This window comes from Lethenteron reissneri, chromosome 5 (assembly GCF_015708825.2).
Source record: "Lethenteron reissneri isolate LAM-NWPU_2019-01 chromosome 5, ASM1570882v1, whole genome shotgun sequence".
Classification (NCBI taxonomy): Eukaryota; Metazoa; Chordata; class Hyperoartia; order Petromyzontiformes; family Petromyzontidae; genus Lethenteron; species Lethenteron reissneri.
Genome location: NC_083783.1, coordinates 10,918,576 through 11,409,795, shown reverse-complemented (window position 1 = coordinate 11,409,795; position 491,220 = coordinate 10,918,576). Strand labels below are relative to the sequence as shown.

At 51.5% G+C, this 491,220-nt stretch overlaps 10 protein-coding genes and 3 long non-coding RNA genes across 29 annotated transcripts; 3 read left to right on the top strand and 10 right to left on the bottom strand.

Annotated features, from left to right (window-relative positions):
* Positions 1-9,163: 9,163 nt before the first annotated feature.
* Positions 9,164-38,042, bottom strand: STPG2 (sperm tail PG-rich repeat containing 2). The gene is made up of 16 exons (XM_061568590.1): positions 37,999-38,042; positions 36,950-37,030; positions 34,329-34,431; positions 33,265-33,371; positions 32,498-32,626; positions 31,958-32,122; positions 30,474-30,580; positions 29,061-29,175; positions 27,699-27,794; positions 24,619-24,763; positions 19,086-19,219; positions 16,690-16,773; positions 16,001-16,142; positions 15,553-15,668; positions 15,096-15,169; positions 9,164-13,161 (listed from the first exon to the last, which is right to left on the bottom strand). The coding sequence occupies exons 2-16, from the start codon at positions 36,998-37,000 to the stop codon at positions 13,134-13,136; spliced, it is 1,596 nt and encodes a 531-aa protein (XP_061424574.1). The 5' UTR covers positions 37,001-37,030; positions 37,999-38,042; the 3' UTR covers positions 9,164-13,133.
* Positions 38,043-42,863: 4,821 nt separating this feature from the next.
* LOC133352740 (uncharacterized) lies at positions 42,864-47,085 on the bottom strand. The gene is made up of 4 exons (XR_009756299.1): positions 46,954-47,085; positions 46,195-46,221; positions 44,850-44,992; positions 42,864-43,253 (listed from the first exon to the last, which is right to left on the bottom strand). It is a non-coding gene; the product is annotated as an uncharacterized LOC133352740 (long non-coding RNA).
* A 1,539-nt stretch (positions 47,086-48,624) lies between these two features.
* LOC133353057 (uncharacterized) lies at positions 48,625-52,532 on the top strand. Of its 4 annotated transcripts, none has more exons than XR_009756324.1 (4): positions 48,625-48,694; positions 49,278-49,345; positions 50,673-50,815; positions 52,143-52,532. It is a non-coding gene; the product is annotated as an uncharacterized LOC133353057 (long non-coding RNA). The 4 variants fall into 4 exon arrangements; XR_009756325.1 differs by having other exon boundaries at positions 48,677-48,694; positions 49,319-49,345; XR_009756329.1 differs by having other exon boundaries at positions 48,680-48,694; positions 49,319-49,345; positions 50,676-50,815.
* Positions 52,533-58,790: 6,258 nt separating this feature from the next.
* On the top strand, positions 58,791-121,086 carry LOC133352723 (solute carrier family 2, facilitated glucose transporter member 11-like). Of its 2 annotated transcripts, XM_061568552.1 has the most exons (14): positions 58,791-58,923; positions 68,368-68,467; positions 92,867-92,965; positions 94,090-94,250; positions 94,718-94,842; positions 95,357-95,486; positions 96,825-96,973; positions 104,554-104,756; positions 105,996-106,106; positions 107,193-107,294; positions 109,289-109,364; positions 110,200-110,327; positions 116,679-116,885; positions 118,727-121,086. In XM_061568552.1, the coding sequence occupies exons 2-14, from the start codon at positions 68,444-68,446 to the stop codon at positions 118,748-118,750; spliced, it is 1,539 nt and encodes a 512-aa protein (XP_061424536.1). In that variant the 5' UTR covers positions 58,791-58,923; positions 68,368-68,443; the 3' UTR covers positions 118,751-121,086. The 2 variants fall into 2 exon arrangements, with proteins under 2 accessions (XP_061424536.1, XP_061424544.1); XM_061568560.1 differs by lacking the exon at positions 58,791-58,923 and having other exon boundaries at positions 68,323-68,467.
* On the bottom strand, positions 68,202-94,154 carry LOC133352735 (uncharacterized). 2 transcript variants are annotated; one of them, XR_009756297.1, is made up of 3 exons: positions 94,015-94,154; positions 92,837-92,969; positions 68,202-68,509 (listed from the first exon to the last, which is right to left on the bottom strand). It is a non-coding gene; the product is annotated as an uncharacterized LOC133352735 (long non-coding RNA). The 2 variants fall into 2 exon arrangements; XR_009756298.1 differs by having other exon boundaries at positions 68,202-68,433.
* An 8,153-nt stretch (positions 121,087-129,239) lies between the features above and the next one.
* On the bottom strand, positions 129,240-133,862 carry LOC133352706 (uncharacterized). Its single transcript, XM_061568531.1, has one exon. The coding sequence runs from the start codon at positions 132,936-132,938 to the stop codon at positions 131,904-131,906; it is 1,035 nt and encodes a 344-aa protein (XP_061424515.1). The 5' UTR covers positions 132,939-133,862; the 3' UTR covers positions 129,240-131,903.
* A 2,085-nt stretch (positions 133,863-135,947) lies between these two features.
* Positions 135,948-144,509, bottom strand: LOC133352716 (trypsin-3-like). Its single transcript, XM_061568539.1, has 5 exons — positions 144,409-144,509; positions 142,962-143,121; positions 138,920-139,061; positions 138,296-138,562; positions 135,948-136,337 (listed from the first exon to the last, which is right to left on the bottom strand). Exons 1-5 carry the CDS (start codon positions 144,449-144,451, stop codon positions 136,188-136,190), a joined length of 762 nt encoding a protein of 253 aa, XP_061424523.1. The 5' UTR covers positions 144,452-144,509; the 3' UTR covers positions 135,948-136,187.
* A 3,623-nt stretch (positions 144,510-148,132) lies between these two features.
* GPN2 (GPN-loop GTPase 2) lies at positions 148,133-157,254 on the bottom strand (the record flags this gene model as incomplete). Its single annotated transcript, XM_061568930.1, has 7 exons — positions 148,133-149,282; positions 150,635-150,765; positions 151,255-151,415; positions 152,715-152,871; positions 153,783-153,851; positions 155,207-155,384; positions 156,878-157,254. Coding segments are annotated over 7 exons (1,146 nt in total), but the record flags the coding sequence as incomplete, so codon positions are not given.
* Positions 157,255-160,523: 3,269 nt separating this feature from the next.
* On the bottom strand, positions 160,524-191,627 carry MAP3K7 (mitogen-activated protein kinase kinase kinase 7). Of its 4 annotated transcripts, none has more exons than XM_061568494.1 (18): positions 191,412-191,627; positions 188,479-188,619; positions 187,080-187,190; positions 186,159-186,224; positions 184,514-184,559; positions 183,552-183,690; positions 179,395-179,519; positions 178,105-178,233; positions 177,390-177,520; positions 176,666-176,747; positions 175,487-175,599; positions 173,955-174,117; positions 171,075-171,155; positions 165,721-165,785; positions 164,256-164,355; positions 163,454-163,515; positions 162,506-162,621; positions 160,524-161,988 (listed from the first exon to the last, which is right to left on the bottom strand). In XM_061568494.1, exons 2-18 carry the CDS (start codon positions 188,566-188,568, stop codon positions 161,805-161,807), a joined length of 1,803 nt encoding a protein of 600 aa, XP_061424478.1. In that variant the 5' UTR covers positions 188,569-188,619; positions 191,412-191,627; the 3' UTR covers positions 160,524-161,804. The 4 variants fall into 4 exon arrangements, with proteins under 4 accessions (XP_061424478.1, XP_061424496.1, XP_061424488.1 ...); XM_061568512.1 differs by having other exon boundaries at positions 171,075-171,152; XM_061568504.1 differs by lacking the exon at positions 191,412-191,627 and adding an exon at positions 191,274-191,382.
* Positions 191,628-199,195: 7,568 nt separating this feature from the next.
* LOC133352659 (transcription regulator protein BACH1-like) lies at positions 199,196-245,994 on the bottom strand. 6 transcript variants are annotated; one of them, XM_061568445.1, is made up of 6 exons: positions 245,828-245,994; positions 224,452-224,513; positions 218,063-218,306; positions 214,963-217,248; positions 212,884-213,090; positions 199,196-212,464 (listed from the first exon to the last, which is right to left on the bottom strand). In XM_061568445.1, the coding sequence occupies exons 2-6, from the start codon at positions 224,511-224,513 to the stop codon at positions 212,036-212,038; spliced, it is 3,228 nt and encodes a 1,075-aa protein (XP_061424429.1). In that variant the 5' UTR covers positions 245,828-245,994; the 3' UTR covers positions 199,196-212,035. The 6 variants fall into 6 exon arrangements, with proteins under 6 accessions (XP_061424429.1, XP_061424437.1, XP_061424420.1 ...); XM_061568453.1 differs by lacking the exon at positions 245,828-245,994 and adding an exon at positions 245,275-245,392; XM_061568436.1 differs by lacking the exon at positions 245,828-245,994 and adding an exon at positions 226,755-226,775.
* A 2,536-nt stretch (positions 245,995-248,530) lies between these two features.
* CENPI (centromere protein I) lies at positions 248,531-274,078 on the bottom strand. Of its 2 annotated transcripts, none has more exons than XM_061568425.1 (21): positions 273,634-274,078; positions 272,935-273,039; positions 271,691-271,819; positions 270,154-270,272; positions 268,909-269,016; positions 268,273-268,321; positions 267,800-267,846; positions 267,285-267,386; positions 266,286-266,414; positions 265,695-265,868; positions 264,479-264,599; positions 263,971-264,065; positions 261,612-261,729; positions 259,283-259,347; positions 257,819-257,928; positions 257,162-257,297; positions 255,892-256,016; positions 255,161-255,206; positions 254,645-254,884; positions 253,683-253,736; positions 248,531-252,612 (listed from the first exon to the last, which is right to left on the bottom strand). In XM_061568425.1, the coding sequence occupies exons 2-21, from the start codon at positions 272,969-272,971 to the stop codon at positions 252,493-252,495; spliced, it is 2,124 nt and encodes a 707-aa protein (XP_061424409.1). In that variant the 5' UTR covers positions 272,972-273,039; positions 273,634-274,078; the 3' UTR covers positions 248,531-252,492. The 2 variants fall into 2 exon arrangements, with proteins under 2 accessions (XP_061424409.1, XP_061424402.1); XM_061568418.1 differs by having other exon boundaries at positions 272,935-273,036; positions 273,634-274,077.
* A 2,698-nt stretch (positions 274,079-276,776) lies between these two features.
* Positions 276,777-338,310, bottom strand: LOC133352631 (type 2 lactosamine alpha-2,3-sialyltransferase-like). 3 transcript variants are annotated; one of them, XM_061568393.1, is made up of 13 exons: positions 338,103-338,310; positions 326,580-326,715; positions 322,632-322,779; positions 316,383-316,487; positions 299,140-299,173; positions 296,997-297,071; positions 293,981-294,123; positions 291,746-291,815; positions 290,414-290,509; positions 289,132-289,318; positions 286,961-287,098; positions 281,553-281,702; positions 276,777-279,054 (listed from the first exon to the last, which is right to left on the bottom strand). In XM_061568393.1, exons 3-13 carry the CDS (start codon positions 322,771-322,773, stop codon positions 278,923-278,925), a joined length of 1,272 nt encoding a protein of 423 aa, XP_061424377.1. In that variant the 5' UTR covers positions 322,774-322,779; positions 326,580-326,715; positions 338,103-338,310; the 3' UTR covers positions 276,777-278,922. The 3 variants fall into 3 exon arrangements, with proteins under 3 accessions (XP_061424377.1, XP_061424386.1, XP_061424392.1); XM_061568402.1 differs by lacking the exon at positions 322,632-322,779 and having other exon boundaries at positions 338,103-338,307; XM_061568408.1 differs by lacking the exons at positions 322,632-322,779; positions 326,580-326,715 and having other exon boundaries at positions 338,103-338,308.
* A 54,549-nt stretch (positions 338,311-392,859) lies between these two features.
* Positions 392,860-427,884, top strand: LOC133352621 (syntaxin-binding protein 5-like). The gene is given in 28 exon segments (XM_061568380.1): positions 392,860-393,199; positions 400,432-400,529; positions 402,589-402,670; positions 404,230-404,333; positions 405,568-405,699; positions 405,934-405,991; positions 407,020-407,103; positions 407,905-408,028; positions 409,371-409,425; positions 410,927-411,078; positions 411,741-411,813; positions 413,371-413,521; positions 413,981-414,045; positions 415,007-415,047; positions 415,191-415,405; positions 415,517-415,671; positions 415,890-416,009; positions 416,929-417,050; positions 418,472-418,531; positions 419,070-419,108; positions 419,472-419,525; positions 420,057-420,220; positions 420,222-420,294; positions 421,008-421,386; positions 421,649-421,817; positions 423,626-423,737; positions 425,734-426,005; positions 426,826-427,884. Coding segments are annotated over 28 exon segments (3,306 nt in total). The 5' UTR covers positions 392,860-393,088; the 3' UTR covers positions 426,868-427,884.
* The last annotated feature ends 63,336 nt before the right edge of the window (positions 427,885-491,220 follow it).

Sequence of the window (491,220 nt, the reverse complement as noted above, 5' to 3'; positions counted from 1 at the left end):
TCTGACCCATAGGTGGCAGCCATCTCAAGCCAGAGGACGAGAGGACTCTAGCCGCCAGGCATATAAAGGATTTATAGTAAAAAAACGTTGTTTTTACGGGTTAAACTTGTTAACATGACTTGTTAATTGTGAAATATCCTACTTTAATGCAATATATAGCATACTAATGATAATCAAAAGGGAGGAATTAACTTTTCTTGAAAAAAAGCTGTAAAAATTTGGCCAATATTGGCCAAAAACGGCATAGGTTAGTATGCCGATTTTCTTTTTGTGGGACGTAAACATTTCATCGTGAAATTTTCCCCTTTAAATCTAATATATAGGATATATAAGGCTAAACAACTCCGAGGATTGCACTTTTGTTGAAAAAGAAAGCTGTAAAAATTTGGCCAATATTCTACGTTTAATGCAATATATAGCATACTAATGCTAAACAAAAGAGAGGAATTCACTCTTTCTTGGAAAATGTAGCTATGAAATTTGGATGATTTTGGCATGAAACTGCATAGGTGCCCTAATTCTAACTACCCCAACCCTAACCCTCAGCCATAACCCTAATTCCTAAACCTAAACCCTAGCCCCTAACCATAAACTTAATCCCTAACCCTAAGCTAAACCGTTAACCATAACTCTAACCCGCATCCTAACCTTAACCCATAACCCTAACCACTAATCCTAACCCCTAACCCCTAACCCTAAACCTAATTTCTAACCCTAATCCCAATCACTAATTGATATGCCTTTAAACGCGTCTCAGCGAGATGAGTTCAATTGCATATGGCGCGACTCTGTCGAGTAGAGTCGAAGGGCACACACCACTTGCTTGTGTGACTTGTGGAACCTGGGCGGCATTTTGCATTGAAGTCAATGATGGCTGTGATTGTTGACGATTTTAAGCGCACTGTTTGGGAATGCATTGCGTTTCACTATTTCAGCACCGATGTTCACCAAATATTCAACGGTGTAAACATATAGGACAGCTTGGGATGTCAATGCAATAGTTTGTTACTTGAAAATCCGTGAAGAAATAAAGAATTGCAATGCAAATCGGCCGCAGTTTAGTTTTTTTTATTTTCCGGCGCTTGACGTGTTACGTGTGCCCTCTGGTGTACACGTGCAGTACCACAAGCATTCAATTCGTGGTGAAGTCTGCTATGTGGTGGACATGTGCAGTGTAGGCCAACACAGCACGCCAGCAGTTGCTGCTGTCAGACGTCACCTCGCGCGTTCCCCGCAGTTGTGAGTCGCTGCTGCTGCGGTGTCCTGGCGTTAGTCCCGTGCGGGTTGGCGGCGATGAGGCCGTGAAGACACCACACAGTGCCACTGCTGCTGTCACCGCGCCAGGCACTGCAGTTGTACCACGTAACCACACGGTGGCGATACAGCACCTAGTTGGGAAAGTTGTGCGAGTGTCCATATTGGTTAGGCTATTTAGCGCGTGTCCATGTTGGTTAGGGTAGTTAGCGAGTGTCCATGTTGGTTAGGTTATTTAGCGAGTGTCCATGATGGTTAGGATATTTAGCGAGTGTCCATGATGGTTAGGGTAGTTAGCGAGTGTCCATGATGGTTAGGTTATTTAGCGAGTGTCCATGATGGTTAGGTTATTTCGCGAGTGTCCATGTTGGTTAGTTTATTTAACGAGTGTCCATGTTGGTTAGGTTAATTAACGAGTGTCCATGATGGTTAGGATATTTAGCGAGTGTCCATGATGGTTAGGGTAGTTAGCGAGTGTCCATGTTGGTTAGGTTATTTAGCGAGTGTCCATGATGGTTAGGATATTTAGCGAGTGTCCATGATGGTTAGGGTAGTTAGCGAGTGTCCATGATGGTTAGGTTATTTAGCGAGTGTCCATGATGGTTAGGTTATTTCGCGAGTGTCCATGTTGGTTAGTTTATTTAACGAGTGTCCATGTTGGTTAGGTTATTTAGCGAGTGTCCATGATGGTTAGGATATTTAGCGAGTGTCCATGATGGTTAGGTTATTTAACGAGTGTTCATGATGGTTAGGTTATTTAGCGAGTGTCCATGATGGTTAGGTTATTTAGCGAGTGTCCATGATGGTTAGGCTATTTAGCGAGTGTCCATGATGGTTAGGTTATTTAACGAGTGTCCATGATGGTTAGGTTATTTAGCGAGTGTCCATGATGGTTAGGGTAGTTAGCGAGTGTCCATGATGGTTAGGTTATTTAACGAGTGTCCATGATGGTTAGTTTATTTAGCGAGTGTCCATGATGGTTAGGATATTTAACGAGTGTTCATGATGGTTACGTTATTTAGCGAGTGTCCATGTTGGTTAGGTTATTTAACGAGTGTTCATGATGGTTAGGTTATTTAGCGAGTGTCCATGATGGTTAGGTTATTTAGCGAGTGTCCATGATGGTTAGGTTATTTAGCGAGTGTCCATGATGGTTAGGTTATTTAGCGAGTGTCCATGATGGTTAGGTTATTTAGCGAGTGTTCATGATGGTTAGGTTATTTAGCGAGTGTCCATGATGGTTAGGTTATTTAGCGAGTGTCCATGATGGTTAGGCTATTTAGCGAGTGTCCATGATGGTTAGGCTATTTAGCGAGTGTCCATGTTGGTGTGTATTTTGAACTTCTTTCACACCGTACATAGCCAACCATGCGCATCGGAGGTGCAGGGAAGGACAACAAACTAAGCACAAAAAACAGTTCTAAAGAAAGTTTATTTTCAATCTAGATTTTAAAAATGCGTACCTCCAGTGACTTCCTAATATCGGAGGGAAAAACATTCCAGACAGCTGCAGAAGTGCATCTGAAAGCGTGCAATGCAGTGGCCGTCTTTATTCGATGACTTGCCAAAAGCGAAGATGACCAGAGTTTGCGTGATGGTTTATGCTCTTTGATGATACCAGCAAGCTATTGGGGTTCACTTGTGGCAAGCGCTTTGTATGTAATGAGTGCAACCTTATACTGTATGAGTTCGGCAACAGGAAGCCAATGCAGTTCGGTGAGCACTGGACAGACATGGTCGGGTTTTGCAGGACCCGTCATGACGCCTGCCAGATAATTGTGTATACGCTGCAGCTTGGCAATATTTTTGCCAGATGTGCCGGAGAGTAGCGAGTCGGAATAATCGAGACCTAAACCTATTCCTAACCCCGAACCCTAACCCCTGGCCCTTAACCCTAACCCTTAACCCTAACTCCTAAGGGTCCGTTCATAAATGTCACGCACCTAGGTGGGGGAGGGGGTCAGACATTTGTGACGATGTGTGACGAGGGGGGGGGGGTTGAGAAATGTGACGTCACATCAAAATGTGCAACTTTAAATAAATATAGACAACACGTTCTACCCAATTAAATAGACTTTAATAAATGTTGTCTCCTACAACATCAGGGTGCAGCGCCACATTAACTACGCACTACAATGACAAGTCCCAGTGGTAGGACACGCGAGACTGGAGTGTTGAGAGTACGTAGTCCCAGTGGTAGGTCGCGCGAGACTGAAGTGTTGAGAGTACGTAGCCCCAGTGGTAGGTCACGTGACGTTGAGAGTACGTAGCCCCAGTGGTAGGTCACGCGAGACTGGAGTGTTGAGAGTACGTAGCCCCAGTGGTAGGTCACGTGAAGTTGAGAGTACGTAGTCCCAGTGGTAGGTCACGTGAGACTGGAGTGTTAAGAGTACGTAGCCCCAGTGGTAGGACACGTGAGACTGGAGTGTTGAGAGTACGTAGCCCCAGTGGTAGGACACGCGAGACCGGAGCGTTGAGAGTACGTAGCCCCAATGGTAGGACACGTGAGACTGGAGCGTTGAGAGTACGTAGCCCCAGTGGTAGGTCACGTGAGACTGGAGTGTTGAGAGTACGTAGTCCCAGTGGTAGGTCACGTGAGACTGGAGTGTTGAGAGTACGTAGTCCCAGTGGTAGGTCACGTGACGTTGAGAGTACATAGCCCCAGTGGTAGGACACGTGACACTGGAGTGTTGAGAGTACGTAGCCCAGTGGTAGGTCACGTGAGACTGGAGTGTTGAGAGTACGTAGCCTCAGTGGTAGGTCACGTGAGACTGGAGTGTTGAGAGTACGTAGTCCCAGTGGTAGGTCACGTGAGACTGGAGTGTTGAGAGTACGTAGTCCCAGTGGTAGGTCACGTGACGTTGAGAGTACATAGCCCCAGTGGTAGGACACGTGACACTGGAGTGTTGAGAGTACGTAGCCTCAGTGGTAGGTCACGTGACACTGGAGTGTTGAGAGTACGTAGCCTCAGTGGTAGGTCACGCGAGACTGGAGTGTTGAGAGTACGTAGCCCCAGTGGTAGGTCACGTGACACTGGAGTGTTGAGAGTACGTAGCCCCAGTGGTAGGTCACGCGAGACTGGAGTGTTGAGAGTACATAGTCCCAGTGGTAGGTCACGCGAGACTGGAGTGTTGAGAGTACGTAGCCCCAGTGGTAGGTCACGTGACACTGGAGTGTTGAAAGTACGTAGCCCCAGTGGTAGGTCACGCGAGACTGGAGTGTTGAGAGTACGTAGTCCCAGTGGTAGGTCACGTGACACTGGAGTGTTGAGAGTACATAGCCCCAGTGGTAGGTCATGCTAGACCGGAGCGTTGAGAGTACGTAGTCCCAGTGGTAGGACACGTGAGACTGGAGGCAATACCTCCCTGGGTATCGGGTAGAGGGGCCGCTATCCCTCTGTGCTAGGGACCCGTGTATCTCACGCACAGCCAATACACGTGTCGCCTCAAGCGCTCCGTCTCCGCTCCCACAGTGATCGTTGTGGTGCCACGACCACGGAGCAACTCCACAAGCACCGCGATTATCCACTACCCCCCACCCTGAGCACACGCACACACGCAAGCACACATACACGCACACATGCACACACGCACGCACACATAACGCACACACGCGCGCACACGCATACACGCGCACACACACGCACACGCGCACACACGCACACACGCACACGGAGCTCTTGCACCCACGTAGTGTCCTAGCGGGGGATTGCCTGGCACATCAGGTTTTAATCCAAAGGGCCCTAGAGGTTTGCTGGTGCCAGGAGATTGGCCAACCCCCGCAGGAAAGGTGGTCACATTGCGGTGCCCCTGAAATTGGCTTAGAATCGTCTGGGCGCAAGAAAGGAAGGTTCCCTGGGCCAACCGCAATGAGTCACTCACGACATTGGGGGGGGGGGGACAGAGGGTGGAATATTGAGCAAGAGAAGCGCAAGAGAAGCGCGAGAGAAGTGCGAGAGCCCCTCCAGACCGTGGGCAACGAGGGACGATGGGTGGCCGGTGACCGCCGCCACGGACTAGAGGAAGAACGCGGTAACGAGGGGGGGGGGGGGGTAACCGCAGGTAGGCGCACGATTGGCCGCGCGGTACAATGGTGCTCTGGGCCTTTGAAGTTAAGGGAATAAAAATGAGTGGCCCGGGATGATGATTCTGGGCTCTCGTCTTCAACCTCCGGGCCGTCATGACCCTCCCCCGGCCGTCCTGCCACCGCGAGCCGCTCGCAGCGTTCGTGCGGTGCAGCGAGTGCCGCTACGGGGCAGCGACAGGCGACGTTGCCTCTCGTCCTTCTCCCTCCGACTCTCGCGGCGTCTGTGCGCCGCCGTGAGTGCCGCTTCGAGCTGCGCGGTCGGACGTTTGAGTGGCTGGGTTCGTAGGCAGAGTTAGGCGAAGCTCTTCTCACAATATCCCCCCCTTCCCCCAGGTCGTGTGCATTTGTTAGTAAACTTTAGTGCAGAGAATCGGTGCAGCATGATTTCTGTGTGGGTGGAACCTCGGCGTGGTAATTGGAGTGTGTGAGGCGCGCGAGCATGAAAGCAAGCGTCCCTGCCGCACGAGTATGAGGGTCGGTGCGAGGTAGCGAATCACCACCCGCTGGCGCGCATATTCATGCAGCCGCTTTAGCGACAGCCTCTGTGTGCAAGTGGATTGGCCAATAACCACCCGCAGAAGCGCCAGTCGTGGTGCCGGCGCGTATTAAAGTGCACGCACCAGCAGGGGCAGCAGGGGCAGCAGGGGCAGCATGGGCACGCGCCAGCAGGGACAGGCACCAGCAGGGGCAGCAGGGACAGGCGCGTTACCATCAGTGGTGGTGTCCGCGGGCGTTTGCGGAGTAACCCCGTGCGGCGGTGAGCCGGCGCTGCGGCCACGTGGCCCTCGGAGAGGGCGCCGGCACGGGGGGGGGGGCCGGTCACCCAGTCAAGGGGGGCCCGGCGGGGCCGGTCGACGCGGTGGAGGAGGGGGGAGTGGACGTCACGCCCCCCCCCTGCCCAGCGAGGGCGGTGGCGTGGACGTCGGCCCCCACGATAGTGACCCATAGAGACGCGCTGACTCATAGAGACCCATAAAGACCCATAGAGACCCATAGAGACTCAAAGAGACTCATAGAGACCCATAGAGACTCATAGAGACCCATAGAGACTCATAGAGACCCATAGAGACCCATAGCGCTGTTGTTTTTAACCAGCGAGCGATACAGGAGGGCTTCGTTGGGGTATTGGTCATGAGCCTTAATAATGATACTGGACACATGGAGCATTTGATAAACATTATAACTTTTGATGATGACACCAGGGCATTCGGTCGAGTTTGCATAAGATTAACCCCCGTCTGCTGTAATGATGTGTCTAGCAGAGTGTCTCAGCGTCTAGCGGAGTGTCTCAGTGTCTAGCGGAGTGTCTCAGTGTCTAGCGGAGTGTCTCAGTGTCTAGCGGAGTTTTTTCAGCGTCTAGCGGAGTGTCTCAGCGTCTAGCAGTGTCTCAGTGTCTAGCGGAGTGTCTCAGTGTCTAGCGGAGTGTCTCACCGTCTAGCGGAGTGTCTCAGCGTCTAGCGGAGTGTCTCAGTGTCTAGCGGAGTGTCTCACCGTCTAGCGGAGTGTCTCAGCGTCTAGCGGAGTGTCTCACCGTCTAGCAGAGTGTCTCAGTGTCTAGCGGAGTGTCCCAGTGTCTAGCGGAGTGTCTCAGTGTCTAGCGGAGTGTCTCACCGTCTAGCGGAGTGTCTCAGCGTCTAGCGGAGTGTCTCAGTGTCTAGCGGAGTGCCTCACCATCTAGCGAAGTATCTCAGCGTCTAGCGGAGTGTCTCAGTGTCTAGCAGAGTGTCTCAGTGTCTAGCGGAGTGTCTCAGTGTCTAGCGGAGTGTCTCACCGTCTAGCGGAGTGTCTCAGTGTATAGCGGAGTGTCTCCCTTCTACGTGACTTTATCGAAAGAACCAAGAAGATGAATCCCTGCAGTCACGAAAGCTTTAAATCGGAAGTGGCTATGTTAATGTGAGGGTTTAGCCTGATGTTAAAGTGAGAAATAAGCATGTAACTGTAGAAAAGAAGGAGAAGAAGTGGGCCTCCTCGACAAGGGAGTGCAACTCAACGGGTGTAATACGAAGGGCCTGTGAGTATGAGAGTGCAATCCAAAAGACGTGAGCATGAGAGATCTAAGAGAGAGGCATAGAGAGAGACAGAGAGTCGAAATAACAGCTGACATATACAGGTTAGATGGAAACATCACAGTCAGTTAAGACTTTACCTGGTTAATAACGTCTCATTGGGACATTCTGTCTACAGGAAAGCCACCCACACGGATGCCTATCTAAAGCCTGACTCCCACCACCATCCAGCCCAGAAGAATTCCCTCATCAAAACACTACACCATAGGGCCCGTTGCATCTCCGACCAGCACCACCTAGCTTGTGAGTTGGAGCACGTACACCAAGTCCTCAGGATGAACGGATACTCGGACCGTACAATCTGCAAAGCTGTCTCCCCAGCCATGCAGAGACAACCTTCTGAGGATCCGTCCAAAACCATCACTTTACCGTACATAGCAGGGGTTACCAAAAAGATTTCCAAAATATTAAACAAACACACTATCCAGGTTCAATCTGCATTCAGATAGGCATCAGTGTGCGTTTGCTTTCTGTAAACGCTGTGAACTATTTGTCTTTTGTCAACGTGACACTTTTTTGCTGATCGGCCGTGTCGGGTGGTGGAGGGTTACGACACATTTATAAATAATACGATCTAACCCAAAAACGTTGATTATGAATGATATTGGTCGCGAAAGCCTACGTGTTAAACTGATTATCTGTATCTCTATGGTCACTGCATATATTTGGGTTTCTGTGTCTCTATTGGTCTCTATGTATCCCAAGCCCTCAGGATGAACGGATATTCTGACCGTACAATCTGCAAAGCTGTCTCCCCAGCCATGGGAAGACAACCATCTGAGGATCCAACCAATAACATCACTTTGCCATACATAGCAGGGGTTACCAAAAATATTTCCAAAATCTTAAACAAACACAAGATCCAGGTTTGTTTCAACACAGTACACAAAATCCGTGATTTGATCCCATCTGTAAAGGATGTTATTCCTGATATGCAATATCCGGGTGTCTACAAACTGAGTTGTGGCTGCGGCAGCAGTTACATTGGGGAAACGAAACGACATGTCTCGGACCGTGTTCGTGAACACAAGGCAGATCTGAAACACGGCAGGACCAATATCTCTGCCGTTGCTGATCATTGTTTTAATGCTGTGAGCTCACACGAAATTGACTTTTTCAAGACGAAGGTAGTCTGCAAATCCACCGGCTTTTATCAGATATTTGTACATGAAGCCATCCAGATATATAAACACAGGCACAACTTCAACCGAGCAGATGGGTGCAAACTGAGCAATCATTGGAAGGACGTTATTAACCAGGTAAAGTCTTAACTGACTGTGATGTTTCCATTCTACCTGCCTATGTTAGCTGTTATTTCCGACTCTCTGTCTTTCTCTCTCTCTCTGTGCATCTCTCTCCGATCTCTCCTCCAGTACTCCAATGACCCAGGTGCTGCCGCGGGGTCCACTTTCTGCCCCGATTCATTCGCCCCCCCTCCCTTCTCTCCTCCCCTGCAACCGATCTCTCAGATCTCTCCATGTGCTGCCTCGGGGTCCACTGACTGCCCCGCCCCCTCTCTCCCCCCACCTCCTCTCTCCCCCCCCTACTGCCGAGGCCTATATAAACTCATGCCACGGCAGATCTCTCGCCTACTTAATCAGTTTTTTCTTGCTGTGGTTGTCCCACCTGATGGCGATTGCTTGTGTTACGATCGAAACGTCGTGATCTATTATTTTTTTACCTACGTGACTTTACCGACAGAACCAAAGAGTAATGCTTTAGTAGTTGCATTCCTGAAGAACACCGTGTTATGGAAAAATCGCGCTATGATACATAATTACTAATGTGCCAAGAATGTCTGTTTGTGTGTCTCGCGCGTGACGTTACTTCACATACCGCACCTCCCCCCCCCCGGTCATTAATATTCATGAGCGGGTGGATTTTTACACTCACGCAGAAGGTCGAGCGGAAATAATTATTTTTTGCAAATTCGCTTTAAGTTTGAGATTTCTTTATTGAAAGTGAATCTAATAAATAATTATATGCAGCAACAAAATGGATTTGGTGTCTTTATTGATTTCTTCAGCACTTGAGACAACAGGTAAGTCTAATTTATGCTTCTACGTTATGGTAAAATAGACATTTCTCAGTGATTTTGCAGATATTGTATCGATTTCCAATTTATTTCAATCCCAGCGACCGAAAGCAGAAGAGAATAAAGTATCAGAGCAGTGAATTTGAAGAAAGTGAAGGTCAGTTATATACAGTGCTACAGTGAAATGCAGTAAAGTGTTTGATGACACACTTTTGCGCAAGATTCACTGTCATTAAATTTACACAAGATACAATTATACTCTGCTCAATCTTTTCGTAAATATTACCGCTTCCGTCCTAGGATGGGCAAACAAGCGAGCATATAATATAGGGTAAAGCACAGTCCGCGATACCACGTGAGATGTGTATGCATCTAAAGCATCCAGCAGCATCCAGCAGCAGCATCCTGCCTGGTGTGGTGCTACATCGAGGCAGCCATATCACCGCTTATTCCTACTCGTGCAACATAATTTATGTTCACTTAATTATCGCGTTATATCCAATTCGCGTTCATAAGACACGCGGCATTATAGGAGAATTGACTCCTGTACATCTCTCTACCGTCTCTTTCATGGCATCCTTCTGAATGAGTGCGATCTATTTCTCTTACACGTCTTCTAAAATGTGAATATATATTTTCTCATCGTACTCGAGCTGTCTTATTTTATATTGATCGGGAGCTCGCACTTAAGGTGCTTCACATAGTCGAAGCAACCTTGACAAGATAGACGGATGGCAGGGCGTGCAAGGGTGGAGTTTTGAGTGACCGCGATGTGTCACAAATCTGGCTGTCGCTGATGATGATAGTTGTAATTACTGGCGAAACGTCGTACTTGAATTGTAAATGTGGTAGATTTACTCTCCAACAAACCGATGTGCTGTACGCGTAAGGAACTGGCATGTTTTGGTTACGTGACAAACCTTAATAATAATTGGCTGTGTCGGGCGGTGTCGGGTTTAACGACACATTTATATTGACGCGATCTAACCCAAAAAAAAACCTCTTATGGATGCTGTATACAGTAGTGTGTATGAGCATTTTTGCTAATATAAACCGTTTTGAAAATCTTGACTTAAAGCTTTCGTGACTGCAGGAATTCGTATTCTTTGGGTCTTTCGGTAAAGTCACGTAGATAGGTTCAAAGAAAATATACAAAAAACTATGTTTCGATCGCAACACAAGCGGTCGTCACCAGGAAAAGGGGCGATCGTTTTTGTTGCGATCGAAACGTCGTAGTTTTTTGTTATTTTCTTTGAACCTATCTACTTGACTTTACAGAAAGACCCAAAGAATATGCTTTGAAAATGTTAACAGCAGTGGTGGTCAATATGTGAATCACTATTCATGGATGGATCGAAGGACAAAGAACAAACATTAACTTAAGAATATAATAGTGGCATGTGATGTGTGTTGAACTTCTTTCGCACCGTACGTAGCCTTCACATACTTTTGGGGAGAGTGCTGTTAGCGAGCACTCAACCCGATCGCCAACGCTCACATCGCATTGAGTTGGCTGACCAAACGATTACGTAAGGTGGGTGACATTGTGCCAGAGAGTGACATCATGATTTCGGTGAATAATGAACACGTGTAACTACATATCCATTACGCACGTGTATCACATAAGGAGGTGCGTTCCCTGGTTAGTCTGCTCCTGGTAATGGTTTAGTTTTAATAGTTTTAGATGGGAGGGTTGGACCAACAATCTCGCACACTCCATACAAGTCCTGCACTCCCTGGATGCAATCCACGACATGAAGGAACTTACTACAGTGCCAGGCACGCAACTCTGGACTGTTACAACCTTGACACAAGGGGTCCACAACTCCCTAACATCTCTACATCATTGACCTGGCCAAGGCCTTCAATTCTGGCCCGGGATTTCACTGCTAGCAAGCCCCGCCGAGTGCATCACCAAAGCCGCTCTGGCTGTGGTTGGGACCAGTCTAAAACTATTTTTTTTCATCATCATCAGGTAAGGTCCCACTGAGCGAAACAGCTCTTCGTCAGAAGCGTCCTGGACATTCCAAATGATAGCTCAACCAAGTGGTTTATCGTGTGGAAATGGATAGCAGTAGCCAAATACTCTAACTGCATGTTGATTATAAATGTGGAAGGAATAAACGGAGGACCCGGAGAACAATCCATGAAACCATGGGGAAAGAGACATGCCAACTCCAAACATACGGCGTCAGGGTCGGGATCGGACCCACGACCTCGTGCATACCAGGCAAGGTAGTCAACATCTCGCCAACGCGGTCACTTGATTAACGTCCCAAGGCCCCCAACGTGTTTGCGTGCCTGCTGGGTCAGCGCTGCTCCTGGCACCTACACGCAGACCGTCTGACACCCGGGACCTCTCTCGTGATCAGCCTGCCCAGGGTGGCACCTCCCGTGGTGTCACGACCCCCGCCAACCAACCCCGCAGAGACCACGAATATTGCCGGGGCGTGCGCTGTGCCTATCGTGGCCGGCACGGTGGGACTTCTGTAGAGCTTCTTAGCTCATCGGAATCCTCCGGGATAAATTAAGATTCTGATCTGTTATATCTATCTTCTGATTACAAGCTCACACACCTATACCACCAACAACATATGTTAAATGTGGTATCAGATTTCCCAGAACTTATCCAATTGCAAAACTTTCTTAGGGAGTGCAAGTTTATGTTTTTTGGTTTTGACGTGGTGTTCAGGTGATAACTAATATTTTTAGAGCTGCTTTTTGTTTTTAGTTTGTTGTCCTTCCCCCTCACCTCCGATTAGCACGGTTGGCTACGTACAGAGCGAAATAAGTTCCACATACACACACAGAAAACTCGCACGTGCAGAATTTTTTTTTACTTTCTTTTTTTTTATAAAAAAATAAACAAAACTATGACCGCACCCGTAACCCAATGCATGTGCACACCAGAGGAGATGACGTCACCATATATCAGTGTTCTTCACTAATTTTCAGAGGGGGGCACTTTCGCTGATGAGACATCATCAGCATTGAGGCTGCCACACATTTTAAACCATTGGGGGTTTGACAGCAGCACGATGATGGTGGGAGGTGTTTTAACTTTGGTGTATTGTCGGGGTCAAACGTCAGAGGCCGCGAGTGGCCCGCGGGACGTTGCAATGCAGAAGAAGAAGACTGCCACACATCGTGGTGCTGCACAGACACAGTCACAAAGATCCCCCGTGTAGCCCTGTTCGGAGGAATTATGAAGACCGGCAAGGCACATGGAGGCTGTGGGTGACAGGCCCCACATCCGGCCACCTTTGTCTCCCTAGTGGTGAGGTTTACACTGCCACCAGGTACTCATTTGAGGCTGAGTCGACTTAGGGGAGGCTCAGAACCGGATTAGATTTAGCTTTCCAGTGAAGTTCGACTTAGCCAGGAATCAAACTCAAATTACTGGGCTTATAGCACAATGCGCTAACTACTGTCCCACCCCTCCCCACGATATGCACACATGCATACACACTACACACGATACACACACAGCCAATTATACATATTTTTCCAGTAAAATTACGTTATAATGTAAAATTAGATTGGTTAAACAATGATTAATTATTATTATGATCATCACATGCTCAAAAGAGTTATATTCCAATTGTTTGATTGGTAGGATAACAAAAGCTCATGTTGATTACTGTTGTGGTTTATGTTGCATCGGGACTTAACGACCTTCAAGACGCCTGATTTCAAGGCTCAATCGCGTGCCCTGGAGATCTGAGATGCACAGAAAGATAAAGTGTGAGTGCGTGTATACATCCAGAGTGTTTATGTATCTACAAATGTGGTCGTTTATTGAGAATGTGTGTAAATGTGTGAGTGGTGTATTGGTAGCATATATGTGTTTCAGTTGGTGTTTAAAGGATGTTACTGGGCAGTTGTAACCAGCTGCCTTCCAGCAACAATGGAAGGCAGAGGGGCTACGCTCACTACAACGAGTGGAGCGCCGGGCGGCTAAAACATAGCAAGTTGGCACAGTAGGGGGCACAGGTGGTGCATTTGTCAGTCATTTCAGTTAGTCAACCCATGGCACCTGAGTCTATCCTGTGACCTCCTGCCAGCAGACGTTCAATACTTAACGTGACCTTAAAGTGCACATAGCCTGGCACAAGCACCAATGACGATTATCTAAATCGGTCCTGGGCCTCCCCCAGGGTTGACTCAGCCTCAAATGAAGACCTGGTGAGATGTCTAAACATCACCAATGGGGAGACAAAGGTGGCCGGGTGTGACACTTGCCACCCATCCCCTCGTGTTCCCTGGCGTGAACCGCCAGTGCATGCACCTAACACAGGTGCAAGGCTCAGCCCTCTGATTCCTTTGACCATTTCATTTCTTGAGAGCTCCCCTAACCCTCTGGATGAGAATTGGGCCGAGAATCCCGAAGTGGATTACACATTAACCCATCATGCCATGTACCAGCAGTATTTTTTATATTAACTTTTTTTTACATAAATGAGATCATTTAGGAATACATTTGCGATTATTAAAGGGTTTATTGGTTACTCGGGAGCTATTATTAGGTAACAATTCAGATGCCAAATTACAACTGCTCATCAGGGAGAATATTTACATTGAATTCTCATCATGCCCCATGGTGTGAACAATTGCAGCCTCCAACTCTGATTATACTATGTAACACGTTTTTTGTTCCTGGGTAGTAAGTGTTATTTTATAATTGCTTATTTCTCAAAGTTTAGAAAATGGCTATTATTCCCCACAAACTTTGCTTTTGTGACCAGGACTTTATGTGAAGGAATGACACACATGCACACGTTTTTTTCTCATTGAAAATAGGTAAATTTCTAAATGTCAGTGTCCCAGTCACAAAAGCAAAGTTTGTGGGGAATAATAATAGCCATGTTCTGTACTTTTGAGGCGTAAGTAATTGGGAAATAACACTTACTACCCAGGAACTATTTTTTTTATAAATGTGTTCCACAGTGTTATTAATGGAGTGGATGATTAACTTTGCTTTTGTGTCCTGGTCACAAAAGCAAAGTTTGTGGGGAATAATAGCCATGTTCTGTACTTTTAAGGCATAAGCAATTAGAAAATAACATTTACTACCCAAAGTTCCACAGTATAAATATCCACTTAGCATCTATAGTCTCTCTATGTGCTATGAAGATGAGTCATCGCCTGAAACGTTCCCTATTTCTATTTTTCTAGGCCACAGTGTTATGGACGATTGTGGAGTTTTCATAATTGAGTAACTGTGTGGTCAAGTCAGGTTACTGGGTGATTGTGTGATTGAGTCGGTCAGTAATTTAATGCATGTGGGGTGGATGGGTTTTTGGATGAGTGAGCGATTGATGGAACGGTGTGAGTGACTAAAATTATAAATTAACTGAGTGAGTATGGCGAGTGAGGAAGTGTTTGAATGACTGGGTAGTGAGTGGTGTGCATGAGTTTGTTAATAAAGAGACAAACAAGCAATGCGCTAAATTAATGACTTGATGGAGTAAACACAAGTGATTGTGTTTACTACTGAGTTAGTCGATAAACAGTTGGGTGATAAGATGAGTAGGATGAGTGGCCAATTGAGTGAGTGGATGAGTGAGTGCGTGAGTGATGGAGTGAATCAGTAAACTGGTGAGTGAATGGGCAAGTGAGTGAGTACGGTGAGCAGGTGAATGAGTTTTCCTCACCGAGTGTTCATTTTCAGTGGAATCTTTGCTCCCAGGGTCACATTAAAGGACTGAGAACGAGGAAGGGGGGCACACTGAGACAGGCAGAGGCACAGGGAGGAGAGGGGAGACGGATGACTCGAAGCAGGGAAGGAGGGAGAAAAGGGGGTGAGAATGAGGAGACGTAGTGATGAGAGGACACAGCGAGAAGGGAGGACAAGGGAGGAGAGTGCAGACAAGTGGAGACACGGGGAGGAGGGAGACATGGGGAATAGGAGGGGTACAAGATAAGGAAGGAGTCGGGGAGAAGGCAGACATGTGGGATAGGAAGGCACAGGGCGGTAGATGGATGCAGGGAAGAAGATATGTTATTTATAATCACGTAATAAGCTATGCTATAGGTGAATGCAGTAAGTTCCGTGTGTGTGTGTGTATATATAACACGGTTGAGAGTCAGGTGATGTGCTAATGTTTGTACCTCGTATTCTCCAGGCCCTGGGCCCGGGGTTGATCGCGCAATAAAGCGGTCCTCACGGGACACCAGCAGAGACAGGCGAGGGCAAGCCTGAGGCCTCAGTTCATAATGGCCAGGGCCTGGGCAAATGGTCAGAGGTGGACAATATCACACGATAATAAATATACCATTAGAAGTTCATTATAAAAAAACAGTAAGTCGGTGTATGAGTGGGTAATGAGTGTGTGATTGAGTGGTTGTGTCAATGACTTATCATTCAGTGAGTTTATGAGTAGATAAGTGAGTTGTGGGTGGGTGGGTAAGCAAGCCATTTACTGGTTGAGTGAGGGAATGAGTAGGTCGTTGATACACTTAACTGAATTAGTTATTAAATAGGTGAGTGAGCAAGCAAGTGCGTGAGTGTGCGGGTGTGTGAATGAAACGAGTTGGTGTCTAGTAAGTGAACTCCCACCTGGAGTGCCCTGCTGTCTGGGCACTGGAGACCTGTAGAGCAGTGAGCTGGGCACAGGCATTGAAGTCCGAGTACGATGGGGTGCCCATTTCTTTCTCCTCACCACCTCGCTCACATCATAGTAACCGGGGCCAGGGATGTCCTGCGAGGGGAGGTGGAGAGATGTTTTGGAGATGGCAATACCTCAAACACTCACACTACTACCATTAAAAGTCATAGCCCTACCCTCTATGGGTGTCACGGTGGCGAAATGTTAACTATCTTGGCCGGTATACAGGAGGTCGTGGGTTCAATCCTGACTCTGACATCTGGTCTTTCGAGTTTGCATGTTTTCCCAATAGTCATATGGATTTTTCTCCGGGTCGTCCAGTTTTCCCTCCATATTCAGAAACGTGCATTTAGAGTGTTTGGCTGCTATAAATTTCCACGTGAAAAGCCACTTCGTTGAGCTATCATTTGTGGCCAGGTCACTTCTGAAAAAGAGCTGTATAGCCCAGTGGGCCTTACCTGGCAAATTAAAAAGTTTAGTTTCATTTTTGCTTAACCCCTACCTTTTAAGCCCTGGGAGATACTGTTAATATTTAAGGGCAAAAAAAAAAAAATTCTTAACCGATAATGCTACCACTACCCTTGCCCCTAACACTAGCCCTTCCTCTAGCACCAGCCCCATGACTCTAACCCCAACTCACCTGATTCAATGTCAAAAGTCGTGGAGATTTGGACAGAAAAACGGAGCAGGAGCCATTGTGAGTTCCCGAGTCAAGTAAAGACACCTACACAGACACGAGGGGGAGACAAGGAAATAGACATGAAACATTCAGTTTAGAGTTAGGTATAGGACATCAGTTGAAAGATATTGATCTCAATTTGATCAATGCCACTGGGATTTTTCTCCAGGTCCTCCGGTTTTTCCCTCCACATTTAGAAACATGCATTTAAGAGTATTTTGGTGCAATAAATGTCCACGTGATAATCCACTTCTCGTTGAGCTATCCGTTGTGGCCAGGTCACTTCGGAAAAAGAGCTATGTAGCTCAGTGGGCCTTTTTTGAAAGCATGTCAACCACAAAGAGAGTATGCATCTTATTATGAGGTTCTATGTTTAAGCATTCATATTCATGAGGTCGGTTAATATTCTCGAGAAATTATTATTACAAAAGTTAAACCTCCCTGTGCCTAACTAATTTGGAAAAGCCTTTTTGCTTATGAGGAATGTCTGGATTTCTGCAAATCCTCCAATAAACATTGTTATTTTTATAATTAAAGTACAATCCGTTACTATAAGGTGAATTGTATTTACGCTTAATTAACAGCTCGCACACTCCATGAACATGTCACACGTTACAAAACAATAAACTCAAGAATTACACACCGGTGTGTTCGAGAGTAATATTGGTTGCAAAAGCCTACGTGGTAAACGGAAGGTAAGATAAATGTGAAATAAACAAAAGGGGGCATGGACAGCGATGAGACAGATCACGTGGATGCTTCGAAGCACAGGGCCCATGGGTTCGTAAAACCAGGGCAATCCTTCGGGGGTGTGTGGGTCCCAGGGGAAATTACACACCGTGTGGGCTGCCCCTAATGCCTTTCAACTAAAACAGAACTACACACAGTCTGTCCTCCGATAACACGGTAGTAGTTGCGTTCTTGAAAAACACCGCATTATGGGAAAATCGCGTGAAAATAAATAATATAAATTAAAACAGTCTACAATAACGAGTGAGATGCATACGCAGGCTGAACAAAGACTTGAGGCGTGTGGGTAGCTTCGAGAAGCATCCAGTAGCATCCCGCCTTGTGGGATGCTGCTACGCCGAGGCAGCCACACAACCGCTTGTTCCTTCTCGCGCGAAGTAGTTCCATTCATTCGATCGCGTTATAGCCAATTTGCATCCCCGTTATAAAAAAAATTGTTCCCTGAACACATTCACCACGTTATATCCAATTTGCGTTATGAAAACACGCGTAATAGGAGAACAGACTGTATTACACCTGACACTGTGACGTCGCAGCGCAGCGGGCCCCCCAAAGCATGGGGCCATCGCCTCAATTCGCTGTACACCCTAGGGACGGCTCTGACTGCCACCACACGCAATGCAATTGAAGACAATCCTTCGGCACCCGGTTAGGTTTTCTTAACACAATACACGAACCGCCGCAGGGAGTTGAAGCAGCCCAAGGCCCCAGAGTTGGCCTAGACGTCTTGCGGATCTGCACCCCAACAGCAGCCGCCACTCTTGTTAACACTTCCACAAAACCAAATCTGCTCTACAAACAGCCAATAGGCAACCGCCGTACAGTCAATTAGAGCCTGTCATACCACGTGCTCAGTGACACACCAATGGGATGTCTCCAGCACGGTGGCTAACGGTAAAGCCGTTATGCAGTCACATGTTCGGCTCTCGACCAATAGGAGGCTTCCACCGCTGTGTCTAACGGCAGAACTGTTGTTGCATCACGTGATCGCCGCTAGTTTAATGGAAGGCCTCCCGTGCCGTCGCTCAACTGCAGAGTGGAAATCTTAAATCGAGTTTCATTATAACAAGTATAACAATAACGAGTTTTACACTAACAAAATATGGTTCACATAAAGGACCACTTCTAGCGCCCTTACACTTCCTCGGCCAAATACGCGCGTTTAGAATTGTTACACAAGATTAGCAGAACTCTACACCGCACACGACCTGATGCAGCTTCTTTAGCGTGGACCAAATTGCGGTTGGAGTTTTATTTGTTGTGTACTGTTTATCTAATTACGTCGGGTGCCTTTCCGGCATGTTCTGAATTTCCGGTAAGCTGTAGTCTGCTTCCGAAGTTTCTGTTTGATGCACCTCCAATTAGCGCAGTTCACTACGGACAGTGCGAAAGTAGTTCAATATACATACATTATTCTGAATCAAGATCTTTATTTATATCCGATGAGGATTTATATGCGATGAGATATGAAGCTCTTTTTCATAGATGTCCAGTATTTGTATTAATCACGAGGCAGCAGGTCCCTTGCATCCCAACTGAGACTCTCTACAGGGCAAGCAATGAATGTCCCAAACTGAGGAGCTTCTGTGTGGGGTGGGGTTAGTCACGTGATAGTGTGCTGGACCAGGGTCATGTGACTGTGACTGCTCTCTCATTGGTCGAGGGGCCGAGGAGCCGAAGGCTGTCGCCATGGAAACCACGCTTGACCCCGGCGATGGTGATAACTGGTACGAGCCGGGGCCTGGCAACAACAAAACGAAAAGAGCATGAACAATAACAACAACAAATACAACAATACGTCAACAAATTTCCACACATTTGCTATATTTTGCACTCCTATCGGTGTTTGTATTGTTTGTTGTTATAACTTTCTGACCCGCCCCCTACTGGACATCTGTGAAAAATAGCTTCATAGCTCATCGGATTCCTTCCGTCTTAAGTAAATATTGTGATTTTGAAACAACCCATGAACTCAACGGATCAATGACTGCAACAGCAACAGATGCAGTCACCTGATGCACAAATTTAAAATTAAAAACTATCCAGTAGTGTGCGACTGTGGTCATCTAGAACACACCGTACAACGTATAACGATGCAATGCCTCGATCCGCAAATACAATATACACTCCGCTACTCCTGACGCGGTTATCTGGCTTGACCACCTGAATGTGAAATTGTAGTTGTTCCTCTGCAGTTGTTCCTCTGCAGGAACAACTAGATCGTTTGCACATTCACGGTTATGTTTTCCAAATCTTTCCATATATGTATCGTGATCTTTTAGCTATATTTTTGGATATTTGTAGAATCCTTCATAGATTTTTTAAAATAATTTTTTAGGATTTTTTCAACATTTAAAATTAACTTTTAGTAACTATGGTATCTTGAAAAAAATGTAGATCTTTAATAATAATAATTACATTTATAACGTGAGCAAATTTGCAGACGTAATGGCCGCAACTCAGAGGCGCTGAGCCAAACTCAGAGTCGCTCGAAAGCATGATTGTAGAGGTGAGTTTTTAAGTCTCTCTTGAAAGAGGCGATTGAGGTGATGCTGTGAATGTGCAGCGGGATATCGTTCCAGACTGTTGGGGCTGCCACCGAGAAGCGGTGCATAGACATGACCATCCTGGATCTTGGTATCAAGAGGAGGTCGTGAGTCGCGCTGCGTAGGCATCTGCCGTGTGCTGAGCTGCAAGTTGTCAATAATGAAGAAAGGTACGGTGGACAGGCAGATATGAAGGTATTGTGGCAGAGGCAGGCGATCTTGTATATGACCCAGAGGTCGCAAACGGGTTTTGATTCCTTACCCGTACCCGGCCGCACCAGGGTCGCAAACAGCTACCCGTACCTGGCTGGGTATCGGGTACAGGTACCCGTACCTGATACCCGGCCGGGTACGGGTAGCCGGGTATCGGGTAGGGTACGGGTATCGGGTACCCGATTGCGACCTCTGGGATGAAGCGATGTTGCAGGCGCGGGTGGGTTGATTCTAGGAACTTGAATTGTGAGAAGAGACAAGACGTTGAGAAATGAGTGACAAACGGTTACTCACCAGTGACTCACGGCCTACCCGTACCCATACCCGGCCGCACCAGGGTCGCAAACGGGTACCCGGCTACCCGTACCCAGCCGGGTACGGGTAGCCGGGTATCGGCTAGGGTACGGGTATCGAGTACCCGATTGCGACCTCTGATATGACCCTACTGGCGATGGGTAGCCAGTTGAGAGCACGGAGACAGGCTAGTGAGTCGAGACAGGGATGAGTGTGGCCAATGACGACGCGTGCTAGGTTGTTTTGTAGTCTTTGAAGTTTCTTTAGGTTGCCAGCGGAGGTCCGGACTAGGACGGAGTTGCAATAGTCAAGGCGAGACCCAACTATGCAACATGCCAATGTGTTGGCAATTTCAGTGGAGATGAGAGGACGTAGGTGTCTGAGAGCCTTCAGGTGAAAGTTACATGAACTGATGATATGGTTGGTTTGACGGTCGAAGGATAAAGTTGAATCTAGGATGACACCGAGGTAGCTGAAGTGGTCGGTGAACCTGATGCTGTGACCGAAGATGTGTATGTGTGTTGGGAGTGCTGATGAATTGAGACGTTGCTTGGTACCTAACATGATGGCCACTGACTTTTTTGGATTAAGGGCTAGGTTGTGTGCAGTGAACCATTGTTGCAAGGCGGTGGTACATTCTGAGAGCCTCTCGAATCCAGATGCATTGCTAGAATCGATGGCGGTGAATAGAATAGTGTCATCTGCGTATGAGTGATGCTTAACACCGAAGCTTGCGATGAGCCGGCCAATCGGGGAAGTGTAGGCTGTGAAGAGCAGGGGACCTAGTACAGAGCCCTGGGGAACCCCGCATAATGCTATTGTTTCAGGCGATGTGGACATGCCCACCCTGACTGAAGATTGCCGGTCAAAAAGGTACGAAGCTATCCACTTGACTGCTGAGCCACAAATACCGAAGTCGGATTTCAGGAGAGAAGTAAGGAGCGAGTGGTTGATGGTGTCGAAGGCTGACAAAATGTCCAGACTTACAAGTGCAACAGTTGAGCCGGAATCAATGATCGTTAAAATGTCATCGAGCACTCTAGTGAGTGCTGTTTCTGTGGAGTAGTTTTGACGGTAAGCTGACTGGAAGCAGCAGTAGTTTGCGGAGGAGGTGAGGTGTGGTTGTAGCTGGGCGAGGGCAAGTCGTTCAAGGAGTTTAGAGAGGTTCAAGAGATTAGTGATGGGACGATAACTAGATGGGTCATCCGGGTCGAGACTTGGTTTCTTTAACAAGGGAGAAACCAGGCCAGATTTGAGGTTGGATGGAAGACACCCCATAGATAATGAGGCATTTGTGATGTTCCTGATCATGATGGCGAGTTCCGGAGCACATTGCTTGAACAAGGAACCTGGGAGCACGTCGAGTGGAGATGACTTAAATTGAAGTGATTCAATTAAAGAGAAAACGTCTTTTGTAGACACCGGCTTTAGCGTAATTAGAAGAGTGACTGGGTGAGTGCTTACAATTTCAGGTAACTTGAGCGGGGTACAATGGATGTGTGAATAGACATGCACGAGTTTGCGACGGTGATTAGCTTGTTAGTGAAGTAAGTATTAAAAGAGGTGGCAAGTTTCAGTGAGTGACCATGGTGCTACCAGGATGTAGAAGATCTTTGAGGGTTTTCCATAGAATGCCCGGTTTTCCGGTTGCTTTTTTGATGCGTTCTTCAATGTAGGAGGAACGTGAGACTAGGATCAGTTTGTTAGTTTTCCTGCAGGTGACTCTGTAAGCAAGTCGATCAGCAGGTAGACCACTGCGGGATGCGATACTTTCAAGGCGCCTCCTGGTTCGCTTAGCAATGATGGCGTCTCTTGAGAGCCAGTGAGTGTCGTGAGAAGACTGCCTAGCGGTTCGTGATTTTAATGGAGCTAGTTTGTCCAGCGCCGCCCTCATGTCAGCTTCTAGTTGGAGAGCGCAGATGGTTGGATCCGATGATGGGAATAACATTGAAGACGAGTTTGCAAGGAGGTGGCGTAAAGCAGAAAACTCGATACCTTTGAAATTACGCGAGTTGCGGGTGAATTTGATGGTGATTGGCTTGAGAATTTGGAGGGAAAAAAGTATGAGGCGGTGGTCGGAGTAACCAGTTTGGAAAACTCCCAGTGCAGTGATGCGTCGATGCTGGTCAGGTTCCAGAACCAGCAATTAAAGTCACCTGTAAGCACGAGCCTGTGAGATGGGTTAGGAATCAGATATAGGAATTCCGAAGCTCGTTTAAGAAGGTATTGATGCTGCCATCTGGAGGGCGATAGATGGAAATGATGGAAAAGCACTCGTTGTTAGTAGTGAGGGATACGGACTGGACCTCGAAGGTGGCGGGAGCCATCGGTAGATAGAGTTCTTTAATTTTCAAGTGTGCAACGACCGCTAAGCCACCACCCCGCTGGGGGGGAGTACTCCATATTGAGTGGCGTTACCCACTCATGATTATTAATGAGGGGTGGGGGGGGTGTCCATTTGGAGGACGTCACCTGCTCATGAATATTAATGAGGGGGGCTGGTCGATGTGGAGTGACGTCACGAGCATCGTATGGGCTACATACACGCTTGTCATAACACACACGGTTAGATGTATACACACCTGCCACCAGTCGTACATTACTAACAACCCTAATTCGCCACTACGTGGCAGTGACACGACCACGGCACTTGTGCCAGGCTATGTGCACTTTAAGACCACGTGAAGCATCGAACGCCTGCTGGCAGGTCACGGGACAGACCCAGGTGCCATGGGTTGACTAACTGAGATGACTGACAAATGCACCACCTGTGCCCTCTACTGTGCCAACTTTCTGTGTTTTAGCCGCCCAGCGCTCCACTCGTTGTAGTGAGCGTTGCTCCTCTGCCTTCCATTGTTGCTGGAGGGAGACTGCCTCCAAATGCCCAGGAGCATCCTTCATGAGGCGACTATCCAGAGGCCGATCTTGACACTGCTGGTACTGGTCATCATTGCCAAGTCCACTCAGCTCTGTATCCTCTCGAACCACATCATTCCATGGAACATTACCAAGGTCACTCGCCAACATCCACTGGGGCTATGGCCGACGCTCTTGAAGTGACGAGCCACTGATTTGGACATAATTTACGCCGCAGAGTTGACAGAAAAATGTTAGACAAATCTAGCGCCGAGGCACGCACTGCAATAAACCTGATTTGTGGAGGTTCAAATAGACCTATAGTTGTTTGCGTGTACTCATAATAAAGGTTTTTGGGTTAGATCGCGTTGTTTATCAATGTGTCGCAACCCTCCACGACCCGACACGGCCAATCAGTAAAAAATGTGTCACGTTGACAAAAGACAAATAGTTCACTACTTTAGAAGACTGGATCCACAACATTTACAATTTGAGTACGACGTTTCGCTGGTAATTACATTCAGCATCTACGGGCGATTTGCCAGACTAGTGAAGGCATCCACCAGCTCCCGTGCAGGATGGCGTCATCATTGTTGAACCCCATCAGGATTCGAGATCAGAGGCGGAGGTGGGGGTTGTGTTTAGTTTGTTGTCCTTTCCCCGTACCTCCGATTAGCACTGTTGGCTATGTACGGTGCAAAAGAAGTTCAACATACGTACATATGGTGCGTCACATAAGATGGACGTTTTGATCTGTGTATCGGTTGAAGTGAAGGTATGCATGTTGCATCTTCGCCGATTGCATGGGTTGGTGCCTGCATGGGTTGGTGCCTCTTGTTATTGCAGGTGAATTGCATTGAGCAGGTGTCTGAGGATTTTGTTTCTGCATAATTAACGTCGAGGTGGTTCCTAAATGTGTCATTGAGTGATACCTCTATTCTTTGGGTCTTTCAGTAAAGTCACGTAAATAGGTAAAAAAACTATCTACGTGACTTTACCCAAAGACCCAAAGAATATGAATTCCTGCAATCATGAAAGCTTTAAGTCAAGATTGATACCTCTATTTTAAAGGCCACGACTGAACGAATGTTGCTGTTTGGTCTCTGTTGTGCTTGCAGTGTCACGGTGTTGCGTGTTGCTGCTGTGGCATTATTCATGTTTGAGTGTTACAGTTGTGGCGTTTTAGTGTTTTGATTCGGTAATGTTGTGGCTGTCTGGTCGTTTTTGTTACCTGGTGTTTGTTGCTGTGGTTGTTGGAACCTCGCCCCTGATTGGCTAAACGGGGTCGACTTGGTTGCTGCAGTGACAGCTCTGGTTTCCGTGATGACGGAGTAGGAGGCAGGGCTGGGAGTGGAGCTCATGCGACTTGTGAACCTCTACAACAACCACAACAACCACAACCACTGCAACAACAATAACAATATACACCACTACTACAACTACTACAACTACTGCGACCGTTACAATTACTACAGACATTTCTATAACAATTATAACCACAGCAACTGCAACAACAAGAGACAAAGATCTGCAGTATAGCCCAGTGCTGTTCACGAGCACCAATGAAGGCCTGCATGGCACACGAGGGGATGGATGGCGAGCACCACCCCCGACCGCCTTTGTCTCCCCAGTGGCGATGTTTACACACCACACCAGGTACTTATTTCAGCCTGAGTCGACCTAGGGGAGGCCTAGAACCAGTTCAGATAATAGTCACTGGTGTTGGCCGTGAGCGGGAATCGAACTCGGGTCGCCTGGTTCGTAGCGCAGCGTGATAACCGCTACACCACCGCTCCCCACAACCACTACAAGACAAAAGACAAAAAATCCCCCATATAGCTTTAACAGACTGTTGGGGCAAGTACTGTTAGGGGGCACCGATGAAGGCCAGCACAGCAAACGAGGGGTGAGTGGCCAAAACCACCCCGGCCGCCTTTGTCTCCCGAGTGGTGATGTTTACTCAGCGCACTCATTTGAGACTGAGTCGACCTCGGGGAGGCCCAGGACTAGTTCAGAAATCGTCACTGGTGTTGGCTGTGAGCGGGATTTTAGCCCAACATCCACAACTCATACAAGCACAACTACCAGAACAACTGCCACAACCATTACAATTTACTCTGACCACAATGCAACCTTGACTAAAACTACCACAACCACAACAAACAACCACGATTACAACCATAACAACTACCACAACCGCTGCAATACATATTATGCATCCACAAAAACCACAACATAAACACAACTCCAACAACTACCCACACCACTGCAACAACAGCTGCGACAAGTACAAACACTATTACAACTACCACTGCAATGATAACTACTACTACTACAACAACAACACCTACAGCACCCACACCAGCGATCACAACTACAGCAACTACTACATCCACAACCACAGCACCACAACCACTGTAACAACTGCAACAACCACTGCTACTGCAAATACAAGCGCAACAACTATAATGGCGATAACTACAACAACCACAGCAACTCCAATAAACACGACGACAATTTTGTTCGTTCGTTTCTCAGCTTGTCCTGGTGAGGGTCGCGGCGGCAGCGTGTTGAGTAGGGCGGTACAGACCTCCCTTTCCCTACAACCACAATGACTACAACAAAAGCAATCACTACTTGTAGCAACTACCACAACTTCTACAAGACCTACAATTAAAACAACTGACATGACAACTATCGCAACAACATCAACCACAACCATGCCTACTACCACAGCTACAAACATGACAAGGACCATTTATAAAAACGACAGCAACAACCTCGAACAACTAACATGACATCAACCCCGACGGCATTAACCACAACTACCTCAACAACCATCGTGTGAACTCCCGTCATCCACGCAGAGGTGACTTTTGGCCAACCATCGAACAAAGATGGTCACTTCAGATGAGCATCTACGCTTGTCTGGAATGCTCTTCCTTTCCGATATTAGGGAGCCACTGGAGCTGTGCACTTTGAAATCATCGAGATTGAAAACGCATTTGCTTGGAACTGCATTTTGTGCTTAGTTTGTTGTCCTTCCCCCGCACCTCCGATTAGCACGGTTTTTTACGTACGGTGCGAAAGAAGTTCAACATACTGTACATACATATATAAGGAACGACTTCCTAGACACAACGTGTAGAGGGCTTCTTATTTATTTCTCATACTTGAGCACCAACACTGGGCAATATATAGAAACGTATCTACATAGCTACACACAGCCGACCTTTCTACACAGCCCCATCGTCGGCGTCTAACTACATAGCTGGCTGACGATGTAGCAATGACGACGATGGGAGCCATGCAGAAGATCGGCCATGCGACCGGACTACGAAGAGAGATGACGGCGAGCAGCGACGCAGCCACGACCCGGGACCCCGCAACAGCCCCGAACCTTCGGTTCCGTCCCCTCTATACACTTCCCGGCGTGGCCAGGCCCCCTTCTAGAACCTTCGAGGTTCCCAGAGCTTCCCGACTGACCCTGCCTTTTATCTTTAACCCAGATACGCCCCCTTCTAGTTGGTCATTATATAACACGCCTATACCCTTGATTACCCCTCCTGGCCAATAGGTGGCACCCTGTAATTACACAGACATCAATTACAACAAAAGCCACAACCACAACAATGACAGTAATACCTCGATATATGAAGTAAATGCGTTCCTGGAGCTTCATTCGTATTTTGAAACTTCATATACATATATTGAGTAATGTATAACATTAGTAGGATGATGATGTGTTCCCAGCCTTCATACCTTAATATTTAAAACTACACGAATAAACATTTTAGAACTTACCATTCATATTGAAAAAAAGACAATTTAGATTGAAAATAACATATTATTTATACTGTATGGTATCAAATAAAAAACAGACATTGATAAAATAAACTTAGTAAAAAAACGTACTTTTATTCTCATTTATATTCCACTAGAGACTGACAAATTGAATATTTATTGATGAAAGTTATTTATTATTTTACCTTTTTCCCCATTAAAATAACGGTAATGAATCCAAAGTTCGTTATACTTAAACTTCGCATATCGAGGTATTCCAGCACAACCATTAGAACCACAACCACAACTTCAACAACCACCACCGCCAAGCGCTGCGCGACTACAACTACCGAAAGAAACACCAAAGCACAGCTCAACAACACAACTCAACAGAAACCGTACGTTTTCCGTCGTCTTACTTCACCCGGTGTGGTTGTAGTTTTAACTGCGCAAGTGTTACCCGTTGAAGGTATTTTTACAAAGTCGTTGTTTGGTCACGAATATTAGTTTTTTTTTTTCTGTCCTCACCTTGGTGTGAGAGAGGAAAGATGCCGTCCCACCACTAGATCTGCTCCGATAGAAATCCTCGCATATGTCATAGCTTCCAGGTCCTGGGGAATGCCGCTGCGTAAGCGCACAAAACAACATCCACGATTAACCGAAGCGCAGCGGTCACGATTAAGGCCTGTCCGTCATACGCACAACCTTGGGGCCCGTGTGCTGAACGACTTACTCAAAGCTGGTAGCCAGCCACCTGTGCAAAACTCGCTCAAGATATCCCTACCTCTCTCTCACACGAGATCACATTACCCTCACCAAATCGGCGTTCTTCATTACAAGGCCCCGCGGGCCACTAGCGGCCCCTGGTGGCGTTAAGTGCGGCTCCTGACGTGCGGACCCCCAACAATACACAAATGGTGAGAACACCCCCCACCATCATCGTGCTGTCAAACCCCCAATGGCTTAAAATGTGTGGCGGCCCTCACACTGATGATGTCTTATAGGCGAAAGTGGCCCCCCTCTGAACATTTGTGAAGAACCACTGATGTATGGTAACATCATGTCCTCTGGCGAGCACATGCAGTAATAGCACAGCGTTAGGTTATATTATTGGTGAGGTTATATTTTTGTTAACTTTTTAATTAAAAATAACGTTTTAAAATTAGTTTCTGCGTGTGGGAGGTTTCTGTGTACATATGTCGAAGTTCTTTCGCACCGTACGTAGCCATCCGCGCTAATCAGAGGTGCGGGGGAAGGACAACAAACTAAACACAAAAAGCACTTCTCAAGAAATGAGTTCTCACCCGAACTTCACGTCCAAACCAAAAAATAAATGCTTGGTTATTAGGGTCCAGTGGTTGAGCAGGCAGCCCGCTACATAGGTTTAATTTGCTTTTCCTGTACTCAGGCCCATGCACATTAAGTAAACAAAGAGTCGAACATTATGAATCAGTCATAAAGTACAAATATATATGTTGAACTTCTTTCGCACCATACATAGCCAACCGTGCTAATCGGAGGTGGGAGGGTGCAAATAAAGATAAACTCGTATTCGTTGTGAACACTTAACACGTAGGTTTTTACAGCCAATATGATTCATAGTGGAAGCAAGAGATGGTACATATGATACAGAACCAGTGAGAAACAAGGTAATAAAACCATTAAGACCTAGAAACACAAACAAAACAGAACAATAAAGACAGTACAGCAAGGGACATAACTCATGATATTACACACAAGACCTAAAAACATATAAAAAAAGTATAACTGAGACAGAAACATGAGACAAAATACATTAGAAAACAATATAAGTGAGACAAAAAAGAGACGCAATCACAGTACAGAGGAAAGCGCCACCTGGCCAACATGAACCCAAATAGAGTTGCTTACCTGCATGACTTTCTGCAGACTCTGCTGCTGCTGCTGCTGATTCACAAAGAGAACTCGTCTCCCTTCGCCCACCTGATTTATGACATTCACGTTCAGAGGCCTTGGCGCCTGCACCCTGGGACCAGCGGAGTCACGTAAGGCATAACAGGTTTATTTTTGGGGTTAGATCGCGTAAATATAAATATGTCGTTAAACCCGCCAGCACCCGACACAACCAATTAGTACGATTTGTCACTTAAACAAAGACATGCCAGTTCGTTACTAGTTCAGCACGCCAGGGTGTTGGAGAGTAAACCCACAATATTTACAATCCGAATATGACGTTTCACCAGTAAGTACAACCAGCATCATCAGGTGGCAGCCAGAATCACATCAGGCAGCTTAACCCTTTCCAATTCAGATGACGTACGTGTACGTACGTGTACGTACACTGAAATGAAATAACTTAATTGGTACCCAGGCTCCCACAAGGCCATGCAGGAGGGTGTGTAGCACAGTTTGGTGCCAGCTATCATAAAGTGTGGCGGTCGTGTCGCTACGGTTCTCTGCGGTGACTACAACGTCTTTTAAAACAACGACGTGATGCCTCTCTAAATCAAATTAACCCTAACCGCGTTCGAGTTCCGAGATTCAGCGGTGAATATTTTTGATTAACCAATCCCAGTGCAGCTCAATGCAGATTTCTGGTATGCCACGTCCAACTAGCTGGGGTTTTACTTTACATGCATTTCTAATTTATACGATATATGGTACCCTTTTTACTAGTAGCAAATGCTGAAAAAATTTAATCGGCATACCCCTTCCGGAAATCAAACAGGAGGTGCAAAGAGGTTCAAACACCAAATAGATACCTATTGCAAGTCATAAAGTCATATTTATTTCCCACACTTCCGATTATTACAGTTGGCTACGTACGGTGCGAAAAAAGTTCAACATACATTTATGTTTACGTTATTTAGCTGTGGTGCTAATTGTTGTGGTTGTTTCGTTGTTGTAATTGTTTTTGTAAGTTGTGAATATAGGACTCCTCTACTTACGAACGAGTTCGGTTCCAGAGGTCTGGTCATAAGTCGATATGTTCGTAAGTCCAACTTTACTCTTGTCGATTCCAAATATGTTGTACAGCATGATACTAAACACTGTAGATGTAGATGCCACTGGTTATGTGCATTCTGCAGATGTAGATTCCACCACCGCCATCTATTGCACGGTGGTTCAACTTATGACTCTCAGTCCGAACAGGCAACTGGACATACGGACAGGTTTGTTTGTATCTCTGAAAGTTTGTAAATCGAATGTTCGAGTTTGTAAGTCGAATGCTTATATTTTTTGTGTTTTTTTATGGTGTGTGTTTTGCCATTGTGATTGCTGGTTTGACCGGTTCCTTCTGAATGACTGTAAGTTTGGTGGCACCTGTGGGGCTCATATTGTCCAGGCCCAGGCCCTTCCCTTGCCTTGAAAGAGAATCGTGCCGAACAAGACCGGGCAAATGGGGCACAACCACGAATGGCCTCCACTACCTGCAATAACAAAAACAGCATCAGTGGCAACACGTAGGCTGTCGCGACCAATATTATACATAATATAGGTTTTTGGGTTAGATCGTGTAAATATAAATGTGCCGTTAAGCCCACCAGCACCCGACACAGCCAATTAGTAAGGTTTTTCACTTAAAAGAACATGCCAGTTCGTTACTAATTCACCACACCGGTGTGTTGGAGATTAAACCCACAACATTTACAATTCAAGTATGACGTTTCAGCAGTAATTACAACCAGCATCATCAGGCAGACACTACATACTCTAACCCAAAAACCTATATTATGGAGCAGCAGCAACAACAACAACAGTTTAACATTCGTGGGAAGAAGGAATTCCGGGGCACAAGGGCAGCGGCAGGAATGTACTCCTATTGACAGTAAGTTGGTTGAAAAGTTTTCCAGAAACTGTAAAACTATTTTTTTTTTCACGAGGTAAGGCCCACTGAGCTGCGTAGCTCTTTATCAGAAGCAACCTGGCCACAAATGCTAGCTCAACGAAGTTGCTTATCACGTGGAAATATATTTAAATACATGTTCATTCTAATTGTGGACAGAAAAAAACAGGGCACCCGGAAAAAAATAAACCCGACCACGGGGAAAATTAACACTGTTGGCTACATACGGTGCAAAAGAAGTTTAACATCCATACATACGAAGGAGGTGTGGGGACCTGGAAGGAGTTGGGTTGGTAGGGAGAAACGGAATTATGAGAGATGATGGGTGCTAAAAGTGGCAGGTAAAATGGTGTTGAGAGTGATGAATTGGATATTGTCTGTTACCAAAGGGGTGGTTGATGAAACAATGAATGGAGCAGTGATTGGAGAATCGAGAAGAGGAAATTCAATGGATTCTTACATTTTTGTCACCAAAGGGGTGGGTGATGAAACAATGAATGGAGCAGTGATTGGAGAATCGAGAAGAGGAGATTCAATGGATTCTTACATTTTTCCCATCCCAAGACGTCTGCAAGTTGCTGGGTGGGTGTTCCCTTCATCGCTGAGTCTCAGAACGGGCAAGCGGCTCAGCATTAATTTAATTTAGAGAGGCATAGTGCCGTTGTTTTTAAAGACATTGTACTCGTGGAATAGAACTGCAGTGACACGACCGCACGCGAGTATAGCTCGCACCAAACTGTGCCACAAGCCCTCCTGCATGGCTTTGTGGGAGCCTCGGATTTTATTTTATATTTTGTAACATTTTTCTGAAGAAACAGGAAAAGGTAAATACAGAAGCTAATAATATCATTAGCAATGATGAGTGGGTAAGAGGAAAGGGACCAAAGTAATATCAGAATAGCTGGACGTGAAGTTTGGCTTTTGAGAGATACTTGTCATTGTTTTTGTTGTTGCTGTTTACTTGAGGGCAGTAGAAGGCCGGTCCCAGACTGCTATCGGTCTCTGGTGCCGCAATCGCTTTGAGTCCCCTGCCAGTGTTTGACTCCCGGTAGCCGTGACTCTGAAAGGGGCAGGGAATGGAGGGAGGGGCAGGGGGGCGGGGAGGATGGGGGGATGCACCCACCACCTACAACCATAACGACATCGCCTCTGATTAGCATGGTTGGCTACGTACTGTGCGAAAGAAGTTCACAACACATACGTACATCACCGATCACACAACATGAACAATGCCTCCCTCCTCTTCCAGTCCCCCATGTCTTCGTGCCTCCTCCCTGTGTCTCCTCCCCCCTCACCCCCCTCCACCGCACCATGTCTGTGCTTCTATCCTTCTCCCACTCCTCTTCCTCCTGTGTCATGTCCTCCACTCCATGTCTCCCTTATCCCTGTATTTCTGTCCTCCTCTTTGTTTTCCTCCACCCAATGTTTCTGTCCTGCTTATGTCTCCATCTTTCTCCCCCGTGTGTTTTCCTCCTCCTCCCCACGTCTCCCTCCTCCTCACCGGCTTGGTCACGTGATCAGGATCTTGGGTCGTGACCTCATATTGTCCTGGCCCAGGTCCATCGCTGACTTGATGAATAAAGCGCTCTGAATGGCTCCCGAAGGCTCCGTCTCCCCGACCCTGCCACTTCTGCACACACACATGATCCATTGAACTCATGAATGCCCTGATCGATTCACCTATTAATATTTACCATCTGCGGATTCATGACCTGCCCTGTCCAGACAATGTGTGGCAATGTAATTGTAAAAACTAAAGACACATGACAATGATCATATCACGCTGACATTTTTTGAAACAGCCTTATTAGTGACCTAATGATAGTGTCCTCAATGATTGAATCTATGGTACCTGGGTAGGTACATTGGTACTATGGCAGTCCATGCATCCTCTATGGTGCTGCATTTCCACAACCACATTTGTGCTCGCGAGCATGTTTGTGACCTGAGTCCCGTGCAAGTCATTAATTCGTAACTTTATTTAATCTAAAAAAGAACCCATTGTCATGTGTTAACAGTCTGGAACTCTGCTAACTTTTACTTAATTACCGCGTTATGACAAACACATAGGAAGTCAATGTCGGAGATAACTTAAAAACTACCAAAGTGGCATTGTACTACCCAACACAAACGGCACTGGCTCTCTCTGAGCATCAAACAAACCATACTGCAACATATCACACTTGGCAGTTTAATTCCAAGTACAGTATAACATTCGCCTCTACCCATGAATTGTTGGATTAAACCTTGAAACCTTAACCGCACGACCTGAGCACAGTGGAGGTCGTAGTGTCCAGGCCCAGGTCGGGAGAGCAGATCACGTGGGGTCAAAGGGTCACGTGATGTCAGAGACAGGAATGGAGCAAATCCCGGATCTGATAAGAAAACAACAAAAAACGGCCACACCTTCTTCAACAATAACCACACCTTTACAACAACAAATACACCCTCTACAACAAACAAATACAAACATCCCCCGTATAGCCTTCACAAACTATTGGGACAAGTACTGTTAGCGAGCACCTATGAAGGTCGGAAGGGCACACGAGGGGGTGGGCGGCAAGCACCACGCCCGGCCACCTTTGTCTCCCTAGCGGTGATGTTTGCACACTGCCCAGGATACTCATTTGTGGCTGATTAAACCTAGGAGAGGACCAGGACCGGTTCAGATAATAATCACGGGCATTGGTGGCCGCGGGCGGGAATCGAACTCGGGTTGCAAGGTTCGTAGCACAGTCGCTGTAAAACAGACTCTGCTTTTCACCTTGGGTCCAATTTAAATGATGCGTGTCAGGTCACCTCGTTAACCGTGGCTACGCTTAGAATCCATTTCTATAGATAGGAGCCTTAGCAAGGTTCAGCCATTCTCTGAATTGCCCCAATTTTCCTTTCTCTCTTCCCCTGTGAGACAGAAAACGAGAAACGTGGGCACAACCACATTGCCCCACAGACAAAACAACAATCACTCCAATCACTGACAACTACGGAACTGGGACTCTTGATTCGAGGACAAATCAACAACTATAACGGCCAACTAGATCGGCCACCACACATTCTATTAAACTACAATTAAACATGTTTTTATTTAATTTATAGCTTAACGTTTCAAGTTGTGTATTTCAATCACTTCTACAAAACACACTTCACAACAACCGCCAAAATAGTCACGTCTGGACGACATCAACCAACGGACACAGCTGCCTGCTATGAGGCAACTCAGAGCCACGATTTCGGGGGCTTGAAAAGAAAACACGAAGCAGACACCGCCAATCGATCGTAGGAACAGCAACTTGACGAATGTCGCCACCCCCCCCCCCCCCACACATCCTCACCACGTGAAGGGCACCCCTTTGTGATGTCATAGCTGCCGGGCCCGAGGGTGGGGGCCGTGCCCCCCGCGGGGAGTGACGTCACGCGCGGCGCCCGCCCGTGCATCTGAAACCCACAAAGAGAGGGTTTGTTGTGTGGCTGACTCGACCTAGGAGAGAGCAAGGAGGTTGTTATAGATGTAGTGGAATGTACATCTATGGAGACTTTCATTTACTCGTCATACGCACTATAACGGTGGTTCTCAACCGGGGGTAACGCGGACCCCTGGAGGTACGTAGCAATGTCCCAGGGGGTCGGTGAGGTGATTTGTACATGCGTGAAATTAATATCATGAGTCCTTGGTGAATAATCATGTACGAATCTTCCAATATAAAATAACTACATGATAACCTAGAACGATATAGAATACCTTTCTGAACTCAGTGATCGTAAACAATTCAGTTTCTAAGAGTAACCAGCAAAAATAACCCTCTATTCAAGTAACCAGCAAGCGTGTATTATTTGTTTATTACCTTGCAGTTACTAGCAGCTAGTTAGGATACCTCACAAAATGTACAATTGGTTAAAATATTGATGTTCATTATTCATATATTTATTTCTCAGAACCACGTTGGGTCAGGCAAGGGGGGGTTACTCGGTTCAAACAAAATTTAAGAAGAGGGGTAACACATTAGTAGCCGAAACAGGTTGAGAACCATGATAAATAAGAATTGGTTTTACACTTTCTGGCAATAAAACAGGTGTTAAAATGTTCAAAAAATATAAACCTTTGCAAGGAATCATGTCTGCATTAACCACACGTACTTGCGTTGAACACGCAAACAAACATGCTCTGGTCATAATACATGTGTAGTGGGTCCAATACGAGGAGAGACGGTTCTTTAGAGGCAACCCGTTTATTGTAACTACAGGTACATAACACAAAGGGGTAACGGCCCCTTACACCCTAAGGAGGTAGCCCCTCTGGACTAACGTGCCCTCACTCTGGTTATAGCGCTAACCCTACACTGCTTATGTTCTGAACCCGACCCTAGCCAGGGGTTCGGGTTCTGCCCACTGGGCTCTTCGGGTCTTCAGGTGGACGAGGACTGCCGGACCCGTTCAGGGGTCCGGCTTTTATACTCACTCCAGAATCTCTCTGCCCCTAGCCACACCTTCCTTCTGGAACTCTCTGGGGAGCCCTGGAACATGACGGCATCCCCCCAGCCCTCCTCTTGGGGTCTGGGGTCCCTGGTGGCCCAAGGGCCCGACTCATCCCACCTAGCCTGTCTACCACCCCCTGTTGACACATGTCTGCTACTGCAGGTAAGGGTCAATGGTGAATATACATACAGCCTAACAATGGCACTACATATGCATTGTCTTTGAAACTGATTGGCCTACACTAGAGACAGCCTTCTTTAGGGCCTTGTCACACCAGTGTCAGACCAGACTTTGATACTGGCAAAAAGGTATCAGGTTGAGAACCACTGCTCTATAGTATACATGTATGGTCACGCACTCTGCAGTGCACATGGAGTGGTGCACGCTATTTTCTATATATATAAGTCAAAATTTGCGTGTAGGTTTGTGTCGGGGTTTGTGTGTGGGTTTGTGTGTGGTCATGTGCTTGGCTCTCCAACGGTGGGGTTGACGTAAATAAAAATAGCCAGGTACCACGCCGTAAGCCCCGTCGTAAGCAAGCGCTATTCCTTTTTCACATCCGTCAACTTTAAATTTGTTTAATTAGCGATTTTGTGCGATTTTTGTGCGCTTCCCTTTTATTTATTTATTTGTGACGCGTGCACGGACCATAACAACTCACGCGCCTTTGGTGGGGTGGACGGCCCATGCCAAGTCGCACGCCCTCGGTGGGAGACATTTTCTTTCGCGTAAAAAATGCTATAAAAATACACTAAACACTGACGTTAATTCTTCACTGTGTGATGCCCCCCCCAACCGATGCGTGCAGTTATTACTACTATATAGTCGCTAGATGCTACCACTATAGGCGGGTCAGGGATAGCAGCCCAGCCTGCCAAGGTGCCACCTCGGCCGGCTGGACAATCTAGGCGAGGCCAGAGGCTCTGCACGAGACTAGGCCTCACCACACCACTCTTGTCCGGTGAGTACTTCGTGCTATACAGTCGATAAATACTGCTATAGAGTCAGCATGTACTACTGTAGTGATAGCAGGTACCACCACAGTCGGCATGCACTGCTGTAATCATAGCAGGTACCACCACAGTATGCACTGCTGCAGTGACGCAGGTACCACCACAGTATGCACTGCTGTAATCATAGGAGGTACCACCACAGTATGCACTGCTGTAATCATAGCAGGTACCACCACAGTATGCACTGCTGTAATCATAGCAGGTACCACCACAGAATGCACTGCTGTAATCATAGCAGGTGCCACCACAGTCAGTACGCACTGCTGTTAGATTTTTAAGAGTAGTTTTGAAATGTTTTTAAGACCCGGGCAATGCCGGGTACTTCCCGCTAGTGTATTATACAGACATCAACAATGACGTGATGGCCAGCGAGGTGAAGTATGGTCAAATAACACCCATGAGCTGCACGGCATTGGGAAGGCAATGGCTCAACTAAGGGCTGCAAGTGTGTGCACCTCAACACTCACGCTATATTGTTGTACGCGTACAGTCTGTTCCCCCTTAGCACGTGTTTTCATAAGGGGCCGTCCATAAATGACGTCACGCACCTAGGGGGGGAAGGGGGGTTAGACATTTGTGACGATGTGTGACGAGGGGGGGAGGGGGGGGGTTGAGAAATGTGACGTCACATCAAAATGCGCAACTTGAAAAAAATATGTATTAAATAAAAAATTGCGATGTAAAACTTTCGTGACTGCAGGGATTCATCTTCTTGGTTCTTTCGGTAAAGTCACGTAGAAGGGAAATAATAAAATAATAAAAATAAAACATTAAATACAATTCTCACGACGTTTCGGCCACAACGCAAGCAGCCGTCCGCAGGTGAAGAACAGGTCTGTCGGAAAGACAGCGTCTGAATGAACACCACCAAGCTTGGCAGCGTATATTTAAGCTGGGTTAGAGGAGGAGGGAGCCTTGACAAAGGAATTCGCATATCAACAGGAATTTAGCATATTATGGGAAATGCAACAACGGGATTAGTCACTTTTTGTGAAATGCGTAGGAGGTGGGGGGGTCTCAAAGTCATATTATGCCCGTGCATTATGTAGGATTAGCAGCAACAAAGGAAGGAAGTAGGGTTAGCAGTAATAAAGGGAAGGAATTTTAATAGTAAGGAGATTGCAGCAGCCAAATCACCACGTAAAAAAAAAACTAAAATATAAACTACATCAATATCGTCAATATACTAAGTATACTCTCCAATAAGCTGAGCTACTAACAGTAAGTCATACATTACAATTCTACGTCGCAAAAAATATAATATGCCTCCAGCTAAACTTTTTCCTTACATCACACGGATCTACCCCGTACTATATACTGCCATAGACAAACCCAACATTAAATTATATACTGCATTACTATACACCACCTTAGACTATACATTGTAATATTACACTATGTATTATGCTACCCACCCTACTGTATGCCCATGAGTACACGCGAGTCGCCCAGCCGGGAAGGCGACGTTATTGTTCCACACAGCACCCACGCGGCCACTGTGTTGGTAGCGACTAACCGTTGTCTTCCCTGGAGCCGCTTCGCGTTGTATCCCACCCCCTTCTGTACCCTCTCTCCTCTTCTCTCACCCGATTCACGTCTCCCTCGTTGACGTCGTTTCGCAGATAGACGTCGTCGCTTCGTTTTCCATGCCGCCGTCAGCCTCCACCCCACACTCACGTCGCTGACAGCATCGCCCGTCCTTCCTCGTTATCCGTCGCCTCTCACCACTCGCCTCCACCTACCCCATCGTAAATCGCTTTGATTTACGTCGCGCCCTCTCGTATGGATGTTGAACTTTTTTCGCACCGTACGTAGCCAACCATACTAATCTGAGGTGCGAGGGTGGAGGGAGTGGAAGGACAACAAACTAAACACAAAAAACAGTTCTATACCAATGAGTTTCCAATCTGGATGATTTAAAAGTGCACAGCTTCCAGTGGTTGCTTCATATCAGATGGAAGAGCGTTCCAGACGGCCGCAGAAGCGCATCTGAAACGCCACCTGGGGAATTAATGTTCTGTTTCTGTCTGGGGGTTTCCCCCAATCCCCTATCCCCTCTATTTCTCGCCTTCCTTGACAGCAACCCTCTCTAATAATATCTATGGGCGTGTTCCCTTGCCCCCCTTCGTGTTCCCCCCACATCACTCAACCCTAACCGTGCACCCGCACGAACTCGACACGTGTACAGTTGCACAATGGTGAACAGGAACTTTAAAACGAAAGGATGTTTTTATTTTACCAGGTAAGGCCAACTGAGCTATACAGCTCTCTTTCAGAAGCGACCTGGTAACAAATGATAGCTCAACGAAGTGGCTTATCATGTAAGCCAGCAGCCAAATACTCTAAATGCCTGATTCTAAACGTCAGAGGTGTGGACTCGAGTCATGTGACTTGGACTCGAGTCAGACTCGAGTCATGAATTTGATGACTTCAGACTCGACTTGGACTTGCATAACAATGACTTTGTCCCACCTCTGCTAAACGTGGTGGGAAAACCCGGAGGACCCGGAGAAAAATCCACTCGACCACGGAGAGAGAGACACGCAAACTCTAAATACACAGCAGCAGCAGCAGGCGTCAGGGTCGGGGTCGAACCCACGACCTCCTGTAGTCGACCCGGCGAGGGAGCTGACATCGTCTCCTCGCCGCTGCTTAGGCCTGAATCGGGCCCTGGTCCCGAGTTTGTAACGCGTGCTATGTGTGTGTGTGCAGTGTTGTATGTGTGCGCTGTGTGTGTGTGTATAGCGTGCTGTTTGTGTATGCTGTGTGTGTATAACGCGTGCTATGTGTGTGTGTGCAGTGTTTTATGTGTGCGCTGTGTATGTAGAGAGGAGAATGTCTGTGTGTGTATGTGTGTGTGTGTCTGTGTCAGAGGTCGCAACCGGGTACCCGATACCCGTACCCTACCCGATACCCGGCTACCCGTACCCGGCCGGGTATCGGCTACCCGTTTGCGACCCTGGTGCGGCCGGGTACGGGTAGGCCGTGAGTCACTGGTGAGTCACCGTTTGTCACTCATTTCCCAACGTCTTGTCTCTTCTCACAATTCAAGTTCCTAGAATCAACCCACCCGCGCCTGCAACATGGCTTCATCCCAGAGGTCGCAATCAGGTACCCGATACCCGTACCCTACCCGTACCCGGCTGGGTACGGGTACGGCCTGGCGCGGCCGGGTACGGGTAAGGAATCAAGACCCGTTTGCGACCTCTGGTCTGTGTAGAGAGGAGAGTGTCTGTGTGTGTGTCTGTGTGTGTAGAGATTGTCTGTGTGTGTGTGTCTGTCTGTGTGTCTGTGTAGAGAGGAGAGTGTATGTGTAGAGATTGTCTGTGTGTGTGTCTGTGTGTGTTTGTGTGTGTGTGTCTGTCTGTCTGTGTAGAGAGGAGAGTGTCTGTGTGTGTCTGTGTGTGTGTCTGTGTGTGTGTCTGTGTAGAGAGGAGAGTATCTATGTGTGTCTGTGTCTGTGTAGAGAGGAGAGTGTCTGTGTGTGTGTCTGTGTGAGTGTCTGTGTGTGTGTGTCTGTGTAGAGAGGAGAGTATCTATGTGTGTCTGTGTCTGTGTAGAGAGGAGAGTGTCTGTGTGTGTTTGTGTGTGTGTCTGTGTGTGTCTGTGTGTTGTGTGTGTCTGTGTGTGTGTCTGTGTAGAGAGGAGAGTGTCTATGTGTGTCTGTGTCTGTGTAGAGAGGAGAGTGTCTGTGTGGGTGTCTGTGTGTGTAGAGATTGTCTGTGTGTGTGTGTCTGTCTGTGTGTCTGTGTAGAGAGGAGAGTGTATGTGTATGTGTAGAGATTGTCTGTGTGTGTGTCTGTGTGTGTTTGTGTGTGTGTGTCTGTCTGTCTGTGTAGAGAGGAGAGTGTCTGTGTGTGTGTCTGTGTGTGTGTGTCTGTGTGTGTGTGTCTGTGTGTGTGTCTGTGTAGAGAGGAGAGTGTCTGTGTGGGGCTGCGTGCGTCACCTGCCGCTGCTTCCCTCTCGCTGTGACTCGGGGTCGCCATGCCAACCACCCCCCCTCACCCTGCCTGGCGCCCCTCCCCCTGCGGTCCCTGGGCGGGGCCACTTCACCGTCCACGCCCCCATAACGAGTTGAGCTGCCACGTTACTTAATACGGTGTATTAAATATCTCCCGTATAGCAGTTATATAACTTATATAACATATATAACTTCAATCTTGATTTGAAGCTTTCGTGACTGCAGGAATCAATACTCTTTGGTTATTTCGGTAAAGTCACGTAGGTAGAAAAATAAAATAAAATACAAATAAATCACGACGTTTCGATCGCAACACAAGGCGAAACAAAAATCCAGCAGTATAACTGCTGGACAGCATAGGGGGAGAGCTGCTGCAACAAGGGGTTGCTGTTCAGCAGTTCTATGTAGTTTTGTTTCGCATGAGGACGATCGCTTGTGTTGCGATCGAAACGTCGTGATTTATTTGTATTTAATTTTTCTACCTACGTGACTTTACCGAAAGAACCAAAGAGTAAAATATATAACTTATGTAACTGCTCAACTCCCGTGGGTTTGATATTCCACGAAGCTTATGGTCCACTCTAAAGGGCGCCACGGTGGCTATGAGATGTTGACTACCTCGCCTGGTCTACAGGAGGTCGTGGGTTCGATACCCACCCTGACACCTGCTGCTGTATATTTGGAGTTTGTGTGTCTCTCTTTCTCGGTGGTCGCGTGGATTTTTCTCCAGGTCCTCCGGTTTTCCCCTCCACATTTAGAATGATCATGCATTTGGCTGCTATAAATGTCCACGTGATAAGCCACTTCGTTGTGAAATCATTTTTGGCCAGGTCACTTCTGAAAAAGAGCTGTATATAGCTAAGTGGGCCTTACCAGGAACAATTTAAATAGTTTAATAGTTTGAAATCGCATCCGCACAAACCATGGTAGATTGTGGATACCTGATGCACAAATGGAAAATACTAAAAACCCTCCAGTAGTGTGCGACTGTGGTCATCAAGAACAGGTCAACGTATGACGATACAATGCCACGACCCGTAGATACGAAGGAGACATCTCGACGATGCACTTCGCTCCAGCTCCTGACGAGGTTATCCGGCGTGACCACCTGAATGTGAAATCGTAGTTGTTGCTCTGTATCTACATCAACCATACGAAAGAAGAAGACAGCTCAACAAGAGCTTTTAATTTTATACTTGCATTGTTTTTGTGTTGTTTGTCTTTTGGCGTTCTCTGGTCTAACACAGTTGGTGAGATAAGGCTGTAAAAAAGGCTGTCTCTGGTGCAGGCCAATGTGTTTTAAAGACAATGCATACATTAATAGCAGAGCATGTTGGTTTGCATGTTTTTCCACAAGTACGTGTGGTTAGTGCAGACTTGATTCCTTGCAATGAGTGTGTTTTGTGTTTGCACATCTAAACACCTGCGGATTTATTGCCAGAAAGGGTAAAACCTATTATTCGTTATACATTTATAGTTGTCATCATTATTATTACACCCGCAGTATTAATCAGTGCGGCCGCTGGAATCACGAACTGCGAACGTCAACAAGAAGTGGCAACCGCTCGACCGGTGTGCCGCGGCACGCAGAGGTGAGGACACCGGTGATCCGCCGGTGAGCCCCAGGTGAGCCCCAGGCGAGGGACGCGCCTCAACCCTCCAGCCCACCTGCCGCCCCCGCCCCTCTCCACACCTGCCGCCCTCGCGCAGCGCGGCAGATGACACCGTCAGCCACCAGCCCCGGCCCTCCCAACTCCCTCGGTCGCGCATGCGCATTTGGGCAAAGAGCCTCGGACACACACACGCACAGAGACACAGATATATACATAAACATGGAGACACAGAGATACGGATAGACACACAGATATGTAGGCAGACACGGCTCACAGACATACACAGATACGAATACACTCACAGAGACACAGACGCAAAGACACGTAGACGCACGTAGAGACGCACAGACACACTAAGAGGAAGGGCTGTGGACTAAAGAGGAAGGCAAAGTGGCATGAGCAGGCCATGTTGGTCGAGGGGTTGATGGCCAACAGGTGAAGAACGATGATGGAGTTGCAGCCGACGCATCCACGAGGATGTTCACCGAGCAATGAAGACGTGAAACCATATCCCGTGTAGGCAGTGTGCAGATTTGTATTACATTACAAGATTGTAGGTGATGGTGGATTGATCAGGGCTGACGATGACAATGATTGTCACAGTAGGTGGCAACTGAAAAATCACGACAAACTTCTGCATGACGAGAATCAGAATCTGTATTTATCCGTGATAAATCCGATTAGCTATGAAGCTCTTTTTGTCACAGACATCCAGTCGGGGCGGGTTAGAAGGGGGCCCCGCCATCACATATGCGTGAGTCACGAGCCTCCTGCAGCAGAACATAATAATACTCGTAACAACGAAGATCGTTGATAGATTGTGATTTATTCACGTTTGAAAATATCGTAGTACCACACGATTTCAGTAATGTAGTGCATTCGTCAAAATCCCTGCCGAGATGTTTTCACCTCCTCCGTCTTCACAGGTCACATCACAAATCCGCAGCAGCTGCTTCCCATCCACTTCCCATCCACTTATCCAGGCTCACGCCACGGCGTTCTCAAACATCTGTCTCACCCCCATTTTTTAAACAATAACACATTGATGCGTCCAATAAAACATCGATTTTCATGAGAAGATTAGGCATGCGTATTTGAATGTCAACCACAGAGATCTGCATCCTTTCCATAGGAGCCTGCTGGACCCAACAGGTTGGATGCGACGCTTCCATCTCACTTATTTTTTCCCGGAAGCACCTGGAAGAGAGGGTTGATACGGGAATCAAACTCAAGCAACTGCAGACGGAAGTCCTTACTGTACAGACACATCCAGCACGATAAAGCGGCAGCAAATAGGGCAGACATAATATTGTGGGCCCCAATTGTGATTGGGAAAAAAATAATTAACATCGCTATTTCTCAGAAAAACTATGGAACTATTCACTTTTTTTTATTTGGCCAGGTAAGACCCACTGAGCGAAATAGCTGTTTTTAGATACGACCTGGCAACAAAGAATAGCTCAACGAAGTGGCTTATCACGTGGGAATGTATTGCAGCCAAATAGCTTATTCTAAACGCATGTTAATTCTAAATGTGGAGGGAAACACCAGAGCATTTGCAAAACTTCTAATATACAACAAGTGTCAGGGTCGGGATCGAACCCACGACCTCCTGTATGACAGTTGTTAACATCTTGCCACCGTGGCTGCGACGCGCGTACGATTGTCTATTTATAGTTCTCAGAATGTGCACACAATTTGGTTCAACGGAATTTAATGCAACTGTTGCCCCAAAGTGTTTGGAACCACCCAGTGTCGTCTCTAAGCATCTCCATTCTGCCATCTCTGTCTTCATTTAAACCCACTCTATTAAAGTCACTAAAGTTTAAGTGTAATTATACAACAATTGCTATTATCATTAACTATGCTTGATTTTCAAAATATGTAATTGTGGAATGCTTTTATGTTGTATGCCGACCGAGTCGCCCTTCAAAAATACATTCTTGTCTCTACGGCTTTAATCGGGGAAATACACTCTTGATTCTGACTGCAGTGCGTGAGTGAGTGTGTGGGTGAGTGAGTGGTGGGTGGATGAGTGGTGAAGTGGGTAGATGAGTGAGTGGGTGGGTGAGTGAGTAGTGGGTGGATGAGTGGTGAAGTGGGTAGATGAGTGAGTGGGTGGGTGAGTGACGGGTGGATGAGTGGTGAAGTGGGTAGATGAGTGAGTGGGTGGGTGAGTGAGTGGTGGGTGGATGAGTGGTGAAGTGGGTAGATGAGTGAGTGGGTGGGTGAGTGAGTGGTGGGTGGATGAGTGGTGAAGTGGGTAGATGAGTGAGTGGGTGGGTGAGTTAGTGGGCGAGTAATGTGTGGGGAGGTGAGTGAGTGAATGCGTGAGTGAGTGGGTGAATGGGTGTGTGGGTATGTGGGTGAGTGTGTAAGTGGGCGAGTGAGTGTGTGTGAGGTTGTGTAATTGTGGGGAGCTGTAGAGGTGAGCGTGCTGCACTGTGAACGAGGCGACCCGAGTTCGATTCCCGCTTACAGCAACCAACACCAGTGACGATTATCTGGGTCAACTCAGCCTCAAATGAGTACCTGGTGCGATACGTAAACATCGCAACTGGGGAGACAAAAGCGGCCGTACGTGGTGCTGGCCACCCACCCCCTCGTGAGCCGTGCCGGCCTTCATAAGTGCTCGCTAACAGCACTTGCCCAAAGAGTTTGTGAAGGCTATACGGGGATGTTTGTGTTTGGTGTAATCGTGGAATACTTTGATGTTAGCCGCCCGAGTCCCCCCACCCTGAAGAGGAGCTTCTCAGCTCTCGGGGCTGTACTCTGTTGCTTGGTGATACTCACCCATCTGCTGGATCTTGGAAAAGGTGCTCCCGGAGGAGACTCCTCCACCGCTGCTCTTCGCTTCAGACGAGTGCCACCCGGAAGCGGACGATCCGCTGCGGACACCGCTGGTGGTGAATCCGACGTCGTCCAAGGTTGGACTGCTGCACGCGCACGCGGTTCTGTTTTGTTGACCTGCATTGAAATCCGCGAGGATTGTGTGTAGGTGTGTATGTGCTTAAGTGTGTAAGTGTGTATGTGTGTAGGTGTGTATGTATGTGTGTATGTAGGTGTGTATGTGTGTAGGTGTGTATGTATGTGTGTAGGTGTATAGGTGTGTATGTGTAGGGGTGTATGTGTGTATGTGTGTAGGTGTGTATGTGTGTATGTGTGTAGGTGTGTATATGTGTAGGTGTGTAGGTGTGTACGTGTGTTCGATTCCCGCTCACGGCTAACACCAGTGACGATTATCTGAACCGGTCCTGGGCCTCCCCTAGGTCGACTCAGCCTTAAATGAGTACCTGGTGCGGTGTGTAAACATCGCCACTGGGGAGACAAAGGCGATCAGGCGTGGTGTTGGCCACCCACCCCCTCGTGTGCCGTGCCGGCCTTCATAGGTGCTCGCTAACAGCACTTGCCCCTACAGTCTGTTAAGGCTATACGGGGGATCTTTGTCTTTGTGTAGGTGTGTAGGTGTGTATGTGTGTAGGGGTGTATGTGTGTATGTGTGTAGGTGTGTAGGTGTGTATGTGTGTAGGTGTGTATGTGTGTAGGTGTGTGTGTGTAGGCACGTCGAACTTTCTTTCGCATCGGCTGTCGTTAAACGAGCACGATTCTTTTGGAAGTCCGCAAAGTCTGGCGAGAGTCCATGAGACACGCAACTAAAACGAAACTACCTTTATTTTACCAGGTAAGGCCCAACTGAGCTACACCGTAGAGCGCTTTTTTCAGAAGCGACCTGGTCACAATTGATAGCTCAACGAAGTGGCTTACCATCACGTGGACATTGACAGCAACCAAATACTCAAAACGCGTGATGTTGATTCTAAATGTTGAGGGGAAAACCGGAGGACTCTGAAAAATCCACGCGACCACGGGGAGAGAGGGATACATTCTCCAAATATACAGCAGCAGGCGACAGAGTCGAGATCGAGCCCACGACCTCCTGTATACCAGGCGCGGGACAGCGGGAGGGAACAGTGCGGACGACTCCCGATGGAGCAAGAAGTCAGTTTAGCACCAAAGGCCGACGTTGAGGGGAGCGGAGAGGAGGAGAGGGAGTTGGAAGTGGAGATCGGAGAGGCATCGTGAGGCTACGAAGCAGTGCGTGTGCGCGGGAGATGATGGGGAGGGTATGGGCAGTTACCTCGATCCTGAAGCTCCCATTATGTTTCTGTTGAGCGCGCAGAAGATAACAAGGCGACTGTGAGACAGCTGTAGGGATAATGCGACAATCACTCGGGTCGACGGGCTCGTAGCGCAGCGTAGCGCTAACCACTACCCTACCGCTCCCCACGTTACTACACAAAGACACAGATCTCCCCTCAAAGCGTTAAACAGACTGTGGGGGCAAGTGCTGTTAGCGAGCATCTACGAAGGCTGGAATGGCACACGAGGGGGTGGGTGGCCAGCACCACGTCCAGCCGCCTTGTCTCCCTCGTGGCGATGTTTAGATACCACAAGGTACTCATTTGTGGCTGAGTCGACCTAGGGGAAGCTCAGGACCAGTTCAGATAATCGTCACTGGTGTTGGCCGTGAACGAGAATCGAACTCGTGCCGCCGGGTTCGTAGCGCAGCCTGTTAATCGCTACTAACACGACTCTAACACACACACTAGTACACTGACAATATTACACACACACTATTACATATGCACAGACAATATTGCACATACAAACAATATTACACGCACACAATATCACACGCACAATATTACACACACACAATATTACACACACAATATCACACACACAGTATCACACACACACAATATCACACACACAATATCACACCCAATATTACACACACACACAATATTACACACACACAATATTACACACACACAATATCACACACACAATATCACACGCACAATATTACACACACACACAATATTACACGCACACTGCTGCTGTAGCTGCTGTCGCTGCTGCTGCTGTGGCTGCTGCTGCTTCTGTGGCTGTCACTGCTGCTGTAGCTGCGTCTCCCCTCGCCTCTGATATTTAAGCATCCCCCTTGCCCGGCGTCACTGCCCTCTTTCGTGGAAGTGAACCGCGGCGAGCAGCACGTCACGTGGGATCAATCTCGCCCGTCACTGCTCGGCAGAGCTCAGTGCCACGTCTGCACGCACCCGGCTCTCGCTCGCCCCGGACTCGTTTTACATCTAATAAGGATTAGTTAATTGTTCGTTACACGCATCGAATCGTGGCAGGGGATGGTGCAGAGACAGAGAGGGGGGAGCGTGTAAACTAATTTCTTGAGAACTGCTTCTTGTGTTTAGGTTGTTGTCCTTCCCTCGCACCGTACTGTAACCAGCCGTACTCATTGGGAGGTGCACGGGAAAGGCAACAAACTATGGGTCTCTGTGTGAGTCTATGACTCAGACACAGACCCATAGACTCACACAGAGACCCATAGACTCACACAGAGACCCATAGACTCACACAGAGACCCATAGACTCACACAGAAACCCATAGACTCACACAGAGACCTATAGACTCACACAGAGACCCATAGACTCGCACAGAGACCCATAGACTCAAACACAGATCCATAGACTCACACACAGAGACCCATAGACTCACACACAGACCCATAGACTCACACAGAGACCCATAGACTCACACACAGACCCATAGACTCACACACAGACCCATAGACTCACACAGATACCCATAGACTCACACAGAGACCCATAGACTCACACACAGACCCATAGACTCACACACAGACCCATAGACTCACACAGATACCCATAGACTCACACACAGACCCATAGACTCACACACAGACCCATAGACTCATACACAGACCCATAGACTCACACAGAGACCCATAGACTCACACACAGACCCATAGACTCACACACAGACCCATAGACTCACACAGAGACCCATAGACTCACACAGAGACCCATAGACTCACACACAGACCCATAGACTCACACAGATACCCATAGACTCACACAGAGACCCATAGACTCACACACAGACCCATAGACTCACACACAGACCCATAGACTCACACAGATACCCATAGACTCACACACAGACCCATAGACTCACACACAGACCCATAGACTCACACACAGACCCATAGACTCACACAGAGACCCATAGACTCACACACAGACCCATAGACTCACACACAGACCCATAGACTCACACAGAGACCCATAGACTCACACAGAGACCCATAGTTTGTTGCCTTTCCCGTGCACCTCCCAATGAGTACGGCTGGTTACGTACGGTGCGAGGGAAGGACAACAACCTAAACACAAGAAGCAGTTCTCAAGAAATTAGTTTACACGCTCCCCCCTCTCTGTCTCTGCACCATCCCCTGCCACGATTCGATGCGTGTAACGAACAATTAACTAATCTTCATTAGATGTGAAACGAGTCCGGGGCGAGCGAGAGCCGGGTGCGTGCAGACGTGGCACTGAGCTCTGCCGAGCAGTGACGGGCGAGATTGATCCCACGTGACGTGCGCTCGCCGCGGTTCACTTCCACGAAAGAGGGCAGTGACGCCGGGCAAGGGGGATGCTTAAATATCAGAGGCGAGGGGAGACGCAGCTACAGCAGCAGTGACAGCCACAGAAGCAGCAGCAGCCACAGCAGCAGCAGCGACAGCAGCTACAGCAGCAGTGTGCGTGTAATATTGTGTGTGTGTGTAATATTGTGCGTGTGATATTGTGTGTGTGTGTGTAATATTGGGTGTGATATTGTGTGTGTGTGTGTAATATTGGGTGTGTGTAATATTGTTTGCGTGTGTAATATTGTCTGTGCATATGTAATAGTGTGTGTGTGTAACATTGTCAGTGTACTAGTGTGTGTGTTACAGTCGTGTTACTAGCGATTAACAGGCGGCGCTACGAACCCGGCGGCACGAGTTCGATTCCCGTTCACGGCCAACACCAGTGACGATTATCTGAACTGGTCCTGGGCCTCCCCTAGGTCGACTCTGCCTCAAATGAGTACCTGTTGTGGTGCGTAAACATCGCCACGAGGGAAACAAGGCGGCTGGGCGTGGTGCTGGCCACCCACCCCCTCGTGTGCCATTCCAGCCTTCGTAGATACTCGCTAACAGCACTTGCCCCCACAGTCTGTTTAACGCTTTGAGGGGAGATCTTTGTCTTTGTGTAGTAACGTGGGGAGCGGTAGGGTAGTGGTTAGCGCTACGCTGCGCTACGAGCCCGTCGACCCGAGTGATTGTCGCATTATCCCTACAGCTGTCTCACAGTCGCCTTGTTATCTTCTGCGCGCTCCACAGTAACATAATGGGAGCTTCAGGATCGAGGTAACTGCCCATACCCTCCCCATCATCTCCCGCGCACACGCACTGCTTCGTAGCCTCACGATGCCTCTCCGATCTCCACTTCCAACTCCCTCTCCTCCTCTCCGCTCCCCTCAACGTCGGCCTTTGGTGCTAAACTGACTTCTTGCTCCATCGGGAGTCGTCCGCACTGTTCCCTCCTGCTGTCCCGCGCCTGGTATACAGGAGGTCGTGGGCTCGATCTCGACTCTGTCGCCTGCTGCTGTATATTTGGAGAATGTATCCCTCTCCCCGTGGTCGCGTGGATTTTTCACAGAGTCCTCCGGTTTTCCCCTCAACATTTAGAATCAACATCACGCGTTTTGAGTATTTGGTTGCTGTCAATGTCCACGTGATGGTAAGCCACTTCGTTGAGCTATCAATTGTGGCCAGGTCGCTTCTGAAAAAAGCGTTCTACGGTGTAGCTCAGTTGGGCCTTACCTGGTAAAATAAAGGTAGTTTCGTTTTAGTTGGCGTGTCTCATGAACTCTCGCCAGACTTTGCGGACTTCCAAAAGAATCGTGCTCATTTAACGACAGCCGATGCGAAAGAAAGTTCGACGTGCCTACACACACACACCTACACACATACACACCTATACACACACACACCTACACACATACACACCTACACACCTACACACATACACACCTACACACATACACACCTACACACATACACACCTTGACATATACACACATACACACCTATACACATACACACCTACACACATACATATGTAATAAAGGACTCTTTCACTGTGTCTGTCTCCGTTGTCCTTTATTTGGGTTCTTACAACTTGTCCCACACGGCCCTCGCTCAGAGCCTTCCCGCTTGGCAGCTTGACAGCTGCTGGCGCTCCCGTAGCCTTTCCCCACTCCGATGCAGCTCCGCTGCAGGCTTCCTTGTGCAGTCTTTCAGCTGCTCTCGCTGCAGCTCCACCGCTGCTCTCCGTTCCACCCGTGCCCGGACACCGCTGGCCGACGGTGCCGAGTCTCACCACGTGGCGATCTCGCCACTCTCCACCCTCTGCCCTGCGTGGCCTCCTCCTGTCTTTATTCCCACACTCTCCTCCCGTCTCTTCCGGTTACCGCCCTTAAGAGCTTACCCCTCTCCCCCACGTGACCTAACCCCTCCCCCCGTGACGTCATATCCGCGAGGCCGTTTACGCCCGCATTACACATATACACATACACACCTACACACATACACACCTACACACATACACACCTACACACATACATACACACCTACACACAATCCTCGCGGATTTCAATGCAGGTTAACAAAACAGAACCGCGTGCGCGTGCAGCAGTCCAACCTTGGACGACGTCGGATTCACCACCAGCGGTGTCCGCAGCGGATCGTCCGCTTCCGGGTGGCACTCGTCTGAAGCGAAGAGCAGCGGTGGAGGAGTCTCCTCCGGGAGCACCTTTTCCAAGATCCAGCAGATGGGTGAGTATCACCAAGCAACAGAGTACAGCCCCGAGAGCTGAGAAGCTCCTCTTCAGGGTGGGGGGACTCGGGCGGCTAACATCAAAGTATTCCACGATTACACCAAACACAAACATCCCCGTACAGCCTTCACAGACTCTTTGGGCAAGTGCTGTCAGCGAGCACCTATGAAGGCCGGCACGGCTCACGAGCGGGTGGGTGGCCAGCACCACGTCCGGCCGCTTTTGTCTCCCCAGTGGCGATGTTTACGTATCGCACCAGGTACTCATTTGAGGCTGAGTTGACCCAGATAATCGTCACTGGTGTTGGTTGCCGTACGCGGGAATCGAACTCGGGTCGCCTCGTTCACAGTGCGGCACGCTCACCGCTACAGCTCCCTACAATTACACAACCTCACACACACTCACTCGCCCACTTACACACTCACCCACACACCCATTCACCCACTCACTCACGCATTCACTCACTCATCTACCCACTTCACCACTCATCCACCCACCACTCACTCACCCACACACTCACTCACGCACTGCAGAGTCAGAATCAGGAGTGTATTTCCCCGATTAAAGCCGTAGAGACAAGAATGTATTTTTGAAGGGCGACTCGGTCGGCATACAACATAAAAGCATTCCACAATTACAGATTTTGAAAATCAAGCATAGTTAATGATAATAGCAATTGTTGTATAATTACACTTAAACTTTATTGACTTTAATAGAGTGGGTTTAAATGAAGACAGAGATGGCAGAATGGAGATGCTAAGAGACGACACTGGGTGGTTCCAAACACTTTGGGGCAACAGTTGGATTAAATTCCGTTGAACCAAATTGTGTGCACATTCTGAGAACTATAAATAGACAATCGTACGCGCGTCACAGCCACGGTGGCGAGATGTTAACAACTGTCATACAGGAGGTCGTGGGTTCGATCCCGACCCTGACACTTGTTGTATATTAGAAGTTTTGCAAATCCTCTGGTTTTTCCCTCCACATTTAGAATTAACATGCGTTCAGAATAAGCTATTTGGCTGCAATACATTCCCACGTGATAAGCCACTTCGTTGAGCTATTCTTTGTGGCCAGGTCGTATCTAAAAACAGCTATTTCGCTCAGTGGGTCTTACCTGGCCAAATAAAAAAAAGTGAATAGTTCCATAGTTTTTCTGCAAAATAGCGATGTGAATTATTTTTTTCGCAATCACAATTGGGGCCCACAATATTATGTCCGCCCTATTTGCTGCCGCTTTATCGTGCTGGATGTCTCTGTACAGTAAGGACTTCCGTCTGCAGTTGCTTGAGTTTGATTCCCGTATCAACTCTCTCTTCCAGGTGCTTCCGGGAAAAAATAAGTGAGATGGAAGCGTCGCATCCAACCTGTTGGGTCCAGCAAGCTCCTATGGAAAGGATGCAGATCTCTGTGGTTGACATTCAAATACGCATGCCTAATCTTCTCATGAAAATCGATTTTTATTGGATGCATCAATGTGTTATTGTTTAAAAAATGGGGGTGAGACAGATGTTTGAGAACGCCGTGGCGTGAGCCTGGATAAGTGGATGGGAAGTGGATGGGAAGCGGCTGCTGCGGATTTGTGATGTGACCTGTGAAGACGGAGGAAGTGGAAACATCTCGGCAGGGATTTTGACGAATGCACTACATTACTGAAATCGTGTGGTACTACGATATTTTCAAACGTGAATAAATCACAATCTATGAACGATCTTCGTTGTTACGAGTATTATTATGTTCAGCTGCAGGAGGCTCGTGACTCACGCGTATGTGATGGCGGGGCCCACTTCTAACCCGCCCCGACTGGATGTCTGTGACAAAAAGAGCTTCATAGCTAATCGGATTTATCACGGATAAATACAGATTCTGATTCTCGTCATGCAGAAGTTTGTCGTGATTTTTCAGTTGCTACCTACTGTGACAATCATTGTCATGAGACGCATCGTACACCCGGGTCAGTGGTCGGAGTTGGCTCATAGGGTAGTTGCCGCAGCTGCGGCTTCATCCGCTGTTGTCGCTATGATGCACGGGATAGAAATTAGGATGGTCGTCGATACCGGTGAGTCCGCGACCATCATTTCCAAATTAATTTATAACATCTTCCTGCGAAAGTGTCGTACCCTGTGTCCCGTCGGGGTTCTGTGCTTTGCCGCAAATGGAGGCTCATTGGGCATTATTGGACAGATCATGGCAGAAGTGTGCATTGGAGATATCAAATTGACGGGAACAAGTTCTTGTTTCGACGTCCCTTGCCATTCCCTGCTTGCTTGGGACTGATTTCCTGGGGAAGATGCCCCTGAAAATGTAGACTCGGCTCTAAAGAAAGCTGTCTCTGGTGTGGACCAATCCGTTTCAAAGACAATGCACCATATACTGTCAGAGCATGTTTTTATTTGTTTGCATGTTCACCAGAAGTATATGCGGTTAATGCACTAAGTACATGATTCGTTGCAAAGGTTTCAGTTTGGTGTTTTAACATCTTAACACCTGTTTTATTGCCAGAGAGGGGAAAAACCTATTATCATAATTGAATACTGGCAAAGGAGGTCTTATGATATAATCAAATACTAAATTACGTAAACAATATAATATACTATCTATCTAAATAAAAACATGTGCTTACAAATTGAATAGAATTCGCTAAACGTATTTTTAAAATATAATTTATGGGGATTTTGTGTTGTATCAGAACAATTTCCACGTATAACATACACAACCTTCACTCTTGAAGAGAGAGAGGACGACCCAAGAGGTGCGAGCATCCACAAGCGGGATGAGCCTGTACTAAACAATTTCCCAAGGTCTGCAGTCCTCTATATATGAAGGTTTGTCCCGGCCAATTAATGAGCATTTACAAGTGGGAGCAGTAGTGTCGTGGTTAGCGCGCTGCACTACGAACCCGGCGACCCGAGTTCGATTCCAACCCCCTCACAGCCAATACTAGTTACGAATATCTGAATGGGTCCGAGGCCTACCCTATGTCGACTCAACCTCAAATAAATACTTTGTGTGTTGTGTGTAAACATCGCCACTAGGGAGACAAAGGCGGTTAAGCGTGGTGCTGGCCACCCGCCCCCTCGTGTGTCCAGCACTTGCCCCAACAGTATGTTAAGGCTATGTGGGGGATCTTTGTGTTTGATAAGTGGAGTACCCTGAAAAAATCCCCACACGTGTCAGGGGGACGCTTAGGGCACCACGGTGGTGAGATGTATTTTTGGAGCTTGCATGTTTCTATCTCCGTGGTCGTGTGGATGTTTCTCCGGGTCCTCCTGTTCCCCGCCCCCCCCCCCCCCCCCCCACATATAATCAACATGCGTCATGTTGCTGCTACTAATAATGTTCACGTGATAAGCCACTTCGTTGAGCTATCAATTGTGGCCACATCGCTTCTGAAAAAGACCTGTATAGCTGAGTGGGCCTTACCTAGTAAAATAAAAAAAAATAGCTGCTTAGTTTTAGTTGCTATCCCATAGGATGGGCCAAGTGGAGTCCACTTTTTCTGCTGTACCGCCTTCTCCTGGCGAGCCAGGGGTATAAGCACCTCGACGTCCACGGTGAGGCGATTCACCAACCCTCGCCTCCACTGTGGTGGCTCACAGAGGCGTGCACCACCGCTGCTCGGGACACAGTCGCGTAACGAGCGTGGGGAGCAGGGGGGTGCCTTGCCCCACCCCCTGGTGGCTAAAGCTACGAGTTCACCCCCCCCCCCCCCCTTGACAACCAACGTGAGATTTGTTTTCAACAAGTGTGAAAGAACAACTTCTTCTTCCTAGCGTTGTTCCCGCTGTGGCGCAGGGTCCGCTTTTCGGCATTGTCTTCTCCATTTGGCTCGGTCCAGGGCATCTTCAGGGGATGCGTTGACCGTCTTCATGTCTTCCTTTATTCGATCCATCCATCGCTTCTTCGGACGTCCGCGTGGACGGCGGCCCTCTGGCTCAATACGCACGGCAGTCTTGGCCACCGATGACTCTTCACTTCGCATCACATGGCCGTAACACCGAAGCCTTGCCTCAAGCATCTTGTCCGCAATGGGGGCCACACCAAGTCGCTTCCGAACGTCTTCGTTCCTGACACGATCCCATCGAGTGAGTCCGAGGCTCCATCTGAGCATCCTCATCTCCATGGTGTGGAGAGCTTGTTCGTGTACAGTTGTGGCTGGCCAGCACTCGGATCCATAGAGTGCCACCGGTCGGACGATGGTCTTGTAAATTTTTCCCTTCAGCCTATCCGGCATTTTCCGATCACAGAGGACTCCGGTGACTTGCCTCCACTTCATCCATGCCGCATTGACTCGTGACCTCACATCAGTCGTGATGCTACCATCTGAGCTGATGGTGGAGCCCAGGTACTTAAAGTCCGTCACTTTCTTCAGATCTTCTCCGTCAATGCTGATGGTGCCGTCGGTTTGGGGGCCACACTCCATATACTCCGTCTTATTGATGTTGAACCTCATCCCGTTTTCGTCCAAACGTTCCTTCCACAGGCGCGTTTGTCTTTCCACTTCTCCTATCTCTTCATCTGAGAGGAGGACGTCATCCGCGTAGAGAATTGACCATGGCAGGGGCGTGTGCAGGTCGGCAGTGATCGTGTCCATGCACAGGATAAACAGGAGTGGTGACAGGGCCGATCCTTGGTGCACTCCAACGTTGATGGGAAATGGCGGTGATATGCCCACTGCGCACCTGACTGCACTGGTGACATTCTTGTATAGGAGTTGCACCCAATGCACGTAGGTTTCAGGGACTCCATGGGATCGAAGCGAGTGCCAGATGAGGTCGTGGGGGACCCTGTCAAATGCCTTTTCAAGGTCGAGGAACGACACGTGCACAGCTTTGTTCTTCTCTCTGTGCCTCTCCAGCAGGAGCCTCGCTGCGAATATGGCATCCGTAGTGCCACATCCTTTGACGAAGCCGCATGGGTTGGGTGATAGGGTGATGATGTTTCTAATCCTCGTGTCCAAAACTCGCTCAAAGATCTTCATCGCATGACACAGGAGCCGGATTGGCCTGTAATTCGAGCATTCTGCCACGTCCCCTTTACCCTTCCAAATTGGAACCGTCGTGCTGTTCGACCAGGCTTCTGGGACCTCGCCGGTGCTCGTGATGGTGCTGAAGAGCTGGGTAAGGAGGGCAGCACCCTGCCTGCCAAGGATCTTCCAGGCTTCAGCAGGGATATCGTCCGGGCCAGTCGCTTTCCCATTCTTCATTCTCTTGATAGCTTGTTCCACTTCGGTGATGGTGATAGGCAAAACCGGACCGAGGACGTGTTCAGCGCTAATAATCGGTGGGTGGGGAAATTCCTGGTTGCAAATTCCAGAGAAGTAGTCGCTCCAGCGTTGAAGGATGGCGGGCGGGTCTCTGAGAGTGCTGTGATTCTCATCCTTTATGCATTTGACCTGACCAATAACCTGAGTCGAACGATGGCGCGCCTCTGCCAGTCGATGGATCTTATTGGCACCTTCTGGGGTGTCCAGTTCGACATACAGTTGGTCGTATTGAGCTAATTTCACCGCTGCTACTACTCGCCTCGCTGCCGATTTGCAGTTTCTGTAGTGTTGGTAATCCAGATCTGGGAGCGTTTGGCGCCACTTCTTGAAAGCTAGCTTCTTCTCTTTCACTGCTAGCTGAACTTCTTCGTTCCACCACCATATTTGCTTGTCAATGAAGCGTTTTCCCGGCTTAGTTAGCCCCAGTGCTTCCGTTGCTGCTGTGCACAATTGGCCGGCGAGATCTTCCCAAATCGCATTCGCTGGTCGGTTGGTGTTCACATCAATCTGATTGAGGGCGACTCTCAGCTGATCCTTGCATTCCTTCATCCGCCACCACTTAATTCGCTGCTGTCCCGTTGTTGGTGGGCGATGTCGCTGGCCAATGTCCATTTTCATGTCCATGACAAGGATGCGATGTTGTGGGGCGATGTTGTCCGATGGTATGACTTTAGTGTTTGTCACCATTTTCAGCTTATCCCGCTTGACAAGCCAGTAATCAATTTGAGTTGATCTCCCACCACTGGCGTACGTAATGAGATGGGACGGTCTCTTCTTGAAGAAGGTGTTGGCGAGGACAAGATCATGGGCTTCCGCAAAGTCCAGGGCTCGGTTTCCCTCATCGTTACGGGTACCATATCCTTGGCCACCATGGTTTCGAGGGTATCCATCCCGGGCGTTTCCAACGTGTCCATTTAGGTCTCCACCAATTACTAACTGCTCTTCTCCGTTTATCGATTGCATGTGTCCATCAAATTGTTCCCAAAATTCCTCCTTGGTATCTGCTGGGCAACCAGGCTGCGGCGCATAACAACATACCACCTGGAGGCGTAGGTCGTTTGAGTCGATTTCGATGGACATGAGGCGGTCGGAAACACGGTGGACGGCCACGACGTTGTCTCGTAGATTTTGGCTGACTGCGATTCCAACGCCGTTCTTGGTGTTTCTTTCACCGTTGTAGAACAGTTTGTATCCTTCTCCAATCTCCCTGGCCTTTGCTCCACTCCACTTCGTTTCTTGGATGCATACAATGTCGATACGACGGGCCTTTAGGGCAGCTGACAATTCTCGACTTCTCCCTGTCAATGTTCCGATGTTGAGTGTCCCAGCCGTAGTCGGACTAACTTCTTTAGCCTACCCGGTCCATGAGCAGGTAGCCCTCGTCCACTTCTCGCGTCGTTTGGGCGAGGACGGCGCGCGTTTCCCCCGGGGGGCGCCCTAGCTTGTTCCAAGTTGATTTGACGTTGCCATAGATGCGACACATAAATACTTTGGCCGGTGGGTCGCTCCATCTGACACCAAAGACTCTCACCGTTGGTTGGAATCCAGCCGGCACCGCGTGGAGGTGGTGATGGGATTTTGCCGTGTCAAAGAACAACAACAACACTTATTTAAAACGCAGTTTAAAATAAACATTTTATGGAAATGCTTTTATTTACATTGCATGTTTTGTCTTAATTTAATTCGAGCAGTGACATAACATTTGCAAAGAAGGTTACCACGGAGCTGTAGCGAAATGGATCGCCCCTACAACGTAAAATGTTCGAGACCGTGAGCGTATGTTGAACTTCTTTCGCACCGTACGTAGTCAACCGTGCTAATCAGAGGTGCGGGGAAAGGACAACAAACGGACCACAAAACAGGTCCCTGCGGGGTGGGCTGGTAGGAACGAATAACCAAAGAATATAAACATAATGTATTATTACACTTGTTTAGCCAGGAAAGCCTCATTGAGTCTAAAGGTTTTTGTAGGGTCCTGCCAAGTGTTTGCAGTAGGGGGCGATGTTGCTACACCTAATCGGACGATACGAAGGGAGAGTTTGAGGCCTAGTTCTATGCTTTAGGCCTAGCTGTAGGCTTTAGGCCGCTGTGAGTTAATTTTAAATTTAAATGTTTTAATTATTAATGTAAAAGCTTTAAATTTAAATGTTTCTATTTAAAAACATCAGGGAATGTAACATTGTTAAACATTAACTCCCTTTCACACACGCGGGGGTACGATACGAAGGGAGAGTTTGAGGCCTAGTTCTAGGCTTTAGGACCTAGCTGTAGGCTTTAGGCCGCTGTGAGTTAATTTTTAATTTAAATGTTTTAATGAAAAGCTATCTCAGGGAATTATAATTTTTATCAGAGGTGCGGGGAAAGGACAACAAACAGACCACAAAAAATGTAATAACCTAGGGGTGCGACTGTGGGAGACAAATTAAATATTGGGGATGGGGCCTTCCGTGACCGATTGCCACACCCCCTGAGCTGTTGATGTCGTCGTTACTCCGCCACTGCTGCTGGGCAATTACAAAGGCCGACACGTGATGATGACGGTGTCTGGTCAAGGGGGGTTGGGTGGGAGTTGGGGGGCGGGGTGGGAGTTTGTGGGGGGGTGGGTTGGGTTGGAGTTGGGGTGGGAGTTGGGGGGGGGGGTTGGGGGGGGTTGTGTGGGAGTTGTAGGGGGTTGGTGGGAGTTGGGAGGGAGTTGGGGGTGCGAGAAAAACCAAGCGCCCGAGGACAATGAGATGAGCAGCAGAGGGAGAGAGACTGAGAGACTGAGAGGCATTTACAGCGAAGCACGAAGCCGGAGAGGTCGGGGTACAGAAGTGAGCGTTTGTCACGTCGCAGAGGTAAGAACGCATCTTGATGCACACTCGTAACTTACAAACAATAAAGAGGTAATGTGTATGAAACTGGGATTTGTTCGTGTTTATTTTTTAAGATTAAAGAGTTTTAATCTAAATATAATCCGTGCAATCGCCGATTCCAGTGGAGGTCTCTCTCTCTTTCTCGAGAGAGAGAGAGACAGATGAGAGATAATGGCAGAGTGGCGTCGTAGCAGTGAGCAGTCGGCATTGTGTGAGAACGCGTCAGAAGTTTGAGAATCAAAAGTTTCATATTCTTGGTTCTTTCGGTAAAGTCACGTCGAAGGGAAACAATAAAATAGTAAAAATATAAAACAATATTTTATTGTTTCCCTTCTACGTGACTTTACCGAAAGAACCAAGAATATGAATCCCTACAGTCACGAAAGCTTTAAATCAAAATCAAAAGTTTGTTTCCCACCGAGTAAAGATGCTCCCTCTTTCTCTCTTTTAAGTGGCGACTCGGCCGGCAGACAACATCAAAGTTTTTCACAATTACAATTTATACATAAAACTATTTATTATCGCAGTTATGTTGTAAAAAATATTCACACTTAAACTTGAGTGATTTTAATAGTCGGTTTAAATGAGATGGCAAATTGGAGATGCCAAAGAGACGACACTTTTTTAGGTGTTGTTCTGGAACTTTTGTGCAGCAGCTGCATGAAATTATTTTGATCCAAATTTGGTACGAAATCTGGGAACTCATAATAGACAATCGGACACACGTCTGACCCCGTCATGAGAATATGGAATTAACATAAATTGCTGTGAGCTTTCATCGGAGGTCACTGCCCATGACTCGTTGGAGCAGGAAGCCATTCAACTTTTGTCTAATGAGCAAAAACAACAAACAACAGCAGAAGCAGGACGAGTGAAGAAGACGCGGGGCTGCACTCTCGCAGTCGGCCTGGAGATGTCACCTCCATCGTCTAGTACGCAGGAGGTCGTGGGTTCGATCCCGACCCTGACGCCTGCTGCTGTATATTTTGAGTTTGCGTGTCTCTCCGTGGTCGCGTGGATTTTTCTCCGGGCCCTCCGGTTTTTCCTTCCAACATTTATAGTTAACACCACGCGTTCATAGTATGTTGCTGCTGTAAAGTTTCACACGATACGCCACTTCGTTGAGCTATTATTTGCGATAGTCAGCTCGCTTCTGCAAAAAGAGCTACATAGCTCAGTGGGACTTACCTGGTCAAATAAAAAAATATTAAATAGTGTATAGCTTTCGCACATAGTGAGACAGCTCACTGCATGCGAAAAGGGGAGAGTCGTATTTTCAGAAGAAATGCAAGTGGCTGCTTTAGTGGGAATTGAACCGGCCTGGCCTTGCTCAGCGACTCGGTATCTGGGTCGATCTCACGGACCTGGGCGGGCCGTCCCCTTGGCCTCCAGCGATCGCTGACGGACGCGATGTTGAGTAATAATTGTCACCTTGGAATGCAATGTGGCCTCCGCCTCACGGTTTCGTCGCTGACTCAGGCGCGGAGAAAGAGGACGCCTCAGGCGCAGAGAGCAACCAGAGACGAGCGGGAAGGCAGTAGCAGCAGCAACAGCACAATGGGGTGATCCTGCATCACAACCACCAAGCTCTGCGTTCCCCTATATATGAAGGTGTTTTCATCCAATCAATGAAGGCGTTGGAGCTGTGTTGGAGGCATGCCAGGGTGTGACGCCTCCCCAACTCCAATGGGAAGGGAGTTTCGCAACATCTGTGTGTGATCCACAAACTCTCGCTGCTGTTGGATCACAGTCCACGTGGACGCCACGTTGGCAAGATGTTAATTCCCTCGCCTAGTTTACAGGAGGTCGTGGGTTCGATCTCGATCCTGACGCCTGTATATTTGGAGTTTGCGTGTCTCTCTCTCTCTCCCGGTGGTCGCGTGGATTTTTCTCCGGGTCCTCCGGCTTATCCCTCCACATGTAGAATTAACATCACGCGTCTAGAGTATCCCATTGCTGTAAATTCCCACGTGATGATGATAAGCCACTTCGTTGAGTGAGTATTTGTGGCCAGGTCGCTTCTGAAAAAGAACTAGATAGCTATACAGCTCAGTGGGCCTTACCTGGCAAAATAAATAAATACGTTTAGTGGTGGAAAAATATTGGCAGCAGCAACAGAATAAATAATCACGCAGATAATCGACCTTCTTCACACACCTGTCCCTCCATGAAGTAAAAAAACACTCAAAATAAGAAAATGTATCTACACTGGAGGAATCCGATGAGCTGTAAAGCTCTTTTTCACATGTCCAGTCGGGGCGGCCTTAAGAGCGTTACTAACAACAGGCAGTACAACAACACACGATGGGATTGCAAAGTAAAAGAAAGGTAAACAAATCACACAAACACATCCAAATGGAACTAAACCATCACCATCTTTGCAGGCAAAGCCCACTGAGGTATTAACTTATTATTATTTTTTCAACGACGCATTCGACACACCTTGCATAACATTGTGCGTCACTGCAGCAGCAGCAGCATTCCGGGCAATGTCTCCAAACAAACATCATCGTCTCTTTTACATTCCAGAGGCACGCGCCTCAAGACAACTGCAATTTCACCCGCATTGGGTCAAGCAAACCTCTAATTCTGCGGCTGATGAGACACTGAAACTCGAAACCCGTCCAAAACTTACTTTTGTGTTGAACCGATGATGTTACGGAATTGATTGCCAGAAGACCCGTGTGGTTGATGTCATGAATAACAAATGTGTGGTTTTCTATGTGGAGGGACAGATATGGGAAGCAGGCGATTCGTCTCCTGAATTTTGTTGTTTTTTTAAATCCTTTATATTAAGTTCGCTTGCTTGCGTGCTTGCTTGCTTGCTTACGACCGTGTAAATCTTTCGGTCGTTTTTTAACCCACTTCCCATGATCCAATCGAGTTGACATTTTCCACACAGACTCGTTGTGCGTGACAATTAATGTTCGTGAACATTTTTTCCAAAATTTTACACTTTTTAGGACAAAAATATTATATTTAATTACCAATTGCTTAATGCTGCCATGCAATCATCTGACCCATAGGTGGCAGCCATCTCAAGCCAGAGGACGAGAGGACTCTAGCCGCCACGCATATAAAGGATTTATAGTGAAAAACTTTCTTTTTACGGGTTTACTTGTTTCGCTCATCAGAGCACGCAGACAGGATCCGCATGAACCTGTTTTGTGGCATTTTAAAATACTGAATCGACATACGGACACACACAGCAAGAATCTACATACACACAACACAGCAAGTATCTACATACAGACACACACACAGCACTGCTGCCCTGAGGGAGAGCCGTGCTCTGTCCACTGCTGCCCTGAGGGAGAGCCGTGCTCTGTCCATTACATTAGCACTCGAGGTTTTTTGGTGCTCAAATCCACTGCTGGATGAAGGCCCACCGCACGCTGTGCGAGTGGATCGTGAGGATTTACTTGACCAGACTGTTGGGGGCCGCCGCACGCTGTGGTTGTTGGGGGTGTCGCAGGCTGTGGTTGTTAGGGGTGTCGCAGGCTGTTGTTGTTGGGGGTGTTGTATATGTTGGTTATCAAAATTTGTTATGTTGTATGCGTGCGTGGGTGAAATTATTATGTTGTATATGTGGGTTATGAATATTCAGTGAAAATAATAATAATTAAATGAAATTTGGCCAAATGTGTAATTATCCGGAAATATGTTAATTTATGTAATTATGCACATTTTAATTATGCCAATTCGAGAGGTAATCGTATTAATTATGCGAGTGGGTGTAATTATGATAATGCAAGTCGTTATGATAACCAGACCCCGCCTCGGTGATGAGGGTGGGTTATCGATCGGAATAAGGCAATTAATCGTATGCAGTTATGCAGGTGTGGTGTAAGTATGCAAGATTAACTTAGATTAACTCGGCATCGTTGTCTAGGTTCGTCTCATTCTCGCTTTAACATTCCCAGAGTGTGTATTCGTGGTTATATTTTAGGTCCCCGGTTCACCCCGTTATCGCTTTAACATTTACTGAGTATGTATTAGTGTGTTTATTAAGGTCACCAAGTTCAGATCTCAACGCAGAAGCAGATCTTATGCATAGATTTCAGGAAAGAATCACACAACCACTTCTGTATTGATCAATTTATTACTAATTCAACCTTCACTATGATATAGTATGCGAACTCTCAATCCCGGAACGTCAACACGGCATCAATACAGTATCATCAACGATTGTCTGATTTCACTTTGACAACGGCACATGGATCCCGCATAACGCGATGGTTGTTAGTGAGAGAGAGGGTCGTTAAAATATGCAAATACTATGCTAAGAAAACCTTAACGTTAATGAATGATCATACTCAACATTGTTCACGCAGTACCGCACTCCTTATTGATCATACGCAACCCTTATCACGTTGTTAGCACCTTGGGTCACGGGACAGTTGAATATTCTGTAGAGGATGCGAGTACGTGCGGCGATTATGACTGAAAGATACTTGAAAGATTATACGGCGATAAAAAAACACAATCAAAAACAGTTATTATTCTTAAAGGCACCAATCTCAACAGATACATCGGCAGGTTATCTGTCAACAGAACGGCTCGGAGTAAGGGCCTGCGACGGTGCTCCTTTTCCGAAGATCGTTATCTTATACCAAGTTTACTAATTGGGGACCAGATCACCTGATAAGGATCCGGTGGGCCACCACTCCCCACGTGAGCGTGGCTCGGCGGAAGGAGGTGCCAAGAATCAGTTCGTATTGATGGATCTGTTGGGGATTTATGCGATTTAAGAGTACAGCCCACTAAATATTAAAGATAAAAATTACGAATACACTTATAAACGACGGATGGCCATCACTCGGTCTCGTTGTGATGCCTTCCCAGCCACGGATGGCTTATGGGTTCGAGTGTGTTTGAGTGGTAAGAGTTGTCTTGAATAGTCAGTGTTCGGAGTCGATTCTTTATGTCAAACAGACGCCTGGTGGTCGTGTGGTGAGGGGGCGGTGCGCGTCATACGTATCAGTCGCTCCCCTGTCACCGTGGTGAACTGGTTCGGATGCCCGTTGATACGCTGTCGCAGTTCGGAACCCGGTCGGTAGGTCGCGCCCACAACTCGCTCGCAGCGTGCAGTGTTGGGTCGTCGACCAGGGTGTGCACGGAGCCTCGTCGCCAAACCGCGACCCTCACCACTCCGGCGGCAGCAGAGACCTCCGACTCGGCAGAGGTTGACCCACGCAGGCCGAGTTGAGCTGTCAAGCGGGTCTTGCCCGCCTGCAGAGGAGATGGGGAGCCGCTTGAGTCGAGCCCCGAGAGCCGGCTTTGGTAAGCCGATCGAACTCGGCTGAGTCCCAGACGAGCTGAAGATGAGTCGAGCCGACCCGCTGGTCGCAGCTCGCTCCTGAGCCGACCCTCCCGGTCGAGCTCGCTCCTGAGTCGACCCGCTGGTCGCACTCGCTCCTGAGTCGACCCGCTGGTCGCACTCGCTCCTGAGCCGACCCTCCCGGTCGAGCTCGCTCCTGAGCCGACCCGCTGGTCGCACTCGCTCCTGAGCCGACCCTCCCGGTCGAGCTCGCTCCTGAGCCGACCCGCTGGTCGCACTCGCTCCTGAGCCGACCCTCCCGGTCGAGCTCGCTCCTGAGCCGACCCGCTGGTCGCACTTGCTCCTGAGCCGACCCTCCCGGTCGAGCTCGCTCCTGAGCCGACCCGCTGGTCGCACTCGCTCCTGCTCAGGATCCTTTCCTTTATGCCGAAAAATCCCCCTGGATCCCGCCCACAAGGCGGGGCTTCTTTCGATTTTTGCTGTGTCAGGATCTGTCCGTAGGCAGGTGTGTCCATGTGTGTGTCCGTACGTCCGTATGTCCTTGTGTGCATCACCCACGGTATATTCCGTTGTCACACTCCCTCCATAAAACCCACGAGCAAACAATCAGATGTTACAAATTGCCTCGAGGTCAACTCTCTGTCTGGGTGCAATATTATCTCTTGTCTGGCCTTCTTCATGAACCCAAAACACAGACGTTACAAATCGTCTCATAGGCGTCTTTGTTCGTGTTGCACCACCTGGAGGGAGGGGCAACACTCTCTCCGACCCGGCGCACAAAGAAATGGTTAAGAGGTTTTAAGTTAACATTTGTCCCTTACTATTTCACAGTTATGATTATGTATGTAACCTAAGGTCTGTCGTTTCCCATCGTGGTGCTTGACTCAAGTGGAGGTGTTTCCCCGAGCGTATACACACTCCTATCCCGCGCTGCGGGGATACAAAGACGGCCGGGATCTCCCTTTCTCTCCGACCCTGGGAGTTATTATTTCTACTTTTATGGCCTGTCGAAGCCCGACTCGCTGTTGCTGGCTGGTGTCGTTCCCGGCTTTTTGCTTACGTTTGCAGTTCGCCGTGCTCTTAATTTCCTTCCCTCTTCAACCTTATATCGACTATTCGCTCCTGTCTGGGTGCGATTCAATTCTGACTTAGGAAGGTTCTGATTGTCATATGCTTCGGGTCGAGTTGTATAGAAAGTATTAAAGTATGGAAATAACATTTCATATTGACTTAATGATGGTGATGGTTCAGTAGGCGTAACTTGTGGCCTGGTTTAATTGGAGTGGGTGTGAATATCAATAACTTTAGCCTACCCTGTTGTTAAATTCCGACTTTAACGTTACTTTAATAGCAATACAGAATAATTGAGCTTTTTGTCTTAACTAGGCGAACGCGAACTTCTGGTGACCCCCGCAGCCTTGTTGTTCAGCTGGGTCTGCATAATTTCAGGTCAAGGGCCCCCTCACGTTCAGACGTGCAGGGTTGTTTAAATCAGCTCCCTCCCCTGTGCACACAGCCTTGAGCTGATCCACTTAATTTAATTCCTTGGCCTTTTTGGGTTTATCTTTGCTCCCTCAGCTGCAGGAGGACAAGGCGTACTTCTACCTCCCCCCTGTGTGCACGTGTTCCAACTAGCTCGGAATCCCTAAACACACAATCAGTGATGATTCCTGGCTTTCTGTGGTTGTGATTTAGACAAAGGCGCCTCTGCTTTCTTCCCTTGCCTTTGAGTCGACACTGCCCTATTATTTGCCCATGTGCTGAGGTCATAGAATTCGTTTTGACTTCAGTAATATTAACATTCAGTATTGGATTAGCAAATGGGCAATGGTTCATTGATGTAGCTCGCAGCCTGGTCTCCAATTTGAGCGAGCGCGAGGATCGATAATTTAGCTTACTCTGTTGTTGAATTTCGAATTTTGACGTTACTTTAAAACCATGCAGGATGGTTGGGCTTTTTGCCTTAACTATGTCTGGCTGACACTCCCACTGTCTCTGCCGCCTGCACGGGTGACATGTGCCCATTCATCAGGCCTTATCTTTCCTTGAAGCAAGGTTGCAAATTCTGCCATCCTAGCCCTCCTCCAGTTCATTACTTAACAACACCTGGTGTTTTGCAGTTTGCTGCGCTTTGGTGTGTTTCATTCATTAAAAAAACAAGTAAAAAGATAATATATAAAAATATCATCAAATATTATTAATCTCAATTTTGGAAGAAGGGTTAGTATACAACAGGGGTGCCGCAGGCTGTGGTTGTTGGGGGTGTCGCAGGCTGTGGTTGTTGGGGGTGCCGCAGGCTGTGGTTGTTGGGGGTGTCGCACGCTGTGGTTGTTGGGGGTGTCGCAGGCTGTGGTTTGTGGGGGGTGTCGCAGGCTGTGGTTGTTGGGGGTGTCGCAGGCTGTGGTTGTTGGGGGTGTCGCAGGCTGTGGTTGTTGGGGGGTGCCGCAGGTTGTGGTTGTTGGGGGGTGCCGCAGGCTGTGGTTGTTGGGGGGTGCCGCAGGCTGTGGTTGTTAGGGGGTGCCGCAGGCTGTGGTTGTTGGGGGGTGCCGCAGGCTGTGGTTGTTGGGGGGTGCCGCAGGCTGTGGTTGTTGGGGGGTGCCGCAGGCTGTGGTTGTTGGGGGGTGCCGCAGGCTGTGGTTGTTGGGGGGTGCCGCAGGCTGTGGTTGTTGGGGGGTGCCGCAGGCTGTGGTTGTTGGGGGGTGCCGCAGGCTGTGGTTGTTGGGGGGTGTCGCAGGCTGTGGTTGTTGGGGGTGTCGCAGGCTGTGGTTGTTGGGGGTGTCGCAGGCTGTGGTTGTTGGGGGTGTCGCAGGCTGTGGTTGTTGGGGGGTGCCGCAGGCTGTGGTTGTTGGGGGGTGCCGCAGGCTGTGGTTGTTGGGGGACGCTGCAGGCGCCTGTGGCGGCCCCGCACAGCCACACACAATGTTGTTGGGGGGCGCCATAGGCAACCTCGTCTCACCAGAGCATGGTTTTGTTTGCAAGTTCACCACAAGAACGTGCGGTTAATGCAGACATGATTCCTTGCGAAAGGTTTCTGTTTGGTGTTTGAACAACTTAACACCTCCTGTTTTATTGCCAAAAATGGTAAAACGTATTCTTGTTATTGTTTTTATTCTTGTTTTTCATACTTTGATATTGGCAAAAAAAAGGTCCCATTGAGAAGTTTTAAATGTTTGTGGGAGTTGCCGGTGGTCACGAGTGGACTCGCGCCGTGCAGTGTTTGATTCCGGGGGGGGGGGGGGGGTGAGGCGGCCAGAACTACACCCGGCCCGCCTTTGTCTCCCCGGTGCTGATGTTGTACACAGCGACCCAGCTACCGTACTCATTTAAAGCCGATTCGAGCTCGCGGAGGTCCGTCAAGATTAGGATCTTCGCCGTCGATGTTGGTGGTGGCCGTGAGCGGGAGTCGAACTCGATTCGACGGGTTAGGAGCGCAGCGCGCTCACCAATGCGCGCCATCCTGCCCCCTTCAGACAGAACAAGACACAGATCCCCCGTGTAGCCTTAACACACTGTTGGGGCAAGTGCTGTTAGCGATCACCTATGAAGGCCGGCAAGGCACACGAGTGTTGGGTGGCCAGCACCACGCTCGACCGCCTTTGTCTCCCCAGAGGCGATGTTTACTACACACCGCACCAGATACTCATTTGAGGCCGAGTCGACTTAGGGGAGGCCCAGCACCAGTTCAGATAACCGTCACTGGCGTGGTGGCCGTGAACGGGACTCGAACTCGGGTGGCCAGGGTTCGTAGCGCAGGCGAGCTAACCGCTGCGCCACCGCTCCCCCTACATGCACTCGGGGCACGCACACAGAGACGCAGCGTCGTGCAGAACGCCGGGCAGCTGCAGCAGCTGCGGTGCCGAGGGGGGTTGGTCAGAATGAGAGCTGATTGAGAGCTTGCGGGGGGTGTGGGGGGGGGTCTGTGGGTGGCGGAGTTGGGAGATCGAGAGAGGGGTGAGAGGAGCTGCGTGGGAGGAGAGGGGGAGCAGCCCCCCACCCCCTAACCCCCACCCCCTACCCCCCACACCCCACCCCATGAGTGCGCCACGGAGGCGGCCCTTGCGGTGCTGGAAGTGGCGATCGCGGGGGGAGTGATTTCGACGATCGAGAGGGGAGTGATTTCGGCGACCCGTGTCCTGTGTGTGAAGGGGTGGAGGAGTCGTCGGTTGGCTGCTCAGTCGGGAACGCCGCGGAGACGGGGAGCTGCCCGCAGCCTGTGGAGCGATGCAGCCCGAGGAGCTCAGCAGGGTACACGCAGCATCCGCTTCTACCATGACTCCTCCTGCAGGACTACACGTCATACCACTCCTGCTACTACTACCACCATCATCCACCTCCACTCATTCCACCACAATCACCAACACTCATACCACCACCTCTACCATCACCCACCTCCTATACCACAACCTACCTCCACCCATAGCAGTACTACCACCACCACCTAGCACCATCAACCACCTCCACCACTCACCGTCACATACATGCTTGGCAATCCATACGGCTTACCCATATTCTTATACATGGAAATTGAGTTTTCAGGTCCATATGGCGTACAGCCGCTTCAATACGAGCAAAACAAATTACTTTGTGTTTCTCCCTTGTGATGGGACTTTGTAGGATGAACGCTGAGATTTATAAGGGCAGGGGGTTACCAATAAGGGTCTGAATTGGTCTGTAATAAAGTAGGGCACTGGTAAGGGGTTAACAGGAATGCCCATTCACGTACCACTCGCCCATTCACTCACTCACTCTAAACTCGCCAACTCACTCACTCACGCTACAATCGCCCATTCACTCTACACTCGCCCACTCACTCACTCTACACTCGCCCACTCATTCACTCTAAACTCACTCACTCTACACTCGCCCACTCACTCACTCTACACTCGCCCACTCACTCACTCTACACTCGCCCATTCACTCACTCACTCACTCTACACTCGCCCACTCACTCACTCTACATTCGCCCATTCACTCACTCACTCTACACTCGCCCATTCACTCACTCACTCTACACTCGCCCACTCACTCTACACTCGCCCACTCACTCACTCTACACTCGCCCATTCACTCACTCACTCTACACTCGCCCATTCACTCACTCACTCTACACTCGCCCATTCACTCACTCACTCTACACTCGCCCACTAACTCACTCTACACTCGCCTACTCACTCTACACTCGCCCACTCACTCTACACTCGCCCACTCACTCACTCTACACTCGCCCACTCTACACTCGCCCACTTACTCACTCTACACTCGCCCACTCACTCACTCTACACTCGCCCACTCGCCCACTCACTCACTCTACACTCGCCCATTCACTACCTCTACACTCGCCCACTCACTCACTCTACACTCGCCCACTCACTCACTCTACAATCGCCCACGCGCCCACTCACTCACTCTACACTCGCCCACTCACTCTACACTCGCCCAATCACTCACTCTACACTCGCCCACTCACTCACTCTACACTCGCCCACTCACCCACTCACTCACTCTACACTCGTCCACTCACTCACTCTACACTCGCCCACTCACTCTACAATCGCCCACTCACTCACTCACTCTACACTCGCCCACTCACTCAATCTACACTCGCCCACTCACTCTACACTCGCCCACTCACTCACTCACCTATTCGCTCACTCTACACTCGCCCATTCACTTACTCACTCTACACTCGCCCACTCACTCACTCTACACTCGCCGACTCACTCACTCTTCACTCGCCCACTCGCTCACTCACTCTACACTCGCCCACTAACTCACTCTACACTCGCCCACTCACTCTACACTCGCCCACTCACTCTACACTCGCCCACTCACTCACTCTACACTCGCCCACTCACTCACTCTACACTCGCCCACTCACTCACTCTACACTCGCCCACTCACTCACTCTACACTCGCCCACTCACTCACTCTACACTCGCCCACTCACTCACTCTACACTCGCCCATTCACTCACTCACTCTACACTCGCCCATTCACTCACTCACTCTACACTCGACCACTCACTCTACACTTGCCTACTCACTCTACACTCGCCCACTCACTCACTGTACACTCGCCCACTCACTCACTCACTCTACACTCGCCCATTCACTCACTCTACACTCGCCCACTCACTCACTCACTCTACACTCGCCCATTCACTCACTCTACACTCGCCCACTCACTCTACACTCGCCCATTCACTCACTCTACATTCACCCACTCACTCACTCTACACTCGCCCACTCACTCACTCTACACTCGCCGACTCACTCACTCTACACTCGCCCACTCACTCACTCACTCTACACTCGCCCACTAACTCACTCTACACTCGCCTACTCACTCTACACTCGCCCACTCACTCTACACTCGCCCATTCACTCACTCACTCTACACTCGCCCATTCACTCACTCACTCTACACTCGCCCATTCACTCACTCACTCTATACTCGCCCACTCACTCTACACTCGCCTACTCACTCTACACTCGCCCACTCACTCAATGTACACTCGCCCACTCACTCAGTCACTCTATACTCGCCCATTCACTCACTCTACACTCGCCCACTCACTCACTCTACACTCGCCCATTCACTCACTCTACACTCGCCCACTCACTCACTCACTCACTCTACACTCACCCACTCACTCTTCATTCGCCCACTCACTCACTCTACACTCGCCCACATCACTCACTTTACACTCGCCCACTCACTCACTCACTCTACACTCGCCCACTCACTCACTCTACACTCATCCACTCACTCTACACTCGCCCATTCACTCACTCTACACTCACCCACTCACTCTACATTCGCCCACTCACTCACTCTACACTCGCCGACTCACTCACTTTACACTCGCCCACTCACTCACTCACTCTACACTCGCCCACTAACTCACTCTACACTCGCCCACTCACTCACTCACTCTACACTCGCCCACTCACTCTACACTCGCCCATTCACTCACTCTACACTCACCCACTCACTCACTCTACACTCGCCCACTCACTCTACACTCGCCGACTCACTCACTCTACACTCGCCCACTCACTCACTCACTCTACACTCGCCCACTAACTCACTCACTCTACACTCGCCCACTAACTCACTCACTCTACACTCGCCCACTAACTCTACACTCGCCCACTCACTCACTCTACACTCGCCAACTCACTCACTCTACACTCGCCAACTCACTCACTCTATACTCGCCCACTCACTCTACACTCGCCTACTCACTCTACACTCGCCCACTCACTCAATGTACACTCGCCCACTCACTCAGTCACTCTATACTCGCCCATTCACTCACTCTACACTCGCCCACTCACTCACTCTACACTCGCCCACTAACTCACTCTACACTCGCCCACTCACTCACTCACTCACTCTACACTCACCCACTCACTCTTCATTCGCCCACTCACTCACTCTACACTCGCCCACTCACTCACTTTACACTCGCCCACTCACTCACTCACTCTACACTCGCCCACTCACTCACTCTACACTCATCCACTCACTCTACACTCGCCCATTCACTCACTCTACACTCACCCACTCACTCTACATTCGCCCACTCACTCACTCACTCAACACTCGCCGACTCACTCACTTTACACTCGCCCACTCACTCACTCACTCTACACTCGCCGACTCACTCACTTTACACTCGCCCACTCACTCACTCACTCTACACTCGCCCACTAACTCACTCTACACTCGCCCACTCACTCACTCACTCACTCTACACTCGCCCACTCACTCTACACTCGCCCATTCACTCACTCTACACTCACCCACTCACTCACTCTACACTCGCCCACTCACTCTACACTCGCCGACTCACTCACTCTACACTCGCCCACTCACTCACTCACTCTACACTCGCCCACTAACTCACTCACTCTACACTCGCCCACTAACTCACTCACTCTACACTCGCCCACTAACTCTACACTCGCCCACTCACTCACTCTACACTCGCCAACTCACTCACTCTACACTCGCCAACTCACTCACTCTACACTCGCCTATTCACTCACTCACTCTACACTCGCCCATTCACTCACTCACTCTGCACTCGCCCACTCACTCTACACTCGCCTACTCACTCTACCCTCGCCCATTCACTCACTCTACACTCGCCCACTCACTCACTCTACACTCGCTCATTCACTCACTCTACACTCGCCCGCCCACTCACTCACTCTACACTCGCCCGCCCACTCACTCACTCTACACTCACTCACTCACTCTACACTCGCCCATTCACTAACTCTACACTCGCCCACTCACTCTACACTCGCCCACTCACTCACTCTACACTCGCCCACTCACTCTACACTCGCCCATTCACTAACTCTACACTCGCCCACTCACTCTACACTCGCCCACTCACTCACTCTACACTCGCCCACTCACTCACTCTACACTCGCCCACTCGCCCACTCACTCACTCTACACTCGCCCATTCACTAACTCTACACTCGCCCACTCACTCACTCTACACTCGCCCACTCACTCACTCTACACTCGCCCACTCGCCCACTCACTCACTCTACACTCGCCCACTCACTCTACACTCGCCCACTCACTCACTCTACACTCGCCCACTCACTCACTCTACACTCGCCCACTCACTCACTCTACACTCGCCCACTCACCCACTCACTCACTCACTCTACACTCGTCCACTCACTCACTCTACACTCGCCCACTCACTCTACACTCGCCCACTCACTCACTCACTCTACACTCGCCCACTCACTCAATCTACACTCGCCCACTCACTCTACACTCGCCCATTCGCCCACTCACTCTACACTCGCCCATTCACTTACTCACTCTACACTCGCCCACTCACTCACTCTACACTCGCCCACTCACTCACTCTTCACTCGCCCACTCACTCACTCACTCTACACTCGCCACTAACTCACTCTACACTCGCCCACTCACTCTACGCTCGCCCACTCACTCTACACTCGCCCACTCACTCACTCTACACTCGCCCACTCACTCACTCTACACTCGCCCACTCACTCACTCTACACTCGCCCACTCACTCACTCTACACTCGCCCACTCGCTCACTCTACACTCGCCCACTCACTCTGCACTCACCCACTCACTCTACACTCGCCCACTCACTCACTCTACACTCGCCAACTCACTCACTCTACACTCGCCCATTCACTCACTCACTCTACACTCGCCCATTCACTCACTCTGCACTCGCCCACTCACTCTACACTCGCCTACTCACTCTACCCTTGCCCATTCACTCACTCTACACTCGCCCACTCACTCACTCTACACTCGCTCATTCACTCACTCTACACTCGCCCGCCCACTCACTCACTCTACACTCGCCCGCCCACTCACTCACTCTACACTCACTCACTCACTCTACACTCGCCCATTCACTAACTCTACACTCGCCCACTCACTCTACACTCGCCCACTCACTCACTCTACACTCGCCCACTCACTCTACACTCGCCCATTCACTAACTCTACACTCGCCCACTCACTCTACACTCGCCCACTCACTCACTCTACACTCGCCCACTCACTCACTCTACACTCGCCACTCGCCCCACTCACTCACTCTACACTCGCCCATTCACTAACTCTACACTCGCCCACTCACTCACTCTACACTCGCCCACTCACTCACTCTACACTCGCCCACTCGCCCACTCACTCACTCTACACTCGCCCACTCACTCTACACTCGCCCACTCACTCACTCTACACTCGCCCACTCACTCACTCTACACTCGCCCACTCACCCACTCACTCACTCACTCTACACTCGTCCACTCACTCACTCTACACTCGCCTACTCACTCTACACTCGCGCCCACTCACTCACTCACTCTACACTCGCCCACTCACTCAATCTACACTCGCCCACTCACTCTACACTCGCCCATTCGCCCACTCACTCTACACTCGCCCATTCACTTACTCACTCTACACTCGCCCACTCACTCACTCTACACTCGCCCACTCACTCACTCTTCACTCGCCCACTCACTCACTCACTCTACACTCGCCCACTAACTCACTCTACACTCGCCCACTCACTCTACGCTCGCCCACTCACTCTACACTCGCCCACTCACTCACTCTACACTCGCCCACTCACTCACTCTACACTCGCCCCACTCACTCACTCTACACTCGCCCACTCACTCACTCTACACTCGCCCACTCACTCACTCTACACTCGCCCACTCACTCACTCTACACTCGCCCATTCACTCACTTTACACTCGCCCACTCACTCACTCTACACTCGCCCATTCACTCACTTTACACTCGCCCACTCCACTCACTCACTCTACACTCGCCCACTAACTCTACACTCGCCTACTCACTCTACAATCGCCCACTCACTGTACACTCGCCCACTCACTCACTCACTCTACACTCGCCCATTCACTCACTCTACACTCGCCCACTCACTCACTCTACACTCGCCCATTCACTCACTTTACACTCGCCCACTCACTCACCTCACTCTACACTCGCCCACTAACTCACTCTACACTCGCCCACTCACTCACTCACTTACTCTACACTCACCCACTCACTCTACATTCGCCCACTCACTCACTCTACACTCGCCGACTCACTCACTTTACACTCGCCCCACTCACTCACTCACTCTACACTCGCCCACTCACTCACTCTACACTCATCCACTCACTCTACACTCGCCCATTCACTCACTCTACACTCACCCACTCACTCTACATTCTCCCACTCACTCTACACTCGCCGACTCACTCACTTTACACTCGCCCACTCACTCACTCACTCTACACTCGCCCACTCACTCACTCACTCTACACTCGCCCACTCACTCACTCACTCTACACTCGCCCACTCACTCTACACTCGCCCATTCACTCACTCTACACTCACCCACTCACTCACTCTACACTCGCCCACTCACTCACTCTACACTCGCCCACTCACTCACTCACTCTACACTCGCCCACTAACTCACTCACTCACTCTACACTCGCCCACTAACTCACTCTACACTCGCCCACTCACTCTACACTCGCCCACTCACTCTAAACTCGCCCACTCACTCACTCTACACTCGCCAACTCACTCACTCTACACGCGCCCATTCACTCACTCACTCTACACTCGCCCATTCACTCACTCACTCTACACTCGCCCACTCACTCTACACTCGCCTACTCACTCTACACTCGCCCATTCACTCACTCTACACTCGCCCAATCACTCACTCTACACTCGCTCATTCACTCACTCTACACTCGCCCGCCCACTCACTCACTCTACACTCGCCTGCCCACTCACTCACTCTACACTCACTCGCCCACTCACTCTACACTCGCCCACTCACTCACTCTACACTCGCCCACTCACTCAATCTACACTCGCCCACTCACTCACTCTACACTCGCCTACTCACCCACTCACTCACTCTACACTCGCCCACTAACTCCACTCTACACTCGCCCACTCACTCTACACTCGCCCCCACTCACTCTACACTCGCCCACTCACTCACTCTACACTCGCCCACTCACTCACTCTACACTCGCCCACTCACTCACTCTACACTCGCCCACTCACTCACTCTACACTCGCCCACTCACTCACTCTACACTCGCCCACTCACTCACTCTACACTCGCCCATTCACTCACTTTACACTCGCCCACTCACTCACTCTACACTCGCCCATTCACTCACTTTACACTCGCCCACTCACTCACTCACTCACTCTACACTCGCCCACTAACTCTACACTCGCCTACTCACTCTACACTCGCCCACTCACTGTACACTCGCCCACTCACTCACTCACTCTACACTCGCCCATTCACTCACTCTACACTCGCCCACTCACTCACTCTACACTCGCCCATTCACTCACTTTACACTCGCCCACTCACTCACTCACTCTACACTCGCCCACTAACTCACTCTACACTCGCCCACTCACTCACTCACTCTACACTCACCCACTCACTCTACATTCGCCCACTCACTCACTCTACACTCGCCGACTCACTCACTTTACACTCGCCCACTCACTCACTCTACACTCGCCCACTCACTCACTCTACACTCATCCACTCACTCTACACTCGCCCATTCACTCACTCTACACTCACCCACTCACTCTACATTCGCCCACTCACTCTACACTCGCCGACTCACTCACTTTACACTCGCCCACTCACTCACTCACTCTACACTCGCCCACTCACTCACTCACTCTACACTCGCCCACTCACTCACTCACTCTACACTCGCCCACTCACTCTACACTCGCCCATTCACTCACTCTACACTCACCCACTCACTCACTTTACACTCGCCCACTCACTCACTCACTCTACACTCGCCCACTCACTCACTCACTCTACACTCGCCCACTCACTCACTCACTTTACACTCGCCCACTCACTCTACACTCGCCCATTCACTCACTCTACACTCACCCACTCACTCACTCTACACTCGCCCACTCACTCACTCTACACTCGCCCATTCACTCACTCACTCTACACTCGCCCACTAACTCACTCACTCACTCTACACTCGCCCACTAACTCACTCTACACTCGCCCACTCACTCTACACTCGCCCACTCACTCTAAACTCGCCCACTCACTCACTCTACACTCGCCAACTCACTCACTCTACACGCGCCCATTCACTCACTCACTCTACACTCGCCCATTCACTCACTCACTCTACACTCGCCCACTCACTCTACACTCGCCTACTCACTCTACACTCGCCCATTCACTCACTCTACACTCGCCCAATCACTCACTCTACACTCGCTCATTCACTCACTCTACACTCGCCCGCCCACTCACTCACTCTACACTCGCCCGCCCACTCACTCACTCTACACTCACTCGCCCACTCACTCTACACTCGCCCACTCACTCACTCTACACTCGCCCACTCACTCACTCTACACTCGCCCGCTCACTCACTCTACACTCGCCTACTCACCCACTCACTCACTCTACACTCGTCCACTCACTCACTCTACACTCGCCCACTCACTCTACACTCGCCCACTCACTCACTCTACACTCGCCCACTCACTCACTCTACACTCGCCCACTCACTCACTCTACACTCGCCCACTCACTCACTCTACACTCGCCTACTCACCCACTCACTCACTCTACACTCGTCCACTCACTCACTCTACACTCGCCCACTCACTCTACACTCGCCCACTCACTCACTCTACACTCGCCCACTCACTCAATCTACACTCGCCCACTCACTCTACACTCGCCCACTCACTCACCTATTCACTCACTCTACACTCGCCCACTCACTCTACACTCGCCCACTCACTCTACACTCGCCCACTCACTCACTCTACACTCGCCCACTCACTCACTCTACACTCGCCCACTCACTCACTCTACACTCGCCCACTCACTCACTCTACACTCGCCCACTCACTCACTCTACACTCGCCCACTCACTCACTCTACACTCGCCCATTCACTCACTCACTGTACACTCGCCCACTCGCTCACTGTACACTCGCCCACTCACTCACTCACTCAATCTACACTCGCCCACTAACTCACTCTACACTCGCCCACTCACTCACTCACTCTACACTCACCCACTCACTCTAAATTCGCCCACTCACTCACTCTACACTCGCCGACTCACTCACTTTACACTCGCCCACTCACTCACTCACTCTACACTCGCCCACTCGCTCACTCTACACTCATCCACTCACTCTACACTCGCCCATTCACTCACTCTACACTCACCCACTCACTCTACATTCGCCCACTCACTCACTCACTCAACACTCGCCGACTCACTCACTTTACACTCGCCCACTCACTCACTCACTCTACACTCGCCCATTCACTCACTCTATTCTCACCCACTCACTCACTCTACACTCGCCCACTCACTCACTCTATACTCGCTGACTCACTCACTCCACACTCGCCCACTCACTCACTCACTCTACACTCGCCCACTAACTCACTCACTCTACACTCGCCCACTAACTCACTCACTCTACACTCGCCCACTAACTCACTCTACACTCGCCCACTCACTCTACACTCGCCCACTCACTCACTCTACAGTCGCCAACTCACTCACTCTACACTCGCCCATTCACTCACTCACTCTACACTCGCCCATTCACTCACTCTACACTCGCCCACTCACTCAATCAACACTCACTCACTCACTCTACACTCGCCCACTCTACACTCGCCCACTTACTCACTCTACACTCGCCCACTCACTCACTCTACACTCGCCCATTCACTCACTCACTCTACACTCGCCCACTCACTCACTCTACACTCGCCCATTCACTCACTCACTCTACACTCACCCACTCACTCACTCTACACTCGCCCATTCATTCACTCTACACTCGCCCACTCACTCTACACTCGCCCACTCACTCACTCACTCTACACTCGCCCACTCACTCACTCACTCACCCACTCACTCACTCTAGACTCGCCCATTTACTCACTCACTCTACACTCGCCCACTCACACACTCTACACTCGCCCATTCACTCACTCACTCTACACTCGCCCACTCACTCACTCTACACTTGCCCACTCACTCACTCTACACTCGCCCACTCACTCACTCTACACTCGCCCACTCACTCACTCTACACTCGCCCATTCACTCACTCACTCTACACTCGCCCACTCACTCTACACTCGCCCCTTCACTCACTCTACACTCGCCCACTCACTCACTCTACACTCATCCACTCACTCTCCACTCGCCCATTCACTCACTCTACACTCACCCACTCACTCTACATTCGCCCACTCACTCTACACTCGCCGACTCACTCACTCTACACTCGCCCACTAACTCACTCTACACTCGCATACTCACTCACTCACTCTACACTCGCCCACTCACTCACTCTACACTCGCCGACTCACTCACTCTACACTCGCCCACTCACTCACTCACTCTACACTCGCCCACTCACTCACTCTACACTCATCCACTCACTCTCCACTCGCCCATTCACTCACTCTACACTCACCCACTCACTCTACATTCGCCCACTCACTCACTCTACACTCGCCGACTCACTCACTCTACACTCGCCCACTAACTCACTCTACACTCGCATACTCACTCACTCACTCTACACTCGCCCACTAACTCACTCTACACTCGCCCACTCACTCTACACTCGCCCACTCACTCACTCTACACTCGCCCACTCACTCACTCTACACTCGCCCACTCACTCACTCTACACTCGCCCACTCACTCACTCTACACTCGCCCTCTCACTCACTCTACACTCGCCCACTCACTCACTCTACACTCGCCCACTCACTCACTCTACACTCGCCCACTCATTCACTCGCCCTACACCCACTCACTCACTCTACACTCACCCATTCACTCACTCTACACTCGCCCACTCACTCACTCACTCTACACTCGCCCACTCACTCTACACTCGCCCATTCACTCACTCACTCTACACTCACTCACTCTATACTCGCCCACTCACTCTACACTCGCCCATTCACTCTCTCACGCTACACTCGCCCACTCACTCTACACTCGCCCACTCATTTACTCTACACTCGCGCACTCACTCACTCGCCCTACACCCACTCACTCACTCTACACTCACTCACTCTACACTCGCCCATTCACTCACTCTACACTCGCCCACTCACTCACTCACTCTACACTCGCCCACTCACTCTACACTCGCCCATTCACTCACTCTACACTCGCCCACTCACTCACTCACTCTACACTCGCCCACTCACTCGCCCATTCACTCACTCACTCTACACTCGCCCACTCACTCACTCTACACTCGACCACTCACTCGCCCATTCACTCACTCACTCTACACTTGCCCATTCAATCACTCACTTTACACTCGCCCACTCACTCACTCACTCTACACTCGCCCACTCACTCACTCACTCTACACTCGCCCCACTCACTCACTACACTGCACTCACTCTACACTCGCCCACTCACCTCACTCGCCCATTCACTCACTCTACACTCACCCACTCACTCACTCTACACTCGCCCACTCACTCACTCTACACTCGCCCATTCACTCACTCACTCTACACTCGCCCACTAACTCACTCACTCACTCTACACTCGCCCACTAACTCACTCTACACTCGCCCACTCACTCTACACTCGCCCACTCACTCTAAACTCGCCCACTCACTCACTCTACACTCGCCAACTCACTCACTCTACACGCGCCCATTCACTCACTCACTCTACACTCGCCCATTCACTCACTCACTCTACACTCGCCCACTCACTCTACACTCGCCTACTCACTCTACACTCGCCCATTCACTCACTCTACACTCGCCCAATCACTCACTCTACACTCGCTCATTCACTCACTCTACACTCGCCCGCCCACTCACTCACTCTACACTCGCCCGCCCACTCACTCACTCTACACTCACTCGCCCACTCACTCTACACTCGCCCACTCACTCACTCTACACTCGCCCACTCACTCACTCTACACTCGCCCGCTCACTCACTCTACACTCGCCTACTCACCCACTCACTCACTCTACACTCGTCCACTCACTCACTCTACACTCGCCCACTCACTCTACACTCGCCCACTCACTCACTCTACACTCGCCCACTCACTCACTCTACACTCGCCCACTCACTCACTCTACACTCGCCCACTCACTCACTCTACACTCGCCTACTCACCCACTCACTCACTCTACACTCGTCCACTCACTCACTCTACACTCGCCCACTCACTCTACACTCGCCCACTCACTCACTCTACACTCGCCCACTCACTCAATCTACACTCGCCCACTCACTCTACACTCGCCCACTCACTCACTCTACACTCGCCCACTCACTCACTCTACACTCGCCCACTCGCCCACTCACTCACTCTACACTCGCCCACTCACTCTACACTCGCCCACTCACTCACTCTACACTCGCCCACTCACTCACTCTACACTCGCCCACTCACCCACTCACTCACTCACTCTACACTCGTCCACTCACTCACTCTACACTTGCCTACTCACTCTACACTCGCGCCCACTCACTCACTCACTCTACACTCGCCCACTCACTCAATCTACACTCGCCCACTCACTCTACACTCGCCCATTCGCCCACTCACTCTACACTCGCCCACTCACTAACTCACTCTACACTCGCCCACTCACTCACTCTACACTCGCCCACTCACTCACTCTTCACTCGCCCACTCACTCACTCACTCTACACTCGCCCACTAACTCACTCTACACTCGCCCACTCACTCTACGCTCGCCCACTCACTCTACACTCGCCCACTCACTCACTCTACACTCGCCCACTCACTCACTCTACACTCGCCCACTCACTCACTCTACACTCGCCCACTCACTCACTCTACACTCGCCCACTCACTCACTCTACACTCGCCCACTCACTCACTCTACACTCGCCCATTCACTCACTTTACACTCGCCCACTCACTCACTCTACACTCGCCCATTCACTCACTTTACACTCGCCCACTCACTCACTCACTCTACACTCGCCCACTAACTCTACACTCGCCTACTCACTCTACAATCGCCCACTCACTGTACACTCGCCCACTCACTCACTCACTCTACACTCGCCCATTCACTCACTCTACACTCGCCCACTCACTCACTCTACACTCGCCCATTCACTCACTTTACACTCGCCCACTCACTCACTCACTCTACACTCGCCCACTAACTCACTCTACACTCGCCCACTCACTCACTCACTTACTCTACACTCACCCACTCACTCTACATTCGCCCACTCACTCACTCTACACTCGCCGACTCACTCACTTTACACTCGCCCACTCACTCACTCACTCTACACTCGCCCACTCACTCACTCTACACTCATCCACTCACTCTACACTCGCCCATTCACTCACTCTACACTCACCCACTCACTCTACATTCTCCCACTCACTCTACACTCGCCGACTCACTCACTTTACACTCGCCCACTCACTCACTCACTCTACACTCGCCCACTCACTCACTCACTCTACACTCGCCCACTCACTCACTCACTCTACACTCGCCCACTCACTCTACACTCGCCCATTCACTCACTCTACACTCACCCACTCACTCACTCTACACTCGCCCACTCACTCACTCTACACTCGCCCACTCACTCACTCACTCTACACTCGCCCACTAACTCACTCACTCACTCTACACTCGCCCACTAACTCACTCTACACTCGCCCACTCACTCTACACTCGCCCACTCACTCTAAACTCGCCCACTCACTCACTCTACACTCGCCAACTCACTCACTCTACACGCGCCCATTCACTCACTCACTCTACACTCGCCCATTCACTCACTCACTCTACACTCGCCCACTCACTCTACACTCGCCTACTCACTCTACACTCGCCCATTCACTCACTCTACACTCGCCCAATCACTCACTCTACACTCGCTCATTCACTCACTCTACACTCGCCCGCCCACTCACTCACTCTACACTCGCCTGCCCACTCACTCACTCTACACTCACTCGCCCACTCACTCTACACTCGCCCACTCACTCACTCTACACTCGCCCACTCACTCACTCTACACTCGCCCACTCACTCACTCTACACTCGCCTACTCACCCACTCACTCACTCTACACTCGCCCACTAACTCACTCTACACTCGCCCACTCACTCTACGCTCGCCCACTCACTCTACACTCGCCCACTCACTCACTCTACACTCGCCCACTCACTCACTCTACACTCGCCCACTCACTCACTCTACACTCGCCCACTCACTCACTCTACACTCGCCCACTCACTCACTCTACACTCGCCCACTCACTCACTCTACACTCGCCCATTCACTCACTTTACACTCGCCCACTCACTCACTCTACACTCGCCCATTCACTCACTTTACACTCGCCCACTCACTCACTCACTCACTCTACACTCGCCCACTAACTCTACACTCGCCTACTCACTCTACACTCGCCCACTCACTGTACACTCGCCCACTCACTCACTCACTCTACACTCGCCCATTCACTCACTCTACACTCGCCCACTCACTCACTCTACACTCGCCCATTCACTCACTTTACACTCGCCCACTCACTCACTCACTCTACACTCGCCCACTAACTCACTCTACACTCGCCCACTAACTCACTCACTCTACACTCGCCCACTAACTCACTCACTCTACACTCGCCCACTAACTCACTCTACACTCGCCCACTCACTCTACACTCGCCCACTCACTCACTCTACAGTCGCCAACTCACTCACTCTACACTCGCCCATTCACTCACTCACTCTACACTCGCCCATTCACTCACTCTACACTCGCCCACTCACTCAATCAACACTCACTCACTCACTCTACACTCGCCCACTCTACACTCGCCCACTTACTCACTCTACACTCGCCCACTCACTCACTCTACACTCGCCCATTCACTCACTCACTCTACACTCGCCCACTCACTCACTCTACACTCGCCCATTCACTCACTCACTCTACACTCACCCACTCACTCACTCTACACTCGCCCATTCATTCACTCTACACTCGCCCACTCACTCTACACTCGCCCACTCACTCACTCACTCTACACTCGCCCACTCACTCACTCACTCACCCACTCACTCACTCTAGACTCGCCCATTTACTCACTCACTCTACACTCGCCCACTCACACACTCTACACTCGCCCATTCACTCACTCACTCTACACTCGCCCACTCACTCACTCTACACTTGCCCACTCACTCACTCTACACTCGCCCACTCACTCACTCTACACTCGCCCACTCACTCACTCTACACTCGCCCATTCACTCACTCACTCTACACTCGCCCACTCACTCTACACTCGCCCCTTCACTCACTCTACACTCGCCCACTCACTCACTCTACACTCATCCACTCACTCTCCACTCGCCCATTCACTCACTCTACACTCACCCACTCACTCTACATTCGCCCACTCACTCTACACTCGCCGACTCACTCACTCTACACTCGCCCACTAACTCACTCTACACTCGCATACTCACTCACTCACTCTACACTCGCCCACTCACTCACTCTACACTCGCCGACTCACTCACTCTACACTCGCCCACTCACTCACTCACTCTACACTCGCCCACTCACTCACTCTACACTCATCCACTCACTCTCCACTCGCCCATTCACTCACTCTACACTCACCCACTCACTCTACATTCGCCCACTCACTCACTCTACACTCGCCGACTCACTCACTCTACACTCGCCCACTAACTCACTCTACACTCGCATACTCACTCACTCACTCTACACTCGCCCACTAACTCACTCTACACTCGCCCACTCACTCTACACTCGCCCACTCACTCACTCTACACTCGCCCACTCACTCACTCTACACTCGCCCACTCACTCACTCTACACTCGCCCACTCACTCACTCTACACTCGCCCTCTCACTCACTCTACACTCGCCCACTCACTCACTCTACACTCGCCCACTCACTCACTCTACACTCGCCCACTCATTCACTCGCCCTACACCCACTCACTCACTCTACACTCACCCATTCACTCACTCTACACTCGCCCACTCACTCACTCACTCTACACTCGCCCACTCACTCTACACTCGCCCATTCACTCACTCACTCTACACTCACTCACTCTATACTCGCCCACTCACTCTACACTCGCCCATTCACTCTCTCACGCTACACTCGCCCACTCACTCTACACTCGCCCACTCATTTACTCTACACTCGCGCACTCACTCACTCGCCCTACACCCACTCACTCACTCTACACTCACTCACTCTACACTCGCCCATTCACTCACTCTACACTCGCCCACTCACTCACTCACTCTACACTCGCCCACTCACTCTACACTCGCCCATTCACTCACTCTACACTCGCCCACTCACTCACTCACTCTACACTCGCCCACTCACTCGCCCATTCACTCACTCACTCTACACTCGCCCACTCACTCACTCTACACTCGACCACTCACTCGCCCATTCACTCACTCACTCTACACTTGCCCATTCAATCACTCACTTTACACTCGCCCACTCACTCACTCACTCTACACTCGCCCACTCACTCACTCACTCTACACTCGCCCACTCACTCACTCACTCTACACTCGCCCACTCACTCTACACTCGCCCATTCACTCACTCTACACTCACCCACTCACTCACTCTACACTCGCCCACTCACTCACTCTACACTCGCCCATTCACTCACTCACTCTACACTCGCCCACTAACTCACTCACTCACTCTACACTCGCCCACTAACTCACTCTACACTCGCCCACTCACTCTACACTCGCCCACTCACTCTAAACTCGCCCACTCACTCACTCTACACTCGCCAACTCACTCACTCTACACGCGCCCATTCACTCACTCACTCTACACTCGCCCATTCACTCACTCACTCTACACTCGCCCACTCACTCTACACTCGCCTACTCACTCTACACTCGCCCATTCACTCACTCTACACTCGCCCAATCACTCACTCTACACTCGCTCATTCACTCACTCTACACTCGCCCGCCCACTCACTCACTCTACACTCGCCCGCCCACTCACTCACTCTACACTCACTCGCCCACTCACTCTACACTCGCCCACTCACTCACTCTACACTCGCCCACTCACTCACTCTACACTCGCCCGCTCACTCACTCTACACTCGCCTACTCACCCACTCACTCACTCTACACTCGTCCACTCACTCACTCTACACTCGCCCACTCACTCTACACTCGCCCACTCACTCACTCTACACTCGCCCACTCACTCACTCTACACTCGCCCACTCACTCACTCTACACTCGCCCACTCACTCACTCTACACTCGCCTACTCACCCCACTCACTCACTCTACACTCGTCCACTCACTCACTCTACACTCGCCCCACTCACTCTACACTCGCCCACTCACTCACTCTACACTCGCCCACTCACTCAATCTACACTCGCCCACTCACTCTACACTCGCCCACTCACTCACTCTACACTCGCCCACTCACTCACTCTACACTCGCCCACTCGCCCACTCACTCACTCTACACTCGCCCACTCCCTCTACACTCGCCCACTCACTCACTCTACCCTCGCCCACTCACTCACTCTACCCTCGCCCACTCACCCACTCACTCACTCACTCTACACTCGTCCACTCACTCACTCTACACTCGCCTACTCACTCTACACTCGCGCCCACTCACTCACTCACTCTACACTCGCCCACTCACTCAATCTACACTCGCCCACTCACTCTACACTCGCCCATTCGCCCACTCACTCTACACTCGCCCATTCACTTACTCACTCTACACTCGCCCACTCACTCACTCTACACTCGCCCACTCACTCACTCTTCACTCGCCCACTCACTCACTCACTCTACACTCGCCCACCTAACTCACTCTACACTCGCCCACTCACTCTACGCTCGCCCCCTCACTCTACACTCGCCCACTCACTCACTCTACACTCGCCCACTCACTCACTCTACACTCGCCCACTCACTCACTCTACACTCGCCCACTCACTCACTCTACACTCGCCCACTCACTCACTCTACACTCGCCCACTCACTCACTCTACACTCGCCCATTCACTCACTTTACACTCGCCCACTCACTCACTCTACACTCGCCCATTCACTCACTTTACACTCGCCCACTCACTCACTCACTCTACACTCGCCCACTAACTCTACACTCGCCTACTCACTCTACAATCGCCCACTCACTGTACACTCGCCCACTCACTCACTCACTCTACACTCGCCCATTCACTCACTCTACACTCGCCCACTCACTCACTCTACACTCGCCCATTCACTCACTTTACACTCGCCCACTCACTCACTCACTCTACACTCGCCCACTAACTCACTCTACACTCGCCCACTCACTCACTCACTTACTCTACACTCACCCACTCACTCTACATTCGCCCACTCACTCACTCTACACTCGCCGACTCACTCACTTTACACTCGCCCACTCACTCACTCACTCTACACTCGCCCACTCACTCACTCTACACTCATCCACTCACTCTACACTCGCCCATTCACTCACTCTACACTCACCCACTCACTCTACATTCTCCCACTCACTCTACACTCGCCGACTCACTCACTTTACACTCGCCCACTCACTCACTCACTCTACACTCGCCCACTCACTCACTCACTCTACACTCGCCCACTCACTCACTCACTCTACACTCGCCCACTCACTCTACACTCGCCCATTCACTCACTCTACACTCACCCACTCACTCACTCTACACTCGCCCACTCACTCACTCTACACTCGCCCACTCACTCACTCACTCTACACTCGCCCACTAACTCACTCACTCACTCTACACTCGCCCACTAACTCACTCTACACTCGCCCACTTACTCTACACTCGCCCACTCACTCTAAACTCGCCCACTCACTCACTCTACACTCGCCAACTCACTCACTCTACACGCGCCCATTCACTCACTCACTCTACACTCGCCCATTCACTCACTCACTCTACACTCGCCCACTCACTCTACACTCGCCTACTCACTCTACACTCGCCCATTCACTCACTCTACACTCGCCCAATCACTCACTCTACACTCGCTCATTCACTCACTCTACACTCGCCCGCCCACTCACTCACTCTACACTCGCCTGCCCACTCACTCACTCTACACTCACTCGCCCACTCACTCTACACTCGCCCACTCACTCACTCTACACTCGCCCACTCACTCAATCTACACTCGCCCACTCACTCACTCTACACTCGCCTACTCACCCACTCACTCACTCTACACTCGCCCACTAACTCACTCTACACTCGCCCACTCACTCTACGCTCGCCCACTCACTCTACACTCGCCCACTCACTCACTCTACACTCGCCCACTCACTCACTCTACACTCGCCCACTCACTCACTCTACACTCGCCCACTCACTCACTCGCCCACTCACTCACTCTACACTCGCCCACTCACTCACTCTACACTCGCCCATTCACTCACTTTACACTCGCCCACTCACTCACTCTACACTCGCCCATTCACTCACTTTACACTCGCCCACTCACTCACTCACTCACTCTACACTCGCCCACTAACTCTACACTCGCCTACTCACTCTACACTCGCCCACTCACTGTACACTCGCCCACTCACTCACTCACTCTACACTCGCCCATTCACTCACTCTACACTCGCCCACTCACTCACTCTACACTCGCCCACTCACTCACTTTACACTCGCCCACTCACTCACTCACTCTACACTCGCCCACTAACTCACTCTACACTCGCCCACTCACTCACTCACTCTCCACTCACCCACTCACTCTACATTCGCCCACTCACTCACTCTACACTCGCCCACTCACTCACTTTACACTCGCCCACTCACTCACTCTACACTCGCCCACTCACTCACTCTACACTCATCCACTCACTCTACACTCGCCCATTCACTCACTCTACACTCACCCACTCACTCTACATTCGCCCACTCACTCTACACTCGCCGACTCACTCACTTTACACTCGCCCACTCACTCACTCACTCTACACTCGCCCACTCACTCACTCACTCTACACTCGCCCACTCACTCACTCACTCTACACTCGCCCACTCACTCTACACTCGCCCATTCACTCACTCTACACTCACCCACTCACTCACTTTACACTCGCCCACTCACTCACTCACTCTACACTCGCCCACTCACTCACTCACTCTACACTCGCCCACTCACTCACTCACTCTACACTCGCCCACTCACTCTACACTCGCCCATTCACTCACTCTACACTCACCCACTCACTCACTCTACACTCGCCCACTCACTCACTCTACACTCGCCCATTCACTCACTCACTCTACACTCGCCCACTAACTCACTCACTCACTCTACACTCGCCCACTAACTCACTCTACACTCGCCCACTCACTCTACACTCGCCCACTCACTCTAAACTCGCCCACTCACTCACTCTACACTCGCCAACTCACTCACTCTACACGCGCCCATTCACTCACTCACTCTACACTCGCCCATTCACTCACTCACTCTACACTCGCCCACTCACTCTACACTCGCCTACTCACTCTACACTCGCCCATTCACTCACTCTACACTCGCCCAATCACTCACTCTACACTCGCTCATTCACTCACTCTACACTCGCCCGCCCACTCACTCACTCTACACTCGCCCGCCCACTCACTCACTCTACACTCACTCGCCCACTCACTCTACACTCGCCCACTCACTCACTCTACACTCGCCCACTCACTCACTCTACACTCGCCCGCTCACTCACTCTACACTCGCCTACTCACCCACTCACTCACTCTACACTCGTCCACTCACTCACTCTACACTCGCCCACTCACTCTACACTCGCCCACTCACTCACTCTACACTCGCCCACTCACTCACTCTACACTCGCCCACTCACTCACTCTACACTCGCCCACTCACTCACTCTACACTCGCCTACTCACCCACTCACTCACTCTACACTCGTCCACTCACTCACTCTACACTCGCCCACTCACTCTACACTCGCCCACTCACTCACTCTACACTCGCCCACTCACTCAATCTACACTCGCCCACTCACTCTACACTCGCCCACTCACTCACCTATTCACTCACTCTACACTCGCCCACTCACTCTACACTCGCCCACTCACTCTACACTCGCCCACTCACTCACTCTACACTCGCCCACTCACTCACTCTACACTCGCCCACTCACTCACTCTACACTCGCCCACTCACTCACTCTACACTCGCCCACTCACTCACTCTACACTCGCCCACTCACTCACTCTACACTCGCCCATTCACTCACTCACTGTACACTCGCCCACTCGCTCACTGTACACTCGCCCACTCACTCACTCACTCAATCTACACTCGCCCACTAACTCACTCTACACTCGCCCACTCACTCACTCACTCTACACTCACCCACTCACTCTAAATTCGCCCACTCACTCACTCTACACTCGCCGACTCACTCACTTTACACTCGCCCACTCACTCACTCACTCTACACTCGCCCACTCGCTCACTCTACACTCATCCACTCACTCTACACTCGCCCATTCACTCACTCTACACTCACCCACTCACTCTACATTCGCCCACTCACTCACTCACTCAACACTCGCCGACTCACTCACTTTACACTCGCCCACTCACTCACTCACTCTACACTCGCCCATTCACTCACTCTATTCTCACCCACTCACTCACTCTACACTCGCCCACTCACTCACTCTATACTCGCTGACTCACTCACTCCACACTCGCCCACTCACTCACTCACTCTACACTCGCCCACTAACTCACTCACTCTACACTCGCCCACTAACTCACTCACTCTACACTCGCCCACTAACTCACTCTACACTCGCCCACTCACTCTACACTCGCCCACTCACTCACTCTACAGTCGCCAACTCACTCACTCTACACTCGCCCATTCACTCACTCACTCTACACTCGCCCATTCACTCACTCTACACTCGCCCACTCACTCAATCAACACTCACTCACTCACTCTACACTCGCCCACTCTACACTCGCCCACTTACTCACTCTACACTCGCCCACTCACTCACTCTACACTCGCCCATTCACTCACTCACTCTACACTCGCCCACTCACTCACTCTACACTCGCCCATTCACTCACTCACTCTACACTCACCCACTCACTCACTCTACACTCGCCCATTCATTCACTCTACACTCGCCCACTCACTCTACACTCGCCCACTCACTCACTCACTCTACACTCGCCCACTCACTCACTCACTCACCCACTCACTCACTCTAGACTCGCCCATTTACTCACTCACTCTACACTCGCCCACTCACACACTCTACACTCGCCCATTCACTCACTCACTCTACACTCGCCCTACTCCCACTCACTCACTCTACACTTGCCCACTCACTCACTCTACACTCGCCCACTCACTCACTCTACACTCGCCCACTCACTCACTCTACACTCGCCCATTCACTCACTCACTCTACACTCGCCCACTCACTCTACACTCGCCCCTTCACTCACTCTACACTCGCCCACTCACTCACTCTACACTCATCCACTCACTCTCCACTCGCCCATTCACTCACTCTACACTCACCCACTCACTCTACATTCGCCCACTCACTCTACACTCGCCGACTCACTCACTCTACACTCGCCCACTAACTCACTCTACACTCGCATACTCACTCACTCACTCTACACTCGCCCACTCACTCACTCTACACTCGCCGACTCACTCACTCTACACTCGCCCACTCACTCACTCACTCTACACTCGCCCACTCACTCACTCTACACTCATCCACTCACTCTCCACTCGCCCATTCACTCACTCTACACTCACCCACTCACTCTACATTCGCCCACTCACTCACTCTACACTCGCCGACTCACTCACTCTACACTCGCCCACTAACTCACTCTACACTCGCATACTCACTCACTCACTCTACACTCGCCCACTAACTCACTCTACACTCGCCCACTCACTCTACACTCGCCCACTCACTCACTCTACACTCGCCCACTCACTCACTCTACACTCGCCCACTCACTCACTCTACACTCGCCCACTCACTCACTCTACACTCGCCCTCTCACTCACTCTACACTCGCCCACTCACTCACTCTACACTCGCCCACTCACTCACTCTACACTCGCCCACTCATTCACTCGCCCTACACCCACTCACTCACTCTACACTCACCCATTCACTCACTCTACACTCGCCCACTCACTCACTCACTCTACACTCGCCCACTCACTCTACACTCGCCCATTCACTCACTCACTCTACACTCACTCACTCTATACTCGCCCACTCACTCTACACTCGCCCATTCACTCTCTCACGCTACACTCGCCCACTCACTCTACACTCGCCCACTCATTTACTCTACACTCGCGCACTCACTCACTCGCCCTACACCCACTCACTCACTCTACACTCACTCACTCTACACTCGCCCATTCACTCACTCTACACTCGCCCACTCACTCACTCACTCTACACTCGCCCACTCACTCTACACTCGCCCATTCACTCACTCTACACTCGCCCACTCACTCACTCACTCTACACTCGCCCACTCACTCGCCCATTCACTCACTCACTCTACACTCGCCCACTCACTCACTCTACACTCGACCACTCACTCGCCCATTCACTCACTCACTCTACACTTGCCCATTCAATCACTCACTCTACACTCGCCCATTCACTCACTCTACACTCGCCCACTCACTCACTCTACACTCGCCTACTCACTCACTCACTCTACACTCGCCCATTCACTCACTCTACACTCGCCCACTCACTCACTCTACACTCGCCTACTCACTCACTCACTCTACACTCGCCCATTCACTCACTTCCAGTCCGCGGTTGCCGTTGCTTGGCAGACGCCGTCCGTGCGCCTGCTGCTCATGGCGCTCGCTGCGGGGATAGGCGGCAGTTTCCAGTGCGGGTTCAACTCCTCCTTGATCAACGTCCCCACAAAGGTGTCTCTCCGTTCCCGTTCACAGCACACACACATACAGCACGCATACAGCACACATACACAAAGCACGCATACACACAGCTTGCACACACACAACACGCATACACACAGCACAGATACAGCACACACACAGCACACACAGCACACACACACAGCACACACAGCACACAGCACGCATACACACAGCACGCATACACACAGCACGCATACACAGCACAGACACACAGCACACACAGCACAGACACACAGCACAGATACACACAGCACAGATACACACAGCACAGATACACAGAGCACACATACACAGCACATACACACAGCACACATACACACAGCACAGACACACAGCACACACACACAGCACGCACACACACAGCACGCATACACACAGCACGCATACAAAGCACACACACACAGCACAGTTACACACAGCACGCATACACACAGCACACACACACACACAGCACAGATACACACATCACACATACACACAGCACAGATACACACAGCACACATACACACAGCACAGATACTCAGAGCACACATACTCAGAGCACACATACACACAGAACACATACACAGCACACACAGCACACACACAGCACACACACAGCACACACACACAGCACACACACACAGCGCACACACACACACAGCACACACATACAGCACACACACAACGAGCAAGCACAGAGCACACAGCACACACACAGCACACTACACACATACAGAGCACGCGTCACAAACTCGGGACTAGGGCAGGATTCAGGTATAAACGGCGGTACCAGATACTCATTTGAAACTGAGTCGACCTAGGTGAGGCGCAGGACCGGTTTCATAATAATCGTCACCGGTGTTGGCCGTGAGCAGGAATCGAACTCGGGTCGCCAGGTTCGTAGCGCAGCGCGCTGACTGCTACACACGCACTCGCAGACACTCTCCTCTTAAGGTCAATTCACTTGTCACCGTCAGGAGAAACCACCGCGTCTGGACACGTCGGGGCGTGCGACAATCCCCCAACATGCAAAAATTGCTAAATATGAAAAAAACCTCTCAGCTCAACGTTTCCCTGCAGCTCCGCTCCCACAGCTCCGCATGATCCCCCTCGCCGCGTTGTGTTTCCAGGAGGTGCAGACGTTCATCAACAGCACGTTGCAGGCGCGATACGCACAGCCCGTGAGCGACAGCACGCTCACACTGCTGTGGGCGGTCATCGCCTCGGTGTTTGCCGTGGGCGGGCTCGTGGGGGCTCTCGTGGCCAGGCCCATGGCGCTGCTCATGGGGAGGTGACGGGAACCGCTCGCTCGCTCGAAGCCACGCGGCGCACGCACCGCATGCCGCACGCTCACGCGGCCGTAGAGTGCCCGGACCACACAGCCCGCATGCCACATACCACACGCACACGGTCACGCAACGCACATATCGCATAATACACACACACATATGCACAGCGCACTTACTGCATACCACATATCATACACGGCCATGCAGCGCGCATACCACACACGGCCAACACCAGTGACGTGTATCTGAACTGGTCCTGGGCCTCCCCTAGGTCGACTTGGCCCCAAATGAGTACCTGGTGCGGTGTGTAAACATCGCCACTGGGGAGACAAAGGTGGCCGGGCGTGGTGCTGGCCACCCACCCCTCGTGTGCCGTGCCGGCCTTCACAGGTGCTGCTCGCTAACAGCACTTGCCCCAACAGTCTGTTAAGGCTACACGGGGGATCTTTGTCCGTGTGCATGTGTTTAGGAAGGCAGGCCTCCTCGCTAACAACGCGTTCGCCATTATCGCCGCCCTGCTCATGGGGGTGAGCGAGGTGGCCACCTCGTTCGAGCTCATCATCATCGGCCGATTTCTCATCGGGGTGAACTGTGGTGAGTGACGCGACGGCGGCGGTGGTGGGGATCCAACGGGAGCCCTCGTTCCTCCTCGTGTGTCCAGGCTGTTTGATGATGAGGGTGCTGCTGTGGCGAGAGACTATCTCCCTCGCCTGGTATGAAGGAGGTTGTGGGTTCGAACCTGACCCTGACAATACCTGTAAATTTGAAATTTTGCATGTTTTCTCTGTCTCTCTCCTCGTGGTCGAGTGGATTTTTCTCCAGGTCCTCCGGTTTCTCCCCCCCCCCCCCCCCCCACAATAAACGTGCGTTTAGAGTATCTGTCTGCTATAAATTTCCACGAGATGATAAGCGACTTCGTTGAGCTATCATTTGTGATAGCCAGATCGCTTCTGAAAATGAGCTACATAGCTCAGTGGGGCCTTACCTGGAAAATAAAAGTGTAAATAGCTTTGTACAGCGAAACAGAAGCGGTTTCTGATGGGTGGACACGTGGTGTCGGCCGCCGTGGCCTGCGTGTGGACTGCGTGTTCACGTGGCGTGCGAGCAGGAGCGGGCCTCTGCCTGCACCCCATGTACCTGGCGGAGAGCGCCCCCCAGCAGCAGAGGGGGACCCTGGCCATGACCACGTCGATGTTCCTGACGGTCGGCATTCTGGTCGGACAGATCGTGGGCCTGAGGTACGCACGCCGAGATTCCCTTTGACCCTTATCACGTTTCCAAGACGTCGTCTGCAAGTTGTGGGGTGGGTGTCTCCGTTCACCGCCGAATCTCGGAACGTGCGAGCGGCTTGACGTTCGTTTTATTTAGAGAGGCGTAGCGCCGCTGTTTTTAAAGACGCTGTACTGTACACTGCGCAGAGAACCGTAGCGACACGACCGCACTCTACGATAGCTGGCTCCAAACTCTGCCACGCATCCTCCCGCGTGGCCCTTCTTATTTACATTCCATTCCGATGACGTACACCTACGGAGTTTTTCTTCCGATATGAATCAGAAGAAACACTAATGATGTACACGTACGCCATCGAAATGGGAAAGGTTTAATAATTCACGTCTATGACCTGCAGAGTAGGGTTAGGGGTCAAGACTCCACGGCGAGGGCAGTCACAACTGCTTCCCCACGTATGGTGAGTCGATGGTGTCTGCCTAGTCACCATCAGCCACAAACTTATCGCCTTAATATATTGCGGGGTTTTTTTCTCCAAGTCAAATTTGGCTGAATTGCAGCTCCTGAGAATAAAAGAAGTGACATTTTTTCTGAAACACCACGATGGTGTGGCGGGTTGGGGGACATGCGCCGCAGCGTTGTGCACAGCAAAGGCACTCGCGGCAATCTCGGATGTAGTTTTCTTGAAGGCTCCTCTCTTACGTGGGCCGCGCTCTGCCGCACCCCCCCCTGCCCCCCCCCCTGTCTGCCACCCCACCTGCCCCCCATCGCCCCCCCCCCCGAGTCAAATGCACGCGCCGCCTCTAATCATGGGACGTCGCTGTGGCGAGATGTTATCTCCCTTGCCTGTTCTTCAGGAGGTCGTGGGTTTAAAACTATAAGCTATTTTCATTTTATCAGGTGAGGCCCACTGAGCTGTAGAGCTCGTTTTCAGAAGTGACCTGGCCACAAATGATAGCTCAACGAAGTGGCCTATCATCACGTGGACATTTATAGCAGCCAAATATTGAACATGCAAGTCGATTCTAAATGTTGAGGGAAAAACGAGAGGACCCGGAGAAAAATGTACACAGTCACAGAGAGAGAGGGAGAACACACAAACTTCAAATATACAGGCATCATCAGGGTCGGGATCCAACCCACAGCCTCCCGTATACCAGGCGAGGTAGTTAACATCTTGCCACTGCAGTGCCCCCTAACTGGAGTGTGGGAGGTAAGAGGGCCGCGCTATGGAGGTTCCACAGTGTGGGCGCAGAGGGCAGGGGCCCCTCCCACTGACTCCGGGTGCCAGGGTCGCTGACCCCGGGTGCCAACGAAGAGGGCGTTGGTTGATGCTGGAGGTTTCCCAGGCAGGTGCTTGGTGGGAGCCCCCTCTGGCCCGTGGTGCTGGCGCTGCCTGCTCTCCCTGCCATCGTCCAGCTCCTCGTTCTGCCCTGGTTTCCCGAGAGCCCCAGATACCTCCTCATCACCCGCAAGGAGCCGAAGGAGGCGCTCAAAGGTAGAAACGGCACGTTCGAGACACGTCGTCATGGTCGTCGTCACTGTCACCATCATCTTCATCGACATCGTTGTCATCATCATAAACGTCACTGTCACCGTCATCGTCGTCACCGTCATCGTGGTCACCGTCATCGTCATCACCATTGTTATCATCACCTTCACCGTTGTCATCATCATTATCATTGTCACCGCCCTCTTCTCTGCACCACCTCCGTTGATGCTTTGCGTGTGGCATCTGGACATGGGAACTCACCCCGCCAGTGCATGGTGATCATTCATCATCATGCGGGTCGTGGAACAATCGAAGCGCTGTGAATTCGTAATATCATCTCGTTTATTATCATTCTATCTCTGTTTCATTCACTCTATTTTAGCCTTGTTACAATTTGAATTAAGCACGTGACGATTATCATGATGATGGCGATGGTGCAATCCATCAGTTCGGATCGATGCTCAACGAGGAATCGATGGATTGTGACGACACTGCTAAACGCATCCACGAGTCGAGGCCCAGAAGCTGCCACCCCCCCTTGGTGGGGTGGTGGGGGTGGGGGCTGTGACTCTCCAGCCCAGGGCTCATAGTGAACCCAGTTGGGGGTGGACATGGGGTGGACACTACCTCCACAGCTTAGTTTCCTTCCAACCCCCGAGGGCCAGCTCGTTTCAGATGCTGGCCACCAGATTAAAACTATCAAGTATTTTTTTTTACCAGGTAAGGCCGACTGAGCTTTTAGCTAGTTTACAGAAGCAACCTGGCCACACATGACAGCTTAACTAAGTGGCTTATAGTTGTTGTGGTGCAAATTACGACTCTGAAGCAGATCTTCTGTAAGGGCTTAGGCCAGCTGTTTATTAGGGGCTTACGCCGGGTATTTATTAAGGGATTAGAATTCTTCCCCAGGGGTAGGGGTCCTACACGAGGTCCTTCACCCGGACCCTCACTCTGTCTGTTCTTTAGCTCGGCTAGCTCCCGGGCATTCTCCTCTGCGTCGGCCGGGGGATCATCCAACACTGACCGACCGAGGAGAGCAGCCACTCCTATCGCTACCACCGGCTTCTCTCCAGACTCTGTGAGCCCTACCGCTGGTTCACTCTTCCACTGTTCACCTTCCCGGGCTCCCACAACGACCCCGCTTTTGTCACAGGCTCCACCTTAAGTACCCAGAGGAGACATGACGTCATCGCCCCGCCCAGCGCGCATGACGTCACTTCCCATGACGTCATCGCAACGGAAGGTGCGCACGTCCCCGAACTACTCGTCTACATTACCCCCCCCCCCCCCCCGTGAAAAAAAAATCAGCCGACGTGGCTGTAACCAATACGAAAGCGGAGCCCGGAAACCCGGACAGGAAGACATCAACAGAACACTGATAGTAACCATGTGACGTGTGTGTGAAGGCGGGACCGTCTGCAAAACATGAACACAACATTAGGGCAGCACGGTATAAAAAAATAGAATAAAGTTTGAAGGCCTTCATCACACGGGACAACGTGGAACTGGGAGACAATGAAAACGGCCCCACTGGCCGTCACCGGAGCCGCATGCCCCTCGAGCGCGTATGTGCCGCAGGCCCACTCCCCCATGCGGCATCGGTTGCCGGCACAGGCGGCATGCCAGCAGGCGACAGGCCCATCGCCGGGGCATCCGACGGACGAGGCGTCGCCGCAGGTGTTACTGGCGAGGGCTCTGCAGGCGCACACACAGGCCGGACATCGCTCCTGCCATCACTATCCGTGCGGCCCGGCGTGTCGGGCGCATCGATCACCGGCCGCTCAGGAAGTGGAGGTGAATCCATGAGGCTAGGTGGCACATATCGTTTGAGCCGGGTACGGGTGTACTACCCAGTGCCGGCGACCTAATATGAACACATTGCGGCCGACGGACTTCCACGACCTCAACAGGGCCCTGCCAAAGGCGATGCAATTTAGGCGACGTGCCAACTGGTACTTGGGGGCAGTGTAGCCACGCCTTCTGGCCCGTTTTCCATGGAAGGCCGGCAGCTTGGTGATTGGGCAGGCGCTCGTTAGCCGCCTGCCAGCTGGTCGAATTATCCACAGCCGCCTGCCATGCCTCGCGCAGCCGGTCGTGCGTGACTTTCATTAGAGCGGGCACTGACAACCCCTTTTTGGAAGTCCCTATGTCCATTTGGACGTGCATCTGGGGCTCCGGTTCCCTTCCATACATTAAATAAAAAGGCGAGAACCCCGTTGAGGCATGAGGAGCCAACCTTTACGCGGCCAAAACCCCCGGAACGAACAGATCCCAGTCCAATTGGGACGTATTCACGTGGTGGCACAGTATGGACGTGAGGGTGCGATTCAACCACTCTCCCATCCCGTAGGAATGAGGGTGGTAGGGCGAGGTGCGGTTTTTCTTGGTGCCAAGGAGATCGCACACTTCCTTGAGCAACCGGGAAGAAAAATTCAGCCCTTGGTCAGTTAACAGTTGTTCAGGCACACCCTTGTCCAGAACGTACCCTTGTACGAACGCCTCGGTGATGGAAGAGGCCGATTGGCCCACCAGAGGCCACACCATAGGCCAACGTGTGAGGTACTCGACTCCCACCAAGAGGTACCTATGGCCCCATTGGGATGCTGGGAATGGGCCTAAAATGTCGAGTGCCACGAGCTCATTGACACGAGAAACCCGGATGGACTGGCCAACTGGGGCCTTCCTCCACGCAGAGTCGTGGCAACCTTTCAAAACCAGTGCCACATTACCCTCCACACCCGGCCAGTAGTAGTCCCGTTTAAGGGTTAACAAGGTCTTATTGTAGCCAAGGTGCATAAGTTTCTCGTGAATGGCTCGATCTATTTACCTCGCAGGGCAGTGGGTACAACCACACAGTGACGTTCCAATTGGGCATCCCAACGCATGAGGAAGCCGTCATGCACAGCGACCACCGGGGCAGCCGACGGAGCTGAGCTCCGGGCATTTGGCCCAACACGGCGTTGTAGCCTCAGCAGAGAGGAATCCTCCATCTGCAACTTGGACCATACCTCTCGGGGGAGTCCTAGGCCAAAATCAACAGGCAACACCACACCCGGAGGGGGGCCGCTTCGGCCGATGCAACCAACTGGGCCGCGGTGTCCACTGGGGTCCTGCAGCGACTTGAACCAAGGGCACAAGCGCATCCACCCTCAGTAGGCAACCTGGGCAGCCCATCAGCATTACCATGCTGTGCCCCCTTTCTGTGGATGACGTCTAAGGGGTATTCCTGCAGCACCTCGAGCCAGTGGGACAGCTGACCCGAGGGCTGGTCAATCCGCAGTGAATATTGCAGGGCCGCATGGTCCGTCCGGACGGTAAACCGCCTGCCATACAAATAAGGCCAATACAGCTGCACAAATAATACTATGGCAAGCAGCTCCCTCCGGGTCACACAATACCGCTGTTTAGCAGGGGACAAAACTCGGCTGCCATAGGCCACAACTCTCTCAACCACATCGACCACCTGAGCCAGGACTGCCCCGATGCACGTGCCGCTGGAATCGGTGTCGAGAAGGAAAGGTTTGGAGAAAGGCAGGGATCCTCCTCTATGCCCCAGCAAAACTTTTGACCTTTGGCGGAGAGTGCGTGCAGTGGCTTCGCTATCGTCGCAAAATCGCGCACAAACCGACGATAATACGATCCGAAGCCGACAAAGCTACGCACCTCAGCGACAGATGTGGGAGTCGGCCATGTCCGGACACAAGCTGTCTTTTCCGAATCCGTGGCGACACCTGATGCACTAACAATATGTCCCAAATACTTCACCGATGGTTGTAACAAATTACATTTCTGGGGTTTAAACTTCAAGCCCGCAGCACGCACTTTGACGAACACTGACTCAAGACATTGCAAGTGCTCGTCAAACGTATGGCCGAAAACGATAACGTCGTCCAAGTAAACAAAACAAGACTCCCGCTGTAGCCCCGCCAAGAACATCTCCATGAGATGCTGGAAGGTGGCCGGGGCCGAATGGAGACCCATAGGAAGCCGTTTATATTGGAACAGCCCCTGGGGTGTGCGGAACGGGGATTTGGGTCTACGAGCCTCGTCCAGTGGCAATTGCCAGAAGCCTGAGAGCAAGTCTAGGGTCGAAAAGAACCGCGCACCCGAGAGGGCGTCCAGGGAATCATCCATGCGAGGCAATGGATATGCATTAGCCACCGAGATCTTGTTTAATTTACAGAAATCGACGCAAAACCGGAGACTCCCAGCCCGTTTCTTGACTAGCACAATGGGGGCACCCCAAGGGCTAGTGGATGGGGAGATAATGTCCGCTGCCAACATCTCGTCGACGGCCAAGCGGACATGCTCTTTTTCCGCCGGGCTGAAGCGGTGCGAATTTAGCCGAATAGGGGCCGAATCGCCCGTGTCTGTGTGATGTTCCAAAAGAGTGGTGTGACCAAGATTAAATTTACTCTGACTAAACACATCGGTGAACCTCTCGATGAGTTTGCGGAGCCGCTGGTGCTCCTCGGAGGATAACGAGACATTCTCGTTACACAGCGCATCGACCCACGATGCGTCGGTCCTCCCCTCGTGCATCACGCCCGCCACAACCTCTCCAGCCGTCCTAGCGTCATCGGGTGGAGGGCCTGGGGTTGCGTGTGCCAAAACGGCGCCGGCCGGAACCACGATCGGCGAGGGCCCCGTATTGAGGACCTGCAAAAAGGAGTCCTGGCCCTCCGACACGGCCGTCAAGGCGCCTACCAACCCGTTCATACTCATAAAGTAATTGGAGGGAGACAAAAGGATGCCCATCTCCGGGGACCCCAATTTCAGGGGTCTGCACAGCCTGAGGGGTAGCAGGATTTGTGACCCCGGCAGAACGGTCACGGACACCTTATTCAGGGCCCGCACACTGGCGGCAAGGGGGGACAGAACTGTGGGAGACTGCAGGAAGTGCAACCGACCCCCCGATGGCATTTCCACACAACCCTGGTCCACGAGAATCCGAATGGGCATCTTGGCCAGAAAGTCAGTCCCCAAGAGACATGGCACTGCCCAATCTGCCGCCATTTGCGGCAACACAAGCTCCCTGAACCAGCCGTAATGGACCAACGTTGTGTGGCAACAACTGAAAAATGCACTCGGATATAATAGTGGCGGACGCCCCCGTGTCCACCAAAACCTGCACTTCGACCCCCTGCACGTACCCAGCCACCGCTGAGGACCCGGCAGCGGCCGCCACAACCCGATGCACAAGCGCATCCCATTGGCGAATCCGCCTAGGCCACCCGGCAGATGGCAACAAGTGCGCAGGGGGTGAACCCAATCCCCCAGGGATGACCCTGCGATGATGGACCCCAACCCCGCTAGATGCGTGAGGTGAGCGGCCGTGTGATCGATGCGTCGCGACTCGCCTGGGGCCCAGTAGCCGATGCTGACGTGGTGCCGAGGGAAGGCGGAGAGGCCCTGTTTAAGGCCCCAGGAGCGTTGCGGCAGCCCCGCTCGATGTGGCCCTACTGACCACAGTGGAAGCAGGCCACGGTTGCGGAGCCTTGCGGGTGAGGAGGTCCCGCCCGCCATCGCTGCTCCGGCCGGCGACCTCCAGCGCCCCTCCCGCGGCGGTCGGCCACCGCCAGGGCCGCGAGGGCGTCCTCCCCGTGAGGTGCGGCCACCCCCGCAGGCGCTGGGACTCCCGCGCACGCCGCCACCCCGGGCGACTGTCGCAGGGCGAGGTGGGCCTGTATATTTTGCGCCACCTTTAATGATGTAATCTGGCCTTCCTCGGCGATGGATAAGGCGATCCCGAGCTCACGCGCAAGGGAGAACAATCGTTCCAGGTCTAGTGAGTCCAGTGCCTTGCCTTCAAGGTCGGGGTAGGCAGCCTGTGCCAGCGCCAGCAGGGAGCAGCGGAAAATGAGTGGTGGCTCCCCCTCCTCCCACCGCCGCAGTGAAAATTTCAGGCGCGTGCTGGACGGTGGCTCGAACACCGCAGCCATCCGTTGGTAATCCACAGGAAGCGACGCCCTTTCCGCTGGGGGAATTGATTTAAATGCCTGCAGCGCCCTGCCATCCAGGCATGTAGGGAGCGCCTGAAGAGCCTCCTCCATAGGCCAGCCCACCGATGCGTACGCTGCATCGAAGCGTTCCTGAAATGCCAGCCAGTCGTCCCCTGTCGCAATGAACGGGCGGACAGGTGGCAACCGACGTAGATGCTGGCCGCCCGACATGAGCCCCAGTGAGGACGCGCACACGGGCACACCCGACGGTGTCGCTAAGGGCGCAGCAGCGACGCCGGGTTGCCGAGCCGCGTCAGCACCGGCGCCCAGCTGCGGAGTCGCGGCAGCAACAGCGGCGGAATGCGGAGTCGCGGCGGCACCGGCGGCGGTGTGCGGAGTCGTGCCGGCACCGGTGGCGGTGTGCGGAGTCGCGGCGGCAATGGCGGCAATTTGCGGAGTCGCAGCAGTAATGGCGCCCGGTTGCGGCGTCGCGGAAAAAATGGCGTCCGATGGCGGCGGCGCAGTCAAAATGGCGGCCAACTCCCGCGGCGCGCCCGTTTGAAAAATGGCGCCAATTTCCAATGATGCGAGAGCCAAAATGGCGGGAAACTGCCGCTCCCGCTCCAAAACCGTGTCGGGTGCGCGCGTTCTCACCCCCACCTCGGCCACTGTGACGGCGAGCTGCGCGACCGTCCGCAGGAGCAGCTCTAGCTGGCCCAAGAGGACACTTCATGTGTCCGGCGGCGGCGCGCAGGCACCCACGGCCGTCCCCTCCTCCTGCTCCGGGCGGCTCGGCTCCCCGGGGCGCATTACCAGGGCCACAGTCTCCAAGGGGTCGCTGTGGGATCCTCCTCCGCGCTGTCGTCGTCCTCGGAATGCACCGCAAGTGGGTTTTGCGTCTCGAACCTGACTTTGACATGGCAGAGAGCACTGTAGACACTTCTGGCACCAGTTGTTGTGGTGCAAATGACGACTCTGAGGCAGATCTTCTGTAAGGTTACGCCAGCTGTTTATTAGGGGCTTACGCCAGGTATTTATAAAGGGATTAAAATTCTTCCCCAGGGTTAGGGGGCCTACACTAGGTCCTTCACCCAGACCCTCACTCTGTCTGTTCCTTAGCTCAGCTAGCTCCTGGGCTCTCTCCTCTGTGTCGGCCGGGGGATCAGCCAACACCAACCGACCGAGGAGAGCAGCCACTCCTATCGCTAATGCCGGCTTTTCTCCAGACTCCGTGAGCCCTACCCCTGGTTTACTCTTCCACCGTTTACCTTCCAGGGCTCCCACAACGACCCCGCTTTCGTCACGGGCTCCACCTTAAGTACCCAGAAAAGACATGACGTCATCGCCCCGCCCAGAACGCATGACGTCATTTCCCATGACGTCATCGCACCGGAAGGTGCGCGTGATGTAACTTCCCCAAACTACACCTCTACGTCATCATGTGGAAATTTAAAGTAGCAGCCGAATAATCTAAACATGCATTGATTTTAAATGTGGAGGGAATAACCGGAGGACCTGGAGAAAAACAGCAAGCGTCCGGGTCGGGATCGATCCCACGACCTCCTCTATACCAGGCGAGGTAGTAAACATCTTGCCACCGTGGCATCAGTGTCGGTCGTGAGTGACGTCGACTGTGCCCCTCAGCCCTCCGCTGGCTCCGACGGCGCTCTGTGAGCCTGCAGAGCCTGAAGCTGGAGCTGGATGCGATGGACGCTGAGCAGAGCCACGCGGGGTCAGGCGTCGCGCGCACCGGGATGCTGGAGGTGCTGCGCGAGCGCTCCTCCCGCCGGCAGCTCGTCGTGGTAGTGACGCTCAACATCACCCAGCAGCTGAGCGGCATCAACGCGGTGAGCGGGAGGGGGAGCGGGAGGGGGAAGGGGAGAGAGAATGGGAAGGTGAGGGGGAATGGGAGGGTAAGCGGGAGGGGCGAGGGGGGAGTGGGAGAGGCGAGGGGGGGAGCGGGAGGGGAGGGTGGGGGCGTTGTGATGCCACGCTTGGCGTAATCGATGGACGCAGCATCAGTGGCTAAGCATCGAATCGCGTTGCGTGAGACTCGGTCTTCATGACATCCACACTCTTCATCAGGGGCGGTTTCTTCATTAGGGCAATTGGGCGACGCACCACCAATGTCATTCAACCACAGAGTCACGCTAGCCGTCACTGTGCAGCCTCTGGATATAGTCCAATCAGCGTCATGTCACGTTCTGTGGAGTACCGCCTCTTTTGGGGCGATTTCACTCCGGCTGAGAATCGCCCCGAGTGGCCCCATAGACTTACATTGAAAGATGTTTTTTTCTAACGGGGGCGCTCCAATGCATTATCTATGGCTTCCGGGAGGGCGAGCCCTAACGTGCTTACGTCATCATACGTGCTAACGTCATCATACGTAAGCACGTTTCATCCAACAATATAATTTATCGCTACCTAGTGGAATCTTTAATAAAATAAACTTGAGTGGTTTGTTTTAATAGTGAGTATATAAACAAACAAGATGTATTGTAAGAGTCACTTTATTTTGCATTAATATTAAAGAAGTGAAGTTGCCTTTACACGCTTAAGCTGTTAATTTATTCATTGCATGGGTGGACCTTATCCTTATCAATCATCCAGACATTTGCCCCCCCTGAGAGATTTTGCAGGAGCCGCCACTGCTCTTCATCCACCACGAGGTTTAACACAAATCTCTATTGTATCTGGTGTTTCACGGTGACACACTGCCTGGGACCGTGACGAGGCGAGCCACATCATCAGGGGTGCCTCGGTGGCGATATGTTTACTCCCTCGACTGGCATGCAGAAGGTTGTGTACTATGCGTACGATTTGCATATGTAATTATTAATTGATGCCTACACTCATGATTTAATGCATGTATGTAACTTCTTTCACACCCATACGTAGCCAACCGTGCCAATCGGAGGTGCGGGGGAAAGGACAACAAACGGATGGACGTGTGATCAGCAAGCAACATTTCTGTTTTAATGGACATTCGCCAAATGTTGGGACGTCGCGGGCCGGACTTGGCTACCACATTGACTCCCCCGCCCGCTCCTTGCCCTCCCTGTGTGTGTCCGGTCTGTTCTATTCAGATCTACTTCTACTCCATCTACATCTTCAAAGAGGCAGAGATCGCAGAGGAGTACATTCCCTACGTGACACTGGGAACCGGAGCGGCGGAAATCCTGACCGCCGTGACCTGCGTGAGTGGACACCTAGCCTGGCGCGGAGCGGGCCTCACACTCCTCCTCCTTCTCTCTCCCACCTCCTCACCCCCGCCTCCCGGCCACCACCTCCCCGACATCCTCAGCCACGCACTCAATGCGCTTCCTTGGGACTATCTGCACCCCTCCACTGAAATAAACTCCCCCTGTACATTAAGCAGCACTCCCCCTAAACCCAACACTGCACGTAGACTCAACACTGCCTGTAGACTCAACACTGCCTGTAAATTCAACGCTTCACATAGACTCAACGCTACCCCTAAACCCAACGCTGCCCAAAGACTCAACACTGCCCGTAAACTCAACACTGCCCACAGACTCAACACTGCCCCCTGTACATTAAGCAGTACTCCCCTCCCCCTCTTTAACCTCGTTCCTCTCATAAAACTTTCCTATCTTAAAACGTCACCTCTTCTCTATCGGGCCATTCCCTTCCTCTTTCCTTCCCTCGCCCCTCCAGCCCTTGCCTCCCCTACCCTGTTGTATGTATGTTGAAAATCTTTTGCACCATACGTAGCCAACCACATGAATCGGAGGTGTGGGGGAAGGACAACAAATTAACAAAAAAAGCAGTTCTAAAAAAATGAGTTTCCAATTTAGATTTAAAAGTGCATAGCTCTAGTGGCTTCCTAATATCAGAGGAAGAGCGTTCCAGGCGGCCGCAGAAGCGCATCTGAAAGTGGGCAATGCAGTGATCGTCTTTGTTCGATATCTAACCAATACTGCTGCGAGGATGACCAGAGTTCGTGTGATGGTTAATGCTCCTTTTCGAGATCAGCGAGGTATTGTGGTTCATTTGTGGCAAGCACTTTGTGGGTAATCAGTGCAACCTCATAATAATGTATTCGTTTGGCAGCCGGAAGCCAATGCAGCTCGGCAAGCACTGGACGGACATAGTCGGATCTTGCAGTACCCATCAAGGCACCTGCCAAATAATTTTCTACACGCTGCAGCTTAGTAATGTTTTTTGGCAGCCGTTCTGCTTTCCAAAATGCAGTGCAGAAATTGTCATTCACCTGCCTCTCTCTTCGCCGCTCCCCATCCCCACGTGTCTGCCTCTGCCAGGGAATGATCATTGATTGGCTGGGACGTCGCCCCCTGCTGATCGCTGGCTACTCCCTCATGGGCCTGTGCTGCATTTTGATCACCATTGGACTGGCGTTACAGGTCCGACCCGTTGATCTTTCTTTCTTCCCCCACCGGCCGCACTGTAGTGCGAGGGAGTGGTCGGTGTGTCCCGTGCATTCCGACTGATGTATGTTTAAGTTCTTTCACACCGTCCGTAGCCATCCGTCCTAATCGGAGGTGCGGTAATGGCCTTCATGGGAGATCGCAAACAGCACTGCGTCGTTTTTTACAGATCGTTGTGATGTGCTCTTTGGGCGAGCTGGAAGGCCATGGCGTAACGTTTATCTGAAGCGCTACCGGATGTGCCGAGGGGCGGCGGCGGTGGCAGCAGCAGCGGCGGTGGTGGTGGTGGCGATGGCGGTGGTGGCGGCTATGGCAGTGGTGGTGGCGCAGTGGCGGCGATGGTGGTGGTGGTGGCGTGGTTGTGGTGATGGCGGTGATGGTGGTGGTGGCGACAGTGGTGGTGGCGGTGTGGTTATGCCAGTGGTTTTACATGAAACGCGGCTCTGCTGAAGGCTGGGACACCCCGGCGTGCGTCTCAACGCGTTTAGTTCGTCTCCTGGTTTAATACAGGAGACGACAATGACAACAACAATAACAACGAGCATGCACTTGCAGATGTAATTATCTGCTCGTTCCTTCAACGTCAAAAATGTAAACTCGACGTCAACAATGGACCGCGGATCTCAACTCGTCGCGAGGAATGAGTTGACCGTGTGGGTCGAGTTGTGGATGATCGCCGATCACGCGAACGACTCTTTGGCGGCGACAGCGATACCTGTGATCAAGCGTGGTAGCCGGCAGCCGATCGCTCGAGAGGCGACCCAGGCGGCGTTGAGGGTGGGCCTGGTCGGCAGGCAGTCGCGGTGGTCACCTCTGGAGAATCGCAAAGCCCTCCATCGCAGCCAAGAGCTTTGCGGTCCCCAACCGTTTGCTATAGATCTAGGAGTCACTTGCGTGTGATGGCAGCAGCAATGATGATGATAATGTTCAGGAGTTCGATGCCAATGTGGAGGTCCTCTGCTGCCGCCGCTGCCGCCGCCGCCGCTGCTGCTGCTGGCCGCGCCGAGAGGGCTTCAGCAGAGAGAGAGCTCGTGTCGTGTCGCTGTTTCTCCTCCTCCGGTGATGCAACACAGACCACAGTGGGTTCACTGTGTGGTCCGTAGTCTGGGTTGCACGGCCATAATCGCACTCCTGTGGCCTTGTGCCTTTAATATATCTCTACGAGTTCCTATGTATCTCTATGGTTCTCTTTGTGTTTCTTTGTATCGATATGCTTCTCTTTGTGTCTCTATGGGTCTCTATGGGTGTATTCTGTCTCTATGGGTCTCTATGGGTGTATTGTGTCTCTATGGGTCTCTATGGGTGTGTTGTGTTGTCCAAAATTTGGGTTGCATGGCCACAATGGCACAACTGCAGCTGTGTCTTTAATTTTCCATTCATGAAGGAGAATGCGATGCAGCATCGGCCTGCTACCGATGTTCTTATGCGTTTGACGGTTCCACCACCGGTGCCTTCGAGAAATGTCAAAACTAGGAGGTGCAATGTTTGGGTGCGGAATGAGATGTCTTTTAATGAGGTGTTTGTTATCCCGGACGTGCCACTGCGTTCGCCAGCAGCGTTCTTCCTGATCTGCGTGGTGAGATCCTAGGATGGTGGCAACAGCGGCAGCGCGATCCCAGAGGGTATGGGATCGGCACTTGAGTTGACTGCGGCCAGGAACACTGGTTGAGGTCTTTCTTGATGACGGAGCAGGTGGTTTGTCGTTTGGCACAAAAGCGCGAAGACGACTCCCTTGCAGCGTGGGCGCGATGTCTCCTGCGGGTGTTTGGTGGCAGAATGTTCGTCAGAACGGGGAAGCCCCCCAGGGGGGCGCGGTGTGACGACTGGCGAAGGCGGGTTTAATGGTTATTTAAATGATGACGATGACTGGAACTCTCTCCGGAGTTTTTAACTCAGGAAATATGACGCAACTGCAATCGCGCGTCACCGTGCGGAACCTCCCGTTGTTTCCCCCCCCCTCCCTCCCTTAGAAGCGTGTCCCGGCTCTGTCGTACTTCAGCATCGCCATCGTGTTTGCCTACATCCTGAGCTTCGGAATCGGCCCCGGTGAGTTCGACACGTTGTGCCGCAGTGGGGGGGATGGGGGCAGTGGGGGCGGTGGGGTGGGGAGGGCAGTGGTGGGGGGGTGGCAGATCGGCCTCCCCCCGAGCCGGCAGCAGAGTGAACCAGGGGAGTGAACTTGGGCTGAAACCACAGCTCCCTTTAAAACCTCGAATATCGTTTAAAGAACCAGACTGCTGATGAGACCTAGCCGGTTGAAAGTAGAGCAACGTTTGCTTCCATCATGCGTTGTCGTGAAATGTTGATTCAAAAACGCCAGGAGGCTGACGATGCTGGACTAGTAACGCGACGTTGTATGGAGGCACGAACTCTTGTCTGCTGCTTTAAACTAACCTAAAAACTAAACTAAAGAATGTTTCATTTTAGCAGGTAAGACCCACGGAGCTATGTAGTCATTTTTCAGAAGTGACCCGGCCACAAATGATAGCTCAACGAAGTGGCTTATCGTGTGGACATTTATTGAAAACAAATGCTCTAAACGCACGTTAATTCTTAACGTGGAGGGAAAAACCGGAGGACCCGGAGAAAAATCCACGCAACCATGGGGAGAACATGCAAACTCCAAATATACAGCAGGCGTCAGGGTCAGGATCGAACCCACAACCTCCTGTATACCAGGCGAGGTAGTTAACATCTCGCCACTGCGACACGACGGATGTCTGCTGCTTGACACATCGCCCACAACGCCGCTCCGCAGTTGGATGGGATGAATCGCAGCTTCGTGTGAGACGCTGTGAGCGATGCACGACGGTTGATGCGCTGGGTAACCGTCGTGAAACCTCAATGCCCTGGGCCCACCCCCCCCCACCCCACGGGGAAGGTGGCATCCTGAACGTCCTGCCGGCTGAGCTCTTCTCCCATCACGCGCGCCCCACCGCCTACTCCATCGCCGGATGCGTCAACTGGTTGAGCTTCTTCGTCATCGGCATCATCTTCCCCTTCCTTGTGGTCAGTGCTGCTCCCTGCTCCCCCTCCCTCCCTTCCTCTCTCCCTGCTCCCCCTCCCTCCCTCCCCACCCCTCCCTCCTGCCGGTGTTGCTCCCCCTCCTCGCGTGCGGCATTGAGACAGCGACCGGCAGAGCAGCGCGGCCGTGGTGTCGCGAAGCGACGGACAAGCCTCGCGTCTCTCACGGTCGTCGTCTCCTTGAGTCTCGGGTCGCCACTCGGCCGTCATGCTCGGTTCAGTTTCACACCACCCCCGCCCCGCTGACTTGAAGCTCTCCGCAGTGACCGTCGTCTTTGCCTTCGCCATCATCGGCTGTGACCGTGTGGGTTTGAGGATTTGAGACAGCTGCCACGTGATGAAGTGAGGGCACCCTGCAAGTGGAAAGATGAATGAAGCTGGATGTACACCCCCCCCCCCCCACTTCACTGCTGATCTCCGTGTCCCCTTGTCTCCACGTGAGAGTGAGATGGTTAAGAGATGTTAACTAGCTCGCTGGGTATGCAGGAGATCGTGGGTTCGTTCCCGACTCTGACGCCTGCTGTATATTTGTAGTTTGCATGTCCCTATCCCTGTGGTCACGTGGATTTTTCTCCGAGTCCTCTGGTTTCTCCGGTTTTTCCCTCCACATTTAGAATCAACGTGCGTTGAGAGCAGTGGTTCTTAACCTTTACTGCAGCCTGCACCCCTTTGGTTCTCAGGGCATCTCGCACTCCCAGGGGGTGCATGCACCCCAGGTTAAGAACCAATGGTTTCGAGTATTTGGCTGCTATCAACTTCAACGTGATAAGTCGCTTCCGTTGAGCTATCATTCGCGATAGCCGGGTCCGCTTCTGAAAAAAGAGCTGAACAGAGCAGTGAGGCCTTATCTGGTAAAATAAACAAATAGTAAAAAAAAGTTTAGTTTAGTTCAGAGGGTGAGTGAAGCCGGATACACAAATCAATCCGCTGGCTGTGCTGCCACCGTACCCTGGGCAAGCCAGGAGATGGCAACCTTCATGCTTTGTTGGTGGAACGAGCATCGACGTTGTGTATATGTACGGACGGGGACTCCTTCACTTACGAACTTCGACTTATGAAACTTTCAGAGATACGAACAAACCTGTCCGTATGTCCAGTTGCCTGTTTGGAGCGAGAGTCGTAAGTTCAACGATTGCGCAATAGATGGTGGTGGTGGCGTCTACATCTGCAGGACGCGAAGAACCAGTGGCATCCACATCTACAGGAGATTATACAACTTTTAAAGCCTTTCCCCGTGTTTAGTGAACATGCCATACAACTTGTTTGGAATCGACAGGAGTAAAGTTGGACTTACGAACAAATCGACTTACGAACAGACCTGGAACCTCACTCGTTCTTAAATAGAGGAGTCCCTTTACAGTTGCTCATCGATTATCCGGCTTCCAACATCCGGCGGTCCAGGGCCGATCCGACAAAACCGCTCCAGTCCGGCAATCGGCACCATGTGCATGTGACAGAAAAGCATCTATGCTTGATTTCAGTTTTAAATATTATATACGGTACATTATACACTACATACAACGATGAAAATACTGCACGTATATAAATCACCCCATGCAGAGTCTTTGAGATTGAAGTATTAGGTACAAACCTGTGAACCCCTTATCAGTGCCCTACCTTAATACACCCTGTGCCCTTATACATTTCAACGTTCATCCTACAAAGTCCCATCACAAGGGAGAAACACAAAAAAATAGAAAAATAAATTTGGCCGTATGGACCTGAGAACTCAATTTCCCTGTACAAGAATACGGGTTAACCGTATGGGTTAATAGGTATGTAATTACTCTTTGGTTCTTTCGGTAAAGTCACGTAGGTATAAAATAAAAAATAAATTAAATCACAACGTTTCGGAAGCAACACAAGCGTCCCTCATCAGGTGGGAAAGCCACAGCAAGAAACATTGCTGTAGTGGGCAAAAGAGCTGCTTGTGACAAGAGATTATATAAGGTAAGAGGGGGGGAAGAGCCAGGGAGGAAAGATGGAGAGGGTGGGGGGGGGAGTGGCGATCTGCCGACTGAGCAATTGACTCTGCTAGTGCGACACAATGCCGGAGCTGGGCAATGAGAGGGCCTGGGGGTAGAAGGCTGAAGAAAATGGAGATGCGGATATAAAAGCAAAATATAAAGCCATTAGGATTTTACCTGGTTAATAACATCCTTCCAATGATTTCTCAATTTGAATCCATCTTCTCTGTTGAAGTTATGTCTGTGTTTATATATCTGGATGGCTTCATGAACAAACCTTTGATAGTAGCCTGACGGTTTGCAGAGTACCTTGGTCTCGGAAAAGACAATATCATGAGAGCCCACAGCGTTGTAGCAATGATCAGCCACGGCGGAAGAGTTAGTTCTGCCGTGTTTCAGATCTACCTTGTGCTTGTGAATACGGTCCGATCAATGTCGTTTCGATTCCCCAATGTAACAATCACCACAAGTGCAACTCAGTTTGTAGACTCCAGGGTATTGCATGTCAGGAATGATATCCTTTACGGATGGGATAAGATCACGGATTTTGTGTACTGTACTGAATCGGACCTGGATCTTGTGTTTGTTTAAGATTTTGGAAATCTTTTTGGTAATGCCTGCTATGTATGGTAACGTCATGGTTTTGATCGGAGTCTCAGGGGGTTGTTTCTCCATGGTTGGAGGAACAGCTTTGTGGATAATACGGTCCGAATATCCATTCATCTTCAGGGCCTGGTGTACGTGTTCCAATTCACTGGCTAGGTGGTGTTGGTCAGAAATGCAGTGGGCCCTATGGTGTAGTGTTTTGATGAGGGAATTCTTCTGTGCCGGATGGTGGTGGGAATCAGGTTTCAGATAGGAATCTGTGTGGGTGGCTTACCTGTAGACAGAGTGTCCCAAAGAGCCATCAGATTTCTTCTCAAACAGAACATCCAGAAATGGTAGCTTACCATCCTTCTCCACTTCCATGGTGAATTTGATGGATGGGTGTATGGAGTTAATGTGGTTGAGAAATTGGTTCAATGCTGGCAGGCCATGTGGCCAAATGACGAAAGTGTCATCCACATATCTCTTCCACAGGGAAGGACGTAGGGTGGATGTCTGGATGGCATCTGTTTCAAATTTCTCCAACCCCCTGAGACTCCGATCAAAACCATCACGCTACCATACATAGCAGGCATTACCAAAAAGATTTCCAAAATCTTAAACAAACACAAGATCCAGGTCCAATTCAGTACAGTACACAAAATCTGTAATCTAATTCCATCCGTAAAGGATGCCATTCCTGACAAGCAATACCCTGGAGTCTACAAACTGAGTTGCACTTGTGGTGTTTGTTACATTAGGGAAACGAAACGACATATATCGGACCGTATTCGCGAGCCCAAGGCAGATCTGAAACACGGCAGAACTAACTCTTCCAACGTGGCAGATCATTGCTACAACGCTGTGGGCTCTCATGATATTGTCTTTTCCGAGACCAAGGTACTCTGCAAACCGTCAGGCTACTATCAAAGGTTTGTTCATGAAGCCATCCAGATATATAAACACAGACATAACTTCAACAGAGAAGATGGATTCAAATTGAGAAATCATTGGAAGGATGTTATTAACCAGGTAAAATCCTAATGGCTTTATATTTTGCTTTTATATCCGCATCTCCATTTTCTTCAGCCTTCTACCCCCAGGCCCTCTCATTGCCCAGCTCCGGCATTGTGTCGCACTAGCAGAGTCAATTGCTCAGTCGGCAGATCGCCACTCCCCCCCCCACCCTCTCCATCTTTCCTCCCTGGCTCTTCCCCCCCTCTTACCTTATATAATCTCTTGTCACAAGCAGCTCTTTTGCCCACTACTGCAAGTTTGTTTCTTGATGTGGCTTTCCCACCTGATGACAGACGCTTGTGTTGCTTCCGAAACGTCGTGATTTATTTTATTTTTTATTTTATTTTAAACCTACGTGACTTTACCGAAAGAACCAAAGAGTATGGATCATTGCAGTCACGAAAACTTCAAATCTAGAGAGGTATGTAATTACGGTACAGTAAATACAGTTTTTTTTAAAGTAGGATATTTATTTTTGTCTTTGTCTTATTCATGTCAATTTCATATCGTAAACATTTAAAACATAAAAAAAACATTTAACACCTAAAAATCAAATGTCATACAATAATGTGAAAAAATAATCTATTTTAAATATAGATGAGTCGCAATTATCCGGCGTTTTTGAAAAGCCATCGCCACCTTCCCCCCCCGAAGCCACCGGATAATCGATTATCTACCGTACCTTGAACGTCTCGCGTGAGCGCGTGAGACTGGCAGGCGAGGGGTGTCTCTCAAAAACTAAAATCTTTTTTTATTTCACCAGGTAAGCGATGTAGTCGCTCTTCTTCAGCAGCGACCCAGCTATCACAAATGACAGCACCTAAATGAGGTGGCTTATCATCATCACGTGGAAATTTATAGCAGCAGCCAAATGCTCTGAATGCGTGATGTTGATTATAAATGGAGGGAAAAAACCAGAGGACCCGGATAAAAAATGCCACAAGTGAACCACAATACCTTGCTGATCTCGTCAAAGACCAGAAACCATCATCACGCGAAGCCCGATCATCGTCGCAAGCAGCGGTGGCTTCTGGCTGGCCGTCAAACAAAGACGGTGGTCGCCGCAGCGCGTGGCGCTTTCGAATGCGCTTCTGCGGCCGTCTGGAACGCTCTTCCTTCCGATATTAGGAAACCATTGGAGCTGTGCATTTTTAGATCATCTAGATTGACAAACTCATTTCTTTAGAACTGCTTTTTGCATTTAGTTTGTTGTCCTTACCCCCACACCTCCAATTAGTGCGTTTGGCTACGTACGGTGCGAAAGAGGTTCAACATACAGTTCATACAACCCAAGATACACATTAATATTCCTCCTACACTTATTTAACCCAGGAAGGCCTCACTGGATCTCAAGATTATCTTTTTTTATCAGGTTCCTGCCACGTTTTTGCAGTAAGGGGCGATGTTGTTGCAGCTGCTACTTCTGTGTAATTTGCGGGCAATTTTTCACCATTGGGATATTTGTCCAATGCATTGCGCGTGTGGTTGCTTGAGCTGTGGGAGAACATCCGGATTCCACACACGCGCACACTCACACAATAGACGAAGATAAAGATCCACCGTGTAGCCTTGAACAGACTTGTGGGGCAAGTGCTGTTAATCCCCCCCCACATCGCTCAAAAAGTGCTCACAAGCGACGCCATCACATCTACGCCTCTATTTAAGGAACGAAACAGGAGGATTTCTCCACAAATCTGGCTATCGCCTGATTAAGCTAGTTGTAATTACTGGCGAAACGTCGTACTCAGATTGTAAATGTTGTGGCTTTCCTCCCCAACACACCGGTGTGCTGCTGTACTAGTCACAAATTGGCACTTTCTGTTTACGTGACAAACCTTGCGAATTGGCTGTGTCGGGTGGTGGCAGGTTTAACGACACATTTATATATTTACGCGATCTAACCCAACAAAACGATATTATGGAGGTGCTGTTTGTTCGTGCGCAACTATGAAGACCAGTATGGCACATAAACGGGTGGATGGCCAACACCATGCCCGGCCGCCTTTGTCTCCTCAGTGGCGGTTCAGATAATCGTCACCGGTGTTGGTGGCCGTGGGCGGGAATCGAACTCGGGTCGCACACTTACTCTCTCTCACACTCTGTTAAACGGGGAGAACGTACGAATCGCACACGGCCAGTCGTCGTTGATTAGACGTGTGTGCGTGTGTTCTGGGAACGGTGACGCAGTGGTTAGCACACTGTGCTCTGAAACCGGTGACCCAAGTTCGATTCCCATGTCACGGCCAACATGAGTGACGATTTTCTTAATCTATCCTGGGCCTCTCGTAGGTCAAATCAGCCTGAAATGAGTACCTGGTGCAGTGTGTAAACACCGCCACTGGGAAGACAAAGGTGGCCGGGCATGGTACTGACTACCCATCCCCTCGTACGCAGTGCTGGCCTTCGTAGGCGGTGCTCACTAACAGCACTTGCCCCAACAGTCTGTTAAGACTATACGGGTGATCTTTGTCTTTGTTTGGGGAGCCGTAGTGTAACGGTTAGCCGTCCTGCTCACGGCCAATACCGGTGACGATTATCGGAACCGCTCTTGGGCCTCCCCAAGGTGGACTTAGCCTCAAATGAGTACCTGGTGTGGTGTGTAAACATCGCCACTAGGGAGACAAATGCTGTCGGGCACCTAATGCTGTCAGACAACTATGAAGGCTGCCGTGCCAGCCTTCATTGGTGCTCGGTAACGGCACTTGCCCCCAACATTCAGTTCATGCTACGCGGGTGGGTGGACCTTTGTGTCTTTGTTCTCCCCCAGAGGGCTACAGGGCCCTACTGCTTCATCCTGTTCCTGGCGAACAGCGTGGCCGGCGGGCTGCTCGTCTGCTGCCTCCTCCCCGAGACCAAGAACCGCTCCTTCCTGGAAGTGACGGAACTCTTTGACGCGAGGAGGAGCAACTGCTACGGGATGCTGGGCACCGCGGCGACGAGCGGCAATGAGCAGAGCTTGGTCACATTACCCGAGGCAGGTCTTCGTCGCACGTCGGTACCGACTGCCGAGGAGTGGGGGGGGGGGAGACCCCCGTCTCCCGGTGTGGGGGGGGGGGGGGGTTCGTCCACCGGGGGTTTTGAGGCTAGCGACGGCCGCCCCTTCGAAGGAAACCTTCGCCGCCCGAGTCTCCATTGGCGACGCTCGCGCCTCCACAAGCTAGACGGCGCCTGGGTTTGGTTTCTGATGCCCGGGGGGGGTGGTCGCGCCTTTCTTGCTTGGAGATTCTTTGTTCTCCCCCCCACCTCGTTCCACGTGGGGTTTCTCTGGTTTCCTCCCGTAGCTGAGTACCCACTGGGTGCAACTGGCATTGACCAAACCGCATCCCAATGCTGGGAAAGAGTCAACTGCAAGTTGCTCAGTTGGGATCACAGCAGCATCAGCATCAAGGACCAACGTTGTCCCCACTACTGTGAAAAACTCAGAATCAGAATCTTTATTTGTACTGGAGGAATACGATGAGCTATAAAGCTCTTTGTCACAGATGTCCCCCGTAGGTGCGGGTCAGAAGGTCACTTGGCAGAACCCTCCTGAAAAAGAGTCTCGAGATTCGGAGGATTCATTTTCATTCTTGGATAACCCATTGGCAACATCGTTGGGATCATTAGAGACCATTTATTTCTCCCCACTGCTGTATGAAGAAGGCATCCTCACCGTTTGGTTCACGTGGAGTTTCATCCTTGAGACTCTGCTGAGTAAGCGAGGAGGGGCATCGCTGCGATCGTCTCTTTATGGTGGCCTGGCCTTCCATACTGCTGATGCTGTTGTGAGCACAATCCCGGCGCTGGCCAAAGGTTAACGCCACTCGGCCTGTTTGTTCAGGGATTCACTTGGCAAGGACAGAGACGGGGTGGGGGTGCTGATGGGGGGGGGGGGGGGGTGGTGGGGGTGATGTTTAGTGGTTCGGGGGAGCGGTGGGGTAGCGGTTATCGTGCTGCGCCACGACCCCGGCGAGCACGGTTCGATTTCCCGCTCACAGCCAACACTTGTAGCGATTATCTAAACCGGCCCTGGGCCTCCCCTAGGTTGACTCTGCCTCAAATGAGTACCTGATCTGGTGTTTAAACATCGCCACATGGGAGACAAAGGCGGCCGGGCGTGGTGCTGGCCACCCACCCCCTCGTGTGCCGTGCCGGCCTTCATTGGTGGTCGCTAACAGCACTTGCCCCAAGGCGACATGGGGGGGACCTTTGTCTTTCATGTTGATCGTGGTACTGTTGTTGTTGACAGGACTTAACTTCTCACTGAATATGTTGCAGGTTCCTTGGGAGCCTGCTGTGTAAGCACTCGGCCATAGCGACAGGTCTACTGGATGCGTTGAAATTTTTTCAGGGTCTCAGGCGCAGACATGCCTGGCTCAGACCATGCCATCGGGGTGGAGTGGTGGCACTGTGGTTCACGCGCCACGCCACAAACCCAGCGACCCCAAGTTCGGGCTCCTGACCACGACGGCTCATCAGTAGCGAGTGATATTCGTACCGGTCCAGTCAATGTCTCCTCCTCATCATCATCACCATCAGCGCTCCATTCCTTCGATACCATTCCTGGGCTGTTCTCGCCCACCGCCCCCGTCATCCTCCGTAGTGGCGGCCTCCTCACCAAGCCCCCACTCGCATCCCCCAAACAGCTGGAATGAAGCCCTTCACGTTGCTGCGTGCGCACTCCAAGCGGAGAGTTCCTCTATCGCCATTCCGCTTAATTTCTGTTAAAGCGCCCTCCGTCAATTCCGCCACTCGCGATTGTTAGGTTTTTGTTTTTGTTGCTGCTGTTGTTCATATTTGGTGTGACGACGTTGTTTTGTTGTGTGCCTCCCCTAGGTCGCCTCGGCCTTACATAGATGAGGGCGTGCTCGGGACACGATGCTGTGGCCGCACCCCCCGCCCCCTCCCCCCATTCCTGCCCTGCGGCCGGTCTTAAGTAGTCACTCACGGACAGCTCGCGGACAGCTCGCGTGTCCGTCTCGACAGCGGCCCGCTGGCTCGGGGAGGTCGGAGCGCTGAGCCGGCGCTGTTGAGAAGCCTGAGTTCATACCCGGGTGGGTGGCATCCGCCTGCCCTAAAAGCGCATCGTGAAGTCACTCCGCGATAGCAACACAAAATAAAATAAATGTAAACAAACGTCGCAAGGCATTGGCTGCTGCGCTCAATCTGCACGGAACGTCGGTGACACCGCACGTGGGTGTCACCACTCGACGTCGGTGGCACCGCATGTGACACCACACGTGACACCGCTGGACGTGGGTGACACCGCTGGACGAGAGTGCGAGGACTCCCAATCGGTTGTCTGTCATCACGTGACGCTGGTGCCACGTTCGGGATGGAGCTGCACGCACCCCGCCTGCACGGGGGGGGGGAGGCGGCGTCTCCGAGTGGCCGAGCCGAGTGCAGCATTCCCCTCCGTTTACCTCACCTGTGCGCAGGTGTGGCCTGGTGGGAGGGGGTGGAGGGGAGGGGTAAGGTGGGTGGGAGGGAGGGGGTGAGGGAAGTGTAATGCCACGTGAGTTGACTGTGACACTTGCTAACACTCCGCGTGGAGGGGGGTGAGTGGGGGTGGTTGACTCGGGGTGGGGGCGACTCGGGGTGGGCGCCGTGCGTCGCACTCGATGCAAGATGCGTCAGGGATTGTTGTTCGGTGTTCACAGCTGCACGTGTTGTTTCACGTTTCGCAACTGCACTTCCCCCTCCCCACCTCTCCTCCCCAACTCCCCTCCCCACCTCCCCTCCCCCTCCCCCACCATCCCACGAGGGGAGGGGGGCGCGGGGGTCGGCGACCTGCGGCTTCAGAGCCGCACGCGGCCCTTTCAGGACTGCGCTTCGTGACGTAGTTTTTTATTTTGATGAAGAAACCACCGCGTCTCGTATTCACATTGCGTTTGCGCCTCCGATGAGCGAGCAGGGTTGGCTACGTACGGCGCGGAAAAAGTTCAACGTACGGTGTGTACACACATGGCGGCTCTTTAAATATTGAGAGGGGGGGGGGATTTTTTACCGAATAAAAATCAAATAGATTCCTTTTGTTTTGGTTGCCGACCCCTGACCTCGGGGGTTACCTCTGGTGGGGGTGTAATTGGATCGTGCCCGGCGTGGGCACGACAACGAGGCTACGTGCGAGACGTGGGATCCGTGGGTGACACGGCGGCTGACGTGGCACCGTGCTGTGCCCGGCCCTGATTCGCCCCACCCCCCCGGGGAAGTGGGATTCGGGGCCGGGTGCGTTCCGCAGTGGGCGCTCCCAACCCCCCCCCCCCCCCCACTCTGGGCTGTGCCCCCCCCCCTACTCTGGGCTGTGCCCCCCCCTTCTCCCCTCGCGATCAGCTGAGCAGAGTTTGGCTGGCACAGCCTGGCAGCCCTCGCCATACGTCACCTGAAAAAGAAGCTCCCACCCTCGTGAATAATCTCACGACGTCACTCGCTCCGAGTAGTCGATCCTCTCTCTGCCTGCCACGAGTTACCGCCTCTGGGCACTTTCATCGAACCGCTCCTTCCAGTTTGTTCACTTTGCGATACGAGCGCAGCACAACCCCTCCCCCCGCCGCCACCAATGTGTAGGTGCGTGTATGCATGCTGAACTTCGTTCGCACCGTTCGTATTAGAATGCAGTGTTCATACTGGAGGAATCCGATGAGCTATCAAGCTCTTTTTTCACAGATGTCCGGTAGCGAACCGCGCTCGTTCGGAGTTGTATGGTTGGTTGCTTGGGATCGAGGCAGTCGGCGAGCACCTGTTGGTGTCGAAACATCGCCGGAGCTTGGGAAGTGGCCAGCAAATCGTACCTACCACGCCTGTTTGATGGCCAGCTGTTGGCTGGCCATCAAACAAAGGCGGTCACGGCATCGCGCGCGAGCTCAGATGCGCTTCTGCGGCCGTCTGGAACGCTCTTCCTTCCGATATTAGGAAGCCACTGGGCACCACCGATTTGCACGGTTGGCTACGTACGGTGCGAACGAAGTTCAACATAATGTACACATAATCGGGAGAGTAATCAATTGCTTAAATGCTCGTTACGTGCCAGCTGTAAACAGGAACACGTGGGCGGCAAACTAGCATTGGGTCTCACGATTTCGAGTGTTCGGGGGTTAGAAACTGGAATTTCGTGTTTTTACTGGCGGCGCCCGCCGATCGTGGGTCCCTGTTCTGGGTCCTTTAGCAAACGAGTCTCTCGAGAAGTGGTTCTTCACCCGGGGGAGTGCGCGCACTCCCCCGGGGGTGCGCGCACTCCCCCGGCGGTGCGCGCACTCCCCCGGGGGTGCGCGCACTCCAACCGTGTTCTTGAACATCGGGCAGATCTGAAACACGATAGGACCATTACCTCGGCCGTGGCTGATCACTGTTTTAATGCGGTGGACTCACACGAATTTGATTTCTCTAAGACGAAGGTACTCTGCAAACCCACTGGCTATCAACAAAGATTCGTTCATGAAGCCATCCATATATACAGACACAGACACAATTTCAACCGAGAAGATGGGTACAAACTGAGCAATCATTGGAAGGACGTTATTAACCAGTTTAAGTCATTACTGGCTGTGATGTTCCCATCCTGCCACCTTCCAAAGTCAGTTATTTTTGGCTCTGATTTTACATTAACAGGTCAAATTTCTCACACTAACACAGCCACCTCGCGCGCCGACCTCGTGGTTGCTGCTCTGCGATCTCCCATTAACACGCTAATCTCTCACATTAACACGCTAATCTCTCACATTAACATGCTAATCTCTCACATTAACATGCTAATCTCTCACAATAGCATGCTAACCTCTCCCATTAACACGCTAATCTCTCCCATTAACATGCTAATCTCTCACATTAACACGCTAATCTCTCACATTAACATGCTAATCTCTCACATGAACATAGCCACCTCAGCGCGCTCGCCGTGGAGGCCGCTCAACGATCTTACATTAACATGCTAATGTTTTACCTGGCAGCCCTTTGATTGGTGGAAAACCCTCTATCGTCGCGGTCGCTGCCCACACTTACATTAACATCAGCTGCCCCGCCCACCACTCACATTAACATCAGCTGCCCCGCCCACCACTCACATGAACATCAGCTGCCCCGCCCACCACTCACATGAACATCAGCTGCCCCGCCCACCACTCACATGAACATCAGCTGCCCCGCCCACCACTCACATTAACATCAGCTGCCCCGCCCACCACTGACATTTACATCAGCTGCCCCGCCCACCACTCACATTAACATCAGCTGCCCCGCCCACCACTCACATGAACATCAGCTGCCCCGCCCACCACTCACATTAACATTAGCTGCCCCGCCCACCACTCACATGAACATCAGCTGCCCCGCCCACCACTCACATTAACATCAGCTGCCCCGCCCACCACTCACATTAACATCAGCTGCCCCGCCCACCACTCACATGAACATCAGCTGCCCCGCCCATGCTGCTGACATCTGGCCCACGCCCATTTCAAACCTTTATAATCAGTTTGCCTTAAGAAGCTGACCCCCTTTTCCTGATGACGACCGCTTGTGTTGCGATCGAAACGTAGCTTTTCGTTATTTTCTTTGAACCTATCTACGTGACTTTACCGAAAGACCCAAATAATACAAACACTTTGTTTCATAAAATCCCTGTGAATTTATTAACATTATACATAGTTGTTTTACGATTGAGAACCAAATGGGTGCAATGCTGCAGTAAAGGTTAAGAACCACTGCTCTGGAGGGGACTCCCAGACCTCAGGGCTCTGAGATAATTAAACGTGAAGCGGTTGGAGCGATTGATGATTCTCCACTCAATGATTCACTCTCCAGTCACTTGCTGACTGCCGGGTCTCCGCTGTTCCTCTCTTCTCATCGCTGCTACCATGGTGGCTGCAGCCTGTGCACTTAACTCGTTGATTCCTCCTCCCACGTTGAAGTAATTGATCGTAACTAAGGCAAAGATCTCCCGTATAGCCTTAACAGACCGTTAGGGGCAAGTGATGTTAGTGAGCACCTATGAAAGCCGGCACGGCACACGAGGGCCAGCATCACGCCCGACTGCCTTTGTATCCCGAGTGACGATGTTTACACACCACACCGGGTACTCATTTGAGGCCGGTTCAGATAATGGGCACGGATGTTGGTGGCCGTGAGCGGGAATCGAAATCGGGTCGCCGGGGTTCATAGCGCAGCGCGCTAACCGCTGCCCTGCCTCTCATAACACACTCATCCACTCATTCATCCATCCACTCACTCATCCATCCACTCACCCATCCATCCACTCACCCACCCACCCACTCACCCACCCACCCACCCACTCACCCACCCACCCACCCACTCACCCACCCACCCACGCACTCACCCACTCACCCGCCACACTGCAGGTCACGTCTGCTTCTTCCCTCGCACTGCTCCACTTTGTGAATTCTCTCCTCCCATCACGGCCTCTTTTCCCCATCTCTGATAATAATAATAATAATAACCTCGTAAACAACTCGTATTATCTATTACAACTGTGATAGTGCTGCGTGTTGCTGGCCGCTTGACACTCCGGACCTTTGTTCCAAACCCCTTTTAATAAATAAAATAATCATAAGCTATTGTTGGGTTCCCCTTCTTTCGATCGGACATTCCAGTAAGATGAGAGAAGAGATGGAATCGAGCTGTCGAGAGATTATAAAAATGTGAACACAAATAGCGACGGTATTGAGATTAGAGATTCAGATTAGACAAATATGTCGGGAGATGACAGAAGAGATAATAGACAAGGGTAGAGATGTAGAGGGACAAAGAGAGACAAACTAGACAAAAATGTAACTCAACTAATGTATGTCACCAAGTAAAGTGCACTGATCTATTATTGGCTGTTGTTCAGAGGCGACCTCGCCAGCAAACATGACAAGCGCGTCATCGCAGCGGCTGATTTCCTCATCCACACACGTGGGGAATTTATAGCAGCAGCCAAATCATCCGAACGCGAGTTGATTCCCAATGTGTAGGCAGTGCAAAAGCGGACCACGGGGAGCGAGAGACACGCAAACTCCAAATATACAGTAGGTGTAAGGGTTGGGATTGAACCCACGACCTCCTGTATACCGGGCGAGGTGGTTAACATCTCCGAGCCACCGTGGGATCGAGGGAGGTAGCTGTGTGACATCCACTCCCGCGTGCCCCGTTCTCTGAACACACGGAGCGGGGTCCCACTGCTCTGAGATTCCTCGGCTCGTGGCGGGGACGCCGGCAGCGGCGCCATCGCCACTGCGAGAGGAAGAGGCGTCGGGACGACTCCTCGGACAGCTCCGAGCAGCCACCCCAAGACGCGTCCTGCCCAAGTCGCACAACGTGAATGGCTGTTGCGTCTCATCCACGTGTACACAACGACCACATGTGCAGTGGACACCGACGGGGCTATCTGCCCATGGATCCACCCGCTCCTCTTTCTGTTTCTCAGTGGAGTGACCAAGCGCTGTCGCTGCCCCCCCCCCCCCCCCACCATTCCTTGCGCACTTTTCAGTTGTTGCATCGTTTCCATTCCTTGCAAACTTTAGACTTCCTTAACGTGCTCACCACCGAGATGTCACAACAGATCGGACACACCATAACAATAACGAGGGTGAAGATTCAATCTCCTTGCTCCGCCAATTGGGGTTTGGCCAGGAGACGTCATAAACGCTACGATCCCGGTGACCCGAGTTCGATTCCTGGCTCACGGCCACCTACACCAGGTGACGATCACCTGAACCGGTCCTGGGCCTCCCTTAGGTCGAATCGGCCTCAAATGAGAACCTGTTGCGGTGTATAAACATCACCACTGGGGAAATAAAGGAGGCCGGGCGTGGTGCTGCCCATCTACCCCCTCGTGCACCGTGTCAGCCTTCATAGCTGCTCGCTACCAGCACTTGCCTGTCAAAACTCGATATAGGGGGATCTTTGTATGCGGAGTGGCGCGCGGTCGCGTAGCGGTGAGCACACTGCGCTACAAACCCAGCGACCCGCGTTTGATTCCCGGTTCACGGCGAATATCTGAATCGGTACTGGACACCTCGTGGCACTGGCCAATCAGCTACCCCTTCCATAGTGGTGCTCGCTATCAGCACTTGCCCCAAGTCGTTTATGGCTATAAGGGTGGTTAATGTCCGTGCTGCCTGTACACATGTTTACTGTGTACAAAATATCGCGAACCGGGCAGGTAGAGGTCACAGCCGAGAGAATGCCGATGTCCTTTCAGAGTCCGCGCTGCTCCAATCCACTCAGAGCCAGATCCATTGGAAGCCACGCACACTCGAGCATGCCACCACGAGCTCGCACCACCCACACCCCGGGTCTGGTTCTAACCGACTGCTGCTGCTTCTGTTGACGGGGTGGTGGGCAGACAGTATCATCATCAGCATCATCACCATGATCAATCCACTGCTGGATGAAAGCATCCCCAAGCCGCGATTGATGATATGTTGTCTCCATCGCCTGGTGTGGAGGAACCGTGGGTTCGATCCCGACCCGGATGCCTTTCATGTCTCTCTCCGTGGTAGTGTGGCTTTATCTCCGTGGTGGCCTCCAGTTTTTCCCCTCCACCTTTAACATCAACATCACGCGTTTCGAGCATTTCCGCACGTGATAAGCCACTTCGTTGAGCTGTTATTTCTGGGCAGCTCGCTTCTGCAAAGAAAAAGAGCTATTCAGTAGAGCTCAGTTGGCCTACTTACCTGGTAAATCGAAGTTTCGTTTAGTTTTCAAGTCGTTGCCACACGAGGCCGATTCCAACGACTGGGCCAGTCCTCTGGGACGTGTTCCATCTCCTGGCTGCCATTTCGTCATCACCCTCGACCAACCTGCCCAAGCCACGCTCACTCCTTGTTCACGGTTGTGTTGCGGTGGAGCGGTGCCCCGTTGGTCTGCACGCGTCTCTCCAATCCGCCCCTCAACTCTCTCCTCTTTCCAGCGGCTCTCAAGTGCAGCTGTTGATCCACGCGCGCTTCTTTTGCGCACTTTTCAGACAGTGTCCAGTGCTCCGATTTCCCCCCGCCACCCTCGCACCTCCGATTAGCACGGTTGTCTACGTACGGTGCGAATGAAGTTCAACATACATACGTAGATGCACACAGAAACCTATTGACTCAGAGAGACCCATAAACTCACGAAGAGACCCACAGACTCACAAAGAGACCCATAGACTCACACAGAGACCCATAGACTCACAGGGGCCCATAGACTCACACAGACCCATAGACTCACACAGAGACCCATAGACTCACACAGAGACCCATAGACTCACAGGGGCCCATGGACTCACACGGAGACCCATAGACTCACACGGAGACCCATAGACTCACACGGAGACCCATAGACTCACACGGAGACCCATAGACTCACACGGAGACCCATAGACTCACACGGAGACCCATAGACTCACACAGACCCATAGACTCACACAGAGACCCATAGACTCACAGGGGCCCATGGACTCACACAAAGACCCATAGACTCACACAGACCCATAGACTCACACAGAGACCCATAGACTCACACAGAGACCCATAGACTCACACAGACCCATGGACTCACACAAAGACCCATAGACTCACACAGACCCATGGACTCACACAGAGACCCATAGACTCACACAGAGACCCATAGACTCACACAGGGGCCCATGGACTCACACAGAGACCCATAGACTCACACATAGACCCATAAACTCACACGAAGACCCATAGACTCACACAAGACCCATAGACTCACACAGAGACCCATAGACTCACACAGAGACCCATAGACTCACACAGACCCATAAACTCACACAGAGACCCATGGACTCACACAGAGACCCACAGACTCACAGAGACCCACACACTCACACAGATACCCATAGACTCACACAGAGACCCATAGTTTGTTGTATTTCCCCCGCTCCTCCGATTTGCAGGGTTGGCTACGTACGTTGGTAAAGGCGTTCAACATACACGACCCGGCAGTCAATAACTACACGTTACATCTGCAAGCTCGCAGCAGCAGCAGCAGCTTTGTGCGACGCTCGCGCGCGCCCACACACAGGAATATCCACATTGCAGGCGATGGCGTTGAGCAAGTGTTTGAGGTGTTTAGAAAAGTGTGGTTAGTGAGCACTTGTCGTGGTCGCCATGAACATGAGCAGGTTGGTTAGAGAGGTCAGAATCACACGCCCCTGTCGTCTTTGTCTCCCCCCCCTACCTCCCACAGCGATGTGCATGGTGCTGACGCCGACTAAGCCAACACGCGCATGTATACACAAAGACAAAGACCCCCCGTGTAGCCTTCAACAGACACACGAGGGGTTCAAGTGGCCAGCACAACGCCCGGTCGTTTGTCTCCCTTGTGGGGATGTTTCCCATTTGAGGCTGAGTCGACCTAGGGGAGGGCCCAGGACCGGTTCAGATAATCGTCACTGGTGTGTTGGCCGTGAGCGGAAATCCAACTCGTACGGCCGGGTTCGTAGACAAACGCGACACGACCCCCCGACCTGTTCGCCTTGTGGCGTTCTCTGCCCTGACGCATGCGAGACTCGGCTCTGAAGAGGCCGTCTCTGGTGTCGACCAACCAGCTTCAGACACAAAGCACTCATCACACCAGAGCGGGTTTAGTTTGCAAGTTCACCACAAGTATGTGCGGTTAATGCAGACATGATTCCTTGCGATAGGTTTCTATTTGGTGTTTGAACATCTTAACACCTCCTGTTTTATTGCTGTTCTTATTTTATAATACTTTGGAACTGGCAAAAAAAAGGTCCCATGTCGCTACACTACCACTCCCCCAAATACCCGGACCTTACACATTCACAGACACGCGTGCACACGTATTTAAATCCGTACACACCCAACACATACCGAAATACACTCTCGCAAATATCAAAGGCGCTCACCAAACACACCCTACACACCCTAAATATGTAAACACGCACACACACAGAAATAGACATCACCCAAAAAACACTTACACACAAATATGCAAACACACCCAAACACAAGGAGCCACCGCATAGCCTTTGCAGAATGTCGGGCAAGTGATGTTACGAAGCAACTATGAAAGTCAACGTGGCACACGAAGGTGCCGGTGGCTGGCGCTACGCGCGGCCACCCGTCTCCCGAGTGGTGGTGGTGTTCGCACTGCGCACCAGACACTCGTTCAAGGCGGCCGAGTCGGCCGAAAGGAGGCCAAGAACTGGTTCAGGTAATTCTAGATTTGAAGCTTTCGTGACTGCAAGGATTCATACTCTTAGGTTTTTTCGGTAAAGTCACGTAGGTAAAAAATAAAATAAATAATAAATAATAGAAAAACCTAAGAGTCTGGTTCAAGTAATCGCCACCAATGTTGGCCGTGAGCGGGAATCGAACTTGGGTGGCGGGGTTCGTAGCACAGCGCGCTAACCACTGCGCCACCGCTCCTCCCCAATACTGTATACACACTCTTCCCTCCACACAAAGACACCCCATATTGCCTTCACAGACTGTTGGGACAAGTGCTGTTGGCGAGCACCGGTGGAGGCAGGCAGGCCCACGATGGGGGCAGGACCACGCCCGGCTGCCTTCATCTCTGCAGTGGCGAATATATTTGTGTTTTACCAGGTAAAGCCGACTGAGCTATAAGAGGTCTTTTTTTAAGAAGCGACCTGGCCACAAATGACAGCTGAGCGAAGTGGCTTATCACGTGGAAATGTATTGCAGCCAAAAACTATAAACGCATGTTTCTAAATGTGGAGGGGAAAACCGGAGGACCCGGAGGCAAAAATCCACGTGAATACGGAGAGAGAGAGAGACACGCAAACTCCAAATATACAGCAGCAGGCGTCAGGGTCGGGATCGAACCCATGACCACCTGTACACCAGGCGAGGTAGTCAACATCTCCTAGCCACCGTGGCGCCCAGTGCCTGATGCGATGTTTACACATCGCACTAGGCACTGATTTTTGGGCGATTAGATTTATAACCATAATATACGCACAAAAAGACAAAGCTCCCCCGTATAGACTTAACAGACTGTAGGGGCAAGTGCTGTTAGCGAGCAGCTATGAAGGCCGGAACGGTATACAAAGGGGGTGGGTGGCCAGCACCACGCACGACCGCCTTTGTCTCCCCAGTGGCGATGTTTACACATCGCACCAGGTACTCATTTGAGGCTGAGTCGACCTAGGGGAGGCCCAGGACCGGTTAAAATAATCGTCACCGGTGTTGGCCGTGAGCGGGAATCGAACCCGCGTCGCCAGGTTCATTAGCGCAGCACGCTAACGGCTACACTACCGCTCCCCACTCGCACACACAAAAGCCTCTCACCCCCCCACCCACCAACACAGCCACGCGTCTTCACAAGCGACCCAGTGACCCACATCCAGTGATGAAGGCATCCCCCTTCTACACACACACACAACCTCTTAGAACACAAAACAACATCGACTCGGGGAGCTTAAGGCAGCGGTTCTTAACCTTTACTGCAGCCTGCACACATTTTGTTCTCAATCGTTAAAACATGTGCGATGTTAATAAATACATAGGGTTTGATGAAACAAAGTACGTGTCCCGTGCTGAATTTGTGTTTTCGATTATTGACCTTCTTTAAAAAAAAACCTGCCCACGTCTCGCGATCCCCAGAAAGGGCATCTCACACCACCAGGTTAAGAAGAACCACTGGGCGGCTTAGGGTGCTGCCGTGGCGCCTATCCCCACGCCAGTTCGCGCAGCTGTTGAGCTTTCGGGTACTGCCGAGGGGCCGGCACCGCCGCCTCCAAAATGTTTTTTTTTTATACGAGAACCACCACCCTGCCACGGCTCGCTTTGTTTGGTCCACCGAGTTCGCGAACGGCGAGGGGCGATGAAATCGTACAACACAAGATCACCGATCGGAGGTTTGCCCACGCGGATTCGTTGATCGAGATTAATTGAATCGAGTCCCACTTCAGTCGATTCAGGGTTAATCTTAATTTACGGGTTAATCAATTTACGGGTTAATCACTGTTGTCAATTCATTGGCAATCGATCCATCGACCGAGTAATGATGCGACACGACCTTTATTTGATTGGCTAATATCAGCAAAGATCGATGATTCCGTCGGTCCGATTTCATCGTTACCGCAGCGTCCCCAGGGGCAGGCGGGCGGCCGCTCTTCCCTTCCCACCCTGCCCCTCGCTACGGCACCTGCATGCAGTAAGTGACAGCAGCAATGTTGTTTTGCCAACTCGAGTTTTGTAGAGTTTGAAGTTGGTCCCTTGGGCTTCGGAATGACGTGATTTCCCTCTCGAAGGTGTGGCAAGTCCTCCCCCCACACTCAAACTAAAAACCACACGTCCCCCCCCCCGTTTTTGCTTGAGATGCGGCATCGTCCCAGACATGTGTGGAGTAGCCAATGTCACTCCATGTCAGGGTCTTTAGGCTAGGCGAGTCTGGATAAATAAACGACATCACGATGGCGGTGGTTATTGCAGGAACCCGCTTCTGCTGTGGAGTTAGGGATCAGCTTCACCGTTCTTCGCAATCCAGGAGCCGCCGGTTCGATTCCATCCGATCTCCCGGCGCGGCACTGGAGACAATGTGGATTTCGCCTCTTGAATCCCTCTCAGCAATTGTCCGTCCGTTGGCAGGTTTCGTTTGTGGGGGCGGGGGGGGGGGGTAAAGTGGAGGCAACTCACACCTCTGCGAAGACGTAACTGGCCAATGTGGAAGAGTAGACCAAATACCAGCTGGAGGAGCTTCTGCGAGTAAGAAGTCCTTCTGCCAGCAGTCGTGAGAGCAAGTAAATCAGGGCTGCGCCCTTATCTATCCCATTATATTAAATGCTATGCTAGCTAGACCATGGCAACGATTGTCACAACACCCGCTTCGGGTCGTGGTGGTGATGCGCGTAAATGCCCAGCGGATGAGCGTGTGAATTACACCGCGTGTATAATCACAACTTAGCCACAAACACACACACCCTCCGATTTAAATAGTCAATTATATTTCGTTTCAAAAAGAGCTGAACATAGCAGCCCGCTAATGGGTTTACAGAAGTTCACGCGTAAACCTTAACATCCTGTACTACCACGTGTGGTACACATCCTCTACTACCACGTCTGGTACACATCGCGAAAAGAGGAGAGATACACATCTGTGGTTACAGTTCATCTACGAATCGATGAATAACCCGCGAGTGGACCGCTTGAGCCGAGCCTGTGTATGTCGTCAAAGACGGACCTCCCCGTGTAACCTTCGACTGTCGGGGCAAATGCTGTTAACGAGCAGCACCTATGAAGGCCGGCACGGCACACGAGGGTGTGGGTGGGAAGCAGAACCACGCCCGGCCACCTTTGTCTCCCCAGTGGCGATGTTTACACACCGCAGCACCAGGTACCAATTTCTAGCCCAGTCGACCTAGGGGAGGCCCGGGACATGGCTCAAGGCAGTCGGACGCACGCACTCTATTAAACTATTAAAATCTATTTGTATGTTACCAGGTAAGGCCCACCGAGCTATACAGCTGTTTTCAGCAGCAACCTGCTCTCACACATTGATAGTTCAACCACGTGGCCTATTGCATGGAAATATGTAGCAGACACTCGAAACGCGTTATGTCGATTCCGAATGTGGCGAGGAAAACCCGGGAGACCCGGAGAAAAATCCACGCGACCACGGGGAGAGAGAGAGACACGCAAACTCCAAATATACAGCAGGCATCGTCAGGGTGGGGATCGAACCCACGACCTCCTGTTCCAGCCAGTAGCGGAACGAGCGTGGGGGGTGCCTTGGCCCCCTTGACGACCGCCATGAGATGGTTTCAACAACAGTGTAAAAGAACAACAACCTGTGTGTGATGATAATGTGATTAGGCAAGATAAGCCGCGACATATAATCGCCTAAGGTGCGACCGTGCGAGACAAATTAAATATTGGAGCTCCACCTGACCGATTTCCGCGACCACGTGGATCGAGAGCGAGGAGCGAGGGAGCGAGGCAGAACACGCAAACTCGAAACGCACAACAACAACAACAAGAGGCATCGCGCGTCAGGGTCGCGACCGAAGCCACGACCACCTGCACACCCATCAGCAGTAGCGCACGAATCTGAGCGTGGTGCTGTTGAGGAGGTCCGCGGGCTCCGGGAAGGCGGCGTCCAGGCAGAAGCCGGCCCGCAGCGCCAGCTGCATCACCTCCTCGGTGAGGGCGCGGACGCTGTCCACGGGGCGCGGGGGGCCGCCGCCCGCCGTGCTGCGCAGCCTGGCGAGGCCCAGGCGCGAGAACTCCCGCGCGGGCAGCCCCCTCGTGTCCCCCGGGGACACCCACTGGAGGCGCATGTGGTAGCGCCGCGGGGGCGCGGAGCCGCGCTCCGACTTGACGGAGGAGGACGACGAGGACGTGGCGGTGGTGGAGGACGTGGCGGCGGTGGACGAGGGGGCGGCGGTGGCGTCGTCACTCCGCGACGCGGCCCCGTCGATCGTCACGCGTCGGCCACCGCCCTCGTCACCGTCGTCCTCCTCCTCCTCGTCGTCGTCGTCGGCACCGTCCTCCTCCTCGTCGTCGTCGTCGTCGCCGCCGGTGCCGACGCGAGCGCACACGCGCAGGTGGGCGCGCAGCACCTTGAAGAAGGTGGGCGCCGTGCAGAAGATGTTGGTGGTGAAGACCTCGAGGCTGCGCGCCACCAGCGTGTAGACCTGCGGCGCCTCGCGCACCGTGTAGTGCACGCTGAGCGCGCGGCGCGCCGTGTCCACGTGCAGCAGCGCGTTGCCGCGGCCGGGGCCCCCCCCGAGGAGGCCGCCCCCCTCGGAGGCCCACGGCGACCCGGAGCGTCCGCGCAGCGCGTCCGCGAGAGGCCCGATCTGGTAGAAGTCCGCCTCGCGCCTCAGCAGCTCCGTCTCGCCGAAGCCGGCGGGCAGGTCGAGGCGTGAGGTGCGCAGGAAGTTGAGGACGTGACGGAAGATCTTCCCGTCGCGGTCGATGAAGAAGCGGCCGTGCGCGTCCTGCGCCGTGGGCATCTTGCCGCTGAACATGGCGGCGAGCATGCTGTCGGGGAAGCGCGTCAGCGTGTCCAGGCTCGTGGTGTACACCGTGCCGCCCACGTTCAGCGTGACCGGCTCGGCCATGGCGGGGGCACGAGGGTCGCCCCAAGCGCCCTCCTCGTCTCCCGTGTCCGCCTCTTCCTCAGACGCCGCGAGGTACAGCGAAGGAGGCTTCCTCCTCCTCCTCCTCCACCAGCTGCCGCCGCCGCTCTCCTCCGCTCGACCTCCTCCTCCGAGCGTCCTCCGCTCTTCTCTCGCCGCCGCCGCCACTCGGCGATGTGGCGGCTCCGCATCGTCCCCGAGGCGGCCGGTTGGGTCGAAGGCGCGGCCGGGCTGGTTCCCGACCGGCCCAGCGGCGACGGGCCCCAGCACGAGCGGTCTCAGCGCGGCCGGACGGGGCCGGCTCCGCTCCGGACTCGCGCGGGGCGACCTCGCGGCGGCGGCGGCGCGGGGTCACCCGAGGCCACGGGGTCACCCGAGGCCACGGGCGGACCTACTCGTGACGGCGCCCGACCCCCACGGCCCGCCCCGTGTCCCGCCTTGGCGTGAGGCTCTCAGGCGCACCGAGCCTGGCACGAGACCCCCGGCGGTGAAGTCGCCGCCGCTTGGCAAGCGAATGGCGGCGTCTGTTGTTGTTGTTTGGTGACCGGCTGCGACCACCCGTGGTCTCTGTGTGTGTCTCGGTGTCTGTGTGTGTCTCAGTGTGTGTCTCAGTGTGTGTCTCAGTGTGTGTCTCAGTGTGTGTCTCAGTGTGTGTCTCAGTGTGTGTCTCAGTGTGTGTCTGTGTGTCGCTGTCTCTTTGTTGGTGTCTCTGAATAGGGAGCGGGCCCCTTTATAGGCGGCCGGAGCGGCCGGGGCCTTCGGAGTCCCCCAGCCGCGCGATGACGTCACCAGCAATCGCAGCCCGGCCTGGGCGGCGCTTGCGGCACGAGAGACATGACGTCACGGCTCAGGGCGCAGACTGACGTCACCAGCAATCGCAGCCCGGCCTGGGCGGCGCTTGCGGCACGAGAGACATGACGTCACGGCTCAGGGCGCAGACTGACGTCACCAGCAATCGCAGCCCGGCCTGGGCGGCGCTTGCGGCACGAGACATGACGTCACGGCTCAGGGCGCAGACTGACGTCACCAGCAATCGCAGCCCGGCCTGGGCGGCGCTTGCGGCACGAGAGACATGACGTCACGGCTCAGGGCGCAGATTGACGTCACAATCACCACTCGGAATTATTGTGACGGAGCATTGCCTGAAATGTCGCTTAAACCATCATCACCATCATCGTCAGTCCTTGCGAGGCTTCGCGGTGGTGACGTGGTAACTCGCTCACCTGGCATGCATGGAAGTCGTGGGTTCGGTTCCCACCCTGGCGCCTGCTGTATTTTATATTTGTAATTTGCGTGTTCTCTCTCTCTCCATGCCCGCTGTATTTTATATTTGTAATTTGCGTGTTCTCTCTCTCTCCATGCCCGCTGTATTTTATATTTGTAATTTGCGTGTTCTCTCGCTCTCCATGCCCGCTGTATTTTATATTTGTAATTTGCGTGTTCTCTCTCTCTCCATGCCCGCTGTATTTTATATTTGTAATTTGCGTGTTCTCTCTCTCTCCATGCCCGCTGTATTTTATATTTGTAATTTGCGTGTTCTCTCTCCATGGGAGCGTGGATTTTTTACCGGTTTATCCCTCCACATTTGTGATCGATGCTGATATCACTTTCCACACGATAAGCCACTTTGTTGAGCTATCATTTGTGGCCAGGTCACTTCTGAGAAAGAGCTGTGTAGCTCAGTGGGTCTTACCTGGTAAAATTATAAAAATATTTCAAAAGTTGATCGTTAGGTTGTACGGTACTTCTATGGTCCCACATCTTTTTCTCCACATTCACCAAGCCGCACTGACAGGCGTGGTGAAGTGCAGTCGAACAACCCCATCGCGACTGACGTGGCGAGGCCCTCATCCAGCAATAGATCGACAGAAGGGCTGTGGTAGTGCGGGGCTCCTTCTAAGACGATTGGCCCAAACATCGCGAGACCCTCCTGACAAGAGGCCTCGAGACTCGGTGAGGCCGCTCGCTCTCTCTCCCGTGACGCCATTCGACCAGAGCAGTTGGCCATTCTGAGCTGGGAGCCAGGGTCCACATTTTGCCAGATTTGGTAAACTTGACTCACAGATTATTAAATTTAGAGAACTCCAATTGCACCATCGACCTCCCGTACTCGAATGCTTATGGCCCCCTTGTAGGTCGGCGCCTCGTTCAAAATCTAAATATGTAGACTGGATGAATCCGATGAGCTCTGCAGCTCTTTTTCGCAGATGTCGAGTTGGGGCACGGGCTCAGTCCGTTACAACAATTAAATAATGCAGAAACACGATAGGGGTGCGAAGTATAGGACATGTAAACAAATCACAAATATATACAAATAAACACAACCTCTTTTTTTACCACACGAAGCCCACGGAGATATATTTTTTTGTCAGAAGCGACCTGGCCACAAATGATAGCTCAGCAAAGTGGCTTATCATCACGTGGACATTTATAGCGAAGGGGGGGAGGGTCCCTAGGCTCCAACCACACCAGAGCGTCAGGAATGATTGCACTGCGGCGCTGTGGTGATGATGAGTAAGACTCATTGACATGCTAGTGGCTGCAAGTGCTATTCCGCGTGACAATACTCACGTACACAGCTGATGCAACCTTAAATAACAACCGTGAGAATCGCGTATCACGGGTTCTGTTCACTAAAAGCCTTGGGCCGTTGAGGCGTGCAGAGTGACCGTGTCATGGGGCTCTCCCCCCGGGGTGGCTAGGAGATGTTGACTACCTCGCCTGATGCCTGTAGATTTGGAGTGTTCATGTTCTTCCCGTGGTCGCGTGGATTTTTCTCGGGGTCCGGTTTGTGGCGACGTCACTTCTAAAAAAGAACTATAGAGCTCAGTGGTCCTTACCCGGTGAAATAAAAACACGTTTTTAGTTCTACTGGAGGAATACGAGGAGCTACAAAGCGATTTTTCACAGATATACAATCTTCACCTGCGCGACCAATGGCTCCCTTGCTGCTGCTGCTCCCGCAGAAGAAACCAAACGGGCAACGAGGACGCCTCTCGATTTGCCTTTATTGTTGAGACCCGCGCATTCTCACGGCGGCCACGCGTTCACAGTCACCGACGCACCTTCGTGTACACACGCGCGCGCGCTCTGCCTTGAGTCCACGCGTTAGACACGTGTCCAAGTGTCATTCGCGCGTGTGCCCCACGTGTTCAATCTGCTGTATACGCGTGCGTCCAGGTGGCTCCTCACGGAGGGTAGGAGGGGGCAGCGGAGGGCAGGAGATGGCCCTCAGTTGGCCGCCATGGTCTGGTCGATCCACGAGCGGAAGTTGGCGACGCGCGCGTACACGCCGGGCTTGTTGGGCTGCGCGCAGCCGTAGCCCCACGACACCACCCCGTGCAGCAGACCCCCGCACACCATGGGTCCCCCGGAGTCTCCCTGCACCGCGGGGGGGGGGGGGGGGCACAGGCGAGACGCACAGGCGAGAACGGGGTGAGCTGTTTGGAACACGCGCGTGCGAATAGGTGAGGCACGGGCGAGAATAGGAGAGACAGAAAGAACATGCAGGTGAGAGTGATGGAGCGTGCGGCTGCGCATCAGCGAGACAGGTAAGAACGGGTGAGACGCACAGATGAGAGGTGAGTTGTAAGGAGCACACAGGTGAGAATAGGTGTGATGTCACAGTGAGAGCAGGTGAGGTGTATGGAGCACACAGGTGAGAGGAACAGGTGAGAATAGGTGAGAGCCAGATGACTGAATAATTGCCGTTGCGTTTCGTCAGCCGTGGCTATGTCATCACCATCATCGCCATCATCATCATCACGATGAGTCTGCACGGAGGGAATGGGTGCGGCAAACTGCGCGAGGCGCTGCATTATCACGGCCATCAGCCAGGCAGCTGAAGGCTTCAATGACCACTCGGGATGGACGCAACGACACATTCAGCTGTCGAGAAACCACTCCGGTGACGGTCATTCAGTCACGTAGCGATTCACTCGTTCACTTAATTATTCACGGAGCAATTCACTCTTTCGCTGAACCTGTCACGTAGCGACTCACTCATTCGTTTAATGAGTCACGTAGCGACTCCTTTGTTTAATCAGTCACGCAGCTACTTTCTGCTGCTGACGAGATTGTCGAAAGCGGCCCATGTGGTTTGCTTGTCTTAAATCAATGCTACTGAACTTACGCACGCCCAGAACACCGTGGCAAGCTGATGGGATGAGTGAAACATACTCATGGAGAGAAACGGTGACGTGAAGGAGACATGGTCTTGCTTATCGAGTGCGTCGTGTGTCGTCTCAGGCTTGTGGCCCACGTCACGAGAGGTAGCGGGGAGCGGTGGTGTAGTGGTTAGCGCTACGCTGCGCTACGAACCCGGCGACCCGAGTTCGATTCGCGCTCACGGCCAACACCGGTGGCGATTATATAAAACCGGTTCTGGGCCTCCCCTAGGTCTCTTCAGCCCCAATCGAGTACCTGGTGTGGTGGGTAAACATCGCCACTGGGGGGGGGGGGAACAAAGGCATGCGGGCGTGCTGCTGGCCACATCACCTCCTCGTGCGCCGTGGCGCCCTTCATCCGTGCTACTCGCTCACAGCACTCGCCCGAACAGTCTGTCCAGGCTACACGGGGGAGGGCGAATTCGTGTTCGTGTGTTGTGACGCAGGTGGAGAGGAGCGCGATGTGCGCCCCCTGGCGGACAGAGCGCGGCGATTCAATCAGAACCCGCGTGGACGTCGAGACCTCGGGTCTCGGCGGGGCTCGGCGGGTCTCGGCAAGCCTGTGCTCTGCGGCGGCGGAGGCGGCGCACGCGGCTCTTGGCGTCTCGAGTTTCGAAAGAATGTCTCTTGTTATTGTTATTTAGAGCCCAGGACTAGAATAACAGACACCTCATTCCAGACGTCAGGATCGCACCTCCTCCTGGGCTTCGACATGTCTCCTCCTCGAAGACGCTGGGTGGTGGAACCACAAACCGCGTCAGAACGTCACGCCTAAGCCCATGATGCTCCACATCTTCGTCACGAATGGAACATTTAAAACACAAGGCCACACGAGTGCGATTGTGGCCATGCAACTCAGACTATGGGCCGCGCAGTTGGGGTGCCATCGTGGCGAGATGTTAACGACCTCTCTTGGCGTACAGAAGGGTTCGTGGGTTCGAAGCCGACCCTGACGCGTGTATATTTGGAGTCTGCATGTTCTCGCTCTCTATGGTCGCGTGGATTTTTCTCCGGGTCCTCCGGTTTTTCCCTCCACATTTAGAATTGACGTCACGCGTTTAGAGTCTTCGGCTGCTATCAATGTCCCACGCGATGATTATAAGCCACCTCGCTGAGCTGGTGTCTGTGTGAGTGTGCGGTGATGACGGCGTCGCTCCGACTGCGACTCCTCACCTGGCAAGAGTCCTTGCCGCCCGCCATGAATCCGGCGCACACCATGTTGGCGGTGATCTCACCGCCGTACGCCGAGCCGGCGTTGCACGTCGTGGTGGAGATGACGGGCACGTCCACGGCCATGAGCTTGTCCGGGTAGGAGCTCCCGGAGGCGCGAGTGTTGCCCCAGCCGGAGACGCGGCACGTGGTGCCGCTGCTCAGCGATGCCCCCTGCGAGGGCAGCCCCACGGTGCCCACGTAGCTGTTGAGGCTGGCGGCGGTCTGGAGCTGCGGGTTCCAGAATGAGGAATGTTTATTTAGACTCGTGGAGGTGGAGGAGGAGGAAGGAATGCGATGAGCTGTGAAGCTCGTTATTTCTCACAGACGTCCAGTTATGGGGCACGGGCGTCATTAAGTTACAATCAGCAAACAACACACAATGGAGAACATGGTAAGCAAGTCACTAAATATAAAAATTAACAATAAATAAATTATACATGTCCGGTTTATCAAGCTTGGGCAAGGCGGAAACACAACAACAACAACACTGTCCCAAATAAGAGCGAGTTAACCCCACACAGCGGTAGATCCCTGGACATCTGCATTGCCGGAGCCCTCACGTGACCCCCACGCGGGGCAGGTTACCTTGATGAGCAGGACGTCGTTGTTCATGGTGTCGGCGTTGTAGCTGGGGTGCGAGATGACCTTGCTGACCTTCAGCACCTGCTCGGTGCCCTGGTTGAGGGACAGGGAGTGCTCACCCAGCACCACGGTCATGGCAGAGGCCCTAGGGGGGAGTGAGCGAGTGAGAGAGGGAGGGGGGGGAGTGAGGGGGAGGGGGAGTGAGAGGGGGAGAGAGAGAGGGGGGGGGGTGAGCGAGTGAGGAGAGGGGGGAGGGGGGGTGAGAGTGTGGAGCGAGGGGGGGGGGGACGTGAGGGAGAGGGGGGTGAGTGAGGGGGAGGGGGGTTGAGAGGGGGAGAAAGAGAGGGGGGGGAGTGAGGGGGAGGGGGGGTGAGAGGGGGGAGAAGAGAGGGGGGGGAGTGAGGGGGAGGGGGGTGTGAGAGGGGGGAGAAAGAGAGGGGGGGGCGTGAGGGGGAGGGGGGGTGAGAGGGGGCGAAAGAGAGGGGGGGGGAGGTGAGGGGGAGGGGGGTGAGAGGGGGAGAAAGAGAGGGGGGGGATGTGAGGGGAGAGGGGGGGTGAGAGGGGGAGAGAGGGGGGGAGGTGAGGGGGAGGGGGGTGAGGGGGGAGAAAGAGAGGGGGGGGGGAGAGTGAGGGGGAGGGGGGGGGTGAGAGGGGGAAAGAGAGGGGGGGGAGTGAGGGGGGAGAGGTGAGGTTGAGAGGGGGTGAGAAGGCGAAAGATGAGGGGGGGGCAGTGAGGGGGAGGGGGGGCGTGAGAGGGGGACGAAAGAGAGGGGGGGTGAGGAGGCGGAGGGGGGTGAGAGGGGGAAGAAAGAGAGAGGGGGCGCGAGTGAGGGAGAGGGGGGGTGATGAGGGAGGAGGAGCAAGAGAGAGGGGGAGCGTGAGGAGGAGGGGGGGGGTGAGAGGGGGGGAGAAGAGGGTGGGGAGTTGAGGGAGAGGGGGGGGTTGAGAGGGGGATGAAGAGAGGGGGGGGGGAGTGAGGGGGGAGGGTGGGGGGGTGAGCGGGGGAGAAGAGAGGGGGGGGGTTGTGAGGGAGGAGGGGGGGTGTGAGAGGGGAGAGAGGGGGGGTGATGAGGGGAGAGAGGAGGGGGTAGTGAGGGGGAGGGGGGTTGAGAGGGGGAAGAAGAACGAGAGGGGGGGAGTGAGTGGGGGATGGGGTGTGAGAGGGGAGAAAGAGAGGGGGGGGGGAGTGAGGGGAGGGAGGTGGGGTTGGAGGGGGGAGGAAAGAGAGGGGGGGGAGTGAGGGGGAGGGGGGGTGAATGAGGGGGAGAAAGAGAGGGGGGGAGTGAGGGGAGGGGGGGTGGGTGAGAGGGGGAGAAGAGAGGGGGGGGAGAGTGAGGGAGGGGGGGTGAGTGGGAGAGAGGGGAACGATGGGGGGGAGTGAGGGATGAGGGGGGGGTGAGAGGGGGAGAGAGGGGGGGGGGGAGTGAGGGGGAGGGGGGGTGAGAGGGGGAGAAAGAGAGGGGGGGGGAGTGAGGGAGAGGGGGGGGTGAGAGGGGGAGAGAGGGGGGGTGTGAGGGAGAGGGGGGGAGTGAGGGGAGGGGGGGTGAGAGGGGGAGAAAGAGAGGGGGGGGGAGTGAGGGGAGGGGGGGTGAGAGGGGGAGAAAGAGAGGGGGGGGAGTGAGGGGAAGGGGGGTGAGATGGGGAGAAAGAGAGGGGGGGGAGTGAGGGAGAGGGGGGGGTGAGAGGGGCGAGAGGGGGGGGGGCGTGGAGGGAAGGGGGGTGAGAGGGGGAGAAAGAGAGGGGGGGGAGTGAGGGAGAGGGGGGGGGGTGAGAGGGGGAGAGAGGGGGGGAGTGAGGGAGAGGGGGGGAGTGAGGGGAGGGGGGTGAGAGGGGGAGAAAGAGAGGGGGGGGAGTGAGGGGGAGGGGGGGTGAGAGGGGGAGAAAGAGAGGGGGGGAGTGAGGGGGAGGGGGGGTGAGAGGGGGAGAAAGAGAGGGGGGGGAGTGAAGGAGAGGGGGGGGTGAGAGGGGGAGAGAGGGGGGGGGAGTGAGGGGGAGGGGGGGTGAGAGGGGGAGAAAGAGAGGGGGGGAGTGAGGGGGAGGGGGGGTGAGAGGGGGAGAAAGAGAGGGGGGGGGAGTGAGGGAGAGGGGGGGTGAGAGGGGGAGAGAGGGGGGGAGTGAGGGAGAGGGGGGGAGTGAGGGGGAGGGGGGGTGAGAGGGGGAGAAAGAGAGGGGGGGGAGTGAGGGGGAGGGGGGGTGAGAGGGGGAGAAAGAGAGGGGGGGGGGAGTGAGGGAGAGGGGGGGGTGAGAGGGGGAGAGAGGGGGGGGGAGTGAGGGAGAGGGGGGTGAGAGGGGGAGAGAGAGAGGGGGGGAGTGAGGGGGAGGGGGGGTGAGAGGGGGAGAGAGGGGGGGGAGTGAGGGAGAGGGGGGGGTGAGAGGGGGAGAGAGAGAGGGGGGGAGTGAGGGGGGTGAGAGGGGGAGAAAGAGAGGGGGGGGAGTGAGGGAGAGGGGGGGGTGAGAGGGGGAGAGAGGGGGGGAGTGAGGGAGAGGGGGGGAGTGAGGGGGAGGGGGGGGTGAGAGGGGGAGAAAGAGAGGGGGGGGGGAGTGAGGGGGAGGGGGAGAGAGAGGGGGGGGAGGCAGAGAGAGAAAGAGGGGGGAGAGAGTTGGAGAGGGGGGGGGGGTAAGGGAGAGAGGGGGGGAGTGAGCGGGGGGGGGGGGGGGGAAGAGGGAGGGGGAGAGATAAAGGGGGGGGGGGTGAGAGGTAAGGAGAGCAAAGCATGAAATATTTCATTAAAAAAGGGGGGGGCGGTTTACATAAAGCAAGGCATAAAAAACCCGAAATGATGAACGAAGCAAAGTGCCGACTGATCGTAAAAAAAAGAGAGAGTGAGAGGGGGGGTGGGTGGGGGAGTTTCTGGGTGAACCTCTCACGCTGTAGGTGGGGGAGGGGCTTTGCAAATGAATCAAATATGTCATAAATAATCATATTTGCTAATTATATTATTGCCTCGTTCGGTAAAGTCACGTAGATAGGTTCAAAGAAAAGAACAAAAAAAACTACGACGTTTCGATCGCAACACAAGCGGCCGTCTTCAGGGTCACCGGGTTCATAGTGCAGCGCGCTAACCACTACGCTACCGCTCCCCACTAACAAAAAAGTAGTCAACAAATTAATAAAATGGCACCAAAATCAGAACAAAAAATTATCACAACAAAGAAATGATTCCATAAGGTCCACGACACATCCTAGACCACAATCACAACTTCCCACAAGCCAGGAAAACTTCACAGGAGGGGTGGTGCGTATGAGTGCGGGCCACTCAGCCTGTCTGTGTGTGTATGTCTGTGTATGTCTGTGTATGCCTGTGTGTGTATGTCTCTTGTGTGTATGTCTGTGTGTATGTCTGTGCGTGTCTGTGCGTGTCTGTGTGTGTGTATGTCTGTGTGTGTGTGTATGTCTGTGTGTATGTCTGTGCGTGTATGTCTGTGTGTGTTGTGTGTGTGTGTCTGTGTGTATATGTCTGTGTGTGTGTGTCTGTGTGTATGTCTGTGTGTGTGTGTGTCTGCGTGCGTGTCTGTGTGTGTCTGTGTGTGTATGTCTGTGTATGTGTGTGTCTGTGTGTGTGTGTCTGTGTGTGTGTCTGTGTATGCCTGTGTGTGTGTCTGTGTGTCTGTCTGTGTGTGTGTGTTTGTGTGTGTCTGTGTGTGTCTTTGTGTGTGTATATCTGTGTGTGTGGTGTAGCGGTTCGCGCGCTGCGCTACAAACCCGGCAACCCGAGTTCGAGTCCCGCTCACGATCAACATGACCAGTGACGATTATTTGAAGCGGTCCTGAGCCTCTCCTGGGTCGACTCAGCCTCAAATTAGTACATGGTGCTGTGTGTAAACATCGCCACTGGGGAGACAAAGGCGGCCGGACGTGGTGCTGGCCACCCACCCCCTCGTGTGCCGTGCCGGCCTTCATAGGTGCTCGCTAATAGCACTTGCCCCTACAGTCTGTTAAGTCTACACGGGGAGACATTTGTGGAGTGGAGTGGGGGGCACTCAACGTGTGTGGAGTGGAGTGGGGGGGGGCATTCAGAGTGTGTGTGGAGTGGGGGGCACTCACGCGATCTTGCAGTGCGCGGCAGACAGCACCCAGAGGCTGCTGAGGAGGGAGCCTCCACAGAAGTGGGAGCCGTACTGCTGAAGCGACACCTGGTACTTGATGGAGTTGGGACTCACCTCGAAGCCCCCCACGATGTGATCATCGCTCCTCGGCGCGGCGACTACAAGGAGGGTGGGGGGGAGGGGGCATGGTGGTTAATTAATCCACTGCTGGATGAGTCCCCACTCCCCTTTGCCGGAGACATTGCGGCTCTTTGGGAATGTGCCGCTACTGGCTGGAATAGGAGGTCGTGGGTTCGATCCCCACCCTGACGATGCCTGCTGCTGCTGTATATTTGGAGTTTGCGTGTCTCTCTCTCTCTCCCCGTCGTCGCATGGATTTTCTCCGAGTCCTCCAGTTTTCCCCTCCACATTTAGAATCAACATCACGCGTTTTAGAGAATGTGGCTCCTGCTATGCATGTCCACGTGACCATAAGGTCACTTCGTCGAGCTATCGCTTGTGGCGGGCAGGTCGCTTCTGAAAAAAGAGCCACATAGCTCAGTGGGGCCTTACCTGGTTGAATATTAAAGAGAATGAACGGGTTCATCTAGTGGGTTACCAGATGTGGTGTGATTTGACCCCGCGCGTCACGTCGGCCAGTGTGCGACCACACGTGGGAGCATAGTGCGGTACAGTACTACACGATTGATTCTGCTGCACTGCCGTCTGCTGCCCACGGTTTCACAACGTAGCACCCCCCCCCCCCAGCTGCCTATAGCACCTGTGTGATTTACAATCAGAATATTGACTGCAGGAGGAATCCCATGGGCTATAAAGGTATTTTTTCACAGCTGTCCAGTAGGGGCACGGGGTCAGAACGTGACAACAACAACAATAATACACAAACACGATAGGAGCACAAATTATAGGCAAGGTAAAAAAGAATCGCTTGAAAATATATGCATAGAAACCAAGTTTGTATCTTACTAAGTCAGGCCCACTGAGACATTAGCTACTTTCTCAGAAGCGACCTGGCCACAATTCGTGGTGGCCACCCATCCCAAGCACATTGTCCAGGCTCGCGGCTGCTTAGCTTGCAAGATGTGGCGCGATCTGGCGCATTGTGAGAGGTGAATGGACTTCTCGAGCCTTGCTGTAAATTAATGAGTTAAAAACAAGTGGGCGAGTTTGAGTACCATTTGAATGAGTCCAAGAATGAATGAGCGAATGAGTTAGCTACATGATACGGCCCCTAAACGGATACATTAATGAGTCGATAACTAAATGAATGAGTACCTGAATGGATGAGCGAATGAGTCGATAACTAAACGAATGAAGAAGACGCTTGAGCGAATTCATGACCACATGAGTGTGGACAAAGTCGAATAAATAAACGAACGAGTGCACGAATGAGCGAGTGAACGAATGGGCGAGTCGCCCAGTCGCGGGTGGAACTCGGTACTCACGGGCGAGGGCGAGCAGGGAGGAGAGGACCAAGACCAGCTGCATGGCTGCGATGAGGGTGGCGCTCAGAGAGTGGAGACCACCTCGGACTAGCGGCGCTTATAACCATCCCGGAGACACCACGTGACCCACCAGAGTGACAGGCGAAGTGGGGTGATTTTGGGGGGGGGCGGGTGGGTGGTGGAGGGTTGGTGGTGGTGGGAGGGGGGTTGGTGGTGTCCACAGGTGATGGTGTTTCCACGCGGGGGGAGGGGGGGGGTATATGCGGGCGCGAGGTCGATGGTGACGTGATGGACGAGGTGAGTTGCCACGTGGCCGTGAAGACATCGGTAAAAAAAGAGCTTTATCGCTCATCGGATTCCTCTGATTCGGACATCACCGCCATCATCATCATCATTGCCGCCACCATCATCATTACCGTGGGGCGCCACGGTGGTGAGATGTTATCTACCTCGCCTGGCATACAGGAGGTTCGTGGGTTCAATCCCAACCCTGACGCCTGCTGTATATTTGGAGTTTGCGTGTCTCTATCGCCGTGGTCGCGCGGATTTTTTTTTCCGGGTCCTCCGGTTTATTCCACACGACAAGTCACTTGGTTGAGCTCTCCTTCGTAGCCAGGTCGCTTCTGGAAAAGAGCTGCATAGCCCAGTGGGCCTTGCCTGGTCAAATGAAAAAAATATATAGTTTTCAAGCGACCGAGTGATACCTGAATAGGTCTCGTGCTGGTTTCCACCCTTCACCATTGACCAGCCGTGGTGAAGTTCGGTCAAATACTTCACGATTCGCACGGCGTGGCGAGGCCCTCATCCAGCAGTGGATTGCCACAATGGGGGTTACGTGGAGGTGTTTGCAGTACTGGGCCTCCCCGATGTCGACTCAGCCTCAAGTGAATACCGAATGTGGTGTGTAAAACATTGCTACTGGGGAGACAAAGGCGGCCGGGCGTGGTGCTGGCCACCCACCCCCCTCGTGAGCCGTTCGGGCCTTCACAGGTGCTTGCTAACAGCACTTGCCCCAACAGTCTGTTGAAGGCTGTACGAGAGACCTTTGTCTTTTTTTGCGAGTAGCACACGTTCACAACCACGTGGAAGAGGAGGCCAAGTACCACGCTGAAGAGAGGTCTATCCGGAGCTCCCTCTCGTGGAAGCCTCATTCCGCCAGCAGTGGCGTGAGCGAGCAGTTACAACTATAAATTTTTTTAAAAAATTTCCCCACGTAAGATCCCACTGAGCTCGAGTACATTGCTCTTTTCCCCAGAAGTGGCCTGGCCACGAATGATAGCTGAGCGAAGTGGCTTCTCGTGTGGAAGTTGATAGCGGTCAGATACTCGGGAGGACCCGGAGAAAAAAACCGGAGAACCCGGAGAAAAAGAATCCACGTGACCACGGGGAGAGAAAGAGACACGCAAACTCCAAATATACAACAGGCGTCAGGGTCGGGATCGAACCCAGGTCCTCGTTCGTACCAGACGAGGTAATTAATATATCGCGATCGTGGCAGTTGCAGGGCCGCGCCTGGACAAGGGCGTGGGTGTAGACGTGCGTGACCTCGTATTGATTGTCATCAGGGGCCCCGAATTGTGAACTGTCATGGGTCGCCCCCCCTCCACCTCTCCCCTCGCCCCCCCCCCCTCCACCTCTCCCCTCGCCCCCCCTCGCCACCTTCCCCCAACCGTGAGCGCGGACAGGTGCGGGCAGGTGCGCGGGGTATCGCGCACCTGCATCTCGCCACAAACAACCCCGGGGGGCGCGCGGGGAACTCTCTCACGGCCTCACGGAGCTCGCGCGCGGGCCACGCATCGATCTCCGGCCACCGTGGCCCAGCCGAGGGTGCCCTGCTGTACACCAGGCGAGGTGGTTAACATCTCGCAGCCACTGCGGTGTACGTGCGCGTTCGCGACCAATATCATGATTCATCATCGTGAGTTGATGTTGGCCGACACTGTGCGGTGTTTTTAACTAGGAACCCTCCACCACCCCACGGAGCCAAACGCTCAGCCCTCACATGAGAGCCGAGCTCTTGTTAACAGCTGATGATGCTGGGTGTAATCTCAAGCGAAACGTCGAAGCAAATCGGCACCGTCGTCCACGTTGTCTTCACACGTAAAAAAATAGCTTTATAGCTCATCAGAATCATCAGATTCCTCCAGTATAAATATTCAGGTTGTAGTTGAAACTTTACGTGGTACCTACGCAGCTATCGAACCCATATGATCTTCTTATCGACTTCTGCCGCAGTGCACGGCACTTCGATCAATCGGTCGCTGGATGAAGAACTCCCCACGCCGTGTAGATCGTGGGGGTTGTTTGACCATACTTCACCACCCTGGTCAATGCTGCTTGGTGAATGTGGAGAAAATAGATGTGGGACCATATAAGTATCGTACAACCTAACCATCAACTTTAAAAAACTTTTTTTTTATTTTACCAGGTAAGACCCACTGAGCGAAATAGCTCTTTTTTTCATAAGCGACCTGGCCACAAATGATAGCTCAACAAAGTGGCTAATCACGTGGAGAGTGATAGGGGTGATCGGGATGATCGGAGTGGTGTGGGTGGTGGCCCGGCCCGCCCTAAACCGCTTCGGACGTCGCTCGCCGTGGCTGGGAATCGAACTCGGCCAGCCCCACAGCTTGTGGTGGCACTCAGAGCCGCTGCGTCACAGCTACCCCCCACCCACACCACCGCTATTATAAACGGGACAATTTATCTCTGCTTCTGACGTCAACGTTCCTATATATCTTGTAACTTGATTTGTTTTTGCCAGGTCAGGCCCAGTGAGCGATGTAGCTGTTTTACGACCTGGCCCACAGAACGAAGTGCCGAATCGCGTCGATATTTGTAGTCGCAGCCAAACACTCGAGACGCGTGGCGACGTCGATTCTAAATGTGGAGGGAACCACCGGAGGACCCGGAGAAAAATCCACACGACCACGGGGAGAGAGACACACAAACTCCAAATATACAGGCATCAGGGTCGGGATCGAACCCCCTGTATACCACTATAATCATGACGACCACCATCATCTCTATCGTTACAACCACCATCATCATCACTCACACACACCTGGTTCTGAAAGACCCAACGCAGAAGATCCCCTCGGGCTTGATCTTCCACGAAGCTCACGGTCCACCTTAAAACGCATCCACTGCACAAACCGTGGCAGCAGATGCGCATAGCTGATGCACAAATGGAAAATTAAAAACTCTCGAGTAGCGGTGTGCGACTGTGGTCATCCAGAACAGAAGGCACAACGTGGAACGACGCGAGTCCTAACTAGAACAGAATAGACAACACAGCGATACACTCCGCTGCTCCTGATGCGGTTGTCTGGCTTGACCAGCTGAATGTGGAATTGCAGTCGTTGCTCTGCATCTACATCAGCAGCCATACGACAGACGACGACCATCGCTACCATCATTATCATTGTTGCCACCGCTATTATCACTATCATAGTTACCATCATCATGATCACCATTAGCAGTGTTCATTATCATCACGTGACGGCTAATAACGAGGCCACCACAGTCGGTAGTGAGCGCACTCCCCACGTGTTTAAATGGGGGCATCCCCCCCCCACCCCCTATCCCCCCCACATCCCCCCTATCCCCCCCGCCACCCCACCTCCGACGCTACGGGGCTGATTTTCAAAACGCGAGAATCAGCATCTGCACAGAGCATCGAGTTCCACAGCCATCCCACACAAATACGGACAGGAGTTGCACAGTCCGTCAAGGCACAGATTTATTATCTCGAATGGCTGTGTGTGTGGCTGATGATTGGATGATAGGGCAAGTGGATGACTGGGTGAGTGAATCAATGGGTGGGTGAGTGGGCGAGGAGGGTTTATCTACCTGCCCTGAGGTTCCCAGGATTGTCGTCTTGTTGAGGAAGCAGCTGCTGTGCTGAGAATTCTCGCAGTCTTCCCAGGACTGACTGCGTGGGTGAGTCAGTGGATATGTGTGTGGGTGACTGGGTAATTGGCCAAGTGGTTGAGTGGGAGAGTGAGCGGGAGGGTTTCTCCACCTGTCCTGGGGTTTCATAGGATCATCCCCTAGTTAAGTAGGCCGCTGTTCTCCCGGGGAATATCAACGTCTTCCAAAACTTAGTGGGTGAGTGAAAGAGTGGGCTCGTGGGTGAGTGCGGTTGGCTACGTGTGGTGCGAAAGAAGTTCAACATACATACAAAGAGTGGGCTAGTGGGTGAGTGGGTAGGTAGGTCATACGGTTGCCACCCGTCCTGAATTTCCCACGATCATTTTGTTGATGAGGAGGAGGAGACTTGCATCACAACAGCGGCAGCGGTGGCGACGCATCGCTCGGGACAACGCGTTCACCCGTCTCCCTCCCCTCATCCCCCCATCCCGGGATCCACTCCATCTTCCTCTTCATCACCTTCCTTTTGCTGTGACACGCCGCGTACCCATCTGCAGCGCATGAGGTGGCGACCCTGGGTAAACATCGGGCAGCGTCGACCCGTCCTTGTGTCCGACGCCGGTCGGCGTGACCCCCACGAACCCCGGGCAGCGGCGGCGGCCACGGCAGGCCGGTCAACAACCTGCCGGCGAGGCGGGCGGGCGGGCCCCGGTTCGATTGCCACACGCCGTTCGCCGGCAGGTGCCGCCGCCTGGTGGGGTCAAGTGTGGGTGACCCCGACCTTTTCCTAAATGTCCGGCCTGATGCCGCGCCGTGGCCTTTCCGGCGGTCCGGGTCAGGGCCCCCCCCCCTCCCGCAAGCACCTCCACGGTGCAGCACGGGGCAGCAGGTGTGCCGTTGGGGCGGGGGGGGGGCAGCACACGGCCCCTCACAGCTCCTCCAGCTCCTCCTGCAGGGAGAGCCCCACTGGATTCACATACCGCTCCTGCACCCCCAGGGTCGTGACGTCGTCGGTAAAGGAGAAACACTCAAAAATGGTGGCGTTTTCAACAACAAAAAAATCCCAACACAGGACCACAGAGCACGGGCGACCGTGGGTGGCGTTGGCCCCGCCTGACCTCTCCGCGTTATGTCGGCCCGTCCCGGGCCTCCGTGCGACTACGGCGAGCGCGTCACAACGACGGTGCGCGCGTCACGACTACGGCGAGCGCGTCACGACCACGGTGCGTGTGTCGCGACCGCCACTACGAACTCTCTGGCAGGGCTAGGACCGGCAGTGTGCATCGCAGACTCTCGAACCAAATGAAGCATCACCTCTCTCCCTGCTGGCAGTAACGCTGATGCGGCGTGCTGTGTCTCTGCGTCTATGTGCTGTCTCTTGTGTGTGTCCTGCGTCTCCATGTCCCGCATCTCTGCCTCCCGCAACTCCGTGTCCAGTGTCTCCATGTCTCTGCATCTCCGCGTCCCTGTGTACCACGTCTTTGTGTCCTGTGTCTCTGCATGTGTCCCGTGTCTCCGTGTCCCGTGTCTCTGTGTCTCTGTGTCCCGCATCTGTGTCCCGCATCTCCGTGTCCCGTGTCTCTGTGTTCCATGCCTCCGTGCCCTACGTCTCCGTGCTCCGTCGCGCGAGGTGTAGTCGAGCGAGCTGTGATGCCGATGACGTCGCACCGCCGCTGTGCATCGCCCCGCACAGCGCCGTGCATATCTCGCGCAACGGGGGAAATCGCGACGCATTTATCACTTAAATTTGTGCATCTCTCCGCGTTTTTGTCGTCATATAAACTACTTGACTAAATAAAACGGACAGCAATAATCCTGCTTTTACCGTAGTTTTGCACAACGGATAACGCAGCACGGTCACAGCGAGGCTAGCACCCCCACCCCCCCGTCCACTCCCCTCCCCGTGCTCCCCCCATCAACAAAAACGGTTCACCAAGGCGCTTGTGCCGTGCTAAGTACCCTTTGAGCCCGAAGGCCCGCTGGCAGACCCAGGTGCCGTGGGTTGGCTGACTGAGATGACTGGCAGATGCACCACCAGTGCTCCCCACTGTACCAACTCTCTGCGCTCCGCTCGTTGTTGTGAGCGTCGCTCCTCCGCCCTCCATTGTTGTTGGAGGGCGACTGCCTCAAACTGCCCAGTAGCGTCCTTCACGAACCTCCTCCACAGAGGCCGATCTTCACACTGCTGGTACCAGTTATCGGTAAGTCCAATCAGCTACACATCCTTCTGTACATCAGTCCATCTCTTCTCTAGCCCGTATCACGCTCGTTTAACCCCCTTCCCTAGCGTGTTGGCCCCCCACCATACCATGTTCCCCGTGCCCGCCCCCACCCCCCTGCAGGGTCAGGATATTGAGGGAAGTGGAAGTCGGAGCCCAGGGCTGTGGACATCATGGCCCCAATGCTCCTCCGCTCCCCCTCTCCGAAGCAGCAGCCGTTGGCTTTGTCCACGGCGCGCACCACGGCCCGCAGGCTCTCTGCGTCCTGCACGCAAACACACAAAGGTCCCCCCCCACCGGTCTGTAGGCCACGCAGACCGTTGAGGGAAGTGCTGTCGGGACTCAATAGAGGCCGAGTTGACCAAGGGGAGGCCCAAGACTGGTTCAAATAATCTTCACCGGTGTTGGTGGGCGTGAGCGGAAATCGGGTCGTCGCCGCGTTCGTAGCGCGGCGCGCTAACCACCTCAAAATACATGTGTATAGCTTTAACAGACACTTGGGGAAAGTGCTGTTGGCGAGCACCTACGAAGGCGGGCACGGGTACAGCTGCCGTTGGGGGGTGCCCTTACAAACCTGTTGACATGCGATGTACATCCATCGCGCTCTGAGTCGCCCCGGTGTGACGGACGGCGACCTCTATCAAAAACCTGCATTATGGATGATATTGGTCGCGAAAGCCTACGTGTTAAACTGACAACCCATCCCCATCGTAGTTATCACGACGATGATGATGATCAGGGTGAGAGCTCTAACCTGAACGTTGAGAGGAATGAAGGACACGAGGCTGTAGGACTCCACCATCTCTATCAGCCCCTCGTTGAGTTTCTTGTACTTCCTGAAGAACGGATCGTCAGCGAGATACTGCAGCAGGTAGCTCATGTCCATCACCTCCGTGTAGAAGTCCAGGTTAAAGGCTACATCACCCGCTCGCCACACACACAATGCACACACGTACCACACATACCACACGCACGCCACACATACACCAAACACACCACACCACTCGCACACACCACACACAGACCACACGCCATCGTCACCAGCAGCAGCATGGTAGTATGGCGGTGACACAGCGATAAGCGCCCGGGATAAACACGTGCACACACAGTGCAACTGGTATTGGTCAAAAACATCTCAACACCGAAAAATCCCGTGCATATCACTCAATTGGGATCACACGGCAAACAGCAGCAACATTGCCCCCCTACTGTGAAAACTCAATCAGAATCAGAATCTTTATTTAAACTGGAGGGATCCGATGAGCTATAAAGATCTTTTTCACAGATGTCCAGTAGGGGCAGGTCAGAAAGTTACTTGGCAGAACCCTCCTGAAAAAGAGTAAGGCTTTCCTGCAGGGTCAACACACGGAATCATAATGAAAATGAAATAGCCACTGCTAGACGAATCTGTGAGAATTCAATGCATCGGTGTGGCCGTTAAATGACGAGCATTGCTCTCATATGGCAGAGTGGGTGGAAAAGTGCTGCCCTCCGCTGTGAGGACCAGGTCAACTAAGAAAGGAGGGATCTCAAAGGTAGCTCAGCGGTATCTGCTTCTGTGGGCCGTACTCTAATAACTTGGACGGGGGTGGCGCCATTGTGTGAGATTCCCGAATCGATACCTCATCTCGCGACACCGTGATGCCGATACCGCGATCGAGGTAACGTCGGCGCAAAGATTAAAAAAATGATTTTAACTTCACTTGGCCACCCACCCCTCGTGTGTCATGTTCGCTACCCAGTGCCCTCAAAGAGAGAGACAGAGAAAGACGGAGCGACTCCGAGGAGTGGGGAAACGGCAAGGCAGCAGCCAGGTGGTAAGCCAGTGCCCAAGCTCTGTGGTCCTCTATAGTAAGAATGTGTTTGGCCAATGACTGTGTATACAGGTGAGGGGAAACTGGAACACCTGGAGAAAACCCACACATGGGAAGGGGGTAACAACTCCCGTTCAGTTGGAATAGATGGATTAGTCCACACTCGCTGTACCCGGCTTCTCCTGGTGAGGCCAGAATACGTGGCACCTCCTCGACACCCACGGGTAGAAGAGAGATTCGTCGCAACATTCGTGCGGTGATCCACCAACCCTTGCTGCTGCCTCCACAGCGCCAGACTGCAGGTCGTGGGCGTAGCCACCACTATCACCGCCAGGCTGCACCGGGGACATCTGTGTGGTGGATGTGCGGTGGGCGATGGGCGCAGGGCTCTGAATCTTACCCAGAGGGCCCTGCGTCTCGATGAGATCCACCTTGGAGAGGACGTTCACATGCGGCAGCTCCACGTGCAGCATGGCGGCTAGCGCCGTGCACAGCACCGACACGAACTTGCCCGGGTCACTGCAGTAGTGCGAGTCCACCAGGTGCACGGCACACAGCTACAGAGGGACACGCGTGGAGAGGTAGACTCAAAAACAGAGACACACACACACAGAGAGACTTAGAGAGAGACACGCAGCTCCATAGACATGTACACTCTCGTGCCTATATGTGTTATTGTGTATATATGATTGTTTTTTTTATGCGAGCAAACAGCACTTGCCCCAAGAGTCTATTAAGGCTATACTGGGGATCTTTGTCTTTTTATCTATGTATATTTATGGGGAGCGGTAGTACAATGGGTAGCGCCCTGCGCTATGAACCCAGTGACCCGAGTTCGATTCCTGCCCACGGCGAACACCAGTGATGGTGATCTGAACCGTTCCTGGGCCTCCCCTAGGTCGACTCAGCTTCTAATGAGTGCCCAGTGCGGTGTGTAAACATCAGCACTAGGGAGACCAAGGTGGTCAGGCGTGGTGCTGGCCACCCACCCCCTCACTCTACCGTGCCGGCCTTCATAGGTGCTTGCTAACAGCACTTGCCCGAAAAGTATGTTAAGGTTATATGCGGCACCTTTGTCTTACATGTGTGTGTGTATATATGCGTGCATGTATTTGTCAGTCAACCCATGGTACCTGGGTCTGTCCCGTGACCTCCTGCCGGCGGGCGTTCGATACTTCACGTGGCCTTAACGTGCACATAGCCTGGCACAAGCGCCATGGTGACGTCACCGCCACTTAGTGGCGAATGGCGGTTGTTTTTGCATGTATTTTATATATATGAGTGTATACATGTATGTGTGTGTACTTGTATGATGATGCGTTGGCTATGTGTTGGATACTCGCCCCAACTGGACATCTGTGAAAAAGAGCTACATAGCTCATCGGATTTCTGATTCTGAGGTGTGTGCCAAGTGACACCCTGGGTGTCGGTGCACAGGCGGTCCCCACCCCCCTTGGGTGAAACTCACGCGCAGATCCCACTTGCCGAGTGTAGCGAGGACGTTGCGCACGGCGCCGTGGTGAGAGTAGAGCTCCACCTGCAAACAGCCACGCGTGTGTGTGTGTGTGTGCGTGTGTGTACGTGTAGTGGAACAAGCGGTGATGTACCGGTTGGCGCGCTGCGCAACCAACCCGACGACCCGAGTTCGATTCACGCTCACGGCCAATACCAGTGACGGTTATCTGAACCAGTCTTGAGCCTCCCTAGATCGACTCAGCCTCAAATGAGTACCTGGGGCATTGTGTAAACATTGCCACTCGGGAGACAAAGACGGTTGGGCATGGTGCTGGCCACCCACCCCCTCATGTGCCGTGTTGGCCCTCCTCCAAAACTTGGCAAGACCCTCTAGAAAAATATCATTCCACTCAGTGAGGCTCTCCTTGGTAAACAAGAGTAATATACAGTAAAACCTTGGATTGCGAGTAACTTGGTCTGCGAGTGTTTTTCAAGACGAGCAACATTTTTGCATACATTTTAACTTGATAAACGAGCGAGGTCTTGCAATACGAGTAGTACGTATACGTTTTGTCTGCCGAGCGTCACATGATCACAACTGAGCCGATGGTTCTTCTCTCTCTCGCTGCGGGATTGTGGGTAATCGTCTCCCATGCTCGGTCTCAGTCGGCGTGCCTCACCCGTATAGTCAACATCCGTGCGAGCGTACAGTATACTGTTTACGATAGTGTTGTGACCACGTGTGTGTGCGTAAAGCTTTTTTTAATTGTGTGTCCAAGTGTAGTGACTGTTCTTTAGTAACTGTACTGCAACAATGGCCCCCTCCTCCTCTCCTCTCTCTCGTCTCCCTCACACCAGCCACGATTAAATGTAATTAATAAATTTGATTAATTTATATTTAATTTAAATAATAAAAGTATAAAAAGGTACTTTGTATTAATCATTTTTACATGAATATTTTGGGTTGTGGAACGAATCATCTGAGTTTCCATTATTTCTTATGGGGAAATCCGTTTTGTATATACGAGTGCTTTGGATTACAAACACGTTTCCGGAACAAATTATGCTCGCAATCCAAGCTTTTACTGTAATTACATTTCACCCAATTTAAAAAAAATTATAATTTGGCAAATTGTAACTATGACACCAGAAAACATGTCCTACAACTCTTTTTAGAATAAAGGCACGGGATATTTAACATCGACTGCGAAGTGGACAGCGCCGTAGTATTCATGGTGGATAAACCCCGCAGTATTAATCAGGGTGGCCGTTTGTCTCTACCGTAAAACCACCACAACAATCGGCAAACGCTTGGCCACATCACCAACCCGGCCAAGACCGGAATCACTGCCTCCAACGTCCGTGTCATGTCGCGTTGCATGGATCACCCCTCCACTCGACCCCTTAACGTGCGCCTCCAAGACCCGTCTGTTGTACCTGACCCGGGCAGTCGAAGAGCAGGTAGTGACCAGACAGAGCCTGTAGCTTGGCGTGGAGCCAGTCCACGTTCGCCTCCAGGTACTCCATGCAGTAGATGAGGCTTCCGTTGGGCCCCAGCTTCAGGGTGTCCATGACATCACTCAGCGTGACCAGCTCCGAGATGTCCACCGCGCAGCTGTGGGATGACACATTCCGCACCTCCGATTAGCACGGTTGGCTACGTACAGTGCGAAAGAAGTTTAACATACAGTATGTACATCCATAGAGCTCAAATTAAAAATCGCATTGCTTCCAGGTCACCCAAGATGTTGCCCTCTCGTACCCGATTAGTGCGGTTAAGATGCTCGCAGTGGCAGCATTGCCAGCGGTTACGTGTAAACGTGTGGTTGCCCGCCAAAGCTATAATGCGGGTTTACAGAAAGTAAAACGTTGTAGCGGCTCTTTGCCCGACTGTGCATGCGCAACCGTGGGAGGTGAGGAGGCGGGTGGGGGCTGACGGCTGTGGAGAGGCGATGGTGGGAGGATCCACCACTGAACGGCACGGAAGAGCACGAGTCTGTCCGTGTTTGGAAGGTTATTTGCTTTCTTTCAGATACAGCAATACCACAACATTGCGCGGCACGCCTGGGACTTTGTGCCGTGGCAACGGCTGCTGCACACTGCCTGCTACACACTGTCTGCTGCACACTGCCTGCTGCACCCTGCCTGCTGCACACTGCCTGCCAGAGCACTCCGCTGGGGCAGTGCTTCTCAATCGGGGGTAACGCGCAACCCTGGGGGGTACTCGTGGCAATGTGACAGAGGGGTAACGTGAGGTGATTTATAAATGTGTGAAATTATATAATAAGTGAGAGTATTGGTGAATATTCATGTATGACTACGCCAATGTAAAATAACTAGGATGAAATGCAAATCCACATGGTAACCTAGAACGATATAAAATACCTCTCTAAAATGATTGATCGTAAACAATGCGGGTTTCCAAGAGTAATCAGCGAGCAACGACAAATGATGTCACGCGTGCAGAGCGTCCGTTGAATTTTTATCTATTCGCTTGCAATTACCACAAGCAAGTCAGAATAACCTCACAAAATGGACAATTCGTTAAAATGTTGTTGTTCACTATTCGTACATTTATATTTCTCAGAAACACGTTGAGTCGGGCAAGGGCGGTTACGGGGTTGAAACACAATTCTGGTACAGGTCATCGGCAGGTCCGCTCATCATCCTCACAGCCAGTGTCCAAGTCGACAAGTCGCCAAGAAAACGTTGAGAGAACCACTGCCCGACTGGACCCTGCCGCTGCTGCCGCTGCTGCTGCAGCCGCTGCTGGTGCCGCTGCTGCTGTCACTGCTGCTGTGACTGCTGCTGTGACTGCTACTGTCACTGCTGCTGTTGTTACTGCTACTGCTGCTGTCACTGCTGCTGTTACTGCTGCTGTGACTGCTACTGCTGCTGTCACTGCTGCTGTTACTGCTGCTGTTACTGCTGCTGTGACTGCTGCTGTCACTGCTACTGTCACTGCTGCTGTTGCTGCTGCTGTTACTGCTGCTGTTACTGCTACTGTCACTGCTGCTGTTACTGCTGCTGTCACTGCTAATGTCACTGCTGCTGTCGCTGCTGTTGCTGCTGGTGCCGCTGCTGCTGTCACTGCTGCTGCTGTCTTGCCTGTAGGGGAGGCTGTCGTTGGCCGGGTCCAGGTTGATGACGGCCACGGGGCGGCCTAGCTCCGTGGCCAGGAGCCTCTGCACTGCGCCGCAGTACGTGGTCTTCCCCGAGCCCGGGGGCCCGATCACCGCCTGCCCGAACCCGCCCAGCCTCCCCAGCCCGCCCAGCCCGCCCAGCCCGCGCAGCCTCCCCGCCGCGGGGTGAGGCCCAAGGGGCCCGAGGCGGCCGGGGGCCCCGTGGGGTTCATCGTCCCCGCGACCCGCCAGCGCGACAACAGGCGCGACAGGAGGCGGCAAGTTCGGCGCTATCGCGACAGCGGCGGCGGCGGCGAAGAGACGCGACAATTGCACGACAGCAGCAGCCTCGGGAACGCGACAGCATCAGGAGGAGGGAAGGAGGAAGGGGGGAAGGGGGGAAGGGGGAAGGGGGAAGGGGGGAAGGGGGAAGGGGGGAAGGGGGAAGGGGGGGGACAAAAACCGCGCGCTTAGCGGTGGCGCTGCGACAGAGTTGTTAATCCCCCTCCACTGGGGGACCGGAGCTCGGCGGACTCGGTCCGTGCGCCGTCGCATAATTTTGGTTCCGGGCATTTTGGGTCCGGGCATCGACAACCACCGTGATGATGTCTCGTTGCCTGTGGAGTTTCACGGCGAACCAACAACAACAGCCGCCGCCGTTCGCCACTAAGTGGGGGCCACGTCACCACTTCGCCTGTGCCAGGCTAGGTGCACTTTGCATATCAGTGCCCTCCCTTATTTCAGACCAATTCAGACATTATTGGTCACCTCGTGTCCCTTATAAATCTCAACGTTCATCCTACAAAGCCCCATCACGAGGGAGAGACACAAACAGACAAAACATTTATTTTTCATAATCAACGTTTTTTGGGTTTAGATCGCGTTATTTATAAATGTGTCGTAACCCTCCACCACCCGACACGGCCAATCAGTAAAAAAGTGTCACGTTGACAAAAGACAAATAGCTCACTGCTTTAGCCCACCGGTGTGTTGTGGCCAGGTAGCTTCTGAAAAAGAGCTATATAACTCAGTGGGGCCTTACCCGGTAAAATATAAATAGTTGATAGTTTTATCGTAAAATAAAAAATGCTTGTTTTGTATCAACCATCTCCGAACTAGAGTGCCTCACCCTTGCCACAATCAAAGATCAAATCATCCCATCTCCCACACTTGTGCCCCCTATGGCCTGCCTCCCCCCCAGCGCATTCTACTATACTGCAGGAGTCAACACGATCAGACATCCTAGCCTTCATCGACTGGCTCCATTCTTGCATGAGTTCGCCTCGACATCTGTCCCTCTTTTTTACATATTAAACCACAAGCTTTTATGATGTTGCCCATCAGTGGCACAGCTCTACAACAGTTCGCATCATACCACTGCGACAGAAGGTCCTCCCGTCAAGGTTGGCAAGTCCTCGATTCTAGTTGCTACATCACCTGTCCACGCTCTCTCACCTGGTCAGGCTGGCACACGAGGAACTTTGTTCTCTGCCTGTGATCGAACAATGCGGCCAATTTGCGAAATGTGCCCGTTAGAAATTGTTTATCACTATTATTATGCTATGGGCCATTTTTTTAAGGCATAAAGATTATGAAAAGAAGGATGCCCCAACTCGAGATATTCATGCCATGATATTTGTATAGCCTTTATGCTGTCCGGCGTTGTTCTCCGGTCTAACACCGGTAGCGAGGCAAGGCAACAAACGAGTCTGTCTCTGGTGTAGGTGAATACATTTAAAATAAAATGCAGACATTATCGAAACATGTTTGTTTGCCTGTTTTACCACGGGAGGTGACCATGAACACCCCCTGTATTATTGCCGGAAAGGGGTAAAGCCTATTGTTTTTTTTAATCCTTTATATTAAGTTCGCGTGCTTGCTTGCTTGCTTGCGTGCTTGCTTGCGTGCTTGCTTGCTTGCTGAGGACCGTGCAAATCTTTCGGTCGTTTTTTAACCCACTACCCGTGATCCAATCGAGCTGACATTTTCCACACAGACTCGTTGTGCCAGACAATTATTGTTCGTGAAAAAAATCCCAAAATTTTACACTTTTTAGGCAAATTTTTTTTATTTTACATATATTCAAATAGAACGCATTCATGGCTTTGGCTGAACGTCAGAGTGTAAGAGCCCAGAGCGTAACCCCTCCACAGGCCGTGGCGGAGTAGCGCAGTTGGTAGCGCCCTCGCTTCCCATGCCAAAGGTCGCGGGATCGATCCCCGCGTCCTCCACAGGCGAATATATTTTTAAATCCTTTATATTAAGTTCGCTTGCTTGCTTAGGACCGTGCAAATCTTTCGCTCGTTTTTTAACCCACTTCCCGTGATCCAATCGAGCTGACATTTTCCACACAGACTCATTGTGTGTGACAATTAATTTTCGTGAAAAAAAATCCAAAATTTTACACTGTTTAGGGAAAACAAATTAAATATTTAATTACCAATTGCTTAAAGGTGGCAGACAATCATCTGACCCATAGGTGGCAGCCATCTCAAGCCAGAGGACGAGAGGACTCTAGCCGCCACGCATATAAAGGATTTATAGTGAAAAACTTTGTTTTTACGGGTTTACTTGTTCATCATTCCTATGCTGTAGTGAGTTGGTGTTGATGAGGATGCTGTACGCGAGTCGCCTGGGTGATGTTGTTGAAGCAAAATGAGGTGAAGAGGCCCAGGCCCACCACTGGAGGTGCGGGGGCCAGTGGGGGAGGCGTGAAGTGAGCGACAGTAACCAGCAAGGTGAAAAAAAAGCGTAACACAAATAAAATGACAAATTAGAGAAAGGATAAAAGGATGCAATGGGGAACTGAGAGGAAAGACGATGGATAGAGATGTTAACGACCTCGCCTGGTACACAGGAGGTCGTGGGTTTTATCCCGACCCTGATGATGCCCGCTATATATTTAGAGTCTGCGTGTCTCTCTCCCCGTGGTCGCGTGGATTTTTCTCCGGGTCCTCCGGGTTTTCCCTCCACATTTAGAATCAACATCGCGCGTTTACGAGTATTTGGCTGCTGTACATTTCCACACGATAAGCCACTTTATTGGGCGCTCATTGCGATAGCCAGGTCGTTTCTGCAAGAGCTTTCCAGCTCAATGGGGGTCTTACCTGGTAAAATAAAAAAAATAGTTTCGTCTTAGAATAAACCAATAATAGGCAAGGATCGAGTGACGTCACAGCAGCCAAAAGCGTGCGTACCTGTCAACCCATACGGTCAACCTGGATTCTTGTACAGGGTAATTGAGTTTTCAGGTCCATACAGTGTACAGCCGATTCATTAAGGGCAACACTGTCTCTATTTGTGTTTGTGTTTCTCCCTCGTGATGGGACTTTGAAGCATTAACGACGAGATGTATAAGGGGCATGGGGTGACCAATCAGGGTGTGTAATAAGGTCGGGGTTGACAGGTATGAGAGTGTGTGGCGCCGTCTCGGCCAGACGCGCGAGCCCCGGTGGTCTTCAGCCGCGAAGGCAAACCTCCCACTCGCGCAGAATTCACACAAAATGTGTTCAGATTTCCGTTTTGACACCACCAAACCGCCCAAAGGGGCTAACCCGACCTTTCCATTTTGAGTTGGGGCACTCGGCAGGGGAGGGGGGTGCACGGAACCACCCGGCCAATACACAACTATACAAAGCGTGAACCATCTTATTGTTTATTAATCGTGTGACAGCCACGTGACTTTGACCGAATGCGGAGGCTTTCCTAAAATTGCACACATCCGCTAAAATTCTACAAACGTACTGGCCGTTTAAACCGGACAAATCCATCACTAATTGTTTCGGTCACGAACACTCGACTGCATCTCCAGTGAATACATCAGGTGAGCTGACTGGACAACCCACTTTATAGTACCATCTTATAGCCTCGCATTACTGTATGTACATTGCCAATGATTGCCCGAGGCAGCGGAAGCTTTTGTGCCAAGCTGTACAGTATAGTGACACTCTCAACTATTGCCCATTAATAAATGTCAACTACTTCCCTAAGCTGAAACACTGTAAAAGCATGGCTAAAGTGGACCAATTCGCCATAAGAAGAATGGAACCAAGATAACTTGTGATTTTTTTGTTCCTTTAATGCCACCTGGCACGTTCAGCCTTAATTGTCAACGTCGAGGACGGCCACTGTGTTTATACGTGGACTTTATGGGTCTTCCCAACATGCAGTCGAACCTATTTAATCTCGACACGTGTGTGTAATTTGAAAAGGCCCCACGACAAACTGTGTTTGACTTGCTACCGGGGTGCACGCTTTGCAATGTTTTCTAAAGCACGTGAACTACTATTCGAGCTATTAGGTGATTGACATTTATGTAAGCACTGCATTCCAACACTGCAATTTGCTAAGTGACTGCATCTCCAGTTTGTCGTCCTTCCCTTGCGCCTACGATGTTGCAGTTGGCTCCGTACGGAATGCGAAAGAAGTCTAACGTAGGTACAAACAAGTTACAATGTTCTTACAAACTGTGCACTTAAATGCACGTGCTTGTTTCGGCTATAAGTTTGCATCAACGCGTATCTCATTAAAATCATCGTCCTATCCTGAACAAAGTAAAAGTCCATTGGAAATTTTACGTTTTTTGTCCCCCGAGGCATGGGGAACCATAACTAGGGCAAGGACAGTTTGCTATCTACATCTCTTGGGCGTGTTCCACCGTGTGTGTGTGATTGGCGACTTTAAAAAGTCACCCCTTGTGAGCCAGAGATCGTCCCCATCCCCCACCCCCCTCTCAGCTCTTTGTGCTCAACACCAGGTCAACATCCACATGAGCGGCGCCCAGTCATTTGACGAGAGAGCCGAATACGCAGAGGGGGCGGGGGGGAAAGGTGGGGTATCCGCGTCAAATGAATGAGCTTCAGCGGGGAAACGTGGCACGCAGTCGTCGAAAAGCGCTGGGGCTGTGCTCGCTTTCAGGAGGAGCCCTGCCTCTTCTGCTGCTGCTGCACGCGGATGCGCTCCAGCTGCGCCTTGCACTTGTGATGGTAGCTGGAGAGGCTCTTGGTCTCCTCCATCAGCTTCTTGTACTCCTGCACGAGCCGTGACGCGTTCTGCTGCTCCTTCTCGTCCTGTTCCAGCTCGGCCACCAGCTCCTGCCTGTAAATGCCGAGCCGCACCACGGCACCACGGCACCACGGACGCCACGACGCGTGAGAAACGCCGACGGCCTGGCCTTCACGGGCACAACAGCGGGCTGAGTACCTTTACGTCAATTACATTCCCATTTGTTTGATTTTATTTGGAATTAAATGAAGACGTGACCCAAATAGCCATCGTAAACATGACGCCAGGCTGTCCGTCTCTGGATTTCCAAAGGGAATTTGAAGCTTCAGAAATTATAAACAAAACATGAAAAAAAGGAAAGTGCATTACTCTGGCACTCAGTAATGACACTGCATTGTCATAATGAATGAGTGATGTCACTGTATGGTCAAAACTTCCACGTTTTTTTAAAGAATGCCATGAATTAGTTCATAATTCATTATGCACAATCCACTGGGGAAGTGCATGACGAGTTTTGCCCAAATGCGCTCTGGTGGGCCGTGGTAGTGGCAGGTAGAGCGCGCGTGGGGAATCCCGTGTGGACCACGGTGGCATCGGTCACGGCACTCACTTGCGCTGCATCAGCAGGGCGATCTCCGTCTGCACCTTGAGGTACTCCTGGGCCATCTTGCAGTGCTGCTGGAAGACTGCCATCGACTCCTTGGAGGTTGGGCACGGAGCCAGAGGCTGGACACAGACACACGTTGCTATTCTATTGGCCTGGAGTCCCACGAGCCAGAACGCGGGTGGCAGCACGTCGACCACAGTGTGTAATGCGTCGCTTAGCTAAGCGAGGAGGACGATGGGTGACGGAGAACAGGGAAGCGCCAATGTGCTTGGCTATTCATTGATGCTGCATTTAGCTCTGGAGCTTGGTACCCATCTGGGTAGTGTGACGTGCATAGTTGTGGGTAACATAGTAACGTATGCTTATGCTCAGCCAAACACAAACGATGGTAATAGTCCTGGCCGCATAGAATACATCATTGCTCAGGTTTTAGACCAGGCCCTTTGGGCCAATGTTTTTTTTCTGGAAATTGGCTTTATTTAGGCAAGTAGTACGCGTGATAAGCCTGCTGTATCTTTTCATAAGAGGCTTTTGGGTTAGATGGCATAAATCTAAATGTGTCGTTAAACCCTCCACCACCCAACACAGCCAATTAGTAAGGTTTCTCATGTAAACAAAACATGCCAATTCGTTACTAGAACAGCACACCGGTGTGTTGGAGAGTAAACACACAACATTTGCAATTCGAGTACTTACGTGACAAACCTTACTAATTGTTTGTGTCGGGTGGTGGGCGGGTTTAACGACACATTCATATTTACGCGACCTAACCCCAAAAACCTCTATTATGGATAATATTGGTCTGAAAAGCCCTACTACGTGTTAAACTGCTGTATCTTATCACGCTAAAAGCACAACATCCGTCATAATGCCAAAATAACCGTGTTAAATCCGTGCGAGCGCCGGCACCGCCTGCCCTGCCCCGCGGGGCCGGGAACACACCGCCCTCACCTGCAGCTGATGGTCCAGGGTGAGGTAGGCCATGGGGATGGAGTTATCGGAGCCCATGGTGTCTGCAATGGAAATCGCGATGCGTTTAGCCACCCGTCGCATCGGGGAATACAGCCCCACGCGGCGCCCTTGCCACAGCACGCCGCTTCAGAGCCTGACTTATGGTCAACTCGGCCCATTGCGCCTTCAAGGTTAATATAAAAAAAAATAAGCGCCACTTTTGCACGCTGTTATCAATAATAGGACCGAAACGGGAGGAAGGTTTCTCCACAACTCTGGCCGCCGCCAGATGATGCTAGTTGTTGTAATTACCAGCGAAACGTCACGTTACTCGAATGGCAAATGCTGTGGTTTTACTCTCCAACACACTGGTGTGCTGAACTAGTAACGAATTGGCATGTCTTGTTTATATTCACGTCATCTAACCCAAAAACCTCTTATGGATATTGGTCGCCGCGAAAGCCTGCTACTACGTGTTAAACTGGTTATTAATCCGTAGAAGGGAAGTAATAAAATAATAAAAATAAAACATAAAATAATTCTCACGACGTTTCGGCCACAACGCAAGCAGCCGTCCTCACCGTGAGAATTATTTTATTAGGTTTTATTTTTATTATTTTATTACTTCCCTTCTACGTGACTTTACCGAAAGAACCAAGAAGATGAATCCCTGCAGTCACGAAAGCTTTAAATCGAAATTTGGTTATTAATAATTGTAAGAGACAAAAACGAAATGAACGACCCCAGTGTCTAGCGGAACCGTCGTTCCGTGGAGCGCGTCTCCCCGCGAGTGGGCCCTGACCTGTATAGTCGTCGGGCGTGTTGGGGATGCTGCGTGCCCCCACGCCGCCTGTGATCATGCGCACGCCCGGGCTCGACGATCGGCTGCTGCTGCGGCTCCCCTAGAGTAGACGAGGAGAGCCATGCGGACCAGAATGGGCACGGGGGATGGTCACGTGATGACGGTATCACACACCCATCAACCCATACGGTGTACCAATATTCTTGCACAGAGAAAATGAGTTTTCAGGTCAATGCGGCGTACAGCCGTTTCAATACTGGCAAACAAAACAAATATTTGTCTATTTGTTTGTGTTTCTCCCTTGTGATGGGACTTTGTAGGATAAACGTTGAGATTTATAAGGGCATAAGGTCTGAACTGGTCTGTAATGAGGTAGGCACTGATAAGGGGTTGACAGGTTTGGTATCACAGGCAGATGCAGACGCCCAGATGAAGACAGCCTCACTGGGTCACACAGTCAGACAGGTGGATAGAGCCTCGTGCAGTCGGACACGTGAAGTACAGCATCACACACAGCCAGGGACATCTGGGAAGATGCAGACAGCGACACTCACAGGCACGGTAGGGTGGAGACATACTAACACACAGCCAGATATTTGAGTGTGGTGACACATTTGACAAAATGTCTCTGAATGTGCCAATTGACCTGAACTCACAAGATATTAATTTGAAGTAATGTAACAGAGGAACATCTGTTTGCTCAGCCTGTTGCCTAAATAAGCATCAGCAATTAATTGCAGATGCTCGGAAAAGCAGTGACCATTTGTCGTTACCACCCGACGTGATAAAACGCAGCTGCTAAAATCGTAGACGACCGCGGAAGAGAAAACGGGTGACAACGTGATTACTATCGTTTTCAATATAATGACGATATAAATAATATGTATCACTAAATTATCGCTGCCCAATGACCCAATCACCCTGATTGCACCTCATGTCGTCACTACATGGAAGCTAAATGCAACCGAGCTTGGATAGTGAATGGATGTGTGTGACCACCGTGCGCAGGCCTTCATTTGGGACTTCAGAACCATGTCGTGGGCAGCAGAGGACAGTGCAGAAATATTAATTGTACTTCCGTACAGTATGACATTGCCCCACTCATGGGCAATATCACCAACATCCACCAAACCTCCACACTGGATATTAAGTAGTTCGATAACCTCGATATACACACATATGACGTTCCAAAATTTCATATTTCCTCCTGAAAGAATGAGACCTCCGTACTCACGTGCCTAAGCCCCCGCCCCCTAAGCCACACTGAGCGGTGTGGTGAAGGTAAACTCAAATAACCCTCCCACGACCTGCACGGTGCAGCTCGAGGTTTATTTATTTTTTAATCGCCTTCCGTCGGCTCCGCGTTCCGTTCCGGGCCCACGGACTACCAAGAGGAAAGAAGCCGTCTGGCCAATGCGGCGGCAGCTGCCCTCCTACTACGCGTGACGGCGAGCGAGAGCGGCACCTGGTTGGAATCGGGCCCCAGCGTAGGGAGGTCTTGCACCGAGCGCCGCCACTGATCCGCCGATGCTGAAAGCGGGAAAAGAGAGAGCGGACACGGACACGGCACGCACGCGGGGGGGGGGGGGGGGGGGGGGGAGACACGCGCACGCAGGACGGCAAGCGGTGCAGGACACGAGAGAGAATTGCGCGTGAAGCACGCAATGCACAGCGGGGCGGTGCAAGCGTGCTCGCGGGGGCACGCGTGGCGCGTTACGCATGCGAGAGGGATGCACGGACGAGCATCGTTGAGCGGCAGACGCAGCACAAAAGGCGCACAGAGGGGGCGCACAGAGGGGGCCCACACGTACAGCACACGAAGCAAGGCGAGCGGCAAGCAGCACAGGCAGGACACATGGCCCACAAGGGGCACGTACGCAGGACACACCACGAGCACGCAACGCGCGACACGCAAGGTGGCGGACGGGATGCGGCACACGGAGGACAACAACACGCAGCGCAAGGCACACGCGGAACGCAAAAACGTACGGCGCACAACAGTCGGGATACGTGTGGCCATGCGTGCGTCAGACACAGAGCGCGCACCGTGCATGCAGCATGCAGAGGAGACACGGGGGGAGGAGGCGTCACACACAGCACACAGCATCACGGTTAAATACAACGTGATAACAGGGCGCAGCATGACAACACCTCATTGCGCGTTAGTTAACCCACACAGCAGGCCACGCAAAAACAGGCAAAAAATAAATGTTGGTTCTTCATACATTTTTCACAAATGACTGTAATGCCATTAGACGATATAGCCAAGTGCAATGTTGTCAAACAACAGTCAAATCATGGCAGTACTTCAAACAAAGCATTCCGTCAAAGATCGATCCTACTCAACCACTCATCCGTACCCTTAGCCTTGCGAACAAGTGGTTTACTCTTTTCCTGTATTACAAAAATTATGCCAAGAACACTGAGCACGGCCAACTGAAATCGAACTGATATCCTTAACAAGGGGGAGGGGACTGCGTTGGCAGTGGTGCAAAAGGACAAATCAAACACTGCCTTTGAGGCCGACGTTTTTGGCGATATGAATACGTGTTATACGGCAGTAGTAATAATGATTTGCGATATAAAAAAATATCTAACAATTTTGTTGCTTGTGGTAAGACAGATGCACTGCACCTTTGTTTGTCTGGTGGCTGCCAAATTCTCAGCGGTACTGACCGAGTAATCTGGCGTGGGCATTCGCCCCTTGAGCCACACCGCCGTTTCAAGCTTTAAATATTAATGTTGAAAGTTCGAACAATTTAAATTCTTTGCAACGTGCAGAATGCACTTGCCGAAGAAGGACGTGGCTAATGTTTCCTGGGATTTCCACCAAAAAGCTCCGCCGATCGCTGGTCGCCAACATGCCAGCAGCACACAGCCGAAAGGCTGGCAATGCCGTTCTTGACCGCATCGATACATTAATTGCTGGCAACGAGCAACATGGACTAGCAGAGTTGTGGGCAACTTGCCGCCCCTGGAGCCTCTCGTGGTGGCCTGGTCTCAGTGTGTCTGGGGTGATGCGTGGGGTCGTGATCACCTCCCAATTAGCACGGTTGGCTACGTACGGTGCGAAAGAAGTTCATACATTATATCGATAATTAATAACGCAATTAACTATGCACTCCTCTACCTGTGCCTCATCAGTCTGTCAGGTTATGGCGAATTCAAGGACTCATTTTGAGCTTAACACTTCATGCATTAGTAACTTTACATATTATTTAAAAAATATATAAAATGTCAAGAATAAGCATGTAACAATTCACTCGTCAGCGATCCAATATGTTACCATGTTTTGGGAGTCAAGGTTCCATTCGTAGATGGATTTCTATGTATTTATTGTTTTTATCGTCTGCAGTGTGTATTGTAACAACGGCGCATAATTTGCAGAAATAGCACGCGACCGATGCTCACAAAAGTGATCCGGCCGCGTGTTTTGTGAGCCTTCGAATTTATTTGGATCGATGAATCGATGCATCATTACATGACTATTTAACCCATTTATTTAACATCCAAATAATATAATGTGCACACACACACACACAGACAAATGCTCCTTATGGCGCTACCCCGGGGTACCAAATAATACAAAATGGCCGAGGCAATTAAATATTTTATTTCTGGGACACTATTTTTTTCCAGGGGTGTAACTTCACTCCGCGACTGGGTACCAATCAATCCGACATCAGTGCTACTTCACGATGTCGATTCGCAGCGAAAACGATTGCGATGAAACCCTGAACGCTCGCGTACACACCGTGGTGGTGCATCGTAGTGTACAGCTCGTCGAGATGAGTCGATTGGCGCGTCGCCGACCATCAGCAAACTAAAAATGACTGCATCACGGACATGATGCGAGAGCCGGGGTACGATGGTACCCCGGGGTACCGCCATAAGATTCACATATATATTTTTGCTCTAAAGTTTAAATGGACACAATTGTCTTGCTTTAGGAGTAAAGCATTAAATTATATAATACGTATGAATGTGGACATTTGACACAGCACCACTTCCCCAAAGCAGCACTCAATGCACTGAAAGATGCTTGATTGAAGGCAGAATCAAGAATCAACCTTCCCAGGTGTGAGGCATTGAGGGATTTTGTGAACGTTACAGATCAAACCTTAGGTGATTCCTGCAATCGGAAATAATTAGTAAAAAAAACATCAAACATATTTCATGCACACACACGCACGCATGCGTAGACAAATGTGACACAAATGTTAAACTTCTCAAAGAGTGACTGGAAGTTCTATTATAAACTATCTATAGAACGGCATCTAACTCTACAAAAGCAAGAGCCCCTTTACGATAAATCAAGTATTTATGAAATCCCACTAAATGTCATAACGCCTGGGCTTGTTATGCCTTGCATCTTTCTTTCGTGTCGGTTACAAAGCCCACGACTTTTCACTTTAAACTGGGGAGGCGGCGTGGGCGGGGGGGGGAATGGGCGGGGCGGAGTGGGGGGGGGGTTCAGATTTCACTTGCCACTGATGTGAGTCGTGGTCAGGAAGGGAAGCCCAGGTATTTGGGTTCACAGCGCAGTGTGGCTCCACTTACGAGTGAATCAATATTCAAGAGGCCACACTGCGAGACATTTCAGGCTGCTTGGACAGATTGGGCTGCGAGGTTACTGCAGTTTGGTGGGCGTAGTAATTATTCAGATGATTTTATAATTAGGCAGGTGATCGTTTTCAAGTTCGACGTTTGGTATGGCGTCTGATGATTTATTGTAATCTCTTAACATCGAGTTTAGAGCAGAGGAAAGTAATTCCTCAAAATTCCATTTACAGGGCAACTGTCGCAGGTATCAAGCTGTGCTCTCGGTGAAAATACTCGCGCGTACGAGTTGATCGGTGGCCCTGCACCCCCAGATAACAGGAATGAATTTCAATCCTCCCCTAACATAAGAAGATGTGTTTATGAAATCAGACAGTAAACATGTAAGGACAGCACACAACGCATTGAGGAGAACCATAATTAGCACACAGGACCAGATCAATCGTCCGCAAAAGCACCACCGCACGTCACCTTTCTGGGGGTTTTGTTTTTAACTTAAAGCGGTCAAAAACATTTGTTCGCTTAAGTTACGCGTGCCCATTGAAGATTCTCCCACAAAGCGGTGATTCTGACTGCACTTATGATTGTTCACCGAAATTCCTCACCACAACCACTGTGCGCTCAGCTCCAGTAACACCCGCACCTCGCCACAGAGCCGCCCATTCCCAACGCACACGCTCGCACACCGCTTCATGCAAATGTGCCGCATTTTTCTGTGCACTGGCAGTGTTGGGGAGTAACACCTGGCCTCGTGACTCACAGTTGGGTTTATTTTACATTCAATTCAGTTACTTAAATAGATGACGTTGGTGGAACTGATTTTTTAAAGGTAGGGTTAGCGATTCATCCAGTCCCGCTATCAACTATCACATTTAAACGTGCAATATATTTGTGAAATTACATAACCGTCAAGCCTACATAATGTGCATTTGTTGAAACATGTTCTAACAAATCATATCTTCGAGCTGAATTAAATGTTGCTTAACAAGTAGGGAGCTTATGTTTGTTATTTATGTTTGTGCAAACAAAATTTGGGTAGTAACATTTGTTATGGTAAAGTTTATTATTTAATAAATGTTGAAGATAATTTCAATATTATAGTGGACTGTGACAGCACCAGACAATAGGCTATTCTTAAGAATGACATTGTAACAGGGTTTTAAATGTTCACTTTACAGCAGGAACCACACTTCAGGTAATAAGTCTGTGCTGCTGTAAGGTAAACATTTGAAGGGTGAAGGCCATATTATCATTATCATCATCATCGGCTATCCCTCGCAATCGAGAATGATTGTCTTCCAAAGAAAAGTAAGATTATCTGCGGGTCCGAAGATGGCTAAAGAGGCCGATGTGGGATTGACAAATGCTGCCGCAGCTCGGGCACGCACACGCACACGCACGCGTGTCCACAGAGGGTGGGTGGTGGAACTGGATCAGATTGTCACCCTTGTTCCGACACACATAATAAGGGTAGTGACGCCAAGACTGCGAGTCACTGAGGAATGGGAGGCTAGAAGAACGTGGCTTCTTATTTAAAAACAAAACAAAGGAGGCAGCAGAGGTTGCAGTGAACTGGGAGAACAAACTGAGCGGACAGACCAACCTCGGGCATAAAGACGCAACAATGCCATGTGTGCCTTGTGGGTGGGGGGCGTTCCAACAACATCAAGAACAAATCTGGACTCCACACTTCTCTGTGAAGCCAACATTTAACAAAATGCCCCAAGAGCAGAAATGTGCACTGGCATGACATGACATTGCTGTTGAATCAAAGGACGCAGCTCAATGTTTTGGCTGCTTCATGCCAATTTGACACCAATGCTGCTGCTGGCTTGTGGCTCCAGAAAGCGACAACGACAAAAAACACCCTCAAAGTGTCACAGCCTGACGTGACACACGCGCAGGCAGTCCGGACACTTTACAAGACGGCGGCAGAGGCTTCATCAGTGCTACCTCCTTTGGACAGTTGCAATGGACTTTCCTAAGTCGAACTCGTCTTAGCCGAGAGCCCAGCACCAGAGAATGATTACATGCCGACTTCAAATTACAATTCCCAAATCGCATACACGTGTCACCTGCTGCTGGGAGAGGTGACGCATTGTACATTGCCTCCTCAAACTGGAGCCACAAGAAACTACTGCCCAACACATACCACCGATGAGTAAGCGTGAGGCAAGGAGACCAAGGAGATTAGACGCGGTGCGGGCGAACCACCACCTCACCCCCACCACCGCACGGCAGGCCAGGCAGAGGCAGTACCTGGGAGTGCCATGCTAGAGGCCTCCAGGATGGTACCAAATGAGGCAGTCTTTCGGTGGCCCCGTTTGTGCCTCGATGCTGCTGTGGAGACGTCACACATAACCGTGGCATGCAGCGGCAGCAGAACACAGCGGTGTGCAACCCACCAGCCTTCCCGCCAGCGCTCTACCCACCCACGAATGGACCCGCCCAATATATTCTCCGTCATATTCATCGGAGAAGGATGTGCTTCACATTGCCCGTGTACGCACGTACGCATGGCGCCCCTTCAGTTGGAGGGATCGTTTGACGATGCAATGACTGGACGTGGTTTTGGTGTCACCAACGCGCTTCTTGTGGCATGGCTCCTCCGTCACCTTCATGCACAATGCTCCTAGGCGCCGAGCTCAGCTACCGCAGCCGCCACCAGGTTAAGTCTCTAATCGAGGTTTTGTTGGATTAGGTCGCGTAAATATAAATGCGTCGTTAAACCCGCAACAGCCAAATAGTAAGGTTAGTCACGTAAGCAAAACACGCAAATTCGTTGTTTATGTGACAAACCTTACTAATTGGCTGTGTCGGGTGTTGGCGGGTTTAACGACACGTTTATATTCACGCGATCTAAACCCAAAAAAACTGTCTATTATGGACACGGCTCACTCAAGCCTACGTGTTAAAAACTGAGGTCGGTCTCTATGGCCTACACCTGGTGACTAACCACCGTTAATTGGGGTTGTAGGTTTTTTTGACCGACACGTCCTTTCAAGTGACTGGTGCCAGTGGTTTGGGAGGAATCGAGAGGAATTGTTGTGTTCTACACAGACACCCAAAGTGAACTCAAAGTGGAAGAGCTGAGGCACGGGAAGGAAGATCCCACCGAGGTGTAAAGCAACGATGGTTGCTTTCCCATGCAGGGGCCTCTCGTGCTGTGCTCCTCGTGACCGCTATGGCACGCAGCGATCAACAGTGTGCAGCCAGTGGATCTTTAGGTTGGAACCTGTAAGCTCGAGGGTTGTGTGCGAGTGCTATCCAGACAAAACCACGGCGTTAAATACTTGTTGTGCCCTTTAAATTCAGAACATGAAAAAAATAAGCATTTTAATTGGCTCAAGTTTTTGGCAGTTACCTTCACTTTGCATTAAATAACAGATAATCGACTCCTATATTTGGTGTAAAAAAATGCAACGGTAATGCCGTTTGTATCCGCCAACGTAGTACGAATGGAATGTCACCAAACACATAATGCGGTTATTAAAACGATAAGATGTTGACAAGTGTAGATGGTGGCGATGCACACTGCTGTAGTCTTTATGGTTATTAGCAAGCAAACCACACAGACCTGCAGAGTTTAGTATGTTAGTGGGACAAGGGATATTAGTAATTTCCTACATGTGTTTTGACTCTAACATTTTTATTATTTTAGCTGCCAAAGTCAAAAACAGAAAATTATTTTCATCTACCTAGCCTATTGTTGACACCTTAGAGGCAGATTAGCAAATATGCTTCAGGGTGTCGCAATTCCGTTTGGTGGCTCAAACTTCAAATGTTAAGCATCGTCACGTTGCTCTGACGCGGTTAAGGAAGTTCCACGTTTCTATGTGCGAGACCTGTCTTTGTATAGGACGAGCATGGTGGTTGTCAGTTGCATTGCGCAAAAATGGATGTAATAGTGGGCGCCACGGTGGCTAGGAGATCTTAACTCCCTCGCCTGGTATACAGGAGGTCGTGGGTTCGATCCCGACCCTGTATATTTCGAGTTTGCATGTCTCTCTCCCCATGGGCGCATGGATTATTCTCCAGGTGTTTCTGTTTTCTGGTCCACATTTAGAATTGTGCGTTTAGAGTATTTGGCTGCTATACATTTCCACGTGATGATGATGAGCCACTTCATTCAGAGAAAATCCGCGATAGCCAGGTCGCTTCTGACAAAGAGCTACCTAGCTCAGTGGGCATTACGTGGTAAAATACAAAATAGTTTTTGGTTTAGTTTAGAGGTAGTTGTTGGGGTAGAACCCCTTGACGCTTCTTCGCCTCACACTTCCTCCGTATTCTCCGGTGCTGGGCTGCAGGCGTCGATCAACGTTTAAACACAAACTGAAGGGCTTTACCAGCCCAAGGTTAAGTCAAATCATAAAAAAATAAAAAAATTAGAGAAACTGATTGTTTGTCCACACAACAATGCCATTTAGCAAGAGACCTTATTTTGGAGGAGTAATAGGTTGCAAATGTACGGGACTTCGTGTCTTCGGTATGCGTGGCCTACGGGGTCATGAAGACCACTGCATCCTGAAGACACATGACCCAGATTAGTAGTAATCTTCCTGCAGGAAATGCTATTTTCAAACAGGGTAAAAACGACGACACTGCCAGCTGTTGAGCTTGAGTGTTGAGATCAGCCTGCTGCACACATATACACTCACTCCCTCTGTTGGCCTTGCAGGGTATTAGGGATTTGCCAAGAGTGTGGATGATGAATGTTATTTTCACCATGATTTGTAACTCATGTTTTGATGCATTAATAACGGCAAGCCTAATGCAGCCGACTATTCAATCATTTTTTTTTAATGCCATTTGGGCAAACTATTATCGGGGGGGGGGGGGGGGGAAGCAAGCTAATCTGCACAAAGCCAGAAAAATAAACGTAATCTCATTCACCGGCCATTGGGCCTTTCGATTGCATTCATTTGAATTAAGACTCCAAACTCTCTTCGGTGACGACATAAACCCCATGCCCCGCAGCAACGGGTATCCGCGTGGTGCCACGCAAATCCCCTCTCTGCCCGCGAGTGAACGACGTAAAAAACTCGGCCTCGTAAGCAGGGCCCCCCCTCCCCCCGTCCCGTCGAGGCTGTGTCCCACGCAGACATGGGCACGCCCCCGCCACCCCCCCGAGGTACGTACATGTGGCGCCCGTCAGGATCTTGCCCTCGAGCTCGGTGAGGGTGCTAAAGTCGGCGCTCAGGCGGTGTCCCTCGAAGGCCGGCGTTCCGGCGCGGGAGTGCGCCAGGGACTCGACGCTGGAGCCACGCGACAGAGACAGCCCCGGCTTCGCTCCGCCCTCGCCCTGCGGCAACACAGACGCACGGCGGCACTCGTCAGCCAACCGGAAACGAACCGTACGTCGAATACAAACTACACTCGTTAACCTGACGCTAGCTCCACCTGAAACTCTAACCACATTTACAAATTGTTTCGCAACCCTACAGATGACACTTTATACTATACGAGATCTTTGGATCATCTTCTTCCAAGTACTCCGAGGTCAAGGCTCGTGGTGGATTGACAACACATTTCTTTCAAACTGATTTTTGTGTTTGCTTTGTTGTCCTTTCCCCGCATCTCCGATTAACATGGTTGGCTACGTACGGTGCAACAGAAGTTGAACATACGTACATACAAGGCTCTGTCCTCCTGGGGTGATCGGGATTTTGCCAGTGCAGCTCCGAGAATATGGAACGCTTTTGTAATAAGACAATTCGTCGTCCGAGCTGTTGTCTTGAAAACTCGCCTCTTTAAATTGACCTTTACCCACCCCCTGGCTCTGGCCATTTACTCTGGTTCTCTGTTTATTTCCTGCTTTCCATACACGGCACATTTGTATCTGTGGATGAAATTCGCCTTACAAAATGGAATTTATTATTAGCGAATCAGAACCTAGCCCTATCTATTGCCCTAACCACACCAGCTACCCAGAGCCCAGCTCTGCCTCAAAATAATTACTATGATGACCAACGAGACCATAATATAGCCCTCCCCGTACTCACACCAACCAATCAAATCCTAGCAATAGCCCTAACCACTAACCCCACTGACCACCAACCAGACCACAACCCTTTCTACCCTGGATGCTACGTCTAGTCCTGCCTCTAGTCCTATCTCCATTACTGGAGCCTCTGGATTGTCGTCGTTGTCACCCTTTGCGCTTCCCAGCTCTGTCTTTCCACGCAGCAGTGTCTGATATGGGGGAGGCCATCGTCCAGCAGTGTACAGATCAATGCTGATTATGATGGTACAGCGTGTTTATATAGAACTGCATTTAGATGCAATATAAATTGACATTGTATTGTATGATGATGATGCTGAAAAACCATCCAAAAATGGATATTGGACCACACTTGCCAACCATAAACCCCTTTTTCCAGCAGTGGATAGATCAAGGCTGATGATGATATTCCTTCCCCAAAACAGTTTACCACAGTGAGCTTACCAATTACCAACCTTCATCCAGCAGTGGATCAATCATGGCTGAGATGACGATGACTAAGCTTGAACATGACATTTGAGGCTTCCACAGACCCATGTGAGCGTAAATCAATCTGCTGTCGCCCCCACCACCCCCACCCCCCCTGGCCGCCGTTTGCCGCCAGCCCCGGTGAGAGCCAGGGGAGTCACTGCCCCCCCCCCCCCCCCAACGGCACACTCGACGAGCTCACCTTGATCTGCTTGAGCTTCGACTCGAGGCGCCGCACGGTGTCGCTCAGAGTGAACGGGAGGCTCTCCTGGTCCTGGACATCGCTCTTGTTGCTGGTGTTCGTCGACATCACCTCTGGAGAGGGGAGAGGGGAGAGGGAGGGGCGGGAGGGAGGGGTGGGGGGAGCAGTCGGCAACGACGCCGGCGGCAGCACTGGTCGCCTCGCCCGACACGACGGCGACCACCAACCACGTAAAGCTGACGGGCTAAAGCCTCAACCACAACAATAATAATAATGATGACATTCATGTATTTATCCAGGAGAGCCGCAACGTGTCTCAATACACTTTCAGGAGGGAGTATTTGGCCAATTCTTTAAGAAGTATTTTGCGTGTGGTAGCAGAGCAGTAGTGGTAAAACACAGTACCAGGAAAAAATAGACAAAACTAAAGCACCATGAAAAGAAACCCAGGGGCAGACTTAGTCTGCCATCGCACAGAAGAGATAACATCGGTATCTCTATAAGAATGCAACACTGGGTATCCATTTTTTTTGGGTATCCAATGCAGAGACCGAGTCCTGCCATGAGAATGTGACTTTGCCATCGCTGGCTCGGGGCCACCAACGGAGGTGAGTGTCACCACATTCCTCGATTTAAATAAAAACTACCCAAATAATCAGATGGAAATTGAGGCTTATCGTCTGAATGGTGCCTCACCACGGTGGCGAGATGTTAACTACCTCGCCTGGTATACAGTTCGTAGATCCCGACCCTGACGCCTATATACGTGGAGTTTGTATTTCTCTCTCCCCGTGGATTTTTCACCGAGTCCTCCGGTTTTTCCCTCCATATTTAGAAACATGCGTTTAAGAGTATTTGGCTGCTATAAATTCCCACATGATAAGCCATTTCGTTGAGCATTCATTTCTGATAGCGAGGTCACTTATGAAAAAGAGCTATACAGCTCAGTGGGCCCTACCTGGTAAAACTAAAATAGTTTATTTTATTTTTATTTAAAACATATAACATCAAAGCATCCATAAACCGCCTCCACAGCTTTGTCGAGTTTATGTGAACTCGCGACTGAGAATCATGAATCCCAAATGCCCACGAGGCAAAGCAAAGAATTCAAAGTGACCTTTCACGAAGACGTTTAAATCGACCGCAAAAGGAACACGTGTTGATGTTCTGTGCGAGCACCTGTGCTCGTGGCCGAGTTGCTCTGGCTGAGGTCGGAGCTGTAGCTCGGATACTGCAGGGGCTCCTCCGCTCCCGGGAAGTACTGAGCACACGGCACAAGAGTGGGCGGCATTCGCCACATGAGGCCCTGTCTGAGCGCAGCAAGTGTTCAGTGGATATCCACGGAGCGCCCCGGGGTGAGTGGTGTGGTACATGCGAGTGGTCGCGGTTCGCGCGCTGCGCTTCAACCCCAGCGACCCCGAGTTTGAGACCTGCTCACGGCCAACACCAGTTACGATTGTCTGCAGCGAGCCCTGGGCCTCCCCTAGGTCGATTCAGCCTCAAATGAGTAACTAGTGTGATGTGTAAAGCATCGCCACTTGGGGGACAAAGGCGGCTGGGTGTGGTCCTGGCCACTCCACCCCCTTGTTCACTTGTCCCAATAATCTGTTAAGGCTATATGGAGGTCCTTTATCTGTGTTTGAGTGTCCGGGTGAGTGATTAACTTAATACCAAAATGAATAATAAATTATAGGCGAGTGGTGAATATATAGATGAACGATGTGCATGTATGAGCGCATGAGTGTTTTGCTTAGAGTGTGTGGGTGTGAATACGGTTGTATATGAATATCTAGTCGGTTGATGTGCGTGCGTGTGTATGAATATTAGTGCCCCGGGTGAGTTACGTTCACAGGTGGACTGATGCCCGGATGAGCGGTGTGCATGGGGGCAGGCAAAATCGCACCTTCATGAGGTGTATCATAATGCGCACGATCTCCTCCATGGACGGCCGGAGTGCCGGCTCCTTGTCCCAGCATCGCGTCATGAGGCCCTCGATCGGCTTGGGCAGGTTTTTAATGAGCGGGGGCCGGGTTCCTGAAGTGATGCACACAGCCCTCACTGTTAAAAGTCTAACCGTAGTGCGGTGAACGCATCCTCGTTGTCGGTGCGCAGTTGCAAACCTTCACGAGACCGACTGTTTTACACGCATCCGTTTATTATCTCCCATTGGCAGACGCGAGCGCTCAGGGTCATGTTGATATGCAGTAAATCTGTGCCAAAGACCCACACGTTGAGCATCTCCACCGCTAATGGCACGGCAGTTATTAATACCCAGTTATGCTTCATGGAAAATCGAATTGCTTCTGAGAATTATTTTTTTAAATGGCATTTAAAAGGATTTATATTACGCATTCGGGGTGGACTGGAAAATCGTGTAAAGTATAAAACGCAAAGGGCAGTTCCCCCACCCCGTGTACCCTCCACAAACTCTGCCAACAACGAAGACCCAACACATTCAGACACAATTTTTTTAAATTAAACCTCATCCAAATAAAAATGCGTCTAAAGATGCCGTACAAAGATCGTGTGACACGCTAATTGTGTGGACAGTAACATACACAGTGCGTGCGAATTCAGTAGGAGCAGAGAGGGAACAGCAGCCTCGACAAAACACGTACCGTTGTGCACAGCCCACATGATGCGGAACGCGGGGCCTCCAATCTCGTCAAACGGCTTGCGGCGAGTGATGACTTCCCACAGGATGATGCCCCAGCTGAACACGTCGCACTTCTCGCTGTAGTTGCTGCCTGTACAGACCAAGATCCCCACGGAGCCGTTTACAGACTGCCGGGCCTCAGTGCTGTTAAACGAGCACCAATGAATCATCATCATCATTTCGTGCCGATCAATCAACAAATTCAGACCAATGATGAACCATTTGAGGGCACTGGTACTCCTCCTGCAGCAAGACAGCTTAACACAGCACAAAGACACACACACACACACACAAAGACCCCCTGTATAGCCTTCATAGATTGTTGGGGAAAGTGCTATTAGTGAGCACCTATGAAGGTCGGCACGGTACATGGGGGGTATGTGGCCAGCACCACGCCCGGCCGCCTTTGTCTCCCTAGTGGCGATGTTTGACACACTGCACCAGGTACTCATTTGAGGCTGAGTCAACCTAGGGGAAGCCCAGGACCGGTTCAGATAATCGTTAATGGTGTTGATCATGAGAAAAAATCGAACACGGTTCCCTGGGTTTGCAGCATGCGCACACACACGCATACACCCACGTGGGACGCATGGCTCATCGTCATCTCGCTGTTTGCAGGGCAACAACGAATCTGGTGAGATTCATAATCGATGCAATATCGATACAATGATGATGTCAATTTGTTCGGGAATAAAAAAAGCCTCGCTGAATTCGCAAGACTTTCATTTGGGATCAAAGGCCAAATCCAACTGTCAGATGAAACCACAATATCCGGCGATAACACAAATGGTCCACTTTGCAGCTCAGCCGGTTAAGGAGTTTCATAAATCTATACGATCTACCGATGGTTATTTACAAAGTGCTGGTTACAGGTGAACCTAACAATCAATGGGGTCAACATTTCCTCTAATTAACACTGGGCTTCTGAATTCACATTCATGAGACCCCATACAGTCAACATTATCATCCACATTTGAAATGCAAATTGAGACACTGTTAAACGCTGTTCAGATGTGACGATCCATAAAAAATTTACATTTGCAACAGGCGTGATCAATGCTGGTTTAAGAAGAATTCCGCCGCTTAATATGCATCTTCAAAAGACAACGAACGTGGTGCTACCCTTGACAGGTGTTCACCGACAGCACTTGCCACCTACAGACTGTTTCTTGTGTGCGTATCTCTACGTGTTTCTGCGAGCCTGTGCGCGTGTGTGTGCGCGTGCGTGTGCGCGTGCGTGTGCGAGCATAACCTTCAAACACCTCTGGGGCCATCCACGCAGCGCTGCCCTTGTTGTTTGTCATGTGGGTCTGGATGTCGCAGGCCGTGCCGAAGTCGCAGATTTTTAAGATCGTCCCTCCAGATATGAGCAGCAAACTGCAAAGGCAAATCCAGTTGAGCAAATGAGAGCGCCTTACACATTTTGCCCCCCCAGTGACTCCTTAGTTCACTCCCAGAGGTCCTGTGAGGCTCCTCACTTTAATCTGTAAGAAGCAATCGCATCAGAAATATGTTGCAAACCTCTTCACTGGGCATTGGACAGCACGCCCAGCTCCGAAAGCTTATTTGGTGCACAGATACAGAAGGATCCGTTTATCCCTCTACACCAGGGGTCCTCAAACTATGGCCCGCGGGCCACATGCGGCCCGCCAAGGACATTTATCCGGCCCCCCCACCTCCCAGGACTCAGAGGAAACCAGGGCATGTGGGAGGGGCCAGCTGCGCGGTGACTTGTGGGCAGTGAAAGCCGGAAGCTGGTTCGTGGGAGAGAGAGCGCGGGAGACGTGACAGACTGAGCATCACAGCGCAGCCACAGTCTTTTAGAGCAAAGGCAGCTTGGAGGAAGTTGGCAGCATCATTACCCCCCGAACCGAAGAGGTGAGACAGATGACACCCACATCCCATGGTCACTAATTGGGCTGCGCTGGTGAGCACTAATTGGGCTGCGCTGATGAGCACTCATTGGGCTGCGGCGGTGGGCACTAATTGGGCTGCGCTGGTGAGTACTGATTGAGCTGCGGCGGTGGGCACTCATTGGGCTGCGCTGGTGAATGGTTCAATGGGCCAATTGACTGGACTTGCCCCCCAGGCCTAAGGCTGCCAGCCCTCCCCTGGCTGCGCTTGACTGGCTCTGCCTCGCTCAGCTCCCTCACTTGCCCCTCGGCTCCACTCCCAGTGATATTCCTGTGTGCTGGGGATGTACTGCGATCTGTGAACAAAACTGCAGGTGTAATTAACTTTTTAATGGCACCCGCACCAGTGTGAGCCTGGGGTAAAAGCGGAGTTCCCCCAATCAGACTGCATTGATGGGCAGTGCAGTCTGTATGTCTCTGTGTGGGCAAAGTTATTGCTGGTATATTGTTTTTTGTAGCGCTGTATATATATTGGTATTTTACTAATAGCAATTTTGACTCCCTAGGAAACAATGATGTCAAGAAAGAGAAAAATTGACTCGGAGTGTAGGATATTCAAAGAACAGTGGACTTATGATTACATTTTCATGCAGTACAAGGAAAGAGCTGTGTGTCTGATATGCCAGAATATAGTGTCTGTGTTCAAAGAATACAATTTACGTCAACACTATGAAACTCAACATAAAGATAAATATGATTGTTTGGTCGGAGAAAAGATAAAATATTAAACTAAAAAATACATTAACAACTCAGCAAAATACTTTTGTGAAGCAGAAGCAGCTAAATATTTCATCACTGCGAGCAAGTTTTCAAGTTGCCAAGCTAATAGCGTGCACTGGCAGACCATTCATGGAGGGAGAATTTGTTAAAGAATGCCTTCTTTCTGTTGCCAAAGAGATGTGTCCAGAGAAGGCCGATTTATTTAGTACAGTGAGTCTTACAGGACCTACAATTACACGGAGGATTGAAGAAATGGGAGACAATTTGCATCAGCATTTGCAAAACTCCACAAAAAAACTTTCCTATTTTTCCTTGGCACTCGACGCAAGCAATGATGTTCGTGATTCTGCACAACTTCTAATTTTTATTCGTGGGACGAATGACTATTTCGAAGTCACAGAAGAGCTTGCTGCACTGCAAAGCATCAAAGGAACAACTACAGGAGAGGATATCTATGAAAAGGTTTGCCAAACTGTGAATGGTTTGGAGCTGAATTGGGCTAAACTAGCCAGTGTGACAACTGATGGTGCTCCTAGCATGGTGGGGTCTAAGAAAGGAGTAATTGCTCGCATTAACCAAGAGATGGACAAACATAACCATTCTCATCCAATAGCCATACACTGCCTCATCCACCAACAAGCGCTGTGTAGTAAATCACTGAAGTGGGACTCTGTTATGAAAATTGTGGTATCTTGTGTTAACTTCATTAGAGCTCATGCACTAAACCACAAACAATTTCAGGAATTTCTGTCTGAACTAAATGTTGACTATGAAGATGTTCTGTACCACACAGAAGTCCGTTGGCTGAGTCGAGGGAGAGTTTTGAAACGTTTCTATGACTTACTTCCACAGATTACAGCTTTTCTGCTTTCAAAAAACAAAGAAGTACCAGAGCTCAATGATGCAGAATGGAAATGGCACCTTGCCTTTCTGACAGATGTAGCAGAGCTACTCAACAGTTTCAATGTGCAACTTCAAGGAAAGAGGAAGCTCCTCTGTGATATGCAATCACATGTCAAAGCATTTGAAGTAGAATTAGGCCTCCTCATCAAACAAGTTAAGGAGGAAAACTTCTGCCATCTCCCCACAACTCAAAATCTGTTAGCGGAAAAACCATTGGTTGCAATTCCCAAACAAAACATGTGTGGATTCACTGGAAAAATTGCAAAAGGAGTTCCAATTTAGATTTAAAGAGCTTCATCGCCATGAACAGGACATACAGCTTTTCCGTAACCCATTTTCTATTGACATTGAAAATGTGGATACAATTTACCAAATGGAACTGGCTGAACTGCAGAATTGTGACTCTCTGAAAGACGCATTCAAGTCAAGCAGCCTTCATAATTTCTATGCATCTCTCCCCTCTGAGACATATCCTCATCTCAGGAACCATGCACTCAAAATGGCAACCATCTTTGGCAGCACTTATGTCTGTGAACAGACTTTTTCCAGAATGAAACATTTGAAATCTCCAACCAGATCTAGGCTAATGGATGCACACTTGCATCACTTGTTACGACTAGCAGTGACAAATATGGAACCGGACATTGACCATCTCATTAGGCAAAAGCAGGCCCATAGTTCCCATTGAAATACTGGCAAGTGTGTTGATTTAACTTTACTTGTTCTTCATTTTAAATATTGTATTTGTTCCCATTTTGTTTCTTCACTTCAAAATAAGATATATGCAGTGTGCATAGGAATTTGTTCATAGTTTTTTTTTTACTATAGTCCGGCCCTCCAACGGTCTGAAGGACAGTGAACTGGCCCCCTGTTTAAAAAGTTTGAGGACCCCTGCTCTACACGGTTAAGGAGTGCGATTTAAAGTTGATGGGAGGATAGGCTCTTTGAAGAATGTCAGGTGAAGGCATTTTAATTAACTTCTGGGTGAGTGCCCAAAGTGGCGTGCGTCTCTCTCCCATCTTTAGAAAATAAACCTGAGCTCGACGTTTTCGATGCCGTCACACTATTTGACGACAATCGTGCTACAGCCACGATATTCACATGGGTAAACCCCAATGGCGGAGCCATGATTTTCAGGTATGAGGAGCAACCTCTCCAACAATGAAAAATTATAGGAGTTGTTAGTAAGTAAGGTTGTGTACTGTATACGCAACTGCGCACAATTCTGAGTCACGTATAACTGCTTGGCCATTACTTATTGACAATTATGGACTCATTGTCCGATCATCTCATAGAGTCCCTGGCACGTAATAATATGCTACACAGTGGGGATCGCAAAATGCCGATTTATTACGAATAAACCCCAATGATCCGTGCCACCCCCCCCCCCCCCCCCCCGCTGGCTCCGCCAGTAAGTAAACCTGTTCTCCAGCCAACCTCATGAAAAAACTTTATAGCCCTTTTGACACGGTACCACAGTTCACGAAATCGCTGAAGACTGCACCCACAGAATTAGCGTACTCACCAGATGAATACAATGATCTAGAACAGTGTTTCTTAACCTGGGGTACACGCACCCCTGAGAGTGCGAGATGCCCTTTCTGGGGGTGTGATAGATGCCAGATTTATTTAGAAGGTAAATCATCCAAACACAAACTACGCACGCACAACTACTTTGTTTCATCAAACCCGATGTATTTATTAACATAATACACTTTTTTACCATTTTTAATGAAGGCTTTTTTCTTTTTAAACCCGTTTAACGACAAAAAAAACCTAGATTATGGATGATTATTGGCCGCAAAAGCCTATGTGTTAAACTGGAGTTTATTATTTTCACAAAGAGGAGAGATGGGCAAGGCCCCCGACTCACTTGGGTGGTTTGAGGTCACGGTGGATGAGGGCCTTGGGCTTCATGCAGTGCAGGTAGGCCACGCCCTGCGCGCACTGCAGGCACCAGCGCATGGCGTGCGCCGCCGTGTAGTAAGGCAGCGGCTCCGCTCCGTGCAGCACTGGGCAAACGGGGAGCACGCCGATGGAACCCCAGAGACCGCTCCGTCTCTTGCCTATTGTCTAGCAACCCTCTCCGAGGCTTGTCAGTACACCGATTGGCTACAGGCCCCCACACAAGACTCCAGAACTGTCAGCCTGTTGTTTAAACGGCTTATCAACATCTCAGTGGCAGGATGTTAACTATCTCACCTGGTATACAGTAGGTTGTGGGTTCGATCCTGACCCTGATGCCTGTGTGTCCTCGTGGTCACGTGGATTTTTCTCCGGGTCCTTTGGTTTATCCCTCCACATTTAGAAACATGTGTATAAGAGTATTTGGCTGCTATAAATTTCCACGTGATAAGCAACTTCATTGGGCTATCATTTGTGGTCAGGTCGCTTCTGAAAAAGAGCTACATAGCTCAGTGGGGCTTACCTGGTAAAATAAAACATCGTTGAATTTCATGGTGTTAGTTGAATCTACCGTCTAGAGACACCATAAGAATATTAACCTCAATGCACCTGAATGGACCTCTAGACTCCATTCAGACTAAAGGCCTCTAGGGAATCGCCCCATCGCAATTCAATGAGCGAATCAAACGTTTGTTTGGTCATGAATGTCGTGGCATCCAGTGGCGTCAGAGGGTCGTGGTTACAAGGATTGTGAATCAAAACATAACCGACTCTTACGTGCATGCTTGAATGCATCCATGTATATTGAGCATAATGATACATTCTAACAAATGCTAGATCTGAGCTAACTCCAGTGGCACAGTGACTGTGATCAGTGTTGGTATGTATGTATGTAGAACTTCTTTCACACCATCACAAAGCTTCCCTCACCATTATAGAGGGAGCCTCCTTCAGCATACTCCATCACCAGACAGACCTGCTCGCCAAGAAAGCAAACATCCCGTCAGTATCCGCACGTGCACATAAACATGTGGGAAATCACACATTCGTCACCACAAGGCGCAGAAACTTGCACAACATCGACTTCACTCATGCAAAGTAGTGGTTCTACAAACCGCACTAAATCCGATTGTGTGCGGAGTTAGCTGGTGATAAATGTTTGATAAGGTTTTTAAAAGCTACCAGCTAGAGACTAAATCTGGAGGGCCTCCCAACCTCCCGTCCAGACTACAATCACAGAAAAAACACAAACTACATAGTCGAATTCAGATTAATATAATGTAAATGTGTCATGGGAATTTATTTTTGTAACTCTTGCACAAAGCAGTGCACCATGCCGTGTTCGAGCACGGCATCAGGAAGGGGGCATCACAGAACTGTGCAGGTCCTTCAACTGTTCCGTATGTGTGCTCGCTTGCCCTGCTCTCGAGGAGTTTATCGCTTGGCGATCACATCGAATTATTTCATAGCCCACATTGCAACAAAGATATACAAATTAAGAACTAAAAGTCAATAGGATAGAAGGTTTCTGTGCAGTTATTGATTTCACCATCAGAACACTAAATTAAACTAAAGCAACAGAGTTTAATCCTGGGCAGTTGACTGAATTTAAACCCCCAGGGTCTCAGTGGCGAGGGCTCAGCGCCCCGACATGGCATCGCATCCCGAGTCACTCGGCGACCCATATGGATATGATTATAACTTCACTTTAAGGGGCACCACGGTGGCGAGATGTTAACTACCTCGCCTGGTATGCAGGAAGTCAGGGATTTGATCCCGTCCCTGACACCTGTATATTTGGAGTCGGCATGTTCTCCCTGTCGTCACGTGGACCTTTTCTCTGGGTCCTCCGGTTATTACCTCCGTATTTAGAAACATTCCTTTAGGTTATTTAAATTATTTTGTCTGCCATAAAATTCCACGAAATAAACACAAATTATATCACTAAGTAGATAGCAGAGCCACGCCAATGAAATTCAATCAAACTGCACCCACTTTTGTAAAGATATGCAACTACTATTTTATTTCTATTATTTTTATTATTTATTTTTACCTACGTGATTTTATCTAAAAAACCTAAGAGTATGAATCCTTGCAGTCATGAAAGCTTCAAATCTAGAATATATGCAACTACTGTACTGTAGAGGCGATCACGTGGATTTTAGATTAACCGGAGCCCATATTTGTCCGCCTTAAGCACATGACTTGTAATAAACACTTCCAAGAATCACAATGTATAACTAGATTATTTATTTGGGCTTAAGGGAAAATCCATGACTTATTAATTTCTGTCAAAATCTCAGGTGCGCGGTTAATCCAGAAATTGTACACACTGCACGTGGATAATCGAGAGTCTACAGTATGTGATTTGGGCCCACCCACGTGAATACTGCCACACAATCGTTAACACCCACACACCACATGCCACACGATGTGTAAACTTAACCTTCTGATGGTATACACACTTCAGAAATATAAAACTAAGTGCAAGGAAGACACACGCGCATATACGGTGGCGGCATAAGCGTCATTTTCTCTCGAATGCATTCACAGAGATTGTGGGAACGGCACTCACGGGATTCAGGCAGGCTCCGTACAGCCTCACTATGTTGGGATGGTTGACCCTCGACAGCTGCCGCAGCTGCAGATAACGAGGATATCAAAACACACGCACACGGATACAACAATTGAGCACGTACAATTGAAGTCCAACGTGAAGCAAACATTGCTTTTAAACAATGCAGGAGAATGCGAGCAATGTCTAGGCAGACATTGGGCAGAGCACAGTCTGAAAGGAATTCACAAAAGCCATCGGAGCATTACGCTGGCTCTGCTGTGATCGAGAGTTTGAATTAGGGCAGACAAAACTGTGATTAACACCGGGTCCTACATTTGTAGTAAGTTGATGCCTTAGCCCAGTCACAAATTACTGTATATGGAACCATAAGTTTAAAAAAACGTGGTGTTGAATTTATTTGATCCAGTGGAGCTACGAGGCCGACATTGTATTCACGAGGGGGGAATGAAAATGCAGCAAAAACCAGTCACACGGAGAAGTGCCACGTGGCATTAGGTACCCGACCAACGAAATAAGTAGTATTTGAGTAGTTCTGTGCCATATGATTCCTTGTTGCGAGACTGCTGTTCATTGTTGTACCAGATAAGTCATGATTCTCATGCCTCGACTGGAGAAGTTAATTGTGGGATATCAAATGTGATTAAGACGAAACACCTAAAAAGCTTAAAATGTGGGCTTTGTTTTCTGCCAGCTCAGTGTACTGAACCTTGAGTCATACGGTTCGCAAGTTATAGTGATCTGAGATTCGAGATAATTATATGTTATTTCTTAAATATACAGCTGCAATAACCATACTGCAGCATTTAGTTTTGTTTAGAACTTGTATTTTTTTAACACGAGAGGTTTGGCGAACTATTGTAATGATCCGGTTGGAAGAAAACTTCCGCTCGGGGTGCGTGGACAATGTTGCGATCTCACCTCCACGATGAAGGCCTTCCTTTCTGACTCGCTTTCTATCTGCTTGATGGCCACGTCCATGCCCCGCCACTTGGCTTTGCACACCACTCCAAACGCTCCTCTTCCCACCACCTGGGCGACAATCCACATCATCAACTACAACTTCCACATCCACCAAAATGAGTCCCCCGAGTTCAAACCATGGTACACAAGTACGCTATCATTTGCACTCATGGACCTTGATAGTATGGGGTGAAGGTGAATATGGACTTTTTCCATTCAGTCCAGCTCACATTCTCTCTGGTAAATTAACTGGAAAGAAATCATTAGTACATTGCAGCCTTTCCTCATATACACGGGGAGATGAAAGCGAGAGCAGAATGCATGATAGGCAAAAGCAGATCACATCTTTACTCATTCCGTTTAGTTATTTATGCCCCCCTTTTAAACAAGGTTATGCTGCAGCGCTGCTCGGGGTGGAACGATTAAAAATCACCACCAGTGCCCACTGCCCCTTCGTGTCTTCCCCCACCCCTCCTAATAAATGTCGCAGTCACGTCGCGACTGGACCATTCCAACGATGTCGTCGGATCGAGCGAGTTTCGCGGCGCACTGTAACGGGCTCGTGCTTTGTTCAATAAAATAAAAATCACCACCAGCGATCCAAAGAATTTCGAGGGTTCTATTCAAGAACTGCCACAGGGCTAGTATGAACCCATTACTTTTAGCATATGTGAATTAAAAAAAAAGTTGAGTTGTTACAAACGAGAAATGTCAGTATGTCTGACGAATGAAGCAATTATGTTGACAAATCAAAACAGTAGGTTATTCAACTTGTTCTAAATAAAAACAGGGCAGCTTGGGATTGAATAAGTCGAGTTATGTTTCTGCGTCTTAACAGAAATCCAGTGAAAAGGCAGTTTATTTTGTAACTGGCATAACCACCGTCTGTGCTAGGCAGTGTGATCACCATCGTCTGTGCTAGGCAGTGTGATCACCATTGTCTGTGCTAGGCAGTGTGATCACCATTGTCTGTGCTAGGCAGTGTGATCACCATTGTCTGTGCTAGGCAGTGTGATCACCATTGTCTGTGCTAGGCAGCGTGATCATCATTGTCTGTGCTAGGCAGTGTGATCATCATCGTCTGTGCTTGGCAGTGTGATCATCATCGTCTGTGCTAGGCAGTGTGATCACCATTGTCTGTGCTCGGCAGTGTGATCATCATTGTCTGTGCTAGGCAGTGTGATCACCATTGTCTGTGCTTGGCAGTGTGATCACCATTGTCTGTGCTTGGCAGTGTGATCACCATTGGGGTGCTATCCACACTCAGCCCCCGCTTCGATTGTGGGATCTGATGAGTTACATGGCGTGCGTTCTGGGTGAGGGTGGAGGCGCGATGGTTCAGGGTGGGCGCCCTCACCTCCTCCACGATGATCTCTTCGGAGTCGATCTCCTCCACGAACCCAGGCGGCGTCGCCTCCATGTCGCCACTCATCGGCCCTGTCGCCATCCCTCAGCCGGCGCCAGCCAGATTGAGGGCAGCAGAGCCACGGCGCTCCTCCTGCAGCAGCAGCAGCAGCAGCAGCGGCAGCAGCATCATCAGTGTCGTCGTTTCGTGTCAATCAACCAAAACATTCAGATCAGTGACGACCATTTGAGGGCACTGACGCTCCTCGTGCGGCAGGAAAGCTTTACTCAGCACAAACACACACACACAAACAAACACACAAAGACCCCCGTATAGCCTGAACAGGCTGTTGGGGCAAGTGCTATTAGTGAGCACCTATGGAGGTCGGCAGTGTCTAGAGACCTCATCAGAGACCAGTCAGTCTATTGTCTAGAGACCCCAACACAGACCGGTCTGATGGGGGTCTCAACAGTGCAACATTCATACATAACGGGTACCCCATCGGAGAACGGTCTGTAAGTTTTTTGTTCGCCATAACGATTAACAATCCAGTAGCTTAGACCAGGCTTCTGTGTACAAACGTGTAAGACAGTAGTTTGTCTCATGATGCCTGGAATGTCAGTGTGTGGGTGTGCGTGCAAGCTCGGTAAACTTGCAGTTGCAATGTAAGTTTCGTCAACATGCACACACGTACAATAACTCTTTTTCCTTCGTTTGTATGATAAATGTCACAAGGCATCCTCATTATTGAGTGGAGCGTTGGCGCAGTGCTTCGCCCACACCTCAGATTTTGTTTCAAGTTACCCGCCACGGCTAACACCAGTGGCTATCCCCAGCACCCTGTTCACCAATCCGAACTGGACCAGAGTAGTGAAGTATGGTCAATTATCATTATCAGAGTTTCTTCTTTTTGTTTGCTTTTTTGACTACTTGTGTTGTGTTTATTGCAAACATGATGCCTTGAATAAAGGTGTCAGTTTTGTACCAGTTTAAAAGGGTAAAAACCTACTACTATGGTCAATCTTTCAAACCGACACGGCGTTTGGGGAGGGCCCTCTTTCTCGTATCCAGGAAAAGCAGTGGATTGGCCAAAGGGCAGGAGTGGAAGGGCAGGAGGAGTGGAAGGGCAGGAAGAGTGGAAGGGCAGGGTGAGTGCAAGGGCAGGAGGGGTGAAAGGGCAGGAGGGGTGGAAGGGCAGGAGGAGTGGAAGGGCAGGAGGGGTGGAAGGGCAGGAGGAGTGGAAGGGCAGGGTGAGTGGAAGGGCAGGAGGGGTGGAAGGGCAGGGTGAGTGGAAGGGCAGGAGGGGTGGAAGGGCAGGAGGGGTGGAAGGGCAGGAGGGGTGGAAGGGCAGGAGGGGTGGAAGGGCAGGAGGAGTGCAAGGGCAGGGGGGGTGGAAGGGCAGGAGGGGTGGAAGGGCAGGGTGAGTGCAAGGGCAGGAGGGGTGGAAGGGCAGGAGGGGTGGAAGGGCAGGAGGGGTGGAAGGGCAGGAGGAGTGGAAGGGCAGGAGGGGTGTTAGGGCAGGAGGGGTGTTAGGGCAGGAGGGGTGGAAGGGCAGGGTGAGTGCAAGGGCAGGGGGGGTGGAAGGGCAGGAGGGGTTGAAGGGCAGGAGGGGTGGAAGGGCAGGGTGAGTGCAAGGGCAGGAGGGGTGGAAGGGCAGGAGGGGGGGAAGGGCAGGGGGAGTGCAAGGGCAGGGGGGGGTGGAAGGGCAGGAGGGGTGGAAGGGCAGGGTGAGTGGAAGGGCAGGAGGGGTGGAAGGGCAGGAGGGGTGGAAGGGCAGGGTGAGTGCAAGGGCAGGGGGGGGGTGGAAGGGCAGGAGGGGTTGAAGGGCAGGAGGGGTGGAAGGGCAGGGTGAGTGCAAGGGCAGGAGGGGTGGAAGGGCAGGGTGAGTGCAAGGGCAGGGGGGGTGGAAGGGCAGGAGGGGTGGAAGGGCAGGGTGAGTGGAAGGGCAGGAGGGGTGGAAGGGCAGGGTGAGTGCAAGGGCAGGGGGGGGTGGAAGGGCAGGAGGGGTGGAAGGGCAGGGTGAGTGGAAGGGCAGGAGGGGTGGAAGGGCAGGAGGGGTGGAAGGGCAGGAGGGGTGGAAGGGCAGGGTGGGTGGAAGGGCAGGGTGAGTACAAGGGCAGGAGGGGTGGAAGGGCAGGAGGAGTGGAAGGGCAGGAGGGGTGGAAGGGCAGGAGGGGTGGAAGGGCAGGAGGGGTGGAAGGGCAGGGTGAGTGGAAGGGCAGGGTGAGTACAAGGGCAGGAGGGGTGGAAGGGCAGGAGGAGTGGAAGGGCAGGAGTGGAAGGGCAGGAGGAGTGGAAGGGCAGGAGGGGTGCAAGGGCAGGAGGGGTGGAAGGGCAGGAGGGGTGGAAGGGCAGGAGGGGTGTTAGGGCAGGAGGGGTGGAAGGGCAGGGTAAGTGGAAGGGCAGGAGGGGTGGAAGGGCAGGGTGAGTACAGGAGTGGAAGGGCAGGATTACAAGGGCAGGGAGGGTGGAAGGGCAGGAGGGGTGGAAGGGCAGGGTGAGTACAAGGGCAGGAGGGGTGGAAGGGCAGGAGGGGTGGAAGAGGCATAGCAGCTTAGAGTTCTGGTGACTGGAGGAATTCATATTCTTGGGTCGATGGGGTCGAAGAAAATAACAAGACACTGCGACGTTTCGACCGCAACACATGCGATCGAAACGTCGCAGTTTTTTGTTATTTTCTTCGACCCCATCGACGTGGCTTTACCTAAACACCCAAGAATGTGAAGAGGTATCGCAGCTGTCACATGGACCAGTGACCAGTGAGTGACCCGCGGGGCTCGGGGTCTGGCAGGGCAATGCCGCTCCACCTCGGGTGTCGCTTTCACGTCGGCAAGGAGCTCGGGGCTCGGGACGCGCCCCCCACCCGCCTCCTCCGCTCCCTCCCACGCGAGCCCCCCACGGCCCCCCAGAGCCCCCCTTTCCCCGCGCACGCGAGAGACACTGACGGGTGGCGACGGGCTGATTGCTGTGATCGTTGTCGTCCCGAGCCGCCGCAACCACCGCCACTGCCGCCGTCACCACCGCCACCAACCACCACTGCCGTCACCACCACCACCACTGCCGTCACCGCCACCACCAACCACTGCCGTCACCACCACCACCACTGCCGTCACCGCCACCACCACCGCCGCTGTTCTGCGCCGCTCCCATGCACACGGTGGTGATGCTGGTGGTGGAGGAAGGGGGCGGGGCTGGGTGGGGGGCCGCTTCCGCTTCCGGTTTGCGTGACGTCATCTACCCCCCGTGCTCCCCTGTCGGCCATCTTGCTAGGGGCCTCGTGCACGCGAAGGCGCCGCGCGGCACCGAAGGGAGCGTGACAGGTGCTGCTGCTGGTCGTGGTGCTGGTGGTGCTGGTGGTGCTGGTGGTGGTCGTGTGTCAGGTGCTGCTGCTGGTCGTGGTGCTGGTGGTGCTGGTGGTGCTGGTGGTGGTCGTGGTGGTCGTGGTGCTGGTGGTGGTCGTGGTGCTGGTGCTGGTCGTGGTGCTGGTGGTGGTGGTGCTGGTGGTGGTCGTGGTGCTGGTGGTGGTCGTGGTGCTGGTGCTGGTGGTGGTGCTGGTGCTGGTGGTGGTGCTGGTCGTGGTGCTGGTGCTGGTCGTGGTGCTGGTGGTGGCGCTGGTGGTGGTCGTGGTGCTGGTGGTGGTGCTGGTGGTGGTCGTGGCGCTGGGGGGGGTCTGCGATCCCGCTAGGGTGGTTGCGGGATTGTTGTTGTGGGTGGGTGATTGTTCGGCCACGTAAAACAGGATAGAGAAGCCCTCTTCATTCTCACCGGTAAGCTGAAGTGCTCCAAATACAGTTTTGTGAAGAGTATGGGAATCATAATGTACACGTTTCACCCAGAGGTCGCAAGGCGCTGATGACAGCTATCAATCTCCCCCCCCCCACCCCGTTGTAAAGCAACGGGTTATCGATTAGAAACAGGGGTTGCTGGCTGGCTGGACGGACGACGGTCACGTCCCTGCAGGCTGCGAGGACACCATGTACTACTGTACTATCATTATCGGTGTTCCAGACCAAGGACATCACGGGGGTTAATTTAGACGAGCAAACTCCGCAACTGGGTTTGCCTTCCTGGACTTAATCAGCACTCAGGGCACCTTAAACATCCTGCTGCTGCGGGGTTAGGGGTCACTCCGGGGAAGAGCGGCACCTGCTGAATCGCGCGCGTGGCAGCGCACGCACCGGTGGGCAGATTCAGCACCCACGGTGGGTGGTGAGGCTGGCTCACCCACCGGTGGGTACGCACACGGTGGGTGAGGTTGTCTCACCCACCGGGTGGATACACACACGGTGGGTGAGGTTGTCTCACCCACCGGTGGATACGCACACGGGTGGGTGAGGTTGTCTCACCCACCGGTGGGTACGCACACGGTGGGTGAGGTTGGCTCACCCACCGGTGGGTACGCACACGGTGGGTGAGGTTGTGCGTATCCACCGGTGGTGGGTGAGCCAACTTCATGACATGGAAAAGCACATGGGAAATACAGCAGCATCAGCAGAATCAACAACTGCAGCGACAGAACTGACAGCTACAGCAGCAGTAAGCTGGACACTGGAGCGAGCTGTAAGTACAGAAAACCTACAGTTCATGTTTACTTCACAATGTTCAGCTATTTCACTACAGTGATTAAAATGTGTTCAAGTAACAAGTGCAGTTTCCTCCCTCTTGCCTTTTTTCTGATGGTGCGCACCATCACACGGTGCACACCATCGCACCATCCATCACCATCGCACCATCACCATCACACCATCACACCATCACACGGTGCACACCATCACACCATCACACGGTGCACACCATCGCACCATCACACCATCACACGGTGCACACCATCGCACCATCACATGGTGCACACCATCGCACCATCACACGGTGCACACCATCGCACCATCACACCATCACACGGTGCACACCATCGCACCATCACACCATCGCACCATCACACCATCACCATCACACGGTGCGCACCATCACACCATCGCACCATCACACCATCACACGGTGCACACCATCGCACCATCACACGGTGCACACCATCGCACCATCACACCATCGCACCATCACACCATCACCATCACACGGTGCGCACCATCGCACCATCACACCATCACACCATCACACCATCACCATCACACGGTGCGCACCATTGCACCATCGCACCATCGCACCATCGCACCATCACACCATCGCACCATCACACCATCGCACCATCACACCATCACACCATCACACCATCACCATCACACCATCACACCATCACCATCACACCATCACACGGTGCACACCATCGCACCATCGCACCATCACACCATCGCACCATCACACGGTGCGCACCATCGCACCATCACACCATCGCACCATCACACCATCGCACCATCGCACCATCACACCATCGCACCATCGCACCATCACACCATCACACCATCACACGGTGCACACCATCGCACCATCACACCATCACACCACCCCATCACCATCACACGGTGCACACCATCGCACCATCACACCATCACACGGTTCACACCATCACACCATCACACGGTGCACACCATCGCACCATCACACCATCACACCATCACACCATCACACGGTGCACACCATCGCACCATCACACCATCGCACCATCACACGGTGCGCACCATCGCACCATCACACCATCGCACCATCACACCATCACACCATCGCACCATCACACCATCGCACCATCACACCATCACACCATCACACCATCACCATCACACGGTGCACACCATCGCACCATCACACCATCACACGGTGCACACCATCGCACCATCACACCATCACACCATCACACGGTGCACACCATCGCACCATCACACCATCGCACCATCGCACCATCACACGGTGCGCACCATCGCACCATCACACCATCACACCATCACCATCACACCATCACACGGTGCACACCATCGCACCATCACACCATCACACCATCACACCATCACATGGTGCACACCATCGCACCATCACACCATCACACGGTGCACACCATCGCACCATCACACCATCACACGGTGCACACCATCGCACCATCACACCATCGCACCATCGCACCATCACACGGTGCTCACCATCGCACCATCACACCATCGCACCATCACACCATCGCACCATCACACCATCGCACCATCGCACCATCACACCATCACACCATCACACGGTGCACACCATCGCACCATCACACCATCACCCCATCACACCATCACACCATCACACGGTGCACACCATCGCACCATCACACCATCACACGGTGCACACCATCGCACCATCACACCATCACACGGTGCACACCATCGCACCATCGCACCATCACACGGTGCGCACCATCGCACCATCGCACCATCACACCATCGCACCATCACACCATCACACCATCACACGGTGCACACCATCGCACCATCACACCATCACACCATCACCCCATCACCATCACACGGTGCACACCATCGCACCATCACACCATCACACCATCACACGGTGCACACCATCGCACCATCACACCATCACACGGTGCACACCATCGCACCATCACACCATCACACCATCACACGGTGCACACCATCACATGGCGCGCACCATCACACCATCACACGGTGCACACCATCACACCATCGCACCATCGCACCATCACACCATCACACCATCACACGGTGCGCACCATCGCACCATCACACCATCACACGGTGTGCACCGTGTGATGGTGTGATGGTGCGCGCCGTGTGATGGTGTGATGGTGCGATGGTGTGCACCGTGTGATGGTGTGATGGTGCGCGCCGTGTGATGGTGTGATGGTGTGATGGTGCGCGCCGTGTGATGGTGTGATGGTGTGCGCCGTGTGATGGTGTGATGGTGCGCGCCGTGTGATGGTGCGCACCATCACACCATCACACCATCGCACCATCACACCATCACACGGTGCGCACCATCAGAAAAGAAGCAGCAGAACTCCTGGACGGGGACAGCCGCAGAAGCCCGGATGCAGCCCAGCCATCTCCACCCGCAGCAGGACATCCAAGTGAAGCTGAGTGATGACCTCACACTGAAGGTCGTCGTCGAAGATGCGTTTCGCGAACAAGAACTCTGGACCGTGTGCGTGTGTCAGGATTAAATGGGGCCATAGGCGTGAATGATGTTTTGGTTGTATGCCTCTGTGGTTGTGCGTCTCAGGTGTGCAACTGTTTGAGGCGCTGCTCACATCTTCCTTTTAGTTGTCCGACTGTTTGCATTTACAGTGGCACGTAATATTGTGTCGATGAAATGAAAAAAATGCGAGTTTTGCATCCCTCTTTTTATATTTGCTTAAGCAAATTAGGTAAACCATAATGTATACATGGGTCACCATGCGGACTTCTAAAATTAATTACAAAATGGAAAGTTTTCATACAGTTTGGGAAATACAAACCCCTACACTTTATATAGGACTCGTGTGGTTTTATCAAACATACAAATGGTGCACTTAAAGAATAAAGTTTAATCTAAAATAAGACATCAGAATGCAATGTTTTGTATATACTCAAATAATCAAGTTTACTATGAATAAGTAATATTTTAAAAAACGTTTTAAAAAACACGCTTTAATGAAATGTACCGTACTAGTAATGGAAGAACTCTACGACTCCAGGAAGTGGCCCCGAAGCTTGCCATGACGTAAGGAACCCTGGTGATTTACAGCCAACGTTAGTTGAGCGTGACCCAAGCCGAAACATAACATAAAGAATGTTTTAAAATATGTTTTAATGATATCATATAGTAGTGGCATCAGTATGACAGGTATACCAAGTTTGCAGTCGATACCACATTGGGAAGTGGGTAAACATTGAGTTACAATATTTGAGGATACGACAACAAAAACAACAGAGTGAGTAATAAAAGCGTGGACAAATTGACAATAAAAAGTTCACATCTGAATACAATGGTATGGCATGCACTGACTGCATTTTTATTTTAATGTGCAAACACTCGAAGTATCAAGCTGAAGAAGGAAAAGGACATCACAACACAATGGGCTTGTGTGCACTGAATCAAGGTGTGTACAAGAAAGGACATTGAAAGAAAGATGTTTAAAGTTAAATAGGACATGAACACACTCATCCGCAGCTATGATAACATCGGCCTTGCTTCAGCCACTGGATAAAGTATTACACAAAAACAATCGAGTCAAAACGAAATAAGACATCGGGACACAACAGTCGTGAGTGCTCTCACTATTTAGAGTTTAATATAAGATCTGACACTTCACAATCAAAAAAAGAAATACAGCATCATAATACACAAATGTAGCTATAATAACATCCGACATTTTTTAAACTTTTTTAAAGGCATAAAACTTTTGCACAGCGAATCAACACATTTGTCTCGTCTAGTGTTAGAACAGACTGACATTAAACCTCATGGGGAAAAAAAACCCCTTTTGCTCCATTAACTGCGAGTTTTAAAGTTGAAATAAAAGCGGGCATCAGCATACACCTTACACTTAGCTATGATAAACACATGTAGAGGCATCAAAGACATTTGTTTGCATAGCGAATCAACACAGCCGTCTCGTCTGGTGTCAAAACTGACATTAAATAAAAAAAATTGCTTCGTTAACCGCGCGTTTTTTTTTTTATTAAAGTTGAAACAGAAGTGGACATTGACACATCTCGAGGAGTTGTAAGGCAGCGCTTGCTTGCCGGCCATCCGAGGAGGAGATCCACGTGGCTGGCTTCCCCTGGCGGGCGGGCACGCGTGGCTGGGTTGTGTTCAAGCCCCCCCCACCCACCACTTCATGGGCGGAGTCGTCGCTCCTGCCGCGACCAGGGCCGGATGAGCGCACGGGGCCTCAGGGGCAGCAATCACAGGGGGCCCTCCGCCAGCTGGAGGGCCTCCAGGGATGAAGTGAAAAGTTGTTTTATTTTGTGAATGCTGAATTTTATTTGTTGTTAGCCGTGTAAAAATTAATTTGATTTTTCTTTAACTTTGTTTTCCTTTTGAAAGTATTACTGGGGGGTTCACGGTACCTTGCAGCCCAGGGACCCACCACTCGCTCTCAAGAGTCTGTCTCGGCTCCCGCATGCGAGACGTTTGTAATCTGAGTAAGATGCGAGCTCCTTTCCTCACTTGGGGGAGGGGTGGTGGGGAGGTGATTCCTCGCTGGGCTCCACACGGATTGCTTCCCACATTTTGTTTAGTATGCAAACACAACAAATGGGACGAAATCTGCCTCGACACAACTTCAAGTTGGGGACCTTTTCTCCCGACTATAGCAGGACGAAGAGCGCCCCCCACCCCCCAGGAGACATCGCCGGGCCAGGGTGAATGGCATTCGGAACGACACCAGTCTGGCTTTATTCGCTAAACGGCCCCCCCCCCCCCCCACTAAAAGTACTAACTCCGAGCGACATAGCCTGGCAGGGGGCACTAGGGTGCCACCCGACACCTGCTTTATACTCCGCCCATCATTCATTCCTCCTGCGGTCGATAAAATTGGTAACACGAAGGTGAGAAGTCAACAGCGGTCCCATTCTTTGGCCCGTTATGCTAAAGAAAGGGACTTCCCATCACAGGCTTAGAGAGAACAGAGCTGACGCATGACAAGCTCGCTAACGCTTAGAAGACGGCTAACATCTGCAATGAACATCTGTTTCTGACAGCCACCGTTCTAGTGCTGGAGCTTCTCTTCAGGCACGCCGGCCACTTTCCTCAACAACTTAAAGGGCATTTTTTGAAACAAAAAAAAACGATTTAAGATCTTACCAGGTAAGGCCCTCTGAGATATTATACAGCTCTTTTTCAGAAGCGACCTGGCCACAAATGATAGCTCAACGAAGTGGTTTATCACGTGGAAATTGATATCAGCCAAATACTCTAAACGCGTGTTGAGCCTAAATATGGAGTGAAAAACCACACGGCCACGGAGAGAGAAACATGCAAACTCCAAATAAACAGGCGTCCGGGACGGGTTGGAACCCACGACCTCCTGTATAGCCAGGCGGGGTAGTCAACATCTCGCCAACGTGGTGCAGCACGAGGTTCCAGCGTAGATTTCCGGATGAAAACTCTCAATTGGCAAATTGTTATAATTACAGCCTCGGGATGAGTTTCCCATGTATCTTTTTCCCCGAATACTTTTCGGCTCATTTTCGGTCTTTTGACATATTTTGGATTTTTAAAAACGCAACTGTAATAACTTTCATTGTTCACGAATTGTGATTTATTTTTATATTGTTTACCTTTACTGTAGTTCCCTTGGTGAATGCCCCCACCCCCCGTATTTTAACATTTCAAGGACTAATCCTCCTCCACCCCCTACCAAACCTCTCCTCACTCTCTTGACCACTCTCTTGTTCGGTGCATCTGGAGTTCTCTTCCATCTTATTCCTGGCAGGGAATAGTCATGAAGTCAGCGTGACTACTAAGTTAGTATTCTCTGCAGAAGACGATAGCATGCGCATCATGAAGACCTCATAAGCAGTCGACTAGAACTGGCACGTGCACTGCCGGGAATGAATGGTTTCAGGGTTGGCTATGGACATTTCCAGAGATGACATTTCTACAGTTGGAAATGCATTCTCTTGGTGAGATATTCCCTTGTAATTATTGTTCAGATATTAAATCTAAAACCCAACACCAAAACGAACATTTAACTCACCTGTCAATCCCGAATACTGTCGGCCAAAGTACACTGACAGCATCATCCACTGGTTCATACAATTATTTTCTTGCAACCAAATTCAGGGGGGAATGAGTTTATTGTGTATTATTCATTGTCATGATTAACAGGATCATGTAATATAAAAAGAACACGTCAAATATTTCACTCCAATTGATTCCATAATCAAATCGGTACCCCTTATCGACGCTTTGCTTTGGCCCGATGCATAAACACGTGCATCAGGGTGGATGTTTGCACAAAAAAAGCAGTGAATATCTACATTGTTAACTGCTGATATAAAAAATAGCCTCCTTATTCTACAGCGATAAATTGGAACTCCGAGCCAAAAGCCTCTCCGCATCATGGCTGGATTAATGTGTCTGCACACGTAATTGTATCCCAACTGTACAACGTTCCAGGAAGGTTCTTCAGTCAACGCCAACTGAACTGGAAACCTCGGTGTTAAACGTGTCCAAGGTTTATCCATGTGACCAAGCATCAACCCATTATCCATCCCGTAAGTTTTGCAAGGGTGTTGATAAATATTCTTGAAAAAAAGAACATGGCACACACAATTTAAACATACGGCATACATTTAAATTGTGTTTTACATTCCACAGATAGTGAAAATGCTTTCACATAATTTCACGTTCGTATATAAAAATGTAAATTTAAATAAAAGATTACTCCATGAAAAATGAAATTCATATTTAATACAATTTAACATCTGAAATGTAGGTACTCCTTAGAACAAATGTAGCACAATCTTTGTTAAAAATATTATGAAAATGACCGGAGCACATCCAAGGCAATGATGTGCCTTTCCGCGAGTTCATGGTCAGCCGAGTTGGCAGCATTTATTTTACAATCAGCTCCAGTCCCACATGGCAATGCGAGCTGCAACAACCCGACCGGTCGCGGAAGGAGTCACACGTCGTGTTCCTGTTAACCCAGCGGTGTTCAGCAGACTCATGACGAACAGGGACATACCACAAGGGCTTCCCTTTACAAAGTACAAGCGGCAGATTAAGGGGTTAATGCGTTATGTTTGAGTCGGTTATGCAGAGTACTAGGCTATCTGTAAGAAAATGGAAATTCATTTTTTTTACAATGAAACTCATTTTTTAAAGGTTACATTTCAAACAGCTTGTAGAAGGATAAACGTTTAACATGGCTTTGTTTACGGAAAAGGAAATGGCATGCATGCTTAATCTTCACCAGCCTGTCATTTGAAGTGCGACAAAGAGAGAACGACATTTATGCAAAAATCGAGAATTCTCGTAACAAGTAACCGAGTGTTGTAAAAATGTAAATGTTAAATCATTTTCCAAGTGCTTTTTTCACCCCCTTCTCGTTCAGGAATTGCTTTTGTTCATTCTTGACATTGTCGAATGTTATGGATGTAAATAAACAAAATTAACTTTCAAAATGCCAATGCTTGCACAAATGTTCTCGGCAAATAAAACCGTCTATGTTTAACGACCCGATTAAAGGTTCCTGAGATGTGAAATGCTCCAGATGAGCCCAGGCACAAGCCTGGATACATAAACAATAGCGTATTTCCATAGTTTGTCAGATAAGTAGATGTGTCGTGTTGATAAAGGCATAAAACATACATTTACACAAAATGCTTTTGATGCAATACTTTTTTTTATAAAGAGATGTTTTACAGTTCGGTTTGGCAAAAACAAAGCGAAGTGAAAAAGACGGAAGTTACCATTGCAACTTTGTACACAACCCACGGCTATACCTGGAGAAAGTGAGGCATTGTTTCCCATGCCCAGTCGTAAGCAAAGCCAGGCTGGAGACATTGGCAGGACCTTGAATCCCCCCCCCCCATGACTTTATAAGCCGTGCTGCCCATGGCATAAAACGTGAGGAATTGGACCAATTCCGAGAGTCAGGAATGGGTCCAATTCCAGTGGAATCGTTCAAACCACACGGTGCGCGCACGACTGATTGGTCTTTTTTGTTAATTCAAACACGATTTAAACAACTACAGTTTCAAGCATGGGGTCGTTGAGCAGTGCATGGAAATCGAGCACGAGGCTCCTGGTGTACAGATCACACACGCACACACAGCACCCCGTTCTTGGCACAATGTGACAGTTCTTCTTGGTTCTTTCGGTAAAGTCACGTAGAAGGGAAGTGATAAAATAATAAAAATAAAACATAATAATTATTTGATTTTATTATGTTTTATTTTTATTATTTTATCACTTTCCTTCTACGTGACTTTACCGAAAGAACAAAGAAGATGAATCCCTGCAGTCACGAAAGCTTTAAATCGAAATTTAATGTGACAGTTGTTCCTCTCAGCTGCGCATCCACTTTATTCTTTGACTATGATTGTTTTTAGTGGATGCGATATGCATGAAGGCCGCTCAATGCCTTGTTGAGGACATACGAAAGAATTTTCCACTAACAGAGTTTGGCTTCTTTTAAAGCATCACATGTCAGTACACCGAGTAGTTGAACAAATGAGTACAGTTTTAGCCTGTGAATACTTTTAATAGCCCGTTCTCATGGCTTTTCGATTGCCCCTGAGAATGTGTATACTGCATATAGTGTAAGTTAAACGTTATGAATAAGATGCATTTAGACTGCGTTTCCACCGATCGAGTAATAACGTGGGACCGACTCAACTCATCACCTCTCCAGAGTAAATTGGCATTTCCTTACGACAATTCAATCGACTGGCCTCACGATGTTGACTTGGCAATTTCCATCACTGCTCGGGCAGGGCTGCCTCTCTCTCACGGACAACGTCCGTTGACTTCCAATCACCCAGCTCATTTTACTGATTCCCAGGGGATGATTGAGGGCGATGTGGAGGACATGGCTGAGATAATTTTGTCCAGGATTGCACGAGTGAAAACCTTGCTGCTTTAGCAGCCGAGCTGTATCACGACCATGCATCCATCACGATATGTCTAAAAAGTGACCAATGAAAAATGTTGAGGATGAAATGTTTAAAGTATGTAGACAGTCACACGACAAACTATGTTTCGTTGACTTTATGTAATTCAATGTCACACGGCATTGTGGACAAATATACACGAGGCAGTCAAAATGTTTAGTAAATAGGACCCAACATCTTTTTGTAAAACTCGCCCACTTTTTCAGTGACACATACGGTTCCAGGCATACAAGGATGCCATCCATTGAACTGGTAAAACCAATTCTTACACTAACGATCAAATCGTGCATTTCACAAGCGACCGCCCATTATTTCTGCACATTTTATGCCAATTATGAAGTGAGTGGAGTGGGAAAAACGACAAATCATACAGAATTAACTATACAAACAAGACAGTAACATTTGAGGAGGGGGGGGGGGGGGAGTTGGGAATCCATGTGTGCCCAAATTGTGACAATTCATTTGCTCAGTACGGGGGTGAATTTGTATCCTCAGACTACTCCCCACAGTGATGATACATTCCGACACTAAACGGGGCTTCAAATTGTGCCCGATAGGTTGGCACAAATTTCTAGCATCTCACTACCGGATGACAATGGACTGCCTCCTGTGTATACGTATACACAGGCACTGTGTATACGTATACACAGTATACACAGTGCCTGTATACGTATACACAGTATACACAGTGCCTGTGTATACGTATACACAGTATACACAGTGCCTGTGTATACGTATACACAGGCACTGTGGCGATTCTATTCTGATGGCCTTTGTTGGGAAGAGGCAAAACCCCAAGCCCCAAGTGTTACAGTCGAAGAAACGGCGGCCAATGATGAACAGCCAAACCAACGCAGCATCACAAACGGATCAACCGGAAGAGCAGCAGCTTGGTGTGCCACGTGACAACTGCGTTCGCCTGCGTATCTCATTCCACAACCTTAATGCACAAACGCGTGTTGTTACAACGCGAAAATACCGTAACACATTGTTGTTCGATTAAGTACCACACCCCTGCGAAGGAAGTTATTAAAAGGCAGGATATTCACGATGGTCTGTGTTGCAATTAAAAAGCGGCAGAGGGTCCTGCATTGACATCATCTCTTGGGAACGCACGTGCGCGCTTCGTGTGTTGTGGGGTCTGCAGTCAAGCGGCAACACGGGGGGACGCGGTGTGTGTTGGCTCTTTAACGCTGTCGGGGTAACGCGGACGCTTGGGACTTGATGATGCAATTTGAACTTGTATACTTCATGTATTTAAGGGCCGCCGCCACGGTGGCTAGGAGATGTTAACTACCTCGCCTGGTATACAGGAGGTCGTGGGTTCGATCTCGACCCTGACGTGGTTTTTTTTCTCTCTCTGGGTCCTCCGGGTTTTACCTCCACATTTAGAAACATGCGTTTCAGATAATTTTGCTGCGACAAATGTCCACATGACAAGACACGTTCCTGCGCTATCATTTGTGGCCAGGTCGCATTTTAGAAATAAGTTCATACCTCAGTGGACTTTGTTTGGGAAGATGGGGATGGTTGAGTTGTATCTGTAAGTGTTTGGGTGACTTGTTTACCTTGCCTGTACTTGGCACTGCTATCGTGTTTGTCCTGTTTGTTGTTGTAACGCTCTTACTCGCCCAGACTGGACATCTGTGGACAAGAGCTATATAGCTCATCGGATTCCTCCATTCAGATTCTGATGTCGTGGTAACGCGGACGTATTAACGAGCGCGGGCCGCGGGCTCCGAGACGCATCACGAATGACCGGAGCCGTGTTTTGTACGATAATTTCCGAAAATTTGCCACAATCATCGAAAAATCGCACAGATTTAAAGCAGTTATAATTACCTTCGAGATGTCACAGACTTTACAAACACTTGCTTTCTCTCGTGGGACTCCACAGTTTATATTCTGTCCTAACAAGCACCGCAAGTGTTCAGTGACAGGGAATATTTGCAATGGAAGACGGAGTGGGGGGGCTGCTCTGTTGACGACTTATAAGGGCTGCCACTCTTCGCCCCACGGAAGGACGGAAGGAACGCATTTCATGTTCTGAGAATCAGAACGAGGCGACAGGACGAACCTACCAAAGGTCTGGGATCGGTCGATCGTCGTCATCGCTTGTCGTGGCTTGCGCACAGCAAAGCCTTCGTCCTCCACCAGGCACAGCAGCCATTAGCGGGCGTTCAAACACTCAAGAGGCTACGTTGAAAGGCCGCTTGCTGTGTTGATATTACAGCGGGCCTGATCCGACAACGGTGTCGGTTCTGAACGCGCTCGCCGAGTGGTTTGTCAGGAATCTCTCCGCGTGGCAAAGCGAGCACGAGGCAGCCCCAAGTCCCAGGGCGTCTGTGGCCACGGCCCACTCGACTCCACTGGCTGTGAACAGCGAGTCGGGTACTAGAACGACGTCGCCACACCGCCAGGTTTCCCCGATGGTAACAGTGTGGGCCAGACTTAGTTTCTAAGACAAATAAGTGGAGGAGGGGGGAGGTTCCTTTTCCGCAATCAGGCGACACCTCTGATTGGACGAGTTTTCACAGAAAGGCTTCTGGCCACAGCTAAACTAAAACTATTTTTTCTTTGACCAGCTTAAGACGCACTCAGCTACATTTAGCTCTTTTTCAGAAGCGAACTGCTTATAAACGACAGCTCCTCAACGAAGTGGCTTATCATCATCGTGTGGAAATGGATCGCAGTCAAATACTCGAGACGCATATTTCTAAATGTGGAGGGAAAAACCGGAGGACTCGAAAAAAATCCACGCACTCACGGGGAGAGAGAAGCCAACTCCCAATATACAGCAGCAGGCGTCAGGGTCGGGATCGAACCCACGACCTCCTGCATACCAGGGGAAGTGGTTAACATCTCACAGCCACCGTGATGCTTTTGGGGCCACGGTACAAACGCGGTCGCTACCGCGGCACAAGAACGGAAACGTCGGTTCCAGGAGAGAAAGGCGCCTCAAAGCAGCCAGAGCACGTGCTATCGTCCAAGGTGAGAAATGCCTTGTAAAGGCTTGAAGCATATACACTTCAAAAGGATAACATAACAAATTATTTGTGTTTAGAAACACATAAAAAACTATTACATATATTAGTAAATGTAATGTTACATTTGCTCAGTGCCATAATTACATTTCCTTGTTTCACAGGATGATAAGTTACCAATTATGATGTGACCTTTATAATTGCAATCAAGCATAGCGGCTCTTCCATTTAAGGTGCTAACTTGTAAACATTAGGGGGGGGGGGGCAGAAATTAGTTCGGAATTTGAATACAATGACGATAATGAAGCTGTTATACTTTGCTTCGGTGGGACAGTGGAATCACCACAGGGGCATCGAGACGACACGTTGAGCCACCGCAGAGTCAGGGACGAGGATGCTTAAATGCACTTCTTCAATGCATTCAATCGCAAGTGATATTTACATGTGCAATATATAGTTTTTGCTTTTCAATACCTTAGTGTTACTTTGTAGTTAGTGCCTTTGGTTTTTTTTGTTTAATTTTTTACAAATTTGTGGAAAAGCTGCATGCCATCATAACACTGAAACAAAAAACTGTGCGTACAACGCCACCGACAGACACAGTTAGAAACTCATATGAGCTAAACGTTCTGCTCTCCAATACGAGTCGATGCTCAACTCTCGGGGGGGGGGGGCGTCTGTTTAGAGACTGTGAAGGTAGAAGTTGTCGTTTTACTCAACCCAGGCGAGAGCCAGCACACATCTCTTGCGAGGAACACTGGGGTATGAATACCACGTGCAGACCACGCAGCCCTGCTGCAGCCACTCGTGGAAGCCTCCACACCTCCTGGCGAGTGAAATGAGCGGGTTTCAAACTGGAATACCGTGGGCTGCCGGAAACAAACCCAGTCGTAAGCACGGACTACAACATTGTTGTTAAACAACAACGACAACATTGTTGTTGTTGTTAAACAAAAGAACGAGGTACACGACGAAGGGTCCGCATCCGGGAAAGAGATGATCCCCACACGTCGCATGCCGCACGGCCATTCATGACGGTGCCGAGGTACGAGTGGAGTTTGGGAAGGGAGTGCCGTCCCCCCCCCGCTTCAGGCTCGACTCAAATGAAAAAGGACTCAAATGAAAAAGGACTCAAATGAAAAAGGACCCACCAATGTGGTTGGCGAACAGAACCTGGGGGGGCGGGGGGCACTGAGCGAGTCCTGCGCTTCTCCAAACACGTTCCGGCACCAAATCTAAACCCGCTTCGCTGCTCGCCGACTTACTCGCAGAATGTTGCAACGTGGCGGGGAGGGTCCACAAAAGACACCTCAAGAATAAACGTGGAGAAAGTTCGTGGGTTGGCGGAGAAACAAAGTCGGTGTTGTGGAAACGCCGTGGGATTTCGGTCGACCCAACCACGGAGAGGAGTTCACGAGTGACTTCACCCATCGCAATTCGTCGCGAGTGCCGAATGTGTGCAGGCCCCGTGCGGCCGTGCAGCCTGCAATGCCCAAGTGCAAGGGGCAGAGCTCACAAATGGCACGTAAGAGTGGGTAAAGTGTTTTGTCGTGTTGACTGGCAGACCTGTTCACACTGCTTGATAAGACAATGCCCCATTGAAGATAGTTTACCAGTGAACAGATGCACTTCAACCGTACTTGGATATTTAATATTTAGAGAGACCTTTGATCGTCCTTATTTGTTGGTCTCAACTTGCAAACGCGAAGGCATTTGACAATTAGAATGTGGTTTGTATCAAAGCAAATGTTGCCTTTGCTCATTTAAAATGTGCAGCTGTCAAACAGCGATGCACGTTTTGACTGAGAATCTGTCCACGAGATGGCAGTGCCAGGTTTGCTGCAACTGCTGCAACTGCTGCAACTGCTGCTGCTGCCCAGCGTGCTCATCACTCCCGCAGTGCTGCAGCGACGATGGGAGGAAGAAAGCCACGGGGGGGGGGGGGGGGTCCACACAACTCGCATGGACCATCAAGCAGTGCTCGGATGGGGGCCCCATCAAGGACCAGGAAATGTGGCTATCCGTATCACGCAATACAGCAACGTAGAGGGCCTGCTACAAAAAGACAAAGATCCCCCGTATAGCCTTAACAGACTGTAGGGGCAAGTGCTGTTAGCGAGCACCTATGAAGGCCGGAACGGTACACGAGGGGGTGGGTGGCCAGCACCACGCACGACCGCCTTTGTCTCCCCAGTGGCGATGTTTACACATCGCACCAGGTACTCATTTGAGGCTGAGTCGACCTAGGGGAGGCCCAGGACCGGTTCAAATAATCGCCACCGGTGTTGGCCATGAGCGGGAATCGAACCCGGGCCACCGTGCGGTGGAAGAGGGCTTTCTAGCCAGCCCAGCTGCCATGTTGTGACAATGTAGGAAATAAAACACGCACTTCTCACACTGCGGCTACAAGCGAACTTGAAAAGTGAAAGTAAAGAACTCTTAAAAAGGGGTATTGTGGATAACCCGAGCTGCCTGTGGTGCACCCTGATATTGGTGCTGTTGGTGAGTGTACGGATTTTTGCCAATGCGAGGGGGGCGAGTGCAGGTAACACTCACACGCCCCCAACGAGCACTTGAGCAAATCCTCGACAATGTTTACGAACGATTAACATCTTCACCCGGCAAGACCCGAGTCTTAGGACCTTTCAATCGAAAGACTAATAAGGAAACCGAAGGGCCTGGACAAATCTCTTGAGTTCTGGAGAATTACTGCAAAGTGAACCTGCTTGCTGTACTACCTCCTTCATCATGTTCCCAGGTGGGCATCTCGCAACGTCAAACTCTCACGAGGACCGGCGATTCAGGATTCCATTCCCTGTGTGAACCCTCCCCTTGACCTCCAAGTTACCACGTGGGAAGCAACGTCACCGCTACCACAACGTCTCGTCCTCTTCTCTATCCTTATTTTGCACTCAACGTGCCAATAATCCCTGTATGTCATTTAGCCAGCACTCCGGAACACATTCCTTCCAGAAGTGTGCATCCACCAAAACATATATATTCGGCCAACGATCCCTCCTGCACACACCAACAACGCCCGTCAAACCCCCAATGGGAATGACCGCGACGCGCAGGTCGGAAAGTGGCGAGAGGAGAGGGTGGGGGGGCAGCACGAGCGAAGCGGCAGAGCAGTTTTACTGCGGCGCCTCGGGGGCACGCGGCTCCCAACGAATTTTATTCGAGCCCCTTTTTGTTGTTTTTGTTGTTGTTATCCTTTCCTTTTTTCTTAGGCAGGTGGCCGGCGGGCAGATAAGACGGGAAAAACACGCGGAGTCACAAATTGTTGAGAAGCAGAAAACGAAAGTTTGTCTGCTTCGATTGTAATTGTTTGCAGTGACAAGGGCGACGCTGGTTTTGCCCGTGTGATAAAAGCCTGCGCGGGTGGAGTAATAGCGAATGTTTTAGACTTAGGAGTCTGTTACACTGTAAAGAAAAGAGAATCCGCACCAATGGAAACCACAAACAAACCGTGTGACCATTAACATTTGGTAACGAATTGATAACCTGAGAGCATTACTGCCCGAGAACCGAAGGCTCACTGTTGATGACATCCCAAGGAACATTTACATAACCAGACAAAGGGTGCACTTTAAACGTGACAAGCCTCTCTGACAGAATTTGTAGCATTTTTAATCGACCATTCAACACCTGGCCCCGCAGACGCGGCGGGTTGGGGGGCGATTATTGTTGCTGAAGAGGAAATTGACTGCTAATTTCCAGCAGAACAACAGCCAACGGGCGCAACTATTTCCCCCGCCGCGTTAATGGCGCTGAGGGTCTGCTCCACGGGCCCTTTATCAAACGGTTCTTAAGAGCCACAAGTAAAACAAGAAATGAGTACAAAAGACTTCGGGGACGACGTAGTCATAGACGGGGGGGGGGGGGGGGCCCACAGACATTGTCAAGGGGAGTCTGCAAAAAGGGCACTTCTCCTCACCCAGCTTTGCCGGCGTGGTTTATCAAGTAGCAGTGAAGCCACAAATGAGTTACGTTACTTTTGCGTTCACGACCTGGGCGCGCAAAACACATGCCCCACACCAGTCTGTGTCGGGTCTGCAGTCCGACGGACGCCCAACGCCGTGCCGCTCGGCGTTGGGCCAGCGCTGCGAGAACTCCTCTTGGGCGCCTCGCCGTGCGCCAAGCTCGGAGAGCAAACGTAATCGCGGAGAGCAAACCGATTGAGGGACCCGTGGTGATCAAGTGAACAAACTCCTTAACACGTCTTGTTGCGACAAAATCGCGAGGGTATTTGAATTTAATTTAAACCTTCCCAAAACGTTTTAATGAAGGTGTATTGACGCCTTCAAAATGAGAGACAATCTTTACATACGAGGCAGTTGTGGCAAGACTTCCAGTTGCTTGGATTTAAAAAGTTGTATTTTTGTGAAATGTAAATATTTTTTTTTTTTGTGAAAAAACTATAAAGTTAGTAAGGCTTAGTATTTTATTTATATACAGCAACACAGCCATTTATCAATTACTCCTTTATAAATTGCTCCGGAAATGACAGGAATATTAAGTATTATGTCTGGAGGAGCTAATTGTTGAGGTGAGGTGAGTTTGGCAGAGCCAAGTGCTTTCTGAGCCTTTTGCAATGTTTTACAAACACAGCTGTTGACAAGCCCATTAAGAAAAAAAACCCTATCGACAGTTGAGGACATTCGGCCAACTATGTTTAATTTATTTTCGCATTTTTATGAAAAGCCGGAGTGCCAGGAGAATATAGGACAGAGGATTAAAACCTCCAAAGACGGCTTCACCGCTGCCTACGAGCAGACGGGGGCGTCACACACACAATAACTCCATCTCCGCGTGAGCCGCCAACCCTGGGCTCCCAAGACGCTGGGATTGCAGGGGTGTGCGACAGACACAAAATCCCATTTTCGTCGTGCTTAAATATCCCGTCGGCAACCCGAGTCCGGCACTGTGGGAAGGGGGGCGATGTCTGGAAAGACGCGCACCAACATCCGCAGCCAGCACTGGCGGCGCACGCCACCCGGCTCCGAGTCGACGCGCGCACGTCGACTCGGAGCCCGGGTCACGTGCGCACGCGCTGCGAGACTGCGGACGCCCCGACGATACCCTCCCCACCAGACGCAAGCACAGGCCCTACCGCCCCCCGCCCCACCGCTCCACCCGCGTTGTGAATAAAAACGCAAGAACCCTGAAATGCTAAATCGCCTCGATAATGACTGTGCGTGTGCGTGCTTTGCGCACAGGGCTTGCAAAAAGTTACATTCTTAAAAAAAAAAGCGACATGATAACAATGTAAAAAAAAAACCTGAACTCGTAAAATGTTTTACATGCACGTACACACTTTTTCTTTTCCATCCCCTTTTTTATTTCAAAATGTTTGATCTTTTTAGTTTTTCGAGGGAATTTGCTTTCGGGAAAGAAAATTTTAAATGGCATTTGTGTGTTGTACACAACTCGCTTCATAAGCAAACAAATATATAAAAAAATATTTTCTTTCAATGGGAATCGGCAAGAAATTGTCGAGGTTGTTGCGCCGCCGTTGACAAGAACCTTAATATCCCTCCAAGCCCGACAAACAATACCACCGGGCGATCGTCGCGATCGTTATTTCGCAGTAAAAAAAGGGGGGGGGGGGGGTTCAGGCGGCCCAACAGACGCTGCAAACATCGTGTCTCCCACTCCAGCCCTGTCACAGTGGCCATTCCCACCCAAAGAGTCACGCCAAGTCTCCCTGGCGCGGGCGACCTGCTAAGACCGTCGCCTACTCCGTCGTCCACACATCCTCCCCCCTCCACGCCCGCTTTTCAAACCGCTTAGTGGCCAACTGGCGATGGCTTTTAAAGAATACGGATTTGCATTTTGTAGTGCACGTCGATGCCTCGGAAAACCCAAAAGCACCTTGCATCACGTCGCATCTCATTTCAATGCCCTGCTGCCAGGGGCTTGCCACGGAGACCCCCCCCCTCCCCCGGTGGCAGCTCTACCCGACTCGGCGGCAAAATGGTGCACTGCAGTGCCGGCCTGCAAAAGGGCATAAGTCTGGGTTGATGTTGGTGGCTGGTTGCTCCCAGTTAAGTAACGTGCCAGTAATGTTTCTACCTGCACAGTGACGACGTTGCCTCGTATTTTAAATGAACGTCACGGGGGGAGGGGGGGGGATCTTTAACGTCCACTGTGAAGCAGACGGCGCGCATTCGTGGTTAATCCACCCGCAGTATTAATAGGGGCGGCCGCTGGGCTAGAACCACGAACGCCTGCGACGGATCTCTTTCAGAAGGTGACGTCACAGGAATTTAGTGACGTACCGTTAGGTTTTTCATACCGTTGGATCTGCAGACTCGCCATAGACACTTGAGGGTTGCAAGCACAACCCAAAGGTGCCTGAATCTCGTCGCTATTGTCGCGAGTCGCCCGTAAAAATCACCAGGTTAGGTCTGGATTTACAGCAGTCCGCTAAGGCCTGGCCCATGGAAAAGAAAAAAATGGCTCATTACTGAAACAGATGTTGATACATGACAGGAAAATGTGTCCCATTATGTGAGTACAACTGGCAAGAAGCGCTCTGTGGACCCGGTAACTGTTAATAATCTTAACAGCAACATCATCGCTCGTGACTTTCGATGGAACTGCGGGCAGTTTTCACGTAGGAAGAAAAAGGCCGGGTGATCGACGCATCCTTTCTCCTGGACGAAACATCACTTGGTGAAGGCTCCCGGATTGACAAGGCCTTCCCCAACGGCAGAGCCCTTTGAAAGTGTGCGAGGCTGCTGGGATGGCCCCCCTTGAGATATGCTGGTGAGAAGAGTAGCACCGACCGCGTGACCACACGTAGTGCTCATTCAGCATCGATTTTTCTTTCCCCCACCTGTAAAATGCACCACCGCCACCGCTTCACACGGAAAAAAAAGAAGCAAACCGCCGGGGGTTTTGCTTTTACGCGTTGCTTTCGTTTCGAGGGAGGGGGAATTCGCCACCTCACGGCTGACGTGGCTCCCCCCCCCCCACCGGCAACGATTCACAAACGTGCCCTGCCCGGGGCTACCCGGCACCGTCGTTCCTCCCCAGAGCTCCTCCTCCTCCTCCGCTGCCGTCCTCGCGGTTATCGGCGTCGCGGGCCGGTGCTTCCGACACCGCCCCTCCCACCTCGGCCTCGCGAGGGCCGCCATCCCCGCCCTCCCCGCCCTCCTCCATAGCGGCGGCGCCCGTGGGACGACGCGGCCTCGCGCCGCTGAGACCGCGACGCGCGACCGGAGGCGCGGACGGCTGCTGTAGGTGGCGGGCGGCGGGGGGGGGCTCGGGGGGCCGCCCCCCGGGAGACATGTACTGGCCCAAGAGCTGCATGTGCGCCGGGTTGTTCTGCACGCCCTGGCAGAGCTCCCGGCATAGCCCCGTGAAGCTGTGGTAGAGCTCGTCCATGCACACGCGGAGGTGCTCGCGCTCCACCAGCAGGCGGTCCTTCTCCTTGCACTGCAATTGCCACCGTGGCCACGAGCACAGCGCGGGCGAGAGCGCACGGTTAGCGAGCCTGCGCCACCGAGGCCGACGGTGCACGTGAACCGCAGGCGAGCGCGCGACAACGACGAGCGAACGCGGCGAACGCCGTGACGAGTCGCGCGAAAATTTGTTCCGAAAGTGCCAGCGTGTAACTGACCGCCGACCTCCGAACCCGACGCGGATGGACGGACGGATGTTAACCGTGCATGCCGCGATAATAACGCTTTAATGAGAGGCGGCGGATTGGGAAGGCCTTCAAAAGCAGTGGACCGACGACGGCCAATGATGACGACGACGAACACGCTTGCGCCACGTTTGCGAGCCGGCTCCCAGGTGATAAAACCGGCGGGTGAGACGCGGCGTGCGGAGCGCCGTGGCGCCGTGCGGGGTACCAGCTTGTGGATCTCCGTCTCCAGGTTGTGGATGCAGTCCAGCTTGCGCTTGCGGCAGCGCTGCGCCGCCAGGCGGTTCTTGCTGCGGCGGCGCATGTCGTGGATGAAGTCGAGCTGCTCGGGGGTGAGCGCGTGCATCTTGAGCAGCTCCTGGAATTCGCTCCGCGGGAGCCGCGAGATCTTCTCCATGGGGAAGGGCAGCTTCATCTGCCGCACAACGTTCGCAGGCGCAAGCGGCCGAGGGTGAGGCGGCGCCCGCACGGCTGCGCCCGACCGTAAACCGGTGGTTTAATGCAACGTACGTCGTTGACGTACCCAGGAAAAGCTTACCGAGCGTCAGGCTTCTTTTTTAAGATCATGCTGCTGATGATGATGAGAGAGAGGGCCTTGCTGCTGCTGACGATGATATGATGGTGAGCGGAGTGAGCGTGGCATCGTGCGTGCTGAAGTACCCCGGACCCCCCTCTGGTGGCCGCACGAGCACAGGAACGTGAGGCCACGCGGGGAAACGATGGCAAGGTGGTCGGTGCAATGGGCAAGGTGCAGAGGGGCCTCTCTGAAACGAGCCAGAGAGCACAATCAGCTCTCATCTATTGCACCTCCAACAGTGCATCAATTATCAGAGTGTGTTTTGTGTTTGCATTTTGACCGCAAGTATTGTGGTTAATGCAGACATGAATCGTTGTAAAAAAAAAAGGTCTCAGTTTTGTTGCCAGAAAAAAGGGGAAAACCCCTATTATTAGTGCCGTTTTGTTGATGGCCCGCTGTGTTTCTCGGCTTTGGGTCCCCGTGCTCAGCAGCTGTGAAAACACCCGTGGGGCTAATCGACGAGAGCCCGAGTGTCTGGATACTCTGTTGAGCAGGGTTCTCTACATCTCGATGTCTGGCCAAGACATTTGTTGACGAGTGTTTTTCGTGGCTCACGCGTGGGGCAGAGCAACGCAGTGGTCTGTGCAAACGGCTTCACCAACTCGTGTGTTCTGCTCGCCTCGTGACCCCCAATAGACCTACAATACAATCCACTACACCGTCCTCTCTTCTACAAAGCTCTGGGTTACAGCTGTACGCCCCAACGGCCGACTACAAGAGACGTCCTCTCTCTCGCTCTCTCTCACCACCAACCGAAAGTGAGGGCACAATAGGAACAAATGTTATTTAAGAATATTATCTCGTCTTAACGGAATGTATGTAAGCATAGGTTTAACCCTTTCTGGCAATAACACAGGTGTTAAGATGGTCAAACACCAAACAGAAACCTTTTGCAAGGTCCCATGTTGTAGCTGCTCACCCCTGAGACACGGCCATAAAGAAGGCTGTCTCTGGCGTAGACCAATCAGTATCAAAGACAAGGCACATATCACCAGAGCGTGTTTTTGTTTGCATGTTCACCACAAGTCCTGTGTGTGGTTAATGCGGGCTTGGTTCCTTGCGAAAGGTTTCTGTTTGGTGTTTGAACATCTTTAACACCTCCTGCTTCATTGCCAGAAAGAGTAAAACCTGTTCGTATACTTTTATGCCGGCAAGAAATGTCCCAGGAATTGAAATAGCGCCTTAACGGTAACAACGTGTGAATGTAACGGTGGAGATGAGGTGAGGAAGCAATGGGGGGCAAATCTGCGATGCCTGAAATCGGTGAAAGCGAAATTGATGACAGTAAATTATTATGCATGGATTCAATGAATGGGGGTTAAATGAGTGATAGCCATAAAATACGATGAAGAAAATAGGGGCGGTCATGAGGGGGAGAGATTAAGGGGTCGTGGAGTGAGCAAGGGAACAATGAGCGAGTTCTGAGTGAGGAGCGGAAGCGAGTGAGCGAAGGTGAGTGTTTGATGTGGAGGGGGAAGTTTGTTCCAGTGAAGGAGGACAAGAAGAGAAAGCGAGCGAAAGCGTAGATTGAGCGCAAGGAGGTGGAACAGAGAGAGACGGCAAAGATAGAGAACGTAGAGGGGGAGAAGGCGACGTAGAAAGATACAAGCGGGGCAAGATTCAGTGGGGCAAGACCAAGAAGGGATTTGTACACCAGGGCAGTTGTTGTACCGTTCCCCGACTGCTTACAGTCAAATGACACGGGCTCACCTCCTTCTTGCACATGTCCTGCTCCTGCGACGTGTAAAGTTCACTCTCGTCGTCCGAGAACGAGTCCGACTCGTCCCCGGAGTGGCTGGTGGACAGCGCTGGGTATCTGGTGCATGACACGCAGGAAGCGGCGGCGGCGGCGGAGGCTGGGCACTGCTGAGCCGGCGGGGGGGAGCAGAGGCGAGGCCCCGGGGCGTCGTCCCCGTGCCACACGGGGCCCGGCTCCCAGCGCCGCAGCACCGGGCACAGCTCGAACTGCACGGCAGAGGACAGCGGGGGCAGCCGGCACGTCGGCGGCGGCGCCTCGTGGCTCGGCAGGGAGAGGTTGATGGGCGAGGGCCCCGCGCCGGACCCTCTGCTTTCCCCGCCGCACAGGCCCCGCTCCGCAGGCACCGCCGCCGCATCTTCCTCCTCCTCCTCGTCCTCCTCGTCCTCCTCTTCCTCCTCGTCGTCGTCGTCGTCGTCCTCCCCGGCGAGCCCGCCGTGCCTCCTCGCGCGCGCGTAGCAAGCCGCTTCCTCGCCCGCGCTCCCCCGCCTGGATTCCGTCTCCGTGGCCGGAGTGTCCGAGGAGCGGCGGCGTGCCGGAGGGAGAGAGAAATCCCCGACGGCCTCCCAAGTGATATCAACGGTGCGGCCCCTGAGCGGACACACGACAGCCGAGGGGCTGTAGCCTGAGGTAAGTGGGTACTGAGGGCTCCGGGCACCTGGCTGGCAAGACGATTGCAAACTGTAGGTTGCTTGGCCGCACAGGAAGCTTTTCCTGGGGTCCATCTGAGGTGGTAATCGAGAGGTAGTAGGTATCGAAGGTTCTTGCGACACGGTGTGTTCCAGGTCCATCCCCTCCGGCGAAACCTGTTCCTTGACGCCAAAGTTCGTCACGTGCCGAGCCTCGTTGGTCGCCGCCTGAGATGCGTTGGACTCGTGCTTGGAAGGTGATGAAGCGGGGTCGCCGTAGCGTTCCTTCGAGGAGCCCGTCCACCACTCCGGGGACGCCGCCTCGAGGCGAAGCGAGCCTCCGAAGCCGTGCTCCTGCCGGCAGGCCTCTTGGAACCTGCGGTACTTGGGGCACAGGTTGGAGAGGGAGAGCGCGTCGCCCGCGTCGTTCCTCGAGCAGCGTATCCGCGTCACGTCCCTGCCGGGGGCGTCACGGGCGGCGGCGCCCACGTGGCGGTCGACGAGCCTCGGGTACGTCGAGTCCTCCTCCCGCGCGACCTCGCGGCCGCCCCCCGGCGCGCCGTGCTCGCCCCGCTGCTGCGGCTCCGTCTTCACGGATCTCGACGCGGGGCACAAGTCCACGGGGCGCCGTTCCGACCGGGGGCACACAGGGGGAGGAAATTCCGTGCCCGGGGCGTCTCCGGTGGACTCGCGCACGCCGGCCTGAAACTTGATGCCGGTTCTGGGGGAGCTGACGATGACCGTGACGGAGGCGTCGGGGTCCCGCAGCGGGCACATCACGGGCGGCGGCCCGCAGGGTTTTTCGGGCGCCGTCGAACCCACTCCCCCCTCGTGCGCATTCTCCCCTCCGTACTCGGGAGTCCCCGTACTCCGCTGCGGGGAGAACCGGGGCTCCCGGGAACCGCAGAACCTTCGTGCGGAGGCCTGCGGGCAGGTGATGATGCTGGCCTTGGCTGCGTCCGTTTGCGAGCACGGCGATGAATTAGCGAAGCCGCTGGCCAGATCCTCCTGACCGACGTCGCCCGGACATTGATGCCGGCGCTGGCATTGCGCGGCCCGCGGGGTCAGGCCGCACCTCTGGGAGTTCTGGAAACATGGCGTCGCCAACGCCAGCCTGGCATTCGGGCGCTCGTCCTCGGCGAGCGTCTCCTCGCGCTCGCAGCTCGACTCGGGGCTATTGGGGCTGCGGGGCCTCCGCTCGCACCGCTGCGTCGGCCCGCCCGGGGCGGCCTCCCCGCGGCCGCTGGCCGCGCCGCACAGGACCGGGCCGCAGGCCGACGCGGGTCGGTAGGGCGCCACCGGCGAGCGCGCGGCGCCGCCATCCCCCCGCTCGTCGCCTCGGCCGTCCCACGCCCGCGCCGCGGCCTGCTGGTAGCGCACGCGGTCCGAGAGGGGGAGGGGGCAGGTGGACGGGGCGCCGCCGGTGGGAGTGGCGGGGCCATGGCGAGGTCCCGCGAGCTTGGAGGCGAGGAACTCGAAGCAGGCCTCCTCGAGGTCGTGGACGCGCAGGAGCGACGCGCAGCGGGACACATCCGCAAAGTTGTCGCGGCTCAGAAACAGCTTCCCTGTGTAGGCGAACTGCAGGAGGGGGTCGAACCCAGCCGCCGTGACCTGTGGGGGAGCACGGCCAATCCTTCAGACCCGCAATTCGCCGTGAAAGTCATCCCAGTTCTGGACCTCTTTGTGTGTACGCACGTGTCCCTGCAATGCCGTGCCCCATTGAACATTATCAACCCGGACGGGGCGGAATGGGATAACGATGATAGAGCAGCAGGGTTTCCAATTGCCAAAGTTATCTCGGCCCTATCCTCCACATCGCCCTCCATCAGTAAAATGAGCCCCGCTTGGTGATGCAAAGCAACCGGAGGTTGCCCTGTAGAGGGAGGCGTAAAACGGCGATAAGTGCTGTCGGCAGCCCTGCCGAAGCAGCCATGGAAATTCCACGTTACCATGGCGGGCCGAGTCCAATTAATTGTCAATGAAGTACTCATTGACTGTGGAGTGGGTGATGGATTGAGTCGGTCCCACTTCATTACACTTCCCAGTATTCAACACGTAAGTTATGCGTAATTGTTAGCTCGTAAATACTTGATTAGCACACATGGGGACAGCTGTTATATTGCAAATTTTAAGTGGGATGTTGTGTTTTAAGCTTGGGTAAAAAGCCTTTACTGGACGTGAAACGATTCACCGATTAAAATTGAGGTTTACATTCTTGCTTTGTGCACGTGTAACAATCAATTATTTTCTATTTAAGTTGCTTGGAAGACTTATTTTGGAGGCAGTGGACGTGGTTTTGTCTTCATAAATGAGGGTTAACTAAGAGGACGGCCGTTTGTCACCGGGCCGGTCAGGCCACGCGGGGAAGGGGAGGGGGGGTGACGACGTTAGGCCCGGTGCGTCGGCGGAGGTGGAGGTGACCGACCTCGGCGGGCAGGGACAGCGTGGGCCGCGGCTCGGGCTGGCAGCCGAGCGCCGACAGGAAGTAGTCGCTGCACGCGGCCAGCACGGCGCGGTGCGCCGGGAACCGCCGCTCGCCCGCGCGCACCGTGACGTCGCACAGCAGCTCGCGCTCCCGCTGCGCGTCGAGCCGCCGCAGCACGCCGGCGCCGTGCTCCGCGGACTCGAACACGAAGCCGCCCGGATCGCTCATCTCTCCCGTGGCGAGACTGCGGGGCGGGACGGACACACGCGCGCGCACGTCGATGAGAACGCGTGCCCGTCGATGAGAACGCGCGCCCGTGCACGTGCGCGCGATGATGTCATAACGCGGAGGGCGGCGCGCCCGACTCGGTGCGATCGTTCTACCGCCGAAATACGTCAGCGGAACCTGCGGGACTGCGCCGTGCGGGCACAATCCAAGGGAGCCCGGGTGGTGCGTGGAAGAAAGGTGGAGCGCGTGCCGACCGTGGCACGCCCTTGTTTGCTCAAGCACACCACGTGCCCCCCCCCCCTCGCTCGCCAGGGCGCTTTAACGCCACAGGCTCGCCAAACGTGATGCGATGTCGATCGCAGGGTGGCATTCGCCCCCGGACGATGACGTGGCCACGGTGGCTTAAGGGCTCCGCGAGTTGCGCAAGTCTTACCGATAGAACTTGTAAGGCATACAAATTGAACTTAGATCGTCTGGTTTGAAGGAATGGGATTTGACAAGGGAGGCCGTCACTTGAAGCGGAACCGAGGTTGCTAGATGGAACAAGCGGAAGCTGACCAGGATGGGTGGACCCAGCACGTGTGCTTTGTAACAGACGACGCCGACTTTGTACAGGGTGCGCTGTGGAATTGGGAGCCAGTGAAGTCGACTGCAAAGCCCTGAGGAACGGGAGAAGGGGTCGCGTCGAGCGCCGAGCGCCTCGCGGTAGCCGAGGCGGTTTCTGAACGAGTGCTGAAGACGCTCGACATTGTAGACATGCTGGAGGGTGTTGCAGTGAAGCATGTCTGTTCATGGCTTGCGCAGAATTCAAGCCTGCAGGAGGCAGTGCAGCAGGAAGGTTTCTGCCCTACTGGTGCGGCATTTGCTATAAACTGTTTTTTTTATTTTACGAGGTAAGGCCCACTGAGCTGCTATGTAGCTCTTTAACAGAAGCGACCTGGTTATCACAAATGATAGCTCAACGAAGCGATTCCGTCATGTGGAAATTGATGGCAGCCAAATACTCTAAACGCGTGGTGGTGTTGATTCTAAATGTGGAGGGCGAAAACCGGAGGACCCGGAGAAAAATCCACGCGACCACGGGGAGAGAGACACGCAGACTCGAAATATACAGCAGGCATCAGGGTCGGGGTTGGACCCACGACCTCCTGTGTACCTGCCGAGGTTGTTAACATCTCCTAGCCAACGTGGCGTCCACTCTTAGATCCATTTGTGCGCAATACAACTGACAACCACCGTGCAAGTCCCATACAGGAGAACCCCTCTAAACAACGGTCATTGGTTCCACGGAACTGGTCATGAAGCGAGTATAAGAACCACATTAAAGGATTCGTTCTTTCCAATGGCATGAAAAGTTACCCTTTTTCACCCAAAAAACGTACTTTATAATATAAAAAAATGGATATTAATACATAAAGATACTAACAACATAATAAACACGTAATATTAAAATAAACATGGTTAATAAATGCATTAATTCATATTTAGTCTACCTACTGCAGACCATCGTTAACAGAGGAATGGTCGGTAAATGAACAAATTGGGCTCTATGGAGGCCCGTCGTTAAGAGATTCGTCGTTTACAGGGGTGGTCGTTAAGGGTTCTACTGCAGAGGCAGGTCTCAGACATTGAAACGTGGAGAGCATTTGAGTGTCATCTCCCCCCCTATCTGTTTTCCCTCAAAGCAGGGTGCTTCCCGCTGGGTGGCGAACGCGGCAAACACCCCAGAGTGGACGCGTCGTCATCATCACGAGTCTCGGGACCGACGCCTTCCTCACTACAAACGCCCACAACGGTGTTGTCAAATTGAGCCACCGGTGGCACTGGGACCCTGGTGCAATGCCTCACACGGCCTGTTTAATTACTTGGATAAATCACGACGATGTAGAAATTCCCAAACGTAAAAAGTGAATTCTTAACATGCCGTCTGCTCACAGGGGTTTGCATTGGAGTTCAACGTGGACTAATAAGGAATTAAAATGAAATGCGGGTGGCTTAACACTTTGTAGAAACCAGTCCCTTGAAGAACTGTAAACACAAGAATCTTCGTGCTTACACATTTGTGGGTTAATATACGCCACTGGTTACATATGCAATTTAAAAGCACTTCATGTGCTTGCCTTACACAGAACCCAGCGCATACACCTAAATCGTCTAAAATTATTGAGGGCCCTTGGCATATTATAAAGGCTTTGTGTCGCTATATCAAGCGGGAGGGCAACCTCTTCTGCCAGCAGCTCAATTTAGTGCATTGAGTAATGATTTTATTTTAATACGTAGTAGTAGTAGGCTTTCTCTAACAATATTATCCAAAATAGAGGTTTTTGGGTTAGATCGCGTAAATATATATGTCACCACCCGACACAGCCAATGAGTAAGGTTTGTCCAGGTAAATGCAACATGACAATTTGTTACTAGTACAGCACACCGGTGTGTTGGGAGAGTAAACCCACTTATAAATGTATATTTACACAGATTCTAAGCCAAAAACTCGATTATGGATAATGATTTCATGCTTGCGGCGATATTTCCAATAACCACCTGCAAAACAATACGAAATCCAGCAATTGGCAGTTGATGATCACAAAAGGACGTGTGCCCTTAATTGGCCATTGCAACAAGAAGCGCCTCACACCAGAGGCTCCCGCCTGTTGCCAGCGAGGGTGCCCGCACGAGTGCATCGCAGCACGTGGCTTTCTGACGAGACATGTGCGGTGGCGTTTTGGACGGGGTTTTTCCCGCCGACACTCCAGATTTCTTCCCAGGTGCGAAAACGCTCAGAACCGACGGAGCATCCCACCGAACACCCCCGTGGGACAGCATCGAGACCATACCTTCACTGTTATTACAAACCTGTCAACCCCTTATCAGTGCCGACCTTATTACAGACCGACTCAGACCTTATTGGTCACCCCGCGCCCTTGTAAATATCAACGTTCATCCTACAAAGTCCCATCACAAGGGAGAAACACAAACAAATATGAGTTGTTTTTATTCAATTTCCCTGTACAAGAATACGGGTGAACCGTATGGGTTGACAGGTATACGAGACCGGGCGCGGTTTTGCCCATGCACAGGACGACAACGTCGCTATTGTGTCAGACATGGTTGTGAGAAGCCTCTTCACAACACACTTTTCCCCCAGTGGCAAAACATTAGCGGTGTACGCCGGACCCGTGCGTCGTCATCAGTCCGCTAAAACGATTCGGAAAACGGCAAGGCGCAAAATAAGATGGCGCGTCAATCACGACGCGCCCCGAAGGCCGTTTGCTAAACAGTCGTAACGACCGTGAGCGTCGTCCGAGTTGTACAGCAGGGCCCAAGCTATGTAAAAAATGCAGGCGTCATGCAAAGCTGCCCGGTCACCATTCTCTAATGCACCCCCATCACTCATCGCAGTTGTACACAGCCGACACACACACACACACACACAGGCTACCTTTGTTTCATGATATCACAACAACACTTTGACCCAGAGAGGAAATATGGTACGTGGTGTTATCTACACGCCCGTTCAAGGCTACTTTACACATGTTGGGAAAATGACGCATCCGATTGGCCTGCTGTGGCCGTAACCCCCACAGGCAACACAGCATCTGAGCAAACTCAATTTGTACCGCGTGCACTCGAGAATCAGTGGCCGAATGTAACAACAAACCGTGCTCATGTGGCGGTTACAACACAGCGTAGCTCTACGTAGCATCTAAACGTAGCCGCGTGCCAAGAGGCTGCGTATAGTGGGACGCGCGCACTCCCTTACACCCGGACCGCCCTTTACGTGGATCTCGGAAGCTAAGCAGCGTTTCAGCCTGGTCAGCTGTACTTAAATCGGTGACCTCAAGAGCTTGCCAAGTGTTTTAGGTTGCAGGTGTGGGGGATAGAATATGGTCAGGCTATACCGAGGTGTGGGAGCCCTAGTGGGCGTTTGAAATCCTAATAGTGGCATTCTGTCCTGCAGCTGGGATTTGAAAGGAGAACTTAAAGTTTCCATCATCATCATCGGCCATGACCAAACCGCTGCTGGATATAGGCCTCGATAAGTTTGCGACATCCATCGCTATCCTGCACCGTGACGATCTTCCCTACTGCACGCACTGGAGCTCGTTTCATCGCTCCATCTCACCCACTGTAATAAAATAGCACCCAACCGTTATCTTCCATTAACTCAGCGTGCCAGGCAGGTTAACACGCAGCGGCAACGCGATGTCTTCTTCCACGATCCTCTTGTACGGATGTGGATTATGACAAACGTCGTCCACGCCGGCTCCCACCCGACGCCACCGGTTGCCGTAGACCGAGAACGTCCTTCGGCCTCTTTCCCATCCCTTGCCGGAAAAAACCACCACGACGACCCAGACGGGTGGAAGGTGACTTCAATGGCTCGCGCTCCACTCCAACTCGCCGGGCACAGTCAGGAGGGCGGCGAGAACGATTCTGTGCAGGCGGATCGACATTCTTGGCATCCCAGGGTCCGCTGCCATTTGGAACCGTGCGCTCATCAGGAATGGCGTCTCCTCAAAGGGTTTCGAGGAAAGGCCAAATAATTCCTAAACTGTGAGGCCCTTGGTCCAATTAATCTGCGCGCCCGTGCTCTCTCCGCCCCAGAGTCCTCCTAGGGGCTCTAGGGGAGCAAATCGTGACGATGCACACCAAACGGCTCGACACACGATCCTGTGTTTTGCAGAGAAAATGTTGGCAAGCCGGCTGCCTCGGCAGGCCCGGGCATGCAGGCAAACGTACGGCTGGGTACGCGTGCGGAGCCTGCGCAAGGCTCTCTCGTAACGGCCGTGCTGAAGTGACGCCTGTGTTCCGATGTACCCCTCTGCCCTGCCGGTACCTTCATTCTCAACAGCTCGGTTCTCAATGAGCAAGCTACGTGGAACTAACAGTAGTACCGCCCGTTCTTGACAGACAAAGAACCGCCTGCTTGTCTTACGCACTACTTGGTAAGGCTATACCCACTGGAAGCCTTCCCATGCTGACACCAACCATGACTGTCGTCTTGTAACTCTTCTTCTGCCACATGTGCTCTCTCTCTCTTGCCTGCATGTCCTTTTCAGAGTATGTAGCTATCTCCAGGTGGCTCTTCCTGCCATAATTTTATAAAAGACTGTAGGTTTTGTTCCTCGCAAGGCCATCACTAATGGGCACTTCATTCTTTACTTTGAGGTTGACAATTCTCTTACTCGTGAGATGTAGGTCACAGGTGTGCGTCCATCTGAGCCTAGTATCAGTCACTATGGATATCTACCCAGAGTCGGAAGAGCAGAGTTTTTTTAGATTCTGCATGGATTGTACGAACGAGCTAGAGGCCGGGTTTGAAAAGGAGTTCCGAACAAATTCTGAGGAAACGAAAGCAGATCAAGGTCCGAGCAGAACCGGTCCCTATTGACATCATCTCCCTGGCCACCCGGGATCAAATGGGTGGGGCTTCGCCAAGTCAACCGAGTCTACATCAAGACAAACATTTGGTCAACACTGTTTATTAACGAAGAATCAAAATGGTGGACGCTGCTTTTATATTTAATTCTGCACAGGTCAACACAGACGATAAGAGGTCAGGCCCAGAGCTAATGGCCGAGTGGAAATGCAGCTTCTGCACAATTAATCGTTTGCAGTTTCAATATCCCAGGGTGTCCAGCCACTTTGTGGATACAAGCGGACTTACAGCACTGTCCCAGTCAGCAACTTTGATACCAGTGTCTCTAATCAGCTAATTAGTCACTGAAGACCTCACCACAGAGTGTATAGCACCCACTGTGCAGCAGCAGCAGCAACAACAGCTTTGGTGACTCCTGGCAGAAAAATAAACCAGCGACTCGGTGGTCAGCACGCCGCCGACCGCTAGACTATATCCTGCTGCCAGTTTGTGATTAACCGAGGGGACCTCAATCCACAGCCATAACAGAGTGGTAAAAGAAAAGTGCTCCAAGGCAGAATTTGTTTTTCGGCCGAGCGTGTGTGGGTGGTGACTTCCAAGGCAGCAAGGGCTTCTCTCGTGAGTGCTTGCGTGTTTTTTTTTTATCTCACTACGAGCACCCGATACAAATTGCAATCGCAGGTTGGCCCTATCGGATAAATCACTGCAGCTGTAACTGGACCCAGCCACAACAACTCCATGAAAGACGCGTTCTACCTCCTGTTCACGACGTCTCACGCACCTGCACACATGTTGAAGGCATCCCAATTTGTCGAGTAGTTTTTCAGAAACGCCATACATCATCTGCAAAATAAATAACACGTAGGCTTTCGCGACCAATATATGTATAAGAGGTTTTCTGGGTTAGATCGTGTGAATATAAACGTGTTGTTAAAACCGCCAACACCCGACACAGACCAATAAGTAAGGTTTGTCACGTAAAAAAACGTGAAAATTAGTTACTAGTTCAGCACACCAGTGTGTTGGAGAGTAAACCCACAACATTTACAATTCGAGTACTAGTAATTAGAATTGGACAATTCAAATTGTAAATGTTGTGGGTTTACTCTCCAATAAAGATGAGTCACGTGGCACCTCCGATTAGCACGATTGGCTACGTACGGTGCGGATGAAGTTCAACATGACATACGCACGTGCCGCATCGTCATTCGAGCAGAGATATCCATTTGCTTTTACATTTTATCTCTTAGATTGTTACCTCCTCCACCGCCACACCACACTCTGCAGCCCTGAATGGCATAACGGACTCTCGCATTTTCACTTCGCAGCTTTGGCAATTTCTGGCAAAGATTACCAAAAAGCTCTGGGAACTGAACTGTTCACACGACACCAAAGTCGCTCTGCTGCGAGTGCGACGACCAACTCCCGGTGGCGGGGGGGCTGTAAACGGCAGAGCACACACGGCTGTGCGCCCCCCGCCCCATCATGCCCCCCCACCCCGAGCTGTTTTGCACATCACTGGCTGGGTCGGTCAGGTGACGAAGGGGACTGACTGCAGAGCACTGCAAAGGTAACTTCAGGCACAGGCATGTTGGCACACTGCGACTGTTGGTGGCACTGCAAGTTAAGCAGCTGGGAGCGTGACCATTCACCCAGACAGGCGCTTCAGGAAGTCGCATCCCACACCCCCCCGCCCCCCCCCCCCCCCCACTGGGAGACATTAAAACCCCTTTTCTGTATTCTCTTCACGTTCTGCTGCTGTACTGCAGACGTGCGACGTGCCTCGACAATTCTAAGGGGGCAGTTTTCTTCGTCGAGGGAGAGCTGTAGAAGTTCGTGCTGCCTGCCGTTGCCCATCCTCCACTTCCCAAAGCTGTGGAATTCAGTTCCAAAACCGATGATTTCATTTTTTCCACCCGGTTATCAAGGAACATCAATGGCAGCAACAACTTATCATGTAATACGGAGCCCTCAAGCCTGCGCGCACTGTCCCAAGAGCGCGGGGAACTGGCGACCGCAACAGAGCCGCTCTTTGTGTCCAGCACAACACCACAGCACTGTTAGGCGCAACCCTCCCAGCGCATCACCACCACCACCAGCACCACTGACAATGCGCCGTCCCCTACGTTACAAACATTCACTGCACTTCGGCAGCCACACAACGGTAACGGATGCAGGCCACACGTGCGTTCCACCAGACGTCCCTCGACCAACGGTGCCAACGAAAAAAGGGCGGGCGCTAATCATGAACAGAACGCAGGCTGAGCATTGTTTCTTTGTCCAAGGAGAAATGCGATGAGAAAACGGGAACACGGTTTGTGGGGTTCGGCCAGAAGCACTGGACAAGTGCGGGGGGGGGGGAGGGGGGATTCCGAGTTTGGATTTCAGCTGGAGCAGAACCTTGTGGTGTCCTGTTAGCGAACGGTTACGTGGAACTGAACCAACCGTAATCGCTTCAGTCGGTTTTCGTGTTAAACCAAAAAGGACCCGAAAACACATCCGCTTGATGTCTGTATGTTGAACTTCTTTTGCACCGTACATAGCCAACCTTGCTAATGGTAGGTGATGGCCTGAACAAAACAACCCACACTTCATAATCACGTACACAGATATTCATTTTTATTCGTTTAAAATAGTTTCACTTATAGCTAAACTAAAACGTGTACTTCTTTCAAGCAACAACCCCTGAGTGGTGTGGGAGATTATCCAACAATTTTGCGAGGACTGGGCCTGTTTTTTTAGTGGGCGCATTTGGGAATGCACGAGCTAATAGATTCTGGAGTGGAGAGGGAGGGTGAGGATAAGTATATTGGGTGAGGTCAGAGAGGTATGAGACCTTGGGGGAGACTTTGAAAACAAAGCGGGACACGAGAAACATCAACCAGATAAAATGCTTCGTCTCCACGGAACACGTCCCGTGTTTGTGGCAACACTTCAACTCGTGAGAGTGAATTAATTCAACACGACCAACATCAACCCCCTGTTTAAGACTCCAAACCAATATTGTTTTTTTAACACGTAAACCTCTGTTATGGATAATATTGTTTTTTTCCCCTTTTAAACGCACGCACCGCACTCTCTAACCTATGAACCCAGAGCAGTCGGTCCCCGCCAGTGGAGTTTTTTCTGAGCAGCGCCCCATGGATCGGAAGCGGCGGAGAGCGCGGCGCCGTACAGTGGGGTCAGGCGCGAGCCACGGCGACACCCCACCAGACACCTGGCACGGAGCGGCAGGAAGTGAGTCATGGGGGAAGGAGGCAGCGTGCCCGCCGGGCCGCTCGGAGCCTCCCCCTTCCCCCGCGCGGCTCTCAGCCAGAGCGGGGCCCCCCACCACCCCTCCACCGTCTGAGGGGGGGGGGGATGGAGAAACGCCGCGCGCGCGCCCCCCGCGCGTCTCTCCGCTCCGCGCAGCCCAGAGACGCGCGGTGCTGCTGTGTGTTTGGCGAGCACGAGCTGGGGGTGACATTCCACTTTGACTGGGAGGGCAGCCGCTGCACGCACGCACGCACACACGCACGCACGCACGCACTCACGCACGCACGCACACACGCACGCACGCGCGCACGCGCTCAGCAACTGCTGGCGACTTGACACAAAAGTGTTCCTCGCTCAATTAATCCTGCAGAGATGATCGGCCGATCCGACTGAGTTAGCCAGCTTTTGAATCTGTGACCCCATTGTGAAGCAGCCTGCCACAGCACCACCTCGCCAGATGTGCACATCTACAGAATTATTATGACTATTTTGTTGTGCTGTTGCATGGATAGCCCACAGGTTTGTATGTTGGATAAAATAAAATAAGCCCAAAGTGGAGGGTAGGCAATACAAGCATAAACCATAAAGTAGAATACTGTACCCAAGTATTGATAGCAACTTCTTGGTTTATCAAGGCGAGCTTTACAGATAATTCTAGACCGTGTTCTTTTGAGTAGGGCGTCACGTCGGGACGTCCGACCGACCCCTGTCCGAGCGAGCGTGCGGTACGGAGACCTGCGCGTGTCTGGAGGAACCCCACACGCACGGGGGGGAGAGCGAGAACGCTCCAAGGCGGTTTGGCAAAAGAAGACGGGGCGGCCCGACTTTGTCGCGCCGCCTCAACGCCGGCCTGCACTTGTTAACGTAGCGAATGCGACGTCCACGGACATAACGCTGCAGTCAACAAGTCGAATAATGTTCCTGTGAAAATATTATCTTGACGTAGTTCATATCGCACCTTGACCGCAAATGACAAACCGAACAACAACACGATCCAAATCGCGCAACACGGGCACACCTGCGTGGCCCGCGCGCGGGAGCGTGGCTCAAAGCGAGTTCGTGGTTGCGGACTGGCTCGCCGCACCAGCTCCCACAGCTCCTCTCTGGCGAGTGACGGACACAAAGCGGCGTTGTGACCACGCCCAGGGCACGGCAGCTGGAGGGGATCCCTCGTGGGGAGCGGCTGAACCGTTTCCACTCCTTCTTGGTCCCCTCCTCACCTTCATTCCCTCAACATGAGCCAGCACTTGTTCACGTAGCGTCTACGACATCCACAGACTTAACACTGCAGCTTTAGATTTTAAACAACGTCCCTGTGAAAAGTGAAAATCCCTTCTCATCGTAACGTCATTCATATCGAGCCTTAACCGAGAATGACAAAGTGACAACAATAACATCGAAATCGCACAACAGAAGAACACATTAAGAATAAATTGTTCCGAAGATATAAAAAAAATAACGTTCATTTCCATCAGCCACGATCTATTCACATATGTACTGGACAGCTTTATTGCATTCCTCAAGTACGAATCAAGATTCCGATTCGTGCTCTCGGGCGCACCCACGTACTCTCACTTGGCTGCTGCTCTATCACCAGACTCTTCTACTATCCATCATTCCCTCTGCAACACTGTCCTGCCCAAGACCACTTACTGTCTTTAATGGTAAACAGATGCTAGGGAGTGACATTTGGAAATAAAGTTAGAAATGCCTTGCTGTTCTTAAGCACCAATTAGCAAAGGGTACCGTTTAGATGTATGTTAAGGTCGCATTGGAGACACAGGCCTCTGTGTGTGTGGGATACATCATGTTGAGATGCATCGTAGAGGACCGTCTCAGGGCCAAGGTGAACAAGCCACGAGTGAGTAAGCGCCGCGTGCCCTCTCGGAATCATTTGTGAGGGAGCCACATGTTCAGCCCGACTCGCACAGGCGCTTCGGCTGCCAGGACAGGTGCGAGTGTGCGAACGTTGAAGGTGAATGACGCACGAGCGGCAAACTGCATCGCTGAAGCAGCAAGACATGACAGCAAGATGACCGGGGCGGCGGCCCAGGGAGCCAGCGCCGAGCCAGCACTGAGCCAGCACTGAGCCCGTGCCGAGCCAGCGCTGAGCCAGCATTGAGCCAGTGCCGAGCCAGCACTGAGCCAGTGCCGAGTCATCATTGAGCCGGTACCGAGCCAGTGCCGAGCCGGTACCGAGTCATCATTGAGCCGGTACCGAGTCATCATTGAGCCGGTACCGAGTCATCATTGAGCCAGTACCGAGTCATCATTGAGCCAGTACCGAGTCATCATTGAGTCGGTACCGAGTCACCACAGAGCCCACACCAAGCCAGTGGGGTTGTAGCACCGTGGGGTCTTGCGAGGGACACGTGTGAACGGAGCACCCGGTACTTACCGGGTCTAAAGATCAAATCCTTCAATGCAACCCATAGGCTGCCACTTCGGCGAGAGAGGCAGGGAGTGTTTAGAGGCAAGTGAGAAGGAATCTGAAAGGCTATATTTATACGACGGCTCAAATCGTATACCTTCTGTCAATCTGAAGGGTGCGAGGGGCAAGTGGCGGCCACCGTTTGCAATGGGCATGCTCCAGGCCACGGGACGAAATTCATCATCTGCTGATCTGGAAAATCTCCCCGCGACAGCTGCGCCCTTTGCGAGCAATGCAAGAGGTAACGAGACCTTCGCATGTGAAATTTCACCGTTTAGTCCCCTCTCAAGGGATCCCCTGCCCCCCTGGCTCTCCCACACCAGCCACCACCAAACCAACTGCCATGGCTGCAACGTCACCACCACCGGTGACCCGCTCAAGTGTTCCGGGTGAGCGGGTGACAACGGCTGACAATGCACAGTGTTGTGTATGTACCCCCTTTTTATTTTTTTTTATATTATTTTTTTTTAAGGCTTATTCTGCCATCATATATAATATTGTTTTTTTTAATAGACACGGGGCCACGTGGGAACGAACACGCCCCCACACTTCCACAGAGGCCCCCACACTTCCACAGATGCGCGCATACCTCATTTCAAAGGAAAGACGGCATGAAAGAGGGTAATCAAGGTCATAAACTCCCCGAATTTCACACAAGAGGAACAAGGGAGGGGGGAATTGCAGGCGGGGGGTTGCAGAACCAGGAGACACGGAGGAAGAGATAATTATATTCTGAACAAAGATAAGCCGGGATATCAGATTAAATAATCACAAGAAGTCAAATAATAAGTACGGAATTAAAGTAGAAGAGGAATCAAGGGCGGAGAAGGCTCTCAAAATTAACCAAACACAACACCCATGGGAAGCGAGCAACACGGCCGCCTTTGTCTTTCCGAGAGGATCTCCACACACAGGCACCAAGCTAGGAAATGACACCCATAAAAGGGGCAATGGCTCAAAGGAAATAAACACGTCTTCGAATAAATAAGCGCATGCGCCGGGTGCTCCCACCGTGGAAACAACCGCCTTTGTCTCCCCACAACACGGACAAACACGCACGCGAAACACACGGACGGACACACACACGGACGCAGATGGTTCAGCCCACAGGAAGGTTTTATGACACAGCCTTTGAACAACTCGGGAAGCCGAGTGGAAGTTTCCGATATAAACCGAAGGAAAATCCATACAAAGCATATCATCCGGGCTTTGGCTCCAACGCAGATCGACAGGGGCTCTGGCCCCCATCACAGATCGACAGGGGCTCTGGCCTCCATCACAGATATCGTCCGGGCTTCGGCTCCAACACACATATCATCCGGGCTACGAGCCCATCTTCGGCTCCACCACAGATCGACAGGGGCTCTGGCCCCCATCACAGATCTCCAGGGCTGTGGCTCCATCTCTCCTCGTCGCCGCCAACGAAGAAGCTCCTGTCATTCAGAATGACGAGGTTTGCGGAGTAGCGACGCGTAGCTACAAGCCGAGGTCTGCACCACCTGAGAAGAATCGCTACCCTGAGTCGCAGAGCTGCGAGTGAAGCCAACAAAGACGCCAACGTCCACCCTGCCACGAACGAAGCATCGCTCCTCGTCAGAGTGACGACCAGCGAACAACCCGCAGGAAAGGCGGAGATCGCTGAACGAGCGACAACGAGCGACACCTTGCGCCACCGAGCGACACCGAGCGACACGAGCGACCGAGCATCTTCAAGGACAGCATCGTGCCAACTCGTCATCTAGCAGTAGAAAGAGAGAGCGCACGAGCAGCACCAAGCCCCGGAACCATCAAGCGCCAAGCAAGCAAGTTTCTTCAAGGAACATCGTGCCAACGCCGCTCAATCCAGCAGTGGAGAGAGAGAGAGAGAGCAAAAGCCGAGCGACACGCCGAGCGAGGGAGCAGCAGGAGCTGTTCGTATCCTACCACACCACACAAGCTAACGACACAATTAATATTACGAGGGGACAACGCACACACAGCACGCACACGAATAAGACTTTAAAAGAAAAACTGTCTTTTCGTTTCAAAAAGGGTGGCCATTTCGAGGTGGTGCGTTCAATATCAACTGATCGTGCAAAGCAGTTGCTGCCGTCGAGTTACATAAATGCATAAGAGTTTTCGTTATTCATATTGCATAATTGCATAATGTCACAACTGCATAAGTTTTTGTCGTTCATATTAGTTAATTGCATAATCTTGCCCATGAATTATTGACGCATGTTTGACCTGCATGATAGAATGTCACGTGCTTGTTAGAATAAAATTGTAATCCAGAAGCATATCGAGTGTTCCTTCCAAGTCCATGCAAAACTGTCTTATTCTTGACAACTGTATCCTGTGATGAGATATGAAAATGGAGACCTAAAATATTATAACACACACTAGGATAATCGGTAAATGAATCTATGATAATCGTGTTATCCTGATTGATAACTCTGGATAAACGAAACTAAGCAAATTATCATAACTGCACACATTAACATAATCGCAAGCCTCCGCATAAATTACTACGATTATCATAATTTATGCATATAATCACACGTATTATCATAATTTATGCATATTAATACACACACTATCATAATTAATGCGATTTGCGCATTTTTCGGAAAATTATTAATTTTTATTATTTTCATCAAAATTTCATAATCACAACACATACAACATAATGGGTGGCGTCGTCCGGGATCTCTCACAGACAGTGTTTTGCATGGATGATGGAATGAACCACTTCGTGTTAACCAGAATATCGGGATCGAACATTGCATGGTAATTGTGAACGGGCGGAAAACAAAAAAAAACGCCCTCTAAGGTTAAAACCCAGAATAGCAGGTTAAAACAGAGACAGTGGAATTAAGATAATATCGTATCAAACCAATTGCATCCTGTGATAAATGGTGTTAGAGGTACGCACTCTGAATCGGAAAATAACAGATAGCTCGAGTCGAATTGACTACACTCTGTGAGATAATTGTTTTATATGCACTCTGAAAGGGAATGTCAAAGTAACTCCCGCCACACCTTGAGATGCTGGGATTAAGAATAATTTTTGAATGGGTTACGGGATACGGGGAGCTCGTATTTAAACGTACCGACCAATCTGTTACAAAGCAGTACAGTCAGAGAGACATATGGGAAGGGAGCTGTATCGATAACACGAACACACCTCGGGGGAAACTAATTGACTGGATAAAAGGTAACGAAGGCGAACACGATGCAAAAACTGCAGAGAAGGCAGGACAGGACTCATTCCTTCTCACACAGGCATACAGACAGGGATTGTGGAATGAGGGAAAATTTGGAAAGGAAACGGGAGAGAAATCAGTGCTCGCGACATCAGCGAAACTCACAGACGTGGATCCACAGAATAAATATGGAAGTGACATTAAATCACACTCTTGGGTACGTGGACAGAGTCCAGGGATTGATCGCACAAAAATTATGGATATCGAACAAAAAATCATCGACAAAGGGAAACCCTCACAATTCGAGAGAAGGGATGGAGAGATACATATGCAAACAAAAACATGTGAGACTGACAACTTCACAGATAGAGGGAGGAAAAATGTTAAAGTAAAATCGCCAGGACATGGTACACTAAGGGCAGAGGCAAAAACTGAAGGGAAATGGCAACACGAGCGACACGGCACTGGGCGCGCACACAGAAAATGCACACCACTTAAACACAAGCGACACAGCACAGACCAAAGTGACAGATTGCCTGATGATAACTTGTTTGATGATGACGCTGTCGGCAATCAACTTTCGGAATACCTATTCACCAGTAAAACCCTTAAATTGATGGACAAGGCTCTAGTCAGAATTCCCGATTTTGACCCCCACAATAAGACTATGGATATCCACACACATATCGCAACCGTAGAAGAGGAGGCAATGATTAGAGGGCTGAGGAGACGGGATGAAAAAGCGAGTTTGTTGAAACGGACCTTACATAAAGAATCTATTCCATGGGTAAAGTCACTACCACACAAGGTTAGAAATGATTTTAAACAATTGAGCCTGGCAGTGATTCGGAAGTTTGGAGAATATTCGACACTCACTGAGGGGTTTTATGCTGTAAAATCGATGACCCAGGGCATGGACCAAGATCCACGTGACTACCTCGTCCAATTTAAAAGAGCGTATTATGCAGGCGATGTGAATCAATACCACGAAGGAGATAAAATGTTCAAAATTATGTTTTTTGAATCCTTGAGCCCAGAGATTACAGAAAGGGTGAGGATGGTTTTGAATCCAGAAACCGCATCCTTACGCCGCATAGAGAGCAAGGCGTACATGGCATGGTTGTACAGAGCTAAGAATCATAATTCGGATCCAGAACACAGGGAGAGGGATGAGGAACCCAGCCTCTCAGAGAGGAATAAAAATCACCGAGCAGTCCCACAATGCAGGACAGAGCAGAAACGCACGCACCCATGGCAAAATAACCCAGAGAGAGGTTGGCACGAGAATGAGAGCGGCACAAAGCCGAACATTCAGGAGAATCGCAGGAGGGGGAGGTTCAGAATAGAACCATACCAACACCCCATGCCACGACACACACACGATCAAAATTACCCACAAAGATGGCGAGGTAACAATCCAGGAAAAATTTGGCACCCAAATGGGAGAAATACTGGGCTAAAAATGTACGAGAATCGCAGGAGGGAGAGGTTCAGAGCAGAACCATATCAACACCCCATCCCACGACACACGCAAGGTTCAAATTACGCACAGAGATGGGAAGATAACCACCTAGCGGGAAGGTGTTACACAGACCGCGGAGGTATGGATGCGAACATTCAGGAGAATCGCAGGATGGGAGGTCAAACACAATCGATCCAATTCCGACCAATTCCTCCACCGGCTATACCAAGAGGGAATAGAGGAATAACACAGAATGCGGTCCAAATACGTGATGAACCATCCACAGTGAGTGCGAGCGAGCGGCCAACACGCGCCCCACCCGCCGAGGTGTTAAACCCTGAGCAGGCTGCAAGTGACAGGGCTGAATTGAAGTGTGATCGGACGGTGGATAGCAGACAGCAGAGACAAAGAGAGAACACAGAGACACGCCCTGAGGAGCGCAGGCGTGAGCCTTTGAATGGAAAATATCCAAGGGAAACCAAAATGTATGTGGATCGGAGTGCTAAAATGGAGACGAATGTTCATGACATATCAGGAATGGTGTTGGAATCTAACACACTCGTAAAAACAAAGAGGGCAACATTACGAGGCACAGAATTAAGTCGACACACTGACTCGGCAAATGTGCATGTAATCGCAGAGAGAGCGAATGCCACGAACCAAGTGTCAAAATGGGTCGTGTGCGCGAATTCTGGTTACGTGCAGCACAATTTTTCACCACACACTCCCACGACGCGAGAGAGTGAGAGAGGAAACTACAAAAACGAACCCGAAAACCGTGATCAAATTATCAAAGTGATAAGTGGTAAACCAGGCAACATGAGGAAGGTAACGCATAAATGCGTTCGAAACCGCTACCTAGCGTTTCCCAGGATTTAACAAAACAAAAATGAATGTTCGTCAGAGTTATGATGTATGAGAACCGATGTAACGCAATATCGATGTTAACGGGTTGTTATTTTCTTTGCTTAATTCAAATGTAACCAGGATTTAACAAAAACAAAAATGAATATTCGCCGGAGTTATGATGTATGAGAACCGATGTAACGCAATATCGATGTTAACGTGTTGTTTATTTTCTTTGCTTATTTCGGATGTAACCAGGTTAAGATGGTAATACGTGCACGCGCGTCGTAAGAAATAACCGCCGAGAGTAAGGGCGGCTGATGGGATTCATGACATAAAAAGGGGGCATTACTTTGTTTGAAAATTCGCCAGTGGCCAAATCGACCCCTGATAATTTTCAAACGGGCGGACTGTTGTGTATGTACCCCCTTTTTATTTTTTTTTATATTATTTTTTTTTAAGGCTTATTCTGCCATCATATATAATATTGTTTTTTTAATAGACACGGGGCCACGTGGGAACGAACACGCCCCCACACTTCCACAGAGGCCCCCACACTTCCACAGATGCGCGCATACCTCATTTCAAAGGAAAGACGGCATGAAAGAGGGTAATCAAGGTCATAAACTCCCCGAATTTCACACAAGAGGAACAAGGGAGGGGGGAATTGCAGGCGGGGGGTTGCAGAACCAGGAGACACGGAGGAAGAGATAATTATATTCTGAACAAAGATAAGCCGGGATATCAGATTAAATAATCACAAGAAGTCAAATAATAAGTACGGAATTAAAGTAGAAGAGGAATCAAGGGCGGAGAAGGCTCTCAAAATTAACCAAACACAACACCCATGGGAAGCGAGCAACACGGCCGCCTTTGTCTTTCCGAGAGGATCTCCACACACAGGCACCAAGCTAGGAAATGACACCCATAAAAGGGGCAATGGCTCAAAGGAAATAAACACGTCTTCGAATAAATAAGCGCATGCGCCGGGTGCTCCCACCGTGGAAACAACCGCCTTTGTCTCCCCACAACACGGACAAACACGCACGCGAAACACACGGACGGACACACACACGGACGCAGATGGTTCAGCCCACAGGAAGGTTTTATGACACAGCCTTTGAACAACTCGGGAAGCCGAGTGGAAGTTTCCGATATAAACCGAAGGAAAATCCATACAAAGCATATCATCCGGGCTTTGGCTCCAACGCAGATCGACAGGGGCTCTGGCCCCCATCACAGATCGACAGGGGCTCTGGCCTCCATCACAGATATCGTCCGGGCTTCGGCTCCAACACACATATCATCCGGGCTACGAGCCCATCTTCGGCTCCACCACAGATCGACAGGGGCTCTGGCCCCCATCACAGATCTCCAGGGCTGTGGCTCCATCTCTCCTCGTCGCCGCCAACGAAGAAGCTCCTGTCATTCAGAATGACGAGGTTTGCGGAGTAGCGACGCGTAGCTACAAGCCGAGGTCTGCACCACCTGAGAAGAATCGCTACCCTGAGTCGCAGAGCTGCGAGTGAAGCCAACAAAGACGCCAACGTCCACCCTGCCACGAACGAAGCATCGCTCCTCGTCAGAGTGACGACCAGCGAACAACCCGCAGGAAAGGCGGAGATCGCTGAACGAGCGACAACGAGCGACACCTTGCGCCACCGAGCGACACCGAGCGACACGAGCGACCGAGCATCTTCAAGGACAGCATCGTGCCAACTCGTCATCTAGCAGTAGAAAGAGAGAGCGCACGAGCAGCACCAAGCCCCGGAACCATCAAGCGCCAAGCAAGCAAGTTTCTTCAAGGAACATCGTGCCAACGCCGCTCAATCCAGCAGTGGAGAGAGAGAGAGAGAGCAAAAGCCGAGCGACACGCCGAGCGAGGGAGCAGCAGGAGCTGTTCGTATCCTACCACACCACACAAGCTAACGACACAATTAATATTACGAGGGGACAACGCACACACAGCACGCACACGAATAAGACTTTAAAAGAAAAACTGTCTTTTCGTTTCAAAAAGGGTGGCCATTTCGAGGTGGTGCGTTCAATATCAACTGATCGTGCAAAGCAGTTGCTGCCGTCGAGTTACATAAATGCATAAGAGTTTTCGTTATTCATATTGCATAATTGCATAATGTCACAACTGCATAAGTTTTTGTCGTTCATATTAGTTAATTGCATAATCTTGCCCATGAATTATTGACGCATGTTTGACCTGCATGATAGAATGTCACGTGCTTGTTAGAATAAAATTGTAATCCAGAAGCATATCGAGTGTTCCTTCCAAGTCCATGCAAAACTGTCTTATTCTTGACAACTGTATCCTGTGATGAGATATGAAAATGGAGACCTAAAATATTATAACACACACTAGGATAATCGGTAAATGAATCTATGATAATCGTGTTATCCTGATTGATAACTCTGGATAAACGAAACTAAGCAAATTATCATAACTGCACACATTAACATAATCGCAAGCCTCCGCATAAATTACTACGATTATCATAATTTATGCATATAATCACACGTATTATCATAATTTATGCATATTAATACACACACTATCATAATTAATGCGATTTGCGCATTTTTCGGAAAATTATTAATTTTTATTATTTTCATCAAAATTTCATAATCACAACACATACAACAACAGGCAAAGGTCAAACTCTCGACGACCTCTGTCTCGGCCAATCGCAAAGAAGGCCGAGATGGATATATTCTGGTGAAGGAACTCGACGGAAATTAAGCGTTCTGCAATGTTACACTTGCGCTGCCAAACCTAGCGTGGTGGGAATTAGAATACTTGGGACTTGACCGCTCAGATGAAAAGCCGAGCCAACCGCAGAGAGAGCTGCCCCCCCCCCCCCCCCTCTCATCGGACGGTCCAGGGGGAGCGCGAGTTCGCAAAGACTCCCGCAAGCCTCTCTCTCTCACTCTCCCCTCTCTCTTTCTCCTGCCAGGGCGAGTATCGGGTGAGCTTTAATTGCACGACTTGGCCGCCTCAACAACCCTGGGACGAGGCAGGGCCACATCACGAGCCAGGGCCCCGCTACGTTCACGCCGCTCCGGGGGCGGGGGGCGGTTAGTGGGGCACGGGAGTGGGCGGGAGGGGACCGGGGGGGCATGCACGAGGCAGAGGATTTTGGGGAGGTTTTCCGCAGCAGATGTCCGTGCGCTATGCGGTACGCACGCGCTGTAGGTTTGGCAAATGCGGATCTCCCTCGAATTAGAGGGCGTGCGAGTTTTGTAAAAGAAAAAAAAAGGAAACGGGGCTCTTGTTGAGAACGGGGAAGTGGTGGTCGCCTTCACGCGCCCCGGGGAGCCGAGCGGTGCCGCGGGGGGAGGGGGGGGGCGCCGGTTCAACTCCCGCAGCGGCCCCCTGACCCCGCCGCGGGAAAACTCCCATCAAGCCGCAGGCCGAGAGGCTGCTCGCCTCCGACCTCTCGCCGTAACATTCACAAGAACCCGCAGGCCTCGTGAGAGTTTCAGGCGCAAGAATTTCTGCACGCAGGAGAACCCCGGAATTACGAGCAGGTTCAACCAGGGCACAATTAAGAGTCACGAGCTGCACACGCCGCACATGCACACGCTGCACATGCTGCACTTGCTGCATATGCACATGCTGCACACGCCGCACATGCACACGCTGCACATGCACACGCTGCACACGCTGCACACGCTGCACACACTGCACATGCACACGCCGCTCACGCTGCACATGCACATGCTGCACATGCTGCACTTGCTGCATTTGCACACGCTGCACACGCTGCACACGCTGCACACGCTGCACTTGCTGCACATGCACACGCTGCACACGCCGCACATGCACACGCTGCACATGCTGCACATGCTGCACACACTGCACATGCACACGCCGCTCACGCTGCACATGCACATGCTGCACATACGCACTGCACACACGCACATGCAGTCGCGCACGCACACGCTGCACTGGTGAATGCACATTAACGACGAGGTGAGCTGGCGTGTCATTTAAATCCGGTGATGTTCACGCCAGGTTTCTGGATGATCATGGGAAAGAGAGAAGAAGGCGCGCAAGACACCGACCCACTCCTGCATTAAATCAAGGCACAATGCACATGTGAGCAACACGTGTGTACAACACACGTGTGCAACACGCACATGTGGACGTACGCGGCTATGTGCGATGCGTGGACACAAGCACCGCAAGAGAGCACATCAAATGATGCCTCGCACTCGCAGGCCTTAGCTCTAAAGGAGCTCTCATATTGATTGCGCATTAATAACCCAGAGAGTGGGGGGGGGGGGGGTAATGGTGGTAGCGCATGCGAAACTTCGATCCAACAAACGTGATGGCTGAGGTTGGGCGGATTATGCTGGGATGGGAGAAAGACGTTGGGCGAGACACCGACCCACGCGTTGCAGCACAAGGTGCCTGCAGGGGAGATATCGCACATCACCACCTACGTCAACAAGCAGGCTAGCAGGCTTTCGGCAATCACGTGTGTAAAAAAACACGCACATTACGCAAAGTGGGAACCCTCGTTGAAGAAGGCCTTGAGATTCAGTGAGAATTTCACGGGAAAATATTAAAATCATAACAACGAATCTCACACCCATGAAATTCCCAATAGTTCAGTGCAAGTTGAATTAATTGGACGGTTATTGCCACGCAGACGGGCGTCAGCTCGCACCTTACACAAATCCATTGCAAGCCTTTGAGCGCAATGCCGTCAAGGCGCAAATGGGTTGGGATAATAGGTAGATAGATTCAAGTCTGCTTTGAAAACCCATCTCGTTTAAAGTGGCCTTCCCTCTTGAGTTTGGTCGGTTGCCCTGGTTCTGTTTTTATTTCCTGCTTCTCATGCACTGCGCATTTGGATCCTAGGATGGAAAGTGCAGACTGGTGATGGCAAATAAAATATGACCAGTGGCGGGAACTATCCGTTAGGGAACAGCCTCGAATTCACTGAATTCAGAAATCTATTATGCTTGTAACGGTGGTAAACGTAGCAGCCACGAATGGCTGGAGAGGCCTTAAGAACCAATGATATTGGGGTATATCAAATAAACTAGATTGAGTGCGAAACCTTCATTTCGATGCATGCATCACGAGCTCAAGAATCAATACCAACTGATGAACCGATGCATCGCGACACCTCTACCAAAGTCGTGTCAATCTCACTGCAACCGCTCTTAGCAAGTGACAACACGGCCGATTGGTTGTCAGAGGGTTAGAATCAAGCGCATTGAATAAGAATAACATAAACATTACACACAGATGAATTTGAGCTCTTGAGCTGTCGAAGAAATTCATGGAATGAGACAGGATACTGCTTGGAAGGGTGGGGAGAATGGTTAAGAGAGCTTAGAAAAAGATTCAAGAACAGAACGTGATTTATTTCCCCCTAAAAACTTTGAGATGGAAACCGCTTGGATAATATATCACCGGTGGGAAAATGACGAAGATAATAAGTAACGGATGCCTCACAGTTGGGATGGTGTTCCAATATAAAAAAAGATGAACACAAGGCAATTCAGCCAAGTCAATAGAAGAGCAAAACATTTGATTACTTGACCGTGACTGAGTGTCCGTGGGCAGTTGGATGATAACCATCCAAAGGTGAAAATACAAATCTAAAAACCTGAAGAATGAGCCAAATCATGGACATGCCGAGACACATCTCCGCAAGCCCTGGGGCGCGAGGGAGGCGGCCTTGGGTTTTATTTTCCAGCGCAGCCACTCAACAACTGCTGCTGCTGCTGCTGCTGCAACGGCTCTGCACGATTGCGCAGATGCTGCGCACACAGCACCGTAGTCTGGCTCCGTGCATTCCACCTCAGTCTACGGTTATCGGCCGCACATTCCTCAGGTAGCCAGTGTGCTCGGCTCTACATGTCACACAGCCCAGAGAATGGGGAACTCAGAGGCCACATGCAGTCCCATTGTATTCACCATCGCCACGACCCGTGTGGCACTAATGGTCCCAAGAGCAGCCCAATAAACTGATGAAGCGAGTGATCAACTGCGTCAGAATCACCTAAGCGAGGACCAATTACCTGTCACTAACCAATTTACACCGTTCATAAAATTGTAACTTAAACCACATTAAAGCTCTCAGCCTGTCACCTTAAACAGCTGATCGTGTATTCATACACACTCAGATCCTCAACGTAAGCCTCAATACTATTGGGAGAAACAATGTCAAGCGATCACCTATCAGATGTGAATGTCACTAAAAATGATCATCATCATGTCAATTACTTACTCAGGACAGCCTCACTTAGTGTGAAGACTTGTTTCAGGAGGGTTTCTACATTGGGGATGTTGGCCAATGCCATTGTTGAGCTCTTTACAAGCGGCAGGAAATGGGAGTACCCAGAGAAAGTCCACGCATGAGACAGGATGACAACACTGCCATCTGGCCACCTCGCAGCGAGCGCATTCACCTTTGTCTCCCCAGTTCTGATGCCGTCTGCGTGTACGTTGAACTTCCTTCGCACTGTACGAAGCCAACTGTGCTAATCGGAAGGTGCTGTGATGCAGAAGCATGCATTCAATGAAAAGTAACGAACTTAAGGCAAGGTTCAGACACTAATATACACTTAATGAGAATCATGGCTGCAAACCGCTAGGAAAAAAAACAAGCAAATAGGATATATTCGGCATCGTTTATCCGCATCTCAATAAATGCTTCCTGCCCATATACAGCACATGAACACAGAGAAAATGTAGTGACCCCCCCCCCCCCTCCTTGTCGTTATGCAAAAGGAAGACTCAACTCAAAACACAAGTTCCTATTGAGCGCAGTTTCAGGCGTGACGCGGGATTCACGTGAAAAAATCTGCTGCTACGGAGCCCAAACCAAAGCAGAAAGAGCCACCCATATCTCGGAAGATGTGCACCAACACACTTTCACTGCTAGGCTGTGGTACACTCAGGGCTATGGGCTACGGTGATCCACAGCCTGGCGATTCCTAAATTGTTTTGCAACCACACACAATGAGCGTCTCTGGCTGTGGAACACGGTAGTTTGAATCTTCGTGAAGAAGGAAAAAGTGTTTGGGTGCGCCGACACGATGCGCACATAGGAAGACAACGCGGCAGGTCACTGTTGCAATGAGACTATCGCCCGGCCTCTTGACTTCTCATCACACTGCCAAAGAGAACAAAAAACACTCCACTTGTGGGAGATGACGGGCAATTTCCAGAGCAAAACAGCTGTTGCAGTGTGGGAGCCGGCAGGACAGCCACGTCACAACGCGTTGGTGCCTGCTGGGAGGCCGCAGTGAGTACTGGCTGGGGGGGGGGGGGGGGGGGGCAGTCAATTGCAGCGCCGCTCGGACGCTGTCTGACAGGTGAATGGGCAGATTCCTTCCCCCAGCAGCAGCAGCAGCAGGAGGAGATCCACGCTGCTGCACCGCCATGGCTCGGTGCGTTTCTGGAAACAAATAAAACCCCAATTCTCACTGGGTTTGCGTCTTCCTTCAAGGAGAAATTGCTTCTCACCGCAGGAATGTGGAATCTTCACCACTAAGGACCGCAGGCAAGGGATGGGCACCACCCCCCATGGCTTGAAACAAGCGAACATGACACTGTGGTGTTCAGTACAGTACGGCACTCGCATACTTTGAGAAATATCCGCTTGTTCCCCGCCCCCCCCCCCCCCCCCCCCCCGTGATCTATTGCCCTGCCATGACTGTGCAGTGTCGCTGGATATCTGTCCGCCACTCCGTGACGCGGCTGCATAAAACCACGCGGAATTGCGGCTCGTAAACTCTCTCTCTCAGCCGAAGGTAGAGCACAGCAGACGCATCTGCAGAGGAGGGCACAACGCCTTGACAAACGTCTCCCGACGGCACGGGAACGTCAACAAGACTGCTACGTTGTAGAGAAAAGGGCCGTGTCAAAGCGTTGACGCCATTCACCAGCAATGCGCTCTTGGCAAAAAGGCCTTGGAGAGAAGACCACTGGATTCTATCCAAAGCAAGATAGCCCTGAGGTTTTACGGACGAGAATGTCATTGTGTTCAGGCAGTCCTCTGCCTGTTTATCTCACAAACTTCCTGTTTATCTCACAAACTTCCCGTTTATCTCACAAACTCCCCGTTTATCTCACAAACTTCCCGTTTATCTCACAAACTTCCTGTTTATCTAACTCCGTGTTTATCTCACAAACTTCCCGTTTATCTCACAAACTCCCCGTTTATCTCACAAACTCCCCGTTTATCTAACTCCGTGTTTATCTCACAAACTCCCCGTTTATCGAACTTCCTGTTTATCTCACAAACTCCTGTTTATCTCACAAACTTCCCGTTTATCTCACAAACTTCCTGTTTATCTAACTCCGTGTTTATCTCACAAACTTCCCGTTTATCTCACAAACTCCCCGTTTATCTCACAAACTCCCCGTTTATCTAACTCCGTGTTTATCTCACAAACTCCCCGTTTATCTAACTTCCTGTTTATCTCACAAACTCCTGTTTATCTCACAAACTTCCCGTTTATCTCACAAACTTCCTGTTTATCTAACTCCGTGTTTATCTCACAAACTTCCCGTTTATCTCACAAACTCCCCGTTTATCTCACAAACTCCCCGTTTATCTAACTCCGTGTTTATCTCACAAACTCCCCGTTTATCTAACTTCCTGTTTATCTCACAAACTCCTGTTTATCTCACAAACTTCCCGTTTATCTCACAAACTTCCTGTTTATCTAACTCCGTGTTTATCTCACAAACTTCCCGTTTATCTCACAAACTCCCCGTTTATCTCACAAACTCCCCGTTTATCTAACTCCGTGTTTATCTCACAAACTCCCCGTTTATCTAACTTCCTGTTTATCTCACAAACTTCCTGTTTATCTCACAAACTTCCTGTTTATCTAACTTCCTGTTTATCTCACAAACTTCCTGTTTATCTCACAAACTTCCTGTTTATCTCACAAACTTCCTGTTTATCTCACAAACTTCCTGTTTATCTCACAAACGTCCAAGTAGTGGGGAAACGCGGTCATAGGCGAATCCCAGCAAAGGCAACGCACAGCGTCCGCTGGTAAAGACATCGCCGTGAGAGCCAAGTGCCAACTCCTGCTGATGTTTTCAGACCCAACCGACCGCCCTCACTCTCTCCCCATCGTGCCTGAAATCATGCTGTCAACCAAACACGAATTACACAAATAAGAAATAGGTGAATGCGGTACGCATCTGTCACGTGCGCCTTGGAACTGCAGTCGATCATCGATTATCTGGCTTCCAACATTATCCGGCAGTCCCGGGCCGATCCGGCAAAACCGCCCCAAAGGCTGTGACCGGCACCGCATAGCTATGTTTTATTTCAGTGTTAAATATTATATACAGTACATTATACACTACATACAACTTAAAACACTGCACCATTCTCCAATACTCTGCACCCCGTGCAGAGTATTGGAGAATGGAGTGGTCCAGTAAATACAGTACCTTTTTACAGCCGGTTATATTTTGTTGCATATTCGTATGTTTATTTACACCAATTTCACACAGTAAACTATTAAAAAAAACACAGAAACAACACCTAAAACACGTGATGCAAGAACGTACAAAAAAAACAAATTTTAAGTAATGATTAGGAGCGATTATTCGGCGTTTTTGAAAACCCGGCGTCCCCTTCCCCGCCCGATCATCGATAATTCGATGATCGATAATCGATGATCGACTGTGCCGAGTTCTCCCCCCCTGCCTCCTCCCCGAGCATGTCGGGCTCCCCCCCCCCCCCTCCACGACTGCAGCCGAGAGGATTTCTCTCTCCCTGCCTTGAAGCACCACGTGCTGTGTCCCCCGTGCACGTTGAGGATGTGCAGCAGCCAAAGAGACATGGACCCACCCCGATGGAACCCTGGAAAAAGAACGCGAGGCATTGGACTGGGCAAACGGGTGCCCAGCACTGTTAAGAACCCACATGGTGAGTCAGCACCATACCCACATCACACATCCATCCATCCAGTAGCAACCACCTGGCCAAAGCAACCACCAACCTCACCTCTGGACCACTCTGCCTCTACCCCCCACACAACATCCGCTACCATTCGCCACTAAGTGGCGGTGACGTTACCACGGCGTTTGTACGAGGCCAGGTGCACTCCGAAGCCACGTGAAGTGTCTAAGGCTCGCTGACAGGTCAGGGGTGAGACCCAGGTGCCATGGGTTGACTGCCTGAGATGAATGGCAGATGCACCGGCTATGCCCTCCCCACACACCTAGCCAGGACCACCATCTCTCCTACACACACACTCGCCTGATATCACAGCTGCTCAGCCCTGCAACAGTCGTCTCGTTCAGCGCAACCCCCCTTCACCTTGTGCACATCCGCACCTGGCCAGGGTAACAATCACAGCACCCCCACCACCCACCACCCCTCTGGCCAGCAGAACCTCGCAGCACCCATCACAACTCACCTGGCCAGGCCACCCACCACCCCACCACAGCTGGGTGACTTGCTGGTGACCTCTACTCGGGGTCCCGGCGCATGTCCCGAGGCCCTGCTCCGCCTGCAGTGTCAGCAGCACCACGTGGTGTCGCCAGGTCGGCCTCACCGTGAATCACGTGACCCCCCCTCACCCCCGACCGCTCCCTCCACCCCCCCCATACACCACGTGGTCAGGGCAGATGTGTCTGTCACGTGACCGGCAATCGCGTCGACGGGCGCGTTTTTCGGAGCGGCCGATGCGCGACTGGCGCCAGGTGGCGACGTCGCCGAGCGCAGCGATTGGCGGAGCGCGGCGCCCAATCAGCGCAGACCCCGAGCAGCGGCCAAGGCCGCGTGCGCCGCCGAGCCGAACTCGCGCCCCTCGTCCCCCCCCCCTCAACATCGCCGCTTGGTTTGTCCCACCACGGCGCCACGTGACGTGCCTCGGCCAATCAGAGGCACGGCGCGGTGGGGCCGCCGCGGCGATGGTTAAGCCGCGACCTCGGACAGCGCGGGCCCCCCACTCGCCCCGCGCCCCTCACCTCAGCCGCGCTCCCCGCCCATGCGCCGCGCCACAACGCCAAGGCGAGCGCAGCCGCGGCGGCGTCAGAGCGAGACGGTGGCTCCCGTGCACTCGGGCTGGGTCTCCTCCTCCTGCCTGCAGCAGCAGCGGCGGAGCGCGGAGCCACCGCGTCCCGCCATCACGGCCCCTCCCCCAGCGTGACGTCACGCGCGCATAGCCGGCCCCGTCCCCCCTCGCCGTGACGTTCCGGCCAGCTTCAATGTTGCTCGAGATCGCGCTCGGATGACGTCACTTCACCAATGTCACGGCCAAGTGGGAGCGAGAGTGACGTCACTTCACCAATGTCACGGCCAAGTGGGAGCGGGAGTGACGTCACGGCCGGGCACTTGTGGCCCGCGTCGGGACGCAACGTGACGTCACGCCTCGCGCGTGTTCGACATCACTAATATCTGATAATGCCGCCGTGGAATCGCTCTACCGTGATCAATGTTGCTGCTCGTTGTCACACAAATCTTTTTTTCCCACTGGACTGAACATATAAGATATGCAAAGTTTTGCTGGCTGGCGTGCGGGTGATGTCACCGCACACGCCCCACAGACAAAGCCGCCAACCCTTCGTCGGCGTCCTCGCTTGTTACTGACCAGTTCAGACCTCATTGGTGACCCCCGCGACCTTGTACACCTCAACGTTCATCCTACACAGCCCCATCACAAGGGAGAAGCACAGCAATAGACACAAAACATTCCCGCATTGCAACGTCTCCGCTGTATGGACCTGCAAACTCAACGTCCCTGTATAGAACACGGGTGAAGCGTGTGGGTTGACAGCTATGGGCATAAGAACGTGGCATTTCCACGACTGGCTCAAGGAAGACGGCAAGCAGCCGCTGAACACAACAACAACAGCACCCGACATTCGGCTGGTAGCGGCTTGCAATCGGATTACAGCAGCAGCAGCATCGCCTCCATACCGTGACAGCTTGGCAGGACCCTCCTGATGAACAGTTGAGACTTTTCTAGCTAAACAAGCGTGCTAACAATAGCACACCCGCCACCCATACGGTGTGCCCGTGTTCTTGTCCAGGAAAAGTGAATTTTCAGGTTCATTCGGTGTACGGACGTCTCAATATGGGGAAAACATGTTTTGTCTATTTGTGTTTCTCCCTTGTGATGGGAATTTGTAGGATGAAGGTTTATATTTATAAGGGCACGGGGTTACCAATAGTGTCTGAATTGGTCTGTAATAAGGTAGGGCACTGATAAGGGGATGGCAGGTTTGTAAGAATAGTGAAGTCCTGTGACATTCTTTTAAACCGAGATTCTCCCTCGCACGTCCGCAGCTTGCATGCATGCGGCAATGATGAAGACGATGTTAGTGTGGGACAAGTGCTTGAACTGATCAATGAAGATTGAGTCGATTGATGGTAACGATAGATGAATAGCATGGTCACAATGACGACGCTGGTGCTACCGATGATCCAAATTGAGAAGCATGCATTGAGATTTAGAGTTTTGGTGCTAGAAATGTCCAAATGATGGGACATTTTGCTGAGCTATCATTTGTGACCAGGTCGCTTTGAAAAATAAATTAATATCTCAGTTGGCTATGCCTGGTATTTGCATGTGTTCGGGTAATGTTTACCTTTCTTGTACTTTGTACTGGTATCATGTTTATGTACCGTTTGTTGTAATGTTCTTACCCACCCCCTACTGGACATGTGAAAAAGAGCTATGGAGCTTATCGGATTCCCCAGTGTGAATAAGTATTCTGATTCACCAACCCCGACCCCGTGGTGGTCCACCAACCCTGGACAATCGTGGCAGCCGAAGGTGGGAATACTGTCCTGTACATCCAAGAGGCATTGGCGGAGTTTTGACTTCGATATTTTCAGCAGGGGGTGGAGGGTTCACTTTGTCCCACATTCGGAATGGCGGGTGCATGTAATTAATTTAGCTTAATTGTAAATTACTGAAAATAAATTAATAAAGCTGTCCAGTTTGGGGGGCGCTGTCCCCCCGTACCCCCCACAGCCAAAAGGATAACCACTGCGAGATGCAATCACTGCGGACCCCCTGCCCGTTTCCAGAACTCTTCGCCACTGCATTACTCTCGCTCGGTGACACTCAAGCAGTGCCGGACTATCCCAGTAGCACAAGTAGCTACTACACATGTAATACACGTGTAGCAGCTGCTACACGTGTAGCTACGGGACCCGCACTTTCAAGGGCCCCCGCGCTAAATGCTTTCAAGCTATTAATTCCGGTTCAGTGATTCTGCGCCTGCTCTATTACAATAGTACTATACCGCCTTCATATTTTAAAAACGACTGTGTTTAAGGTTAAGCGATGTCGTATTATCTGGCTGTATAGCAAATGAAAAAATACAATTACTTCATTATACAAATACATTTTTAATGTTCTGTTTTTGTATTTAGGGCCCCTTTATAACACATTCTACAGGCACCACACACGAGCTTAATCCGGCACTGCACTCAAGTCGTGTTTTTTTCGGATGGCAACGCGACTCGCCACACGCGACCCTGGTGTCCGGCTCAGCTCGCTGGTGGCTGACCAGACGTCCTGGTGACAAAACGACTCGGTTCTCCCCCCCCCCCGACACGTCTGTGCCCTGCCCTGGCGTGGGAGGCCACAGCCGTCGTACACCAAAGGGCCTTTTTCTGCACGAGTCGTGTGCCCTTGCACCCTAGCAACTCGTGTTCTTCCACAGGAGTGAGGAACCACAAAGGACCTGGAACTGTGGACTCGCACGGCAAGATGCGTGTACTGTGTTGAACTTCTTTCGCACCGTACGTAGCTCACCGTGCCAATCGGAGGTGCGGGGGAAGGACAACACACTAACATACAAAGAGCAGCTCTAAATAAATTACGTGGCGGAATAGAAGCGGGAGCCCTACACCACCTCCGTGTGTGGGAGCGACATGGAGGATTGTGGTGTCTAAATCCGACATGCCTACTGCACGGGCCACATTCACCTGCCATTGCCCATTATCATTGCTTGCATTGTTTAACATTCGTGTAAGCACCTATTTTAAACACGCAATATACTCTACATTTTCTATTGGAATACAATGCTTACACCATTGGCCGTGAATTGCCTTATAAAGCAGTGATCGTATATGTTCTGATAATTGCTTCAAATTGCGCTGAGAGTTCTGGTAAAAAAATATAACAGCACAAACTCAATAACCAGATGCGTTACACAAGACTGCAAGTTAACTGCCTATGATGTTGAGCCTGGTTAACTGTGGCTCTGCAAACTTGCATAACGAGGCATGCAGAACGCTTTCTAATAACTGCCGTGATTGATGCAAAGCTAAACACGTCCGTGCTTTCCAGACTCATGTTTCTCTCCATTATTAAAAATAGACGCCATATGATATTCTCTAGTCACTTGGCACACTACCAGCTAAGGAACCCCGAAATAAATCTGTCTCGCACCTCCTAGTTTCCACCTTGCATGTCAAATTGGAGCGTATTTTATCCGATAACATGTGTTCAGCCACTGGGGTTTAAGGCAGTTTTAGTTCCATTACAGACCTGCAAGTGTGGTGGTCTCAACTTAAATAAGACCATAATTTGTTTAAATAATACGACCTGATTACCCATAAATATAACGCTCTTAAATCGGAAAAGTCTGGTGTCCGTTATTTTGTATTGGTAAAATTAGTCCCACGTCAGTTAACATCTTTGGCTAAAGCAGTAAACGTTGTATAAATTTTGGGCCATCTTCTGCAATGCAAACTGCGACGACTCATTCAAATTAATTCAATAACTTTTGTAATAAGCAGTACGAGCAGTCATCTACTTACGAACAAAATTAGTTCGTGGGGCCCGTTCGTAAGTAAAACGGTTCGTAAGCCAGAACACAGTAATCTACTGTATTTAAATGCACAAACACTCGCTCCCAGCACGAGCGACTCAATTACATCTCGAGGAGGATCGCTCAGCTGAACAAAATAGTGCAGCGGTTCAATTTGCAAGTCAGAGTTCGCGTTTTAATTCAACGTTTAAAAAAATATATTCATGGAAGCTGGTTCGTACGTGCGGGTGTTCGTAAGTCGGATGTTCGTAAATCGATGACTGCCTGTATGTACATGTTTAATTAGATTAAGCAAGTGATCACCACGTATATACATATGTACTTGGAGTGGGTTGACAAAGCCCTGTAGATGTACACGACTGTGTTATTTATTAAGACACAAAAAACGAAACGTTAACACTTGAGAATATGCAGCTCTAAGGGATATAAAAACTTTGTACATCAAAAACTAAATGTTAAGGTGCCGTTGATAAAATATGAACTAAAAGTAATAAAAAATAGGTATTCAGCTAACAATTTCCCATTACGTACAGTATATCCACAACAATAAAACATGTCCATTGGCCTATTAGCGTTCTAGAATTGCATTACCCAGTTCGTCAGCAGTCAGCCGTGCTATCAAACAATTATGACCAGTTTATCAGATGTTATTTCCAAAATCTACATTCCTATTGGCAAACATGTGAACCCTGGACCAGTTTCTCTCTTGTGGGGATCATCACCTGACCAAGCGCTGAGGTCTAATGGAATATTTTTTAAAACAAACTGTTTAGAAATAGTGCATCTACCAATACCATCTGGTAAACCATCAACACCCTATTAACACGGAACTGCTGCTGTCGATGGCTAACGGGTCCACAATTAACGTATTTAAACATGCTGCCGGTTAACGTAAATATGGAAGTCCAATAGGCTACCATTTTATTCTGTGGAAATACATAACGGAACACGATTCAATTCATTACAAACGCTTGGTGAGGTTCTGTACAATATGGTTTTCCACTACGGGTTCTCATGATACACGTTTTTACAAAAAAACATGCATAAATGCCTAGACGGTACATATAAATGCAAGTATTAATAAGTAGTCCCAATAAAAATAAACTTGCAGAATATATCGAAATTTGAGTTGTCATTGAGTGTTTTGGGGTCCAGGTATCTCTTTGCTCAAGTGACAATTCAGTGACGCTCAACACCATCGGCAGTCCTGAGCCAGTCGTGCAAATTTCACATTCCTTTGGCAGGAATCCGTCTGCAAAGAGGGAAACTGTGTTGATTGAACACAGCTACTGAATCGCAGAGCTTAGATGGCTAGCGTTAATCCCTTGCCAATGTGAATCAGGCACTCTGCCAGTGCCACCTGCACGGATGTTGTTTGGCATTTAAGTGTTTAATGTGCCAGACAACTGGCTGCTAGTAGGTATGTCTGGATTGGGCTTGTAACTCCATTACCAAGACATTTCCTACATTTGTACATCTTTTTCAACAAAATGTAATATCCATTTTGAAATTAAATTGTTACCCAGGACCTCAGCAGGGTTGTCTTAATACCACCCACTTACGGCCAGCTAGGTTGCTCTGGAATATTTATTTGTATTCTAATTAAAACCAAACGTGAACTCAGAAAACGTGGTCCCATTCACTTTGCTCATCAGTGCGGCAAGAGTACTCTTTTCAAGGTCGTAAAATCAGACTTTAATACAGCGAGTGACATTTGCTGCTTTAACGGAGCACGTGATTAAATGAAGGTGAATTATAATCCCCAGTCGCAAGTAGCCTAGTTCATTATCTCTCCACGGTCGATCAAATTGGTTCTTACAGGCACTGGTTCATACCATGTTTTTTCTGACTCCGGGCTGCCAACTGACATGAGCAACAACCCACATTAATGAGCAATCGGACCCACTGCCTGATGAATGTTAAGTGGCACTGTGAAAAACATGAATGACCAAATATTAACATCAATTAAATAATATTATTCACATGTGGAAAATAAAAGGAATCTAATAGCAGATCATACTTTTTTATATTTATAGAAAAATACAGGTCCTGTACATATTTACAGATATTTTCCCATTTTCTCACATTAAGTACTAGCTATATTCCACATCATCATTACACCACCATGCAATCATCATTTAGGCAACAGGCATGTTACTTAATACAATTTTAAACAAAGACATTAGGTGCCGCAACAGCCCACGAGGCTAAATGGCAGTGCTGCTTGTGAACAGCTCAAGCTGGCATGGCGTACAATGGGAGTGTGCAGCATTCAGGCTCACCTCGTCTGTTAGAACAATTCGTTTGGGTTTTAATACACGAAGACACCAAGAGACCGAGGCCCCCTCAGGCATGGAACCTACTTTTTATCTCTGTAGACTCCTTGCATCTTTGTGCACCTTTTGACGATCCTATCAAATGGAACAGTGTACAGAAGTTGTTGTTACTCTAGAGATTGGAAGATCGAAGTGTAGAGAAGTAGAGGTTTGCTTCAGAGAATGTGAGTGATGCTACGGAGACCGTGTGGGACCCTTGCTCTTTATCAGATGTTACTAATGATGCCTCTGTCCCTTAAGAGTCAAGATGGAACATGGACGTTGATCCGTCACTTCAGGTTCGGTGAAAACGCCTTGATGGGAGCAACTCTGGGACCATGAACTCAAAGCATTCAGATTTTACTCTGCATTGGCACGAGGATAACAACGGGAACAAGTGATTTTGGCACAGCTAGAAAATTAGCAAGTGTTGCAAATTTGGAGTTCCAGTGTAATATCCAGATATTGCATGAATCATTGTTTCTTCGAGCTCTTCCTTGTAAAGCTGTACACGAGTTACTTATTTGTTTACTGTGCTTCCGATGGCCAAATATGACCCTCCCGTTTGACACTGCACTGAATGAGATTCTTCAGGCCCTTCATGTACAGGGTGCAGAGAAAATCCACGTAGTTCTCCCAGGCAGCTCCCTGCAACATGACACAGCAGAGAAAACCAGTGTTGTGAGCTCTGGTGTCGGCCAATCAGTTTCGGGAACAATGCATACATTATTATCAAAGCATGTTTGTTTGCATTTTTCACCACAAGTATGTGCGGTTAATGCAGACTTCACGCCATCTAATAGGTATATGTTTGGTGTTTTAACATCTTAACACCTCCTGTATTTATGCCAGAAAGGAAAACCCGTTTTTATCAACCAATATCTTCATACTGGAAAAAGGGCCCCATAGATAAAACATGTCTTTGATTTATGACATAACAAGAGCACAAATGGAAATGCAGGAAAAAGAAAGAAAACCAGAACTCTATATCTCACCATGAATTCTAGTGGAAGATTGAATTTTAGCAAAATCCCAAGGAAGACTCTTCCCACGAAGAGTATGAGAATTAACTCAGGCTTTACCAAGTAAAGATTATGAAACATTTCAATTTGTTTCACCAAATGTGATCCAATTTGTGGGCCACGTCATAAGGTGAGTAAGGATGCCCTCTTGTACGACGTCAGTGAACAGCTGCAGAAGATGCCTTGGGCCATTATTTGGAGAAGTGGAGCAGCTGGACGACACTGTGCTGAAGATCTCTCAAGAGTGACACGGAGACCCAGCTGCCGCCACATTGGTCTGCCACCACAACACCTTGGGAGACCACGCTTTGCTTATTTATGCATCCAGCTCAAACAGGCTGTTTTAAGCATACACATGCTCTTTATTATATTTCTATGAAAACACAAATTGGTCCTGCCCGAAAGAGTTATTTGACATTACAAGGCCGATGGTTGAAACTGTATAAAATGTCTTGGCCCACTGTGGGCTGTATTTCTTTTGCATCCTGTCACATTGAGACATTTTATATTTATTGTTGGTTTTTGACACATTTAATGGCAGCATGGATTTCATCAAAATACAGCGTGGCTTAATATACTTTTCACATTTCAACATGCGTCATTTGACGCGAGTGGAAAGACCAAAGCGATAATGAGTATAAAGTACTGAGGTTTATTGAGAGAGGGATCAAGAGTGCATGCCGTGGAACTGCTCACTTTAATCTTGTGGAGTCTCTGAATAAGAGCAGATGGGTCCACAAGCATCTCATTCTGTGAAGAAAACATTAAATTAATTCACAGTATCACACAGTACTCTGGCATCTGTGTGGCTCGCAGCCCCCAGTGTATTTCACCCGGTTGACGAGTATAAATCTCACAATAAGCGGGAGGGAGGCGAAGTCTAGTGTATGTTTCTCAATGCAATGAAATGTTGATTAAAGTTTTTTTATCCGAGGTTAAACTTTTCAATGAGCTCTGTCCAAGGAGAGAGAGAGAGGATGGTAAAGCGTGCACCCTATGGTGTGCTCTTTATAATATTTTAATCACAATGTTGTATGACCCCTCAACCGTTCTAACACTGCCATGGCATCTGCATGGAATCACCAAAGCGTCCTACTTATCGCTATAACGTGGATATTAATGTCCCTGGCTCATCATTCACAATATATGATTGATGTCCAAACCCCAAAAAGGAAAAGCTGAATAGAGAACAAAACATCTCCTGTGTAGCCACAACCACGCAGATCTCCTGCAAATAGTTAAATAAATGACATACACATCAATTATACTAAGCAACGCAATGCTGTAATAGAAAGACTGTCCAGTAGTACACAAAATATCGCATTGTGCAAGTAATATACAGACGTTTGTCATTATTGTCAAGTACTAAGAGTAGAAGTGCACAAAAAGTTTATTTGTGTAGATACCCAACTGGGTCCTTGGGCCCTTCCTTCACCAACCCCCACTTAGCAGGCGTAGTAAAGAATGGTCAAACAACCCCAGCGGGCAGCACAGAGTGGCGAGGCCTTCATACAGCGGGGAATGGATGATGGGCTGTCATTACTTTCATGAATTATTAAAGAATGAATGATTTGTGTAACATTCCAACAGTCAAGGTAGTGTGCAGTCACAGCATCGTTAATTTCTAACTCGGCTGCAGTCTCTCAAGTCACACCCACCTGTGTGATAAAGCGTAGAGCCATGCCCAGCAGCGCGGGGTGGTAGATCAGGCTGTAGCCGCTGTTGTGACCGGGCTCGCCGATGTAACTGGGCTCGTCCTCGAAATGGCTCTTGTTCACAAACCTACCAAACGTGCTGTCGCCCGAAAAGGCACAGCTCTTCCACAGGCAGCTGATGATGCACGTCACGTATTCGTTGTACGCCTTGATGCTCTCCTTTTTCCAGATGAAGTCCTGCCTCTGTGTAGGAGAGGGGGGGGCGTAAGAGGGGGCAAACAACAATGGCACCCGTGCAGCACCAAACACCCCCTCGCCCCTTTAGTCCGTGGCAACAGATGCAAGAGTCAGGATGTCGGCGTAAGTGTACGTGGTGGACGAGGTATAAGGCAATGAGTATTTTGCCCGTGTTTAATTTCAAGCACGTGGCTATATAACTGTATTCGTGGGGAAAGTGGTACCATCAATTGGTTCATAATTATTCCCAGGATGAAACAAAAATAACACGGACATAATTACCGTCAATGACTTTACTGTCTTGAGCTCTGTGATGACTTCCCGATAACTGTCAAAAACAACCAAGCCAAGTTTATTATGGTACTGTATTAAACCTTCGTTTTAGTTTTCACTTTCAGTTCATATCAGGACATTTTCTTCTTGTTTTGCGGTTTATTGTATTTATTCTCTGTACTCCTGGTTTCCCTTGCATTAAAAGTATTCTCTTGACCCCAAAGATGTATGCTTTTAAATATCAGCAATTAATGTAAATTTACCAACAAGTTTTGCATGGACAAGTTCTTTACATTATTCATAGACATGTTAGAAGTCTGCAATAAAATTCAGAGCAATGTTTCTTTTCTAGAATTCTCTACACACAAATGTATGTAATTCAAATTGTAAAATTACTTAGAAACAATATCAGGGGCATTTGCCTTCAGATACCTATCTTACCACAATCTCTATCTGATATACAAGCATTTGAACAAGACATACCAAATTAAGTCATTGGCAACTGAGCTGAAATCCTAAACCCACTTCACCAATGACAACTGGATTAATCTCTTCTTGGTTCTGCAGTCACGAAAGCTTTAAATCGAAATGGATTATTCTCATTCAGATGCCTGATTATGAACCCAGCACCTTAGAGTTGCTGGCTCAGAGCTCCGAATGGCACAGCATTAAGGCTCCCGAGCACATGTTGATGTGAACTGTAATGTAATTCCCAGAGGGGACTCCGAGTTGTTACATACCTGCAGAGGAGATGGCAAAGGCGATCCAGAGTGGAATGGTCCGCGCTCAGGAAGGCAGAGTAAACCACGGCCCGAGGCGCTACCAGCACCATGGGCAGATTGCCGATGCTGTAAACCTTCACCACCTTCAAGGGTCACAAACCAAGATATCACAACGCAAAACATCCACGCCGCGACGCTGCGACACGGCGTGCAACAACACGCCGTGACTCGCAAGGCCACGGACACACCGCGACACCCAACATAAACACTGCCTGATATTGGTCGCATTATGGGTGGAGGGATAACTTCTACCATAAGGTTATAAAGTCGCTGTTTCTACGACAATGAGAAAATATTTCAGCCAACAGTTGACTGCAACGTCGAGATATTCTCTTCAGTGACAATAAAAACGTAAATTATTTGCAATTAACCTGTAATTTACTGTACCTTTGACCACTAGTGACAACACAAGCCCAGTACGCAGGGTATAAGTGCTATGCTGTACTACACTCCGACACTAAAATGGGCTCGTGGTCCAATTACCGCCAATAACAACATTACCATCGTTATGCACGTCAAGTAAAGCGCCAAATGAGGACACGGCAATATTCATGTCCATTCATGACCCCATTCCCAGCAGTGAAAATTCCACATTGCTCAGAGGCCAGTACTTTCATCCACAAAGTGACATTTCTTGGAGCAACTTCTGAATGTGAGTATTCTGCCAGTGTGCTACGCAAAGGTTGGAACACTATGACTTAAAAGAATATATATTGTGGGAAATAGAAATAATGGCATTTAAAATAACATTTCATCCATTTAACAGCACACCTTAAGGGATCAATGGCATCCTAGAAGTGCTGGTTCGTTTACAGTACAGCCAGCACATAATTTTTGGCCCAGCATTGTTTGTGGATGTCTCTTGCCCATTATATTGGCTTACCCAGTGAGCACTGGGTTTAACACCCTTGTCCTTAGCAATGGCTTAAGAATAGGGTTGCTCAGAAGAATGGGCAAGTTTAATTCACAAAACTTGTCAAGTGGACATTCAAATACTGTATGCTACAGACGGCTTTCCATTCTTTATCAGCAAAAATACTCTCCCAGTGGTCAGTTACATAATACACCAAAGGTGAATTTACCCTCAATTTACACTGCTTTAAATTACAAACTAAGTGTTACGCCCAAGGTACATCAGCAACTCGCCACGTATTTTCATGGAACGAGACTTGTTGTCTCAGTGGGACCCCACTTGGCTCAAAATTAAGCTCTTGACACATTGACATACCGTCTGGTAGAAGTCGAGAATGCAGTGCATGAGCAGGCAGTTGTACATCTCCTGCTGGAGGGCAGCTGTGGCCAGTTCATTGATGAAATTCACCAGCTGGTGGATGGCATGCCTGGTGTTAAATTCACCATTGGCCCTGGAGAGTGATGCAAGAATGCATGATTTATTGCCACACATCCCTCTAAATGCCCTCTACAAAAGTGCACAAACATGTGCCATCAAGGGTCTATGATCTGAAATTATGAGAACTAGGGCATAATCTTATTGGCCGAATAGAGATGTCTATTCATTCCACATATGACTCAAAAACAAAAGTAGTCATGTAAAGATAAGCAATACGTGAAAATCTAAACTGAAAAAAACCCTTGTAAAATGGCAAGTTTGTTTTTTACAAGGTGTGACCTGACCTGGGAGAGCTGGCTATATAAACCACAATTCTTTGAGACTGCATAGCAGTACTTTTCTCTCAATTAAGCACAGCATTTATCTCATCCCTTACATATGTACCACACTGGTATGCAGTATACATGAAAAGCAGATACGCTGAAGTTCTCATCTGTGTTTGAGATAATTACTGTTGTCACCCATTTTGCTACAAAAAAGTTCTCAACAAAAATTAAGTTTCTGTAAGTGTGGTAAACTGCAAATAAGGCTCACAAGGTAGGCTGCTCTGTCGGGCCAACAGCGTTGACCTCCGTCTCCGCTTGCGTCTGCTTGACCATCAGCAGGTTGATGAGCAGCCGGTGAAGGCTCTCTATGATGGCGCACTGCAGGGAAACGGTGGCAACTCATCACTCGCCCAGTGCCTCACTCACTGGTCAGCAGTGAACCGCACACCCAGCAAGAGCCAACTCGAGCTATTTACAAACTCTGTGTGTAAAGAAATCGCGTTTGTTTGCCACCACTTATAAGTTGGTCTTAGCCACAGCAAAACACAAGTATCCTCTACCCGATTATGCGTTTAAATTAATAAACTTCTTACGAATATATTGTTATTTTTATGGTAATTAACGGCTAAATTAGTTTTGCGTCAAAGGCTTTCTAAAAATGTTACAGATCAAGTGGTATCCTCCGAAACTTCTCCACAACTCTGGCTGTCGCATGACGATGCTGGTTGTAATTACTGACTAAGCGTCACAGTACTCGAATTGTAAATGTTGTGCATTTACTCTCCAACACACCAGTGTGCTTACTAATTGGCTGTGTCGGGTGGTGACGGCTTTAACGATACATTTATATTTACGCGATCTAACCCAAAACCCTCGATTATGGATAATATTGGTCACGAAAGCCTGCGTGTTTAATGACATCCTCTGGCTTGCCCCACTCCCAAGAAATCTACACTCCAATCTGAAAACCTGTCTCTGGCAGCAATTTGAATGCAAACATTTACCCACTGAGGAAAATAAGTAACCATGGTCAATGAAAACAAAAACCGAGAAACTCTGACAACCCTTACTGGAGTTCTAATTTCCATAACCTCAACTCAGAAATGTAAGAATGAATAGGTTGTAAATTATGGCAGAGAATTGTATTATTAAATAACACTCGCCACAGAGTTTTGTGAATAAATATTGTAATGGGTATTTGCTTTGAACATTCATGCTTTTTTCCCCAAGACATCAGGAGCTTAAATAAAACATGTTTCCCAGAACTTGGCTGATGTTGTGATTTATAGCCAACCGTGTGTTGATGGAACTTATTAAAGTAGCTGCCAGGCAGCACTCTCCACTCATTCTTGCAGCAGAATAACATCAATGGAAAGATTAGTAGATTATTAACATTGTACTTGGCAGCCAATTTGATTTTCCAAATAAATGGGACTTCGGTGCCGAGCACATTTTATGTGAAATTTCTGTTCATAAATAGTCTACGAAGCCATATTATACAGGATTTGAGTAGAAATAACTCTAATGTATTTTATTTATCTGGGAATGTTTTAGATACATGTTAATAATTTCCGTGAGGGTCCTGCTTGCTGAATAACGTGTCAAGATTCCTAATGTCGTTTTCTTAATTTTTTTTTTACTGTGGTGAGACTAATAATATGCTGGACTAAGCTATACACACACGTGTACATGTGTGGCCGACAGTGTAATACAGCAATGGCTATAAACCTACCTTGAAATAGACACATGAAGAGATGAACGTCAGGGACAGAGGCTTCAGGAAACACTCTAACAGCTCTAAGTGCACAATAAAAACAAACATGTGGTCATGTGCAAAAAAAAATCACTCAGATGCAGAAACAATTGTACATGAAACACAACAATGCTGCCTCACACAGACAGGCAAGAAAACATGTCATACTCCCCGTTGTATGCCTCTTCATTCGCAGCAGAGGCATTCGCACACACATACATTGGCTCCATCTATTGCACCTCCGATTAGTACAGTTGGCTACGTACGGTGCGAAAAAAGTTGAACAAACATACACACATCTATGTATGGTTCACCAACCCCAAGCCACCAAACTTCAGTGTACTGCGACACACCTGGGATACTTTCAAGGGGCAGAGGGCCCCAGAACACTTCTATTAAACGACCCGTTAGCCCAGGCGCATCATGACAGAGCTAACGATCTGAGGAGCTGGCAATCGGAGGCGCCATACCTTCCTGTGAACTCTCAAGTTTAGGGGTGCAAGGCACTGGCACCCGTACTCATTAACTGAGTGGGTGCGTCACATGCCCCACTACTGGCAAGGCTTGCAGCATCCTAACACCCCACTGATGGCAGAGTGCTCCGCCCCATTGAACGCTTTCCTGACAAATTACTGCGATGAGTTAGGGTTACATACACCGGTAAAACTTTCAATGTCCTTATATGATCAACAGACATTTTCATTCATATTTCTAATGGGAGAAGCATCTCCAGATTTTTCCTTGGGATTCAGTTTGAACCAGTCTATTATAAAAACAAAAGTCCACCCAGCTCTGCCAACTCCATTAGCTTTGAAGTTGTGTATAAAAAGTGTCAATGCCAAGCATATAATTTAATTTTCTACATGAAACAGTTACCCATCTTGTTAATGAATCAATAGATTATTAGTTTAATAATTCCATTGGTTGTAGTATCTAACAAAATCCAATTTAACCTGAGTCACCCTGTCCATTTGGGTGGCGCTGTGGTCAAAGTGCTCGACTTAAAACTACAAAGTTGCAAATTTGTATTATGTCTAGGGGTCAAATGGATCTATCAATTCTATGCACAATAACATTAGTACGACTTTGTAAAGACTTAACCATTTTTTCATTCCATGGAGAAAATGGCCTCTAGCTTGTAAATGTACAAATTGCGCCACTGGCTCAGGGCAAACCAAAGAGCTGGCAGCACCAGAATGCTTGTTTGGAAGACACTTTGACCGACTAAACCTGAACATTCCAAGAATTTCAGCAAAATTAAAAACTTGCGGATTACTTACTAATTGAAGAAGTGTTTTTTTACAATTCATCATAGCACTAGTACTCTCCCCTAAGCCTGATAATTATTACTCAGGATGCAGTTTAAGGGATAATACCGCGTAGGTTTTCGCAGCTGTGCTGTACAGCTCTACGATGTGTTTTCGGGTTGTACAGCATGTTGTTCAGCATTTGTGACATTTTGCTTCACGCTCTGGGGAGCTTTTTCAATTCCTGAACACGTGGTTAGTTGAAGGCTTAGTTACATAGCTAAAGTACGAGCACAGGTGACTTATAGGAAGGACAAGGACTCTGTCACTGCCGGATCTCATTTCTCCGTGGCAGCCTCTGCAATCTGGAATGCCATCCTGCTACACATTTGCAGCAACATTCAATCAACACCTACAGTAGACTCTCGATTATTCGCGTGTGGTTTACAAGATGTGCGGACTAGGTTGATATAAATTAATAACTAATAGATTTCCCCCTAGGCCCAAATTAATCATCTAAAAACAATTATACATTGTTATTCTTGTAAATGTGTATTACATGTCACGTGCTTAAACCAAACAAATATGTGCTCCGGTTAATCCAAAATCCACGTGATCGTCTCTACAGTACAGTTGTTGCATATCTTTACAACAGTGGGCAGAGTTTGATTGATGTTGATTGGCGTGGCTGCTATCCACTTAGTGAGCCGAGCCTTCTGCATGGGAGCAGGAAAGTGCCATCACTGAGCACAATACATTCTTGACTACAAATTTTTTTTTGTTCATGAACAAACTCTATTTTCTTAACTTAAACATAATTAAACCGATTAGTGGTTTTTGGCAGAGATCCGTGGAAAACAGATATTTCTTGGATATCCGGGATTTTGAATTATCCGCAGCCATCCTCATTACTTTTAAGAGACTCTTACAGGCCCACCTATCTAAATGGCCCAACTCTTCCGCTTAGCTTTCGAGTGACACCGAGTTTGGCTCCGCACCTCAGTTAGTAATTTGCCTGTGAACAATTGTGTGCTTTACAAATTGTATTGTTGTTACCGTACCACTGCTGTCCTGCAGGTTCAGACGGGTGAGAAGCTTTAACGTCTGTGGCTGTAAAGTCTCACCGTCCCAGACCGACAGCCACGATGTCAGGAAGTAGGAGACACTCGAGAAACCCTCCTGCGCAGGAAGACAGCACTTGTGAGAGCAGATATGGCCCTGTACATACGAAGTCTAAATAAAGATTCTGACACACACAGCAGTGGATGTTTCAGATTAATCCAGAAGTAGGCAAATACATAATCTAATCATCTTGAGGCACAAGAAACTGCATTTGCAGAAGTCACAAAACATATCACAATTACAATAATAACTCACTTGGTACGAACTTACTTGACAAATAAGGTAAGCCAAGCAGACTTACCTTAAATACAATGCACAAAAAAGAAATGCTTAACATGCAAGGGCATCTTAGCGCATCAGAGCTGCAAGTTTTTTGAATCCCAGTATGTAAAAAAAAGAGCTTCATATTATAAGTCCGTGTTTTGTTAACTCTATTACTCATATCCAAAGTTTATCAATCTCTTCCATTCAAAAGCAAAGTGGCCAGATGTTACTGGCATCTGATAGATGGTAAACATGGAGGCTGGACCGTAAGGAGTAAAATTTAATTAATTGTATTACTTTATATTAAATAATAAAAATATAAACAGGTATTTTGTATTAATAATTTTTACATTAATATTTTTGGGTTGTGGAACAAATCATCTGAGTTTCCATTATTTCTTATGGGGAAATTCGCTTTGATATACGAGTGCTTTGGATTACAAACACGTTTCCGGAACGAATTATGCTCGAAATTCAAGGTTTTACTGTATCAATATTTTCCAAATCTATAATAAAAATACGATATAATAAATACATAATATTGCAGAATGATACCCAATATATCCCTTATTTTAGTAGTATATGTGATACACATTGGGGCAGCCCTGTATAGCCTTAATATGTTTTATGCATTGGCTACTCCACCTGACGGGCAGGATTTCGTAAAGACTCTGGAATCCAGCAACATGTAAGAGGAGTTAATGGGTCACAACAAGATGGAGCCTTCCACTGGTGGGGGGGGGGTGGCACGTGCCCCTCCAATGATCCGATCGAAATCCCTAATTTTGATCGGATCATTGGGGTTTATCTATATATATATAAAATGGAAATTTGTGAAACTTTAGCATACTTCCCAATATGCAACAAACTTGAAATTTGCCATGTGGGTAGCTTCCGGACTGTACACAATGCAAAAAGTATAAAAAGAGACTTTTGTATTTTGGGGGGGGGGGGCAATAATTGATATATTATGCACGGCAAGTGAGCGGTGACGTTACATCTGTGATGTCACCCGCATGCGGCAGCGTCACGCAGTGTGCCTGCTGACGTCACGCATCCCCCCCCCCAACCCTCCGTGTAGGCCGTGTATTAATCCAAGACAAGAATCCAAGTCTCGGGCGAAGCCGGGTAGTAAAGCTAGTTAGTAATAAATTGGAATTTTGCGACCCCCACTGCCACTGTGTAGCATATTATTACGTGCCAGGGACTCTGAGATGATAGGACGATAGTCTGAGTCCACAATTGGCAAAAAGTAACGGCAAAGCAGTTATAAGTGACTCACAGAATTGTGCGCAGTTGCGTATACAGTACACGAGTTCCCTGAAGGCATACCTTCAGCGAGCGCGATGCCAATCACACACGGTTCGAATTCGACCCTCGATCGATGGCGGTGCTATCGCCGCACACGCGTCGAATAATAAAAAGCAAGGGACAAGTCCTTACTTACTAACAACTCCTATCATTTTTCATTGCTGGAGGGGTTGCTCCCCCTACCTAAGAATCCTGGCTCCGCCATTGGAGCCTTCATTTGCATCAGGCTGCTGGGAAAACTAATGTCTGCAGGAAGCTGAGAGCAAGTGGGTTTTTCACAGACTGAAATTTCCCTATAGACAGCAAGTGGGTTTCTCAGACTGTGCAAGATATTTCGAGAGATAAAAGTGACATCCTGCATACGTTTTCGCGGCTGTGCTGTTGTATATTTCTCAGGTGTGTGTTTCGGGCTGTACCGCGCGTTGTTCAGCTTGATGTCGGATGTTTCACTCCACGTGCCGACAGCTTCTTCAGGAACTCAAATGGTCTCCCCAAAGAAAGGGGGGGGGGAGATCCTTCGAATTTTGATATTTATACCCCAACCTTTTACGTTTCCAAGGCCGTTCCACTCATCTCTGTGCTTTCTACATGGGGATGTTTACCTCGGTGTAAGTCTTTGCCACCATTACTGTGTATGGAGTGCGATTCTCCTTTAGCCCAAGAACAGTTAGGCGCTGTAGCAGGGACATGGTGAGGGACTGGAGAGGCCTGCGAGACGTGTACCTTAAGCATCTCCTGCGTGTGAACTATGCAGTTCAGGAATGCTGCCTTGCGCTGCAGGGTGTCCTCTGTGTCCTCCTCCTCGCAGTAAAGAAACTCTGCCATGAGTACACAATAATTTAATCGTGAATCCTTTGAAACGTGTAAAAAAATTAATTTCAGGGGCATCAATATGACTGGGATTGAATCTCACAATGCCCAACAATCACTTCCATTCGGTTATTTCAGCAAAACATCAAAGAAAAAATAAACTATCTCGAATTACTCCGAGACATGATTTGGCAAACAAAGATTACATGTAGATTTGAGGCTTTCGTGACTGCAAGAATTCACTCTTTTTTTTCGGTAAAGTCACGTAGGTAAAAAAATAAAATAAATGAAAACAACTAAATTAAATCACGTTTCAGGCGCAACACAAGCGTCCTTCTTCGCTTAAGCGGTTGTGCTTTCGTGGTGGAGATGAGTTGAAGGCACACGCCCAGTCGCGCAGTGCTACTCGCAGGAGCCATACCTTCCTCCAGGGTGTTTGAGAGCCAGAAGTCGATGCGGTTCTGGGATACGGGGTCCATGGCACAGCTCAGGAAGGAGATGAGAATGGGGGACGACAGCACAGAGGCCATTTGTGCTGGAAACTGTGGAACGAGAGACGAGCCGTCACACGATCATCAACAGAAGATAAAATTCCTCCACAAGTCACTAGCAAGAGTTCGTAATTATAACATACATCTCCTCCGTTGCAAGGATACACATACGTTTTACCAACGAGAAGCGGTGGCACAGTGGTTATCACACTGTTTTATGAACCTGTCGACCTGAGTTTGTTTCACGGTCAAAGTTAGCACCGGTGGCGAGAGAAGGCTGAATCAGACATGCCCCTCCCTATTCACTAAGCCACACGGACCTGCGTGGTGAGGTAAGGCCAAACAAAGCAGATGAGCAAGACAGCTTTAAGATCCTTAAATCGGCAGTGCATTGACAAAGGGGGAAAAGACATGTTTATGTATATTATGGAAATTTCAAGTCAGTCAAAAGTGACTTGATTAGGATTTTCCTGAGGTCGTGCTTTCTGCAATTGAGACCCTTCGTCAGTGGTGGAAATTCCAGATTCTTTTGGGCAGGAGCAAGTCTCTTCATATAGACAACCACCAGTGAATGGGCAAAGTAATAAAGTTTGGCAAATGCTCCTCAACCGATCACCTAAGATTTCACAAAAAATAATATATATATTTTTTTAATTGTAACTTAGCCTATATTGTGCAGAATAAATAACTCAAAAATGAAAACATCCTAATCGAGTCAAAAATGTGGTAAATATAACCTGTGAGGATATCAGGTTAAGCCCTGACATACTTTAATTAATGCTGAAGTGAAAATGTCGGGATTTTAACTTCTGCATAATTTCAAACATGTGACTTTGCAGTTTAAGGGAGTTCCAATACCAGATTTGTATTAGAGGATCATAATAAACCTTGATCAACCCACAGCATCATCTCGCTGCCACCATCTCTCATGATCCTGTAATGTAAGAATCTACCTAGCACCATCACACAAAGCAATTTCATTGCGTCATCTCTTTGGTGGATGTTAGCTCAGAAGCGTTCCACCCCTTGGCTGCCAATTCGTCATTATTTTTGACCATCAGCCCAACCCAAGCCCACTTTATTTTCTCAACGTTGTAATACAATGGGAGAAAAAAATATATATAGTCGTTTTCTATAGGTGCTGACCTCCAGATTGTGAATGTTGTTGAGAAGGTCCGGCAGGGTCCTGATGAGCAGACATGATGTTGGGGCGTTATCTGTACTTGTGCCGTCATCCATCTGGTATCTGTTGGTGCTGGTGAGCTCTGAGCTGGCCAAATTAGGGATGACTCCGGTGCGAGTACGCTTCCTCCCCACAGCCTGCAAAGCATAGGGTCAACAAATCAAGGTATATGCCGCTCATGCCACTTTCCCTCCTCAGAAATGACAAAGGAGAGCAGGCACGATTACACACCTCCGACTAGCAGTTGGCTACATACTAAAGAAGTTGAACATACATACATATAGGAGAGTAAACACGAGCAGGGCATTGGTATCTACAACACGGCAATGGGATAATGGGTTCATCAACCAGGATTAGCTCCTTGATCAAATGAGGCCAGGTAATCATCTCAACCTATTCACCAAATATTGCAAACAAAAACAGAGCATTGCTAATCAAACGTGTTAAACCACAGAAGTCAGCAGAAGCCTGGACTCTTAAAACAGTTCCAAGAAAAAGCAAGAAGCTTGGGCAGTCGCAGAGTGCAATGTGGCATCAAAGCAACCAAAGGTCACCTTCTGAGCGGGCGGACTGCAGTACAGCCCAGCCGTCGAGAAGTCACTGTGTGCGGCTGTCGTTTTGTTTTTGTTCTGCACCAGCTTAAGGCTTGAGATCCAGTTTTTGTCTTCACTACGGAAATATTGCTGGCAATAAATAGAACAGAGAGAACAAAGTCAAATAACAGCGTCAAAGCATTGTATGGTGCTTATGTCTATTGGAATTCCTGAGCCAGCAGTAAATATATCACAATGCTAAGTAAGAGGTGCGTGTTTCTTTACGAGGCGATTGCAGGTGATTTTATGAAAACGTGTTGCTTCAGAATCAGAATATGTATTTATACTGGAAGAATCCGTTGAGATAGAAAGCTTGTTATTTTCACATATGTCCAGTAGGGGTGGGTTAAAACAACGTACACAACAATATTCCTCGGCCCGGACTTCGGTTTTTGAGGCACAAACTTCATCTTCTCTCCAAGCGTCCCCTCCCGCTGCGCTATCCCCTTTTATATTCCCCGAGCCCCCTTTTTGGAAGCTTCCGTCACCCCATTTCCCTCAGCCAATCCCCATCCTCCTTCTCCAATGGTTGCCAACCGTCTCACCTACAGGCAACCCTCGTTCCCACCTTTCACGTTTGAATTTCTCCTCAAATCCCTTTAAATATCTTATCCTAACCAATCGTCTTTGAGGCCTCCTTGCACCAATCAGAGGCCTTGATTGACTTAATGGACTTCCTGACTGTTCGTTTGCATGTACACCCTGTCAGGTAAGTGGTCTGTTGCCTCGGTCATTACAAATTGTAACATTCCCGCAAGTAGACATTACACATGCGGTGTAAGAATCACACTGGCAATGCCATGTGACTTGGATCAGACTGCTAAACCCACTCATCTGTCTGGCATAGATAAATGTAGTTCTGATGCACAGCACATTTGCCTCTGACACATACTATAGTCGAACAGCATAAGGTATGGCTGGGGGTTGATGCCATCTGGTCTCGTGTGTGCGTTGACATACCCTGCTGCGAGTTGGCAGTGAGAGGGACATGAGCGTGGGACAGTAGGCCTTGAATAAAGACAAGAGGCCCAGGAAGTGAGGGGCTGGAGAGTCCTTCAAGCCCTGGAAGACAACAAGAGCACAAATGTTCGAGAAAAATTGGATGAAGCTTTTTTTTTAAACCGCTAAATTGTCTTCCTGCTCAAAACAAGCATTGGGGCCATGTCCATCTCCACTGGTTGAGGGTGTCTTTCAATGACTGCTGTTGATTTGCTGCAAATTACTAATTTCATGAACCTCAGAGATTATATCACAGTTTAACATTCATTTCACAGCAGATGGCTCTTTAGTTATTTTTTAAAATAGAAGCCATTATGCAACTTTAATGGGAATTAAACCTGTGGCCCTGTGCTAAAAGGCTGACCCATGGGTATACACTCTTTAATGACCATAATTAAATGACATGTAATGTTAATGTGACCTCTACTAGGTTGAATTGTTGTAACTCTTAGGTTTGGGTGCTCAGCAGTGCTTACCATTTTTGTGTGGATGGACAGAAGCAACTGAACACGAAAGAGTTTCACTAAAAAGCACATGGGAACAAATGGAACATCAAATTAATGGCACAGCTTTCAGCAGCGACTGGTGTAGTGTTTATCAGAATGACCACTTAGTAATTAGTTGGCAGTTTAAAGGAACACACAATAAAAAATCGAATTCCTCTTATCATGCAGATACATGAGTTCTCAGCTGTCTGATAGAAACTTGAAACTTAGTGAGAAAAAGACAAATGGTATCTGGGGGTCGCTAGAGTTCTCGGGATGTCCCACAGTGCGATTTTAACATTTGACAGGTAGTTACATCAGTTGAGTGGTGCTCCTGAAGGTGACAGCCACTTAATTTTCTTTATTAATGACACTTAAAATGTGTCGGACAGGACTGGCTCCTACGAATTTGTGAAATAAGAGCTGTTTGTTTTGGGTCAAAACCTCCCTTTAAGCTCACTCACCATCTTCTCTGCGTGTCAGCAGGTACAGTAGGTGACATGCATAGGAGCTCTGAAAGCACAAAAAGCAGAGCAATTAATGATTAAAAATCACTTTAACAGAAGCAGGCTTTCACGACCAACATTATTCATAATAGAGGTTTTTGTGTTAGATCGTGTAAATATAAATGTATCATTAAACACGCCACCTCCCAACACTGCCAATTAGTAAGGGTTGTCACGTAAACAAAACATGCCAAATCGTTACGGGTACAGCACAGCGGTGTGTTGGAGAGTAAACCCGCAACATTTACAATTCGAGTACGACGTTTCAACGGTAATTACAACCAGCATCATCAGGTGACAGCCAGAGTTCTGGAGAAATCCTATTTCGGAAAATAGCACATGATCTGTAACATTTTTAGAAAACGAAACATATATATTTCAGCATTCTAACCAAAAACCCTCTATTATGGATACAGAATTATTAAATTCACACTTGATGTGAAGAGAGATCAAAATATTGACCTTAAAGGACAGATTAAATGTCTTACTACAATGGAAATGCTCGCTAACCCAAAATAAACCAATGATGAATGTTAATACTGGTCATGAAAGCCTACAGATGAAAAAAAGATGCTCTGCGCTTGGCTTCCTCACCAGCTTCTCGTATCGCACGAAGTTGAATATCATCCCATAAAGGAGGTGCAGTGTCTCCTTCTCCTCAATCAGGTCAAACACCATGACCAGCCACCGCAGTAGCCATGCCTAGAAAAGGGCACAAATACAAAGATCCCCCGTATAGCCTTAACAGACTGTTGGAGAAAGTGCTGTTAGCGAGCACCTATGAAGGCCGGCACGACTCATCTTGCCCGGCTGCCTTTAACTAGTGGCGATGTTTACACAACGCACCAGGTACTCATTTGAGGCCGAGTAGACCTAAGGGAGGCCCAGTGCCGGTTCAGATAATCGTCACAGGTGTTGGCTGTGAGCGAAAATCGAACTTGGTCGCCGGGGTTCGTAGCGAAGCGTGCTCACCACTCCACTACCGCTCCCCACACACACGCAGTTACACGCACCCTCCAGCACACTCTCTACACCAAAGTTGAACGTGAACACCACCCTAATACACAGTTTAACTTACTAGACGATTTTTTTTAAACAGTAGTTTACTCAAATACAAGTTATGTGGAAAAAATAAAAACCACATGAAAAAATACGTAAATCGTCAATATAAAAACCTATGCTAGCAATGACTAAGATAATAAATAAAAAACTACCTCATTTGCAATGTATGATATCATTAAATTTATGGAGTGAAAACAATTCAAATCTGAGATACAAAGCTGTTTCCACCTTTTTTGAGTGACACGCTTTCTTCGCTCAAAAAAGTGTCCCTACTGCCCGGCCCTTGCGCCCAAAAGTGCTTTTCCACGTCTTTGGAATGTGCGGAACACAAAGCAGTGACCCCGTGACTTCTCAACCTAACTAGCATATGAGGCACGAACTAAGCCACGCAATTTCTACTTACATTTTTAATGTGCATACGCCTTCCAGGTGTTGGCACTTCACAAATTTGGTGCAAATTCTCGCGGTGATAAATTCAGTATTTTAATTGTACCTAATTGTGTGAATTTAAAGCAATTGAATTCTCAACATTAGACATCCACTCTTCTTTTGAAATGTAGAGAAAAGATGCAAAGTTCTATAAAAATAATATATGCAACTTTCTATATTAATAACACGCGTCGTTGCTCAAGTAGAAATAAACAGTCAATTAGGATATTGCTGCGTTAACTGTGCTGTTAGGAAAATTATACCAATAATATTCAGCTTTATTTTATGGTTGTCACTCTCTGAAAAGTAGTTGAGAACTCAGAGAGAGTACTTTATTAGAGAACACACCTGCACGTGGTTTGTGGAGCTTAATGTGCACATCCATGAGATGATAATGGCTGGAGTGCTGCCCAAAACCACGGATGACGGGATAAGACATTTCACCATCTTAGATTTCACTAGAAGACCTAAAAAACACAAACGGTACATATAAATGAATCACATTCAACGCACTTTAACGGCCATCCAATTGTTTGCTGAGACACATTACTGTAACAATCGAAGGCGGCAATGCTGAGCAGTACAATCAAGAATTGAGAAGAGATGTCGTTGCCTTTGCTGGATAACGTTTTAAATGACAATTCGCTCTCTCCCTCTGTGTAATCACAATAAAACAGGTTTCAGAACACAGTAAAAAGAAAAGAGGATGCATATATTACAGGCAGAGTTAAAGGTCTAAGACAGGGGGTACCCGCTCTTATGACAACACGTTCCTGAAAACCCCGACGTAAATTGGATTTATTAATAGGGTTTTCCCCCTTTTTTCTGGCAACAAAACTGATACCTTTTGCAAGGAATCATGCTTACATTAACCACAATACTTGGTTAAATGCAAACAAAAAACAAAACTCTGATAATTTATGCATTGTCCTTGAAACTGATTGGTCCACACCAGAGACACATTTCTTTAGAGCCTAGTCTCATATGGTGTTCGACCAGATGACGCCAAAAGGCGCACAGTTCAAAGACAACCCACTATCAGAATAATGAGAGCTCGGGGTGAGCAGCTACATCATGGGACCTCCTTTGCCAATACAAAAAAAAGGGGAAAAACCCTATTAGTATATTTTGGTACTGGTAAAGGAGGTCCCATGATGTAAATTGGATTGTCGTAAATCGGACGCGATTTTTCCAGACAGTAGAAAGAGTAGAAACATCACTTTCCGATATTTTTTTTTATTTTATCAGCCATATTTAGCAGGGTTTAAAAGGTAAAAATCCACAAATAACAGTCAAGTCACACAAGTCATGTTGGAAGATGCAACGCAAATCAAGTTGCTGCAGTTGTAAATTGATCAGTGGTGGCATATATACATGTCGAAAATGTGGATCGTCATAAATCGGACCGTCGTAAACCATTGGGCCATTGTAAACGGGACCAAGCGTTATACAGCAAAAACATCCATTTTTAGAGCATCAAGTGCACAGCCGATTTAGGAAACATCAGTTATGTGAATCTTTTCGTGACTTTGGACTAGAAATGCTATTAATATTGAAATGGATTGGGAAAAACTCTTGGGGATCAGCTCGAATCCACTTTTAAACATAAGCACCATTTACCTCCCGACATTGAGCACCACACTTTCGCCAGCTCATGGCTTTAATTCAGCGTGAGGCACCAAAATATGGGTGCTCAGTGGCTAAACACTCATAAGCAGGTAGAATTAAGCAAGAAAAGACAAGGCCAAAAATTCCAGTGTTTCCATGCACAAACGAGAAATGGTGGGACACGTGAAAACATGTCACATGGTGCATATGCAGACTGAGAAGCCCTGTGCGACGAATAAAATGTAGTAGACGGCCTTCTGTGGGTGCCACCACTCACTGTATTTTGAAGAAAGGGCTGTGATGAGCAGCTCCTGCAGATCGTGAGGCTCCAGGCCATGCCGTCTTGCTGCAGCTTCCACAATGGCGAGATGGAAATTTAGCAGCATCCGGTTCTTATCTTCAGGTTCTGGACAAGGGCAGCGCATTGTCAAGCTGTGGCAGTCACAACCCTCCCTTCCCTTCTCAGTTTATTCTCCGCGGCTTTCCGTTAGTAATACCGAGTGGCTATTCGGGCTGTATCAATGCATTAATGTATGGATTAACATAAATGATTAAGCTTACGATACAACGGTCGACTTGCACATCAATGTTTGATTACTATATGTTAAATATAAATCGATTCACGTGAACCCATCCAGTACATGCAGGTACATAAATCGAATCATCGCCCAACAATGTGACTCAGAATAGGGTGAATAGATAGACCCCTATCGACTAAACCAAGTCAGAAGTCTGGCCACTAAGGAAGTCTGCATAATATTGAGTATTTCCACAGCTCCTCAGCACAGTGAAAATAATACATATAGTGGCATATACTCCACTGTCAAAAGAGCAACACCCACAACACAAATATCCAACCAGGCTGCTTAAATGTTGTATTAAACTTAGACAAACTCCACAAATGAGTAAATCTACTGAAAAAATTATTATTGCTACTTAAAGATGAACCATCGCTAAGATTCCACCAATGAACCCCCACATCCGCGATTTAAAGAGCATTATACAGTAGACTCTCGATTATTCACGTGCGGTTTATCCGATTTGTGGATTAACCGCGCATCGGAGAATTTGCCATTATTAATAACTAGTGGATTTTCCCTTCAGCCCAAAAAAATATAAAAACCGTGATACATTGCTATTCTTGGAAATGTTTATTACAAGTAATGTGCTTAATCCGAACAAATGTGTTGCTCCGGTTAATCCAAAACGCACGTGATCGCCTCTACAGTACAGTAGTTGCACATATTTACAACAGTGGGTGGAGTTTAATGTTGGTTGGCATGGCTCTGCTGCTGTCACCGAGCATGCGCATCAATCGGTCGATTATTTACTGCAAACTTTACCTGAAACGTAATTTATACCTATTCTAGTGGGTTTTGGCATTGAGATAGGCGGCAAATGGATATTTTTGGATTATCAGCAGCCATCTTCCCCGTAATTAAAGCCGATAATCGAAAGTCAAATGTAGACATGAAAAGTGGCACAAAGGGGAGGGAATGATTTGATTAGGCGAGGGCTCACCTTTTAAATAAGCCAACGCTTTCTCGAGCTCCGCCATCTGATATTTCGTTCGTTGTTCCCGAAGCACCTTCCGACTTGTTGGTACAGTCCTTGCAAAACACCCTGCTTGTACAAAAACAAACACATTACTCTTCCCAACGTGAGGTGCGGTTGTATTTGGATGCCATATACTGTAACCTGAAATGTTATTGTATAGTACACAACCCCAAGGTCTCCCATAAGTACGCAATGTGTGTGCATGATGTTCTGGCAGGGATTTTAGAGATGCCTCCGCATGAGTTTGTTGTGATCAAAGCGCGCCATATTCGGACCACGGCTGAGACAAGTGAAATCAACTCCGGCTACAGTGACGATAACATCGCATGCAAAATAAGAAGTTTGACCCTTTCTGGCAATAAAACAGGGGTTAAGTTGTTAAAACGCCAAAAAGATACCCTTTTAGCAAGGAATCAAGTCTGCATTAAGCGCATACAGTGCTTGTGGTGAACATGCAAATAAACATGCTCTAGCATTGTCTTAGATATTGATAGGCCTTCACTAGAGACAGTCGTAGTAATGATGATGGTGTATTGATGAGGTGTATTGCAAGTATTGTATTGATGAGGTGTATTGATAAGGTGTATTGTAAGTATTGTAGTGATGAGTGGCAGTGATGCGATGTGTACAGTCGCAGTCGGTGACGAGCGCTGCACGACGAACCTGGCGACCCGAGTTCGATTCCCGCTCACGGCCAACACCGGTGACGATTATCCGAACCGCTCCAGGGGCTTCCCTTCGGTCGACTCGGCCTCAAATGAGTACCTGGTGCGATGTGTAAACATCGCCACTGGTGAAGACAAAGGCGGCTGGGCGTTGGTGCTCACCACCCACCCACCCACGCCCTCGTGTGCCGTGACGGCCTTCGTGGGTGTTCGCCAACAGCACTTGCCCCGAGAAAGTCTCTTCAGGCTAGACGGGGGGGGGAGGTGTGTCTGTCTCTTGCACAGCAGTAGTAGTAGTTAGTGGAAGTAGTAATGATTGTGTGGTGATGTGTGGTGGTGTGTGGTGGTGGTGGTCGCAGTGAAGTCGCTGGTGGCAACTCGCGGGAGTAGTCGAGCACCAACCGCCGTTTTCGCGCTCAAACTCACGAACCCCTCCTCGCAGCCCATTGGTCGAGCCGAGGTGGTTCCTCTACACGTCACTTCCGGGGGGGTTGACGAGGTCTTACCCCCCGCCCCTTCCATCCCCGCGACTCCACTAAGGTGGCGAGCGATTGGCCGGCGAGCCGCACCAATCAGCTTGCGGCTTCCGCAGTGCTTGGCACATTCAGGGGGTACAGCTGGTGGTGGTGCATCTGCCAGTCATCTCAATCAGCCAGCCCGGTGGCATCTGCTGGGTCTGCCCCGAGACCTCCTGCACCTAGCCTGGCACAGTAGGGGGTACAGCTGGTGGTGGTGCATCTGCCAGTCATCTCAGTCAGCCAGCCCGGTGGCATCTGCTGGGTCTGCCCCGAGACCTCCTGCACCTAGCTTGGCACATTCAGGGGGTACAGCTGGTGGTGGTGCATCTGCCAGTCATCTCAGTCAGCCAGCCCGGTGGCACCTGCTGTGTCTGCCCCAAGACCTCCTGCACCTAGCCTGGCACAGTAGGGGGTACAGCTGGTGGTGGTGCATCTGCCAGTCATCTCAGTCAGCCAGCCCGGTGGCATCTGCTGGGTCTGCCCCGAGACCTCCTGCACCTAGCTTGGCACATTCAGGGGGTACAGCTGGTGGTGGTGCATCTGCCAGTCATCTCAGTCAGCCAGCCCGGTGGCACCTGCTGTGTCTGCCCCGAGACCTCCTGCACCTAGCCTGGCACAGTAGGGGGTACAGCTGGTGGTGGTGCATCTGCCAGTCATCTCAGTCAGCCAGCCCGGTGGCATCTGCTGGGTCTGCCCCGAGACCTCCTGCACCTAGCTTGGCACATTCAGGGGGTACAGCTGGTGGTGGTGCATCTGCCAGTCATCTCAGTCAGCCAGCCCCGTGGCACCTGCTGGGTCTGCCCCGAGACCTCCTGCACCTAGCCTGGCACAGTAGGGGGTACAGCTAGTGGTGGGGCATCTGCCGGTCATATCAGTCAGCCATCCCCGTGGCGCCTGCTGTGTCTGTCCCGAGACCTGCACCTAGCCTGGCACAGTAGAGGGTACAGCTGGTGGTACATCTACCGGTCATCTCAGTCAGCCAACCCGTTCCACCTGCTGGGTCTGCCCCGAGACCTGTCAGCAGCGAGCCTTCGACATTCCACGCGGCCTCAAAGTGCACCTAGCCTGGCACAGGCGCCGTGGGACGTCAGCGCCACTTGGTGACGAATAGCGCGGGGTTATTGGCAGCAAGCTGCGGGGAGGCATGGGGTTGGGGTTGTATTTTGGTGCCAACAGCGCGACTTGTCCTGGCAACGCGCACTAAAAAGCCCGCCGCTGCAAACCGGCGGCCGAGTCGGAATAACCACAAGCGACGAACGAAGAAACATAAACTGAAGAGGATGAAAAAAAATATGTCACTTGGAACGAAACGTAGTCCGCGCGAAAATAAAAAAAGCACAATCATCAGTGGGCAATGTGCAGCAGCGATTGTCGATCTCGGGGCACGTGTTTCGCCACGTGTTGACGATATGTTTTCAAATTGTTGTACTGTATTTCACATTATTTTGGTAATGTGTTTATTTTAGTTTCAGTAGGGATAAGATTACATCTGTCAACCCATACGGGTTACCCGTATTCTTGTACAGGGTAATTGAGTTTTCAGGTCCATACCGCGTACAGCCGTTTCAATACGGGCAAAAATATTTGTCTATTTGTGATTCTCCCTTGTGATGGGACTTTGTAGGATAAACGTTGGGATTTGTAAAGGGCACGGGTTGACCAATAATGTCTGAATTGGTCTGTAATAAGGTAGGGCACTAATACGGGGTTGACAGGTATGTGATCACTTCAGAAATGGAATTGGCCGCCCAATTCCAAGCATGTATTTATCGTTTTACCTTTTAATGTTATTCGTTACGCACGGTTGCAACTTACTCAGCTCAGTCGATGTTAGCCGCTGAGGGCGTGATGGATTACCCCTTTCATTCCTTATTCATTCCTTGTTTCTTCATGTCCCCCCCCCCCCCGTCACCGCTACATTGTAATGTGCACCGGTGCTTACTTTATCGAGGACGATATTGGCACGTTCAATAAAGATTGATTGATTGTGTAATTGATACACAGCCAGATAATACGACAAATCGCTAACCTTAAACACCCAGTCGTTCGTAAAAGTTGAAGGCGGTATAGTACTATGGTAATAGAGCAAGTGCAGAATTACTGAACCGGAATTGATAGCTTGAAAGCATTTAGCGCGGGGCCCTTGAAAATTCGGGGCCCGTAGCTACTACATGTGTAGTAGCTACTACATGTGTAGTAGCTACTTGTGTAGCTACTATATGTGTAGCTACTACATGTGGAGCTACACTTGTGCTACTACGATAATCCGGCACTGCACCTGGACCAGCATGTGTGTGCGTGTGTGACTTTAAAATCAGTCTTTAATCTCCCCCATTAACACAACTGACATGCTTGCGTCCGGGGATGGAATTTCTTTCCAGCTCAGACCCCGCCTGTTTGCCCTTCGCCACATATATAACCTCTTTGTTGTAACAGCTCTCTCGCCGGCTCAGCAGTTCCACTGCCCGATTGTTTTTTCCGCCTGAGGACGACCGCTTGTGTTGCGATCGAAACGTCGTGATATTTTATTTTATTTTTCTACCTACGTGACTTTACCGAAAGAACCAAAGAGTATGCATTCCTGCAGTCACGAAAGCTTCAAATCAAGATTGAGGACAAACAATTAAGCCGGTGTTGTTTAATCATCTGTTAAAATTGTAAAAACAACACAATTTTCTTAGCAGCAGAAAATGACTAAACAGAGAGACAACGAAGGGTTATGAAACTATGCTCAATAACCCTTCAGCCTTCCAACAGATTTACAGTAGCATTGTCAGTGGTTTTCACATTATATAATATTAAGGCACTAGACATTTAAACAAACGAGACGATAATTCTAATAATAAAAAAATACATTAATGTAAAAATGTGCAATACACCCGACAATATATACGCACATGTTAGTTGTCCTTAGTTAATGACAAGGGACACTCCTAATCATTCTCTTGATACAATCAGGCTCAGCCCAATTCACTCTCTTGCCATAATGTCGGATTCCTACAAGTAGAAATGTTGACAATGTTTTCAAATTGTTGTACTGTATTTCACATTATTTTGGTAATGTGTTTATTTTAGTTTCAGTAGGGATAAGATTACATTTGTCAACCCATACGGGTTACCCGTATTCTTGTACAGGGTAATGGAGTTTTCAGGTCCATACCGCGTACAGCCGTTTCAATACGGGCAAAACACATTTGTCTATTTATTTGTGATTCTCCCTTGTGATGGGACTTTGTAGGATAAACGTTGGGATTTGTAAAGGGCACGGGTTGACCAATAATGTCTGAATTGGTCTTTTATAAAGGTAGGGCACCGATACGGGGTTGACAGGTATGTGATCACTTCAGAAATGTGTCTGAACTCTTAAATGGAATTGGCCGCCCAATTCCAAGCAGTAGCCCCCTGTAAAATGAGTCTTGGATACGCCCACGAGGGCTCTTCGTGATTGTGCCGCATAGCTCCCCCACGTGTTGCTCGGTTGTTGAAGATGCTCTCTGGAACGAAGCGTCGGACATCACGCAGAACAGCTCACACAGCACGCAGTATGACCCAAGAACACAGCGGAGAGAGCTACTTTTGTCTTGATGTAAAAATAAAATCTATAGTTGTTTAAATTATATGACAGGACATGACTCTCTGCTGCGTTCTCCGTGGGGTTGTTCCGGCAAGTTTTGCACGGTGCTCAACGTTTCGCTACAAGCGCTGCTGGGGAGCTTCTTCAGAAACTGCTGGGAGCAAAAACGTCAAACATCGTTTTTTTCCGAACAACACAACCCGAAAAAAAAACACATCGGAGGAGCCGCACGGCGGCACAACCGTGGAAAACCCACGCGGTGACGTGATATGTCTAAGGTTTACATTATTTACAATCAATAAAACTTAATTGCTACGACGATTTAACAAACAAAAAAACCCCGCAACTTTCTGTTGCAGGTAGTGTCGTTCGTATGACACTGTAGTCACTCTTCATGACATTCACCGCTGACATTTCTTGAGCATCTACAGATAAGGCAGCGGCGGTATTATGCCGTCTTGCACACGCCACATTCATTTCCATACATTGAAACGGATTTTCCAATTTTCTTTTCCGTTCTAAAAAAAAATGAAATGGACAACAGCTTACTAAAATTAAATAAAATGGGGGGGGGGGGGGGGGGCGGCGGGAAACGTGGATAGCTTTTATTTTCGTGTGAAAACCATCATTTAGAAAATTGGCTTGAAAGTGCGATCGACCAATCACAAGCCAATAAGCTCAATCACATTAGCTTCCCGAAGCCAGTGCAAAGCAGTATGACGTAGGGATGTAGTGAGATGACAAGAGAGATACAGGTGAAATAGGTACAGTGAGATGAGAGATGTAGACAAGATGGAGATGGGTTTAATCTGGGTCGTGATTCCGGGTCCCTTCGAGCTACGTGGGGCCCCCGAGGCCTCTTGCTTGGTTTGCTTTACGCCGAGCACCGCTACCGACTGCCGCACGGCACGTGGAACGCTCCACCGTCCAGCGTCGATTAGACACCAATTGAAGCGACCTCAGAGTTAGTTCCATGACATCGTCTTCTACGGCCACTTTCTCATTTGCCGTGCCGTTCGCGTCGAGCGGTTTCTTACGTAAACAACGCGTTCATCAGCTCGTGATATAGTCAGACTTGTCATCGTCGCCATCGTCGTCGTCATCGGAGTATCGTTGGAATGTGAATTGGTAATACATTTAAAAACTTCAATATTATGCTAAAAAAAATTGCGTAATTTTTTGTTGTTAAATAACGTCACGTGGTTTTGCACAGTTCATTCTTCCGAGTATCGTGGTTGTTGCTCCGCCTCGTCAGGTCCAGGATAACTCGGTCCTCCACGAGCTTGTGAATGAAAGCTGCTTCCGCCGTGATGTTGTGGGTCGTTGACTGCAAGACAAGGAAGGGCACGGCGATCAACAGCTGCTCACGTGCTTTTCTCGTTCATTCGCTGCAAAGCGGAAACGCTGAACAATCGCTGGGGCAGAGACACGGCCCAGCCGTGGCAGTGGATGTCCTCGTCGCTTGTCGCAGAGGTTCGTGGTTCGATCCACAGCGGCCGCCCTGGTTAATGCTGCGGGTATGTTAAGCATGAAATAAGATGTTCCGCTTGCTTCACAGGGGACGTCAAAGACCCTGTGATGTCATTCGCAAGAGTAGGCCATCATGTGCCAGCGTCACCGGACAAATTTGCTCAATTTTATATATTACACCGCAGTTGAGTAATTTGGTATTACACATATCAGCGAGCGTCGCCCTCCTGCTGTGAAAACCTTTGCAGGATCCTCCTGAAAAACAGTCCTGAAGACTCAGTGAAGCTTTCCTGGGTAAACAAACAGAATAATAGTAATGGTAAATGTGACAAAAAAATCACTCTGAAATTAAACAATTGATATAACGAATGGAAAGATCGCCCCCTACCGGTATATTATTGCCAACTCACAGGCAAGATGCTTAGTTCCCTTTATGCCACACGTCCGGACGAGCTGCTCATACGGAGTTCCGCAGGTAAAAAAAAAATACGTGCTCTGAGACGTTTGGTTACGTTATGGGCACAATATATATATGCGAGTATCACTATTTTTACGTATCACTATGTAATTCTATAATCACAGTGCAGATAGAGCCCATCATGGGAGCTCCCTTGCCAGTATCAACATAAAATAATAGATTTTACCCTTCCTGGCAATAAAACAGGTGTTAAGATGTTAAAACACCAAACTGAAACATTTTGCAAGGAATCATGTGTGCATTAACCACAATGCTTGTGGTGAACATGCAAACCAAACACAATGCATATACTACCAGAGTACTACCAGAGCATGTTTAATTTGTTTGAATTTTCAGTTTGGTGTTTTAACATCTTAACACAATTGTTTAATTGACAGAAATGGTAAAACCTATTGTTGCATTTTGATACTGGCAAGGGAGGTCCCATGATGTAGCTGCTCACCCCGAGCTCTCAATGTCCTGATGGTGGCATTGTCTTTGTGCTGTTCGCCTTTAGGCATCCTCTGGTCTAACAATGTTTGAGACTAGGCTCTAAAGAAAGCTGTCTCTGGTGTGGACCAATCAATTTAAAACACAATGCATATACTATCAGAGCATGTTTTTGTTTGTATGTTCACCACAAGTATATGTGATTAATGCAGGCATGGTTCCTTAAAAAAGGTTTCAATTAGATGTTTTAACCTTAACGCCTGTTTCATTGCCAGAAAGGATAAAACCTATTCTTTCAGATAGAGCCCCGTTTTATCAATCCAAAGCTGGATGGGGGGGGGGGTCTCCCCTTGTTGTGCGATCATGGGGATTATTTGGGCCATGGTTTGCCGGGGACATTCCTCCACGTCTAGAAGCCAGGGTCTCAGTGGTGCTGGATCAGTGACTGATGTAGACACTGAACCAGCCCCACTGAGACCCTGTGTCTGAGTGTCTCTCTCTGTCTGTCTGTCAGAGGGTTCATAATGTCTATATCAGTAACTGTGCCAGCCCCACTGAGACCCTGGGTCTGAGTGTCTCTCTCTGTCTGTCAGAGGGTTCATAATGTCTATATCAGTAACTGTGCCAGCCCCACTGAGACCTTGGGTCTGAGTGTCTCTCTCTGTCTGTCAGAGGGTTCATAATGTCTATATCAGTAACTGTGCCAGCCCCACTGAGACGCTGGGTCTGAGTGTCTCTCTCTGTCTTTCAGAGGGTTCGTAATGTCTACATCAGTAACTGTGCCAGCCCCACTGAGACCCTGGGTCTGAGTGTTTCTCTCTGTCTGTCAGAGGGTGAATGCAGTGGTTCTGGCTCAGAGATTATGAACCCTCTGACAGACAGAGAGAGGCACTCAGACCCAGGATCTCAGTGAGGATGGCTCAGTGACTAGATACAGACATTCTTTAGCCGGGCGGTGGTGGCGCATGCCTGCAATCCAGCACTGTGGATGTGAAGGCTGGTGGGTCACACGCATTTTTACAAAACTCGCTTCCCGTGGGGGTCGGTGAGCCATAGCCTGGCTTCCCAGGAGGAGGTGGTGCAGTAAAAATGTGGACTCCACCAGTTCCCTCCGTATAGGACTTGCGTGTAAACACTCGTCAATTGTCAAATAACAACTCTACAGAGGACCGCAGAGCTTGGGCAGTTGTTGGTAGCGCCGGCTCAACCCCCCCGGCCGCCACTGCCGCCTTCCCCACTCGTGATGCGGTTCCTCCTCGCGCCTCTGAGCCGCCCTCTCTCTTTCTCTCTACGAGAGCGATGGGCGAGAGCTGTGCGGCGACGGTGGCGTGTTATAGCTTGGCATCATTATGATTGCGACGACGACGACGACGATGACGACGATGAACCCTCCGGTGGGCGGAGGGACACGGGAGCCCCGTCGTGCGGACGCTGGGGCCTGCGCACACCTTGTTCATGAAGGACATGGTGTCGTTGCCGTAGTAATGCACCGGGTTGTCCGGTGAACTGGCGTTGTAGCCAAAGCCGGCGATGTGCAGCTCGTCGCACAGACGCAGCCCGATCGTGATGGCGATGATGCCCGTTGTGGGAGTCAGGGGCTGTGAAATAAAAACAAAAAGACCCCCCCCCCCGTGTAGCCTTTAACAGACTGTTGGGGCAAGCGCTGTACGCGGGCACCGATCAAGGCCGGCACTGCCCACGAGGGGGTGGGTGGCCCACACAACACCCGACCGCCTTTGTCTCCCGATTGGCGATATTTACACAAACGCGCGAGGTATTCATTTGAGGCTGAGTCGACCTAGGGGAGGCTCAGGACCGGTTCAGATAATCGTCACTGGTGTTGGCCGTGAGCCGGAATCGAACTCGGGTCGCCGGGGCCGTAGCGCAGCACGCTAACCGCTCCACGACCGCTCCACACACACATCAACGCACGATTAACAGATCCCGCGGTTTGGCCTTTCACAGACTATTGGGGCAAGTGCTGCTTGCGATCGTTCCACGTTGGGCAGTAGTAGGGCCTTCTCGAGTGTGGCACCTAAGATGTGAAGTCTCTTTCGCCGGCCCTCAGATTGGCTCCGAGCACCAAACAGTTTAGGAAATATATCATAATAGGTTTTACCCTTTCTAGCAATAAAACAGGAGATGTTAAGATGTTAAAACACCAAATATAAACCTTTCACAAGGAATCATGTCTGCATTAACCACATAAACTTGTGGTGAACATGCAAACAAAGAGTTTAGGAAACTCTGCGAGACTAATTTTTACTTTTCCTTGAGTATGTCCTCTCATTGTGATATTTTTTATAGGTTTCTTGATTGTATAGGTATAGTAACTACCTTCGTTCAACTTATACTGTAAAGAATTGCGATGCCCTCTTTAGCGGGGGACGAGTTTTTACTAAAAAAACATTTTTAATGGAAACGCCTCTGAAGGCTGTCAGAGTGCAAGAAGGTGGTGGTGGTGTGGCCAGTACCATGCCCAGCCACCTTTGTCTCTCATAGTTGCTGATATTTACACACCGCCCATGTTAACAGATACTTTAATTTTAACACGTAGGCTTTAACGACCAATATGATCTATAATAGAGGTTTTTTTGGGTTAGATCGTGGAAATATAAATACGTTGTTAAATCCGCCACCACCAGACACAGCCAATTAGTAAGATGTGTCACGTAAACAGAACGTGCCGATTCGTTACGAGTACAGCACAGCGGTGTGATGCCGGTTGTAATTACTGGCAAAACGTCGTACTCGAAGTGTAAATATTGTGGGTTTACTCTCCAACGCACCGGTGTGCAGGAATTGTAACGAATTGGCACGTTCTGTTTAGGTGACAAACCTTGATAACTGGCTGCGTCGGATGGTGGCGGGTTTGACGACGCATTTTTAGTTACGCGATCTAACCCAGAAAAACACGACTTTGAGCTACTTTCATGTCGTCCGATTGGTCGAGGAATCGAACCGACAGTCCGGCAGAAGAAAGGATTCACAAGCTCCGCTCGACGGAGGACGCACGGCGCCGGCACCAGGGTTCGTCCACAAGAGGGAGCCACACGCACACGTTGTACAGGGATCATCAGAATTATAACATTGACGAGACCGGAGGAATCCGTTGAGCTGTAAAGTTCGTTATTTTCACAGATGCCCAGTAGGGGCGGGTTACAACAACAAAGAGCACAACAACACGATAGCAGTGCAAAGTACAAGAAAAGTAAACAAATCACCCAAACACAGATACAAACACAAATAAACCATCCCCATGCGACCAGGCCACACCCACTGAGGTACGAACTTATCTTTCAGAAGCGACCTGGACACAAATGATAGTTCAACAAAGTGGCCCATCATTTGGACATTTATAGCACCAACATGATCTAATACTTAGTATGTCCCACCATGAAGGTATAATGTGTTTAGTCGATTCCTGACCGGCGTTTGAACTTTCAACCTACAGAATGTGCCCCAGTATGCGATAACTGCCACAGCGGGCGGAGGTATGAATTTGTGATGAATTTGTGATGAATTTGTGATGAATTTGTGATGAATTTGTGATGAATTTGTGATGAGGCCTGACACACGTGGTGGGTAAGAACGTCACACCAACCAGCAGTGCGAAAAGACGACCCTGGTGCGAATAACTGGCAACATTCCTCCTCGACGTATCCGTCTCTTCGCATAAACGTTTTTGTGTTTATTTTGTTACACATCCCATCGGCCAACACGGCCTTCTGGAAGTGCATCATGCCAGCAGCACATGGGATCAACACAAGTTAACTCTGGAACTGGTTGACGAGCCACTGAGACCGAGGCTGGCCTGAACCAATCCCAGTGAATTTGACAGATGTCGAAAGGCTCTCCCATCAGATATGGGCCGTATGGAAATCTGCATGGCTGATGGATGTGGACAGGGAATGCTTTGCCTCCCCAGTGGCGATGTTTACACATCGCACCAGGAACTCGGTGGAGGCAGAGGGGATGCCCAGAACTGGTGCAGATTGTTGTCGCCGGCATTGGCCAAGAGTGAGACGCAGCACACTCAGAGCACCACTTCTGCTTCCCTCTCACTCCCCCGTCGAGCCTTAGCAGACTGCTGGGGCAAGTGCTGTTAGCGAGTAGCACCTATGAAGGCCGGCACGGTACACGAGGGGGTGGGTGGCCAGCAGCATGGCCGACCGCCTTTGTCTCCCCAGTGGCGATGCTTTTACACACCGCACCAGGTACTCATTTAATGCTGAGTCGACCTAGGGGAGGCTCACGACCGGTTCAGATAATCGTCACCACTGGTGTTGGCCGTGAGCGGGAATCGAGCGCTGGATTCGTCGTGCGGCGCTCGTACGTACACACGTACGTACACACTCATCGCTCACACGTACGTACACACTTATAGCTCACACGCACGTACACACTCATAGCTCACACGCACGTACACACGCATGCACACACGCACTTGGGAATTCATCACAGTGTCGGGCGGCTGTCCAAACAACTCGGCACGAGGACCAAAACCAGAAGTTCCACATTTGGCAGGCGGCCAGCGCATCCCTCAGCGTTTGTCAGAAGCGCTGAGCGCTGAGCGCGAGGTGCTGGGGTGGGGCACTCGGTCGAGCGACATGCCCCGGGGGGGGGGGGGGGGGGTCAAGGCGCGGCACCACATCTCAGGTGCGAGCTCAGCGATTCCGTCGCGCGACATTTCTCACCAAGTCTGCGGTCTGCTGGCTGAGAGGGTGTAAATTAATTTCGCTGGCAATCGTTAAAAACAACACAACCCCTTAACAAATGCTGAACCACAACCGCCAGCCCGAGGTTCAACTTGCGCGATTGATTGTCTGAGGCGGGCGGGGGGGTGTCACGTTAAGTTTCGCTCAAAAGTGGAGGCCGCGCGGCAGCTGTTTAATCGTCGCGACTTTGCAATCCACGGCGCGTTCAGAGCGCCGCGTGCGTGCCGCTACTCAACTTCGAAGGGGGCGGCCATCGTTATTCGGGGCACCGCCGCTGCTCGTCGTCTCGATCCACTGAAGGCCCCCCCCCCCCCCCCCCCCCGACGGAGCGGATTACCACCTCACGCAGGAACGGCGCCCCCATCCCACCCCCCCTCCCCCCGGGGTCGTGCCCTCAATTTAGTGGGCGGTGCGGACTTGTCGCCCGCGAGATGCCGCGAGGAGCAGCGAGAGAAAACCTCTGCTGCCGGTGCCGTCGTAAGAGGTCGCACGACCTGGTGCAACGGTCCCCCTTTTGTTGGATACGCGTGACGATGACGGTGACGATGACGGTGATGATAATAACTCAGAACGCGCCACCGCCGGGAGGAGGAACCACAGACAAGCGGGCAGCAGCCACCCAGAGAGGAGCCGGTGGCCTAAAAGATACATTAATGTCATTCACAAGAAACTACAAAAAGAAAATCGTACAAATATCACCTCCGATTAGCACGGTTGGCTCCGGGCAAAAGACGTTCAACATCATGTCACCAATCACCGTGGAAATTTTTTTTAAAAGCACATAATTTCAAGGGCAATTAGCTCTTTCATTAGAACTTTATTGTGATTCATAATTGATTTGTGGGGTTAGGCCACGAAAAACCCTCCACCACCAGATACGTCATTGTCACGTGGTGCACAACGAACGTTTCACGGTGCGCCGATTGTTAATTACTCAGCTCACTCATCCATAGCTGTCAACCCACACGGTTTACCCGTGTTCTTGTACAGGGGAATTGAGTTTTCAGGTCCATACGGCGTACAGCCGTTTCAATACAGGCAACAACAAAACAAATATATTTGTGTTTCTCCATTGTGATGGGACTTTGTAGGATGAACGTTGAGATCTATAAATGACACGGGGTGACCGAGAAAGTCTGAATTGGTCTGTAATAAGGAAGGGCACTGTTCAACAGGCAACGTGACACCTGTTGAATTACTACTCATCAGCTACAGTTAGCGTCACTATTCACATGCCAATTTAAAAACCGGGTCATCGAAAAACAATTTCTCACCCTAATTCTCATCAGGTACCCACGGAGTTAAAAGGAACCGCTGTCTCCAACTCCCACCATCCACTCCCCCTCTCTCTACGGGCCTCGCTATGTACTACGAAGAAGGGACATTGCCCGCAACGTCGCCAAGGATATTTTGTTTCTTTAAGAACAAGTCCAAGTACAAAGATCCCCCGTGTAGCGTGTAACAGAATGTTTGGGAAAGTGCTGTTAGCGAGCAGCACCTAGGCAGGCCGGCATGCCACACGTGGGGGTGGGTGGCCAGCATCACGCCCAATCACACGCACGCATGCATGCATGCACATGCACGCACATGCGGTTATGTCATTGACACACGTGTTGAGTTTGTTCCTATTTTATTATTGAGATTTTTTTTATTTCGTGAATATTTGGTCGGGAGAAATTATACGCAAATAAATGAAATAAATAAAACAAACCAACAACAACGATAATCCCGATTTAGGAAAGTGGACGAGAGGATTCATCGTGGATTTCGTACCGTACGATATCATCCCAGTCAACGGTGACCACGCAAAAAATCGCCCCCCCTGCCCCCTCCATCCACCATCGTTACCAATGCAGCCTCAACGTCGGCTGTGGGAACTGAGCGTTGCAGTGTGATCGCCGCTCGTGTGACTCTAAACACTGTGTTGCGGGGGAAATGCAAGGGGAGACGCTCCCTCGGACTCGGGAAATCAAAGAGCAGCTCTGCACGGGGTCGCTCTCCAACGCGATGCCTCGCGGGAGTTCGGAGCGGAGGTTTCTCCATCACGCCGCGCGTGCGTGCTTGCATGCATGTGTCCGTGCATGTGTGCGTGTGTGCTTGCGTGCGTGTGTCTGTGTGTGCTAGACGCTCGGCGTTACCGCTGAGATGAGATTCTCCGGAGAGATTCCGACGAAGTGCTGCCCGGCCACTTTGATGAGATCGGGGTTGATGATGTTCATGTGGTCGCTCGCGAACGACGTTGCCTTCGGCGGAGTCTTCCAGAACCCGTGCGTACTCTACAGACGAGGGCGGACGGAGTTCAGTAGCGATCAGTCGGAGCGTGTCGGTGACCTTCGCACAAACAACTCGTGTTTCGCTGATGGTGGTAGTGGTGGTGGTGACGGTGGTGATAGTAGCAATGATGGTGGTGTAAGTGACTCAGCGGTGGTGGTGATGATGTAGTGACTAAGCAGTGGTGGTGGTGATGGTGGTGTTGGTGACAGCGGCGATGTTGGTGGTGGTAGCGTGTAACTATTTAGTGGTGGTGGTGGTGGTATTGTTGGTGGTGGAGTAGTGACTAGGTGGTGGTGGTTGTGGGGCGCAGTGATGAGCGTCCTGTGCGCTCTGCCCGGCGACCCAACTTCGATTTCTGCTCATTGCCAACACCAGTGTCGATTATAATTATCTCAACCGGTCCTGGACCTCCTCAAGTTCAACTCAGCTTCAAATGAGTACGTGGCTCTTTGTGTAAATATCGCCACTGGAAACCAACCCCCTCATGTGCTGTGCCGACTTTCATCTGCGTTCGCTCACAGCATTTGCCCCACCAGCCTGTTAAAGGCTGTACGGGGGGATCTTTGTGCATGCGTGTGATTAGCGGGGAGTGGTGGCGCTCCGGCTGGTTCAATAAGCCGTATTCCCAGTGGCCAAAGTCACTCCCTCCCAGCCGGGACAAACATGGGTGACGCGTGCTGCGAACTCGGCCTGGAGGAACTGCCTTGAGTCAACGCAACCTTTTGGTGGGTAAACAGCATGGGCGGTGCAATGTCAGCACTGGGGGAGACAAAGGTGACTGGGTGTTGCGCTCATCACGACACATTGCCATGCTGGTTTCAGCGTTCACAGCTATTGCGTCCATCTTTCTGCGCGTATTTTGTTCGGCCGTAATTTCTTCGCGTTGTACATTTATTCATTTCCGATATTCATTCAATCCTCTCCCGTGCTGTGAGTTACTGAACGCCTCCGGGATTAGACGACACATAATGATCTGGGAAAATTCGTGTCTCTAAAGTACCCCTTCACTGCACTGCGCGAGGACTTAAACTCATTGAATTGTCACGTGTGACAGCGTTCAGCGTGATCACTTTTTATCATAACAGCTCACTCCCCGGCTCAGTTGAAGAATTCTCACAAATGAATGTATCTAATCAGATACTTGTCTAATTAGGTACTTTGTAGATGTGTATATAATCAGATACAATTGTACATTTTGTGGGTTCATTCTCCAATTCACCGGTGTGCTGAACTAGTAACGAATTTGCCCGTTCTGTTTACGTGACAAACCTTGCTAATTGGCTGTCGGGTGGTGGCGGGTTTAACGACACATTCATATTTTCGCGATCCAACCCAAAAACAACCTCTATTACAGATACTTATATGCTTGCTACATTTGCTCATATCGTCATGTGGCCAAGCCCAAAAATCTGTGATGGATTATAGTACTGCGCGTCCGCAATAAAATACACCCCAAGTTATCCCGTCGTGCTATAAGCATCGCGTCGAGAAGCGAAGAATCCATTCGGAAACTCTCACAGAGCAGTGGAGAATGGCCCAGGGAAGCGGACACCACGGAGCTAACTCCGAGATCTCCACAAGTTGACCTGCGGGTCAGCGCAGTAAGGGGCAGCGCATTCCAAACATTCCCGACCAAATGTCATGCTGTGAGCGTAGGTCCAGTGGGCGATCCATTACGGCGCAGGCCGGCATCCCCCACCAGAGCAGGCTAGACCACATGCCATTCATCGCCCACTACTGGCAGACTTATGGCAGCTTTAAATGCAGATGCCGAGTCACCTCGTGCCACACAGGGACAGCTGCCACTGGGGGTCCCCTAGGCTAGACCACATGGCAACCATCGCCCACTACTGGCAGACTTATGGGTGGCTTGGAGCGTAGATGCTGGCGTTGCGACGAGACGCGATGCCAGTCGCATATCCCGTGAGTAAATCGCTCCGAGATGCCCTGGCGTGAACAAGGGGGTGGATCCTACCAACAACTACCCCCCCCCCGCCCTCTGCCGCTACCATCGTCCCCATCACGCGGCACTCACCACGGGCTGCTTGCGCAGGACGGCCAACAGCCACTGGAGGTCGCGCGACTTGAAGGGCAGGAAGACGAGGAAGGAGGAGCGGTCGTGCTCGGCGCTCGTGTCCGGCAACGACTCCGGGTAGCAGAGCCGCAGCGACGTGCGGTTCCCCACGTCGCGGGAGAACCCGCGCAGCGGCGCGTCGTTCATGCTGCACGCACAAAGAAGATCGTTGGCGCTTGTGCGCGTGGTGCGCGTGGTGCGCGTGGTGCGCGTGGTGCGCGGGCGCGGTAGTGTAGCGGCTCGTGCACTGTGCTACAAATGCGGCGGCCCGAGTTCGAGTCTTCGCTCGTGAACAATAACAGTGGCGAATATTTTACACTGGTTCTGAGTCTGTTCTAGGTTGACTCAGCCTTAAACGAGTGCCCGATGGGGTGTGTAAACATCAGCACTGGGAGATAAAGGCAACTGAGCGTCGTGTTGGCCACCCAGCCCCTCGTGTGCCTTGCCGGCCTGATTAGGTGCTTGCAAAAAGAACTTGCCCCAACAGTCTGTTAATGGCTACGGTGGGGGGGGGGGGGTCTTCGTGTGCGTGTGGCCACATAGAGGGGGCTAAACGGGCACAGCACAGGCTGAAGAAGCTCTGAGCGGGCTGGTGTGGTAGAGCATGATGTGGAGCCGAGTGGACTTCTCGATGGTTTGGTATCAGCGGCATCAAGATCGGCCTCGAGTGGAGGAGGCTCGTGAGGATGCTAACTGGGCCGTGCACTTTGAGGCTGAGGAGCGACGCTCACAACGACTGGCGGACGTGGCGGGCGGCTAAACCGTAGCGAGTTGGTCTCACTGCCCCACGACCCCCGTCTGCTTCACAGTCGATGTTAAAGATCTCTTGACGTGAGCCAAACAAACGGAGGTCGGTCAATGCGTGCCGGCGGCACCCTGTAAAAATTAGCCAAATAACAAAGTTATATAATTACAGAATTGGGTAAAAAAAAATTGCAGCAGCAAACAATACACATATCCTCCTTCCCAAATCTGCCCCTCCACGTAATAAATAACGATGTGAAACCTATCCCATCAGCCGCACATGCTTCTGCATACTTCCAGCAGCGTTTAATGCAACAGAGCGCACGCTGGCAGGAGCAAAGCCGGTCTCGACGTTGAGAGTCTCATCGATCGGGTACCACACAGCGGCGTCGCCTCCCCCCGCCCACCGGTGATCACCTTGCACAAATTCCATTCGTTCTGACCGTCGTGATTCTAACAATCAGTATTGCTATTATTATATTCATCGTCGCCGTCTCACCGTATGACGATGTCGTAGGAGTCGATGCAGCTGCCCAGGCCGCTGTCCTTGAGCACGTTCCCATTGCCCACCACGACGCAGCGCCGGCACTGCGCACTGCGGAGCGCACGGCACGCACGTCACAAACAGTGCACCCACACCACCCACACCACGCACACCACCCACACCACGCATGCCAGCCACACCACACACACCACCCACACCACCCACACCACCCACACCACGCATGCCACCCACTCCACTCACACCACTCACACCACCCACACCACGCACACCACCCACACCACGCATGCCAGCCACACCACACACACCACCCACACCACCCACCCCACCCACACCACCCACACCACGCATGCCAGCCACACCACACACACCACCCACACCACCCACACCACCCACCCCACCCACACCACCCACACCACCCACACCACCCACTCCACTCACACCACCCACACCACCCACCCCACCCACACCACCCACACCACCCACACCACGCATGCCAGCCACACCACACACACCACCCACACCACCCACACCACCCACTCCACTCACTCCACTCACACCACCCACCCCACCCACACCGCCCACACCACCCACACCACGCATGCCAGCCACACCACACACACCACCCACACCACCCACACCACCCACACCACCCATGCCACCCACTCCACTCACACCACCCACACCACCCACCCCACCCACACCACCCACTCCACCCACACCACGCACGCACGCCACCCACGCCACCCACACCACCCACGCCACCCACACCACCCACACCACGCATGCCAGCCACACCACGCACACCACACACACCACCCACGCCACCCACACCACTCACACCACGCACGCCACAAACAGTGCACCCACACCACATTCTAAAATAAAAACCCAACGTGCCAGAACCCTCCCGAAAAGAGTCCCGCAACTCAGTGCGGCTCTCCCGATGAAGGCGGCAAATTGTTACGATCATTACAACCGCAGCAGAGCACGCAACACGCACACGGCGGAAGCCGCACGTAGCGCCAACCTCGTTCGCTTTCGCAGTCGTGCTGCTGTCGCGGCTCACCGGCGCGCTGCCGTTCCGTGCCACGCGTCGCTCGGCACGACGTCCAACATGGCCACGAGCGGCCATTCAACTTTAACGTGAACATCGATTCGGGTTTCCCTGAAGAAGCTTCCCGGCACGCGGCACGACCCGGAGACGAGTGTCGGCACGGTGCTCGCTGCCAGCGCGTGGTCACGGGCCAGGTGGATATTCCACATTCCCGTGGCAGGGGTCAGTCGTTGTCCGTAACTAGACTTCTCACGTACGGTGTTTTTGCTCACCTTGCTAATTTGTCCACGGAAAGTGGATGTTTCAGGAGTTGCAAAAGGGATCTCATGTTCATGCTGTCAGCTGAAATCACAAGGCATTGATGAAGTGATTATACAGCTGTGAGATATTAAAGTGATACAACTCAAAACACATCTGGATTCATATTAAATAAGTTGGGCCCCCACATAGCCATTATCAACCACCTGGGGCAGACAGAGAGAGACACGCCCAGACCCAGGGCTTGAGGCCCAGCGTTTCAGTCGTGCTGACTCGCGTCTTGAACCCAGAAAAAAATACAATTCTTGTAAGCATGAGCTCAGTGGGGCCCCGATATGGTCATCGTGAACCCTCTGTGAAACCCCCCAGAATATTCAAAATATATTCAGGTTTCAGGAACGGAGCCGGCTGGGCTCTGTGACTTTATTTAAAATTGGAGGAACGGGGTGAAATTTTGTTTACGTTGAGGCATTTAATTAGGCGCACTTTTACTTTCCACTCCAACAAAACCACGGCCTTGGGGGGAAATAATAACAACCTCGTTTGTTATGGGCAGGGGAGTGGAGGGAGCGGGGGGTGGTGACGCTTAAACCACAGTTGCCTACACCCCCCCCCCCCCCCGGAAGCCACTCAAATACTCCGTATGCTTTGGCATTCGTGCCTCGCTCACAGGGCAGGGCGGCCATCATACGGGAAGGTGCGGTCGTGTTTCTCGCAGGCGCAGTCCGCAGCTGCGTCGCGGTGAAGGGGTGATGCTGCTGTGTTGTGCAAACCGCCCACCCAAGATTTAAAACAAATTTGGACCATAAACGCCGGCGCACAATAAGCCGACTTTTTTGTTTGAACGACGTCACGGCACACTTTAACGTCAACCGTGAAGCAGGCGGAGCGCGGCATTGCGATGGTGAATGCACCCCACACATTACTCGCGCTTCGCACTGACATTCGTGGTTCGTGCGAAATTAGCAAAAGATTGGGCTGCAAGAATTGCGCTCGGACTTTGCGGCGAGCTGACTTTTGTTTTTTGTTGTCACGTTGTTAAACGCCTGCGCAGCCGTGCGATGATTCTGTTTTAGTTTGGCTGCGACACAACCGCTGGTGAAGTCGTGATTGCGACCTAACCGCAAAATGCACGTTGAATCATCGCGTTGCAAAAAGCTGTGCGGTTCACTTTCAGCGATAAGTTTCACTTCCTCAAAAATCGCAGTTGCTAGTTTAACGACCTGATTGGACTGTGTGAATGGGTGAGTGTGGGTGAGTGATTGTGTGAATGGGTGAGTGTGGGTGAGTGATTGTGAGAATGGGTGAGTGAGTGGGTGAGTGATTGTGTGAATGGGTGAGTGAGTGGGTGAGTGATTGTGTGAATGGGTGAAGTGAGTGAGTTGTTGGGACCTGCAGTTCGGTGGAGGTTGAACAGTGTGGATGGAAGGTCATGGGAATGGAGACCATTGTGGTAGTGATAGAAGAGAGATTTGGTGAGTGGGTGAGTTGGGTGGGTGAGTTGGGTGGGTGAGTGAGTGTGTCGGTGGGTGGGTGAGTAAAGTTAACCAGGGCAGTTACGACAAGCGAGCGATAATTGGACAAGGAGCATGGAAAACGTCCATATCCCCACGTGCCCACCTCACTTCGCGCTGCATGAGCGTCACGCCGTCAAGAACGATAAATCACTCGGGACGTTAAGACTCCGCTGTGTGCGGCGCAGAGGGAGGTATGCCTGGAATGCCGATTGGCGATAATTCAGCACCAGAGGGGAAGGCTGCAGCTACTCGGTGATGACCTAACTCAATTCTGTCTCCACGTAGAAAGAAAAACATTGTTGAACCACATTGTCCGAGTTGATTAGCCTTCCGAACCGATATTGTTGTGGAGCCGAATTCGCTTGCAGCTAGCATACTTCGCAAGAACCGTTACAACATCGTGGGTCTGGGCCAGGCAGATAAATTACCAGATGTTATTGTCAAGAGCACTCCACTAGAGACTACAGGTGCCCTGTTCAACGCAAAAAACGATACCGTACACAAACTCGTTACAAATGACGAGATGACGGACGGATCATGATGCATATGATGATGACACTGATGCCGATGACGATTTGGCCAATTCAGCCCATGACCAAAATTTGAACTGGCGATCTTCCGATCGTTACCGCCAAGCACTCTGACAACTTGCGCCACCCGTGGCGCTTCCCGGCGATAATGAACAAACTGCCCTGGGACTGCGGCGGTTTCCCTGAATAAATACAAACTCACAGACGGTTCTTATCTTGTAGGGCAGCTGCTCCATTGTGTAGATCCAGGCCTTTCTGTGGCGCCGAATGTCCTGATTTTGGTATCGAAACCTCTCCATGTCCTTTTCTCCCAGGAACGGGTTGCCGGCCTGGCTCAAGTCCACCCTGCAAAAGTCGCACCGGCCATGCGGACGCCGCCGCTTGAGAAGGCTGAAGCGACGGCGCCGGCTCTGCGCCCGGGCCTCCGATGTCGCGATAAACGTCTCTGTTGTGAACATTTACATCGGAGTGCGTAGCGAGCGAGCGAGCGAGAGAAAGCAAACAACATCTTGGCAAATATTCCGGTCGTAAAGCCCTGGGGGAGGAGGATGAAACACGGTCTCCCTTGAACGAGCTGGTTTGGTCAGCCCGCCTCTCCTGTCAGTCAGCTGCACGGAGTCGGTACGGATTGAGAAAGGGAATTGTCTGCCTGCCGCGCTGCAAGATGCGCGGCAGAGCGGTGGGTGAGATGCTGGGCTTCAGGCAGAGCTGAGCCGCGGCCTGGAGCCCTCCAGCGATCGGTGGCACACGCATAAAGGGGCCACGCTTATATCGGAGGCCCTCATTAACTGGAACCGCATTTGGCAAAGGCTGCGCCGTGCTCTTGCCAGCGACGCTGGCGACGCAACGGGGTGAGTGCGCGTGACACCTGCAGGCGTTTGTGTGTTGCAGATAAGGGAAAACCGGTGGTCAAATGGTGCACACATTGATTTGGCGGCAATGCAAACGTGTTACGTAACTGCGTTGTAAACTTTGCCGCTGATGAAGGTCTCCGTCAGCAGTTGCCATCTCTCACTATCCGGTGGTGTAAAAATCCACCTGCACGTGAGCCGATTTCATCACTCCATCTCCTTGTCCTCTCTGACGCGTCCCATCCCTGAACTGTGCCACTCTCGTCAATATAAATATTCCTTCTTGAGCCTTCAAACACGCTCACCACAAGTACGTGTGGTTAATGCAGACTTTCTGCCTCGCAAAAGGTATCTACTTGGTGTTTGAACATCTTAACACATCTTTTATTGCCAGAAAGGGTAAAACCTGTTCTTATTTTTCATATTGAGGGAAGTGCTGTTAGCGAGCACCTACTTAAGGCTGGAATCCAACGTGTGTGATGGGGTGGTGTGATGAACTTGAACAAACGCACGCGCATTCATGTGGTTGAACACACCCGTACATGCGAACACGTACAGAAGAACACACGCAGGGTGAACACACATAGGGACGAACACATATAGGGATGAACAAGCATGCACGAACACACACACGAGCACACACACACACACGCGAGCACACACACACGCGAGCACACACACACGCGAGCACACACACACACACGCGAGCAGACACACACACACGCGAGCACACACACACACACACGCGAGCACACACACACACACACGCGAGCACACACACACACACGCGAGCACACACACACACGCGAGCACACACACAAACACGCGAGCACGAACACACACGCGAGCACACACACACGCGAGCACGAACACACACGTGAGCACACACACACACGTGAGCACACACACGTGAGCACACACACACACGCGAGCACACACACACACACGTGAGCACACACACACACGTGAGCACACACGCGTGAGCACACACACACAGCACGAACACACACGCGAGCACACACACACACGCGAGCACACACACACACGTGAGCACGAACACACACGCGAGCACACACACACACGCGAGCACACACACACACGCGAGCACACACACACGCGAGCACACACACACACGTGAGCACACACACACACGCGAGCACACACACACACACGCGAGCACACACACACACACGCGAGCACACACACACGTGAGTACACACACACGCGAGCACACACACACGCGCGAGCACGAACACACACGCGAGCACACACACACACGCGAGCACACACACACACGCGAGCACGAACACACGCGAGCACACACACGTGAGCACACACACACACGTGAGCACACACAACAACAAATCGTCACCCGCCACTGAGTGGCGGGTGACGTCACCACGGCGTTTGTGCCACTTTGAAGCCGTGCGAAGTGTCGGAAGGCACGCTAACAGAAGCCCACGGGACGGACCCAAGTGCGATGGGTTGACTGACTGAGACGAATGGCAGATGCACCGGTTGTGCTCCCCGCTGTTCAAACCGTTGACGTTTGTGGGTTTAAGGCAGCGAGCAACGATGTGGTGGGTGCCACTGAGTACGGGGTCATTGAGTGCAGCGTAGCAGCGAGCGCAGGTGAACACGCACACACAGAGGGATGAACGCACGCAGGTGAACGCACACAAGCGCGCGTTTCACTCGAGCGCGACGCCATCTGAGCGACGCAGCTTAAGTAAATCCGCAAAGGCGACAAGAACACATCCAGTGAAAAGCGTATCTGTCAATCTCGTCCATTCTGTCTGTGGGGAGTGTGTGTATGTCTGTGTGGCCACCTATCAGGGCTTAAACGTCCATCAACAGGATGACTTGGCCATCTTAGACGATGGAATTTGTAACGGTTGACTTTGGTCATCACCGCCGGCCGGGGAAGAATGCCCACTGACGTTTTGACTCGCCACCCTCTTAAAGGTTCCTGTGACGTCGTTCGGGTAAACGTGGAGTAGGCCGTCGTGTGCCGGCTGTCACGGTCCAAATTTTCTAATTTAAAAAAACACAAAACACTTCCAAGAAGTTAACTCGATTAGGGCTGCGGATAGCACCATCGCTCCCCCATACGACTGCGTGAAGCTCCTGCCGGTGGTAACGCAGCGGCGCCTTCCTTCGCGACAGCGCATCTTGCGCTCTAACAAATGACACAAATACCGGTGTTGAAATTGTACAAATGTGGCACAAATACAGGTGAAGATTGGCACAAATACCGGTGTTGAAATGACATAAATATGAAATGGCAAAGCGTTTTTGCCCTCTAACAAACGGCGCAAATACCGAACTGCGCGAAAACTTTATGTAAATGACGATGATGATCATTACCCAGGATATGAGGCCTTGAACTTCTCCTGCACGTGACTGGGCACGCACATGGGCACGACGATCCTCTTGTCAAACCTGGGCGACAAAAGGGGCGTGGGGGTTTACACAGCGAACACACCACGCAGCTCACACAACTCAGGTGGCCACTCGCACGCAACGCGTGTGTACGTGTGTGTACGTGTGTGTGTGTACGTGTGTGTGTGTACGTGTGTGTGTGTGTGTACGTGTGTGTGTGTGTACGTGTGTGTGTGTTAATTTTTTACCTGGCAGCCCTTCGATTGGTGGAAAACCCACCACCGCCGCGTTCGCTGGCCACCACTCACATTAACATTAGCTGCCCCGAACCGGTCCTGAACCTCCCCTAGGTCGACTCAGCCTCAAATGAGTACCTGGTGCGGTGTGTGGTAAACGCCGCCACTGGGGAGACAAAGGCGGTCGGGCGTGGTGCTGTGAACCCACCCCCTCGTGTGCCATCAGGGCCTTCATAGGTGCTACTCGCTATCAGCACTTGCTGCTATCTTTGTCTTTCGTGGCGAAATAACTCGAGATTCTCCTGCCCGCGGCCAACCTATAGCGACCGTTATGGATGGACATCCCCGCCCCCTCCCCCTGCCTAGGTCGACTCAGCCTTAAATAGGTAGCCGGTGGTGCGGGGTGTAACATACATCGGCAAGCGAAGTGGGCCGTGGCCGCGGCTCTGGCCGCACCGCGTGCGAGTGCTCCGCACGCTCCTTCACGGGCTGCTCGCTCACAGCACTTGCCCACTCCCCACCCGCACACCCCAACAGTCTACGGAGGCTGCACAGACGACCTGAGGCTTTTATACATTTGTGTTTGGAGAGTTGCACAACTATCCCGGCGACCTAGGTTTGATTCCCGGTCACGAGTCCCAACACCATATGACGGGCATGCGGTGTCTGAAGCTGTCCCAGGCCTCCCTCTAGGTCGACTCGGACTTAAACGAGTATCTGGTGCAGTGTGTAAATATTGGCATGGCGGGGGAGGACCCAAAGGCGGCCAGGCACGATGAAGGCCACTCCTAGTCCTAGTGCGCCACGCAGCCTTTAACAGGCGCTCGCTAACAGCACTTGCACCAACAGTCTGCGTAGGCTACACAGGGGGATATTTGTCTATGGTTCTCTGTGTGTGTGTTTATAAGTCACATGCCATGGGTTTTACTTTCTGCCGAAGCCTCTTAATCCCTGCTGGAAACTGCTGGGTATGAATGAGGTTGACTTAAGGATCAATCCCTGTTGGCACTGGTGTTGAACTTAGGATAATGAGGCTGGGGGGGCAGCCGAGTTCACTGCCACACAGCGGAGCAGAACGTACACAGAATATGAAGGTGACCTTCCCGATGCTTCTCTGCGTGTGTGCGGTCTAGGTCGTGTGTAGCGGTCAGCGCACTTGGGTCGCCGGTTATCGATTCTATCTCCCGGCGTGGCGGTCGAAACGACGGTGGTGGGATTCTCGAACTGACCCTCTTCCCCCCCACCACAAAAATGGGTCTCGCCACAGTCGACTTTAGCAGATCGCACGCGGTGCGGCTGTAAAGTGCTCGGTGTTCCCGCCTCTTTCCAAGACGTCTTTGTCGGCGTGGAAGAGTTTGGCCCAAAATGTAGCCGCTGGAGAGGCTCTCGGGAGCTTGCTTCAGGTGCGGGCCCTTTCCTCACACAGTGCGGTTGATAAGAGCAAATGCACGACCACACCTTTTGCGTTCTTTTTGTTTTGTTAGCGTCAAACCGAAGTCCAGTATCTCAGCGATCGAAAGTTGCCGGAGACCACGACGACCCCCATCGTCCCTTGGCGGTCCTCAGCTGGATGTTTAAAAACTCCACATTCCCGTGATAGGTGGGCCAGTCTCTCCACAGGACAACCACTCTCGACTTTCCCGCAATGCCGTGCTCAATGTATGAAGCCTGGATCGATGTTGATGGTGATTGAGGCCGGGTTGATCCCCCCCCCACTATCCCAACGAGGAATTAGGAGTCATGTGACCTTTCCGATCGCGAGTTGTGCGACTCTAAACCGCTGCAACCGCCCCAGAGGGTGCGCGGGGGGGGGGGGGCGGCTACCGCACCGGCCCTCTCGCGGCGTTGCAAGTGGTGTGCGGCGCGTGTTAGGCGCCACGTGCTCTACTCACTCTTGTGTGCGGTCCTGCAGACTGAACCCTCGCCCTGCCAGCAAACACCATAAAAAAGAAAAAAAACACACGAACCGCAGAGCGTCATCGTTAATGAGGGTAGGTGGGTGGGGAGATCCACCAACGGGGGTCACGTCACCTGTCCCCCAACCCTCCCAGCTTTCCAGCATCTCGCCACCGTGGCTGCCCACGGTGGCGACGGGCCAATTGGCAGAACAAGGGCAGCGGCAGTGGGAGGATATCCGCCAATACAAACAGATCAACAGGGCAGGTCACATGCCACGTGGAGTAAGAAAAAAAGCAATACGCCGTGAGAATAATGAAAGTTAAAAACCTCCCCACACCACCAGTGAAACCGCAGAGAATTGTGACGAGCCAATTCCAAAATGCACGGTCCAATGCTACTTGATCTTGTCTGCAACCCTCTTTTCTTATCGCACCGTATCTCTCCATCTTATCACGCATCTCTCGCTACGGTGGCGAGATGTTAACTACCTCGCCTGGTATACAGGAGGTCGTGGATTCCATCCCGACCCTGACGCCTGTTTATTTGGAATCTGCGTGTTCTCCCCGTGGTCGCGTGGATTTTTCTCCGGGTCCTCCTCCAGTTTTTCCCTCCACATTTACAATCAACGAGCATTTAGAGTTTTTGGCTGCGATAAATGGCTACATGATAAGCCACTTAATTGGCACTATTAAATGTAGTTCCAAACAAAAAATGCACGCAATAAAACGTCGCCTAACCGAGCGTCATGTACCTGAGCATTCGCGTACCCGATCGTCACATATCCGAGCGTCACATTCCCGCCCCGACCGATCAACCACCCACACTTAGCGCAGTGTTTGTGCCTGGTGGTGGTGCAGCTGTAATTTTTACTACGGGATATTCACAAATTCCATTTTATGCTTCTCATCACCGGCGAGTCACGCTCTATGCGACGTTCGACCGCATCGACAGCCCCCGTGCAACGGGGGAAACGCCCAAATACACGCAGACCTCCTGTGACGGTTTCGACATTCAACGTCTCCTTGTTTGAACCTGACCTTTTTTCGTGTGTTTTTGTGAAATAGCTTCCATTCGGTTGCGGCGATGACAAAATTAATCGTCTCAGACACAACATCCCACATCGTGGATGCTTAACTCCCAACAGGTGACCGCACATGCCCCACAAACAGATCGGATGACTCAAAGTTTCATTTCATGTGTCCCGTGTCAACTTTGCAGACAGACTTAGCTTTGTGGATATACTTAAGCTAACATTAGTTCAGCAGCGCTGGGTTCATACGAGAAAACTCTGGACTGGTTTCGAACATTCAGCCTCATTAGCAGAGTCAGGTGTGGAAACAACAACAAGGCACACGTGCGCTGCTTACAAACAGAGGGAAGACACAAACTCCCATCATGCCTTGCGTGTGTGCATGTCTTATGACCACCACATTGCCTCGGCTTAACCACCACCTCGAGAGAGCTGAACACGTGGCTGTATTATTGATGATACCACCAGCCGGGCGGCGGTGACCCACGCCTGCAAGCCAGCACTTTGGGGGGTTGGGGGTCGGTGGACCTCACACAGATGGGCTGTGAAACTGCCTTCCCATTGGCGTCGAGGAGCCGCCATTGCCCCGGGTCACCAGGAAAACGCGGCCCGACAGAATTTGGTTGCCACCCGTTTCACCGGCGTGGAGCGGAGTGCTGCCCCCCCCCACGCATGGCTCTCTTCATGGCTCTCATCATGGCTCTCTTCATGGCTCTCTTCATGGCTCTCTTCATGGCTCTCATCATGGCTCTCTTCATGGCTCTCTTCATGGCTCTCTTCATGGCTCTCTTCATGGCTCTCTTCATGGCTTTCTTCCGCGCACGGAAACTCTCATCGAGTGGCCGATGACACCTTTCTATGTAGAGGACCGCAAAGCTTTGGCAAATTGTCGGCGGCGCCGACTCGTCGCCTGGCTGCTGCTGCTGCCACCTTCCCTGCTCTTTCGTGGTTCCTCGTGCCAATGCGGCGGTGGCGGTTGTTGTTGTTATTGTGGTCACGCCTTCACTACCGCCTGAAGGGATGGCCGTACTCTCAACGCGTTTCACCTCGGCTTGTTCTTGTTTGTATTTGCTCACCAGCACGCACGAGTCTCCGCGATGAATTCTCTCTCCATGTCCATGTTCATTGCTGCAGGGGCAACCGCTGGCGAGCCGCCCCAGGCACCTCTCTTGCAGCCTGAATAGTATGTATTAATATTATTTACCAACATATTATTTATCAATATTATTTATTAATATTATTTACCAACATATATTTTATTTTTTCACCTGACGATTGCTTGTGTTGCGATCGAAACATCGTGATTTTGAGTGTAGTTTTTTTCTATCTACGTGGCTTTACCGAAAGACCCAAAGAATATAATGAATATTTTTTAAATATTATTTACTAATATTACGTATGAATAGTATTCATTAATATTATTTACTAATATTATTTATCAATAGTGTTTATTAATATTAATTACTGACATTATTTATCTTCGCCATGCTAATCGTTACGGCGAGGCTGGGGCGTTCGGGGAGAGCATTAGCGTCTAAACAAGGGCTTCTTTACTCTTCTGCTTCCTCCACTTGGCGTTGAGATAAAGCGACAGGCGACATTTTGTACGTTCCGTGTTTTGCTCGAGCCCTTGCACTCGCTCCACGCTCCACGCGCGCTGTAGCCGGGCAGTGATCGGTGACATCCACCTGATGGTCTGCGCCTCACCGCATTGGTGGCGGTGCAGTTCCCTGGTCATCCCATTTCATGGAGGAGCTACCGCACTACCCCGACCCCACAACTTCTTGTGCCTCCTCCACCTTCTCGTCGTCGTCGTCCCCCCACTGTCGTCGGGACAGTGGAGAGAAGGGGGGGGGGCGCGGGGGGGCCCCCGTTCTTCCGTCGGTTCTCTTCGGTAACACATAAACCACGTGTCAGCCTCTAAGCTTCACCACGTGGCGTGGGCCTGCAAGGGGCAAGCAAGAGGGAAAAACCCAAAACGCCTCTCCTCCTCCTCCTCCTCTTGTGTCAACACGTCGGTGGCCCCAGCACGGCGCTACCGAGGCAGCTGGAAACGATCAGGAGACGCAGAACGCCTTCTGTGTTTGGCTCGCAACGTGAAGCTCCGACAAGCGAAACGTCGTAGTTTTTTGTTATTCTTTGTTATTTTCTTTTAACCTATATATGTGACTTTCCCGAAACACCCAAGAATATGAATTCCTGCAGTCACGAAATCTTTAAGTCATGAGTGAGTGGAGTTTGTATGTTCTCTCCCCCTATTCTGTATTGGTTTCCTCAAGGGTCGTCCAGTTTTCTCCCATAGTTTAAAAACAAATAACGTAACTGGTGTTGGACAAAATCTCCCAATGCCGACAAATTCACCTGCGAATCCCACACAGCGGTAACATCGCCTCCACTGCAAAAACTTGGCAGGATCCTCCTGTATTTTGGGTAAGCAAGCGTATTAAATAATAATCATTATTATAATCATCACCCCTTCCAGATCAATAAGACACAAATAGAAATTGCTGACTGCCTGTCTGAACATTGGTTCATTGCTGCCATTGGCTGAGAGCACTTAGCTGCAGATGTCTGGCAGCTTCCAGCACACTCTGGCAATGCGATCTCTCAAGTCTGCCGACTGTTCAACCGCTCATTAAAACGCAAGTGCTCCTCGGCCCTGCATTCGGGACAGCGGTGGCAGCAGAATGCCAATCGGTGTCACGATGCCGCACGGCGAGATATACGTCGAGATGACAAATCTGGATAAAAACTCGACATTCGAAAACGGTGTAAGCTGCACGGCTTCTAAACCCACATCGAGCGGTGTCGTGAAAGCATTCGGGACGCCGCCACGCCGGCGTGACAGGCAGCGCGCACAGAAGTCACCAGTTCGGTTCAATCTCCCGGCCAGGCAGATAAAACAAAACGGCGCAGGTTTCTGACCCTCCTCCACAACCCGCCTCGCCCGTCTACCCCGCGTCGGTGTCACCGATCGCCCCCGCAGTTGACAACTGACACCATCTCCAAGGATGTCTTTGGCCCGACAAAGGGAAGAGCAGGCCAAGCACCCTCCGCTGGAGCTCTCCAGAGATCTCTCTCGAGCGGAGGCCCATCCTTCCAGCAGTGGCTTGAACGGACGAGGAACTGCAGGGGCTGCGCCTCTATCTCTTCATCACGCCGACAAAACGCCGCACAGTCCTGACATCAGAGCGCTCAACGTTCCATTTGCGTTTGCATCAAAGCCTCAACAAAAATTAAACTCAACTAGAAGGAGGCGGTGCTGCTTCAGCATGTTTGGCGAATGATACCGATGGAGAGAGTTTTGGCGTGTGGGCGGGAAGAGGCCAGAGAGGATGCAGAGAGCCCACGTGTAGGACAGGAGATACTTGAGGGTCCACGCTGATGGGTTCACGACAAAGTTTCTCTGGTTCTTCCCGAGGTTGACTCGGCAAAACTATTAAAACGAAAAACTTGTGTTTTATTTGACCAAGGAAGGTGCCCACTGAGCTGCTATGCAGCTTTTTATGCGACCTGGCCACAAATGATAGTTCAACGAAGTGGCGGCTCTTCATCACGTGGACATGCATAGCAGCAGCCAAAGACTCTCAAAGCGGGAGCGGCCGCCGAAGAACGGAACGCTCCCTGGGGGGAGATGAGAGATAAATATAAAAGGACACGTGTTCCGTCTCCACATTATCATCATCATCATCATCCGTCCACTGCTGGATGAAGGCCTCCTCAAGCCATGGCCACCTCTCACACGGTCTGACAACTTCATCAGCCCCCGTGTTGACGGTTTGGAGTGAATTGTTGCTTTGTAAGGAGCGGTGAGAGATGGCTGTCGGCTTGCAGAGGCCCTCATCCAGCGGTGGGTTTGCATGGCTGACGATGACGGTGGATAGAGTTCTCGCTATCATCATCATCATCGCCATCAGCCACGGACAATCCGCTTCTGGATGAATGCCTCCAGTTTACAATACGGGCATGTTAATTTCTTATTGTCGTCCAATCACTCACGCGCCGTTTGACCACCGGTCTCCCCTTATCTGCAACACACAAACGCCTGCTGGTGCCACGCGCACTCACCCCGTCGCGTCGCCAGCGTCGCTGGCAAGAGCACGGCGCAGCGTTTGCCAAATGCGGTTCCAGTTAATGAGGGCCTCCGATATAAGCGTGGTCCCTTTATGCGTGTGCCACCGATCGCTGGAGGGCTCCAGGCCGGGGCTCAGCGCTGCCTGAAGCCCAGCGTCTCACCTCGAAGGCGCCATCGACCACTCGGTCCGTCCACTGCTGGACGAGGGCTACCTCTCACACGGGCTCACAAGGTCACAGTGACCCGCCTCACACCTGCACACGAGCCCATTTCATGGCTCCACCTCCTCGCTGCGCGTTACGATTCCATCATTTCTCCACACACATCGTAAGTAAAACAACAATGGGCTTTAGCTCATCCGACCGTTGGCTTTCCAGACTAATATTACCCAGCGGGCATTTGTTTACACCAACACAACTCTGCACTGGTTTTGACCTTCTGAGTCTCATCAGCAGGGCCATGCTCGTTGAACGGTTGTTGCAGCTGCTGCTACTGGGTCAGCGGAAGTCGTTGGCGAGTTACGCCTGTGAAGCCCTGACCACAGCCAGATGTCCTGCGACACAACAAGCCGTGACGTCCGCGGGCTCGTTTTCACGATCCCTATCTCCTCCCATGCAGCTGACTCACAGTTATGCCGAGAGCCAGACAAGCCAGCTCGTTAAACGAGCCTGCGTATCTCTCCAGCTGCCCCAGCCTAGGAGAGGCTGTTTTAATGAGATAAGGAAGGACAAAAACATTTCACATAATTACCCCGTGGTTTCATGGTTTGTTTGGGGTGCCGCGATGGCTTGACGTTCACTCCCTCGCCTGGTACGCAGGGGATCGTGGGTTAGATCCCGAGCCTCACGCCTGGATAGTTGGAGTTTCCATGTTCTTTCAGCGGGTCCTCCACTTTTTCCAACCACGTTTAGAAACGTGCGTTTAAGAGTATTTGCCATCTGTACATTTCCACGTGATAAGCCCACTTCGTTTAAGCAATAATTTGTGGCCATTTGTGGTCGCTTCTGAAAAAGAGGACCCTGAGCTGGTCAAATAAAAAACTATAGTTTGCAGTTTTTGCTTAGAGTAGGGATGTGCGCCTCAGAGACACCCTTTACGAGAGCCATGGTGAGTTGGTACACTCCAGACCCCAAAGGGGCAGCGACGTAGCCAGGAAATACCGGAGCAGCAACAGCAAAGTGGGTGTCGCCACGGTTTCGCAAACATTCTGAGCTTTGGTGGTCTAAATGACGAAATTGACCACACGTTCAGTTATTTTGTTTTAAGAGCTGGTGGTCTGGATGAAGCTGAGACCGCTTTGGACATGCGGCGCAGCACACCTCTGTGTGTCGTTAGATCTGCTCATGTGCGTTATAATTTAAGTTGCTATTTTCTCACTCGGGGAATAGAAAAGTTACGAATACCCTTGGGAAGGCCAGGGAGGCGAGACTTCGGGTGAGAAGAGAAGGTGCAATGAGAAGGGCCGGCACGGCACACGAGCAGGGTGGGTTGGCCAGCACCACGCCCGGCCGCCTTTGTCTCCCCAGTGGCGGTGTTTACCACACACCGCACCAGGTACTCATTTGAGGCCGAGTTGACCTAGGGGAGGTTCAGGACTGGGTCATATAATCGACACCGGTGGTGGCCGTGAGCGGGAATCAAACTCGGGACGTCGGGTTCGTAGGGCAGCGCGCAAACTGCTACACTACCGCTCCCCACGCACAGCGACACACAGGTAGATAGAAAGACAAAGATTCCCCTATAGCCTTAGCCGATTGTTGGGGCAAGTGCTGCTAGCGAGCACTTATGAAGAAGGCCGGCACGGCACACGAGGGGGTCCGTGGCCAGCACCACGCCCGTCCGCCTTTATCTCCCCAGTGGCAATGTTCACACACCACGCCAGGCACTCATTTGAGGCTGAGTCGACCCAGGGTAGGCCCAAGAACGGTTCAGACAATCGTCACTGGTGTTGGTGACCGCGAGCGGGAAATCGAACTCGGCTCGCCGGGTTCACAGCGCAGCGCTAAACGGCGTAAACGTTGCCCCACCGCTCCCACAGATAGACGACGCACACACACACACACGGGGCTTCTGAAGCCTGTCCGCCTGCCTGCTGTAGCCAGGGTCGCCCCCCCCCGCCCGCGATATTTCACTAGCGAGCCTCTGTGCTCACCGCTTTCGAAGCGACGCGCGGCGTCTGCTGGGAGTTCTCTCGCCTTGAGCCTGGCACGCGTGACCCCCCCCCCCGCCGCCTGCTCATTAACTCTGCTGAGCCGCTGCAGTTCCACTTCGTTTCTGGGTCACTGCCAAAGCCAAAGCCCAGTGTCGGATGAAGCGAGCGCGGGGCTTGTAGCATATGTTGTTATAAAGGGGCCCTAAATAAATAAACACGTAAATATTAAAACACAAACGTTTAACTTGCACAGTAAAGTAATTGTATTTTTTCATTTGCTATGCAGCCGGATAATACGACAAATCGATAACCTTAAACACCCAGTCGTTTGTAAAAGTTTAAGGTGGTATAGTACTATAGTAATAGAGCAAGTGCAGAATCACTGAACCGGAATTGATAGCTTGAAAGCATTTAGCGCGGGGCCCTTGAAAGTGCGGGGCCCCCGTAGCTATTACATGTGCAGCTACTACATGTGTAGCTACTACACGTGTAGTAGCTACTACATGTGTTGTAGCTACTACATGTGTAGCTACTGCATGTGTTGTAGCTACTACATGTGTAGCTACTACATGTGTTGTAGCTACTACATGTGTAGCTACTGCATGTGTTGTAGCTACTACATGTGCAGCTACTACATGTGCAGCTACTACATGTGTTGTAGCTACTACATGTGTAGCTACTGCATGTGTTGTAGCTACTACATGTGCAGCTACTACATGTGTAGTAGCTACTACATGTGCAACTACTACACGTGTAGTAGCTACTTGTGTAGTAGCTACTACATGTGTAGTAGCTACTACACGTGTGCAGCTACTACACGTGTAGTAGCTACTACGCGTGTAGTAGCTACTACATGTGTAGCTACTACATGTGCAACTACTACACATGTAGTAGCTACTATTACATGTTTAGCTACTTGTGTAGCTACTACATGTGTAGCTACTACATGTGTAGCTACTTGAGCTACGACGGTAATCCGGCACTGCCAAAGCGGTGGCAACGGGCGGAGAGGGGAGCGAGGGGACAGCGTGCGGCGGTGGAGGTGTTGACGGTTGCGATGGAGGCCGACAAGGAGCGGGGCGAGAGAGAAGCAGCAAAGGGCAGACACAGGGAGAGGGCAGCGAGGGGACAGATGGCAAACTCGGTCCAGCAATGAGACGCAGAGGAGAGAGACAGGCAGACAGATGGGGAGACAGATTTAGAGGTATACACAGAGACGGCCATTTAAACCGACATACACGTGGAGACACGACGAGAGTACGCACGCACAGACACTCTGTAAAAAATCTTCACATTCTTCCTCGAAAAGCGAAAGTTTGTGAACTGAGAACCGGTTTGGGGAAACACACGATCTGACAAGAAGACAAAACACAACCGACGCTCCAGTACACCCACTCAGCCACCCATTCATCCCCTCACATACTCATTCACTCACCCACTCACTCACCCACCCATCCACTCACCCACACTCCCAAACACTCATCCACTCAACCATTCACTCACCCACTCACCCACTCACCCACTCACTCACCCACTCACTCAAACACTCACCCACTCACTCAAACACTCACCCACTCACTCACCCACTCACTCACACACTCACCCACTCAACCATTGACTCATCCACTCACACACCCGCTTAACCATTCACTCATCCACTCCCACACTCACTCATTTACTCACCCACCAACTCACTCACCCAACCACTCATTCAATCAAACACAGACAGTGGGAACAGTTTCTTAAATCTCCTACCCTCCCGCCTCTGTCCACCCAGGAGGTTGAATGGGTACCCCAAGTTCAGTCGATGGGCAGGTCAACAATGGTGGGGGCAGAGTTGTGGGCACTGCCACCTCCTTGCAAGCCGTCGAGCCATTGTGGAAGAAGAGGCCGCTATGATCTGAACTCTTTGTTGTTGTTGTTGTTGTCGTCTTATTTACCAGCCCAGGCCCCACTCAGCTATGTGGCTCTGTTTCAGAAGCGACCTGGCCACAAATGATAGCTCAACGAAGTGGCTTATGGTGTGGAAGGTTATAGCAGCCAAATACTCTAAACGCATTTTGATAATGAATGTGGAGGGAAAATCCGGAGGACCCGGAGAAAAATCCACGCGACTGCGGGGAGAACATCGAAACTCCAAATAAAACGGCGTCAGGGTCGGGATCGAACGCACGACTTGCTGTATATCAGCCGAGGTAGTTAACATCTTGCCACTGCTATAGAGGCTCGCTCAAGTTCCACGTAGCAGAGGACCCTTCTGCCAGCAGTGGCACGAGCAAAGAGACATTTCAGGGCTGCACCTTTAACCGTGGGGTGAAACAACTTATCTTTGTTTGGTAGCCCTAAGCGAACTATAAAAAATTCCACATTCCAATGGCCGAGGCCAATCTATTCATAAGACAACCGCTCTCACCTTTCCACAATGCGGCACTCAAAAAAAGCTGTGAACCCAAAAACTCACAAAAGTCGCTTTGCCCAGTCTCGCCGTGGAATTCCCAGCATCCTCTGCACGCGCGACGTCCCCCGCCCGCGCCGGGCGGCCTCTCTGTGTGCGCTGTTGTTATTGCTGCTGCAGAGTGGAGGATCTCTCACTTGGCTCCTTGTTGCTTTTGCTCGATGTGCTTGCATGGGCAACACTTTCCAATCGTGCGTCAAGGCCTGCTTAGACTTGCATTTGAATGAAGTATTGCCTTGCCGTGTGTGCGTGAGCGAGTGTGATGGTTTGTGGCTGTGTGTGTGCGGGCGAGTGCATGTATGTGTGTGTCTTTGTCTTTTGTGCGTGTAAGAAGACAAAATCCCCCATATAGCCTTCGACAGAATGCTTGGGTAAGTGCTGGCACAGCGCACGAGAGGGAGGGGTGGCTAGCACCACACACTCCGCTATGAATTCGGTGACTTAAGTTCGATTCCTGCCCACAGCCAACATCGGTGATGAATATCTGAACTGGTCGTGGACCTCCCCTGCGTCTACTAAGCCTTAAATTAGTACATTCTACGGTGTATATACATCAGCACTTTGGAGAGAAAGGTGGCCGGGCGTGGTACTGGCAACCCACCCTCTATTGTGCCGTGCCAGCTTTAATCGGTGCTCGCTAATAGCACTTGCTCAAAAAGTCCGTATATGCTACATGGGGTACTTTTGTCTTTGTGTGAACTCCTCTGGCGGGCAGGACTGTTTTGGCTTGATCATGTAACCCGCATGCCCAGCCATCGCATGCCCGAGCAGCTTCTGCTTGGCCAGATAGATGGGGCTAAATGGGTTTGGCACGTTGAGGCTATTGGGTAGTTGGAGACAGTCGCCCTCCAGCAACAACAGAGGGCAGAGGAGCAACGCTCACAACAACGAGCGGAACGCCGGGCGGATAAAACGTAGCGAGTTAGCACGGTGGGGAGTACAGGTGGTGCATCTGCCAGTGATCTCTGTCAGTCAACCCACGGCACCTGGGTCTGTCCATGACATACCAGCAGCGAGTCTTCCACACTTCACTTGGCCTCAAAGTGCACCTAGTCTGTCACAGGGCTATGTGCAATTCTAGCACAGAACCTGCTGACTTGCTTCTTTTGATCCCTGGCCACATCAACGTAGCATCTGAACTGATGCCAGGCCTCCCCTTGGGGAACTCAGTATTAAAATGAGGACATGATGAGTGTAGATAATAATAATAATTGGCGATGGGGATGCAAATGAGGTCGGGTGTAGTGCTGGCCACACCACCGTCCATGTGCCGTGTCAATTTCAACAGGCGCTCGTGAACAGCACTTGCCCCAAGTCCACGTAGGCCGCGGAGCGGCGTATCTTTGTCTTTGTGCATCTGTGCTGCGATCCCGGCTACAAGGATTAAATTCCCGGCCACGGAAAACATCGGTGGTGAGTGACTTCTGAACCAGTCCCGGGCCTCCCCTAGGTGACCTCAGGCGTACATGAATACCTGGTGTGGTAATGAACATCAGCAACGGGGGGGACAGAGGCAAGGCGGGCGCGGTGCTGGCAACGCCACTGCGCGTGCGCCCTTGCCAACAGCTGCTCGCTAAAAGCACTTACCTCGACAGTCTGTAAGGCTCAACGCGGGATCTATTCGGCGTGTGAGCGTGCGTGCACGAGTTGTGTGTGTGTGTGTGTGCCCTTGCATTACTGGGGAGTATTGCTCAATGCAATGCCTCACTGCACTGCAAAACATGTCACAGCCCACGTCACTCTGTAACCCTGGGCCACGACAATTATACTCATGAAACTTAATGCTTAGTCGGGCCTGACAAGTAAAAAACAGAGACAAGATCCATCTCGCCGAGAGGTAATTCATCCCAGCGGATGGTTCCCACTTGGCTAACGGGTTCGAGTCGCATCGCGTTCCATCGTTCAGCGAAAATTTTAATTTGTATTGTAACAAAATCGGCCCACCCCCCCGACCCCACCCCCGGCCGTCACACTGTGGTCAATTCGCAAACTGAGCGGACTTTTGTGGGGTCGGGAAGTAACTCAGCTCATCATCGCCTCCGATCGGCGCGGATGGCTACGTACAGTGCAAAAGAAGTTCAACGTACGCACACCGATAAAGCGAGCGCGGTGAAGGGGCAGCGAGCCCCCCCCCCCCCCCATCTCTCTCTATCCCCTGTTCGTCTTGCGCTGGCGGTGTGCGTACGTGCGTCACAGCGTGATGCATCGAGGCCGCACATTGCCTCAATAAGAAGTAAATAAATAAATAAGCACGGCGTTTGTGGCGACCGCGGCAGTTGTCCCGAAGCGCCTGGTCACACCGTCATCAGAGGCAACAACAACAAAGGTGAAGACGCAGCCCTGCAACCGCTTGCTCATGCCACTGCCGCCAAAAAGGGCCTCTGCTAAAGCGAGTCAAGGAGAGCCACTTTCGTGGGCATGTCCGCTTCTTCATCTCCTTCTACGCTGGCCCCATCACGACCTCCGATGGGACTCACCGATCGATGTTGGGACGACAGAGACGGCGCTCGGGGGGGAGGGCGGGAGCGGTGGAACTAAACGAACTTGCACCGAAGTTCCAACTGCCGCATCAGGCACATGGAGCGGAACCAGCGAGCACTGGGTCGCGGGCCCACCGACCCCCCTCCCTGCACCAACCATTAAACCACTGTCGCGGCAGCATCCATGCGGTAGTTGTGTGTATGTTGCATTCTTTCGCATCGTGCGTAGCCAGCCGTGCTAATCGGTGCAATTTGTTTTAATTTAGGGAACCTGTTGATTACTCGCAGGCAAGGTCCCATGAGGATATTATTGCTGTATTACATAACTGCTGCATCTGTGAATCTCAGCCAAACACTTTTCCCAGGCACTGTAAGTTGAAAATTACTGGGATTAAAATGTGACGATAAAATTAGCCGATGGTAATTAAACGTTCGATGTTGGGGAGACGGAAAATAATACATCTAAATTCCGTTTAACAGCACAATACACAGTGGGCGTCTCCACGTCACCTGGAGTTTCGCGGACGCCGAGGGGAGGAATTTTGACGCCAGACCACGTGTTGCGATTGTCCTGCCCCACGCCGCCTCCACACGTGGAATGGCAGGACAGGGATCCAGCAACAATGATAATCATTTACATTCATATGTAAGGCGCTTCCACTGCGTCTCAATAAGATCCATTAGTACTCTTGGTGTTCACGCCGTTGTTATTGTCGTTGTCGTTGTTGTTGTCACAGTGCAAGGCTATCACCACGACGGTGAGGGCGCTGCGAGGCTCCACGGTCGGCAGAGATCCTGCAAGCGCCTGCAGTGGCTGCCGCAGTGATCCCCACCGAGTCGTTGGCAGGTGCAAGTCAGTGAATTGGCGCGCAATAGCCGACGATGCTTTCCCAGCGACGTCACGGGGTCTTAGTCGCCCACTGTAAGCCAGGCGACGCTTGGACTTGCCCGACCCTGCCTCGTGTCTCTCGTCTCTCACCACCCTCCCCGTCCTCCACGCTGCCGGTCTCCACCTGTCCCATCCCTGAGCCCCCCCCCCATCGCCCTGCTGCGCACAGTCTCGCTCTCGCGCTGCCCCCCTCCACACGGGTGACCATCTTCACGACGACGATGACAACAACCTGCAGCTTGCGTTCCTCCCTCAGAACAACCGCCATCTCCTGCCCGACGTTGGCCCTGTGGACGTTCGAGGGAGCTTCGGAGGGTGGAGTGGGTTAGATTTATTGTATTGATTTGCCAGCGGTGCCAGTCTCCATGACGACCTGCTGTCATGTTTGAGCACATCTCTTAAGCCCCGTCCTCTTCAGTGACTTTGCCGGCGGTTGAGGTGGTCGGTTTAACAGACGAAATAAAATCTCAAGTTTGCTGAGCGCAGACTGGAAGGATCAAAACGCCGAGCGGCCAGAAACAAACGGCACTATTGAAGTTGCAGTAGACTCGAGAGTTTACGCGTTTCTTGAAGTGAACGAGGTTATTGCAATGAGACGATGATGATGACGACGATGATGATGGGAGTTGACTCCAGAGTGGAGCAGTGCGAGGGAAGAAGCAGACAGAGGAGTGAGGTGACCTGCAGTGTGATGAGTGGGTGGGCAGGTGGGTGGGTGAGTGGGTGAGCGAGGGAGTTGGTGGGTGGGTGAGTGAGTGGGCGAGGGAGTTGGTGAGTGGGTGGGTGAGTGGGTGGGCGAGGGAGCTGGTGAGTGGGTGAGTGGGTGGGCGAGGGAGTTGGTGAGTGGGTGAGTGGGTGGGCGAGGGAGTTGGTGAGTGAGTGGGTGAGTGGGTGGGCGAAGGAGTTGGTGAGTGAGTGGGTGAGCGAGGGAGTTGGTGAGTGGGTGAGTGAGTGGGTGAGTGGGTGGGCGAGGGAGTTGGTGAGTGAGTGGGTGAGCGAGGGAGTTGGTGAGTGGGTGAGTGAGTGGGTGAGTGGGTTGTTGGTGAGTGTTCTGTGGCCCGCAGAGTGACGTGGTTTAACACAGTGTATGGATGAGACGAAGTAGTCTGGCGGAGTAATTGAAGTGCACGGGGAGAGTCACTGTCGTAGTAGCGACAGGAGAGTGACAAGGAGGCGTCTGACCATGCCCCCAGGTGAGCGAGCGACTGCAGCGAATTCCGCAAGTTGCTAGATCATCCATCAACCTCTGACCTTTGTAAAGTCAACGATTTGGAGATACTGCGCCGGAAGAAGTGCACAAAAAAAACAACAACAGGCCTCCAACTCGAACGGTCCACTCCACCTCCCTGGCATCTCTCTCCGTATGCGCCGGGAAGAAGGCCCATTCCCCGAAACGTCACATTTTATATATTTCTCCTTTTAGGGTCACGCAGTGTCACTGATGAATGCACGGCACGGCACTCGAGGGGGTGCGTGGCCAGCACCACTCCCGACCGCCTTTGTCTCCCCAGTGGCGATGTTTACACCCCACACCAGGTGCTCATTTCAGGCTCAGTCGACCTAGGCTTAGGACCGGCTCAGGTAATCGTCGCCGGCATTGAGCGTGAATCGAATTCGGCTCGCCGGAGTTCGTATCGCAGAGGCTCTAACCGCCGCGCCACCGCTCCGCGCCAACACGCAAGCGCATCAACACAGACAGACAAACGCCTACGGTGATAAACGAGTTAACGACGAACGCGCCACCGACATCGCCGCCGCCTCGGTGACTTTAGAGGCGAAGCGTTAACCCATCATTTGCCTCGTCTGCACAAACAGTGAAACGCGACCGAGCGCTTTGTTGACCCCCCCCGCCCCGCCCCGCGCAGCGCGTGCGGAGCGCGAGACGCGGCACTGCGGACTGTCCTCTGACGGCCGCGCTCTGTTGTGTCAGATCAGCACGCGTCTCTCAGTTTGTAACATCTGCTTACACCTTCTCGGGGGTCGTGTTTCTTCTAGTTAATTAAAAACAACAACGCAACATTCACCGTGGCATGCGTTGCGAGACACGAAAGTTGTTATGCAAGGATAAAGATCCCCCGTATAACCTGTAACAGGCTTTTGCGGCAAGTGCTGTTAGCGAGCACCTATGAAGGCCGGAACGACACACGAGGGGGTGGGTGGCCAGCACCACGTCCGGCCGCCTTTGTCTCCCCGGTGGCGATGTTTGCACACCGCACCAAGTACTCATTTGAGGCTAAGTCCACCTAGGAGAGGCTCAGGACCGGTTCAGATAATCGTCACCGGTGTTGGCCGTGAGCGGAAATCGAACTTGCGTCGCCAAGTTCGTAGCGCAGCATAGCACTAACCGTGACACTACCGCTCCCCTGGCGTTCCTACACACACATTCAACTCAGCTACACACTGTCAGCGTGCGTACACCAAGAGGCAGAGGCGCAGCGCTGCAATTGCTCCGCTCACGCCACTGCTGTCCGAGCCACCGTTGGAGCGAGAGCTTCAGAGAACCACCCTCGCGGATATTGTGGCCTCCTCACGTACCCCATCACCCACCCCGTACCCCACCACCCACCCCGTGCCCCACCACTCACCCCGTGCCCCACCACCCACCCCGCGCCTCACCACCCACCCCGCGCCCCACCACCCACCCCGTGCCCCACCACCCACCACCCACCACCCACCCCGCGCCTCACCACCCACCCCGTGCCCCACCACCCACCCCGTGCCCCACCACCCACCCCGTGCCCCACCACCCACCCCGTGCCCCACCACCCACCACCCACCACCCACCCCGCGCCCCACCACCCACCCCGCGCCCCACCACCCACCCCGCGCCCCACCACCCACCCCGTGCCCCACCACCCACCCCGTGCCCCACCACCCACCCCGCGCCCCACCACCCACCCCGTGCCCCACCACCCACCCCGCGCCCCACCACCCACCCCGCGCCCCACCACCCACCCCGCGCCCCACCACCCACCCCGTGCCCCACCACCCACCCCGTGCCCCACCACCCACCCCGTGCCCCACCACCCACCCCGTGCCCCACCACCCACCACCCACCACCCACCCCGCGCCTCACCACCCACCCCGCGCCCCACCACCCACCCCGCGCCCCACCACCCACCCCGCGCCCCACCACCCACCCCGCGCCCCACCACCCACCCCGCGCCTACCACCCACCCCGCGCCCCACCACCCACCACCCACCCCGTGCCCCACCACCCACCCCGTGCCTACCACCCACCACCCACCCCGTGCCCCACCACCCACCCCGTGCCTACCACCCACCCCGTGCCCCACCACCCACCACCCCACCCGCGCCCCACCACCCACCCCGTGCCCCACCACCCACCCCGTGCCCCACCACCCACCCGTGCCCCACCACCCACCCCGTGCCCCACCACCCACCACCCACCACCCACCCCGCGCCTCACCACCCACCCCGCGCCCCACCACCCACCCCGCGCCCCACCACCCACCCCGCGCCCCACCACCCACCCCGCGCCCCACCACCCACCCCGCGCCTACCACCCACCCCGCGCCCCACCACCCACCACCCACCCCGCGCCCCACCACCCACCCCGCGCCCCACCACCCACCCCGCGCCCCACCACCCACCCCGCGCCTACCACCCACCCCGCGCCCCACCACCCACCACCCACCCCGTGCCCCACCACCCACCCCGTGCCTACCACCCACCACCCACCCCGTGCCCCACCACCCACCCCGTGCCTACCACCCACCCCGTGCCCCACCACCCACCACCCACCCCGTGCCCCACCACCCACCCCGCGCCTACCACCCACCCCGCGCCCCACCACCCACCACCCACCCCGTGCCCCACCACCCACCCCGCGCCTACCACCCACCCCGTGCCCCACCACCCACCACCCACCCCGTGCCCCACCACCCACCCCGTGCCCCAACGAAGTGGCTCATCATTACGTGGAAGTTTATAGCGGCCAAACACTCTGAAATTGGGAGGGCAAAACCAGAGGACCCTGAGAAAAATCCACGCGACCACGGGGAGAGAGACACGCAATCTCAAAATGTACAGCAGCGGGTGTCAGGTCGGGATCGAACCCACGACCTCCCGCACACCAGGCGAGGTCGTTAACGACGATGGACAACCGCGACGAATTCCGCCGCGGCCACGCACCTTCGGCCCAGGCTCCCAGCCACGTGGTGACTTGGAAGACGTTGTAAAGGCACACGAGCACCAGCGCCACAACCCCGACCCGCACCGCCTTGTTCATCTTCATCCCTGCGGGGGGGGGGGGGGGGGGGGGGTGGAGATGGCACCGCAACGTCAGCCGGGACCCAGGGGGCTTCCAGTCGATCGCCGCGTCCCTTTTGAAACCATCGCTCAGCCTCCACCCCACTAGCCTCCACTACACCCACTCCACCCACTAGCCTCCACTCCACCCACTCCACCCCACTAGCCTCCACTACACCCACTCCACCCACTAGCCTCCACTACACCCACTCCACCCACTAGCCTCCACTACACCCACTCCACCCACTAGCCTCCACTCCACCCACTCCACCCACTAGCCTCCACTCCACCCACTCCACCCCACTAGCCTCCACTACACCCACTCCACCCCACTAGCCTCCACTACACCCACTCCACCCACTAGCCTCCACTACACCCACTCCACCCACTAGCCTCCACTACACCCACTCCACCCACTAGCCTCCACTACACCCACTCCACCCACTAGCCTCCACTACACCCACTCCACCCACTAGCCTCCACTCCACCCACTCCACCCCACTAGCCTCCACTACACCCACTCCACCCCACTAGCCTCCACTACACCCACTCCACCCCACTAGCCTCCACTACACCCACTCCACCCCACTAGCCTCCACTACACCCACTCCACCCACTAGCCTCCACTACACCCACTCCACCCACTAGCCTCCACTACACCCACTCCACCCACTAGCCTCCACTACACCCACTCCACCCACTAGCCTCCACTCCACCCACTCCACCCACTAGCCTCCACTACACCCACTCCACCCACTAGCCTCCACTACACCCACTCCACCCACTAGCCTCCACTACACCCACTCCACCCACTAGCCTCCACTACCCTCTATCCCACTACCCTCCACCCCACGATCCTCCACTACACCCCCCGCTTCTCGCTCGCTGCCACTGCGCCGACGAGAGAAAGCCACAACGCTGTGTTGTTGTTGTTCGTGAGGGGGCAGGAAAATGTTGCCTCGGGGGGGGGGGGGGGAGGAGGAAGCGTAGAGGCAGCCGAGCGGCTGATTGCGGGAGATGGGGCAAAGTGCAGTCGGGCGCGCTCGCCGGGATTCCCGAGTTCGCTATCGTCTGTGCGCGCGCACACACACACGCACGCACACACGCACACACGCATACACGCACACACGCACACACACACACACGCATAAACGCACACACGCACACACACACACACGCACACACACGCACACACACACGCATACACGCACACACGCACACACACACACGCACACACACACACACACGCATACACGCACACACGCACACACACACACGCACACACGCACACAACACACGCACACACACACACGCACACACACACACACGCATACACGCACACACGCACACGCACACACGCACGTACACAGGCATGCATTCACGCACACACGCACGAGCATGCACGCACACATGCACGAACATGCACGTGCACTCACGCACACACACACGCACACACGCACGCACACGCTGTCACGCACATACACACGCACACACACACACTCACGCACACACACACTCACGCACACACACCCCCACACACGCACACACACACGTACACACGCACTCACGCTCACACACACGCACGCACACACGCACATACACACGCACACACACACACGCGCGCGCGTCTCAATTATTCATTCGTCCGTCCGTCGGCTCTCCACCCCACCCCCGCCTCCGCCGGCTCGCTTAAAATCGCGAGTGGTGATCTCGTCCCATGAGCGACTCTCCTCCTCCTCCTTCTTCTTCTTCAAACCGAACGGCTCAATCGACACGTCCCACGTGGGCCACTCACTGCCGTCCCCCTCACTCCCACGACCCCGGCTCGTTCGTGCGTCAATCTGCGATGTATTCCTGTTCGTGCGTCAATCTGCGATGTATTCCTCACGGAGTTCCCGCAGAGCAGCTCCCACTGAAGCGAAGCTCCTGCGCCTACATTCCTAATACATCCACAATGTTTTACATACTTGTCATCGGTCACTCACTCACTCGCACTCTCCCACTCGCTCTCCGCCCCACGCGCTGACTCGAACTCGCTCGCCCATCTCACTCATCGACATAGTCACTCACTCCGCTCTCCAACTCACCCTTTCACCCACTGTTAGTCTTTCGCTCTCACTCACTCACTTGTATGGCTCTGGACACGCACTTACCCTCTTTCGTTCACCCATTCACTCGCTCGCTCATTCATTTATTGACTCGTTCACCCATTCGCTCATGAATTCACTCACTTGCTCACTCACTCACTCAGTCTACAAAGACAGAGATCCCCTGTGTAGCCTTAACAGACTGTAGGGGCAAGTGCTGTTAGCGAGCACCTATAAAGACCGGCACGGCACACGAGGGGGTGAGTGGCCAACACCACTTCCGGCCGCCTTTGTCTCCCCAGTGGCGAGGTACTTATTTGAGGCTAAGTCGACCTAGGGAGGCCCAGGGCCGTTTCAGATAATCGTCACTGCTGTTGGCTGTGAGCAGGGAATCAAACCCGGGTCGCCGGGTTCCTAGCGCAGCGCTAACCGCTGCACCACCGCTCCCTAATCTACACACACAACTTTCGGTCACCCTGTGAACGAATGGATTAAAACGCATGAGTACAACAATATTTTCCATCGAGTGTCAAATCACCAAAGACCCATGCAGGCCTCTTTAAATTAATAAAGCGCGTTGTGTGTTGTCCCCCCCACCCCACAGCATCGCCGCCACGCAAACATTCGCAGGCCTCGCGAGAAGATCACGACCCCGACGCGGTGTGAGACAGCGACAGCTCACCCAGCACAGCTCACCCACGACAACTCACCCACGACAGCTCACCCACGACAGCTCACCCACGACAACTCACCCACGACAACTCACCCACGACAGCTCACCCACGACAACTCACCCACGACAGCTCACCCACGACAGCTCACCCACGACAGCTCACCCACGACACCAGAGTGGGAAAGGTGCACAGGCACAGGAGGAGTTGGGACCCCAAGCCACCGGCACCGTGGCAGCACGGCGGGGACACGCGGCGCTCCGAGCGGCGCGGTGCCGCAGCGGGGTTCACGGGGTGGCCCCACGCCCGATTCGCAATCCCCAAGGTCGCCGGTCCGATCCGATCCGGTCCGTTTTGGTTCGACCTCGCGGGCGCGGCGGTCGAATCACCGGTGCGAGTTTCTTAATCCTCCCTCCCCCCTGCGTCCACCCCTCCTCATCCATCCCGACAGCAGCACGGTCCACCCGCCGTCGGTAGGCGAACCGCTGCCGTCAACTCGACGGCTTGGAAGTCTGTGGGGGGGAATTGCCACGAATCCGGCCGGCGTAGGACAGCGGGCCGGATCTCTTCTGCGGAGAATCGCGTCTTAGCGGGGGGGGGGGGGGGGGGGGGAACTCGAAGGCGGCGGTGGCGCTACTGATGCTGCTGTTGCTGCAGTTCTCCCGTAGATTGTGTCCGTGCACCACGCGATATCATCTCGGGCGCTCGCCGTGAGCTGCGTAAGCGCGATATAGCCACGCGAGCAGCTACACTTATTAAAAATATCAAACAACAAGAACAATAGGAATGCAGCAGCCAGTCATCGCAGGACTGCACGTCGTTCTTTCTCACAGCCTGACGCTATCTTGGCACAGATCGATGCGTTTTTTCTTTTTAAAGCAGTTCGCTGCCAACCTTGCCGTAAAAGTAGAGAGATGCGTGAGCAGCGCACTTGGTAAGCGGAGGGGAGCATTTCTTTGGCGAATGGTTCAGGCTTTGTAATGTTTGTGTGTAACAATCCTCAGAGAGACGGAGGGACGCACTGCGGGGTACACTGATGGACACACCTCCCACACACATCTGCATTTGCAAGAGGAACGTCGTCAACAATTCGTTTCTGATGGAACCACCTTCCCAATACGCCCGGGCGTCTCAGAGCACCCCACCCCCAGTGGCAGCTGTCTCTGTGCGGCGCAAGGTCACTCAGCACCGGGACTGCAAGCGGGCATCAGCCTGCCAGTCGGGGACGATGATTGCCGCTAAGTATACTCCTAATTGAGTCGTTTGCAGCCGGAAGGATGTTGCCCTGGCTCGCGCAGCATTGCCGGCGCGCGGCACAGTGGTGCATTTGCAACCTCTCTATTTAGACGCCTCATTGTTAATGCGACCGCGGCGTCACTTTTTGACACCCTCCGCCAACAAGATTTCCCACCGCACGCGATTTGGTCGGTGAAACATTGAAGCAAGTGAGCCTCCATCGCCAGTCTCCATAAATACTTTCCGTGACTATTTATTAACAAACTACATACGAGCAGATGTGACTACATGCGGCGATTGTGCGGCGTTGCGTGTACACAGTCTCTCAGCCTCATCCAGACCACCAGCTACGAAGGACTAAAATATGAACGTTATTGCTGCCGCCAGATTTCTCGTCACTTTCAATGATTAAATCGCGTGGGCAGCATCAAGTGTCCGTGATATCAACATCTGTTCTTGCCAAGACAAGAAGGTGCGATTACCGCGCACCTTACACAAGTGACACCGCACAAGATTCATGTCGCTTCGAGCTGGAGGTGTTGCTTTCGCTTCACCGCCATTCGCTTAGCCACCACCCTCGCAACATCTGCAAAATTTTCGCAAGAATGCAACTTACAGAGGTCAAGGCGACGTTCAAAATAAGGCTGCGTTGCCTCTTTGCAAAGGACAAACTGGCCCACAGGCACCACGGCAGAATTATCTGAATTTTTACTTGAAAATACATTTATTTTTTTCGCGCGTGCGTGCGCGCCGTGACAAAATGTGACCGGACGTGTCACGGCTGGAAGAGCCGATGGCCGACGGGTCGAGAGCAATGACGACGAGCGTGGCAAGGGGTGACAGGGGAGCGAGGGGGACGCCGCCCAGCCACAGGGGAGACGGAGCGGTGGATTCGGCTGCTCGTCCGAGGGGACGTCCAACCCGAGGAGGGCGGAGCTATGAGATCGGTTCCTGTGAATCGCCACGTCGCGCTATCGCGAGAGGCGTCATCCAGCAGTGGATCGATCATGGCTGATGATGATGTATTGTGATGTGTATAATGGTGGGGGGGGGGGGGGGCGGGGGGGGGGTGTATTTAAGAAACTCGCAGCGTCGTCCCAACCGCTCGCCGGGAGACGGAATCGACCCGGCGCCCTCAAGCCCGCCGCGCCGCCGCTCACCACCCTCTCGTGGAACACCACCGCCGCCGGCACCCACGAGGACAGGGGGGCCCCGCGGCTGTCTTCATTTCATTGGTCGGCGGGGAGGGGCCCTGTTTGTACGTTCGTTCAATTCCCACCTTGTACCAATTAATCCCCACCCACGCCTCGGTGCCAATCTCATCACCGTCATTCACTTTTGCCTATTTCAGCTCGGGGTTTTTCTTCCTTTTCAAATGAAGCCGCGATGCACGAATGGAAAAAGCCAATTCACCGTTGGGTACAAAACACTTGCCGTCTAACCGTGGCACTTAGCCAGTCGTAACACAAGTACAACGTCTTCCGATTGCCAAATCGCCAGGGGGATTTATCCTAGTGCCACATTATTGCGTTTAACCGTTGATGAAATGCGGTGTGCATACTTCTGGGAGGGACCCACAAACTCTGAGGTCTCCTGGTTGCGGCCCCTCAATCCGCTGCGTTACTCCGGCCCTGCGCACCGCAGCCTCGGTGACTGCCTGGCTCCTGAAGAAGCTCCCACGAGCGAAACGTCGAGCATCGTGCAGTGCCACGTGAAGCTGCGCGATTAACCCGAATTTGATTCGCCGGAGCAATTCGCGTAGGAGGAAGGGGGCATGCGAACAAGCCAAACTCAATCCAGGTCACCGTCATTTAAAATTCATAAGGAGATTTTTTGGGCAGTTAGGCTGCTGCGTAATGATCTGGTCAGATTTGTGTCGTGAAACCCCTCCACCACCCGACCGACACAGCCAACACAAATTCAATTGCCACGTGCGTAAACGTATAATGCCACGTCGGCTATAATACTTTCAACCTCCAGATCGTTACGTGCCAAGAAATGTGTTTATGAATCTCAATATCGGCGACCAGAAACCCACGGCGGAGAGTTTTGTCGCCGCCCGTGTGCGTACGCATGCTGAACTTCTCTCGCACCGTACCAAGCCAAGCGTGGCGATCGGAGGTGCGGTTGAAACTTACTCATACAATGGGCCAGTTTTGATTGAAGAATCCTCCTTCCCGGTCTGAGCATGTTGCAGCCCAGCGACACCATGGCTTTACTGGGGCATCGCGCCGCCATAGAGTGCAGAACATGGGACCAAGGGCGCTCTTGACGGCTCATGAACCCCTGTGGGCACAGGAGTTTCTGCCCGTCAGTGTGAAATGGCAAAGGTGGGAAGGCTGGCGGACAACACGAGTGCTGCCCGTTGGGCTTTTCAGGATCGTTCCGCTTGACTGACGTTTCGCTCCCCGTGCCTGCAAACTCCCTCGTGAAGCTGCTCCCGCTTTCGAAGAAGCTCCCAACGCGGCACATGGAGCGAAACGTCGGACGTCGCGCCGAAACAGCACCCGGCAACGACCCGGAATCAGACGCCAGCGGCGCTGTATGGCACAGCCGCGAAACCCGATGCGGAGCTGATCAGTGGCGGCCACTCCACTGTCACCCTGCACACGAGCTCAGAGGCATTCGCAGGTACTGGAGTTGAGTTTCACGGCTGTAGATTACACGTCCCTATGGCAAAGACAAGGATTTAATTGATAACTGCAGTGGCAGCTCCTGTTGACTTTACTAGGCCAATTGGTTAAGCGTCGATTTCATAGTCATTCAATTTCCATGCCTTTGTCAATCCACTGCTTGTAGTGGTCCCTATTGAAGTGGTTCCTATTGAAGTGGTTCCTATTGAAGTGGCCCCTATTGAAGAGGCCCCTAATGGAGTGGTTCCTATTGAAGTGGTTCCTATTGGAGTGGTCCCTATTGGAGAGGCCCCTATTGGAGTGGTTCTTATTGAAGTGGTTCCTATTGGAGTGGTCCCTATTGGAGTGGTCCCTATTGGAGTGGTCCCTATTGAAGTCGTCCCTATTGAAGAGGCCCCTATTGGAGTGGTCCCTATTGAAGTGGTTTCTATTGGAGTGGTCCCTATTTAAGTGGTTCCTATTGGAGTTGTCCCTATTGAAGTGATTCCTATTGGAGTGGTCCCTATTGGAGAGGCCCCTATTGGAGAGGCCCCTATTGGAGTGCTTCCCTATTGAAGTGGTTCCTATTGAAGTGGTCCTATTGAAGTGGTCCATGTTGAAGTGGTTCCTATTGGAGTGGTTCTTATTGATGTGGTCCCTGTTGAAGTGGTTCCTATTGAATTGGGTCTGCGGCTGTTCACTGATGTTAGTCACGGTTGGAAAGTAAACTCAGGTGACCGACGTTTGTGGTGAAGTGCACTTACCACTTTGCCCCCACTCCTCACTCATATACATGTGTGTTGTACAGAGACACACTTCACGTGCACCTGGGTGTATGTGTGCAGAACGGTGGTGTAGCGGTTAGTGCAATGTGCTAAAAACCCGGCAATCCCAGCTCAGTTCTTACTTATAGCTAACATCAGTGACAAATATCTGTGGCACGTTAGGAATGGACCACTCTTCTAATTATTTCCTCTTGCAGCAAGCGAGTAAAGTGTGGTTTTGTGAAAGTCATTATATGCTAATTGGTGTTTTACCCTTTAATCTGGCAACAAAACTGACACCTTTTTTTACAAGGAGTCATGTTTGCATTGACCACAATACCTGTGTCGGAATGCAAAAAAAAACACAACTCTGATAATGTATGCATTGTCCTGGTCCAACACCATGTGAGATTGGGCTCTAAGAAAGCTGTCTCGGGAGTGGACCAATCAATTTCAAGGGCAATGCATACATTATCAGAGTTATGCTTTTGTTTGCATTTCGACCAAAGGTATTGTGGTCAATGCAAACATGACTCCTTGTAAAAAAAAGGTGTCAGTTTTGTTGCCACATAAAAGGATAAAAAAACAATTAGCATATTTTTGCTACTGGCAAAGGAGGTTCCAATGGTCATCATATGCTGTGCGGTACATCAGTGCACACCAGCATGCGATGACTGAGTTGGGCCTGTGGAGGGCTGGCAGGGTTATTGATTAACCAGTCACGTGGTTAATGGCGACTCGGTTGAGGATTGCTGTGTGTGACACACGTGATGTTGCATCTTACAGATTGACCACAATAAATGTGTTTGCCCTCGATTTGGAGCACCTGCCCACGTCCTTCATTTGGAGTGTGCAACATATCTGCTTCCGATTGATCAGAAATTCTTGAATGTTCCAATGCACGCGACCACACGTGCTCACAAACTAATAACAAAAATATTCCCCCCACAGGCAGCCGGTTCTGGGCCTCCTCGAGGTCATAAACGAGCACGTGGTGCGGTGGGTGTGTTAACATCGGCACTCGGGAGAGGCAGCTTGGCTTGGTGGTGGCCACCCAGCGCTTTGTGTGCTGCACCGGCCTTTTTCACGATAACAATCATCATCATTTCATTAGGTTGCACACTGCACCCGCCCAGCACTCGCGACAACCTCGTCATCTACAAAACAGCAGCGGCGCACACGGCGCTGGTGGCTCACTCTTGACAAGAGAGGCAGGACGACTCGAGGGATGGGACGCAGCGCACGCGAGCGGGAGACAACAGCCAGGCGGAGGGCCGGTGCCAACAATTGTCCGAGGGTCTGCCATTTCCCCTACACATTGAGATGTTTTTGTTCATCCGTTCATTGAGTGTTCGTACACGTGGGAGGAAACCGGAGCTTGAAAAGTCGCACATGCAAGGGGGAAACGCTCTATCCCACACAGGATGGACAGATTATTTTGAGTGCACAAATGGCCACTGCCTTATGGTATGGCATTTCTGGAAACTCCACGGGAAGGGAGTTTTGAAACACTTGAACTATGCAGACCACGTGTAGCTACCACACCTTCCAGATGACAGCCACAGTCGTATTTACAAACATTCCAAAAAAACAAGATGTGTCGTGTAGCCTTAACAGACTGTTGGTGGCAGTGCTGTTAGCGAGTGAGCACCTATGGAGATCTTTGTCTTACAAACACAAAGATAACAAAGATCCCCCGTATAGCCTTAACAGACTGTAGGGGCAAGTGCTGTTAGCGAGCACCTATGAAGGCCGGAACGGCACACTAGGCAGTGGGTGCCCAACACCACGCCCGACCGCCTTTGTCTCCCTAGTGGCAATGTTTACACACCGCACCAGGTACTCATTTGAGGCTGAGTCGACCTAGGGGAGGCCCGGGACCGGTTCAGATAATCGTCACTGGTGTTGGCCATGAGCGGGAATCTAACTCGTGTCGCTGGGTTCATAGCGCAGCGCGCTAACTGCTACACTACCGCTCCCCACTTACAAACACACACACATGTACACACAGCACACGCAAAAAAAAGTGGATCTAGGCATGTTGAAAATGAAGTCTGCCTTCGTGCCACGGTGACATTGTGTCTCTGCTGCAGGCTAATTTTTGTCGCCGACGTGGATTTTTTTTGGGTGAATGAATGCGATGCCGTACTGAACCCGGCATCGGTGGAAGCGTCGCGGGTTAACCATCAGAGAGTTGTCCCACTCCCCTCCCCCCCGTCATTTCTAGCACCGGTTTGGATTCAGGCAACGTGTTCTTTATATGTATTATAATATATAATAATACTACGACGTAACTCAGGGTTAAAGTGGGGACAATGGCAATGGCCGATGCAAGCAGATCAACAGGCGAGTCACATTTCACTGAACTACAAAATAAATAAAAGCCACACCATCAAAGAGAGGTCGATAAGCCCCTGCTCACCATCCACGAAACAGCAGAAAATAAACGACGATGCGATGGCACGATGCTCGCAAATCAGCCGTGGCCATGCGTAACTACTCGGGACGAGGCCGGCTCGGGTCACCTTGCGGGACACACCGTGGGATGGACGTTCACCTGGTGGGTGACGCCGTGGGATGAACGTTCCCAAAGCAACGTCGTAGCGGACGAGGGGTCAGGTCACGTCTTTACTTCGAGCGCCTCCAGTCGACGGCGATCGGGGGGAACGGTTACGTTGGTGTGTCGCGCTGGAAAGCGGTTTACACTCACCTGGAATAATGCAGTGGTGGGGGGGTGGGGCGGCTCCAAGCTCCGTTATCTTCTGGCCGCGTGCCTCTCCTCCCCGCCGTATCTCTACCAACCCCCCTAGCAGCTGGCGGTGTACCCAACAGCGCGGAGCACGCCACTGCAAGCGACAGGGGGCGGGGGGGGGGCGAGGCAGTGACGGCGTTAGTCCGCTCGCTGCGTTGCACGAAATTTACGGCGGCGCACGGCATTGGCGCAGTCGTCGTCGCCATCAATTTGTGTTGCATTTGTCGGCAATTAGTTTCATCAGTGACTCAGCCGGTGGTGAGTTGTTGTTATTTTCTTCATCACGGTTATCCAGCCACCAAGAGTCGACAGTGCCGGACAATTAAGAGACCATTATACGGGGTCATCATCGCCATCGTCTGCAGCAATCGATCCCACCTCACGCGTGCGCACTTATGCCACCACTCCACCCCTAAGTGATTTAGTAAATATTTTATTCGCTTCGAAGTGCCGAACATCTTCCATCACAAGGCGACGGCAGTCCACCCGCTTGGCCTTGTCTTCGAGGGGGTTCTTGTTGTAAATTACGAAAACCCCCCCCCAAACTTTCAATCGACCGTCGCCGGTGTTTTACCCCCCCCCCCCCCATCGCTCCGAGTCACCGCCGGCCGTGCCTGTCACGCGACAAAAATCCCCATCACGAATGCGCGAGCACCCGCGGTCTCGTCAACGAGCGTCCACTTTGTGCGCAGCCATTCGCAGGAGGGAACTTCGCGAGCGCGGCGTGACAACGGCGATAGATAATCCGCAAATTAAAAAAACCCGCCATTGGTAATTATATTGCCAAATAATGGATCAAGATGTTCAATCGAGAAGTGGATTAAAATCCGAAGCGATGCAGGGTAAAGACGTCACAATCTCCACGAGAGGCTACACAAGTCTGTCTTCGAACGAGTTCTATAAAAACGCAACAGTTGGGTGCCTTTCTTTACGACGGCGCCTCCCTCAATGCGTCCGAAGGGACGTGCACCGAGGAGGCGGAGCGATGACATCGGTTCCTGTGGATCGCCGCGTCGCCGTCACCGTGAGAGGCGGTGACCGCGGCAGCTTGGGGAGGCGTTCATCCAGCAGTGGAATGACCATGGCTGCTCCTGCTACCGATGATGATGATGATGAACACGTATTCCTCCCGTGTCCAGTGTCCCAGGGCCCACAGCCCGAGTGCGTTCTCTACACGAGCCCTCTCTGCACTGTTGCTTTGACTCTTCCTTTGAACACTTGTGTAGTGGTGTTACCTACTCGCTGTTTGCAAACTCAGAGAGCGGATCGTAAACAAGGTTTTCCCGCTCAATCAAACGGTCAGGGTCAAATGGGGTGAGGTAGGATCCAAACGCCAGATTGGGAAGGACCAATCGGAGGGTTCCACAAGGTGGCCGGGGATTGGTCAACCTGGCCACGAACAGGTATAAAAGCCAGAGCGCTGAGAGCTCTTGGCCAGTTCTGCTACACGAAGACCCAAGTCGGCCGAAGATATCTAGGACCCTGGACCAAGCCCTCCAGCCCTTGTCAGGGCTAGGGCTCAGTGTAACCAGTGGTCGGGGAGAGATCCCCTAGGTCCAGCCAGAATACGCTGGGATAGCAGGGAGATTAGACAGGCTGCAAGGTCCGGAGGCTGTACCTCCTCAGGGTAAAGGGTGTATTAAGATAATAAACAGTGTGTGCCATAAAGAAAATTAGAAGTCCGCCCTTTACAACACTACACTTGCAAAGTCGGCAGGGAGCAATTGACCGCAGGGCTGCCTGTGAAAGTGACCCTCATTGCCGCGGGCATGTAAACACACCGTGTGGCCGAGCCAATGCAATCCCAACCCGGGCCTGGTGCGCGCACTCGATCACCACGACGGCACTCGGATACGGGCGGGCAAGGGTTTGTTTGCTTTCCAGACGGGGATCACGACGGCGGACCGGCCAAGAACACAAGACGTGGCAGCGGCGGCCCGAGGAGTGGAGCGCGTGGTGGTGGACCGGGGCGTCCCACCAGTCGGTCGTGACGACGTCGCTCCCCTTGCGGGCGCCGAATTGCGCCGTCGCATCGTCAGGGTTGTGAGAGGAGGTGGCGCTCATCCAGCAGTGGATTGACCATGGCTGATGATGATTCACAGTGGAGGTGCTGGCACATTGGGGGCCCGAAGCAGATATCATTTGGGGTGGGGGGAGGGAGGGAGTCTACCCACACTGTCAATCGAATCCCGAGAGGGAGGACAGAGATGAACTGTGGAGGTCAATTAAAACTAAACTAACATTTTAATTTTATTTTATCAAGTAAGAAGACTCACTGAGCCATACAGTTCTTTGTCAGAAGCGACCTGGCCACAAATGATCGCTTCACGAAGTGGCTTACCATCACGTAGAAATGTATAGCAGTCAAATACTCTAATATGGCTCTCAATGCAATATATTTAGAAATATTTGGCTTTTATGGCTCTCCCAGTCAAAAAGGTTCCCGACCCCTGCTCTAAACGGATGTCGATTATAAATGTGAGGGGGAGTGGGGGGACCGGAAGACCCGGAGAGAGAGACTCCAAATATACAGCAGCAGCAGGCGTCAGGGTCGGAATCGAATCCACGACCTCCTGCACACCAGGCGAAGTAGTTAACATCTCCTAGCCACCGTGATGGTGATGAGAGAGAGACACGCAAACTCCACATACACAGCAGCAGGCGTCAGGGTCGGAATCGAATCCACGACCTCCTGCACACCAGGCGAGGTAGTTAACATCTCCTAGGCACCGTAGCGAGACAAGAAACGGGAGTTTCAGACGCGATCGGAGGGCGTCGGACCGTGCATTGTTGAATTGGCTCGTCGCTATCCCCTGGGGGTGTGGGGAGGTTTTTAACTTTAATTTTTCTCACGGCGTATTGATCTTTTTCTTGCTCCACGTGGCATGTGACCTGCCCCGTTGATCTGTTTGTATTGGCGGATATCCTCCCATTGCCGCTGCCCTTGTTCTGCCAATTGGCCCGTCGGGTTTGTCAAGGTTTGAACCTCGAGCTGATAATCGAGGGACCCTTTAATTTTCTATGAGCCCAGAAACGCCCCTTGAGCTGCTTGGCGGCGGGGGGGGGCCTAACCTCGTGCTCGGGTTGCTCAGGCTGGGCCGGCACGCGGTGTGGGCCAGAGCAAGGGCAATGCCCCCGGGCCGCCTTCGTCTGCACCCAACGAGCGCACATGTAACGTCCCGTTGCGAAGCGGGGGCGGCGTGTGCGACCCCGCTGGTGTTGGACCGGGGCGGCCGCCGGGGTGGAAACCAACGAGCCGCGAGCCTCGTCAACAAGCGAGAGGCGAGGGCTCCCAGCTCTCTCTCTCTCTCTGTGTGTGCCGTGTCAGCGCTCAGCCAACGCGGCCTGCGGCGGTGCATTGGCAAACGGCCACGTGCTCCTACTAATGCAAGTCTGGCTGCATACATATTTGTTTGCGAGAATGTAAACAGATGGTAGTTTATGGACGGTTCGATTCGGGATACGGAAGTAGTTGTCCAGTGTGCAGCGGCGTAAATGCACGCCAAAGCTGGACCGCTCTGCGCTGGTGAAAGCGCCATTCAGGTGAAACGGGTCACAGGTCGCCCTTGTTTCGAAAAGACGAGGTAACACACCCCCCCCCCCCCCGAGATCACACATTCTATGACGGGAGCCCTGCACACTCTTCAGGCCGGCCACAGGCCTTTTGGCGTCATCTGGTCGAACACCATATGAGACTAGGCTCTAAAGAAAGCTGTCTCTGGTGTGGACCAATCAGTTTCAAGGACAATGCATACATTATCAGAGTATTGTTTTTTGTTTGCATTTGACTGCAAGTATTGTGGTTAATGTAAGCATGATTCCTTGCAAAAAGGTGTCAGTTTTGTTGCCAGTACATGTTACATTATCAAACATTTATAATTATTTAAAACGTCGTCTTTCACGACCAATGTTATTGATAAAAGAAGTTATTTTGGATTAGATCGCGTAAATATAATCACGTTGCATTTAAATTTGTGGATTTCTCCACTGCTGCTGCCTGCTGAATCGACAACATAGCATGCACTGCTCTTGTGTAAATCTTGTGTAAATCTTGTGTAAATCTTGTGTAAATCTTGTCTAATTCTGTTTGCGTCGTTAGTGCGATGCTGCTCCGCACCCCGCGCTCGTGGCGTGAGTCCCCGTACAGCTGTCATCATTCTCGCCCCTTCTCGTCTTCATCTGATCCACAGTTGTTGAGTTTTTTTCTTTCTCTCTCACGGATAAGTGCAGTACATGCGTGCACTACCTCGCAATAGGATCAACGATATCCCCACCCCCCTCCCACACATCATCACGGATAACAGGAGTTCTAACTGTACATCCTCCCCCCCCCCCCCGTATTCCATTCACTGACGGTAAAGCAACGAGTTCTCCTCTTTTAACAAGCCTCATCCACAGACTGTGACACCGCTGGTAGTTTTTCATCGGCAAGTCCAATCGGCTCCACATTCTCTCTTACCACATCAAACCCACCTTTGCTCCAGCCCGTGCCACGCCCGTTTAGCTCCGTCAATCTGGCTGAACAAAAGCTGTTTGGGCATGTGGACTACACGACCCAAACAATGCAGCCCTTGCCTGCCGGGGGAAGTCACCAATGGGACCCTGTCCAGATCTTTCAAGTATCTGCGAGCTCCTCACAAAATCCAGTCTGGTTAAAACCCAGGATGGATCGTACGCAGGTCAGCCTGAATGTTTCAAACCGGCGCAGATGTTCTGTAGGAGGGGTTCACGTTTCACAAGCAGAGAGGAGGCTACAACAGTGGCTGAGAACACCGGGAGAGCATGGTGTGGAGTGATTGGCCAGATAGCTTCCACACAGCATTACGCAACCGATGAAAAGATAATGCTGCTCAACTGATTCTCAGCGAGGCCTCTGCCGCGAAACTGAAGCCAGTCATGAGCACGCCGGCCAGGCATGGGAACTCTTTCACTCTCTCCAAGGGTGCCCCGTTACTCATGGAGAGTTGACAGAGTGGAAAGTTTCTGATATAAAGTTCCCAGCCAAGTGCTGGGTATTGTACAGGTTTGTAGGTACAACAACAACCGCCATTCACCACTAAGTGGCGGTGACATCATCACGATGTTTTTGGCAGGCTATGAGCACATTAAGGCCACGTGAAGCTTCGAACGCTCGCTGGCAGAAGGTCACGGGACAGACCCAGCAGGTGCCACGGGTCGACTGACTGAGATGAGTGGCCGATGCACCCCCTGTACCAACTTTCTGTGTTTTAGCCGCCCGGCGCTCCGCTCGTTGTTGTGAGCGTCGTTCTTCTGCCCTCCATTATTGCTGGAGGGCGACTGCCTATAACTGCCCAGTAGCAGCCTCCTTCACGAGCCTCCTCCACAGAGGCCAATCTTGACACCGCTGGTACGTTATTGGCAAGTCCATTCAGCACCATATCCTCTTGTACCACATCATTCCATCTCTTCTCTAGCCTGTGCAGTGCCCGTTTAGTCCCCTCTATCTGGCCGAACAAAAGCTGTTTGGGCATGCGGTGGCTGGGCATGCGGGCTACATGGCACAGCCAACGCAGACTTGCCTGCCGGAGGAGCTCACCGATGGGACTGTGTCTCGATCCTTCAAGGATTTGTGAGCTCCTCACACAATCCAGCCTGGTTAAACCTTGGATGGACAGTAGGCATGACAGTCTAAATGTTTATAACCGGCGCAGATGTTCCATTGGGGGGGGGGGGGGGGTCCACGTTTCGCAAGCAAAGAGAAGGGAGGGAATGATCGTGGCCGAGACGACCCGATGAAAAGATGATGCTGCTCAACCGATTCTAAGCGCGGCCTCTCCGCCAAACAGGAGCCAGTCATGAGCACGTCGGCCAGGTGCGGGAGCTTTCACACTCCCTGCAACGGTGCCCCACTGCTCATGGCGAGTTCGGTGCACACACAGGGACTTTGTCTTTGTTTGTGAGACTGTGCGACCTTCAGTCAACGCGAGCCTTCGACGCTTCACGTGGTCTCAACGTACACCTCGACTGGCACGGGCGCCGCGGTGACGTCACCGCCAATTTCACACTCAGAATCTTCAGCAGTTATCCTGGCGGAGGAATCCGATGAGCCATGAAGCTCTTTCTCATGGATGTCCAGTACGGGGCACACGGGGGGGGGGGGGGGGGGTCAGCGAGTTACATCAACAAACAACGCGCACGACGATACAAGTGCAGGGTAGAGAAAAGTTAAGCAAGTTGCTAAACATTAATAAATATATATTCATTTGGTGGCTGTTGCTGTTGTTGTGTATGTTGGGCTTCTTTCGCACTGTACGTAGCCCATCGTGCTAATCGTAGGTGCGGAGGAAGGAAAATAAGCATAAAAAGCAGTTCTAAAGAAACGGGTTTTCAACCGAGATGATGTAAAAGTGCACGGCTGTGTGCGTGTGTGGCGAGCGTTGGCGTAGCCTCTGACGAACCGAGCTATGAAACCGCGTTCAAAGCCCGCTCACGAACAAACAGCACTTCAACCAGTGCGTGGGATTCCCCAAGGTCGCCTCAGCCTTACAATTGGGAGCATGGTGCAGTGTGTAAACATCAGCACTAAGAAGATAAAGGCGGCCGGGCATGGTGCTGGCGACCCACCCCTTCGTGTGCCGGTCTTCAAGATGCTGCTCGCTAACAGCACTTGCCCCAACAGTCTCTTGAGGGTATACGGGGGATCTGTGTTGTGTGTCTCAGGGAGTGCTGGTTAGCGCGTGTTCCGATGACAAGCTGCACATGTGGAGTCTGCGACAACACAATCCGGTCCTGGTCCACTCCCTCACGCCGGAGCCCAAGGCAAGGTGAGGCTCAGCACCGACGGGTAACACGGACAACGATACCCCAGGTAGCCTCTAAACAGACTATCGGGACAAGTCCTGTTGGGGGGTACCTATGAAGGCCGGGGCATGGCACGTGCTGTGGTGTCCTCAGAGCAACTTACATCGCATCTCAGACGGTGGTGAGACGTTGACTACCTCGCCTGGTGTACAGGGGATCGTGGGTTTGATCCCGACCCTGACGCCTGCTGTATATTTGCCCGTGGTCGCGAGGACTTTTTCTCCGGGTCCTCCGGGTTTCCCCTCCACAATTCGAATCAACGTGACGCGTTTAGATCATTTGGCTGCTATAAATGTCCACGCGATGGTGAGCCACCTCATTGAACTGCTCAGCTACCGAGTACCTAAGCAGCTTCTGATTGCTTGGCTAGATGGAGTGGCGCCGTAACGGAGGATGTGGAGCTGATTGGACTTGCCGATGACCGGTACAAGCGATGTCGAGATCGTCCTCTGTGGAGGAGGAGGCTCGCGAAGGACGTTACTGGGGCAGCGGTTTGCGGTTCAAACAGACGGCCGCCCTGGTTAATACTGAGGAGTGTACTAAACATTAAATATTACACACTCTCTGCTTCACGGGCAGATGTTAAAGATCCCTGGAAATAATTCTAAAAAAGCATAGGCCATTTGTCAAAATTACCTGCCGATCACACCGATCGGGAAAGTGCACAGCAACGTCAACCGCAACGTGAAACTGCGCAGGACTTTCCTGGAAACTTTTCTTGAGACTTCAGCAAGCCCTTCCTGGGCAAATCAATATTGAACAAAAACACATAGCTGCCACTTCAGCACAAGTAATGAACGGTATTATCAGCAACATTGAGAGCCACACACGAAATGCCCCAGGGGGATGAAAACAATATTCGCATTCACAAAGAATGCTGGCATGGGCAATGGTTTGCCAATGGTTTGTCAATTGTTTGGCATGCAGTGAACCATTGCACCCACACATGTAGGCCACGGGCCACAGCAGAAAGTAGTCATGTATCTCCTAAAGTAGCAAAACTGTAGCAATATTCTGATCACGACTTTATTTTGCATGCGCAGTTTGGGGCGAGTGATGTGTGTGTGTGTGAGTCTGCTCCCATGAGCGCGCGTGTGTGAGAACCCATTAGATTTCCGACCTCGGTCACGAGTTAGGAATATCTGAGCCATTCATGGACCCCCCCTAGGTCGACTCAGCCTTAAGTGAGAAGCTGGTGTGTAAACATAAGCACGGGGGAGACAAAGGCGTGTATCGAGCCGCCCTTCATAGGCGCTCGCATACCACGCATGTGCCCCAAGAGTTTGTCTGCAGAGTTCAAACATCCCAATGCTGAAAATGTACCTGCAAATTATTACATTGGGAATTACACAAACGTAGCTACATCACAGCCCACTGCAAAAACCTGAGCAGGACCTTCCTGAAAATGAGCCTTGAGACTCGGTGAGGATTTCCTGGTTGAACACGAGGATAATCACGAGTACAGGAAATTTGTTTTATTTTTGCAATGACCACAAATGGCTCTAATGAAAAATAAATTACCGGTGTACAGTGCACAATACCAGCACCGCGGAAGCAGATTGTTGAATATGTCGTCGCGAACATGACAGCGCTTGCTACGTCAACTCGAATAGTGCACGAACACGGCTATAACACAGCGGGGGGGGGGGGTGTGACAAGATGAGACTCATCAGCTCCGTCGCACGAGGAGTGCGGCAGGGAAACTTTCATCCAGCAGTGGACAGAAGATAGCTCCTGATAATGTAATTAACTAGCCTACACGGTGTAACCAAAGGAACAAAAAAAATCACGCATCTTCCAAGTGTGTCTCTATGTAGCACAGCAGTTGCTGATGCGTCTGGCAGTCGTGCACAAAGCACGAACAGCAGCAACGACGACAACGAACTCGAACAACATTTCGTCCATAACGCGGCATGTCGCCTTAAAAGGGACGTACATGGAGGGATAGGTAGTTCCGAGTAGTCTCTGTGTGCCCATGTAGGAGCTGCTCGTTGGGAAACATCTGAAATATCTCTCTCTCGTTGTGGCCCGCGGTGCAAAGTGTAGTATCAAAGTCGTGCCCAATTCATAAACCCCGACTTACGAACGCTCACGGTATCCCGACTTACGAACGAGCTTCCATAAGATATTTATTGTTTTAGCCCTCTGCCTTGCGTGCGTAAACTCGCACTCGCGAACTGAACCGCAGAATTTTTTACAGTGTTATATGTAGATGATTAATATTTGTTCTTAATTTGTGAGTTAACAATGCTTGATTTTTGTTGTTGTTGAACAGTAACACATGTTATAACAATGACCGTATGGACATTTAAAATAGCTACGTTATTGTTTTCCGACTTACGAAATGGGTCTCACGAATGGAACACGTTTGTAGGTCGGGGACGGTCTGTAAAATACCTCACTCTGCTGGCCATCACTCCAAGGTCGCCGATTATAAACTTTTCCTTTTAGTTCTTTGCGAATGTGTTACGCTTCATGTCCACGTAACTTCACTCTCGCCGTGTACCACACCGTCGGAGCCGATCGGAACGCACGGGAATGATCCATTCACAGTAGCCCCACTCGTGTCTAAACGCCCCTCTCTGTCTCCCTCTCTCTTGCCAACACTTTGTCCCAACACACAGTGCTAATGTTGGACAAACGCGTGAAATCAGCAGAGGTGTATCAAAATGTAGCGAGTGGATTTGAGATGGGTGGGAGACAGGGCAGAAGGCGACGCTCTACCTCTATAATCATAATCTTAATTACATTCATGAAGCGCTTTAACCAAAGTGCCGTTACAGTGAACTAACGAAGGTACAAAAACATACTGTGGGCATGGGACAAGCTGGAATGCAAACCTGTCAACCCCTTATCAGTGCCCACCTTATTACAGACGAATACCCTATCGGTCACCCCGTGCCCCTTACGAATCTCAACGCTCATCCTACAAAGTCCCATCACAAGGGAGAAACACAACACAAATAGACAGAAACATTCCCAGTGAAGCCGCTGTCCGCCGTATGGAGCTGAACACTGAAATGTCCCTAAACAAGAACACGGGGGGTTGACACGCCACGGGAATGAGCGCGACGGTGAATGTTCCACACACACGATGCGCACGGCGACGATGAAGATGCGTGAGAGGCGACGGAGGATGATGCCTGTGGGAGGCAGGAGAGGGAGCGATGGAAGCAGCCCGCGTGTGTTTGTGTCCGTGTGTGTGCGTGTGTGTCTGTGTGTCTGTGTTTGCGTGTGTGTGTGCGTGTGTGTCTGTGTGTGTGTCTGTGCGTGTGTGTTTGTTTGTGTGTGCGTGTGTGTGTGTGTCTGTGTTTGCGTGTGTGTGTGTGTCTGTGTGTGTGTCTGTGCGTGTGTGTTTGTTTGTGTGTGTCTGTGTGTGTGTGTGTGTGTGTGTCTGTGTGTGTGTGCGTGTGCCCACGGGCACTCGCGAGGACGCACCAAAACCACCGCCGCCGCCGCAGGGATCAGCGAGGGCCGGGGAAGCTTCGTGGGAACCCTTCGTCCGGCGCTGGATCGATCACGCCTGTGATTGGTGATGATGATGGTGGTGGTGCCGTGGTGGTGGTGGTGCCGTGGTGGTGAGTATTGTTGTATCGCGGGAGTGTAGCGGGGAGGGCGCTGCGCTACGAACCTGGCGTACTCGAGTTCGATTCCCGCTCACGGCCAACACCGGTGACGATTCTCTGAACCAGTCCTGGGCCTCCCCTAGGTCGACTCAGCCTCAAATGAGTACCCGGTGCGGTGTGTAAACATCGCCACTGGGGAGACGAAGGCGGCCGGGCGTGGTGCTGGCCACCCACCCCCTCGTGTGCCGTGCCGGCCTTCATAGGTACTGCTCGCTAACAGCACTTGCCCCAACAGTCTGTTAAGTCTACACGGGGAAATCTTTCTATTGGGGTGTCTCGAACTGGATCGCCCTATTCAATGGACGATGACACAGCAGCCCAGTGTCTTTGTTTCTTACACAGCACCGCGCACGCAGTGTGCGAGCGCGGTGCTGCCGTGTGCGCGAGACAATGACCACACAGACACAGCACGCACTCTGAACATTTGCGTGTGGAGTCTACAGAGGAGACACGAGGCTGTGTGTCGAATCTACAGAGGAGACACGAGGCTGTGTGTGAGACCACGTTGGGCTCGCATGGGGAGAGACGAGACGGCGTCGAAGGGGCGAGACGGGGAGCCGCGTGCGGGGGTCAGGCACGAGACGACCGCGCTGCACTCGCGAGGAGCAGCCCCGAGGCGTCTCGCAGACGGGCGCGGCGAGGATGGGGACCCCCCCCCGCCCGTCCAGCACCAACCTCCCGTCCCTTTGCACAGCTCTCTGGCGAGTGCCAACCCCCCCCCCCCCCCCGCGTGTCGAGCTCTCTGCAACTATCTCGTCTCTGCGCGCCTCTTTGTAACCGCGCGCTTCGTCCCCTCGTCTCTCGACTCCCCCCCCCCGTCTCTCCTCCCTCTTGTCTATCCGCAGCTGTCTATCAAACTCCTCTTTGTCTCTCGCTCCCTGTCTTCCCCACTCGTCTCCTTTCTCTGAAACCCTCCGTCCGACCGCCAGCCCGGCTCTGGGCTCGACCCGACAGCCCAACGGGACCCGCGCGCGGGGAGCCGCACAGACCCCACTCGGAGTGGAGGGAGCGCGCGGCCAGCGGCTTCACTCACCGGCACGGCGAGGGGGGCACCACGACGACGGGATTCTTCTTCTTCTTCGCTCTCCCACGGCGCCAGCACAAAGCCACGCAAAGCCCTCAACTCGATCCGTGTTGAGCGAAAACGCAGCGCACTCGCTTGCTCTTCGTGTATATATATGCCTCCAAGCTTGCAAAAAGAACAGCCTACTTTTGTTTCAAAAGAACGGCACGACTCCCCACCCCCTCCCCTACCACCACCACTCACCCGGCCCTCCTCCCTCGCCGCTCTCCGGTCCTCCGTGACGTCGCCGCTGGCTCCTCGCTGGGGCCGCTACGTGGAGCCCCCTAGCGGAGCGAGAGTTTGCAGCCCCCCCCCGCTCGCCGATGCCTTCTGATGAGAAGCTGACTCGGAGTCACAGTGAGGCGACGTTGCGAGTGAAGCGCGTGGATTTGTGATGGCCCCAATGGAACGAGAGCCACCCCTAGTGTACACGCCGAATCTGGGCGACTGCCCCGGGCCCCGTGCTTTAGGGGAGGGTGGGGGGCACGCGCTTCGACGTAACAGTATCGTCAGATGTAATACTTCCAATGGGATTCGCCCCGGGCCCCACTAATGAAGGTCCTGCAGGGGTCGTTGCCCGAAACGTCAGCGTCATTGACGAATGCGTTGAGTTAATGACGCTGAGTGGGATGGGTTACGAGCACGCTGGCTGGACTTGCCGTCCAGAGGTCGCGAAGCTTCAGATTCGATCTCCCGGAGCGGCGGTTGACCACAATTGGGCAAGTTGATTACCCCCCCCCCCCCACAGCTCCCCGCCAGCCTCACCACCACCACCTCGATCCGCCAGCAATCTCAGTGAGTGACGCGCCATATTGTAGTGGGGTAACGCGTGGTGGGGTCACGCGTGGTGGGGTCACGCGTGGAGGGGTCACGTGTGGTGGGGTCACGCGCGGTGGGGTCACGTGCGGTGGGGTCATGTGCGGTGGGGTCACGCGTGGTGGGGTCACGTGGGGGTACGCGTGGTGGGTCACGCGTGGTGGGGTCACGCGTGGTGGGGTCACGCGTGGTGGGGTCACGTGCGGTGGGGTCATGTGCGGTGGGGTCACGCGTGGTGGGGTCACGCGTGGTGGGGTAACGCGCAGTGGGGTCACGCGTGGTGGGGTCACGCGTGGTGGGGTCACGCGTGGTGGGGTCACGCGCGGTGGGGTCACGAGTGGTGGGGTCACGTGTGGTGGGGTCACGCGTGGTGGGGTCACGCGTGGTGGGGTCACGCGTGGTGGGGTCACGAGTGTGTGACGCGCGCCTCCTGCAGCACGACTCAGCCAGCGTGCCAGCGTCAAGCCGAGCGCCCTCCAGAGCCACGGGGAGTTCTGCACTTGCCGCAACAGCGGTGGCTTCGTAACGACGACATCGTTCGCTCAGGGGGTGCGGCAATCAGTCAAGTGCCCCCCCCCCCCCAATATTAACTTTGTGTCGCACCTTAGGCTACCATATCTCGCGGCTCCTCTTACCGAATCGCACCATTACATAAGCGGTGTTGTGCTTGTGGTTGTTGTCCTTTTGACACTGGTCCAAAACAAATCTCACGGTGGCTTTGAAGGAGGGGGCACCAACTCGTAGCTTGGCTACCAGGGAGGGGAGGAGGCGGCGGGGGGGGGGGGGGTCAGGGCCCCCTCTGCCCCCCCCCCCGCGCCTTACGCGACTGTCATGAAGAGTGTAGGTGCGAGCGGAAACCGCGGTTTCCAGCTGTAGTCTCACGCAAGTTGTTGTGATAAGTGCTGATATTGATCACCGATTCAATCCGAGAAACACACCAGAAGCATTGCACGTGGCCAGCACCGGCTACAAATGTGAGGTCAGACCTGGTCCCCATGTTGGCCGTGAGCGGGGCACAAATGACGTCCTGCGCAGATTCGCCGGGTTCACAAGGCACAGTGCGCTAACCGCCGCGCCACCGCTCCCCCCAATGATGTGTTTGTGTTGTATGCAGATAGACACACGTATAAACACACACACACGTCCACCTTAAATGTACGCATGTTGACCTTCTTTTGCACCGTACGTAGCCAACCGTGCTAATCGGAGGTGCGGGGGAAGGACAAACTGAACACAAATACACGAATACAAGCACAACATTACACACAGAATCGTACAAGTACGCTAACCACTGCACCACCGCTCCACCATCACACACACGAACCCATCAGATACGTATGGACACAGACCTAAAGTACACAAAGATCCTATTACATCGCTCAAAATTGCGCACACATATCAACCACTGCGCCACCGCTCCCCCATCAAAGACAAATAACCCCGTTATGGTCTTAACAGACGTTTGGGGCGATAGCTGTCAGCGAGCACCGAGACAGGGCGGCAGGGTAAACGAGGGGGTAGGTGGCCAGCACCACATACACACATACCCATACTCGCCATTCGCCACTCAGTGACGGTGACGTCACCACAGCGCCTGTGCCAGGCCAGGTGCACTTTGAGACCACGGCTGACAAGAGGTCACGGGACAGACCCAGGTGGTGCTATGGGTTGACTGCCTGAGATGACTGGCAGATGCACCAGCTCTGCCCCTCCTACTGTGCCACCATACACGCCGAGACGCACAGACACAGCGAATGTGTCCCGACACGCAACGCGAGTCGGCAGGATGTTTGGGGTGGAGGGAGGAGGCTCATCTCTGGGAGGGGGTGGGGGGGGTGTGAATCCCTGGGTCTCTGAGCCGCCATGCTGCGTCCACAGCAGCCTGCCCCGCATCCTGCCCATCCCCGTGCCCTGCTGCTCGTGGGACGGCCCGCGGATGAGTGGCGAGTGGCAGAGACTTTGAGAAAAAGGCCACGCGCCGCGGGGGGGAGTGGCAGATCCAGGGGGAGGGTGGAGGTGAGGACAATGACCCCCCCTCCACCCCCTATGAAGGTCTCCATAAGTGAAATTTTGTTAATTATTGACCAGAGAAATGTTTTTTTTAATGTTTTGTTCATGAATGTAGACAGCCTTCTTTAAAAAGTTAAACATTTCCAGACACCCCCCTACTCCTCTCCCACAGCACCCGTCTCGTGGACCCGCCACTGCGTGTGGAGCGCGTGGAGGTGCCGCACCAGCAGAGAGCGTGAGGGCTGCCCAGCGTGATGTCGCCACGTGCTTTAACAAGATGGAAGACTCATTTCTTTAGAACGCCTTTTTGTGTTTAGTTTTTTTGTCCTTCCCATGCACCTCCAATTGGCACGGTTGGCTACATACGGTGCAACAACAAAAAAATCAACATAATCCGACAATACCGATAAAGGTGCAGCCCTGCAAGTACCAAAATTTCTCCTTGTTTAAACTGAGCATTATAGCGCGCGGGGGTGGGGGTGTGTGGGGGCCGGCAATGCCAATCTACATCGGTGGCTCTTAGCGAGCGGTGGGAATTCCACGTCGCAAGCGGCAGCTGCTGCTGCCCGTTGTCATGTTTGCTGCTCCGTGCGCTGGCGTGTCGTGACCTACGGGCGAGTCCACTCCAGTGGGCGTAGTAACTGCACGTTTATTTATTTCCAAAAGTATTCAATGAAAAAACGATTCAGGTACAGAACACACGAGGATATGAAAGGTAGGTTGACACCAGCACAAACACATTACGGATTAGAGTGCAATGGATACCTTGTCTAAACCGCACGTTTAAATAAACTCTACAACCTCCTGGTGTTTTCCTAAGCTCTGATACCCCTGCAGGAGAATAAAAATTGAGATGGGGGGGAGGGGGGGAGTGCCAAAATTACCCCATGAATGCTCTTAAGAATCAAGTAACTACAAGTTTATTAAATCCATCTTCAGATTTACGATCATACCGTTGCCCTGGTGGGATGGGTTACGAGCATGCTGGCTGGACTTGCCGTCCAATGTCGCGAAGGTTCAGATTCGATTCGATCACCCGGAGCGGCGGTTGACAACAATGGGGGGAAGTTTAGTAAATCCCCCCCCCACAGCTTCCCGCCGGCCCCACCACCACCACCACCACTCGATCCGCCCAGCAATGTCAGTGAGTGACGCGCCACATTGCAGTGGGGTCACGCGTGGTGGGCGAACGTGTAGGTGACGCCCGCCTCTTGCAGCACGACTCAGCCAGCGTGGAAGCGTCAATGTCATGGGGAGTTCTGCACTTGCCAAATGACCTTCTCGTGAAACAGCGGTGGCGTAGTAACGACGACATCGTCAGCTCAGGGGGTGCGGCAATCGGCCAAGTGTCCCACCCCCCCAATCGACTTGTCTCGCACGAGATCACCAAACGTTGCTGCTAGAAATAAACTACAACGTGGGACGTAATTGAAAGCATTTTCATACAAAAGGTTGAATCTAAATACGGGTTTTGTTCTTTTTGCATTGTGGTTAACAATACAAATTCACGGTGGTTATCAATGGAGGGCCCAACTCGTAGCTTTGGCCACCAGAAGGGGGGAGCCAAGGCACCCCCCCCCCCTGGCTGCCCCCCACGTCCTCGTCGATTGTTTTTCAGCGGCTGATGATGTCGCAAAGTTGCGCCTGTTACTTCCAGTCCAGCGGCACACGGAGCTGATGTTTTTTTTACACTGAATATTTTCGCGTTGTCCGCCTGGTTGAGCAGTCGATCAGATAATTATTGGCAGGACGATGCGTGACTTAAGTAATCGGATTGCAGCGCAGATCAATAGGGTACAATTGTGATGGTCCTTATAATGCACAGTGGAGTGAACACAGAATATCACGCCGTCATTTATTCATGCATTATTGAATTTAACCAGCTCAGGCACTATGCCACGCAATATAACATGCAATGTCATCGAGCACATTAATCCATGCGCTGTGAAATATATACGGCATGCACCTCCGATTACCTCGGTTGGCTACGTGTGGTGCGAAATAAGTTCAACATAAATACGTATATATATAAAATTAAATATATATTTACGCCGTGTAAGATTGCACACGACACAATATGCCTGTGACTCTGCACGTGGCTGTAATCCGGCACTGTGGATGCAGCAGCAGCAGCGGGCTTGGTGGATCACACAAATGGTCGCGAAAACTCCCTTAACGCAGGCCTTGATGTTGCCATGGCCCTGGCAGTGCAGCAAGTGTGGACTCGTCTGTTCCAGCCATGCGCGTGCGAGTGTTGCCTCCTCGCGCGCACGGCGTTTCCCATGGCACTCCGGTGTCCTTCCACGTCTATAATCGCTCATGTAATGGAGTTGATCGAGACATCCCAACATAGCGCCACAGGGAGCTTTGGCGATTGTTAGTAGGCACCGGTTCTGCGCGAGTCACACATGTGTCACTTTATTCTTCAAATGTGAAACACCGACATACTTGTTTGTGTCTATGTCAGCCATTGTCTATTCACTGCTAGATGAAGGCCTCCTCCATGCCATCACCATCATCATCCTGAGCCATGATGAATCCACCATCACTCTGGGGCGTGCGATCCCACAATCCATCTGACCCAGGTACATTAACTGATTTCATCGTTCCATCCTCACGGTGGTCTATTCAATTGAGTAGACTAATTGTAAATGTTGTGGGTCTGCTCTCTAATACACCGGTGTAGTAAAGTAGGAACCATTGGCACGTTCTGTTCTCGTGACAAACCTTACTATTTGGCTGTGTCGGGTGGAAGGTGGTTGTGCAGAACATTTCCGCGATCTAACCAAACAAAAAGCTTTATCATGGACAAATATTGGTCGCGAAAGCGTGCGTGTTAAATTTCTGTGATTAAAAAAAACATTTCCGATCTCAAATATTGTCTCGTATGGACGTATGGAGGCGTGGTTGCCTCGCGAGGTAAGCTGTCTTCGTTGACAGGTGACTCAGCCGCAGGGCGAACGGCTAGCAATAGAAATGTTGGGAGTTCAGTTCCAGCTTGGGGGTTAGACTCAGCCAATCGTCCCTCCAGGGTGGATGAAATGAGCACAACTCTGCCAGAAAGTCAACAACGGCTATAACAATAGTGATGATCACTGCGCCTCGTCGCGCGCCTTCGTAGAGAGAGGACGACTCGGAGGCGCCAGGAGGCACCGCAAACGAGCAGCGGGGAGGCAGCAGCAGCAGCAGCAGCCACCGCGCGGTGAGGAGCCTGGCGCTGCCAACAACTGTCCAAGCTCCGCCGTGCTCTATCTATTGCACTGTTATCGGCCAACATGTGGGAGAAAACCCACGCTACACTCAGTCCTATAGAGATGGAGCAGGTGGAGTTTACATGTTGCCGTGCTGGCTTCTCCTGGAAAGTGCCTCCCATTGCCACGGTTGGCTCCGTGTGATGCCATGCCCTGGAAAGCCAGGGCATGGCACCGCGAGGCCCAGTTAAGGGAGCTTCAACAACGCCCGTTGCTGTGATCCACCGAGCCTCGTTGCCTTCACAGTGCTGGACCACACGGCCACCTCCGGCTGGAAGTCCTGTTGCTGCTCGCCCTCGTGACATAGGAACAAGGAATTCCCACCACTGGCGCTGCGCTGTAAATGGGAGGTGGACACCGCCGCGTTGCTCATTCGAGCACCAAGGAAGGGTCTGCAAAGAGAGGAGTTGCGTGCCCTTCGCATCAGTCACTAGCTCGGCAAACTCAACAAACTCAGTCAAACGAGTTTACAGACACAACGTGCCCATTGCTGGTCCTCCTCAGCGCACTGCAGTCTCAAATCCTTTCATTAAAATGTTTTTACAATTATCTCGGGTCTGCATCTCCGTTCGTCTGCTCGTCATATTCGGTCACGCTGAGGCCACCAGGTGCCTCAGTAGAGTCGCTTGCTCTGCCACTCCTGAGCCACCTGGGGCACATTTATTATTCATATCAGTCATACGTGAGTGCGTGTGCAATTCGCATGTAAATATGTTATACAATGCGTAGTGTACACAGGATATACTGCTGCCAGGGCGATGGTGCCATGGTGAGTGCACAGGACTTCCATTCCAAAGGTCGCCGGTTGGATTGGATCTCCTGGCGCGCCAGTTTAAACAGAGGGTATTTTTATTAAAGGCCTCTATCCATCCAGCAGGTTCAATGGTTACAGCACAATGGACGGCCTAGTCCCTGATGAGATCTCAAGGTAGACAGACCGCTGTCTGATGGGGTCTCTAGGTAAAAGACTGACAGACCAGTCTCTGATGGATCTCGAGCCAATTCACTTGACAGACTGGTCTCTGATGGACACGTCTTCCATTCATGCAATGCGTCTTGCTGCTGCCATGGTTTGTGAGCAGATGCGGTTTTTATGGTTGTGGGCCCATAACCTATTGGAAGGTCACTTCTTGTGAACTCCATTCAGCTTCCCAAGCCTCATCATCACCATCATCAGGGTTGAGATTGCATTGTTGAAGGTTGAGCGCATGGGTCCAAACGGCCTTGCTGCGTCACTTCCAAGCGGTGGTGGCGGCGAGGGGCGCTGTTGAGATCCTCCTGGGGGATGGGGAGACGTCCCACACCATCGCTGGACTCCCCGGAGGGTTGCATTACTATAGAGGCGAATGCATAGATTGGGGGGGGCTATGCGCGATGACACAAAAATCCGGGGCGTTGGGGGTCGACCCGAGAGTTGGAGTAATGCACCACCGCGCTGTAGCGTTCGACTGGATGGGCATCAACAAGTCGCGCGTGGCTATTCCTGGTCCACAGCCCGATGCTGCACGGTGCTTGGCTCCAGTGTGCACAAGGGGGGTCCATCGTAGCAAGGGAGTGCTGATGCTCGCCAGCTTGTGCTCGCCAGATTCTGGATCAGGGTGACCCTCGTGACATTCTCAGGTGCTTGCAGAAGGTTACCCGCAATGAGGTCCCTTTTTTATTTATAACACAAAATGCTGCTCGAACAGCGTATTTATCATTCAAAACACAATTCAGAATAGCACGCGGTCAATCGTATCGCCGAACCTGGAAATTAGCAAAGTTACAGAATTGTATTTCCCACGTAGCGCAACGCGTCACAAGAACGCATTGCGTACACCTTTGCACAACATTGTAAAATATCACATGTACGAATGATAACATATTTACTCTTTAATTACACCGACAGTATAAATCATAACACGATACGCAAGCACGTCACCATGTAAACATAAAGGCAGTTTATGCAACCCAAACTGCCCAGTACATAGTGTCCAAGGCATTAACATGAAGTCAGCTGCATTAATAATTGAAGGAGACCAGCCTCCAAGTGCCCTTATGAACACAGGTAATACCAGGGTACACATGATACCCAGTGTCTTATTGAGCTGTGTGTAATGGGCGGCATTTATGCGATCCACCAAAGCTCGCCTCCACGTGGCGCGTGCCACCACCGCCCGGCTACTATTTAGGAGTTGCTCCGTTATGCACAGAGCTACCGAGCAGAAGAGACGCGCAATTCGAAATTTGACCTCGAGTAAGAAAAAGCAATCTTCAAACTCGCTGTGCGTTTGAAGAAGCGCTGACACACAGTCCACTCTTACAATAAGTGTCATCTGACAGTGGCAGAGGCTCCATGAATTATTCGCTCAAAATAATACCCGCGGCTCAATTTTCTTGCGAGCAGGTGGCATACAATATCTGTTTTGAAAGCTAGCCTCAACTCGCTGTGCAAGCACGGTCCCATTATCATTATGATTGTATTATTAAGACAATTGTCCAGTCGTGTGGTGGCGCTGAAGAGTTCAGGTCGATGATGACCCAGCGTTAACCGATGCATTCCAGCCACTCGCTCACTGGTAGGCCAGTCGCCTCGTTCTAACTCTTCCATCGCTACCATCACGGTTAATATTCCCACGCGCTTCGCTCATCGATTCCTCCTCCGATGTGGAGGACCCGGCCGGCCACACTGGCCGTCTGATCCTCGGGAGAAACTTGTCCCATTGTTTCACCTGCCGCGTCGGGAGACTGAGCCCAACCGGACACCTCCAGCGAGCTGTCACACCACGGCAGCATCTCTAACAGTTATAATATTGATCAGCGCAAACTTGTTTCCAAACAAATGTTTTTCTTCTTACGAATCACATTCCAAATCGTGCGACCAGCATCACTTCATGCCACAAGCGAGCAGTGCACAATCACGTGGCATCACCCAAAACAGCCCCGGAAGAAGACGTCACAGAACTACTTCTGAGGACAATGGCCTGTCTCTTCACACCCGCAGCAACGGCCCGTGCATTTATATTTCTTGCGAAACGTGTTTATCGAACGGCAAACCAAGATTCATCATATGTCTATGTTGATGTTGTAATTTGGCAACCACGTCACAAGACTACCGCCGCGAGCCCTTGAAGAGGGCCGCACGTTCGCACCCACTCTGCACACAACTGCCTGCACGTGACAGTAACACCAACAGAGATGTCGTTCATCGTTGTCAACCACATTGAACATGACGAGGTGTTTTATGTGTGTGTGCGGTCATCGGTGACCGGGCAGAGACCATCATCTCACTACCCTTAAGATCCACACTTAATCAGGAGGGGGGGGTGTGGGGGAGGGTGAGACCTGGATTAACACTCAGGACCTCTCACAGTAGCGGATCGGCGTCTGTCCGAGGGACGCTGCTAAGAGCCTCTTCAGCCACCAAGCCCAACCTAAAATTACCCATGAGCCCTGATGTTTTGGCCACGAGGATGTCGTCAATTTCTCAAATATTTTTGGAGTACAGTACCTATTTTTAGAGTCTCAAAATATCAGTTGCGCATGTACTAAAAAAAATGTGCTCATTGTGAATTGCACTGTTTTGAAATACCCCAGGCGACATACCTTCCGAGGGATGTTGCTGACCTAACGATTGCGCAAGGTGTGTCCAGATACGACACGTGCGAGTTTACATATGGCGCAGTGGGTGAGCGAGCAGGTGGTCATTGACGTCACGAGACGTAAAACAAGTTGAGCACCTCAAATGGCCCAGAAGACATCTCTGGTGTCTAAAATATAATCTGAAAACTCGAACGAAAATGTAACAACCGTCAGCAGCTCTCTTCTCTCGTGTCACTGCGTACAGCATTTGCCTCGTGTGTATATATAGCTCTCTTCAGTAACTTCGCTTTTATATATTTAAAGGACATAGCACATGGCGATAGACTGACATTGCGCATAGACTAACATTGCCCATAGACTAACATTGCCCATAGACTAACATTGCCCATAGACTAACATTGCCTATATACTTACATTACCTATAGACTGACATTGCCCATAGACTAACATTGCCCATAGACTAACATTGCCTATATACTTACATTACCTATAGACTAACATTGCCCATAGACTAACATTGCCCATAGACTAACATTGCCCATAGACTAACATTGCCCATAGACTAACATTGCCTATATACTTACATTACCTATAGACTAACATTGCCCATAGACTAACATTGCCCATAGACTAACATTGCCCATAGACTAACATTGCCCATAGACTAACATTGCCTATATACTTACATTACCTATAGACTAACATTGCCCATAGACTAACATTGCCCATAGACTAACATTGCCCATAGACTAACATTGCCCATAGACTAACATTGCCTATAGACTAACATTACCCATAGACTAACATTGCCCATAGACTAACATTGCCCATAGACTAACATTGCCCATAGACTAACATTGCCCATAGACTAACATTGCCCATAGACTAACATTGCCCATAGACTAACATTGCCCATAGACTAACATTGCCCATAGACTAACATTGCCCATAGACTAACATTGCCCATAGACTAACATTGCCCATAGACTAACATTGCCCATAGACTAACATTGCCTATATACTTACATTACCTATAGACTAACATTGCCCATAGACTAACATTGCCTATATACTTACATTACCTATAGACTAACATTGCCCATAGACTAACATTGCCCATAGACTAACATTGCCCATAGACTAACATTGCCTATATACTTACATTACCTATAGACTAACATTGCCCATAGACTAACATTGCCCATAGACTAACATTGCCCATAGACTAACATTGCCCATAGACTAACATTGCCTATAGACTAACATTACCTATAGACTAACATTGCCCATAGACTAACATTGCCCATAGACTAACATTGCCCATAGACTAACATTGCCCATAGACTAACATTGCCCATAGACTAACATTGCCCATAGACTAACATTGCCCATAGACTAACATTGCCCATAGACTAACATTGCCCATAGACTAACATTGCCCATAGACTAACATTGCCCATAGACTAACATTGCCCATAGACTAACATTGCCCATAGACTAACATTGCCCATAGACTAACATTGCCCATAGACTAACATTGCCCATAGACTAACATTGCCCCATAGACTAACATTGCCCATAGACTAACATTGCCCATAGACTAACATTGCCCATAGACTAACATTGCCCATAGACTAACATTGCCCATAGACTAACATTGCCCATAGACTAACATTGCCCATAGACTAACATTGCCCATAGACTACATTGCCCATAGACTAACATTGCCCATAGACTAACATTGCCCATAGACTAACATTGCCCATAGACTAACATTGCCCATAGACTAACATTGCCCATAGACTAACATTGCCCATAGACTAACATTGCCCATAGACTAACATTGCCCATAGACTAACATTGCCCATAGACTAACATTGCCCATAGACTAACATTGCCCATAGACTAACATTGCCCATAGACTAACATTGCCCATAGACTAACATTGCCCATAGACTAACATTGCCCATAGACTAACATTGCCCATAGACTAACATTGCCCATAGACTAACATTGCCCATAGACTAACATTGCCCATCGGTTAACATTGCCCATAGACTAACAGTGCCCATAGACTAACATTGCCCATAGACTAACATTGCCCATAGACTAACATTGCCCATAGACTAACATTGCCCATAGACTAACATTGCCCATAGACTAACATTGCCCATAGACTAACATTGCCATAGACTAACATTGCCCATAGACTAACATTGCCCATAGACTAACATTGCCCATAGACTAACATTGCCCATAGACTAACATTGCCCATAGACTAACATTGCCCATAGACTAACATTGCCCATAGACTAACATTGCCCATAGACTAACATTGCCCATAGACTACATTGCCCATAGACTAACATTGCCCATAGACTAACATTGCCCATAGACTAACATTGCCCATAGACTAACATTGCCCATAGACTAACATTGCCCATAGACTAACATTGCCCATAGACTAACATTGCCCATAGACTAACATTGCCCATAGACTAACATTGCCCATAGACCTAACATTGCCCATAGACTAACATTGCCCATAGACTAACATTGCCCATAGACTAACATTGCCCATAGACTAACATTGCCCATAGACTAACATTGCCCATAGACTAACATTGCCCATAGACTAACATTGCCATAGACTAACATTGCCCATAGACTAACATTGCCCATAGACTAACATTGCCATAGACTACATTCCCATAGACTAACATTGCCCATAGACTAACATTGCCCATAGACTAACATTGCCCATAGACTAACATTGCCCATAGACTAACATTGCCCATAGACTAACATTGCCCATAGACTAACATTGCCCATAGACTAACATTGCCCATAGACTAACATTGCCCATAGACTAACATTGCCCATAGACTAACATTGCCCATAGACTAACATTGCCCATAGACTAACATTGCCCATAGACTAACATTGCCCATAGACTAACATTGCCCATAGACTAACATTGCCCATAGACTAACATTGCCCATAGACTAACATTGCCCATAGACTAACATTGCCCATAGACTAACATTGCCCATAGACTAACATTGCCCATAGACTAACATTGCCCATAGACTAACATTGCCCATCCTGACTAACATTACCCATAGACTAACATTGCCCATAGACTAACATTGCCCATAGACTAACATTGCCCATAGACTAACATTGCCCATAGACTAACATTGCCCATAGACTAACATTGCCCATAGACTAACATTGCCATAACTACATTGCCCATAGACTAACATTGCCCATAGACTAACATTGCCCATAGACTAACATTGCCCATAGACTAACATTGCCCATAGACTAACATTGCCCATAGACTAACATTGCCCATAGACTAACATTGCCCATAGACTAACATTGCCCATAGACTAACATTGCCCATAGACTAACATTGCCCATAGACTAACATTGCCCATAGACTAACATTGCCCATAGACTAACATTGCCCATAGACTAACATTGCCCATAGACTAACATTGCCCATAGACTAACATTGCCCATAGACTAACATTGCCCATAGACTAACATTGCCCATAGACTAACATTGCCCATAGACTAACATTGCCCATAGACATTGCCATAGACTAACATTGCCCATAGACTACATTGCCCATAGACTAACTTGCCCATAGACTAACATTGCCCATAGACTAACATTGCCCATAGACTAACATTGCCCATAGACTAACATTGCCCATAGACTAACATTGCCCATAGACTAACATTGCCCATAGACTAACATTGCCCATAGACTAACATTGCCCATAGACTACATTGCCCATAACTAACATTGCCCATAGACTAACATTGCCCATAGACTAACATTGCCCATAGACTAACATTGCCCATAGACTAACATTGCCATACTACATTGCCAATAGACTAACATTGCCCATAGACTAACATTGCCATAGACTAACATTGCCCATAGACTAACATTGCCCATAGACTAACATTGCCCATAGACTAACATTGCCCATAGACTAACATTGCCCATAGACTAACATTGCCCATAGACTAACATTGCCCATAGACTAACATTGCCCATAGACTAACATTGCCCATAGACTAACATTGCCCATAGACTAACATTGCCCATAAACTAACATTGCCCATAGACTAACATTGCCCACAGACTACATTGCCCATAGACTAACATTGCCCATAGACTAACATTGCCCATAGACTAACATTGCCCATAGACTAACATTGCCCATAAACTAACATTGCCCATAGACTAACATTGCCCATAGACTAACATTGCCCATAGACTAACATTGCCCATAGACTAACATTGCCCATAGACTAACATTGCCCATAGACTAACATTGCCCATAGACTAACATTGCCCATAGACTAACATTGCCCATAGACTAACATTGCCCATAGACTAACATTGCCCATAGACTAACATTGCCCATAGACTAACATTGCCCATAGACTAACATTGCCCATAGACTAACGCGCTGTCGTCTCGTTCTCGCGTGACGGCAGCAACGCCGCCACTCGCCGTGGACCCCACGCGAGTTCACGCGGGGAGGGCGAAGGCAAACCGTGGCAACATTGCCACCGATATGAATGTGCAGGTGAGCTATAGATATGGTATAGATATGGTATAGGTGAGGTATTGATATTGTATTGGTGATGTATTGATATTGGTATTGGTGAGATACGGCCCGGTCACGCTACAAGTGGCCGAGGGGCCTCCACTTGAATGTGCTCAATCTAGAGCGCTTCTCTCGAGTGTATTTGGCCTACTCTTCCAGGCTCCGCGAACCAACTTTGCTGCTGTTGTTGCTGTGCAATCTAGAGACGGGTATGGGCGAGTGTGACGGTAAGGACTGGACACAAAACACGACGTTACTATTACTACGTCTAGCAAGAACGACAAAGAACCAGGCACAGGCGTCTAATCATTATAATAAGCACCCACAACAGGAGAGCGGCGTTCTTCCGTGACGGCAGTGGCACAGAAGCTGACGGGAGGCCGAGCGCCAATGGGCATCGTGGCGTTTGGCCGAGATGAGAATGCACATAAACATTGCACGATAAACACAACAGCAAATCAAATAGTTACCAACTCGCGTAGTGTACACCTCCCAGCAGCAAAAGTAGCTACATATGCTACGGGTCCTGCGCTTTCAAGCTATCAATTTCGGTTCAGTGATTCTGCACTTGCTCTATTACTATAGTAATGTACCGCCTTCAACTTTAACGAACGACCGGGTGTTTAAGGTTAGCGATTTGTCGTATTATCTGGCTGTAGAGCAAATAAAAAATACAATTACTTTACTGTGAAAGTTACACATTTATGTGTTTTAATAATAACTGTATTTATTTAGGGCCCCTTTAGAACAACATATGCTCCAGGCCCCGCACGAGCTTCATCCGGCACTGCGTCCACGTTGAAGTTTGCAGGCAACTTTCGCAACACGACGACAGTTGCCCCGTAGACGCACTCCCCTCGTTGTCTTCCTGTGCCCCGCGGCCGTTACGCAAACCAACACCCGCTCGACGTGATAACGGGCAAGATGAGATTCTTAAGGCGGGGAGAGCGGTGGGTGCTTCGGTTGAGCAACGACACCCAGCTTCGTGTGGAACATGCCTGAGTTGCTCCACACTGGCCCAGTCATTTCAGAGCACACACACAACAGCGTGTGTGTGTGTGAGCCACAGATACTTTGTGTGTGAGCCACAGACACTTTGTGTGCGTGTGACTCCACCTGAAACAGGCTGCGGTTGTTGGAAGCAGAGGATCCGTGCAGCAACAAGTCCACTGTTGTACTGCGTTTCTATGCTGCCACACATATGCCCACCACCACCACCACCTTCACCAATCCGCACTGACCGGCGTGGTGCAGTATGATCACATACCTGTCAACCCCTTATCAGTGCCTACCCTATTGCAGACTTACTGGTCACCCCGTGCCCCTTATAAATACCTACGTTCATCCTACAAAGTCCCATCACAAGGGAGAAACACAACACAAATATGCATTTTTGTTGCCCATACTGAAACGGCTGTAAGCCGTATGGACCTGAAAACTCAATTTCCCTCTACAAGAATACGGTTAAACCGTGCGGGTAGCCAGGTATGTGATCATATAATACCCATCGCCTGCTTTGGCAAGGCACTCATCAACCCGCAGGGGAATGAGACAAATTTCACGCAGGAGCGTGCATTTGTGCGTTTCATTTATTAACTTCGCTGTGCTGTGCGCTTGATCCAGAGCATTTCTATATCCCAATGTTGGCACAAGTGCCACCAAACGTCTCGTCAAGGGCGCGATGCAGAAGTCCCCCGGATTCGATCATCCGCGAGGCTCATGGGCAGCAACCCTAAAACCGCATCCGCACAAACCATGGCAGCAGCAGCAGCAGCAGATGCAAATATTTGATGGAACATTAAAATGCAACTCTCCGGTCAGTGTGCGGAGGACCGGGGGTCAGCACACGGCGACACGAACCACGGAGCGCGTAAACGACCCGATGCCCTCATTCACGAACACGAAGGAGGGGCGAGATCGTCATTAGCGACGACACACCGCCGCTCCGCAACTCCCGACACAATCATCTCCGGCTCAGCCACCTCGATGTAAAACGACAGCCGATGCTCGACTGAAACCCACGGGGCGTGCGGTGAAGGTGAGAGAAGGCACGAGCGTCGATCTCGATGGAAACAGTCACAGAGCTGGCTGATGCATCGGGCGATGTCGCTCACCACCTTCACCGCGTGTGTCACTGGCACACGGTTCGACCCTGCAAATCTGGCTGTCGCCTGATGAAGCTGGTTGTAATTACTGGCGAAACGTCGTTCTCAGATTGTAAATGTTGTGGCTTGGCTCTCCAACTCACCGGCGTGCTGTACTAGTATACTACACTATACACTACACTATACACTACACTATACAATACACTATACACTAGTGCTGTACTAGTGACGAATTGGCACGTTCTGTTTACGTGACAACCCTTACTAGTTGGCTGTGTCGGGTGGTGGCGGGTTTTAACGACACATTTATATATTTACGCGCTCTAACCTAAAAAAACCCCTATCATGGATGATGAAAGCCTACGTGTTAAACACACTGTGAAACCAAGTTAGCATTTTCATTTTTTATTTATTTTAGTCGTAGCCTCAGGCTGACCTCTAACGCTGAGGCTCAGGCGAGGCTTTGCGTCACTCCACATTTGCCTCCAAGGGCGCGGGAGTGAGCGGCTTGAGGCTCAGCCTCATGGGTATCCTGAACACGGCTGGGACCACGCTCGGAGCCGGCTCAAGCTCAGCGTGGTTTTGAGCCGGCTCACTTGAGCCACAGCCGCGCCTGAGCCGAGAGGCATGTCGACTGTGAATTGACGACTTGGACCGGTCGACGACAAAAAGCTATGACACTTCAAAAAAACCTCAGCACATTCTTCAATAACATTGCTCCAAAATGAAAACATTATAGCCGACGTTCTGGGCAATTGCCCTCCATAGCACATAGATGGTGCTTACACATTCTATATATGTTCAATGTGGTTGTCATTCATGGCCAATGCAGCATCACCAAATAATCGGGTTAATATTGAATTTCATTCAAACGTGGGTCTGTAGATTTCAAATGATTAATTATCCTAGACTACACCATTGGAACCTCATTTGCCAGTAACAAAATATGATAATTGTTTTTTTACCCTTTTTTCTGGCAACAAAACTGACACCTTTTTTACAAGGAGTCATGTTTGCATTGACCACAATACCTGCAGACCAGTCAAACATTAAATAATTTAAGCAGTAAAACATTTGGTCGCTCTTAGCTGTATAAAGTTTGCGCCACAATGCGGCTTCATCCATCAAATGTTACTTTAAAAAATGGCTGTGAGAAAGTTCCTTGGCCGCCGCAGTGGCATTGTATTGCGTAACCCAGTGACCCCACAGTGACTCCACTGTGACGTCACAGTGACGTCACAGTGACCCCACAGTGACCCCACTGTGACCCCACAATGACGTCACAGTGACCCCACAGTGACCCCACTGTGACCTCACTGTGACCCTACAGTGACGTCACAGTGACCCCACAGTGACCCCGCAGTGACCCCCACAGTGACGTCACAGTGACATCGAAGTGACCCCACAGTGACCCCCACAGTGACGTCACAGTGACACCACAGTGACGTCACAGTGACATCACAGTGACCTCACTGCAGTTCTCGCTACCTTTAACCAGCGCCTTAGTGTGGCACTGCAGAAACAAACCGCTCATCACCACCAGCCAAGCTCTATCCACTGCTGGACGGAACTCATTCACGACCCCACACTAACTAGCGAGCCTATCAGCATGATCGCATACCCCCCCCACCACCACCCCACAATGGCAAATGGAAAATACTGCGCTTAAAAAGCACGCAACACGGCTGCCAATGATCATTAAGTTTACGGTTCATAGGCTCTTAAATGGGTGCCTTAATGGCCTCTCAAAACACCTTCACACGCCCGTCTAACCCACATCGTTCCTAATCGGCCGCACGTCCTTCTGGAAGTACATCGTAGCATTGAATCAGCGCAAGCAAACTCTCGTTCGGTTTTCACGCAGTGTTCTCATCAGCAGTGCTGGGCTCGCTGAAGAAATGCTGGCGAAGAGCCAGATGTTAATAGGCAAGGGCACCTCTGCTTAATATACGAGTCCTAGGTCGATAAAAACCATATAACATAATCACGAGCCATATCAATGTGCAGTGAGTCACTTCTGAGACACTAATAGTAGGAGGCAACACACGTTTATTCTACACCTTTGGACACTGTTCACACACGGGACAACTATGAACGCGTCAGAGCAGCCGGCACGCTGTCTGGCCCACGACACCGGAGACGAAGACGTAGCACCTTGGGTTCCATTCCACCGACAGACAGCCTTGGGACTCACTTTTATGCCCCCCGGCGTGGCCTGGCTCCACTCTCGGCCACGCCCCCTTCCGGAACTCACCAGAAGGTTCTGGGCCACCTTTCACGTGTCCCCTGCCTGACTCCGCCCACTTCTGGAACCTACCAGAAGGTTCTGGGCGATACCTTACGTGTCCCCTCGGTCACCTTTGCCCAATAGCTGTTACCCAGGCCTATCAGGTGCTCCACCAGCCGGCCGGGGTGCCACGTCCTCATATGCCCCCTTCTGCCAGCAGCCAGCGCCACGCACCCGACTGAGTCCAGAGTCGGGCCGACAGGGCCAGCAAGGCCTTCTCTGCTGGCCTAGAGATTGTCAGAATCAGAAAATTATATTTGTATAATTTAAAACATATTTCCATTAATGCTATATGAATTTTACAAAGTTCGTTCCCATCAGTCTATTAACGTCATTTCATTGCTACTCTCTCCTTCAGTTGCGATGCTTCCAGTGCAGCTCATAAAATAGAGCTTTTATCCAATAAGAGTTCCACCTGTGCTGTCTCCGCCTCTACCCTGAGGCCTTCAGAATGTCGAGTGAATCCCCTCTGCTGTTGAAGCAAATGGGGACGATGTTGTTGATCGTCATATTATTTCACCAATCAGATGTCGAGTTTGCCACGTTGGGCCTATTCTTTGACACGCAGGAGCCTTCTAGCTGCCCCCTAGCCGACCCGTCAGCCTTGTTCGTGTCGCGTGATCGGAGGGCCACTTAGCTAACTGGAGTAAAACTAGCTAGCACGTAACGTAGCATCATCTAAGATTTATTTAAACGTTCATTCGTGACGGTTAGATTTTTAGATGTAGTGCTTTAGATTGTTTTTCTGTGGGGAAGCCTGTTGAATCCTGATTGTGATTTGTGTTTTACGGCATTTTTGCTTGTTTGGAGGTCGTATGAGTAAATGTGACTGCTTGTTGTGAGTTTGTGCTTGTTTCTTGGTAATGACATTGATTTGGGCTATGCGATGTTTATTGGTGATGAGGCATCCTGTCATACTGCGTAATAGTGGTACATCCTTGATGGTTTCAGTCACTATGTATTCACGTCTTTGCAATTAGTGTATTGTAACTGTCATAGGTGTTGCGCCTCGAGTTAAATCACTTTATTCCGCTCGATAAAGGTGACTGTCACTGTGAATATGGGGCGGTTACGTCGAGTGACAACAGCCTGTAGCCCTCGTGTCATGGTGAGGCTATTCGAAGGCGAGAGGGCAGCACTGAAGGTCTCGCTGTGAAACACGCGCCCCCCCACTGCGAGCGAGCGCCCACTCCGTGACATCGCACGCTCTGCCGGCAGGTGAAGCCCCCATCCCCCATCCCCTCTCTGTCAGTCACCAGCGCCACGCGCCGTAGTGACCCATTGTACGGCACTACACATGTACTGTACCCTTCTATGGTGGGTTATGCAACAGTACATTGCAATGTGAGAATGTTTGATAAATAACATTCTGCGGGCAATGAGTAATTTAATCCGTAGAGTTGAATGTTGCCTACGGATGAAGTGTTTATGAATCAGCGTGGGTCTCACTTCGGGTTCAAGTGTTTAACTGACAAAGTGAAGAGTTATTATCAATCGAATGCAATGTGTAGCCATGGGCGTCCAAAGCTTGAAGGAAGCGAGGTCCTCACGCGGAGGGAGCGAGACGGAGCTGAGCCGCAGGACGACCTTAGCAGATCGGGGGGACGCGACTCTCACCTCTGCCAGGGCTTACTCGGTGCAAGGCGCTGTTGAGACATTACGCAATGCGCTGCATTACAAGAGACATTGTGCTACATTACAAGAGACATTGTGCTACATTACAATAGCGGCAAAGCGATGTTGCTTTGACGCTTCGCATTAAACATTAATTGAGGGGGGGGGGGGGATTCTTGGCAAAAGGGCTCGCGTCTTGTTAAATGCGAAGCGTCAAAGTAACATCGCCTCGACTGGCAGCACGAACGCACCACTGGCTGGGTGGCTACGCATCGACTCACTACTCGGCTGTGCTTTAGTGCGGAGTTTTGTGTGAGAGAGTGTGAGTGAGTGTGTGTGTGAGAAAGTGTGAGTGAGTGTGTGTGTGAGATGGTGAGTGAGTGTGTGTGAGAGTGTGAGTGAGTGTGTGTGTGAGAGAGTGTGAGTGAGTGTGTGTGTGAGAGAGTGTGCGTGTGTGTGTGAGGGAATGTGAGTGTGTGTGAGAGAGTGTGAGTGTGTGTGTGAGAGAGTGTGAGTGTGGAGTTTGTGTGTTCTCCCACCTGTTCTGCAGTGTGTGTGTGAGAGATGGTGAGTGTGGAGTTTGTGTGTTCTCCCACCTGTTGTGCAGTGTGTGTGTGAGAGAGTGTGAGTGAGTGTGTGGGGAGCGGTGGTGTAGCGGTTAGCGCGCTGCGCTATGAACCCGGCGACACGGGTTCGATTCCCGCTCACGGCCAACACCAGTAAAGATTATCTGAACCGGTTCCGGGCCTCCCCTAGGTCGATTCAGCCTCAAATGAGTACCTGGTGCGGTGTGTAAACATTGCCACTAGGGAGACAAAGGCGGTCGGGTGTGGTGCTGGCCACCCACCCCCTCGTGTACCGTTCCGGCTTTCATAGGTGCTCGCTAACAGCACTTGCCCCTACAGTCTATTAAGGCTATATGGGGGATCTTTGTGAGTGTGTGTGGAGTTAGTGTGTTCTCCCACCTGTTGTGCAGTGTGTGTGTGAGAGAGTGTGAGAGAGTGTGAGAGAGTATGAGAGAGTGTGAGTGGGTGTGTGTGGAGTTTGTGTCTTCTCCTACCTGTTGTGCAGTGTGTGTGTGAGAGTGTGTGTGTGAGTGTGTGTGTGTGAGTGTTTTTTTCCGGCAAAAACAACCCCCTACCTCCTCGTTGGTTCCGGACAGCGTTGCTGTCGTGGGCAGTGCCGTAGTGGGGGGGGGGGGGCTATTTAGATTTGCCATTCCCCTCATGGCTTTTGTAACCACCACAGCGGCCAAATGGGGGCTCTGGACGGGTGCGAGGGGCTGGTAACCCCTCCACCTTCAATTATTTACCACTAAACCACGACTAAAAATTTTAATTAATAAGCTTGTGCCGGAGGCCCTGGGGGGACATCTCCTGGCTAAACCCCATTTGGCGGAGCCAGGAGACTGAATCCTTACCCACACTGCAGGAGACTGCCAAACAACAGGGAGTGGCTCTTCTTCTGAAAAAAATAATGAAGGGGGTGGTGGAGCGTGGCGGTGAGGTGTGGGAAGCTGTAAGTCCCAGGCTACTTTGGGCTTGCCTTCCCGTCATCCAGAGGCGAGGAGTGGTGGTCGTGGTTACTTATGCCCCCACTGAAGATGAACATCCGTGGAGGGATGCAGGTAAGGCCGATGAGTCAGATGCCTTCTATGATCTCCTGTCACAGGTGCTAGCTAAAGTGGCCCTTCGGGATAGAGTCATCTTGTTGGGTGACTGCAATGCTCGAGTTGGTCATGATGCTGGCACCTGGTCTGGAGTGATTGGAAGGCATAGGCCACATCAGCTCAATAACAACGGCAGGAGGCTGCTAGATTTTTGGCTTGTAATTACCAACACGCTGTTCCGGCATCGCAACATCCACACAACATCATGGATGCATGCCGGGTCTAAGCAAGAACATCTTCTGGACTAGATAGTGACAGAACAGCGGATTCGGGCCCATTTCCTTGACACCAGGACCTACCGTGGAGCTGATCTGCCCACTTACCATAGATTTGTCATCTGTAAGATGCGTCTACCATTCTTCCACTCCGGTGGTGAGTGTACACCCAGGACCCAATTCAAACCCATAGTAGCATGGTCTCAGCAAGCTGATGAAAGTTGCAAGTAAGTATTTCATTATCGCTTGCGGCTGGGGTTGGCATCGTCCCCCACTCCTCCTGATGCTGAAGGGAAATGGGCGAGATTTTGGACTGTGGCTCATGCAGCTGCAATTGCTGCTTTGGGTACACAATCCATACCTCCCCAGAGACCCTGGCTGACAGAGGAGGTGTTCAGGCTGGTTGAGAAAAAGCGACAGGCCTTCTCTCATCGGCTACAGCATTCCACGTCAGAGAATACCGCAGCCTTTGCTCGGAGGTTTGGAGAGCCGTGAGGCTCTGCAAGGATGGGTGGTGGTCACAGGTTGCTGAAGAGATGGAGTCTGTCTCAAGCGCCCACGATCACAAATCGCTCTTTCACTCCATCAAAAAAGCAACCTGCAGCACCATACCTATTACGATCATTAGGGGAAAGAACGGTGATCCAATCTCTGACCGCCAGGAAGAGGTTTGCAGATTTTCTGAGCATTTCTGTGAGGTCCAGGAGGAGGGGAAATCCGTCAACCTGGAAAACAACGTTGGACAAAGTGGGGATGACCCTGCTGAGGCTGCGATGCCTCAAATATTGGAAGAAGTCACCCCCTGTGAGTGGATGGCTGAGGTGCCATATGTTCAAGAAGTAGTAAAGGCGATCCGGAGTCTGAGACGAGGAAAGGCACCGGGCAGAGATGATCTCCCAAGCGAAATGCTGAGGGAGGGTGGCGTTTGTGCACAGACTGCCCTACATGACATCATAACAACAGTCTGGACCACTGGACGGGTTCCGCAGGATTGGAAAGATGCCCCGGTGGACCTCCTCTTTAAGAAGGGGGACCGCACAAACTGTAACGACTACAGGGGCATCTCACTCCTCAGTGTGCCAGGAAAGGTCCTGGCAAGGATTATTCAACATCGCCTTGCCAGGAACGCTGAGGAGAGGCTTGCGGAGCCCCAATGCGGTTTCAGGAAAGGGCGGGCCTGCACAGATGCCATATTTTCTGTCCGTCTGCTACAGCAGAGGTGTAGGGAATTCCAACAAGACCTACATCTCTGCTTTATTGACCTGGTCAAGGCCTATGATACCATCAGTAGGCCTGGGCTCTGGGTTGTTCTTCGTGCTTTCGGAGTCCCTGACCATCTGCTCACGATCATTAAGGACCTTCATGATAGTGAGTGGGCCCGGGTAATACTACGTGGCCGGGAGTCGGAGCCATTCCCTGTACACCTTGGGGTGCGACAGGGATGTCCTTTGGCTCCCACATTATTTAACATCTATTTCGACCATGTAGTTCGTGAAGCCTTCAATAGCTGTGCTGGAGGAATTTCCATCTGGTACAGATACAATAGGAGGCTGATCGATGCCCGGGTGCGGTCAAGGGTTGGCTCCCTATTGCTCCACCATGTTATGTATGCCCACCTGTTCTGCAGTGTGCTCAGAGGTCTCACTCCGAATCAGTCGAGCAGCATTATCTTTTCATCGGTTGCGTAACGCTGTGTGGAACCTACCTGGTCTGTCGCTCCGCACGAAGCTTCGGGTCTTTTCGGCCAGTCATTCCCTCCCTTCCCTATGCTTGCGAAATGTGGACCCCCCTAATGGAACATTTCCGCCGGTTAGAAACATTTAGGCTGGCCTGCCTACGACCAATCCTTTAACCAGGCTGGATTGTGTGAGGAGCTCACAAATCCTCGAAATATCTGGAAAAAGTCCCATCGGTGAGCTTCTCCGGCAGGTAAGGCTGCGTTGCCTGGGCCATGTAGCCCGCATGCCCAATCACCGCATGCCCAAACAGCTTTTGTTCGGCCGGATCGAGGGGGCTAAACGGGCGCGGCACGGGCTAGAGAAGAGATGGAGTGATGTGGTACAGGAGGATATGGGGCTGAGTGGACTTGCCGATGACTGGTACCAGCGGTGTCAAGATCGGCCTCTGTGGAGGAGGCTCGTGAAGGACGCTACTGGCCAGTTGGAGGCAGTCGTCCTCCAACAACAACAGAGGGCGGAGGAGCGACGCTCACAACAACGAGCGGAGCGCCGGGTGGCTAAAGCACAGCAAGTTGGCACAGTAGGGGGCACAGGTGGTGCATCAGCCAGTCATCTCGGTCATCTCAGTCAGTTGACCCGTGGCACCTGGGTCTGCCCCGCCAGCGGGCGTTCGACACTTCACGTGACCTCAAGGTGCACATAGCCTGGCACAAGCGTCGTGGTGACGTCACCGCCACTTAGTGGCGAATGGTGGTTGTTGTTGTGGAGTTTGCATGTTCTACCCCCTGTTCTTCACAGTGTGAGCGGTAGTGTAGCGGTTAGCGCGTTGCGCTACAAACCCGGCGATCGATTCCTGCACAAAGCCAATTCCAGTGACTATTATCTAAATCGGTCTAGGGCCTCCCCTAGGTCGACTCAGACTCAAATGAATACCTGGTGGGGTGTAAAAACATCGGTACTAGGGAGACAAAAGCGGTCGGGCGTGGTGTTGGCCACCCACCCCCTCGTGCGCCGTGTGGTCCCTCATCGGTCCTCGCCAACAGCACTTGGTCCAACAGTATGTGAGAGGTCTTTGTCGATGTAACTGATATTAGACAAGAAAACTATTTTTAAAAAATCCTTCAAATTACTCATTTTGGAATCATATTTAGCAGCAGCATCGCTCTCGACTGCAACTCACGTGACTGGGGTCCTCCTGGCAAAGGAGTCTTGAGACTCAGCGCGGCATGGCTGGCGAAACAAGCGGGGGCTTTGGAAGAATTGCGACAATTGACGCTGCAGCTTTGTCGGCGTCGGCATGGAAGGCGCTGTTTAGAAGGCAACAGGGAGTGGAGCTGCTGCTGCTGCTGCTCGATGCGGTTGTGCGCGTGGCTGCGTTCAGTCGACACGAGGCGCCGGTAATTGGTTCACGTCGCGTTCGTTTGCCTGGTTATGGCCGAGAAAATGTCGCCGTTCTCCGAAACTCGAGCGAGATGCAAACAACAAAAACTGCGTACAACGCAACGCGGCCCTTACTGAGCACAATGATGTCGCGAGCGGCAACAACGCGCTTGTGGCTTTGTTACCGCTCGTGGGGTTTTGAGGCTGAGTCGACCTAGAGGAGCCTGTTGCTTTGTTACCGTTGCAAATATTGACGGGTACCCTAAACGAATGGTAAACTCTTTCATTAGTCTTTCGTTTGCCAATTTAGAAATCTCACGGTGTGTTTCATGGTGCGAAGTGTTTTTGGTGTGGTTGCCATCATCATCATCGCCGATGTAAAGTCAAATCTGTCGCGGTTAGCGCCGGCCAGCGGGACGGAAAGCAACTTCTGGCAGTTGCTACAACTTGGACCACTTCCCCCACCACCATCTGCGCGGCTAAGCGGGCGACTGTTAACACGACGCAGAGAAGTGTGGCACGATAATTGTCATTGAATTTCAGCTTCAAACGTGGCCCCCATCTCAGCGGAGAAGCCGAGCGCAGGGACCTCGTGGTCTGAGATTGTCGATTTGTGGGCCAGGCACCCGTCGAATGAACGTCCCGGGTGCTTGTCACAACAAGACGCACTTTTGTCCGTGCCTCAACAAGACAAGCCATCGAGGGTCGCGCGCAATGTGAATTGGCCGTGCGTTAAGTCCCCGTCGAACGCGGTAGAATGAGGCTCATGAAGAGTGCCGCGTCGAGCGAAGACAATTTTGCCGTGAACGAGTTAACAATGAAGTGTGGCGAGATAGGACAGCAAGGCAGCGGGGCAAATCGCGGAGGGTACTCCGCCCTGTTTACTGCCTCTTCCCATGTGCTCTATCACTCCGCTCAGCTGCGCAGCTCAAGAAAGTAGTCCGTACTGTATCACTCCACTCAGCTGCGCAGCTCAGGAAAGTAGTTCGTCCTCGACCGCTCGAAATCCGCGTTGTAAGGGGCGCGTTGCACGAAAAGTGTTATCGCGAAAACGCGTTGCGTGAACACGCGTTAAGCGAAGCGAGGACTTGGGGCGTTACTGTACGACATGGAAGCAGTCGATGTGTCGAGTGTCCGTGCGGGCACGCGGCCAGGATTGAGTGTGGGGTGGGGGTGGTCACCCAGGGGTCGAGGCACCGCGCCCAGAGGAACACGCAAAGAGGCACGCTGGGCCAGGAAGGCGCGAACGTGGCGATGGGGGATTGGGAAGGGGGCCACCTAAAGAGACACCGACTGGCGCGACAGGGGAGAGGAGGAGAGAGGTTAAGACGAGGTGGAGAGGAGAGTTTATGTGACGAGAGAGGGGATATTTAGAGGGGAGAGGGGATATAATGAAAGAGGGTTTATGAAGAGGTGGGGAGGAGAGAGGGGAGGAGAGAGGGGACATCACGAGGAGAGAGGTGATGTAGAGAGGAGAGAGGGGATGTAGAGAGGAGAGAGGGGACATCACGAGGAGAGAGGTGATGTAGAGAGGAGAGAGGGGATGTAGAGAGGAGAGAGGGGATGTAGAGAGGAGAGAGGGGATGTAGAGAGGAGAGAGGGGACATCACGAGGAGAGAGGTGATGTAGAGAGGAGAGAGGGGATGTAGAGAGGAGAGAGGGGATATCACGAGGAGAGGAGAGATGTAGAGAGGAGAGAGGGGATGTAGAGAGGAGAGAGGGGATGTAGAGAGGAGAGAGGTGATGTAGAGAGGAGAGAGGGGATGTAGAGAGGAGAGAGGGGATATCACGAGGAGAGGAGAGATGTAGAGAGGAGAGAGGGGATGTAGAGAGGAGAGAGGGGATGTAGAGAGGAGAGGGGTTTATGAAGTGCTGGGGGAATGAATGACCTCGCTGAACGTCGAGAGGCGTGTGAACTCTCGCCTGCAACGGTGCTGCTTGTTGCTGGCCACTTGGCGCTGCAGGGGGGGCCTCGAGGGCATCGATTGCACGCCGCTGGGCAGAAATCAGCGGACGCGGCTCTCACACACAGTGCCGGCAAACCATTCACTGTAATCCCCTTAAACCCAGGAGCTAAATGCATTTAGTGTTTGTTTTGTGTGTGTGTGTGTATATATAATTCACTTTATTACTTACGGTCATAAATGTTATTGCGCGTGTTTTTTTGCTGTTTTATTATCCCAATGACTTCTGTTAATCGTGTCCACGGAAACCTGTTAGCAATCTAATATGTTATTGCTGGTGCTAGACGTTATAATGTACTGTGTATCGTCAACCAATCGAGTAGGAAATTGATGCTGATGATGATGTTGCTGTTCACGATTCATAATTGTTTTTTTTTTTGTGAAAGCTTACGTCTAACATTGGTGTTCGTGTTGAACCCTCACCCAGCAATTGCTGATATTGTGATGGCATTGTAATGGGTGTTCATGTACGTATGTTGAATTTATTTCACACCGTACGTAACCAACCATGCTAATCGAAGGCGATGATGTGATTCTGATGAAAATGATCATCTTATCTAGAATTAATTATGTGCTATGAAGAAGAGACATTGCCTGAAACGTCGCCGAGTATATCGGTGTTGAATTTCATGTTTCTTTTTATGAAATCGATGCAGACGATGATGAGGTAAACGCTGTTATTGATGGTTATTCACGGGCAGGTTAATTCCAACGATTTGAATGTTGATCTTCTTGTCAATGACGATGATGATAACGATGATTTCATTGATATTGTAAACAGCATATTGATGTTCATAATGTTGACGCAGTTGTGCATGCTGCTGCTGATGGTGATGATGATGATGATATTGATGACGGTACACAATGCCACATTGCATTTGAATGCCCACAACAGAAGTGAGGGTGCGACTGGACCAAACTGGAGCAGAGTACTGAGCCTCCAAATAATCTCAACAAAACATTCATGCACAGGGGGAGTCTCGCTATGCTGGGGATTTATTATTTTATTTTAAGATTCACAACCCTGGTCAGAAAGCCGTGCGTGGTGCACGTCAACATCAGTTCTCGTGATGTCGAAGCAGTTGGGAGACGATCGTCATGAGCGGCTGACCACGAAGCTTCCGTCTGTTGCCTGCAGCAGCACCCAGCCTGGAGACGATCGGCTCCGTGGTGCAAAAGGCAAAGATTTGACTGCTGGTGCCGTAGACTTGGTCGGACGGTTCACTCGATTCATTTCCGGAATCATCTCTTGTGCGGACGGTGGCATCAAAAGAGGATGGCTCGTGGTGTCGCACGTTGGGACGGGGACAGCGGCTGCCGAATCTGAGTGCAGTTTCTGAGTCCCAGAGCTCGCTCAGGGGCAACAGCGACATCGCCAAGACTGTTCCATGACGACCCCGGTGTGTTGTTGTGCTGCACCGGTGTGTTGTGCTGCACCCGTGTACCGCCAACACGCCCAAATGCTCATCGTCGATGGAGACTTGGTGAACAGACACCTGGTTACGACAGTAAAAAAATCAAATGTATCACTTTCATTATTTGAAGCGGAGCGTTCAATTTGTACGAACACGTGAAGGATACTTGGAGAAAAATCATCGTCAACTGAAACGGATTGCGAAAAATCGTTGTGTGTCTCCGTATCCCAACAGGCAACCCACAAACCACGCGAATCGCCAACACCGGGGAGCTTCGGAACCATAAAAAACATGTTTATCATAGCGAATCTCTTATCGGCAGGAGCAGCTTGTTTCCTGCAAATGTGTAACTGTGTCCTCCGCTCCGGCTGTACGAGCACGGCACGCGCTCTCGTTGGTCTTCTCAAGTCCGTGTCATTCAACAGGCCACATAGCAGGCACCGTGCCTGGGGCCTACGAAAACCAAAAGGGCCAACGAAAAATTAAATCATCTTGACCATGAATTTATTGTTTGTAGGATATAAAAAATGTAGCAAAGGTATATTTTTGAATAAATATATTTACATAGCAAGGATAGGCACAGTGTATATACAAAGCGGCAGTCATGTCAATAAAGATGGTTTTATTTTTTTATTCACAAGGTGAGAGATATTAACACCGGGGATAAACTTTTCGAGATTTATTTGTCTGCAAAATTAGAAAATAACATCTTCGAATGGTGCCCCCCTCCCGCTCAATCAAACGAGTGACAGCAGCGGCGGCGGCGGCGGCGGCGGCGGCAGGATACAGTTCTCACTGAAGGCCGACGAGACAGACGTGCCTGGGGCCGACAAGAACCTGAATCCGGCCTCTGGGTCTTCTCCGGCGTGATGGTGAAACACCTCCGATCTGCGCTGCCTGGTGTCCACGCCTAACCGCAACATAAGCGGAGCCGCCTCGAAGCGGCAGGAAACGCTCGAGATGGGGCGGTGACAGGGCCAGGCGGTGCTGCGTCTCGCATTGTCCGCCTACTTGCAGCGGTTCGTGGCTCGCAGACACCGGCGGCAGCCCTGGTTAATACCGCGCGGTGTGTTAACCGTGAATGCCCCGCTCCTGAGATGAATCCAGTTCCCGAGGGAGGCTTCTCCCAGTAGCAGCAGCAGCAGCAGCAGCAGCCCGTGGAGTGAAACGACGGACGTCGTGCCGGAACGACCGTCGGCACAACCATAACACACACGGCAGTCATCAATGCAGAATTCTCCGGCTTTAATATTGGTAGTGAATGCACCACTTTATAGGTTTTATTTTTCTTATTTTATTATTTCCCTTCTACGTGACTTTACCGAAAGGACCAAGAAAATGCACCACTTGTGATAATGAAAGAAAGATTTTTCTCAAGTGACAAATTGCAAATCTTTCCAAGGGGGTGGGGGGCGGGGGGAGCGAGCGTGGGGGAGCTTAGTTTGAAAAAAAGTCACCGATTTGTTGTCCTTCTGGGAAATAAGCATTGTCTGGGTGTCAAGCGTGTAACGGATGCGGGGGGGGGGGGGGCGCCGGGGGGGGGGGGGTCCCGGCCGCGCCACCGCCTGCCCGCTCACCCTTCGGTTCTGCCACCGACGTGGAACAAAAACAACCTCGTGGTCAGTTGTGCCAAAGAACACGCCGAGGAGGATGCGCGTCGCCAGGTCGCCAGTGTCGCCATAGCGGGGGGGATGGGGGGGTGCGCGGCTTCGTGGGGGGGCGCACACGACGGGGTGTGTTGCGCCACTCCGCTGTGGACAACACGCGCTGGGTGAAGCGGCCCGGACTTGTCTCGCTGACGGCTCCCCCCACTCCCCACGCGGCCACGCTCGTGTCTCACGGGGAGGTTACCAGTCCGCCGCCGCCACTACTGTTCGTTAGCCAATATACACAAAAAGTTATCAGAAATAGATTTGTTTATATCATGCGCGTCAGGCCCCATGGTGTCAAAGTGCAATCTCCAACTCGTATTATTGTTATTATTCGCTCCGTCTCTCTGCCCTCTCTGTGCTCCGAACAAGAGCCGTTGTCCGAAATGTCACCAAATAGATATCACTTTATTTTAGGCCAGATACGCACACAGTTATTATTGACGAACGTGCTGAGGTTTATATATATATCACTGCACTTTGCCTTATTATTTATCTCCTGGTTGTCTTCCCATCACACAGAGGGCATCTCTTGCCGAGCGGGCAGTGACCTCATCCCGTGTCGGTGTCACACACATCCGGTGGATGTTTAGCGTCACGTAACTACTTCTGAATTCTTTTCAAGGGCTTATCGCGTCTCATGAACGCCCCGCAGAAAGAAATGTTCATTTGGTCACAATACCCAAAGCGATTTTACCAACTTAATTGTTGCCGATTGCGCAATTTGTGAGTTTGGAAATCATGTGACGGGTGTCTTTTTTTGTCTGTCAGGTGATGTGGCCGCTCCGATAATGAAGCCGGTGCCTTCTGGGTGGTGCTTGCAGCACCTGTTTACCAGTCACGCAATTTGACTCCCAAGACAAGATCCAGGCATTAAATCCATGAAATCTGGCCCTTTTGCCAAGTAAAAAAACCTCGCATCTATAATAGGTGGAAATTAGTCACGAGATGTGTTCTTCAACTTACCCACCGTGACCCTAAACGACAACAATCGGCGCGTTGCTAAATGCGCACGTGACAATTGCACTAAATTGACCACGTCGGCAGGTGGTGGGCCTTGAACGCCAAAAATTCGGCCAGATCATTATGGGGCCTGCCCCACCCCCCCAAAAAAAATCTAACGATGAATTATTGCCTCGTAAACATGCAATGTTGGACCAACGTTCCACGTTTACTTAGAACATTTGCTGTGGAAACCTTCCCACGTGTTAAAATACACGACACGTGTTTTCCACTGCCGGAATTGTGTTCGTATTTTGAATGACCTGGGGTCAATCTCGCAACCGGTGCTCACTTTAGTCCACACGCTATTTGGGGAAATTATTTTGGCAATTCCATCCCACCGTATTCGTGTCCTCATGGGCACCGCGGCAAAAATGTAACGTTGGGTCAACGTTCGTTCCAACCACATGGCAACGTTGGCCCGATGTTGGCACGTTGAGTGGGACTGCGGCGGTGTGTGCTCGTGCTGTGAAGACTGCACGTGCGATCAGTGCCGTAAGGGCCTTACTCGGATTCACGTTTCTTGTCCTTGAGATTGCGAAAAAGCGATTTCCTGATGAAAGGAGCATTGCTGCGGTGCTCATCTCCTGTTTCTAAGCTCCGCTGAGCCAGCGCTGGAAACTCCACATTACTATGGCGATACTGCCAATTGCATCAACTGCGAAGTGGACGAGTGACTGAGTGAACTCTCCCAACTCGCATTTGAATTCACAAACTTCCGAATGGGTCGCTCGATTCAAGAGCAATCTGATTACAAACTAAACACACGGGATTCCAGGGATTCCACACGGGATTACAGATACGCTCCCTGGTTTAGGTATCCAATCAGAGGAACACAGAAAGTGTGCTACGTGTGTGTGCTGTCGAGTATTTGGGGGCCTGTATGTGGGTTTCGGTACTAGTGTTGTGTGTGCATGTTTGGGAGCGGTAGTCCATTGGTTAGTGCACTGTGCTACGAAACTAACGACCCGAGTTCGATTTCCACTCACAATCATATTACAGTGCTGAATATTTGACCCGGTCATGGGCCTCCCCTAGGTCGACTCAGCCTCAAACGAGCACCTGGTGGCATGTGTAAACATCAGCACTCGAGAGACAAAGGCGGCCGGGCGTGGTGTTGGCCACATCAGGGCCTCGTGTGCTTGCTAACAGCACTTGCCCGAACAGTCTGCTCAAGGCTATATGGGGGATCTTTATATTTGTGTGTGCACGTGTAATTGCAGCGGCCTTATCGCTGAGCACACATGAACAGTGCTTAGATTCCATTTAGGAAATTGCTTAACTTGAAAACTCTCTTGCCATTCAGACAAACGTCGAGAAGACAATTTATTTGGTGAAACTGCTGCTGCAGTGTCGTAGAAGCACAATAAACTAACTCGAAACATTTAGCCAAGCACGCCGTGGCCTTAAACGGAACGGCATACAAAGGGTTCTGTCTGTTACTCCCTAGCTACTAATGGTGTAACTATTCATGCCGATTTAAAGAGTGCCCCACGGTGTCAGGTGCAGTCTCAAACTCTTACTAGCAGTGGTAGTAGGATCCACTCTGTGTTCTGAAGAAGCAAGGACATTTCCGCAGCCACGTTTGAAACTAAACACCTTTGTCAACAAACACCGGTACCTTGAACTTCGTTCGCACCCTACGTAGCCAACCGCGCTAAACGGAGGCGGACAACAGACAATTAAACACAAAAAGCGGTTTAAAAAGAAATGAGTTTTCAATCGAGATTTAAATGTGCACAGCTCCAGTGACTTCCTGTATATCTGAAGGAAGAGCGTTCCAGACGGCCGCAGAAGCGTATCAATATATAACTGGTGTGAGGTTTTGAATTGGCCCTTCTTTATATGTCGCCAACCCCACTAATCGGAGGTGCGTGGGAAGGACAACAAACTGCACGCAACCTACTTCACAAGTTGCACGTCTCCGGTGGCTTCCTATATCGGAAGGAAGACGGCCGCCGAAGCGTGTAAATGACTACACCAACATGTAGGCGTGGCGTGGCGGGAATGGGCCCTTCTTTATAGAGCGCGTGTCATCTGCAATGAAAAACAACGGCACGAAATGTCGGCGAGGATCAAATCGTGATACCTTCACCCGCGTCCGACATTGACACCCCCGTGGCCCACAGCTTGGGGGGGGGGGGGTTGCTGTCCCCCGCGGTTGGCTGTCTGCAGGGATTTGGTGACGATCGCGGTCACAAGCCGACACGTCACAAGCAAACACGTGACAAGCACGCACGTCGCACACCGCCACCTGATTGCAAAACGCGAGTTCGCAAAGTGTACAAAGACAACGATCCCCCGTGTAGCCTTAACAGACTGTCGGGGCAAGTGCTGTTAGCGAGCACCTATGAAAGCCGGCACGGCACACGAGGGGTGGGTGACCAGCACCAAGCCCAGCCGCCTTTGTCTCCCCAGTGGCGATGTTTACACACCGCACCGGGTACTCATTTGAGGCTGAGTCGACGTAGGGGAGGACTAGGACCGGTTCAGATAATCGTCACCGGTGTTGGCCGTGAGCGGGAATCGAACCCGGGTCGCCAGGTTCGTAGCGCAGCGTAGCGCTAACCGCTACACCACCGCTCGTGTACGCGCGCACACACAGACAGCTCTGACTGTCCGCCTGATGATGATGGTTGTTGTTTGTAATTAACGGCGAAACGTCGCGGTGTCCGAATTGTAAGTGGGGTGGTGGGTTTACTCTGCAGCACACAAACCGGTGTGCTGCACTGGTAACGAATTGCCACGTTTTGTTTACCTGACAAACATTTGCCAATTGGCTGTGTTGGGTGGGTGCGTGTTTAACGACACATTTATATTGACGCGATCTAACCGCAAAAACCTCGATTATTAAATATTGGTCGTGAAGCCTACGTGTTAAACCGACACACACACCTTTCCACCGGTTGCCTTTGCCTTAGTGACGCAACTCACGGTTATAAACGTCTCCGACATCTGCAAGAGCATTCTATTTTGAACGCGAGCACGTACACACAGAGAGAGAGAGAGAGAAACTAAATATTTACCGTTCACATCCACGACGATTGCATAATACGCCCGTCACTGAGAATGCGTGATGGTGCAAGTGGCTAGAGCCGTACCTCGGGTACGGCCAATGGGGCGGGGGGGGCGATGCCCCCCCGCCCCGCCCCTGTGGACAGCCCTGCATGTGGCCAACGACAATCCTACTCGCAGGGGGCTAATATAACAACAATTAAAACGTGTCATGCGGCATCACATCCGAGGATTCCAAATGCGCAGTGCCCTGAGAAGCAGGAAAGAGAACCAGGGGCAACCGACCACGCGGAAGAGGGAAGGCCACTTTAACGAGACGGCGTCTCCAGAGCCGACTTGGCTAATGCTGCACGTGGCCTGTGCTCCAGCAATGCGGAGGGAGCAGCAGCAGCAACAGCAGCAGCAGCAACAGCAGCAGCAGCAACAGCAGCAACAGCAGCAGCAGCAACAGCAGCAGCAACAGCAGCAGCAACAGCAGCAGCAACAACGAGGGATCGCGCACAGAAGTTGCCAAGACTCCCTTCTTCCCTTGCACGTCGTCGACGAGGAGGAGGAGCAGCGCTCGCACCCGCCTCGCGCGCCCGAGGAGGTTGATCTTCTCCTCGTCAGTCGATCTCGAGGGTCGTACAGCGCGGCCCAGTGGCTTGGCGCACGGTCGACCGCGTGCGCCCGCGGCTGCCTCGAGCTGCCCCCCCCCCCCCCCCGGGGCCCGTGGCTCCGCTCCTCCTCTCAGAGGCGTCGTCCTCGCTCCCCCAGAGCCGCACGGTGAAGTCAGCGCGTGTCAAGTTGAACACGTGGCAGGCTTTCGCGACCAATACTATTTATAATAAAGGTTGTGGGGTTAGATCGGGTAAGTATAAATGCGTCGTGACCCTCCACCACTCGACACAGCCAGGAAGGTTTGTCATGTAAACAACAACGCGCCAATTAGTTTACTGCTTCAGCCCAGCGGTGTGTTGGAGAGTAAATCCACAACATTTACAATTTGAGTAGTTCGACGTTTCGCTGGTAATCACAACCAGCATCATCGGGCGATTTGCCAGAATAGTGAAGCGACACGCGATCGGACGCAAAACCCTTTATTACGATTGACGTGTATAGTGATCACGGGAAGTGGAGTTGCGGGCGGTCAGTAGCCTGCTTGCTGTACTGCTCTCTGCTGGTCAACTCATGACCAATTGATCTGGGGTCATGGGGTCAATGGCCGCCCACCCCGGCCCCATTCCCTACTCTCAACTTGAGAACCCACAAACAGCATTTTGTTGCTATTTATATATTTATATATTGATGAACGCCGGGCCCTATTCGCGAAGTTTGAAATTTCCTGACCGCCCTTCATAGAACAAAAAATATCAACAAAACACAAACCAAAAGACACCCCGCACACATTTATCAATTTGATTCGGTTTACGCATTTTAGCGATTCGTCAATGTATTTGTCACCTCAATCACACAATATGTTACTATATTATTAAAACAATCGATATTATAAAAAAAAACAGCTACTGGCTTACGTAAGCCGACGGGTCCAATAAAGTTCACAAAAAGCGCAACGACTTTGGGCGCGTCCACTCAGCCCGCCTGGACACCACCGACTCACAGCACCAGCACCAAGCAAGGCGCGTGGTGACAGTAACTCACAAGCACCAGCACCACCCAACAAGGCGCATGGGGACAGCGACTCACACAGCACCAGCACCACCCAACAAGGCGTGTGGTGACAGCGACTCACACAGCACCACCCAACAAGGCGTGTGGTGACAGCGACTCACACAGCACCACCCAACAAGGCGTGTGGTGACAGCGACTCACACAGCACCACCCAAAAAGGCGCGTGGTGACAGCGACTCACAAGCACCGAGAGGCGTCGCTCGCTCCCCCAGGGTGTACACGTGTCCGCTGGGGGTGCGAGACGTGGCCAGATTTGTATTTTAAGGTAAATCATCGAAAGCACAAATTAAGCAGGGGCACGTACGTACAACTTACTTCGTCATCCAGCCTTGTTATTTATTAACATTGCACATGTTGTAACGCTTGAAAAGCGAAGAGGTGCGAGGCTGCAGCCAAGGTGAAGCACGGCTCGTCTCGAGCCATTTCTGGCCAAAAAATCCTGGACTGCGGCGTCGTGAGTCGGAGCAGCTGCGATGGCGCACTCGGACCACGAGTGCCACCCATCGCTGACGCAGAGTACGCTCGTGCAAACAAGTTTAACACGCCGGCTTTCGCGACCAGTATTATTCATCATAAAGGGTCTTTGGGGTAGCTTGCGTTATTTATGTGTGGCAACCCTCCTCCACCCGACACGGACAATCAGTAAAAAATGTGTCACGTTGACAAAAGATAAATAGTTCACGACTTCAGCCCACCGGTGTGTTGAAGAGTGGATCCACAACATTCACAATTTGAATAGTACGACGTTTCGCTGGCAATTACATCCAGCATCTTCGGGCGATTTGCCAGACTAATGAATCTCCTCGTCTTAAATCATGCAGGATGGCGTCATCGTCATTGAACCATATCAGGATTCGAGATCAGAGGCGGTTGTGGGGGTGGGCGTGTATGCAATTATGTAATAGATCAGTAAACAGTCACTTAGCATGTGACTCACCTGTAAGGAATTGGAATATGTGTTGTGTATTACTTAATAATACGCTTTCAGGCTGCGCTAACTAATCAATTGAAATTGAGAAGAATTCAAATAATTTCAATCTCTGTGATAGCGAGAGACTCAGCGCAGCGTGCAAGCGCATCATTAAGTAACAATTTGCGGCCTTCGGCCAGGAAAGTCACAAAATGAATTGCACACGAACGACGCATTCACGCAAGCACTCGATGCTCCGTTTTGAAGTTTTAAAATGAAACATCTTTGAATTGTATTATGTTTTGAATTATATTATTGTATTTCTTCATTAAAAGCTTATATCATTTTACATCTGGAAGACTTAAATGAAAACGACATTTCGTGTGAATTTTCTCTCGTCCTTGCTGGGGGTTCGGTTCGATGCGGACGTTCACCTGTTTGGGATTGCGGGATCGAGATAAGGCGACACAGAGCTGCTGGCCGTGCCAGAAGACCGCCGTCTGCAGATCGATTCCAACGTAATCGAACGTCTGTCCCTGCGCCTCGGGCGTTCATGCAGGGGGCGCGTGGGTTTGCAGCGCCCCCTGCATGAAAACGACGGAAAATGCAGCGTTAATCACAGATAAAGATGTGCGCTTATATAAGAGTATACACAACACATATTGCAATTCATTACAGGTGAGTCACATGCTAAGTGGCTGATTAGTGATCTATTACATAATTGATGGGGTTCAACAATGATGACGCCATCCTGCGCGATTTAAGACCGGGAGCTGGTGGATGGCTTCACTATTCTGCTAAAGTGCTTTAAGATGCTGGATGTAATTTCCAGCGAAACGTCGTACTACTCAAATTGTAAATGTTGTGGATCCACTCTTCAACACACCGGTGGGCTAAAGTAGTGAACTATTTGTCTTTTGTCAACGTGACACTTCTTTGCTGATTGGCCGTGTTGGGTGGAGGAGGGTTGCGACACATTGATAAACAACGCGATCTACCCCAAAAACCTTTATCGTGGAAACATCGCTGCTGTTGTAAAGCTCCTTGCAAAAACAACATTCGTCTCGGACTCGAGGGGAGATCCCGAATGCCCGCCACCCATCAACTGGAAGGGAATCCCACAGAGAGCGCGCTGACCCCGTATAGGGTCAGCTTCAGCAGCAGCAGATCGCCAAGATGCCGGGAATCGTCGATGGATGCCGTCGAGGCTGGTGCCGCACGCCAGCAACACGCCAGCAACACCGCTCGGCGAGATGGGACGTGGAAGGGATTCCGTGCAGCCTCCTGTGTGCGTGCGCAGGCCGTGAGCCACCCTCCTGTGGCTCCTCGGCAGCCAGTGTGACCTGCCTCGTGTTGAGGTCGCGCTCGGACCAAATTTCCGCTGCAATTCAACGCCGAATGGGGTCGGACGAAGGTGTGTTGAAGAGTGGATCCACAACATTCACAATTTGAATAGTACGACGTTTCGCTGGCAATTACATCCAGCATCTTCGGGCGATTTGCCAGACTAATGAAGCTCCTCGTCTTAAATCGTGCAGGATGGCGTCATCGTCATTGAACCATATCAGGATTCGAGATCAGAGGCGGTTGTGGGGGTGGGCGTGTATGCAATTATGTAATAGATCAGTAAACAGCCACTTAGCATGTGACTCGCCTGTAAGGAATTGGAATATGTGTTGTGTATTACTTAATAATACGCTTTCAGGCTGCGCTAACTAATCAATTGAAATTGAGAAGAATTCAAATAATTTCAATCTCTGTGATAGCGAGAGACTCAGCGCAGCGTGCAAGCGCATCATTAAGTAACAATTTGCGGCCTTCGGCCAGGAAAGTCACAAAATGAATTGCACACGAACGACGCATTCACGCAAGCACCCGATGCTCCGTTTTGAAGTTTTAAAATGAAACATCTTTGAATTGTATTATGTTTTGAATTAGATTATTGTATTTTTTCATTAAAAGCTTATATCATTTTACATCTGGAAGACTTAAATGAAAACGACATTTCGTGTGAATTTTCTCTCGTCCTTGCTGGGGGTTCGGTTCGATGCGGACGTTCACCTGTTTGGGATTGCGGGATCGAGATAAGGCGACACAGAGCTGCTGGCCGTGCCAGAAGACCGCCGTCTGCAGATCGATTCCAACGTAATCGAACGTCTGTCCCTGCGCCTCGGGCGTTCATGCAGGGGGCGCGTGGGTTTGCAGCGCCCCCTGCATGAAAACGACGGAAAATGCAGCGTTCATCACAGATAAAGATGTGCGCTTATATAAGAGTATACACAACACATATTGCAATTCATTACAGGTGAGTCACATGCTAAGTGGCTGATTAGTGATCTATTACATAATTGATGGGGTTCAACAATGATGACGCCATCCTGCGCGATTTAAGACCGGGAGCTGGTGGATGGCTTCACTATTCTGCTAAAGTGCTTTAAGATGCTGGATGTAATTTCCAGCGAAACGTCGTACTACTCAAATTGTAAATGTTGTGGATCCACTCTTCAACACAACGGTGGGCTAAAGTAGTGAACTATTTGTCTTTTGTCAACGTGACACTTCTTTGCTGATTGGCCGTGTTGGGTGGAGGAGGGTTGCGACACATTGATAAACAACGCGATCTACCCCAAAAACCTTTATCGTGGAAACATCGCTGCTGTTGTAAAGCTCCTTGCAAAAACAACATTCGTCTCGGACTCGAGGGGAGATCCCGAATGCCCGCCACCCATCAACTGGAAGGGAATCCCACAGAGAGCGCGCTGACCCCGTATAGGGTCAGCTTCAGCAGCAGCAGATCGCCAAGATGCCGGGAATCGTCGATGGATGCCGTCGAGGCTGGTGCCGCACGCCAGCAACACGCCAGCAACACCGCTCGGCGAGATGGGACGTGGAAGGGATTCCGTGCAGCCTCCTGTGTGCGTGCGCAGGCCGTGAGCCACCCCTCCTGTGGCTCCTCGGCAGCCAGTGTGACCTGCCTCGTGTTGAGGTCGCGCTCGGACCAAATTTCCGCTGCAATTCAACGCCGAATGGGGTCGGACGAAGGTGCCAGGGCGCTACCAGGGCGCTACCAGGGCGCTACCAGGGCGCTACCAGGGCGCTACCAGGGCGCTACCAGGGCGCTACCAGGGCGCTACCAGGGCGCTACCAGGGCGCTACCAGGGCGCTACCAGGGCGCTACCAGGGCGCTACCAGGGCGCTACCAGGGCGCTACCAGGGCGCTACCAGGGCGCTACCAGGGCGCTACCAGGGCGCTACCAGGGCGCAGATGCCGATGATGTCGTTGCTCAGCCTCGAGCCGCTCGCTCGCTTCCAAAGGAGGCGCGCGGGGGTGGTGAGCGGCTCGACCGCGGCTCGGCTCGCGCTCATCTCGTCGGGAGTCTTGAGCGATGGCTGGCACCGCGCTCAAGAGGCACCGCGCTCAACAGGCACCGCGCTCAAGAGGCACCGCGCTCAACAGGCAGCGCGCTCAAGTTTGAGCGCGGAGCTTTGAGCCGTCCCCTGCACTGGAGCCAGAAGCCTCGCCGCCACGAAGCACAATGGGCCGTGGTCTCCTTGACGACATCCAGTGGAGATCCGTTTGGGTGCTATTAAAAAGGGCCATTGCCCCGAAACGTAGCCCATTTTATGTATTTTATTTTCAACATGGCATTATTCATTTATATGTTGAGCTTTTCCGTGTGTGTGTGTGAAGTTTGAGTCGAGTCCTACCTCTCGAGATGACGTTAGCTCATTCCCATAGTGCGGTCGGTCAAAGCGGCCAAGCATTCCCGATAAACACCCTCTCTTGAACATACTGAATCTGAACGTGGATTTTATCTGGTGTAGGTTCAGTAGGCACACGCTGTTAGTAATTGACACCATATATCAAATCGGCATGTTTATATGTTTAATAATTTAACGTGTTTAATATCTGTTGATTTAATGTATCATCAGTTATCTCCATATATATAAAAGGCAAAGTTGTGAATGTGTGTCTGTTCAAAATGTTTAGCGTACTTCCCGGCATGCAACAAACTGCAAATTTGCCATGTGGGTACTTTCCAGACTGTACACCATGCAAAAATTATAATAAGTATAACCCGTAAAAAAAAGTTTTTCACTATAAATCCTTTATATGCGTGGCGGCTAGAGTCCTCTCGTCCTCTGGCTTGAGATGGCTGCCACCTATGGGTCAGATGATTGCATTGCACCATTAAGCAATTGGTAATTAAATATAATATTTTTGTCCTAAAAAGTGTAAAATTTTGGAAAAAAATTTCACGAACATTAATTGTCACGCACAACGAGTCTGTGTGGAAAATGTCAGCTCGATTGGATCACGGGAAGTGGGTTAAAAAAACGACCGAAAGATTTGCACGGTCCCAAGCAAGCAAGCAAGTGAATATAATATAAAGGATTTAAAAATACACTTTTTTTTGGGGGAGAGCTCAATAATGCATCGATTTTTTGCACGGCAAGTGAGCCGTGACGTCAAATCTGTCACGTGACCCGCGCATGTGGAAGCGTAACGCATTTTAGTGTAGCGGGTAGCGCTACGCTGCGCTACGAACCCGGCGACCCGAGTTCGATTTCCGCTCACAGCTACCACCGGTGACGATTATTTCAACCGCTCCTGGGCCTCCCCTAGGTCGACTCAGCCTCAAACGAGTAACTGATGTGGTGTGTGAACATCGCCACTGGGGAGGCAAAGGCGGCCGGGCATGGTGGATCCAAGTCCCGGGCGAAGCCGGGTAGTACAGCTAGTCAAACATACATTATCTTATATTGTCAGTAATCAAAACGTCATGTATTGATTATATTAATATGCGCAACAAACGTGGTATATTTAATTATTGAAAGTGATTTACGGTCGATCATTAGGGACACATCAGTTATTAAAATAAGTTGTTTCGTATGTTGTCGATATTTGACGATATTAAATACGTTTAAACGTGATCGATTTTTGAACGTATATATTTGAAAACAACATTTCAGCAACGAATATCATGCCGTAGTATGTACATTTTCATATCTGCTTCCTGTAGGAGCTGACGGGTTCACGCGGGGACAGCCAGCGATGTCAGAGCACATACTGTGTGTGCTCTTGCTCTGAGATCACGACGACTAAACTCTGCTTTATTTCACCAGGTGAGGCCCCACTGAACTGTAGAGTTGTTTTTTCCAGAAGCGACCTGGCTATCACAAATGAGAGCTCACGCAAGTGGCTTATCTTCACGCGGGGATTTACAGCAGCCACATACTCTGGATGCGTGACGTTGACTCTAAATGTGGAGGGAAAACCCAGAGAATCCGGAGAAAAATCCACGCGACCACGGGGAGAGCACGCAAACTCCAAATATACAGCAGGCGTCAAGGTCGCTCTCGGGATCGAACCCGCAACCTCCTCCATACCAGTCGAGGCAGTTGACATCTCGCCTCCATGGACGCTATCAAATCACACAGCTCCACAATCAACTAGAGTCACTATTCAATCTCAATTATTCAAAATGAATTAACTTGTCGATTTTGGACACATCTATTGCAACAACAACAAAATCAAACGTAACAAATATGACGCCTTAAATACATTCCTGCGGAGGGAGCTGGTAGGAACGTTGGGTTGCTCGGTCAATGGCCAGGGTAAACGGCGACGTGGTGTATTCCGCAAATATGCCGGACTGTGAGGGCGGGCACAAGCCGGCGTGAGTAGGTCAAACGTTGAGTTTTATAAGGGCACCACGGGGTGACCAGCCCCTCCTCACCCAGCCCCTCCCCACCCAGCCCCTCCCCACCCAGCCCCACCTTCCCCTCCAAACCCCACCCAGCCCCTCCCCACCCTCTCCACCCAGCCCCTCCCCACTCTCCCCTCTCCACTCAGCCCCACCCCTCCCATTTTTTGAAGCACGACGGACGGACACAATAATCCCCTGTGGGCTGGTGTAACCAGGAGGTTCCTACCAGTCTAAAGTCTCGACTCTCCTCTCTCGCTGCACACGTCGTCATTTCCTTTCGGACCTCACGCTTCCCGTCGATTGATGTGCAGACGGCCTGCGCCCGCCACCTCGTGGCGAGCCTGGGGCAAGAGCTGCGTTCTCGTGAGGATATCGCGAAGCAGAAGGGTCCCTGGAGGTTTGATCTTCCACGACAGCTCAATGCACGGGCCACCCGAAGCCGCACCCACTGCGCGAGCCACGGCGGTAGATGCGGATTCCCGGTGCGCAAATGTAAAAATGTAAAACTCCCAAGTCACTGTGTGACTTCGGTCATCCAGGACAGACCGTACAACGGAGTAACGAGGCAATGCCCCGATTCACAAATACGGAGACTAAACGATTTAAAGTAACTATTTTGTATTTTACCAGGTAAGGCCCACTGATCTATGTAGCTCAGAAGCGACCTGGCCACTAATGAAAGCTCAACGAAGTGGCTTATCATCATCACGTGGAACTGTACAGCTGCCAACTACCCTAAACGCATCATGTTCATTCTAAATGTGGAGGGAAAAAAACGGGAGGACCCGGAGAAAAATATACGCGACTACGGGGGGAGAGAGAGAGAGACACGCAAACTCCAAATATACAGCAGCAGGCGTCAGAGTCAGGATCGAACCCACGATCCTCCTGTAGACCAGGCGAGGTAGTCAACATCTTGCCACTGCGATATATAATTCGACCGCCTCCTGACGCGGTTGTCTGGCTTGACCACCTTTCTAACGTGGGCTTGTGAAGACTTCTTGTGCCCTGCACCTACACCGCGTCGAGCCCGTTCTAACGTGGGCTTGTGAAGACTTCTTGTGTCCTGCACCTACACCGCGTCGAGCCCGTTCTAACGTGGGCTTGTGAAGACTTCCTGTGCCCTGCACCTACACCGCGTCGAGCCCGTTCTAACGTGGGCTTGTGAAGACTTCCTGTGCCCTGCACCTACACCGCGTCGAGCCCGTTCTAACGTGGGCTTGTGAAGACTTCCTGTGCCCTGCACCTACACCGCGTCGAGCCCGTTCTAACGTGGGCTTGTGAAGACTTCCTGTGCCCTGCACCTACACCGCGTCGAGCCCGTTCTAACGTGGGCTTGTGAAGACTTCCTGTGCCCTGCACCTACACCGCGTCGAGCCCGTTCTAACGTGGGCTTGTGAAGACTTCCTGTGCCCTGCACCTACACCGCGTCGAGCCCGTTCTAACGTGGGCTTGTGAAGACTTCCTGTGCCCTGCACCTACACCGCGTCGAGCCCGTTCTAACGTGGGCTTGTGAAGACTTCCTGTGCCCTGCACCTACACCGCGTCGAGCCCGTTCTAACGTGGGCTTGTGAAGACTTCCTGTGCCCTGCACCTACACCGCGTCGAGCCCGTTCACCCGCCTGCCGCGTGCGGGGCGAGGGGAGGCTTCGGTTTCTCGAATGTCTGTCACGGCGCAATTAGCGGTCGCCTATTGACGCTAAACGTCTACGTGGGACAATAAGGGGTTGTTAGCCTCCCGTGTCCGACTGGACGTAATGGGAGAACATAAAACATGTTTGCTAACACGAACCCTGCATTCACGCATAAACAGCATGCGTGTACTTAATTCAATCGTACAGCGATACGAATATTGGTAACACAATACGACGAAACTGAACTAAATATCAATACATTATCTTGCGAATTCAGACGTTGTATTTACGTCAACGACAAAACACGCCGTGGCGCGCTTTGAACGTTCAACGGATCCGGAGTCGTCTGCATGGCGCGTCTAGAGGACGAGGGTGGGGGAGCGGTGGGGCAGCGGTTAGCGCGCCGTGCACACTAACCCGGCGACCCGGCCAACATCAGTGACGATTATCTGAAACCGGTCCTGGGCACTGTCCTATGTGGACTTGGCCTTAAATGAGTGCCTGGTATGGTGTGTAAACATCACCACTGTAGGGGGGGGGGAGACAAAGGCGGTCGGGATTTACTGCACTCTATTCAAGATCCGCTTGTGAGTGATCTGTCAGGAAATCGATATTCGAGAGCGAGGGAGGAGGATGTATCCAACAACTCTGGACGTTGCCTGATGATGCTGGTTGTTGTTGTTGTCCTAATTACCGGCGAATTGTAGATGTTGTAGTGGGTCAACTCTCCAACACACGACCGGCGAGTGCTGAACTAAGTAACGAATTGGGCACGTTCTGTTTCATGTGACAAGTCTTACTAATTGGCTGTGTCGGGTGGTGCCGGGTTTAACGACACATTTATATTTACGTGATCTAACCGCAAAAAAAAACTCTTATGGATTATATTGGTCGCGAAATCCTACTACGCATAGCTGCCAACCCATACGGTTCACCCCGTGTTCCTGCACAGGGAAATTGAGTTTTTAGGTCCAAACGGCGTACAGCCGTTTCAATACAGGCAACAACAAAACAAATATATTTGTGTTTCTCCCTTGTGATGGGACTTTGTAGGATGAACGCTGAGATTTATAAGTGGCACGGGGTGACCAATGAGGTCTGAATTGGTCTGTAATAAGGTAGGGCACTGCTAAGGGGTTGACAGGTATGACTACAATATGGGCATTTCTTGGCAGTATTAAAATAGAACAATGGGGTTTACCCTTTCTGGCAATAAAACAGTTGTGTCAAGGTGTTAAAACACCAAACAGAATCCGTATTCAAGGAATCCTGTCTGCATTAACCAACCACACGTACTTGTGGTGAACATGCAAACAAAAACATGCTCTGATAAAAATATAATATATGTATCGTCTTTGAAACTGATTGGTCCACACCAGAGACAGCCTTCTTTAGGGCCGAGTCTCAACCAGTGTTAGAGAATAAAGGGTAAAAGCTTTTGTGTAGGTATGACGACGTTGGCCATAAAATGTTTAAGCGATTAAAAGAGCGTTAGAGTAGCAAAATAAAAACGCGACGACAACCTCCAAACGTCAACAACTTCCAGGATTCTTCGAAGTCCATTGCAGACCACGAAGTACCGATGGCATCGATTCTCATTCCGATGCCAAGAATGCATAGTTCCCCGAGAAAACAACAAAGTGTCCTTAACGACCCCTTTAGTTTTGTAACCTCATCGCTGGATCAGTACAGCACAAACTCGTCAAGGACTTGTTGATAAAAACAACTTTGTACGGACACAGAATAAACATTCACCGAAAGTTATGAATATTTAGACGTATCTAAATGTTCATAAAATACATTGAAAAAAAATAAAGTGTTCAAATGGTAGCCACAATTCACGCGATAACTATTTCCGTACTAACCGCCTCACACAAACAATGTATCCCTTCCACTACAATACTACTTGCTGCAGTCCAGGGAGAGAGAGAGAGAGACAGCCGCGTTGTACTCATGACTGTTCGTTCATAGGGTGTAGTTGTAGTCAACAGGCGCACACAGGCAGAGGGAGGTGGTTGTTGTTGTGTGGTCTCTCGGGTGGAGTTCACAGTCGCACCCAGACAGGCGGAGAGAGAGGGCCTCTGAGTGTGCCCACTCAACGAGGCGACCAACGTGTCGCTTTAAACGTCCACTCGTGTCTTGCTGATTGCTCACAGAGTGCCAAATCATGTCATGTATGTTCACCTGTGTTGGTTGAACTTCTTTCGCACCGTAATAACATTTATTCAGGACAGCATTCTCTGAGTCTCAAGATCCCCCTTTTGATGGCCTTGCCTGGGATGCATTAGTCAATTCCTGATATTGGGTATGTGATGTTTGTGTGTGTGTCTAAGGCTGTGACCGCTCGCTATGCGCCCGATTGTCAGATCTCGGAAGCTGCCCAGCGTGAGCCTGGATCGCTACGCGTGGCCATGCGTGCCGCAGCCAAATGCCAATCGGTGTCGAGGTCTGGTAGCCACGGGAGGGCTTTAGCACAGAGAGGGAGAGTTCGTGTCGTTTGCCGCTCCTCCGCCTCCGTTGAACTAACACAGCCTGCCGCAGCCTACCGCAGCCTGCCGCAGTGGGTTTCACTTTGTGATTTATGGGTTGCATGGCCACAGTCGCACCGTGGCCACAGTCGGCCCGTTGATTTGTGGCTTGTTTATGATGCGGCTGTTCGTGGTTTCCACCGGAGTCCCTGAGTAGGAGATGTCGGGGGGGGGGGGGGGTCAGAGTCAAGCGGTGGCGATGTTTTTTGGGGCCTCGAATGGGTGGCGTCAATTCTGGCCGCCGTCTTCTCTCCGGGGGGTGTGAGAGTCCCAGGATTGTGACAAACAACAGGAGCAGAGGGGGGTAGGGGGGTGGGGGGGTGGGGGGGTAGGGGGGGTGGGGGGCGAGGTGGCATCGCTGACGTCTCGAGATTCGCGGTATTAACCAGGATGGGCGCATGAATCGAACCGCGAACCAACGCAACACAGCGGCAAGGGCGCTACCCGCTGGGGCGGTGTCACCGAACATAAAGAAGAGTGCGGCCCGCCATAGGAATGTGGAATTTCAAACAGCCTAGGGAGCCGCGATCTGAATTGAGCGCTGGCCAACCATCTTTTCAGGTGGTGGATAAACTTTGCAGCACTGTGTAGAATGTCAACATGGCTCCTCACGTTGCCTGTGCTGGCCCCTATCAGATGAATGTGGAATTTACGGCGCCGGCTCAGGACCACCAGGAGAAATTACTTCCTTTGTCAATCCACTGCTGGATGAAGGCTTCCCCTACATCGTGTCGGTCATTAGAGTTGTTTGACCATACTTCACCACGCTGGTCATTACGGGTTGGTGCTAAGATTGTCGCCCATCCAAGCACTGTCCAGGCTCAAACCTGCTTAGCTTCTGAGATCTGACGGGCCCCGGTGCAGTCTGGGCGATTCGGTAGGCCAGAACCACTCACGAAACTTCCACATTCCCATGCCGGGGACCAACGGCATCCGCAGGACGACCATTGCTCACCTGCCACGTCCTCTACTTGTTGTTATCACACGCCACTGATGTTAGCCGTGGTCGAGTTTGGAAGCGTAGCACGCTAACCACTGCGCCACCGCTCCAAACCCCTGACAGTCGTATTACACTTTGGCCCCTCGGCTACTTCTCTCGTTTCAATGCAGCATGGACAGCAACGTTTGCTCAGTGGGGTGGAGATATTTAAGTTGCAGTGGTGCAGTCAACTCGGACAAAAGCGAGAGAGAGAGAGAGACCCTGGGTTGATTCGACAGTCGAGACCCACCTTTGGAGCAAATCAACAAGGCGATGATCGGTAGCAGTTGAAAAATAAAAACTGTCAGTCCACTTGCTTCAGCCAACAGTGAGATGGGAGCGAATCGTTAAACGCAAATAGTTGTACAGAGAAAGTTGTGCAAACATTTCCTGGAGCAGATTCAATAACGATGCGTGTGTGTGTGTGTCTCTGTGTGCATTGGGAGCGGTGGCCCAGTGGTTAGAGATAAGCATCGAATGATATCTGAAACTCGTCCTGGCCCTCTCCCTAGGTTGACTTAACCCTAAATGAGCAAATGTTATGGTGTATAAACATCAGCACCAGGGGTATAAAGGCGGTCGGGTGTGGTCCTGGCCACATCACTCCCTGTTACGCCGTGCAGTCCTTAATTACTGCTTCCCAACATCACTTTCCACAAAAGCCTGTACGGCTAAACGGAGCATCTTTGTAAAGTATTTGTTTTATGAACCCATAACACCTGAATCATGTTACCTACTCCACAGGGAGCGCTGACCACTTAACTTGGCTTTGAAGTGCACTTAGCCTGGTACAAGTGCCCTTATGCTTTGGCAGTTTGAAATTGATGATTCTGGTGATGATTGACAGACGATGATGATAATGGGAATACCACTACCCCCATTGAGCATCAATCATCATCAGCCAAGACCAATGCACTGCTGGATGAAGGCCTCCTCCGAGACGCCGTTGCCACCTCGCACGATCCCACGATGCAGCAATCCACCCGGCACCGACGTGCACACGAGAAGAACCGATTTGAATCGCTCCATCTCCTCGGTGGCCGTCCTCCTCCGAGACGAGGTTCCGCTCGTGCGGACCGGGAGAGGTTCACCCGACAGAATGAGTCCGTCTCTTGACGGGGTGTTCACGTCGACGTCCCCCCACTGCCCCCCGTGCTCACGAGACGACACGGGCGAGGCACCAATGACCTCGGCTTAGGATACGTGGCAGTCGGCGCTGGGAGGAGGAGGATCACCGCGGCTCTGCTGGACACAGAATTCCCTGGAGCGTGCCACGCGCGAGGTAATGGGCCGCACGGGACTGCCTCTGGTGTAGACAAACAGTTTCAAAGACAATGAATATATTATCAGAGCAGGTTTTTGTTTGCGTGTTCACCACAAGTCCTGTGTGGTTAATGCAGACTTCATTCCTTGCAAAAAAGGTTTCTATTTAGTTTTTGCACATCTTAACACCTCCTGTTTTATTGCCAGAAAGGGTCACACATATTCTTCTTTGTTCACGCTTTCACGTTAAAATGTCGATTCGTTTAAAGTACATTTATATTGCTTCAGTGGGGATGGAGGTGATTGAAATGGATGACTCTGTAACTAGGCTGTTCAGACTCCCAATGACGACATTAAATCGACTCACCTTTGCCTAATATAAAATGTCATGAACCCAGAAACCGAGCGATGACATTATGTACAAATTCAGCGGGGAGCGCGTCTCATTGACACGCCTGTCCCGCTGCACGCGGCACAGAAGCCACGTGGATGTTCACGCGCCTCGTCAGCCACGTGACACAGAAGCCACGTGGGTGTTCACGCGCCTCGTCAGCCACGCGGAACCTCTGGGAGTTGCCTCGTTCCAGCAGCATGGACACGGGGTCGGTTCCGACACGCCGCGTCTCGCCGGCGGTCGGGTGTTGCTTGAATCGGCGCCGATGAACGACGCACCCTCCCAGGTCGACGCAAATTAACACAATAAATAACTCGAGGTAATAATTGACTAGGACCCACGGTATCGAATCGTCGGCCACGTTCCCTCTTTGCGATTGCCACTGACATTTCTGCATTTTAATAATTTTGCCCCAAGATACGAAAAACGTGTTTAATGTGTCGTTAATTGCACCAGTGGGTGTAGCGGTCGAGTCTGAACAGGAGTGTTCTTGTCTTGAGTGATTTACTGCTTTACTCGGGATCTCGAGGTGGCCGCCTGCCAGGGACACCGCCTGAGACCTCCTCGTCATGAGAGACACACTCGCACGGCACGCGACAACAATAAGCCAGCCCGCCACGGTGGCATCAGCCTGCGGCTGCCACCTAAGCCAGCCCGCCACGGTGGCATCAGCCTGCGGCTGCCACCTAAGCCAGCCCGCCACGGTGGCATCAGCCTGCGGCTGCCACCTAAGCCAGCCCGCCACGGTGGCATCAGCCTGCGGCTGCCTGGCCGAGCCGTGAAGTCGGCTGCGTCTCGTGGGCGTCCTGCTACGGAACAGGACCCTCACCGCACGGCAGGGCGCCGCGGTGGCTTTGAGATGTTGATTACATCGCCTGGTACGCAGGAGGTCGTCGCTTCGATCGCGACCCTGGCGCCTGCTGCTGTATATTTGGTGTTGGCATGTTTCTCTCCCCGTGGCAGCGTGGATTTGTTTCTGTGTCATTTCCCCCCCTCCTCCACATTGAACAACGCGCGTTTAGAGTGCTTGGCTGCTGCCATCCATTGCCACGTGATAGACCACGAAATTAGCGATCATTTGTGGCGAGGTCGCCTCTGAAAAAGAGCTGTAGAGCTCAGTGAGTCTTACGTGGTAACATCAAAAACACAACAACAGCAACAACAACAACAAAAAAGGAGATCGAAGTCACAATCGGCTTGCACGGTTCACGGCACACACAGTTGGGCGTCGGCACGGGCTGTGCATGTGGCAGGAACAGCGAACATAAACACCCAACAACAACATGGCTACATTTAAACCATGTTGTACGGCGCGATGTCTGACGTTTCGCTCCACGTGCCTGGGAGCTTTATCGGAAACTGAAATAATTTGCCAAAAACATCAGTCTTCAATCTCAGCGAGGCTCCTGTGGAGAGTCGAATGACATCATACGTAATTACATTCTTCACCGAATGCCTCGAATTGCTTCTTGAGGAGGAGGTATTCTGCTGTAAAATTTGATTGATATTTTGAGCACAGCCTGAAGATATTTTTGACTATGAGGTGGCCGAGTGTCTGAGGTGATTAATACCGTGTCTGAGGTGATTAATACCGTGTCTGAGGTGATTAAATACCGTGTCTGAGACAAACCTGGCACCACTGACCTTCTGAGTTCGAAACCAGGTCTCAGCTTTCCGCCACCCGAGACATCAACTTGGCTCGCGATTGCAGTGATCCGATGGTGTCAGCTCAGACGCCACCAAAACAAAGACAAACACCCCCCGTGTAGCCTTAACATGCTGTTGGGGCAAGTGCTGTTCGCGACCACCACCACCACCACCCAGACACGCCTCTAATCCCACGCTGTGGAGGCAGCGGCGAGGGCTGGTGGATCACACGCGCAGGGTGTCGAGGTGGAGCCGTGCCCTGACTCGCCACGAGAAGACGGGGCAGCACACGTGCACGCCATCCGCTCCGCCTGTATGGGATCGAGTGCCCCCCCCCCCCTCACACGCGTGGGTCTTCACCGGGCGCTCCGGTTTTTCTCGCACACGTAAACCACTCAAACCACTCATTCATTGGCCGACTACATCTCAACACGTATGGAGGATCGCAGAGCTTGGGGAGTACATGGCACCGGCTCACCCGCGTGGCTTCTTCTGCTTCCCCGTTTTTCCGGGGACCATACTCGCGTCTCCGAGTCGTCCTCTCTCTGTTCGAGAGCGAGGAGCAAATGCAGCGCAGCGGCGGCGCATTGCACGTGACATTAGAGATATCTATGACGACTGGAGCAACATATCAACATCATCAGCCGTGGTCGACACACTGCTGGATGAAGGCCTCCCCAAGCCGCCACCACCTCCCGCGATCCAGCGATCTACCAATCCGCCCAGCACTTGCGCACGCCGATACCATTGGGTCCACCACCACCACCATCTCTTTCGTTCGTGGACGCCTCGAGGAAACATTCCATTCCTTGGCAGCCACCCCCCGTCATCATTCTTGACCATCGGTCATCGCTCTGTCCAAGCCAACTCGCTTTTCTCCACAGTTTGGGCGGCGTCTTCACAAAAGTGATTTCTTGCTCAAATGAGCACCGAAGCAGCGCTCGTCTTCTGGCTACAGCCCTGAGCCAGCGGTGGAAGTTCCACATCTCCCCGGGGCGGGCGTGAGTCTCTCTGGCCACTGAAGACTTCCCCACGGCGCGACTGCAGAGAGAGAGAGAGTCCGCGCAGTGTTGCCGCTCCTACTCCTCGTTGAAGGAGAGCAGCCGAATGTGGCTTCCCGAAGTGCTCCAAAGGTTTGGTTCGCAGGGCCCCGGGAGCACGACTGTGGCTCGTCAGCTTCAAACAAGTTGACGGCGACTCCGCGCAGAGCACCCACGCGATTCCACACGCGAGATGCGAAGAGGCACACACAGTGAGCCAACAAAGAGTTCTGACTTTGGCACCGCTGGAGGCGACGCAATTAAAAGTGTCCACTAACCCCTTCCCCTCCCGAAAAAGCGAGACGCAGCAGCCGTGGACCTTCTTTCTAATTACAACGCCCACAAACAGTCCGCTGTTTAAGCCGAATTAATGCATTCCGATTTGCCGAGTGAGTATTTCCAGGGCACACGGTTGCACGACCTGCAAAGTCAACATTCGGAGGTAAAGATACACATATACATATAGATAAAAGCAGAACTTCCTTCTGTGTCTCCGCATATAAATATTGTCTTTAGCCTACTGGCCTAATTGGCTTTCCAGACTGATATTACCCATCGGCATTTGTCTAATCAAACAAACTCTGTATCAGTGCCGACCTTCATGGGTCTCATCAGCAGAGTCAGAGCTTGTGCAACAGACATTACTGCGTTCCCAGACGTTATCGGCAGGAGCACTCCGTCTAGACTAAAAGCGACATTGTAGCTAACCTCGTGCATTATTGTGGATCATCGTGGGTAGAAATACATCTAGCACATAACGTATTTGATGAGACCGGAAGGTCGAAATTAGTCCAGAATAGTGGCGAATATTGGCATCAAAAGCCAACAGTTTGATGGACGAATTTTATGTATTCATGGAGACGTCACTTTTGCTCGTATTTTCTTTTACGCATAATGCTCCACGGCAGCTCGTACAATGTAGACGGGGCCTCTATGGCTCGGGGGGGGGGGGGGGGTCATGTCGTAGCCACTGAGCCAGCATCACTGAGACACTGGGTTTGAATGTAGATTTGCCACCTGTGATCAAACCGGGTTCTCAGGTTTGGCGCATTGGTGGTCTCTGCCAGGTCACCAATGACTGCACTAAAATACCTGTGAATTGTTTAAAATGTAAAATGTTTAATTAACTTCTGCTTAATCCAGTCATGCATCAATGTCCGTGTTTATGATTCACTGAAACTGACAACAACAACAAACGTGCACGACAAAAGCGTGCAGTGACGGACGATTCGTTATGACCGGTAACCCTGTAACACCGAGTGAGACGAAGGCGACACGCGGGTATCAGGGGAACGACACCTCGTCACCAGCGACCTCCTGTTGACAATCCGTAAGAGTGAATGGGCTCGAAGGAGAAGCATCGACAGAAGAAAGAGGGACAATGGCCCATGGGCACGGGGGCGGCGATGGAGTGCCGGCCACTCCGAAGGCACGACCGCCGTGGAGATGGAGCGATGGGATCTGGTCGCGTGCAGGAGTGAGACGGACGGCGGCAGCGCCGGAGCGTGTTGGTTCCGCGTGGGGGAGAGACCTGCATCCAGCAGTGGATAGATACATGGCCGCCGATGGTGAATCCAGGTCGAAGGGATTTTTCGCTTTTCCATCGGGACGGGTGACGGGCGGCGAGGCGCTCCCCACGAGCGTCAAGCAGCGCCCTCTCGCGGTGGGGGCGGGTGGCCCATTGGAGCGGCCCCTATTGGAGGGGTCCCATGTTGGAGCGCCCCTATTGGGGGCCCCTATAGGAGTGGCCCCTATTGGGGGCGGCTCCTATTGGAGGGCCCCTATTGGAGCGACCCCTACTGGGTCGGGAACCTTGGAGTGGCCCCTATGAAGGCGACCACTATTGAGGGCGGCCCCGATTGGAATGACCCTTATTGGAGCGGCCCCCTATTGAATTGGTTCTGTGGCGTCATATTTACAGAGCTGTTCCCTGCCTGGAAAGGAGCTCTGCCTACTGTAGTAGTTCATAGAGAGACGAGTCTTGTAGGCTCACGACATTGAGATGACTTCCATAACAACACAACTGGCACATCGATAAAAACCCACACAACGCACGAAATCAAATCTCTCGACCATGTAACCCTCCACGCCGTGTGCCTACCAAGGTGCCGTCTGTGAGATTTATGGGCATGTTTTGAGAGCATAGCAACGGCAAGATAGGTCACTGACTACACCCAGGAATTGGATAAATGGACCCTGGGCTTCAATGAATCACACACAAGCCTTAGAGCCAATAATAAAGCAAAACCTTTCCCATGAAATCTTATTGATATTGCGCCACGTGATAGCACATTTTACAATTCTGGCAATCAAGCATGCAGCAGCAGCAGGAAGTTGTTTTTTTAGCTCTTGCATTTTCTTTTTTATCTCACTCTGGACCATATTGTAAAGCCACTGTCGGTCTCCGCTGCTTCAATAGAGGAGGAACAGGAACAGAAAGACACGAACTCTCTCTATGTGTGTGTCGAAGCAGCAGAGACCAGTCAGTAGCACAGAGACGCGACATTCTTGGTGGATCGCAAACGAGCGTACGCACCTCCCAGCTTAAATTAAACAAAAAGTGTTTTTAGATCCACACACACAACAAAACGCCCAGTTATTTATATATTTACGTTAAAGGGTGTGGTGTTGGTGCCGGTTTTTTGACAAACCGGATTTTTGTTGCTCCTGAGACCCCCCCCTCCCCCGTGGAAGAGGGTGGGTTGGCGCTACCCGGGGATATATTTGCAGCTGACAGCCCGTGGCTGCCTCGCTGTCGGCCCCTGCCTCGCTGTGGTGACTGAACCAGCAACCGCCCGGCGCCGCGCCACTTGCGAAGCGCATGAGTTCGATCGCGAGCTGAGGTCGCGGTTATCCGCAGCGCTGCACGCCCCCCCCCTCCCCCTCGCCGCGATGGCTGCTCGTCGCACTTCTTATTTCGAGTTCGTGACGAAGACCCGGGGACCGAAGGAGCAGGGAGCGAAGGAGCAGGGAGCGAAGGCCGAGGAGCTCCGCGCGTTCAAGGTGAGGGGGGGGAGGGGGCTAAGTCGTGTTTGTTCCAAGTGCCGCTGCCTGTACATCTCCCCCTGCCCGCTGCCACCCTCTCGCTGTGCGTCTGCGTGCGAGTGGGGGAACGGTGGTGTCGCGGTTCGCGTGCCGCGCTACGGACCCCGGCTACCCGAGTTCGATTCCGGCTCACGGCGAACACCCAGTGACGATTATCTGAACCGGTCCTGGGCCCTCCCCTAGGTCGACTCCGCCTCAAATGAGTACCTGGTGAGGTGTGTAAACATCGCCACTGGGGAGACAAAGGCGGGCGGGCGTGGTGCTGACCACCCACCCCCTCGTGTGCCATGCCGGCTTCATAGGTGTGCTACTCGCTAACAGCGTTTGCCCCAACAGTCTGTACAGGCTATACGGGGCATCTTTGTGTGCACAGCAAGGCCACTGCTGGTGGAAGAGCTGCACCATCGAAGCGGCTCTTAAGAGAGCCAGCCCCTCTCTAGCTTTTGCCCTCCTCAAATCAAGGTTGCCCGACTCTTCTTGGGGAGGTCTGCGTACCCACATTTCACCCCACCCACTCGAGCCTCCCGATCGCTGTCACCTGCGGTGATTTGCTGTGGCAATGTTGTTGTCACGACAATGTTGTTGTCACGCTGCCGTGGCCAGGCGGACAACGTGGGCGGGGGGATTTAATGACGTCTAATTGTTTCAGCTGCCGCGCCCGGAGATCGACTCGTTAATGACGTCCACGGGACCGGTGCCGGATTATCCTGTAGCAAAAGTAGCTACACATGTAGCTACGGGCCCCGCACTTTCAAGTGCCCCGCGCTAAATGTTTTCCGATTCAGTGATTCTGCATTTGCTCTATTACTATAGTACTATACCGCCTTCAACTTTTATGAACGACTGGGTGTTTAAGGTTAGCGATTTGTCGTATTATCTGGCTGCATAGCAAATAAAAAATAAAATTACTTTACTATGCAAGTTAAACATGTATGTGTTTTAATATTTACGTTTTTAAAAATATATTTAGGGCCCCTTTATAACAACGTGAGCTACAGGCCCCGCACGAGCTTAGTCCGGCACTGCTACAGACGATCGCCAGGGTACGAGACGGGGGGGGGGGCTCTGGGGTCCTTGTGTAGGCGCCACGTTTAGTGGAGCAATGTAGACAAGTTGGGCAAGAGCTGTGTTGCCGTGCGGACACACCAGTAGGGGGTGGGGGGGACATGTGTGGAGGCGTGTTCGCTGTGGACGGTTAGCAACATTCCAGCAGACGAAACCGACCTCCCAATTGTTGCAAAGCAATGCGACCGTCACATATCCGCCCTGACCAATTCTCCGCCCGGCGTGGAAGAGGAGGCCAAATACCCTCCAGAGGGGATCTCTAAAGGGCTCCCTTCAGTGCAGACCCTTCTGCCAGCAGTGGCGTGAGCAAGACATTGCAGGGCGGCACCTTAACCCCTTTTTTATGCAGGAAAGCCTCACTAACTCACTAAAGTCTAAAGATGTATTTTCAGGAGCGTCCTGCATTAAGATGATTGTCCAAATCCTTATTGAGAGCTTAACAATGCTTGTATATTCGTCAAAATGCATGATGTGTATGCACACAGGCATGCAGCGCGTGCGATTATTTCAACCCCACCATGGCTACCGAAGGGCGATTGGCAACTTTATCACTGCGCTGTGGCAAGTCGACAGCAGTTGTTCTTCATAATGAAGGGTGTGGGGTTAGATCGTGTAAGAGTTAATGTGTCGTAACCCTCCACCACCCGACACAGCCATTAGGGTTTGTCACGTGAGAACAACGCGCCAATTAGTTTACTACTTCAGCCCAGCGGCGTGTTGGAGAGTGAATCCACAACAATTACAATTTGAGTAGTACGACGTTTCGCTGGTAATTAATTACATCAACCAGTATTTTCGGGCGAAGTTCCAGTTGTTCTACGTGAAGAGTGGCGACCGCCATAGGAATGAGGAATTTCCACCACTGTCTGTCAGTGGGGATGAGCACCGCGCCACCCTTGTTTGAAGAGGGATATGTTTGTGTAATTAATGTAAATGTTACCCATTTATGACTACTCACGTAGGCGCATGCATTTGCCTTAATGATATGATATGGTGAATTTAAACAAGTAAAATATTTAAAAATACTTTTAAAAATACGCTTTAATGAAATTTACTGTCCGAGCTGCCCCTCCCCCTGCCTCCTTCCCCCATCGCCCCTCCCCTTCTTCCACATCCCCCGCCCCTCGGCGTGGCTCCCCGAGGCTGGTCGTGACGTAAGGGACCGTGGTGATTGACAGGCAACGTGAGTTGAGCGTCAACAATTAGAGCCGTAAAAAAGATTGTTTAAAAATATTTATTTTTTATTTTCAATTTTAGAATATAGTATTGTCATCAGTATGACATACCTATACCAAGTTTGCAGTCGATACGACATTGAGAATACGGTTGAAATTGAGTTACAAGATTTTAGGATAAATAAAAGCGTGCAAAATGTTTACAAATATATTTTTGGATTTTTTATGATAGAATATAGTATTGTCATCAGTATGACATAGGTATTTCAAGTTAGCACATTGGAAAGTGGGTAAAAATTTAGTTACAAGATTTTTTTTTTTGAGGATACAACAGACGGAGTGAGTTAAATAAAAGCGTGTAATAATAATAGTAATTGGTTTGTACTGCGTGGGCAGTGGGGCGTTTTCGCAGGGCCATTGCCACAACACGTGACACATGAATGTCTAATATTGATGGGCGCCATGCTAGCGAGATGTTACCTACCTCGTCTGGTACACAGGAGGTCGCGGGTTCAATCCCGACCCTGACGCCTGCTGCTGCTGTATATTTATGGAGTTTGCGTGTCTCTCTTCCCGCGGTCGCGTGGATTTCTCTGCGTTAGAGTATTTGGCGGCTGTAAATGTCTACGCGATGGTGACCCACCTCGTTGAGCTATCATTTGTGATTGCCAGGTCGCTTCTGAAAAGGAGCTAGATATGTCCGTGAGCCTTACCTGGTAAAATAAAACATAATTTAGTTTAGGAAAATATATATATTCCGTTTCAAGGCTACAGTGTTTTTGTGGAATGTGCTGAGTTTGATGATTTAAAGTGTAATTAAAAGTGTTTGGACTGGAAGTGATGAATAATAATTGACGGGGAGACAGCCAAGGGAGTGGAACGCATTTTAGAGGAGATGGAGCGGTGAAATCGGTTCGATTGCCAGTGTCAGTTAGTTTTATTAAATCCCACAAATTATTCTGGTGATGCTGCTGCGTTGAGATTGGTGCACAAATGTTGTGGCGCAATTCACGACTCCGGGGCAGGTTGCGGTTAGGGGCTCACGCCCCTAACCTGCGTAGGGGAGAAAATTACACATTACCACGGCAGGGGCCAGTTACATGCAGAAGAAAAGCAATGTTGATTTTCCACAAAATACTACTACTCTTCGTTCCATTAGCTCTGGAGTGGTGATGATGGTGGTGTTGATGGTGTTGGCGACGGGGTTGGCAATGGCGATGATGGTGTTGATGGTGGCAGTGGTTGTGGTGGTGGCGGCGGTCTTGGTGGTGGCGGTGGTGGTGACGATGGTGGTGATTGTGGTTGTGGTGTTGGTGGAGGTGACGATGGTGGTGGTGATTATGGTTGTGGTGTTGATGGTGGTGAAGATGGTTTTGATGGTAGCAGTGGTTGTGGTGGTGGTGACGATGGTTGGGGTGGTGGTTGTTGATGGTGGTGATGGTCCATAATAGAGGTTGATGGTGTTGATGGTGGTTGTAGTGGTGGTCTTGATGGTGGTGGTGGCGAAGATGGTGTTGATGGTGTTTGTGGTGGTGGTGTTGATGGTGGCGGTGGTTGTGGTGTTGATGGTGGACTGGCAAGATGAATCCGATGACTCCTCACTGAAATTCCATTGAAGTGATCTGGGAGAGGGTGGGGGAGGTGTCACAATGGCCGCGTCGGAGCCACCAATCAAGTAACGCCGAGAGTCACCTTTGGTCGGTCCCAGGAAGTTGGACACCAGCTTCGTTTCCCCCGTGGAGTCGGCGAATGTGGATGCTCTTAGCCCAGTCGACGGTGACATGGCCCATTATGAACAAACCTGACGCCGAAACCCGAGGCATATAATTAAATGTTAATGTTGTTAAATGTCACCGGACCTATATTTAAGTGGGCTGCCACGGTAACCTGTTAAAACAGACCTTCGTAAGGAAAACCGACGCCGACCTGTTGGGCCGCCGATGCTCGTGACGAGCTGCGTGGTTATTACTGCAAGCGACGTGCGAGCGATTCGCTCCGCTCACGGGGCCCGCGTCACTTTCTATAAACATTCAGCTGCCTCATCCGGGGGGCAGCTATTACAAGCCGAGCGATTTCGGTGCTGTGAAATGTGCACCTTACAGGAGTTCATAATGGTCATGTCAGGACCACTAAGACAACACTGCTGAGAACCTGGGTTCGAGCCCTGGGTCTGGGTGTGTCTTGCTCTCTCTCAGATGGCTCAATGGTCATGTCAGGACCACTGAGACAGCGCTGCTGGGAAGCTGGGTTCGAGTCCTGGGTCTGGGTCTCCAATATAAATATAAATACAGTAGCTCGTGTATGGCTACGTACAGTGCGAAAGAAGTCCAACCATACAACATTAACAACTGCACTCGCACCATACATAGAATGCAGACAAAGCGCGATAAAAGCCAACGGTGATGACAATGATGATGACGATGAAGATGGCGCCTGCAGCAATGGCTTCTGTGCGACTAATCGCGCGGGATGAGCTCAGCGGAGATGCGAGACGCTCCATCGATCGACTGCGGTACTTTGTGGGCTTCAAATATATTTTTTCTTCTTGTTTCTTTCGGTAAAGTCACGTAGAAGGGAAGTAATAAAATAATAAAAATAAAACATAATAAAACAATTCTCACGACGTTTCGGCTACAACGCAAGCAGCCGTCTTCAGGTGAAGAATGAGACACTACCAAACTAGGAGCTTATATATAAGCTGCATTGGGGGTTGAAGAGCGCCTTAACAAAAAGAATGTGCATGTGAAGAGGGATTTAGCATATTCATGGAAAATGCGTAGGCGTTGGGCGGGGGGGTGTCAAAGTCATATTATGCCCATGCATTATGCAGGATCAGCAGCAACCAAGGGGGGTGATTAAACACAAGATCCAGGTCCGATTCAACACAGTACATAAAATCCGTGATCTGGTACCGTCTGTAAAAGATGTGGTTCCAGACATACAGTACCCTGGCGTCTACAAACTAAGTTGCCTCTGTGGTAGCAGTTACATTGGGGAAACCAAACGACATGTCTCGGACCGCATCCGTGAACATAAAGCTGACCTGAAACACGGTAGGACTAACACCTCAGCCGTGGCAGATCACTGTTACAACTCAGTGGGCTCACATGATATTGACTTCTCCAAGACAGAGGTTCTCTGCAAGCCATCTGGCTATCATGAGAGATTCGTTCATGAGGCGATCCACATATACAAACACAGAGACAACTTTAACCGAGAAGATGGATTCTGGCTCAGCAATCATTGGAAGGACGTAATAAACCATTTCGATACACATTAGGGTGTGTAGAATAATACATAGTGTGATATTAAATGTATAAGATATAGGTTGGTTTACAGCAATACAGTATATAATTTAATGTTGGGTTTATCTATGGCAGTATATAGTACGGTATATGCTCGTGTGATGTAAGAGAATAAGGTTTAGATGGAAGCATATTATATAATTTTTACGAGGTAAAATTGTAATGTATTACTTGCTGTTAGTAACTCAGCTTATTATAGAGTATAGTAAGTATACTGATGGTGCGATGCAGTTTATACTTTAGTTTTTTATGTAGTTTATACTTTAGTTTTCTACGTGGTTGTTGAGTAACTGCAGCTACATATCATTAACATTCCTTTCCTTTGTTACTGCTAATCCCTGCACCCCCCTTGGTTGCTGCTGATCCTGCATAATGCATGGGCATAATATGACTTTGACACCCCCCCGCCCAACGCCTACGCATTTTCCATGAATATGCTAAATCCCTCTTCACATGCACATTCTTTTTGTTAAGGCGCTCTTCAACCCCCAATGCAGCTTATATATAAGCTCCTAGTTTGGTAGTGTCTCATTCTTCACCTGAAGACGGCTGCTTGCGTTGTAGCCGAAACGTCGTGAGAATTGTTTTATTATGTTTTATTTTTATTATTTTATTACTTCCCTTCTACGTGACTTTACCGAAAGAAACAAGAAGATGAATCCCTGCAGTCACGAAAGCTTTAAATCGAAATTCAAATATATTGCTAGGCCCCCTTTTAAAATAGGCGGCAGGCACAAACGTGATCGTGCCAAAGGGAAGGCGTCGGGTCCTCGACGATCTCTGTGCGTTATCCGTGTGCGTGTGCGAGTGAGTGGTAGGTGCGCGAAATCAGCTCTATCGACGATCGTGTTTTGGTTTATGGCATGCGCCATGATTTAAGGGGTCCGTTGTTCCATGTTTGCCGAGTAAACAGCAGCAGCAGAGGGACAGAGACACGAACAGCCCTAGAGTGAGAAATGGCCGTGTGTGATTTATGGTCTCCAAACACTTGAACCCGGCCACACATGAGCAATACAACTGTAAATCGTGATAACCGTGGGCATTTAAAAATAAGATCAGCTCTTCCTGCACTCAGAAATGCACGAGTGCTCATGCTTTTGCATATAAATGACATAATCTCTGGTTTGTTTGCTTTTTTCTCGTGAGCCAAAGATAAAGGTCCCGGTCCGCAATCGCTGACTCACGCGCCCAACTGCAGAGCGGCACCATCCTCACCGTCGTTATGAACTAAGATCCCCCGTGTAGCCTCAACAGACCTTCGGCGAGAGTGCTGTTGGCGGTTAGCACTTGTAAAGGGGGGCACGGCATGCACGAGGGGGTGGGTGGCCTGCACCACGCCCGGCCGCGATGTTTACACACCGCACCAGGTACTCATTTGAGGCTCGGTCGACACAGGGGACTGTCAATGTGTGGGAGAGAGTGTCGTCCCCTCGCACGTGCGGGAATTCTCTCGGTGCTCTGCTTTCCTCCCACATGTGAACACTCATTAAGTGGCTGAAAACCATCTTAATATATTGAGGACCGCAGAGCTCGGGAAATTGCTTGCACTAACAGTCGCCATGACACAGTGAGCACCACCACCACCACGATCGTCAGCGATCGCCGGCGCCGCCGCGCTCACGGTTTTTGCCACGGCTCCCCACAGACGCTGCGCAGCGGCTTCCCATGCCACCTGTCGTGCGTGGCGTACGACCCGGTGCAGCGGCTGCTCGCGGTGGGCACTCGCTCCGGCTCGCTCTGCGTGTATCCTCGCACGCGCCAACACCAGGGCCTGCACACACACCGCGGGTCGCGTGACCCCACCCCTGCCCACGGCACCCACACCGCGGGTCGCGTGACCCCACCCTGTCCACCGCACTACCGATTCGTCGGCAATTTCACGGACGTCCACCCAGCCTCCACAGAGGCTACCAAATGCCTCGGTATCCTCGATATCCACACAGATAACGTTGCAAATGTCACCGTGCATTACGAAAGAAGAATGACCAACATTTAACACAGGCAGGGTGGCTACCTGACTCCGCGGTTGAGGTGAGGGGGGAGAGAGAGGGGGGGGGGGTGTGAGACGGGGTCATGGCGCAAAGCAGAGGCGTCCATGAGATTTCTTGCTCAATTGAGCAAATTCCAAATTCTTGTGGTTGGGTGGCCAACTTATAGCCTGACTACCGCTGTTGACTTTCCCACAAAGTGGTACTACGTTTATTGACCCCGGGATGTATGATGGGCTTAGTTAACTCCCGCAACTGGGACTTTATCTCGTGACCTTCCGATTGCGAGCTGCTCTCTCGCTCTACCAAAGAGCCGCGTGGCTGGCGGGGGGGGGGGGGGGGCGCTGGAGGCGGCAGCCCGAGTCGCTCCGCACTTGAGAGCCCGGTGCCTCGAGTCCCATTCCGGCCGCGGCCGACGTCGGTCGCGAGCAGTCTCAGAACGGGCCCTGGGTGCCCCGCGTTGACCCGCGTGGCGGAGCGTGGAGGAGCGACCCTCGTGAGCGACGTGGCATTTGGAAGATCCTTGTCCCGGCGGTGGATTGGCAGGAGGCCTCGTGGTGCGCACGGAGCGGCACGGGCACCAGGTGGCCGCGCCGCCCTGGCCTGCGAGCGGGCGTTCGCCGTCTGCCGGTCGGGGCCGGTGTTGCTGTTGGTTCTCGCGATGCGTAGACCCAAAGATTGGATTCGGTTTATTTCGGCGGGAAGGTGCCCGAAGAGCTGCCCGTCTCTGCTATTCCAAGGGCGTCCATGACGACTCTTCGCTACGATCGCAGTCGCGCCGTGCGCGAGGCATTCCACGAGTGTCGGTACCGTGTGCATCGCCCACTACCGGAATCGGGGAGCCGGTCGGCAACGCGCGAAACAACCATGGCCGCATCACTTGACGAACAGACTGAAAATAGATGAAGGGATGAACAAAACCGATGACGCCCAACAAAGCGAACGCAACCAGAAAACTGGGAACCCTGGGAGCGACCCACACGGACTCGGGAGAGGAGAAGGAAGGCTGCAGACGTGAGATGTGTATAAGTCGTCAACTCTGCCCTTCGACAGAGGGATACAATGGGGGAAGAAGCCTCCCGGACCAGACGGGATGATTCTGGACACCATCAAAGGAAGCGGGGACCAGCAGTTGCGACAACATTCACTCAACTTTTATTAGTTCGATGGTGAATCCTATTCATCCTCTATGGAATGTAAAGCCACAATGAGTTCCCCTCCACTTCTTCCTGTCCTTGGCAACTTGTTGAGCATCGTCCCGAGAGAGGTCGATCACCGCCACCAGCTCGTCCTTCACGTCTCGCGCCAGGTGCAGGAACGAAATCCCTCGAGCGTGGAATCAAGAGCGGTCCATGGTTCTTCTGTTCACAAAGGGAGATCGGCGCTGTTCTGAACAAAAACGACAAACCCCTCCGCCTCTTGGTCGCTCATTTCATACGGAGGCTTTCACCAGCGAAACGCTTCACAACGGGTCTCTGTGAGGGTGAGAGGCTTATTGCGAGGGGCAGGGTCGGGGTGGGAGGCAGGCCGCATGGGTGTAATGTTAGCCAGAGCTGGAAGCCATCCACCACCGAGTGGTGGAGAAAAAGAAAATCAGTTGACCATGACGGCATTATACGACAGCCGACTCTCGCCATTCATCCTTCACACCCACTGGGACGCTCTGCAACCGCTAGGCTGCATCACCGCCATACCGATTATGATGATGCTGCTACTGATGGTGCTGATGATGGTGATGCTGCTTCTTATGATGCTGCTGCTGATCATGATGCTGCTGCTGATCATGATGCTTGCCGCCTTAACCGCTTACTCAGCTTCGGCCAACCAGGCGTGGAGAGGTTCTGCGAGCACGAGTCGCAGGCCGGGGTCCTTCAGCTGCACTTCCTCGTCAACGAGGTGAGCCCCTCTGCCGCATCCGAGCCGTGCCGAGCCGTGCCCGCGCGGCACCCTCGCCCTACTCCCAGTGGCGGATGAAGCTAGTGCGGGGCCTGTTGCATATGTAGCTACTTTTGCTACTAGGATAAGCCGGTACTGCCTACTACGGGTCGGGTGTTTATTTTTTTTCCACCGACCTGTTCTTTTTGCCGTGCCGAGCCAGAAAACCAAACCGTCGAGAGCCGGCCTCGCTCGGCCGCATCAGGATCCGGCTCGGACCGGCGGTTCATGAACGGTGCGACCATTCGCAGGGCGCAAGGTTAAACTCCTGGTCCCGCGGGTACACCATGTGTCTGTGTTTGTATCTGTGTGTGTACACCATGTGGCTGTGTTTGTATCTGTGTGTGTACACCATGTGGCTGTGTTTGTATCTGTGTGTGTACACCATGTGGCTGTGTTTGTATCTGTGTGTACATCATGTGACTGTATTTGTATCTGTGTGTTGGGGCAGCGCTAGAGTAGTGGTTAGCGCTACGCTGCACTTACCTGGCGACCCGAGTTCGATTCCCGCTCACGGCCAAAATCAGTGACGATTATCTGAACCGGTCTTGGGCCTCCCCTAGGTCGACTCGGCCTCAAATGAGTACCTGGTGCGGTGTGTAAACATCGCCAATGGGGAGACAAAGGCGGCCGGGCGTGGTGCTGGCCACTTACCCCCTCGTGTACCGTTCTAGCCTTCAAGAGGTGCTCGTTAACAGCACTTGCCCCAACAGTTTGGGTAAGGCTATACGGGAGATCTTTGTCTTTGTATCTGTGTGTGCATCTGTGGGAGTGTGTATCTCTGCTATTGTAGTATGGTTCCAGGGAGACTTGACACGTAGTTGGAGGCACACGCTTATTTATTAACACCAGCACGTAACTCGGAAGCTTGCAGTAACTGAAGGGGTATCGGCCCCTTCACCCGTCTAGCTACGGAACACAACAGCTCACAGCTAGCTTACACCTAGGTTACGGCACCCCGAATACCCAGACCCCGCTCTTAGAAGAGCGTCGGTTCTGGGCACTGGGGGCCACGCCGCTGGCTTGCCTGGTCGGTCCTTAAAAGGACAGCGATCCCAGAGAGTTCCAGGGCCGGTCTAGCTGGTCTTCTTTCTTCACTGGTTAACACACTAGACCCCGAGCCCTTCGGCTCACCGCCTTAAATAGCCCTCTCCCCCCTGAGGGGAGGGGCTGTGGGGGATCCCAGCATACGGCGAGGACGTCGCTGCGAGCACCTGCCCCGCGTACCGACGGAGCCACGCCCATTGTGTTTGTTTGCCATCCGCGGCAAGTCTAAATCCGGCCATCCACAACGGCTGTACACTATTATACGAGTCTATACGTGTATCTGTGCATCTGTATCTACTATGTGTGTGTAATATATATAGTATGTGTAATGTATCTCTGTGTGCAGTGGCTGTGTTTGTGTGGCCACCCACCCCCTCGTGTGCCGTGCCGGCCTTCATAGGTGCTGCTCGCTAACAGCACTTGCCCCAACAGTCTGTGAAGGCTATACGGGGGATCTGTGTTGTGTGTCTCAGGGAGTGCTGGTTAGCGTGTGTTCCGATGACAAGCTGCACATGTGGAGTCTGCGACAACACAATCCGGTCCTGGTCCACTCGATCACGCTGGAGCCCAAGGCAAGGTGAGGCTCAACACCGACGGGTAACACGGACAACGATACCCCAGGTAGCCTCTAAACAGACTATCGGGACAAGTCCTGTTGGCGGGCACCTATGAAGGCCGGGGCATGGCACGTGCTGTGGTGTCCTCAGAGCAACTTACATCGCATCTCAAACGGTGGTGAGATGTTGACTACCTCGCCTGGTGTACAGGGGATCGTGGGTTCGATCCCGACCCTGATGCCTGCTGTATATTTGAAGTTTGCGTGTTCTGCCCTTTTTCTCCGGATCCTCCGGTTTTCCCCCTCCACAATTAGAATCAACGTGACGCGTTTAGAACATTTGGCTGCTATAAATGTCCACGCGATGGTGAGCCACCTCATTGAGCTGTCATTTGTGAGAGCCCAGTCGCTTCTGAAACAGAGCTACATAGACCAGTAGGGCCTTACCGGGTAAAATAAAGAACAGTTTATAGTTTTTTATAGTTTAAACATTTCTAAGGGTACCCCCAGTGGCAGCACATGATGACTTGGCACCAGGCCCTACAATCGGGAATTATTCTGCCAGTTCTGAGGCAATGATTGCTGCTGCTAATGCGTGTCGTGGAGCGGTTAGCGCGCTGTGCAACGAACCTGGTGACCCGAGTTTGATTCCCGCTCATGGTCAACACCGGTGACGATTATCTGAACCAGTCCTGGGCCTCCCCCAGGTCGACTCGGCCCTAAAATGAGTACCTGGTGCGATGTGTAAACATCGCCACTGGGGAATGGTGTTGGCCACCCACACCCCCTCGTGTGCCATGCTGGCCTTCATAGGTGGTTACTAACAGCACTCGCCCCAACAGTCTGTTAAGGTTATACGGGGGAATCTTTATCTAAATCACAACTGAGTAATTTGTGGTGTCATTTTCTAATTCGGAAAAATACGTGGACCCTGACGCCCCGACAAGCAATGGCCTACTCAGAACGACGGTCACGGGATCTTTGTAACGTCCACTGCGTAGCAAAGATGGCCGTTGGGCACTTTAAGGGGCAATTGACCGGGGCAGCCTGCCAGAGTCGCACCTCATACCCTCTGCAACGAGCGGCGAACGCGCTCCCGCTGGACCCATCGCGTCATACGCGGCTCGTCCCCTCGTTTCCGGGAGAGAGCCTACCCGAGGCCACTCGAGAGATTTATTTTCAACGACCATGGATTCACTTGGAAGCTCGCCCGCACGACCCTGACAGCGGCCGCGTCCGCGTCGTTGCGTTTCAGCATCACGAGCAGCCACCTGCCGTTCCGGAGCAAGTGGCTGTACGTGGGCACAGCCAAGGGCAACGTGCACGTGGTCGCCGTGGAGAGCTTCGCGCAGTCCCAGTACAGCATCATGTGGAACGACGCCGCGGGGTGAGTACGACGTCCGCTCGCGGGCTCGTCGTCGTTCGCCCGAAGTGGCTGTGGCGGAGTGATACGCGCGTCGCTCGGCATACACGCCACAGGGTGGTGGTGGTGGTGGCGGCATCGTGGGACTGTGAGAGATGGTGATGGCGTGGGGTGGGGGGGGGAAATCTTCATCCAGCAGTGGGTAGATGATGGCTGTTGTTGACAATAACATATTAATAAGATCGTCTTTGATTTTAGGCCTTCTCATCCTGGAGACGTGATTCACATCAGCGAGAATCCTCTCGATGAAGACAAGGTAATCGTCGTTACGCATGGATGACATCGACTAATCGAGTGTTGGGTTAGGGCCAGGTAATGATCCGACCAGATTTGTGTTGTAAGGCCCTCCGCCATCCTATGCAACCAGAGAAACGAAATTGTCACGTGGTGCACAAGCATTTAACAACATTGCAATCATAATTTTACTTCATGGATTTTATTCCGACTTTCCTGGATCCCCCTTCTAAAGTGGCTCAGCGTAGCTTCCAGCGAAACGCCGTGCCGTGTGATTCGTGAGATTGGTTTGCGACAACTCAACGGCTCTGGCCGTGTCGGGTGGTGGAGGGTCTCCCAGATCATCACCCCACATGCGATGAACGACGAGTCGCGATCTTTAGCGTTGAGTTCACGTCGGACGTTGAACGGGTTTGCATTTGAATCGGAGTGACGTTGCTCCCTCCGGCTCCTCGCTTGCTTCACTCTGCTTGGTTACCCAGAAAGGTCTCGACGAGTCCCACGGCTCTTTTTCAGGAGGTGCGTGCACAGCAGGGGGCCGATGATCGCTGTGGTTATTGCCACTGAATATCTTTTCGCGGGTGACATTTTCAACACTTGGCGAATTTAGGCCGTGACGCCGGCGACTGAATGGCCTACGCGCGTAACTCTACACTGAGAGATGTTAGTTACGTTACACACGTAAGGTGTCGTTGTCATTGTTGTTGGACATACACCTACTTGTCGACCCGAATGTGGAGTCGCCACCCTCAATAGCGCTCCGTTGCATTTTCCTGTCGTACCGCGCTGGCTCTTCGGCACGGTGTCCCGACGTTTTGCCGGCACGTGCCGGGGGCTCCTTCCAGGAATCGAACGGGGCAGAGCGCCCACTTTCGCTTCCCGAAGAAACTGCCACAAAAGCGGTGCGGGGAGCGAAACGTCGGGCATTGCCGTGCCGAGCGACGTGCGCGTGGGAGGCAAACACCAGAGCGGCGGTGGCGGCGGCTGTGAGAAGTCGCAGTAGCAGCGGCGGCGGCGGCGGCCGCGTTGCTAACCTCGGTGCGTGTTCAGCTTCTCGTAGGTTATGAGACCGGGATCATTGTGCTGTGGGATATCAAGTCACGGAAGCCTCACTACAGATACGACTGTGACCAGGTACCCTCTACGGCGCCGGTTATACACAAGGTAGTGGGGGCTCGCCTCGAGAGGAGCGCTCTTCACGCTCCGTCCAACGCAGGCGGAGAGCGCCGATGGGTCCCCTCCCTCAGTACATCCGTAACGAGCGGGGATCATGATGACTCTCGCCAAGACAACGATCCGGTGTAAAGCGGCGTTGGCTGTTCGGGACTTTCCCAGATTTCAAAAATTGTCCACGTCGATTTAAATGAGTGGTTCTTAACCTTTACTGCAATCGTAAAAAAAGTACAATGTTAATAAATACTGAGGTTTGATGAAACAAAGTAGTTGTACTGACGTGCCCGTGCTTAATTTGTGTTTTTGATGATTTACCTTCTAAAAAACTCTGGCCACGTCTCGCACCCCCAGAGAGAGCATCTCGCAACCCCAGTGGGTGCACACATTCCAGGTTCAGAAGCACTGAGCTAGAGGATCTATCTGGCGAGTCGCCTGGCCCTGGAGGGGACCGTTGTGGTGGCTTCTTAAGTTGTTGTTCTGGAGACCATCTTCTACTTGGTTAAACACTCAGACTGCCAATTTAGTTTTATTGATTACCACAATCAGAATGTTGATGTATTTGCTACCCTTTCTGTATGTCTCGTACCCCCAGAAAGGGCATCTCACGTTATCCAGGGGGTGCGTGCACCCCAGGTTAACAACCATTGATTTGAAAGGTTGGCTCCAAAACGTGGAGACGGAAACCAGCGTGGAGTGGACTCGAGATGCCTTCTACGAGCGCGTGCGGTTCGTTTCACCTGCGTGTGTTCACCTGTGCCACAGGACCTGCACTCGATGGCTTGGCAGAGCAATGGGGAGCAGGTGGTGTGCGGGTTGGAGGATGGCACCGTTGGCACCTGGAGCTTGCGGAATCCCAGAAAACTCGGCTGCCTAACCATGCCACATGGTACATACCCCCGGTGTCTTTGCGTGCATGTGCATGTGGGTACATGTGCATGTGTGTGTGTTCATAATAAGTAGTGGGGAGCGGTAGTGTAGCGGTTAGCGCACTGCGCTACGCTGCGCTATGAACCCGGCGACCTGGGTTCGATTCCTGCTCATGGCCAACACCAGTGACGATTATCTGAACTGCTCATGGGCCTCCTCGAGGTCGATTCCGCCTCAAATGAGTATCTGGTGCGGTGTGTAGTAAACATTGCTACTGGGGAGACAAAGGCGGTCGGACGTGGTGCTAGCCACCCACCCCCTCGTGTGCCGTGCTGGCCTTCATAGGTGCTCGCTAACAGCACTTGCCCCTACAGTCTGTTAAGGCTACACGGAGGATCTCTGTGCATAATAAAGGTTGTGGGGTTAGATCGCGTAAGTATAAATGTGTCGTAACCCTCCACCACCCAACACAGCCAGTAAGGTGTGTCATGTAAACAACGCGCCAATTAGTTTACTGCTTCAGCCCACCGGTGTGTCGCGAAAAACCACATGTTAGACTGTGCATGTGTGTGTTAAATCACGGTGTGTTAAATCACGGTGTGTTAAATCACGGTTTGTTAAATCACGGTGTGTTAAATCACGGTGTGTTAAATCACGGTTTGTTAAATCACGGTGTGTTAAATCACGGTGTGTTAAATCACGGTGTGTTAAATCACGGTGTGTTAAATCACGGTGTGTTAAATCACTGTGTTAAATCACGGTGTGTTGAATCACGGTGTGTTGAATCACTGTGCTAAATCACGGTGTGGTTAAACACGGTGTGTTAAATCACTGTGTTAAATCACGGTGTGTTGAATCACGGTGTGTTGAATCACTGTGCTAAATCACGGTGTGGTAAAACACGGTGTGTTAAATCACTGTGTTAAATCACGGTGTGTTGAATCACGGTGTGTTGAATCACGGTGTGGTAAAACACGGTGTGGTAAAACATGGTGTGTTAAATCACTGTGTTAAATCACGGTGTGGTAAAACACGGTGTGTTAAATCACTGTGTTAAATCATGGTGTGTTAAATCACGGTGTGTTAAATCACGGTGTGGTAAAACAGTGTGTTAAATCACTGTGTTAAATCATGGTGTGTTAAATCACGGTGTGTTAAATCACGGTGTGTTAAATCACGGTGTGGTAAAACACGGTGTGTTAAATCACTGTGTTAAATCACGGTGTGGTAAAACACTGTGTGTTAAATCACGGTGTGTTATATCACGGTGTGTTAAATCACTGCGTGTTGTGCGTCTGTCTAAGTCGCTACAGGGGAGTGAGTGAACTGGCCGTTGCTTCGTGTGTCTCCCTTCCATCAAGATGCCGAGTGGAGCGGCCCTATCATGAAGGTTGACCACAGGAGCTGTGCGTCTGGGTGAGTGTGGGCCACCACACCCGGAGTCTCTCATTGTAGCCGCGGCTCGGCTCGGGCTTGGCTCCAGCTCAGGTGCGCCGGCTCAATACCGCGCGTGTAACTGCCTGCGTGGACGTGGCTGCTTCATCAACAAATCATCGCCAGAGGAGCGCTTCGAGGCCGAGTCTCCGTGTGTGGATCGCACTCGCGGTTCCATGGCAGCCGATCGCGGCCGCTTTGCCTAACGAGCGTTCGGGAGGCGAACGTTCGTGTTCGCGGGGAGTCGGTGATTGTGTTCACCAGGGAGTTGGTGATTGTGTTCACGGGGAGTTGATGATTGTGTTCACGGGGAGTTGATGGTCATGTTCACGAGGAAGTCTGTGATTGTGTTCACGGGGAGTCGGTGATTGTGTTCACCAGGGAGTTGATGATTGTGTTCACGGGGAGTTGATGGTCATGTTCACGAGGAAGTCTGTGATTGTGTTCACCAGGGAGTCGGTGATTGTGTTCACCAGGGAGTTGATGATTGTGTTCACGGGGAGTTGATGGTCATGTTCACGAGGAAGTCTGTGATTGTGTTCACGGGGAGTCGGTGATTGTGTTCACCAGGGAGTTGATGGTCGTGTTCACCAGGGAGTCGGTGATTGTGTTCACCAGGGAGTTGATGATTGTGTTCACCAGGGAGTTGATGATTGTGTTCACCAGGGAGTTGATGGTCGTGTTCACGGGGAGTCGATGGTCGTGTTCACCAGGGAGTCTGTGATTGTGTTCACGGGGAGTTGATGGTCGGTCGTGTTCACGGGGAGTTGATGGTCGTGTTCACCAGGGAGTCGGTGGTCGTGTTCACCAGGGAGTTGATGGTCGTGTTCACCAGGGAGTTGATGGTCGTGTTCACCAGGGAGTTGATGGTCGTGTTCACCAGGGAGTCTGTGATTGTGTTCACCAGGGAGTTGATGGTCGTGTTCACCGGGGAGTTGATGGTCGTGTTCACCGGGGAGTTGATGGTCGTGTTCACCAGGGAGTTGATGGTCGTGTTCACCGGGGAGTTGATGGTCGTGTTCACCGGGGAGTTGATGGTCGTGTTCACCAGGGAGTTGATGGTCGTGTTCACCAGGGAGTTGATGGTCGTGTTCACCAGGGAGTTGATGGTCGTGTTCACCAGGGAGTCTGTGATTGTGTTCACCAGGGAGTTGATGGTCATGTTCACCGGGGAGTTGATGGTCGTGTTCACCGGGGAGTTGATGGTCGTGTTCACCAGGGAGTCTGTGATTGTGTTCACCAGGGAGTTGATGGTCGTGTTCACCGGGGAGTTGATGGTCGTGTTCACCGGGGAGTTGATGGTCGTGTTCACCAGGGAGTCTGTGATTGTGTTCACCGGGGAGTCTGTGATTGTGTTCACCGGGGAGTCGATGGTCGTGTTCACCGGGGAGTTGATGGTCGTGTTCACCGGGGAGTTGATGGTCGTGTTCACCTGGGAGTCGGTGGTCGTGTTCACCAGGGAGTCGGTGATTGTGTTCACCAGGGAGTCAGTGGTCGTGTTCACGGGGAGCTCGGCAGAGACCAGCGGTGCCCAGAGGAGCATCTTCATCGTCTGCGGCAGCAACGTCCACACCACCGACATGGATTCGGACATCGTGGACTTTGTGATGCTCAGCAACTCCCCGTACGCTGGCGGTGAGGTCGCCACGTGTGTGTGCACGTGTGTGTGTGCACGTGTGTGTTTGCGCGTGTGTGTGTGTGCGCGTGTGTGTGCGCGCGTGTTTGTGCGTGCGTGTGTGTAACGGGGCGGCTAAAACGCAGCGAGTTGGCACAGTGGGGAGCACAGGTGGTGCATATGCCAGTCATCTCGGTCAGTCGACCCATGGCACCTGGGTCTGTTCTGTGACCTCCTTCAACACTTCACGTGTCCTCAGAGTGCACCTTGCACGGAGCAAGCGCTGTGGTGACGTCACCGCCGCTCCGTGGTGAACGGTGGTTGTTGTTGTTGTTTGTTGTGTGTGGGTGGGTGCACTTGTGTGAGCACGCCGCGCTGCGAACCCGGCGACCCGGGTTTCTATTACCGCTCGTGGTCAACACCGGTGACGATTATCTGAACCAGTCTTGGGCCTCACCGCTGGGTCGACTCAGCCTAAAAATGAGTACCCGGTGCGGCGTGTAGTGAACGTCGCCACTCGGGGGAGACAAAACGCGGCCGAGCGTGGTGCTGGCCAAGGCCCACCCCCTGTGCGTGCCGTGCCGCGTCTTCACGGGGTGCCGCTCTCACGAACCCCACTTGCCCACTTGCTCCGACAGTCCGCTGGAGGCTGCGCTGGGGGTTGTTCGTCTTTGCGTTGCAGATTTGCAGAAACCCTTTGCGGTGGCGGTTCTCCTGGAGGAGGAGCTGCTGATGATCGATCTCGAGAAGGAAAGGTGAACCCCCCCCCCCCCTCCTTGCGCTACGCTGATCAGCTCTCGCTGATGGCGAATGCGCAGCTCGGGACGGAGACACAATCCGTTTTCAAAACAATTGGCAGAAACGTGTGCTGTGCCGACATAAAAAAAGTCCATCAACAGTAGTCGTGGTCCGTCTTCTCTTAGGTCACCGTCAGACACATTTGGGAAATTGTGACCTGCTGACAAGGCAGCAGCAACACAGAGAGATGACCACCGCAGACCGGTTTCGTCCTCATTAGGACTCATCAGCACAATATCAGCACCAATGCTCACTGCTGCAAAGTCTGCCGCTGGGAACCATATACAATGTGCAGTCCCAACATCTACTTGGCTCACGCTGATATATATTAACAAAGACAAACATCCCGTATAGTCCTGAACAGACTTTTGGGGCAAGTGCTGTTAGCGAGCAGCACCTATGTCGGCCGGTATGGCACACGAGGGGGCGAGTGGCCGGCACCACGCATGGTCGCCTTTGCCTCCCGAGTAGCGATGTTTACACACCGCACCAGGTACTCAATTGAGGATGAGTCGACCCAGGGGAGGCCCAGGACCTGTTCCGATAATCGTCACTGGTGTTGGCCGTGAGCGGGAATCCAATTCAGTTCGCCGGGTTGGTAGCGCAGTGGGCCACCACTCCCCTCACCATGCACGCGAACGCACTTCCAGATATGTACAGTTGTGCACAGAGAACTATTAACACGCGTACGTACGCACGCACATTCATACACATGCCCGCGCACGCACAGATATAGCACTAAGCCAAACACACATTTGTATAACCGACACACAATGTTACGTAATCGTACACACTGGGCCTGCAATGATGAATGGACTAAAAACCAATGCTACATGCGCCGATGTGGCTGTGGAGACTCGGGTCATAGGGCTGAAAGCCTGGCTTCGATTCCCAAGTGCAGCGTTTTACACTTTTGATTTGGCTAAAATTTCAGCTCTGAGAAAAGAACGAAAAATCGATGTATAATTGTCGTGCGTCACATGATGAACGCTCCTGCTGTTGGTGGCGGGGGCCGGGGTGGTGAAGTGCAGCCCCTCCACGATGTCGACCAAAGGTCACTGGGAAGGGATTCCCGAGGCAGCTCTGTGATATCCACTTGTGTGGAGCGTTCCCTGAACGCGAGGGATCGCGACCGTCGCGCGAGAGAGCTTTTCCAATGGCCTCCTCTTGGGCCGGTGATGACGCCGTGGCGACGTTGACGAGGTTCAGGGAAGAGACGAAAATGAGAAATAACTCCGGCTGTAAATGTCAACTGTGGTCAGCACCCCAGCGGGTCGGTTCAACCTCCCGGCGTGGCAGTTAACTCCCCCCCCCTCCCCCGCCCCCCCGGTGCGGCTGCCTCCATCCACTCCGCACACACACACACGCGCACACACACGCACACATGCACACACACACACGCGCACACATGCGCACACACACACGCGCACACATGCACACGCAGTGTTGTTGACGGACGTGTTGAGTACGTCGCTAATCGCAAGCGCTGCCTCCTCCCACCCCGCTGCCCACAGCTGCCCTGTGTTGGAGAGCCCGGCTTCCCTGAGGCTGCAGCGGCCGGATGTCACCGCCTGCCTGTACTGCTGCCCCTGCTCCCCGGACTTCCTCGCCGCCCTTAGCAGTGCCAGTGGGTCCAAGGCTCGGCAGAGGAGCGTCGGCAGGCAGGTGAGCCGCCGCGGCGATGGGGCTGGCCAGACGCCCCAACCCGGCGAGCGTGCCAACGGCGTGCCCAGCGTTGGCCCCAGGGCTCCACGATTACTGGGGTGGGGGGGGGGGGGGGACATAGGACCCCAGAGCTTGGGGCAATCGTCGGTTGCGACGCTTCTGGCTGCCTCCCTCCCCTCCCGCTCGTCCGTGGTTTTGGCCGCTTCCGTGCGGCGGCTGCGAACGTCACAGACCCAAACGCGATGTGCGTGAGAGTTTAAATGTCAAGTGGAAAGTTTTTATTTAAATTTTTTGCCCCCATTGAGAACTCAAGGGATCGGGGTGCAGTCTCGTTTGCAAGAGTGGTGGTGGTGGAACGCTGTCGTTAAAAAACAAAAACCAAACTGGACGTGACGCAAGATGCGACCGATCTCGTGAAAGGCCTCCGAATGAAACGGGCGCCGTTCTTTTCGCTTGCAGTGGCCGCTACGTGGGGGCAAGCCCAGCCTGGAGAAGCCGGAATCTGCGGAGGCCATCCTCACCGGGTGAGACGAGACATCGGGTCTCCTTCACCCCGTTTGTTCGAGATAGAGACAAAGATCACCTCCCCCCCCACCGCCCAACATAGCCTTAACCGACTGTTGGGGCAAGTGGCGTTATCGAGCGCACGAGGGGGGTGGGGTGGCCAGCAATCCCCCAACCAGGTACTCGTTTGAGGCTGAGTCGACCTAGGGGAGGCGCGGGGCCGATTCAGATAATCTTCAGTGGGTGGTGGGCGTGAGCGGGAATCAAACTCGGGTCGCCGGGCTCATAGCGCAGCGTGCTTACCGCTACACTACCGCTCGCCTAGTACAACACGCTCGCACACACACGCACGTCGGTACGTACGTACGGACCGTTGCCACTCCACTGCTGGACGAGGGGCCTGCCCCCCCCCGGACTGTGCAGGTCGTAGGGGTCAGCTTGACCCCACGTGACAAGCGTTTGTCTGGTGTGGGTCGGTTGAGGGCGGAGGGTGTGGCACAGACGGCTAGACCGTAGAAGTGCAGCACAACGTTGGATTTATTTTGCTGCACTCTCACCTGTTGTAGAGACGCCCGTTAACCGCACCTCGATTGGGAGCATGACGGCACTCGCTGCGTGGGTCGTTGGCGCTCGTGACGAGGGTAGCCGGCAGTGGGACCGGTGGTTGGCGTAGCTGTGGGGACAGCATCGCGCCTGTCTGGATATTCTTTTTGCTTCACCTTGGGGGCTTCATTTCGACCCGTGAAAATGTTTCCGTGCCCGGCACGCCACACGTGGTATGCTGCCAGTGTGGCTCCGGAAGAAGCTCCCAGCGGCGCGTGGAGCAAAACGTCAGACTTCGCTCCGAGCAACGCGGGTCAACATCGCGAGAAACGCACCGGAGTAGCCTCCCGTGTAATTGTGCATCGGTGCATGGTGATAACAACACTCGCAAGAACAATAACACCGCACGTCTGTCTCTGTCTCACATGTCTCACGAAGCCACTCCGATGGAACTCTGAAGATTTGGGACGGATCGGGAGGTAAGTGGGGGGATGATCTCTGACCGTGCGCTCTCATCCGCGTGGATCGCGTTCAACCGCCGTTCCCCTTGATTTGTAAAACGGCGTTCCCGATGGTGCCGCTGTAGCCTTCCTTCCGCGGGTGTCGTCCGCGCCGGGAGCAGGCACGCTGGCGCTGCTGGCGGAGGTGGACGCGGGGGCCGTGTTTGAGCGAGAGGACTCGACGCGCTCCGATACCGGCGGGGGCGGCGGCGACTGTGGCCTCGCGATCCAGCACCTGTGTCTGTGCCGCCGGAGCCACGTGGTGTGCGTGGCGCTCGCCTGCGCCCACGTGCTCCTCTACGCGCTCCGCGACCGCGAGGCGCACGGCGCCATCGGCGTGAGTGCTGCTCCGCTAAACATCTACGTGCTCCCCTCCCTCCCATCGTGCTGGCGGCCCGCCCCCGCTTGCGCGTGTTGACCGCCGATCGGTCTGTGGCCACCCACGCAGGTTGTAGACGTCGGAAGGCCCGGCCGCAATGACTCCCCGGACGTGCCGGCCTCCGATCCCGCGCCGCCGCCGCAGCCGAACGGCACGCCATGCGGCCAGGCGACGTCGCGCGGCGACTCCAACGAGGGGCCGAGCTCCGAAGTCGACGGTCTCAGGTCGGCAACAAACGCCGCCGGTGGCACCAACACGGAGAGTGGGGAGCGCGTCGCTCGCGGAGACGTCACCAGTCACGGGCTTCACGCTAGGGGGAGTCCGGAGCGGTGCCGTGTGCGTGACTCTGTTGGTGTCTCTCTGTGGGTGTCTCTGTGGGTGTGTCTGTGGGTGACTCTCTGTGAGTGACTCTGTGGGTGACTCTCTGTGAGTGACTCTGCAGGCTCTGCAGGGGTGCACTGCGCCAGGCCGCTGGGTACCAGCTGGAGGCCGTGGTTCGAGTCGTTGGGGCCGGCAGCGCCGCTTCTGTGTCCAGCGTGGGACTGTGCTCCGAGCACAACCTGTGGGTGGACCACCATCACCACCACAACCACCATCACCACAACCACCATCACTACCACAACCACCATCACTACCACAACGACCATCACTACCACTACCATCACTACCACTACCATCACTACCACTACCATCACCACAACCATCACCACAACCGCCATCACCACCACCATCACCACAACCACCACCACTGCCATTACCACCATCACTATCACTACTATTACCACCACCATCACTACCATTACCACCATCACCATCACCACAACCGCCATCACCACCACCATCACCACAACCACCATCACCACTACCACCATCACCACCATCACTACCATTACCACCATCACCATCACCACAACCGCCATCACCACCACCATCACCACAACCACCATCACCACTACCACCATCACCACCATCACTACCATTACCACTATCACCACCACCATCACTACCATTACCACCATCACCACCACCATCACCACCATCACCACCACCACTGCCATTACCACCACCATCACCACCATCACTACCATTACCACCACCATCACTACCATTACCACTATCACCACCACCACCACCATCAGTATCAACAGCTTCGGCATGAATGGATCATCGTCCTCATGCATTGAGATGTATCATCTTCACAACCGCCTTGAAGATCATCAGCCTCTACGGATAGCTGACATCAGTGTGATCATCAATCTCTTATTATCACTAAATCTTCAACATCATCCTCATACATTTGAGATTCCTCATCATCATCTTTGAACCGTATCATCATTCATGAGTTGCATCATTATTAGAAGCATCATCATCATCATCGTAAATGTCACGTGTGCACTCAGGTTAGACTTGTGTGTATTCACTCACTCAATTATTGGCAGTGCAATTTTACATTAATAACCTGGGGTTGTGTGTTTTCACAGTGTGGCAATAGGCCACAACTTCGGAGTGACGGTGGTGGACTTCAAACAGAAGAGTGTGCTGGCCAGCTTCAGCATGTCTGTTGTGCTGGGAGGCACAGATGCCCCGATCAATACCAACAGAGGTAATTAGCCATCGCACGCACAGCCGCGAGTTCCAATCACAAGCAGTGCCAACTCAATACCTCATCACCATCCATCTGGAGTCGATAAATACAAAGTCAGAGTAATTTTCCGCTCATGAGCGTCGAGCTGTAGGTGCTCATCTCTCGTCTGGAGCCCTGCAGAGCCAGTGGTGGAAATTTCACCTTCCTATTGTGAGGGCGAGTCTCCGCATAGGAAAAAACTGTTGGCTTCCCCACAAAATGGTACTTATTTTATCAACCACCGGAGGGATGGTGGGCTGAGTCAACGTCCAAACCAGGAATTGAACTTTGCAACCTTCCGATTGCGAGCTGATCGCATCTGTTCCCGAACCACCTGGCCGATTTAAAATAAATTATCAGCTTATTATGCACAATCCACTGCTGGATGAAGGCCTCCCCACGCCGCGTGGGCCACGGGGATTGTTGTGCCATACTTCACCACGCTGGTCCACGTGGGGCGGAGGGGTCCCAGGCCCGGTTCAATCGCTCGCCACCGGTGAAATGAAAGCGGCAAAGTTAAAAACCTTAAAATACATTTGGAGATAACAGCACGAGAAAATGCAAATGTTCCTGTGTACTTAAATGCGGAAATACTATTACACATGCACTATGATGACCACTGAAGCATGCAAGAAGAAGCAGTGGCGACTTGCCAACCACATTTTCAACGTCAGCAGAAATATGAGCGACATGAAAATTGGTGACTTCATGTGGTGCCACTCGTGATGGTGTGCCGTGATCGTCATGTTTTAGAGCAGTGGTTCTTAACCGTTACTGCAGCCTTGCATCACTTTGATTCTAAATCGTTAAACATATATATGTTAATAAATACGTAGGGTTTGATGAAACAAAGTAGTTGTATTTACTTTACCGTTGCTTAATTTTCGTTTCGATGATTTACCTTAAAAAAAACCCGGCCATGTCTCGCACCCCTAGGAAGGGCATCTCGCACCCCCAGGGGGTGCGCACCCCCCAGGTTAAGAAGAATAAGAAGCAGACTAACCACCGTCTGAAAGGGAACATTTTTAATACCGAGAATACCGGCAATGGAATAAAACGTGTCATGCAATATTGTTAAGAAAACAAACAATCACCGATGTTAGCCGGGAATCAAACTCAGAATTCAGGGTTCATAGCACGGCACGCAACCACTGGTAGGTATAATCAGTTCTGTCCAATAGTCAGCAACTGTCCAGGTAGCAGACTGGCTACCCGCTACTGCCATGGCAATGTGGAATGTCCACCAATGGCCATTTGAGGAGGGAGACACTTTAGCATTGAATGATGATGACGATGCATGTTATGGTTGTGACAATGCTAGCCAGGGTGATGTTATTGATTCTCCTGCTGCTGCTGATGATGATGCCGATACATTAACAATGAATGACATTTCCCTACAGAGAGCTCTGTAGAGAGCACCGATGGTTCACTGGAAGAAGACCATCCAAAATCTTCTCCAGGTCTGTATCCAGAGACTCTATCGTCGTCAACATCGATGCATCGTAATCATTATCATCATCAATCATTCCATCATCACCGTGACAATGAATCATCATCATTGCATCATCGTGATTATAATCAATTAATCATCATTAATCAATCATGGCATCATCACCATGGTAATAAATGCACCATCATCATCATCATCATCGCCATCCCACCACGTGGCTGCACCATGCCAGCCAGAGCAGACCACGAGCCTTTTGCCGACCCCCCTCCGCCTTGCCGGAGTCGCGACCCGCCGCGTGACCCTCGCGACCCGCCGCGTGACCCTCCGCGTAACCCTCGCGACCCGCCGCGTGACCCTCGCGACCCGCCACGTGACCCTCGCGACCCGCCGCGTGACCCTCGCGACCCGCCGCGTGACCCTCGCGACCCGCCACGTGACCCTCGCGACCCGCCGCGTGACCCTCGCGACCCGCCGCGTGACCCTCGCGACACGCCGCGTGACCCTCGCGACCCGCCGCGTGACCCTCGCGACCCTGCGTGTCTTTCCAGTGTACTCCCCGCGGCGTCTGAGCGTGATGATGGAGAAAGGTACAACCCATTACACGCAGGGTGGGCCAAAACAATCGGGATGCGTGGGGTCATTTAATTTGTATTAACACGCATTTGAAGTGGCTCCCATTAATTCACTTTTGAAATGATTCGGACTTTTTTGGTTTCAAAGTTTACAGCTCCCCTTCTCTTGTCTGCTTAACAACTTTAGCGAGCATAACAACTATAGTGTACATAACAACTTTAGTGTACATCACAACTTTAGCGTTATCTTACATAACTTCAAATTATATACAAACGTCAGCTTACATACAAACGTTAGCGTACGTAACAACTTTAGCGTACATGAAGTGCCGCGGATCCTCTCTCCCCCCCGCCGCCCACTGTGCTGATGGTTTGCAGTCATGAAGGGGAGGAGAAAAAGTACTTCTGCAGACCAGGGTCCCCTAAAGGTACGCCCACTTCACTCCTATCGGATAACATATAACATTGCCGGTCTCCGTGACTCTGAAGCAAGCGAAGCCTCGGATTCGATTGCACAAATGCGCGAGACATGCCGCTGCTCGCGCCTTGCTCCCCTTCCGTGACATCCTCGTCTCCCCCCCCCCCCCCCCCCCCCCCCCCCGCAAGCTGTCGCAGTGATCGCCTCTCGCTCGACGTCTCTCGCACGCTTTCTCGAATCACGACTTCGGGAGCGTCGATTGTAGCTGGCGTCTGGGCCAGCGCTTGCCCAACCGCTTTCGGCTCTACACGTCGGGGGTGGGAAGGGCGACTGCCTCGTCTTATCCCGCAAAATAATAGTTTCTCTTTCCGCACACCTCACTGGAAAATTCTGCAAGACGAATAAAAAACCACCCGTGCTAAAATCGTCGCACAACAACGTTGCCACGCTTTTTATTTAGTACTTCTGAAAATCAGAATCGCGTAACGTGCGCACAGCTTCTTCACGCCCCCCCCCCCGATCCCACTTGGCGCTCGCCACAGCAGAGGGCCCCACCGCCGCCGCCGCCGCCGTGGAGGAGCGCCCGCCGCCGCCGCCGTCGGAGGCCACGGCCGACCGCGAGCCGCTGGCCGTGAGCCGCCTCTGCTTCGGCGAGTCCAACGGCGCCACCCGCCCCGGCCACGTGTGGGCGGCGACCAGCAGGGGGACAGGTCGCCAGCCTCGCGCTGAAGTCGCCGCGGGGGGATCGGCGCTCCAGCCAGCCGGCCGTCCTCGGCCTAAACCGTGAGTTCGCTGTCGTTGTTTTTGTCGTCTCGTCGGACGGCGGTTTTTTAGTTTCAAGCCCACGGTCCACCACGGCCACGCACGACGGAACGTCAACCGTCATTCGCCACTGCTCGGTGCTGCACTCGTAAGCGGCAGACCGAGTATTTGCAATAAAACATTTTTATTTATTCCATTGCCAAGCGAGTGACCGATGGCAGTCTGAAGTTCAGTATCCATTCGGTATCCACAGCCGCGTCACCCAGGCTTACCAAACCAACTGCTACGTGAAGCCCGCTCGCTGGTGAATTCTTTCACAACCTTAATTTTTTCCTCTGAATCCTAAACGTATAAAGTATATATATACAAATTACGTGAATGAATATAAAATGCTACGTACACCGTGTATCAAGCCGATGGGAACCGGCGTGGGTATATAGGATTTCCTTCCGTTTTCACACTTTTTATTTGTTATAAAAGTCACAGAAAAGTGTGACGGTTGTGAAGGGCTTTGACAACTGGTCAGCTTCACATCGCAGCAGCAGCAGCAGAAGCCGGCTTGGGCCGTCGAGGCCGATGCGCTTCCGAACGTCGTTTGAACATCGATGCTCCGCAGAGTGACTCTGCCGCAGTGAGACAGTGTGACGCAGGAGCTCCTCATCCTCGTCCTCCTCCCCCTCCTCCCCCTCCTCCCCCCCCCCCTCCTCATCCTTACCTTCCCACCGCCGCTGCAGGGAAGGTGAAGACCCTGGGTGGCCCCGTGCTGTGCCTCGCTCTCCTGGACCGTGACGCCCGGCTACTGGAGCCCGGCGGCTCGTCGTGGCAGGGTGCCGCCAAGGCCTTCACCGCGCAGCGCCGCTCCGGCTCCACCGGATCCTTCGCCGAGTTTGCCAGCGCGGCGGCGGCGGCAGAGGCTGTGGGCGCGCCGGGCGGCGCCGGGCTGGTGCTGGCATGCGCCGAGCGGCAGGCGCGCGTGTGGGGCGCCAAGGCGTCGTACAAACACTCGCTGTGTGACGGGGGCGCGCCGGTGGCGATAAGGGCCAGCGCGGTGGACGTGGATGGGGAGACGCGCCTCGCCTGCCTGCGCGTGGACGGCAACGTCGCCGTGTTCCAGTGAGTCGTGGTGGCGGCGGCGACGGTGGCGGTAGTGGAGCCTAACGGCGGCGGCGGTGACGGTAGTGATGATGTCCGTAGCGATGGCATGGATTATGATGACGTTGGTAAATCCCCCCCCTGCCCCCGGTCTCCTTGCTCTTAGTGTTTTTGCTGCCCACGATGATGGACGTGGCGGTGACGACGTGGACGGTACCGGCGATCGTCGCCACGTTGTTGGTGACGGCATGGGCCATGACCACCCCCCCCCCCCCCCCGGCAGGCTGCCGGCGCTGGCGCAGCTGCTCTGCGTGTCCCTGCTGCCCGTGCTGGGCCTGAGGGCCGCTCGCACCGCCTGCTTCGCCGACGGCGGCCACGTGCTCTACATGGACGGCCCCGGGGAGATGCGCAGGGCGGCGCTGGTGGGCGTGGAGCAAGGCGCCATTGACACGGTGCAGCGGCAGCATCACGCGGAGACACAGAGACACGCGTAGAGACACACAGACACGCGTAGAGACACACAGACACGCGTAGAGACACACAGACACGCATAGAGACAGACACAGACACGTGTGGATACAGATGGAGACGCGCATATCACGTGGAAACACATCGAGAAAGACTTCAGAGTCTTTATTTAGACTGGAGAAATATGATGAGCTATGAAGCTCTTTTTCACAGATGTCCAGTAGGGCTGGGTCTGATTTACAATACACGTTGTGCAGATGTAGATGCCACTGATTATTCACGTTCTGCAGATGTAGATGCCACTGGTTCTTCACGTTTTGCAGATGTAGATGCCACTGGTTCTTCACGTTCTGCAAATGTAGATGCCACTGGTTCTTTACGTTCTGCAGATGTAGATGCCACTGATTCTTCACGTTGTGCAGATGTAGATGCCACTGATTCTTCACGTTATGCAGATGTAGATGCCACTGGTTCTTTACGTTCTGCAGATGTAGATGCCACTGGTTCTTCACGTTCTGCAGATGTAGATGCCACTGATTATTCACGTTGTGCAAATGTAGATGCCACTGGTTCTTCACGTTTTGCAGATGTAGATGCCACTGGTTCTTCACGTTCTGCAAATGTAGATGCCACTGGTTCTTTACGTTCTGCAGATGTAGATGCCACTGGTTCTTCACGTTCTGCAGATGTAGATGCCACTGGTTCTTCACGTTCTGCAGATGTAGATGCCACCGCCGCCATCTATTGCACGGCAGTTAAACTTACGAGTCAGTCCGAACGGGCAACTGGACATACGGATAGGTTTGTTCGTATCTCTGAAAGTTTGTAAGTCGAATGTTCGTAAGTAGAGGAGTCACTGTACTCATTTTATACTGAGTTGACATAGCTGAGGCCCCAGGACCGGTTCACGAATTGGCCACTGCTCTTCACGTGAGTGTGAATCTAACTCAGGTTGCCGCATGACGCCTTACAGATGCACACACACCCACACAAAGACAGATACACACAGACGGATATATATAAATATAAATACACGCACACATATACATGTGTAATGTTCTTGTAGGGAGACGGAGTCGTCGTAGAGGCAACACGGTTTATTATACCAAACAGTTTACACTTAAACCCTAACACAAACGGGCAATGGCCCCTTTCACCCACAGCCTCCGGGCTATCGTACCCAGTCACTCTGACTCCTCTAGCCCTCCGGCTGGCTAGACCTAGGGGAGGCTGACCCACCGCTAATCCGGTGGGTCCCTGACCACTTGCCCGTCCGGACCTGGCCCTCACATGGGCATCAGACCGAGGGAACCTCAGGGTCTTAACCTTTCGACCACTGGCACCGCACTGAGCCCCGGCCCTTAGAAGGACGTCGGCGGCTTGGGGTCCAGGGTCTTCTTCTCCAGGTGGCTTTTGACTTCGGATTGAGGCGGACTGCCTCGCGCTCTCAAGGACCCGCTTTATATACTCTTTCTCCCTGAGGGGCGAGGTTCTGGGGGATCGTAGCTTCCCCCAGCCCCCTCCCCTCAGGGGGGGTTCTAACCGCCGTTGGCCCGACCGGTCCGGACCGGTTTCTACCGCTCCACACCGAGGGGCGGGGGATTCTGTGGGAGCGTAGACACTGCCCACAGCCCCCTCCCCCCGGCGGGTCCCGGCCAGGAGTACACAACTATCCCATACCGGTAAGCACCCCGGTTCTGGTGGGCATGTGTGTGTCAACATGACCACCACACATGCACAGGTACACGTGCGCCTTTTGTTGAATGGTCCTTTCATTTTTTTATCGTCTCAGGAGTACAGAGGAGACCTTTTCATTTCCGTGCCGCATCCCGAGCCCACGAATAACCAGTTCTTCAAGAAGCTCTTCAAATCCTGGGGCTTCTCACTGGACAAGAGGGAGCTCTGTAAGTGCTTTAAACATATTCGTAAATAATCATCATCATCGCTCCGGTTTAAAGTTTTCAGCGTTCACGCCATCCTCGTAGCGCGAGGCTCTGTCGTCGTGAAGGAGGGCGCCGTGGTGTTTCACAGACGCAGCCCACGGCAGTCTGCGGTGGCCTCCTCTCACGAATTGCGTCACGGGATCAACGCTCTGATAGTGGCATTGTCTTTGTACTGTTCGCATTTTGGCGTTCTCTGGTCTGACACTGGTGAGACGAGGCCATGAAGAAGGCTGTCTTCAGTGTAGACCAATCAGTTCCAAAGACAATGCACATATATAATCAAAGCATGTTTTTTGCATGTTCACTACAGGTACGTGTGGTTAATGCAGACAGGATTCCTTGAATAAGGATTCTGTTTGGTGTTTTAACATCTTGACACAACTGTTTTATTGCGAGAAAGGATCAAACATATTGTTATTTTGTAATATTCCTTGATACTGGCAATTTTTTTTTCCTATTTTGCGTCACGGGATCTTTGACGTCTTTCGCGAAGTGGACGTCGTGTCGCAGGGCCACGGTTTAGTGTGCGCCGCAGTATTGACCGGGGCGGCCGCTGAATTCGAAAGGCAGACCTCTGCAGCAAGCGGCGAGCCTTCGCGACTTGCTGGGCCGCGTCACCGCCCTGTGCTGGCTTTTCCAGTTTCCCTCCCATGGCTAAAAAGACAACACACCCACCGAGTGTCACCGGTATTGGCCGAATCTTCCCACTGCTGGAAAGTGACCTGCAAATGAACACAAATTGGGATTCCGCAGCGGCAGCAAGCAGCGGCAGCAGCAGCATGGTAGCCCCACCCTTACTCCTTCTCTCTTGGCCTTTCTTTACCCTTTTTCTTACAAGGCACCTTGAGACTGTTAGTGGAAGGCACCTTACAAGCAAATGTCTATTATTCTTACGGCGGAAACTTAGCAGGACCCTCCTGAAAATAACTCGCGAGACTCGGTTGAAGCTTTCATGGGAAAGCAAGCAATCCAATAATGATATAGGATTATAAGGATGCCCTGGTGGTCCCTAATATACATGTCGTTTTGGTGATCTGTGCCTAATGCCTGACACTCGACGCTGTGTGTAATGCTGCTCGGCAGGCTACATGGATTTTTCATGCAATTTTAAATGTTTTTTTTCATGACGGGCTTATTAAATTTGTAACTAATTATTAATTTGTTGCTTTGTCAAGATGCAAAAATCCAACCAACATCAAAGTGCCGATTCAACAAAATTCATCTCAAGGAAATATTTTGGGAGATGATCATCAATTTTACACCAAATGTGATCGAGACATTTTTAGATTAAATAAATTCAAAACAATGTTAAAATTTTAGTCGTTATCATTAAATGTTATTTTTATGAACCCATCATATGACGGACAATTACACGAGTCATAATAATAATAGTACGGTGGTCCCTCGGTTTGCGATGCCATCGATTTAACAATATTTCAAAGCAACGATCCGCCTCCCATAGGGTCCCCATTGTTTATATTCACGATACATTTGCGATTAACGATGTTTAACGATACCACGTGGCTGCCAATTTCGGCTCCTGAACCTGCCAGAGGTTCGAATTGAAGAGGAGACTCCTTCCAAAAATCTATTTTCTCCAAATCCCAACTTCTCCCCGAGCCCCTTAAGCCATCCTTATTCTTATCCTAAAGTAAGAATTACAATTGTATGCTCTATTTATTCATTATTTATCCATGTTTCTATTAACATGTTCGTATAACGTTTACTTACTAAAATTGCGTGTTTAAGTGTTATAAACTATGTTTTTAGGGATGAAAAAGGTCAACTCCCGATCGCCTTGTAACGAATGAAGCCCCTTTAAACGTGCATGTCCTCTATCCGATTGACGATCATTTCAATGAACGGCGTTGTTTTTCGCGGAACCAACAAATAGCGCTCGCCGAGGGGCCAACCGTAACGTCCGCCGCGTGTCGCTGTCTCTGGCGCGCCTCCCCAGTCGGCGACACGATACCCAGCCACCCCGCCTCGTCGCGCCCGAGCCCTGGCAGCCAGCCTCGGCGCCCTCTCTGCTCCGACGGAGGATCCCGGAATACCGCCCGGGATCTCGGGCCGGGGCCTGGGTCGCCGCCGCTCATCAGGGGCGAGACGTCGCCCTTTGAACGTCTGTGCAAGAGCATCGCGGAACGCGGGGATGTGCTGCAAGACACGGTGATCAAAACCGCGGAGATGGAGAGCAGTGCTGGAAAACTGCTGCAGCTAAGCGAGCAGGTGAGGAGGCTGTTGCTGACCAGATACACAGGTGTGCGGGGGCCTGTTTCACGGCACGAGAGTGAACTAATGATTTAGTTTCATCAAGGAGTGGGACTCCTCTCCACCTACCTGTCCAACGAGCCTTCTGCCTTGTGTCTGCTTTACCTGTGAGCTTTCCTACCTGTTCACCTGTTCATCTGCCTGCCCACCTATCCACCTGCCCGCCCACCCAGACGTCCACCCACATATCCACCCACATATCCACCCACCCACCTGTCTTTGGATCTGTCGCTCTTTGTGCGTTTGTCTGTCTGTCTACCTGCCTGTGTTTCTACCTGCCCGTTCGTGTCTCCATGTCTGCCCATCTTGTTTGTTTTCCTCTATTGCCTGTACGTCTGCCTACCACCTCCTCACCTGTACACCTGTCTTTAACAATCCCAAAAGCTCTGTCGGCTGATGGAATAAATTGCGATATTTTTCCGTGGTGAAAGAAACCCTTGTGTATTATTTTATTATTTCGTGACCCACAATGCATCACACCAACACAATGCGTTGCGTGTGGAAGGTATGTCGAATGAAAAATAAAAATAGGTTTTACCCTTCTGGAAATAAAACAGGGGTTAAGATACTTTTTGGTTTTTTCGGTAAAGTCACTTAGGTAAAAAAAAAAGAAAACCAATAAATTAAATCACGATGTTTCGGAGCAAAAAACCCCCAAAAAATAGTAAGTAATTTTTGGTTTTAATGTTCTTGCTGTATTTAGCAACAACAATAACAGTAATTGTACTGCTGTGGTAAAACACAAAACGGTTGCCTTCCTGTTGTTTTTCTCCGCCAGCTTATGAGGGAGCGCCAGGGCAGGCGATTCTCCCACAAGTGAAGAGAGCTCGGCCACGACACAACCCGCGACGTGGGGCGCTCCGCCGCCGCCGCCGCCGCTGCGGTGGCCGCGGCGGCCACGGGGAGGGAGCCGGCCCAGCAGCGGTGGCGGCGGCGGCGGGGAGGGAGCCGGCCCAGCAGCGGTGGCGGCGTGTCCAGCAGACGGGCCGCCTGTGTGTGGCCTGCAGGGCCCTCCCCCATCACCCCCTGCGTGTCGTTCCATGGACTGGCAGCGCAAGTGGTAAATCGGCTTTCGCGGCCAGGAGAGGCCACGCTGGGTTTGATTCCTCCGATTCGTGGGGCTTGTCCACGTGTCCAAGTCGAGTTCTATCCCCGCTTGTTCCGCACGGGGTTTCCGCTGGGTCAGCTCGGTCTCCTCTCGTAGCAAACACAATAGCAGCAGCAGCAACAAATGTAAGTGGTGTTTGCCAACAAACCGTGCTTCAAATGCTGAACAATGTTCCTGGAAATGACTCAACTGGGTTCAACACAGCAGCGGCAGCAGTAACCACATCATACCCCTTTTCCCTTCCTGAAAAAAAGGTCTTTCCTGGGTGAACAGGTGTCAACATAATCACAACAAAGACGGAAAACGGTGGCGAGTGTAATTCGATTGGCTTTTCCCGACTAGTAAGCGCGCGCAGATCGCTGACAACGTTCGTTGCGAATGCACTGCCCAGCCTGAATATACTGCACTGCACAGCACGCCACACAACACAGAACACGGCGATTTGTCGCTTGAGTGGCGTTGACGCCACCGCGGCGCTTGTGCCAGGCTAGGTGCACCTCGACGCAAGTGTTTTTCATTGCGTGCACGTCAACTGCACGTGTCGTGAGGCGGGCGGCCGTACAAGACGACTGTGGAGGCGGGCGCTGTCGAGCGAGCGTCCTCCGAGGGACTCGGGGCAGTCGTGGCGCTGTGGCCTCGAGTTCGTCAAACAAAAATTGTTGTTAATAAAGTGCCGAGTATTCGTGATTGCGTGCAATGTGAATGCAGGGTGTGTGGCTGCCTAATAAATCGATTGTAAAAGCTCGGCGTTACGTGTGTCTGCTTGTGCGTCAACTCAATGAGAGCCTTTCAGAAGGCTTGAATCTAAAACGTTTTATAGAAAGTGGACCCCCCTCTCCCCAGAGGTGTCGCCTTGCTGCTGCGGGTCGCACACGTTGTTGGGTTTGCGTGGGCACACTCGCACTGACGCGCTAGGTGTCACTACAGGACAATCCTCGCGCCGCTCGGGAGCTGCAATGGGCAGGGCCTGGCGACCACGGCTGGGCACCGAGCCCAGCCTTGTTCGAATCCTGGCGTCTAAGCCTCGGCTGGAAGGTGTTGTGATTACGGCGGGCACAATTGCGTTGATGACATTCCTCCACACTTAATCTCTTCGCGTGTCGACCAGCGTGCGACTCGATAGGGGCGAATGGGGGCGTGGGAAGGGGTGAGGGTTTGGGATATCCCTTGGCTCGGCTTCTTTTATCCCTGGCTCTGGAGTGGAAGACAGCAAGCAACTCCCACACGACCCCCCCCCCCCTCTCTGTGAAAGTGAGAAATCAAGCGACTAAGGCCACCATCAACGCAACGAACTTCGCGGCCCTCCAGAGGAGGAACAACGCCGGGCTCGCCAGGAGGCGGCGGTGCAGCAGGCGTGTGGAGCCCCACCTTGTGCCAACGGCATATGGGATAGAGACCGATAGAGTGTTGCTTCCTCGCATGAAAGGGGGTTCTCTCCAGCTTCTCCGGGTTTTTTTCATCCCACGTGTAAGAACTCATTAATTGGCCGGTAACACCTTAACACGTAGAGGAGCGCAAAGCTCGGGCAATTGGTGGTAACGCCGGCTCCTCGCCGCGTGGCTGCTCCTCCTCCTCTGAGTCATTGTTGCATCTCGCGTTGTGCCGGACAGGGGGACAGCGGTCACCAGGGGGGGAGGGGGGGTGCCGCCCTCGGCTGAGAACAAAACAAACATCTACAGTTGGGCATTGTAATGGTTGACACGAGGTGGAGATGTGAAGGTGTTTAGAGATGTCAAGGTGTTTAGAGATGCCGCACTATGCGTGCAGAACCTCACTGCGGGTCCCGCCCATGGAGGTTGGTGAGTGTTGGGTGTTTTAAGCGATCTCGAGTCGACTCGTTGAGTGGGAACCCATCTGCCTGTATGTCGCACCATGGATTGCACGCTCTGTCGGTTTCTTAGGGAATTAGAGGATAGCTCTGGGTGGTTGGGTGGCTGGGTCGTTGCGTGGCTGAGTGGCTGGGTGGCTGGGTGGTTGGGTGGTTGGGTGGCTGAGTGGCTGGGTGGCTGAGTGGCTGGGTGGTTGGGTGGCTGAGTGGCTGGGTGATTGGGTGGCTGAGTGGCTGGGTGGTTGGGTGGTTGGGTGATTGAGTGGATGGGTGGTTGGGTGGCTGAGTGGCTGGGTGGTTAGGTGGTTGGGTGGTTGAGTGGCTGGGTGGTTGGGTGGCTGAGTGGCTGGGTGGTTGGGTGGCTGAGTGGCTGGGTGGTTGGGTGGCTGGGTGGTTGGGTGGTTGGGTGGCTGGGTGGCTGGGTGGCTGAGTGGCTGGGTGGTTGGGTGGTTGGGTGGCTGAGTGGTTGGGTGGCTGGGTGGTTGGGTGGCTGAGTGGCTGGGTGGTTGGGTGGCTGGGTGGCTGAGTGGCTGGGTGGTTGGGTGGTTGGGTGGCTGAGTGGCTGGGTGGCTGGGTGGTTGGGTGGCTGAGTGGCTGGGTGGTTGGGTGGCTGGGTGGCTGGGTGGCTGAGTGGTTGGGTGGCTGGGTGGCTGGGTGGTTGGGTGGCTGGGTGGTTGGGTGGCTGGGTGGCTGGGTGGCTGGGTGGCTGGGTGGTTGGGTGGCTGGGTGGTTGGGTGGCTGGGTGGCTGAGTGGCTGGGTGGCTGAGTGGCTGGGTGGCTGAGTGGTTGGGTGGCTGGGTGGCTGAGTGGCTGGGTGGCTGGGTGGCTGAGTGGCTGGGTGGCTGGGTGGTTGAGTGGCTGGGTGGTTGAGTGGCTGGGTGGCTGGGTGGTTGAGTGGCTGGGTGGTTGAGTGACTGGGTGGCTGGGTGATTGGGTGGCTGAGTGGCTGGGTGGCTGAGTGGTTGGGTGGCTGAGTGGCTGAGTAGTAGCTGGGTGGCTGAGTGGTTGAGTGGCTGGGTGGTTGGGTGGCTGAGTGGTTGGGTGGCTGAGTGGTTGAGTGGCTGGGTGGTTGGGTGGCTGAGTGGCTGGGTGGTTGGGTGGCTGGGTGGCTGAATGGCTGGGTGGTTGGGTGGTTGGGTGGCTGAGTGGCTGGGTGGCTGGGTGGTTGGGTGGCTGAGTGGCTGGGTGGTTGGGTGGCTGGGTGGCTGGGTGGCTGAGTGGTTGGGTGGCTGGGTGGCTGGGTGGTTGGGTGGCTGGGTGGTTGGGTGGCTGGGTGGCTGGGTGGCTGGGTGGTTGGGTGGCTGGGTGGTTGGGTGGCTGGGTGGCTGAGTGGCTGGGTGGCTGAGTGGCTGGGTGGCTGAGTGGTTGGGTGGCTGAGTGGCTGCGTGGCTGAGTGGCTGGGTGGCTGAGTGGTTGGGTGGCTGAGTGGTTGAGTAGCTGGGTGGCTGAGTGGCTGAGTGGCTGGAGGAGGGTGAGGACTTCCCTGTCTCGGTGTGCAAGGGGGTCGTGTCACGCGAGTGCTTGTGCACATGCATGCCTCTGCGTGTACGTGTGTGTGTTCGTGAGTTCGATTCCCGCTCACGTTCTACACCAATGAAGATTATTTGAACCGATCCTGGGCCTCCCCTAAGTCGACTTGGGCTCAAATGAGTACCTGTTGCGGTTTGTAAAACCGTCGCCACTAGCGAGACAAAGGCGGCCTGGCGTAGTGGTGCTCACTTACAGCACATACCCCAAATGTCTGTTCAGGCTATACGGGGGATCTTTGTCTTTGCATAGAAACATCTATACAGTAGTTGCATCATATCTATTATATTCATGTTAAAGTGAACCTGCCCCAGCTCAAATGTGCAATGTTCGTCTACACTAGTACTTCTGAACCAGTGGTGGAAATTCCATATTCCCATGACAGGGATCATCCTCTTCATAGAAACCAACCCTCTTGATGCAGCGGCGGCTCTCCTCGGGAAACCCTGAGATCACGGGGTGCAGTTTTGTCGAGGAGAACTCCACCCCGAGTCGCACAACTTCACACCCAAGTTTCGCTCGTGCCGGATGGTGCCGTCGCTTCGCTTTACACCGACGGAGGCAATGCATCGACGCGTTCAGCCTCAATTGGAGAGCGTAAGAAACGCATCGTGAATTAGCCGATTTTTTTAAATGCAGGACCCTCCTGAAAATGATGCTTGAGAAGCATAGCCCCATGAGCACAGAGCAGACGTCTCAACATGTCGGTACCAACCAGAAGTGGAGTAACTTTACTGGTACCAATGATTTTCCGTGGCCAGTAACCTCACCCATGACCACGTGACATGCGTGGGGTTATCGGGTAACTCGCACTTATTGACAATGTTCAAGTCTTGGTACTTTAAGAGGTGCCAGTTGATGCCCAGGGAGTTTCGTGTATACATTCCTTTTTCACCAAATATGCCCAATTACCAGCGTGCAGCCGAAATAAAACATGTTATTCACTCGCCACTCTTGAAAACATTAGACTCGTTATTCTATTCTGTTCCTGCGTGTGGCAGCGAGATGTGCAGGAGCTCATTGCCAACGTGTGAGGTCGGCTGGTCACGACGAGAGGGCTGCAGGAGACACTTCGAGTGGTTTTGCGTTTTCTCCGTGGAAGGAGCCCAAACTGCAGTGGCCTTATTGGGTCGCATGGTCACAGTCGCATCACTGTGGCTTTTCTTTCTCGAATCTCTCTGGATCTCTCTGGATCTCCCTGGATCTCTCTGAGTTCACGATGTGGTCCGTAGTTTTCGGTTGCGTGGCCACGATAGCACGAACGGCGGCGTGTCTTTAATTTTCCATTCACGAATGAGATGTGCGCATGGGCCGATGACTCGTTATGTGGCACCAGGTGAATGCTCTAACGCTCAGGGGGAGCGGTGGCCGCAGCGGTTAGCGCGCTGGGCTACGGACATAGCCAACAGTCCACGGCTTCCTCCTTTCGACTATTCACAAGCGCCAAAATTCAAATTCGCCGAACAGTCCTCCAGCCTGCACGCTGACATTTCTCTCATAGTGCATGGATAACGAGTGCTGTAGGCGAAGAAGCGAAGAAGCGACATCGTTCTAGATGCACTTCGTGTGGATACGTCTCTCTCTCTCTGTCACTCGTCCATTCCTCCCTTCGCAAACATCGCTTAGTTTCAAAAAGTTTACTTTTCCAATCGCGGGTTTGCAATCGTTACGAGTTCAGCGAAGCAAATCATTGTAATCCTCTCTCTGTGTGTCTCTGCCGCGCTCTCTCTCTCTCTATCGTCCGTTCCCTTTCTCGGGTAGAAAGAGATCAGAGTGGAACTGCTCTCGATTTGTCATGTTAATGCTAATCCCTCTGAGCCATGAGGCGCCCTATGCCTAGGATCCGCCGCCGGTCCCGTTTGCATCCCAATGAGGGCTGTGTACCATAGGGCTTAGCCTGGATTGGCGCTGTGTGCGCGTGTCCACGGCCCACACGGCGGAGGCCACACGCAGCTCACCCCCCCCCCCCCCACACACTCTAATCCCTCATTCGAAGGTCCTGCTCAAGAGAAATCGGCTGATAAATCCCTAAATCGGTATGCGCACTCATAGCGCCATTGACTGTCGCCCATTCAGGACTAAAATGTCGCAACTTGTCCTGAATGGTGTGCGGGGTGGGGTGGGGGAGGTTTCCTCGCACAGATGGGGAGCACGGTGGAGAGCGAACACAATGTTGCCGGGTTCCGGAGTGAAATTTGTCCGCAGGAGTTAAGAAAAAAAAGGAATGCTAATGCCATCACGAGGTAATGGGAATGCAGTGGGAATTATTGGAGGTGCCTGGTTGGATCGGGGAAGTTCACGATGGCCGTGTCGGAGACACTGAGCCAGCATTGCTGACATTCTGGGTTCGGGCTCTGGGTCTCCCCGTGTTTGTCATTTTCTCATGATGTTCATAATGTCCGTGTCGGAGACACTGAGGGAGCACCTTTAAGATTCTGTAATGAAGCCCGGGGGGGTGGGTGCGTGTGTGTTACTATCTCAAGGGCTGTGTCACTAATACTGAGTCAGTGCCCCTAACAACATATGTTCAAGCCCATTGCCTGGGTCTCCCTCAGGCTCATATTGGCCGCGGCGTCAGACACACTGAGCTGGCATTGCTGAACTGTTGCGCTGAAATCTGAGCGTCAGCCGCCCGCTGATGCACCTGTCCGGTGCAGCGCGTTGGGCGTCTCAGCCTGGTCGCCCAATCATTGCAGGACAAACCCACCCCCCCCCCCCCCCATGATTAAATCTCGTCTTCGATTTAACATGGTCTGGCCCAGCACTGAGGCTAATCTGTTTATAAATACATTTAGAATGCCGGGTACACGGCGAGCCACCGCGCAGAGAGTATGAAGGACCGCCCGCTAGTCTTGGGTTAGAGAGGCCTATTGATGCGGCCTCTAATGGGGCGGCCCCTACTATTGACGCGGCCCCTGTTGGAGTGGTTCCTCTTGGAGCGGCGGTCCCTCTTTGTGGAAGACCATACTTCCCTGTCCTGCCGCAAGCCTGGAAAACAGCAGGACGGGTGGCAACTGACTGTGGGCAGAGCACGGGGCCTCGGGTGCGTCGCGGGGCACGCTTGGCGCGGGAGACGCGCGCGGCGACAGCGACGCCGCCGCTGCCGCCGCCGCCGCTTTGTCCGCGAGCGCGTTGAGCCGCACCGCCCCCCCCCCCCCTTGGGCGTGCGACGCAGAGCGCTCGTCACAATAGCCGCATGCCCGCCTTGAGAATCCCCTCCGTCAATGCACATCGAGCACAATCGCATGCAGCTCCCCCTCGCCCGCCCCTAATCCTTAAAAAAAAGAATAGTAATCAGATTATGCATATAAATAAACTTAAACGTCCCTGAAAGCGGCGAATCTTTGAAACGTGCTTAAGATTGCCAGCGTAAGAGCCAATGACTTGTGGTGAATGATAGACCTCCGCATTGTATAGGTGCCTTGGGAGGTGCATAATGGCCGTGTCGGACCTACAGCAATGATGAGTGGAGGGCCGGGCAGCTTCAACGCGCCCGCGGTGGCAGTGGGGATCAGAGGCGATGGATCTGGGAGTCGTCTCAGTCTGTGAACCCAGAGCACCTGGGTCCAGCGAGGCTTCGACACTTCACGTGATACCCTCCAAGTGCACCGAGCCTCGAAGAGATTCTCAGAATTCTGGCCACTGCCCGATGATGCCGGCGGTCGCTCCCAGCGAGACGTCCACGTCCAACCTGCCAAGCGGTGTGCGGATCGCTCCCCCGACTCCACACGACGCCGGTGATGCTGCCGCAGTGCTCATGCATTGCTGTTCACGTGACAACGAGTCATTGGCTGCGTCGGGTGGAGGAGGGTACACGGCACACATGTTACTCATGCGATCTGACCCAAAAAAAGTTGAATTATGAATCTCATTCTGCTGTGTTTTCAAGTTGTGGCTCTTCAACTATTATGTTATTTTGTTCTGCAAACTAAACGTATTTGTAGAATATTGAATTAAATTACTTTATATTTTCACGTGCTCCGAATAATTGCCATTGCCCGCAACGTTGCCTATTATATTTGCGTTATTGTAAAGGCCCTAAAAGCATAATTGGCGAACGTGTGTTGGGCTGTTGTTGTTGTTGATTGTGTTTGTGCACCGCTGCCAGCGCAACAGGAGCAGCAGCGTCACCGGATAATGGTTATTAGTGTGGTGTGGGGGATAGTTGTTACTGCTTACACACAGTCACGTAACGCACGTGGTACAGCGTCGTTTATCGGAACACATCTTGAGACACGGTCGCATGTCGTAGACCTTTCACACGCAGATCGACGGAAGATTTTCAGTGACACAACAGTACCGGTCGCATATAGGCGTATGACAATATAAGCCGTAAGAACGATGACTGATTTTTAACCGTATCAGTAGAGTATAATGATGTTGATATAGAATATTCCGCAGGCTCATTGACACAACCCTCTGTGCTGCGTCCGCACACGACGCAAGGCAGCCGCGGCAGCGTGCGGAGACCGTGGCCACCAACCCAGGCGATTGAACAACTGGAGCAGCTCGGTTTAAACATCACAGCAGGTGCCCTACAGCAGCGGGGTTGTCTCGCCTTTTACTGCAACAATGTCTTGTGTTCATAACTCCACACGTTCGATGGGACACGGTGGTTGTTGTACTTACGTGACCGTGCTTAATTTGTGTTTTCAGTGATTTACCTTCTCGAAACATCTGGCCTTGTCTCGCACCCCCAGGTGAAGAACCCGCTGCTCTACAGCAACACACACGAAGAAGAAAAGAAGAGAGAGAGATACATCCACAATCATAGCCCTCAGTAAACATCTCACGGCTCAGAGCAAGCACTGGGCAGCGACGCCTTCCTGCAGCGTCTCCGAGCGAGCGGTGGCAACACACTCCACGTTCCCATGGCAGGAGGCGGTGTGAGCGAGCGAGTGAGTCTCCACAGTCGGGGCAATGACAGGACTCGGGGAGGGGGGGGGGGCGTCTGCCTGCAGTGACCCCTTTCAAAGGGTCACTGTTTACTTTGTAGTTGAGCAGGGACCCCACCTCTTCAAAGTCCTTCGCCGGGTTAATAATTGTCTCCTTTTGTGTCGCCGATTGTTCTTGTGCGAAACCGCGCGGCTCATTGCTACCCACGGGTTTTAAAAAAATGCAGGGAGCGCGCGGCGCGCACCGATCATCGTCGAGGGAGGGAGGAGGGCGGCAGCAGCATCAGCAGCAGCATCAGCAGCAGCACGCGCAAAGGCGCCGCCCCTCTGGGAGAAGCAGCCAGAACCCCATCGGCCGGGCGCGTTAACGCGGGGGCGGTGTTTATGGCCAGGAGACAATGCCGCCCCCCGTGAAGACGAGTGCTGTGTGAATGCATTGAGCTGTCAGGCACGCCGACCCAACTCTGCCTTTGTCTCGCTACTTCGCCACCACCACCCACCCATGTCTGACCACCACCCCCACCACCTCCTCACCACCTCCACGCCCCCCCCACTCCTGCCCTCACCCCGGCTCCCTCCACTCCGGACTGATGCTGATGCGAGGAGTCCAGCCGAGTTGTGACGCTGTTCTGGTCTCGGTGTCGTGTTGAGAGTGGCCACCAGGTGGGTGGTTGGGTGGGTGGTTGGGTGGGTGGGTAGTTGCGTGGGTGGGTAGGTGGTTGGTTGAGTGAGTGAGTAGGTGGGTGACTCGGTAGAAGGGTGGGTGGGTAGGTAGGTGGGTGGAAGGTGGTTGGGTGAGTGAGTAGGTGGGTGAGTATGTGGGTAGGTAGGTGGGTGGGTAGGTGGTTGGGTGAGTGAGTAGGTGGGTGAGTATATGGGTGAGTAGGTGGGTGGGTAGGTAGGTGGATGGGTAGGTGGAGAGGTGGTTGGGTAGGTGGGTGTGTAGGTGAATAGGTAGGTGGGTGGGTAGGTGATTGGTTGTAGGAATATGCAAAAACCCTGTGATGCTAGTTTGGGATGGATCACCAAGAGGTGGAGCTAAAGCAGTGTCCTTCTCACCTCGGTGTTATCTCGAGAGTGGGTGCGCGCGTCTGTGGGTGAAGGGGTTTATAGGTGGGTAGGCGATTGGTTGAAGGTGGGGGCGGGTGAGTGGGTGGGTTCGTTGGTAGGTCAGTGAAGTTGTGGTTAGTTGGTTGTAGGAAGTGACGTCACAGTCTCCGCGTGGTCAAGTATGGTCAGAATATTCCTCAAGGTCCAGAAAACGGCAGGAGGCCCTCATCCAGCAGTGGATTTACTCAAACGGCCTCTCTATATAAATGCTCATGTACCAAGAATCTCTGTCTTCATGATAAAATCACATTTAGACTGCATCTGTTAATGATGACAATATCTGTCTATAAGATCGTGTATTGTATTCATGATGACAATAACTTTCCTTACGAGGTCGTATGCAGCCTTAGTCTGCCTCTACGAGCCCGGAGTAGTCAACGCTGAAGCCCAAGGGGAACCTCGGAGTGGCCGAGTGAGCGGCGTGAACGATGATTGGTGGATCGGGTGGCACGGTGGTTAGCGCACTGCACTCTGAACCACCGGCCACCTGAGTTCGATTCCCGGCCACGGCTAACATCAGTGGCGAGTGATACCCGAACCTTCTCTGGCCTCTCACCTGTCGGTCACTAACCTGCGTTGACCAGCGCGGTGAAGTATGGTACAACAAACATGACCAACATCCCAGTAGACATGCCAACGTTGCGCGCCAACGTTGGCATGCAGTTGGAACCGGTGGACCAATGTTGGCCCGACGTTCCACGTGGACCACGATAGCGCGGGGAAGCAGTCATCCGTTGGTAAATTGAGAATGGCTAGAATGAATTTAGATTTTTTTTACATTAATATTACAATAACTTCCCTTTCACAAGACGACTGTGTGTTAACAATAAAATTTATGTTCGTGCATCTCCGCATTCATAACGACAGCGGCTTTCTTTCTTGTTTATAGCACTCGGAATGAATGACGATGACCCTAAAGTATATTTCCCCCCCTCTTGTTGCCACCGAATCGCTCCTTTCCTGCCCATTAATTACCATTTGTATCGCCCCTGTTACCCGCTTTCACCCGCCGACAATGACACCAATCGACTCCTAAATTATTGCTGTGGTTAATGAACAGATGTCTCTACTTTCTCTCTCCGTTGAACCGGCCATTATGAACATTGTGCCCGGGGAAAGTTGAACCCCGGTTAATGAATGCCGACATTCGGCTGCTAACAAGACCTGCCCTGGCCAACCGCTGGGCAGGACAATTCAAGACCGCCACAATGAGGCTGGGAGCAATAAAGTCATAAAATCGGGAATAGAGTGAATGCGTTCTGGATTCACCGGTGGTGTTTGACTGGCCGGTCGGGACAAGGGACACACGCCAACGCCGTCGTCTGAATGCCACCATCTGCCCCATCGTTGCCCCATGCATCTTGTCTATTTATTCAGAGATGCACGCGCTCGCCTCCGCTCGCGTCTGCACGCTAACGAGCGGCGGCGGCGCAATGCGGCTGGGAACCCGGAGGAACGAGCCTTGACGAGTTCGATCCCCGCGCGCGGCCCAACGTTAGTGGGGAATATCTGAAACCCGTTCTGGGCCTCCCCTAGGTCGACTCACAATGAAGCCCAGGGGCTGCCTGTACCAAGCAGCTAATCGGATCGCTCGCTAGGCTCCAGCCTGCTTAACTTCCGAGATATGACAAGATCAGTTGCATTCTGGGTGATCTGGTTACAGGCTGTGGTAATAGCGGTAATTGTATGGTTGTTCTTGACACCGCCAAAGGAATGTGGAATTTCCACCACTGGCTTGGGGCCACCGGTAATGAGCGGCACCCCAATGATTCGGTGAGTCGGGAAGCATTTTTATTCAATGTGTTTTTTCATTCGTATTATTTTTTCCCCAGCCCATCATTACCATTGCCTCTCGAGGTTCAATAAAAGAAAACGAGCACCACATTGTGGGGAAATCAGCATCGATTGACTGGGCCCTGCCACGGGAACGTGGAATTGGCGGCCATTCGCTCAGGGGCGCCACCAATGGATACGTGAGCACCGTCCCGCGCTCGTTGAAGCAAAGACACGCGGTCTGTTGTACCTGTTCACAAATCAATATTGATAGCATCCACGACCGAATGAAGTCATTCCAAACGTGTCTCTTTCCAAGCTCTAACGAGAACAACCTTGCTCGATTCACGAAACGCGTAGCACCCTCCTCGTCGTTTACAACTTTGATAATAGAGCTGCTTGTTGCTGTCCGCTTAACTTTTGGAGCTTTTGGGCTCTGTGCTCAGCGGCTGTGTTTGAAAGTACACACGCATCTATATGTATAGGCACATATTTTCATATATCCCCCCACTTCCCCCCAGGCAATGAAATAAATAAATTACTTCAATTAATATTTTGGAGAGAGAATTGGTCGAGAGAGACGGGGGGGGGGGGGGGCATCTGCTGGGTCGGTTTGTTTGGCGGGTGCAGTCGCCAGCAGAGGGCATCGTTCGTGTTCGGCGTCAACGCCCCCGTCTCGCCCCGCCGCTCGCTGACGCAGAGGGCAGCGCGGCCCAGGGCGCACGGGACGCTGAGTCCAGACCGCCGCAGTCCTTCGGCTGTCGTTCCCTAAGCCACCTCGATCCCAGCGAGCGCCAACAGCGTCGTCAGTGTTCACACACACGGGGGAGACACTCGCTAATCCGCGCCGATGGCGGGGAGGACAATAGCAGCAACAACAAAGATCCCCCGTGGGTGTTTCACTTTGTGGTCGTAGTGGTGGTGCTGCTGCTGTTGCTGCGTTGGCAGTGGTGCACAAGCACAATGAACAACAACAACAACAAGCACAATGAACAACAACAACAAGCACAATATACAACAACAAGCACAATGAACAACAACAATAAGCACAATGAACAACAACAACAAGCACAATGAACAACAACAACAAGCACAATGAACAACAACAACAAGCACAATGAACAACAACAACAAGCACAATGAACAACAACAACAAGCACAATGAACAACAACAAGCACAATGAACAACAACAACAAGCACAATGAACAACAACAAGCACAATGAACAACAACAACAAGCACAATGAACAACAACAACAAGCACAATGAACAACAACAACAAGCACAATGAACAACAACAACAAGCACAATGAACAACAACAAGCACAATGAACAACAACAACAAGCACAATGAACAACAACAAGCACAATGAACAACAACAACCAGCACAATGAACAACAACAACAAGCACAATTAACAACAACAACTACGGGACTCACTGTGGTGGTACCGATTGCTTTAATGTGACCACGACGACAGCGGAATGTGCGCTGGCCACTGCACCTGAGTGGCGGTGGCCAGGCGAGTGGCTCCCACACGCGCCGTCTCAATGCGCCGCTCGGGTTATTGCTCTCGCTGCCTTGCCGCGGTGCCAGCACCAGTTGCTGCTGCGGCGCACGCGCCTAGAGACGGTCACGTGGCTCTCCCTCTCTCTTGCCCGATTGCCTGCTCAACGTCCCCAACACCCGAGCTTGCCATCTCTACAATAGGTGCCCTTTGTGTCCATCCACTGCTGGATGATGGGGGGGCAGGGGGCCTTCCTCCCATGCCGTTGCGGGTCACGGTTGCAACTCGCCACTCTATGGGACGCCTGCCAAACACAAACATGACCAAGCTGCAGGGTGCACACAATGATTGGGCCACGTGTCGTGACGGGGAATTGCAAGATCCGACCGCGTGCGTCCGCTGCTCGCTGAGCTGCATTGACTTCGGGTTGCTGAACGAATACAGCCAAGGTCGCAACTCGTTGCACACAAAGCGCTTGTCGCAATGAACCACAACACCTCTGCTGATCTGGTCAAGGAGAGTAAAATCATCACGCCAACTCGGATCATCCTCGCAGCAGCCGTCAAACAAAGACGCTCACCGCATCGCGCGCTTCCAGATGCGCTTCTACGATTGCCCGGAACGCCCTTCCTTCTGATATTAGGAAGCCACTGGAGCGATGCACTTTAAAATCATCTCGATTGACAAACTAAATTTCTTTAGAACCGCTCTTTGTGTGTTAGTTTGTTATCCTTCCCCCGCACCTCCGATTAGCGCGGTTGGCTTCGTACGGCGCGAAAGAAGTTCAAGGCACACACGGCACCGGAGCCTTGCAATGCTCCGATGCCGATTCAAAAACTGTTCATCAGGAAAAAAAAACATGGACGTTGTTCTTATGTCGAGTTTGCTGTTAGCGACTTCAATCCATCGAGAGCCCAACGTTTCTCACGAATTCAATTGTGCCCTGTAATAAACAACATCTACAAGACACGAAATAAAGAATTGATTGATTAATTTCCCCACCGGTTGTAATCATCATATGTGCAAGGCAATTGCAAGCGCTCACAACACCGATACCCGAAACAATGCTAACTACTGCATTATATAAAATAGTAACAGGCACAAAAGGGTTTCACAAGTATGTAATAATAAGGGCTACGTTAAGATTGCAAGGTGCCATGGAATTGCCAGCAGAAGGCGAGGAAGACGGAGGAGGCATTGCTCCGCAGGCATTAGTGTCTTGCGAATTAAAACTGTAAACGTGAAATGGATACAATTTGTATCCATCCATGTAGACACTCGCTCAACACAGACAAAGATCCCCCGTACAGCCTGCAATGGCCTGTAATAGACTGTGGGGGCAAGTGCTGTTTAGCGAGCGTCTATGAAGGCCGGCACGGCACACGAAGGAGTGGGTGGCCAGCATTACGCCCGACCGCCTTTGTCTCCCCAGTGCTGATATTTGTTAACCGCACCAGGTAGTAATTTGAGGCTGAGTAAATCTAGGGGACGCCCATGATCGGTTCAGATTATCGTCACTGATGTTGTTCGTGAGCGGAAATCGAACTCGACACTACTGATCCCCATATGCACACACACATTCAGTGGCAAGCACGTCGGGGTGTAGTGGGAGCGGTGGTGCAGTGGTTAGCGCACTACGCTAAGAGCCCAGCGGACCTTGGTTCCATTCCCAGCGAACGACCATCACACGTGGAACACAACTCTGAGCTGGTTCTGGGCCTCCCCTAGGTCGACTCAGTCTCAAAACGGGCGCCGAGTGCAGCGCGGAAGACGTCAGCAATGGGGAGACAAAGGCGGCCGGGCTTGTTGCCAAGCACATCAACCCCTTGCCGCGCAGTCACTAGCCCTTAATAGGCGCTCGCCTATTAAGGTGTGTGAGTGTCTGTGTGAGTGTCTGTGTGAGTGTCTGTGTGAGTGTCTGTGTGAGTGTCTGTGTGAGTGTCTGTGTGAGTGTCTGTGTGAGTGTCTGTGTGAGTGTCTGTGTGAGTGTCTGTGTGAGTGTCTGTCTGTGTGTGTATGTGTCTGTGTGTCTGTGTGTATGTGTCTGTGTGTCTGTGTGTGTGTGTCTGTGTGAGTGTCTGTGTGAGTGTCTGTGTGAGTGTCTGTGTGAGTGTCTGTGTGAGTGTCTGTGTGAGTGTCTGTGTGTGTGTCTGTCTGTGTGTGTATGTGTCTGTGTCTGTGTGTCTGTGTGTATGTGTCTGTGTGTCTGTGTGAGTGTCTGTGTGAGTGTCTGTGTGAGTGTCTGTGTGAGTGTCTGTGTGAGTGTCTGTGTGTGTGTCTGTGTGTGTGTCTGTCTGTGTGTGTATGGGGAGCGGTGGTGTAGCGGTTAGCGCGCTGCGCTATGAACCTGGCAACCCGGGTTCGTTTCCCGCTCACGGCCAACACCAGTGACGATTATCTGAACCGGTCCTGGGCCTCCCCTAGGTCGACTCAGCCTGAAATGAGTACCCGGTGCGGTGTGTAAACATCGCCACTGGGGAGACAAAGGCGGTCGGGCGTGGTGCTGGCCACCCACCCCCCTCGTGTACCGTTCCGGCCTTCATAGGTGCTCGCTAACAGCACTTGCCCCTACAGTCTGTTAAGGCTATACGGGGGATCTTTATCTTTGTCTTTGTGTGTATGTGTCTGTGTGTCTGTGTGTGTGTGTCTGTGTGTGTGTCTGTGTAGAGAGAAGAATGTCTGTGTGTGTGTAGAGAGTGTCTGTGTGTGTGTGTCTGTGTGTGTGTGAGTGTCTGTGTGTGTGTCTGTGTCTGTCTGTGTGTGTCTGTGTCTGTGTGTGTGTGTATGTGTCTGTGTTCGTAACGCGGTAGTGTAGCGGTTAGCGCTACGCTGCGCTTCGAACCTGGCGACCCGGATTCAATTCCCGCTCACGGCCAACACCGGTGACGATTATCTGAACCGGTCCTGGGCCTCCCCTAGGTCGACTCAGCCTCAAATGAGTACCCGGTGCGGTGTGTAAACATCGCCACCGGGAAGACAAAGGCGGCAGGGCGTGGTGCTGGCCACCCACCCCCTCGTGTGCCGTGCCGGCCTTCACAGGTGCTCGCTAACAGCACTTTCCCCAACAGTCTGTTCAGGCTATACGGGGCGTCTTTGTCCTTGCCTTGTATGCATGTGCAGTGTTGAACCCCTGACTCTTTGCGCGAGTGCTCTGCAGATTAAAAGTGCTCATTTGATTTACAGCCGCTAACACAAGCAGCTGATTGAATGCGCGGGCTTTTTGCATATTGCATAGACATTGTGCCTTGCACCTATGCGCATTGCGCGTGCAGTATTAACCTTAATGCTGGATTGCCTCTGTGCCTCGTGACGGTCACCCGACAGCCGTCGTCACGATCATTTACAAGTTCAATCACGAGGTGGCTGAAGCATCCTCGCATTGGGTGGGGGGCTGGGGGGGACTGGGGGGCTTGGGGGGCGACTCACCCCGCCCCCCACCCACTCCCGCCTGCTGGACACCCCGACACTGTGTCCACTGTTTATGTTAATTCTCTGGGGGGGGGGGGGGGGTGTCAATCCAATCAATTCGTGGGCGGAGTTTCACTTCTCTGTTTGGGGGGAGGGGCAAGGGGGGGGGGGGGTCGCTTTGTCCCCCACATTTGGAATCGCGGGTGCGTGTAAAATGAGGCCATTTATTTTGTATTCCTAATTGTGAACGACTGAGAATGAATTAATGAAGCTGGCCAGTTTGGGCGGCCCGTTGACCATTTAGGGCATCGCTGTTCCCACTTCCAGCCCAGACATCGCCCCGGGCCGCGTGGGCCGCCGTGGCCCCGAGGGAGCCACGTGACCCTTCACCGACACGCGCGGTTTTGGTGCGAATCTCGTAACAGTCCACGGTGACGTTTAGGTTTCGTTGATTGTGTTGACCTTCATAATGAATATATTCATAATATGGATCGCGTAAGTAGAAATGTGTCGTAACCCTCCACCACCCGACACAGCCAATTAGTGAGGGGTTTGTCACGTGAGTGAAACGCGCCAATTAGTTTACTACTCCAGCCCAGCGGCGTGTTGGAGAGTGAATCCACAACATTTACAGTTTGAGTAGTACGACGTTTCGCTGGTAATCACAACCAGCATCATCGGGCGATTTGCCAGAATCGTGAAGCCATCCGCGAGCAGCAGCAGGACGACGGCATCACTGAACCCAGTCGTGTCAGTCACTAGTACTTCTTACAACTACAATCCCGTATAGAGCACACGCGTACTCATTAACTGATTAGCAATCTATTATATAATTACAATACCCCCACCCTCCTCCGCTTCTGATCTCTGCACTTAATTGGGTTCAGGGGTCGTGATAGGGGTAGGGGTAGTGGTAGTGATAGGGGTAGCTATAGTGCTAGTGGTAGAGGTAGTGGTAGAGATAGTGGTAGTGATAGTGGTAGTGGTAGCTATAGTGATAGTGATAGGTGTAGCTATAGTGGTAGTGCTAGTGGTAGTGGTAGCTATAGTGATAGTGCTAGTGGTAGTGCTAGTGATAGTGCTAGTGGTAGCTATAGTGATAGTGCTAGTGGTAGCTATAGTGCTAGTGATAATGTTAGAGGTAGCTATAGTGATAGTGCTAGTGATAGTGCTAGTGTGTGCACATGAGCACTGTAAATATGAAGGCGGCCTTGCGTGGCGTTGGCCACATCTCGCCTCTTGTGCCGAGATTTGCACAGTCGGTGCTGCTGACAGCCCTTGCTTTCTGCAGTCTCATGACCAGGAAGTGGGAGTTCAAATCCTGGTCAGGGCTTGACTCATCCCAACCATCATCATCATCCTTGTCAACAGCTGTCATCGTATCCAGAGACTCCGGCCCCTGTCAAGGAGAGTGTCCAGCACTTGCTGAAACGCCTTGAGCTGATGAGACAAGGCAGGGTGGGAAGGACGTTTCCATTCCCGCGGTGGGTTATTATTCATCTGGCAAATGAAGTTGGTTGACTTCATGCGTTCAGACAGACAGACACACAAATATACACATCGGAGGCCGTCGGGGTCAGATGTCCAATGCCATTGTCCTGTGACACCCGACGATCACCAAGCTCCATTGAGACCACGTGTGTCAATGCTCACTCACGTGTGTATGAGTTAACGCTCGCGCGCACAAAGACAACACGCAAGATCCCCCCGTGTCGCCTTCACTAGACTGTTGGGGCAAGTGCTGTCCAGCGAGCACCTATGGAAGGTGAGTGCAGCGCACGAGGGGGTGGCGTTGGCCGGCTCCACGTCCGGCCGGCTTTGTCTCCCCAGTGGCGACACAGCACCAGGAACCCGTTTGAGCCTGAATCGACCTAGGGGAGGCCCAGGCCCGGTTCAGATAATCGTCAGTGGTGTTGGCCGTGAGAGGGAATCGGGACCCAGGTTCGTAGCGCAGCGCGCTAACCGCTACACCACCGCTCTCCACGTACACCGACACGAGCACAGACACTCAAAATAAGACAGATCAAGTGCTGTTTGCGAGCACCTATGAAGCCAAAGACACACACACGCAGTGTAACACGTAGACGTTCACACACACACCACGCAGTGTAACACGTAGACGTTCACACACACCACGCAGTGTAACACGTAGACGTTCACACACACACACAGCACGCAGTGTAACACGTAGACGTTCACACACACACACACCACGCAGTGTAACACGTAGACGTTCACACACACACAACCACGCAGTGTAACACGTAGACGTACACACACACACACCACCAGTGTAACACGTAGACGTTCACACACACACCACGCAGTGTAACACGTAGACGTCACACACACACACACAGTGTAACACGTAGACGTTCACACACACACACACAGCCGAACACCACGCAGTGTAACACGTAGACATGTACACACACACACACAGCGCAGTGTAACACGTAGAGTCACCACACACACCACGCATGTAACACGTAGACGTTCACACACACACACACCACGCAGTGTAACACGTAGACGTTCACACACACACACACGCAGTGTAACCGTAGACGTTCACACACACACACCACACGTGTAACGACGTAGACGTTCACACACACACACACCACACAGTGTAACACGTAGACGTAACACACACACACACACCACGCAGTGTACACGTAGACGTTCACAACACCACACCACAGCTAGTTGTAACACGTAGACGTTCGACACCCACACACCCAGCAGTGTAACACGTAGACGTACACACACACACACACACCAGTGTAACACGTAGACGTTCACACACCACACACCACGCAGTGTGTAACACGTAGACGTCATCCCAACACACCACACAGTGTACACGTAGACTTTCCACACACACACACCACACAGTGTAACACTAGACGTTCACAACAACAACACACCACACAGTGTAACACGTAGACCGTTCACACACCACACACCACACAGTGTAAACACGTAGACTGTTCACCACACACACACCACGCAGTGTAACACGTAGACGTTCACACATCACACACACCACAGCAGTGTAACACGTAGACGTTCACACACACCACCACAGCAGTGTAACACGTAGGACGTTCACACACACACACCACCCAGTGTAACACGTAGACGTTCACACACACACACACCACACAGTGTAACACGTAGACGTTCACACACACACACACACCACACAGTGTAACACGTAGACGTTCACAACACACACACCCACACAGTGTAACACGTAGACGTTCACACACACAACCACACCACGCAGTGTAACACGTAGACGTTCACACACACACACCACGCAGTGTAACACGTAGACGTTCACACACACACACACCACGCAGTGTAACACGTAGACGTTCACACACACACACCACGCAGTGTAACACGTAGACGTTCACACACACACACACCACACAGTGTAACACGTAGACGTTCACACACACACACACCACACAGTGTAACACGTAGACGTTCACACACACACACCACGCAGTGTAACACGTAGACGTTCACACACACACACACCACGCAGTGTAACACGTAGACGTTCACACACACACACACCACGCAGTGTAACACGTAGACGTTCACACACACACCACGCAGTGTAACACGTAGACGTTCACACACACACACACCACGCAGTGTAACACGTAGACGTTCACACACACACACACCACGCAGTGTAACACGTAGACGTTCACACACACACACCACGCAGTGTAACACGTAGACGTTCACACACACACACACCACACAGTGTAACACGTAGACGTTCACACACACACACCACACAGTATAACACGTAGACGTTCACACACACACACAGTAGTTGTGTATCGCACGTCTATTTCCATACCACGACCACCGTCAGGCCACCGCTGTGCCTGTTCCAGGCCAGGTGCACCGTGAGGCCACCGCCGTGCCTGTGCCAGGCCAGGTGCACCTTGAGGCCACCGCCGTGCCTGTGCCAGGCCAGGTGCACCTTGAGGCCACCGGCACTGCGGGCCGCTGGACGGGGCCAGGTGAGATGGGGCTTGACAGATTGACTCGCTGGCAGATGCCGAAGCGCGTGGGCAGACGCACGCATAAATCCTGCATCCTTTAGCACCTCCGAGCCATCCTCCTCCTCCTCCGTCCGCCTCCCTTGCTCCTGTCCGCTGTTTTGTTAGTTTACTTGTTAGCCATCGAATCGTTCCGGCATCAATCTCTCGCCCGCACAATCGACCCTCCTGATGCAAGGGAGGGACCCAAAGGGCCGCAACAATCGGCGCGGTAATCACGACACGACAGCCATTCACACTCGCCCGGGGCCACACACAGAGCCACCACCAGCCCCCACCCCCCCTCGGGTTAAATAAAGAACCATGGGAGGAAGAAACTCCCACCCCCCACCCCCCAAAGAAAAACAAAAAAAACATTAAAAGGTCCTCATGTAATTTATCGGCTGTAATTGTTGAAGTGTTGAATTTGTTTTCTTACTCAACCTTTTGGCACCAACTCGAGTCTCTAGCACCGCGCTTGACCTCTCGCTCTCTCGTTGCTGTTGCTGGAGTTCACGAGGGCATTGCCGAGGGGGGCGGGGGTCACGGCTGGGACAGTCACGGGGAGCCGCTCGCCGTGATGCCACCAGCGGCGGTGGGGCCGCATCCTGGGAAGCATCGACGGATCCTGATGCTGTTGTTTTAAGAATGTTGTGTACCTCTTAAAATCCGTCTGTGGTGCGGTTTGATTTTTTTGCGATCGGCCGCCGGGGTCGCCGTCACGGACAAATCTCGCCGGGCGATAAGCACGGTCGGCTACGTACGGTGCGAAAGAAGTTCAACGTACATACATATACACGGCGCGTAATGGGTGGAGATGGCACCACTTAAACAACAGCAGATTGCTTCTTCTTCTTCTCCTTCTGTCAGGCCGCAAAGGCGTGAATTCACGGCGCGACTGTTGGCGAAGACGCGTCGTGTCGCGTGGCGTTCGCCTGCACAGATGCAGTGCGGATTGTCCTGCAATCACCATTCATCATCATCACCATCATCACCATCATAATCACCATCATCATCATCACCATCATTATCACCATCATTACCATCATCACCATCATAATCACCATCATCATCACCATCATAATCACCATCATCATTATCACCATCATCACCATCATAATCACCATCATCATCGTCATCACCACCATCATCATCATCACCACCATCATCACCATCATAATCACCATCATCATCATCATCATCACCACCATCATCACCATCATCATCACCATCATCACCATCATAATCACCATCATCATCATCACCACCATCATCACCATCGTAATCACCATTATAATCACCATTATCATCATCATCATCGCCACTCGGGCATCATCACCATCATCACCATCATCACCATCGCCAGACGCTCAATGCCCCCTCCTCCCTACTCTCTCTCTCGCCACGCTGAGATATCAAATATCTCCGTGAAATATCGTGCGCGTTATGACTCGCATCGTTTATGATGATGATTATAGTTGTCATCATCTATGAGCAGTGGCGCGAGAAGGCAATTGCGATCTGTTCACGCCATCGTCAGAAGGCAACTGCTGGGGCCGCACCTTGACCTCAACTCGACGTGTCCGGCTGACCCCAGAGCGAGCCCTCTCCTCGCCGGGCCTACGGACAAGGAGCCAAACGTCTCGGTGTGTCTGCGCTACTTGACAGGAAGTCTACTGTATTCTTTGAAGAGCGCTGTCACTTTCAAACGATGTTTTCTTAAATCAACGTGTGCCCTAATTTTTATGGATATATTGCAGTCAAATTGGTGATAAATTCGATTGATGTTGACGATTATGATAATGACTTTGCTACTGTAGCAGCAGCTGCTGCTGATGGTGATGACGATGATTCTGATTCCGCTTCAGCTGCATCTGTTGCTGACGATGATGATGTTGCTGACGATGGTGGGAACAGATCGCAAGAGCACACCAATTACAAGTCCCAGACTCCAGCAACCGCCTACACTAAAGCGACTGCTATTCACGTTACCAATTGACGATCGCCCACCATGGAGTAATAAAAGCGGTGATTATTCCACATTTATGTCCAATTACGCTCGCGCAAAAACAAGCACAGGACCTCGAATATATATCGCCGGGCACGGGTTCCGTGGCATCGCGTTTGGCTCGGGGTTTTGGGCCAAAAGACGTTTCTGGCCAGAATGCCTCTCCATCTGCCTCGTGCTAAACTCGGATCAACGCTGCCCACCGCCTCGCCTGTCTTACGCGCCGACAGCAGCTAACGACAACAACAACAGCAACAACAAAACAGGCGATTGCCTCTGTCTGACCGCTACCACGGCGATCAGCTGTTCTTCCAACCGCACAGACTGTTGGGTGCAGAGCGGCGTTAGCAGCGCACGTTGGGTGGCCAGCACCACGCCCGTACGCCGTGGTGGTGGGTTTTTTTATTTCTCCAAAGTAACGGATGCGTACACACCGCACTCAGTGCCGGATTATCGTGGGAGCACAAGTAGCTACATATCCTACGGGCCCCGCACTTTCAAGCGCCCCGCGCTAAATGCTTTCAAGCTATCAATTCCGTAGATAAAAAATGTAAATAAATTAAATCACCTACCTACGTGACCTTACCGAAAAAACCAAAGAGTATGAATCCTTGCAGTCACTGAAAACTTAAAATCTACTATCAATTCCGGTTCAGTGATTCTGCACTTACTCTATTACTATAGTACTATACCACCTTCAACTTTTACGAACAACCGGATGTTTAAGGTTAGCGATTTGTCGTATTATCTGGCTGTATAGCAAATGAAAAAATACAATTACTTTACTGTGCAAGTAAAAAATGTGCGTTTTAATATTTGTGTTTATTTATTTATTCAGGACCCCTTTATAACAGCACGTGCTACAGGCCCCGCGCTCGCTCCATCGGGCACCGACTGCACTGGGTGCTTATGGCAGGCTGCCTCGACCGAGGGCAGGCGCGAGATCAGCTGAGACGTCACTCGGCACTGATGGAAGCTGTGGCTGGGGATCGAACTCGGGAGGTCCCAGCTCAAAGCGCGATGCGCCAACCGTGCCGCCTCTTTGTCTGCACCTGTGGTGGTTCTCTTTGACTGCACCAGTGGTGGTTCTTAACCTGGGGGTGCGAGATGCCCTTTCTGGGAACCAAAGGGACGCGGGTTGCAGTGAAGGTTAAGGACCACAGGCCTCCACAATGCTGCATCTACGTCATCATCATCCTCGGCCACGGTCGACCCACTGATGGATGAAGGCCTCCGCGAGCCATTGCCAGGCTACTCGTGGTCTTCCAATACCATCCACCCAGCACCTGCTCCACATCCGTTGTGGTTACTCTGCCACCCTCCGCTGACTCTCACTGCGTGGTTCGTCTCGACTCCCCGGCCGGCGTTCCTCCTCGCGAGCTGGCGTCCTGCCCAGCTCCCCTCGCCACCACCACGGCGCAGTCATTGCGACGCCTCCGACACCCACGCGCTCCCCTCTCGTCTCTCTCGTCTCTCTCGCGGGGTCTCAACTTCATCTTCTCTCTCGTCTCTTGCTTCTGATCCGTCTGCCATAGCGGGAAATGCCCACTGCATGCCAATGTGTGGACGCGCATTCCCCGCACCTCAAATGTCCCCGCACCTGCGATTCGCGCGGTTGGCTACGTACGGTGCGAACAAAGTTCAAACATGCGTACATACATTGCGACAGTGCTACGTTACCTTTGTAAACACCCCTCCCCGACAAAACTTGTGCCAACATACGCAAGTTAAAATTAATCCGGCGTATTGTTTGTTTGCCTTTGCCCTGGGCTAATATCCTGATGCACGCCTCAAAGCCAACATGAGTAGAACTAATGTGAGTATAAGTTGGCAATTTAAAAGTATTTTTCCCCCCAAATTTTATTCTTTCATATTTAAGGAACAATTTCCGATGAAATACAAATCATTCACCTTCTGATCGTTTCCGTCACGTGCGAATTTTTTGTTTACTTGACGACGACGAATTTGACGTCGCCCGACGTCACGTGACCTCCCACCGCTTTGTGACGGCAGAAGCGTCGGCGCTGTGACGTCACGTTTCCACGGCAACCTCGAAGAAAAATTCGCGGGGATTTTTTTTTATTTTGTGATTTCATGATTTTCCGATTAAATTTCGTTTTTTTTCTTCAGATTAATTTCGACGATCTGGAGGACGTGGCCCACTCGCAGACGCAGCTTCCCGTTTCCAAAAGGCAACCAACGGCACCGTTCTACGCGCGTCCCCGTAGAATCCGTGGACGCAACGAGAGGATGTACTTAGCGAATCGAGTCCCACTAATTACGCGAGTGATTAATTAGGGCGGAATGGGCGTGAGCACTCACATTAGCGCCGTTCAGTACTTTTTTTTGTTTGTCACGTGCTAACGACTCACTGTCACAATCTGGCCCTTCGAGACCAAATCAATGCGTGTCCCCCCCTTCCCCTCTGGATTCTCATGCTAATCAGCCGCGCCCATTCATGTGCAGATGAACCCAAGCGGTGTGCATCTGTTGATTGAAAAAAAAACATTCTGAAAAGCTCTCCCCGCCCTTGACATTTTCCCCCAAATAAAACATATACGTTAACAACTCACAGGCTCAGAGGTCAGAGGCGATGAGTCTGCAAACCACCGAGCGCCTGGGTTCGAATCCAGGCCTCATTCGCCTACGATTACGCCGGGTGCTCGCATCTATCGAAATTGATGGTCTCAACCTCGATCACAATTGACTTCAGTTTCGCAATTTTGCACGGCGCTTAATACGGTTAAGTTCTAACTTAATAGACAGGATTAAGAGGGAACTTGACAGAGTGTAGGGGAAAACTCCAAATATCTACTGCAGCCGTACTCCCTGAACAACATCTAAGGGAATTCCACATTCTCATGGCAGGATCCAGTAAATCCCCATAACAACCACTGACGGTGAAGACATCTACATGTAGATGTAATGTCCTCTGCCCTGCGACGAACACCACCACAGTCGTGCGGGTGGGAAGTCCCGCCCTGGATGGAGTGGATGAGAGGATCACTTGAAGCGGACTTGGAAGTAGTTCTGTGATGCCACCTTGTGCGGGCCAGTCCGTAACGCAGAGGGGGTAGGTGCTGCTTTGATGATATGTGGCAGAAGGAAGGAAGCGATGGCGACGAGTCTGTCCCATGTTTGGTATCTTCAATGCCATGTACGGCACGATCGTGTTTGATGACTCCGTTGTTATTTGTTTTTATCGTGATTGCAGAGCGCAGGCCCAAAGCGCCAGCAACAAACAGAACCATTCACGGCGTGATAGAGAAGAGTTGACACGTGCCTATAATTGAGCCGAGGTTATGATAACATCTTGGCAAACGATGATTGGTAGGGAATTCCAGAGTGGAGCAGTGCGAAGGAAGAAGCAAAGAGAGAGAAGGGAGGTGACCTGCAGTGTGGTGAGTGGGTGAGTGGGTGAGTGAGTGGGTGAGTGGGTGAGTGGGTGAGTGAGTGGGTGAGTGGGTGAGTGGGGGGTATCATTACCTGCAGTGCGGTGTTTGAGTGAGTGGGTGAGTGAGTGAGTGGGTGAGTGAGTGAGTGGGTGGGTGGGTGGGTAGGTGGGTGAGTGGGTGAGTGAGTGAGTGAGTGGGTGGGTGAGTGAGTAGGTGGGTGAGTGGGTGGGTGGGTGAGTGAGTGAGTGGGTGTATCGTCACCTGCAGTGTGGAGTTTGAGTGAATGAGTGAGTGGGTGAGTGAGTGAGTGGGTGGGTGGGGGAGTGAGTGGGTGGGTGGGTGAGTGAGTGAGTGGGTGAGTAAGTGAGTGGGTGAGTGAGTGGGTGAGAGTGCTGGTCGACACAATGCCCCCAACACGGAGGGCAGGATCAGTGAGTGAAGTTCATGGTAAGAGGAACCATGGTAGTAGTTGTAGCAGCAGCGACAGATGAGTGACAAGGAGGTGACTGACCGATCACCAGGTGAGCGAGTGAGTGGAATGAATTAGTGAGTGCTGGATCATCCCCCGCACCTCCGATTAGCACGGCTGGCTACGTATGGTGTGAAAGAAGTTCAACATACATCCATGAACATACATACAACACACATACAACATACATACACACATCATCAGACTGCTGCTTCACTCTGAACTCTATCCGTTGTAGCAGTGAGGCTGGAGCTGGCTGCTCCACCCAAGACATGACAACACAATTGCAACTTTGTCTCGAAACACGTCTCAAAATGACAGCGGTACATTACAAATTAATTCTGTACGCAAAATAAAAAAGAATAGAAACACACAACGCCTCGAACGAGTGCGGAGCGATTTGTCACTCAAATAAATCCCCCAGATCCCTAAATCAAACATTAATTGTAAAAAATACCAACATGACTATAATCGTAGCCAAGAGCAGTGGTCCATTGCCACCTTTTCTCCCCCCTATGTCCACGCGCATTATGGCTTTGGGGACCCCCCCGATGTAGCCTTTGGCTCATCAGAGTCTGCCCTGCATCAGATGGTGCCAATTACGGATGGTTAACATGCAGATAGGCGCACAGGAGGGCAGATGGAAAGATGAATGCGTGAGCAGTAATATTTGTAATGGCCCATGTGCGTGCGTATGCGTGTGAGTTTGTGTGTGTGTGTGAGTCTGTGTGTGTGAGTCTGTGTGTGTGGAGCGGTAGTGTAGTGGTTAGCGCGCTGCACTACGAACCTGGCGACCCGGGTTCGATTCCCGCTCACGGCAAACACCAGTGACGATTATCTGAACCGGTCCTGGGCCTCCCCTAGGTCGACTCAGCCTCAAATGAGTACCTGGTGCGGTGTGTAAACATCGCCGCTAGGGAGACAAAGGCGGTCGGGCGTGGTGCTGGCCACCCACCCCCTCGTGTACCGTTCTGGCCTTCATAGGTGCTCGCTAACAGCACTTGCCCCTACAGTCTGTGAAGGCTATACGGGGGATCTTTGTTTGTGCGTGTGTGAGTCAGTGTGTGAGTCTGTGCGTCTGTGCGTGTGTGAGTCAGTCTGTGCGTGTGTGAGTCAGTCTGTGCGTGTGTGAGTCAGTCTGTGCGTGTGTGTGTGTGTGAGTCTGTGTGTGTGTGAGTCTGTGTGTGTGTGAGTCTGTGTGTGTGTGAGTCTGTGTGTGTGTGAGTCTGTGTGTGTGTTAGTCTGTGTATGTATGTGCGTGGGGAGTGGTAGCGTAGTGGTTAGCGCTCTGCGCTATGAACCCGGCGACTCGAGTTAGGTTCCCGATCACGGCCAACACCAGTGACGATTATCAGAACCGGTCCTGGGCCTCCCTTAGGTCGATTCAGCCTAAAAGGAGTACCTGGTGCGGTGTGTAGACACCGCCACTGGGGAAACAAACGCGATCGGGTGTGGTGCTGGCCATCCACCCCTTCGTGTGCCGTGCCGGCCTTCATAGGCGCTCGCTAACAGCACTTGCCCCCACAGTATGTCAAGGCTATACGGGGAATGTTTGTCTTTGTCACAGCCAACAATGAACAGACGGGGAATTGTATCGGACTGGCAACCGCAACCATAGCCATGGCAGAGGGTGCTGATTCATGGATGCGTGCTCTATGTTCAACCTCTTTCGCACCGCACGTAGTCGACTGTGCTGATCGGAGGTGACCGTGCTGATGGGAGGTGCGATGCTAGAAGGCTGCGCGTCTCTCTGTCTGTGTGTGCGTGCGTGCGGGAAAGCCGACCGGGCGTGGTGCTGGCCACCCACCCCTCGTGTGGTGCTCGCTAACAACCCTTGCCCCAACACAGTCTCGTGAGCCCTGTACAGGGCGGGGGGGGCGGGCAGGGGGGGGGGGGGGGTTCGTTGTCTTTGTCTGTGTATTGTCACCTCGAGCGGCAGTGTCTTTTCATCAGAGGCGTGACGCTGCGTGGAAGCTCTCCGGTTTATGGCTCCGCGCGAAGCTCCGGGTCTGCTCGGTCACAGTCGTCGTCCCTTCCCGTCGTCTCTATGCTTGGGAAACGCGAATCCCTTTCAAAGAAACATCTGCGACGGGTTTAAACAATCAGCCTGGCCCCTCGACGACGCAGCCTGGGCTTAACCAAGTTGGATTGCGTGAGGAGTTCACAGATCCTGCAACGACGTGGACACAAACTTGATTTGAAGCTTTCGTGACTGCAGGAATAACTCTTTGGTTCTTTCGGTAAAGTCACGTAGAAAGAAAATAAATTAAATAACAGAGTACGACGTTTCGATTGCAACACAAGCAACCGTCATCAGGTGGAACTAAATTTGAGAGAGAGACAAAACACAGACACGGAGACACACAGACAGACACACAAGCAGAGAGAGACACACTTGGACACACACTTCGACACAGTCCCATCGGCGAGCTCCTCCGGCAGGGAGAAGCTGCGCTGGTAATGTCATTAAATGAAGGATAAAGGATAGCCCCGCATGCCCAGCCACCGCATGGCCAAGCAGCTTTAGTTTGGCTGGGGGGCTAAACGGGCGCGGCACGGGGTGCAGAAGAGATGGGCTGATGTGGTACAGGAGGACGTGGAGCTGAGTGGACTTGCCAAAGGCTGGTGGTGCCAGCGGTGTCAAGACTGGCTTCTGTGGAGGAGGCTCGTGACGGACGCTACTGGGCTTTGCCAGGCTAGGTGCGTTCGAGGCTACCGGGCAGATAGGAAGGCTGTTGGAGGCAGAGAAGCGACGCTCACAACAACGAGCGGAGCACCAGACGGCTCTAAAGCTGCACGCGGGCAAAGTAAGGAGCACAGGTGGTCACAGCTGCCCTATGAGCTCCTGCCAGTGAGTCCTCGACACTTCACGTGGCCTCAAAGTGCATCTAGCCTGGCACAAGTGCTGTGGTGACGTCACCGCCACTGAGTGGATACATGACGCCTGTCGTTTTTGTTCTGTGGGCAGTGTTGGATTAAGCTAGTGCGTGGCCTGTAGCATTTGTTATAAAGGGGCCCTAAACATAAAAAACACGTAAATATTAAAACACAAATGTTTAACTTGCACAGTAAAGTAATTTTATTTTTTCATTTGCTATACAGCATAGATAATACGACAAATTGCTAACCTTAAACACCCAGTGGTTCGCGAAAGTTGAAGGCATTAAAGTACTATAGTAATAGAGCAAGTACAGAATCACTGAACCGGAATTGATAGCTTGAAAGCATTTAGCGCGAGGCCCTTGAAAGTGCGGGGCCCGTAGCATGTGTAGCTCCTTGTGCTACGAGGATAATCCGGCACTGTCTGTAGGTGTGTCCACGTGTCTGTCTCTGCGTTATTCTAGGTCTCTCAGTGTGAGTCTAGGGCCCTTAGTTTGAGTCTGAGTCCCTGTGAGAGTCTATGGGTGTTTGCATAAATCGTCTATGGTTTTTAGTTATTTTAGCATGTGGATTTGAGTGTGAGTTTGTGGGTCTTGGTTACTTAAGTCTGTGGGTCTCCGTGTGAGTCTGTGGGTCTCCGTGTGAGTCTGCGGGTCTCTGTGTGAGTCTGCGGGTCTCTGTGTGAGTCTGTGGGTCTCTGTGTGAGTCTGTGGGTCTCCGTGTGAGTCTGCGGGTCTCTGTGTGAGTCTGTGGGTCTCCGTGTGAGTCTGTGGGTCCCCGTGTGAGTCTATGGGTCTCTGTGTGAGTCTATGGGTCTCCGTGTGAGTCTGTCGGTCTCCGTGTGAGTCTGTCGGTTTCTGTGTGAGTCTGTCGGTCTCCGTGTGAGTCTGTGGGTCTCTGTGTGAGTCTGTGGGTCTCCGTGGAAGTATGTGGGTCTCTGTGTGTGTCTGTAGGTCTCCGTGTGAGTCTGTGGGTCTCTGTGTGAGTCTGTGGGTCTCTGTGTGAGTCTGTGGGTCTCCGTGTGAGTCTGTGGGTCTCCGTGTGAGTCCGTGGGTCTTCGTGTCAGTCTGTGAGTCTCTTGCCACAACATTCCTGGGCCCTCCCCTCTGTCTCTCTCCCTCTCGGTGTCGGGACGTGGCTCGCCGCACCTCGAGCGTGGGGGTCAGAGCTTTGTCGACCGCGACAAAACGCCATTGTGCGCACAACAAAGCGAGACTTGAGGCTGGCCCCTCGCTCAGAGGGCTAAAGAGCGAACCCTGTTTACAGGATCGTAAACGTCCCTCCCGCCCTCCCCGCCACCCCCTGGACAAGTGAAAGCCACCGCCACAACACAGCGCTTAGATCACCCCCACCACTACTACCCCCATTATCACCACCACTACTACCCCCACCATCACCACCACTACTGCCCCCCAAACTACACCCCCCCCCACCATCACCCCCCCCTCCACCACCACTACCCCCCAAACAGCCCCCCCCCCACCATCACCACCCCCCCCACCACCACTACCCCCCAAACAGCCCCCCCCCCCAACCTGCCGCTTTCCCAAGCAACTGCACGAGTTCTCCCGGCACATCGGCTCGGTGCGAAACGTCGGCACGTGGTGCCGAACGAGCGGGGGGGGAGGGGCGGGGTTGCTGTGACACGAGCGCTTGCCAAGTTCGGCGCTGAAGGCGGCGTGGGGCTCCACCGATCGTCGCCTGCGGCGGCGCTGTGACATTTCCCGCGTGGCTTTTGCGCTCGCAGTCATCGGCTGAGCGCCCTCACGCCGGAACGCGTCCCCTCGTCGGGCGGATTTGCTGCGCGTGCCTCTTCAGTTCCCATTGCCAGCCACGGGGCCCACAGCGTCGGCGGCGCAGTGATGTCTCTGAACCGGTTCAGGGGGTGGGAGGGGGGGGGGGTCCTTGGGACACCGCGCACCGGCTGCTGTGGGGCCGCTGTGCGTTCTCGTCTCTGCCGGGCGAGGTTCATTTCGCTGCTCGGATCGCCTTGACCCGGGGCGGCGAGACGTGGCTTAGAGAGCGAGACGACACCGACCGCCGTGATGAGAGGACGCGGCCCTCGTTCGAGACTCGTGTCAATGCAGAACGCCTCGCTCGCCGGGGGGGAGGGGGATAATTAGGCAATTGCCGCAAAGTAGTGAAACACAACAACGGGCGAGTGAGAGCGGTGTATGCACTGCAGCAAACGAGGGGTCCCGCATTCACGACAGGGTCGCGGCGAGCATCAGCTCCAATTGAGATCCTCAATTAAAGAGGACAAAGGCTCGCTCATCATGCCCAGAACGCGAGTGTTTGTTAATGACGATTCGTCTTTTTTGCGGTAATTTAATTACGGAGCAGTGCCGCTGCAAGAATCGTCCCCTGTTCTATGTGTGTAAGGCCACGCGGTGCTCTTGATGAGCGTGTTGAGTTGTTGTTTTTGTTGTTAGTGCTCTTGATGAGCGTGTTGAGTTGTTGTTGTTAGTGCTCTTGATGAGCGTGTTGAGTTGTTGTTGTTAGTGTGTGTGCGCCACTGTCAGAGCAGCAACAGCGTGACCATGAAATGTGCGCGATGTAATTAAGTTATGTAAACAAAACGAAACTGAACAAGGCACGACTGCAACGAGCATGGATAAATGAACGCTTGGAATCGCGTCGAGAGGAAGAGAGATTGGGGAAGGCGCGGATTGCAGAACGACAGAGGCGGGTTCACGACGCCGTCCAAACTGCTGCGCCAAGCGAGTGGCCTTGGACAGGACTCGTCAATGGGCGATGATCAAGATGTTAACTCCCTCTCCTGGTATACAGGAGGTCGTGGGTTAGATCCCGACCCTGACGCCTGCTGCTGCTGTATATTTGGAGTTTGCGTGTTCTCCACGTGGTCGCGTAGATTTTTCACCGGGTCCTCCGGGTTTCTCTCCACATTTAGAAACACGCGTTTAGAGTGTTTGGCTGCTATAAAATGTCCACGTGATGATGATGATGATGAGCCACTTCGTTGAGCTGTCATTTGCGATAGGCAGGTCGCTTCTGAGCTACATAGCTCATTGAGGCCTTACCTAGTAAAATACAAAATAGTGTAAATAGTTTAATAACGGAGCGGCAGTCAAAGAATGGGACGCGTCCCAGAGGACACCGACCAGGGGAGACGGAGCGATGAAATCACTTCGTGCGCAGCCACGAGCCCAGTGGTTCTACTTCTTAACCTGGGGGGTGCACGCTGCCACCCCCTGGAGGTGCGAGATGCCCTCTCTGGGGTGCGAGACGTGGCCAGAGGTTTTTAGTAAATCATCGAAACACAAATTAAGCACAGGCACGTACGTACAACTACTTCGTTTCATCAAACCCTCTCTGTATGTATTAACATTGTACATTTTCTTTACGATTGAGAACCAAATCGCTGCAGTCGAGGTTAAGAACCGCTGCACTAGACGGATCATTGCACACACGTGGTCGTGAGGGCGGCTGGCGATGACGACACTGATGTGGCTGGTCCAGCACGGCTGGGCCCTCGTGCACGTGGCTTCAGATCGTTGCTGTGGGGAGCGGGAAACCGTCGATCGCTGTTCGCGCACCGGGTCGATGTTGGCGTCTCACTTGGCGACAGGGTTGGGCCGCGTGGACATTTTGAAGTCGTGTGCCAGGCCCCTTTTGAACCACGCGCCTAAACCTTTGAACGATGTGGAGTCAACCCTGATGGTGATGATGATTCTGCTGCTGCTGCTGATGATGATGATGCAGCTTGGAGAGCCGAATGAAGTGTCCAAGAAGCCACGAATAAACAACCTTCCTTGTGAGATCACCGACGCAGAGGATCTGTCCATGGTTTTGATCTCACGGAGAAGCTCATGGCCACAACTCGAATTAAACCGAATCCGCACAAACCATGGCAGCAGCAGCATTATGCTAATATTTGATGATTAGCAAATGTTAAATTAATAAATAAAACTCTTCCGGGCCGTGTTCGGAAACCGTGGTGACCACCCAGAACAGAACCACGGAGGTCATCACGATCCGATGCGCGATTCACGTAACAGGAATGAGGAGGCATCATCATCACCACAGCATCATCATCATCATCATCGCAGCATCATCATCACCACAGCATCATCATCACCACAGCATCATCATCATCACAGCATCATCATCACCACAGCATCATCATCACAGCATCATCATCATCATCGCAGCATCATCATCACCACAGCATCATCATCACCACAGCATCATCACCACAGCATCATCATCACCACAGCATCATCATCACCACAGCATCATCACCACAGCATCATCATCGCAGCATCATCATCATCAGGCGTACGATGGGGGGGGGGGGGTAAAAAGATCGTCGCGTGGCAATAATTTCTGACTCGCCCCCCTCCCCCCCGGCGCGGCTGGCGTCCCCTCCCCGCTCCTCCCCGCGAGCCCCACGAGGAGGTCACGGCCAAGTTTCGGGTCGCCACAGCGGCGGCGGCGGCGGAGCGAGCGGGCCAGGGGATGGAGCTGGTGCGCGTTGTGTCCCATTGAGGCGGCGCCGTAGGGGGAGGGCAGGGGGAGCCGGACGACGACGAGGAGGAGGAGGTGGTGGTGGAGGAGGTGGTGGTGGAGGAGGAGGAGGGAGTAGGAGGGAGGAGGAGGTCATCGGCGGACAATGCCTCCACGTCTCCTCACAGAGCAGAGCTCAGAGGCCGCAGCCGCCGCCGCCGTGCTGATGAATGTGGGTGAAGGATGGGTCAGCAGGCAGGCAAAAGTCGCGGGCAGCAGCAGCAATAGCAGCAGCATTAGCAGCACCAGCAATAGCAGCAGCAATAGCAGCAGCAATAGCAGCACCAGCAATAGCAGCAGCAATAGCAGCAGCAGCAATAGCAGCAGCAGAAATAGCAGCAGTAGCAGCAGCAATAGCAGCAGCAATAGCAGCAGCAATAGCAGCAGCAGCAATAGCAGCAGCAGCAATAGCAGCCAGCGCCGCTGAGATCCTCACGCCTCAACGCCGCCACCGCTGTCGCTGTTAAAGTTGCGATAGATACGAAGTTTGAGAGGTTTCTTGAACTGAGATGGTTTGGTGGGACACTTGGAAAAAAAGGGGGGCCGATGGGAGGGGACTGGGCGCTGGCCTTGTCCCTAGTGCACGCACGTTTAACATGTGTGTGACATGTGTGTAACACGTCTCACATGTGTGTGACATGTGTATAACACGTCTCACGTGTGTGCAACATGTGTGTAACACGTCTAACATGTGTGTAACATGTTAGACGTGTTACACGTCTCACATGTGTGTGACATGTGTGTAACACGTCTCACATGTGTGTGACATGTGTGTAACACGTCTTACATGTGTGTAACATGTTAGACGTGTTACACGTCTAACATGTGTGTAACATGTACGGCCCGTTTTGCTGGACGAGAGCCTCTCCAGGTCACGCCGTCTGGGCAGTGAGGGTCACATGACCCATAGCGTGCCAACCCATACGGTTTACCCCACGTTCTTATACAGATAAATTTAGTTTTCAGGCCCATACAGCGTACAGCCGTTTCAATACAGGCAACAAAGAATGTTTGTGTCTATTTGTTTGTGTTTCTCTCTTGTGATGGGAATTTGTAGGATCAACGTTGAGATTCATAAGGGGCACGGCGTAACCAGTAATGTCTGAATTGGTCTGTAATAAGGTCGGGCACTGATGCGACGTTGACAGGTTGGTGCTATCCGCCCGCCTGTAAGACTCAACTTTGATCTCCTCTCACTTTGGGCCAAAGCACTTGGAGAGGTGTCCTTGTGATCCGATAGGTGCAGTGGGAAACTCGAGGTGGGGGGAGGGGGGGAAGATCACCCCCCGCCCTCCCGCCCCCCTTCCCCAGCTTGGGACACCGACAATTGGTACCTTGTTGATATTTGGCAGAGAAAATACGTCGATTCGTTATTGTTATCGCTGTGGATGTAGGACCCTCTTTCAGATGCTGGGCATTTCTGGACTCCCCCCCTCTCTCCCCTGGGAAGTTCCCCGATCCGCCTGTGGAGAAAAGTTTGTTGCTGTTCGGTGTGTGGGGAGCGGCAGTGCAGGAGGCGAGCTTCTTGCGCTACGAACCCGGCGACCCGAGTTCGATTCCCGCTCACGGCTACCAACACCACCAGTGACCTTTATCGAAATCGCTGCTGGGGCCTCTCCGAGGTCGACCTGGCTTACAAGGAGTACCTGGCGTGGTGCGCAGACATCAGCTCTGGGGAGACAAAGGCGGCCGGGCGGAGTTGTGCCCACTCCTCGCGTGCCACGCTGGCCTTCATAGGTGCTCACAGACAAGATGACTCGCCCCCAACATGTTTGTGTGTTTGTCGCGCTCAGGCTCGACAGGAGATCCCCCCCCGCCCCCTTTGTAATGAATGCGTCACTCTGGCGGAGCAGGCGAACTCCTCTCGGCTACCAACGCACGCGCACGCACGCACGCGCGCGGCACACCGGGGGGCGGGGGTGGGGGGGATGCGAGGGGGGGGGCACGGAGCAGCAGCAGCACCGCTCGCTCGCCACGGCGGGGGGCAGAGGGGACAGGGGGGGGGGTGAGATGCGCGCAGAGGTCGAACCTCGTTGACGCATCCATTTATTTATTTATCTAGCACGTCCCGTGGCCAGCCGCGGGAAGGAAGTCTGCGGTGGAAGGGGAAGCGCGCGCAGTGGGACGGATTCGGAAACCCACCGCGTGCCCCAGCACCCCCCCATCTGTCACTTACGGCGCCCCCCGCCGCTACCCCCCCCCCCACCCCTGTGCTGGGATGCAAACCCAAGCGGGGTTCGTGCCGTGGCTTCTTGGCGAACACGGCCGTGCCCAGCAGCAGCAGCAGAGGCCGCGCATTCCCGATTCGTTCACAGTGGCGGGAGGTAGATTCCACTTATTGATGATGAGGATGTTGTCGTTGTTGTCCATCTGTAACTCCCCAACATTCCTGCACGCCTCCCTTGCCTCACAACCACTGAGAACCACAACTACACACAGAGACCCATAAGGTCACACAGAGACCCACAGACTCACACAGAGGCCCATAGACTTGGTAGAGAGACCACCACTACCAACACCGTATCACACAAAAAACCGTGTGAGTCTGTGCGTCTGTGTGTGAGTCAACAGGTTTATGTGAGTCTATGAGTCTCTGTGTGAGTCTATGAGTCTCTGAATGAGTATGTGTGTCTTGTGTCTGTGGCTCTCCGTATGATTCAACAGGTCTCCATGCGAGTACATAAGTCTCAGTGTGAGTCTACGAGTTTATGTGAGTCTATGAGTCTGAATGTGATTTTATGTGGCTATGCGTGAGTCTATGTGTCTCTGTGTGAGTCTATAAGTCTCTGTGTGAGTCTATGGGTCTCTGTGAGTCTATGTGTCTCTATGTGAGTCTATGACTCTCTATGTGAGTCTATGAGGCTCAATGTGAGTCTATGTGTCTCTGTGTGAGTCTATGTGTCTCTGTGTGAGTCTATGAGGCTCTGTGTGAGTCTATGAGGCTCAATGCGGGTCTATGAGGCTCAATGTGTCTCTGTGTGAGTCTATGAGGCTCAATGTGAGTTTATTACTCTCTGTGTGAGTCTATAAGGCTCAATGTGAGTATATTACTCTCTGTGTGAGTCTATGACTCTCTGTGTGAGTCTATGTGTCTCTGTGTGTGTCTATGAGGCTCAATTTGAGTCTATGGGTCTCTGTGTGAGTCCATGTGTCTCTGTGTGAGTCTATGGGTCTCTGTGTGTGCCTGTGGGTCTCTGTGTGAGTCTATGAGTCTCTGTGTTAGTCTAGGGGTCTCTGTGTGAGTCTATGAGTCTCAATGTGAGTCTACGAGTCTCTGTGTGAGTAACGGATTATTGTCATCATGTCACCGAGCGCGGCTCTCGGTAATCCACGGGGACCCTGTGGAATCGCGATGTCTCGAGACGGTGACGCGACACAGCGCCAGCACGTTTGCAACTCGTTGCAGAGGGTTCACGGTGCTAAAGAAGGTCAACATACATTTAGGCCAGAACAAGGGGATAGGTGGCCAGCATCACGCCCGGCCGTCTTTGTCTCCCTAGAGGCGATGTTTACACACCGCACCAGGTACTCATTTGAGACTAAGTCGACCTAGGGGATGTCCAGGACCGGTTCGGATAACCGCTACTGATATTGGTCGTGAGCGGGAATCGAACCCGATTCGCCGGGTTCGTATAGCCTGTAACAGACTTGGGGCAAGTGCTGTTAGCGAGCACCGATGAAAACCCTCCATGCACACACACCACCACACACAGAGATAAGCGCATACCCATGCACACCGACACACACAGAGATGCACCCACGCAGACAAAAACAACAGACACATGCATACACACAGACACACACATGTGCCTTGGGAGATCCAGAACCCAGATTCCCTCAGCTCCCGTGCGTTTTTCCCTTGGATCGTTTCCTTACATTGCCAAATCAATCATCAATCAATCCATCCATCAGCCATCTCTCAATTCCCGCAGCATCCAACCCCCACCGCAACGCCTCCCATCTGTTACACGCGCAGCCCCTGTGCAGAGCGCCGCGATGCTGCTCATGCCCTGCGGTCACTCAGACCTGTGCACGTGTTCCTTCACTGGATGATCACGTGGCTTTTTTTAATCTTCTTCTTTTAAAGATGGACCTTTCATTTTCACTTTACGTTTAGGAAATCGTGCTGAAATCAGATTTACAGATGCACGTGGAACTTCTTTCGCACCGTACGTAGCCGACCGTGATAATCTGGAGGTGAACATATAACAGAGTGTGGTCCTGTGCATTGCGTGTTATGTAGAAGGTACCGTTGGTCCAACATGGCACCGATTACATGTAGAATTATTGTAAAGACCACCGGGTTATTGATAAACGTGTGGAGTTGGGTGGTTTTTTTTGATCTCTTCACAAGAAGCCGATGTGACACAAGAGGGAGACGCGCCGTCTGAATGTGCACCTGGAACAGGGCGGTTCGTGGAAATTCCACGTTCGCATGACGGGAGCCAGGTCATGCATTGGACTACCTACCCAGAGTACTGTATGTCAAGGGTAATCGTTGAATGTGGACTGGGTTCAATACAGACACAGAATGATGATAATGATGATGGTAGTTTAGGTGAGAAACAAGACGCTGATTATGATTCACATTAAAATTATGATGATGCAGATGAAAATTATGATGATGCAGATTAAAATTATGATTCAGATGATTCTAATAATGATTCAGCTGATGATGAACACCATAATCATGGTCAGGATTCAGATATTGCCTAAATGTTTCATTCTAATGATGGTTTTCTGGTCTCCAGCGCAACAGAAAATTGACCTCGATATGTATTCTCATTATGCACCAGAGCCTTCTGGAATCCACAACTCGGCGCATCCCAGTAAACAAGCCAACGTCGGGACAACGTTGGCACGTGGTAAGAACCGTTGGCCCAACGTTCCAGATTTACTAGGTCCTGTCCGAAATCAAAATAAATATATTTTAAAATCATTTGCAGCGCGCTGCAAGCAAACACGAAACGCGCTGCAGAATGTTGCTTTGGGGGGGAGGGGAAAGGGGGGTCAGCGTGTATCCCGGTGTTCGCTGGAGTTCACATCTTCGCGATGGATGGCACGGAGTGCGGGCTATGTGCACAGTGAGGGAGGCATTGCTGAAGGCCCCTCGCTGTGCCCGTGACAGCTTGGTAAACATTGCCGGGAAGGCCCATCTGCCCATCATTTAGCGCCGAGACGCCGGCCAACTGCCCCACTCTGCGGCCTTAATGCGACTTACGCGGCCGTTGTGAGTGCTGATTTACTCAATTTGGCAACACAATCGACGAGGAATAAAGAAAAAAAAAACCTGACTTAAAATGAATTTATTACAAAGGGACTGAGTGTCTATCCCTTTATCGCTGTGTCTCTCTCTCTCGGAGGGATTATTAACGGCCCTGTCGGAGGCACCCGGAGCCAGCGTCACTGCGATGCCGCAGAGATCCAGACACCGACGATGATGAAACCGCGCTCTCAAGAATGCAGCCAGTTCCGCTCACAGTTAACTTTTGCCCATGATTCTCAACAACAATGCATTCTAATGGTTATATATTATTGTACATTTGTATATATCGTTCCGCTTGTTTACCAAGTAAAGACACACCTTCTTCAACAGGTTCCTGCCAAGTTTTTATTATTTTTGTTGCAGTTGGGTCGGGAGGGAGTGGGGGGCGATGATTGCTGCTCTGTAAATTCCTAACCGAGTAATTTGCGGCGTTATGTTTTGTGGCATTTGTAATGTCACGTCGCCTTTCACAGGGGGCATGCATGTGTGCATGTTCTCCACCAGCACTGTGTGTGTTTGATGCAGGACTTGAGTCGTTGCAAATGAAATCTATTTGGTGTTTGAACATCTTAACACCTCCTGTTTGATTGCCAGGAAGGTTAAAACCTGCTCTTACTTTTCCTACTTTGATACTGGCAAAACAGGTCGCATGATGTAGCTGCTCACCCCGAGCTACACATGCTCTGGTACGAGTGGCATTGTCTTTGTGCTGTTCGCCTGCTGGTGTGCTCCGGTCTGACACTGGTGGTGAGACTGGACCATAAAGAAGGCTGTTTCCGATGTAGGTCAATCAGTTTCAAAGACAATGCATAAATTAAAAGATAATTATCAGAGCATGTTTGTTTGCAAGTTCACAACAAGTGCTGTGTGTGCGGTCAATGCAGGACTTGATTCCTTGCAAGAGGTTTCTATTTGGTGTTTGAACATCTTAACGCAACTCCTGCCGCTTTATTGCCAGAAGGGGTAGAACACTTTCCTTCTTGTTCATACTTTCACAAGACGGTTGGGGGCAGTGCAATCTGTGAGCACTTTCTGACGACTGCCTGGCACACGAGGCTTGGGTCGCCCTGCCCGGTGTTTGTCTCACTCCCAGTGCCACCTGTAAACACGCCGCCCCCACGGTAGTATGAGAAAAGGGCCATTGCCCGAAACGTCGCCTACTATATATTTTTTCCTTTCAAGGCATTGTTGTTGTTATTCGTGTTCGTGGGCCATTGCAGCATCAGCATCACCGGATCATTTGTTCAACAGCGGATCTTAACTTATATAGATGTATTTAGCGCCTTATTCCAGCGAGATTTGCAACAATTATACAATCGTGCATGCCATGATAGTGGTTGAGTGGGATTGTTATTAAAAGTGGTGGTGCAGTTATGGTGACAGGAGCACAGGTGGGAGTGGTTAAGGAGGGGTTGGGGAGGTGATAGGAATGGTGATTGGGGTTGGGGTAGGGGAAGCGATAGGGGTAGGGGTGCTGGTAGTGGTAGTGATAGGGGATGGGGTAGTGATAGGGGTTGGGGTAGTGATAGGGGTAGTGATAAGGGTAGTGGTAGGAGTTGGGTGATGATGATGCTGCTGCTGCTGGGCTCTGGACAAGGGACACGGCGTCGTGACGAGGCAGCAGGAAGGCAGCAGGCTGGTGACGGGGTCGTGACGAGCCAGCAGGCTGGAGACGGCGTTTCACGGAGGTCGACGAGCTGACGACGACTCCACGAGCGGGCAAAGTGCGGCTCGATGTGAATGAGTCCGATCTCCGCGATGACGCGGACTCTCACAGGGGGCACGGGGCCGCGTAGCAGCACATTGCCCCGCTCCTCCTCTGGGTCGACTCAGCCTCAAGTTACCAGCTGGGGCCGGCGTGAGAACGGAGGCTCACTGGCGGGGCTGTCCACATTGAATCCTCCTTGCGTGCGACAGGTCGCTCATGCGGACCCACTAACAGTTGTGTGACGAGGGGGGGGGGGGGGTGAGAAATGTGACGTCACATCAAAATGCGCAACTTTCAATGAATATAGACAACACGTTCTACTTAATTAAATATACTTTTTAATAAATGTTTTCTCCTACAACATCAGAGTGCAGCGCCACATTAAATACGCACTACAATGAAAATAGTTTAAAGCAATTTGAAGCATGTTTTATATATTTTTTTGGGGGGGGGGGCAGAGCTTTGTGACGTCATAGTTGAAGGGGGGTCTTACTTTTTGTGACGCCGTGTGACGAGGGAGGGGGGTAAAAAATCGTCCAAAATCGCATGATGTCATTTATGGACGGCCCCTAATTGTGCGTACGTTTAACGTGTAGATACCGTGTGTGTGTGTGCGGGGAGCGGTGGTGTAGCGGTTAGCGCTACGCTGCGCTACGAACCCGGCGACCCGAGTTAGATTCCCGCTCACGGCCAACACCGGTGACGATTATCTGAATCGGTCCCGGGCCTCCACTAGGTCGACTCAGCCTAAAATAAGTACCTGGTGCGGGAGAAAAAGGCGGCCGGGGCTGGTGTTGGCCACCCACCCGCTCGTGTGCCACAGTGCCCGGCTCTTAGAATCAGAATCTTTATTTATTCTGGAGGAATATTTTCACAGATGTCCTCGCTAACAGCACTTGCCTCCAAAGTGTGTGAAGGCTATACGGGGGGTGGTTGTCTTGTTTACGTTATTACATCTGATGGTGACCTTGATAGTCAGGTAAATAGCTCAGTGAGACGTACGGCTCTTTCGAGGAATAACTATGCTGAACTAAACCAATGTAGAAACTACATTTGAATTGTTTTGTTTACAAAGCTCCGAGTAAAGATGAAACACAATGTGACATTACTCAATGTTAGTTCAACACTTTGTACATTTACTTAGCCAATCAGCGTGGTGAGGCGTGCTGACCCCCCCCACCCACTCACCCCCACCCACTCACCCCCACCTCTACCCACTCATCCCCACCCACTCACCCCCACCCACCCACTCACCCCCACCGCCACCCACTCACCCCACCACCCACTCACCCCACCCACCCACTCACCCCCACGCACTCACCCCCACCCACCCACCCCCACCCACCCACTCACCCCCACTCACCCCCACCCACCCACTTCCACCCACCCACTCACCCCCACCCACCCACTCCCACGCACCCACCCCCACCCACTCACCCCCACCCATTCACCCACTCACCTCCACCCACTCTCACCCACCCACTCACCCCCACCCACTCCCACCCACCCATTCACTCCCACCCCCACCCACTCACCCCCACCCACTCACCCCGACCCACTCACTCCCACCCCCACCCACTCACTCCCACCCACTCACCCCCACCCACTCACCCTCACCCACCCACTCACCCCCACCCACCCCCACCCACTCACCTCCACCTCTACTCACTCACCCCCATCCACTCACCCCACCCCCACCTACTCACCCCACCCCCACCCACTCACCCCCACTCACCCCCACCCACTCACCCCCACCCACTCACCCCCACCCACCCCCACCCACTCACCCCCACCTCTACCCACTCACCCCCACTCACCCCCACCCCCACCCACTCACCCCCACCCACCCCCACCCACTCACCCCCACCTCTACCCACTCACCTCCACCCCCACTCACCCCCACCCCCCCACCCCCTCCCACCCCCACCCACCTCTACTCACTCACCCCCACTCACCCCCACCCCCACCCACCCCCACCCACCTCTACCCACTCACCCCCACCTCTACCCACTCACCCCCCCCACCCCTACCCACTCACCCCCACCTCTACCCACTCACCCCCACCCAACCAACTGGAGACGCCTGGCCACCCTGGACCCACGCAGCCGCCACCAAATCACGGGACCGTGAGAGGTGGTGGCGGCCTGGCGAGGCCTCCATCCAGCAGCGGATTGACCATGTCTGACGATGAAGATGACGACGACGACGATGATGAATAGAATATGATGATATTGTAAAACCCACCCCAGTGTGTGCGCGTGCGCCTACCCATCCAGCGACGTGCTTGCCAGCGCACTCGGTGCGGTTTGGCGAGGCCCTCCATCCAGCCGTGGATTGATCATGTCTGACGACGCCGACGATTAACAACAATAACAGCAGCAACAACAACAACAAAAACAGCAAAATGACACCCTCTCGAATTCGCATCGGCGTGTCTCGCTCGCTGACTGACAGCTCCTGTCCTCGGCATGGAAGCGGGAACAGCGCCAGGGCACAATGGCTGTCAGGCGCACATCAGCTGAAGACAAATTGAGCGGGGTTACACTCGGGGACCCCCGCTCCTGTCTCCAGCAAGGAGGGACAGAGGGCGCGAGACACGGGGAGAAAGGCGCAGAGAATGGAGGGGGGCCCGCGGGGTGAACTGTCGGCCCCTTCCTAGCGATTCTCGCCCAAAAGCAAACACACGCATTGTTGGGGCGGGCACTCCGTTGCCCTGGAGAGCGAGAGGAGGAGGAGTGGTGGTGGTGGGGGGGTGGAGTGGGACATAAATGAATGCGATAGACAGACACAGAGAGGGTAGTGAGCTCCATTGGGTGGGCAGTGGCTTCTGGGTTCGTGGAGCCATTCCGTTAAGGTTTGTTGATGTTTTCTGGAAGAATAAAAATGTAAAAAAAAACGAGGCAGTAGCAATGGAAATATTGGTATATGATACGGCTAAAATACCCACGAAGATAATGTCTTTAAAGTTGAGTTGTGTGCTTGTCCTTTGGAGCGGTGGTGCAGCTGTTATGGGGCACACTGCGTTACGAAGCCCAGCCGATCTGGTTTGATTCCCAGGCACGGCTGTGAGCATCAGTGGCAATTATGTGGGCCTTCACCTGGTAGCCTTCACCTTGACTATGTACCCGCTGTGGAGTGTAAACATTAGCGCTGGGGAATCAAAGCGGCTGGCGTGGTGCTCTGGCCACGTGACCCTGTCGTGGGCTGATCGCCAGCACCACTTTCCACAGGCAGTCTGTGTCGCCTACACGGGGTCATGTGTCTTTGTTGGCCGAACAGCGCTTAACCCCGACAGTAAATACGATTAAACAGCATACTTTTACTTCATTGATATTCATATATTTAGCATGCATATTTAGCAACAACAACAACAAAAGACTACAACATACCTTCCAAAAATTAACCCGTAAAACAAAATTTGTCACTATAAATCCTTTATATGCGTGGCATCAGTTTTATTTTATTATTCATTTCTGTTTTTCTTGAGTAAGAGTTTCATTTTTATCACATTGGTATTTTAAATTAAATATGATTTTTTTTCCCTAAAAAGTGGAAAATTTATGAAAAAAAATTCACTAAAATAAATTGTCACGCACAATGAGTCTGTGTGCAAAATGTCAGCTCGATTGGATCATGGGAAGTGGGTTAAAAAAACGACCGAAAGATTTGCACGGTCGTAAGCGCGCAAGCAAGCAAGCAAGTGAACTTAATATAAAGGATTTAAAAAGTAGCAATTTTTTGTAAGTCATAGAAATCTCGAATTACAGAATTTTATCAGCGTAGGTTTTTAAACATGCGTAAAATACTGGACATCTGTGAAAAAAAGCTTCATGGCTCATCGGATTTCTCCAGTTTAAATAAAGATTCAGATTCTAAAATAAATAAACAATTGTATCTAAAAAGTTTAGAGGACATGCGTTTGGATGGCCCAGTTGTAATTGTTGATTTTCAGATGTAGAGGTTATAATCGTAGATTTTACAATGTTTGTATCAAATGTCCAGAATATCTTTAGACAAGACTTCAACCTCTCAGTTATGATCATCTACATGCTATGTACATCTATATATGTACGTGTATACGTACATATACAAAGTGTGTATTTTTGTTATACTCTATACAATGTTATGTATATACATTATTTATGTCAAATAATTATTATTGCACCATTACGGTTAAGGCGTTAAACATCACAAAATAATAATAATAAACATCTTTATTTAGCGAGAACCTTTCATGCTACGAAGTTCAAGCCACGTCACACAAAATTCAGATAAAAAAAACATTAAAATAAACATTTTACAAACAGAAATGTTGGAAAAGAAACAGGTCGTGAAATAATAATAATTTTTAAAAACAACATCGAGACGACGGGAAAGTGGCTAAGAAGAGTAAAGTGGCGTCATCGTCAGGAGCCAGAAGAGAAGCAGAAGGCTGAAGGACTGGACTAGGCCTCAGTGTTAGCGCAGCCACTGCGGGCAGGGCCCCCCACTCACGGGCCCCCCACTTACGGCACCCCCACTCACGGGCCCCCCACTCACGGGCCCCCCACTCACGGGCCCCCCACTCACGGGCCCCCCACTCACGGGCCCCCCCACTCACGGGCCCCCCACTCACGGGGCCCCCACTCACGGGCCCCCCACTCACGCGGCCCCCCACTCACGGGCGGCCACCTCCCCTTCGTGCCTCCTGAGTTCGACCATCGCCCATGCAGAGGAAGGGCCACGATCAGCGGAGATCCAGCAGCTCACCTGAGACCCAGCAGGTCACCTGAGACCCAACAGGTCACCTGAGACCCAGCAGGTCACCTGGGACCCAACAGCCCAGCAGGTCACCTGGGACCCAGCAGGTCACCTGAGACCCAGCAGTTCAGCAGTTCACCTGAGACCCAGCAGGTCACCTGAGACCCAACAGGTCACCTGAGACCCAGCAGGTCACCTGAGACCCAACAGGTCACCTGAGACCCAGCAGGTCACCTGGGACCCAACAGCCCAGCAGGTCACCTGGGACCCAGCAGGTCACCTGGGACCCAGCAGGTCACCTGAGACCCAGCAGGTCACCTGGGACCCAGCAGGTCACCTGAGACCCAACAGCCCAGCAGGTCACCTGGGACCCAGCAGGTCACCTGAGACCCAACAGGTCACCTGAGACCCAGCAGGTCACCTGGGACCCAGCAGGTCACCTGAGACCCAACAGGTCACCTGAGACCCAGCAGGTCACCTGAGACCCAGCAGGTCACCTGAGACCCAGCAGGTCACCTGAGACCCAACAGGTCACCTGAGACCCAGCAGGTCACCTGAGACCCAACAGGTCACCTGAGACCCAGCAGGTCACCTGGGACTCAACAGCCCAGCAGGTCACCTGGGACCCAGCAGGTCACCTGGGACCCAGCAGGTCACCTGAGACCCAGCAGGTCACCTGGGACCCAGCAGGTCACCTGGGACCCAGCAGGTCACCTGAGACCCAGCAGGTCACCTGAGACCCAACAACCCAGCAGGTCACCTGAGACCCAGCAGGTCACCTGGGACCCAACAGGTCACCTGAGACCCAACAACCCAGCAGGTCACCTGAGACCCAGCAGGTCACCTGAGACCCAGCAGGTCACCTGAGACCCAACAACCCAGCAGGTTACCTGAGACCCAGCAGGTCACCTGGGACCCAACAGGTCACCTGAGACCCAACAACCCAGCAGGTCACCTGAGACCCAACAGGTCACCTGAGACCCAACAGCCCAGCAGCTCACCTGAGACCCAGCAGGTCACCTGGGACCCAACAACCCAGCAGGTCATCTGAGACCCAGCAGGTTACCTGGGACCCAGCACCGCTCTGCATTAATTATATATATATATGGGAATTTTCTTTGAAACATAGAATGCGAAAAGGCAGACAGTACATATGGCTGTCTCTGGTGTAAGCCAAATCAGTTTTAAAGACAATACCTACATTATTGTACTCTTTGGTTCTTTCGGTAAAGTCACGTAGGTTGAAAAAGTAATAGATCACGACGTTTCGATCGCAACGCAAGCAATCGTCATCTTTCTTCCGCCTGATGACGATCGCTTGCGTTGCGAACGAAACGTCGTGATCTATTATTTTTTCGACCGACGTGAATTTACCTAAAGAACCAAAAAGTATGGATTCCTGCAGTCACGAAAGCTTCAAATCAACATACATTATTGTGAGAGCATGTTTGCAAGTATGTTTGTTTTGTCACAAGTACGTGTGGTTAATGCAGTATTTGATGCCTTGTAAAAAGGTATCTGTGTGGGTGTTTGAACATCTTGAGACAATTCTAGTTTTGTTGTCAGAAAAAGGGTAAAAATCCATCCTTATTTCCCCCCCCCCCCCCGCCCCCGTAACTGTGTATACTGGCTATCAAGGTCGCATAGACCACAGACTGCTCTTGAGAGTTATCTGTGGGGCGCCAAGTTAACTGGCTGACTGCCTGGCGGGGCTACTCCCTACACCCCCAGCAGTCTATCTGCTCTTGCTGTTGTTGTTGTTCGTGGTTGTTGTTGTTCGTGGTTGCTGAGGGTCATTACCAACGAAACTATAACCGGGTAACTGGCTACACGGGATTTTTTTTCGTGTAACAAATAAAAATTGAGTTCGATTGAAACGGCGAAAGAAGTTCGGAGGACGTTTAAGAATAATAACGACGATAGATCGTGACAGGGAAGAGGCGGGAGGAACAACACAGAAGAAGAAGACGGTTCATTTTAATTTGCTCTAAACTTTCGATTTGTGCTTCTATTATTGTAATTATTATTTATTATTTCAATCCTATCGAGAGGATAAATATTAAAAAACCTCCGTAAATATGATCTTGCCCTTGTGTTATTACATTAAAAAGCAGCTTACTTGTAATGCATGGAGATGCCAGCTGTCTCCTACTTTCCGTTGTACAGCATTTATTCTCTCGGAATACATTAAAAATGAAAGACAAACCACAGTCGTGCAATTGTGGCCACGCAACCCAAACGATGGACCACGTAGCGAACCACCGTAGTTTCACGCTGCTTTAACAGAGGAGGGGAAATCAAAACGACACGAATCATCTCTCTGCTGAAGCCCTCTCGTCATGGCCAGCGGCTGACCTCGACATTGGGGCATGTAGCTCCCGAGCACACTGCTGACACACGAATGTGGCATGCTGAGGCTGATCCAGTGACAATGCCCCTGACATGTGCGTATGTCGAACAACCTTTGCACCGCGCGTAGTCAACCGCACGAATCGGAGGTGCGGAGGACGACAACAAACTAAAACACAAAAAGTAGTTCTCAAGAAAGTGACGTCTCAACCAAGACGACTTAAAAGCGCATCGCTCCCCAGTGGCTCCCGAATATCAGAAGGAAGGAGCGTTCCAGACGGCCGCAGAAGCGCGCGTCTGAAAGCGCCGCGCGATGGCGGTGTTGCCGTCTTTGTTCGATCGCCGGCCAAACAAAACAAAAATAAATCACCACAAGGCAGCTGGAGGAGTCACGGAGGAGACGTCGAAGAGAAGTCAGAGAGGTGAAAGCGAGAGAGAACAAACGCACTTGGGGCTTTGTCCATGGTGAAGTATGACCACACACATCCCCCGTGACCTACACGGCATGGGGAGACTTTCGGGCATCCAACAGTAGACGGCGAAGCCCCGTCGAGTCGTGTCTCGTTATTTTATTCGCATAATCACCGTCGTCAGCCGATGTCAATCCACTGCTGGATGAAGGCCTCCCCAAGCCGCCACCACCACCTAGTCTCACGGTCCACCCAGCACCCGCGTTACTTAAGCCGATGTTATCGCTCCGTCTCATAAACTAGTCAAAAATATATATTTATCAAGGCTTTTTTTTATTTGTAAAAAGGCTGGATAACCCGCATCAGTTTCTCCACTCAATCAAATATCTTTTCATCGTCTACAAAAGGCAAGCATAATGGCAGTTGATATGCATTTGTCATGTTCTGCAATCTGATTGATAGCGCGTTATGGAGACGCATGCTATGTATGTGTATGTGTTGGCAAAGGTAGAAAATCCGTTTTTTTCTTTCTAAATCCAGCTTTCTCACTTCGTTGGGTCGCCTTAAAGCGATCCATTATTCACATCTCTCTAATCTTCGTGAACAGTTTATATGCTACGTGAGTTTGTATAATACGTCTGTTTTTATCATGATCCTGGTATCATTCTTACAATTGCGGCTTTTCATATCTGCGTAAACATTTAGAACGTATCGTTTAAATCCATGCGATGGCCGGTACCGCTCCTCTGGTGATTCTATTCCACTGTTCTATTTTATTGTTCTATCTTATGTTTTCCATGCTACAGTTGTTTTCTGTTCTATCTGATGTTTTCTATTCTACTGTTCTATTCTGCTGTTCGACAGTTTTATTCTAGAATTGAAGCTTTCGTGACTGCAGGGATTACTATACTCATGGGTTCTTTCGGTAAAGTCACGTATGTAGAAATATTTTTCTTTCATAAATCACAAATAAAATAAAATTGAAATAAATCACGACATTTCGAACGCAACACAAGCGCTCATCATCAGGTGGAAATGGGGCAAAACACACAGCGAGGGAACACACAGAGGGACATCGCACACAGAGCACACAGAGAACGGCAAACTGCACTGAGGCGAATACAGCAGCAAGATGGGAGACGCGAACTCAACAAACCTTAGAAACTTAATGCGATGCAAACCAGTCGGCCAACAACACAGTTAGACACTAACCTGGTTGACCACGTATTGCAAAAGACTGTTAAATGTTGTGTTCATCTTCTGTGCTAAACATACCAACGTAAACAGAGGACGAGGACTCGTTAACAGACACGAGGTACAAGATAGCAGAGCTACATACACAGAGAAGACACACAGGGAAATATGTATTGGGCAGCACAGAGGGACGACCAGAGCAACACCACACCAAGAGACATACACACACACGTGGAGAGGCACACGCAGCTCCATGCTACTGGTCTACTGGTGCTCTGGTGATTGTCTTCTACTGTTGCGCATGACCCTGCTGCTGCTGCTGCTGGTCACGACGAGAGGACTTCAGCAGGGAGAGGGAGGGAGGCAGAGTTCGTGTCGTGTCGCTGTTCCTCCTCTTTTTCCGTTGAAGGAGCGCGGACTGCCACAGTGGTTTGCGATATGGTCTATAGCTAGGGTTGCTTATCCACAGTCGCACTACTGCGGGTTAGGGTTAGGTGTGTATCGATGTATAAAGATATAGAACTGTGGCTTTCATTTCCCGGTCAAGAAGGAGATGCGCGCATCGGCCTGCTGCTGATGTTGTGGCGATGTTCTGGCGATGTGGCTGACATCTCTGTTGACGTTCACAGTTCACAAGACACGGAAGTTCCCCCCTTGTTTTCAATCTGCCGAGGGAAGTGATCGCTTCTTCAAACTCCCACACGTGGAACATCCTCCGTCCAACACGAACGCGTGTTTGTGACCTGGGGTGCGTGAGATGTCTTCCCGTGGCAATCTGACGACCCGAACACACGGTGATATTGTATTCGTGCGCACGTCGAGATTTAAATGCAGTATTGTAACGTGTGATCACGTGCGTACGGTTGTAGTACGTGCATATCGACATATGTTAACTTTTATTTTAAATGTTTAAATATGATGCAGTGGGGAAATTTGTTTTAGTGTAGTTGATGAGTGTAACTTTGCGCTATGAACTCGGAAATCTGAGTTCAAACTCCGCTCGTCGCGATCAACATGAGTGACGACGATATGAATGTCTGAGCAGGTCCTGGTGCCTCCCCTAAGTCGACTCAGCCTCAAAACGAGTACATCGACCAACGTTTAAACACCGGGGAGACAAAGGCGGCTTGGACTTGATTCTAGCAACACCGCACCGCCTTCGTGTGCCGTACCCATCGATGCGCGCTTACAACGCTCGCCCCGACAGCCTGCGCCGGCTACACGGGGCATCTTTGCCTTTGTCTTTGTTGAGTGTAGCCGTGTGTGTCTGCGCGCGCGCGCGTGCGTGTGTGTGTGTGTGCGCGTGTGTGTGAGTGCTCGCGCGCTGCTCGTGTCCCCATTGTGTCTCACGCAGGAGGTGTTCCAGCCATTCACGGCCGCCCTTTGTGGGAGCGCCGGCCACGACATTCCTGTTTCTCGCCGCGTCGCGACCCCGGAGAAGTCAGCGCGCGGAAAGAAGCGGCTCGGCGGGGCAGCGGAGCCACCGCCTCGCGGGGCGACTCGTGTCCCTCACGGCAAGGGTCTGCTGCACACACACAGACACACACACAGACACACACGCAGACACACACAGACACACACACGCAGACACACACACACAGACACACACACAGACGCAGACGGATTGACGGTCTCCTATTGGCCTGCTCCATCCGCCATCCGCCCTGAGCAGTGGAACCTGGGTTTCCAATATCTCTGAATTAATATTCAAAATCGCCATTGTCGTACTTAGATTGCAAAAGTTGTGGATTTTCCCTCCAACACACCGGTGAGTTGTACTAGTAAATAATTGACAAGGTTCTGTTTAAGTGACAAACCTTACTCATTGGCTGTGTCGGATGGTGGCGGGTTTAACGACACGTTCATATTTACACAATCTAACCCCCCAAAACACCTCTAATATGGATGATATTGGTTGCGAAAGCCGGCCACGTGTTAAACTGATCGTCAATGTCGTCACGCCCCCGCCTCTCCCAACACCCCCGGCCCTCTCCCCGCACCTCCTCCACCTTGGGGAGAAAATCTTTCTGGAGCTTCGACCCAGACAGCTCCATCTGAAATGAAGCACTCCCTGACTGTCACCATTACGTTCATCATCATCGTCACAATGTGACCTCTCACTATCAACCAACGGCTGCATTATTATTGTCAATAGCTGCATCATCATCAATAACTGTATTATTAATATTATCAATAGCTGTGTTATTATCAATAGCTGATAATGATCAATAGCTGTGTGGTGGGGGAGCTTGAATGTGATGTCGTCACTTGTGAGCCATTCAGGTGCAAAGACCACGTGCACGACATTTCGATGCATTCCAATGGGACCCGGGGCAGCCGCGCCGCGCAAACTCCTGCAACGATCATCATCCCGACTCCGTCGCATCGCCGGTTGACTGCGCTGCGGAATAATATTTGTCAAAAAAAAACAACGATTATCAGTTTGCCCCGCACGCAGAAATATCTTGCAACACAAAGTTTTTTTGCTACTATATTTTTTGTACTATTTCAACTTAGAAACGAGGATATTATGCGCTACGCGGTGCCTTAGGCTACCATGTCGGTTTGTACCTTCAGCCGATTCCCGTCCTTCGCGCAACCACGAATCTAAACCGGTTACCTATAAACGCTTCCCAGTTGTTACCGTTTCACAACCCCGCTCGCAATGCGCGTGATCACAACGGGGTCCTCGGAATACGTCCCAACAGGTTGTTTGTGTCTGGTTTAGATCACAGAGACTTGATGCGCCGCACGCTTTCACAGCCGATAGATCGAATCATTGCGTCCGGCCACGGCGCATAATGATGGTCAAAATACTTGATACAAATATGTTTTTATTTGCCATCGTTGTGTGGACTATAACCAACAACGTGTGATAAGCATGTAGCGTGACTCCGCCGTGTATCCGTCTCTGCACGTACAAAACTAAATATGAAGACAAGTCCAGTCATACCCCGACTTACCTCGCCCCCCCCCCCCTCTTACGTCGTTTCCGAATAAAGTCGTCACTTTGTTATCAGCGCCGCTCGCTGATGTGCGTCGCCGCCAGCCCCCACACTCACGTCGCTGACAGCAGCGTCCGTCCGTTCCTTCCTCAATATCCGTCGCCTCTCTGCGTTTCGCCTCCACCACCACGACCACCACCACCACCACGACCACCCCACCACCACCCCACCACCACCACGACCACCACCACCACGACCACCACCACCACGACCACCACCACCACCACCACGACCACCACCACGTCCACCCCACCACCACCCCACCACCACCACGACCACCACCACCACCACCACGACCACCACCACCACCACGACCACCACCACCACCACCACGACCACCACCACCACCACCACCACGACCACCACCACCACCACGACCACCACCACCACGACCCCACCAGCTGCTACAGCCATGGACTTCGCTTCGACTTACGTCGCGCCGACGTAAGTCGGGGTAGCGACGTCTTCCTCGCGTCTCCAACTCCTCGTGGTGACGTCGCCGCGACTTGGTGGCGAACGGCGGCTGTTGTTGTTGTTGCTGCTGTTGTTGTTGCCGTTGGTTGTTGTTGTTGTTGTTTTTGTCGCATCATTCTACCAGCACTGATTCTGCAAAACAAGTGAATTCTGGGCCGGTTTCGACATGCAATGTCTCTTCAGGCCAAGACAAAGATCCCCCGTGTAGCCTTAGCAGGCTGTAGGGGCAAGTGCTGTAAGCGAGCACCTTTGAAGGCCGGCACGGTACACGAGGAGGTGGGTGACCAGCACCACGCCCGGTCGCCTTTGTCTCCCTAGTGGCGCTGTTTACACACCCTACCAGTTACTCATTTGAGGCTGAGTCTATCTAGGGGAGGCCCAGGGACAGGTTCAGATAATCGTCACCGGTGTTGGCCGTGAGCGGGAATCAAACCGGGCATGCCAGGTTGGTAGCGCAGCGATGACCGCTCCCCACTCAGGCCTAATACACACACACACAGACCAACAACACACGTGGGCCAGATGATCACACGTGGGCCAGATGATCACACGTGGCCTTTACCGCCCTAACCGAACGAAAAAACCCCCACCGATTCCGAATCTTCATACAGAATTGTAACGGGTGCACCAACTCCACGAGTCCGTCGAGAAGGTGGTCACAAAGGGACAATTTGGCAGCGGGATGAAGTTCCAAGGTGCCCCGGGGGCGTTTGTTGGGTCCATGTGGAGGAGAAGGCCGTCTCGGAGGAACAAAGCGCTTCCCCTGGCGGCCTCTTTGATCCTCGACTGGGGGTCAGAGGATGTTCTCCGGGCACAAAAACTCCCTGGGACGCGAGGGGCCGGCAACAGAGAGGACGGGCACAGGGAGACGTGGAGACAGGGGCACAAGGGGGACACGGGGGGTGGTGGCGGCGGTGGCGGTACGAGGAGGAGGGGGACACGGGGGGTGGTGGCGGCGGTGGCGGTACGAGGGGGAGGGGGGGACTGGGGGATGGGAGGGAGGGGAGAGAGTTCGTAAAAAAAAGGGAAAGTGTGCGTCTGTGCCTTGTGGGGAGGGGGGAGCGGTGGCGCAGTGGTTAGCGCACTGTGCTACGAACTCGGGCTACTCGAGTGCAATTCCCGCTCGCGATTCAACGTCGGTGACGAATAGTCTGAACAGGTTCTGGGCCTCACCTGGGTCGACTCAGACTTAAAACGAGGACTTTAGAAGGTCGGCGCGGCACACGAGGGGTATGGTGGCCAGCACCGCGCCTGACCGCCTTTGTCTCCCCAGTGGCGATGTTTACACACCGCACCAGGCACTCATTCGAGTAGGTTTAGATAATCGTCACTGGTGTTGGCCGTGAACGGGAATCGAACTCGGGTTACCAGGTTCGTGCACACGCACACCGGATAACAATGAGCACGTGGGTAGTGGCGTCAAAGCGCAGCGCTCATATATTGTTTTTTTGGGGGGTTACATCGCGTAAATATAAATGTGTCGTTAAACCCGCCACCACCCGACACACAGCCAATTAGTAAGGTTTGGCACGTAAACAAAACGTGCAATTTCGTCACGAGTTCAGCACTCACCGGCTGTGTGTTGGAGAGTAAAGCCCACTACAACGTTTTGTCGGTAATTACAACAACAACAACCACCAGCATCATCAGGCGGCAGCCAGAGTTGTTGAAGAAATGCTCCTCCTGTGTCGGTCTCAAATAGAGCAGCGGGTAAACTGTGATGTCGTCACTTGTTAGCCTCTATTATGGACAATATTGGTTGCAAAAGCCTACGTGTTAAACTCACAATAATAATGACCATGACAACAATAACAACAATAGTAATAACCACACGAGGCCTCATTGTGCGCGTGGTATGGACGTCTCGCCCCGCTACGGGCTGCAGGGACGTTCGAGGTGGCAGCGGGCAGACCCCAGCTGGGCCACGTGGTCCTCAGGCCCCAGCTGGGCCACGTGGCCCTCAGGCCCCAGCTGGGCCACGTGGCCCTCAGGCCCCAGCTGGGCCACGTGGTCCTCAGGCCCCAGCTGGGCCACGTGGTCCTCAGGCCCCAGCTGGGCCACGTGGTCCTTGGGCACCACGCGGTACAAACACGGGGGTGGGAGGCCCTTCATCAGCAACTCACTCGAGTGGCCCGAGCCCCGGCGGTGATTTCGTGGCGACTTGTGCCACCGCAGCTCGCTAAATAGATAAACAAAAAAACTTGGCCAACTTGTTGTTCGCCCCAATCATCGGAGAGAAGAACAGAATAATAAAAAAACAAAAATAGCGAGATTCGTCTTTGGCGTGCCGTCATCGCCTTCGCGGCGGCGAGCGGTGGCACGGCGGTTGTTTGTGCCTCGGGTGGTGGAGGGGATCACGACACTCATGTGGCCAGATCATTACGTGCCCTGTCCCGCTCCCTCACCCCAAGAGACTGTTAGGGCAAGTGCTGTTAACGAGCACCTATGAAGCACACGAGGGGGTGGGTGGCCAGAACCACGCCCGGCCGCCTTTGTCTCCCCAGTGGCGATGTTTACACACCGCACCAGGTACTTATTTGAGGCTGAGTCGACCTAGGGGAGGCTCATGACCGGTTCAGCTAATCGTCACTGGCGTTTGCCGTGAACGAGAATTGAACTCGGGTCTCGGGGTTCGTAATGCAGCGTGCTAACCGCTACGCTACCGCTCCCACTCACCCCATGCACACAAACACACAAATCCATTATGAAATATCAGTAAATAATTGCTATATAAAGTAAGGTTGTGACGTTATGCAGAATTATGGCCAGACGTATATATTACATATCTATTATATGACCTAATGTATAGTATATAATAAGCAGAACTCTACGGTCTGTGTCACCACATACAAAAATAAAAATACATCGTTTCGTCTGCGAGCCTCCTGGCTTTCCGAGGCTAAATATTCCCCAGCAGCAATTCGTTTCAGCAAGGAAGTCCTGTCCTGGTTTCGGCCTGGCTGGGTCTCATCAGCAGAGTGGGGCTCCTTAAACAAAGCCTCGCAGGTGTTGGGAAGAGCACTCTGGTCGAAACCACGAACTTCGCTCGCGTAAACAAACTCTGCCGGACAACAATATTGGCCTGGTAAGCCAATAGGCCGAATAACTACACCATATATTTGTTTGCATTTGTGGAAACACGGTGTATATATATGCACATCTAAAGCTTCGCTGTCAATCCACTGCTGGATGAAGGCCCAAACCATGCACTTTTGGGTAGCTGACCAATACATCAGCACGCTGGTCAGTGCAGGTTGGGGAAGGGCCGGGGGGGGTTCACGGCCAGTTCGGATACGAAGTCGCCACTGATGTTAGCCGTGGTGGGGGTATTGAACTCAGGTCGCGGACGTCACGGCGCAGTGCTGCGCGAGCCACGGGGCCACCGCTCCAGGCCGCGTGTTGCAGCTTGCTCGCCCCCCGCGAGGTTTAACAGACTGCCGGGGCAAGTGCTGTTAGCGAGCACCTATAAAGGCCGGTACGGCACACGAGGGGGTGGGTGGCCAGCACCATGCCCGGCCGCCTTTGTCTCCCCAGTGGCGATGTTTACACACCGCACCGGGTACTCATTTGAGGCTGAGTCCACCTAGGGGAGGCCCAGGACCGTCTCAGATAATCGTCACTGGTGTTGGTCGTAAGCGGGAATTGAACTCGGGTCGCCGGGTTCGGAGCTCAGCGCGCTAACCGCTACACTACCGCACACACACATGGGCACACACACACACACGGTCACACACACACACACACGGGCACACACACACACGGACACACACACTGGTACACACACACACGGGCACACACACACGGACACACACACACGGACACACACACACACGGATACACACACACACCGGTACACACACACGGACACACACACACGGACACACACACACACGGGTACCCACACACACCCGGACACACACACACGGGCACGCACACACACATATATATATACACACCGCGCTTCGCTCGCGAATTGCGCGCGACACACCTACAGCGCTCGGCAGTGAACAATCGCGTCGAAGCGACGGGAGACGGGCGGACGGACGCCGCTCTCTCATCCCACGCGTTGTCCATCTGTGCACGCGGGCCGCGTTCTCAGCCGCGCTCGGACAGAGACGCGAGAGGGGGAGTCGAGGGTGGAGGGGAGTGGAGGGAGCGAGGGAGGGTGGGGGAGAGACTGGATGGGAGTGGATGGCGAGGAGCCGAGCGGGACGCGCGGTCCGAGCGGGAGAGACGGAGGCTGCTGCAGGGAGGGGAAGCGATGATTAATCGCTCCCCTCGCGGCGGCTGTGATCGGCAAGGGCTGACGGCAGGAGAGCAGCAGCAGCAGCAGCTGATGATGATGATGCTGCTGCTGCTTACGCAGGGCGCGGGGTGACGATTGTGCAGCACATGTAGCCGACACGAGCGCGACCGCGCGTTCACGCGTCTGTGCACGCCTGTGTGTGTGTTCATGTGTGTGTGCACGTGTGTGTCTGTGCACGTGTGTGTGTCTGTGCACGTGTGTGTGCACGTGTGTGTCTGTGCACGTGTGTGTGTCTGTGCACGTGTGTGTGCACGTGTGTGTCTGTGCACGTGTGTGTGTCTGTGCACGTGTGTGTGTGTGCATGTGTGTGTGTGTTCACGTGTGTGTGCACGTGTGTGTCTGTGCATGTGTGTGTGTGTGCACGTGTGTGTGTGTGCATGTGTGTGTATGTGCATGTGTGTCCACGTGTGTTTGTGGGGAGCGGTAGTATAGTGGTTAGCGCGCTGCGCTATGAACATGGCCATTGTGAGCCCACAGACACACACAGTCCCTAGGACCAAGGCAGGATCTCAGCAGTGCCAGCTTAGTGTGCCTGACATGGCCATTGTGAGCCCACTGACACAGTCCCTAGGACCAAGGCAGGATCTCAGCAGTGCCAGCTTAGTGTGCCTGACATGGCCATCGTGAGCCCACTGACACAGTCCCTAGGACCAAGCCAGGATCTCAGCAGTGCGTATTCAGTGTCACTGACATGGCCATTGTGAGCCCACTGACACAGTCCCTAGGACCAAGCCAAGATCTCAGCAGTGCGTATTCAGTGTCACTGACATGGCCATTGTGAGCCCACTGACACAGTCCCAAGGACCGAGCCCAGTGGCGGCGTCCCCCTGACACAACATTGGACCCCGTTGATCCACCCGCTCACCGCTGGCACCACTCGCTCGAAGCTTCACCTTGAGACTTCCCCACCATCTCCGCCGACTCGCTGCGAGCGCGCAAACCCAGACGGGCAGACAGAGACGCCGCCACAAGCGGGGCGCCGACAGCTGGGGCGCTCTCCCTGACGGGCAGGCTGACAAGGGGCCGAGGCCGCGGCCTGTGGGAAGGGGGCGAGTCGCGGGTTGAGCGCTCTGAGTGACAGGGGCCCTCACAATGGCCAGGGGGCGTGAGGACACGCAAGGTAAACACGAGCGGACAGCGAGGCAAGTGACTCCAGTGAAGTGTCAGCGAGTAGCCCGCATCCTTCTTCATTAACGCTTTGTTCGCGCTTTCTGTGGCCTCCGCCCGTGACAAATGTGATGACACAGCGCTCCAAGTTAAGACGCGCGCGCGCGCAGACACACGCGCACGCGCGCGTACGAACGAACGCGCGCGCGCAGACACACACACGCACACAGACACACGCACGCACACAGACACACACACGCACAGGCACACATACATACACACGCACACAGACACACGCACGCACACAGACACACACACGCACACAGGCACACATACATACGCACGCATACACACGCACGCTTACATACATACATAGCCTCAAATGAGTACCTGGTGCGGTTTGTTAACATCACCAATGGAGAGACAAAGGCGGCCGGGCGTGGTGTTGGCCACCCACTCCCTCGCGTGCCGTGCCGGACTTCATAGGTGCTCGCTAACAGCACTTGCCCCAACAGTCTGGTAGAAGCTATACGGGGGGTCTTTGCTTTGAATTGTTGCCCGTGACAGGGTCACGTGATTCCTGCAGCTACGAGTGGCCGCTACGTTCACAACATTAAACAAACTTTTAACAATCAATCGATTGCTAAATCGAAAGACCGGCGTGTGAAAGGAGCGGCCGAATCTTGCCACCGCCAATGCGCAGTCCATTGCACAGAGATCAAGGTACAACATAACGGGAGCGGTGGTGCAGTGGTTAGCGTACTGCGCTACGAACCCGGCGCACCAAGTTCGATTCTCCACCTCACTCCCAACATCGGTGACGAATCTCTGAACGACCGGTCCTGGGCCTCCCCGAGGTCAACTCAGCCTTAAATGGGCACGTGGTGCGGTTCGTGCAAGCGTCAGTACTCTGCACAGCACATGCCCCGACAGCCCGTGCGAGCTACCTGGGGGCCTGTGTCTTGCGCCGTTTCCCGCACAATTTCTACCACAGTGCAGAAACGCAAAGCGAAGCAAATTATTCAATCGTGAGACTAAGTTTTAACTTACAGATTTTATTTTTGTTTGAACAATGCTCTTTTAAAACGTTCCGTCTCCAACGTCCCATCTTTTTTGCTTAAATAGAATCGCCGTATTGCTTACAACGTGTACAAAAATAACATTTTACATTTCCTCCGGATACCGTGTCGTGTCTACATTAACGCACAGTTGCAGCATGAGAACACATTCGTGCGTGCAGGCGTACGCGTGTGTGCGTGTGCATGTGTGTGTGTGCGTGTGTGCGTGTGTGTGAGTGTGTGCGTGTGTGTGTGCGTGTGTGTGTGTGTGTGCGTGTGTGTGCGTGTGTGTGTGTGCGTGTGTGTGCGTGTGTGTGTGCGTGTGTGTGCGTGTGTGTGCGTGTGTGCGCGTGTGTGTGCGTGTGTGTGTGCGTGTGTGTGTGTGCCGTTCCGGCCTTGGTAGGTGCTCGCTAACAGCACTTGCCCCAACAGTGTGTTTGACTATTGCACCGGCCTGTGTCCATCTACGTGAATGTGTCTTTGTGTATCTTGTAAAAAACAAAAAAACTACGTTTCGTAAACCTGTGAACGCAACTTCTTATTTCTTTGCAGTCGCAGATATTATTCCCATCGGCATTTAAACCCCTAAAGCATTCGCAGTGAAAATCACACACGACACCCAAAATAAACATCGAGTTCTCGTCGCGTGGAGAGGCCGTGCAGGTGGAGGAGATCGACAATTCCTCCTCCTCCGCAACCACAACCTCCACATTGAAAACCATGACACATTTTATCTGGTAGTGATGCTGCTGCTGCTGCGTTGGTTGCACAAGCACAACTAAAAACAACAACAAACTCAACACACTCGTCAACAATACCGTGGCCTTAAAATAAAACACATACACACAGCAGGTGACGTTTCAGGCAATGGCCCTTGATGCTTGACACACGAGGAACCACTGGTTCGGTTTGCCTGACGGATGGCTGATTGGCATGATGGGATAGTGTAAAATATACTTCTGTTTTATCACGGAACCGTTTTGCCAGTGTCAAGGTATATATATATATATAAACAAGATTACGTTTCACCCTTTCTGGCAATAAAACAGGAGGTCTTCTTGGTTCTTTCGGTAAAGTCACGTAGAAGGGAAAGCATCTGTATATTCACTATACAATTACGATATGTCAAAGTTATGTGGAATCCCTCCCCGTAGAGGCGGTTAAATTTCGATTTTAAACTTTCGTGACTTTGAGATATCGTAATTGTATAGTGAATATACAGATTATTTATCTTCTCCGTGACTTTACCGAAAGAACCAAGAAGATGACTCCCTGCAGTCACGAAAGCTTTAAATCGAAAAATTAAAACAGGAGGTGCTAAGATGTCCAAACGCCAAATAGAAACGTTTTGGAAGGAACCAAGTCTGCACTAACCACCCACAGTACCTGTGCTGAACATGCGAACAAACATTTCTCTGGTAATAATAAGTGGGCGTCGTCTTTGAAACTGATTGGCCTGCACCATGGCCTCGTGCCAACAATGAAAGGCGCTACATTGTCAAAACTATTTTCGGTAAACATAATCATTACGTTAACCAGTATATAATCCCCGAATGGCCCTACACCACCACCATCATCATCAACGTATGAAATAAGGAAGTCATCATACACTCTATTAAATGAACCAGTTATTTATTGTATGATGTCAAGTGAGATCTGGTTCAAGTTCCATCCGTCAGCTTTGATGGTAAACGTGACCAGGATGATAATAGTCACGATGAATCACACCACGCACGGACGATGCCCAACGTTCGCGTGTAGAGTTCTGCATCTCTGCGTGTTTACTTTATTCCATAAAACATTATTATATATACACACACACACGCGGGTCAATGTCGCAGCCTAAAATAAAACCACGTACAAGTCCATACTATTTACACCGAGAAAAGGAAACACCAACAAATTCACCAGCAACACTGCCCATTTGAAAAAGGGCCGTTGCCCAAAACGTCGGCTATTGTCAAAAAAAATATTGTGGCCACACCGTGCTGTTGATGATGAATGCGTTGAGTGTTGTTGTTGTTTGTGTTTTGTGCACCGCTGCCAACGCGTTAAGAGTCGGACCAGCAGCTTGTGTACTGTTCAACTTTGTTTAACACGAGAAAGTTAACCTGGGTGGGTCTGCCCAGAGGCAGAAACTGAGCCACGTGCAGACACACACACAACGACCACGTGCACACACACACACAACAGCAGCACACACACAACAACCACACACACAACAACAGCACACACACACACACAACAACCACACACACACAACAACCACGTGCACACACACACACACACAACAGCACACACACACACACAACCACACACACAACAACCACGTGCACACACAGAGACACACACACACAACCACACACACACAACCACGTGCACACACACACACACAACCACGTGCACACACACACACACAGCAGCACACACAACAGCAGCACCACGGGATTAGAGGACGCACTTCCACCCCACCACCCCACTCGGCATTTTAAAGCAAAGTTTGCGATGCGCCGTTGCAAGTGGAGCACAATCACACTGACCCAGCAACCTCGACGCATTTGTCAACACCAACAACAACACTGTGGCCTCATAATTAATATATATATAATTATATAATATACAATAGGCGACGTGTCGGGCAATGTGCCTTCTTCATAGTCGTGAGATGAGAGAGAGAGATTATAATCACGTGGCCGTCATTTCTTTGCACGAGTCACCACGTTTTAGAGAACTTCATTGGCACCGGGGAAGCACAAACGTGGCGTGCGTCTTCCTTTCTGACGTGTCTTATAATCCGGAGAGAATGGGGAAATCGATATTATCATTACGATCATTTATATACATTAGCAAAACGCTATTTATTCGTTTTGTTGGTCATTCATTAGTGCCTTAGGAGGAGAAGGGGGGGGGATAATCTTTAAATATATTTGTCTGGAACGACCAGTCACGGGGAGTGGGCATGTGTGTTGTATAAACAGTTCAGATACGAACGTTGCATGCATGCATCATTTAAAGTGAAATCACTTCATTGTCGTAATGCAAGTAGTACTTGTGAAAATATAATGGGTGAATGATTCAGCACGGTCGATGTCGAGAGGAACAGTGCAACGCCTCGTACGAGGTGTCTGTCCGAGTTGTTGGACATCGCGAGAAAAGTGAATCTGTGGCACCAGGAGGCGCGAACACTGCGCCGGGTATGGGCCATTCGTCGGTCGGGTCGGACACGTGACGGTCGGATATGCGACGTTGCAATGCATTCGCGCAGGTGACGCGACATTTTAAAAATGTAAAAATCAAAATCTGCATCGGCAGGGTTAAAACTCCGGACAAAGAGAGGTTCCCATCTGTGCGCTGACCAGCCCCTGGCCATGTGATCGTGGAATTTCCACCACTACCAGCAACAGGCAAGGGCGTCAGGAATACTCCTTGAACAATGTCCCAGGCGTGCCTTGCTATCCTGTCCCCTGGCATAGGAACGTGGATGGGCGACCGCCAAGTAAAGCAAACTCGTGTACAGCGCTGACAAGTGCATTGTTTTGCACCCTCCCCAGCTTCGACCGACGCAGACCGGCGTGGGGAAGTATGGTCATCATACCTGTCAACCCCTTATCAGTGCCCTGCCATATTACAGACCAATTCAGACTCTATCGGTCACCCCGTGCCCTTTATAAATCTCAACGTTGATCTTACAAAGTCCCATCACAAGGGAGAAACACAAACAAATAGACACAAACATTGTTTGTTGCCCGCATTGAAACGACTGTACGCCATGTGGACCTGAAAACTCAATTTCCCTGTACAGGAACACGGGGTGAACCGCATGGGTTGACAGCTACGGGTCATGTGACCCTCACAGGCCATAAGAGTCGTGGCTGGGAGAGGTTCTCGTCCAGCAAAACGGCCTGTACATGGTACACCACATGTTAGACGTGTTACACACATGTTACACACATGTGAGATGCGTGTGTAAAAGAGACAAGGCCAGCGCACAGTCCCCTACTCATCAGCCCCCCTCCCCTTTTTCCCAAGTGTCCGATCAACCTTTCTCAATTCAAGAAACCTATCAAAGTTCGTATCTGTCACAATTCTAACAGTGCTGTTTGTTGCTGGCCGATTGGCGTTATTTGGGATTTTTTGTGGGGACGGCCTCGAACGCACAACAAATAAACACGCAGCGGCGACAATAAACGCGCGCTCAGATGTCGATCAACCAACGTGAAAACAACGGGACACTTCAAAGCGCGCACACACACACACACCCACACTTCTTGTCGCCACGGACACTCTTGTCGCCGGTGGACGTGGCGAGCCACACGCAACAACATCGACGTCTCTCGATGTGACGAACAGTTCACCCGTGTGGCGCGCGAGAGAGGGGGGGGGGGGGGGTTCGGCTGTTCACTTGGCGTCGCCGGGGACGCGCGGCGCCACGATGTGAGCGGGGATCTGCAGGCAGAGCGCGCAGGCGCACGGGAGCCCGCCGCCCCACGGGTGGAACACGGAGCCGAAGGAGCAGGGCGGCGCTTTGAGCTGATGGTGATGCTGCTGATGGTGATGATGCTGCTGATGGTGGTGGTGGTTGAGCGGCCCGTGGCTGTGCCTCGCGGCCCCCGTAGGGCCCGGAGCCGCCGCTAAGCCCGCGGCCACGCCGGCTGCCAGCGACGAGGTGAGCGCCGCGTGGTGGTGCAGGGGGTGATGGTTCCCGATGGGCGCGCACGCGTGGAAGGCCGAGTGGTGGTGGTGGTGGTGATTGTGGCCGCCGGCGCTCCCGCCGCCTCCGCCACCGGCAGCACCGCCGCCGCTCCCGGCGCCACCAGCGGCCGCTGCGGCCGCGGCGGCGGCCGCAGCGGCGGCGCCTCCGACAACGGCGGCGGCGCCGCCTCCGCCTCCGCCGCCGCCACCGTAGATTTCGCTCAAAAGCCTCTTCATCTCGTCCAGGGAACTGTTGAGCATGAGGATGTAGTTCCTGGCGAGGAGCAGCGTGGCGATCTTGGAGAGCTTCCTGACCGAGGGCCCGTGCGCGTACGGCATCACCTCCCTGAGGCCGTCCA

What these genes read in the sequence shown, in the direction of transcription:
- LOC133352706 (XM_061568531.1), bottom strand. Translation starts at nt 132,938, where the DNA reads ATGGCCGAGCCGGTCACGCTGAACGTGGGCGGCACGGTGTACACCACG.
- STPG2 (XM_061568590.1), bottom strand. Translation starts at nt 37,000, where the DNA reads ATGAAAACACGTGCTAAGGGGGAACAGACTGTACGCGTACAACAATAT. An exon ending in CGGCCTTCTACTGCCCTCAA is followed by an intron (nt 30,581 to 31,957) that starts GTAAACAGCAAC and finishes TTGTTATTGCAG; the next exon opens with GTAGTGGAGGCCATTCGTGG. An exon ending in GTCTGCAGAAAGTCATGCAG is followed by an intron (nt 27,795 to 29,060) that starts GTAAGCAACTCT and finishes GCGCTTACGCAG; the next exon opens with CGGCATTCCCCAGGACCTGG.
- LOC133352631 (XM_061568393.1), bottom strand. Translation starts at nt 322,773, where the DNA reads ATGAGCCGTCAAGAGCGCCCTTGGTCCCATGTTCTGCACTCTATGGCG. An exon ending in GCTGGGAGCCTGGGCCGAAG is followed by an intron (nt 299,174 to 316,382) that starts GTGCGTGGCCGC and finishes GTTTGCTGGCAG; the next exon opens with GGCGAGGGTTCAGTCTGCAG. An exon ending in TCCTGCGCAAGCAGCCCGTG is followed by an intron (nt 287,099 to 289,131) that starts GTGAGTGCCGCG and finishes CCTCGTCTGTAG; the next exon opens with AGTACGCACGGGTTCTGGAA.
- CENPI (XM_061568425.1), bottom strand. Translation starts at nt 272,971, where the DNA reads ATGGCGGAGCTCGAGAAAGCGTTGGCTTATTTAAAAG. An exon ending in ACACGCAGGAGATGCTTAAG is followed by an intron (nt 261,730 to 263,970) that starts GTACACGTCTCG and finishes CTTCCTGCGCAG; the next exon opens with GAGGGTTTCTCGAGTGTCTC. An exon ending in CTCTACGCTTTATCACACAG is followed by an intron (nt 253,737 to 254,644) that starts GTGGGTGTGACT and finishes TTTTCTTCACAG; the next exon opens with AATGAGATGCTTGTGGACCC.
- MAP3K7 (XM_061568494.1), bottom strand. Translation starts at nt 188,568, where the DNA reads ATGGCGACAGGGCCGATGAGTGGCGACATGGAGGCGACGCCGCCTGGG. An exon ending in ACGGAGCCTGCCTGAATCCC is followed by an intron (nt 184,560 to 186,158) that starts GTGAGTGCCGTT and finishes CTTGGCGAGCAG; the next exon opens with GTCTGTCTGGTGATGGAGTA. An exon ending in CACGCCCGACGACTATACAG is followed by an intron (nt 163,516 to 164,255) that starts GTCAGGGCCCAC and finishes TTTCCATTGCAG; the next exon opens with ACACCATGGGCTCCGATAAC.
- LOC133352659 (XM_061568445.1), bottom strand. Translation starts at nt 224,513, where the DNA reads ATGATGTATGGCGTTTCTGAAAAACTACTCGACAAATTGGGATGCCTT. An exon ending in TGCCTTCAACATGTGTGCAG is followed by an intron (nt 218,307 to 224,451) that starts GTGCGTGAGACG and finishes CCCGCCCCGCAG; the next exon opens with TCTCGCCACGGGAGAGATGA. An exon ending in AGACGGAGATCCACAAGCTG is followed by an intron (nt 212,465 to 212,883) that starts GTACCCCGCACG and finishes TGGCAATTGCAG; the next exon opens with TGCAAGGAGAAGGACCGCCT.
- LOC133352716 (XM_061568539.1), bottom strand. Translation starts at nt 144,451, where the DNA reads ATGCAGCTGGTCTTGGTCCTCTCCTCCCTGCTCGCCCTCGCCC. An exon ending in CTCCCTGCTCGCCCTCGCCC is followed by an intron (nt 143,122 to 144,408) that starts GTGAGTACCGAG and finishes CCCTCCTTGTAG; the next exon opens with TCGCCGCGCCGAGGAGCGAT. An exon ending in ACGACGTCCTGCTCATCAAG is followed by an intron (nt 138,563 to 138,919) that starts GTAACCTGCCCC and finishes TGGAACCCGCAG; the next exon opens with CTCCAGACCGCCGCCAGCCT.
- LOC133352723 (XM_061568552.1), top strand. Translation starts at nt 68,444, where the DNA reads ATGCAGCCCGAGGAGCTCAGCAGG. An exon ending in TGATCAACGTCCCCACAAAG is followed by an intron (nt 92,966 to 94,089) that starts GTGTCTCTCCGT and finishes TTGTGTTTCCAG; the next exon opens with GAGGTGCAGACGTTCATCAA. An exon ending in TCATCTTCCCCTTCCTTGTG is followed by an intron (nt 110,328 to 116,678) that starts GTCAGTGCTGCT and finishes GTTCTCCCCCAG; the next exon opens with AGGGCTACAGGGCCCTACTG.